The 576,716-nt window shown below is 36.0% G+C and overlaps 1 protein-coding gene and 1 long non-coding RNA gene across 12 annotated transcripts; one reads left to right on the top strand and one right to left on the bottom strand.

Annotated features, from left to right (window-relative positions):
- Window positions 1–45,407: 45,407 nt before the first annotated feature.
- On the top strand, window positions 45,408–46,355 carry LOC134732686 (uncharacterized). The gene is made up of 2 exons (XR_010116112.1): window positions 45,408–45,585; window positions 46,021–46,355. It is a non-coding gene; the product is annotated as an uncharacterized lncRNA (long non-coding RNA).
- Window positions 46,356–116,031: 69,676 nt separating this feature from the next.
- PCDH7 (protocadherin 7) lies at window positions 116,032–539,681 on the bottom strand. Of its 11 annotated transcripts, none has more exons than XM_063619459.1 (4): window positions 536,498–539,681; window positions 343,461–343,569; window positions 274,802–274,828; window positions 119,710–120,346 (listed from the first exon to the last, which is right to left on the bottom strand). In XM_063619459.1, the coding sequence occupies exons 1-4, from the start codon at window positions 539,669–539,671 to the stop codon at window positions 119,970–119,972; spliced, it is 3,687 nt and encodes a 1,228-aa protein (XP_063475529.1). In that variant the 5' UTR covers window positions 539,672–539,681; the 3' UTR covers window positions 119,710–119,969. The 11 variants fall into 11 exon arrangements, with proteins under 11 accessions (XP_055102519.1, XP_055102520.1, XP_063475529.1 ...); XM_063619461.1 differs by lacking the exon at window positions 274,802–274,828 and adding an exon at window positions 314,249–314,344 and having other exon boundaries at window positions 120,273–120,346; window positions 343,353–343,569; XM_063619462.1 differs by lacking the exon at window positions 274,802–274,828 and adding an exon at window positions 314,249–314,344 and having other exon boundaries at window positions 120,273–120,346; window positions 343,377–343,569.
- Between the last annotated feature and the right edge of the window lie 37,035 nt (window positions 539,682–576,716).

The following is a 576,716-nucleotide window of genomic DNA, read 5'->3' as shown; positions in this document are numbered from 1 at the left end:
TATGTGCTTGTGAAAGCTCTCAATGGTGTAAATACTTTTGTAAGGAGATGGTTTCGGTTCCCTACCTGATAACTTACTACTGACAGAGGTACAGTGTTACAGATTTTGAGTTCAAGAATCTCTGGTGCCTGAGACGGGAAATTATAGGGGGTTTGAAGGATTTGAGGTTGATCAAGGAAAAGATATAACCACGATAGCCAATAACGCACAATGAGCATTAATGGGTGGTACTTAGACAGGATTGCATGAGATATGAAGACCCTTACAGCATGATACTAGCTGGAGGCTTAGCCCAGGAGCCACCATCCAGGAGAGGAGGGTAAGGGAATTTCCAGGGGAGAGAGGAATGGAAGTGGGTGCTTACATGTCTAGGTGATGTTGCTCTGCAGTACATCGGAGAGTCTTTGGGTCAGAGAACTCTGAAGGGTCATAGCAGCTTGGGGCCTTATATCTATAAGGTCCTATCAGTGGGTAACAGTTGTTGGATAAGGTTTTACAGGTAGACTAAAACAAACAAGTTCTAAATGGCTATGATCTTCTCATGTGGGTTTTTTTTTTAATTGGATATGTAAAAATTTGGGTTTGATATTGGCAGATTTTTGAGCAAATAGGCCTCAAACTATAGTGAAGAAATAAAGCACCTCAGGGCCAATGCACAGAGGCCATCTGTGGCACATTTATATAAATGTAATTGTATGTTACAAATGTGAATTGGAGGGTCTGTAAGTTATCTACTGAAACTATGGTTTGTACAATCTAACTTGTAAATAATGTGGATTTTTAAAAGAATTTTCTAATATATTGAGTTTTTATTGTTATAAGAAACATGGTTGAAATGAGATAGAACAAGTTTCAGATTCTGGAAATCAATTAATACACAGACCTATTTATAGCAATAGGTCATTGTTGAAAGTGTCAGTCTCAGAAGGTAGAAATTATAGAATTAAGTGAAGTTGGCAGACAGGTGGTAGTTATTAAGGAGATGGATCAAGATATATGTATTAGTCCATTTTCACACTGCTATAAAGAAATATCTGAGACTGGGTAAAATGTGTAAGGGAAAGACATTTAATTGAGTCACAGTTCCACATGGCTGGGGAGGCCTCAGGAAACTTACAATCATGGTGGAAGGTGAAGGGGAAGCAAGGACTTTCTTTACACGGTGGCAGGAGAGGGAAGCAAGCAAAAGAGGAAAAACCAAAGCACTTTTCAACCTGCAAGAATTCAGTATTTTAAAAGATATGTGTCAGCTTGCATTAGGGAGAGGAAATGCCAAATTAGATAGAGAGCACTGAGTTTTTACTGAAAGCCATAAAGTGAAGAATGCAGAGTATGGCAAAAGAGCCAAGAAGGAGGTCAAATATTTTTCTGATGTGAAGGTGGAGACTTAGGGAAGAGGTAAAAAGCGAAGAAGAATGAAGAAAGGTAGATCCTACTCTGAGACTTACTTGGAGCTTTCTTTCTGGTTTCCCTTAGGGCCAACATTCTGCATGGATGAGTAAAGAATTCCAGGTAGGTGGACAAATTCCAGTGCAGAAGACCTTCTTGTATAAACTCTGTGGTTAAACTGACTCACTAGCAAATCTGTCCATGAACCTCTGGATGGCACAACCTACCTAGCAATATATACGACCTAATTGAGTTTTAATGTTAAACCTTTGAAATGTGTACTAAATCTAAAAATGATGTGAATTGGCCGGACATGGTGGCTCACACCTGTAATCCCAGCACTTTGGGAGGCCGAGGTGGATGGATCACAAGGTCAGGAGATGGAGACCATCCTGGCTAATACGGTGAAACTCTGTCTCTACTAAAAATACAAAAAATTAGCCGGTGGCGGACACCTATAGTCCCAGCTACTCAGGAGGCTGAGGCAGCAGAGTGACCTGAACCCGGCAGGTGGAGCTTGCAGTGAGCCGAGATTGGGCCACTAGACTCCAGCCTGGGCGACAGAGCGAGACTCCATCTCAAAAAAAAAAAAAAAAAAAGATGTGAATCATTCTGTATAAAAATACTTTATATTCGCAGACTGGGAAACATGCTAGCACTGTGTAAGTACTCATATCTCCATGGCACTTCAGTGAATTAAGTACAAATAAACCTATATAACATGATACAACCTCTGAAATGCATTTAATATTTTTTTTAGAAAAAGTTTTACCTGGATTCTGTCTAGCAGTGAGTGGGCCATTGTGTAGGTCTGCAGGAGTCATTCCTCTTATTGATGGCTCACAGCATATGGATCATGAGTAGAAATGACATGGTGAGGTTGTTATGGCTTGATAGAAGGTAGGAGTTAGCCTGCATAGTATGGGTAGGGTTCCCAATTTATCGCATTCTCCCGTAATGGTTACAGAAGGATTGGAATAGTCGATAGAAAAAGAAATTAGGGTAGGTATGATTCAAAGTAGGTGAATCCCATAATCAGAAGCCAAGCTAGAGAGCAGAGATATTTGCAGCAACACAGTGAGAGAAGAACTTCATGAGAAGCAGGTGTACAGTGGATAGAGGCAAATATACAATGATGAATCAAATCAATAATCTAAGTAGAAATTAGCAAGGAAGAGGGAATGGAATGAAGATCAGACTCCTCCCTCTCAAACTCTTGAAGTCATTCCAATCTCCATCCCCTCTCACATATTGTCATCTTAAAAGTATGAGTAGTAGAAGAAAGAGGAGGATGGAGAAAAGGTGGAGAGACTGTTTAAATGAGAGGACAGTTTTAATATTAAGCTTCATTTTGAATGGATTTTTCTTTCTTTCTTTCTTTTTTTTTTTTTTTGATGGAGTCTCACACTGTCTCCCAGGCTGGAGTGCAGTGGTGCAATCTCGGCTCACTGCAACCTCCGCCTCCTGAGTTCAAGGGATTCTCCTACCTCAGCCTCCCGGGTAGCTGGGATTACAGGCGCATGCCACCACGTCCGGCTGATTTTTGTATTTTTAATAGAGACAGGGCTTCATCATGTTGGCCAGGCTGGTCTCTAACTCCTGAGCTCAGGTGACCCGCCCACCCACCTCAGCCTCCCAAAGTGCTGGGATTACAGGCACGAGCCACCGTGCCTGGCCCAAATTTATTTTCTTATTGTCTGTGACTAAACATCTGAAAAAAACTAAATTTGAAACTGGAATAGCTGGACTGAGATTCTTAGCTTCTACAGGTGGGCTCTGTGTAATACCCATAAAAATCTCTCAGGATGGTTCTAATTTGTCAGTAGAATTGAAAAATCATTAGGGTTGAAAACCAATGACTTTTCTAGGGTTTAAGCCCAGGAATAACAAAAATATTTCAATAATTGATCCCATTACTCTTCAATTTCCTTCTAGATATCATCACTCTTTCCCTTCTCCTTCCTCCCTTCCCTCCTACATTCCTTTCTTCCTTCCTTTCATCTCTTTATTCTTCTTTTTATCCCTCCCTCCTTTCTACTTCCTAAATTTATATATATGGTGAAATCAACACAAGAGATCAAATTATTACAGACTCTTCAAAAGGACACTTACTGCCCCATTAATCCCAGAATGCTGGAGGAAATGCTGAGAAATAAGGACACATAAAAATCCAACTGTATCTATCCTTTCTCCCTTCTCCTCTCTGAACAGGCTTCTATTTGCATTTCCTGTTGAATGGAAACTTAATCTTTGGTTATAATCTGAGCTCTCTCTACTTGTTTATAGTCAATTTTTATTATTTGAATCTAGGCAAAAATCCAAAGAGCACGAAGAAGTTGGCATTAAAAAAAAAAAAGCATTTTTTGTCCAGGCACGGTGGCTCACACCTGTAATACCAGCACTTTGGGAGGCCGAGGCGGGCAGATCACCTGAGGTCAGGAACTCAAGACTAGCCTGATCAGTATAGTGAAACCCCGTCTCTACCAAAAATACAAAAATTAGCCGGGTATGGGGGCAGGCGCCTATAATCCCAGCTACTCAAGAGGCTGAGGCAGAAGAATCGTTTGAACCCGGGAGGTGGATGTTGTTGTGAGCTGAGATTGGGCCATTGCACTCCAGCCTGGGAGAGAGAGACAGAGAGAGAGAGAGAGAGAGAGAGAGAGAGAGACTCTGTCTCAAAAATAAATAAATAAAATTAAACATTAAAAAAACTTTTTTATCTCCAAAATGTCTAGATTTCTAATGCATTGTTCAATCTAGACTCTGAAATTCAGCTATAAGTGTCAAAGTAGATATGGCTGACTTATTCTCAATGGCATTGCCTTGGAGTTTAACCTTAACAGTAGAAAAACTACAAGAAAACATTCTCTATGGCTGACTGAAATATAAATTGCTTTAATATTTCCAAATGTTCTCACCATAACATTATTTGATATTCATGCCTACATTTCCTTAAAAGCAAAAGAGGATAAAAGGGAAGTCCCATCAGGTAATTTTAATCAATTAACTAATTAATACAGTTTGTAACAAGTTTAAAAAATACTTGGCATATGGTAAGCTTGCAACAAATGTTATTTCATCATTGGCATCATTTTGTATACAGTGAAAATTTACCATAGATATAGATATAAATCAATTTCACCACAATTATTCCAAACACACAAAATTTCATGAACTGGCAGAATAAATTATTCCTTCTGAATAACAAAAATAGCATTTGTTTCCATTTTACATGAACAAGAAGTTTCTTGATTGCTTAATGTAGACAGATAAAAAGAGACAAAATTTGATTACCTTCCAGTAGTTTGTCTATGTATCTACTCTTTTACATGATCTGAGACAATATTTTAAATACAGGTTCATTTTCTTCTTTTTCACCCTTTTCTTTTCCTTTCTACTACATGCAACCAAGAAGTTGAAGTTAGGTCAATGAAGAATTGGAAAAAAAAAAGAAAACTCTATCTCTATTGGATAATCTTCAAAGACCATGTAAAAACCATACTGGCAGGAGATTTCCGATCCTAGAATATCTATTGTTCTGCAGCTCTGACTATTAATAGTTTTGGGAAAAAATAACCTATTCAAACTTTGAAATAATAACTCACATATGGAAATTTAAGTCGAAATATTAATATATTTATTAAATTTTACTATGTATGATTAACACATTTACTAGTAAATATTTGTTGAAAATAAAATCACATATGTAAAACTGAAGTAAAATATGTAATAAATACTCTAATTAATGAAACCTGAAAAACATTATACAACACAAGTATCAGTTCAAAAGTCTACAGTGTACTTAAATGATGAAGATAGTTTGAATATAAAGTAAGCCATTCTAGCCGTTAGCATACAGCGTGGCTTTCTACTTTGAAATATCATCCTTCTATGAATATACAATATGTAAGAAAGTTATATTTTAAATACTCAAATATTCATTTATTTCCAGAATATGTCACTCTTTATATACGGGTTTTAACCAATACTACTTTTTTTTTAACCTGTTAAAGTATATAAAATTATCACATACAATTGCTATTGATTAATTGCATTACCAATCAGATAAATATTTCCTTGCTATATGGCTGATGTGGCCAAAATACTTTCTACATACTGAATATATGTTCTCCCACATTTCCCAGTCTAGTTGCAGTTACTTCAGACTGTGTAATAGTACTGGACAATGAATTGAAAGCAGAGGTTACACTCCAGAACTATCTTCCTCTACACAGTGATTATGAAGGATGTGCATTCATTGAGATAAACAAAATACAAGGTAATAGTAATCTAGATATCTAAGTCGCCAGATCCAGTAGCTGCCTGAGAGAGCCAGTAACCCCACTTATCAGCAGTTCCTGATCTATCCTGCCTAATACAGATGGGGTCACTGGGATATCTTTACCAATACCTATAAATAATTATTAACACTGATTGCTTTTTCTAATGCCAAACACTAAGCTAAGCACAGTTTTACTACATCAACCCTTAGAGTAGGTTTCAAAAAGAATATTTTTGAAATCTATAGGGGAGGCAAAATTTTATCTCTACCCTCTTAATGTTTCCCAGCTAAGCCTGAGAATTAGACTAGCATATAATAGATTAAAAGAAGAAAAATATGCACATTTATTTAATATAAGTTTTACATGACATGGAATCTCTCAAAAAGAAATGAAGACCCCAAGAAGCAGAGTTGAACACTTATCTACTGAGTTGAACCAAGTGTCAGACAGTGTGAAAACGTGACAAAGAAAGGGGTTTGGGGACTACACTAGCTAATTATAAAGAAATGACTAGGAATATAAGGATTATTTAAACAAAGTTTGCTTGTACAGATTTCTCTGGGTTTTGACTGCCCTTTCTCAAAATAAGAACGTCTTTCTTCCTTAAGGTACAGAGAGGACACCTCTTTTACGTGGGAGTTTTATCTCTTGCTTTTAAGGTCAAAGTGCCCATTCTGCATAGCTTTTTTTTTTTGAAGTTTCTTCAATTTAAAACAATCAGTATGCCAAACTGGCATGTTTAGGGTGGGATTTTCTGAATTCCCTGAACTCCAAAACAGTCCGTGGTGCAGCAATAAATGAAGAAAGAGGGACTACAAAGTTGAGAAAGGGTGCATCTCGATGGCTTTTGGATCTCCTGCTCCTTTATAGGTATTTTAAAACTGATGTATTTTGATCTAACAGTTTTTTGGGTCATATCCTAGTTCTTACGAAACTTTGTTTTTTAAATTTAACTAATTATTTTTAGTTACTAAAAGCCTTTCATGAACACGTTTCTTTTGTTGTTGTTTTTTTTTTTGAGACAAAGAGGGAAATAGTCACTAATAATAATAAATGAATAATATAAAAGACAAATAAATAAGATTTTGTAAACCAAGCAGTTGGAGCCCCAAAAGTGGTCATTCTAAAAAGTTGCTCCCTTCCACCAGATTCCCAGTATTGGCTATGGGCTAAATGATAACCCACTAATATCTCTCTCAAACAATTCATTATACATACCTAGGTGCTCATATATGTGCCAAACCCCATGCACTATTTGTGAGCAAGTACGCATCACAGAAATTTCAAAAAAAAACCAAACAAACAAAAACAACTTTCTTTCTAGAGAAGCATCATTTCGCTAAAGGCTGTAAGAATCACCTTAAAGTGGATTTTAGTATTAAAAGAAAACTTGGCAACACAGCCCATTAACTCATAAAAACAAGTTGATTAAGCCAGGAAGTGTCTCATTTCATTTATAAACTTGAAAATAATTTGAAAACAGATGTTTTATGTATTTTTTTCTATTTCACTTATTTGTAAGGTAGAGTTTATTTCATGTTAAACTTGGCAAATGCTGGTGTTTGTGATAGCATCAAGCTCTGGTCTATTAAAATATATCTGTTCTATGGGCACCACATACTGAGACCTTCTGTCTTCATTCTGGATGAGATTAATGGTGTGGCCGTGGGATACAAAGGTTACACACCTTCTTGTTTTACTTCCAGAAACAGTGATAAAACGTGTATAGAACCCCCACTGGCAAGAAAACATGGTTTTAATCACTGTATACATCCTTTCCCTTGCATATGCCTCTCTCTAGCTGAATATCAAAGTGCCTGTAGTCATAACAAAAATAACTCCAGCAGGTGTTCATTTCTTCTCTAACACATTTTATCTCACTTTAGGGACTATGGTCACCGATGCTGTGCACCACAGACTCTTGTAAAAAAAAACAAACAAAAAAAACCCCACCATGGTGATGATAAAATTATTTAAATGAACCCTCACTAGGGAAAACATTCCACTTCTGGGTTACAATATACTTCACATATCACAGAATGTATTTCTTGTCTAGAAGGTCAGCAAATATATGTGTACAATATTATAAGATTCCCAGTAGAAATAATTATATACAGAGCAGCAGGGCAGATTTATAACCCAATTTCTTTTTGCATTTTGCAATACTAACATGTGTACTAATATACATTCCACTATTAAATATACCTTACCATTCTCTCATTAATGCATATAGTTGCTGAAGATTTACATTATCTTTTCAACAAAATCATGGAAAAAAATAATATAGGAACCTAGTTCATTCTAGTTAATAGGATATTAAACCAATGACAATTGTTGGTAGTCAAGTGGTGTTTTATACCTTGTTAAGACCATAAAATTTCATGATTTATCCTTTTTTCTTGCCCAAACCCTATTTATGTTAATAATATGAGACAATTTCCATTAGAAAACAGAATCTCCTAAGTAAGAGAAAGAGAAAAAAGTGAGAACAGCAATTAATGAGACAGCGAAAGAGGATGGCTGTTGAGATCATTTGAGGTTCTGGATCCAACTGTAATGGAAGCCAGAATTACCCGTCTGCCTCACAATTAAATGAATCAGTAAGTTCCAGTTAAAACTTAACAACTGTAGCACTTTTGAATATTTATGTATGTAACAGAATGTTAAAAGCAACATTTTGGCTGGGCTCAGTGGCTCATGCCTGTAAACCCAACAGTTTGGGAAGCCAAGGCAGGCGGATCATGAGGTCAAGAAATCAAGACCACCGTGGCCAACATGATAAAACCCGATCTCTACTAAAAATACAAAAATTAGCTGGTTGTGGTGGTGTGCGCCTGTGGTCCCAGCAACTCGGGAGGCTGAGGCAGGAGAATCACTTGAACCCAGGAGGTGGAGGCTGCAGGGAGCTGAGGTTGCGCCACTGCACTCCAGCCTGGCGACAATGAAAGCTTCTGTCTCAAACAATAAATAAATAAATAAATAAATAAATAAATAAATAAATAAATAAGCAACATTTTCCTGTCATCTCAGATGTTTGCAAAGGGCTCAAAATAGGAGACAATATTTTTAAGTCCTACATTCTCAATCAAGTTTCCAATCTATCTACCAAGACTTGCTAAAAGATGGTGTAACTCATTCAGCCTGCAACTACCTCTAACCCTAAGACTATATGTGAGGAGAAAAACATTCCTTGGAATTTGAAAGGTCCAGTGATAACGAAAGACTTGTTGGTACATTCTGCCTTTCCCCATTACCTTCTGCCCACAGAGAGGGAGAGGACAGTTCCCTCTCTCCCTCTCATTTCAATCCAGGTGATGTGGACTGAAAGAAAAAATTGGAGAGTTTTACATGGTTCCCTGGAGACAGAAGAACATACAGCCAGGTTTCTGATTTTCACCTACCTGGAATAGTCTAAAAGCTAGAGACTTTGGCTGGAATATCCTCTGCCTGTTGGCTGAGTAAGAAGAAAAGAAATCTTAAGTATGGCTAATGCTTTCAAGTGTTTGGCAGGACGATGGCCTGTATATAGGTGGGTTCTGAAAAAGGAAGCCAGATGGAATGGTCCTGAGAGTGTATCCGAAATTGGTGGGTTCTTGGTCTCGCTGACTTCAAGAATAAAGCCACTGACTCTCGCAGTGAGTGTTATAGTTCTTAAAGGTGGTGTGTCTGGAGTTTGTTCCTTCAGATGTTTGGACGTGTCTGGAGTTTCTTCCTACTGGTGGGCTCATGGTCTCACTGACTTCAGGAGTGAAGCTGAAAACCTTCGCAGTGAGTGTTACATCTCACAAAAGCAGTGCTAACCAAAAGAGTGAGCAACAGCAAAAGCAAAAGAACAAACCTTCCACAGCAAACAACAAAAGAACAAACCTTCCACACCATGGAACGTCACCTCAGCGGCTTGCCGCTGCTGGCTCCGGTGGCCTGGTTTTATTCTCTTATCTGGCCCCACCTACATCCTGCTGATTGGTCCATTTTACAGAGAGCTGATTGGTCTGTTTTGACAGAGTGCTGATTGGTGCGTTTACAAACCTTTAGCTAGACACAGAGTGCTGATTGGTGCATTTACAATCCTTCAACTAGACGCAAAAGTTCTCCAAGTCCCCACTGGATTAGCTAGACACAGAGCACTGATTGGTGCATTTACAAACCTTTAGCTAGACACAGAGTGCTGATAGGTGCATTTGCAATCCTTTAGCTAGACAGAAAAGTTCTCCAAGTCCCCACCTGTCCCAGAAACCCAGCCGGCTTTACCTCTCACTGGCAATCGCCAGACTTTGCCACACCTAGCCTGGGCACTCCGACAGCCCAGAGGGAGTACATCCCAGACAATGAAGAGGAAAAGAGGGGAAGACAGAAAGAGACAGAGTCCTGCTATCCTGGCCAATGATCCCGCAAAGAGGGAACAGGGGTCCACAAATGGGACCCAGCCTCTGATCAAGCCCAGCAGGTGCCTGCCGGCTGTGTGGGAGCAGCCCCAGCTCCCACCCGCACCTCTCCCTCCACACCTCCCGGGGAGCAGAGGGAGCTGGCTCCAGCCTCGGCCAGCCCCAGAGGGGCCTCCACAGCACAGCGGCGTGCTGAAGGGCTCCTCAAGCGTGGCCAGGGTGGACACCGAGGCAGAGGAGATGCCTAGAGCAAGCGAGGGCTGCTAACATGTTGTCACCTCTCAAGAGGATCCCTGCCCACAAGGACAAAAGAACAGCAGAAGGACACGAAATAAGCACAACAGACAAATAACCCACTAGAAGCCAACGGGATGAGTGGAAAGCCATAAGTGGCCAGCAGCTGTGATTTCTACATCAGTGGAACTTTGCATAAGAGAGTCCCTTGGGTGGTTTCCAAACAACTCAGAAAAGAACCCCATTAAAGAATAAATTAACCTTTTAAATCTGCTTAACTGAGAATGCACTACACAAGATTTTTTTTTTTCCTTTCTGACTTTAGATTCAGGGAGTACATGTGCAGTTTGTTACATAGGTAAATTGCATGTTGCAGGGGTTTGGTGCACAGATTATTTCATCACCCAGGTAACGAGCATAGTATTCGAGAGGTAGCTTTTCAATCCTCACCCTCCTCCCACATTCCACCATTAACTAGGCCCCAGTGTCTCTTGTTCCTGTCTTTGTGTCCATGTATATTCAATGTTTAGCTCCCATCTGTAAGTGAGAATGTGCCATATTTAGTTTTCTTATTGTTGTTGTTGTCGTTGCATTGATGCACTTGGGATAATGGCCTCCAGCTCCATCCATGTTGCAGCGAAGAACATGATTTCATTCTTTTTTATGGCTGCCTAGTATTCTGTGGTGTATATATGCCACATTTCCTTTATCCAGTCTACCACTGATGGGCATTTAGGTTGATTCCATGTCTTTGCTATCACGAATAGTGCTGCAATGAACACACATATTCATATGTCTTTATAATAGAACAATTTATATTCCTTTGGGTACATACCCAGTAATGAGATTGCTGGGTCAAATAGTAGCTCTGTTTTAAGTTTTCTGAGAAATCGTCAGACTCCTTTCCACAGTGGCAGAACTAATTCACATTCCCATCAGCAGTATATAAGCGTTCCCTTTTCTCCACAACCTCACCAGCATCTATTTTTTGACTTTTTAATAACAGCCATTCTACTAATTTCAAGATTCTTATGAAACCAGTAAAAATCTGTATTTTGTTCTTCCTACAGCTCCAGTGATGGAGGAGCCCAATAAAGCTTAATGAGCGGGAAGGGAGAAGTTAAAGATCAGGTGTAGAAACTGAGAAGCAGCAGCTCATGCCCAACTCCCTGACCCACTTCTGGATTCCAGGAACTATTATGTTCAACCTTGGGAGACAGAATCTTTAAATGTCATGAAACATTTGAGGAAGTGAACCACATGACTTAATACTAGTCCTGGATCCACAAAAGAGGCTGCCATATATTCATTCCTCCACTTAATATTTATTAAGTACTTCTTAGACATCCGGCAGTATTCTCAATGGTGGAATAAAACAGCAAACAAAGAGTTGCTGCTATCATAGGACTTACATTTCTTTGGAAAAGACAGGAACAAGTCAAATGGCAAAATAAACAAGACTACTTCAGATAATGTTAGGGAACAAATAAGCAGGGTAAAAGGAATCTAGAGTGATTAAGATCATGCATGACATTCTAGTCTTAGATCGCCTCTCTAAAGACGTGAGAAAAGGAAAGTAGACCCTACTGCTATTCCAATCACAATATTCTTAAGATAACATAAACAGTGTTTCCAACAAACACAGAGGGGCCAACAATACATGTTTCTAACAGGAAACGGACATGGACAGACCAAAAGCACAAGAATGAGTAGCATTCCCTTCTTTTAAGATAGTTGCTCGTTCCTTTCCTCCCTCCCTCCCTTTCTTTCTTTCTTTCTTTCTTTTGATGGAGTCCTACTCTGTCGCTCAGGCTGGAGTGCAACAGCTCAATCTCAGCTCAGCGCAACATCCGCCTCCCAGATTCAAGCAATTCTTCTGCCTCAGCCTCCCAACTAGCTGGGGCTACAGGTGCCTGCCACCACGCCCAGCTAATTTTTGTATATTTAGTAGAGACGGAGTTTTACCATATTTGCCAGTCTGTTCTCGAACTCCTGAACTCCTGACCTCTGGTGATCCTCCTGCTTTGGCGTCCCAAAGTGCTGGGATTAGTAGGTGCTGCTTTCTTAACAATGACAAACCTTGCTTTGTCCCATTCTTCCCTTCTGTCATAGAAAATTATTCACATTTCTACAAAGAGCCAGAAGGTCTGTGTTCCTGAGTCTTAGTTAAGGAGGGAAAGAAGAGTAGGATATAGTATTAGAAAGGTAGTCAGAATAGGTGGGAACATAAAACTCTTTAAGTTGATTGAATTTTATTTGATGTGGATTCCAAGTCCTTTGGAAGATTTTAAGCAGGGGAATAAAATGATCTAACTGTAAAAGATTATTCTCATTGCTGTGTGCAAAATAGATTAATGAGGCGGGGTATGGGACCGAGAGGGCAATAAAGGAGCAGTACAACAAATTAAGAGACTACTTTCAGTTGTCTAAGAGTTGATGGTGGTTATAACTGGTCTTAGAAGTTAAAAGGGTATGAAATAGTTGGGTTATGGGTTTATTTTAAAGGTATGGCCAATGGGAGTTTTGGAAAAATTTGATGTAAAGATAAAGAAAAGTGAAAAATTAAGACAAAAAATGGATTTGGGGCTGAACAACTGGGTTACGAGTGATGCTGTTGGCAGTAGTGGGAAAACATGTGACACCTAAGTTTATGGGGAAAATAAAGATACATCCTTTGATGAAATTTAAGTAAATATGTTGAGCAGAGAGATGGATATTAATAAGTATGAAAGTGATGTGTATATTGATGTCTGGAATCAATCAGCCTAGGAGGGGTACAAAAGTTTGCTTGTGGAATTTGCTTAAAGAATTTTCTTACTGTGTGCAAAAGGACAACAGAAGACATATAGAAAATAATGAAACAAAAGAAAAATAAGGAAAACAAAACGGAAGATAGAGAAGAAAAACAAAAAGTAGGATAAGAGGAAAGAGAGAACAATTTTTATAAAGAGTTAGAAGTAGAATCATCTGGCCAGGGTGGCCTCAGGAAAGGTTGTAACTTGTATATTATTGTGATGCGGTACAAGGAAAGTTATCTGAAATTGGAAGGAACATTGTAACAACAGATGTGGATGAGAGTAGCTCGTTGTCCTCATGAGATATGTGTATGTCTGTCCTACATGGCTCAGTTCAACTGATTACAGTTTTCTACATTAGCTTAGCATTATTCTTGGATGAAATTTACATTGCGCTCAAATTGTTTCCTAATCGATAGCCTTCACTGAAAACAATTGTGTTCCCCAAACAAGCATTAACAACAGGACTAGCTATATTTAAAACTAAGTGGCTAGATAACAATGATAATAATAACAACAGTAATCATCATTATAAGTATTATTAGCATGATTATGAACATATGGCACTTATTATATGCCAGACACTATTCTAATTTTTATGCATATTAATTTATTTGATCTTTATGAAAAGGCCATTGGAGAAAAATCTTTCAGGAAGAAAGAAGTGAATAAAAAATTAACCATTTGATTTTGTGTGATGGAGCTTGTTGGTAACTCTGACAAGAGGTGGTTTCAGAGAAAGTAAGTTAAGATCCCTTTGGGAAAATACTTGTCTAATTTTAGCTTTAATCTTCAAGATTAGAGGCACACCCTTCTTTCAGTGAATGTTGTCATATATGCAGTATGCCTTAACTGTTGGAGTAGTTTTACTACCAGATAGAGACTAAAGTAAATATTCTGATCACTGAGAGGTATCAACCATCCCTGAATCTTGCCTATAGTGGATATTAAAATTTGACTTATTCAACTCCAATTCTCCAGGTTCTAAAGTAGGTGGAGATAGATAGATAGATGAAAGTTAGGTAGATAGATAGACAGATAGACAGATAGTAGATGGATAGAGAGATATAGATAGATAGATGATAGATAGATAGATAGATAGATAGATAGATAGATAGATAGATGATAGATAGATAGATAGATAGATAGATAGATAGATATAGATAGATAGGTCGATCTCTGTGTGTGGGTTTCATATTTTCTTTAAACATGGATTCCATATGGGATTGAATTTATGAAGTTAATACATTTATTTACAAATTAAAAATTTATAAATTAGATGGAATCTGGATTTTCAATAATTTCTGCTGTTTTTCTCTAAAAAGCTGGATGTTGTGATATGGTTTGGCTCTATGTCCCCACCCAAATCTCATCTTGAATTGTAATTCCCATGGGTCTAGGGAGGAAGCTGTAATCCCACAAGTCGAGAGAATGAGGTGATTGGATCATGTGGGCAGTTTCCCCTTTGCTGTTCTCATGATAGTGAGTGGGTTCTCGTGAGATCTGATGGCTTTGTGTTTGGAAGTTCCTCTTTCATTCTTCTTCTCTCTCCTGCCATCATGTGAAGATCTGTGCTTCCCCTTCACATTCCACCATGATTATAAGTTTCCTGAGGCCTCTCCAGCCATGTGGAACTGTAAGTCAATCAAACCTCTTTCGTTTATAAATTACCCAGTCTTGGGTAATATCTTCTTCTTCTTCTTCTTTTTAAAATTTTACTTTAAGCTCTAGGATACATGTGCAGAATTTTCAGGTTTGTTACATAGGTATAAATGTACCATGGTGGTTTGCTACACCTATCAACCCATCTAAGTTTTACGCCCCGCATGCATTAGGTATTTGTCCTAATGATCTCCCTCCTCTTGCCCCCCACCCTCAGCAGGCCACAATGTGTGATGTTCTCCTCTCTGTGTCCATGTGTTCTCATCGTTCAGCTCCCACTTATGAGTGAGAACATGTGGTGTTTGGTTTTCTGCTCCTGTGTTAGTTTGCTGAGAATGATGGCTTCCAGCTTCATCCAAGTCCCTGAAAAGGACGTTAACTCATTCTTTTTTATAGCTACCACTCAAAAGGAGACATTTACGTGGCCAAGAAACGTACGATAAAAAGCTCATCATCACTGGTCATTGGAGAAATGCAAATCCACAATGAGATACCATCTCACGCCAGTCATGATAGTGATTACTAAAAAGTCAGGAAACAACAGATGCTGATGAGGCTATGGAGAAATAGGAACGCTTTTACGCTGTGGGTGGGAGTGTAAATTAGTTAAACCACTAAAGACAGTGTGGTGACTCCTCAAAGATCTAGAACCAGAAATACCATTTGACCCAGCAATCCCATTACTGGTGTATACCCAAAGAATTATAAATCATTCTTCTATAAAGACACATGCACACGTATGTTTATTGGGTAGTATCTTTATAGCAGTGTGAAAATGGACTAATACAGGCTGATTGCAAAAAGGTCCCCATTCCTCACCTTTCCCTGTAACCCCTCCAATGTCTCCAATCAATTCCCCCCCACCCCATCAAGTTTGGAGTTTGTTTATCCATCCCTTGAATCTGTACTTATCTTGTGGCTTTCTTTGGTCAATAAAATGATGTAGAAAGGATGAGTGCCCATTCTAAAGCTATGCTTCAGAGGCATTACTTGCTTTTGCTCTGTCTTTTGAATCTTTGTGATCACCATGATAATACATCTGGGCTAGCCTGCTGGACATAAGACTGATGGTGAGAGGTAATCATCCCAGAGGGCCATCCCAGATGAAACAGCTCCCAACAGACCCAGACATCAGTGTCCAGCCAAGACCAGTCCAGACCAGTAGTTCTGCCCAGCCCACCCGTAGATCCTTGAGCAATAATAAATGGTTCTTTTAATCCATTGAATTTTGGGGTAGTTTGTAACACAACATTATTATGTAAACAAATAACTTCAGTGAGCTTTTAGATTCTGTGGCAGCACTAACTGAAAGCCTAATACTGGGTTTCTAAATACATGGATGTTCAGAGGAAAGAAATAAGACATAAAATAGTCTTACAGTGTCCTCCAAAAATTCACATCCACACAAACCCTCATAATATGTAAGAGTATCCTTACAAAGAAACAAAAAAGGACAGAGAGAAACACAACGGAGAAGGCAATGTGAAGATGGAGGCAGAGACTGGAGTGATATGTCTGCAAGCCAAGGAACAGAAAGGCTTGCTGGATACCACCAGAAAGTAGGAAAGAGGCATGGATAAGCCTTTTCTGGGCTCATCAGAGCCCCCTCAGAGTCTGCAGAAGGAACCAACCCTGCTGACACCTTGACTCCAGATTGTCACTAGCTAAATTATGAAAGAATAAATTCCTATTGTTTTAAGCCACCCAGTTTGTGATAATTTGTTAAGGCAGCCCTAGGAAACAGTGGGGAACAATAGAGATGATATTGTTCTGGAACACTATTGGATAGACAAGTATTCTGAGTCTGCACTTTCAGATGGTAGCAGAGGTAGCAGCATCCCTGGAAGACTAGTTATGTGGTCAGGGGGATATTGTTGGAACCTCAACCTACAGTTTGTGTCACCAGGCCTTTTAATATTTTCTAAGCATTCAATTTCTTGTATTAAATCCCTTTATTTTTACACTAGCCTGAGCACTGTTGTTGTTTCTTCAATTTAATCTGCAACTGAGTACTGAATAATGTGTTCTCCAACCACATGACTCCAATTATGAGAAGAAATACACTTTCTTACTATTTAAGTCAGTTTAATGCAGCGATTTTGTTTCTTTCAGTGAAAAACAACTTTGCATTATCTATTATCTGTATTAGCTGTAATACGATGAAGTTAGGATGATGATAGGGGTTCAACAGGGGATGATAAAGTAATTATCTCCTAATTGTATATATCTTCTTTCTTAAATTGATACAGAATATGATACCTGAATTTAAGAAGATGAGACAGGTATTTTGTAGTTTGAAAAGAAAATATTATAAAATGGTTAACTTGGAGAATAAGCAAAAAAATTGTCAGAAAATGTAGCAAATTGTCTGACAATGTTGAAGGAAAATATTTGCATCTTTGTGAAATTTTCTCCAGTAATATTTATTAGGTTGGTGCAAAAGTAATTGCTGTTTTGCCATTACTTTCAATGGAAAAGCCTACAATTACTTTTGTATCAACCATAGCTATTTGAGTCCAAGTATAATGTCAGCAGAAAGTTAGGTTTAATCAAGTTATGGTTTTGCCTAGCAATAGTGAAAGAGGTGAAGAGATGCAAAGAAGTTGAGGCAAAAGGAAAGAAGCCACACATTTGGGAATGGCAGAGCTTCTGTCACTGAAGCTTTTAATATTTAAGATCCAAATGCATTTTTTTCATCTGAATACATATTTATTTACCTTGGTTAAAGAATGAGAGAAAAACCTACTTATGTTTCTACAAATTTGTTGTTTTCTAATAACATTATGTTTAAAGATCTTTCCATGTGAGCAGTACATATAGAATATTCTAATTCTTTTCAACTTTTGCATGTAAGTCTATGTAATGAATTACTGCTGTATGTAAACATTTCTTACTGATGTACGTATCAGTAAGGGCTGAAGTGTACATTTCTATACAAAACATTTTAGTTATTTAAAAACACTTTTGGCAAGGCATGGTGGCTCATGCTTGTAATCTCAACATTTTGGGAGGCTGAGGCAGGAGGATTGCTTAAAGCCAGGAGTTGGAGACAAGCCTGAGCAACAAAGGGAGTCCTCCCAGCTCCCAAACAATAAAAAAAATTTAATTACCTAGGTGTGGTAACCTGCACCTGTGTCCCAGTGCTTGGGAGGCTGAGGCAGAAGGACCACTTGAGCCCAGGAGTTCAAGACTGCAGTGAGCTACTATTGCACCACTGCACTCCACACTCCAGACTGGAAGAGAGAAAGATACCCTGTCTCTAAAAAAAACATAGTAAAGTAAAGTAAAAATCTTATTTTTAAAGAGCTCTACAATTTGATGGATATTAGTCACATGAAGATATGGAGTAGCTTTGTTTTGGAATAATACCTTATTTCCTATATATTTTAAAATTAAGTTTATTTTTCTTGTGTATTATTCTTTTTTTAATTGATGCATAACAAATGCACATTATTTTGGGTGCATGTGATAGCTTAATACAATCATATAATTGGGAATGATCAAATCAGTGTACTTGATATATCCATCACCTTACATAATTGTCTTCTCTTCATGCTAGAACAATTTAAATTATTCTCCAGCTATCTAAAAATATACAGTAGATTATTGTAAACTATAGTCACCCTACTGTGCTTTCAAACAAATAAGAAGGTCTTACTTCTTCTATTAAATCATACATTTGTACCCATTAATTAACCTACTCTCCATCTTCATGAGATTCACTTTTTAGCTTCCATGTACAAGTGAAAACATGCAGTATTTATTTTTCTGTGTTTAGCTTGTTTCACTGAACATAATGACCTCCAGTTTCCCCCATACTGTTGCAAGTGACAGGATCTTATTTATTTATTTATTTGTATTTTTTTGAGATGGAGTTTCACTCTTGTTGCTCAGGCTGGAGTGCAATGGCACGATCTTTGCTCACCGCAACCTCCGCCTCCCTGGTTCAAGCGATTCTGCTGTCTCAGCCTCCCGAGTAGCTGGGACTACAGGCATGCAGCACCACGCCTGGCTAATTTTGTGTTTGTTTTAGTAGAGACGGGGTTTCTCCATGTTGGTCAGGCTGGTCTCAAACTCCCGACTTCAAGTGATCTGCCTGCCTCAGCCTCCCAAAGTGCTGGGATTACAGACGTGAGCCACTGCGCCTGAACAGGATCTTATTCCTTTTTACAGCTGAATAGTATTCCATTGTGTGTGTGTACCACGTTTTCTTTATCCATTCATCTGTGGATGGGTAGTTCTATTTTTCTGTTTGTTTTTTGAGGAATCTCCATACTGTTTTCTATAGTGGTGGCTGAACTAATCTCCAATTCCACCAATAGTGTATGAGGTTTCCCCTTTTTCCACATGCTTGTCAGCATCTGATATTGCCTGTCTTTTTTATAAAAGCCATTTTAACTGGGGTGGGATGATATCTTATTGTAGCTTCAATTTGCATTTCTCTGATAATTAATGATGTTTAATATTTTTCATATACTTCTTAGCAGTTTCTATGTCTTCTTTTGACAAGTGTATATTCAAATTTTTGGATATATAAGTAGTAATGGGATTGCTGGGTCTAATGTTCTGGTTTTTTTGTTTGTTTTTGTTTTTGTTTTATTTATTTATTTATTTATTTGAGACAGAGTCTCACTCTGTTGCTGGCTGGAGTGCAGTGGCATAACCTTGGCTCACTGCAATCTCCACCTCCCAGGTTCAAGCGATTCTCCTGCCTCAGCCTCCTGAGTAGCTGGGATTACAGGCCCATGCCACCACACCCAGCTAATTTTTGTATTTTTAGTAGAGACTGGGTTTCACCATGTTGGCCAGGATGGTCTTGGTCTCCTGACCTCGTGATCTGCCCCCCTCGGCCTCCCAAAGTGCTAGGATTACAGGCGCTAATATTCTGTTTTAAGTTGTTTGAGAAATCTCCAAACTGCTTTCCACAGTGGCTGAAATAACTTGCACTCCCACTAACAGTGTATAGGTGTTCCCTTTTCTCCACAGCCTTGCCAGCATCTGTTGTTTCTTGACTTTTTAATAGTAGCCATTCTGACTATTGTGAGATGGGATCTTATTATGATTTTGATTGGCATTTCTCTAGTGATTAGTGAGGTTGAAAATATTTTCCTATGTGTGTTGGCTGCTTGTATGCCTTATTTTGAGAAGTGTCTGTTCAGGTCTTTTGCCCACTTTTTAGTGGGGTTATTTGTTTTTTGCTTGTTGAATTGTTTAAGGTCTTTTGCAGCACTATTCACAATAGCAAATGGAATCAACCTAGGTGCTCACAGATGGTAAGCTTTCTCTTCCCTGTGTTGATTTTTTTCCTTTACTGTGAAGAAACTTTGTAGATTGATGTGATCCCATTTGTATATTTTTGCTTTGGTTGCCTGTGCTTTTGAGGTCTTACACAAAATAATTATTTAGCCATATGAATGTCCTGGAGCATTTTCCCAATTTTTTTCTAGTAGTTTTGTAGTCTCAGGTATTACATTTAAGTATTTGATCCATTTTCATTTGATTTTTATAGATGGTTAGAGATAGGGGTCTAGTGTCATTTTTCTGCATATAGTTGTCCAGTTTTCCCACCATCATTTATTTACCTCCCACGATAAAGAGGAGGTTCTGCTCTATTCTGGTGAGAAAAATATACTTGCTATGTCAAAGATGAGTTCACTGTAAATGCATAGATTTTCATCTGGTTCCTCTATTCTGTTCCATTGGTTTATGTGTCTGTTTTTATGCTAGTGCTATGCTAACTTGATTACTGTAGCTTCATTGTGAATTTTGAAATCAAGTAGTGTGAAGCCTCCAGCTTTGTTATTGTTGCTGAGGATTGCTTTGGTTATTCAGTCTTTTTTGGTTCCCTATAAGTTTTAGGATTTTTTTTTTTACTATTTCTGTGAAGAATGTCACTGATATTTTTATGGGAATTGCATTGAATCTGTAAATTGCTTTGGATAGTATTGTCATTTTAACAATATTAATCTTTCCAATTTATGAGCATGGAATGTCTTTTCATTTTTTTTGTGTCTTCTTTAATTTCTTTCATCAATGTTTTTTAGTTTTCCTTGGATAAATATTTTACCTCTTTGGTTAAATTGATTCCAAGGTACTTTATATTCTTTGTAGCTGTTGTAAATGTGATTGCTTTCTTGATTTCTCTTTCAGATTGTTCACTATTGGCATATATAGATGCTACTGATTTTTGTATGTTGATTTTGTATCCTGCAACTTTGCTGGAATCCTTTATCCAGTTATAACAGTTTGTTGATAGAGTCTTTAGGTTTTTCTAAGCATAAGATTATGTCATCTGCGTACAAGCCTAATTGATTTCTTCCTTTTCAATTTGGATGTCCTTCTTGTCTTTCTCTTGCCTAATTGCTCCAGCCAAGACTTTCAGCATTATGGTGCATAAAAATGATAAAAGTGGGCATCTTTGCCTTGCTCCAGATCCTAGAAGAAAGGCTTTCAGTTTTTCCTCATTCAGTACAATGTTAGCTGTGGGTTTGTTATATGTGGCTTTTATTATCTTTATGTATGTTCCTTCTATATGCAGTTTGATTAAGGTTTTTTTTTTAAATCATAAAGGGATGTTGAATTTATCAAATGCTTTTTCAGCAGCTATTGAAACAGTCATGTTTTTTGTTCTTGTTACTGTTAATGTGATGTATCATGTTTATTGATTTAGCATTTCTTGCAAGACAGGTCTGATGGTAGTGAATTCTCTCAGGTATTGTTTGTCTGGGGAAAATCATCTTTCCTTCGTCCTTGAAGGATAATTTTGCTGGATACGATATTCGTGGTGGCAGTTTTCTTTTTCTTTGAACATTTTGAAAATATTGTTTCTCTCCCTCCTGGCCTGTATGGTTTATATTGAGAAATCTGTTGCTAGACAAATTGGAGCTCCTTTTTATGTTATTTGCTTCATTTTCCTTGCTGCTTTTAGGATTTGCTCTTTGTCCTTGACCTTTGAAAGTTTGATTATTATATGCCTTCAGGAGGTCTTAATTGGGTTCAACTGGTATTCTCTGACCCTCCTGTACCTGGATATCTATATCTGTATCATGTTTTGGAGAGTTTTCTCTTATCATTTCTTTATATATGGTTTATGTTTCTTGCTCTTTCTCAATTCCCACTTGATTATCAATAAATTTTGTCTCTTGAGCTAATTTTCCATATTTAGTAGCTGATCTTTGTTGTTTTTCTGTTTTTCATTCTTTCTTCTTTTTTCTCCTTTGACTATGTATTTTCAAATATCCTATATTCAAGCACATTGATTCCTTCCTTTTGTTGATACATTCTGCTGTTGATGGTCTGTAATGAATTTTTCAGTTCAGCAATTTCCGTTTTTTTTTTTGTTTGAGAAGGAGTCTCGCTTTTCCGTTTCTTTTATTATTTAAATTTCTTTGTTAAATTTATCTGATAAATTTCTAAGTTGATTTTCTACGTCATCTTGGAGATCACTGAGTTTTCTTAAAATTGCTATTCAGAATTCTTGGTCAGAGAGCTCACCTATCACTGTCTCATTAGGGTCAGTTACTGATTCCTTGCTTTGTCTGTTTAGAGAGATCATGGTTCCCTGTTTGCTGTTGCTTCTTATGGATCTATGTCTATGTCTTTGCATTGAGGGATTAGTCATTTATTTCAGTCTTCTCTGATTTGTTTTGATTTTTGCTCAGTATATTTACGTAGAGATTCTTTACCACAAGGTCGCTGCCTACTTTTTGGCTCTTGATGGCTCCTGAAGCCCAGGTTCACCTCAGCTCTCATAAACAATTGGAGTATCACTCTTCCTGAATCAGGGAAGTCCCCAAGGTAAGACCCCAGCAATGTGGGAAGACAGGCCAGTGGTTCATGCCTAGGTTCATGCAGTGGTTTATGCCTCCTACAGTATGGTGCTGCTGAATAACAACTTCGATTTGGCGGATCCTCTGGCAGTGTTACAGAGCAGAGTTCCCAGTAGTGAGGATGGTAGTCCCACCTCCCCCTTTGTCTACACTTGTTCCTTCATGACTAGCAGTCTTCCTGTAAGTTAAGGCAGGGACAAACCTCCTGCCAGGGAACCCAGGATAATGAAGAAGCTTGTTGTCCACCACAATTTCACTTTTTCCAGTGTAGACACAATGAGTTGGAAAAAACTTTCTCTGTGTTTGATGCTGGGCAGAATGAAACGAGGGGGTTTATGGATGCGGAAGTCCAATTAATTTACCATTGGCTCCGGGTTTTTTTCACTTCTCTGAAGTCCCAGAAAATGTCTCATCTTCATATTTGACTTCTAGGATATTTATTTTCTTTTTCTTTTTCTTTTTGGAGATGAAGTCTCACACTGTTGTCCAGGCTGGACTGTGGAGTGCAGTGGCACGATCCTGGCTAACTGGACCTCCACCTCCCGGGTTCAAGCAATTTTCCTGTTTCAGCCTCCTGGAATTCTAGGATATTTCTGGTGATGATCTTAGCACTGTATGTTTGTTTTTGTTTTTTAGTTTTCTGTTTGTTTGTTTTGAGACAGAGTTTCTCTCTTGTCACCCAGGCTGGAGTGCAATGGATCAATCTCAGCTTACTGCAACCTCCGCTTCCAGGGTTCAAGTGATTTTGCCTCAGCCTCCCAAGTAGCTGAGATTACAGGCACGCACCACCACACCCAGCAACTTTTTGTATTTTGGTAGATACAGGGCTTCACCATGTTGCCCAGACTGGTCTCAAACTCCTGACTTTTGGTGATCCACCAACCTTGGCCTCCCAAAGTGCTGGGATTACAGGCGTGAGCCACAGTGCTGGGCCTGTTTTTGTTTGTTTGTTTGTTTGTTTTTGAGGACAGTGGTGAAGTCAGCACGCTTCCATACCGCAATTTTGGGCTAAATTGAGTAGTCTTTTAAAAATGCATTCACTACAACTTAGAATCTCAAACTTTTTTGCTATTCGACAGTTCTGAGAAAACTGCATTTTTTGTCTTCGTTGCTCTCTCCAATGTTACGTAGTATTGCTAGAAGTTTGCAGAAATTCTACTTTCATTAATTGCAAGTACTTGCTTGCTATCTAATCTTGGTTGTTCCCTTTGTGTTGCCTTTCAACTTCCTACTATCTGTCTGTCATGATCCTCCCAAAAGAGCCTTTCCCAAACTTTCTCCATCCTCACCTCAAGCCTTGATGTCTATTCCTAATGTTCTTACTTTCATTATACAGTATCAGTTCCCAACAGAACTATATGAAAGTGCTGCTTTCTCTCCAACTCCAAGTCTTCTTGCTGTGTCTCCTCTTTGTGTTTAATCTGCTAACATATCTGAATATCAAATTTTATTCTTTCTTGTCAAATATTTTCTTTGATCACAACATTTTTCTCTTATAATAGATGCCTCAGTTCCTTTTATTGACCACTTCCCCATCTTTCACGGCATGTTGAGTTCTCATACCCTAAAGAAAATGTTATTTTTTGGCATTCCTTACAAATATCTCTTCCTTAAGCTATGATACTATTTTCCTTCTATCACCAAATATTTTATTTGAATAATCTGCCCTCATTGCCTCACTTTTTTTTTCATTTTTAGAACTTTGCAATGTTTTCTCCACACATTATCAGAGAGAGATTGCTCTCCTGAGAAAGATAATGGTCTCCTGATTATGGAATTCAATATCATTTTTCATTCTTCAAACTCTTTGTAGTATTTGATGCTGCTGAAATCCTTTTCCCCTCTAAACTCCTTAATCCTTTGATCCCACATAACGTGACAACTCCTTCTCTATTTCTTCTCCACCTCTGCTATGTTCCTCATCATTCCAAATGAAAATATTCTTAATAGTTTGGTCCTAAGCTCTCAGAAGTTGTCCATCTGCATTGCTTTCCATGGCAATTTAGTTTATGCCAAGACTATCGACTCTGAGCATAATTAAAACTACCTGTATAACTGTATTAATTTTCTATAGCTCGTTTCTAATTTCCTTCTTAGCCCTAATCAGCAGTGCTGTCTTGTTTTGTTTTGTTTTGCTTTGTTTTGTTTTGTTTTGTTTTAGATGGAGTTTCGCTTTTGTTGCCCAGGCTGGAGTACAATGGCGTTCACCACAAACTCCACCTCCCGGGTTCAAACAATTCTCCTGCCTTGGTCTCCCAAGTAGCTGGGATTACAGGCATGCACCACCATGTCTGGCGAATTTTGTACTTTTTTTTTTTTTTTTTGAGACAGAGTCTTGCTCTGTCGCCCAGGCTGGAGTGCAGTGGCGCAACCTCGGCTCACTGCAAGCTCTGCCTCCCGGGTTCACACCATTCTCCTGCCTCAGCCTCCCGAGTAGCTGGGACTACAGGCGCCTGCCATCGTGCCCAGCTAATTTTTTGTATTTTTAGTAGAGACGGGGTTTCACCATGTTAGCCAGGATGGTCTTGATCTCCTGACCTCGTGATCCGCCCGTCTCGGCCTCCCAAAGTGCTGGGATTTAATTTTGTATTTTTAGTAGAGACGGGGGTCTCTACATGTTGATCAGCCTGGTCTCAAACTCCCAACCTCAAGTGATCCGCCTGTCTCAGCCTCCCAAAGTGCTGGGATTACTGGCACGAGCCATCACTGCCGGCCATAAGCAGTGCTTTCTAACTTCCATATTTCTACCAGTAGTCTGTTTATGGTGTATCATGTTGGATGATACAGATTTTCTCTAGCATCCTCATTCTTTCTGACCCCTCACAGGCAGAGTCTTCAACATTGACATTTTGAGTAACAGTCTGTCAAAGGAAATCTAGGTTTTTCTATTATGCTCCTTGAAATTATTGCAGCCACTGTTTATGGCCCAGTTCCAAAGTCATTTTCACATATTTAGGTGTTTATTACAGCAACACCCAACTTTCAGGTACCAAATCCTGCATTTGTTTTCTATTGCTGCTGTGACAAATTACCAGAAATGTGGTAGCTTCGAGAAACAAAGATTTATTGTCGTATAGGTCTGGAGGTCGGAAGTCAGAAATAGGTTTCGCTGGGCCAAAATCAAGGTGTCAGCAGTGGCCTGTTCCCTCCAGAGACTGGAGGGTGATGCAATGTTCTTGCATTTTTCAGCTTCTAGAGGCCAACTTGGGCCATGGCCCTTCCTCCAATTTCAAAGTCAGCAAAGTAGCATTTTCTCTCCCATTTGACCTCTGTTCCCAATGCATTTTCTCAATAACTTTTTACTTCCTACCCCATCACATATGAATTTTTGTGATTAAATTACGCCCACTCAGATAATGCAGGGTAATCTGCCCATCTCACGATCCTTAATTTAATCACCTCTGCAAAGTCTCTTTTTCCATCAAATAAAGAATCATATTCACAGATTTGAGGATTAGGATGTGGACATCCTTGGGTGGCCATGATACAGCCTACTACAATATCTAAACCTTAATCTTCCGATTCCTAAGCACAATTCCAACAGCTTGACATTCATTTTTATTCAAATGCTTTCTTGGCACTTTAAAATCAACAGCTCTAAGAGCAAAGGCATATTTCTACCAAGACCAACTAATCCTTCTTTTTTTTTTTTTTTTTTTTTTTTGAGACGGAGTCTCGCTCTGTCGCCCTGGCTGGAGTGCAGTGGCGCAATCTCGGCTCACTGCAAGCTCTGCCTCCCGGGTTCACACCATTCTCCTGCCTCAGCCTCTCCAAGTAGCTGGGACTACAGGCGCCCGCCACCACGCCCGGCTAATTTTTTTGTATTTTTAGTAGAGACGGGGTTATCACCGTGGTCTCGATCTCCTGACCTCGTGATCCGCCCGCCTCGGCCTCCCAAAGTGCTGGGATTACAAGCGTGAGCCACCGCGCCTGGCCCAAGACCAACTAATCCTTCTGATATCTCTTTTTGTTAATGATTTAAGTGGCAAATACAATATATTCCACTTCCACAGTATCTGTTACACAAATCCTTTTATTTCAAATCCCACTGCCGCCTGCATTAATTGTCATGTCATTACAGCTTGTCTGGATAATTATTTTATAAGTCATGTATTTTAGCTATTTGTCTGCCTATATCTTCACATTATAACTCCTTTAAGGGCAGAAAACATGCTTTGATCATCTCTTTATGACCTGCAAACTTAGAATAAAATCTTATGTGCTTGCATAGAGAGAAAAAAAAGAATTATCTGTAATTTCATTTATATTAGTTTTGCACAATTATATACAAATATCCCAGATATATATATGCTGAAAATCACATAGAAACAAAGACATTTTCAGCCCAAATGATATTTTTACTCAATGAGATTCAATTCAACTCAACATCATGTCTGCACTTAGTCCATAGCAGACACTACATTGTATGTCAGAAATATATGAATAAGCCAGACAAGTTTATTGTCACTGAGGGGAAAACACCAATAGAAAAACAACAGTTCCAATTTGTTGGGTGCTCTGATAGGAATAAGTATGGTGTCCTGTGAGTACAGGATCATGTCCCCAAGCCTTTGAAGAATCTAGCTGAAAGTCAAAAGCAGGGAAGGCCTGTTAGCCTAAGGAACAGAAACGAAAGACAGTTCCATATCAGAGCATTGTCAATGTCTTTTAAAAACTTTACACTTATATTTGTAAGCATTTATAAAAGTACACACTGGATATTTTACATTTAATTTGGACTTTTTTAAAGTCATCAAATATAGTTTCTTGAATCTTTTGAAAATATAAACTTCTTTTGAAAAAAGAAGAGAAAGGAAAATAAGAAAGAGGAAGAGGAGGAAACATTATAAAAACAATCCTAAATGCTTCCTCTAAAAAGCCTATGGACATGGCTTGTAGTAAGTCAAAATTCCTGTACCTGTTTTTCCTATTTTTATATGAGAACAAATCTCAAGAAACCTTATTTTCCCCTTGTTTTATTACATAGAATAGATATTAAGTGGTTTAAACTCTGTTTCTCAAAAAAAAAAAAAAACAACTTTTTCTCCCTCATGGCATGAGAGCTTATAAAAAATAAATTTCCAACAAGTTTCTCAGAGATATTATTAGGCAGGTGTTTATTTGCTATTAAAATTACAAGCAGTGAGATCCCTAATTCCCTTATTCTTTTTTATCTAGGGTAAAATAAATGAAAAACATCACCATTGATGGCAAAATGTTTTGGCAGACTCTTCCTTATTGTTTCTCTGTCAGCATTTTAATATTGCTCAGACTGAGTTCAAGAGGGTCATGTTTCAATAAATGTGGGAGCATGTAAAGGCTTTTATAAATAAAACTAAGCCATCCTGCCTTTTGTCAGGTTGTTTATGTTGCACAGAATGTTTCTTTCCCTTGCTGTACTGATCACATTATATTCTTTTATTTTCCTAGGCCCCAACTTCACAACATACTGATGGATCAAGCCTATTTCGCACCATGTAATACCTTGCATTATATAAGTGTTTGTTTACAAAGGCATTGCCTTAAAATAGAGTAGTGAGAAAAGACAGTGCAAAACACCAATTCTACAACCTAATATCATTAGTGGAAAAATTTATTGTCACTGGAAGTAGTGTATTGCTGACAACAGCTTTGGCCAAGCCACATCTGTTTATCCTAATGCTTAAGGGGTAAGATGTGTGACACGAAATGAGAATATGCCATTTGATTTGCTGCTATTACCTGACTTCAAAAACAATGGGTAGGTGTATAAATAAAGGCAAACCATTATTACACTGCAGCAACTGGACCTCCTTTCAAAAAGCTGAAGCTTTAAACAGACTGCAGAATAGCTGTACCATGGTAAACAATATTGTAATACATTCTCTTAATGTCATGACTTCTCATTCTCAAATAAAAATGCTTTTAAAAAACTTTTAGACATGAGTCTTAAATGTCACTTTTAATGTGAATTTCCTTTTATTATTTTATAAAAATCAAGTCAGATAATGTCTATCCTTTCAAGCAACTTTTCTTCCTAAATCATTTATTGGTGTGTGATATAATAGTTTATTGAGAAATCACTATATTTTGACAAACAATATTAACAGAGGCAGGGAAATACTGGGTAGAAGAGGGTGGCTCCCCAGCAAAGGCCTCACCCTCAAACCTGGAAACCCACAGCCTTAAATGGGAACAAGCAATCCTGTTTTTGCACCCAAATTTGCCTTTTGGCCCACCACACCCCCCCATCCTGTACTCATATAGACCCCAAACTGCAGGATCTATGAGCAGATGAACAGAAGAATGGAGGGGCAGAGGAACAGAGGAGTGGCATGGCAGAGAAGGTGAGAAGAGAAAGAACATCTGAACATTAAGTAGAGTTCATCTGGGGATCATAGGAGAGGGGATCAGCCTCAGGACAGCCAAACTCCAAGGAAAGATCACCTTCCCACTCCATCCCCTTTCCAGCTTCCCATCCGCCCTGCTGACAGCCACCTCCATCCAGCAGTAAAATCCCCCTAATTTACAATCCTTCAGTTTATCCATGTTACCTGCTTCTTCCTGGATGCCAGATGAGAACGCAGGTCCCAAGAGGGCACTGAGCTGGTTAACACTTAAGCTGTCTGTGAACATCAGAGCTAAAAGAGCACTGTGACACACCCTCTAGGGCTTTGGGAGTTGCAAGCACCCACCCCTAAATGCCGGCATGGGAGTGGAGCCCCAAAGCACTCTCCCTGGTTCGTCTGGCTCCTGCACCTGCCCGTCTGTGTGTTGCCCCACCTGTAAGGGGAGCATGTGGCGGCCCAACAGATGAGCTTACCCCTGTTGCACATCCTGCAAAAGGTCAGGGAACTCTCCCATTTTAATACCATGTTTTTACCAAATATAAAATTTTCTGAATGCCGGGTGAGATGAAAGAGAGTCCCTTTGAGGTTTATGCTTGGTTTTAAAGAAATATTTGATAATTTCAAGAAACAAATGATGTCCTAGAAACAATATAAGATTATAAGTAAAACACATGTTCGGAGATGAGTTCTTATTCTGAGAACCAATAGTTGTCAAAGCCAGCATTTGTCATTCATTCTTACTCAACTAAGTCCACTCTGGAATTATCCAGAATCTACAAATATGTCTTAATATTAGAGTGCTCTAGAAATAATATAAAGAGTAAATTTATAAAATAGTACCATTTTAATTACTGTTATTTATATGCAATCATTCGCATTTCTGAGAAAAACTGTTACCCTTTTTTTTTAAAGAGACAAGTCCTCATTATGTCATTCAAAATGGAGTGCAGTGACATTATCTCAGCTTGCTGTAACCTCAAACTCTTGGGCTCAAGTGATCCCAAGTAGCTGGGACTACTACAGCCATGTATCCACACGTTGTTATTTTTGTTGTTGTTCTTGTTAGAGAAGGAAGTCTTGCTATGTTGCCAAAGCTGGTCTTGAACTCTTGGCATCAAGCAACATTCTCTTTTCAGCCTCCCAAAGTGTTGGGATCACAGGTAAGAGTCACCCTGCCCAAACTTGTTACACATTTTTTAAAAGGAAATAATCATAATAAATCTAGGCATTTTAGTTATACAATAAAATCAAACTATAGAAAAGATAAGTCTATTTATGAAATTATTCCCCTTAGTCTATACTCATAGTGGCTGTGAACAAACCAGGTTCAAACCCCAAACTGTCACTCACTAAATAATTGTCATGTACCAGGTACTGTGTTAGATCATATATGGGATTCATAAAATTGTAAAGCATAGCCAATGCTCAAAGATCACTTACCCAGTAAGAAAAACAAAAATACAAATAAGGCACCATAAGCAAAGGTAATGTGTGCTCTGAGAGAGTAAAAATTATTGGGAGTAGAACAGAGAACATTTGATTCTGCCCAGGAAGGTTGGAAGAATTCCATACTTTAGAGGATGAGTAATTTGCAAGTCATTGAAGAGCTCAAAGAGAATTCAAAACAGAGATAATATACAGAATGAAGATACTGGCATGATGTTACATGGAATATTCTGGAAAATCGTGAGTCACCATTGTTAGAAGTGGTTACAGTGTCTGGCAGGTGGGGCAAGGGATCATGATTATAAGCAAATCTGGAAATGTAAAAGATCCCTCACTTTATGCTATCCACATGTGTTTTGAGGAGTCTGAATTAGTTTGAAACAATGTGTACATGCATTTCACATTATCTATTGTCAATTAGAAAGAGGTATTTAAATATCAGGGAACCAACCTAAGTTTAGCATCTACTCACTACCACGTGCTAAGCACTAATGTGCTCGCCATTCATTGTCTGCTTTGATGTTCCCCACTACCTCACAAATTTTTATTTCTCCTGTTTGACCAATCAAGAAGCTGAATCTTACAAAGTGGAATTACAGTCTAGGACTGTCAGAGTCTTATAATAGACTAACAGCATAAGCAGCATAGATTACTGATTAGGAATACGAACTCTCAGCCAGACTGCTTAGGGCTAAAGCCCAGCACCCACGCATGCAAGGTTTGTCATTTTGAGCAACGATTTAATAATCTCTGTGACTCACTTTCCTCTTCTATAAGTGGAAATAATGATAGACCCTACTCCCTGGGGTTGTGTGAGGTACTATGGATATGAAAGATGACACAAACTACCTCTCCAAAGGAAAATAAGACTTGAAGGTGAAATATACCCTCCCAATTGGAAATATAATTTCTGTAAATGACAATGACCCTACTTTAGTCTGTATTGTGAGTCATCCCCACAAACTTCAAATTTTTGCATCAGCATATCTCCATTTTGCCAAGGAATTTGAAATTGAGAGAAGCCAAGTAGCGTTATCAGGTTTCAACAGTTATAACCATAACAAAATTGGAAGTCAAATAAAGGGCTGCCTTCATGTGATATCTGTGCAGTTTTTGCTGCCATTCTATCAGCCTGGGTCTGCTTGAGACAGTCCTCATGGCTTCAGGGGCCTGGGGCAGAGGGCAGAGAAGTCGTCATAGAGATGCAAGAAAATTCTTTTAAAGGGTGAATAAGAACTGAAAATGTATTCAAAGGCAGGGAGAGTTTGCCAGGGGGAGGAGAAATCATGTGCAAAGAGATCCAAAAGAAAAAGTACATTCAGGGAACAGAGAGCCTTGTTTTGTTGCTGATGCTCGTAATGCTGGTGATGAGGTGGAGGGAGAAGGCGTAGGGAGGTAAACAGGTGGCAAAGCTTATGTGCCATTCTATGGCTTTGATTTTTTTTCACTCAGAGCTCTGGGGAGTCATTAAAGCTTTTTGAGCTGGAGAATGGCATAATCAGATTTGAATTTGTAAGAGCTCACTCTGGCAGTGGTGTAGAAAGGGCTAGACTGTAGACAGGGAGATTGGTTCGAAAGCAATTTAATGAATTGAAGGCATTGAGAAGGAAAATTAAAGGAAAGGGTGAGGTTGCAGAAATATTCAGGCCTTTTTTATTTTTAATTTTTATGGATACGTAATAGTTGTACAATTTTAAAATATAAAATAAATAAATATATTTCTATAGCAAAAAAGGAGAAATATTTAGGTCTACAGATTATTTTATTTTTCCAAAGGTAAGTGACTCCCTCATGTCCTTTATATTCTCTGGCTTTCTCATAATACCTCATGGGCCATTCTGTCCTAGCTAGAACTGTCTTTCTGAACAAAAGATTATTTTCCTTTCCACTTTCTTTAATTAGCTCAATTTGCTTGTGTTACTTTTCACTATTTATTAAAATAATACTTTCAATTTGTTTAGGTGTTTCCATTTAAACAGATGCATTTTTGAGAACTCTTCCTTAATCAGAAGATTTTCTTTCTAAACATAGAAGTAAAAGCATCAAATTATGCCCAGGAAGAAAAAAACCTTAAGAAAGGTGTCTAATGTGCTTGAAAGATCTCATACTTGAACTTAGAAATTTTCATCAAAAAGTTACACAGGAGCAGAGAAACATTGTCAAGATTTTTTTTCTTTTTTCTTTTTCTTTTTCTTTTTTTTTTTTTTAGATGGAGTCTCGCTCTGTCGCCCAGGCTGGAGTGCAATAGCACAGTCTCGGCCCACTATAACCTCTGCCTCCGGGGTTCAAGCAATTCTCCTGCCTCTGTCTTCTGATTAACTGGGATTACAGGTGCATGCCACCATGTCCAGCTAATTTTTGCATATTTTTAGTAGAGATGGGGTTTCACCACTGTGACCAGGCTGGTCTCCTACTCCTGACCTCAGGTGATCTGCCCACCTCAACCTCCCAAAGTGCTGGAATTACAGGTATGAGTCACCGTGCCTGGCCTTTGTTTAAACTTTTAACTTTAGATTATTATAGGTACATAATAGTTGTATATATCTGTGGGGTACATGTGATGTTTTGATACAGGCATCCCTTGCCAAGATAAGAGAAGGTATTCGTTAAACTCATATTGTTTCTCAATAATGGACTATATTGCTTGTACTTGAATCAATGATCTTGCAGATTCTCTATTATGTCAATTGTATAATTTCATTTATAATTTAATAGTTAATATAAACATTTCAATAAGCTAAAATACTATAACTTTGTTACACATGTATTTATTTATATTATATTAGCAAATGGCAAATATAGAAGTATCCCAGGCCTCCTTCAAAGTCTGAAAGGTCTTGCCTATCTATTTATTCAACAGACAAATGCTGAAACAGGTAAAAGGGGATCCCTGGAGAATCTTGCACGCACCCAACAAGTGTTTACGTCACATATTTTTGTGCAGATGAGGGAACCTGCCCAGGGCTTGTCTGGGCATGCCCACGAAGGACTGGAGCCCAACATGCTCACTGGGGAAAGTGGGTGGAGCCATGGGGAATTTGCGCCTTATGCAGGGGAGGGTCCTGCTCTCTTCAGCTCCTGTGGTGACCTGGGAATCAATCTGTGAGGTGGGGGGCTTCTTAGCAGGACTCCATCTTGCTTTGCTGAGGTTTTTTTTTTGTTTTTTGTTTTCTTTTCGCCCAATAACATCTTGCTCTACTCACCCTCCAATGCGTCCACGTGCCTAAATTTTCCTGGTCCTATGACAAAAACCCAGGTTTTAGCTAAACTAAATTCTGCAACGTGGGCATAAAATCCTATATAGTGTTTCTAACTGTGAAAGATACAGTCATTAATTTACTCATCAAACTTAGTGCATGCCAGTCAGCGTTGAGTTGTTAAACGTAGGTAGACATAGCCCCTGCATTTGGCTCGCAATCTATTGCCCTCTTTTCCAAAATGCTGTTCACAAACCATTGCTGGGTAATGAAACCAACCAAGTTGTTCATATGAAGAACATATTTCAAAAATGAAAATATAGTAAAACAGTGAAAATAAGAGAGTAAGGCTGCTACACAAAGTAAGGATAGTATTATTTTTTGATAATATTGTTTTAGTTATATAAGGGGGAGGAGAAATACACTGAGTTGAATAGTAAAATACAGTTTACCCTTGAACAACACAGGTTTGAATGGTGTGGGTCCCCTTAATATGTGAATTTTCTTCTATCTCTGCCACCCTGAGACAGCAAAACCAAATCCTTCCTCTTCCTCTTCCTACTCAGCCTACTCAACATGAAAATGATGAGGATAAATACATTTAAGATAATCCATTTCCATCTAATGAATAGTAAATATATTTTCTCCTCTTATGATTTTTAATCATTTTCTTTTCTGTAGCTTTATTTTATGAATACAGTACACAATATATATAACATACAAAATATGTGTCAATCAACTGTTTCTGTTATCAGTAAGGCTTTCAGTCAACAGTAGACTATTAGTGGTTAAGATCTGGGGGAGTCAAAATCTATATGTGGATTTTCGACTGTGCAGGGGATCAGTGCTCCTTAACCCTGTGTTGTTCAATGGACAACTGTGTATTTTTTCTTGAGCATTCAAATTTTAAAACATCTTTAAAGCTCTTAACTATTTTAATGAGTCATTGACAAATTATGTAATTGTCTCCTCAAAAGAGCTTAAAGTTAGTAGGGCCGGGCGTGATGGTTCATACCTGTAATCCCAGCACTTTGGGAGGCCAAGGCAGGCAAATCATCTAAGGTCAGGAGTTCGAGACCAGCCTGGCCAACATGGCAAAACCCCATCTCTACTAAAGTACAAAAATTAGCCAGGTGTGGTGGTGGGCGCCTGTAGTCCCAGCTACTCTGGAGGCTGAGGCAGGAGAATTTCTTGAACCCAGGAGGCAGAGGTTGCAGTGAGCCGAGATCGTGCCACCGCACTCCAGCCTGGGCAACAAGAGCAAGACTCCATCTCAGAAAAAAAAAAAAAGCACGTACACAGATAAATTATGACATAGAGAGATGAGTGAAGCAGTGGAAGTAGGCACAAAGAGGAGAGGAGGCATAGACATTGGCTGAATCTCTTTGAGCAGGGAAAGGATCTGACCTTTTTTGTGTTTTTTTCTTACTTTTTTTTTTTTAATCTTAGAAAAAGCCACAGAACTTACTAAAACTAATATTCTTAACCTTATGACTCTGAACATCTATTATGCTCTAACCTGTAGTAGAAGAGACTATCTCCATTTCCTTCTGTGGGGCTGTTCTTACATATGTCAGCCTGAACTTCCTTAAAGACAATATTTGGATAGAGTTGTCTTGGCCAGCAATGTTAGCAGACAGATGAAATTTCAGAAGGCCTGAACTCTGTACATACCTTAAGAGCCTTCCCCTTCCAGGCTGATAATGCTTGCTGGTTGAACAACTGGTGTTACCATGTCTAGAGACCATTCTACTCTCTATGTTGTGTCAACCTCCAGGAATTTCAGAGTTTCAAGTTGTCTCTAAATTATCATTTAAATAATTTGTGTTGTTCAATTATACTTAACTAATGCCAGCAAAGATTCTTTTTCTGTACTAGAAACTAGGTTAAGCACCAAATGAAAACTAAATTGCAAAATGGGGTTCTTGTTTCTCAAAAAGTTTAGCTAATATACACATTAAGCACGTAATATTATGCATAAACATAATTATATGCTATAAAATGAAACATATAAAGCAAAGACAGAATATTTCTAGAAAACCAAATTAAATTTGAGGTGAAATTCATAGAAGTTCTCACTGAAACTGTCACCGTTGGCTGAAAGTGGATATACAGAAGCAAATGTGGGGGTGATGGATGAGGAAGTGAGGAAGGGAATGGCATCATTGTGAGAGGAATGGATATCTGTGAAATATACATAAAGGCCCTGAAGTAGAATCCAGTGTGTTGGGAGAACTGAAAAACTGGTCATGACGGGAGGAGTGAGAAGACTGAGGAGAATCACAACACAAAATACTACTGAAAAGAGACAGGATGTACAGGGCCTTTTGTGTATGTTTCAAAATTTGGGATTTTTATTCGAAGAGCAATGTGAAGTCATTTAAAGACTTTAAGCACACAAATTGTGGAAACAATTACAAAATATGAGATGTGTCTAATATCTTTTCTTTGCAGTAACTAACTGGATAGACATTGTTTGGTTTATGGTAATTATGTTTAGTCATTTTTATATATTCTTTTATTTAAAAATGCATGAGACTTCATGTGTATATGAAATATATTAAGATATCACTTCAAGAAGTTATTTTACATGTCCCATAAATAGTAATAACACCATTTATAGTTAAGTAAATGATCTTCAATTGAGAATGCTGTATTTGTTTTTTTTCTATACTCATTGGCTCACTGATTATTTTCAGTAGATGATATATTGAAGGTGTCTTATCGTTTTCCTGTTGGTTTTTTCCTACTCAAGGTGATTTCTAAATACCAGAGTGCCATAACCAAAGAAAACAACTTTTCTTCACTGCCAATTCACATGTACTTTTTTCTGGTTTGCTTAAAAGCAATTTCCCTAAAATTCTCCACTACATAAGTTTTCATTTTTTCAAGTCTCATATGATTTCTTCACAACTAAGCTAAACACACATTAGTTTTATCAAAATTAATGGAAAATAAAAAATTCACAAAAACCAAATAGTCTTATAACAAAATCAAAACCTACCAAGTATGTTTAGCTCTTCAAGGTAGTTTGAGAAAAAAAGAGCAGGCAAAAGAGAATGATTGGAAGCTTGAATGAGTCCCAAATTCTAGATCAGCAACTGTTTTGTGAAACAATGTTTCAACCACTCATAATCAGAGAGCAAAGACAATAAACTGCATGGTTACATAATCAAGCTTATTTGCTTCAACATAGGTTAGCCTAATGGCTTTCAGAGACTATGGTTTTGAGATTGGAGTTAAAAGAAAATCTTGTGGATAAACAGTAATGATTCTGCTTGAGGGACTGTATTTTGTGACCTTTTCTTATATGTGACATATTCATACAAATTTTAAAAAATAAAATACCATCTTTGGTTTTAATTTCTCAATATAAGAGAAATGAACCCCAATCCTTCCACTAAATCACCAATTCATATACCTTTACGACACTTACATCACTTAGCTATGTTATAAAGGTATATGAATTTAAAACACGTTTGTAAAAGGCTAAGTTTAGATTGCCCTTTGTGGGTCTAAATTTCAGATATGCAAGAGCTACATTTGTGAGCAGCAGTGAAAGCTGCAGCATTATGATATCTGGAGAAGAGAGATTTGGCTTCTCCAGGGCTCCTGCATGATGACAGCTTTAAACCAAAATTGACATTTAGCAGATGCCACTGAGGCTAGAAAAGACCATACTCTGAAATTGTCCTATAAATAAAGGTTAAGTATATGAATATTGTGATGCTGAAATCGGTATTAAACCCTATTATAAAAAGATGGCCTGATCATAAAACTTGTCAGATTAAAAATGAGCTCCAGAGCTAATGAAAAGCATCTTATTAGCCACAGCAACATTCACTTTTCAACATTCACCTTCTCTTTCCTTCTCTCCTTCTCCTTTCAGCAGATTCTAAAAAGACTTGATTCTTTATGGCTATCACCTACAGTGAGGAATTATTTCTTCTCCTCATAAAGTGGTCTCCAGGTAGAGGTTTTTTTCCTTTCTTTGAAAGAATGTACACATATATAAATATTTCCTATTTTTGAATACGCACATATTTTATACGTATATAAATATATATGTATGTATAAAATAGAAAATATATGTGCATATTCAATAATTCATATATGCTTTGATATTTGTTTATATTCAGAACTTGATAGAGGCACTCAAAATGTTTTAGAAATATTGTACCAAGAGCCCAAAGATTTTTTTTTTTTTTTTTTTGAGACGGAGTCTTACTCTGTCACCCAGGCTGGAGTGCAGTGGTGCGATCTCAGCTCACTGCAACCTCCGCCTGCCGGGTTCATGCCATTCTCCTGCCTCAGCCTCCCAAGTAGCTGGGACTACAGGTGCTCCGCCACCACGCCCGGCTAATTTTTTGTAATTTTTAGTAGCAATGGGGTTTCACCTTGTTAGCCAGGATGGTCTCGTTTTCCTGACCTCATGATCCGCCCACCTCAGCCTCCCAAAGTGCTGGGATTACAGGTGTGAGCCACTGCGCCCGGCCAAGATTGGGTTTTAAGCCTAGTTATACCACAAGCTAATTTCATTATTTTGACTTGATCTAATCATTTAATTAAAAATGTAACTAGATGATATTAGTGCTGAGTTGGGTCCCATTTCCCTGAACTTGACTATTGAGCCTCCACAGCTAAGAATGAAAGATGTTCAGTTTCTCACACATCAGCTGCAAAGAGAATAGTTATTGGAATTTATACATTCCCCACAGCTGTGTCACTCTTCTTAATATAATCAAGAGGCATGCTTGGAGACACAAGTTTGTATTTTGGAGAAGAGCAGGCACAGAACGTCCATTCTCTTTCCTTCCTTCCCTATAAAGGAGATGAGGTTGTTTCTGGCTGCAAAGTCCAGGATCAAGGACTGAAGAAAATAATGAAGTTTGGAAGATTGGCTGCACATTTCCTCTTCCTCTATCAGTGAGGGAGAAGTGATCATATCCCATCTGACATTGCTGAGAATTGGAGAAAACATCTTGGAAAATATGCTAGGGATAGTGAGAGTGGAATAGGACCACTTCCCTCCACTATAAATCAGCAGTTCCTAAGTGACATAGAAGTTGAATACTTCATGAGGCCATAGGTTTGACATTGGTGAGTAACAGGATTAGAGGCTACAGCCTTGTCTTGGATGAATAGAGCAGGGGAGCACCATGATTTTGAACAGAGGAATATGGCATGGTGCCACCACCAAGGGCAAAAATAATGAATTTTTAAAACCCAAACATTTATTGAGACTTTATTATATACTAAATTCTGCCATTAGTATTTCATTTAATCATTACCTCCTTCCCCAAAATAACTATTGAAACAGGGAGAATCATCACCATCATTTTACAGGTGAAATAACCATGTCACAAAGAACTGACATAAGTTGCCCATGGCCACATTGCTAGTAAATGACAGAGGTCGTGTTTATGCCAGGCAGTCTCTCCTGAGATATGGTCAAACTGTGCCAGGCAAAGCTAATGTCTCTCTCCACATAAAACCAGCCACACAACCAAATGGTGGTGGAGAATACAAAGCAAAAAAAAAAAAAATTGAGTTAATACTGAATTTTTTAAATGAATAGAATGAATACTTAAAAATGAAAAGTCTCTGTTTTCACAATCGTCAGTAGCTGAAAAGATGTAGAGCTGGGATGAGAATTGTTATGACTTCCTACTATTATACCTTTGCAAAGTGAAGTTTCAACAGATACTTGTGAATACTGGTGTTTACTGGAAAAAATGAAACCCCTTCATGTTTATCCTCTCCTAAGCTGGAGCTCCTTAACAACAAACTGGTTCCAAACAGCTGTCTCACCTTTTAAATGGGGCATTTTGGGACACAGGCTTTGGTGTTGGCAAAGTGAGTTAGAAATCCAGTTTGGCATTTCTACTTTCTTGCACTTTGGCCTTGGATAATTCAGATTTCTCATTGGTAAAATGAGGATAAGAATACCTATTTCTCAATATTGTCATAAAACCTAGACGAGATGGATATATATATATTAGGGAAGACTGTGCTGCTCAAATAACAAGACCCACATTTGGCTTAACAGTGGCTTAACAGGCTGAAATGTTATGTGCTATTCATATAAAATTATTGGACAGGAATTCAGGTCAGCTGGGTGGCTCTTTATCGTGTGGTCATCAGGGAGCTAGGCTGACCACAGCTGAGACTGTAACAGAGACAGAGCACGCGCTAGAGCGAGAGACAGAGAGAGAGAGAGAAAGAGAGTCAACACACCTGGAGGGATTTTGTGGGCAAGGCCAACGATGGTGAATTATTTCTACTTATATTTCTATAAAGAAACTCCAGTCACACGACTGTACTCACCTGTAGGAAATTCTGGGAAATAATCTGCGTGTCCAAAGAATGGACAAAGAATGCTGTGGATAGCTGGCAATTTTTGTCACATGTACCTAAAATGCCTGGTACAAATTGCATTCAATTTAGCTGCTGCTATCTCTCAAAGCCCTAATGGGCTTAAAATTCTAAGAAGTAGAAATGGAAAATTATTTTAATTAAACCATAGATAACCAAATTTCTTGTAAACAGGATACTTTGAGCATTACAATAAGTTTTTCTCAAGCATAAATACACACACATTGACAGTAAGAAAATAATTATTTCCAGAAATATAGTAAAGTTTTAACATTATGTAACTCCCTCTCCAAGAAATAGCAAAAACAGACATTAAGATTTGAAAACAAGAAAAAAAAAATAAAAGCTTCCATGAGAAAAAAAATGATAGGAAGCTTATACCATCTACTTTCCAAAGCTCTTACGAATTTTTGCTTAATAACTTACAGGTGAAAAACAGCCTCACAAAGACCTCACATCGACACACATCTTTTCCTGAGAAATGACCTTTCTACAATTCTATTCCTTCTCCCCCAGGATGCAGATCTGTAAGGTGCTAACACTCAACTACGGCCGTTAGCTCTCCAGTTTTTGAACTGATATGAAACCTGTAATACTATCCAGGTAAATATTTAAAAGAATCAAGGGAAATTCATTTGCAGCATTTAGTAGCTAATACAGTAAGAGGATAGACTTCATTATGTTCAAGGAAGGGTTACCAGGGGAAAAAAGAAAATAAGAAAAAAATCAATAGAAAAAGCTGATGTAACATAATAGAAGGGGAGAAAAACAGCACCTGAGAGATAGAAATTTTCTGTAGCATCTCCTTAGAGATTCCGATGAAGTGAAACAAAACGTGCACTTTATGAAGCTGGAGATAAAAGACTGGCTGACAATATACAGACCAAAATGAAAAGTTAGCTGTCAGATTTGGAGAAGAAAGTTAAGGAAACAAAGAATGCTTTAGCAAAATGTAAATGGCATAAACAGCAGAATTTGGGGAAAATTCTAAAAAAAAAATGTAGATATAAATTCCTGTGGTTCTAGCCATGTAAGGATTTTGCACAGTTGTGGGAAAGAGAAAAATAACATCATAAATATTTTTCTGTAGCAACCTGGGCATAAAGTTGCTTTAACATATCCTACAGAGTAAGGGCTTTCAAACTTTCATTACCACTACCTACAATAAAGCGTTGTTTTACATCATGATCTAGTATACATACATACCACGTACAAAGACAAACATCTTTGGAAACAACACTGTGTATTATATAATGCTGTCTAGAATTTTCTATTCTCTTCTAATTTATTTAAAATAATGTTTATTTAGTTGCATTAATCTGATTGTCTGACCACCTAATGGGTTTGACTAACAGTTTGAAATATACCGATAAAGATGTCCATGAATTTTCAGTGAAAAACAAAGAATGCTGATTCCATGCTTTAAGTTTTTTTTTGTTCAAGTTTCCCTGGCGATCCTATCCCATGCACTTAATTTATTAAAGGGCCCATTCTTTTCTTTAAGCTCTTAGAGGATTCCCCTAGGCAAAGCTTAATGGGCATTTACCTGGAAAATGTTATTAAAGAAAAGGGAGGCTGTGAGTAAATTTCTTATCAGCGCCATCTGTATGCGCACTAGACTCCAGGGAGCTCAATAAACTGAAAAGACTAGAAAAGGTGGAAGACCAAATTTTTGAAATTTCTACTGTGATTGAGCTGAAGGCTAGAAGCAGCCCCCATCTCCATTTGCCTGTACCAAGAGTGAACAATGCCAGCTTGGGTCTCCAGACATTTTCACAATTAAAATGTCTTAGAGTGCTGCAGACAGTGCAAGTCACCTCATTCAGTACTGCTTAAGTTCCAAGTACGTGGAACACTGGATCTTGACGTAAACTGAGTCGTGATAGCATTAAAAAAAATTAAATGGAACAGAAATACCTGACCACTTTGCAGCTTTTAAGCACAATTTATATTTTTTCATTTACTTAAATTAATATCTAATTATGTATGTCTGTGTATATGCATATATGATATAAAATATAGTATGTCACTGAGTAAAGACATCTTAAACTACTTTAGTTATTAATTTGCCATTGCATTAAAAGGAAGTAAAAAGACTGAGTAACTGATTCTGAGTGTTGGGGTCATAGAATTTTCATTTGATTATGATCAAGATTCAAAAAATCAGCATAACATTCAGAAACGTCCTCTACAAAAAAAAGGCAAATGAATCTCTAATAATAACTACATTGCAAAAAAATTGTATTGGATCTATTACAAAACTACTATGTAACACTTCCATAATGCACAGCAACAACAAAAATACTAAGAATTGTAAATAATCCAAAGAAGTAAAATATAGAAAACTAACAACAAATATATAATATAAAATACAGTAGTAAGCTAGGCACAGCGGCACATGCCTATAGTCTCAGCTACTCAGAAGGCTGAGGTGGGAGGATAGCTTGAGCCTAGGAGCTCGAGGCCCATCCGAGAAATATAATGAGATCCTACCTCTTTAAAACAAATGCAGTGGTAATTACAATGATACACCACACAATTTCAATCAATGACGGACCGCATATCCAGTGGTGATCCCATAGGATGATAATGGAGATGAAAAACTCTTATTGCCCAGCGATATCACAGCTCTTATAACATCACAGTGCAACACAGTATTCACGTGTTTGTGGTGATGCTGCCATAAACCCACTGTGCTGCCAGTCTTATCAAAGTATGGCACATACAGTTATATATAGTGCATATCACCTGATAGTTATCATAAATGACTACGTTACTGGTTTAGGTATTTATTACACCATATCTTTTTTTTTTTTGAGATGGAGTCTTGCTCTGTCACCAGGCTGGAGTGCAATGGCGTGACTGCAAACTCTGCCTCCCGGTTCAAGCGATTCTCCTGTCTCAGCCTCCTGAGTAGCTGGAACTACAGGCATGCGCCATCATGCCCAGCTAATTTTTATATTTTTAGTAGAGGCAGGGTTTCAGCACGTTGGCCAGGATGGGCTCGATCTCTTGACCTCACGATCACCTGAAGGCAGATCACCTGAAGCTGGGAATTCAAGGCCAGCCATCCTACAAATATCAAGTAAGAGAAAAGAAAATGAAATTATAGGGGATTTGAAGGATAAAATCAATAGAGCTCATTTACTAACTACATTTCGAATCAATCACATGGAATAACAGGGAAAAATATTAACAAAAAATAGGGAATATTTTTATTATTTTTCTAATGATTTCTGTACACATATAAAAGTGATCTAACATTAAATTAAATTAATAAACGTTTAATAATGCTCTAATTTAATATATAATATGTACATATAATACATATTTTAAATATATATTTATATATTTATAGTATAATATATATTATACTATATATATTTAATATAGATACAACTACAAAAAAGATTCATAAAAGATTATTTAAATAAATGAAATATAATGCCTCCATAGAAGAAAAAATGTTTTTATTGGTATTTGTATTCTCCCTAGATTATAAAATTACCTCGATATGCATAGAGATTTCAGAGATATATTAATCACTTCGACCATAGGTAATGTTGTAGCACCAAATAATTCCCAAATTTTGGCCTCTTACAACAAAGATTTATTTCTAACTAACCCTATGTATCTATTGTTAATGTTGTCACCAGTGTACATCTTATCTGGTTATAGTGAGTCCAATGGCAAAGGGAGAAAAGAAATGATGAATTACATGACCCTCTCACAGTGTTGGCTCAGAAGTAGCAAACATCCTTCCTATTCACAATTCATTGGCCAAAGCATCACTACTTTAGCCTGATGTCAGTGAGGCAGGGACGTATATACCACCCCTGGGAGGACAGAGGATGTTCGTAATTAATATTGTATTTAGGGATGTGTGTGTGTGTGTGTGTGTGTGCGCGCGCACGCACCCAGAGTGAAAGAGAGAGAGCGCAACAGAGATAGACAGAAAGAGACAGAGACAGAGACAGAGAGAGAGATAAAGAGAAAGAGAGACTAGGACTTTCATGTCCACATGAAAAAGAATCAATTTTAATATAACTCATTCCTTTCAAACAGCAACTGAAAATAAAAGGAAAAAAAAGGTAGATAGATGTTTTTAGTTTTACTTCCTTTTAAGACAAATTCAATTTTCAGTAAGAAACTATAAAGGTCCTAGAAGTAAATTGCATACATTTATTCATGGGCTGAGGAAAGTGTTTTTTTTTTTGTATAGCACAAAAATAGGAAACGCCAAAAAAAGACGCATAGATATGGTACATAAAAAGTAGGTACATATATATTCATGCACCTGAGTCTGTGTATATATACATATAGATATATGTGTGTGTGCATATAAATATATATATACACAAATGAAAATAAAAGACAAAAAAACTCTGAGAATACTTTGAAACCTATGTTTTACCAAAGTGTTGATACGCTTAATTAGTCCTTATATGTGTAAATTGTGTATGACACAATTCTAAGGGACAAAATTCACTTTTACAATGCTTGGACATTTGTTTGTTACAGATTTGCAAATTTGACAGTTTGCTGGCAGATTGCAGGCAGTGATGTGTCCTGAAGAAGGGGCTGCTTTTTCGAATTCATACAATGTGCTATTTGGAAGGGGGCAGTGGTGGGAATGATTGTTGTTCCTGCCAGAGTGAAAAAAACAGCCAATTCTTATTATGCTCTGCATTTTTATAGTCAGGTTTACATCACTTGCCAGGTGAAGTTATACAAATAATATCATGTTCTTCTGTTCAAGGGAAGGTTTACAAATAACAGGTTGTACTTGTCCCTGAGTCAAGCTCACCAGCAACAGTAAGGCAACAGCCCGGCCTTTAAACATTTCAGAAAGCCTGCTGCCATTTCCCATGCTAAATAAAAAGAACAAACATTTTTATTTTTAAAATTGAAAGAAAAATAGCAACCTATATAATGAAATTCAATTAAAAGTCACAGTTACTAAAGTAATGCAAGCAAAAATGTGGTTACAATCTTATTGCTGTGAAACTGAAAGGTCAAAGATAATGAAAATATTAGTATTTTCATGGGGGCAGGAAGTTGCTAATTTCCAATATCATTAATGCTTTTGTATATTTTTTCTTCCTGAAAGAAATTAGATAATGTTTCAAAATTCTTAAAAAATATCATTTTATTTCTAGGAATTCGCAGCAAGGAAATAATATTCAGAGATATGAATGAAGTGTATGTACAGTAATTTTCATTCTACCATTATTTTTAGTAACAAAATACATAAACTTTATGATAAAAATAAAATGTTTATTAAATTGGAAAATTTTCAACATATTTTTAAGTTTAAAAGGAGGTTAAAACATAGGAATATGATTCTATATTTTATTTACTATATATATTTATATAATAGTAGATTATATAACCTATAACCTTTTCTATATAATATCTTATCTGTTACACCTAACATGCTATATATCATATATTATATGTAAAGTATATTATATATTCTGCAGGCACGGTGGTTCATGCCTATAATCCCAGTGCTTTGGAAGGAGGGAAGATTGCTTGAGACCAGGAGTTGGGACCACTTTGAACAACATAGCAAAACTTTGTCTCTACCAAAAGGTTTTTTTCCATATCTGAGTTTGGTAGCATGCACCTGTAATAATCTTGGCTACTTGGCAGACTGAGGTGAGTGAATGGTTTGAGCTTGAGGTTGCAGTGAGCTAGATTATGCAACAGCCTGGGTGACAGAATGAGACCCTGTCTCTAGAAAACTATATAATATACATGTATACAATACATCACTTTACTACATCATCTACTATAATAAATGAGATACATTATATATATATGCATAATTTACATATTTGGTTATATCATAAACTTACTATATTTAATTATATAGCATTTATTATATTTAGCTTCTGCTATGAACTGAATATTTATGTTTGCCCCAAAAAGCCATATGTTGAAGCCCTAACCTCCACTGTGACTGTATTTGGAGATGGCACCTTTACAGAGTAATTAAGGTTAAATCATGTTCCTAAGAAGAGACACCAGAGAGCTTACTCTCTCTCTCTTCTCTCTCTCTTTCTCTCTCATCTCTCTGAGTACACACACCAGGGAAAGACCATGTGAGCACACAGGAAGATGAACACCTTTTGCCAGCCAAGAAGAAAGCCCTCACAAGCAACCAAATAGGCCAGCACCCTGATTTTGGACTTCCCAGCTTCAAGAAGTGAGAGTAAAAAGTTTGTATTCTTCAAGTCATCCGGGTTACAAGCAGAGTAAGGCAGCTTCTTCCACTTGTTCAAAATTCTACATTTTAAATTTTTATGATGTGTTTTGGTTGTTTTAAGTGCAACTTTGCAGTATTTCTTATGCTTTGGTGGCATTTTCAGAATACCAAATAAAAGCAGGTTGAACAATAAAGACATTTATTTTCTCAGTAAAACAAATGACAAGTTCAGCAGTGTCAGTTCCAGTCTTCATCCAGTGGCTCAGCTTCATAATCAAGGACTGTCTCTTCTCATCTTTCCCTGTCCACTGTCCTCAGAAGATTGTAGAACCTTATAGTTGAAAGACGGCCATTGCACTTTCTATGATCAAACGTTCTTATCAGATATCACTGAAAACAGAAAGGATAAGATCAGAAGGAAAAATTGTCTTTGGTGGTGGTAAATTAAATAACCAAGAGACCATTAGTCTGACGCTGTCTCCATACTTTGAGTTCACACATAAGAAACCACAACTTAACATAGCATGTAAACCAAAACTGAACTTAGAAGTACATTTTTTTGTAACCACTAATCAGGTTTCATCCAGTCACAAACAGCACAGTTTCATCCAGTCACAAACAGCACAGTTTCAGCCAGTCACAGGCAGCCAACTAATCAAACCATGTTGAAATAAGGAAAATACCTCATCATAGCATACCCAAATAAGACAGATGCCTAGCTTTCCTGCCAATCAGGAAACTTTTCTATTTTTCTTCCATGTTCAGCCTATAAAAGCTTGCTGCTCTCACTGCTAGGTGAGCTCTCTGAACTTCTTCTGGCTCTGAGTGCTGCCCAATCCATGAATTATTCTTCACTCAAATAAACTCTGTAAAATTTAATTTTTCTGAAGTTCTTTTTTTTTTTTTTGGACACTGGTTATAAATTGAGTCACATCCCCACCAAAATAAGACAATTATTGGTAAATGGGAAGGGAATTACCATGACTGTTTAACTAATAATTATGTATACCCTAGGTCTTGGTCCACTGCCAAAAATAGTGTTCTATTGATTAAGAACAAAACCAAGGATCAGCCTACATCATTATTTGAAGTGTAATCTAATATGATGTCACATTATCAAATCTCCTTCACTGTCAAGATGGCTGCCAACTAAATAATATCAGCACTTCAACAAATATGACTTAGACTCAGATGGGAGTTAACGCCAAGGGAGGTTTTTCATATGGTTGAATAATGGAAATTTTGTGAGAATGCTCCAAGCATCTAGTTTCTGTTCCCACCAATCTGACTAGGGAACAGGCACCCCTCCGTGGCTGTAATCCAGATCCTCCCCTTTAGGATTGAGGCACGTTCCCCAGCTGCCAGGAATGTTTGTTCAAAATGGTAATTATATGGCACCATGTTTCTTCTCATAGTTTCCCTGTAATTTCCTCATTTCTGAATTATTAAAGGATTAAGGTCCTGTTCTTGCTACCATATCAGAGTAAAACAAATAAATATTTTTCTGTTGGCATGAGGTAACTTTGCTAAAACAAAAATAGTTAATGTTCCATCCTGGCCAGAATGGGGAAACCCTGTCTCTACTAAAAATACAAAAATTACTTGGGCGTGGCGGCGTTCACCTGTGGTGCTAGCTACTCAGGAGGCTGAGGCAGGAGAATCTCTTGAACCCGGGAGGCAGAGGTTGCAGTGAGCCAAGATCACGCCACTGTACTCCAGCCTGGCAGCAGAGCGAGATTTCGTCAAAAAAAAAAAAAGTTAATGTCTTAGGTAGTTTGGTTTATTACCGTAAACTGTCACCCCAGCAATCATGTCTTTTATATCTGTAAGTGCCTCATGGAAATCGGAGACAGATGGCTAAGGTCTAAATATGGCAATATCTAGCATACGAAAACAGCCATGGAAGATGAGTTAGGAAGAATAATGGTCCTTCAAATACATCCACATTCTAATATGCTGAGCCTGATATAAAAGATTATATTTATATGACATTTATATATGTTATATAATTAACAAATGTATACGATGTTACAAAACATAATAACATTTATTCTGTCTGCTACCTTAATCACTCTTTACTTTCCATGGCAAAGAATGATTAAAGTAGCAGATAGAATAAATGTTGCTAAATTAGCTGCCCTTAAAATTGATTGTCTGGGCAGACTTGATGTAATGACAATGCTCATTTAAAGTGGAAAAAGGAGGCTGAGTAGGACATCATAGTGATACAATATGAAAAGATCTCAATCCTCTTCATCCGGCTTTGAAGATGGAGAAAGGGAACAAAGAACCAAGGAATGTGGATTGTCTCTAGAAGCTGAAAACCGCAAGAAACTGTCTCTTCTCTGGAGCCTCCAGAAAAGAGTGCAGGCCTGCCTGCACCTTTATTTCATCCCTGTGAGACATTTGACCCCCAGAACTGCAAAATAATAAATATGTGTTTTCTCAAGTCACTATGTTTGTAGTGATTTATTATAGTTTCAATAGGAAATTAAAACAGAAGGCTATATGCAATTGGGTTTGGTTTCACAAGAATGCAAGCCCCTAAGAATGCACAGAAATCCAGGAAGAGAATGAGATTGTCCAGAGAATAGAAGTGGGGTAATTAAGCCAATGTAATATAAATCTCAGAAGATGGGTTAACCATAACTTAATCTTAACATCTATATTTAGCTACAAAAGAAGACTGCCTCCACTGCTATTGTATCTGTTGCTGTCGTTACAGTTGATGCCCTGCTTGACTTTTGACACTCGTATTTGCTTTTTACTCAATTCTGGGTTTGGGTTCATGATCCTGTATTTATGTTACCCTCTAAAATGAATCTCCATGTTGTAATTTCTCTGTGGCCAGGTATCCCAAGGAGACCACAGCCCAGAAGTATCTTCTAAAGCTGCAGTCCTCAAACTGTGGTGTGCTAGAAACAGATATTCAGAGGCTATCCTGGGAGTAAAAAAAGTCACATCATCTTCATAAATAATCTTCAAGCAATATCAGTTTTACTCACAGATCTAAGGGGAAACAGTTTTATTTTATGTGTTTGTTTATTTTTACACTACAAATAGGTGAACAAAACTGCAGAAACCTACTTTCCTAGTTTAGTTAATTTTATCCTTCTTTTCCTCACGCATATACTGATACTTACGTGCAGTCAGGTACTGAAAGATTGGGTAATTTTATGCTGTCAAAGAATCACATAACAGTGTTCTTAGTACTACAGTCTCGATTCGGCCAAAATGAGTTCTGCTATTTCACTGGTTGTCATAGCCAATTCTAGTTCCTACACTTAACCCCAATAAAATGATCTTGAAAACAGGAGCCCAACACAACTGGAATTTTTTACTTCATCATTTGTGAACTAGTGTTGTTGTTTTTTTTCATAACAACACACAGGCACACCCACATTCATGCACACATGCATACATGCATACGCACACATACACAAATCAATTCAAAACACTTTGACAATTAACTTTATCAAACTTCCTGTTAACAATCGAATATTCAATATTTCACATAAATATTTGAAAATACATTTGTTGTGTAATTTTTTGTTCTTTTTAAAAGCAGAGTATTCTTAAAATTATATTTTCAACTGAGATCGTAGTTGAAAAATTTAAAAGAGGAACTTTGAGGAAATGGGAGTGTAAAAGAAACGTATTCAAATAAATTAAGGAAATTCAATGCCACTTTAAGTCATTGAGGATCCTAATAGGCATGTTGTCATTCAGATGAAGGAAATGAACTTTACAGTGTGTCTCTGTGTTCTACCCCAAATATAGTTAGTAAATTTGTTGAAGCAGTAGTTTTTCTAAAGAGCATAATTTAGGTTTTTATTAATCATATGTACTTTATTTCCAAAGAAATGCAAGTCAGTTTAAACCAACAGAAGTGATATTTTGCAACTTCTGAGCCTAGTTGCCAAGAGATCTTGTAGCTTTATATGGTTTGGCTGTGTCCCCACCCAAATCTCTTCTCAAATTGTAATCCCAATTGTAATCCAAATAGTAATCCTCATGTGTTGAGGGAGGGACCTGGTAGAAAGTGATTGGATAATGGGAGCATTTTCCCCAATGCTGTTCTCATGATAATGAGGGAGTTCCCACGAGATTTAGTTGTTTGATAAGTGTCTGGTGCTTCCCTCTTTCTTTCTCTCTCTCCTGCCACCTTGTGAAGAAGGTGCCTGCTTCCCCTTTGCCCTCCAACATGATTGTAAGTTTCCTGAGGCCTCCCCAGCTATGTGGAACTGTGAGTCAATTAAATCTCTTTTGTTTATAAATTACCCAGTCTCAGGTAGTATCTTTAGAATGAGAACAGACTAATACACAGCTTTTATTCTACTTTTTTGGAAACTTGCCCTGAGATCACCATAGATAGAAGCCCTCTCATAGGTGGGAATTGAACCTTGAGAACACTTGGACACAGGGTGGGCAACATCACACACCAGGGCCTGTCTTGAGGTTGGTGGAGGGGAGAGGGATAGCATTAGGAGATATACCTAATGTAAATGACCAGTTAATGGGTGCAGCACACCAACATGGCACATGTATACATATGTAACAAACCTGCACGTTGTGCACATGTACCCTAGAACTTAAAGTATAATTTAAAAAAATTAAAGAAGACCTAACACGGTTAATGGAGAATAAGAAAGTACATGAAGGAGAAGCAAGTTGACCCGTGTAGGGCCTTCCAGAGCAACTGGCTGCTCACCAGCACCAGCTTCAAGACATATGAGTGAGACCATCTTAGAGTATTGAATCCTTGTAAAGCCGTCAAATTTACAGTTGCATAAATTAGCCTTGGCAAAAAAAAAAAAAGAAAGAAAGGAAAAAAAAAAAGAGAGAGAACTATTGCCTAGGTGAGCCAAATCCAAGCTGACCCATAGAACCCTGACCAAAAACAGTTACAGTTTTTTTTTGTTTTTTTTGTGTGTGCTTTTTTTGGAGACAGAGTCTTGCTCTGTCACCCAGGCTGGAGTGCAGTGGTGCGATCTCGGCTCACTGCAACCTCTGCCTCCCGGGCCCAAGCGATTCTTCTGCCTCAGCCTCCTGAGTAGCTGGGACCACAGGTGCACACCGCCACACCTGGCTAATTTTGTGTATTTTTTTAGTAGAGACAGTGTTTCATCAAAAAACAGTAACAGTTTTAAGATTATGTGTCTTTGGTTTTCTTTTTTTAAACAGCAATAGGTAACTGATACAAAATGTTCATTACCTAGTGTGCTTTCAAAACCAGATATCCTTTTATAAGACATTAAAAATATTATTAGAACACACTAAAATAAATCAACTGACATCTTTAACATTTGGCTTTAAAATATCCTTAGTGAGATCTACATGTTCATTAGAAAAAAAAATGTGCATTTTTCAATTTACTACAAATAGTTTTGCCAGTTTTTTTCATGACTCCATAACGTAAGTCCCCAGTTTTCCAGCTTCTATTAGAAGTTTTCTCACTAGTTTTCAAGTGCCCACTGACAATTTGTTTTCCCTGTCTACAACCTTGCCATTTTTCCAGCCTATTACCATTATTTCCCTTGAAGCCATGCCCCTTGTTTGGAAATTTTGTTATGGCAATATCCTATATCTAAGTATTAATTTCTGTAACCATTATCTACTGATACTTAACTTAGTGATGCAAACTTAGTAAGTTAAAACACACTAATTTGCTCACTATGCTGTAATTTTGGCCACACTTAGCTGGACAGCTCTTCTGCTAGTCTTGCTTGTGTTCCCACCTACAGTGGCTGTCATCAGACACTGGACTGGGGCTGGATGGGTGTACAAGTCTGTTCTCAGGCTGCTGATAAAGACCTACCTAAGACTGTAATTTACAAAGAAAAAGAGGTTTAACGGACTCACAGTTCCACGTGGTTGTGGAGGCCTCACAATCATGGCAGAAAGTGAAAGGCACATCTTACATGGTGGCAGGCAAGGGAGAATATGAGCGCCAAGTGAAAGAGGAAACCCCTTATAAAGCCATTGGAACTCGTGAGACTTATTCACTACCACAAGAACAGTATGGGGGAAACTGCCCCCATGATTCTCCTCTGGGTCCCTCCCACAACATGTGGGAATTATGGGAGCCATAATTCAAGATGAGATTTGGTGAGGACACAGCCAAACCATATCAATGGGCTATAATATCTTCACTCATATAACTGGCAGTTAGTGCCGGGTATAGGTCAATTGCCTTCTGCTAAAAAGTCTGAGTGTGTTCCATAAGGCTTTCATGCTTCAATAGAGTAGACCAATTTTTTTTTTTCATAACACTCTCAAGGCTGCATTCAAGAAGAACAAAAGCAGAAGCTGAGTGCAACGTAAGCCCATGCTTATTCTGCCAAAATCTACTGATCAACGCTCATCATAAGACCAGCCTATATTTAAAGGGTGGTATAATAGTTTCAATAATGGCTTCTCAAGATACACATCTATGTCTTAAAAGCCAGACACTGAATATTACCTTATTTGGAAACAAGATCTTTGCACATGTAATTAACTTTTGTGATGATACCATCCTGGATATCCCCAGGCAGGCCCTGAATCCAATAACCAGTGTTCTTATATAATAAAAGGCAGAGGAGGAGACACAGAGAAGAGGAAAACCCCATTTCAAGACAAAGGAAGAGATAAGAGTGATGCCAGCACAAGGAATGCTGACAGCCACCAGAAACTGAAAGAGGCAAAGAAACATTTCCTTCTGGAGCTTTCAGAGGAAGTACAGCCCTGGTGACACCTTGATTTCAGACTTTTGGACTCCATAACTGTCAGAGAATAAATTTTTTGTTGTTTTAGGTCACCAAATTTATGATAACTTGTTACTGTAGCCACCGAATATGGCCTCCACCTTCTTATGGGAGGTGTAAGTAGCAAAGTCACCTTGCAAAGGAGTAGACATAAGGAGTGAGAGGAATTATTGCAGATATATTTGAAAACAATCTATTATATGTATGAAGCCCCAGCTCTTGCAGTAACATTTCCAAGTCATTTTCATGAAAAATGGAAACTTGAATGAGAATGAAAATTGTATTCAATTAAAACAAGAGATGTCTTGCACAGAAACAATGTATTTACAACTTCAGTTCAACAATTTTTTATGTGCAATTTTTTAATGCTCAAATTCTCTTATTTATCAGTTTCATGCTTTTCTTAAAAAAGCATATTAATAGGAAAAACTTTGGTAACATTTTGTTTTTATAGATTAAACTGTTTTACATAAAAAAGCAGCATGGCTGAGAAAGATGACCTTAATTTTAAAAATTAATGATGCATTTAAATAACTTCAAAAGATATATTTGACCTATTGATTGAAAGATAGTTCGTTACCTCAAAGTAGCTATCTACATTTTTGTTTATATTTATAATGATAGTCTCCATAGAACAGTTAATTTGCAAATCATGTACAGAAAAATTGATGTTGCAGGTATTTTAACAAGTTGTGTGATATTTTTAGCAAGGAAAATTAACCATTAAAATAGTAGTAAGTGCTGGAACCATGCACAGATGAAGCCAAATCTATGCAGAACTAAAGAATGTGAGTGGCATCTCAAAACAGGTTCATTGTAAGCCCATATTATTACCATCATTAATCACCAATGAAGTATCCAAGATGTTGTTTCTTAATTGTCTCAGGGTGGTCAATGAAATGGTAAAATTCAAAATTTTGTGCAAAGAAAATCCAGTTGGTTTTAATATTCATGTTTAAAACATATTTATAATAAAGTAGAGTGAATGTACGTCATCATGCCCTGTCAACATACAGAAGGTGCTTACAGTTTTTGAACCCAGAGCTAAATTCTTGCTACATATTTTTCTTTGCTTTTTTCCTGTAAAGGAATAAAAAAATAAAAATAAAAAGACTTCAAAAGACTTTAAGGCTTGATTAATTTGCCTCAATGAGCAATGCCTTTCAAGTTGGGTAGCTTTGTGGATGTGGCTCCAAGGCTTAACACTCCTAAACTACTTCAAGGCACAACCATAAATGTTTTCATCACATATGGCAACAAAACTACAAAACAACAAAGTGTAAAAACTAGATGAAGAGAAATGATTATAGGAATTGTGATTTGAATGTGACTGTTAATTCATTTATTTGTGGTTTAAGTTACAGATTCAAAAGGAAGGTAAAGAATAACACTATTAATTATTTTTCTTCAATGAAAAAAAACATTTTGATGATTATTGCCTTAAGGCAATCAAAAAGGCTAACCAGTGGATTAAAGACCCTCTCAGTCTACCATATGGTGAAAATTTTGCATTTCTTCTTCCCACCCCTACTCTCCCCCAAAGAAAATTTCTACTAATATTTTATTGTTTTATTTATTGGTCAGTTTTTTAGGCAACACACTTTAGTAACTACCTGATCATATTGATTGGATTTATGTATTGTAATTATGTATTAATGGAAGGCTAAGTTTTCAAAATATTATGAAAACATAACAATGAAAAGAACTTGCTAGAATGATGTTACCTATTATAATCATAGCCCTTTTTTTCAGTTGATACAGTAAGTGTAACAGCCCATCTTTAATTTACTATCAAGTAAAGCGGAAAACACTCTATCATCTGTTGATAACTTAAAACATTGCACTGTATATTGAAACACACTTCATCTGTTTTTCATAAAAAATTTCAAACAGAACCATCCAGCTTTTATAATATGCATGCATGTTATGACCCAGAGTTTTAATGTTTGAGTTCATTTACCTCTAGTCTACTTAGGTTTCAGAAGTTGGAGACAAACTATTCTGAGATGTGTTTGTCAACACAGCTATATAATGTTTTTGTCACTGTTTGGGGACAAATTTCTGGCCTCCTATGTTCTATGAACAACTAACGATCTACTCTGAGATTGTTTAGGACATTCTATTTACATTAGCCCCATAAATTGGGGGAAGGGGTGGCTAGTGGTCATGATTCCAGAAGAAAGTACATCATTTCTGAAAATAACAGATCTCTTTTTTTAACTTTCTTTCACTTTCAAAGTTTGTCTTTCATTTTTCTTTAACTTTCAAAGTTTGTCTTGGTGACTTAATGCCGTATATATATGAAATAGGGTTAAAAACACCCCTTGAAACAAATCAAAGGTTGACGTAGTCACAGTTTTTTAATACCCACTTATTTCTCCTAACCCTTCCTCCCCCTACCACATACATACTCATCTTGTTGGCAATAGCTGCAGATCAAAATTTGCAGGTAAAATTGATGACTGTCTTAGTTCATTTTCTGTTGCTATAACAGAATATCACAAACTAGGTAATTTGTAAAGCAAAGAGATTTATTTGGTTCGTGGTTCTGGATGCTGAGAAGTGCAAGATAGAGGTGCTGTATCTGGTGACTGGTGAGGGCCTTGTTGCTGTGTCATAACATGGCAGAAGGCATCGCATAGTTAGTGAAGGTGAGAAAGAGAAGAAAAGAAGGCCAAACTCCCCCATCCCTTTTATCAGGATCCCACTCCCATGATAACTAACCCATTCCTGTGATAATGGCACTACTCCATTCATGAGGGCAGAACCTCTATATCTAATCATATATTAAGGGCCTCATTACAATGTAATAGTGCATTGGCAATTAAATTTCAACACAAGTTTTGAAGGGGACATTCAAACCATAATAATGGTGTTATGGGAAGCTCACTGTTGTTATTATGAAATCCAATCTTTCGTCAGATTTCATGTAAGAAATACAACTCAACTTTTCCAATTACTGCTCAGATATTTTTGCTTTCTTTAAAACTCCTTGGATTTGAAGCTTAGCTTTTATCAGTTGACTTAATGGCCTCATTAAACTTTCATTAACTTCTAGAAGGACACTTTCATGTTCCTTATGCAATTTATGACTTTACCTAGATTAAAAGTATTGTTAGTTGGGCATGCCTTCAAAAGGCTTATGCTAAGATAAAGGCTAACTCTGTCCTTCAATTACTATTAAATTCTCCATAGGTAGGTTGGAAGGATTTTATCTGCTGCATTTTGGGCAAATAAGACAACTGTATGCACCTTATATCAGTTTATTATTTTGCATTTTCTATTAAGTATTTCCAGAAATGTTGAAATTTTATTAATATAAAGAAGGAAGACTCAGAAATGTCAAAACTATTTTTATTGAAGTGATAATCAATTCCTGTTGGCATTGCTAAAAACTTCCAAAAAGTTTATTAATTCAACAAATAATAGGTTAAGATTATGTGACTTGCCAAAAACCACATTATTCTTAAGAATACCACCTAATCAAAGAGGTGCAGATCCCAGCTGCTGTCTTCTACAACTATACCAAAAAGAACAGAGAAACTGTTATTTATAGTCAAATTGCAATTTATTAGAGCTGTTATTTTGTCAACCTGTTACTTCAGTGGTTTGTTTGACATTCTTCTAGATGGACTCTCTCTGGTCCTGTCAATTTTTTTTCAGTCTTTTGAAGAGCCTGTCAGTAAAAAATATAAAAATCGTAGTTGTCTAATGAGGTCTTGCCATATGCATACATGCACATCTATGATATGCATGGCATTTTAGATCTGTGGATAAAATAAATGTGAGTTCTTGTTTATTATTTTTTCCATGGGTTCTAAACTAATTATTCAAGTAATTAGGGTTTAATCTTCTTTTAGATAATTGACCTTCACACAATGAAAGATCCCTTAATTTTTATAAATATCTAAAATGCCATATATTTGCTGTTTTTATTTCATGTTTTGACATGACACAAGCACCAATTTCCTTGCAATACATAGTTTTCTAAAAGTAAATCACATTAGTAACACTCAAAGGAACTTTGGAGCTTTGACATGACGTATATATTTTATGAGCTTTCAATATGTCCTTGATAAATGTAAAGGCTTATTAAATGAGCTTCTGTAAGACAAAAGAATCACAAGGTTCATTTTGCCTATACAAGCTTAATTCAAAGCTCCCTCAGACAGTTTTTAAGTTTGTTCATTCACTCAACAAATATTTATTTTGTGCCTACTACATGGCAAGCACTTTTCTAGGGATAAGAGATACACAGTAAGACAAACCCAGATCCCTGTTGTAATGGATTTTATACACATGGGTGTTGGAAGAGGGAAATATTTGGTAGAAAAACTAGACATGTGAATATAAAATAGGGCATGGTAAGGGAGATGGAGGTGCCTAAGTGAGTGTTGCTAATTGATATAGGATGTCAGGGAATTGAGGTCCTCTCTGATAAAGTGACATTTCAGTAGAGATCTGAAGGAAGTAAGAGATTGAGCCCTGCAGATAATCCTGTCAAAGGGTGTTCCAAACAGAGGTGGTACAGTAACGCAAAAGGCAAGAAATAGGATCTTGCTTGTCACTGTCAAGGGGTAATAAAAGGACAGTGTGCCAAGGGTTGTTTTGTTCCAATTGCCAATGTTTGAATTTATTGATAATACTTTTAATTTAAGAATATTTTAAGGACTATAAATCATGCTGCTGTAAAGACACATGCACACGTATGTTTGTTGCGGCACTATTCACAATAGCAAAGAGTTGGAACCAACCCAAATGTCCAACAATGATAGACTGGATTAAGAAAATGTGGCACATATACACCATGGAATACTATGCAGCCATAAAAAATGATGAGTTCATGTCCTTTGTAGGGACATGGATGAAACTGGAAAACATCATTCTCAGTAAACTGTCACAAGGACAAAAAAACCAAACACCGTATGTTCTCACTCATAGGTGGGAATTGAACAATGAGAACACATGGACACAGGAAGGGGAACATCACACTCCGGGGGCTGTTGTGGGGTGGGAGGAGGGGGGAGGGACAGCATTAGGAGATATACCTAATGCTAAATGACGAGTTAATGGGTGCAGCAAACCAACATGGCACATGGATACATATGTACCTAACGTGCACATTGTGCACATGTACCCTAAAACCTAATGTATAATTAAAAAAAAAAAAAGAATATTTTAAGATTTACCAAATATTTGAATATACTATTGTGTTGATTCCCACTACATGCCTGAGATATCATTGGGAATTATTATCCTGCCATTATTCGGGAAGAAATTGAAGTTCAAAGATTTTAAAGGGCCTTGTCTCAAATCTCATAGCTGGTGAATAGACATGCTACAACTGCAACCCGTTTTCTAAGTCCTGGAACATTTTTCTTCCCATTGTTATTATTATTTTCTTCTTCCCATTATTATTATTATTTTACATTTTGCATCACAGTTAGAGGAGACTGGGCCTTTTCTAAAATTTTCTAAACTTTTCTAAAATTTTCATTTTCTAAAATACATGTTTTTCAAAGGAAAAATTCAACCCCAAACGTGGGAATCCGGAAACAAAACCCGGAACAATATCTCTCTTTAAAAGTGCCTGCTGAGAAGCAACCAGAGTGACCATCTGTTGAAATCTTCACATTTTGGCAAAAAAGAAACCAAGGTCAAGAGAAACATATTAACAAAGCTTGTAAGACACTTGAATTTAAAAATTGTTTTTCTCCTAAGGAATAGCATATTCATTATCTTTAGATTAAAAAGTATTAACTGTCATTCAATAGTTGATTGATGTGAGACTTTAAAATTATTTGAGTCCAAGAATTCAGGACGTATTAGACATCCTCTGAAGAGAGGATAAGCCATCCTCCCACCAATCCTTTATTCCTTTCATATCATCTACCTAAAATACATTTTCTTTTTTATTTTTTTACTTTTTTTATTTTTGAGACGGAATTTTGCTCTTGTTGCCCAGGCTGGAGAGCAATGGCACAATCTCGGCTCAACGCAAACGCTGCCTCCTGGGTTCAAGCGTTTCTCCTGACTCAGCCTCCCGAGTAGCTGGGACTCAGGCATGCACCACTACGCCCGGCTAATTTTGTATTTTTAGTAGAGACAGGGTTTCTCCATGTTGGTCAGGCTGGTCTCGAACCCCAACCTCTGGTGATCCACCCACCTTGGCCTCCCAAAGTGCTGGGATTACAGGCGTGAGCCACCACACCTGGCCCCTAAAATACATTTTCATTCTCACCACCTCTGAAAGTTTTCTTTATTGTTTGAGGTATCATTTGTGAACCACTATGCCAATCACTCCCTGACTCCTTCATATCTGTCTCATATAGGTCAGAACACCATCAATGCTTGGGTTGATTTCTCATTTTGCAGCTAAAATATGCTGTTTTTATTGTCAGTTATGTTTAAACTGTCAATAATATCTGTCTTAGCATCCCTAAACAAAACAAATTATAAACTTTTATGGACTCTTTGTATTTCCAGCCCCTTTATTTTACACACACACACACACACACACACACACACAAACATACATACATATACATACAAACACACATGCATGTATATATAATAAATTCTATGATAATCACTTATAATAATGGATGGTGTTGATGATGATGAAAAAAGAGATGACTTAAATCAAAATGACTGATTATACAAAACGTATGGTTCATATGGACTCTTCACCTTCCAGAATCTTATAATTTTATTCAAGTGCCCATTTCCAACCAAATACTTACAAATGTGCCTTTGGAGATACAGGGCTGTGGGGGAAGAAATTTAAAATTATAGTGCCTTTACTCAAATTTAAATACTGCACAGTATTCCGCAGTAGGGAATGCTATGGTGAGCATATTGAGTCATTCTCTTAAAGAAGAAATTTAAATTTTTGATGACTTTTTTTACAGTAATCATCAGAATTTTCTTCCTTGAAACTCTCTGAAAAAAAAAAAAAAACCCTTATTAGTTAGCTAAGCATTAACAGTTCCTTCACTACTTGGATCCTTAGTCTTCCTAATTATGTCTCAAGGGCTTAATAATCTGGCAGACAAAGGAAAACTAGTTTCCTGCTTATTTCAAAAATTCTTTAAGGCACAGGAACTTTATATTACTTTATACATTTAAGGCAAACGAATTGTTAAATCAAGGTTTTTCTTACAGAATGGAAATAAATTATATAACTTTAACTAAGTTTGTTTTACCAAGAAAAAGACAATTTCTGATAGCATATACAAGAGTGAAAGTGGTAATTTAATATATAAATAAATTCAAAGCAGTGAGAAAAAAATTAGCAACCATACAGTCATGCTTTCTGATGACGAGTGAACCACAGATAAGAAGTTGCCTTTTATTGAAGATTATCATTTTCACTTAAGTAACTCAGTACATGGGAACTGACTAGAAACTCAGGTATTTAGGTAAGCAAAAAAAAAAAAAAAAAAAAAAAAAATGGTTTTATGTGTGGATGCAGAGGCACATATCCAAGAAGAAAAACCAAGTTTAATAAGGTCCCAAGGTTCATTACAGAAAGGTATCAAGAAATAGCTCTGAATCTGTTTTGTGAGATAATGTCTTACAACTTAGAATATTGAGTCAGAGAGAAATCTTGGACCGTTGTATTCTCCTGCTGCAATCATAGTCCTGGGCTAGAAAGCATCATGCATAAAGCACTAAATACAGAAAAAAGCAACTGATAAAACAAAGCATTCACTTAGCTTGGTATTTCCAAAGACAGTTGAAACCAGACTGACAAAAATTCTCTTAGAAGCCTAGAATGCTGGAGGGATTTAGATAGATCAAAATTTAGCAGGGTAATCTTAATCAATAATTGCTCATTTCTAGTGGAAATTGTGGCTCCAGATAGCAGTTCAGTAACAGGATCCTTCAACCAATCAAATAAAATGAAATATAAATAATTAAATGCAATTTTAAATAGCAGTCAAAAAATGTTTTGGAGGAAAAACCAAAACCCTGGAGAAGTTATAGACCAAATAGCCTGTTTTTGTTCCCAAAGTATGATGGACAACCTAAAATATTAGAAGACTTTTTGAATAACATGAGCATTTCACATACACTGTTCTCAGTGGATAAATTGTGCTAAATGAACAACACTATTTGATGCACAAAAGAAATCCTTTGAGGAAAAAAGTAACCATTAGCTATGTCAGGCAATCCTGTGACAGTGCCACAACACACCCATCTGATAATAGCTTAATATCATTGATTTTTTTTTTATAAATAACAACCCTGGGTTGTGCTGAATAAAAAGAAAACTAGCAATGGACATTGATTGAATACTCACTAGGCAATACACTATGCATTGTACACAGACTTCCTCATTTAAGCATTACAACCACCATATGAGGAGGTTTTTTACATGATTTTTTAAATGGCAAGATTGTATAGTAAGAGGGGGAGAAACAGGAGAGAAGGCACGGGAGAGAAAAAAAAAAATAAAACTAGAGAACCAGAAAAAATGTTGAAAGATCCAAGACAGCTGAAATTTTTTTTTAATGCTTCAGAGCTGATACATTCCAAGATAGCTGTCCCACTTCCAAATTGCTCATAAAATATAACTCTAAATATAAATTGAATAATTTAGCTGTAGAAAAAACTCTGATTTAAAGGCATTTACTGAAAAGTGAGCCAAATATTGATTTCTGGAAATAACTATTTGAAATTAAATATCTAGATCACAAAAGAAATAACTGATTGATATCAACATTTGCCAAAATATATTCACGAGGATTACTGTGCATGGTCGTGAAAATGCCATGCAACTTTTTGATGATAAACACTTAACTAAGCTCTTCATTTATCCCTGTTAATATTTAAGCTCAATTTTTTAAAAAAAGAAAGATCTAAATTAGAGATCAAAAAGCTTTAGTAAATTATTGCATGTTGTAATTTGATATTTAGTTATATGTAGAACTGACTTTGCTGAAACTAAGGTGATAAGGTACTGTTTTATGTTTAGAATGAAGAAAAAGTCTATTTGAAATATTTCCCAAGATTCCTCCACTCATAATTAATTCCCTGCCTCTCCTTTTTCTTTTGCAGTTTTTGTGAAGGATTAGTCACGTTTCCTATAAAAAGGTCAAATTAAGCGTACTGTAGGCCTTACGTACATATAGTTTTCTTCCCTTTTGTGCATAATGAAAATGTTAATAAGTATCACAAATTCTAAATAGATGTTCAGTAATATTTTTTCATCAAATAATTCTAAATATTCTATTAATTTAGAGATATATTTTTCCATGTCTTTATGCAATTTGAAGAAATCTTAAAGTATAGCAGCTCTGCAATCACAAAACATTAAAAAACATAAAAGTAAAAACATTGTGACTGAGAAAATGGGCATTTATGGTTGAACCATTTGGACAATTCGTTATTTCTTTGTGGTATAAAAACAGGTCTCATGTTTAGGGCTTGCATTCACATTACTCTGTTCTACTCTGTTATATCCTTTACTTTTTTTTTTTTTTTTGAGATGGAGTCTCACTGTGTTGTCCAGCCTGGAGTGCAGTGGCGTGATCTCAGCTCACTGAAACCTCTGCCTCCCAGGTTCAAGCAATTCTCCTGCCTCAGCCTCCCGAGTAGCTGAGACTACGGGTGCACGCCACCACACCTGGCTTATTTTTTATATTTTTAGTAGAGCTGGAGTTTCACCATGTTAGCCAGGATGGTCTTGATCTCCTGACCTCATGAACCACACACCTCAGCCTCCCAAAGTGCTGGGATTACAATATCCTTTACTCTTAACTTCACTAGCTCTGTCATGCGCTTTTTTTTTTTTTTTAAACTTGCTCCTAGAGTATTCTTAATCCTGGAATTGTCCAATAATCAAGGCATTTGATTATTTTAATTTCCTGTTCATTTTTTCTTAATGCCCCAAATAATTACAGACTGAAAAGAAAATGGTTTAGGGTGACATTATCACACTAGCTTGAATAAACGTTGCCCAATTATTTTTTACCTGCCCTGTATAACTTTACTTGTTCTTTTTTTTCTGGGCTGGAAAATAAAAGTCATTTTATAAGTAACATAGAGCCAGGAGCTTTTTCCTTCACTATGGATCTCACATTAATTGAAACGGAACCTACCCCTATTTCTTGCATATTGTCTTTTTAGTATTTATTAATGTAGTTCCCTCTTTTCTTCTGGTTAGATGTGAACCCCCCTTTAAACTGCCCTCTAAATATTTTTCATTATCCTATTCTACAATGGAGAATAACTTGTGAGTCAGGATATTTTCTCCCTGATTTCCCTCTTTGACCTTCATGGGTTCTATTAATAATAATTAATAAAAATACTTTTTTTAGTTTGAGCAAAAAAAGTACTCTCAGAAAATGATCCTGTTTTTTTTAGATACCACATAGTATTAGAATGACAGGAAGTAATTATCAAATAGTCACAAAATAAGTTTCCCCGACTCATATTCACTGGAGTTTTCATTTATCCACTTTGTTATATAGTACACATATTGGAAACTCATTTTGTTTAATGTGATGCAAACGGGTCTCTAGGAAAATACTAGGAAGTATCTTCACTCAGACAACTCTGCAATCTCATTTGTCTGCCTAGACAAGCTAATCTGATTGTAATCATGTTACTTATCTTTTAATTTCTTTTGAAGCTGATGTACATCAGAAGTAGCATTTGGCTGGGAATAACATAGGTAAAATTGATTTTTATCACATTTGAATGTTTCAGGGCCTGGGCATGTGTTTTTTAGATACGCAATCTTAAACCACCTTGTGGTGGGAGTCCAACAGAGAAGCCACAGGCATAAACTCAATGGTGAAACATAACGAGACTATAATATTGCCAACAACAACAATTATAAGTAAATTCTGATCCCCATTGCTTTTTTTTCAGAGTGAATTAGTCATAGATAATCACTAACAAATGCACACCTATTTTATTATAGAACTAAAGAAACTGCTGTTGTTTAAACAATGGTTGACTGCCTTCCTCCTCTTGAATTAGATTCCCTTACAATGTCAAATACTACAAAAAACAATAGTATAATTTATTTCTAAACTGGATTCATGAAAGATATTAAATAGCCAAGTCATTTTAAAATGAAGCACACCAGCAGCAAATTTTACTTGATAACCATTGGTTGATCTGGGCGGGCCGGGTGGGGAGGGGGCAGGGAACACTAGAAACCATAAGAAGTAATAATGATTTTATTTATTAATGATCTTGTACACACACTCCTTGGTCTAAAAAAGATACAAGAAGCCTTCAATTTCAGGTTACTGAATTAGATAATTTCTCAGTGTTACTCCTTCAAGAATTGAGTGCTGACAGCATATACCATGGAGAGAGACAGATCCATGAGGAGAGGTCTAGGTAACAGATAATGGGAGGATGGCCAGCCATGCAATTAGAGACAGGCATCCAGAACTGTGATGATAATCATCTGGTGGTAGAAATCACAGCAGATGGCTGAATGTAAGAAGAATGATCAATCACAGCATTGTTTGTAGTAACTAAAATTTGGAAATAACTAAATGCCCATCATTAGAGAAATAGATAATGAGAACAAGGATTATTAATGGAACAATGATCAAAATAGTATACACAGGGAGATAGAGACATGCAAGTAGAGAGAGATTGATTTTAAGGACAAAATAAAAAGCAAAAGAAGCAAGTCATTATATATATACACATATATATATATATGTATTTTTTTTTTTTTGAGACAGAATTTCACTCTTGTTGCCCAGGCTGGAGTGCAATGGTGTGATCTCGGCTCACTGCAACCTCCACCTCCCAGGTTCAAGTGATTATCCTGCCTCAGCCTCCCGAGTAGCTGGGATTACAGGCATGCACCACCATGCCCGGCTAATTCTGTATTTTTAGTAAAGATGGAGTTTTTCCATGTTGGTCAAGCTGGTCTCGAACTCCCAACCTCAGGTGATCCACCCCCCTCCTTGGGCTCCCAAAGTGCTGGGATTACAGGCGTGAGCCATCATGCCCGGCCTATAATATGTATTTTTAAAATGCCACTCTTCAAAGTAAATTTGTCAACAAATAAATACACATGTAGGTAAAAGGATAAAAACAAACTAGAAGTACATACACTGACCTCTTGATGGTCTTTGTCTCTGGAAATATGGATAGGGATTATTGGAAGGAAGATAAGATTATGAATATTGTTACATTATTATTTGTGTTTTTCTATATTTTTACATGTATTTGCAATGAAAAAAAGGAAATGCATAAACACATTCAAGTAGGTAATATGAGAACACCAGATATTCTGTATATGGAGTTCTTGAGAGTTATAGCAGGGGGAAAACTGATGGATGTATGTTACTGGGGAAATCAATTACAACAGGATACATAATAGGTCCCACTTGCTATGCGTAATTGCATTATTTAGTATTCTTGGTTGCAAGAAATAAGGCTAGGGGGCAAGGAGGGAGGGTGAGATGGGAAAAGAGGAGATGTCTATCAAATGTTACAAAGTTTCAGTTAGACTGGAGGAATAAACTGTAGTGTTGTATTGCACTGCAAACATCATATTTAAAAGGGAAATATAACGCATTTTCCCCTAAAAGTGAGAAGATGACAATGATATGCAGATTTAACAATTCCGCTCATTATTTTAATAGAAGTCTGAACCAGTGCATTAAGACAAGAAAAAGCATTAAAAGGCATCCAAGTTTGAAAGAGAGAAGTGAAAGCATCCATTTTTTTAACATGTGACAAACCTGTGTTTCTAAGAAACCCTAAGGAAATGATGACAACAAAGTAAAACCCACATAATAATAAGGGAAGTTACCAAAGTTGCAAGGTAGATGATCAATATACCAAAATTAATTTTGTATTTCTACACAACAGTAATAAAAATTGAATTTAAAAATGTTTAAAATTACAGAAAATTATGAAATATTTAGGGATAAAAATGCAATGGTGCAAAAGAAGCTCTACTCTAAAAACTACAAATCATTACTAATGTGTCCGGAATCGGTTCCTTCTGGTGGGTCTGTGGTCTTGCTGACATCAGGAGTGAAACTGCAGACCTTCACAGTGAGTGTTACAGCTCTCAAAGGTGGTGCGTCCAGAGTTGTTCATTCCTCCTGGTGGGTTCTTGGTCTCCCTGACTTCAGGAGTGAAGCTGCAGACCTACGTAGTGAGTGTTACAGCTCTTAAAGGTGGCACATCCGGAGTTGTTCGTTCCTCCTGGTGGGTTCGTGGTCTTGCTGGCTGCAGGAGTGAAGCTGCAGACCTTCGTGGTGAGTGTTACAGCTCATAAAGGTAGTGCAGACCCAAAGAGTGAGCAGCAGCAAGATTCACTGTGAAGAGTGAAAGAACAAAGCTTCCACAGCGTGGAAGGGGACCCCAGCGGGAGCGGGTTACCGCTGCTGGCTCAGGTGGCCTGCTTTTATTCCTATATTTGGCCCCACCCACATCCTGCTGATTGGCCCATTTTACAGAGCGCTGATTGTTCCATTTTACAGAGTGCTGATTGGTCCATTTTACAGAGTGCTGATTGGTGCATTTACAATCCTTTAGCTAGACACAGAGTGCTGACTGGTGCATTTACAATCCTTTAGCTAGACACAAAAGTTCTCCAAGTCCCCACCTGATTAGCTAGACACAGAGCACTGATTGGTGTGTTTACAATCCTTTAGCTAGACAGAAAAGTTGTCCAAGTCCCCACCCGACCCAGAAGCCCAGCCGGCTTCACCCCTCACTAAAATAATGAATTAAAACCTAAGAAAATAGAAAACTCTATCATGTTCATAGATATCTCCAAAATAATCTATAAGCCAATCCAATCAGAATCAGAATCTCCATAAGGATTTTTAAATGACAAGCAAATTCTAAAATGTGTTTAAAAATTCAAAGTATCCAGAACAGTTAAAACAATCTTGAAAACAAAGAACCAATTACAAATATTTATACAACCTGATCTCGAGACTAATTATAATGCTACAATTAACCAGTGTAGTATTAGTTTAAATATAAACTTACGAGTCCATGGAACAGGACATAGAGCCAAAACATGGGCCTGCACCTATATGATCAACTGATTTTCAACAGACACTTAGGCAATTCATTGAAGAAAAAAAAGTTTTACTTAAATAATGCTGGATCAAGTGGACATCCATATACAGCATATGCATTAATTTAAAAGAGGATTGTTTCATATTTTACCTCCTATCCAAAATTGACCTGAGATTAATCAAAAATTGAAATATGAAAGCTTAATTTATAAATTTTCAGAAAAAAAGTATAAGGGAATATCTTTGGAACCTTAAAATAGTGAAATATGTCTTAGCCAAGATATGGATCTAAACCACTGAAAACATTTTTGCCATGTTTCAGTGTGAATGAAACCACATTTCAGGGTCTTGAGACCCTGAAAGAGCATTTATCAACAGTGTGTTTACAAAATTAATCTTACAACAGTGGGCACAGCTTCTAGAGTCATCTCAACACATTTTTTTTTTTTTTAGTGTATTGTTTGCATGGGAATTTAGCCAGTATTTCAAAAATCCCCTTGGCTCTAAATTTATCATTGTGCAATCATAATTGAAAGGAAAAGAAAGAGGTCATCTAACCTTTCTCCAAGCAGAATCGTTAGGGTCACATTCAAAATTAATGGATAATTGTTTGGATTTCTGTTCCAAATCTTGCCTTTTGCTAGAAGTAACAATGACCTGTGGTGATACCCCAAGGCTAATGTTGTTCCTGTATTGTAATAAGCATATTTATTTGTTTGTTTATTTTTTTGTGGAAACATTAAGTAAAAGCAGATGATACATGCATGGGGTTGGGGCCCAGAATCTGGTTGATTAAATAAAAACTCTTTTACTCTGCTTCCTCTAAAGGCTTATGATCTGATTTTAGCTATGTTTCTTTTTACAAAATAATAAAAACAATAAAGGACAATTTGGGGCAATAGTCAGAAAGTAAAAACCTCATAGTCACTGGGACATTCATTCAAGAAATAGGTACATAATACTTATTTTACCTAATATAGCGCTGGACATTATACAGGAAAAATACAAAAATAATATAAAGTCTTTAACCTGAAGGAACTTAACATGAAAGATTCTGATTCCTGTTGGGATTTGGAGATGTCAGTTACTCACCCTCTTGCTCTCTAGGTTCCCCATGGCAAATCCCAGGCAAAAAAGAGAAGAGAATGAAAATGTCAACTTTATTAATGGCCACCTAAATGCAGATACCTCAGTAAAGGTGGATTAGAGGACAGAACTGTATGTATAATCAAAATGCAATGGACACAATCTACCACTCTTATAGCCTCCCATTTTTCTTCCCTCCCCACAATAATTCAATGCTAATTTCTCTCGATTTGCCCACAATTAGGCTAAATCTGACAAAACAAATGCTTATCCAATACAACAGGAAAGACTGTTTATCCTTAGGGATTGATATGCGTTTTATCTCCCTGTCTGAATGTCTCAAGATAACCTAGTGTTACACAGCAGCTTCTTCCAGTGCGATAGGCCCGGAGCCTCCCTAAATAGTGCTGGAATACATCAGCTACCTGACATCTTCAGTATCTTTCATTAACATATCTCAGCCCCTGAGTACTGCTAAGGACACATGTTGTGTGATTTTTGCAGTCCTAAAATTTACAGCAAAACTCTCAAAGAAATGACTAGGAAGATTTTAGGAGAAGCCCAACACCTTATTCTGTATAACTTCGTTAATTTATACCTAGTTAGAGAGAAAAAGAAAATGAATCACAGCACAAGAGCTCCAGAGAAACCTTTAGAGTGTGTATTATAAAGTTGCTTTGAAGCATTGAAAACATGAAATGGGAATGAATTAAACTGATATCATTTCATTTCACTAATGAGCAAATATTTAAACAGCTTTATTTGCCATCTGGATGGCTGCCAATAGGAAAGCTCCTTCAATAAAGAGTTGCTATCCTCTTGCTTATTAAAGCTGTGTTTTTTACATATCTGTCCTCTTTCAGGTTTTTAGTGAAAAATATAAGATTATTAAAATGAGAGGGTCAGGAGTCAAGCAACATTAAAATATTTTAGCTTACATCATATGCATATGAACTAATTAGATTAGCATATAATTATGGAAGTCTATCTTAACATATAGAAGGAAGCTGATACAGAAAGAAGCAAGCTGAAATATTTTAATAACTTAAAGAACATTATGAAATAACGTATTTTTGGGTTTTTTTTTCTGTCCTTGTAAGCTACTTGAAATAACACAGTTTTCCACAGTGCAGAAAACTAATAGAGCCAAGCAATCACACCCTTACCTATAGCAAGATTCTCTATGCTTCTAATTTAACTATTGCCGATTGTTAATCATAATAGAATTGATGGTAAATACATACATCTGCATACACATAAATCATATTAGTCTGTTCTCATGCTGATAATAAAGACGTACCAGAGACTGGGTCATTTATAAAGGAAGAGGGTTAATGGACTCTCAGTTCCACATGGCTGGGGAGACCTCACAATTATGGCAGAAGGCAAAGGAGGAGCAAAGTCATGTCTTGCATGGCAGCAGGCAAGAGAGTGTGTTCAGGGGAACTCCCCTTTATAAAACCATCAGATCTCGTGAGACTTATTCACTATCATGAGGTCAGCATGGGAAAGACATGCCCTCATGATTCAATTACCTCCCACTGGGTCCCTCCCCCGACACGCAGTAATAATGGGAGCTACAATTCAAGATGAGATTTGGGTGGGGGCACAGCCAAACCACATCACAAATACACAAGCACAAAAACACATGTACTCACACAATAGGATTAATTGGTTTTGGAAATGAGTAGTCTTCATTCTGTATTTGTGATCAATGCCTATGAAAAGGTGACATGTATACTTAACACTTCCAAAAATAATATTAAGAAGTATTAAAACAAAGTCATGCTTTGTAATCCCAGTGGCTGCACCATTCTTTGTCAAATGTAGTTATCACTATAAAGAGCAGTCGTATCAGTGCTTCCCTGTTAGCACTGGCTAAATATTATTGCTCTGCTATTTCAACAGCAAACTGCAGGCCTTTGGAGCCAGCAGGCTCTCCTCAAGGACTTGCTGATGTGTAGCAAAAATATTTTAGTGTGAAAAAACTACTCCCTAGTGCACTTGTTTGCAAACTGCTGAATTTCTAGATAACTCTAACTATGTTTGAGGACTATTTTTGATAGTGCAAATCTGGTGCTGAAATGCCTCTAAAGAATCAACACTTCTTTTTCCTTTCTTTCATTTTTTTTTTTTTTTTTTTTTTTTTTTTACTTTTTTTAGTCACAGCATGAAAAACCTAGTAGAAACACAAAGCTGCTTGGGTAGTAATTTTTTATTTGGAATGGTAATTTGTTGTGTTGAACCCAGACCTCTCTGTTTCATGCTTACAAAACACTAAAAAGCAGTCAAGTGAAATGCAAATTAATATGAAACTCAAATACTCTACTTAACAGCTTTCAACTTAGTAGACTCAATTGCCAAATGAATGTAAAGCAAAGCTTTAACACTGCTGTTAATTATGCTTTTCTTGCCAGAAACACTTTTGCCATTACCTAGAAACTGTAAAGAATTGTTTTATTTCATCCCGAAATTTCTGTGTAATTTAATTACTGTTTATTTCTGTTTTATCCTCATCTGCTTTCGTTTGCATAAAATCCAGCAACTAAGCAAATACTTTCCCTAATGATTCTGTTTATATGTACACCAAAAACTGAAGTCCATTTAACCACCACAATAAAGTCTAGTTAAAGTAAGACTGAAGATTTATTTTTCCATGGTTGTAATTTATATAGATTAAGTGAACTTTTGTGTCCTCTGCTATTGAGAATGTGCTTTTGCATATCTGATTATATCTATTTATACTAATAAATTTGTAACACACTAGAATGTAAATATCTTTATGCAAGTGAAATTAATATAGACAATTGAGACTGTTACCATTTAGTGTTTACAGTATTGCCATGCATTAGAAAAACTTTTACCATTTGTGTATGAGGTGCTATATGCCATATTATACTCTGGTATTGAAAAGATAGACAAGGCATTGTGCTCTCTTTGTGGAACTCAACATCTAGTGATGGGATATATTAAAACACATAATTATAATAAAAAGTGGAAAGTACTATAATTGTTTTTCATAAAATCAATATATTTTGTTGTATCATCAGGCATTTAAGACCCATCCACAATGTGTTTTTTTGATTCCTCTCGATAATAGGCCCATATATTTCAGGAGGTTGGTAAGTGTACTCTTGGTACTGTATTTTTCGGTCACATTAGATGGAGCATGAACTGTCGGATTTATCACCATTTCTACCACTCCCAGTTGCTACACAAAAGACCAGAGTCTCTCTTGGATCACCAAAATCTTTGAGACCCTAAAGTGGTAGTTTCTCTAGTAAATGACATAAACCCTCATGTTGACTGTCTAAACTAAACCCAATTGGGTTTCTGGCTCAAATATTCAATTACACTACAATTGTATAACTGACAAATCTCCACTTTACTCTTCAGTACGAGAACACATGTCGTCCTTCATATGCGCAAGTGACATTACTGACCCACCATCTGCCTTGAGCATTTTTCCCGGTGGTGAGAATAAATTTTCATGGATTCATATACACCTGGTCCCATTTGTGACAAAGAGCATGCATTTTAGAGACAGCTGGCCAAAGTTAGGGGCACGCTATGTGGGTGTGGAATAGGGCACAGTAAACTGGCCCCACGTGGGGACTGAACCTTGGCCTCATTAGTAATATACTGTAATCAGTTGGTCTCAATAGTCTCTAACAGCTCTATTGAAAATGAACAATATGCTCAGCCATCCACTGTGAATTCGTTCTTTCTTAAGTGTGTCAGACCAGAGATTCTCTACAAATTTTAAATTTGCTCTTTTGTTCTCTCTCATTTCCAAGGAAAAAAGGGCTTACTGCCTACCTTTTTCTCCACATTTCTCCACTAATGGTTTTTCTTCTTCAGCTTGCTGTATTTTTTTTTTTTCTGGATCTTTTCCTATTCTTACCACCCATTTTATGGAGGTGAAGGGGCAATAAGTGGTTATAACCTGAAGTATGTTAATGTCATACAGCTTCAAAGAATGGGCCTTAGGCAGTGATGGCCGAAAAGAGTAGACTTTGAAGGGGAACTTTTGCTTTCCAAAAAATATTAATACAATTATCTCACTAAATTAATTTGATCCTCCAGGTAATGTGAGGATGGGGCTGTTGTGGTAAGAAATACCAGTGGTTTTCTACAGCAGCGTAACCAACTTCAGTTTTAGGCTCATGAACATTCAGAGCTGGAAAAATCCTCACAGTACATCTAGCCCACTGAAACCCAAAGAAATTAAATAATTTTTTCAACATTTCCAAAAGCTAGATAATGCAGAGGTGAATTTTACATTAGTTAAGGGATACACTGAGCTGTGGTAACAAGGAAACCAAAACAGAAGGATTTGAATAAATTTCTCTTTGAGATAACAAAACAGAGGTGTGGTCCAGGGTTGTTTTATAGGTTCTGCCATCTTTAACTCACAGTATTCATTTCTGAGTGAAAGATAGATTCTCCAGTTGTCACCAACTCCCAGCCAGTGGGACAGGAAAATAAAGAATGGGAAAGTGTATACCAATTGTTATCTGTCACTTCTCACATTTCTTTGGCCAGAATGTAGTCACATGGTATATGTAGCTCTGTGCAAAAGAATCTGAGAAATGTATTCGCTAACTGGGCACATTTTTTGCCTAGCTCACACTTCAGGGCTATCTTTATTATTATTAAACAAACATTACTAAAGGGCTAAGAAAGAACATTAGTGCTTTTATTATTATTAAAAGGACTATTTTATTAAACAGGACTCTATAAAATGACTAAGAACACAATAGATATGGTTAGATAAGCAGGACTGCTGTAGTTGAATTCTAATATCTTGATTACAATGCTAGGAGTCTTTATAGCAAAATAACCTTACAGTTGATTAACTTATTCTTTTCTTCAAAATTATTATATTATTAATTTTTCATATCAGAACACTAACTTTGTGGTTGCCTTAGATGACTTTACCTCATATCTTCTGTAATCTGTTTACACTATACTTCTGTTTATGTGAGAAACAGTGGAAAATTTAATGTATACAATTATTTAAAGCCATAGTCGATATTTAAGAGTCCAATGCTTTTACCTAACTAGGAAAATTAAATAGAGGTACAGACTCATTGACTTGAGTCTTAGTTCTTTACTGCATCAAATTACAGTATTATGACATTTGAACCCAAGTAAAGGAATTTCTATATTTATTTCAAAATTAACATATACCACTAAATGGTATTCAAAAGAACACATGACTTACCAAACAAGTTCTAGTGCTTGGAATATTTGAAACCATTTATTTGCTCAAATAAATATTTGGATAAATGGATGAAAAAACAAATGAATGAGTGAATCAACATTTCCCAAGAACAATCTGATGTTTTCATAACTGATTAATCTGTGTAGATTAGAGCTGTGGGCAGTGGCTCATGCCTGTAATCCCAGCACTTTGGGAGGCAGAGTTGGGTGGATCACTTGAGGTCAGGAGTTAGAGATGAGCCTGGCCAACATGGTGAAACCCTGTCTCTATGAAAAATACCAAAATAAAATAGCTGAGCGAGGTGGTGCCCACCTGTAGTCCCAGCTACTCAGGAAGCTGAGGCAGGAGAATCACTTGAACTTGGGAGGCGATTGCAGTGAGCCAAGATCGCACCACAGCCTTGTCAACAGAGCCAGACTCCATCTAAAAAAAAAAAAAAGTCTGTATAGATTAAATATTTGTAAACTCCTTGTTAAATTAAATTTATAAATTCCTTGAGAGATGGTTACTGATTGCCTTTTGTCTCCTAAATCATTAAAAATAATTTTGTGTCTTCTTTGACTTTGCATTGAGGGTTCAGTAATGAGAGTAAGTGTGAATCTGCATAAGGTCCAAAGATTGGCTTAGTCTTTTTTGCCTAGCTAGATAAATGCCATCCATTTTTATACCAGAATATTTAACAGTGAGTGATATAAGTATCCTTCTAGCACATATCAATGAAATCCCCTGTGACTTTTGCTGTCTCCATACTCAGGAGTATCAGTGATACTGTATTGTCGTATTTTTCCAAGTCTCCCAAAGCCAAAGCCATTTCTTTTCCCCCTTGTTTTTCCTTTTTCTTGAGTTCCTGTCATCTGTCTCCTTAGCCTTCTAAAAAGATATCCCAAAGATTTCCCAAAGATAAGCTGTAGAAGCTCTTTAAAGAAGTTTTCGGTTTTCTCTCCTAGTTTTTGGGTAGGAGTTAAAAAAAGAGAAAAAAGCACCACTAGAGACTGTGGGATGTACTGTACTGTTCCTCTGACTGTAACATCTAGTAGTATCTCTTTGTTTCCCTTTCTCTTTGAAAATCTCTGGCCTCCAGCCAGGCCTCTGACCAACCGACTAGCTGGTACCACACCCTTAGGAACAAGGAAATCTTCCCTTTGTAGGGCTTAACTGTCACTGCCCAGGCATTTCATGTCGCATGATAACTTTCCCATTTCCCATAAATACAATTTACTTTTAGAAGAACTGCATCTAATGTAAAGCTGTTGACAACCTTAAGACATTAAATGTAGACATTTCAAAGTACAGAAATGATTTTTGAAAACATATACCATGTAAACTGGTGGAAGAACTAAGGATACATTAAAATGTATAATAGATGATTTTATTGTAAAACTTCTAAATCTAATAACATAATTCCTGTCTTTTATAAATGCAATTTAAAGAGTATTTCCAAGATCTGGTTAGAATAAAGTTCTTCTTCATTAATGTTTATTTCTACTAGCTGTAAGCTGGTGACATCAGTACTTCTTTGTTTCTTGATTTTATATCCTAAAGCAAATTTAGACCTATAGAGTTGTTTTGCTTTCTATTTTGTTAATTGGCTGCAAATTTCAAGGATCTTAGTGGAGAATAAACTAGAGTGATAACATTTCTATTGATCTGGTCTTTGACATATGTTTAAAGCATACAAATGGAAATTAGTTTTATTAGAAAGGCATGCATAAACATATTAGCATTTTTTCACATAAACCAATTTTTCATGGTTCTATGAAATTGCAGTATAAAATTTCTCTGAAGCCAAATTAGCAAAAATAGAACAAATCAAATTTCATTAAATGTAAGGATATATGCATTCACAAGTTTGCAAAATTAGCAAAATTAATTTTTCAGAAGTGAAAACCAAAAAAAGGAGAGCAAAGAAAGAAAAGGCACAGGATACAAGTTGGGAAAAGAAAAAAAACATGAGACCATCCTTTGAATATTTGAAGAGTTATTCTGTGGAAGGTCTTTTGTTTTGAAGGGCCAAAGAATAGACCTAGGGATCATAGATTAAAATCACTGTGAAACTGATCACATTTTATTACGAAGGCTTTCTATTAATATGAGTCATTGAGCAGGTAATCCGCTTCCTTATAAGGTTGTAAGGATTTTATTAATGCCAGTGTCCTGTGATGTACTAATGCATTGCGTATTGGACTGAATGAGACCAATTGGTTTAATCTGATGTTCACACTAATACAGTTTGGCCGTGTCCCCACCCAAATTTCATCTTGAATTGTAGCTCCCATAATTCCCATGTGTTGTGTGAGAGACCCAGCAGGAGATAATTAAATCACAGGGTTGGGTCTTTCTGGTTCTGCTCTCAGGATAGTGAATAAGTCTCATGAGATCAGATGGTTTTATAAGGGGTAGTTTCCCTGCACAAATTCTCTCTTGTCTGCTGCCATGTAAGATGTGCCTTTCGCCTTCCACCATGATCATTAGGTATCCCCAGCCATGTGGAACTGTGAGTCTATTAAACCTCTTTTTCTTTATCAATTACCCAGTTTCAGGTATGTCTTTATCAGCAGCATGAAACAGACTAATATACACACCAAAATTACACCTGCTATTAGTTATATTTTTTCCCAACTGGCCTGAAATCCTCCTCTTTAGTAATCTCATAGGGGAAAAAAAAAAAAAAAACTAAAGAGAAGAAAAGGAATGTTTTTTCCTAGAAGCTTTAAATGAGTATTGTATATATAACCCAGTTGTGCCCTTCTAGGCCTACCCTGTTATCGTATTAGTATGTGCTAGATTATCAGAACACCTTGTTGACATAGATAAAGGAAAGGTGATTTTCAATAAGATTACTGCTGAATACAGCAGCTACCAGTACTGGGAGGTAAGAAGTCCATGCATGAGAATAACGCCGTGGATGGAGGTGTTCATTAATGCTCATTAATAAGGCATACGCTGTTTACATTTTGTTCCATCACATTTATTTTAGTCTTAGGTATACTGTTAAAAATATTTAATATCTGCTGTCAGAACTTTTACTATTGTTTCTCCAGTTCTTTCCTGGCTATCTAAAATTAATTTCTCTACTATTTTACTGAAGTGTGGCTCAAAGGTAAACTCTTCCTTGGATTCTTGTGTATTACTTATAGACAGAAAACTATGTTCACTAGTCCTGGAAAGACTGGCTGAATATAAAGTTCTCAATTTATACTCTTTCTCCTTAAGTGTCACATAGAAATTGCTTCTCTCTTATTTTTGGTTGAATTTTGATGTAGGGAAATAGGCTAGCTTTAACCTTCCCCCTTAAAATTCTTGTTTCGTTAAGTTACTATTGTTGTTGTTTTTGTTTAAGATGTATCTTGATGTTGACCATTCTGTGTCAATTATTCCTCACACATGGTCTGTCCTCACAATATGCTTTTAAAGTTATGTTTTGTTTTTCTTGAAATACATCATCAGTTTTATCTTCACATATTTTTGCACTCTAAACAAACTATAATTAAATCATATTTTTGTTTTTAAATTTTGTTCAACATAAGGTGCTTATGTTGAACCTCCTTTATCTCCTGTCACTATGTTTTTTCCTCTCTCTCCCTTTGTTACTGCACTTTTTATTTCTTTTCAACCTGTATTACAATTTTCCTGTGTGCTCCTCAATCTTTCATTTCATTTTTGTAATGAGTTTGTTTCTTACCTTTCATCGCAAGGTTACCACTTTTGTTTCATCTCATCCTGTTGAGAGATGACAGCGTGCTGGCAGCCCTTGCAGCCCTCACTCACTCTCGGTGCCTCCTTGGCCTTGGCGCCCACTCTGGCCATGCTTGAGGAGCACTTCAGCCTGCCACTACACTGTGGGAGCCCCTCTCGGGGCTGGCCGAGACTGGAGCCAGCTCCCTCTGCTTGCGGGGAGGTGTGGAGGGAGAGGCGCGGGTGGGAACCGAGGCTGCGCATGGCGCTCGCGGGCCAGCATGAGTTCCAGGTGGGCGTGGGCTCCGCGGGCCCCGCACTCAGAGTGGCCGGCCAGCCAGCCGGTGCTGCTGGCACCAGGCAGTGAGGGGCTTAGCACCCAGGCCAGCAGCTGCGGAGGGTGCCCCGGTCCCCCAGCAGTGCCGGTCTGCCGGTGCTGCCCTCGAATTCTTGCTGGGCCTCAGCTGCCCCCCGCGGGGCAGGGCTTGGGACCTGCAGCCCACCATGCCCAAGCCTCCCCCCAACCATGGGCTCCTGCACAGCCCGAGCCTCCCCAACGAGTGCCGCCCCCTGCTTCATGGTGCCAGGCCCGTCAACCACCCAAGGGCTGAGGAGTGCGGGCTCACGGTGTGGGACTGTCGGGCAGCTCTACCTGTGGCCCCAGTGCGGGATCCACTAAGTGAAGCCAGCTGGGCTCCTGAGTCTAGTGGGGACTTGGAGAACCTTTATGTCTAGCTAAGGGATTGTAAATACACCAATCAGCACTCTGAGTCTAGCTCAAGGTTTGTAAACACATCAATCAGCACCCTGTGTCTAGGTCAAGTTTTGTAAACGCACCAATCAGTGCTCTGTGTCTAGCTAATCTAGTGGGGACTTGGAGAACCTTTATGTCTAGCTAAAGGATTGTAAATACACCAATCAGCACTCTGTGTCTAGCTCAAGGTTTGTAAATGCACCAATCAGTGCTCTGTGTCTAGCTAATCTAATGGGGACTTGGAGAACTTTTGTGTCTAGCTCAGGGATTGTAAACACACCAATCAGCACCCTGTCAAAACGGACCAATCAGCTCTCTGTAAAACAGACTCATCAGCTCTCTGTAAAATGAACCAATCAGCATGATGTGGGTGGGGCCAGATAAAGGAACAAAAGCAGGCTGCCCAAGCCAGCAGTGGCAACCCACTGGGGTCCCCTTCCACACTGTGGCAGCTTTGTTCTTTTGGTCTTTGCAATAAATCTTGCTGTTGCTCACTCTTTGGATCTGCACTGCCTTTATGAGCCATAACCCTCACCATGAAGGTCTGCAGCTTGACTCCTGAGGCCAGCCAGACCACGAACCCACCAGAAGGAAGAAACTCTGAACACGTCCAAACATCAGAAGGAACAAACTCCAGACACACCACCTTTAAGAACTGTAACACTCACTGCAAGGGTCCGCAGCTTCGTTATTGAAGTCAGTGAGACCAAGAACCCACCAGTTCTGGACACACTGTTATCTAGCATAACATTCTTGAGGTTTTGCATCTTTCCTGCTTGGTTTTCCTTCAAAGAGCTAATTATTGTGTTTTTTTTAATTCTTCGTGAAATATTAGCTTGTAATTTTCACTTACTGTCTTAAAACAAATTTTGAGTGAGATGGCCTTGCCTTTTTGGTAATTCTACATCCTTTTTTCACTTATTATACCTTTGTGTTGATGCTGTGCTTGCTACTGAGACAGCCAGGTGGGAGGTGGTCCCTGGAGAAACTCCAACCAGCCTGCCCACTGAGATGGAGCCTCAGGAAATTCATGATGCTTGCAGCAGGGAGGAGCCTGGCACCTCTTCTTCTTACGTGTGGACACTGGGATTCAAGCTGCTGGCAGGAAATGCTCTAGCGGAGAGACCCTGGCCTTGCGAGAGTCCCTACTTCCCCCTTTTCTTCCATTTCAACCAATAAAACCCTGTCTCACTCACCATTTAAATTGTCTGCAAGCCTGAATTTTCATGGCTGTGGGACAAAGAATCCTGTCTTTAGCTGAATAAGGCAAAGTCCTGCAACACTTACTTTTCTTAGTACTCTTCATTAAATGAGTTGTCTTTTCCTTGACTAGCCCTTTTCAGAAGAATCCCACAGTGTATGGAAAAGCTGAACAGCAGGGTCACCTTCCAGACTTCTTAAAACAAAGCTTCTTTTGGTTTGCCAAAGAAACTTCTTGCAAATGTTATTTAGTTGTACTGCGCAGAGCTCTGCCTCGTCTTTTCTTATCACTTTGTGCCCAGGAAGCCTTTTCCTTCTGACCTGCTTCATCTCAATTTCCTCCGCTATTACTGTCCACACGACATTTGGTGTTTTCACTTCATGATCATGCCCTCAAATTCAGGAAGTATGTTTTGCTGGCGTATTCTGAGATCTGCCAGCACTTAGACCTCTCCCCACTCTTCATGTTTTTAATTCACTTTTATTAAATCTTGCTCCACATTTTTGCCCTACTTAGCAGTAGGCTTTACTCTATTTTGAAGTCTGTGAATTATATATCTTTTTCTAGTTTTGTTTAATTTTTTTTTTTTTTTTTTTTTTTTTAAAGACAGAGGTTCATTCTTGTTTCCTAGGCTAGAGTGCAATGGTGCAATCTTGGCTCACCACAGCATCTTCCTCCTGGGGGCAAGTGATTCTGCTGCCTCAGCCCTCCAAGTAGCTGGGAATGCATGTCCAGCTAATTTTGTGTTTTTAGTAGAGATGGGGTTTATCCACGTTTGTCAGGCTGGTCTGGAACTCCAGATCTCAGGTGATCCGCCCATCTCAGCCTCCCAAAGTGCTAGGATTACAGGTGTGAGCCACCGCACCCAACCAAATTATTTTTTCTTTTTAATTCCCAGAGGAAAGGGGATAGATAACCATTTACACAGCTCTGTTCTTCTAGGAAGCCCTATATTGTTATTTTCATTTGAAAAACGAATAGTTGACTATAGAAGATTGGGAAAAGTGAGAAACGAGTTTTGTCTATTGAGTCTGAATTTCTCAACATGGTATTAAGCAATGATCCAGGTATCAAATTATACTCTTTTTTTTCAACTTGCCTTATGATCAAGTATAGAGAAACATTGTTCTCAAGGAATTAAAATTTTATTTGAAAGGAAGACTATTAAAAAATAGCCATGGTATTTTTTAAACAATATTTCTTTACCATTTAAAAATACACAAATGCTACAAAAGCCAAATTTTAGCAAGTTTAAGTGTTTACAATGTAGTTTGACAACTTATACAATTTGAGGTTAAATTTTGACAAGACCATCCCTTCTTTTTTCCTGTTTCACTAATTGCACCTGCAATCAGCCAATAGCTTACTCAAGAGGTTAATTACTCACACCTGCATTTTTGCACCTGTAATTTTGGTGACCTTTTGAAAGTAATATGCATGCCTCTATTCACATATCTAAATTGCTAAGCTAACCAAATCATAGATCTTATCTAAAATGTTCAATTTTTTTTTTTGTTAGTGTTTTCAAGGTGAATTTGGAAATAAGCAGAAGAGTTGACAATGTTTTAATTTTAAAAAGTTGAATTCAGTGTATGGTAAAGTGAATAACTGATGACATTTTTCAAATGAACAATCCTTACAAATAAACAAAAATAAAACTTAAAGATCATTTTAAAGTGTTAAACATAATACACTTATTATATGAAAATAAATGCTATTTCAAAATACAATAGGATATCTCTCTAATCTGATAAATGATGTCTGTTTTTGTCTTGACATGTCTCATGGAAGATTCAAAGGTTATATTTAAAAGCTGTTCTTTATACAGCCTGAAACATCACCTCTGTAGAAGAGAAGAATAATTGGGGCTCCTGGACCCTTAAGATTTTCATCTTTTGTTAAGTGATGTCTAAGTTCAGGTCCTGGTAATTTGAAATGAAGTCAAACAGACAAACCACTTAACCTGAGATGAAAATTAATGGTTGGAAATAAATTAACTCCCTAAATATTTAATTACTTATAGACATAAAAGTCAGTGGCCAGGACCAAAGGTAATCTTTTGACACATTACTGCTCAGCAGGATATTTCTGACTGAAATATTTGATTTTTTTTTTTTTTTTGGAGACGGGGTGTCTCTCTGTCGCCTAGTCTGGAGTGCAGTGGCGTGATCTCGGCTCACTGCAACCTCCGCCTCCTGGGTTCAAGCAACTCTCTGCCTCAGCCTCCTGAGTAGCTGGGATTACAGACGACCGCCACCACACCCAGCTAATTTTTTTCGTATTTTTAGTAGAGATGGGGTTTCACCATGTTGGCCAGGCTGGACTCAAACTCCCGACCTTGTGATCCACCTGCCTCAGCCTCCCAAAGGGCTAGGACTACAGGCATGAGCCACCACGCCTGGCCGAAATCTTTGATTTTTAGGAAATATTAATAGGAAAGTAAATTTCAAAAAATTGTAAGTTAAATGACAACCCTAGTTTGTTCTGATAATATTTGAATCTATGGTCTATGTTCTGTCTCAAATATATTTTTTAAGTGTTCTTTCATGCATACTGAAATCCCGTCAGCACAGAACTAAGAAAAATATTAGCTTGTTGAGACCTTGAAAACTTTAGAAGCAATAAAGCCACCAAAACTGACCAAATGTGTTGCCAACTGGGAGTCCACACAGATTTGCTTGTACATTTCCTGTGTCTATTATTCCCATTCATAATGTTGAATGTGCAAAGGGGAGAGGGGAGATTAATTTATTACAAGTGGTTGTATTCTGTTTCTGGATTTGCCAGGTCTATGGCCCCTGACCAAGAATTGCGTTGCTGAATTACACTTAGGTAATATGCTATTGCCCAAATTAAAGGAGCTCATAAGAAATTGCTGATGCAAGATGGGGCAATTATTTAGTGAAACCATGTTTCACTGGGTTAGACATTATTCTTTTTATTAGCACCCTCAAGGAGTGTGCTTCTGGACTTTTGCAGAGTAGTTATGTTTCCTTTGAGCCAGTAGTTCATTTTTGTATTAGAGATATTATGAACATCTAGACTTGATCTATTTTCTTCTTCCTTTCAGTTAACAAGAAGCTTAAAGCAACATCATGATCAACCATCAAGAAGAGATTAGCATACTGACATGCATTTTATGTATTCTTCATTTTATTCCCCTGCTTACATTTTCTCTTTGTTCTTCGTTTTCCTTATTTATTTGTGGGATGTGAAACGATATAACAATTACCTCAAAAAATCAGATATGTACTGAAAACTGACAAAAGAAGCATTAACTATGATTTATTAGTATTCTAACATTTTAGAAACAAATAAATAAGAAGCTAGTATGAAGAAAGATGACTGTTTTCTTGTGAATCTCCTGCTTTTTCCTGGAGAGTAAAATGTGTGTGTTTGTGTGTGTGTGTGTGTGTGTGTGTGTGTGTATGTAAACTTATGTGGCAGTCACAATGGTTACTAAAATACCACTCCCCTGCTAACAGGATCTTAATTTTCTTAAGCCATCAAGCAGAAGTTATTTTATCTTACAGAAAGTGGGCCTAAACCTGTTCATTTAGGAAGTGGTCATTATCTATTTCTTCTGAAAGTGATAAAGAAGAAATCTGCTAAGAGTTTTTGTGGAAAGATAATTTTACAAAGAGGAAATCTGCATGAGAAGTTCTCTTACTGCTGTAGCTTGTATCCCTATCTTAGAAGGAGTTCTTGTTATCTGGAGCTGTGGCAGCCTTCCTGTAAGCATGAGGCAGCAAACCTAACCTAAAAGGCCAAAATGGGATCGGAGGATTGTGGAGCAGAAAGATGGAACCATCCTGGGATCTTTATGCTGCTGCTGAATAGCTGAACCATTATTATCAATATTTCACCGCCAAACTGATTGTTGCATGGAAGAAAGCATATTTTTCATGGTACTTTTAATGGCAAAAGCCACAATTACATTTGCACCAACCTAATATTTTTTAATGTTACTTACAACTGATTGTGATCGATGATATAATCTTAAAAGACAAGGGTTAGGAATATTTGCAAGCCTAGCCATTTTTTCTTGGTGATTTATCAGAGAACAAAGGATGAGCTCTTCGATAGTCACAATACTAAAGTTTATTATCTTTTCCTGTGTAATAAGTAGTCTGACAACTTCCTTTCTCTGCCTGTATTGATAGCTGTCAAAACAGTATTATCAGAAATATCTTACCCATGAGTATTTTTACTTTTCTAATTTTTTCATTTTTAATCTTACGAATAAGACATAATTTTTAAAAATTATTTTCAGCAGTTAATAATATACTGGCTACCTTTCCAAAACTGATATTTTGGATGCAGATATCCCTTGTATTTTTAAGGCAGGCTTATTCAAATTACATTTTTAAAAATACAATGAGGGACCATTTTGCCTTTAACACATACTATAATGTGTCAAAAGGAAAACCTGGTGCTTCAGTAATTTTGGATTCCAACGGGACAATATGTACAGAAATGAGAAAAAAAAACCCATAGAGAATTTCAGAACCTCTCAGAAATCAAAAGGAAGGTACATTTATGAATGCCAGTAATATAACAAATAGCAAAAGCTATTAGTAAAAAAAGTATTAAAAATGCAGAACTATGAACAATAATATGACATTAAAGAAACAGAAAAATATCAGAGAAGTAATAGTGTACAGATAATATTTAGAAAACATCTACAGTTTGCCTGATATGATGTCAAAAACCTTTCATATAGGGTTTTATGTAAGTCTTCCAACCAGCCTAACGACTGGATTATGTTCTCTCCATTTTACAAGTGAGAAAACTGAGCCCTTGGGAGATTTAGTTATTTACGGTTACACAGCTAACAATTGAAGCCAGAACTGATTCACATCTTAAGTATAATTTTAAAGCCTATACTTCAACAACTATATGATAATGTCTTTCAGTAAATATAGCAATAAAATAGCATATATTCTTATACAGATTGCAACCGCATTTTATCTAGCATACATTTATATATTCATCCATGTCCAAAATTCTATTCTTTGAAATGCTTCAGAGATTTTAGAACTAAAGTCAAATGTTACAATTTGAGTACTCATGTAATACAAAATGTTGTCATTATACACGTTAGCCAAACTGTTTTCAGCAAGTAGCCATTTTCATTTCTATTTCTCAATTAATGTTAATCACAGTGATTATGTTAAGTTGTTTACAGTATACAAGAAATAACAAGAAGAGCCAGTTGAGACTAAAACAGCCAAAACAAGACTCAGAGTAGATACAAATACCTGAATTGTAAATAATTTGAATCAGATCATACACTGAATAAAGAGCAAACTTATTTAGATATCCAAGAACTAGCAGAATTTTCCATTAAAATGGTATAGTATAGTATTTATCTCTTGATATTTATACTTTGATGTTATTTCTTCCCTTAATGTACCTTTGCATTATTCTGAAAGAATGTACCAACCTAAGAAAATGATATGATTTTTGTCTAACAGATATTCAGGTTGATTTCTACCAGCAATACTGTCTGTCTCTTCTGGGATGTAATGCAGGATAATGAACACCACACGTCTAACTTTCAGTGGCCAAAGGGGTGACTCTCTACCAGTGTTTGGTAGCAAAAGGCAAAACGCAACTGAGAAAAATTTTAGAGCCTAAGGGAAACATATGCCCCTACATACACATATCAAAATGTCCTTCCATGTTTAGAGTCAATGGGAAGAAATTAATAAAATCTCTACGCCGGGGGCAGTGGCTCAAGCCTGTAATCCCAGCACTTTGGGAGGCCAAGGCGGGCAGATCACGAGGTCAGGAGATCAAGACCATCCTGGCTAACACGGTGAAACCACGTCTCTTCTAAAAATACAAAAAATTAGCTGGGCATGGTGGCAGGCACCTGTAGTCCCAGCTACTCGGGAGGCTGAGGCAGGAGAATGGCATGAACCCAGGAGGCGGAGCTTGCAGTGAGTGAGCCAAGATCACACCACTACACTCCAGCCTGGGCAACAGAGTGAGACTCCTTCTCAAAATAAATAAATAAATAGATAAAAATAAAAATAAACAACTCTACATTCAAAAAATGTGACTATATATTAAAGCTCACATTGTTCAATTTGTTCCCACATCATTTTCAACCCTTATGAACCCACCCGGCAAGGATACAACAAATATGCAGCCCAGGACTTCAGGCTGATTATAAAGGATTGTTTCCTTGCACGATAGCACGGGTTGGCAAAGCAAACAAAAAGACAACAGCTTGTCTTCTAAAATTTGGTGTTTTGCACTTCATATATATTTTGCTGATTTTGATTTGCTTAATATGTTGCTTTAAAATATTGTTTATCTTAATTACTGAATGTTTTACCCCTGAGGTAAGCACCCCACTTTCACCAACAAAATCCCAGTCCTAATCTCTATGATCTATTTTAATTTTATATGCCAACAATCATAGCACAGTCAGGCATGACCAAAGAACATTCTCTGTAATAAAGACCCTTGAGGACACATTGTGGTATGGCTTTTGGAGAGTTGCAAAAAAATAAATAAATCAATAAAAATAAATAAATAAAAAGAAGTCATATCAAGCAATTTCCTAAACCAAGGGTTTTCTTAGAAAATGGAATAATAAGGCCAGGTGCGGTGGCTCACACCTGTAATCCCAGCACTTTGGAAGGCCGAGGCGGGTGGATCATGAGGTCAGGAGATCGAGACCACCCTGCCTAACACAGTGAAACCCCGTCTCTACTAAAAATACAAAAAAAGTTAGCTGGGCGTGGTGGCGGTTGCCTATAGTCCCAGCTACTTGGGAGGCTGAGGCAGGAGAATCGCTTGAACCCGGGAGGCAGAGGTTGCAGTAAGCCAAGATCGTGCCACTGCACTCCAGCCTGGGTGACAGATCAAGACTCTGTCTCAAAAAAAAAAAAAAAAAAAAAGAAAGAAAGAAAATGGAATAATATGGAGAGAGAGAAGATAATTGCCTTACCTATCTTCATGAGCTTAGAAACAGCATACAGGTGGAGGTGAAAAGCCATTTCATGCTTTCTCTTTTGTGAGAAGCTAAGACGTTTTCTAAAAGTAAAAGTAAACAAGATTTGACTACTAGAGAGTAAAGATTAAAAAATTGTATGAAAATGATCATATCCAAATATGTCTTTTCTTTTCCAAAGTGGTCATCATATTTATTTACTAATTCCAGTGAAGTTCTGATAAATATTTTGGAATTAATTCCCTTGACTCACTCTCAGAGCTGGATGATGAGCCATAGGAGGGAAGCAGTCTTCTTACGTTAGAGGCAGAACATATTTTGTCTGAAATATTTTTGCCAATTTAAGTGCCTATCACGTACATGAAATTAATTTGGCCTATTGCTAGAAACCAAGTCTACTTGCTAAGAATGGCCACATGCCAAAATTAATTGAATTTCAATAATTTGGGCAAGCTTCAAAGATATTGCAAAAGTAGAAATTAGAGAAGAACTGAATATATGATTTTTGAAATAAATGAATAGGAGCCAAATTTTCAGAAACTAGTTCACATTTGTCTATAAATGCACTAACAAGTTTGACAAAAACTAATGTGAATTATTTTATCTTTATACCTCATAAGTGATTTGCAGTTAATGCCCTCCAACAAGCTACAGATTAGTAATTATGCTGGTTTTCTATAGAAAGATTATAAAGTAAACCAATAAAAAAACAAAAACATAAATTATATATATAGTCACATCTAGTCAATAATAATTCTCAAACATTTCTTCTCAGTAAGTTCAAATCAGCATGCAGGTAAAAGGTGTATCCTCCATCATTAGAACATACTGTGGTTTCATTAAGTTGAGCACCAGGCAGAGTAGTTGGATTGTACCTGGGGCCACATTGTCAAAAATACATATTCCTAAATACAATCATGTGCATACATCCTGAGAAATGTGTTCTTAGGGAATTTTGTCATTGTGCAAACATGATAACATGTACTACATAAACCTTGATGGTATAGCCTACTACACACCTAGGCTATATGGTATAGCCTATTGCTCCTGGGCTACAAATCGGTATAGCAAGTTACTATGCTGAACACTGTAGGCAATGTAACAGAATTTGTGTATCTAAACATTTCTAGACATAGAAAAGGTACAATAAAAACATGATGGAAAAGATTTTAAAAAGTACCCCTGCATAGGGCACTTACCATGAATGGGGCTTCAGGACAGGAAGTTGCTCTGGGTGAGTCAGTAGGTGAGTGGCAGATGAGTGTGAAGGCCCAGGCCATTACTGTACATTACTGTGGACTTTATAAACACTGTACTCTTAGGCTACACTAAATTTATTTTAAAAGATTTTTCTTGGCCAGGTGTGGTGAGATTACACCTGTAATTTCAGCACTTTGGGAGGCCGAGGCAGGCAGATCACTTGAGGTCAGGAGTTCAAGGCCGGCCTGGCAAACATGGTGAAACCCCATCTGTACTAAGAATACAAAAAATTAGCTGGTTATGGTGGTGTGCATCTGTAGTTCCAGCTACTCAGGAGGCTGAGGCAGGAGAATCGCTTGAAGCCTGGAGGTGGAGGTGGCAGTGAGCCAAAGTCACACCACTGCACTCCAGCCTGGGGGACAGAGCAAGGCTCCATCTCAAAAAATATATACATATTTTTCTTTATTCAATAATAATCTGCTTATTGTAACTTTTTTACTTCCTAAACTTTTTACTTTAAAACTTTTTGAATCTATTGTAATAACACAGCTTAAAAAAGAACAAAGCTAGAGACATCATGCTACTTGACTTTATACTACAGGGCTACAGTAACCAAAACGGCATGGTACTGGTACAAGAACAGACACATAGACCAATGGAACAGAATGGAGATCTCAGAAATAAGACCACACACCTACAACCATCTGATATTTGACAAACCTGACAAAAACCAGCAATGGGGAACAAATTCTCTATTTAGTAAATGGTGCTGGGACAACTGGCTAGCCATATGCAGAAAATTGAAACTGGACCCCTTCCATACACCATATACAAAACTCAAGATGGATCAAGGACTTAAATATAAAACCCAAAACTATGAAAACCCTGGAAGAAAATCTAGGTGATACCAATCAGGACATAGGCATAGGCAAAGATTTCATGATGAAGATGCCAAAAGCAATCGCAACAAAAGCAAAAATTGACAGATGGGATCTAATTAAGCTAAAGAGCTTCTGCACAGCAAAATAAACTATCAACAGAGTAAACAGATGACCTACAGAATAAGAGAACATTTTTGCAATCTATGCATCTGACAAAGGTCTAATATCCAGCATCTATAAGGAGCTTAATAAGATTTACAAAAGCAAAACAACCCCATTAAAACTGGGCAAAGGACATGAACAGACACTTCTCAAAAGAAGACATACATGTGGCCAATAAACATCACTGAACATTTGAGAAATGCAAATCAAAACCACAATGAAATACCATCTCACCCCAGTCAGAATGGCTATTATTAAAAAATCAGAAAACAACAGATTCTGGTGAAGTTGTAAAGAAAAAAAAGAATGCTCTTACACTGTGGGTAAAGTGTAAATTAATTCAACCATTGTGGAAAACAGTGTGGCAATTCCTCAAAGATCTAGAGGCAGAAATACCATTTGACCCAGCAATCCCATTGCTGGGTATATATCCAAAGAAATATAAATGTTTTTATTATAAAGACACAGGCGTGTGTATATTCATTTCAGGACTATTCACAATAGCAAAGACATGGACTCAACCCAAATGCCCACCAATGATTGACTGGATAAAGAAAATATAGTACATATGCACAATAGAATACTATGCAGCCATAGAAAGGAACAAGATCAGGTCCTTTGCAGGGACATGGATGGAGCTGGCGGCCATTTTCCATATCAAACTAACACAGGAACAGGAAACCAAATATGTTCTCACTTATAAGTGGGAGAAAAATGGTGAGAACATATGGACATATGGTGGGGGAGCAGCACACAGTGGGGCCTTTCGGAGAGTGGAGAGTGAGAGGAGGGGGAGGATTAGAAAGAATAGCTAGTGGATGCTGGGCTTAATACCTGGCTGATGAGGTGATCTGTGCAGCAAACCACCACGGCAAACATTTACCTATGTAACAAACCTGCACATCCTGCACATGTGTCCCTGAACTTAAAATAGAAGTTGGAAATAGGAAAGAAAAGAAAAAGAAAGTGAAAGCCAGCCCTGGGAACAGAAACAAACAAAAAATAACACTTAGCTTAAAACACAAACACATTGTACATTTATCAAAAAAATGTTTTCCTTCTTCATATCCTTATTGTATAAGCTTTTGCTATATTTAAATTTTTAAATTTATTGCTTACTTCGTAAACTTTTTTGCTAAAAACTAGGACACAAACACACACAAAAACACCTAGGTTTTTGCTAAAACCTAGGCCCACACAGGGTCAGGAACATAAGCATCACTGTCTTCCACCTCCACATCTTGTCCCACTGAAAAGTCTTCATGGGCAGTAACACTCATGGAGCTGTCATCTCCTAACAATGCTTACTTCTGCAATACTTCCTGAAGGACCTGCCTGAGGCTGTTTTACAGTTAACTTATTTTTTTTAATAAGTAAAAGGAGTACACTCTAAAAAAGTAAAGTATAGTAAATACATAAACCAATAATGTTAGATAGTTGTTTATTACCATTATTAAGGGTATGTACTACCTATAATTGTATGCACGATACTTTTAAAAGACTGGCAGGATTGACCTGGCGTGGTGGCTCATGCCTGTAATCCCAGCATTTCTGAGGCCGAAGCGGGCAGATCACCTGAGGTCAGGAGTTCAAGACCAGCCTGGCCAACATGGTGAAACTCCGTCTCTACAAAAATACAAAAATTAGCCAGGCATGAAAGCAGGTGCCTGTAGTCTCAGTTACTCGGGAGGCTGAGGCAGAAGAATTGCTCGAACTCGGTAGGCACTGATTGCGGTGAGCCAACATCATGCCATTGCACAGCCTGGGCGACAGAGCAAGACTCCATCTCATAAAAAAAAAAAAGACTGGCAGCATAGTAGGTTTATTTATACCAGTGTCACCATAAACATGTCTGTAATGTGTTCTGCTATGAACTTAGAACAGCTGTGGCATCACCAGACGATAGAAATTTTTCAGCTCTGATATAATCTTAGGGGACCACTGTCGTATACAAAATGTAGTTATGTGATGTGTGACTGTTCTGGAAACCACTGAATATGGTGATCAGTTCACACTGTGGACATATGTAGGAGCTAAAGCCAAGTAACGGAAAAGTAACTTTATATTCTAGTTTCATGCTAATTCTGGAACTTTTTTTTTATTGAGTGGAATATTGAATAAAGTAAGATGCACCATTTAAAAGGCATTTTCTGTCCCTCCTGTGTGTGCATGTGTGTGAGGGGAGGGGAGTGTTATTTCATAATTTAATTATTATAAGTAAAAGGCAACTATAATGCAACTTCACTATAATTAATTGAAGAGTGATGTCTTATTTGATAATTACATGAGAATTTATTCCTTTGATATGAAGCAAAATGTTTATCTCTCTGTGTGTTAACTAGGTGTTCTATGTGTGGTGCTAAAAGAAGAAAAATAAGATTTAAGCTAGAATTTGTCGCATGTATTAGAAAATCTGAATTAAAACCCTTGGTCTACAGCTTTTTACTGGAGTGACTCAGTAATTACATAACATTATAAATTTTTGCTTACTCCTCTGAAAAATAAAGGTGAAACAGCAAGAATTAAGTGAAACTGTACACATGTATACACACAAAAAGAGAGAGAGAGAGGTTTAGCATCCCAAATCCCAAAATACGAAATCTGAAATGTTCTAAAATCTGAAGCTGTTTGAGCACTAACAGGACACTCAGGGGAAATGCTCTTTGGAGTATTTCAGATTTCAGGTTTTGGATTTGGGGTGCTTAATTAGTAAATACATAATGCAAATATTCCACAATCCAAAAAAATCCAAAATCAGAAATATGCTAGTCCCATTCATATCAATATCGGATCTGTGTGTGGGTGGGTGGAGGGGGTGGGTGTGTGTGTGGGGGGGATGTGTGGGTGTTGGGGATGTGTGTGTGTGGGTGGATGGGTGTGTGAGTGTGTGTGTGGGGGTGTGGCTCTTTGTGTATTTTTAAAGTATTACAATTGCTATTTTCGTTTAAAATAAATATGAATTCAGTATACTAATTTGAATTTATAAATATATATATTACACAATGTTTGAAAGTGATCTATAAGTAATTCACTGTAGCATAATAAAGACACACACATATATGTATATATATATATATATATATATATAATTTTTACCTGAAAAACTTCATTGGATATATGGAATTCACCTTCACTGTGCGTAGCATATAATCACAGGTTTACTGACTAACATCAAATCACAAAATGCAATCAGGAAATGTAGCCCATGCTTCATATTACCAAGTTAATTTTTCCATGGTGTTTTTATTCACTTTTTCTTCCATTCTTTCTTTCCACACATATATCTGTGTGTGTAATATTTTTTTAAACTGACTCCAGAACCAAAATCAATGACGTTATTAGTAAACAGTGATTCTTTAAATGGTAAGCAGACCTGTACCTTCTAAAAATTCCAGATCTGACTTTTTAAGCAATGTAGCAGCATCACTTATATGTAACAATAAAGAACATAACATAATTACTCAAGGTTCGGAATCATTGCCAGCGTATTAATCAGTCGGCACTACTTAGCTGCTGTGGGAGAAAAGGAAGATATTGATGACAGGACGTCTACCTTCAGTTGCTTTTATTACATCTGTTGTGAAAGAGGCCCTTTCTAACCTTCACTTATTCATCTTCTAATGGCATAAGAGTCTTTACTTGCAACTCCAAATACCTAGAATGGCTTCTCTGTTCTGATCAAGCTCTGACCTCTTGAATTTGTCCCCAGTAATCAAATGGGTACCTAAGGCCTTGGCAGATGGTTCAGGTTGAACTACTTAAAGTTCCTTTCTTTGGAATTTAGAATTAAAAATAAGAGGTTCCAGTCTCAGCTGGGGTTAGTTTCTTGAGCTGGAGGCATGTAAAAGCACATGATGAGCCACGTGGCTCCGTATGAACCGGATAGCAGGGAAAGCTGGTCTGCAGGGAGACAAGGAAGCAGATGCCCAGAAAGACACAAAGAAAAGAGAGGGGCGGGGAGGAGGCGCAAATGGGGAAGGGGAAAGGACAGAGAGAGAGAGAGAGAGAGAGAGAGAGAGAGAGAGAGAGAGAGAGACAGAGAGATTTCCAGATTCTGTAAGGCTCCAAACAGGCTTCCTGTTGCAATACCTGCTTTCCCTTGATTTCCAAAAAAACACATCTGCGTCCTTGGGACAAATTCTCTTTTGTAGCTTAATCTAGCACATGCTGGTGTTTACTATTTGCAACAAAAATGTTCTCATTTATGCAAACAGCTACCTTTGGATTGACAGCTCTCATCAAGTGAATGGATGTGTCCAAGGCGGAGAAGACACTTAAGTAAACGGTTTAAAAACCTGTGACTGCTCGTACATCGGCTCTCATGGATATCCAAATATTTCTGGGATTAAGAGGCACATTCCAGTCCAAAACAGCCCTGGGGAACAAAGTACATTCTCCAGCCAACAACCCTGGGTTGCAAATATCAAGACCATGAAGTTTCCTGGGGCGGTAGATATGCTGGGTGATTTTTACAAGACTAAAGATTATGAGCCTGTTTATATACATTTCCTGAATGCTTTTGGCTCTTCAGGGAATGTCTAATATAAAAAATCAAAACAATCTCTTTCTCCAGAAACAGAGTTGAAAGAATGTATTTTATTAAATTCCAATCCTGGGCGAGCTAAGAAAAAAATTCAGTTCAAAATTAAAAGCTCATAAGAGAAAATATATACAATAAAAATATTTGTAATTAGGTATTTTATCAATTAGAAAACAAAAAACAAAGCTGCATTCCTGACATACCCCGTGAGCATTTAGTCTTTAATAATCAGAGAGATTGACAGAAGTGTTATGATATTTTCAAGAATGCTATTTTGAAAAAGGCAATGTTAAAATGATGTTTGGTTCCTAACCTAAGTAGCTAAATCTAGAGGGGAATATAAATTCTCTCTGGGAAATGCCACACAGTTAAAAGTAGAATACTTCGAAAGTCCAGAGGAAAGACATGGAGTTTTTAATATAGAGGTTGATTAGAAATGTAAGAACTCATAAGTGTTTCTCAAAAGGACAAAGAATGGAGAAATTTATAAGGAAATTGTTTCTAATCAGGTCAGAAGCCTAGTGAATTGAGTGCTGGCTCACCTGGAGGCTTCAGGTGTTCTAGCTGTTTATTAGAAGAAAGTAATCAGGCGGGCTGCGGTGGCTCATCCCTGCAATCCCAGCACTTTGGAAGCCTGAGGGCGGGTGGATCACATGAGGTCAGGCGTTTGAGGCCAGCCTGGCCAACATGGTGAAACTCCATCTCTACTAAAAATACAAAAAATTAGCCAGGCGAGGTGGCGTGTGCCTGTAGTCCCAGCTATTCAGGAGGTTAAGGCATGAGAATCGCTTGAATCCAGGAGGCAGAGGTTGCAGTGAGTCGAGATCCCGCCACTGCCTTCCAGCCTAGGCAACAGAGTGAGACTCTGTCTCAAAAAAACAAAAGAAAGAAAGAAGAAGAAAGGAATCAGTTGCTTGGTCTTAATGGTGTCTTCATCTCAGAAGTGGTATAATTAAGGAGGGAAAGAGCAATGAGACTTGGCCAAAGTGATCATGGAGGAAAAAAACTGAATTTCAAATGAGAGTGTAGGAGTAAGTTAAAGTGAAGCGAGGACCCAGTAAAAGAGCTACCAATGGACAAAGCTATAATAATTTGAGCAACAAAATAATTAAAATAATACTGAATTATAACCCAAAGCATAAAATAAATATCCATGAACCCATACTGATATGAATAAATAAATAAGAAAGAAAAGAACAATCTCTCATGCAGATGAATCCCAAATAATTTACATACTGTACTCAAAATGGTAGGGCACGATCACTCTTTCCTTAATTGTAAACTGTACTCGGGCCAGGTGCAGTGGCTCAAACCTGTAATCCCAACACTTTGGGAGGCCAAGGCGGGTGGATCACGAGGTCATGAGTTCGAGACCAGCCTTGCCAACATGGTGAAACCCCGTCTGTGCTAAAAATACAAAAATCAACCGGGTGTGATGGTGCACGCCTGTAGTCCCAGCTACTCAGGAGGCTGAGGCAGAAGAATCGTTGGAACCCGGGAGGTGGAGTTTGCAGTGAGCTGAGATTGTGCCACTGCACTCCAGCCTGGGTGACAGAGTGGGACTCCATCTCAAAAAAACCAACTGTGCTCAATACTTGCTTCAAAAAAGTGCAATACAGAAATGAAGAAAAAGAGTAACTTTGCAATAGAGAAACCTGACAAACATTGCACTAGCCAGGTGAGTTGGGTCAGCGTCCACAGTGAAGCCTGCTGATGGTATGCGTTCCTGAGAGGACAGGATGAAAATGGAACTTCCCCTCTGTGATATTCCTTTGATAATGCATAACTCCAGTCTAATCATGAGAAAAACATCAGGCAAATAACAATCGATGGGCATTCTACAAAAGACCTGACCAGACGACCTCACAATTTCTGGATAATTAAAAACAAGGCATGTCCAAGATATTTTCACTGCCAAAAGACCCTAAGAAGACACTATGACTAAATGAAGCCTGGTATCCTGGAACAGAAAAAGGACATTAGGGTAAACATTTAGAAAATCTGAATAAAGTATGGATTTTAATTAATAGCAATTGTGAGGGTTAATTTTAGGTGTCCACATGGCTGGATTAAAGGATACTTAGATAGCTGGCAAAGACTTATTTTTCGGTGTGTTTCCAGAGAATATTAGCAAGTGATTTGGTGAACTAGGTGAGGAAGATCTACCCTCAATGTGGACAGGCATCATCCAATCAACTGGCCGCCCAGGTAAAACAAAAAGGCAGAGGAAAGGTGTGATGGTTAATATTGAGTGTCAACTTGATTGGATTAAAGGATGCAAAGTACTGTTCCTGGGTGTGTCTGTGTTGCAGAGGAGATTAACATTTGGGTCAGTGGACTGGGAGAGGCAGACCCACCCTCAATCTGGGTGGGCACCATCTAATCAGCTGCCAGCATGGCTAGACTAAAGGAGGCAGGAGAAGATGGAAGTGCAGACTTGCTGTGTCTTCCAGCCTTCGCCTTTCTCCCCTGCTGGATGCTTCCTGCCCTGGAATATCAGACTCCAAATTCTTCAGCTTTTGGACGCTTGGACTTACACCAGTTTTTTGCCAGGGGCTCTCAGACCTTCAGCAACAGACTGAAGGCTGCACTGTCTACTTCCCTACTTTCGAGGTTTTGGAACTTTAACTGAACCAACACTGGCTTCCTTGCTCAACTTGCAGACGGCCTATTGTGGGGACTTCACCTTGTGATAGTGTGAGTCAATTCTCCTTAATAAACTTCCTTTCACATATGTATCTGTCCTATTAGTCCTGTCCCTCTAGAGAACTGACTAATACAAAAGGTGAATTCACTCTCTCTTCTCTCTCTTCTAGAACTGGGTGACCTTCTTCTCCTGCCCTTAGACATCAGGACACCAGGTTCTAAATAAATAAATTTAGTAATGTATCTATGTAGCCGATTTCACAGTGTATCTATATTATTTAATTAACCATGACAAATACATCATACTAATTAATAAAAGATGGTAATAATGGGGGAAATGGGTATGGGATACAAAGGAACTCTCTGTACCATCCTCGCAATTTGTCTGTAAACCTAGAAATAGTCTAAAATAAAAAAATTTATTTAAGGCCGGGTGCGGTGACTCATGCCTGTAATCCCAGCACTTTGGGAGGCCGAGGTGGGCAGATCGCCTGAGGTCAGAAGCTCGAGACCAACCTGGCCAACATGGGGAAACCCCGTCTCTACTAAAGATAAAAAAGTTAGCCAGGGCTGATGGCAGGCGCCTCTAATTCCAGCTACGTGGGAAGCTGAGGTAGGAGAATTGTTTGAACTGGAGAGGCAGAGGTTGCAGTGAGCTGAGATCGCGCACGACTGCGCTCTAGCCTCGGTGACAGAGAGAGACTCCATCTCAAAAACAAACAAACAAACAAACAAACATACAAAAGGGTATTTAAAAAATTACAAAACAGTGAGGGATAACCTTCCTGAAAGCAAGAAGGCTGTTGTATGTACCCTTCTATCCCTTTATAGCAATATCTAGCATAGTCTCCAGAATGTATTGGTATTTAGACAAATGGGTTGAACAAATGAACAAATGCAGGAAAATATACACAAATTATCAAGGCAACACTGGATTTGAAGTGATCAATTATTCTGGGGAGTTTCAGAAAAGGTTTTACCAAATACCCAGTAATTTATTATAGTAATTTGTATGTGTGAGGTCGGCTCCAGAAAAAGCAGAGTACATACTAAAACCATGTACATGTGTTGTTTCTTTTGTCTCTTTTTCATATTAAGATGGCATCATAGTACATGAATAGTTAACGCTCCCAACTTGTCTCAAACTTGCCACCTGCTGCTACTATTGTCCAGATAGAATGCCCTCAACTTGATTTTTAAATAGGCCAATTTCCTTCTTGCTTCAAGATTCCAGTCTAGTATATTATCTCTACCCCTACACTGCTTTTCTCCCTCCCACCATTACCTGATCAATTCTCATTCAGTCTTTGTCTTAGACCATTTTGTGTTACTACAACAGAATATCACAGGCTGGGTAATTTAGAAAGAAAAGAAATTTATTTCTCGTGGTTCCAGAGTATAGGAAATCCAATATCAAGATGCCAGCATCTGGCAAGGGCCTTCTTGTTGCCTCATCCATCCCCTGGTAGAAGCTTAAGAGAGCAAGAGATCAAATTCACAACTTCAAGTACTTTCATAGTTGACATTAATCCATTCAAAAGGGTGGAGCCCTCATGACCTGAACACCTCCCATTAGGGCCCATCTCCCAAAACCGGTGCATTGGGGATTAAGTTTCCAACATATGCCTTTTTGGAGACTACTTCAAACCCTAGCAGTCCTCTAATCTCACACTGACTATCACTTCCTCAAGGAGCTCTTTCTCCTTGGACCAGACTACATGTTTTTGTTTTTGCTGTTGTTGTTTCAGCTATTTGAAAGCACCTTGTATTTTTGTTTTTCTTCTCGAATCTCTAATCACTACTACAAGTGCATAAACACACACACACACGCAAACATAGACACATACATTTTAATGACTGCAAACTCCACAAGAGCAGGAATTACACTTTTGTATTGTCTGCATCTAGCATGATATCTAGAACGTGGTAAAACACTATATATACTTAATGAATAAGAAAATACACTAAATAGAAATAGAAAGCTTCAAATAATCATGGGAAATAACAAGCAAATGAATTATCAACTTTTCCATACTACAAAAGTATCATTTTTTTTTCCTATGAATGATGGTTTCCTTATTCCTTCCTCTAGCTATTTAACATAGCTTCAAATCTTTATTCCTATTATCCAGGTTACTCCAAAATAAAGTGCTTTGCTATTTCCTCTTAGTATTGGCTCTCTCTCTGTAATATGCAATCAGTCCTTAAATTCCTTAATATAAGAGAGCCATTACAGGGCATGCATGATACTTCTTTATGCAAACTGGGAGTTCACATATACACAGAAATAAATAAAAAAAAGTCTCTACTGATTGTGAAGCCTACTTTAAATTGATTTCATTTTAAGGGACTCCAGAAAACACCAAAACTATGCTTTTCAGCTCCACGTGGACATACTGCATGCACAACATGAAATATCTGGCTTGATTCAGTATCTGAATCTAAAAATATCTCCTTATGATATTTGTGGCTGCTGCTATATCTTACAAAATTAGCTGAACTGGTAGGGGTAAGGATGTTTTAGTATTTTACATGAGACATGCATATCCATATATACCTATACATGGGGGAATAAAGTGAGGGGAGCAGACAGAAATGGATGCTTTTCTAACATGGAGCACAAAAGTGATATTTCTCATCATAAATATTCTGCTGTCTATCTACAGAGCAGTAAGACCTAGTCACAGGCTCTTATAGAAATCTAGCTAGTGCCTGGTAAATTGATATGCCATTGCAAAATCTAAAAAGAAAAAAAAAATGTCATCATCAATTATTTAGGTTAGGCTAATTGTATATTTTACTTTTTTTTTCAATAGAAAAATCAGACATTTCACTTTGCAGAATATCATTAGTTCCTTGAGAAAATAAGATTTGGGGAACTAAATTTCCAGAGGCATCAAGAGAGGATATAAAATGGTTTAATTTGATATTATCTTGATGCCATGTAGTAAAAGACCCCTCTGATTGAATCTAATTACCTACCTCTTTTATTAAGGAGGCCTTGTTCACTCTCAGGAATAATCCCACAAAAGATTTTTTAAAGTTTTTAAAATCAGATAAGTTTGGTTTATTTGCAACCCAAGGGTCTACAAAAACATTGCAGCAACCTATGGTTTTACCTGAGCAAGCAGCTCAGGTAAGTGACCAGAGTACATTTTGGGAACTCTTCTCTTGTGTTACTAATAAATACACATTCTGCAGCTACAAGAAAAAATGAAAACGATTTGATTTAGGAATTTGAACTAAATACCCCTGTTTTCATGCATAATATATTAGACTATTTAAGGAGGCAAAGATTAGGGAGAATGAAGATATGTAAACACAATATGCTTACAATTTCATCCTAGATGAATATTTCTTAAATCCCTAACTCATGACAATCTATGTAGTCCTGAATGACTCTTGGCAAAATTTTCCACAATGGGCACATAAAAAATTTCCCTCTGACTGTAGGTTGCATATTAATTTTTAAGAGTAACCAGGCATCTAACTTAATGACGGTAACAGGTCAATTAAATAAATATTCACAGAGGGTTTCTAGGCTGGGTGCCCTCATAGGAAAGGAGAAAAAATATATAATCTCTTACCTGTTAGAAACAATCTAGCAAGGTAAATACATGCATTGAAGCAATCACTAAGATGTAATGTGATAAGTATTTTTTTAATATAGAGAGACAATACTATAAGGATTTAGATGAAGAAACAAATAATTCTGCACCATCCAGAATAGTTCCACAGAGGAGATGTTCTTTGAACTAGACCATGAGGAAATAAAGCATGTCTTCTAAAAATAGTGTCACAAAATACATGATGTTTGTTCCCAGAGTGTCCAGAGAGTATTAGGCTTCTCCAAATCACATCCCTCTCCATTTCTGATATACAGGGAAACTTTAGCCATGCATCAGAGAGAAGATACTTCAAGAGCCTGAATTTTTTTATTTTTTATTTTTTATTTTTTATTTTGAGACAGAGTCTCGCCCTGTCACCCAGGATGGAGTGCAGTGGCGCCATCTCGGCTCACTGCAACCTCCATCTCCAGGTTCAAGCAATTCTCTGCCTCAGCCTCCTGAGTAGCTGGAATTACAGGAGCCCACCACCACGTCCGACTAATTTTATTTTTTATTTTATTTTTTTTTTAGTAGAGATGGGGTTTCACCATATTGTCCAGGCTGGTCTTGAACTCCTGACCTCGTGATCCACCCACCCCAGCCTCCCAAAGTGCTGGGATTACAGGTGTAAGCCACCGTGCCCGGCCAAGAGTCTGACATATGTCATAATTTACTTAGGTTTCAGTTAGTTTGTATGGTCACTTTTGCTTCTTATCAGAAAGTACACAGTTATTTGAAAGTTATCTCAATAAGATCATATAAAAGACACAGTTACACAAAGACAATGTGAAAAATACTGTCTCATGAAAACACATTTGATTTTCAAGACCCATTCAGTAAAATTTGTGAAAGAGTGAATAAAAATATAGGTGGTTTGGAACATCACACAATGGGGCCTGTCAAGGAGTGGGGGACTAGGGGAGGGATAGCATTAGGAGAAATACCTTATGCAGATGATGGGCTGATGGGTGTAGCAAACCACCATGGCATGTGTATACCTATGTAACAAACCTGCACGTTCTGCGCATGTACCCCAGAACTTAAAGTATAATAAATAGGTAGATAGATAGATAAATAGATAGATGATAGATAGATAGATAGATAGATAGATAGATAGATGGTAGATAGATAGATGATAGATAGATAGATAGATGATAGATGATAGATAGATAGATAGATAGATAGATGATAGATAGATAGATAGATGATAGATAGTTTGATTAGATCTGAAAGGTGGTAGAATACACTACCACAAAATATGCCATTTTGGCATAAGGATTATTTTGAGCACTTTAAAAAATCACGAGTTTCAAGAAGAGAGCTCTTGACCCTCCTCTTTTTCTTCCTGAAAGCAGGTGATAAATACCCCGTATAAAAGATGTCTTCCACATACCAGAAGGAATGTAATATTTTTTATCATCAAGAAAGTGAAGTTGAAACTGAGAGAATTCTATAGTAACAGTTTGTTAAATAATTCGTATCTTTCTTTAGCCTCTCTACATAGGTTAGTCACTATTTCACAATTGCCTCTCTTTGTTGAAACTAGTATAAAAGCATTTAGGTTTTGGAACATCTTTGAGTCTTCATTTCCTTCTGAAGAGTCTCATGTCATATAAAACTTACATTAAATAATTTTACATGCTTTCCTTCTGTTAATCAGTTTATGTCAATTTACTTCGCAGGCACAGTTGAAAACCCTAAGATGGTAGGCATGAAATTTTGTCTTCCCTACAGATTCCTCCAAAAACCTGTATCTAAAATTGTTTGCATTAACTAATAAATCTGGAGTTTATACTTTTATAATTTATGATAAAAAATTATTGAAGATGTGCTGTATTCCCTACATAATAAAGGAATTTAGTAGATAGATGACTTAAGTTGATTCCCATTGACTAGTATTAAAAGAGTAAAATGGGGCTTTTTAAACTAAGTATGAGTAAGATACAATAATAAAGCCAGTCTAGGTTAAAGGCTGAGCTCATAGAAATAAGAAAAAACAGAAAAAAGACAAAGGGAATAATGGTTGAAGAGCAAAGATGATAAAATGATAACAACTAACCCTTAACGAGTACTCACTTGATAGCAAATCCCCCTTTATATTCTTTACAACTCTCAAAACACGCACAAAGTGGAAGCCAATATCCATTTCATGGATAAGAAAAATGAGTTTTCAACAGGTTAAGTAACTTGTCTTGGGCCCCACAGCTAATGAGTGGAAGAGCTGGGCTTCACAGCCATGCTTCCTCAACACCCGTCGCCACTCCCATTCAGAAGGCCATGGCCGTAATTTCATTCAGAGTTTAACTTCTATTTAAGAAAACTAAGCATTATGAGCAATACCACAATACATTTTAGTTGGTTGATTGCAATTAAAATATGTAGAAAACCTAGAGATTTAGATATGCTAAAGATGTTTTGAAAAGCGCAGGATCTAGTATCCAATTTGATGGTTAAAGACCTTTTCTCTTACTTTTATGCCCTAGTTTAGTATTAGGTTGGTGCAAAAGTCATTGCGGTTTTTGCCACTGAAAGTATTGGAAAAAACCGCAATAACTTTTGTGCCTATTAGGTTCGTGCAAAAGCAATTGCAGTTTTCTCCATTTAAAGTAATCCGGTGGTAGAGCAGGATACTGTTGCTCATTTCATCTCATAGAAACACACGTACACACACACACACACACACACACATACTTATATTCTTTACACTGAATTAATAAAGCAAATGGTGCTCTAATTCAGAGCACCAGCAGTAACATAGAAGTTTTTTTCCTTGGTCATGTTGGAGTACCACAGCACACTTAACAAGTTGTGGTTTCACTTTTTCATACACTTCATTAGCTTAGATAAATTTAAGAGGAAATAATCTGTGCATATATTATATCAAAAAGATTCCAATCTCTGAGCTGAAAATCTATTCATAAGATTTTACTACCCCTACATTTAATAAGAAGGAATGAAATTCTTTTATTTTCTGAGGGGAAAATTTTTAGATGATGTATTTAGATATCTAATTAAAATGCTTATGTACCTTGCCTAATTAAAAATAGACACTTATTCAAAATAATAGGACTAATTCATCTATGTATAAATATCTAATTCATCTATGTATAAATTAGATGAAATAGATGAAATTGTATATGTATGTAGAAATTAGATATGTATATGTAGATGTATGTATAAATTAGATAAAATAGATGAAACTTCTAATTCATCTATGTATAAATAACTCAGCTAAAATGCCAGCAAACAAGGAGAAGCATGGTAACTGAACTCTGTTCATGCATTAACCTTAAAATCCCTCCACCCACTGCATATTCACAAGAAAACTTGTGTAAAACAAGTCCTGTCCTCATTAGCCTTTAGAAAAATCTCCAATGGTGGCACAGCATAAAGCAAAAACATCTAAAGCTAAGAATTTGTTTTTTTTTTTTTTTTTTTTTTTTTTTGCCCCTAGTGTTGTAACCACAACCCAGAATAAATTAGTCATGCTAGGATCACAAGCTGACTTTTTCTCAACGTGTTTGAAGGGGTTCATGAATGCAAAATGGACCCAAAGAGCCCGCTTAGTCTCTAGTTGCTGACATGTCTTCAATCATAGAAAAGAGCCTCTATCTTAGAAGACAAAAACTATTTGTGTAAAAACCCCAAACAAACCTTGGATGAGGATCTGGGACATGCGGTAACATTTTTAAATAGTTGAATGAATGGGATAGGAAAGAGAATGTTGACTGGAATATGGAATAACTCAAACTTGCTTTTGAGAATCTTAACCAGAATTTTCTTAGAGCCTAGATCCAAATTTAATTAGGTGGAATCTATTGTATTCATTGTCTTAGAACCTTTAAATATGATTCGTATTTATCTCCGTTTTATAATAGTAGAAGTTAAATTTTCACAATCAAAAAAGAGAGAAAGCTTGTGTTTAACTAAAATAGTTTTATACATTGTCCCTATGGAAATTTCAGATGCATACAGATGCTTGTGACAAAGTGCTTTTTTATACAATATAACAGGGGAAAGTTTAGAATGAAGAAGTAATTTTGTGAATAAATCCTTTCTAAAACAGGCTGAAATTTCTGAACATATTCTCAATAATAATTGGGGGGCCATTCATTTAGAGGATAATTACATTATAGAACTGACAGTGAAGAACACATTTTCAATGATGCTTTCTGTAAATTAGTTAAAAGGCTATCTTCCTTCCTACCTTCTTCTCTTCTTTCTTTCATGTTTCACATCTTACTGGGCTTCAACTATGTGTCATCAACTGGGTTAGTTTATTGTGATATAATATTGAATGATGTAGACAGCTTGTCCTAAGTCCTCTTGGAACTTAGAATCTAGCTGGAAAGCCTGTCTATTTGTTGATCCTATAATATAAAGGCCATCAAAATTCATACTTAGGATTACAAAAATAAAAATTACACCTTCCCTCTTCAAATTAGTGAGTATTCAGTTAGTAAATTAATATTATCCACAATCAAGTTCAACTTCAACTTGACCATATGACACATATTTCTAGGACTTGAATACTCATATTGACTGACTTGAGTTTATTTTTTTTTTTTTGCAAACCTGATATCTTGAATTTTTATCAATCACATCTTTAAAGTTTGCAACATATCGATTATAAACAAACAGACATAGAAGCTGTAATTCACAGAAACCCAGTAGTATTAAATAGGCCACAAAACTGTGCTCACAGAATCTCCAGAATTATTTAAGACTCCTTGCAAAGATGCAGTTCCACAAAGCTCTGTACCCTATTCACCTGGGACCACTCCTGAAGTCAGCTTCTCCCCAGCCTCTGAAGTGGCAGTAGATTATGCAAGGTAATGAAATGTGTTTGTTTTATGGAAAATATTTTTTGAAAGATACATTCATTCAGAGATTTAGAAAGTCTATCTTTAGCTTCTGAGAGGTTGTGTGTAAACAGTTCCCTACCCTTATACGTCTGAAGAGCTGGAGCAAATGAGACTTCACTTTTATTAATAAATGAAGGGTAAATCATAGTGGCGAGGGGCACAGACTCTGGAGGCCAAAATCTTGGGTTTGAATTTGTAATCCACTGTTGGTGACCTTGAGCAATTTGCTGAACTTTTTTGTGTCTCAGTTTACTCACTTGAAAAGTAAGATGATAAGACTCATTCTCGTAAGATTGTTTTGAAGGTTAAATAAGTTAATAAACATAAAACTCTTGGAATAGTTCCATACATATAGAAAATCATGTACATATGTATACGTGTGTGTTTATAAATATATATACTAAATTAATGTATTTTAATTTGAAAATTAGCTGTAATTGAATTGCACAGAGTGACCCAGGAGTAATCAAATAATCACATGTTTAAACTTACTCGGAGAGGCTGAGGCAGGAGAATGGCGTGAACCCGGGAGGCGGAGCTTGCAGTGAGCCGAGATCGCGCCACTGCACTCCAGTCTGGGTGACAGAGTGGGACTCCATCTCAAAAAACAAAGACAAAAAAAAAAAAACTTTAACTTTCTTTTACTGTAGACATACATACATGTTGAATGAATTAAAACTTGAAGAGAAGAAAAAAGAATCTGAAGAAGAAAGTCTAGTGTTAAAATTAAATATCCAGAACAACAGAGAGGGCATATGGGAATTACAGTAGAAATGTCATTTAAATTTTCTCTTGTAGATCATTTATTGTGCTGGGTGTAAAAGACAGTGCTGACTGTATATCATTCCTTGAAAGAGTGTCCTGAAAATCATGATTGCTTCTGTTGCATTAGTAGAGTTCTGTTTTTGCCAAATGCAAATCAGAGACCTTATTCTCTTAGTTAGCCTACTTAAGTCTAGATGGAAGAAGTTTTGACATATATGATACCCTTACTGCTTAATTTTACAACACAGGAGTGGCTAAGCAAAATTCACACAAAATTTCAAGAAGGAGATCAACAGTCATTTTTTTTTTCCTTTGGCAGAATAAAACATCCACCTCTTCTCTCCCAGCTTAGAGATGTAAGTGGAATTACTTCTTTATATAAATTCAGTAAAAGATGTAAGATAAGATAAGTAATGATTCTAAAGACATTTACAACAAATAAAATTTTGGCATATATTAATTTATATTATTCTCAAAGAAACACTATGGGTATTAATTCTTAAGTATTACAGATCCTGAGACACATATTCAAAGCTATGTCAAATGATATCATAAATAGTGAAATAGTCTCAAAAAAAGTATTATGTTTTTTTTTGACTCTTGGCATTACTATAAATCATAGTACCTTTTTGTGAGCAGTGAATAAAAACTCCTATTGATCTGCAACCAGTCACTCAACATTAGTGCATTAGTGAACACTGAAATTGTTGAAATAGTGAATGATTTAGCAGAAAGTGTATTCAATTACTTCCAAGAATTATTCTATAACTACATGTAGTGTCACTCTAGAAATCCTTTAGTGCTAGAACACAGTTTCTGTTAAGATGGAGACCTCAAAAATAAAGACAAGATATTAGGGTAAGGATTTTATCAATCAGAGTCTTGGGTGTCAATATTTTCTCATTAGCATTTGCATAATAAGAGATATGGAAAAGATACTGAGAAACCTTTTAATTTTCTGTATCTACAAGTTCTATAAGATGGGATATAAATGCAAGAAGCAAATATTTCACTAAGGAAGGTGAAAGATTGAATTATTCCACTGTGGTCAATACTTTTGATTTTTGTCATTGTTTTTGTTGTATTTTTTGTTTTATTGTTTTTATTTAATACTATGATTTTAAAAGGTGTGGATTCAAGAAATAAAATGGGCTAATGTCTGTTTCTCATCCATAAATTAAGTCATTCTGCTGTGAGGAGGAGTGGAATATGAGGCAGGAAACTGAGAGTGTTTTGTAAAACTCTCTCTCATATAGGAAAGGATAAATGAAAAAATGATATTCCTCTCCTCAATCAGAGTTTCGAGGAATAGAGAGATGATTTTTGAGTTGAAACAATCAAAGTACGTACTAGGGAATCTAAGATTGATGTAAGCCTTGTACCATGGGCAGGATTTGAGTAGGTTTTCAGGAAGCACATGTTTTGTGATGAGGGAATAATGTGAAAAAATGGCTTAGTGATTTAAATATAAAAGGCAAGTTCAGAAACAATAAACATGAGTAGCAAGAGCAGAGTAGCCATGGGAAAAATTGGGGCAGATAAACTGGAGAGGTCAGATGATACAACAATATGAAAAGAATGCTGGGAATATGCATGTTTTCTGCATTTTCATGCTTTTGATTCTACAGTCAATATCATTAAGCAGGTATTGCAGGTTTAGGACCAAAATGCTCACTAAAAGGCAGATGCTAGGTAAACTCTTTCAGGGCTCCTTGGAAACAGCTCTGGGACTCAAGGCTGCTGAGATAAGAATAATGGTTAGAGCTTCACAATTAGAATCAATCAGCTCGAACAATTTTCTGCCTCTGGGTTCTCCTCCAAATTGGAGAGAGGATAAAATTGGCCCAACTTGAATTCCCTACCTAATAGGTGGCCAGGGAAAATAGAGACACTTAACCACAGACAGCTGGCAAAGGAAAACGGAGGTGATTTTGCCAAAAGATGGCAGAAGAAAGGCTTGGTTGATGAAATGAACAGATGTCCACCATTAGTGATGTGTCGAAACAGTAGGGAAGGGAGTTTTAATCATATACAACGTGGATGTGAAAAATGGGGTTAAGAAGCAGAACACTTACAAAATTGCTGTATTATAGGATGATAGGGACCCTACCCCTCTTCTCATTGTGCTCTAGGAATTCTGAATACTTGCAGGCACTACCTCTGATTTTTCTGTTTACATAGCTTTAACCTTTAGCATTACTGTTCCCTGTGCTTGAGATACTTACCTTCCCCTTATTGGTTTTCATACCTCCGCTTAATATTTCCATGCTCACTTTTAAATAACCTTCTTTATCAGCTTCCCCAGCTGCTTCAGACAGACCAGTCACTATGATTTTATTTATAACCATATCTATCTATGTTACTTTTACTAGATATAATGCCTGTCATGTCTTTCTGTGGCCCAAAGCAGCAGATTCAAGAATTTCCTGTGGTTGTATCATCATACTTTCTTTCACCTTATCCTGGACTCCACTGATGGCAGCAGGATGACCTGAAAGCAGCCAGTAGGATGACCAGCAGTCTATGCGTTCAATCATTCTGTCTACTGTCAGAACGTAACAAGCCTGTCCAATGGAACAAATGCTGGAGAAGGTTAATTGAATTAAATTCAGATTTAAATAGCTACACGTGGCTAGTGGCTACCCTGTTGGAGGAAGCATGTCTAAAAAGAACAACTAAGGCCACAATAGGAATTACAGAAGCAGAGACAAAGATGAGCCAAGTCACAGCTGTGGCCAAGAAGATATCAAGGCATCCATGGCATAAGGGGATTATTAAGGACTAAATGTCTGTGTGCCTCCCTCCAAATTCATATGTTAAAATTCTAATCCCCAATATGAAGATATTAAGGATTGGGAGGTAATCAGGTCATGAAAGTACAGCCATCATAAATGGTATTAATGCCCTTATAAAAGAAACCCCAGAGAGTTCTCTCATCTTCCTTCAGTTATCTGAGAATACAATAAAACAAAAGAAATGCAACCTAGAAGAAAGCTCTCACCAGAACCTGACTGTGCTGGTACCCTGGTCTCAGACTTCCAACTTTTAGAACTGTGAGGAATACATTTCTGTTGCCTATAAGCCTCTCAGTCTATGACACTTTGGTGATAGTAGCCTGAACAGACTAAGCTAGTTTATTAGTCAGGGTTCTCTAGAGGGCGAGAACTAATAGACCGTGTGTGTGTGTGTGTGTGTGTGTGTACATATATATATGTATATATGTGTGTGTGTGTGTGTGTGTACATATATATGTATATATGTGTGTGTATATATGTGTGTATATATGTATACGTATATATGTATATATGTATATGTGTATATGTATATGTATATATGTATACATATATATGTGTGTGTATATATATGTGTGTGTGTGTGTGTGTATATATATATATGAGTTTATTAAGTAATATTAACTCATGCAATCACAAGGGTCCCACAATAGGCCATCTGCAAGCTAAGGAGCAAGGAAGTCAGTCTGAGTCCCAAAGCTGAAGAATGTAGAGTCTGATGTTCAAGGGCAGGAAGCATCCAGCACGGGAGAAAGATGTAGGCTGGGAGGCTAAGACCATCTAGCCTTTTCACGTTTTTCTGCCTGCTTTATATTCTGGCCATGCTGACGGCTGATTAGATGGTGCCCACCCAGATTAGGGTGAGTCTGCATTTCCCAGTCCACTGATTCAAATGTTAATCTCCTTTGGCAACACCCTTACAGACAAACCCAGGATCAATACTTTGGATCCTTCAATCCAATCAACTTGACACTCAGTATCAACCATCACAGCTATGAAAGAATAGAAGTGTTAAACCAGGATGGTATAATGAATAACCACTCAGTTCCCTGAGGGAAGGCTTTTCAGCTGCTGAGATAGACCCTGAACTTTCGTACTTCTCATAACTATAGAGACAACCTTAGAATGTCTCAATTCTTTGAGAGGGCACCAAATAATGCAATTCTTTAATCATAAAATATACAGATTTTTTTCCAGGGAGACAGAGAGCAATCACTTGGGGGTTCATCTTCTTACCACTATCCCTGATACATTCAATTTCCTACACCCTCATCCTTCATTCCCCAAACTCCTCCTTCATGTTCATTCCTTCTCTATCATTTCCCTATCAAAAACCACTTTCAATTCTTCACTTCTTCATATTCTCTCAGATCATCCAGCCTACATATGCTGCTATCTTTGCCTGAAAATCTCCATCCTTCTACTCCCAACTGTGAATTATCATTCCTGATCGTGGATGCCTCTTTCTCTCAGTGGCTATTTTTGCTGCAGAAATTCAAAATAGATGTCCCACACATTAGTCCAAAGAACCTTTATTCTCTTTGAACATACCAAGTACCAAGTGTCATGTGGTTCTTGTTAATTTTGATAATTTTTCCTCTAGATTACCTCCCACCTAGATTATAACTCTATAAGAGAAGGAGCAAGCCATATCTTGTTCACCACTGAACTCAAATATCCAGCATTGTATATATCTCATTTATTTTTGTTAAGCTAATAAATTGCATCCACATTTCATGGAAGAAATGCACAAAGTCAGAAAAATTCAGGAAAAAGATATGAGCAACTTTTCTGCAAGGTTATGATACATTTTTAGAAAGTGTTTCCTTAATTACATTACTCTTATGTATTTGATAGTGAGGATAAACAAAGCTAGAATGACAGTGACCATTTTCCTAGATGACTTTTCCAATTGGTCGTCAGAGAAGACTGAGAGATAGTATCACACCTGGAGAAGACTAAGAGATGGTATCACATCCTTGAGAAGATGTTGCTTATTGCAGTATGCTTTCTGATTTGAATCTTAGCCTAGAAATTTTTCTCTGCCTCACACAGTTATAAGCAGGACTTCATATTGGTTAAAACAGAATCAAATTACAGATAAAAATGCGTTTTCAGTTAATAGGAACATCCAGACTTTCCTAGATAGACGTTGACCAAGGTACGAGTGAAATATATCTGTTCCACCTAATTCCTCCATGCTGGTGATTGTAAATCTGTGTGAGGAGAGTGATACCTCCAGGAATTCTTTCCCATCATGGTGTGCATGAACAAGTATGCCAGAGAACAAGTCCTTTTTTTTTTTTTTTTTGTAGTGAGTCCAGTGAAAACAAGCAATGCAAATGCTGTTTCCAAATTAACTTCTGGCAATTCAGCTTTGATTCACTATCCTGAATAATCAGGATTTTACATTTGCAACTCAGGTTGAAATTAACCCTGAAGATATTCTTCTGTATACATTTCTTCTTGCCCTTCTTGAAGAGTTAAAGTATAAATTGGTACCTTCATCTGAATTGAAACACCAAAGCAATGTATGATTCTTTGTCAGTGTTGGGCTTGATTACAATAGAATGAAGATTATTTTTCCACCCATGACACTGTCATTATAATCTTCTGACTTATATTTATAGTCAAGTGGGAGTGATTCTCTGATGACTTAGAGCCTTTAAAGCTGAGGATAACAAAATGCTGGCTGAGAAGCACATATAAATCCCAAGCAGAGAGAAAAATCAAGCCACCAGTTACACTATTTGTTTTCATCTAATAAAATATAGAGAAAAATAGAAATAATGAGTTTGGAGTATTCTTGGCAATTTAAGGAAAGAAGTCAACAGGCAGTATACTAAACATCTCTCTCTGAGCCCCAGGAATTGACATAGCAGGGGCATACAAAAAAAGATTGTTTGAGTATTACAAAAAAAGATGGTTCACTGGAGGCTGACTTTCTCTAGATAAGAGCAAGATTGCTCATCCATTTCATCCTCTCTTTGCCAGTAACATCTGTAGCCTTGAAGCAAATTTTCCAATATGGTAGCATTATTCTCAATTGCCATTTTTCATTTCTTAATCATCTATGGACTGACAGTAGTATCTCAGTACCTGTCCCATTCAACTGATAATTTATCCTTTTTGCGTTCAACTATATTTCCAGATTATTTTAGTCAATGAGAATATTGTTTCTTAGACTAGATATAGATTTATATAGTAGTTTTTTCAATAGCTTCACTTTTGGAGGTTCAACAAAATCAACTCGCCCCATCTACAACAAAGCTGAAATCTATAATAATTCTCAGATTAAGGCTTTAGAGATAGTCATACTGGTGAATCCAAATAGAAATATCCAGTGAATATGCTGAAGCACCTATTCATAGTTTCTATGTTGATCACCTAATTATTAGGTTTGTTGTAGTAGTTCATTTTTTTGGTATGATTGTGTGCTATATAATACTTCCCTCAAAACATAAGCTTCACATTTAATTTACCAAGTTAAAAGTGTTCACATTTAGCCTTCGTATGAATATTATTTCCTTTGCGTTAGTTTAAAAACAGTCTCTGAAGTTATTTAACATATCATTCACTTTGCTGGGATAGAAAACAGCTAATGTGAAATGTCATAAGAGAATGATAATTGAACATTTTTGAAATACAATTTTCTTTGGGGGCATGATCAGATAAAGAATGTCCAATGCTTTAACATTAAGTGGTGTCTTTTACTATTGTTAAATTTATTCACTGAACTACCCATAATTTTAAAATATTATCAAAATGCCCGCTTTTTCATATTGTTAATATAAAATATGTTCATTGTGTACAATTTGGAAAACACAAACAATAATTATAAATAAACTCCAAGAATGCTGTTATGTTCATCATAGTATTTCTTTTTATTTTGTGCATATCATGCTCTAAATATGAAACTTCATACCTTTTTTAATTTAACATAATATAATGAGAACTTATCCATGATATTTAAATACAAGTATGTTAAAGTTTTTGATCCAATAGAAAATAGCAAATCTCCCACCTCTAATCCCAAGTGGGCACTTCTAGAATAAGACACTCTTTTTTATTTTTTTAACTTTGTAAGTGGAGGATGATTACCGCATTAGAATATGAGATTTTTTTCCAGTGGCCTGAGGACTTTGTGCACATTGACCTGCTTCTCTTACAGAGTCAAACTTTTGTGATCTAGGGGTGAGATTTTTTACATAACTAGTCAATGGGAAGCTGGTCAACGAGAAGGAAAGACTGATAACTAGGGTGACCTCATAATTTAACTTTTAAGCATGAATAATAATGAACGTGTTGGAAAAGCCATAAACCAGCACTGTTCTAGGCAAACAGGAACATATTTAAGGAAGGCATAAAAAAGGAAATTTTAGTAATAAATTCTAAAATTCATATCAGTTGAAATCATTTTGGGTATACCATGGTCAGTAAACTAAAATCTATTGGCCAAATCCAGCCCCACTGCCTATTTTGTATGTCTTCTCAATGAAGAATGGTATTTATGCAATTAAGTGATTGAAAAAAAAATCTTAAGATGTGATTCTTTCTTGTCATATAATACCTACACAATATCCTTCATTTTGCATCTTGAATTACAAAGCCTAAAATGTTAATAATCTGGCCCTTTATAGAAAAAGTTTGTCACTCTCTGTATATGCTAATATATTCTACTTTAATCATTCATATTGTTTAATACTTTGCTACTTATCCATTTTTCTGATTTGGTGGTTCTCACAACTAAGTAAAATATGGACTCTTGTAATGAAAAAAAAATCTTTTCAAACTCCGGAGAACACAGTTTTTCACACAATAGGTGAGTAAACATTGACTTACAAAGCAAACTTTCATTCTATGAAACTCAGTTTCAGCTGGGCACGGTGGCTCATGCCTGTAATCTCAGCACTTTGGGAGGTCAAGGTGGGTGGATCACGAGGTCAGGAGATTGAGATCATCCTGGCCAACATGGCGAAACCCCCTGTCTACTAAAAATACAAAAATTAGCTGGGCGTGGTGGCTCGCACCTGTAGTCCTGGCTGCTTGCGAGGCTGAGGCAGGAGAATCGCTTGAATCTGGGAGGTAGAGGTTGTAGTGAGCCAAGATCGCACCACTGCACTCCAGCCTGGTGACAGAGTGAGACTCTGTCTCAAAAAAAAAAAAAAGGAAAAATATGCCGAAATATTACTTTGATTATTACATTAATAAAACTAAAAAAATTCTTCTAGAATACCTAGACCCCTAAAAGTCTGTCTTCTCTCAGTGGACCTCAAATGCCAGTTTAAGAAATAGCTATTCTAGCATATTCCAGCTGTACTGTAGGATCTGGAAAAGCATTCAAATAATTATTTTCCTTTAAAGCCAGGTGATAAAACTATAAATAAATAATCTATGCAACTACTTACTTTATTTGTTTCTACTCTTGGTCTCACTTCCTCTACATAAATGTGTTATAAAATGGTTTAAATATGCGGTCAAGTTTTTATAACTATCCATAAACTTGCAATAAATATATTTTGTGTAATAAGAGGTATGTAAAGCACACAGAAAAAAATGACATGATCCTATCAAGTTATGACAATTTTACTAAGTCTGGGATACGGTAATGCACTTTTAGTTAAATTGACAAAATTAAAAAATCTCGTTTTTATTTTTTTTTTTAGTTTTCTTATCAAGTGTTTCTTTAACAATGCACTTTTTATAAAAAAAAAAGTAGGCACACTCATTAACACTTTTGTCTTTCAAAACTCATTCTACTCTTTAAGATTATATTTGAAATTACTTTGTTGATCTCATGCATCTTTCTCATGACCTTTCTGGTAATGGATCATTTGAACCATGATAACTTAATGGAAAAAACAAAACTGAACATCATGAATAAACTATAAATCTTTTAGCATCATCTGGTAGTGTTGGGGACAATTTTACATTTATAAACTATTAAGCATCTTCCCACAGGAGGTTCAATAAATAAACAAAATTATTTCTGTGTGGGTCACACATATTAAAATCAACGAATGAATAAAATTTACATTTAACCAGAGACACAACAGGAAAAAATAAAATTAGGGTTAAAGGAAAGCATAAATAGCTTTCCACATTTTACATTCGTATCAATTCCTCACTCCCTGCAGCGTAGAAAATTTGTATTATCTTGGCTAATCATCTTCATTCATGCAGTTTATAAACAAGTGTTAGAGTAAAGGATAAAGATAAGAGAAAATAAACAAACGTAAGTTCAGTCCCTATTCACTCTGTTTCCTAAGAGCTCAAGTTAGCTGATATTGTAAATTTCCATTAAAATAAAGCTGCTTGGGTTGCAAATCCTCTAGACCTTGGTTAGCTATCTAACATCCCCTTGTCTGCTGGGAAAGTGAGGTTTGCTTTTGAAAGGGTAAAGGCACAGAGCGAATAACTTCTCAAAGTGTGGCAAAGGCTTTGGAATGAGGACACGAAAAGGTTAAAAATACAAAAAGAAAATTAAAAAGACAAAAGCTCAATAGACAATTTCTCTGTGAAATCAGCCGAATGAAAACTAAAGTCAATTTGGGAATTCTACACTTATCTGGTCAATTTTGATAATGTTGACAGTTGGTCATGATCATTTGAGTTCCCAAAGCTAGACTGACTTTTTATCAAGCCAAGGTCCACCAAAATCTCATTGCCTGACAGACTAGGTCAGGAGTATTAAATAGGATGAAATTTGGCTATGAGGTTTTCAAGATTTACAATTTGCTGTCTGAAACACTATACGAGTTACAATTACTGCCAGAGTATGCTGTGCAATGTCAAGTGAAGATAATTAGATGTCTATCTGCGTAATTAGTGTCCTCCTCCTGAAATTCCCACTTTAACAGATAATTATTTTATTCAGGTAAATGTGGAAAGTTTTTTTTTTTTTTCTTGTCACCATGGTAAATCATGTAAAATGTTTGGATTGGTACATAAGCCAGAAGAGGGAAAAATGTTAATATTGGTAGAATTTTGTGTTCAAATTTTTCTTAACCTGAGAATTATTAAAAGTAAAATCTGCTAGACACAGTGGCTGTAATCCCAGCAACAGAGAAGGCTGAGGCAGGAGGATCACTTGAGGCAAGGAGTTCAAGACCAGCCTGAGCAACATAGCAAGACCCTGCCTCTCCAAAAAAAAAAAAAAATCACCTGGGCAGGGTGGTGGCACGCATCTGTAGTCCTAGCTACTTGGGAGAGAGGCTGAGGTGGGAGGATCCGTTGAGCCCAGGAGTTCCAGGTGATGGTGAACTATGATCAAACAACTGCACCCCAGCTTGGAGATGGAATAAAGCCCTATCTCTAAAAATTAATTAATTAAAATAAATTAAAAATAAGTAAAAATAAATAGAAGTAAAATCATCCTTGATAAATGGCTTATCCAACTACAGCTTACATTGCAGATATGAGACTTTTGAGATAAATCTTATAGTAAATGTAAAGTATTGCTGTGAACAGGTAAAGTCAAGCTTGTAAGTTATGAGATGAAATTCTTCCAATGAATCAGAGATGGTAGAATAATCAAATCTACGCCTTGGAAGCAGTTCCATACAGGTTTTTTTAGCCATGTTTTTTCCCCTCTCTTATGTGAAAATTTAAAGTCTACTTCATAGTGATCTTATTTTATGTACTGTTCCATTAAAATATGTACTCATGTTTAGCTGTCACCACCAGAAAAGCAGAAAGCCAAAATGAATGGACATATCATTTCTTCACCCCATTCCAATTTGAAGTAGACTTTCTCACCATACTTCACCCTAATTCTTTCTTTAGAGAAGAAAGGCTGCCAGTCAAACTCAATTTACAGAGATATCTTTGATTCAAGAAAGTATACGTCATCCAATATAAATAAAACATATTACATTTTCACATAAGAGAGGGGAAAAAACTGGTAGAGAAGCCTCAGGTAAAGATCTTTAGAATATTTTTTCACATTGGTAGATTTTAGCATTGCTATTGTGAGATGGGACAGAAATTCCAAGCAATCTGTTAGTATATATAGAAAGTATTTTCTTTCTCTTTTAAGTCTCTGAATTGGAAAAAAGGCCATAATTGAGAGATTGGAGAAGAGAAGGTGCTTACTTGAATAGACACCAACTTAATAAATAAAGAAGATAACTATAATAGTTAAGGACATAATTTTATAACAAATAGCAAGTGGAATGATTAAAAATGATAATAAAATATTGAAAAATGTAAAAAGTAGAGAAAGTCCATTAAAGAAAAAATAAGTTATCAAAGTAAAAATTATATTTTTCCTTTATTTTGTCTACATTTTGCATGATTTTTTAAAGCCTATAACTTTTTTGTATTTGTTATTAAGTTAGATTAAAAACAAATATTTCCAAAACAAAGATGTATTTTGATTTAGGATTACTTTTATCTTAAATGTGAAATTTCTGTAGGTGCCTCTGAAAATAAATCCATCTTCATATTAATGATGGTAAGTTCCTTTTTCTGCCATACACTTTAAGATAATAAGCTAGCTAGGTAAATGTCTCAGGAATTATTTTGATGAAACTGAAGGATCCGAGTTCTATTCCATCATGAGGCAAAGTAATGTGACAGTTATGCATGGTCCCCCCCCAAATCAACAGTTGTTGCCACATTAGCCTCCTTGTTGTGTCTTAATTTACAAGGAATCAAACCATCTTAAATCAAACTGTTACATGCATCCATTCACTTTTCGTCCAATCAAAACTGAATTACCTGTCAACAGAGAAGTACACTTACAAGTGTGAAACCATTTGACCATGTTATATTTTAATTTGCAGAGACAAAAATGACAAGCAATTTATTTACATAAAACTGTACAAAAGCAAATTAAATTATGTAAAGTATTTCATAAATAGTTGGACGAGTGTTTAATACATTTCGCCATGTTAAGCATAGTTGCGTGCATAGTGACTCATAATAAACGATGATAAATTGTTCTCTGCTTCACTATCAACATCCAAGTAGCAGAACAATAGTCAATGATTAACATTACAAACAGATCGTACCACACTGAATGCAAGTGCTTTAAAATGTAGGAAAAGTCTGAAAGTAAACCCTAGGTAGCTGAACAAATGATGCCTTCCTCCAGATGTTATCATTATACCTTCACCTAGGTCACAACTAACAAGCTTTACTATATTCGTGATCATCCTCACTTTTTATTTATTTATTTATTTATTTTTGCTTAAGGACACATTTTCTTATTTATCACTGAGAGCATATACCTAAGATTATTTAGGTCTTTAGATTTCTCATGACTGTTTTTGGATGGCTGTTTGATTCTTGACAATTTCTTCTGGTCTGTGTGTTTCATTCTATTTTCCTACAAGACAGCTTCCTAGGGTAGTGTTTCAGTCAGACATCCTCAGTACCATCTTAGTTCCTCCTCCCATAAAAATAATGCCTCCCTTGTTTTCTGAAACTCAGGCAGCAGGCCAGTCAGAAACCATACAGAAATGATATCTGGAGATTCAGAAAGAGCAGTAGATTTTAGATTGAAGCTACAGACGTTTTAATACACATAAATTTATATAGTTACTCAATTTATAAATGTGTCCTAATGTATAATGCATGCAAAATTCACTTGAGAGTCTTGTGTACAGAAAACAAATATGGTTTATATACTGTACAACCAAAATGAAACTGTAGCTAAAAGAAACAAAACAAAAAAGAAATAAAGAATAAAATTCTAAATCAATATTTTACCTTGCCAAATGGACTGATTTCACTCCTGATAGTATCTCTGTGTTACACTTACAATGAACGCTTTCATCTTCTAGTCAGATTTAAGCAGCCCATATTAATGCCTTAATTTTGCTTTATGACATAACAATATTTAAGACTGGTCCATTATCTGAGTTTGTCAGAAGGCAAATTTTTAATATATTATTTATTATTTTCAGAAAATAAACATGGACAAATATACAGGATCAAAAAAGTTGGGAATAGCCCATTTCCCCTCATTGTCCAAACCCAACAACCGTTTTTTTACCATAACAACAGGTATAAAAGGCACAGTTGCTTATTTTGCATTCACTCATTTATTTTTTTTGTTTCTTTTTATTGATTTTTTTTCAAAAGCACTCTATATATGGAGTGGCACCAGATTTAACCTATTTAAAATAAAAGTCATACAAACACAAAATATATTTCTGTGTCATGCCAGCTCATTATATAATAAATGTTATGATAGCTAATTCTACTAGAATTACTGTGAATACTTACAGTACACTGAATTTTATTCTTTCACACCCATTTTAGTTCTAAAGAGAGGTTCATGAGTTAAATGACAATGGCATGGCTATCTTGAATGGGGTGCAAACATCATTGGGGAATGCAGATCCAATTAATCTGAAGGTCCGGTGTGACCTGTATTAGTTTTATAGACAAGAGAAGGGTTTAAGATAGAGAGAAATGAGCTATCAGTGGTTTCAATGTCTCATGAAAGAAAGAAATGCATTTAAAAAAAAGTTTGTCAAACATCTGTGTTATGCAATTGAGTATTTTCTTTGTAACGTGCACCAAAAAATATGTATACATTTCATAAGTATCTTTAGAAGTATTTTGTCTTAATAGGTACTTACAGATTATACAAGGCAGCACTGCTTTAATGCAGTTTCCTAACAAAGTACTAGAATTGCATCTTTCCATAGTGTAAATAATAATCAAACATAAACATGTTCAATTACTGATATTTTAGTCCAATGTTTTTTGTTTCAATTACATATCTTTTTGCATCCTACCTATTATACATAAACTAACATCAAAATGAAAACTCCATTTAAGAAAGAGCATAAGGAAATGACCCCCAAAGTGTATCCCACCAAACAGAGAAGTGGTTTTCAAAGATAAGTATTTTGAGGACCTATAGTGAATTATCAACCTATATTCCAGGCTGTGTCACTTTATAGTCTAAGAAATTCTGCAAAGCATGAAACTACCCAAAGCTACATTGTTTCTACAGTTTGCTAGAGAGCCATCAAGGCTATGCCTTAACCAGCTTACAAACATTCAGTGATGTTTGTTCTCTTCACACCTGTTATTCCCTATTCTGTCCATGGATTGTCACTTTCATCTGAATGTCCCAGCTCAATTTTCAGCCGTATAAGGTTATCCTCTATAGAGTGAGTAGCTCAAAATCTGCATATTCTGTTTCTTTTTATTGCACTGGGAAAACTCTGCTTTCACCTTTGAGATATACATCCTGTGAAAAATGTCACTGCCCAAAACTCCTTTCTTTCATGTTCAGTCTAGATTTGTTTAAAACGTATATTAAATAATGTTCAAATCACATTAGTGATAAAGTCAACTAGGGTGTCACCTTGTTTCAATGTTATGAGCCTCAGAATATTTCTATATTGCACACAATTCAAAATTAATGCACTTTTGGTGCATCAAAGTGTGCACTGAACAAGTAAAAAATGCAATTGTAATTTAAAATGTGGATAAAAAGAGCAGCAAGCATAGCCTGGATTCTAAAATGATAATCGTGGACTTAACTAAGACTATATGCCAATGCATCTTTCTTAACCTATCCATGATCCATAGATACTATTTTAAAACATGGAATCTTCCCTGTTAATATTACCTGAAACTAAAATTGAACCTCAACCAATTGCCTATTATAATACCAAAAATATATCTCACTAGTTTTCATTCTTTGAGCTTTCAAATAAAATCCATTTTAAAAGAAGGAACATTTTCCTGGGCACTATAAAATGAACTAGTGTTTGATTGTTTCCGTGCATACATGGGTTCAGTTGCTTTTGTTACTTAATGGTTTTCCACGTCAAGACCAAATCAACTTCATGATTTCCCTGATCTGCCATATGATCTTTGGCCTTTGGATGATACAATTGCTCAAGCTAGTTAATAATAGTGGTCTTGTTCTGAAAAAATATATATAATTTTTAGAAGTCATAATTAGTGAAATTGATACATGTAATCAAGACTGTGTGTACACTGAGAATATTTGGTGAATATATGGAATTGAAGTTGATGCTCCTGACCTGAAAATAACAACATATGCCAATTTAGGACTGCAATCACCCACTGAGTATTGTTTTGCTCTTAGTCTTTGTTGGAATATTAAAGCTTTGATCTTCCCAAAATGCTTTTTAATACAGTCCCTCTTTCTAAGGACTGTACCTTTAGAGGGACTCTATCACTTTCAAAGGATTGCCTTTGATGATGATAAACCATATTCTGATGATATGTCTGAAATACATTTTATCTGTCCTGCTTATTTTTGACCAGCCGGATGACACTCGAACAAAATCAAAGTGACTAAAATCATGCTTCAGCTTAGGGATAATGAGAGTGTTGTGTTCTGCTAATCAGGCTTCGTACAGTTACTGTGAAAGAAACTTGCAACTATCCCCCCTTTTTTTTTCTTTTCTTTTCTTTTTTTTTTTTTTTTGGAGAGGGGTGGGGAAGAGAAAGCGAGTGTTGGGAATCAGTGAAGGGGTTAGACATGCAAGTAACAAGGATGGTTTCTACATTGTACAGTAGAATCAGGCTAACAGTATCACTAAAGGCCTGATCTGGAGGCAGAAGTGGCAGGCAAAGCTTTGTCTCTTTGGTAGCCCCCTCTTTGTGATTAAACGTTTTGCTTTGTAAGGTTTTTTTGCCCCTTATTCTCCTTTTCATACATATAAAGAACTTTGCTGTTGTTCCTTTATAGCCTACAGGTAAACTTCTCTTCTAGTGAGAGTATTGACAGGAGATGGCTTATATTCCCCTGTTTTTGTAAGGGGAATATCCTCAGGGTTGGCTTCCTCATTTTTGCTGAAACTAGCTGCACTGAAGGTCTCATAGGATGAGGTCAACTTTTTGTTCAGGAGGTTCCTGTTGCGGTCACCCATGATGGCGGCCTCCCCATTGGCCAGCTTTTCCTGGCTTCCTCGTTCATCAACAGGCATGAAAGTGGAGAGTTTAGGCTGGCTCTTCTTCCTCTCCGGAGAAGTGCGGACCGGCATCCAGCAGGAGTCTGAGTGGCCATACTCATCACACTCACGAGTGCACTTCCCAGTCAGGGCTACATCCGGAAGAGGCCTTGGATCTGAAATCCAAGGAGAATAAGCCATTAGTATTTGACACTCCTCAACAGGCTCCCCTGATCTATATGAAATTGGAGGAAATATATAAATATATTCCTTACCATCTTATTTCTCATTTCCCAACACCCTCTAGCTCATCATTCCATAGGACAGTTTTTTAATCCCATGTGCATCAAAGATAAGGTTTTGCAAAGATATCCAATATTATAGAACAGGAAAGTAGACAAAATGATACATTTAAGTGTGTAGATGAAACAGATATATGTGTGTTTGTTAGAGGACAGGGACATGAGGATTGTCTCAGTTAGAAGCTCTAAATACACAGGTAAATTTGTATGGGTGCTAATATTTTCCACATCCATAAGAAAAATTATTAAATCCAAATAGACAATTTTCTGGATTTATAAATTATCCCAGAAGTGGTGTGCTTTTGCCAGTTGGATTTCTTCCTGCTTATACATTATTCATAGAATGCAAATATGCAAAACCTTATATTTAAAATACATTCTAAGACATGGGGTGACTCATAAGTAGAACCTAAATTGACAGCACATTATGTGGTAAAAAGTAAAAAGCAAGGAACCAGTAGTTATAGGTATAAGCATACCAGCAATATCACGCACCTGCCCACCCTAGCCCACATCCCCTCACCCCCCCTCCTACCATGCCAAATGACGTAATATGTGCTGATGTGTTCACATCAAAATACATAGGCCATCTTATCTGAAATGTAATGTATGGGGTGAATATGGGTAAGTTACTAAACTTTGGATGAACTAGTGTGTACTCTAATTAATGGTGCTGTCCAATGGAATGGGAAATGACTTTTACTTCTAAAAGGCTAAATCACGTACAAAGAATTCTTAGGAAACAAGATTAAAGATGACAGATAATAATTACCTGTACATATAATTGAAAGCATGTGTCTGTCTTTGGAGAATGGTTATGTATTTTCTAAATATTAAAAATGTTTTTACAGACTTTGTTTGAGAAAGAGAGAATGGGAGAGAGAAAAACCTGCTCTGCTTCAACAGATTCTGAGGCAGTAACTTGAAGGGTTTTATTTAAAATGTTTTATTGTTTTTTATTGCCAAACAAAAGAACATAATATGACTGCATTCCAGTTACTATCACATGGTATCATTTTATTACAAGGCTTGGGACTTAGAGACTGACAAATTTGACCTCTGAAAATATATTTGCAACCAGTGGAATCAGTGAGATGTGCATACGCACAATCCTAGTAGATTCATTTAAAATAGAAGAGGAAGTTATTTAAACTATTCCCAAGATATGTACACTTTCTGCTTTTGCTTCCACACACTATGCCCTGTAGTTTAACATTTGTATAGGATATTTTAGATGTTTTACTTGGCTAAATCTCCTAAATGATGGCTCTCCACTAATGTTTGTCATTTTTTCCTTCAATGATGGGTAACTGAAGTATTGACATTTGTCGGCCCATCGATTACTGAAACAGTGTCCTGGGATTTTTATGCCCTTGACTAAGCGTTCACAAGGAAATTCTAGTGTTCTACACAGGAAATCTAGAATTATCTGACCCTTTCCTGTAGGTAAAATGTAAGGTTAATTATTTATTCCAGTTTTCCATGCTGCCATTTGACTTATAAGTGAGCAGATTCTCTTAATTTTTTCATCAAAAGAAAAAAGTACTTTCCCATTCATTTTTTTCCCTAAATTGTCTGTTTCTCAAATATGTATTTTAGATGCATTATAAAGATAAAATTATTGACAAATTTTATTAATGAGTTTTGTAATCTAGTTGGTTTAAATGAACAAACTGCAAGTTCTTCGAGAATATTTCCTATCTTGGGATACTCTTTTTTTTTTTTTTTAAACCTGACCTAAATACTTTGAACAGGGGGAAAAAAGGATAGAAATGCAAAGTGTAAGATCAGGTCTGCTTTTTACTCAAACTATTTCCTTTTTTGTTTTCACTGCTTCAACAAATTCAAATTGTTCCTCTTATGACAGTGAATAGCAAGGACATGGGAAAATAATCAGGAATTTAGCTTCTAAAGTAGAAAAAAATCTTTATGAATGTGGTTGTTATTCCCTGCAGAAATGACCCAGAATTGTCTCCAATCATCTCTCCACATTTATGTCTCACACAATATGTCAGTTCACTTACACAATGACTTATACAGGTGGCTGCTTTTCAGGGATTAATTTGTGTTTTTAGTTTGATATTCATTTCACTTGTTTTCCTGTTGTTTGAAATGCATTAATAAACAGCTTGTAATTCTATATTCATGCTCATACGAGTCTTCTTACTTTTTAACTTGTGTACCTAAACTACCTATAGCCCATAAGAGATTATACTCATTTATTAAATAGATTGACTGAATCTTCAGTCAACTATAAGTGAGATGCTCTTCAGTTCTTTCCTTCAGTCTTTACTTCACAGTCTGGAATATTTTCTGCCAAAATTCATTTCCTCTATTGCTTTTAACGAAAGGCAGCTTGTCTTCTGTGCCATCATATACATGCAAGCTGCCGCATCTCTATCCAAGAAGCATGACTTTTAATGAGGATCTCCTGTCATTTCCAAAGTAAAACACTTGATTGGGGGCCACAGCAGAAGTTGACAAGCCTAATTGGCTGAGACATGTTGCAGTGTTTGTCATCAAATTTAGAAAAATAATCAAGAAGGGCTATAAGAGATTCATCACAAGCAATCAAAACTTCCAATTTTGTTGACTAAAGTGAATCTTCAAAAGAAATACCAATGATTAACAAATGCAATCTGTATCACAACGCAACTTATTAAAGAAGGGCATGAGTGGAAAAGTATTTTTCTTTGTTTACATATTTTCTTATTTTAATTATGTATGCATATATTATGAATTTTTCCAAACAAAATTTATGCAGGATCTTAGAGAAGCATCAAATGCAATTCTTTCTTCTTTCCATAAAAGACATACTTTTAAACTGTCCTATTTTTTTGTGGCATTATAGAGGAAAACCTTTCACAATTAGTAACTCTTCTTAGTCCTTCACTGAAGGATGTGTTTTCTAACATCTAAGAATATTATTTTATGCTTTAGTACTGTTCTTTTAAATTTTGATCTCAGTGAAGATGGAAGACACCTGATCACAAATCTTAACTGGCATTCAGTAAATCAATACAAATGAACAACAGGAAAATAAAATACTATTCTCTGTAAGCATTTTCCACAATAAAGCCAGTTCTTCAGAGATTTTTTTGTTGTTGTTTCTGTATTTCTCAACGCCCCCAAACCCCATCAATCATATCAAACCTTGAGAACACTGGAAGTAAAAAAATGGAATCCATCAAATCCTGTTCTTCCTTAACATTACTTGTAGACATTTCCATTTTAATCAAGTTATGCTATTTACTAGAATCATTGCATCTTATTAGAAAGTTAAGATCCCTTCCCAGACATAAGGTTAATACCTGTCTTGAAAGTAGACAGTTTTCTTTCTTTTCTTTTTTTTTCTTTTTTTTTGAGACAGGGTCTCACTCTGTTGCCCAGACTGGAGTGCAGTGGCGCAATCTTGCCTCACTGCAACCTCTGCCTCTCAGGTCAAGCGATTCTCTTGCCTCAGCCTCCTGAGTAGCTGCAGTTACAGGCACATGCCACTGCCACCTGGCTAATTTTTGTATTGTTTCAAAATACAATGGGGTTTCACCATGTTGGCCAGGCTGGTCTTGAACTTCTGACCTTAAATGATCCACCCACCTTGGCCTCCCAAAGTGCTGGGAGAAAGTAGACAGTTTTTAAGCCATCAAACTAGCAAACAATCTTAGAACAATTCATAACACATGAAGTACTTCCCACATGAAGTTCATCTCTTTAATTTAGCACCTCAATCATAGCAAGGAGGATGGAACAGCGAAGGGGTCCAAGCTACAGGAGAGCTGAAGCCGAAGAATAAGTGTTTTGACTTTCAATTTACTGTTTTCCCACTACAACACATTGCTTCTTCTTAAAATATAACAGCTGAGTTATTTAGAGGTCAATGACTGCTACTCATAACCATCTGAACAAGCTACAGTCTGCAGAGACAGAGAAAAAACGATCTGAGCAGCACAGGAAATAGATGCCACAGAGTCACAAATTTTTCTACTTAGTGAAAAGAATGTCACAACCTCCCTGAAACTATACATTTTGGAAAGTGGGAAAAATTATATGTTTTCTTAAGAAGCCAGATTATCTCTCAAAAACATAGTATTTTTGTTTTTACTAGGCAGGGTAGATGGATGGGTGGTGGGCAGATGCTGCTAGATGCTGTTACAATGACCTCAACAGGAAGTGACAGATAGATAATAGATAGAATCATTAGAAATAACAAGGAAAGCCCAGGTTTAGAGAGGAATTTCATGTTTCCAGAAGCTGCCTTACATAATTTAGAACCCATTAGAGACATCATTATTATAAGAGAGCACAGTAGACTCATTAAGACTTGAAGACAGTTCTGCACCAGGAAGGATTTTAAGTATGCTGAGTTTTGCATCCTGTCAGAATCCCAGACACTCACTCTACTCCAGGTCCTTGGCTTGAGGCTAGAGACACATGGATCTTTGTATTTACTGAGCTGAGAGAAGGTATGAAAATGTTATATTTAGTTTTAAAATATTTCCAATGAGTTTTCTTAAAGATCAGATATGTAAAACTGTATGTATCATTTATTTGTTTAACTCACACATTATTTGATTTGCTGACCACGTGAGATAAATGGATTGTTAAGTCAACGTATGGACTTCCCAGATGTCCACACCATTCCTCCAATTTGTTCACTAACATCAAGCTCTAGCGTATGACATTACTTGACAAAATCTGCAAAAAAATAAGAAATATTTTCTTCTTTTTTATTTATTTTGTTTTATTTTATTTTTCGAGAAGGGTCTCGCTCTGTCATCCAGGCTGGAGTGCAGTGGCATGATCTCGGCTCATTGCAACCTCTGCCTCCTGGGTTCAAGCGATTCTCGTGCCTCAGCCTCCTGAGTAGCTGGCACTACAGGCGTGCACCACCAAACCTGGCTACTTTTTGTATTTTCAGTAGAGATGAGGTTTGGCCATGTTGGCCAGGCTGGTCTCGAACTCCTGATCTCAAGTGATCTGCCCTCCTCAGCCTGCCAAAGTGCCGGGATTATAGGCATGAGCCTCTGCTCCTGGCCTGGTATTTCCTTCCTTTAGAGACAAAATAACAAAACAACGCAAAACAAAACCACATGCAGAAACTTTTTCCTTTTTTCCTTTTTAAAGTGTTTGGTTTTCTTTCTATGTTTCTTGACTTCCCTCTACACAAAGACTTATTTTTTTCTAGAAGCACACTGAAATGCTAGTGAAATTTGGTGGACTTACAAAAGGTTTTGCAAAAGGGTAAACAAGAAGAATAAAAGATCAGTGAAAAATGTTTTACAACAGATGTTTTAACATTTCCTTCACTGTCATTAGTCCAAATGAAAATATCTTTTACTCAAATGATTAAATAAATGCTTTATTTTAAAATAGCTGTTAGAAAATTGTTTACTTTCATTTTATATGATAGGGCTGAGAAAAAAATAATTAAATAAATGTTGGTTAACCAAACTTTTTTTTGGATAATTATTATCATAGTTAATAAAGATTGGAGGTGAGGAGACAAGATCCAAAAGATGCACAAGTGAGTTGGACTTGGCTTTCTCATATAACTAACTAAAAGATCCCTGCCTTTTGCCTGTTTGGGGAATTTAGGAAGACTAGACAGGCAAACACACCACGGATCACGGTCAGGGCGGGAATCACTGACTCAGACCAGCAGTTTGTGATCCTGTAAATGTAGGAACACTTTCTGGAAGAGAAGAAATTTATAGTTATGTAAGTAAGTGTCACTCTGGCCACAAAAAGGCCATTAAGATTTCCAAAGAGTGTATTAATTTATCACAGAATCACTTGATTTAACCAAAATAGAAGAGTATAGGAAGACTGGCTAATCAATCAATCCTTGCTGTAGCATCATGTGTACCATTTCTGGGCCCTTCCTGCCAAGAGCAATGAACTTTTAAAAAGAGCAGGAGATTTAGAGTCCCAATATTGCTCAATGTGATTCCAGGTTCAACCACGTAGAAGCTGTGTGACTTCTGACATAATTTTTCTGAGCTTCAAGTTCCTTATATGTGAGATAATAATACCTACTCCCCCATTTATTGTGGGATAAAAGAGTTAATGTCTATACAGCTCGTAATATGGTCCTGGCTGCCGTGTAGGTATTCAGTAAATGGTAGGTCATAGCCCCTGGAGAGATTTAAGGAGGTAGAGATTTTTTCCTCTCTGAAGTCTTCCAGGAATAAAAAGGATATTGTTTAAGAGAACAGGCTCAGCAGCCAGGTGATCTAGATTCACATTCTAACTTTGTCACTTCACAGCTGTATGAATGTGGACAAGTTCCTTGATTTTAGTTTCCTCATCTGTGTAATAAATGTTTAAGAATGTATTAATTTCCTAGAATTACTGTGAGAATTGAATGTGTTAATATATGTAAAGTACCTATAATAATTTTTGACATGCAGTAAGCCCTCAATAAATATTACTTGCTTCAGGTGCACAATCCCTAATCCAAATTCAGTCTTCAAAAAATCTTAGGAAAACAAAAGGATTTTTTCTCCCCTTCATAAGTTTACAACAAACCTGATATGAATTAATGCAAGGCTATTTTCATCTTTTTTGTCTCACATAGTGTACATATTCATATGTTTTACTATAGAAATAATGTGTTTAATTAAAAGCATGGCCTTAGACTCTTTTAGATTTTTAAAATAATATATGACACATGCATAACATATAACATCTTACAACATATGAAGGATTCCACATTTTGAAATGTATCTGGCCCCAAGGGTTTCAGATAATTTATTATGGAATAAATACCAATTGTCAAGCAAATGGGTACCTATTTTCAGTTACTTTTCTAGTAGTGCTAATGGATTTATGCTGGTAGAGTCTGTGATACACACAGCTACTATCTCTCTAGAGAAATACACTGGCCACTGGATCCTGGTTACTCCACATTAGGCATCCTCCTACTACTTTTCTATTAGGAGTTTGCCAAAGAAGATTTATTCAGTACGTGTCACGGTTGCTCAAAATTCAAGGGCAAATGATGTATTATTTGGAGTTATCTTTACAACCTCACGATTAATCATTTCACTTGAAACTTGCCCCTAAGATACTAGGTTGCCAGCATGCTATCTTGCTTTGCTTGCATGGGCAGTACAAGGAGCAGCTCCATTAAAAGATGGGTCAAAATTAGCAATACATTATTTTAAGAATGAGAAATTGAAAATTAGGACAAGACAACCTAAACACAGGGTAAATACCTAAAATGCACCATACATCAAAAATCATAAAACAAAACAGCCATTTAGCATGAGCTATGAAGATTTCATGATGTATGGACATGAAATTCTTCCAGTCTCCCTACACATACCCACTTTGGAATGTGACATTACTACTCTTACTGTCGATTTTGCACCCCTTGAAGTTGGACTAGTGTTGACAACCAGAATGTGGCAGAAGTGATACTGTGCTATTTTCAGCCCAGCTATTAAGAGGTCACAACTTTGCATTCACCTTTAGAACTTTGGGATCACCATCCTGAGAGAAAGCATGGTCTAGCTTCTTTGCAGATGGAACCCCACTTGAGAGAGAGACCCAGCTGACCCAGCAAAGTCTATCCTTGTCAGTTCACCAGGTGAATGCAGTCATATGAGTGAGCCAGGCAGAACATGAAAAACCACGTAGTCAATCCACAGAAATGTGAGAAGTAATTGATCTTTGTTGTTTGAAGCCACTAAGTTATGTTTGTGTGTTTGTTTGTTTGTTTGTTTGGAGGAAATAGTTCATTGACAAAGCAATAGGCCCCTGAAATAATTATCACAGATATATTATGCTATGTGCCATAAATTAACTGTTCCAAGCAGTAACCCAGGATTTAACAGCAATACATTCTACTTCTTTTTTGCTTGTTTTTTTTTTTTGTTGTTTTTTGAGATGGAGTCTAGCTCTGTCACCAGGCTGGAGTGCAGTGGCACAAACTCGCCTCACTGCAACCTCCGCCTCCCAGGTTCTAGCAGTTCTCCTGCCTCAGCCTCCTGAGTAGCTGGGATTATAGGGATGCACCCCCACGCCCAGCTAATTTTTGTGTTTTTGGTAGAGATGGGGTTTCATCATGTTGGCCAGGATGGTCTCAATCTCCTGACCTCATGATCCCCCCACCTCGGCCTTCCAAAGTTCTGGAATTATAGGCATGAGCCACCGTGCCTGGCCCATTCTACTTCTTTTATATCTCCTTATCATGGATAATAGACTGACCAATATCACTGCAAGTACAATGCTTATAACAGAACATTTTCAGAGATATAAGCACATTTAATTAAGAAGTTCAAGTAGAGGGCTACTATCTAAACCTTTAGAAATTCTGGTCCTTTAATTACAGGATTTCGCTGTATTATACCTAGGAGTGCTCTAGTTCAAGCTGACATGCCAAGACGATATTAAAATGTTTAAACATGTTTGAAAGCATCAGCAACTTTTCTCCGTACCTTAGGCTAAACTCAAACAGCAATTGAACGTATCTCAAGAAGCATTTACTGCCCTTAGGCTTAGACCACTGTCATTCCGAATGTGGCATTATTATAGAGAGTGGAGATTCTGCACGCCACATCTCAAGCAGTCTTGCTGAATCAACTCAAACATGAATCTGCTGGTTGGCACACGAATACTGCACTACAGCAGAAAAATGTGTGAGGACTGCTTAGGAGAGATCAATTTATGCACATCAGAGATGTGGCTTCACTTTGGTTCTCCTCTTTACCCATGCCGAGTTAGAGACAGCAGAGGTTCTCATGTGAAGGAGCAGCATGGAAAGAGAGGAAATAAGGCTGCAAATGAGATGATTCTCTGATTTAGATAAAGAGAATTTATAAAACCCAGGAACAGACAGTGGCATGTATTCCACAATAACCAATTGATAATCCCACTAAGAATAGACCCAGTTCTTGGTCATTCATGTTTATTTTTTCATGAAATAATCATAGCTTTCATAATTCTCCTTCTAGTCTCTTGGATTTTCTTATATTCAAAATTACTTGCTCAGGAATTATATACTTTAATAATTTGTTGAAAACTAAAAGTACTGTCTCCTCACATAAATGCAAATATGTACTCACAAAATTTTGCATGCAGTTTCTGTGGGGTTCAAGATACCTGAAGTAGAGTCTCAGAATAGATCCAACATCCAGGTGAATGAGAAAAAGACAGTGTAGGTGTTTTACACCTAGACCTTTTTTTCCCCATTGAGTTATAATCAAAGTCAAAAATGTTTAAAAATTCAGCACCTATCCTCAAGAAGCAGAAATTACATGTGGTAAATAAATTGCCATTCAGTGACACAAAGATTTAAAACAAACAAATTATAAAACTCATATTTAGAAGAAAAGAAAACAGGAATGATTATATTAATATTTTAGGTTAGTTCTTTGGAGGCCCAAATCCAAAAATCCTAATAATTTGCAAGATTCTGTTTAAATAGAAAATTGATTCTTGGGAATGGATTTAACTGATTGCTGATCACCAACCTGAAAAAAACTTGTCTTCTTTCCTAAAATCCATGTTCAACATTTGCTTCAAACCAGTGTCTTGAATTGCCAGCAATTGAATCTTTATTTGTCATAAGAAGGAAAATCAGTTCTTGTTATCATAGAAGTCCAGATAAGAACAATAATGATGCAAATAGGGCGCTCTTTATAAGTTAATAGAATTTGTTAGCTACTTTACAATGATTTTACTAGAAAGTGTATTGGTGTGGTACTAAAACAGTTGTAAGTATCAATTTAGAGCCACTTCATTTTAATGGTCTCAAATTGTCAGATTTTACATCATAACTAGGTAATTATCATATGGCAGTATGATCTTTTTACTCATTAGTTCTGTAACTGGATTATTAACTAAATGTTTATTATTGATGATAAAGTTGTAGAATGTATATTCTGTGATAAATATTAATATTGCCTTCAGGAATGGATGTTTACTTTAAAAATAGTAAATAAAGTCTCCATTAACTGTAAGAATGTCACCTTTGGGTTGTAATGTTGAAGGAAGCGCTCATTTTATCTTTGCTATCCCCCATGACATACACTTTTACACAAATAAAAAGATGGGGGAAAAATAAGAACTGAAAAAAATGTAATGGATATTTTCTTAAATTCTCTTTTCTTCCATATAAACCATGATAAAGCATTTCTAAAAGTAAATGAGAAGAAATAGCCTCTGCAATAAGTAGCTCTTATTGAAATACTTGATGAGTACAAATATGTTAAATCCAATTAATTCAGTAGTAGGGGATGTCTTAAGAAAGAAAGTGTCACTACAGTAGACATCATGTGATATGAGGTATTTCTATGCGTTATTTTCTATTTATTATTTTATGTGAAAATCTAAAATGAACCACATTAAAGCTCAAATCCTATCTGAAGTAGAATTGAAAGGTGATTGCTTTTTGCACAGGGGCAAATCACAGCAATTTAGATTTACTGAAGTAATCCTAATATTTTTAATGTAACAAATATCATGACACTCATGCATTTTTCTTGCCTGTAGTGATCATGAGAAACTATACAGTTATTCTAATAACATGGCTGTTTTCAAATCTTATTCAAATATATATTCAAATCATATTCTCAAACTCTTTGCTTGAGATTGCCTATTGAAACATTTCAGAAATCACACAGAAAAGCTTATTGGATTGGAACTACTCTTTTAATAACAAGCTGTGTTGTAATAGAATTTCATTAGTGATTGTGATTTGAGAGAAAGACAAAAATTTCAACCTCTGAGGAAGGTTTCAAGCAAACATTGAGCTCTGAAATACTGTTAAGAGATGAAGCTCTGAGATCTTTTGGTAGGAGCTGAAAAACCATTCATGGGAAGAGTTTTAAACATGTGAAATGCTGGCTCCTTACTCTGATCAATAAGCTGATCAGTTGAAAGTAAAACTGGCAATCACAATTAGGAGCAAAAGAGTGTTGAAGAGCTCAGGAGTGCAGAGCAGGTAAATAAAAGGAAAAGGAAGAAAATGATCTCTGGTGACCAGCAAACAAAACTCAATGATCAGATAAAAAGGGGAGAAATCAATGAAGCAACACTGGATCAGTTTACTTCATTGATTTTCCCTGCTCATTGAAATGTTTTCCTTTATTTACTCCCTATTACTTTGGAGAGTGGCAAAATCTCACTGTTAAACCTCCCTGGGAGCCTGTGATGCATGGAGAAGCAAGCTCTGGAGATCCCCTCATGCCAACATTATGCCTTCTCAGGCTGCATGGATTCAGAGGCAGTCTCAGTGCTCCCTGTGATGGCGCAGGAGCTGCTCTGCACATTCACTCTTACAACCTCTCTTGGTAGGCAGAATAATGGTCCCCTCCAAAAATGTATGCATCCTAATATGTGGAACTGTGCATGTGTTAGGTAACATGGTAAAGGGGAATGAAGGTTTCAGGTGACATTGCTATCTGAAACCTTCATTCCCCTTTGCCATGGTTGCTAATAAACTAACCTTAACATAGGGAGATTATACTGGATGACCTGACTCAGCCATTTCGTAATCACAGCGGTTCTTAGAAGTGGAAGTGGGAGGCAGAAGAAAAGTCCATGTAAGAATAAAGTGATGTGAGAAAGACTGCACTTGTCATTGCTAGCTTTGAAGACGGAAGAGGAATGTAGGCACGCTCCAGAAACTGGAAGAGGCAAGGAAGCCGATTCTCCCCTTGAGCCTCTAGAAAGGGAATGCAGCCTTGCTGAGATTTTTATTTTAGCTTTGGCAGATTTATGTCAGACTTCTGGCCTATACGATTTAAATAAATTTCCATTGTCTTCAGACTCTAAGTTTGTAGTTATTGTTTACAGCTACAATGGGAACCTTAAACACATTCCCGCTTCTCTGGTTACAGTAGGGTTAGTACAGACTTGCTGCATTTGGTCCTTTCTACCCATATTTCATCCATTAAAGGATATGGAGTGGAAAAACTGATTTTTCTTTGCCATTGAGTCATGCGTACCTAATTTTTTAGAATACACTAACGAATTTTCATTTTGCACTTTTGAAAATTCTACTTCACTCTGGTATCCAATTGTCCATGTTATTTGTATATGATCAATCAACACAGCTCAAATTATTTTTGTTCAGTAAAGTACAAACAGCTCACCTTTCTGGGTGATCATATTTTCCTTTCTCTACCCCTTAGTGATAGCTGCCTCTGGCATTATAATCAAAGGAATCACTTTAAGTCATTCTAAATTTGGGTAATGTAATTCCCAAGAAGAGAAGAGAATTTGATGTAACATCTAAGCAGTGTCAGGTACCAGGGCACAACTTTAATGAATACTTTATAGGATTTATGGCATTTTTGTGACTTTTGATGTTTATTATTTGTTCATCACTTATTTTTTTTTTGTCATTTTCTTTAACCTGTTTCCCTCCTAGTGATTAGCAGAAAACTGTGCCTACTAAAAAAAAAATTATGGCCTGTTATGGTGGCTCGTGACTGTAATCCCAGCACTTTGGGAGGCCGAGGTGGGTGGGTCATCTGAGGTCGGGAGTTTGAGACCAGCCTGGCCAACATAGTGAAACCCCGACTCTACTAAAAATGCAAAATTTATCTGGGTGTGCTGGTACCTGTAATCCCAGCTACTCAGGAGGCTGAGGCAGGAGAATCACTTGAACCCAGGAGGTGGAGGTTGCAGTGAGCCGAGATTGCACCATTACACTCCAATCCAGCCTGGGAGACAGAGCCAGACTCCTTCTCAATAATAATAATAATAAAATTACAAAAAAGAGTTTAATGATTATTTTAGGAATTGTAAGTAGAATAACAAGTCTGTTCCTAGTTTAAAACTCTCCTCCATAAACTTCAGTATAAATCACAAACCAGAAGAGCCTTCTGGATCTGAACTCTTACCTCTTCCCATTCTCACATGTTCCCATTTGCCACTTCCACAGACCTAAGGTAGGTATCATTTCTGGAAAGCCTCATGTTGTTCAAAGTATTCATGATATTAATGTGTTTTTTCTGCTATTCCTTGACTTGTTATCTATCTCTCATGAGTCCTTCAAAACAGAGTTCCAAGACATCTCGTTCAAGATTTCTTCTGGATAGCCTGTGGAATTTTGATTCCTCATTGCCTCTTTGGTCTTCATCCTATGCCTACCTCCTCTTAGCACTTGATATCTGGCACTGAAGTCTGCTACCTATTCATACGACCTTTTCTGTAAAGTATAACTCTCTATGGGTAGGGTAAGGATAAGCTGTTCAAGTACGTACTTTGAATCCTAGGACCATTCCAGTCCCATGCTCACTAAGGGCCTGTTGAATGGTTGAATGAAGGATATAGCAGGGAGACAGATTACCTCTCATCCCTGGTGATTATATCTACCTTCACAATGGCCTCAGGTAGAATTATTAGCAACACATCTGTTAATCCTAAATGCAGTGTCACTGGCCAAGCTGAGAAAGCAATGTGGCTTTTGCTTTTTTGTTTGGTATTTGCTGATCTGAATGAACTTCACCACTCACTCTCCTCATCCCCTTTTAGGACCTGTCCTATAACCTTTTTAGTTGAGATTTTCTTTCTAACAGAACAATGTAGTCAATTGGAATAATCCATGGAAGTGTTTTATGACACAAAATGCAGTCCTCAAACCCAGTCTAGGGAGCAGGGTGCTGTCAGTGGAGTCAGTAGAGGCTGCTAAGAAAAAGTCCAAGGGGAAAATTCTATACTTAGTTGTCACAAGGAAATACACATGAACTAATCTGTTAAGCTTCTTTGCTTATTGATAATAGCTATTTTATAGTTATTTTAGCATCGTCACGACTTCTAGTTGGCAGTTATAATGTCTTTTAAGAATAAACTTGGGAGATAATATTTATTATTGTCTCATGCATAGCTCATTCCATAGATGAAAATTTTCAAAACACAGAGGAAATGTTTCTGATAGAAGAGATGAAGAGCAGAAGGCTCTCTTCTCCCATCCTTGTAACTGAGGGTATTGTGATAAGAACTACTGTAGACAATGTGCCAACCTAAAACAGTTTGACAAATTTTATTTGCCTCATGGTAGTAACCTGATGAATACATTTAAAATGGGTATAATCATGGACAGTTTAGATCAGTGCTTTTCAACTGAGCACCATGACCCATGAGATGGTGACTGAATCCATTTAAGGAGCTCTAACCAGCTTTACATGAAGTTCAGGTTGCTTAAAGAAGATTTTGTTTTAGACTTTTATATATGTGTCCGTGTGTGTGTGTGTGTGTGTGTGTGTGTGTGTGTATACGTATATATGTATATGTGCATACATATATGTGTATATATATACACACATATATACATATATATGCATATGTGCATACACATATGTGTATATATATATATACACACACGGACACACATATATATGCACACACATACAGGTACGTGATCACTGTGAAAAATGAATTTCTTATTTTGAGTCACACTAAAAAATCTTGAAAGCCTCTGTAATTTAAATCATATTATATGGAAATTTGTGTATTTTGGCTATTTCTGTGTAAACTATATATTATCCTATGACATTTAATATAGCATAATATAATTTTAATATGCACACAATGTCATCTGAATTTTAAATTTTACTTTTAGCTGTCATTTCAAATTACTTCAGAGACTAAAGTTTTATTCTTATTAAAAATAATTCAGATAACTCAAAGAATAAGAGTTAGTTACATCCTTAATAACCACTTCAGGAAATCTAATGTAAATATAGTTTCTTACTTTGAGATATTCAGAATTTACACTTAATTCCCTAGATTTCAATTTTCTAGAATTAGGTGTAATTGTGATGAACCTACTCAAAATTCACTTAAATCCTCTGGTAGACTTTCATTTATTTCAATCAACAAAATAGCAACAGACCCTTTAAAAAAGGAGGATTTAATGTGACTTCTTAAAGTCATATAGACATTAAGATGTAGGACACATTTAAGCTATCTAATTGTACTGCTGGTCTAATGCCTAAGTATTAATCTGTCACAATGTCAAATTACATACATTTAGGCTTTTTCTTTAGTTAAACGTGTCTGCGCTTAACAAACTCATAGTGTAAAAAAATCAGGAGTGCAATTAGAATGTCATCTTTCCCATAGATGACTTAAGAAAAGCATGAATCAGAACTTAACAGTCAATATAATTTCATAGATAATCATGGCAAAATTATGGTACTGCAACAATTTGAAGGGAGTACAGTGAGTGAGACTAGCAGACAGTGATGATCAACTATTCATCTCCACCATCTGCCACACATGCTCTTCATTTAAGTCTCTCTTTTTTGTTTTTGTTTTTGCCAATATTTTCGGGTTTGACTTTGCCAGCAGTGGGTATCACATAGGAGAGCAGGTTTCATGGTGTAAACAGATTTTCCCATGTGAGCAATGAATTCACTTCACTGGCTATTCTGCAGTTCTTAGGCAAAGAAGACTGGCTGCAGGGAATTAATTTTTGCAAGTCTTTGTATATTGGCCAGTGTCTTGTACAATTCAAATAAATCAATCCTATCAGTAACAAATAGATAAAACTACAGGCATTGTTAGCAATAGAAATCATCACTAAAGACAGTTTTCCTTTAAATGACACACTTAAAATTTATGTGAACTATATTAACCATTTGGTGGTACTTTGTGAATACTAAAGTGAATCATCAGACGGAAAAAACTGGCAATCTCTGCTTTCTAATTTGCCATCTTTCCCTGTTCTGCAAATAAGCCAAGGACTAGTGGAATTGAGATTTGCTATGGCAGGACATAAAATCTCGGGGGAAATTCCAAGATGAAGAAGAAATAAGAAGAAATGGACTTAACTGCACAAAACTGGCATGAAGGTCCAGGCTTAAGGAAGATGGGTCCCACTATTGCAGTGCTATAACCTCCAAAACTATATTTATTCATACATTCAATAAATTGCCTGCTTGAGGTGGCTCAGGCCTGTAATCCCAGCACCTTGAGAGGCTGAGGTGAGCAGATCGTTTGAGGCCAGGAGTTCGAGACCAGCCTGGCAAACGTGGCAAAACCCCCTATCTACTAAAAATAAAAAATAAAAAAATAGCTGGGTATAATGGTGTGCACATGTAATCCTAGCTACACAGGAGGCTGAGGCATGAGAATCTCTTGAACCTAGGCAGCAGAGGCTTGACAATCTCTTGAACCCAGGAGGCAGATGTTGCAGTGAGCCAAGATCACGCCACTGCACTCCAGCCTGGATGACAGAGATTCTGTATCAAAAAACAAAAAACAACAAAGAAAAGAAAGGATATGTCAAGCACTGTTCTAAGAAATAGACTAGTTGTATATTACCACACTTTACAGATTAGGAAGCTATGGCACAAAGAACTTAAGTGAGTTACCCAAGAGCTTGCATCTGCTGAGTGGGAGAATTAGGTTACACACCCAAGTAGTCTGATGTCAGACCTGTGCTCTTAACCACGATATTATACAACATCTTGATCTACAAGACATAAATGTACAGATAATTCTTGACTTACAATGAGGTTATGGCTCAATAAATCCATTGTAAATTGAAAATATCATTATGTTAAAAATGTATGTAATACTACTAACCTACTGTATATCATAGCTTAGCCAAGGCTAGGCTGAAGGTGCTCAGAACATTAGCCTGCAGTTGAGCACACTCATCTGACAACACAGTGCACTCTATCAGTTGTTCACCCTGGAGATCCTCTGGGTGACCAGGAAGTGCGGCTCACTGCCACTTCCTAGCATCAAGAGAGATTATCGTACTGAATATCATTAGCCTGGGAAAAGATGAAAGATAAAAATTCAAAACTTGAACTATGTTTTCTACAGAATGCATATCACTTGCACACTATCATAAAGTCCAAAAATAATATGCCAAACCATCATATGCCAGGGGCAGTCTGTACTATAAACTCAGAAAGAAGAAAATCTTTGTCTAAGCTGAATCAAAGCAGAAAAATACTCCTCTATATGTAGAAGAAGAAAGCTGTGAAAAGTAGCATCCCTGGATGTCAGATATAGTGGTAACTACAAAAGTCTTAGCTTTAAATAAGATGAACATTTTTAGCTTGGGCAGATAGAAAGGTGAAAACTTGAGAGTGTGTGTTGGGAAGATTCCAGGTCCAGACCACACTTGAATGTGACTGTTGGTGTCCAACCTGTTTTTCCTGGAGGTTTTCTCCCACAGCTGTCCCTCAGTTGGTCCTTGAATGAGATGGAAAATTTTGTATCCAAGTCAAAATAAAGAGACAAAATTACTGTGTTGGTAAAAAGCCTCAAACTTCCACTATTATTAAAGCCATATTCAGCTAAAAAAAAGGTTTATCTTCATGGGATAGGTCTATTTTAAATTCTACATGGCAAGAAGACCACTCATTTATGAGGTTTTGGATTATTGTCATTTCACAGAAAGAAAAGCCATGTTTGGAAACCACAGCATGCTGGGCTGAACTAAGAATGGGAGATGCTGAACCACTCCTTGGCGAATTAGATGTGAGAAGCAGAAATAAATGCTTAACAACAGAAAAAAGGAGTATGATTTGGACAGTTATTTCTGGCAAACAAAGCATCAAAGAGATTATGTAGGACATATTAATCACAATTGGGTTGGTTCTATTGGAAAAGAACATACAGATTTCTTAAGAGAAAATGAACATAAAGCACTATTTCAGCTGTGCTACACCAACTTGACTTCCTACATTAATCAAGTAATTGTATAATATCTGAAATTTTAGTTTATTTTGGTTGTATGGTCACAATCCATGAATCTAATAAATCATCTGTAGGAATGGGGAAAAGCTATGTATATGAAAAGACAGTGAGGTAAGAAGATAGTAGAGCACTCAAGCACATTCCTATACCTAGTAATTTTAATAAGTGTATCTTGGAGCACAAAGATCAAGGAACCATGCATGGTGTAATCTTTCACTTTCACTTGTGATTTAGATAAATCAATGAATCAGGGTGGTTAACACTCAGGTATCTGAACAAAGAAAGTCTGCTTTGAGTCCACATTCTGCCACTTATCAACTATGTTCTTTAGCAAGTTATTTAAATCTGAGTCCATCTCACTGGGTTGTTCTGAGAATTAAATGAGAAAATGCACATTGAGTGCTTAGCATTATGGTGTACACACAGAAGCACCTAACATATTTTCCTGCTGTTATCACTACTGATATAGACAGGAGGCAGGCAAATACTGCATAGAAGAGTGCAAGGTCCCTGGTGAGGGCTCCACCCTCGAGGCTGGACTCACGGCCCTAATGAGAACATGTATGCCTATTCTCTCACTCGAATGTTGCCTTTTCCAAAACCACCCTGGCCCATCACACTGCCTCACCCTGTACCCATAAAATCCCCAAACTCCACTGGCAGAAAAGCAGAGTGGCATGGCAGAGAAGGAAAGAAGAGAAGAAGCACCTGGACGTTGAGAGGAGAAGAGGAAGCTGGACATTGGAGACTAAGGTTGGAGAGAAGTTCGGCTGAGGATGGATGAGGAGGAGTTTGGCTGGGGCGGTTGGACAGGTAACTGGCCTCTCTCCGAACTCTTCTCCCTCCATCCACTTTCCAGCTTCCCATCCCACTGAAAGCCACTTCCATTGCTCCATAAAATCCTCCACATACATCACCCTTCAATCTGTTCATGTGACCTGATTCTTCCTGGAGGCTGGACGAGAATTATGGGTGCACTGGGTGTGGGAACCCAAAAAGGCTATCATACTGATTCTTCACTGAGCTGTTTAACACTTAAGCCATCTGTGAACAGCAAAGCTAAAAGGGCATTGTTTGTAACACACAACCTCTGGAGCTCCAGAGGTCATGGGCAACCTCTAGATGCTGCCATGGGCCAGTATGGGGTTCATTCTTGTTGGCACCCAAAGGAACTTGCCCTGGCTCCTGCACCCGGTTACCTGCATGTTTTTCCTCCCGCAAGGGGTTTGAGCACAGTGGCAGCTGAGTAAACAAGCCACCACTTTCAGAATCCCACAAGAGGGTCAAGGGAACTCTCCCATCTCACTACTATTGCTGTAACTACCATTTTACGTATTCTTTCCCCCACGCATATTTGATAGATAGAATATTGATTCTTAATTATTGAATATTGATTCTTAATTATATATTTTTACTTAATACCCTCTTTCCTGGCATAAATTAAAGGTGACAAAATCTTAAATTTGTTATGTTTACCAATAAGAAAATGAAAGATTACAGATTCATGGTTTTTGTTATAAATTTATAGTACCAAATACATTTCCTTTAAATAAACCCCCAGAAAAGTAGCTTAAAAAGATATCTTTTAGTGTTGCTTATTTTAAAAGTATTACAATTGACAAATATTAAAATGTACATTGTAAGAAGCTTAGAAAAAGAATTATAAAACAACTTAATTTCAAAGATTAGGTGTACAAAAGTTAATGATTTTCTGACAGTTGGCATCATATTTTATAATTACTAGCTGTTCAAAGTTAACTGAAACTTAATCTTTTGTGACTTGCAGATATATAATAATAAAGGTTATAAATAACAATTAGTACTCTGTCATCTACTTAACTGGGTATAATCTCTCATTTCCCCCAAAGAAACAATTTTTATATAATTACTATTTTAGAATCACATTTTTTACTGCTTAAATACCAATTTACTTAAAAAAAAGGGACATGAAAAGAAGGTAAAATTGAGAAAATTAAAGAGAATGTGTATCTTCAACACACTGTCATTTCTTAGATGGACACTATCATATACTTAGATGGACTTTACAAGTATATCAGCATTTGAAAAAAAAATCTAAAGAATCTTTAAACAGATTAGAAAGTATAAAATGTACAGGATTTCAGTAAATGTGCATTAAATAACCTTCAAAAAGCAGGGGAAAAGTTAGAAAACAGCTTCCTGCTCTGCATGTTAAGTAGGCTAAACAATGCACAGCTTCAGTGCAAAAGCAAGAGAATTACAAGGGAAAACAAATATCTTGAGAAGACTTGTCTTTTAAAGTAACTGTCAAGGAAAACTTGCTTCTCTGAAAAAAAAGCTAGCAATGACTTATGGGATTTATTTATCCCTTAGGCTGGATTAAGTAGCGTCATTTAACTATTAAAAATGTCCAGTCAAATTGAGGACTAATTATCAGCCCATGATATACCTACTTGGCTTCCAAAGAGCACATGGGGATTTGGTGCGATTAAATATATTTAGAATTGCAGTCAGATTCAGGATTCAGAATAAGATGATCTAAGAAGTATCCGATGAGTTATATATTATTCATGAAATTTGGAAAACAGTACAATATGCTGCTTATGGTGTGTCCAGATAGTTATGCCTAAATATTCCAAAATAGTCATCATCAGACTTGCTTTTGCTTCTTTTGGGAAAACAAACAAACAAAAAAAAACTCATAAAACTTCTGGCTACATTGTGATTCAGACGTAATAATGATTCTGTTGAATACTTAACCCCAGGTCTACTAACCAAAAAGGAAAAGCACCACCAAGTTTTTCCTCCTGAGCAAGATATAATAAAATCTGCTACCTTTTAGATAACTAAAGAGATCCACATATTTTTTTTTTCTTCCTACAAAATGGAACTCCTTATAGATGAATCACCAAGTTACTATCATTATGCTAAATTAGGTTATTTTAAACTAAGTCGGAGTAACTTAAAACAAATAAATTTTTATGAGAGACGCATTTTCTCCTACCACTGAGTTGTTTTTAAATGTTCAAAGTTGTTCTTATTTGGACATTGGGAGTGCTTATCTATACATACGGAAAGCTAACAACAACTACAAATTCTCAACTAGTAATCGTATTTTCCTGACTGTATATAAAAAGATACAGGAACATAAAAAGTCCACAAAGATAAAATGTCTCTGATATCCAAGCATCCACAGATTATTATACTGCTGCTTGCAGCAAGGCACAGGATATCAGACTGAAATAAATAAGTTATTCTTAAATTAATTATTCTTAAATTTATAAGCAAACATTTACAGATGAAACTCTTCTAATTTGTATCTCTAGAGTTAAGGAAGCAAATTATAGCCACTGATATTTTTCTTACACTTCCTTCCTTCCTAATGATGTTCTGTTATTAAAAAGATAGATAATTTATATATGCTGCCTCCTCTCCTCAAAATTTGTCTTAAATGAATATTGTATTCAACCTAAATTGAGTTTGGTTAAAAATGTCTTTTTTCCTCTTGCAGCACCTGGACGTAAAAATGAAGACAATGTGCAAAGGACATACTAGCCCCAAAACATCTCTTTATCTTTACAGGGACCTGTGAATAATGAACATGTACTGATTACATTCAGCACACCAGCATTAATTAAGATAAATGGCTAAGTTATCATTATGAGTGGCATGCATTTATCCACATAAAGGTAAGGATAGCTTTGGGCACACAAAAGGCTATGTAAGTATAAGCTATCATCATTACCATAATCATCATCATGAGAATTGATTATTCCATGTCTGGCACAATTGAGGGCATCTTCTTTATTGAATGAAGAAGATAAACAGGCAAGTGTTGTATTCATTTCCCAGAGGGTTAAAAATAAGAAACAGATACCAAATGATTTGTTCAACTAGCTAATCTAGACAGTGAAAGAGGTAAAAAGGATTTGGCTAAACTACGGCCCCTGGAGTAACCATACCTGCTTTCTAATCCTGACATTCACCTATGGGTTTATGCAAGTTAATTACCCTTGCTTAGCCACTGCATCTTTATTTGCTTGGATGGACATTGCAGAGAACAAATGAGATTCTGCATCTCAAATTTCTAGATATATTTATGTAAGTGGTTTTCAATAAATATGAATTTAAGAAAGGGAAGAAGGAGGAAATAAAATAAGGAAAGCTGGATCCTGATTTTATCATCTTTTCTTTCCATTATACCTAATTTTCAGTGAACATACAGAAGATGTAACACACAGATTGACCAAAAAAAAAAAAAAAAAATAGAAAGAAAAACAATGAAAGACAAGACTGAAAGGAAAAAAAAATGGAGGAAGCTTGGGGAAGAAAATAAAAAGAGGAAAGGAATGGAAAAAAGAAGAATTTTAAAAAACCAAGAAGGAAGGGAGGAAAAAATAAAAGAAATAGGGATGAACAGGAAAGGAAGAAAGAATGGAAAGATGTATAAGGGAAGTAAGAAGAGGAAAATGAGAGAAAAAACAGGAAGGAAAAAATAAAATAGAGAAAGGTAATGAGTTTCTTAATTCGATATGGGACTTGTAGAATAATTTATATTTGCCATTGACTTTGTTACAGCGGGTAGCTAGTCAGACACGAACAGGGCAGGAGACAGCCCTCACACCCCACCAGGAAAGTCAGGTGACCATCAGGTGATGGTCAGGTAGTTGTCACACTGCCTCTCTAAAATAATAATTGGTCGCAGCCAGCACCAGGAAAAGGCAGTTTACCTATAGATAGAAAAAAAAAACTGAAACTGGTGACCAGTAGCTTTCTGATAAGATCTGTGGACTTAGGCGAGTGGGCTCACACACGCGCACTAAGAGGGAAAATGGCAGAATTTAACTGGCATAAGACCTTCTGGTGCAGTCCACCGGAAAAAGGAAGAATGCCTCAGGTTCTTCTGGAGCATGTGTATGACTCCAGTACACACACTGCACATGCTCACCTACCAAGCAGTAGCAAACCATTGCACACGTTGGTAACCCACGCCAAAAGAATCCAGGGGCAAGGGACAAAAGACCCCATAAGAATGCCAACATATAAAGCTCGAACTCCAGCACTTGTCCTTCAAGTCGCCTGCTTGAGCCTCTTTCAAGTATACTTTTCTTCCTTTCGTTCCTGCTCTAAAGCTTTTTAATAAACTTTCACTCCTGCTCTAAAACTTGTCTCAGTCTCTTCTTCCGCCTTATGCCCCTCAGTCAAATTCTTTCTTCTGAGGAAGCAAGAATTGAGGTTGCTGCAGACCCATATGGATTTGCAGTTGGTAAAAACTTTATATAGATTTTCAGCTCTGCCTTATGGTAAAGGGTGTGGATTAATTATAACCCTTGACTCTCAATGGTTACAGACCTATGACATTGATCTGGGCTCAATTAATTAGATGCTGTGTTAGAGCTAGGAGTCTTCCTTTTTACAGGTATGGGCAGGTTGTAATGTAAGACCAAAACATAATTTAAAAAATGACTCTACAGGATATTACTTCATTGGCATGAAAAATAACAGAGAATGTGTGAGTTGATCAATCATTTCCCATCATGAAGAAAGAAAATATATAAAAGCCTTATGAAATGAATCTAAAACTAGGACATGGTAGGCAAGTTAATGAAAAACTATGGTCTTAGCAAGAAACAAAAACTGTATTAGAAAAAAAACGTAGTTTGATGACACCGAAGACTTGCACATTTTATATTGTCTACCTTTAATCTCAAAAAGTTTTTAGTAGCACCCTAGAGGTTAAAAAAGAGGAGTAAGCCAACAGGAGCTGTTACATATATATTGAGGTTTATGATTTTCTCTTTTTTCCTTTCTTTTCCTTTTTAAAATTTTGATCCTTGGGGATCCAAATGTAACCATCAAGTCTTCTGGATGTTTTAACTAGTCTTTCCGTTGTGTTAAAGAACATATACTTTAAGCGCTTTCTATGTTAGTGTTTTAGGTATATTGGTTGGAAGGTCTTCATCTGTTCCCTCTTACTTTATCCTTAGCTCTTGTTCATTTGTACTATCAGTACCAAAATTATGGCTTTAAATTGAGGGCAGACGATCCCAAAACAGATTTGAAATTAGATACTACTCAGGTTGACATCCTGTTTTCCTTTTTGTTCTTATTTTTTTTCTTTTTTAGGAGTTACTGACACTAAACATGTTTTCAACTAAAATCTTTCTTAAACTGGAAAGATGATGGATCAGTTTTGCAGGACGGAAAGACCTCCAAATGACTTGGCTAGGCAGAGGCATATATTTTAGAACAACATTAAAAAAAATGTTAGTTGGGAATTGTTTAATATTCCACAAGAAGAACAACTAATGACCTAAAATTAGCAGATAATTTACAGTTCCCAGTCGCTGATATCAATTCCCTTTCAAAGTAAATCTGAATCTGAGTGCTATAAGGACAGCAGAGCTTTCATCATAATTTACCCAAGCTTAGCTACTTTCTTTTTTTTTTTTTTTTTTTTTTTTGAGACGGAGTCTCGCTCTGTCGCCCAGGCTGGAGTGCAGTGGCGCAATCTCAGCTCACTGCAAGCTCCGCCTCCCGGGTTCACGCCATTCTCCTGACTCAGCCTCTCCGAGTAGCTGGGACTACAGGCGCCCGCCACCACGCCCGGCTAATTTTTTATATTTTTAGTAGAGACGGGGTTTCACCGTGGTCTCGATCTCCTGACCTCGTGATCCGCCCGCCTCGGCCTCCCAAAGTGCTGGGATTACAAGCGTGAGCCACCGCGCCCGGCCCAAGCTTAGCTACTTTCTTACAATGCTGGACATGGATTTTTAAAAGAATCATGGCTTTTTATAAGTCACTGAGGGAACATCTTACTTAAATGCAGAATTTTGCACTCAGATATTTATTCAACAAATAGTTACTGTGTATCTCCTTCCCAGGGATTGTGGAGGAAACACAATTTAAATGTGAATCCTATCTTCAAGGTGGGAGAATCTAGGAAAGGGAATAAGTATAGAAGTAACTTTAATCCATGTTAGAAAGCACTGACTTTCATAAGAGAATTGCAATAAATTATGTGAAATGTTCCAGGAATAATAAAAACAAATAAAACGTAGCTTTTCTGATTGAGCCTGTCAATAGAAATGAAATGTTGGTCCCTAACACTTCTGACCCACCTTCATGACAGAATTCCTTAACAACCCCTCTACCCATCCTTTCTACTACAGACTGACCTCTACATCACAGACCTACCATGTGTCATTACTCAGTATTGGATGACAGATAAAAATATTTTTCATCCCTAAATATGGCAAAAGGTTTTTTCCTTGTAAATTTCAATTATCTCCATCATTATATTCTATCAAGGAACAAATATAGCCTTATTCAAACTGGAAAATTCATGGTTTTAGCAATAGCAATATTATAATTATGATAACATCCCAGGAGGAAAAAAAACATACTGGATTGATAAAATATTTTGCCTAGAAAACTGCTTGGCACATTTTGTAACACATGATAAAAAATTGGGGGATAAATGAATTAATGAATTCTAAAGTATTAACTATGTCTCTGCATTCTAATATTTCTCATTCTGTCAAATGCTTCAAATATACATGGGAGTCTTGAATGTGTTATTCAATGTAAAACTCAGTGCCCTTAATGGAAGTAGAGAGAATAAAAAAGCTCTAGGGTAGAGCAGCCATTTGCTGAACTGACTTGGAATCATGTAAGAGTTTAGCCCAGGTAATTAGGTTTACTGACATTTTGCTCAAGAAAGATTCCAGAGCATCTTTAACTTCCCTAGTTGCTAAAAATTTTAAAACACAATCTGGCACATATTACATAAAACCTAGGCCGGGAGCGGTGGCTCATGCCTGTAATGCCAGCACTTTGGGAGGTTGGGGCAGGTGGATCACTTGAGGTCAGGAGATCAGCCTGACCAACATGGTGAAACCCTGTCTCTAATAAAAATACAAAATTAGCTGGACAAAATACAAAATACTAAAAATACAAAATTAGCCAGACGTGGTGGCACATGCCTGTAATCCCAGCTACTCGGGAGTCTGAGGGAGGAGAATCACCTGAACCCAGGAGGCAGAGGTTGCAGTGAGCCGAGATCGCACCATTGCACTCCAGCCTGGGCAAGAAGAGCGAAACTCCATCTCAAAAAAAAGCAAAAAACAACAACAAAAAAAACCCCACAAACATTCAATCTGAATGTTAGATAATACACAATATGTTATTTATGGTATAGTGCTACATACACACTTACTATTGACACTCACACCTTGGTTTGTATATTTTACAGTTGTATTAATTCTTTCTTTTCCCTTTTTATTTTATCCTACTCAACTTCCTGTATTCAACTTGCATTTGAGACCATATTGAGAGAAAAGCCTGAGGTAAGATTTTTTTCCAAGGATAACAAAGTTACTATGATCTTCACAGGTTTTCTCAAGCAGCCCCATCAACTACTTGTGCAAACGATGGTGCCAATGCCACCGAAAATGCCACCTCAGTGGTCAAGACAAAGTTTGTCTACTTCAGTTCCCTCACAGGAAAAGTGGTATCAATAGAGTGCCACTAAAGCTTTGATGTGTTGGGGGCTTTCATATGTTATGTTATACGTTTCTATGAAACACATGCTCATTTTGGTTACTGCCTATAACAACCAGAAAAGTATGCAAACAGTGTTTATGGACCCTTTTTATAACCAAATCCACTTTTGGTAAACTAAAGATGCCTCATGCTTTTCCAGAGAATTACAGCTGTAAGGATGTTCAGGTACCATGACGTCTGCAGGAACTCAACAAAGTCCGAGAGATGCTTCAAGGCATTCTGAGCATAAAACAGACTTTTGTAGTGTGAGAGGCACTTATTTTAGAGGGCTTGGATTTTTTAGGATCATTTCTCTCCCCTCCATTGACGAGGCGGAGTCTTGTAGAAATCTAATTAACCTGCATATAGAGAGGGATTTTAATATATTCTATAGCTCCCAGGAATAAGACAATGAAGAGTTATTACATCATTACATTTTTCTAAATTCTTTGCAAATAATATTATTTTGGTGGACTGGAGGAAGAAGAATTAAACCAAACTTAAGGCCTCTGGATACAATGGAGGTTTTTCTTATCCGTTTTGCAAGAAAAAGAATAAATGTGAATTCAGTAGTGATAATGGACTGAATTTTCTGAGCTGGCAAAATGTATATTCTAAACTGATTTTCTGTTGTGTGAGATCCAATTACTTCTGTTAAACTATTTTAAAATTCAATATAGCTTCCTCCTATCTATGACTATTAGAAAGAGGGAAAGCATAGAATACGTATTTTCTAAGAATTCTTTTCCTAGTTATGTGACTCATAATAAAGAATTCATCACATTACATTGATAATTATTACTGATAGTAAAATTTAAGAGAAAACAAGAATCCTACTGTTTTCCATACTGGTGAATACAGCTTATACAATATACATACATGAGAAACTTGAAAAATAAATTACATGATCATACTATCCACAGAAAAATAAAGAATGACCTGAAAATAAAGAATTCTTATTAAATAGCTACACATATTTCAAAACAAATATGTAAAGATGTCATGTCAATTATTTAAGAAAACTACTTTTTCTTCCTCAGTTGAATATCTTAGAGGGAATAAAAACTATCCATAATATAATAATATAATAAAAAGAGGATTGATAATACCAGTTAACATACTTTTAAAAATCATTTTATACAGAAAAATCTTCCAAATATACTGCTTGTTCATAAGCCTCTTTGCAATTATCATTCAATACATGCATTTCTATTAAATTCAAGCTAAACATGACAACTTAATTTGTATGTGCTGTTTATTTTGTACTGTATTATACTGTGTATGTTGTTCCTTCTATTTGTAGATTTTCAGTAAGTGAAAGTGGAGGAGGGAGGGAAACGGGTCAGAAGTGACAGCAAAACTGAATCAGTGCGTCCCATGCCAATGAAGTAATGAAAACCCGCACTGTTCTAACAGCGGCAATAATGAATATAAATAGGCAAAGGGCGTTGAATAGCTACTGGGAGAAAAAGAATGAAGCATCCATTTCAAGAAAGAACCCTTTTCTGCCATCACAGATAGCTTTGTGGACTGGCTAAATTAGAATGCCATATAACAATTTCATGCTTTAAGGGAAGTCTTTGAAAGATAGTTCTCACATGTTTTTACTTAAGGAGTCTGATTAAATAATAGGAATTTTGCTTGTTGTATTAGCTGTATATGCTCACCTCTCTCTCCCTTTCTCTCTCCTCTATTCCTGCCACTTTCCTTTGCTTCCTCTCTCTTCCTCCTCCCTCCCCATCTCTCCGTGTGTGTGTGTGTGTGTGTGTGTGTGTGTGTGTATGTGTGTGTGTGTGCACGTGTGTTTGTGTGTGTATGGTGAATGACTTTGGAATAAACACTGATAATATACATCCAATAAACTTCATACTTTAATGATGCAATTTCATGGAAGGCCTAAAAAGAAGCCCAATTTTGTATTACCAGAAGAATATTTTGAATGCAGATTTGGGGTAATTTATGGGTCAATATCTGAATTGTAATCATTTTACATAGGAAACAGTATTTATACCTGATAACCATATGTCAGTTTATTTCAAGGTAATATACTAAGTTACCATAGTGTCAAAATACTTGCATTGTAATGGATTCTGGATATTTTAAATAATACCAATATGCTGATTTATTATTTACACAAAGATGCGATGCCGATATGTAATTACTCATCAACTGATTGTCTAAAGTAGTATATGTGTAATTACATTAGGCAATTTCTACTGATTATAAAAGTTTTTAATTGAAAAATGAGGACAGAATAATACAAAACATTTTGATGATTGATAGATTAAAAATGCTTAAATTTTAGGCCAGCAGCAGTGGCTCACGTGTGTAATTGCAGCACTTTGGGAGGCCAAGGCGGGTGGATCACCTGAGGTCAGGATTTCAAGACCAGCCTGTCCAACATGGTGAAATCCAGTCTCCACTAAAAATATTAAAAGTTAGCCAAGCCCGGTGTTGGGTGCCTATGATCCCAGCTACCAGGGAGGCTGTCGCAAGAGAATGGCTTGATCAAACCTGGGAGATGGAGGTTGCAGTGAGCTGAGATTGTGCCACTGTCCTCCAGCCAGGCGACAGAGTGACTCTCCATCTCAAAAAAAAAAAAGGTTAACTTTTAAATTTAAAAACTATAACTAAATTAAATGTTAACATTAAAAGTATGGCAGATGGTCCCTAAGAGTTATTTTGTGATACTGCAAAAATTTTTTGTGCCTATCTGCTCAAAACTCAATAGGTAAAATGCCTTGTTCTATTTCTGAAAATGTATAAAGATAATTCTTGAAACTACACAAATTAAACTATTTTATTTAAGTAAGCCTTGGATTTGTTTATGCAGCGTGAGACTATACATGGGTAATTTATAGGACAAGCCATATAAAATACCTCAGTTTTAGCTCCTCTATGTCACAGAAATTAAAAATGATAATATATTTACATGGAAAAGGAGGAAATATTACCAACATGTCCTACATGAAGATCTTTTATATTCTGGTTAAGTATAGCTTTTAAGATGTAATGCTTAAGTATCACCACAATTAAAATACAGCAAAATATGCTTAACTTTAATAATGCAATTATTCTATGGTTTTCTTCTGATAAGCAAAGTCAAATGTAAAATTCTTTCAGCTTACCACTTGACCTTGTTGATGTTGGTGGGTGTTAAACAGTCTAAAAAATGGAATTTATGGAGTTCATTTATTTGTAAATATTATGGGCAATGACAGGTATGCTAATGAAACATTGGAATAAAAGACAGTTATCATTTGAACAAAATTTTGATCTATGACAACTCGAAAATTTGCCAATAAACAATCTCTAAATACAGACAAAAGAAGGTCAATTTTAGTATTAAATAGCATTTTTGCTTGCAATGGTTAGACCTGCTTGCTTAAAAAAAAAACAATAAGAATAAAAAGGAAGCACAAAGAAGACCTGAAAAAAATGAATCAGCTTTCATCTAAACAGGATCTGAGCAATTATACTGAAATTCATGTAGTGTTCAGAATAGCAGTCCTAGACAGTAAATCTGACTATTATCCCAAATAGCATAATTACCTCCTCTCTACTAAATACTCTACGCTCTTTTCAAAAGGATGGGCAGAGGGAATAATTCTCTGTGGTTATGCAAATCCCGCCTAGAAAGAACACTATCAGTAATAACTATAGGTCAGTTTATTTCAAGATAATATACCAGGTGCCCACATTGTAAAAATACCTGCATTATAATTCTATTCCAGTTGCTATTTTTAATTATGAGCTTCTTCTCAATAGGAAACAATCCCACAGAGAACTGGGACAATTTATTTTAAATACTGTAAACAACAGAGAGGCTTTGCTTCTTGGATTTGAGATTCCTGTTCATCCTGAGAGCTCACAGCATGTTACGCCAACTGAACATACAGTATTGATAGATTCTCATTTCAAAATGTTTTGCCTCATGAAAGATGTTAAGTAGAGATTAAAATAGCTTTGGTTTTTAGTAGTAATTATTAAATATTATAAATTTGCTGTCCTAATAGTAGATTTTATGAAAATATAAATCATTACATAAATTAAATATGCCAGTCCTACCTCCATTGAACATAAATTCCAAGGAAAACATTTTATGACACAGCTCTGGACATATTCATTCAAAACTATGGATAACTATAAGAAAAAAATGTCTGCAAGATTTCTGCACCACATATTAATACCTGAATCTTGTTTGCTTAAGGAAAGACTTAGAAAGTTAGCAAACCTAATCAGCAATCAACTGAAAGAAGGTTTCTATCACTAGAAATTAAGTGGCAAGTTAGTATATAAAAAGGCAGTCAAATGGGATTGAAAGAAATTTCAAGAAAAATAAATATCTCAGTTAACAAGCATCTGTGCCTATACTTAACTTCTAGATTTTACAATAACGCATTTATGGAATGCTTATTACTTGCCAATCATGGTTTTAAATGCTGACTCATTAATTCATTCAATTTTTTGATTCCCATTTTAGAGATAGATCACAAAATCCTTAAGTAGCTTGCTGAAATCATTATGCTTTTAAATGCTCCAGGCTGGATTTGAACTCTTGTCTATCTTCAGAGATTATGACATACTAATAGAAAAGTAAAGTTGATGCCAGTAGTTACAGCATAAAAGAAAATAATGTAGAAACTATAATTCTTTGCAGGAATGATTTGGCACTGTAGAGGTTTCGGGTTAGTTACATGTTAGGGTTGAGAAGTGCCTTTTCTTCTAACTACTTGTTCTTAGAGTGTCTACAACATAGTATTGCTTATTGTTCTTAGAACATACCGTTTCACACTTCTGTACCTCTGAGTGTTGTTGTTATATTTGTTTGGTTTATCATGATGGAGATTATATCCACACACGAAAATCTGTGGGAGGCCAAGATGTGCAGATCACCTGAAGTCAGGAATTTGAGACCAGCCTGGCCAACACGGCAAAACTCCGTCTCTACTAAAAAGACAAAAAATCATCTGGGTGTGGTTGCGGCCTCCTGTAATCCCTGCTACTTGGGAGGCTGAGGCAGGGAGAATCACTTGAACCTGGGAGGCTGAGGTTGCAGTGAGCCGAGGTGGCACCATTGCACTCCAGCCTGAGCGACAGAGCGAGACTCCGTCTCAGAAAAAAAAAAAAAAAAAAGATTGTAACAAATATCTATAGTGTTTAAGATAGTAAGTTACTGACAAGGTTGAGTTTCTTTTTCAATCTTATTTTAACTGCCAATTACAAAATACGCTTTGGGCTACATATTAGGTACATCAAAGATATTTGTTTGTAGTTTGTAATAACTTAATTACCTAGAATAAATATGAACCATATATTATAAATTATGAATTCACAAATATACTAATATCCTCGATCACAGTATTCTTCATGGTGACTCTATGATAGCTGTAATTCCTGTCTGTCCATATGGAATTCTGTTAAATTTAATAATAACTTGCAACATGTCATAGCAAAATGTCCTATATTAGTATAAACTTGACCTTTACATAATGTAAATTAGCATTTGATGTTCAATGTGTTCTTTTTTTTTTTTTTTTTGAGACGGAGTCTCTCTCTGTCGCCCAGGCTGGAGTGCAGTGGCGCAATCTCGGCTCACTGCAAGCTCCGCCTCCCGGGTTCACACCATTCTCCTGCCTCAACCTCCCGAGTAGCGGGGACTACAGGCACCCGCCACCACGCCCGGCTAATTTTTTGTATTTTTAGTACAGACGGAGTTTCACCGTGTTAGCCAGGATGGTCTCAATCTCCTGATCTTGTGATCCACCCGCCTCAGCCTCCTAAAGTGCTGGGATTACAGGCGTGAGCCACTGCCCCCGGCCTGGTGTTCAATGTTTTAAGATTTGTTCTCTGACAGCCAAAGCCATGAACTGCTTTGTCAAAATAATAAGTTTCCTTAAACAAAATACGTTTTTGTATATATAGAGATAAACAACTAGTTTTACAGTTTTCAGTTTTATTAGCAAAATTCCTTATTTTATATCTAATGGAACTTCACAACCCCTAGTTTCCATAAGTGAACAAATAAAAACTTTGCATTGTTTTTAGGAAAATATTACTAAAAATAAAGTTTGGTAGCAAATCGTGAACACAATTTAAAACTTGTACGAAGTTATCAGATATTTTATTAGCTGTTTCTTCTCTTTCCACTAACCAGCTTTGCTGAAAATAAAAACTGTGGGTGTTAAGGGTGTCACTTTGGAATTAGAGTGTCTGTGTTTGAATGATAGATTCACTAATAAGACACATGGCCTTAAACATGCCCCAAGAATACTCTTCAATTTCCTCAGTGGAAAACTGGGCTAAAAATAGTATTTACCATTCATGGTTGGTGTAAGAATTAAGTGAAATAAACAATTCAGAGAAAGTACTCAGAACAAGCCTAGGTAGCCATAAATGCTTTGAATTTTTAGTAAATGCTATTCTTATAGTGTTCTAGGTATACTTTCCATTTCTGATTAGTAATATTAAGCCTTCATGAACAGCAAACCTTCTTTCACACCAGTTTACGCTGAAATTAAAAAATTTAGGAGGGCCTTCAATGAAGTCAGGATTAGATTGTAATGGTGTCTGCCTATTTATAGAGATATGGAAGCCAATTTATCAATCCATTGCTTAGATTATCAGCATCAGGTGAAGTACTGAATGTATCAATGGCATTGTCTGTGGGACATGGCAGAGTACTCACATTTGGTATTTAGGAATACATATTTTGGAAAGCAAACCTTGTCTTCAATAGTTTCAACTAAAGGAACATTGATTTGGCAAAGGCTGCCAGAGATAAACCCATGAAATGGTTATACTTGTGAGAAGCACATGACAATGAGCATATATTAGTCCCATCCTCTGTATATTATAAAATAAATAAACACAAACCTAGAGGTAGCAGTCATGAACACCTAGCTAAACACTATTCATTACAGTAATTTTACCTTTGAATAAATAAATCTCTATCATGTAACATTCTAACAACAAACTTGACTTTATCCTCTTACAATCTTATAGTTTGACTATTTCATGGCTTGAATTTTTTGCACTGTTTTGTTTTATATGGGAAAAGATTGAAGCTAACAACCTTACTTTAATAAATATGCTTAAAGATATTTCAAAAGCAGCCTTGTCAGTTATTCTTTTAGCATAGTCATCATGGTAGATTGCTAAAATGGTCATAATTCTCCATCCTTTCCCATATGAATGCATATTTTGCGAAGTAACTTTGCAGTTTTTCCCCTCACATGGTAGAGTCTGTTTTCCTGCCTTTTAAACTAGGCCCAGCCTTGAGACTTGCTTTGATTAATGGAATGGGGTGGAAGCAACATTGTTACACTGCCAGCCTTTGAATGTTCCTACGCTTGTGTCATTTCTGTCATGGCATGGGAATGAGCCTGAGCCAGCTTGATGGGGCAAAGGTGGGCTATAGTCCCAGGAGAGGACAAATGGAAGAGTTCAGCCAACATTAGCAAAGCAACCCAACACAACCCCTAGTGGACCACAGAAGCAGAATGTGTCCCACCAAGAACAGCTCACTATGGCTCAAGTGAGAAGAAATACCCAACTGGTAATAAATGTTTATTGTCTTAAGCCAGTGAGTCTTCAGGTCTTCAGGTAGTTTGCTGCATAGCAATGGCTGGTAGTATTCCCTGCACAGTTTATCCTTTCTTCTTATATAACTAATGCATATAATGTTCAATGTGTAATTGTGAAAAAAATAATGAATTGTATTTGCTAATATATTATATATCTGCAATGTATTGCACAGTTGCTTTACACCAGCCATCTTCTAAACATTTTGCACTTACAATTAATTTTCTCCCCCATAAAAATAGCAGCTGTGAGCCTTACTTTTCCAGCTGTGAGATAGGTGCCTATGCAATCACAAAACAAGGTTTGTCTCTTCTGAAATTTTTGCTGAGGATAGTAGAAAACCATGTGGCACAAACACTGATTCATCGAATTAGCAGTTAACTTAGTTAAAAAGATTATTCAATCTTTTGGCACTCATTTCCCCCATCTCTTTTTCCCGTACACACTTAGAAAGTGATTTTTTTTTTTTTTTTTTTTTTTTTTTTTTTTTTTTTTTTACTGTATGCTGTATGTTACAGTCTACTTTAGTCATTGCTCTATTTTTAGAATATGTCAGTACACACTGGCTGAATTCCACATTTTCTCATTAGTAACTTTTTCAGTGGTTTTTATTGCACTACATTTTATTTTTGAAAAGAAAAACTCACCTTTTACTAGGGTAGGACAGAGGAATAGGGTGAATATTTACTGATTTCATACCATAAACATGATCATGGTCTATTTTGGCCTTGGAAATTAAGATACTTTTAATTAAGTTTTGCCTTTGGCTAGCATGAGTGACACAGAAGTGTCCTTTTCTGTAGTTTTTTCTGGAAATACAACAAACTAAAAAATGCAGAAATACTATACTTTGTGTGTTAAGGCATTACCTTAAGTGTTGGTTCGTTTTGTTACTATAAAAAAGGTTGATATTTTTGGCTGCCCCTTAAGTAAATTTAATAACAACTACTAACAAAAATATTTGCAAAAGTATTTTACATATATCTAATCATAAATATCCACAAAATTCCAGTGAGAAAGGTAATTTCATACCCATTTTAAGGAAGATAAATTACTTATTCATGTTAACGTAGAAAAAAAATGAAAGTCTAGTTTGACTGACTTCAAAGACTACATTTTTCCCACTAGATTATAAAGTACTTTTATTTCTCCCAACTAAGAACTGTGAACATTTTTTAGATATATACTGATATGGAATCTATTACCCCAAAGCCCAAAGTGAAACTGAAGCAAAGAAAAAGATTAGAAACTCTCATCCCAGATGACTAACTCAGTGGTACCTGACTCAGAGGAATATTATACTGACATCTCTTATCATTTTGACTGATGTCCTGTTTCTGTCTCAGAAGAAAAGAACATTTTCCTTCCTCTGTCATCTGTGCGAACTAAGCAAGCAGGAGATTGCTTTTGACTCATTCTAATTATCAAAACTGCTTTCTCACTCTCATTACATGTCTTTGGTCTCTCTGCTGAACTACATTGCTTCAGCGATTTTGTATGCCAGTTAATGGGCCTTCTAGCACATATATTTGTATCATCTTTCTTTGCTTTATTGTGAGATAGAAAGAAAAAAGAATCGAAATGCAAAATGCCTTTCTATCACCATTTAGCCTTCAATTTGCATTATTTCACCCATTTCTTCATGTCATTACTTGTAAATTATAGTACTTAGTTATAAAAAAATTTCATGGCTAATTTTATCAGATATATAACCTGCTTTGAGTGCCTATGAAGATTGTAGAAAGATTAAACTTTTGAACAAGAACTATTATTAAACAACAGTTGGAAAACTAAAAAAAGGGAAATGTAGAAAATAAATAATGATGTTAGATTCCTATACTGTGAGTAGTTACCTTAAGCAAATAATTATTCAAGAAGTAAAAGTTATTAGTATGAGTAGGATAGAGAAGTTAAAAGCGTAATGCTTAGAAAACCATAATGGATTATTAGGAAAGGCTGAGACGCTCATCTTTTATTAAACATCAAAATCTATGGACTAATGTCAAAGATAAAATGTGTGTGTTTTCATCAATCACACCACATGCTACTTCCAGAAATAGAATACTATCCTAAATGGACCATATTTCAGAACCAGTATGATATGTCTAAATAAGATTCCTTCAACATGAGTGTGGCCAATTCACCTAGTATTGTTTTCCTGTTATGAATAATTTTATGACAACTGATGTGAAATAAACAGTCAAACTCTGGCCTTCTGGGGCCAGGAAGTATGGTTAATAATGTTAAATAGAAAGTAACATGACATTCATACTTCTGCCTAAAGGCAGATCCACTTTTAGCCCAGAACCCAATCAGGAAGTGGCTCTTCCATCCAGAGGAGCAGAGTATAAAACCTCCTTTTCATCAACAAAAGACACAGGGAAACCTCACTTCATCACACTCAGAAAGAGCCATGCAAATAGCAAGAACAGCTATATTCTATAGTTAGCACTTACCTGGTGACCAGCGTACCACAGAAACTAAAGGAAGAAAAGTAGATCCTCCCTAGCAGCACATCTAAAAATTTTGTATTGTCAGGAAATTTTTGCACAATCGCTTATATAAAGGCTGACCATTTCTGCAATTAATATTAAGGTTTCACCTCAAGAAAGCCACTTCCTAGCACAGATACAGGATCAATAAGAAAGTGGGACAAGAAAGTCAATGGCAGAGCTTTGAAAAGGAATCAGAACTGGACTGGAACGGAGATGACTGCCTTAAACATAGTTTGAGTGTTTGTTTTGTCTTGTTTTATTTCTGTTTCAAAAACCATAAAATTAATACAATACTCCTGTTACATACCATACTTTGAAGTTTTAAAAATATATATTCCATTTTTTTTTTTTTTTAGAGACTTAATCTTGCTCTGTCACCTAGGCTGGAGTGCAGTGGCACGATCACGGTTCACTGCAAGCTCTGCCTCCCGGGTTTACCCCATTCTTCTGCCTCAGCCTCCCGAGCAGCTGGGACTACAGGTGCCCACCACCATGACCAGCTAATTTTTTGTATTTTTAGTAAAGACAGGGTTTCACCATGTTAGCCAGGATGGCCTCGATCTCTTGACCTCGTGGTCCACCCACCTCGGCCTCCCAAAGTGCTGGGATTACAGGCGTGAGCCACTGTGACTGGCCAAAAATACATATTGTATGCTGTGCTTACATTCATAGAATGAGCTCCATTATTTTCTAACAATACTTATTATAGCTCCAAGTTTAACACACATGCAAACACACACACACCTACACTAGTGTCATCAAAAGAATTCTGGACTTGAGAACATTGCTTCTTCATTTCAGTGATATTGCTGATCCCCAGAGTGAGCAAAGTGACTCTTTAGGGCAAGCACCTCCAGAGTATAGAGTCCTAATAATGGTATCCCATTTAGGGAGTTTCTCAATCTTCCACCCAACCATTCGTATACATATGTAAGTGGTTTGATTTTTGTGATTCATTCACACACATTATGTTAAATAGAATATTGCTATTCTCATCATTCATATAAGTTAGGTTTAGGATATAAATTTATTGTCACAAAACTCATAATGTTATTTTATATAATTGACTTAATAGCTTTATATATTTAAAGTATCCTTTACTTATACACAAAGAAGTAAGTGAAGATGACAATTATTCAGTGAGAATGAATACATCAGTTCAAAGCTAGGTTTAGGATTGAATATTTTCAACAAGGAACTTTATTCCCCATTCTACTTTATATATGAAGGTAGGCGCCATTGTTTGGGTCAAAATGAAACCGTTTTCCATTTTATTAAGTTCAAATGAAGTCTTTGAAATATCACATACCAATTGTCATGTGTTCCTTAAGGTACACTGGTGCTTTCATATTAAATAGCTTGTCCAACCCTTTTACCACCTATACCAGCCAAATTTTACCAACACAGCTTTGCATACAAATCTGACTTCCCTTTCAGTTGGCATACTTCTTGTTTGAGCTGGCACTAATTGATCAATACGCTCATACTTCAGCTGTTCAAGCAGCAGCTAACCAGGCAGCCACAACAAACACAATTCTGGCAGCTCCTAATGTGTGTCTCTGCCTGTAATTCAGATGCTGTTTGTAAAGAGTTTATATGTAGACCACGTCGCTCTTAGAAAGCTCAGTGTTAGGATTTTAAACAGAAAGCTTATTAGGCATACAGTCCTGCAAATTAAATCATTTTAAGTAGTTGCTCAAAATAGTTTGGGAAGACAGAGTGCATGGTAATGTATTTTTATACACAAAAACTAACATCTTCTTGGACAAATGTACTGCTATAGAAAATGACAACACTCTGGCAAGAAGCATTAAGCATTGATTCAATTAAGCACTATATCATTTACCTAAAAGAACAAACTGATTTCTTCCCAATGTAAATCACAGAGATTGTGGAGAGAAGGGGTGTGTATGAGAAAACTAGATTTTTTTTTTCCACTTGCTTTAAGCATATTTGGCAGGAAATATAATTTAGTACAATTAGGGATGAATGCATTTACTCAAAACCTCACACAGTTCATTTCACTGAACACTCTGAGCAGATTCAATGTTAGTCACCATTCTAGGTGCTATGGTGGTAGAAAAATAAACAGAACTAAGTGCTTGCACTACAAGAGCTCACAGTATACTGAAAAAGACAAATGTTGAGAAATTCTAACTGCAATGCACTTTTTGTAGCACTATGCTATAGGAGCCCATGTTTAGGTGAGGAATTCTCCCTTAGGAGCACATTTAATCTGGATTTTGAAATGGTTGGCTTTTGACCACCAAGGAATGGAGTGGGGGTAGAGAGAGCATTCCAGTCAAGGGAACAGCATAAGTAATTGCATGGAGGCATGAAGCCGTATCATGTATCTGGGGTTTTAAACCGATCCAGAATGAATAGACCAGATTATATGGGGGAAATAAGGTTAGAAAAGAAAAGAAAGCAGTTGGCAGTGTTCAGTGCTATGCTTAGAAATCTCAGACCCTTTAAGTGAAATGGTAGATAATTAACGTTTCTAAATAGGTATGTGGTTATATGAGATCCATTATTGGAGGAAGTCATATTCATAGAGGGGAATGGAATAGATAAAAGGATACTCTAGTAATCCAGGGAAGACAGTGGTGACAGTCAGCTAGAGAGAATCAGGAAGATTAGAGTGACATTTTTAAAGATAGAAATTGGGAGGCTCATGCTTGTAATCCCACCCAACACTTTGAGAGCTGAGGCAGGTGAATCACTTCAGGTCAGGAGGTTGAGATCAGCCTGGCCAACATGGTGAAACCCCATCTCTAGTAAAAATACAAAAAATTGGCTAGGTTTGGTGGCAGGCACCTGTAATCCCAGCTACTTGGGAGGCCAAGGCATGAGAATTGAACTGGGGGATGGAGGTTGCAGTGAGCCGAGATCATGCCTCTGCATAGCAGCCTAGGTGACAGAGCAAGACACTGTTTCAAAAACAAAAAGAAAACAAAAGAAATTGGGAAAGTTTTCCAAAAGATTATATGCATTGTAAATAAATAAATAAATGAAATATCCCCACAACGCTAAACTTTCTAATTATCGAAACACTGCAAGGAAGCGTAAGAAAACAAATGTATAAAATTATTCGATGTCTCTCAAGCAACATAGTTACCAAAATGTGAAAGACACTGATCTGGCAGTCATACGTCTGGTAAGGAGACCTGTATTATAGCTAATATTAAGTATTTGACCAGAAAATGGTTATTACAAATATTATATTTTTTCTATATGCCACATGTAAATACTAATGTAAACATCAGTTAAAAAACAAAACTTATCTGCAAACATGAAAAATTATTCAGTGATTACACATTGTTCAAACTAAATTATATATTATCATAGAGTTCTATGTTACATAATGAACAAAAGTTATGTATTACTGAATGTGAATAATTTAGATCTCAGACTGAATCTAAATTATACCTCTAAAAAGTAAGTTGTTATTATTACGTCTCATAGAAAGCCCAAAGATGGCACAGGAAATAAAAATTACATGTTCAAATTATGTGTACAGATACAGATACATGTATTTTGTACATGATATTTGACTATAATCCTGATACACCTTTCTACACCTTTCATAAGCATTTTTTTTTTTTTTTGAGATGGAGTTTTGCTCTTGTCATCCAGGCTGGAGTGTAGTGGCATGACCTTGGCTCACTTCAGCCTTCACCTCCCCAGTTCAAGCGATTCTCCTGCCTCAGCCTCCTGACTAGCTGGGATTAAAGGCTTCCACCACCACACTGGCTAATTTTTATGTTTTTAGTAGAGACAGAGTTTCGCCATGATGGCCAGGCTGGTCTTGAACTCCTGACCTCAAGTGATCTGCCCACCTCGGCCTCTCAAAGTGCTGGAATTACAGGCATGAGCCACCGTGCCCAGCCCATAAGACTTTTTATTTACGAACGCTTTTCCTCATTTCATTTTCACGTTAAATCTACAATATTATAAACACCTGTGCTTTTATGAATACTGCCTCTTCCTTTCATATCACCAGCCCCAGAGTGGCTAGCTAAATAAAGTATTTCAATTTCCAATTTTTGTACTTGACTTGGTTTAGATAGATACCAGATGACATTATTACTTTGGATTTCGGCTATCATTTGGGGTACACAACAGTAAAAAAAAAAAAAAAAGGATCATAATATTGTTTTGAAAGTGGCTACATTTGGGGGAACTACCAGATATACTAGTTTTCATTTACAGTAACAATTCTAAGAATGATGCCTATTGCTGGAATTCTCCATATCTTATTCCATTTTAAATTACACTCTGTTACTGGAAGATATGAAAACATTAATAAGGCTTGAGAAATGCTCCACATGGGTAATATTTAAGTCATTAGGGTCAGAGCCATGTGAAATTTTTCATGCATAAAAAGATGAGCTTGTTAAGGCAAAATATTCCTACCATGTCCTTTCATTTGTAATATAGAATTATGTTTGGTTCATCCATATTTTACCACGAGAGCGTACAGATGCAACAAGCACACATGGGGACCATCTCATATATCTCTGAATCACTCAATATGCTTTGCAGTGCCTTGCATTTATAAAAACTATACTCAATGCATTTATGTAATATGCTTGGTTTTGAAACATTTCAGTTGAAAGGAAAATCTAAAGGTCAATGCTTACTCTGTTAAGATAAGAGTTTTCATATTTAGAAATAACAGCCTAATATGCAGGAATTCAACAGTCACATATTGTTAAGAATCTAAGTGACAACAGAGTAGTAGGTTTTCTGGAACACCTGAATATATAAAGTTTAAGGCACTTGCACACAGACAGATATGGCAATTGTTCATTGCTTTTTCCCTAAGTATGCTTATTTTAAAAGAGGAAAGAAAACTATTTCATTGTGTCACATGCATACACGTGTCCTCCAAATTGTCTCACTAAAATATATTACTACCTGAATTATACTTACAGGTATAATTCAAAGTGATGCCTACAATAAGTTCACTGAAAAAAATCTTTTTTTATAAAAATACCACTTTAGATACAGAAGTTCAAAACCCAGTACATAATTAAATACTTATGATGGATTTTACTGAGTGCTTAATGCATGTAAAATTTCCTTTGACAATTCAAATTTAAACTCACTTTAGTTCTTATAAATCTTGCAAGAGTATAATTGACTTAACATTTTTTCAACCAAACGGCTAATACATTACTTTCATTTCTATCTGGATTTTTATACAAATGAGAATAAGAAATGAGAAAAAAAATTCTACCTGGTAATAATCAACAGAGAAGCAGCTTGGGAAAACCAAATACATTTTTTTCTCCTCTCCTGTGCAGTCTTTTGTATAAGTTTTTGGTGATTTTGAATATGATTCATTATAACTAACACAGCAAATAGGGTAAAATTAATTTTAGAGTTGCAAATATTCTGATAGGAATCAGCAGAGAGAATGATCTAGGCAGAAATTAACAATTTTTCTCCAGAGATTATGAAACCAATTTTCCACATGCCAAAGATAAATGCATGTGCAGAATGATCTAGATAAAACGGTATTTTTCTACAACTTCAAGTACAAACAGTTTATATCAGGCCACAGTTCTCTTTCCCTGACTCATCCACTTATGACTTCTCCAGAAAGTTGAACTTGAATGGAAAAAATCCTAAAGAAGGAGCCAGGAGATCTGGGATCCAGTGTTGTTGCCAATCCATATATTTGGATTACTTCTGTTAATTTCTGTACAAGTTAGTTTTCTCTAGAATTGAGAGGTAAAACCAGATTTTTCCTAAGATACTGGGAACTCTAAAATTCTGCTTCTGGCTTCTGATGCTTACCACACAAGAAAAGCTGAGTGCCTCACCTAATAACTTCCTGTGTTTTATCAGGATTTTCCTCGTCCTTAAACTTTAGAAACAATGGGACTTATCATATCCCAGTAATATGAATCTGTATTTCCACTAGGATTGATTATCTGATCTGTATCTTACTAAAAGTTCTTTGCAAACAGAAATATGTAGTCATTCTTTTACATTTTTGTTTGACGCTGACTTAAATAATCTCTCACTGTTTTTCTCCAAACCTGGTTCAGCCATGCTGATCTCCCCTATATCTCCATTAAACTGCTCTTCTTTAACAAATCTACCTATCGAGCTTTACTTCTTTTTTATCCTTCAACTACAGCTTTTTATCTGCTTTTTGAGATCTTTCTCGAGCTAAAGAAATTGGAGCTATCACTTTCTTTAGGTTAGAGCTACATTTTGCATGTATTTGGCTGTGGAGGTTTTTATGTAACACATCCATGGCAAAGTAGAAAGAGTGAGAGCCATACTCAGCCAAGTTTCCTCCCTCCCTCTTTTTCCCTCCCTCCCTTCCTCCTTCTTTCCTTCTGTTCAGCATTTATCTGAGCCCGATAATGTTATAGACACAAAGTTAAACACTTTTAATGTAAAGATTGCATTGCCCTCCTACGAGAAGGGGCAGGTATATGCAAATATAGCCACAATACATTCCTACAAAGGCTAATGAAGACACGTGTCAAATCTTTTTTTTATATATATATATACATATATATATATATGTATATATTTTGGGTTGTCAGCTAGTTTGAGGAAAGAGCTCAGGTTTAGGAATGAAAGAAGCCTATCCACTCCACTTACTAAACTGGTTTGTCTTGAAAAAGTTCCTTAGCTTTTCAGGTGCTCAATTTCCCCGTATGTGAAATACGGAAAATAGTATTCTCCTTCTCAACTTTTAGTAAGAATCAAATAGATAATGTATCACAGTGCCTGACACAATTAGCAATAAATAAACTACATATGCCATATTTTTGTAGATACCTGCAAGCATATGTATACATTCGTGTGTGTTGAAGGCAAAGCCTGTTAGTCCACATCACTTTCCCTAACATGAATCTTGCATGCAGTATTTAATAAGTATTTCTAAATTTACTACTTCTGATGAATGTATCTGTCCAGGTTTTCCTGGGATTTTCCTGAGTATATGATCTGTCTATAGTCAGAGCAAACACCTTTAGGCAGATGCCCCTGCAGCCTGTATATGCTGCTTGTATAAAGGGAACCCACTTTACTCAGAGAGCAGATTGAGTGAAACTCAAGACCTACAACACAGGGTAACAGTGACTTTCCTTTGCCCCCTTTCAGGCTGTATAACTAAGGCACCAGTTGCACCTTTTAGCTGTGTGCACCAGTGTTAGACAGATTGTATTCATGGCAAATGAAATGTTCTCTCCCTCTGTGTTATATGTTGAATTGTGTCACCTCAAAACTCCTATGTTGAAGCCTTCACCGCCAACATGACTGTATTGGAGATAAGGCCTTTAAGGACGTGATTAAGGTAAAATGAGATCTTAAGAGTGGGGCTCTAATCCAATAAGACTGGTGTCCTTATGAGAGAGGAGTGTGCACAGAATAAAGACCACATGAGGAAACAGCAAAAAAGTGACCATCTGCAAGCCAAGAAGAGAGGCCTTGAGTGAAAACAAACCTGCTCAACCTTAATATTTGACTTTCAGCCTCCAGAACTGCCAGACAACAGATTTCTGTTTAAGTCTCCCAGTCTGTGGTATTGTGTTATGGCAGCCCTAGTAAACTAATATACTCAATATTAAAATGCTGGCCACGTACTGTACATATCTAGTTAATCTATTCCATGTCAGAGGCAGAAGGGATTCTGGGAAACAAGGCTCACTTTCTTGAAAACTACCATTTATATTGTGTGTTTATAAAACAATCTGACAGTTATATAACTTTGCAATAATCATAAAGTTGTAGTGACCAGATGGATGTGAATCCAAGTAGTCTGGTACCAGAGTCCATGCTATAATCATAGCATTTTTCTCCCCACCATTTGTAGCAACAATCAACTTTTGGCTTTGCAAAAATTGGTCCACATCTGGAAATTCTTGCAAATTGAGCATAAGAACATTACATGGCAGGGTGGTTAGGAATATTAGAAATAATGTGTATAAACTAATTGATATACAGTAGGTGCTTACTATATAATCCTTTTTATTATGTGATGTTTTCTAAACACTGACTCAAATTGTGCTAGAAATACATTTCACAAAAATAGCTTATGACTTTTTCCACTAGTCAGTCATGAGACAAGAAGCAAAAATACCCCTGAAGATGATAATACGCTTTAACAATGGGAACAATTTAACTAGTGGCCCTGGCCTGCCCATGTGGGCAGTGACATCCCTGGGTGTGGGAAGCAGTAGCTACTGGAACATAAATCCAAGATTCTGATTCCATTTGTCTTTTCTCTGAGTGAAGAAGCAAGCAACGTGTTTCCTAAATGGAAGTATATGAAGGTGTTTGGGTTACGGTGCTGCACCCAAATACTTTCCATTAGGATAATCCATGCCTGAAAGATCTTTCCTAAAAAATCATTCATTTAAATTAAGAATCACCTTATCTTGATGCATGTAAATTTCCTTAGAAAGGATACAATAACAGTGACCTACATTTTTAGTATGTGAGGTCTTATTTAACTGCCTTATTTTAAAAGAGTCTCATAATTAAGATACAAGCAGATCCTAATTAGAGTTAATGTCTGAAAAAAGAAAAACACACATATAAAAGGGCAGAGCTAGCCTGACTTTCAAATAAGCTAGCTGTTTTTTAAATTATACTTTCTCCATACTTGCTTATCAGGTAGACAACAACTTAACATAAAATTAATAAGCCTCATAAAGGAAATTACAGAAAAACGATTGATTATATATATATATATTTGAAGGAAAATCAGCCACATTCACATAGTAAGTGCTTTGTTTTTCTTTCTCTTTCTTCCTTTCTTTCTTTTTCTTTCTTTCTTTCCTTCCTTCCTTCCCTCCCTCCCTCCCTCCCTCCCTCCCTCCCTCCTTCCTTCCTTCCTTCCTTCCTTCCTTCCTTCCTTCCTTCCTTCCTTCCTTCCTTCCTTTCTCTCTCTCTCTCTCTCTCTCTCTTTCTTCTTTCTTTCTTTCTTTCTTTCTTTCTTTCTTTCTTTCTTTCTTTCTTTCTTTCTTTCTTTCTCTCTTTTTTAGACAAAGTCTTACTCTGCAACACAGGCTGGAGTGGAGTGGCATGATCTCAGCTCACTGCAACCTCTGCCTCCCGGGTTCAAGAGATTCTCCTGCCTCAGCCTCCCAAGTAGCTGGGATTACAGGTGTGTGCCACGCCCGGTTAATTTTTGTATTTTTACTACAGACAGGGTTTCACCATGTTGGCCAGGCTGGTCTGGAACTCCTGACCTCAGGTAATTCACTCACCTCGGCCCCCCAAAGTACTGGGATTACAGGTCTGAGCCACCGCGCCTAGACATTTAAAGATAGAAGTATGTCATGGTCTAAAAAATGGCAAGCAGGCACATATTTTCTATTTGTCATTGTTTAATGGACGTCAGGATGGCACAACTAGGGGCAAATTACCTTTATCTAAAACAAAATTACATAATAGTGATATAAAAGTCTCTCTTTTTCTCTCTGTGTATAGACATACACCCAGATGAACAACCTCATGAAAAGCACATACACAAATGCACACACACTGACAGAAAATCTTATTCACACACACGCACATGAACAAGGAATTTATTAATATTTTCACAGTGATCAATTATGAACTTTTACGGAAAGTATAATCTTTGTTTTTTTTGGCTTGTTTGTCCAAGAGCACAATAAACTCAATAATTAATGTTATTAACCAACGGAAAGCAAGGATCCCAGAATCTGCCCATCTGGATTGTCTAAGGTTGGAAGCAAACAAGGTGATCCCAGTTATGTTGTATTTTGGGAACAGATTTCTCTTGTGCATATATCAATTTTTTCTTGAAAGCATGAGATGTGATTATTTCTATAACATCGTCAAAACTCTTATAGGCATAAAATATTTATTTGTTTTTAAACTCTAAACATAGATTTAACTCAACCTTCTGAGGCTGTGGCTCCCACAGGTTGATTACATGCTACAAAAATAAACTCTAAATTTGCTACCCTTTAATTTAATTGAGAGTGTCTACTCTACTTTTACTCTGAATTTTGGGACAAGGTGAAAAGAAGGTTCTTCTTTAGATCCTTTTTATATCCCTCAATTGCTTCCTAATTTTTTTTCCCCTCCAGAGCCAGTGACCCAACTTTCTATTTTCATGCATGCTTGATCACATCCTTTTCTACATTAAAGAGGTGACTCAAAATTTGGTAAAAGGTAAACATAAATAGGTTTTATTGAATATCTAAGGTGAATCTATTCTAAAGACCAGAAATAATTCTGTCTAAATTCCCCCAAACTTCTCATAACAGGAGAACAACTTTATATAATGCAAGTCATTGGCAATAACTTGGGGCCTAGAGGGCATCTTTTGCACATATGATATGCCTGTGTTGCATGATGAGCTATATCTTATTAGTGAAATTATGTTATTGTAACACTTAAGCACTTACTAGGGGTCTGAAATGTTAATACAGCAGCTATTTGCCTAGATTACCAACGCCAAGGGAGATGGAGTGTCTGATGATTGTGAGCATCATGGCAAGAATGTTTCAGGTTTACATAGGTAACAATTTATAATATCCTGCTTAAACTTTTTGTAAGACCTTATTTGTATAACAAAGCAACAATATAATGACAAACAGTCAAGGATGAAACAACAATTCTGTAATAATTATGAGAAGAAACACTATAGAGAGAAAGCCCATAAATTAACAGAAAGTGCCCTAAACACCATAGTAGTGAATAGAACTTAATTTTTTCACTGTTTTAAAGGGATGTTATTTCCCTTGCTGACAATCTCAGTTGAATACTCCACTCCCAGGCCTCATCCATCCAGTCCTTGGCCCTCTGACAGGACCTAGCTCTTATTCACCAGGAGAGGAGTCTGCTTTTAAATTTTTGAATAAATATCTATACTGAAATTATAACTCATGGACACAGGAAGGGGAACATCACGCTCCGGGGACTGTTGTGGGGTGGGGGGAAGGGGGAGGGACAGCATTAGGAGATACACCTAATGCTAAATGACGAATTAATGGGTGCAGGAAATCAACATGGCACATGGATACATATGTAACAAACCTGCACATTGTGCACATGTACCCTAAAACCCTAAAGTATAATAAAAAAAAAAAAAAAAAAAAAAAAAAAATAAAAAATAAAAAAAAAAAAAAAAAAAAAAAAAATAAAAATGAATTTTTTATACTGCTCTGTCACAAAAATACAGACCCAGACAAACGACCCTAACAGAAGTTATTTTGAAAGATACAACAAGAGCAGATGTCTGATAAGAAACTAGGTTTCCTCCAAGGGCCTGCAGAGAACAGTTCTGGGGTCAGTAAGTCGATTCTCAGTAGGAACAGAAAAGCTATAAAAACCCTTGCAGGTACCCCCATTGAGCTACTCCCATTCCTTTTGGTTCCTACCCTTAATCAGACTCAGATTCAATACTTCAGGGTTAAAAGTGAGGGTGGCAGGGAGGGACTCACTAGACCAAAGAAATATAATTTAAGCTAGTTACAAAATCTACCATAGAACCAATTCCTATAACCACCATTAACAACCTAAAATAAAAGGAAATAAAATGGTGCCAGAGATATTTAAAGCTAAGGTTTTAGCCATAAAAAAAAAAAATTCTGTCTGGTAGATCAATAATTCAGTTCTCTGTTGTATCTTTGGCTTTCATACAGGTAAAGGTCTTTTTGTTTCTGAAAATATAAACCTGACAACTCTATTTGATTTTTTCACCTTATAGCTACACCTTTACTAAAAAGATTACCAGTTGGGCCATCAATATTTAAACCCGAGAACCTTGTCTTTTCAAATAGCAGAAGAATTAGACGGTAAATTGGTATTTGGTGCTAGCTTCCAAAATCTAGGTAACATATCCCTAAGGCATCATGCTGTTGGTAATATGAATCATCAAACTTAACTGGAATGTCTTTAAGGATTTAAAAGGAAATGTGCATTGGCTGCAGGAAGTGTATTGGAAGAGCAGTGTTCAGCTAAACTGTACAGTTTTTTTTTTTGTTTGTTTATGTGTTTCCTATCAGTGGTATCTGGACGAAGGGCAGGATTTTTGCTAATGCTCTCCCCAGTTCCATTTGCCTCTAACAGATGCTATGAAACTGCTCCCAGTCCCACTGCTGGATGTGCCTTGCTGATTTGCTTCTGTTGATCACAAATGCTCTCTGTTATCTCAGTGTGACCTGTCTGTGATTCTGCAGTATAAACTAAAATATTCCTTACCATGAAAATAACACATTTCTCCTCACAATCCGTTGTGAAGTTTTTTTTTTTAGTCTTTAAGATATGCTTTGTTCATTTGCAGCCTTTCACAGATTTGTTATAAGATGTCCTTATGTAATAGCCAGTAAGTAATAGTCATAGAGCAATCTGTCATTTTAATGCAAAATCTAAATGGATGGGGGTTCATTTTTCTACTAGGATGTCTGGAATGTTTCTGTTCTAGAGATTGCTGCAGAGATCTGCACAAATACAAATATTTGGTCCTGCAGATGTTATTGGTTTTCACAACTTCATTTACTGAGAGATTTCAAGAAGGTGGAGTCATCACCATGTTTTCTCTTGAGTAATGGTAATTTACAAATGGTTTTCACATATGTTATTTCACTCAATTATTCTTAGGATATCAAAGAGGCAAGTATTATGATCAGTATTTTGAGGATATGAAAATCGTACAGATGGAAGTTATAGCAGGTCCCCAAAGACAGTGATAGAGCCTTGAATCCATGTCTTCCAAAACATGTCCACCATAAAGTTGAGTAAAATGGAAGGTAAAGATTGCCTAAAAATTCCAGTTATTAAGTGATGAAACACTCACACTACACTAATAAAAATTTATAATCGACTTCTATATTATATCGTGATCTTTTATTTTATTTACAATAGGCTTTCCCATATTTAATTTCACTTAATCCTCAAAAAAAACGATAGAGGAAAGAAGTGACTCTTTGGCTCATGTGGTTGCCTTTAAAAGTATAACTTCTCCAAGATCCAAGAATTATTAAATTGGTTATAGGAGAAACCAAAGATGACTTGCAATGTAGTGGATATACTTGCACTGATGCTTTTATAAAAGAAAAGCTTATGTTTAAGTTTTAAGTTAACAAATGTCTTTTCCAAGTAATGTGTGTGTGTGTGTGGAAAATTCACTACACCTTGCATTTTATTTCTATAAATTCAAAATAAGGCTGTAGAAAACAAATATGGGCCTTATGTTGTTCAAGAAAATCCTAGCTCTATACGGTATTCTACTGCCTCAAGAAATGGACTCAGAGATGTATATTTTTAAGGAGCACAAAAAAGTAGAAAGAAGCCTGTAAGTCATTTTCTCCCTACCAAATTTCATTATGCTTCTTTTTAAACAGGAGTAATGCAAACAATAGGATTTACCTTTTGACTAGTGCTTACAGCAAGAGGGAAGCAAACAGTGCTGTTACTGATATCCCTTAAACTATAGTGAAATAAATGTAATGAAAATGAGTGTTCTTACTATTGTTTGGTTGTCATACAGCTCTTATTTTAGGAGATTCAAAATAATTCCTTGTGGTTTATAATAAACACCATTCTAACCTGTTTAAAAATCAGGTGATATCTGAGGGAAATAAGGATACATCATCCATGTGCCCATCACTGGACCACAGATTCCCTACTGCACATTATCTGTGCACGTTATTCATTGGAAGATAGATGCAGACACAAACTCTTAATACAGAAGTGGGACAGCCTGGTTCAGACAAAGCTTTAAAATGGTCATTCACACATACAAGATAAATGACAGAATGCAATATTTTTGTCTATATAAAGACAAAATTGTGTACTATAACTGGACCAGTCTCTGGTAGAAAGTGGAAATTCCTCCCACATATTTCCATTCAGTCATAGAAATGAGAACAAACTAAGCATAAAGTGGTGATTGCTTTGAAACATTATCAGTGCAAATGGCCAAGCAACTTGGAGAGGTAGGAAAGGTCAATGTAATTAGATTGAGAGAGGCTGGTCTCTCTCTAGGTCTCTAGTTTATTCAACCCATTTATAAAATGAACTTTGAATAATCAGAGGCTCTTAAATTGCATCTTTAGGTTGCCTGTATTAAACTGGAATTCCTGGAAATGTATGCAGAATTGTGTGCAAAATCACGATTCTGGGCAAATGTGTAATTTTCCAGCAAAAAGGTCTTTAACCCCCATCATATTCACAAAGCATCTCATAACCTCACATCACTTAAGAACCATTGGTCTAGATGATCTCTAGGGGCCCTTTCAATGGTAATATTCTAAGATTTTAATACAACAAATAGTTTCAGAGAAATGTAACCCATTCTCTCTGGAGAATAAAAATGTTATCACTGCTGATAGGTTAGAATCTGATCTTATGTTTATAGCTTTTTCTAATTCCTCAGTTTTTCCTTCCCCAATGTCTATCCCTAGCAGGTTCTTTGAATTTCATTTATTATTTCAACTTCATAGCTAACGAAGATAAAGATTTTGACATTTACCTTTTATATTTATACGGAAGAGAATAATCTCATTTCTTAGAGATAGGAATATGTGCATTTTAGACTATATATATATAGAAAATATTTGTTGATTACTTTTCTTATTCATAAGAAAATCCTATTGCACATCAACATTGTACCAGGCACTTCTTCGAACAGGGAATTAGGCAATTTCTCAAAATGTAAAATACATGGAAAATCTAAACACATGCGTGGGGGAAGAATAGTAACTCTATCAGACAAGAAATTACTCAGACGACCACCGGAATGGAAATCACAGTGCTTCAGATTGAGCTTGATTATGATTTCACAATTCAACTATTAAAAATACTCCTAATTTTTCATTTCCTTTAATCATGCAAGCATTTAGCTCTACTCTTTAATTATATACATCCAGAATCTCACTCCCTATGTTTCTAAGTTGTAAAATTCTTGAGTTAAGTGGAAACTTTATTCACAAATGTCGAAGTGGGGTGAGAATTATATATTTTTATGTATAATTACATATTATGCTTTGGTTCAGTAAATGTTCTTCACAATAACTGAGAGAAGATTAAATGGGAATTAAACTAGGATATAAAATTCTTTTTCATCAAATTCATTTTTATGCTATCCTTTTCATCTTAGCAATATATAATAGTATGGTTCATTCAAAATATAGACCTTAAACCAATTATTGGTTAATAAGTTTGAAAAATCACTGTAAATCCAGGTGATATTTAGGATAACATAAATAATTAAATTTTCCACATTAATCTGTTTTCATTTTATTAATATCACAGGAAGGAATTCAAGTTCCTTTTCAAATTAAAAAGTATATTTTCTCATTTTTTATGTTTTAATATTTTTCTATAAAAGTTCACAAACAAATGAAATCAATAAGCATATATACATATATATGTCATTAGCTATTTTAATATCTTTTACAGGTAAGAATTATATGAATGCTAAAAATGCGCACCTTAAAGCTACTTTAAGTTATGCATTTGATATTTTCCATTGATATTCTTAATATGTTTGGATGCATCTACCAGTCAGTGAAGGCATTTCATTATTTCCCATGGTGGGTCTTAAACCCTCAGCCACCTCTGAAACTTACCTTTAGGTTTTGGTGACAGGATATAATAAAGACATGTCCAGAAAAGTTTTTGGAGAAGGAAAGTCTAAAAAATGAACTGGGCTAGAAATGAATGTTGAAAATGACTAATCATTATCTCACTCAAAATACTCATTATATTAAGAGATAAATTATTAATGTATTTCATCAAGTGTATTTCATAAAGTTGTTTTTAACTACAACAGTTTTGTATCTTTAAAAAATGTGGATACATCATGAGCTTCGAGGAGGCATAAAAATGCATCTAAATAACACTTTTCATAGGTGTTCTGTAACGGAGACATGGAGTTAAACTATTGACTTAAGCATTAGTCAATACATTTTAGAACAGAAAAACATAGTCCAGAAATATCTTTAAAAAATACTATGCTTCTCATCAATTTGTGAACTTCAAAGATTAAAAAACAATGATCAAAATATATGAAAGTTGATGTTGAGTTATAGAGGAAGAAAAATATTTTTGCCATCCTTAGATTATATGTCCAAATTAGTGAAACTGCAAATGTTCTTAGTGGTGAATTACCTTTTTACAAATGTTTGTTTGCATGTATATTAAAGACAGCTTACAAGGTTTTTGTGGGGAAAGAATTCCTTTTTCAATGGTTAGAAAGAATGAGTAAGGCCTAGTATTTACTAGCACAACAGGGTGACTATAGTCAAACATAATTTAATTGAACATTTTAAAATAACTAAGAGCATAACTGGATTGTTTGTAACACAAAGGATAAATGCTGTAGGTGATGAATAATCCATTTACCCAGATGAGAGTATTATACACTGCATGCCTGCATCAAAATATCTCACGTACCTCATAAATGTATACATCTACTATATGCCCACAAAATTAAAAATAAACATTTTCTAAAAAAAGAATTCTTTTTTTTTCATAAAGTCTTTCAGAACCATGTATACATTTAATGCTTGCACACATCCAAGGATCCTCTCTTATTACGCCTACTTGATATAGGTGCAATGACCTGAATAAGCTATAAACTGGCAGGTTATTCCTGAAGGCCAGTTCTCATAGCCTGCTGACTTGGCATTTGGCCACCGAAATCAAAGGAGAGAAAGGGGTGATGACTTGTGGTTTGCCTATGTACATGACATCTGAGTCAGGTGTTTCTTAATCACATGTTTAAGGGTAATTATTAGGTCAAATTACATCTGACAACGCACTCTAAAAATCTTACTAAGTTATCTGTGGCCTGTAAAAGAAAATTAGCAAATGTACTCCACAGAAATGTATGAAAGCTAAACTGCTGAGCTCATTAACACAGCTGATTTTACAGATTTTTCCTTGTTGTAATACTTTGAGAGTTAGTTGATGGTCCTCTGAATATAATGTTACTTCTCCATTACCTAAAGTTACTATTCAAAGAGCATCATTAAGTAAAATTATGGGGAAAAAATGAAAATTGTTACACGGAGCTTTTATAAATGGCTTTAGAAATTCTCAAGTAAGAAAACATATCTAAATATGTCACTATTCTGAATTTAGCTTTAATATTTCTATACTGGGAATTTAATATTAAAACACGGTTATGATTTAAATTCTTTTTGATTTTTATACACAGCATCTAATATAGCACTTTTCAGTACAGAGATTAATTTACAATCTTACCCAGCTTCACACAAAAGTAATGCCAAGAAAAATTAAAAAAATAAGAAAAAAATTTTCTTGGCATTTTATATTTTGGTAAAGTATCCAAAAATCCTTAAACTGTTAAAATAGCAGGGTGGCCTTTAAAAGGCATATGTGTTTTTTCTGTATTTATTACAAATTCTTTTTCTATTCCTAAAATATATTATATTATGTTCATTATAAACTGTAACATTTTTATGGTTTATAATATAAACATAATGTTTTAAAGACATAGTCCAATTATAACTACTGGTATATAACTTGGTCAACTTTTGCCAATAACACAATGTCCCTGCAGTGTGGTCATTTTCAGTAGGAGAGGTGATGAATGACCAGAAACTCACTTATCTAAAGCAAAGAAGTGGTGCTCTTAGCTATTTTCTGACTGAGTCAGAATTAGAAGATAGCATGCCTGAAACAGTCAAAAAATGCAGTGCAAACACACCATATTAGGAAGCAAAGATAGAATACCTAAAGTAAGATATTTTTAGGTGTTACACATGATATACTGTAACATGTAATTAAAGTAGTTAAAGCATAACAACTTATTTTAACATTATCATTGAAAACACTTAAGATTCTTGGAGTTTTTATTACGCTCTACCACGTAGGTGAAAAGAATTATGGTTACTTATTTTTAAAAGATGACTCATAATTTGGTTACATTAAAAAATGGCAGAAATAGATACAGAAATTCTAAAACAGCAGATGCACTTGACATTTTTAAAAAAACAAATACACTCTTTTAAAAGACTCAGCAATAACGTTTTTAGGCAAAATCACAATATAAGATGTTCTCTTCATTGCTAATTTTGGTAATTATTACTGATATGTTTGACTTATGTATGTTTTACCAGTGGTAGTTGAAATTATAAAGGCCATTAAATAATAACTCTTGCCTTCAGGAGGCCTAGGAGAGATAAGGTATATACAAATACAACACAAAGCAAAATTTATGGCATGTATGAGATATAAAGAAAGTCTCAGTGAAAGCCAAGGGAAAGTGACTAAACTTTCTCTAAGTAGTTGTTTTACAAATTCAAGTTCACCCAAATAACTATGCTGCTCTTCACGTAGCTTGTAATCTGTTGATAGAAGTATTAACAGGACACCTAAAGTCATACGCATCTCTCAAAATTAACAGAAAATTAACAGACGAAAACAGAAGCAATTCTATTATCCTCTAAATAGATAATAACAATGTCCCCAATGGATGCTCTGTGTAAACATGTGAGACAAATAATCTCATTATGAATGTCTACTATGGGCCTAAAAACACACATTCAAAGGGTACCATGGCTCTTTGAATAAACAATATAGCAAAGTAGACAGAAACAGAATCTGGAGAAAGGGTTCTGATTTTGAATCAATTTACTAACTGAGGTGATCTTTGGCATTATACCTAAAATATCTGCCTTAGTTTCCTTACAAAAACAATTAGCGATCCTAATTGCATCTACTCCTTAGAATTGTTATAAGAATTAAATGAGTTAATAAATAAAAGCATTTAAAGGAGTGCTTTTATTGTATGATCATTATATTTCTTCTCAACTACTTATTGAGCACCTACCACATGTTAATAATGATTATATCCCACTATTAATATGTGACACTCCAGAAAACTGAACAGAAGTATAGAACTTTTCAGAGTAAAAATAAAATGTTTTAATGTAATTCGTCTGAATGCAAAAACTGCGACAAGATGAAATTCTGAATTAATCGACATTTTAGTTCCCTTCATATTGGTTTCCATCTTTTCTCAATGTGTGCAATTAAAGGAATCGAGGTCCTTTCATTAATAGCTGTGTATTCACTATTATTTCTCCTACTGTGTCATCGTCCCTGCCCACCATTCTATGCCTCTTCTCATTAACAGAGATCCTTTCCATGTCAACAACTATCTATCTCTAGATACCAGATTGGTTTCCTAAAAAAGATGCAGGTCCATTCTAGTAAAGGTATTATTTTAATGCATAGAAAAACATGGTTTTTCTGAGAACACCAGATCCAAATATAAACTCATAGCATTGTATTTGAGTTTTTCCTTAAGAATACTATCATTCATCAACCTTTTCATATAAATCTTCCTACTGAATATCACACAGCCATCATTCTATTATCTTTATAAAACATAATGAATGACAGGGAACACAATGAATTCCAAGTGTGAGAAAAAGGTGCAGACACCACACTGAGTAAAAAGATTTTGATCTACCCATAGCTAGTAGTTGACATACTGATGTAGAAATTATTCGAACAGGGTGACTACCTGCTGTATGTTTATTTACTACCACCACCGTGAACCATGCCATGTAATTAATCACACTCCACACTAGCAGTAATAATTTGCTCCCCACAATGCAAAGAACAATTATTTGCCTCTCTCTCACTTCACCTTTCTGCAACTCTATTGTGATTTTGTTTCCAGAAAGACTTCTGTCCCTGCTGTTTGGGGAAATGTATCTGTAATGTCTTGATCCAAGAATTTCATATTCAACAGATGGTATTCTTGGCTATGTATTCACTGTGGTTTCTCTGAGCAGAGCTGAGTGCTTAATATTGCTTGTTCTCTGCCAATCATCTCTTAGTCTACAAGTGAATTTTGATCAAATATGTATTATTCCTTGCGCTTTCGCTCTGACCCTTTGGAATTCTGATCTTTATCCGGCATAAGCTGTTAATATGCCAGGTATGTTATTGTGTGGCCCTGTTTTAAGATAGATGCCAAGAATACATATTTACATTCACAGATAAATAAGAAATGTATCTATAACTACAGAGACAGAAACATAAACATATAAATATCTCCACAGAAGTTGATTCTTTCTGAAAGTGGAATTTTCTCTATACTACTTTTCTCTATACATACCATATAATACACCTCTGTCCTCAAATCTTATATAAGGCAAAACAAAATACTTATTATGTATGATAATACATTTAGGGTCAAGCATTTTTTAGCCTACAAATCTCTGGGTGTATAGATAATACATCTGTATATATAATGAGATGAGGTAATGGTGTGCATGTGTGCAGATATGCACACACAGACACACAGCATGCAAAAACAGACTTAAAATAACTGTGGGACATCATCGACTGAAAAGTTTTCTGAAATGCTGTAGGTCAAGAATTAGGCTTTTTGTAGCTATTTTAATTTCTTATTTAAAACAAATAAAAGGAACTCTGCTCTTTTCTAGACAGGTCTGGATGTTAAAAAACAGAGGAGAAAGTGGTGAGACAGTATAGGCTTTGCATAAAGGGAGAACTCAAATCTTATTCGTTTTTCTTCCTCCCCTAACAAGCCTCTACAAAGATATAATGAAAAGATTCTATTTTTCCAAACAAAGCAAAACCAGGAATAAAATGGATTAACTGATTCAAAGCCTTCAGTTTCCTGATCCTTTCCTAGCTGACAAAATCCAGAATTTTGCTTTTTCAACTTACTTTGTTACTTCCTGGCATTCTTTAAAGAGTATCTTCCTGTTAGGCACTAAATCTGTCATCAACAGATTTGACATGGTCATTTGTAAATGAAAGCCTGAGATTTCCTGGTGAAGAGGAAGAGATGAAAAAAAAAAAGAGAGAGAGAGAAAAGAGTCTGATGTGTAGGATGTCACAATATATTTTTGACTTTATAATGAATTTGAGCAGTTGCTAAGTCAAGATGCTAGTTTAACACTTGTTAATCAATTGCCATATTAGGAAAGTTGATGTAAACATCCTACATGAGATGGTTTAGATATTTGTCCCCTCCAAATCTCATGTTGAAATGTAATATCTAGTGTTGGAAGTGAAACTGCCTTTGGAAAATTATGACTGAGACAGTGAAAGAGATCTAACTTAACTGACTCCATCTTGCTTCTAACCTCCAAGCTGTCCTTGTTCATTCCTGGGAGTAGGTGGAAGTAACTTTGGGAGAAACTTAGTTTATAATTTGTAGTTTAAACAAAGAAAGTAACAGCCCTTTCCCAAAGCAGACCTCCTTCTTGCCTGGGGACCTGATTGCCTTTGTAAGACTAACATTAGCCACCAGATGAGATATTATGGCTTAGGAGTCATACAGCTGTAGGCTACAAGATTCTGACTCTCCCTAAACTCCTCCTAGGATCAGTGCTTGAGATATTTTGCAGACCCTGCAACTTGATGGATCAGCTGGCCCCACCCAAATCAATAAACTGGCCATCTGATCTTGTGGCCCCACCCAGAAACTGACTGAGCACAAAAAGACAGCTCTGACTTCCTATGATTTCATCTCTGACCAGCACTCCTGGCTCACTGGCTTTCCCCGACCCACCAAGTTATCCTTGAAAATTCTGCTCCCCAAATGCTCAGGGAGACTGATTTGAGTAATAATAAAACTCCAGTCTCCTGCACAGCTGGCTCTGTGTGAATTACTCTCTCTGTTGGAATTCCCCTGTCTTGATGAATCAGCTCTGTCTAGGCAGCCGGCAAGGTGAACCCCTTGGGCGGCTACAGAGGTAGGGCCTGGTGTAAGGTGTTTGGACCACGGGGGCAGATCCTTCATGAACGGCTTAGTGCCATCCCCTTGGTGATGAGTGAGTTCTTGCTTTGAGTTCATGCAAGATCTGGTTGTTTAAAAGTATGTGGTGCCTCTCCTCTAGTCTCCTCCCCTCCCCTCTCTTCCCCTCCCCTCTCCCCTCCTGTCCCCTCCCCTCCCCTCCTCTCCCCTTTCCCCTCCCCTTCCCTCTTCTCCCCTCCCCTCCTCCCCTTTCCCCTCCCCTCCCCCTTTCTCTCTCTCTCTCTCTCTTTCTTCCTCCTGCTCTCATTATGTGACACTGCCTCCCTTTGCCTGCCACCATGAGCTACAGTTCCCTATAAGCTCCCTGAGCCCCTCACTAGAAGCAGATGCAGGCACCATGCTTCCTGTACAGCCTGCAGAACCATGAGCCAATTAAACCTCTTTTGAATACAAATTGCCCACTCCAGATATTCCTTTATAGGAATGTAAGAACAGACTAACACATTACACTCGTATTCAACTACAATTTTAACTTTTCTATAGTAAAGCTCAATAGCCATACTTTTAACTAATTTCAAATTTCACATCTTAGTCTATAATGCAGAAAAATTAAATTCCTGTCCCTACAAATGAACCTATATTTTCCAACCTTTACATATTTCTCTGCAATCTGTTCTTATATTCATTATTGACAATCAAATGCAGCCTTCCTTTTCAGTTAGTATTTTATATGTCCATAATATAGTCAGCTCAGATTTATTCTAAATATAGTCAGCTCAGATTTATTCTAAATATAGTTACATCTGAAATAGTGGTATTTTTTAATAATCTGCATCAAAACTATACATCAAATTTATAAGTTTAATTACTGAATAATAGATATTCTTTGAATATAATAAACATAATAAATAGGCTAAATGGCAAAAGTATTGACCCAGAACACATGATATTTAATAAATGATTATGGATTTCTCACATTTACTATTAGTTAATTTCTACTTAAAAGTTTTAAAGAAAATTTACTTATGATATTAAGCATTTCCTATTTATTATTCCAGCATCACTGAATGGACTGGGGAGGAATGTGGTACAAGTAAAATATGCTGCAGTAATTTCCTCTACATTACTTAATACATTGAGGGTAGTCACACTTTGACACATCTGACTTCTTTGACGAGGTCAAGGGCTCAGATATTCTGTCCCACTCCGCCTCATCATTTTTGAGAAACGAGCATATTGAAGACAGGCTAGAGAGCTCTTAGAGACACTGCAGTCTCTCTTCTTAATCCTGCTGGAACATTTACAACATCCTGGGACGTCTCCTTTGAATGTCAAGATTAAGAACGTAATCCTTTAAAATTTGGCTCAGACGCAAAGAAAAATGAGCTTAGTTTTTTTTTTTTACTTTTTAAGAGTATGGCAAAAAAGATGCTCTCTATTACCTGTAAGTCTCAAGGAAGACATGATTTTGAAACCAAAATAATTTAAGTGGTCTGTGATAAAGACAGAAAGAGCACGATGTTAAATAAAAATCTCTTTCTTAAAATTGGTAATAATTATAGTTCATACCTATATTTTGAAAAATATATCATAAGAGTAATAATAATTTCTCAATATCTATAATTTATTCTTATTATGATGTTTTATTGAAAACTAAAGTAAAATCAATTTTTTTCTTTAAAAAAATTTTATTTCAATAGCTTTTGGAGTACAAGTGGTTTTGTGACATGGATGAATTAAATAGTGGTGAATTTTCAGATTTTAGGCCTCCTGCCCCCTGAGTAGGGTACATTGTACTTAATGTGTAGTTTTTTTTGTTGTTGTTGTTTTGTTTTTTTTGAGACGGAGTCTTGCTCTGTAGCCCAGGCTGGAGTGCAGTGGCGCGATCTCGGCTCACTGCAAGCTCTGCCTCCCAGGTTCACGCCATTCTTCTGCCTCAGCCTCCCAAGTAGCTGGGACTACAGGGACCCGCCACCACGCCCGGCTAATTTTTTGTATTTTTAGTAGAGATGGGGTTTCACCGTGTTAGCCAGGATGGTCTTGATCTCCTGACCTCGTGATCCGCCCGCCCCGGCCTCCCAAAGTGCTGTGATTACAGGCCTGAGCCACCTGCCTGGCCCTTAATGTGTAGTTTTTTATCCTTAGCCCCTCCCACCCTCCCTCTTCTGAGTTTCCTAAGTCCATTATATCACTCTGTATGCCTTTGTGAACTCATAGCTTAGTTCCTACTTGTAAGTGAGAACATACAGGTTTTGGTTTTTGACTTTTGTGTTATTTCACTTAGAATAATGGCCTCCAGCTCCATCCAAGTTGCTGCAAAAGACATTATTTCATTCTTGTAAAATCAACTTCTGATAATGTCATGATTCGTTGTGACTTTCTTGCTTTTTAAAGGCTCTTTCTCACCAGTATTTCCAACTGTCCTGACATCCAAACTTTTGGCTCATTTTAACTGCATCTAAAATTTGATAACTATCTGAATTATATTAAATATTGGCCAAAACTTTATTTTATCATATTTCACTATATATCTCAGAATAAAATTCCCATTTTATGTTGGGGAGAAAACAATGTAATCTACAGACTTTTTATATGCATGTTTAGTATATGGTTCTCACCTTACACTAGTCTTAAGGTTGTTGTATCCCTGTGAATTTTGACTATATTGACTTGTTAGAACGGGAAATAAGCTGTAAGACTGGACATTGTCTAGAAAGCATGTGGATTCACTTAGCACTTGTATCTATAGTCTAGGCTTTACGAAGGCAGTCCAGTACATTTTACCTAATATTGGTGCCTGTTTTCCCAGCTTCCATAAGTGTACTTTCAGTTAGAAATTTTTTAAAAAGGCCAGGCGTGGTGACTCACGCCTGTAATCCCAGCACTTTGGGAGGCCAAGGTGAGCAGATCATGAGGTCAGGAGTTTGAGACCAGCCAGTTCAAGACCAGCCTGGCCAACATGATGAAACCCTGTCTCTACTAAAATTACAAAAATTAGCTGGCCGTGGTGGCGCGTGCCTGTAATCCCAGCTATTCAGTAGGCTGAGGCAGCAGAATTGCTTGAACCCAGGAGGCAGAGGTTGCAGTGAGCCAAGATAGTGCCACTGCACTCCAGCATGGGTGACAGAGTGAGACTCCTCCATCTCAGAAAAAAAAAAAGAAATTAAAAAAAGCCCCCTTAAAGAAGTTCGTATTATATCTAAGAGTTTTCTTATTAGGCTATCTGACTTTTGACTTTCTTAAAAAATAAGCTGGAGAATGGAAAAAATGGACCTTGGTAACTTTCTTGAGATAAGCTCACATAATCTCAGCTATCTTGGCCAAAACTCATGTAAAGGAACCAAAACTAATAATGCTGCAATATTGAAAGAGACAGAAATATGAATCATTGCAGAGGCATCTCACTGGGACTTTTGGCAAGGCTGTAAGCAAATAAATTTAAGGGCCATATTAAGAAGATGTTATGTAATGTTTCTAAATCTATCACATTTCCATTTGTAAAATGTCATACAAGAATGATCAAAATGTGCATATAATATATGGTTATTCATAATTAATTGAATAGAAAAACTAAGAAGTATAAAATATGGTCCACTTTAGAAATAAATGCTTAACAGTTTCACTGATATGTTATTTGCTTATTCAAAAGGCTAAATATTAGAAAGTCTGCTTACTATTTAGAAAACATAACCAAATAAAATTTGAAAGCAACTCTTTTCTCTAAAAAACTATAAACTATGAATGGATATTTTAAATACCAGAAATTCCATTTAGAGTTTTTCTTCTTTATTCTAAAATACTGCATGTTTTTCATACATTATGTATTAGTCTGTTCTCACACTGCTAATAATGACACACCCAGGACTGGGTAGGTTATAAAGAAAAAGAGGTTTAATGGACTCACATTTCCACAGGTTGGGGAGGACTCACAATCCATGGCAGAAAGTGAAAGGCATGTCTTACATGGCGGCAGACAAGAGAGAATGAAAGCCAAGCGAAAGGGGCAACCCCTTATAAAACCATCACATCTCATGAGACTTATTCACCAACACAAGAATAGTATGGGGAAAACTGTCCCCATGATTCAATTATCTCCCATTGGCCCCTCCCACAGCACACGGGAATTATGGGAGCTACAATTCAAGATGATATTTGGGTTGGGACACAGCCAAACCATATCACATGATAATATTTAGCTTGGTACTATTGCTGAGACTTGTGGCAAGTTTACTCTTCATTTTATAGCTTTCTCTGGCTTCACCTCTAAAAACAAACTGTGCTATAGATGTTTCCATAGGGCATGAATAAATGCAATATGAAAAGAATTACACTTTTTTTCTAAAGAATGATCTTATTCTAATTATCAATAGGTAATCATTTATTTTATAGTAAGTCTCAGTAGTTCCTAATACATGAAATGATTAAATGTTAGGGGTTTTAATAATACCTTGTCAACTCACTAATGATTTTTTATAGATTTATTTTTTGTTCTGTAATCACAGGTACAAATACAATGGCTGTTTCTTAGGTAATCAAGAAATTCTGATATTTTTATCATAGAATTATACATACTATTGTTTTTAAAAACCAATGTGATTAATCAAGGTTTATCCAAGGAATAGATATACTAGTTAAAAAAAAACTTTCTAAACAAGATAAAGAATATCTACAGATTTGTAGGGGGAAAGAAGCAAAATCAGGTGACATTTTACAACTCAAACATTTTATTAGCATTTTAAAAAGTGGTAGAAGAGACTTATCTAGTTATATTTAAATATTTCCAACAAATTTTAAGATTTAAAGAAGGCACTAGATTGTAAGATTTAAAGAAGGCACTAGGATTTAATAGCTAAGTTAAATATGTTGAAGGACCCTGCTTTTATCTTATTACAGGAAGGTATTAGGTGGTAACAGGCAGTCAGAAGGTTAATTATGTGAAGTAGAAGAGAGGTTGTGGCACTTCTTATTGAGTGTTTACTCTTATCACTGCTATTTTATTTCTATTGTATTCTTTCCCTCATCATTTTGTATTCCTTTTTTATTCATTTTTCTTCCATTGGGTTCCATATTATCCTCTATTTCTAGTTTGCTCATTTTGATTTATCTGCAGAATTGTACATTGCATGAATCCACGCAAATGTGTTGATCTAGACTTCTGGTAATGGACATTTGGGCTGTTTCTAAAGCTGCAGTTAATATTGTTGAACATGTTTCAATGTGCTCATGCATGAAAGCTTTCCTAAGGTCTATAAGAGAAGAATTAATGTGTTATGGTGTGTGATTATCTGGAACTTTACCAGCTATTGCAAAATTTCTTCCTAATGCAATTATATAAACCTGTACTCTCAAAAAAAAAAAAACAGTATATGAAAATTTCTATTTCTCCACATCTTAAACATATACTTGGTATTACCTGCTATTGGACTTCTTTGGAATCTGATGGTTGTCAAATAGTATCTAAATGCAGCTCCAATCAACCTTTCTTGGTTACTAGAGATATTGAGCAACTTTTCATGTGTTTACCAGCCACTTGGATAACTTTTCACATCTGCTGCTATTCTGTCTATTTTGAAAAAGTGGTATATATATATATATACGTATATATATATATATATATATATATATATATACGTGTATATATATATATATACGTATATATATATATATATATATATACGTATATATATATATATATATATATATATATATATATATATATCCCAGTATTATAAATATCTTTTACACTCTGTGGCATTTTTTTTTCACTTGGTTTATGGAGTCTTCTGTTGCATTGATGTTTCTAATGTTAACGAGGTCAAATTTAATAAATATATATTCTTTGTAATTTTCACTTTTAGTGTCTTGTTTGGCAAAAGAAAAGATCCTCATTCTTGAGGTGATAATGTTTTCCTATGTGATCTTCTAAATGTTTTACATTTCTATCTTTAAATGTTAAATGTTTAATACACCTGGGATTTATTTTGTGCATTTTGTGAAGTAAATTTCCACTCTTCCCACACCCAGTTATCACAGGTTCATTTATTGACTGGAGTCAACAGACCACTGTTTTCCACAGATACAGCATCTATAAATTAATTATCCACGTATATGTGGACCTATTTTGTAACTTCTTATTCTGTTGCATTTGTTTGTTTTGTCTAATATTGTGCAATCTGCAATACCAACCTCTTAACCACTCTGGCTTTAAAATAAATTTTGACATCAGGTATGGAAAGCTCTTCCTATCACCAAATCTGTTCTTCTTAAAATTTATATTGCCAACTTCTGGACTTGTAATATTCCAAACAAAGTTTGGGATTGACTTACTAAATTACTTGAAAATTACATTTACGTTGTTAGATTGCTGAAAAAAAAAAAAAAAAAAAGACTGGGCATGGTTCTCGCCTATAATCCCAGCTCTTTGGGAGCCAAAGCAGAAGAATTGCTTGATAGCTTGAGGCTCGGAGTTCAAGACCAGCCTGGACAGCATATCAAGACCTAGTCTCTGGAAACAACAACAACAACAACAAAAAAAAAATAAAGAAAAGAAAAAAAAGAAAGGAAGAAAAAAAAATTAGCCAAGAATATTGACATGTGCCTGTAGCCCTGGCTACTTGGGAGGCTGAAGTGGGAGGATCACTGGAGCCCAGGGGTTTAAGGTTATGATGAGCTATTATTGCACCACTGCACTCCAGCCTGGCTGCAGAGTGACACACTGTCTCTTAAAAAGAGAGAGAGAGAGAATTGGTTTTATGTACTTTGAGTCTGGCAGATGTTTAAAGCTGACTCGATTCTGGGATCTTTTGAAAGTCCCACATAAGCTTCCTTGCTGAGTCTCTCCCAATGCAACCACCATGACATGGATGTTACATTAATTCCTTCCACTTTCTGAAGATGGGCTTAGTCCCTAATTGTCCAGGGTGGCATAGATTCTTACTGTTAGATCACACCAACTGACCCTTGTTAGATAGAAGTAAAAACAGCTATAGGCCAGCTTTTTTCTCCACATGGCTCAATCGAATCCTTAGAAAGTATTCCTGTTTCCTTTAACCTAGTAAATTCTGGGATCAGAATTCTGATCCTAAATCAGCCACTTCGTTTTAATTCCTCCTTCAAAACAGCTTGTTATATATCCTCTTTGATTCTCTAGATTTCTATTTAGGAGTTAGTCAGTGGACCTCGTGCCTTCTAAATTTCAGAGTCATATATCAAATTCTCCAAGTAACAATACTTGAAAGTATTGCTGAAGGCCTTCTTTTAAGTCATCTTGTCATATAAAATGTGCTTTCCTTATCAATTCCATTGTAGAAGGTGGGTGAAATGCACCTATCCTATCAGCTCTCACCAAAGCAAGCTCTTAACAAACATCTACCTCCCATAATCCCCTTTCCATCCTATCTCATAAACATGAGGTGGGGAGACATATTAAGAAATAGGAGCTAAACATTTAAAACATTTCCTTTGAAAATTTTCAATTGATTTGTCCACTACTCTCTTCGGTAACTGATATGCGTCATCTCCGTTAACTCATTCTGTTTCTAATTTAATGTCCTTTTGGAAGACTTGCATGTTTTTTTTCTTTTTCTTTTTTTTTCTTTTCTTTTTTTTTTTTTTTTTGAGATGGAGTTTCACTCTTGTTGCCCAGGCTGGAGTGCAATGGTATGATCTCGGCTCACTGCAACCTCTGCTTCCCGGGCTCAAGCGATTCTCTTGCCTCAGCCTCCCGAGTAGTTGGGATTACAGGCATGCACCACACGCCCAGCTAATTTTGTATTTTTAGTAGAAATGGGGTTTCTCCACATTGGTTAGGCTGGTCTCAAACTCCTGACCTCAGGTGATCTGCTCACCTCGGCCTCCCAAAGTGCTGGGATTACAGGCATGAGCCACTGCACCCAGCCCGATTTTTTTATATCCATAATACCATCAGATTTATGTGTGTATGTATATACATATATGTATATATGATAACATTTCCAATCATTTTTTTTCTTTTTGACTTTTTGTATTGAAGATCTCATAGGATGTACCAAAGCAGTGATAATGAGCATTCCTGCCCAGTCTCAAATTTTAAAGTCTTCCAGTGTTTTATCACTAAATATAAGATTGCATGAGGATTACAAAATCCCCTTTTATTCTAAGTGTGCAAAGATTTTGTTTGACATGAATAAGAATTGTTTCATCATCTGTTGATGTGATCATTATTTTTCCCTTCCTTAATCTGTTAATGTGGTGCATTACACCAATAGATAATCTGTGTAATAATGTTGCATGCCAGATCTCCCTGTATGTTTTAGATCTTCATAAAATAATTGCTATAATAATACTAACTATGTTGAGATGCTGAAAAAGTGCAATTTGGCTGTTTCATTTGGCATATGGGGAGTTTGAGAAATAAGAATAAAATGTAGCTTTCTTAGAATTGGTTTGTTTGAATAAACTGTATGGAAACTTTGTAAGTATAAAGATATATACACCAAATTAGATGAGAAAGCTTCAACACCAGTGGTATATTTTAAATAGTACCACTGCTTTACACTAATGTCTTATTTATGTTTTAGGAAAGTAGAAAAAGGAAGTTTCCTTCTAGATTTTCTCTTAGAATATTTCTGTATGAAACAAATGCATTTTTAAATGTGTTTCTTTTTTTATACTGACAGGCCACAAAAGGAATTTAAATAAAGCATGAATTAAAATAATCTCTTTTGATAAAGGATGGTATCACAAAAGGTTAACATGTTATATCCTGGATGCAGAATTAGTTAGCACAATCTGATACGTATTAAGAGCACTGGCAACATAAACTTGATGAGTATGCCAGAGCTGATCCTTCAGACATTAGTATGTCAGAGCAGACATAATTCATTCCACTGCACTCTAAGAGCTTCAAAAACAGCCTGGCTTTCAAACTTCAGACTACATAGGGGCAAGGAAAATAACTGTCTCACTAGAATGAAACATATATGCCACATAATATTTGCATGTCACTTAACCCCAAGGATATTTTAGAGATACAAATATTTCCATGAGGTCATAACCTACACTGGGAAATTTAAAACTGGTCTTAAACCTACACGAACACTGCCAGGGCTTGCTGGAGTACTTTACATCCTTTCTGCTTTAAAGTCATTTGAATTTTGCTTCTGGGATATATGGAGATACATTGAAGAAATTTTCCATAGAAAAGGTGACATAGTGAAGTTGATTCAAAAAATAATAAAAGGAAGGAAGGAATAAGTTCTGGATTGAAAAAGCTATTGATAAATCACATTCCTCATTGAATTTAAGGTGGTTATAGATGTCATCCCCCATGAGATAGGGCCCATATCAGATAGTCAGACACTGACCTTTGCGTGCTGTGATGACAGAGTTAGCATTATCAGAGGAGTAATAAAGCTAGGCCCATGTCTTGAGGGTCCCAAGTCATAATCCACACCTTTGTTTCTCACTCCTAGTGCATATCTAAATTACTTGTGCATCTTTTAACAAGTATACATATCTCAGACATAATCATATTCTTCATGTACGTTATACATTATTTCTTTAATTTGTGAGAGAAGATACTACAGAGGTAGAAATTAAGGCTCTAGGAGACTAAGAGACATATCCATTGGCCAAGGTCTAAGCTGATCAGGTAGCAAAACCAGCTCCGTGATCTCAGTTATTTTTTCTTTTTATTTACTCTTAATCTCTGGCTGTTTCTCCCATGGCACATTGCTAATCTCTAAACAGCACTATGTCATCCCCAAAATTAGTATCGTACCATGCAAAAGAACCACTTTCAGGCAAATGCAAAGGTCGTATTCATGATTATAGAACAGAGATCAGTAAATCAAAATAAGGCAACAAGAACAAAAAAAGAGGCTTTCTGAAGGCAACATGTTACAATGGGGTGCACATAACAAATATAATTCCATCACTTTTATCTACATCTGTCTCTGTTTGTAAAAAAGGGTGAGGTCCAGACAATCATGTAATTTCTTTTTTGCAGGCTCCCTTTCAAAGTCTTTCAGCAGAGCCTTAATAAGTACTTTGTAGATGAGAAGGACATGGTTGATTATATACTAGAGTAGGAGGAGAAGAAGAAAGGACACTAACATTTCCTCCTAATTCCTATTAATTTTCCTGGTACAAATGATGAGCAATGTATCAGTGGTCATGAATCTCATATGCAGGATGGTGGGGCTAGGTCTGTCAGATAAATACAGCTTTTTTTTTTTTTTTTTTTTTTTTTTTTGAGACGGAATCTCCCTCTGTAGCCCAGGCTGGAGGGCAGTGGTGGGATCTCAGCTCCCTGCAACCTCCGCGCTCCCTGGGTTCAAGCAATTCTCTTGCCTCAGCCTCCTGAGTAGCTGGGAATACAGGCATGTGCCACCATGCCTGGCTATTTTTTGTATTTTTAGTATAGACAGGGTTTCACCATGTTAGCCAAGCTGGTCTGGAACTCTTGACCTCAGGTTATCCACCCTCCTTGGCCTCCATGAGTGCTGGGAGTGAGCCACTGCGTCTGGCCAATAAATGAAACTTTTAACCAAACAAATGTCTTTGCATAATGTAGAGGGGACTAAGACACATTTATCTTTCCAGTCACACCCAAATATGGTTTGTACTCATTGTCATTAACATCGTTTTTGAAAGCCATGATCTAAGTATATAATAATGCTATATCTTCATCCATTCAACTAAACACATACTGCCCTAGGTCTTCAGAAACCAGTAATGTGCTAAATGAACAAATTGTTCTCCTATTTTGCAATCCAGTATGTTTATGTGGTGGGGATGTGAGATAGAAGGAGATAGAATAAACATATAAGCAAGAAGATAAATGGGATGATTTCAGATAAGAGGAGTGATATGGTTGAATGTGACGGGGGTTTTGGGGTTGCAGAGTACAGCTAATTTAGAACAGATAGTGTGGTGACGCTGGGCGAGGATCTGAAAGGCAAAACAATCATGTGAATCTTGGGGAAGACAAGCATGGATAGTAGGAGGAGCAAGTGCAAAAGTCCTGGGGTGTTGATCTTGCTGTGTTTGAAAAATAGCTAGAAAAGCAGGTTGGCTGGAATGTACAAAGCCCAGGAAAGAATAATAGGAGACAAGGTTAGGAGTATGCACTGTTGAGGTACTGGAAATATTTGTAAGGCATGGGAAGAAATTTAGGTTTCATTCTCAGAGAGATGGATTGGAGGATTTTAAGCAAAGGATTTAATGCATATCTTGAAAAGGATTATGATTTACATATTTACCTAAAATAAATACTAACTTTGGTGTTATAAAATTGTGTATGCAAACAGTGAAATAATCCCGCCATGTAGTGATTATACATCATTGGTTAGTATTCAGTCTTGACCCGTGGTGGGGCAGAGGCCAGAGGAACTACTATTATATATGACATATATGCTTCTTTTGATATTACCATATTCAGTGGACTTAGGTAGATGCCATAGCCTTGTTCAGAAGTCTTACATTTAGTCACTAAACTGCACATGACCTGCTATGAGTTATTATCCCTTTAATTACTCTGTTTTCCTTGAAATTAAGAGGTTTATACTAGACTAAGTAATGATGAGTCAGTTGAGCTAATAGTATAGCAGATGGATTCTTCAGTTCTTTGTAATGATTGACACATTATAATCTCTACTTGGTCTAAGATATCATCATAACTTAGAAGATATTAGATATCAGTGGGTTGAGTATACAGCAATATATTTTGTTTATTTATGTGTGCCATAAATCAATGGTTCTAACATTCAAATAAGATCTTTTTGCTTCTCTGCTCAGATGCTTTCAATTATGTAATGCTACGTAGCAAATCTAATCCTCTAAGCACAGTACTCAAGGCCTTCTACCCCGAAAAACTATGCCCTTTTATACCTGTTTGCATTTACAAATACTTATTTCACTTGCTTTGACTGTTCATCTCACACTCTCCATCTACTGTAATATTTACATACTCTTCAGGATCTAGGCCACATTCAGCTTCTCTGTTTTTTCCTGATTCTCTCAAGTAGATTTAGCTGGGACATGTGTTTTACTTCCATGATAATCTGTGAAAGCTCCAACTTAAGAATTTATTATATTGCCTTGTGATTATCTGTTTTTCCTTCCATACTCCACACTAAAGGATGACCCTACGCAGCTGCTATATTTATTCATTTCTGAATGTTTTGCTAGGGTTACACTTACCCATTGATTTCACTGAGTTCTTACAACCCATTGCAGGAACTCCATGAACTCAATGAATGAGTGAATTAATGGGTGAATATATCAGCCATCATTCCATTCTTATATTTGACACATTCCAATAATGTGATGTGAGTAATGTGATTGAGATAACACAACTCTGTGAAACATTCTTGGACTTCTGCCTTCGTATCTTCATACATGGTGTTCCCCACTCTTAAAGTTGCCCCCTTCCACAAGCAACTCTACATGATCTTACACATCTTCCAATTTCTAAAATGGTCACTCCTCCAAGAAGCTTTTATTGGCACCTAGTTCAAGAGCCTGCTTCTTTCCTCTGTATTCACGCTCACATTGTCAATGCCCCCTTTTTTAAAAAAAATTATCTCTTTCTACATTGTGTTTGCTTATATTAAAGCCTAATTATTCATGCACAAGTCTTTACACATCCATACAATTACAGGCTCTTTAAGTGAGACGTATATGATCTTCTTTGTACCACTCTCCTCTAGATATATGCATGACTGCATATCTCAGGGTGATGCAACTGCAATGCTCAATAGAATGATATAATTATAATTTTTTTCCTGTATGCATTTAAAAAAGATTTAACATATTATTTATGCAAAATATGATGAAACCCAGAAAAGCCCTTCATTGAATTGGGCATTTTTATTTGCCAAAATGATTGCCTTAGGGTTTCAATCAGTTCTATTTTTTTCTTAGAGGTGTGCTAGTGTGCATCTATGTGAGTGTGGTAGATCACTCCAACACTGTCTTCCCAAGAAAATTAACTTCATTACATGTCCAAGCTCAGAAAAGCAAAGACAGTAAACATGACTCATAGCTCTGATACTGGTTTAGTATAAGAGTAGCTATTTTTTACGAGCTAATATAAAAGTAATAGCAACTAAATAGTATTCTCACCCTCTTCAGAATAACCAGAAAAGCATATATCCTGTTATTTGTATCCACCATTAATTAGACAATTTCCTTAACACTGCAGGAAAAGCTTTCTCAATGCTGTATTCCTGAGTCTTTTTTGAAAAGAACAAAAGGAATAAACCTAAATGAAATGTGAGGGATCTCTGCCTGGAAGGATGATGGGAATATGATCTAACACAATCAGAGCAACCACTCTGCAGATGAACTATGGTGGGTGGGATAAATGCAATGAATTGAGCTCTCTCTGCTGACTTACCCCATTATTTTATCACTAATGAATTGATTTGTCAAACATCAAAAGCAAAGAGAATAGAACTAAAATTTGCCTGCATTTACTAAAACCTTCAACTCTTTTCTGTAATTCCAAAGCATCATTATGATAGGGTGAGCTTGTCAAATATATGTTCAACGTTATTCAGTTTATGAAAGGCTGCCCCCTCTCCTGCAAAAAAAGCACACCACGTTTCAACCAAAGATTTTTTTCTTAATTAAACACTGATTTTCTTTCATATGGATACAAAATAAATAAGCTTGTTTGTAAATAACAGACACACATGTACACACTAAACATGATAGAATGACAAAAATATAGCTGTACAGAGACTATGGGTTTTTGGGTTTTGGGAGAATAACAGCCTCACAGTGAGTTAATACTAGGCATTCTCTCTATATATTTTTTCTCCACCAGAGAGTTTTAAAAAAGAATCTATTAAAGACTATTCTACCTGTGAATGAGCTTTGAATTACCTTTGCTTCTGTCAAAGACCATTTATCAACTTGACAGTGTGAGTCTCTAAAAGCAAATAAGGGCAAGAATGGGCCCTGCACTCTTGCCTTGGCAGAATTAAGCTTTTTTCCACAAGGGAAAGGCATTCTAGAGACAGCTGTAGTATTTTATACAAACTCAGCTAAACACTGCATAATGTCTTTTTTGGATGGCCCTGTATAAATTGTGTTTGATATAATTCTGAATGCCACTACTTTGCAGCACTACATTAACAAATACCTATATTTGTTCATCTTCATGAATAAGTTGTAGAATATAAAAGTCTGGGATGAAAATTAATAAAACTTCCTCTATTTTCTACAAAGTGACTTCTGATAATTTATTCTTTTGATTGTTTTTATGAATGTTGTTATAGTCTTTGCAGAGTAACCTAAATATATAAAACAATTGTATATTTGGGAAGAAATATTTCTACAGGCTACAGTAATTTAAAAAATCTGATTAGGTCTAAGCAAGTCTAAGTTTAATACAGTAATCATTTTGTTAACACAACTTATATATTTAGAGAATGGTTTGCTTGAGCAAATGTCTGCACGTAAACACTCAGCATCTAGACACAAATGTCTGTGCTTTATTAGCCAATGTCCTTGAGAACATATCTATGTAACTTGAGCAACTCCCTTTTACTAATGGAGTAGAACATTCTAGAGGGAATTCTATTAAACAAAAAGTCAGTCGTATTATTGGATCTTGCTGGATCAGTGATGCTAAAAACATTACCCAGCCAAGTCTGAAAAGTATTCATTGTCAGATGTCCGTCAAATAATTATGCCCATTTTGTTTCAGTGAAATAACTTAAAAATCACACTGTTGAATGAGCCTGTGTATTGGTCAATTGATAAATCCTACTACAGTTAAAGTGAACATTTGAGAATATCTAGAGTGGAAATACGAAGGATTTATTCTCATACATACATGCATATTTCATAGTTTTCTAGAATTCACTTTGTATCAATTCAACATTCAATGGAAAGGAAAATTCACTTTAGGCACGGAATACCTTTACTGTTTAAAATTAACTGTGAGTAGATCAATCATTCACAAATTGAATACAAGACCTTCTCAGTTAATCTAAAGATCTCAATAATGCACTCAAAGTATTTGGACTGTGAAAGATTGTTGCACAATATTTCAGCTTTTAAAAGGGTCAAACTTCAGGAATTCAACTTAGAGCTGATCTGTTGAGAGAACCATCAAATGAATCAAGTGGAGAAAATTTGAGATTAATTTATATATAAAATATATATTAGAAAATAGCCAAGAAGTAGCTAATACTATCTTATGGATTAACACTTAAAATTAACATAAGTACAACCATGACAAAAGTGTTAAGGAAAAAATATGCCAGATGAACAGGTGGTCTAATCAGAAAAATTTCATATTTCATTCATAGATAGGCTTCAACTTTTAAGGATAATTTGGTATAATTCCGTCAAACGTTTATCATCATTTAATCCATAAACATTATGCAAAAACTAAATATTTTTCTAAAACAATTCTAGGCATTAAAGTATCATTTTGGAGGAAATGTATTGCAGTATTATTTTTACTTTCTTTAAGCATTTTTCATGATGTGTAAAGTGATGCCCATTACTTCTCTCTGGGCTTTCTCTGCTAATTTTTTGGTTTAAAAAAATCCTTCGAATTGTCACTGAGAAAGCCCCAAATTCCGTGAGAAGAACAGGTGTTTTCAAGAAAGAATTTGAGGCATGAGGCACCAGGGAGACTTGGCTTATTTCAGCAAAGCGAATGAGGTGGATGAGGTTTTTGAACCCTGGTTTCACCAGAATAAAGCAAGTTTCTCCACGCATTAGTGTTTCTGAGTCAGAAGGGCCTTTTCTGCAACAGTTGGCATAGGGCTTCTTTATGGTTGCAGTAAACTCCCTTTTTAAAAACCTTCATTTATCCCTAAAAATAAAGGCACAGAAAAGGAAACTATAATATGTTTTAAAGGTATTTTTAGTCTATCAGTTTAGCATTTAGCTCGAACATAACAGCTATTTCAATGTGTAAATACACACACAAACACGCACACACACGGATATTAAGAAGTTATAGGTACTTAACAAAGTCATCGTTTCTGTTACCCTCAATATTTCTAGGACAAAGCCAAAAAAGTATCTGGAGCCATATTTTAAAACAAATGTTATTCTCTGAATTATAGGCCTGAAGTCTGTTCTGGAAATATTCTCATGGCCAGTGTAATTATGGCTTATATGAGTCACGGGGCCTACTCTAGGCACTGTTTGTCCTATTTATAATCTATCCCTGGAACAAAAATTCAGAAGCTAAGGAAACAATGATAAAGAACAATGTCAGGTGGAGTTCAACAGGCACAGCCTCCTTTCTTATAACTCAATCTCAAGGATCCCAGCAGACAGGTTAGGGAGACGTCTTGCTTCCTTGGAATCCCTCGACAGTTATGAGGGGACATTCGGGTAGGTCACTGCTTCATTTGAGGTGTGACCTTGCTGGGTTATTATAGAGAATTGGATCCTACTGAAAAATTTGGCCATAGCAATTTACTCTGCAGCAGAATAATGCACTTCACCAGAGAAGTGTCAGATTATTGAATTCTTTGTGCTGAAATGTGCTTTGTACAAGGGTGTATATATTGGAGTCTACAAGCCTAATACAGTTCCTACACATTCTGCCTGCCTTCAGTTTACGAGTCATCTTGCTGTCCGGGAATTTTTGTACAGCAACAATGTGTTAGCTGAATGCGATGGATTTTTTTTTCTATATTCTCTCTTTTTTATTAAAGACTTTTTTTTAGAGCAGTTTCAGGTTCACTGCAAAATTGAGAAGAAGGTACAGAGATTTCCCATCTACTCCATGCCTTCACACATTATCTACTCCTGTATTATCTACTTTATCTTCAGTTAGCAGAATCAAAGGAAATAAAGATCAAAATGATGAGAATTATTGCTTTAAAGGTTGCAAAAAAAAAATTAAGGTCCAATTTGCCTGTAAGAAAAAGCTAGAAATATGTTTGGAATGTCGTGTCTGCATCGTGTCTCTTTCCATAATTGTGTATGGACTGCATTAAAATATAAGCTCACGGAGAGATGGAACTATGCATATTAAAACTGTTGTGCACAATTAGGTCCTTAAATAGGAGATAGCAAGCATTAAAAAGTATCTTTTGATATGAATGAAATCTAAAGCTTAAAATATTCTTTCAGAATGCAAGGTATTGCACTGCTCTCATTGTTTCACTGTATATATTATTTATCTCTAGCAACTTCACAGCACTTGCCATTGACAATTTTCTATGATATCTTAGAATGAACTTCTCAAAATTCCCCACAGATCAAAAAGGAAGAAGCTTGTTTGTTCTGCTGAATTTTTTAGAAAAGGGGCTATGTGCTCATAAATGAATGAACTAAGCTGGTAATATAATGAAAGCATAGCAAACATTATTTTACTCCTTACTCATTTCATATATTTATATTCTTCCTGGTCCCTTGATAACACTTCATTTTGTGAACTGGCTGCTCTTTCTCTCTTTCTCCTTGTGTTCCTCCTGCTAATACCTACTGACACTATGCTAAGTACGATCACCTATTCAACAGCCGACGGAAATACCACTGGCACGATCTGCATTTTTCAGAGAAAGAAACTGAATCTCAAAACTGTAAAGTCTTGCATATCCCGGACTAAAATACTGGTTCTTCTAATTCCAATTAGGCTTTTTTTTTTTTATCTCAGTGATGAAATTGCCTTGATGTAGACATTGAGCATCATATCCATTCCAAACTGAAATAAAAACCCTAGACATGCCTGGAACAGTGGTTCCCAAACCTTGTTGTAGGTGCCAATCGCTATGGAGTTAGTAAAAAACACAGATTCGTGGGCACTGGCCCTAAGTTCAAATTCTTCCAAACTTAGATGGACCTAAGGTATCTGTGTTTTTAACATGCTTCACAGCTGAATCCGGTGTGTAGTACACTTGGAAAGCATGGATCTCCCCCAAGCCTTTTATTTTCTAGATGAAACGACTAAAACTTGTGCTTGTGACCATGAAGGGAATAAAGCCCAGGCCTCTTACTCCTCATGTCAGTCCCTGTTCTACTCTGTCATGATCAGCAGCTGGCTCTCAGGTACATCCACTATCCCTGGGGATGGCTTAATTATTATTTCCTTTATCTTGTATTGTCTTTAGGCAATTTTCTTTAGGAAATTGTGAATTAAATTAATGGATTTATGGGAAAGATGTTTAAAAATGTTCATGCACCCCTTCTTTGTCTGCTGTTTGGAGGTGGAGGGTTAAAGGAAATGGAGTAATTGAACCTTTATGAAATAATATTTAATACCACACATGGTACTCTCCATATGTGAAAGCATATTTGGGATGTTAAGTATTGTGTCAATGGCATGACCAAAATATATTAAACCCTATTTAAAATCAAACATTATATCAAAGCACCTCAAAAGAGTAGTACCAGAGTGAAATTCCAAAGGGGGAGGTGCAGAGAACAGATTAATAGAGCTCATTAGAAGGCGTCTGAGAGATGGATAAGTTTGCGAATGTGGCTTTGGTCAGTGAGGTTGGCTAATAATAACACCTGAACTAAATTCTCACCTGAATTCTCATTTTGTTTGTATTAAGTGTGAAGAGAAAAATTAGAAGTCTATGAATTTTCTGAATGCTTCTTAGTGTTTGGGCAGAAAAAAGATAGATCTAAGTCTTTCTTTGAAGGAGGGGTGACTTAATATATTTATCCTTATTATGTAATTATTATTGCATTATAAGACTCCTCATATTAGACAATACCAAGCTGGATTAGCTCTATGTTCTTCATTTAACATGAAAGAAACAGAGCCTCCCTTCCTTATAATATATGCATATATTATCTCTTAAATTAGAGAGTGAATCTTAAGAGTAAAATAGCCTTGTCTCACATCATATTGCCAGTGCCACAGAGTCTCAAGTGGATCCTTAGTTCAACTAACTAGATGTCCAGTGAATGTTTACTAAGTGAATGAGGAGGCTGATGTGAAACAGGATGGTGATCATTTGTTAGTGTGATAGAAGGAACACTTATATATGAGATGATAGCTTTCAGGGAACATGTAAGGAAAACTGTGACACTATTAACTAGGTCTAACACTCAATTACCCAATGTCATGTATCTCCCGATTTCACCTCCATTACCAGCAGAACTTCATTTTTCGCAGTGAAATTGTATTGCAGAATTAAAATAATCCTGACATAAAGTAATTTTTTTCCTGGTTCCAAAAGATTCCAGAGACACAAGAGATTTCTGTTAATATTATGGTGAAGCTAGTGGGTAATATCCCTGTCAATTCTACCTTGAGAGTACATTTTAATTTCCTAAGAGTTAAAAAGCAGAATAAACTAAAGCACAAAAACATAAAGTGAATTGCTTACAGTCTCAGAGACAAGACGTTTAAGACTTACTACTCGGTACGTGCTGATTGACTTAATACTCATTTGTTAGATGTCTATTATATGCATGATTTTCTCTCTAATGCCACTTATTTTTTTCAAGTTCTAACCAACAGACTGCATGTGACATTTCCTTTCCGTTGCTGACTACATGCTTTGTAATTGCAGAAGCATTAATTTTACCCTGAATGTGATCTCTTAGCAACAGGTAAGTGGAGGGAAAAGAAAGTTGAAAATTGCATCCCTGACTTCAAACTACAAAGTGAAGACAATTTTCAGTAAAGTCCATTTAATTTAAAATCTCTTTTCTGCCTCTCAGACAGCCTTACCACTAAGCACTGCTATTAAAGTGCTGCTCATTCCACCTCACCAAAGAATTGCTCTCCTGGATGTTACGATGACTCAGAGCTAAGTACACTAGACTGAAGCTGCCACACAGATCTTATATTTATTGCCAATATGCAGGTGAAAGGATGGGAATAAGTCAAATTTCTGGTGTTCTTGCATTGCCAGAGGAAAATAATAACATACCAGGTTTACACAGCATCCCTCAGAGCAGTGTCTTAGTTCCTCACAAAAGCACCATTGGGGTGATAAAATATATTCACATTTTTGAAAAGCAAAATTCTAAGTTAAAACTCTTTAACTTCTTTATTGAAAATCTAAGCAAGTTAACTTGAGAACTTTAATCATTATTAATCTTAATTAGTGACCATGGAAGTTATTTACAATATGTTAGATGAAATAAGCTATGAAATAATATATGAACTAAAATTCTAGTTTTGCACAAGTATAGTGTGTGTGTTATGAATTGAATTGACTTGTGTCCCCAAAAAGGTAAGATAAAGTTCCAATTCCAAGTATCTCATAATTTGATGTTATTCAGAAATAGGGACTTTGATGAGGTAATTAGCTAAATTAAGATGAGGTCATACTGGAGGATGGTGGGTCCAATATGACTATTGCACTTACAAAAGAGAAGACAGAAACACAGGGTGAACATCATGTGAGGACAGAAACCGAGACTGGAGCAATATGGCTTCAAGCCAGGAAGACCAAGGGTTGCTGCCACACACAGAAGCTGGGAAGAGGCAAGGGATTCTACTTCAGAGGCTCTGAAGGGATCATAGCCTTGCCAATATTTTGGTTTTGGGCTTCTAACATCCCAAACTGTGAAAGAATAAACTTCTGTTGTTTTAAGCCACCCTATTCATGGTACTTTATTACAAAAGCCTTAGGACATTTTGTTGCCACATACAAAGACACACACACCCTACAAACACAGACAGAACTTACTCCATGTATACACATAGAGCACAATGACAATGCATGGACATGGGCCAACATTTTAAAGGTTTCTATATCTGGATGATAGGAGTAAAGGTGATTTTTTTCTCCTGCGTGTTGTTTCCAAATTTTTTATATTAAACATATAATTCTGTTGCAATGAAATAATAGAAAACAATAAGTAAAACTTCATCTGATTTTCTCTTGTTGGCAATCTAAATTTTAAAAAATAACATTCTAGCTTTCTGTTTTGAAAACAGTACTGATACTTATTATGTGGCTCAAATATAATGTTGGGTCTTTTTACCTGCTTTTTCATTTTTGACATACTGTAAACATTTAAATCTTCTTGCCTTTCAACACTTTATACAACTTTGTGCCAGTCCACTATCAAGCTTAAAAGTCATATAGTTTTCAGATCAAACTGGGTTGACTGTCTTCTCCAGTAACTACCAGCTATTTATTTTGAGCAAGTTTCTAAGCCTGTCTCAGTTTCTCCTTCTATAAAATGGGGACATTTATAAAAACTGACCCTCACTGAGATGCTGTAATACATACAAGAGATAACATCTAGAAATTGCTCATGTCAATATCTAACACCTGTTCTTTCAATATTAGAGACCATTATACTCTATAGAATGAGGCAGACAATTTAAATACTGAATACATTAATTTGAATATCCATTCCCTTATTATAAAGAAGATAAGACCATTATTTAAAATCAATTATCCCTCGCTTTGACTGACAGCATTGCTACTTAATAAGTGCAATCTCTTTTACAAGTTACTTAACTTGGGAGATGAGTTTTCTCAAATGTGGAGTGGAGGAAAATAATATATTTCCCATTTGGATTGTTTTAGAATGATAATAATAATAATTACCATTATTTATTAAATCCTAACGATCTGTCAGGCCCTGGATTAAAAAAGCATGTATGATAGCATGCTCAACCCTTGCAAAATTTTTTATAAAATATTTTGTGGATTCAGTCCCTAAGAATTAAATATAGGAGAACCACATAAATCTCATAGAAAAATTTGTTGGCATTAGAAACAAGATGTATTATATACCTGCATGTATTAAAGTTATGTTATCTTCTGACTATCTGAATAAGCTTTTTGAAGGAAAGGGCATTCATATATTTTCTCTGCCATTACAGTAATCCACATGGTACATACATATGAATGAGTGAGTTAACTGATTAAATAATAATAGATCTATCTGGAGGTATCTCAACTTTCAGTTATGCTTGAGGTTCAGAGACTTGACGAAGACTTTCTTAAAAGTCTTTCTTAAAACATCATTTTACACTTCATTCTCTCAAAGTCTTCTCAGATACCCAATAAAGATTAATTTAGCACATATACTATATTATACACATATGTAGTAAACACACATATTCTCTCTTTCTGTAGATATACTAGCTATACTGCATGTAATATATTATATACATTATACACAGCCTCAAAATTTATGCTAAAACAGCAGCAACAGCAAGAAAACTTGGTGGTTCCTTCAATATTTTCAAAATTAAAAACAGGAAGTTTTTGATTTTACTGAAAACCTCAAAGTTACGCTTTATACCAATCAAAAGTGTACATGAAAAATCAGGTTTCATGGGACACACACACAGAAACACAAAATTACATTTTGTATGGCCCTGTGGCATTTTGACAAAATGACCCTGAAAAGAATATGAAGAAAGAGTGTGAGGAGAGGATCATGAATGCAGAAGGAAATTGTTTTTATTGATTTTCATTGGCAGTAGAGTTCATAACACGAAGACTAAGTTTATGAAATCAGGCACCAAGAGGCAGGCACCTCTACAACTCAGAAGGGTTTGACTCTCATATCCTTCTGATTATTAATTTCTGAGTTTCAGGCCTGTTTTTGATGTCCCAATGATAAGAAGTATGCCAAAATAAAGGAAATTAGATATTTTAAATGAACAAGAAAACTATTATTTTTAGAAATATCCTGCACCCAAATCTTAGCATCTATATTGGTTCTTTTATGTATTACTTGATTTCTTTTCTATGCGTTATCCAGTTGCAACAATAAAAATTTGACTTGGAAACAGAGATAGAATGCAATATCCTTAGTGCATTCCGATTTATCCGAATGTTCTAGGATGTACTCGTAGAATATTCTTAGAGGTTGGAAATTATACAGTTATAGTAGGTGGTTATCATACTGCCAATGGCTTTTGGTTTTCTGATACCTTCACAAAAGCCACATTTTAGATACCATCTTTAATATGACAAACCAATGTAACATACAAACTACATGAGTATCTGAAAGGATTATTGGACGTTAAACAGTTGCAGAATCCACTGTTACTCTCCCTTGTGTATGTTTCTATTTCCATTTGCTTTCTGACACATTATTAAATGTAATCATAACGTAGAGTGTTTCCTGCAGCAGAAGAGAAGCAGAGGAAAATTATGTTACTCAGAATATCCTAAATTCAATAAACAAAGTCTCTGTGTGTATGCACAACCAATTTAACCATGTTGACTCAATTGGTCAATCAATTCTGATTTAAAGCAAAGGTCAGCTCAGTCAAACCAGCAATCATTTCAAAGAAAATCAGTAAAAATTTCACTTTCAATCTCCATACTTTGAACATTACAGGGGTTACAGTTATTCCAGAAAAGAAGAAAATAAAATATCTAATTCTGTTACACTAAATTTAAGATTATTGACTTTTAAGTCTCTTTTGTTAAAATATTCTTTTAACTCTTTCTTGCCTCAGAATATATATTTTGTTACCGCAAAAGACAGAAATAAATTTAAGTGCATGGAGACTCTTTTTTTTTTTCTCCAAGTCCAGATAAGTTTTATAATGAAGGAAAATAAGTATAATTTTATATTTTGTGATAGTAATAGTCTTAGGGACAAAACAAGATAGGATCTGTTAAGAAACAAAGATTAACTCTCTAGAAGAAAATTAAAACTATAATCTTTAGATTTTGCATCATCATATTATTATCTAAACACCCTATGCATTATGCAATTTAAAAGATAAAAAAGACTTCATGAGCCAAACACTGTTGGGAGACAAACCTAATACAACAATTATCACTAGATAGCTTCTGCTAAAATAGATTTTAAAATAAAATCACAAATAATCCAGGGAACAGTGCAAATGATACAAACCACAGATTTATAAGTGAAACACTGACAGTGTAATTTAAAACTTTCTTGTAAACTACACATGTTCTAAAATTTCATATCCCATAGAAATCAACATGACAATAAATGAAGTCAGTAAACAGGGAACAGGCATGCACTTTCTAAGAAAAGTTTGTATTGTGAAATTATTAAAACCTGGATTCCAAGAGATCTTGACAGAAAACAAGAGTCTCTCCTTATAACTGGCATAAATTTGAGCAAGTTACTTAACAACCCATTTGTTTTACTGAGAATAATGAAAACTTTCCCTAAATTTGTAGTGAAATTTAATGAAAAAATAAATGCATGTTATGTGCTCACTACAGAGAATGTTGAAAAACTGACATTCAATGAATAATAGTTATCATTATTGATGTATTATCTAAGTTAACTAAATCAACATTTTCATCCTCATGGCTGATAGTCTGTGCTTCAAAGAAAAACATAATGAAAAATCACTAACTTAAAAGAATTATAAGCAGATTAGAAGAAGAAATTACACACTAACCTTCATATATGTTGAAATTGAATATGTTTAGGTTTTGGAGATGGTAAGAAATGATTGCTCTTGGGGAGTATTTAAAACTGCAGTCATATGGACAGTATTAAAAATATACACAGAAGTAACCTAAGGTGATGGCAAAAACTTGGTGAATTAAGCTTTGGCAGATGTCCAATAACAAATCATGAAAACTGTCCCCTCAAGGGACTTTAATTAAATATTTGGCTACTGAGGGGCATCAAACAATACGGCAATGAGGAAGACAAAAGCATTTAAGAACCTAGCTGGATACAGGGAGCTCTTCAGAAATATAAGAAATAAAGGTTTCTTTATAAATGAATGCTAGCAAAAGCATAATTAAGTGACCCCAAATAAATAAACAGTCAGTGAGTAGGGTCTTGGTCATTTAAATGCTAAGGGAAGTAATTTATTATCATAGAAAGATATCTACTTTCATAACCAAGATTGGGGACAATGTGTCCAGAAAATATCCATCTCTTACCAGCTTACAAGAGCAAAGGAAAAATGAGCTTGCAACCAGATGCCACTGATTTATACTTTATGGGATTTAGCCACATTTGTATAAATTTTTACATAAAGATAAAGGCTCCTCTTAATGGAAATCAGCACGCTCTTTACATTTCTTTCGTCTCGTATCTCTGACTAAGCAAAGAAAAGTTGGCATCAGAATGATTCTAGCCTTCATTATGCCTCGATAATTGTGTAATTTTATGAGTCATTTTGCCTTGATGTTGCTCAATCTCTTCAACTTGTAGAAGAAACATAGATTAGATGATCTCTAAGGTTACTTTCAGCCTAATACTTTATACAGGTAATAAAGGAATACTTTATATAGTAAATATGCATAATGCTTCAATTATACATATATATATCTCAACGGAGATAAGATTACATATAACTGTTGAAAAAATATTCTCTTGATTGTAATTTATTTGGGTTATTAGAAACACAGAATAGAATTCGGAGATATCTGACTCAACTGTCCTGCACTAAATATAAATTTTCGTTTTCCCAGATTATTGAACAAATGGAAATGTACATCTGTCTAGCTCAAGTTGAAAATCATATTCTTTTACTATGTGTTCAAACAGTTTAACTTGTTATCATTTTGAGGGCAAATAAAACAACACTGAAGTGACATGGAGCTTAATCTTTAGAAGAAAATATTTACATATACTCTGGAGATTATGAATAAATATGACTGAGTAATCTGAATTGATACAATTCTACTGTCATGCTTTCAATGAATGTTGAATAGGCCTGGATAACTATACCTAAATTGATTTTAAAAAATAATAATCATACATTGTTGCTAGAAATGTTATTAGGAACAAAACAGTTTTGATTTCTATTATTTTAAGAATACAGTTTTTAAGAAGTTATGCAAGTCATACAGATGGTGTTATCAAGCATTCATAGAACATTTCTCCTCAGAATAAAGATTTGCTTCAAAATTGGTTGTCATTTCAAGTTAATTCAAATATAAATAACTATACACTTCAAAAACCATATGAAAGTCAGCAAATACAAAAATGATCTTAAGACATAATGGTATGAAGTCAAGACAAATATCACAATTTTAAGAAGTAAATTCTAAAGGAAAAAACTTGAAATGTTTTTTAAGCAGCAGATTTCTCCATATAAGGGAAAAGATTGCTTCAATTTCTGTTAAGTATTGTACTACAGCCTATGACTTTTACCCAATAAAAATGGAACAATAGGTTTTAGATCTGCAGTCAGTTACATGTGGCAGTGAGTGTCAGCCTGTAAATAGCTTCACAATTCTGTGTATCACTGCTTTTGTTAATTCTTCTATTTGGCTCTATTCATTCTATTGTCCTCCTTTCGAATGACTGTCTCTGGAATCCCCCACTCAAAAACTCCATCATTATCTGAAGCACATTTGTCTACATGAGAGAGTATTTATTAGGTTTGCCACTAGATTGCCAACGCAGTTGGTGTGAAAGGCTGCCAGGCAATTAACTTTCATTCACTAATTTCCAAAAATATTACCTACATTATAAGAAGGTCTTTTACCTCCTTAATTAAATCAATGGTCAAATTATATTTATTGTCCTCAGGAAGCTCATTAAATAAAGTAATACAAAATTAGAAAATCATCTTTGGAACAAAATGTCATACATATCATTCACTTCCCAGGTAAATGCACTCTGCCTAACTAAAATGATCTGAAGGATGATACTCCTTGTCTGTTAAATTTATAAATTTTGGGATAAATTTTGCTTCAGTAGACTGGCATATATCAACAAGTCTTTAACAAATAAATTAATATTGCTTACCCAGGCATCAACATTATTTCAAATGAATTTCACAGAACCTCACCATTGTGAATATTAAACAGAATGGATTAAAACAAAGAATACAGTAAAAACTCTTTAAGTGAAAATGGGTATCACCCAATTCCCTGCACAGAATTAACTGGTGAAAGTTGTTCATTGGTATTTTTGTTTTGTGTGTGTGTTGTTTGTTGAGGGATTTATTTTATTTTACTTTAATTTTAATTTTTTGGTTGTGTCAGGGAAGCCAAATTTTTCTCTACTGCTTCTAGATAAAACTATTTCAAAGCTGCAAATTCTTATTTTATAGCAGATACTTCATTGGAATCTTACTGCTTTCAGTTGTCAAAGGTCATTTCAACTTAATTGGATATTTAAATCCTAAGACTCTCCTGTGAGCTTCCACTAGAAGATTTATCTTTTCTTTGAACTCCTAATCATGCTTTCTATGATTCTAAAGGCAGTTAGAAAGAATATTTACATATTACATGTACATGTTTTGTCTCCTATTTAAGAGAGTAAGTATCTTACAAGGATATTTCATCGGTTTTGCATTCTGATTGTGCTATATGTATTTAGTAGGTGCTAAATAAGCCTCTTCTATAGAAATGGTTAGATGAAGAAATGGCTGGTTGTAGTGATGGAGATGTATACTAATGAATAATAAATTTTTCTAAACCAAGTAAGATTTTTAAACAATGTATTTAAATGATCACATTGCTGTTGATTCCTACAGCGATATACCTTGTTCATTCTTACGGAATACATGGTGTTACTTTGTTAGTTGAATTCAGTGACAGAATCGGATTCCTATAGCTAACTGGCATGTGACCTTAATCATCAAGTGTATTATCACACACAGCCCAGTTCTCACGGACATACAGGAAAGTTTTAATCTCTTCTCTAATCACCAGTACAGAAAAGTTCATATATGTTTATGCCAGGAGACTCATGCAATGACCCACCTCTGGCATCGCTACTGTTGAAAGTGACAATGCTTGTTCTATTTCAGAGATTGTGCTTTAGGACCATGCCTTCATTTTCCCAATTTTTATGATGACTTTATTTTGAAGAAAAATGGAGGAGAGATTACTATTTAAAACGAGCCAGAAAAATAAAGTCAATTTCTGGTAGGTGTAGAAGAAGAGGAAAATATAATATGACTAAGCTTTTCTGCGTATGAAAGTAAAACTACTTTTGAAATTTGGCAAAAGAATAAGAAAAAAGGTCTCACAGGTTTACAAATATTTCTAATAAAGTACATTTATGAATTACTATTTATAAATGAACAGACTTAACCAAAGGCCAAACTTATTTAATAACACATTTTTTCCTAAACACTGAAATTTTCTAAAAACAAACAAATCCTTAATATGTAACATAAATGAATTAAGATATTCATTGATAAACATACATATTTAAAGTTTGTCCCATTTGGATATTTGACTAATGGATGACTATTTAAGAAAATGTCAGCCGAGCGTGGTGACTCATGCCTGTAATCCCAGCACTTTGGGAGACTGAAGCAGGCGGATCACCTGAACTCAGGAGTTCAAGACCAGCCTGGCCACCATGGTTAAATCCCATCATTGGGCTCTCTTTCTTTTCTTTGCTTTTGTTTCTCTTTCTTTCCCTTCCTTTTTCTCTTTCTCTCTCTCGTCTCTCTCTCTCCTCTCTTCTCTCTCTCTCTCTTTCTCTTTCTCTCCTCTCTCTTTCTCTTTTTCTTTCTTTCTCTCTCTTTCTCTTTCTTTCTTTCTCTCTCTTTCTCTTTCTTTCTTTCTCTCTCTCTCCTCTCTCTCTTTCTCTCTCTTTCTCCTTTCCTTCCTTCTTCCCTTCCCTCCCCTCCCTCTTTCCTTCCTCCCTTTCCTTCCTTCCTTCCTTCCTTCCTTCCTTCCTTCCTTCCTTCCTTCCTTCCTTCCTTTTCTCTCTTTCCTGTCAAGGTCTCTCTCTGTCACATACACTGGAGTGCAGTGACACTATTATGGCTTACTACAGCTTCGACCTCCTCGGCTCAAATGATCCTGCATCCTCAGCATCCCAAGTAGCTGGGGCCACAGGCATATGCCACTATACCAGGCTAATTTTTGTATTTTTTGTAAAGATGGGGTTTCCCCACATTGCCCAGGCTGGTCCAGAACTCCTGGGCTCAAATGATCCTTCTGCCTCAGACTCCTGAAGTATTGAGATTACATGCATGAGCCACCACTCCCGGCTGTCATTATTTTCTAAGTCCACTTCTGGGATACATTCTTAGTCTTAAAGGGAAAACATTACTAACTAGAACTGATTTACTCAGTTCTAGAATTTGAGACCTACATTACAATGCCTGGGCAATAATTTATTTAGTATTTCCTCTTTGACTAAGATGAGCAAGAGTCTTCTGTGAGAATACTTAAAGAAGATTATAAAGCCTTTATATGGCTGGGTGCAGGTGCCTTTATGTGGTCTGTAATCCTAGCACTTTGGGAGGCCCAGGTGGGAGGATCATTTGAGGTCAGGAGTTCAAGACAAGCCTGGCTAACATGGTGAAACCCCGCCTCTACTAAAAATACAAAAATTAGCCAGGCCTGGTGGTGGGCGCCTGTAGTCCCAGATACTCGGGAGGCTGAGGCAGGAGAATCACTTGAACCTGTAGGTGGAGGTTGCAGTGAGCCGAGATCATGCCACTGCACTCCAGTGTGGGCAACAGATTGAGATTCTGTTAAAAAAAAAAAAAAGCCTTTATATTATAAGGCTCAACTCTAGGACCTAGTATGTTTCCAGATGTTTACTAAGGTGAATGCCATTTGGAGTTTTAAAAAATCTAGTACTGCCCAAAACCATTATGGTACGCAATTAGATTTTTTAAAAACCTATTATTACCAAAGCTTTTGTAGATGCCAAAATGTACAGCTATGATACCACTACCTAAGAGAGTAGAAATTAGTTTTTTAAAAATTTTAACTCATAGTGGCAATTAAAATACGCTAATATTTTCTGAAAATCAATATTTTTAACAGAAAATGCTCTAAAAAACTGAAAATATTCTTTTTAAAAATAAATCTAACATGTTTTTCTGTGCGGGGGGAAGTTACATAAATACAACATTTCACTTGAAGATGGATGACATAAATAAATGAAAAATACCAGTTAAGGAGAAAAAGAGCAAAAGCATTCGTGAAGCTAAAACTAGTGAGCTTCAATGTCAAATCCTTATTTGCTACTATGAAATATAAATGCTTTGTTATTCATAAGTTACTAAAAACACCTAGGAGCAAAACCCTTAGAGGTAATGCTATAAAAAAGAAGAAGAAAGCAAGCCAACATAAGATCATGACAGCAGTTAGTAAATAACATGAAATGGGATGAAACTAAAGTTATGGCAGGTGGATAGATTTCATAAACTCAACATGAAGAAATGTTATTAAATAAAAGATGCTAGCCGGGCGCGGTGGCTCACGCCTGTAATCCCAGCACTTTGGGAGGCCGAGGCGGGCGGATCACGAGGTCAGGAGATCAAGACCATCCTGGCTAACACGGTGAAACCCCGTCTCTACTAAAAATACAAAAAATTAGCTGGGCTTAGTGGTGTGCGCCTGTAGTCCCAGCTACTTGGGAGGCTGAGGCAGGAGAATGGTGTGAACCCAGGAGGTGGAGCTTGCAGTGAGCTGAGATTGCGCCACTGCACTCCAGCCTGGGCGACAGAGCCAGACTCCATCTCAAAAAAAAAAAAAAAAAAAAGATGCTATGTGAAGAAAATATTCAATGAATTAAGTTCTAAAAATAAATCTGCAGACAACTTAACCTGAACGATACCAACAAAAAAGAACTGAGGTCATACTAGACCAGATATTAATACACCTGTTTGACATCTTTAATCACTCTGCCTTTATCATATAATGGCACCAAGAATAGAAATCTTTAGTTGATTTCATGGTATTCAGATTACTTCCTTGAATTTGATCAAGATAAATGTTTCATTTACTTTCTCATCTTCTTACACAGGATGGAGGTACTAAAAGAATTCTCCAATGTGTTAGAAGCACCAGATCTAGATGTTCAAAAAGCAACATCTCTTCTGTGAAAGTTGATGTGGTTGAAACTAGTGGTATCTTTCACACTTTGATGTTCTTGCTCACTGTTAAGAGGTTAGTTTGTATATTCTTGCTTGTTGTGCAACTCCATCTGCAAAATTAATAATCATCAACCCATTTGGGACGTATTAACTTGGACCTGTTAATAATTTTCAGCCCTCGTGGTATATGTTAAATTTGTTGTGGCTGCTTTGATTTCACATGTTATTCCCAAGAAGCTGATTGGGTTGTGGGATCAAAAGTTGTTCCAAGGGCTGGACGTGGTGGCTTAAACTTGCAAGCCCAGCACTCTGGGATGCTGAGGCAAGTGGATTGCTTGAGCTCAGGAGTTTGAGACCATCCTGGGCAACATGGTGAGACCCCCGTCTCTACAAAAACACAAAAATTGGCTGGGCATGGTAGTATGTGCCTGTAGTCCCAGCTACTGGAGAGGCTGAGGTGGGAGGATTGCTTGAGCCTGGGAGGTAGAGGTTGGGGTGAGCTCTGATTGTGACTATGGCACCGTACTCCAGTCTGGACGACAGAGCAGACCATGTCTCAGAAAACAACAAAAAAAGTTGTTCCAGGGTCCAGGTGTATGTATTATCATTGCTGCTGAAAATAATTTCAAATAACCAGAAAATTTTAGTTTAGTAACCTATTTTTTATATATAATGTATTTTTATACATTCTTTTATATACTTTCTTAAATGGTATGGGAAAATCAAAAGAATCATAATATGTAACTACCAACTCCAATAAAGTAAAACTTAGCTTAAGGACAGAACATAAATACATAAAAGGATGTGGGACAATAATATACGTGATGAACAGTGAGTGAGTGTACCATGCAGAGGGTCATGAAGTCATAGTAAAAAGAGAGTACAGTGACCTCAGAGGAGCAGAGATGACTTAGCAGAAGATAAAGAAATCAAACTGAGTTTTTATTTTTCATTTTCATTTTTTGTAGGGACAGGATCTCACTGTGTTGGCCAGGCTGATTGCCAACTCCTAGCCTTAAGTGATCCTCCCACCTTGGCTTCCCAAAGTAGTGGGATTACAGGTGTGAGCCAGGACACCTTACTGAAACTGAGTTCTGATGGATGTAAAGAATCAAAGTTAGTGGCCTCGACAGAAGGATGATGTACCATAAGTTGAGGAAACAGCAGAAGCAAATGCATGGAAGCAAGAAAAATAACTAAGTTATGTTTGGGGGACAGGATGTAAAGTTTAGAAAGATAGGTTGGGATAGTCTAAATGACTACGGGTGAAGAAGGACTTTGGGTAGGGGGTAGTGTTTTGAAAATGATGTTTTCACAGGACTAGCCTGGTGATGGGTATGCAGAACTCTGGAAGTGAGGTGAGGTAGAGGCAAGAAGACAAGTTGGGGTGCTCTGAAAGAGCACGTGCGAACATCGATGGGTGTGAAAATAAAACGGAGTATGTGGCTTCCCTTTTTGCTTTTATACATCATATTTAATTTTTAGCATTTGCAAAGCAAAATCACCAATTGCCAACAAAAAAGGTATCCTAACTGGCACAAAGAGAGGAATCTGGCATGTGATTTCTCAAAAAAAGCCATTAAAGAAAACCCTGGTAAAAAAAGTAATTTGACTCGTGGTGAATAGATAGCAGTCACACCATAGCATTAAAATACTTAAAAGGGGTAAAGAAAAGTTGAAGAGAAAAAATTGTTACATAAATAAAAATACTTTATGAAAATCTCTATTCTGAAGGGACAAGGTTTGATTATATTATTTTCATTTACTCTTCTCCTTAGAATAGTTTGAAATTCAATGTCACACAAGTGATTCCTATGAACAGATAAACCAAATAGTCAGATGCTGGCATCAGCAGCAGCTCATCATATTAAACAAAGTTTGCTGTGTGTCAGAAATAAGGCTCCTTTTATAATTGCATATGCAGATAGATTTTTCAGGATCACTTGTTCTTGGTATGATTTTTCTGACTTCCAGTCCCTTACTATATTTTCATTTCTTAAAGAGCCATTTTGATTTGGGACAGTGGCTTGAGGGTAAAGACTAGGTAAATGGGACTCTATGTCCTTAAAGAAAAAGACATATTTTAAATCTTCTCATTACAGAATGATCTTTGGATTGAATTCATTGCATCATTTAATCTGCCACCTCTCAATAAAACTTTAAAAAAGCCCCAACTGAATTGTAAACTCCAAGTCAAAAGTCTGTAAATTCTTGTTCAATAGTATGGTGATAATTCCTTTGTGTAGTTTCAAAATGTTCAGTGGTGTGGATGATATTACTACTTAAAGTTTGATGTTACTCAGACTAGACAGAATTCTGTATCAGTTTAGCAAAGACTCAAAACACTGGCACTAGGATTATTGTGTATAGAAGACACTTTTGCTTAAACTAAAGTGGATAAGGAACAGGCATGATAAATCATTTCCTCCAACATCACTTCAAGTCAACACTTCTCTAATGCCTTAAACAAAATAAAATAGAGAACAAAAAAAGGGACATTATATATAGTAACAAACCACAGAGCACCATTAGCCTTCTATTATTATATAAAGCTATAATCTTAACACTTAATTCAGATATTTGCAAAATTACCAATCAACTCTTTCAATGAAACCACAGAAAAATAGTTCATCAGAATACCACTGATAAGCAAATGAATGTCATAATATTCAAGAATAAATATCACAAAATTAGAGGACATCTATTATTTGTTGAAGCTGTATTAAATAAATGAAATATCATGAACAATTCCCCTACCCCCAAACACACACACACACACACACACACACACACACACACACACACACACACCCAACAATGCTTTGGTTTTGAGAAGATCAAGTCTGCTCCTACTTAAGACAATGTGTAGTATTTTTCTACAGAAGATTGCATACCTGATGTCTTAGCAACTCAAGACTGCTATTTTTATGCTGTGAAGGTTTAAGGTCTGCTGCTACCCATTATAAACACGTGATTTACTGCTGTTTTATTTTACTTGTTAAGAATTAAATTTAAAACAAAGGGCATTATTTAAGGGTTTTAATATTTGAATAAAGAAATAGAATCAAGCTGTAATATAATTGTAAAATGGCAACTTCTAACTATGAGGAAACAATTTTTAAAAACCTACATATAAAATCCAGGGATTATTATTCCATGGCTGGAAGCTACATTATTTATCTGTAGCTTCACTATGCCTCAGTAAGTCACTGTATCCTATAGTTCTGCTGCTCTGTTTTTGGTGTGTATGATTCATTCATTAGTTCATCAAACACTGATTGGTTAACCTTCAGGTGCCCCACTCCTGGAGCTCCAGTAACAAAAGATAAACAGATGCAGGGGATATGGTCTCTGTCTTCAACAAACTCACAGTTCAGTTGGAGAAACAGTCATGCAAACACATCATTATAATAGAGTGAGACACACTAACAGATGCTTGTACAGTGGGGCTGTGATGATAGACAAGGCTTGGGGTTTCAAGGAAGACCTTAAACAAAGAGTGGCTTACAGGCAATATTTTGAAGAAAGAATTGGAATTACCAAGGCAGATCCAATAAAAATCATATAAATAGTGAAATAGTCAGTTAAATAGATAAATAATTATGTGAACTAAGTGACTAAGATTCAGGTGCTATTCACAAATAACACCCTTTTTGAAATACATGAGCATAGCAAAGGATAGACAATGTGAAGCAGCAAAGTCACCCCTGGAAATATATTCAGTCCTATTATCAATCTCTAAAATACAGAATCAATACATGAATTCACAGGATTTTTGAGGAAAGTATTTGAAGCTCTTCTGTGAATTCTAAAGTATCCTACAAATGTTATCTATTTTATTATGCCAAATTTTGTCCTGTGAGTGTAGAAGGAGAGGTAACTTAATTATAAAGATGTGCTTCTTAGAAATGGCAAGACAAATTTTCACATCCCTCTTTAGTATAAATATCATTTCAGTAAATTATGAGAGGCTTACCATAAAATCTTTTTACATCACATTATTGTCATTAATGTCCACAGGCCTAATCAATACTTGAACAACGGCATCCACAATAAAGCATGGATCATATTTAGAAGACGTCTTTTTACAAACAAAAAGTCTCTGAACAGAGGACTGTCCTTGCACTCTGAGTATATATAGTTTTATTTTTCCCCATTATTCTATTTTATTTCTGAGCTAATGTAACTGTCAGTACAATTATTGTGTCATGTAAAATTTATTTTCCAGACTTGCCCCCGCCTGCATATTGTCAGTATAACAAATAATAATATTGTAGTCTACCTAGCAGAGTACAATGGTAATAGAATTAACATCCTATTCCAAAACCAGGATATTTTTATAAGTTGTTTCTTGAAATTGATGTGCAATGAATCTGACACAAATCCAGTGTTTGGCAAAACCCTGCCTGAGGGTACTCTTCTCTGTCTACTTCTTGCTGAAGCATATTCTTGAAGCTAAAGTATAGACTGAACACAGGGAACTTCAAAAGGAACTGCTGAGTCCTGCACCTTGTGTCACAGCCAGAGAGATATGCCCATATCTCTCTGTAATTATTGATTTATTGACCAATAAAGTAGACATTTGTGTTTTTGCCGCTCAGAATCCACTTCCCCTATTTTTAGTGTAAATATACTATTTCGCTTCGGAAAACTACCCCTTTCAGCTTTTAGGCTATGATGTGTCTGCAGAGATAATTCCATCCCTAAGCTTGGGGTAGACATTTGATTTGGGCCTAAGCCAATCAGAATATATTATCTTTCATCAAATTGATTGGTTCAGGTGTGTCCATGTGACTTCACTGGAGACCATGTGACTATGCTGGAATGGCTATCAGGTACTATATTTTAATCACAGAAAGATACCGTGCCTGAGGATGGAAAGAGAGACCAAGAGATGAAAAGAGTCAAACAGGGCCCTGATGACTGCATCTGACCCTGTAACCAGCCATGCCACATCAAATTCCAAACTTTTCAGACACCTAATCTGATGAATTTCTCTGTACTTAAACCTAATTTGGGTCAAGTTTTCTGTGACTTACAGTGCAATTAACAGATACAATCAATATTAACAATTTGAGCCCTATCCCTGTTACTAGCAAGAGAAAGAAAAGTAGTTTATTTCTTGCCTGTTGCTTCCTGGGCTGCCCCACATTGTCTGTGTCACTCTTGCATATCCATGACTGGTTCCTCCTAACTAGGGCCTATACCTCCTATTGAACTGCTAAATCACACTCTAATAATGACTTTGAAGAAATGGGTTATGCTTACCCATAACACTCACGGTTACTCTATTCTCACTTTTGCTTGCCTGCCTTGAAGCCTCTTTCAAGTAGCAATATAACCAAATACCGCATTTTCTCACTCATAGGTGGCAATTGAAAAATGAGAACACATAGACACAGGAAGGGGAACATCACACACCGGGGCCTGCTGTGGGGTGGGGGGAGTGGGGAGGGATAGCATTAGGAGATACACCTAACGTTAAATGACGAGTTAATGGGTGCAGCACACCAACATGGCACATGTATACATATGTAACAAACCTGCACATTGTGCACATGTACCCTAAAACTTAAAGTATAATAAAAAAATTACTTTTAAATGATATCCACAGCTTGTTTTTCTGTTTCTGGTTTACAGTTGAATTATACATATCATCATAGTTGTCTTTATCCTGACTATACTTTTATTCTCAAAGGGTAATTTGTTCTTTAACATTGTGGAGCTCTGCTAGGACAACATGTTGATATAATGTTCTTTCTAGATTGTTTGGAAGAAGAGCTTACACTGCAGTGGGTTAAGTGAGATTTCCTTTGTTGAGTGGCAATAGCAACCTTACTTACAGAATTAAGCTTTGCCTTTTTTTTTTCTCTCTCTCTCTTTTCAACAGTACTAGTGGGATGCTTTCTCCTGAAAAGCTGAGTATCTGGCATATGGAAAAATCAACCATTTGTAGTAAAAGCTTGAGGCTTCCAAGGATTTTTGTGGGCATCCCATATAAATTCAGTGAGTTGGAATTAACAGGTCTGTCCTTGCATAAATGAATAGAAAGCCTGCAAAGTAATTCTTTGCTAATCACAGCAAATTAGTCTTGAATTCTACTGACATGGAAAGATTCTACTGGCATCAAGCCTGAAAACTAAAAATAATTATACTGCCATGGATTAGAAAGTGTCAATATTTACATGCCTTAGTGGGATGTAATCTTTATTGAAAACAGAATGACTAAATTTTACCCAAAATTGTGATACTATGATTGTTAACTTGGTTTTGGACTTGATAGATGTACACCTTCTTGTTTGAGGACTGAGTATAGCCATAAAGAAATCCAGAAACATCTCTCATTAATACTCTACCTTTCAAGATTCCTGAGATATTCTTTTTCTTGTAATTTAACAGCATTTAGTAATTAATAATAACTTTATTTTACATATTTTCTAAAAAATATTTACTGTACCAATCTTTAACTAGATAGTAGAGATACAATTATATGAAAGGAGAAGAAAAAGTTCCTTTCTTTATGGAACTAATAGTCTAACAAATACTCATATAGATAATTACCTAATTAAAGTTTTGAGGAGTATAATTACTATGCAACCATAAGGTAAAATTTATTATGATTAAAAATGTATAAATAACCCACAAGTCATCTGTGCATGTGGACATTTAAAAATGTTAACTTAAGAAATCACTACAGACTAAACCAAACAGATTTCCTATCAAGTGCAAACTTACCGCTTTTTAAATCTTGTCTCTCAAGTCATTTATGACTGCAGAAATAAATAGCAGCCTCAAGGAAGAAAATGATCAAGATGAATAAAATATAGGTAAAGGCATTAGCTATATTTATCTTCACAATTATGAGAGCGAGCTAATTAAATATGACAAACTTGACAAAGCAACATCAATTTCTAAATGTAAATATAAGAAACTCATAAAGAAAGCTCTGAAATCAGTCAGCCAACCAATCAATCAAAAAACTGAATAGTCTCTCTTTTTGCCCCTACTGTATTTCTCTTATGATACAAATGGAAGTAAATTTTGAGAAGGGAGAAATGACAATTGTGTGACTCCTATGGAGTGAATAGAAGTTAGATAATCAGGGAAAGGCAGGGATGGTGGCTCCTATGACAGTGAGCATTTGTCCAAAAGATGCAGCTGTACATGACCCAATGTTTATGATTTCTGAACTAAAAAAAAAAAAGATGAAATGATGAGCAAGTTTTGAGACCACTGGTTTGCACTTAGGAGCTTACAAATTGGCAATCATGCTATAGGGTAGTGTATACATGTGGGGGTAATTTGAACATTGGACCACAACAGCAGCTGAGGAGAAATCCACATGAAGTTATTCATGAATTTAATCTTAGAGAAGATTTTGAGTCCATGTAATCTGATTTTAAAACTGCTGTTTTGTGGTATTTGTGTAATCAGAGAAAAAGGAAAGTTTCAACTACTTGGAAATTGAACCTATTTAAAAAAAAAAAAACAAAAAATTTGTGTTTTAGTGAACTTGAGAACATTAAAACTTAACTACTCAAATCTATCAAAATTATATACAATTAAGCACTATTATGTACAGAATGGTATAGCGGCAACTGTGTCCTCTCATTCTCATTTATCCCTTTATAAAAATTATTAAATAAACAATTCCTCTTTGCACTTAAAAATGCTTATGTTGGTTTTCTAATGTATATACAGCTATTTCTGTGCAAACTGAAAATTAGAACTAATTGATTTTTCCTTTCAAGTGGTATTTGCAAAAAAATCTCCAAACCTTTAATATGATGGATGTAAGTAACATTTCCACAAAAAGAATTTATTTCAAAATGTTTAATTTGTTATGCTTTGGAATATTTAACTCAATAGATTCGGCCTCTTTGAATAATTAAATCTAAGTCACTTAGAACAGAATTTCTGTAAAACAATACTTGCATGTGTGTGTATACTTTTGGAAATGCTTAAAAAAACTGAGATTTTTAAACTCTATGTCTGAGAAATAAAAATCATCCTTTACATTTTGAAAAAAATTAAACATTTTCAATCATCAGAGTTCAACTAAATTTCACAAACTGTAAGCCTGAATTATTTGAGTCATGGCAAATGCAACAGAGAACTTTCAAAGTATATTATATTAGTGAGATTAGCTTAGTATTGTACATATATAACTCATATAATCTTCTTAACAACCCAAGAAGAGAAGTCATTGGTCCATATCACATAGTCTAACTGATGGATCTGGTATTTTAAACCCAAGAAATCTGACTCCAGAGCCAAACATGGCATGTGTATAAATATGGTGAAAAGTAAGATAACTTACATAAAATTTATTTTAATAAGAAAAGGGAAAAATTAATATTAAGTGGAAGTGTTGTGAAAGATCCTTATTAAACAGACCTAGACTGGACTATTTAGACTAGGTGGATCAATCTACAAAATGTTATTGATATAAAACTTGTATACAGATATACAAGTCAACCCATGGTCTGTAACAATGGACAGGGGAAGTTGCTGTAGATAGCAGGGTTGTGGATGATGCAAAGAATGCATGATTACATTTCAGATAAAAATAGATTCGAATAACTCTTTGAGTATTGCATGGCGTCTTAATAAAAGGATACAAATTATACAGTATATAAAACAGGTGACAGTGCCCTCTTGAGGATGCTACTGAAATTTGGCACCAGCTACCTATTCAAGAATGCTGCAGGTAAAATTGACATTCTTTCATGTATCAGAATCAGTATGCTTCGAAAAATAAAAGTGCAGTGTAAGAACTGTTCACATTGGTTCTTCAAACTTGTCCTCAAAAGGCAGCCTTTGTAATACTTACTATCAGATTAATGCAAGGATACAGATGGGGTAGTACCGGATTTATAACTACAGGAGATATGTTGCAATAATCGAATTTATGAAGAGCGTTATCGATTGGTTACTAAGAATTTCAACCAAAAATATTTTATTAACATGTAGCCATCCAAAACTGTAGCAAATCAGGAATTGCATTTGATCGAAGATTTCAAAACATGCTACCATCATTTGTATCAGCTACCGTTCTGCTTATCACGTTATGACTTCTGACAGCAGGAACGGAATGCCCAGTGTAAGTGTTTTGTGAATCTCTTGATTTAGTATTCAGTCTAGAACCTTTATGTTCACTATGGAAATGGCTCTCTGGCTCTTCATATTGTCCCTTTGACACACATACACAGACACAGAGAGAGATACTGTGTACAATTACTTCCTGAAACCTGATATCAAAGAAGGTTTGCAATTGAAATATAAATTCCTAGGAAAAAAAGTGCAAAAAGAAAAAAGAGAGAGAAGACACATCAGAAAGACCACAGCATCAGAGATTCCATTTCAGATAAATTACCAGAAGTTAAGAAAGCAAGAAAACAGACTCTAAAGCTCAAATTAATTTTCTTTTCTAAAGTCACAGTAATTTCTGTGTCACCACAATGCTAGAATAAATTAATAAACTACCTTGAAATTACAAATCATTCATTAATATGCTGGCTTACTTCCTAAAAATTCTAACTGGTTATTCATATTTCTGCTAGGCCATAAAAGAAATATAAATAAAATGAATAAAAGTAAAATACTTAGGAGACTCTCCAAAACTTGATAGCTTGAGATTAAACCTGAGGCAGAGAAGTCAGGGTCCAAAAGTCACTGCAGGTCGTATGTTACTTGTGTTTCAACTTGGGAAAATTGATAAATACATAAAAGTAACTTACTTTAACTCCCTCCTCCTGAAAAGAAAAGGCAGCTACAGTGAATCTTGAATTTATTTTCCCAAGAAATGACTCCAAGCTTATTAAAAGAACCAATTAATTAATTTAGAGATTTTTGTTATTATTGTTTGTGAAAACATCAAATTATATTACTAACAACACTCACATTTTTGTCTGTTTCACTGCTTAGTACTTTAGAATAACTCTAGTGCACAAACGTGGTAGTAATGTATTATCCCACATATATCAAATCATTATTGTATTTTAAAAATCTAGATAAAATACATAAAATTGAAAGTTGTTAGCCTCCTAGCAAAGAAAACACAGAAATGTCAATCAATGAAAAATGAAATCAATATTCTGTGTCTGTTGAATGCATTCTTCCTGCTGATAATTACATTTAAAAAAATGAAAAGGGAGAAAGCCATAATACCTTGTCGTCATAGTATATTTATGCTTAAAGAAATATAGGATATAAAATTTACAATATATAAATGCAAAAGAGCCACAGTTATAGTATTAAAATGTGTGCCCACAGACATGTGTGTAAGTTTTGACTTTTCTCTGCACAGCTTTGTATAAAAATCCCAGAGTCCACTTTGTTAATCCTGAGAATGCCTGGCTTTCTGCATAACCTGCTAATTTCTTTCCAGCCCCCTAAAATGTGGCATCTGTTATATCGAATGAACCCTCTCCTCATTGTGTCTTAATGGTAGGCACCACTATCATTTACTTGCTTACTTACTTACTTACCTATTTATCTACTTAAATAAACAGAAGTTGTCTGTAAGAGACTGCCACTTTTAGGCATAAGTTACACCAGAAGCTGCCATCTTCTCTCCTTTCTCTTATCATTAGATATCCTTAGAGAAAGGTAAACTACATCCAGCCAGCTCCATTTTCTCAGCTCCTATTTAATTTTAAGTTCCTTACACTCTAGCCTATGCATTTACCATGACAAAGCAGTTGTCTTGAAGGCTTACAGTGATCTCCTTTATAAATTTAGTAACTGCTCAGCCTCATCCTCTTTTAACTTCCTGAAAATATTAACTAAAGAACTTCTACACAGCAAAATAAACTATTATCAGAGTAAAGAAACTATTATCAGAGTGAACAAATAACCTACAGAATGGGAGAAATTTTTGCAATCTATCCATCTGACAAATGTCTAACGTCCAGCATCTACAAGGTACTTAAACAAATTTACAAGAAACAAACAAACAAACAACACCAGTAAAAAGTGAGCAAAGGGCAATATGAACAGAGGGTTCTCAAAAGAAGACATTCATGCACCCAACAAACATATTTTAAACATATGTTAAAATATATGTTTAAAATATGTTCAAAATGTTTAAAAATATTTTAAAAAGCTCAACATCACTAATCATTAGAGAATACAAATCAAAACCACAATCAGATAGCATTTCACACCAGTCAGAAAGGCTATTACTAAAAAGTCAAAAAACAACAGATGCTGGAGAGGTTGTGGACAAAAAGGAACACTTTTCCACTGTTGGTGGGAGTGTAAATTAGTTCAACCATTGTGGAAGACAGTGCGGCAATTCCTTAAAGACCTAGAAGCAGAAATACCATTTGACCCAGCAGTTCCATTTCTGGGTATATACCCAAAGGAATATAAATCATTCCATTATAAAGATACATGCATGCATATGTTCATTGCAGCACATTATTTTATGCCAGATGCTATGGTTTGAATAGTTGTCTCCTCCAGAACTCATGTTGAAACTTAATCCCTAGTGTAACAGTATTAAGAGATGAGGTCTTTAAGAGGTGATTGGGTTATAAAAGCTCTGCCCCCATGAAAAAATTAATCCATTCACGGATTCCTGAATTAATGGATTAATGCATTATCAAGAGAGTGAGTTGGTTATTATAGGAATGGACCACTAGATAGGCCAGTTTGGCTGTCTCCTGTGAGCCCCTCAGAATGTGATACCCTGTGCTGCCTTGGGACTCTGCAGCAGCAAGAATGCCCTCACCAGATGTAGTCCTTCAACCTCTGACTTTCCAGCCCCTAGAACAATAATAAATACGTTTCTTTTCTTTATAAATTACCCAGTCTCAAGTATTCTGTGAAAGGAACAAAAAACTGAACAAGACACCAAACTTTACAGTAATTCCTTTATGCATATTATTTTGCTGAAAACAATCTCTTTTTTTATGTTATCCACCACTGAATATCTGCATTTCTCCTATGGTAGATTTTACACTTTACTATACATCACATTTATTTTTGTGCAATTGTCTCTCCCTAAAGAGTAAAATTTTTGAGTTCGACTTCAATATCTAATCCTTCCCCAATGCTTCGCACAGGACCCCAAAGGAACTAAGTTAGGAGTTAACTTACAACATTCCCTTTTCTTGAAACTATCTGCATAAATGATTCATAAATATAAAACACACACACTTATACCCATATAGACACACACGCATGATAGTTTTGATAAATTATTGCAACATTATTCACCAAAAACATCAAATATTCTCCATGTCAATGTAATTAACAGTCATTAATACAGCATGTAAAGATCAAAAAGAGATTGGAGAATTCTACTGGGAAAAAATATATGGTTGGTCTTTATAACAAGAGTATCTGACTCAGTGCTGTTACTCTAATTTGATGACTAGAAGGATAAGTATTGCTTGACTTTGCTATCCTCCTATCTTATCTAGAAAACAGGGATGAGAGAAAACGACAATCAATCAAACAAACATATGAATAAAACTCAAGCCTTGAAACATGCTCATTCAAATGATATGAATGAGTGCTCTGCATTTCTACATTACTGAGGCTGCACACTCAGCCTATGAAAACCTCAGTGCCCTAACTCATTGCGTGCTTTGTCGATCAGAAACACTAGTATCTTGTTGCAGAGGGAATGCTGCCTGGATTCACATGATTACCTTTTTGATTAACTTTCCTACTCCCATTGCTACAATTTGTCCCCTGTTGCACATAACTCTCTAGAAGGAAAAAATATTTCACTTCTATGAACACAAAACTTTTTAAAATTCTTGGTTTATTTTATGCACCTTGGATGACATTTATTCCTTAGAAATAGTAAAAGTTGCTTTTAGAAAGCAGCATTTAACAAAAACAGCACAAGCCAGTTGGTGGCATTTCTACATCTTCATCATAAAGAAGCATATTGATTGGATGAAAATGCTACATAAGCAAATTGCAACAGCCTGTTCGAGGGGAAATTGCCCTGCCCTAATGAAAATGTACATAACTACCAAAGCAATGCCAACTGAAACAATGGTCTAGTTGGGGACAATTCTTTTCTTTGTAGGACTGCTCAATGCAAGGGGGGGGCCAACTTTAACTGGCCTTCTGTGTCGTGCTTCTTCAGGATTTTGCTTAGAATTGCATGGCTTCCAGCACTTAGGAGTCTGTGGTTTGATTTTCACTTGTGAAGTTGACAATTGCAGCCATGATAATTAGCAGGGACTGCATTTCACCATGCTAAGCAAGGAGCATGCTCTTTAAAGTACACCAAGTAGAAGAAAGCAAGGTGAATAAAAATAAAATACCAGTATTTGAAAATTAAGCCAATGTATTTCTAAAATATTTTCATCACTCAAAAAATATCCCCAGAATAATAACCAAGCAAACAATTCTAAAAGCAGTTAGTACCATACACTAGGTAACTCCCATGAGAAGAGACACTTCAGAAGAAAATAGATATTGCACCTTCTTTCAGGAAGATGTACTGGTAGAATTTCATCCTGAGACTCACATAAATGGATGAGCAAGCATAAAACTAAATCCCTTCTAGAGTTGATGTTCCAAATTTGTGTAATATTACAGAATTTTAATGATGGAGATTATAATGCAAGCCCTGGTAAACAGAAGTCAAAAACCAATTGTACTTTTCCTTTCTCAGAAAGTAGACAAACATTTTTCAATGTTTTTCCACAACTCTGTATCCCCATGTGCTTTTCTGGTCCAGGTTTTTTTTTGTTTTTTTTTGTTTTTTTCTCAACACACACATCATTTGAATGGTGGCAAGCAGGAAAACACTTTTAGTAACTAACTGGCAGATGATTTAGCTTTTCTTAATTTGATTTTTAGTTTCTAAACCAACAAAATATGCCAGAGGGGATTTATCTGGGCAAATTGGGTCTTAAAAAATATTTTTTTAACTCAAATTGTTCATATTTTTAGGACATTACTAAATTCTGAGGATGGTTTAACATGTGATCAGTAAAGGCCTACCTAACGAACTGCTGAATGAGTAAATTTTTGCTTGATTTTTACTTGGCCAACCTGGCCTAAACTCAAGAACTGTTTTTAGTTTCTGATTAATGGTGAATATGCCCTATATACCGAAGTGAAATCAATTATCCTTTATTTCAACTGATTCAACATATCACTTTGAACTAAGGTTATTTAAATCATTGTACATGTACAAATTTTAAGTGAATATAATTTTATAGCAAAAATCAATTTAAAAACATCCTTTCCCTTTATGAACACTATGCACATTTAATTGAGCAAAAGGAGCCAGATAAAGTTTACATCAGCATGCTTCCATTCATATGAAGTTCAAGAAATATCAACACTAAAAGATGGTGATAAACATCAGAGCAGTGATTCCCGGATGAGTCAGGGAAGAGTGGGGAAGAATGGAAGAGAGGATTCAAAGGAGGCACAGGGAAATTTCCTAAATTGATAGAAATATTCTATATCCTGATTGGAGTGGTGGTTATATAGGTATATAGAGTTGTCAAAACACACAGCAGTATACATCGAAAAGCATACTGTGCATTTAATTGAATGTAAATTATGCACATTATTTCAATAAAGTTGATTTAATTAAACAAAGTAAAACAAATATTCAGCTCTGGGCATTTGCACTACTGATAAAGAAGGCAACACTATATCATCTTAGAACCCCTTTCTGAAGCCCCCTGTTTGTATCTAAGTCCATAACCTTTAAACTGAGTGCAGATTCTACATGAGGGGAGAACAATCTTAGTTTGCAATGTCTAGAAGTTCTGTCTATTGGCTTTATATTAATTAAATTTACCTATTTTGTTTTGAAGACATAATCATCAGATTATTGCTTATAATTTACTCCGTGGTCTTAAGAGGAAATGTGGCTGAGTTTTCATTCCGTTTTGAACTGTGCCTATACATACATACACCAGCAAAACAGTTAGAAAACACACAAGGCTTCCAGTTGCTCTTCTAGAAAAGTTAGAATGTGTAGCGTCAAGGAATACTCTTATATTGCTCCAGAGATCAGAATAGGGGATTAATCAGCAGTGGCTATTGGGAGCTATGATTGGGCACTGTAGAGAAGAGGCAGCAGGACTATAAACTGTGGCTGGGCAAAGTCCCAGTGTGTGCATGTAGTCCCAGCTACTTGGGAGGCTGAGGAAGGAGGACTGCGTAAGCTCAGGAATTCAAGGCCATAGAGCACCACAATCACGCCTGTGAACAGCCACTGCACTCCAGCCTGGACAACATAGCAAGACCCCATCTCTAAAACAAAACAAAACAAAACAACAACACTATAAATTGTACCCAACAGACTATTTTACTTCAAGACAAGTTCTTTCTTCTTAATGAGGAGGACCCTTCAATTGGCTTTCAGCCTTTAGAGAGGCTCTAATATTTGCATCTGATGGTAGAAGGAGTTGAGATGGACATTCAAATATCCTAACACTGTCACAAAAGTACAGTGAACTCTAAAATACTAAAGGAGAATGCCAAATTGAATCTTTGATTTTGGTGCTTTTAAACCACACTGAGCAGAAATGTGAGCTTTTTTTTTGATATTTAGAGTTGATAATTCTTACAGAAATTATTTCATTGCTTTTGAGTAATACTATTAATAATAGCTAATATTTGCTTTGCACTTATGGGCAGGTGTTGTATTAAGCACTTGGTATATGCTAATTCACTCTTTGAAAACACTATCTGGTAAGTTACTGCTGTCATTCCTACGATACACACAAGGAGTCTTCGACTTAGAGTAACTTATCTCAGGTTTAACAGCAGATTTATGTGGCCTGGAACTTGTAAATACAAAGATCATACAATGCTGCAAGAAAGTGTAGGTAAGAGCGTTGCTAAATATAGCAAAGAACCAGAAAGGATTCTTATGTCCATCAATAGCAGGATTGATAAGTAAATTATCACAATGTTTTCCAATAACATACAACGTAAATCGAAAATCAGGGAACTATAGCTACTCACATCAGCATGGACTAATCCCACAAACAGAATTTCTGATGAAGAAATCAAGTCACAGAATATATACAGTATAGGCCGGGCGCGGTGGCTCAAGCCTGTAATCCCAGCACTTTGGGAGGCCGAGGCGGGCGGATCACGAGGTCAGGAGATCGAGACCATCCTGGCTAACACGGTGAAACCCCGTCTCTACTAAAAATACAAAAAATTAGCCGGGCGTGTTGGCGGGCGCCTGTAGTTCCAGCTACTGGGGAGGCTGAGGCAGGAGAATGGCGTGAACCCGGGAGGCGGAGCTTGCAGTGAGCCGAGATCGCGCCACTGCACTCCAGCCTGGGGGACAGAGAAAGACTCCGTCTCAAAAAAAAAAAAAAAAAAAAAAAAAGAATATATACAGTATAATTACATGTATATACAATTCACAAATGAAAAATATAAAATAGTATCTTTTGAAGATATACAATTCAATAAAATTATAATGAAAAATAAGATAGCAGTAAACTCTATTTTTTTCTGCTTTATAATTTCTTATTCCATCTCAAATAGTCCTCTGGCTACCTTTGTATTTATTTTGCTTATATTTAAGTTTACCCTTCTAAGGGAGAAATATTTGGTTTCAACACTTTAAGATTCTAATAGTATATTTCAATAAATGTTTTGATTTATCATGGGTAATGTAAATAATAATTATAATACAATTTTAACATAAACTTCAGGAACTAAGCATATAGAACAATATTTAAGAAAAAAAACATGTGCCACCTTCCTTTGGTACTGATAAATCTTAAACACTGATCTAGAATACTAGATATCAAACAATCTCCTCAGAACTCTTCCCCAGAAGCAAGTAGTTTGGCTAACCCCTTGAGAATACCTGTCTTTTCCATATTGTGCAATTTATTTTCGACAACAAGATCTCTGCCTTAGCCATAATTCTAGAATTGTAGGTCAGGATTGCTCTCCAGAGTCTTGGCCTGGGCCCTGACCATCTGCTGCCAAACCTTATTGAATCCATCTACTTGCCTACCTGAATTCCAAGTATTGCTTGTTGCTGTCTTTCTGTGTCAATGAACTCTGACCATCAACCAGAAAACACCCATCATCTATCTGTCACTCGTCACATAGACCTGTCTACTTGAACTGCTGCCTCCTTCTTTCACCATACTATTATGATATTATAGTTCCTGTAGGTTTCCAGCATTTAAAGCAAAGTCCACACCACAAATGCTGGCCTCACAGCAGAGAAAGGGTGGGAGAAGTGAGAACTGGCTAAATATCTCTAGAGTGCACTCACCAGCATTTCTTTTAGAAAAGAGAGCAATGGATAAGAAAGAATGATTGCTTTCAGCAGGAGAAGGTAAAATATTCCCAATACTATCAGCCATCTGTCTATATTCTAGAGCATTTCTTCCAACATGTGAGACTTTTGAATATTTTAATCATTGAAGATACAGGAAGAAATAACACATGGCCCATATTCTCAAGGCACTCATCAATTATTAGGTTCACAGTAACATAGAACGTGGCTAGACTTGCAAATAGAAATATGAACACAGTGTAGTGGGACCTGGGAGATCCCCTTCCAGGAGAGCTCATGATATCTAAGCTGAACTCTGAATATCAGTAATGGAAATATTAGCAAGTAATCTCTGCTTAACTAGTATACGCTAATAATTAAGCAAAATGTTTCATGGATTTATTTAATTTAATTCACAATTTTTAGGTTACATTGTTATTCCCAATATACAGATGAACAAACAGAATTTCAGGGAGATCAGGCGAGAGTTTTCAAGGATAGAGAACAGGGCAGAGATGGGGTTAGAGAAATGCAGAAAATGACATGAGACAATTAAATAACATTAACTCAAAATGCAGGAGATGATGTTGGAGAGGTAAAGATGGTAATAAGGTATTGATATGGTTTGGCTATGTCCCCACCCCAAATCTCATCTCTAATTGTAGCTCCACAATTCCCATGTGTTATGGGAGGGATGTGGTGGGAGGTAATTGAATCAGGGGATGGGTCTTTCCCACACTATTCTTGTGATAGTGAATAAGTCTCATGAGATGTGATGGTTTTATAAAGGGGAGCTTCCCTGCACAAATTATCTTCTCTGGTCTGCCACCATGTGAGATGTGCCTTTCACTTTGCACCATAATTGGGAGGCCTCCCCAGACATGTGAAACTGTGAATCCATTAAACCTCTTTCTTTAGTAAATTGCCCAGTCTCTGGTATGTCTTAATCAGCAACATGAAAATGAACTAATACAGGTATGGAATTTTCAAAGTCATACTGACTTTAGAGTTACAAGCACAACAGAGTATGCTATTAGTGCAGTATAGTGTTTTGCACACAATAAATAATCAAACATTTTTGATGAAAGAATGAACATTATATAGTTCACTCTCTAATTCAATTTTCTCTTTGTAATTTACCAAGTTGGCCTCACATATATGTAAACATGTTAGTTTCAGAGTCTTTTGGAGATGGGATCTACCATTATCTTTATACTTCAAGAAGTAAAGGCTGGACACGGTGGCTTGCACCTATAATCCCAGCACTTTGAGAGGCCGAGTTTTGGGCAGAAAACTTGAGGTCAGGAGTTTAAGACCAGCCTGGACAACATGGTGAAACTCTGCCTCTACTAAAAATACAGAAATTAGCTGGGTGTGGTGGTGCACACCTGTAATCCCAGCTACTGAGGAGGCTGAGGCAGGAAAATAGCTTGAACCCAGGAAGCAGAGGTTGCAGTGAGCTGAGATCGCACCACTGCACTCCAACCTGGGTGACAGAGTAAAACTCCATCTCAAAAATAAAAAAAAGAACTACAATTTCTCAGTTTCTGTGTTCAGTGAAAAAGACCAAATAAGACTTAGCAAAGTACAAATTAAGCCATTATACAATAAACCCTTCACATTTTGTGTAAAACACATTTATAATACCTTATAAAGTTTCTATCTTAGCACTTCCTAAGATTTTGTTCAACTTTAAGGAACAAAAAGCACATTAACCCAGACAACATGTGCTCTGGTAGGGAAAAATTAAAAGTGAAAGTCCACTCACAGGTCTTATGAACATTTAATGATGTCAGCCAAGGAAACACTTATCACTAACATAAATATATTTCTAAAACCTGCCAAAAAATAATTACACACAAACATTTTGAAATCATTTGAATGCCAAGAAAATTCTTCCACATCCTCAAGGAACTTCAAAGAAAACATGCTTTAAAATAATGAACTGCCTCCCATTTTCCTCTATTAAATGATTATCTGATGTCAGATACTTGTCATCAGTTGTAGCTTAATTACATGGTGGCACTACCATTTGGGGAATCATATTCTAATGTCATGCTTGCCTAAAAGTAATTTGCATGCAACCTGCTCTTTGGTTCTGAGGATGACATCAGCCACTACAGAAGCAGAGAGCAAAAGTGTTATTAAGAAACATAAATGTGGCTGACACTGTGGCTCAAGCCTGTAATCCCAGCACTTTGGGAGGCTGAGGCGAGTGAATCACTTGAGGTCAGGAATTTGAGGCCAGCCTGGCCAATGTGGTGAAACCTCGTCTCTACTAAAAATACAAAAATTAGCTGGGCATGGTGGCATACGCCTGTAATCCCAGCTACTCGGGAGGCTGAGGCACGAGAATCGTTTGAACCTGGGAGGCAGAGGTTGCAGTGAGCCGAGGTTGTGCCACTGCACTCTAGCCTGGGCAACAGAGTGAGACTCCATCTCAAAAAAAAAAAAAAAAGGAAAAAAAAATAGATGTTTGCTGAGGTCATATTGAATTGATGCTACTGCATAAGCTAAGGACAAGTACATATCTTACTGGAAGAGATGCCATCACCATGTTTCTCCCATGAGAGCACAGATTCCTAAAGAACCTCATCGATCATTCAATGAAAAGTGACCTGAATTCTAATTTTCTTCTGCAAAACTCTTCTTTGAAATATTAGAAAAGCTGTTGATTCTCTATTTCCTAGTCTCCCCGTCTCAGAGTTGAGGATACAATCTCCCACATCACAAGGGTGCAATTAATTAAGGTGCAAGCATTTTCCAACCTGTGGATGCAGGTAACAGGTGTAAATTACCATTTGAAAGAGTGATTCATGTCACCAAGACTAACTGCTGACTAGGGAGGCTTAAATCAATCCTATTTGAAGTTCTATTATTTTTTAAATGCTGACAGAGAATCCACACTTACATACAGCATTTCACAGATAAGATATGCTGCCTGCCCTCTGGGTTTGCCATGTCAGTGAAACAGATGGCGAGATTATAGGATAAATGTGGAAGCAATGGGCAGGGAAATGATGAAATGACGATAGATTTTTACAATCCTAAAAAAATTCTGGAGTAGCATTACCAGTAGGTAAAATGAGACTTAGATAATATTAAAGGAGCAATTTCTAAATTCTGATGTTTACTTGAAATTTTGTAAAAGTACTGAGCAGCTAGGCTTCAGTTGTCCTCATTGTAAAAATGTGTTTTCAGAATAGGTAACATCTCCTCTGCTATATTTACAATGAAATTTGAAAATCAAAAACCATAATATTTAATGCACACAATTTCTGTTTATATCATAATTATTGTTAAAGTATATTACTAATAATGAATAATCATTTCCTTTTAAAATTAGGTAACTTGGCTTAGATTTTTGAGGTGGTGCATGAGGGAAGGTAATTTTCTATAGAGGGAAGCATTTAATATGCCTCTGAAGCCAAGGTCCAACTCGATGTAGAGAATTAAAGTAAGGGATAGAAGATGAAAGGGAAGATGATGGAGGCAGGAGAAATCTATTAGGGAGGACTATTGTGGCAAGATAGGATAAGTTGAGTTTTTGCTGGATGTGATAAATCTGGATAGTTTTTTTGTTTGTTTGTTTGTTTTGAGACAGAGTCTCGCTCTGTCACCCAGGCTGGAGTGCAGTGGTGCGATTTCCACACACTGCAACCTCTGCCTCCAGGACTCAAGCAATTCTCCTGCCTCAGCCTCCCGAGTAGCTGGGATTTCAGGGGCGCACCACCACATCTGGCTAATTTTTGTGTTTTTAGTAGAGATGGGGTTTCACCATGTTGGCTAGGCTGGTCTCGAACTCCTGACCTCAGGTGATCTGCCCACCTCAGCCTCTCAAAGTGCTAGGATTACAGGCTTGAGCCACCACACCCGGCCTAGATAGTTTTTAATATAAAAGAAAAAGAGCTACAGAAAAGTAGCAACTGAGTATAAAAGTGAGTATGAAAGTGGAGGTGAGAAATTTAGGAAGCACTGGGAATTAAAGGATTGGATGGAGAAATGATTTTAAAAGGGGGATGTCGGGTAATGCCTGTAATGATTAAACTGTCTATGTAAGTAAGGGGCCATGTTGAATAAAAAGCATTGCCAAAAGCTTGTTGTTATATCTTGATGTGAGTTTTTGAATTGAAGTTCTGAAGCTCTGATGTAGATTCCAGTTGTATAACGTGATGCAATTGGAGTTAGCATGTTGAAGCAAATTCTGCAGCAAAAATAGTCATCTCAATATTTCTCCCCATCCTCTTACTCCATTTTGTTATATTTCTATTATTAATACAATGCATTGAAGTGCTATCTTCTGTTATCTGAATAAAGATTCTCTAATTTTACTATTATTTCCTTGTGAAGTTTAAAGAGACATGTTATCTTTTCAATCAATATTTTACAATTTGTTAGGCTGCTGCACATAGTTTGATAGACCTATTGATGGAGCATGCTGTTAGCATGTTGCTGTAAGATACCATCCATGAGGTCCACTTTTAAGGACCTAACAAAAGTACATTTCTATTGGCTTTACATGAAGCTTTAACACTATTTTTATTTTGCATTTCATATTGTGAAACTGCCTTATAAAAAAATCAGATAATATTACTTTAAAATTACTCATTCCGTAAGTATTTTCTGAATGCTAACCAACACACTATGATTCCTGTCCAAAAGTAAACTTTAATAAAGAAGAGTCAAGAAGAATTACCAAAAAAAAGTCATAAACACCATTATGTGAATAATTACCAAAAAAGGCAGAGACTTGACGAAAGGAACAGTTACTGCACAAAATCTATTTCTTATTTCTTAACTGTCCATTAATAAGATTCTAAGATAAAGCATCATTTCACGACAAAATTCTTATCTTCTAATTTCATATAAAAATGGATTGTTTCAAGATTTGAATTTTGATTTTAAGATAACTCATTTTGATTATTTGTAAAAATCAAGTGCTCACAATGACATGTACTCTTTCCCTCCCTCCCTTCCTCCCTTCCTTCTTCCTCCCTTCCCTCCTTCCTTCTTCCTCCCTCCCTTCCTTCCTTCCTTCCTTCCTTCCTTCCTTCCTTCCTTCCTTCCTTCCTCCCTTCCTTCCTTCCTTCCTTCCTCCCTTCCTTCCTTCCTTCCTTCCTTTCTCTCTCTCTGTCTCTTTCTTTCTCTCTTTCTTTTTTTTTTTTCCACAGAGTCTGACTCTATCACCAAGGCTGGAGTGCAGTGGCACATTCTCGGCTGACTGAAACCTCCACGTCCTGTATTCAAACGATTCTTGTGCCTCAGACTCCTGGGTAGCTGGGATTACAGTCATGAGCTACCATGCCAAGCTAATTTTTGTAGTTTTAGTAGAGACGAGGTCTCGCCATGTTGGCCAGTTTGGTATCCGACATCTGGCTTCAAGTGATCCACCCACCTTGGCCTCCCAAAGTGCTGGGATTACAGGCGTGAGCCACATGGTCCAGCCATGTATTATTTCTTTAATGCAATAATCTTATACATTTTTAAAAGTTATTTTGGCATTGATAAAGAATATGAGCCACATGAGGATTCTCTAGATGTATGACCTTGCATATAATTTATATAAATATAATCCTGTAATTAGAGGCCAAACTTTTTAAGAAGGGCGTATCATCTGATAAAAAGTTTCTCAGATCTTAAGAAGTTGTTTATCATAGTCTGACACATACAGATAATTATAAACAAATAATTTTACTAAGGTAGATATACTAAAGCTTTTTAACAAGTTAATTGAAAATAAAATAAGTAGCTTTATATTTTATCTTGCTGCTTTCGGAGATTGAGCAATAAAATGAGTTAGCCCCATACAGATATTACGTACTACTTATGTGTAATTAAAATAATCATGAAATGCCTTGAAAATAATTAAATATTTAATGGAGGAAAGTCATGAAAGGCTTAAGTTAGAAGAATCCCAGCACTTATCTAAGGAAGTGATCTCTTATTCTTTGTAAGTAAGTTTGAAGGAAACTGGCAGATAATAGGAATATTCTTCTAAAGAGTTAGTTGTATATGTTTCCAAAGGCCCTTTTAATTCTTTACACTGAGATGGAAATAAATTTTTTAAAAGAACAAAATCTATTGAATATTTGAAATAACATTGAATAATAAAAGTTTTTTTCTTTTAATTTGCATTATATCCAGTGAAATATTTTATTAGTTGGTATTGGGAAGGCCAACAAATAAGAAAATACAATTCTTTAATCTGACATCAACATCTGTCCACATCCGTTCATAAACTATCCTTCCAGCCTTCACTTATTTTATGCTCTTTCACATAATCTATACCTCAGGCAAACTGGACCACACAGAATTTCCCAAAGGACACAAGCCTTGCTTTTGTGAATATTCTTCCTTCTACTTGAAATGATTCTTTATTCCAGGATTGACAGTATTGACAATTTTGGTTGGACCATTCTTTGTTGCTGTACTGTGGATGGCAGGATGTCTAGTGGCATCCTTGACTTCTACTTACTAAATGCCAGTTGCATCCCCGTTATTGTGACACACAAAAATGTCTCCAGACATTGCCAATGTCCCTTGGGGGGTCAGGGAGGTGTCAAAAATTCTCCTCATTGAGAATCACTGTTTAATCACTTTATACGTGCTTGATAAAATCTTAACCATCTTTTCTCTTCCAGGCCTACATCAAATATGATCTTTCCATCCTCCTCATACTGCCACCACTTGTAACTCTTCTTCAAATAACCCCATTTGTCTTTATATTACACGCACTTTTGTGCAGATCTTACCTACATCACTAGAAAGGAAACTGGTTGAAATCTAGGATGATGCATTTTCTTCCTAAGTATCTTCAAGAGAGCTTTCTTGGGAAAACACCCTACACCTCTTATTTGCTCAGAAACCATCAAATATTCTTTCTGCAATAGTCAAAATTACGATCATCAACATGTTCTTTGAGCCTATACAACTGTCTTGCAGTTTTTTAAAAAAGCAAAGCATGATTAATGTTCACCAATCTGAAGAATGGTATAGACAAGTTCTATTGTCTTTTTTGCTTGAAACTGGAGAGTAAGTCATTGCTGTTGAATTCAGTAGCGGTCTTGTCTTTTCTTTTTGCAGATAAAGTTCATTACTAAACAAATTAGCTTTTCAATTACTGCTGCTAAGCCATACGTAATTGAAATTCACTAAAACTTTCAGTCTTTTTTTCTACTTGTTCTTTTCTAAGCACCAATAATTTAAAATAAGATGAAATTATGCTGTTCATGATTAAAATTATATGTAAATAAAAGTGTAACTTGGCTCTTAGCCTGAAGACACAATTTGGAGAACAAACTTCAACTTCTTTTTCTTTTTCTTTCTCTCCTTGTCTATAGCTAACCTTGGCTAGTCTTTGCATAGGATTCCTAAATGCAAAAATTTGGGTTATTATTGGTAATTGAGCAAATAACTACATGACTTTCTCCATTACTTGTGAGCAAGAATAACATCCTAGTACTAAATAGCTAGCCCTAAAGAAGACAAAGCAATTTGAGGATACAAGGAAGGATTGCTGAGATGATATAATAGGTGTAGGTCTTATAGGACAAGTGAATGTAGCTGGCAGTCTTGCTGCTGAACACCACTCCCATACACACATACACACACACATGCACGCACACACACACATACACACGCAACCCAAAGACTGTCCTCTCAGTCATAGTTAGAAGTACTAATGACTGCAGAGCTACAAATTCACAACTTGTAGCCCTGCATTGGGTCTTCTGAGTAGCTAATTCATTCATGAGTAGAAAACTGAGCTTTTCTTCAAGACTTGTTAGAACCCAGCCTAGTCTAGTGGGTTTGTTTTGTTTTCTAAGCTACTTCTGCATTAGTCTTTCTTTCTCTGTCTTTATGCTCAGAACCCACAGAGTTGCTAAGGTCCATTCTAAGACTGAGGGCTAGACTAGTGTATGATCCTTAGGAACTTTATTATGCCTGAACCCCAGCCCAGAGCCTATCTGCCTGCCTGGAGTTTCCAAATGTTGCCCGGATTCTTCATCTGGTATTTTACTCACTTGTTAGAATTCTGGACCACTCCATCTAGGATATAATATGAATGGAGTGTGGCAGATTTAATGTGCAAACCCAAGTATGTCTGACTTCAAAGTCCTCTATAAATTTCCTTGCTAGAGCTATGAGCCGAGACTTGTCAGTGCTAAACCATTATAATAGCACCGCCATTTCCAGGAAAATGCTGGAGTAATGTGCCCTCAAAGCCTTCAGCTGTGCCTGCAAATATCTGGTTTTCATGCTCCACTCAGAACCCACTCTAACCCAAGACTTTGTTCTAGACTCCATTGACTCCCATCTGCTGAGCCCCCCTCTGGATGTCTGGGCACCTAGGACATTTCGGACTCTGTTTTGATGTTGGAGACCCAACATCTTCAGAAGCAAGCTACTATTTTTAGTTTATGGTTAGTTAAAAGTACATTAGGTGAAATAGGCACAGAATCTCCAACACCAAAAAAACGGACTTATAGGCCTTTAATTTGGTTACAGTTGCTTGTGATGCATTAATGTGCTATAGCTGTTTTATGCTGGTCAGAGAGCACAAATGATTAGCAGTAAAAATAATTAACAAGGCATTTCAAAATCAAAGAAATGATTAACAAGGCCTTTAAAAATCAAAGAAATATTTAATATTTGCTACATTTCAGGTGGTAGAGGTAAGATTTTGTAATTGTTTATGAAATTTCTTGCCACCTTTGCCAAAACTATATTTCTTCAGCCCTGCTGAATCAGCTGTTCTGGGCATAGTCAATCATCAAAATATATCAAAGTCATACAACCAGTTTGGGGTTGCTTCTCATTACAGGGATAATCGCTTTTGTGACACAATAATTTGTTTTTCTATTTTTTTCACAAATATATTATCTCCCAAAGCCTCAAATTATTCTAGAATGAGCTTCTTGTTGGAAGATTAGCATGTTTTTCAATGTTTGTCATCTCATGCGTTATCCATCATGAAGAAATGTAGCTTATGTAAGGTTAAATTTGAAACATGTTACCTCAATACCTTTAATATTAATCCTAAAGTCTGGGTAATTTTTTTTTTTTTTTTTGAAGCAGGGTCTTGTTCTGGTGCTTAGGCTGGAGTGAGTAGTGCGATAAGACCTCGCCGTAACTCCCGGTCTCAAGCGATCCTCTTACTTCAACCCACCTCAACCTCTGGAGTAGCTAGGATTACAGGTGTACCATCATTCCTGGCGAATTTTTTAATTTTATTTTATTTTTAGAGCAGGGTCTCACTATATTGCCCAGGCTGGTCTCAAACTTCTATCCTTGAGAGGTCCTTCTACCTCAGTAGCCCAAAGTACTACAATTTGGGTAATTTTGAAATAAAACACTTTACTTCCTCTATTCTGTTTTAAGGAAGATTTTCACATTTAAATAATTAAGCTTGAGCGTGGTGTACTGCATGAACTACAAAACAAAAAAACCCAGGGATTTTAAATAAAAGAACATTCTTAAATCCTCTTATTCCAGGAATATTCCTGTGTATAACACTGCATATCATATAATTTTTTATATATCCTAATATCACTACAGCTATGTCAGTGGACATTATTTAAGGCTACTCAAAGTTAGTACCATACAAAATAAATAATTTGGCTTACCTAAGAATACTTTCTAGAGTATTTCTCTTCTATTAAAAAAATTAAAAATAAAAGTTATAAAAGGTACAAAATGACCATGGTCATTAATAAGTCATCTAAATACAAAAAGTTGCAGCAGCTAAAATTCAATTGGCTAATTTAATTTCCACAGGAAACTGAAGCATTTCTACAGTTAAATTAAATCAAGTTGATAAAATACCAATAAAGGACAAGCAGGATTGATACAAAGCAGGTTAGTTCACATGGAAATGTTACATACGGTAATTTCAAGGGAACCAAGAATCAGAGACATAATCACTTTTAATAATCCATTTTAATGCCAAATATACTTGTATATAGGAAAGGATATATAAATATTATGCATATATAAATGAACATACAGGCTGGGTGCAGTGGCTCACACCTGTAATCACAGCACTTTAGGAGGCCAAGGTGGGTGGAACACGAGGTCAGGAGATCCAAGCCATCCTGGCCAACATGGTGAAACCTCATCTCTACTAAAAATACAAAAATTAGCTGGGCGTGGTGGCGCATGCCTATAATCCCAGGTACTCAGGAGGCTGAGGCAGGAGAATCGCTTGAACCTGGGAGGCGGAGGTTGCAGTGAGCTGAGATTGCATCACTGCACTCCACCTTGGTGACAGAGCTAGACTCTGTCTCAAATAAAATAAAATAAAATAAAATAATATAAAAGAACATACATACACATACATAACATATAAATGTGAATATAGGAGTTTTAAACTGAATAATGTAGAATATTATAAAAAATAGTGAAGGGTTCTGTATCAAGCAAATAACTAAGGTGTTTGATCAAATGCAGAGCGAATTTTTCTCACAAAGAACATAATGCCTATTTGTGACGAGGTTCCAAGAAAGCTTAGCTGGCAATTTAAAGAGTCCTTGGGGGGATTAATTTAGCTACTCCACCAAGACTTAGCAGAATGGCAGAAAGAGTTGGGTCTGGTAAAGATAAATTTATCTTACTAGTCAGCAAAGCTGGGGCTGGGTTTCCTTATGGCAAATCATGAACGAAAGTTTGTGGGACTTCAGCAGAGGATTCTAGTGTTATAACTGCATTAGATTAGTTTTTTAAAAAGTTTAGAAATAGATGTTAGCATCTTACTACTTAAAATGCAATAATTTGAAGCCTTTGCGAGAATACTACCAATAAGCTGACTTTTATTAATGAATCAAATTATAGATCAACTGAGGCAATCAGCTTTGTGACATCACTGAATGCATTTCTTTTAATGTGGCAGTCAGGCACCATTAGGCCATGCTCTTAGAACATGAGTCCACAAGTGTGCATGTGTGTCTATGTGTGTGTGCATGCTTGTGTTTTTCTTCCCCCCAAAGGAAAGCTCAATAGTGCAACATATTTTTATGGCAAAAATAAGAGGTGTTACAAATATCAGTAATGTGTAGAAACTTTTAATTATGTGGGAAGTCAAGGTGGCAGAATGTTGTGTCCCAAAGAAAGAAAAGGAGGCAGGCAGGAAAGCATGTATGCTAATACATATTTGCTCACAGACACATACACTTTCAGCTTTAAAGGCAATACATAAAAATTATGCTGCAGACAATATCTTTATACAAATTTATCATAGCATCTGTCAGCTCCATAATATGTTCATAAAACTACGAACACGTGTTGTAACAGTATGCTCATTTCAGTATGCCCACTGTTGTTATCTCAACTTCCCTTGCTGCTAGCCTGGCTGTTGCCGATCAGATCATAGCCTCGGGAATCCTTGCTACTTCCACATCAAAATGCAGTTTAAATTTAAATACATCAAAGGTACAACTTGTGGCACAAAAAATAGAGGCAAATGACACTGTACTTAGAAAGATAATTCAAATAAAATGTCTAAAATTGGAAGGAACTCAGGAAAAATGTCATAGATTAGTGGGCATAAAGGGAGAAAATGTAAGAAGGTTAATGAGTTATTGATAAAAGTCTAATGCTGGCAAATATTTTGGTTGTACCAAAGTCAATGTGACCTCAATGTTATTTGGAATTTCTCAATAATGGCAGTGTAAGACATGGCATATAACAATGCGTGGTAAACTGTTTGACACATACTAGTAATTATAGCTATGTGAAATTCAAAAAACATGTATATCCGCAAGTGGTTGTCTAAAAACGTTTGAGTCTTGTATGTTAAGCATTTTTACTTTTTTAATCTATATGTCCTGGAAACTTCCAGCATTTTCCATGAAGATTTTAGTAGAAAAAGGGTTTTTGTTATATTCATACTTTCAGTGGGTGCCATAAAATATATTCTGTAAGTTTTACATTTACAAAGACTGGACTTGCAAAATGCAATCTTAATTAAAAATCACTAGGCCTGGAATCTCTGAAATAATGGAGAAACTGGTTCTTGACATATTTGGGAAAGAATAAGAAACACTTAAAATGCATGATTGAGGATGAATATTATAGTGTGAAAAGATAGGTTTTAGATTAATTTTCTAGTAAATAATAGGCAAGTGGAAACATTTCTTTCTTCATGCATCTGTTAACTTCCTATGATAATTAGAAAATAAATCATCTACTTCAAAACAATCTCATATATCTCCTTGTACTTAAAGAACAACGCAAGACTGAATCCTTGTTCAGTGGGATCAAAACATTTCAGCTGAACAACAAGAAAAGAAAAAACGAGAATCCTCCAAATACTTCCACTCTGCTAGAGTTGGGATTTCTTCCAATTATTAGAAGAACTACATTAAGAAACAAGTCACTCTCTTAATGCTGTTTGTATACTAATAGCCATTTCATTTAGCTTTTCATAGCTGAAAATGAAAGGGCAGATGCTATGCAAGATGTTAAATTCAACATGTCCTATATGTGAGAAAATTTCTCTGAAAATACTGAAAAAATGTATGTTAACCTTTCCTTTTCTTGAATATCTCTTGAGAGAAAATGACACAGAATTGTGAATTTCATTACACCAGCTAAAAAAATAACAAATATTACCGGCACCTTAAACAGGATCCCGATTTCTCCATAAGGTTATTTATTGTATAACTTTTAAACATTTAAAAAGTCACACAGGCCGGGCGCAGTGGCTCATGCCTGAAATGCCAGCACTTTGGGAGGCTGAGGCGGGTGGGTCACTTGAGGTCAGGAGTTTGAGACCACCCTAACCAACGTGGTGAAACCCTGTCTCTACTAAAAACACAAAAATTAGCCGGGCGTGGTGGTGTGTGCCTGTAATCCCAGATCCTCTGGAGGCTGAGGCAGGAGAATCACTTAGAACTCAGGAGACAGAGGTTGCAGTGAGCGGAGATCACATCACCATACTCCAGCCTAGACAAGAGAGTGAGACTCTGTCTCAAAAAAAATATATATATATAAAGTCACAGAAAGCCTAGGTTCCTATGAGAACTTCTTTAGTAATTATAAGTAAAAATCACACATTGTTTCTCTGAATAATATTGCTATATTGTGTAGATTCAAAGAAAAAATGCTTTGAGAAAGTCTGGGAAGTGAAAAATAAATGTGATAAATTGGAAAGAATATATCCATCTTCAGTATTATACACAAACAGGTTTAAATTATGGTACTGATTCTAATATTTATTTATGTAATAATCTAGAATTATAAAATTTTCTTGAGCTTCAAGTTCTGTATTTCGTAAACAGAAATGACAAGAATAATTATAATAGCTACCATTTTTAAGGAGAGCCTAATATATTTCTGGCACTGAACCAGGTACATTGAATAGTAACCTGTAATCTTTTCAATTCTCCTATTAAACAGATGTTAGTATTTCAGTTTTTAACAGGAATAAAAATTGAACTGAGAAAAGGAAAGTAAAATATGAATTATATCTACCCTAAAGGTTTTTTCAAGTATTAAAGGAAATTATGTTTCTTTCAATGATTAGTTGGGTGCTCTGAAAAAAGTGCATATTTTTCAAATGTTATTCTCCACAGTTCTCTATCCTACTCCACTTTTCTGGAGTATATCTTTCCTCAAACACAGAACTCTCTTCAAACACATCACTACCCATCCACATCACATAAACTAGCATTTCAAAGTTTTAATGCTCTTCTTACTGACAAGCATCAATCCCTGATTCCACCCAAATGGACATCAAGGTCTCCAAAGCCTCTGACAGTGCTTCTTTTATGCTGTGCCTCATTACGTTCCCTGACCTTGAGTTCTACTACTTTGTCCTTGCTGGGTTTAGAACGCTTTCTCTTTTACATGTCTCTGAACATTCCTTCTGTATTCAACTCCTCCTAAAATCTGAGTACGATTTCTAGGAGCTTTGTTTTGTATTCAGTCTTTCTTTGCTATAATGGAATGTAAGGTAGATAAATCCTGTAGCCTAGCTTTTATGTACAGCCATTCTTCTGTAATTCTAAAATAAAATTTTTAAAAAGGAAGGAAGGAGGAATAGAAAAAAAGGAGGGAAAAATTGACCCTTACATGAAAGTAGGCAAGCAACGAAATGAATAGTCATGTCAGATCACTATTGTACTTACGTTGTTTTAGGTTCTTACCTGCACACACATATTATTTTGCTTACTCCTAACGATAGTCCTGCAAATGAGGAATTCTCCTCAGTTTTATTTCAGGTAATTTTAGGTTTAAAAAAAGAAATGTTGAAATTCTACTGCTATATTAGAGATAGAGCAGGAATTTGATTCAGGTCTGTCTGACCATAAAATTGTTGTTCTTCCCAGCAATTCTTTTAGAAGGGGAAGCTTTAGATGCCAGGACAAGAATAGGGATAGTGAAATATAAAATACATGCAGGAGCCTCATCTGAGTGCCATAGTCTATTTTTACAACCTCCAGACCACTTTAAACCATAGCCAGCTTCCATGCAAACTGCGATTCTGGTGTTGCCAATAATCAGGTCTGAATGGGAGAGTCAAAGACTGTACTTTTTCATTCCACATCAGCTTTGCCAATTAAATGCTCTGCTTTTAAACCTTGACCTCACGGCCTAGCCCACTGTCTCCTTAAATTCAGAAGTGCCATACTAACATGTCTTAAGTTTTGTTTCAATGTCCATTGCAAACATTTGCCGGTTTCTCTCTCATTTCCTTTACCTATGAACGCAGTCCCTTTGTTCTGAGCAAAGATAGTTGGCATAATTTACCTGATTATGTTACTTCCATTTCCTGTTTCTCCTTTATCTTTCCCGTGCTTTTCCTTCATCTTAACTGTTGGTCTATTTTATTTTCATTTTCCTTATCACGCTCACCATATTCTACCTTGCACAGCAGCTTATGACACTTAGTCATAATTTCTACCCCTATGTGTAAGATTTTTGAAAGACAAGGGCCAAGTTTGACTCAATTCTGTATTTTTCTAACCAGGTAGCCTACTCATAATAGTTTTCAATCAACAGTTATCAAAATACAGAAAAATTTGGTATTCATACTTTTTTCTATGGAAAAACTGAAAGTAGGAATGGAGGGAGGTTTAAACATTCTCCTCACCTCTCCTGATGATAAATATGATTTACACTTGCAATACCTGGGTTAAAATCTCTTTTTGACATTTATGTGCTCTCTGATCCAAGAATATGTTTCAATTAAATAAACATATAAGAAATGTACGAAATATTCAGTCATGCATTATTCTTAATGTATTTCTTTTACTTTCCTACCAAGCTTCAGAAAATGTTTTGCCTCATTACCTAAATAGATTTAATGATACAGTAAGCAAAATTATGTACAATAAAACTAAGCACTAGGAATTTTCAAGCTTATAGTGTGAATTTTTAAAGTCATTACTTACTCTACCATTAGAAATAATCATCATCAACTGTGAAAAATCACAAATCTCCATGGTGCTAAGAATACCTTTATCAGTAGACCTAGGAGTTGTTTTCCAAGTTAAACACATGAGATTTTTAAAAATTATTATTAATCCCCAAAGGGCACTCTCACACAATCTGTTGCAAACAGTCTACTGCTACAGAAAATCAGCACTCACTACTATTAACTGTTAAGAAGCCTTTGCAGTTTAAACACTGACTTCCTTAAAATGTAATTCAAAGGAAGTCTTCTTTATTTCACATATTTAAATGACAATAATTATCCCTAGAACATCAATTAAGCAAAATAAGCTGGGTTAAGTTTCCTAACCTAACCAAAAGTACACTCACCTTATAATTTCAAAACTAAAGGTACACTTCACAAAGATGAACGTTGCTGTGTTGGTATTATTTTGTATCTCTTTATTTCCAAAAGAAAATAACTTCCTCAGTGAATTTTCTCCTGTCATAGCAACTCACTAGATGCTCATCCAACCATGTTTTTCCCCTCCCACGTCTCTAGATTAGACCATATTTACTCACCTTCCTTGAAATTAGAGATACTCATGTCTCTGGACCTGGAGAAGTGTGTCACTCCCAAGACTGACCCATTAAAAAAAGTATTGGTGCTGCACTTCCTTTTCCTTATCTCCTTGAGGAAGAGAAAAGACTCCAAAGTCTTGAGAGAGGCTGGAATTACAAGAGGTAAGGAATCTGGGTCTTTGAGTCCCACAGAAAGCCACCCCCAGGACACCCACACTGAATTATATAAGCAAACAGTCAATGTATGTTGGGTTAAATCACTAAACTTCTGGGGCTGTTGATTACAACAGTTAGCATATTTCTGACCATACAAAAGGTCAGAACTACCTTTTTCAAAGAAATATAGTCCTTTCATTTGATTAGTTTCTTTCTAGCCCATGTTGGTCAAGACAATTCCTCCATAGAAGGTCTGAAAGAGAAATAAGGAAATGAAGAATTTTTGTTTGTGTGGTGATGAATCTAGTTTCTGGTAGTTATAACCTGCATTTCCCTAGGGGCTATGTGAGACCACTTGAGATAACAACTGAAAGTGTCTTAATGAATTAGAGGTAATGGCATCTAATTCTCTGGGCCTAGTGCCATTGGAAACCCTCATCCCATGACTTAATCAACAAAACTGTCAAATGTAATCAAGACTTATGTTTTCTTTTCCCATGCACAGTTTTATCTTATAAACTGATTAAACATGTATGAAACACTCGTTGGTTCATATATTTCTCAGAATATTTTCATAATGTGTTATTTTTATTTTTGAATGTAAACATAGAAAATATTTTCTTCCAATACACACAAATATCTTTTTTTTTTTTATTATACTTTAGGTTTTAGGGTACATGTGCACAATGTGCAGGTTTGTTACATATGTATCCATGTGCCATGTTGATTTCCTGCACCCAACACACAAATATCTTCTTGAGTTCTACCATTCAGAAGGCAAAATAAAGAAAAGGGAGGAGGAGAAAAAAAAATCAATTTGGATGAGAATCTTTACACACAATCAGTGGGTAGAAATCAATGTGAATCCTAATCAAACATGGATTTCACAGTGGGAATATATACAGCCCTGCATTACTCAAACAAATGGCTAGTGTGCTGTGAACAGTAGTAATTAGGCCTGGATTGCATTTGAATTAAAGCAGAGAGAATCCTACTGTTAATTTACTAAACTAAGATTGCTGGGGTGTTATGGCTTGTGCCACTTTATAGAAGACAAAGTGTTTAGTTTCTGAATCCACACCCTTCTGCACACAGGTCCTGAAGTACTTCTTTTTCTTGCTTTTTAATTGTTTTCTTTATTCTGGCAGCCGGCACTGGATATCAGGGAAGAGCTTAAGAGGGCTTAACAACCGCAGTGACTCCGAAGTTTACAGTGCAATTGTGAATTAGAACTTGATTCGCCTACACTTTAGAAGCTGTTTTAATATCCAGTGTCCCAGTGTCTCTTAAGTACTCATATCAGACACACACACACACACACACATAGCAAGAGTGAGCGTGCACGCCCATGTGTGTGCAAGAGAGCGAGAGAGAGAGAGAGAGAGAGAGGAGAGAATCTCACACACCTTGAAATAAAATCCAAATAATAAAGGGAAAATGCTTTTTTATTTCTAAAGAATTTATAGTCACTGCATGATAGAATTCTCACTAAGAGCTTCCATTCATTCTGACCTGTGGTGGGATTTTCTGAGGAATGCCACTGTTTATGTTGATCCTCAGCTTTTACAACGTTGAAATGGAAACATAGATTAGAAATTAGGTTAGTTTTTGTTTGTTTCTATGGGGTGCCCAGGATCAATGGGACTAGGGGTCTGTATAGTTTTTACACATGGATACATTTACTTTTCTATTTTTTCATTAATACCAGGCCACGGTTATTCCTGTTTCAATAACAAGCCACTTAACTTCATTTTGTTTGCAAAATTGTTTTCAGAATGAAACATTTTACTTCAGCTTGTAAAGACCTCTACCTTCTTTGCTTCTCTCATCAAAACAATATCCCCAGCCCCCCACTCCTAGCATACCAGGTACTATTCTTCCAGGCAGCTAACAGAATTCTCCTCTTATGTTATTACATGCGTACCTGTGGGTGTGTGTGCATGTGCGTGTCTATGCATGTGCGTATATGTGTCTTTAATGAATGGTTCCTCTCCTGTAGTTAACTGTGGGCTCCACAAAGGCAGAAATCCTATTTCTTTTTTTTTTTTTTTTTTGACGGAGTCTCTCTCTGTCCCAAGGCTGGAGTTTAATGGCACAATCTGGGCTCACTGCAACCTCCGCTTCCTGGGTTAAAGCCTGCCTCAGCCTCCCGAGTAGCTGGGATTACAGGCATCCGCCACCACACCCAGATAATTTTTTGTATTTTTGGTAGAGACGGGGTTTTACCATGTTGGTCTCAAACTCTTGACCTCAGATGATCCACCCGCCTTGGCCTCCCAAAGTGCTGAGATTATAGGCACGAGCCACTGTGCCTGGCCAGGAATCCTATTTCTGTAGGCTTATCATTTTATCCCCTGGACCAGACATGTGGCCTCATGCAAGGTAAAATTTAATCAACATTTTTACTAAATAAATGAAATACGATCATGCTTTTTAATTTTTGAAAACCTCTTATGTTAATAACTATAACTCTAGCAAATCATTTTAAGACTATATATTTAATTTTATAAATATATCATAATTTGTTTAACTATGCCCACATATATATAGACATTTATCTTTTTTATCTTTGCAGTTACCTACAGTGGTGTAATGGACAGTTATGTACATACATTTTGAGTACTAATTCTCTTCTTAGGATCAATCCTCAAAATGGAATGTTGAGTCGGTAGTCATATACAGTTTACCTGTGATACATATTTCTGAACTATTGCATTAAAAGCTGTGCAGATATATACACTCTCACCAAGTATAAATCAAAGTGCCTATTTATCTTAAGCTTTAATGACACTGTATACCATACCTGTATTTTCACTTTTGTTAGTTATCTGGTGAAAAAACAAGGCTAGAGATATTTCATTTCCCTATATCTCTTGACCATTTTCTGATTTTTTAATATATAAGGATTTTATTTTCAAAAGTATATTCTGGTATTTTTATGAACTTGCTAGGAAATAGAAAATCATGGTTGGAGAAGCAACTTGTAAAAACAAATACATAAGCAAACAGCTGCCTCAATTTCTGTCAGGTATTACAAATGAGATGCTGCAAATTATCAGTGGATTTAGAGTGCCAGGTAGTTGCAGATTTTGGCTCAATTTCCTTATTCTACCAAAATATACACGACTTAGAAAAACTTTATCTCAAATCTTACAGGAATGCAGAATAAAATGGGAATAGCCTCAAGGCTTTGCTTTTATTTTGGGATTGAAAATGATCAAACCGAGGAAAGATAAAGCTAGATATCACATATAGTTCCTGAATTGAAAGATGTTGATATAGAGACAGGTACATGCCAGGTAAGTTAAAGTTTAAGGATACTGGTAGTAAGTGAGGAAAAGGTTTAAAGGAATCAAGATATCATCTTAGATAGATGTAGTTCACTTCTACTTAAAATTTGACTAGGTTCAAAGACGGTGGTTTTCTGATCAGAATCTTTCTCCCCAAGTTACATTGGTGAATATTTCCTTTTAGTGATTCAGCCAAACTAAAAATAAAAATGAGATAAGTATTGATATAGGGAGAAACTCAAGTCAGACTAAATATATCAGAATTTTGCAGAAGAAAATTTTCATTATCCTGTCAATCACCACATGCTGATAATCTTCTTTTTCAGCCTTTTCACCAAGTTAATTAAGGTTTCCAAATATTCATAAGATTGAAAAATGCCAAAGGTTTGAAAAATAAAGTTTCACACTTTGATGTTACAAATCTGGGAATTATTAAAACGGTCTAATTTATAATTAAAACAAGACTGAAATTGTCTTTGAGTTACTCAGGTAAGTGGAAAGTATTATTGCTTTAACATTATTGGGTACACATATCATTATATTCGTTTTCAGAAAAAAAAGAAGTCTTGTGTTAGTAATGCCACTTGCGTGCTGCCATGATTACAAGCCTCTTAGCTATTGATCATCATTGTATCTATATTCAAAGATAAAATCAATGCACTCTCAACTCTAAAAAGAGTTCTTTATTTATCCCCGCCTTGAGCTAAATATTAACTTAATTTTTTTTTTTGCCTCTCTGTATTGTTGTCACTACAACAGCCAATCAAATAGATGACACTGCTTTCATTATACAATCATTATTGTTGCTGTTGGGTGGTAGTGGTGGTGATAGTGTGTATGTAGATATGTGTGCATATGCATATATGTACGTGTGTGTGTCAAATGAATCTTCCTATCAGAAACTTTATTAAATAAAAGACTGTTCTACTTAATTTCTTCTACTCTGGATATCTTCATTCAGTCCATAAGTAATTCTGAAAGTCTGTTAGGCATTATGTGCAGGGATCTGTTTAGATCCTCCCATCTCTATGGGACCAGTGTATATATGAACAAAAACAGCTAACAAAGTCCTTGTTCTATTGAGCTTACAGTATAGCCCTTATCACATGCTGTGCATCAAATGGATCTAAATCATTTTTTAAAAAATAAGGTAACTATTACTTAATTCAATTTTGGATTAGTCCCATAAATTATGTCTTAGGTTAACTCCAATTCAAAAGATAGAATTAAAAGCAGACGTTTGGAAGATAGTAAGATTCAGACTATGCCTAGAAGGTAAAGGTGCATAATAACTGCTTCTTGGGCAGCTTTTACAGTTGGCTAACTGGGTGTGCTTCTCTGACACCACTGGCAACATTGCTAACGCTTCTCTTAAATGGTTTTTCACATAAATTAAATAAATCTTCCTGTCACACATAGTCCAGAAGAGTTCAACGCTGTAAACAAGAAGAATACCCAACTCTCGCTCTCTCTCACACACACACAAACACATACACACACCCAGCACACACACACACTCAGCACACACACACACCCAGCACACACATATGCACACACACCCAGCACACCAACACACACACACGCCCAGCACACAGATGCACACGCACACACACCCCACACACAATAGCCCTTATACTCAATTATTTGCTTTGAGACTCTATTGAGAAAGCTCATGTAAGAGTCTTTTCAATGAAATTATCCTACAAATGGATTCCAGGGTTATTTTGTTCATTTAATTTTATACAAACAGACCACAAAATTATTACTTCCTTAACAAATACTACCCATCTTACTATAACATTGCTTGTGATAACCTCCTACTTCCTACTGATACCACTGCATTCCAGGGATCCAAGAGCACCAATCCCATTGTTGCCTTTGTAAGTGGTGCCCCCTGGAGTTGCTCAATGAACAATCTGTGGCTGAATCATTGGTTTAGACGATGGCCTTTCCCCCTCTCCTGTCTAAAAAAAGCAATAGTGATGTTCTGCCAAAAAAAAAAAAAAAAAAAAAAAATCTGTCCTTTTCAGTTACTTGCTTAGCAAGCTCATGTAGTAGATCATATGCTTCTAAAATTATCAGAAGCCAAATTTTCTGAAGAAATTATTCAAAAACACCTAAAAGAATGTTCAAAACCTGTTTCTAGTCAAAACACTCCACTCAGAAAGTGGTTTTAAAGATCCATATGGTCCTCGTAATCTAATAATTGTGAATGAAAAAGTAGAAAGAACCTGAACATTGGTCATTAATAGCTGTTACTTTAATGTCCTTGGACATTGAGAAACCACTTCATTACATTTTTGTAATAGTTGGTTGAATTTGGCAGGTGGAATGTTGGCCTGGAGTGATTTAGTTGCATAAAATAAAATGAATTATATTAAACTCATCCACCATTCCAGGCCCATCTTTTCTGTCACCAGAAGCTATGTATCTTGGTAACCATACCATAAAATTAATCTGTGAAACTGAAAGAGTGTACACATGAACATAACTAATACATTCAACTTCAAAATAAATTCAAATTAGATATTGACATTTTATGTGTTAAATATAAAGTCTGTACTTACACAAGTGATCTATAATTAATATTTCTAAAGATTCTCCTACGAATAAGGCATTATGCTGGGTAGTTTGGAAAGCGCAAAGAAAACAAACATTGTCACTACCTTTGAAGACTTTATGATAGAAAGTTATATATTAAAGACCCATATACTAATAGTTTTACTCTTCTAGAAAAGAATGTGTTAAACGATATAATGCAGACATGGGTAAAGGCTTATGAGGGAGTTCAGAGACAGATTCTGGGTAGTGTGAGATTTTAGAAGAATTAATAAAGGAGTCGGAATTTGTACTGGCCCTTAATGGAGGTGCAAGGATTTGATGTGACACGCTTGTAAAATATGATTTTTATATATGTATTTTCATGGCAATTCTTGATTGATAGGGACAAAGTGTTCCACGGTTTGTGTTATATGTTTCCATTTGACAGACATATCTTACTTATTATGTCAATAAAACCTATAAAACACACTGGGAATCATCACGTGGGATTTCACAGCACACCTCTGTAAGGATGTATTATACAACTGTCATGGACTTGGCATTTCATCATAAAGTGCGATGTGGATTGGGTTTATTTGCACAGTAAAGCAACTGGTAGTTTGCTGAGTTTATGCATTCTGATTTTCTGACAGAAAAAGACAAGGGCATGAAGTAGCGCTGTTTCCATTACGAGAAAGAACAAGAATGAAACTTAAAGGAACTTTCTCATCGCCAAGTCTGGAGGGTCAGCCATTGACATATATTCAGGTCAACTTATGGTGACAAGGTATTATCATTGGTGATATGGAAAAACACAGTTTCACTGAAAAAGAACTTCATCACATTAAAATATATTTATTTATCCATTCTCCTAATAAATATTGATTGCCTTTGATGTGCATGCAAGAGAATTTCTCTCCTCTCACATTAGCTTATATTCTAGAACTGAGACACATATAAGGAACAAACACATAAATAAACAAGTATTTGCCAGGTAGGGATAAATCCTGTGCAGGAACTTAAAATCAAGTGAGAAAAAGGGAATGAGTGGCTGGAGAGGCCTCTGTAAAGGGACTTTTATCAGAAAACTAAACGATACTCCAATTCTAAAAGATCATTTTCCTGTGATATCATTTAAGAAAAGCATATTACTAATTTTGTGGAATACATTATATATCTCAAGTTTTATAGCTTTCTCTACATCGTGGGTGACAGAAAAAAAAAGTATTCTCATTTAATATTTTAAGCATAACATTTTTGTTAAGATAAAAATCAATGCAGAATTGCAAAATACCAGTGTGATTATCTAACTGGCTTATGTGTAGTTGTGCTTTCCCTTCCCTTGCCTTCCGCTCAGTTCGGTCCAGTCCTGTCCCATCCTCCTCTCCACTTCTCTTTTTTGGTCGTCGTGTACATTCCTGCCTTTCTTTCCTATCTAAAATCTCAATCGGTGTCATGCAAACTGCTTATAATAGAGTAGCTGTAGAAACAATTTCAAAATACATAGGTATAAGCCTTTTCAGGTAACTTTTTCAGTAAGTCAAGTATATTTCATCATTAAATGTCTCATTTTTTATGATTATCACGTTAAATACATATAGTTCATTCTTTAATGGCAGCATTCCAAGCATTTTTATAATTACGCTATTTCTTTTCTGTTTCCCTGACCCCTCTGGGTAGATTTTTGCTGTATAATTTAAATAGGCCACTTCCTTTTTTTTCTATAGCAATGCAAACTTCTGTGTAAACCAGGATTTTAAATGAGTTTACCCTGCACTAGTACTTTAGTACTGAAAATAAATTTACTATCCCCCAAATCATAATTATTTGTCTATTTTATTCCAAAGTCTTCATAAAGTTTTCATTGCTGTATGATTTCTTTACAAATATTAGCTAAAATCCCTGAGATAATTAGCTGCAAATCATAGCCTAAGCTGGAAATCCCCAGGAAGAAAAAAAATATGTTCCACTTACAGGAAGCTATAAATAACATGAATGCCAATGTAACAGAATGGAATTCTATGTGACAGGAACTTTTTTTAAATCTCATTTTTCTATATGTAAATTATACAATGCTAGAATTATTCCATCCTTGTCTCCAGGATGGATCCCTCCCTTGTCTTACATTATAGACAACTGTAAAATATACAATAAACACATAACATTTATGTGAAAAATAAGTCAAAATAGCTCTTTATGCACATTCTTTATAGTCTCCTCTCCCAGAGAAACAGTATGTGCAGATATATGTGTGTGTGTGTGTGTGTGTGTATATATAAAATATATATATGGACATACTCTTTCTCTGGGAAAGGAGACTATAATGAAAGAGTATGTCTACATATATATGTATATATACGTACATAAACATACACACATATATATATCTGCACATATTATATATTATATATGCACATATTATATAATATATGAAGATATATGATATGTGTGTATATATATAATACGTATATATAATATGTGTGTATGTCTATTTATATAAGCATATTCTTTCTCTGTGAAAATAATACATATGAAGATATATAGCGTGTGTATGTGTGTATGTGTGTATGTGTGTGTGTGTACATATATAGTCTTAGATATATGTACACATAATCTTCATTAAATACACAGAAATACTTCCATGTGTGCATCCATAGTTGTTATTTCCTTTAATTTAATGTTTCCACTCTTTTTCTTTACAGAACAGGGTCTCCCGCTGTTGCCCAGGCTAGGGCACAGTAGTGCGATCATATCACAGCTCACTGCAGCCTCAAACTCCTGAACTCAAAGTATCCTCCTGCCTCAGTCTCTAGAGTATTTGGGACTACAGCCACGTGCCACTATGCCTGGCTGATTTATTTCATTTTACTTTTTGTGGAGACCATCTCTTGCTTTGTTACCCAGGCTGGTCTTGAACTCCTGGCCTCAAGCAATTCTCCCCCCTAGGCTCCCTAAAGTGCTGGGATTACAGGTGTGAGCCTGGACATCTGCTTTAAATTGAACAAAAAAGTTGGAAAGAAATCTCTGTTTTCTATTAAGATAATTTCTTATTTTTACTATTTTAGTAGAAATAACTTTTCTGGCAAGATTAATGCAAGCGTTAATTTTTTTCTTCTATAGAGAAATCTTATCTGAAGTTATATATCAAATACATTTACCAAATAAAAAGTAGATTTTTATGCCTCATTGGTACAAAATGTATTGAGTACATTGTACCCAATGCCTAGTAAATAACAAGACTCTCTAAAAGCATCAAACCTTAAGTTTAGACACATATTCTGTGAGTGCTGCTGTTTTGCTTTCCTAGAAGGGGGCCGTTTGTAATGAACATTGAGACATCTTCTATATTTAGTAGCCAGAGGATAAATTCGGCAATAATAAACCAACATGACAAATAAATTAGAAAAATAAAACGAATATTATTTATATAACCTTGAAAGGGGGTTTGCCTTTTTGTTTTGTTGTGTGTTGGTTTGTTTCGGTGTACTGACTGATTTTTATTTCTTTTGTATTTTCTACATGGTCAAAAGGAAATCAAACCTGAGAGATGGATGTAGCTTTTTTCTTGCAAGAGACTATGTTTGCCAGCTTTAAATCCACTTATTGTCAAAACTTTCAAAAGAAATTATTGAGGTTTTCAAACTATACTGTTTCTAATAAGAAGATTTGGTGCTGACTAAAATTTTCCTAATTCATTTGATGTCTGAATAAAATATAGGGTATATAATTTTTTAGCAAATGCTTATATAATTAAAATATTTAACTAAAAGGCAAGAATGCTACACTAAAAATAATCATTTGTTTTTGTTGATTTAAGTGACAGTATTATTGGAAAAGTAGACCTTAAAAAATAATTATGGTATACGAATGCTGTATTAAAAAAAGAAAATATATTACAGTTTTTCCATATGTAATTTGTCAATTTCCTTTAGTATAGTCTCAAACATTAATTTTAAATAAATAAATGTGTTTACAGTTTTGAACTATGGTAGTGATTTGATAGGTAATTACCTTAAAGTTGAGAGTTGATGAAATTGTACTTTATTATTTATTAGAAACAATTCAGACAATTCATATATACCACAGCCTTTTCTGTGATTTTCCTTCTATGGGTCCCACCTCAGTATGTTGTAAAGTTCCTCATTTTAAATGTATGCAAATATTAGAACATGTCTTATCTGCAAAGAAGAGAGAAAAGAAGAATAGAAGAAGAGAAGGATGGAAAGAAATGGTTCTAAAACCTAGAAGTCTATTAAAAGTAACCATTGTTAGCTTGTAATTCAAGATACTTCACTAGACACATGCCTGGAAAGGAGCCAAATATCAGGAATAAAAGATCCATGTTGAATTTTACAAAGAGAACAAGTTCCAAGAATAGTGACCGTATTTCAACTGACATACTGAATAAGAAAAGCAATTTGATGTACTTTCTCACAGCAGCACAGTACTTCAATATCTTCTTATAAAATAGCTTAATGTATCTGTTATCTTCCAATTTAATTTCTTTTATGAATGATCTATCTATATATTCCACACCTGCTACAAAACTGTAACCTTGTGGTTGCCCTTGTCAATAGAACCTACTGTCTGCTCTTTACCTTGACTTATTTTGATCACAATGGTTAATTGAGGGTTATTATACATATTATAAAAACCCACAGAAAAATGATGGGCTTGATTTTTCATGTAGGTCCAAGAAAGAAGTCTGCTATTTTGATATAGGGGAAACAAATATTTCAACAGATTTATCGGGGGAAAGAAGGAGAACGGCATTTATTTTCTATCCAGTACCTATAATACGTTGTTTATAAAATTGTTCTAAAGGCTGCAATTATCATGCTCATCTTTTTATTTTTTAAAATATGACTGAGAAAAAAATTAGACTTAAAATCATCATATTATTTTTGTCACCCTTTTTCTTCTTATTCTTATTATTTCCTGTAGGTGGAGGTCTGGTTAAACATGCTCCTACCTGCCTTGTTTTTGAAACTATTACACCTATTTAAAGCATGTGACAAGAGTTGAAAATTAGACAAGTTATTAGATGGTCAAATTATCTTCCAAAATGTTTAAGAATATTGCTTTAGTGTTAGGTGAAATGCAAATATATTTTTAATATACAAGCAGGAGCTCTGAGGTAGAGTACTTCTACAAATGTAATTTTGACTTCTAACTCATGGCATCAACTCAGTAGAGATATTCAAATCAAGTTAAAGTTGATTCTTATTGATATATCTCATATAATATTACCTTTTCCAATTATTTTAGACCTGTTACAATCCTTAAGTAAAATACTGCCTTAATTTACCTATTTTCTCTAAAACTAAGGAGGGAAAGGCAAAGATTTACAGAAAGCAAAAAACAAGCAAGTAAATTAATAAGTGCCTCAGGCCTAGATAAATGAAGGTTTATTTAAAATATGCTACTTACATTTAAACCTTTGATTTTCATTAAGTTTCTAGCTCTTAATAAAGTTCCATAATAGAGTGGTTGGTTTGAGAAGCCAGGAAAAAATGCTTATATGGTGCTCATCCAGGCATGAATTGCAAAACCCTCCCAGCTTTATAAATGTGAATGTGGATTGCTTTTGCTCTCAATACATTTTTCTCAATACAATAAGGACACTATTCCAAGTTTGAGGTTTATACTCACAAGGCATTTTTGCATTTTGCAGGCATAAAAAACTGTTGAAATCTTATGATTCAGTAGGGAACACATTTCCTCCCTCTTCCTTTCTAGCAGATAATTCAAAAATGGCAAAGCCAGTTTTATCTAAGCTCCCCAAAATATTCCTTTGGCCCTATGTCAATAAAAAGTTTTACCTCCTAAGAATTGCTTTCTGGAGTTTTACTAGAAAATTCATCTTTACCTCAGCAGTCAATGAATATCAACTACTGAGCTTCATCTTTATCACCCTCAACAGTATGCTTTGGGCCCAACTAAAGGTGGGGTTTGTTTTAGTATAGAGAATATCTTATGGCTAGTTATTGGGAGAAGTCAGCCCAAAATAAATTTCCTGAAAATATTCCATACATTCTTGCTGTGTAGACCAAGGATAGAGATGATGAATATATACAGATATATAAAAAATACATCCTGATAACAAAAAAATAGTTGAAAATTAATGACATATATCTAAGTCACAGAATATATTCAATTTTAGTGACTGGAATTTTGCCCCATTAGAAGTCATCAGAACTTGCTACCACAGTGTTGGTGGTCTCTGCTATGACTCTTGGCAGGGATTATGTAGATTTTGTGTTTTCTTTAACAAAAATATATAATGCGTCTCTGTGTGTATGTGAATGTATGCACACCTTCAATCTTAATATAAATGTTACTGCACTTGCTTTCAGTAAAAATAAAACTCTCTACCGACATTCTAAACAGCTGTTTCCCTATTTCCACTAATACGAGTGAGATTTTTCCAATGTCAAAAAGTGGAAGCAAGTGGAAATAACCTAAAAGAAACACTGTCCTGCTAATCTCATATGTTTGACAACGTATCACATGAGTAAAGCTGATCTGCCATTTTACATATACAATAAATAAAACATTACACAATATTTCCATGTTAATATTATTTTACATTTTAGTTACGCAGAACTAGTGTTATAGAAAATTGGATTCATTCTCAATGCCTTTCACTTACGTGTCAATAATTTTCCAAATTTCTCTTTATCCTGATTATGAAAGCACCCTGAACTGGCTGAACTGTTTCACAGGAACAAAGTGGCTTTGTATATTATGTGATAGGACATACAGTGTGGCAGTAGTAGGTAACAGCCAGGGGACTTATCTAAAATTACATAACTCTGCAAATTTGAGAACACAGAGGAAAAAAAGAACTGAAGTTGAAAATAGAAGAAATAAGAACTATGTTAGCTTAAGGGGAACTTTCTCCTTTAAATTACTTTTTGAAGGGATTTCCTTTAATACAAACTTTACTAAACTGTAGAAAATAGAGAGAAGAATGGACAAAAAATCATGGCAGGCAATCTGTGGATATAGGAGTTAGAATAATACAATGCTGTCCATTTGGTTTTAGAAAATAGGACAAAGAGGTTGAATTAGATCTTCAAAGGCTATTTTATAGCTGCTATTTTTTTTAAGAGGAAACCCTGTAAATTAACAAGAGAAATACAGGAAGAGAAAGAAACACTAATATTCATTTAAAATTTTTGTATTACTTATATTTTCACCATATTGCCCAGAAAATCTAACTTAACAAAGTAATAACATGCATCCTGAGGATTAATTCCTGAATTGAAAAACAAACATTTTGGATATGATCTGTGAGAATGACTTTTAAAAGTAAGTGATTCAAGTTAGCCAAGTTAAGTCTATTTTTACGAACCATCATATCATTCTTAAGTTAATCACTTGAATAGTATATTTTTCCCCAAAAGCTATAATCCAAATTGTTTTTGTCCAAGTAATAAACTGACCAAAAGTGCAATTAATGAATATATCTCAGAAAGTGAAAATACCCAATAGCATGAAGACAATGTTGGCACCTCTCTGGAACTTGATTTCATTTTTTTTCATAATTCATTTGACTAATGCACCTTTTCTCCTCTCCAGCTGCTGTGCAGAGTGTCTGCCTTCTGTCTTAATATCTCATCATCTGCCATCTCCCAGAAGTAATTTTCTGACTGTTTCTGTTTATTGTCAACTTTTCATGACATTATCCCCTCCCTTCTTGCAACTCCTACCCCATGTCATGCTGCAGTGATTAAGTGGTGTGCAATAGTTGTAACAGGAAGGTTTATTTTACAATGAGATTTCAGGGTAAAGCATGTTCAGGCAGTAAAAGAAAAGAAAGCTGATTCTGTAATTCACTTTTCAATGAAGCTTCAAGGGTAATCACAAGATGGCTGTCTTTGAATCCTGAGGTCATATACTAAAGCTACTACAAATGATTTAATAAATACATATTTAATTATTGAATCATTTTAAGTGCACTATCTAATTTTCTTACCACATACGGCACATAATTACTAGATTTACTCAGGTTTCTCCAGGTAATTTCCATTAGCATATATTCTTGCTCCTTCTTTCCAGTATTTGGAAAACTATTTAGACAATTGCCTTAGAGAGCATCCACATATTTAAAAAAAAACCAATAAACCCCATAAAACCATATCTTCTAGAAACTGTGTGAAAATATTGCATAGTACTTTCAGAAAAATTCAACAATTAAAACTGGACGCAAGTTATTTTATACTAAAATTGTATAATGTATTCTTTTATGCTAAGACAGTCTTTGCAATGCAAACAATTGACAAGGTTTGACACCAAATTCACAGGAGGAAAACAGAGGAAGAAAGGAACTAGAAGAATTCTCCAAAGTCACAGTCAGCCACTTCAATACTCTTGTCTAATATTGATTACAGCATGTATTGCATACCCTAAGAATCAGGCACTATACTTTAAAAACACTAACTTATTCTTCTCAACAAATGCAAGTGAGTATTTACGATTATTATCTCCATGTTACAGATGAGAAGTTGAGGCAGAGAGAGATTAAACAATTCTCCAAGCCAGACAGCTTGTAATGTAAGAGAGACATTTTGTCCAAACCATCAGACTCCATTTTCTGTGCTTGTAGCCACCAAGTTATACCAGTGCCTCGCTACCAAGCAAGTATTTCAGGCTTCCCTAAACTTATTCCTGGTAATTTTTCCCTGGATGGTTAGCAGGGCCTGCTTTTTAAAATATAAACAATAGTAGGCTGTTAAAATAGCTACATGTAATAGATCATTTTCTGCCAAGGTCTTGTTTCTTTTTCTTTTTCTTTTCCTGTCTTTTTTTTTTTTTTTGAGACAAAGTTTCAGGCTTGTTGCCCAGGCTGGAGTGCAGTAGCATGATCTCAGCTCACTGCAATATCTGCTTCCCAGGTTCAAGCTATTCTCCTGACTCAGCCTCCTGAGTAGCTGGGATTATAGGCATGCACCACCACACCTGGCTAATTTTGTATTTTTAGTAGAGAGGGTTTTTCCATGTTGGTCAGGTTGGTCTTGAACTCCTGACCTCAGGTAATCCGCCCATCTCAGCCTCCAAAAGTGCTGGGATTACAGGCATGAGCGACCACACCTGGCTTAGTTCCTGTTTTTTATGAAGCCTGAGTTAAACTCACATTATACATGACTGCAACCGTGAAACTTCCTACATCCATTTGGATCGCATCTAAATTAAACAGTACAATAAAATTAAGAGTATGCCTAAATATATGTCTCCCTTTGGCCATAATTACTAGGCCTCTCAGCTAAGATTTGTTATTATGCAATTAAAATAGCATCCTTTAACTCTGGTCTTCCATATGATCTCATTCTCATCCTTCATTCTTGCCTTATCTGCTTAAAATTAGGTTAACCATTTTCAACTCTGTGCATTTGTGCTTTAAAAAAATGTTTAATAGCCTAAAATCTCCTTTGAAAATGGAAAACATATATCTGAATATATGGAAGTGAAAATGTGTTACAATTAAACATTATAGGGGCCTACTATCATGTTGATTTTAATCCCAAAATGTACAATTGATCCTTTTATAACCAATCAATGACATTTGATTTAATGGCTCTAAAAACATGATTAGTCCCTAACAACATGATTAGTCCCTAACAACCGTAGCCAAAATTTATTTAGCCCTTTATTTGTATTGACTTAGGTACTTTACATATATTATTTCATTCTCCTGACACCTATATGAAATAGATATTATTATCATCTCCATTTTGCAGATGAAATAATCAGGCTCGAGATGAACTTGTCCAAGGTCACAGTGCTAGTAAGTGATGAAGTTGGACTGCAACCCAGGAATTTATCTAACTTTACCTGTTAACCACTACTCTATATCAGTACCATCCAAGTGAGCTTTCTGCAATGATAGAAGTGTGCCATAAAATAGAACTGAATTTTTAATTTAAATGACTTTAATTAGTTCATATGTAAATAGCTGTACGTGGCTAACAGTGACCACACTGGACCTATACTGCCTCATGTTGCTATGTTTCACGTATTTTACAAAAACATATAAACTCAACCTGTTTCAACTTCTACTTGCAAAATGGTTAAAATCTTTCATCCGACTCTCAACAAAATGTTAACAAGCACAGGGAGAAAAAGCGTATATGGTTTTGAAATCGTATCATGCCGATAAACCTAACAGAACAGAGGGAACACATTGGCAAATCATTACTTCCCAATTTTATCTTTTTTTTCACACTTGAAACCTATTTCCAACCTAGTTTCTCCCTTTCCAGCTGATCTGTTGATCCCTTTTTGAAGAAGCGTTGATGACACAATAGTGAAGCAAGATTCCTTATGTGTTCACCGGCAGACAGCTAGCACTGCCCCTGTGGCGCCTCCACTCATGCCCATTCCCCTCCTTCCACATCACTTTCAGTGTTCAACTCTGTGACTGGGGAAAGGCTCACAGCAAATAAATGCAAAGGAGTGTCGCTTCCAGCTTCCCAACCTTCCCATTATAAATAGCCCAAGCAACACTCAATTCCTCGTAACCTCAACAACAGATAAAACAACTAACATCTTCCAAGCAGTTTGTTTCCGTCCAGCACTTTTACAAGATAAACCATTTGAAATTCAAGAAATCCTGCAATCTGGAGGCCAAATACGCTTAACTACACTTTATGAAAAGGAAGTTAAACTCAGAAATTTCACTTGCTCAATTTTACAGAAGTACTATTTCACATAGTAAATTCACCAATAAAGATTTGAGGGATTTGGGTTTTATTTTGCGTTTTATGTGTGTTTCATTCTGACCGCTACTTACACTAAATCATCCTGTGTGCTCAGAGGTCAGGCTTCCTGGGTTTGATTGCTGTTGTGGCTATTTAGCTGTGTGATCTAGGGCAAGTTAATTAATCACTCTGTGCTTCTGTTTTCTCATCTTTAAAAAGGAAATAATATTGTTCCTCCTTTTAGGATTGCTGAAAACAAGACTACTTCAAACAGTATCTGGCATGGTAGCAAATGTTCAACAAATATTGGATGTTATTACTGTCGTCATTCTTTTTGAGATGAGAGTCTCGCTGTGTCACCCAGGCTGGAGTGCAGTGGCAGGATCTCGGCTCACTGCAACCTCTGCCTCCCGGGTTCAAGCGATTCTTGTGCCTTGGCCTCCTGAGTAGCTGGGATTACAGGCATGCACCACCATGACCAGCTAATTTTTGTATTTTTAGTAGAGATGGGGTTTTACCATGTCGGCCAGGCTGGTCTTGAACTCCTGACCTTAAGTGATTTGCCAGCTTCGGCCTCCCAAAGTGCTGGGATTACAGGTGTAAGCCACCACGCCTGGCCTTATGTTATTCTTATTGATCAGTCTCACTCCTTATTTTAGTATTGCCTGTACTTCCTAGGTTAGTAAATAAAGCATATTGTGCCCTGCGTTCTGCGTTGTAAATGAGCTATCACGTGTGTATGGCTTCTTCCTGTGATTTTTCTTTAGGCCAGGGCTCTGCTTCCTATTTCTCTCTCTCTGTCTCTCCTCTGGCCCATAAAACTTAGTAGAACGCGGCACATGGGATATAACTATTGATTACTTACAAACCGAAGTTAAATGTGTCTCTCCAATGTAACAATTTTTTATCAATGGGAAAGGCTTTCCCTAGCCACTGGATAACAGGAAATGTGGTCAGAATAGTTGTGAAGTAAAACCTCTAATGACCCCAAAGAAGCTCTTCTCCTTGGAGACTTTAGCAGGATTTGCACATTCACTCATCTGGGCCTCAAAAGATATGGGGAGAATGACATTCTTTTTCTTAGACAACCTAAAATGCTGGTGCCAGGTCTGTACAAAAGAAAAGAAAACCTACTTCATTTTAGTGTTAGTTAAAATGAAGAAACTGGTACAGGTTGAGTCTCTAATCAGAAAATTCGAAATTTGAAATCCTCCAAAATCAGAACCTTTTTTTTTCGGGTTCATGCCGTTCTCCTGCCTCAGCCTCCCAAGTAGCTGGGACTACAGGCGCCCGCCACCACACTTGGCTAATTTTTTTGTATTTTTAGTAGAGACGTGGTTTCACCGTGTTAGCCAAGATGGTCTCGATCTCCTGACCTCGTGATCCACACATGCCTCTGCCTCCCAAAGTGCTGGGATTACAGGTGTGAGCCACCGTGCCTGGCCCCAGATTGGAACCTTTTTGAGCGCCGACATAGTGGTCAAAGAAAATGCTCTTTGGAGCATTTCTGATTTTGGGTTTTCAGATAAGGGATACTGAGCTGCTAATCACAATGCAAATATTCCAAAATCCAAAACAAAATCCCAAATCTGAAACATTTCTGGTTCCAAGAACTTCGGATAAGAAATAAGGGATTGAAAAAAACGAGGATTAGAGGGAGTACAGGGCAGTAGCAATTGGTAAAGAAGAAAAAAAATAGTATTTTTGTGGTGAAATGTTTACAATGTGGAAGCTTCTTTCAGGTGTCACTGTCTCTCTAGACAGAAAATTTCTTGGTAAGATGCTACTACTTAAGATTCACTTTGTACATATTCATTGTCAAGATGAGAAAAATCTTTCAGTTGGAAAGTCTGCAAAGAAGAAAGAATCCAAAAGTTACATATGTAAATGAAAGTACGCTTCTGGGAGGGAAGTTACAGAGGTGATCAAGAGGCTTAAAACAAATAAGCACGGTAAGAATTTTAAAAGAAATTTTAAATAAGCATGATTTTATTTCTTCTAGACTAACTGTGCTTTTCAGAATTCTACTCATGAATGAATAATGTGAACATAGTTATTACGTTTCAAAGGATGCATTTATCTATGAAAGTGTTAAGATAAAGTCATCTACTCAGAGCTAAAGTTTAGGCTAATTAAAACATATAAATTACTTGTCTTTTGACCTAAAGGAGAGAGGCTCAGGCTGGTATCAGCACAAGCCATGATCTCAGCAGGGGAATTATGATTATAAATGGAATGGAGCTTCAGATATTACAGGAATGCACATGTCAAAATATTTGGGGCTGTAACTATAGACAGAATCAATATAAGACTCATGCATCATTCTTCCCCTTGATTTTTCTATTAAGTTGAACTTAGAATACCTCAAGCAATAACTATTTCATGCCAAAATTAGAGTAAAATTTGCGTTAATTACTAAAGCATAGTTTTATTTAAAGAGGTATTCTACTTTACTGAAATTTTGTTATTTGTTCGAGTAACGCATTTTCTAGTTTTCTGGGATTATGTCTCCATTCCTATTCAAGTCATGCATCAGAAACTAATTTTGTTAGCATCATTGCAAAAAATCTTTCCCTCCATATTCAAGAGCAATCTAAGTAGAGCCTATAACTCTACCAAGCTTATTTATGCCAATTTACTTTAAAAACTGATCTACATTAAATATACTGGAGCATTGTGAGTGGTGCAGTGAAACTGCTGGGCTATTAAATGCTATTAAATTGTGCACATTGCTGCAAATAGGAACAATGAGTCTGATGTGAAACTGTGTGAACAAGCACTGCTGGTGAAACCATGGTGCCTGAGTGCTTATCATTTTATCCCTCTGAAAGGCTAATATACCCCCAAAATTACATTTTTACTCAAATCAGTGTAAGGATCACTCGACATTTTTGGCTAATATTTTCCAAGTGTGTGCATTTATAAGCATGTTGAGAATTCCCAACTAGGTGAAAAAAGTCAGGTTGACAGAGTTTGTAGGGATGGGGGAGCAATTGTTATCTATGGTTGTTTAAAATAGCAAAGCAGCTTGCTTTAAATATTAAAAGAAGCTATGTTCTATCACATTGGCTCAGCGTATTTGATCATCATTATTAGGAGTTTATAATTAGTTTAAATAGTACAATCCAAAAAATGCTTTTGTTGTTTTGTTCTTGTTTGCAATTGGTTAATAGGACTTCAATATTATACCTGTTAAGAAAATAATTACAGTGTTGAACATAGAAGTAGGGGTAAATAATTTTGTTCCCAACAACAAATATGAACATATTGAACTTTTCCTTTAATTTATGTAAATATTCTCAACAATAAAAATAACATCAAAAGGAACTGTTCCAAACAGCTTCTACATAATCAGAGTTTTGTTCATTCTTTCTTCACCACACGATTTAATGACTAGGTTAGTAGGTGTGCTTTTTAACTTCTTTTCAAAATATATATCAATGCTTATAAATGAGTGTGTCAACTGTGTTTGAGTGAATACAAGTTAATGATTCCTTACATATTTGAATGTATGTATGTGTGTGTGTGGATATGATGGTCATCAAACACATTAGATGTGTAGCTGTATATAGAAATACAAACATACACTTTAAAAAAATTTTCACTCTGATTTAGTGAAAGCACTCCTCAGATACATGAGTGCAATTTTATGTTGATTTTATGTGCTCTTGTTAATCTTATTTATGTATATATAAGCATGTGTTTAATGTTTTATTATGAAAATTTTTAACTAATATTTATTTAACCATGTTTAAAATATATTCTGAAGATAACTTTCAGCACTTATACCTACAAAATACACAAAATCTGTCTTATTATTTTATGTATTGGGAATCAAAATATACTACATGGCTTTACCTAATATTTTTAAATTAGGGTACATGAGTCAAGCCATGGACAATTTTATGAACTTTTTTTTGTCCACAGGTTTTTGTTACAGATGATTGCATATGTAGCCAAAATGTCCTTACTGTAATCATTGAAAAGAAGAGCTTATATTGGATTTAAATACATATTAGACATACATTTGTATTATCAACATTCTTTTGCCCACACTGCCACCGCTTACATTCCTAGTTTCCCCGTTTAATTAATATACTTTTGATGCTTCACCATCTATGTAATAGTGTGTATTTGTGTGTACACAGACTCTAAACTATATAAAATATGCCATCACAGCATAAAGAATAGTTCACACTAAAAACAATAGTAACAGCTCTTCCATTTTGTCACCATTTTACTAGCTTTAAGAACCACATTTAGGTTATTTTCTGGTTTCAAACTCTGTTTTACTATGTTTTACATAGATGGAACTTGTGCTGTTGCTTTTTCTGTCCTTTTCTTCTCTTTTCTTTGTGTCACATGTTTTGTAGGAGAGAAGGAAAGAAGAGAGGCAAGGAGAATTGAGGAATAGAGGGAAAAAATAAAAGAGAAGATAATAGAAGAAAGCGATGAATGGGTCCTACCATTTAATTGACCTCATACTTATTTTAACATTTTCCTCTTTTCCCCATAAACACCAAATTTCCTAATTCTTACGTAACGCTAGCTAAATGTTAAGTCCATAGAAAATCATTTTCCAGGATAGCAGATCTTTTAAACTGCCTATGTTGGTGAAATATATCAACCTATTCAAAATTCAACTTACTTGTTTTGTTTAAGATACACCTTGTAATTGAAGGACAATATGTTCAGATATAAACTAGATGTCTGTGTATATATTTCAGACTTTCCTATAGTGAGAGTAACTTTGTTCCAAATAGAAACTCTTTTTGAATATGAAAAAAATTCTTCTAGCTTTGACACCTACTGACCTTATTTTCTAAACATTAAAATTGACAGCAAAACCCTACTACTGATTTCCATAATCCTGTAAAAACTTTGCCCACTTCAGCCTTCTCAATTGCAAAGCTATTCCAGATGGGACCATGAAATTTTTGCAGCAAGTTCTACAGCACATAATTTTGTTCAATATAGCTATTATGCCACACACAGCTGTATACTGCCACATAAATGAGCACATGTGCAATAGAATTCTTGTATTATAAGTTTTATAAAACTAAAATTGAGATTAAACAGCCATGCACAATAATTTATTTGAAACATCAACATGTTTGTTGCTCTAGGGTTACATAAATGTTGCCATTCCTTATCCAAGAGAAAACGTTTGTCATTTAATATTCAGTATTAACACAAATGTTTTTCTCAGAATTATAATCTAAATTAGGTGCTTTAAAATACATCAATATATCATTAACTTCTTACTTTAACACATTAGATCTATAGAAGAATCAATTCTCCCTAACAATGGTGAGAGAACCTAATCACTCTCTAAATTTACTTTTAATTAGCATCATCTGCATTAATTGGTGTAGCTGATAGCAAAGCATTACAGTGCATTGCTATTTTAAATTTAAAATGTAATGTATCTTTTGGTCCCATGTCTTTACAAAAGACCCTTGTTCATTTTTCCGCAATCCTTTAGTAACAGTATTTTTAGATGTATTGCTGAATAATCTTCTCCAGGAAACTATATGAGGCTATATTAAGGATGCTCTATTCAAATTAATTTTCAGGCAACAATTTGGTCTTCATTTCCTCTGCATATTTGTGAATGTCCTGAGAAATATTTTTCCCTCTCCTTCATCCTCTTCTCCACCAAATTTTTGGATAAATCAAAGGAAATGTTGTGTAATCAACAAATAGCCAAGAAGGATGAGCCTATCATCTATTAAGTGTTTCCTGTTGACTATGCTGTGTTTTCACACACTTATTATTTTCTCACAATAATTATGTTCACAGGCAACATTTCCATTGTCCTGATAAGGAGGGGGAAAAAAAAACAACAAAAGACTAACAAAACATCTGGGTCTCTAAGTAGTTAACTAGATCTCAAGAAGTGACTTTCCACAGGTAACACAATTAGTATTCATAGCCAGGTGGCGTTACAGATGTGATAGGTCACAGCCAGAGTTCAGGTCCTCTGATCCCTAAGTCCAAGGCTCTTTCTGCTGCATCACGTATTCTAATGGTGTCCCACCCTCTATCCGGGTACCTTCACTGTAAAGGAAAGCTACAAACACATTAATAACAGACTCTCCAGTGCAATGAAGACTGACAATTGGTTTAATCAAGACCAATTCCTGACATTTAATTCTAGACTTATTATTTTGTTTCCAATGACAGCTTCCTTTCCAACTGCATATTTTCAAAAGGACCCTTTTGGCCTAACCTAACTCTTCTTTCATATATCTTATCTCATGTAATCACATCCCTCTCCACTTCCTACAATAGAAATTCTAGCTGTTCCTGATTATTCTACCTTCCTTATCCCCAAATCCCATCTATTCTTCAATTCTGAGGGTTCTGCTCTGAAAATACATCCCTAAGACAGTTGTCTTCAAATATTAGTACGCCTCAGATTCACCTGAGGATTTGTTAAAACATGGTTGCTGGATCACACCCTCAAAGTTTCTGATTCAATTGTTCTGGGATAGGCCCCAGATAATTGGCATTTTTGGCCAGGCAATGTCAATGCTGTCCCAGATAATTGGCATTTTTGGCCAGGCGATGTCAATGCTTCTGATCTGAGAACCAGACTTTGAGAACCACCATTCCAGGAGATCCTACCACTCTTTGCCCACAGGGATTGCATTATATTCTCATCCATATCTTAGTCAGACAACTACAAAAAAAATCAAGTCACTACCCTTCCTCCCTCCATTCCTCAACCTATCCTGTACCATTTTAATAAGTAGAAACAGAAATCTGAGAAAGTTATCGAATAACTCATGAATCTCTTCAATGGCATTCCATTGTCCAGAAATCAAGATGATCACCTTAACATTATGGTCTTCATCTACCATGATCTACTGTTGGTTCTGGCTGTTTCTCTTGCACATAGTTTCACCTTAATCTTAGTCTGGCCAACTCTTCTCTCTTATTTAATAAATGAGCACATGGGCAATAGAATTCTTGTAATATAAGTTTTATAAAACTAAAAGTCTATTTCAAAAGTCATATTCTTTGTGAAATATGCCCAAGCTTCCTCGGGCAGAGTTTGTAACTTCCTCCTTTATTCCCTCTTTTGCTTAGTAATAGCTCAATTGAACTGCTGATTATATTTAATTCAATTATCACTTGGTTCCTTTAGAGGCTTATTTCTATTTGCCAAAGCCTCCACACACACACACACACACACACATAAAATCAACAACTTTATATATTGGATACTTTATGATTATTTCCTTCTCCCATCCCCCAATAAAAATAAAGAGAAAAAAAGATAATTTGTTTTGGCCTGATGGCTTCCCTTTATTAAGTGTTCTTTAAAATATCTTGATTACAAATATATCATTCAGCATATATTATCACCTCCAACACGCTTTGCTGATGCCAAACTGTACTAAAGAAAGAGTTCAACATTATCTGCATGATTTCAGAAAAAAAAAAATTGTGTAGGCATGTGTCTCTGAGACACAAATGTCTAAATCAATGCACAATTAGTTCTGTGTAATTTAAATCACCATCTTTAAATATATATAGAAATTGCCTTGATCAACACTGCATGATACGGTCTGCCCTCATCCTCAGTTTTTTTTTTTTTTTGAGACGGAGTCTCCCTCTGTCGCCCAGGCTCGAGTGCAGGGGCGCAATCTCGGCTCACTGCAAGCTCCGCCTTCCAGGTTCATGCCATTCTCCTGCCTCAGCCTTCCGAGTAGCTGGGACTACAGGCGCCCACCACCACGCCCGGCTAATTTTTTGTATTTTTAGTAGAGACGGGGTTTCACCGTGGTCTCGACCTCCTGACCTTATGATCCGCCCGCCTCGGCCTCCCAAAGTGCTGGGATTACAAGCGTGAGCCACCGCGCCCAGCCCATCCTCAGTTTTAAGGATTTTACTTGCTGCATGAAAATTCAAAATTTACTACCATCCACATTTATATTTTCTAAATTATATAGTCATAGGGTAAATTCTAAAGCTATTAAAATACATCTTCAATCCTAAAAGCATTTTAAATTCTAACAAAAATATCCTACTGGAGGTTGAAATTACCATGGACTAATTTTTATAGCCTTTTCCTTTCCTGCCATATCACGTTATTAATATTTCTTCTATACTTTCTAAAATAACCATTTATAGAATTTAAAAGAATGTCATAAATTACAGAATTATAAATAAATTTATTTTGTTTTCCTCAACAACTTTATTATATCACTCTTTAGCTGGTAAATTTTCCCATAAAAATAACCTACGTGGAAATAAAGCAAAGCTTTCAGAAATAGTACACTGATGTAAAACAAAAAAAGAAGAAAAGAAGGAAAACATTCAGCTTGTGTTTAAATCACCATGTTTAGGGTTCACTGATTTTACAGTTATACCTCTTGGCAATTAGTATCCAATTTAGCTTTGTCCAATAAATAGAGTAAATAGGCAGTTTTCCTAAGTCTAGTTAAATCATTGTTATTACTGAAAGCAAGAAAACAATTTAATCATGGCAATGCAGAGTATAATATATTAAAAGATGTGTTTTACACCATGGATTATTACCTTTGAAAAAGTATTTGAGTCTTTTTTGTGTAAAAGAAAAAACCCAATGGCCAAATTCTGACTCCTAAGGACTGTTCTCATCAATTTTCTTATAATTAAACCTAGTTATTTCACAGTATTATAAAAACAATGGTGAAATATGTCTAATCAACTATACTATAAAAATAAAACTAAGTTTTCCCAGTGTCTGACAGGGTAAAAAGATGTTAGCGAATGTCTGCCACATTTCTACAGTTTCTGAAGGAACCCACTTTTCAGCTAACAGTAGCACGTCCCAAGATCATCTTGAAAGGTCTGAGCAGGTGTGCTAAACCAACAAAGTCTCTTGGAGGGGAAGAAAAGTCGTATTCCTCTTTCCTTTATTTGGCTTTGTCTCAAAGCCCTTTTTTCTTCATGAAAGACCTACTGATTCTATCCATGCTGGAAAATGTGCTCACCCACTGGAATCACTATGCTTTCTTTGTGGTATAGCCACTGTGACAGTTACTAGTCTACCTGAGGAACACTGCAAACAATTCCAGACTCTGAGGGGTTTTGCCCTAGTTAGAATGACCACATTAAAATGGATAACTTCATTTTTTCATTCAGCATGTGTTGGCCTTTGGCTATGACTATTTGGGTGAGATAGTCAGCATGTGTTAGACGATAAGGAAAATTACTACCAAAAGGGAAACATAGGAGAAAGTCTAAAGAAAGGCACTAAGGTTCTGTGAAAGGGCAAAGGCAAGACAGAAAGAAAGAAGATACATGGATTTTTATATATTTAATTTGACGTGAATATAAATATATGTATAAATATTGAAGAGGCACAATAATGGCCACCAAAGATGTACATGTCCTGACCCCAGGAACCTGTGAATACATTAGGTTACATGGCAAGGGGTGGAGGATCAAAGTGGCTGATCACCTGACTTTCAAATGGGGAGATTATCCTGGATAATCTTGGTGGACTCAATGTAATCAAAGGGTCCTTGCATGAGAAGATGGAGGCAGAGAGGGAGCCCTGGAGAGATTCAGCGTTAGAAGTATGAGGCTCAATATGGCTTTGAAGACAGAAAAATAGGGCCACTGGCAAAGGAATGTGGGAGGGCAGCCTTCAGAAGCTGAAAAAGGCAAGAAAAGGGATTCTCCACTAGTCTCCAAAAGGAACGCAGCCTTACTGACACCTTGATTTTAGTCCAGTGAGATACACTTTGGACTTCTGAACTCCAGAACTGTAAGATAATAAATGTGCTGTTTTAAGCCACTAAGTTTGTGGTAATGTGTACAGTGGAAATAGGAAATAAACACACCCTTCCTCGTTCATCTTTTTTTTTTGCCTTTGGGAGGGAGTCTCGCTCTGTCGCCCAGGCTGGAGCGCAGTGGCGCGATCTCGACTCACTGCAATCTCTGCCTCCCGGGTTCACACCGTTCTCCTGCCTCAGTCTCCCGAGTAGCGGGGACTACAGACGCCCGCCACCACGCCCGGCTAATTTTTTGTATTTTTAGTAGAGACGGGATTTCACCGTGTTAGCCAGGATGGATCTCCTGACCTGATGATCCTCCCGCCTCTGCCTCCGAAAGTGCTGGGATTACAGGCGTGAGCCACCGCGCTCGGCCGTCATCCATCTTTAAATTGCCGTTTACCTTATGCGTATAAACTGTCTGCATCAATGTCGACCAATAGAAGAAATATAACGTAAATCCCACATGAGAACCACAAACATAATTTAAAATGCCCTTTAAGCCATGTTTAAAAAATTTAAAATGGTATTAATTCTAATAATGTCTTTTGTTCAACCTAATATATCCAAATATTGTGTCAATATGTGATCAATAAAAAAATGAGATATTTAATATTCCTTTTATTTCTACTAAATCTTCTAAATCTGGTGTGCTTGTAATACTAACCGCACATCTCAATTTTGTCTAGCCACATTTCAACTGCTTAATTGTCATAATTGGCTAACAATTGCTACATTAAACAGCCCAGATTTTATATAGAGATATTTTAGCTATCACCCAAAAGCCAATTTGGGTGATAGTTTTGAATATACCTATATTAGAAAACTGTAATTTTAATATTGTATATTTTTAACAAAGGATAGTGATTTTTTATACATTTTCAAAGTTTATATGCTTTGACTTTTACCAAAACATTGAATAGTCTAAACCTGAACACAGAAACTTAAATGTTAATAGGACCATCTCAACATATGAAGTAATTTCAAGTGACTAAGTAGAAGTTTGAAGTATTTACGTATCAACCATGCCTTCAGGAAGGCATATTAGAAAGCTGATCTTCAAATTCTATACAAACTTGGTTTTTATCACCTATCTTTTCAAATTTGAGTTTCTGCTTACTCTATTTGGACTCCAATTTTTGTGGTACAGAACGAAGATAAATGAATTTGCTTTTTTCCATCTACTTCTGAATGGCTGCTTATTTTGATCAAAGCATAGGTACAACAAAGGTGTCACGGGTCATCGTGTCAGTTCACAGATACTGAACAGAAATAGCGAGAGTATTGGGGTGAGAACACAGGTATTTCAGGGCATCCTTTCCAATGGCTGGCTAAATTCTACAGCTTTCCATTTCTTATACTTTGAGATAATTTACATAAAGGCAAAAATGCATAATTTATTCTTAATGAAATTTTATAAAGACATTTAACAAAGATAAAATACATAATTGTAGATTATAAGAATCAATAATATTTCTGACGGTTTTTACTCCAACCTTAGCAGTTAGTAGGATGCCCCCCACACCACCATTATACTTATTTTTCTAAATAAAATAACTGTACTGATACCTTAAAATGTTTACTGATAATACAGTCTTTTTCACTGCCCATGTTAATATTCTATTCAACTAGTTAACCAACTTAGCATTTTTTTTCCCTTTCTGGTCTCCAGACTTACACATTTTGGGGATGCTATGAACTGTGAATTTATACCCACACAGACACACTCTCTCTTCTAAACATTTAGTGGGCATTGCAGGTTTTAAATAAAATTTATTACAATCTTCATATAATTTACAGTTGAATAAATGTTCCAACTCTCAGAAGTTTTTTTGGGATTATCACTATTTGGCCAAAAAAAAAAAAATCTAATTTGAACATGGTCTTGAAATCTCTTAAAGTATTTTTTCCTATAAAAATAATAAAAAATAAAACTTCTACATTTCTTTTCTCATGTACTGGCTTTAGTTGACTTTTTCTTGTAAAGCAGTATCAAAACCTAAAACGACAGTGTATCTAATGCCCTGATATGACAATGCTGTTTTTTGACAGTTACCTAATACTTTAGGAACGGATTTTCCCTACAATTAATGAAGTTTCACACTTTATGAACCATGTTATTTATCATTATTGTCATTTTCATAGCATCTTGCTGCTTTGAAGGCTCCTTCTGTTTATGTTTTAACTCAGTCTCGATTATGGTTTCATTAGATGAATGGAGCACGGCGGCACCTTGGAAAGGTAAACCATCATGACCAGACTTGAATGTATCTGAACACCTTATTTCTTCAATTTACTTCAAAAAATTGTCAAACACAGCATCTACCTATGTAGGATCACATACATGGGAAATGCAGAAACTAGCATTGGAAGAGCCATAGGTAAGCATATACCTTGGCTCCCCCAACTTTACACACAGCACATGTGAGATGAAGGAAACATCTATAGAAGTTCTGAGTGGCAGTTTCATCTCTGAGGGTTGTCTATCAAAAACGAATGGGACAGGCCGGGCACAGTGGCTCACACCTGTAATCCTAGCACTTTGGGAGGCTGAGACGGGCAGATCACATGAGGTGAGGAGTTCAAGACCAGCCTGGCCAACCTGATGAAACCCCATCTCTACTAAAAATACAAAAATTAGCCAGGCGTGGTGGCGGGCACCTGTAATCCCAGCTACTCAAGAGGCTGAGGCAGGAGAATCACTTGAACCCAGGAGGCAGAGGTTGCAGTGAGCCAAGATCATGCCATTGCACTCCAGCCTTGGTGACAGAAGAAGACTCCGTCAAAAAAAAAAAAAAAAAAAGAATGGGACAGTAGTCCTCCTTGGGCACTGACATTAGCAACAGTAGTTGGGAGCAAGGAGTGAAGAGCTTGTTATATGTATTTTAGCATTCGTCTTTTTATTTTTTCTGTCTCTTCTAGTAACATCAGCTCCTTCTCCTATGGCTAACTCTTGTGATTTATAAGATGATTTACGAGGTCTATTCCCTAAGCATGGCTACAGTAAAGAAATTAGCCCCATCTGAAAGGCAACGGGGACATGGCTTGACAATAGCAAAAGTAAAAACTGGAAGCTGAAGAGGAAGCATCATTACATTACATTTATTTCTTCTTCCTTGGGACAATTCTTCAAACACTTGAAAATACTATCATTTCCCCCTAACGGTATAAGGTTGTTGTTATACTGTAAGATCATCTCATATCTTTGTGTGGCCAGTGGAGGAAGAAGTGCTGAAACCCAGTGGCACTGTTGGTATTCAGCTGGATTGGGAATTATCTGTTATTAGCCACCATAAAGAATAAAAGTTTCCTTAGAGGACATGTTGCATCATATGACGGTTATGCAACATTAAAAGTAAGACTGGCTGACATGCTGATATTTACTTCACAAACACTATGAGCCAAGCACAATGCTCCCTGCTTTATATTACTAGTTCATTTATCTTCAACACAATTCTACCATGTACAAAGCATTATGATCCCTGATTTTTGATAAGGAAACTGAGGCCTCAGAAGGTTTCATTATTTGCCCAAAGTCATTCACCTAGTCACAGAAGTAGGACTTGATCATTCATCTGTTTGATTTCAAAGACATGGCTCTACTCACCACACAAAATAAGTTTTAAGGACTGTTCCATGTCCAATAATTGCATGAAGTCTTTCCAAATATTTAGTAAAATTCCTCTAATAAAGAAAAATTGTGTGTATAGGTGTGTTTATATATGTAAATACTGTTTTATATACATTTAATACATAAATATATGTATTTTATATAAATCTTAATTTTAAGCAATATTTTAATTATTTTCTGTGAGAGAGGAAGCTAAAACCACAGGAAGCCAAGAGAAATAATCTAGAATTACCAAAGGAACACTGACTCTCCAAAAGAACGATGACTGTTTTTATTCTTTGGTGTCAATTTCAAATACTAAAGTAAAAACATTTAACCTTTGCCTTTTAAAGTTAAATGAGAACCCGAGGATCTAAATCTGCACTGTCCCATATGATAACTACTAGCCAAATGTGGCTATTTAAATGTAAATTAAGATTAAATAAAATATTAAAAAATCAGTTCCTCAGTCTCGAGAGTGATCTAAATGAAACTAAGGGCTAAGTGCTGGTTTTATCAGGGATATCCCTCCTTAACTCTTTTCTTCTTGACTAGTCTCTCTCCTCTTTCCTCCCTCTCACAACGGTGCCCTTTGGAGGAAGATGAACTGTTTGTCATTTTCACATTATCTTTCATAGGATCCAGTGGGAAAGTTGTCCATTTAGGTAAAAATGACAGCTGGCAAAACACAAACTGACCTTCTGACTTGGGGGTGAGGAGTGAGGTTCAGCCAATGGCATAATTTAGCAGACATCATTTTAAAACTCACAACATTTCCGTGGTACTTGAGTCTTGAGTGCTTCCAGACTATACTGGAGGAGAACGAGTTTTAAAAATAGATGGCTTTTTGAAAAACATAACATCTAGATGGAAAGAACCTGGTGTATCGTGAAAAACAGATGAAGAAATGAACAAAGCAGTGAGCATTTACATCTGTAGAATCCCGTTTTCTAAAGTGAAGAAAATGGAATACCTCTCTTCCTTACTATACCTGACCTCAATTTTCTTTCATTATATATGTAAAAAATTAACAATAATTATTTTATACCTACTATAAAAAAGAGGATGGATTATTATTCTTAACAATATCCATAAATAACTTATAAAAAATTTGCATTTTAAAAATGGGAAGTTGAGCAAGATGGCAATTTGGATTGTGAGGCCATTAAGCAGAAGTGGGATCATATAATGCTGTGCCCACATTTAGCTATTGAAAATGGTTTCAATGATGAAGGCTAATATCATTGACATCAATATTTCTAATAGCATTAATGATTTTCATAATCACAATAGTATTCCCTAACTCTAGCAAGTCTGTGGGATTATAGGAGTAGTTTGCCAAAGCCTATTTAGTAGCTACTTAATAAGTGTTTACCCAAGGTAGATTGATTTATATCCTTCTTAAACATGGTACAGTATATAAAAGAAAACATCTGTAAACCAAAGTGACTATTTTGAAAAAGAAAACAAAAGCACTGGATAGAAAGGGTAAGAATTCTTTCTTTTTCTATCACACATGGAATTTACAGGTATTAATGCAAAATCATAGTAAGTAGCATTCTGGAAGAGAATTCTCTATCACTCAAGTTGCTATCATGCTGAAAACATTTCTATAGTGTATATATTCTCTATATATTGTGTGTATATAGTGTGTGCCTATATAGTGTGTGTACATACATATATAGATAGATACATAGATATATGCACATTGCTCAACTTTGAAGCTATCATTGCATGTTTTTTTCCTCTTTAGGCACAAAATTTTTAAATTTTATAAAGAAAAAATGTAGAATAATGCTGAATGCTTGCTCTTATTTGACTACATTATATAAAATTATACTATAATCATAAAGAGAATCTGCCAAATAGAACTCAATATTTATTAGTGTAATAAATTTTGTATATGGTCCTTCAGTCTATTAGTCTGTATTTGTCTACATTCTAATCTGATTAACTTCTGTATTCTATTTCCAGGTACCACATATATTATCAGGAACCCTTTGAAAAGTCAATAGCATGTGAATAAATTCTAATACATTTTTCTAGACATAGTTTGAGGCAAAACTTTTGACAATTTGATATATAAAGTAATGATTAATTGATATCTCTCAATCTCTCTCCCTCTCTCTTTTCACTGAAATTTATACATTTTTTGGTGGGGAAGGGTGTCAGATAATCAGTGATATGTTGGAAGTATACAACATAACCCCTGTTCAATCATTAGCTACTCCTCTGTTTCACTTCCTTGGCTTGGTTATGAATCTCTAGCTAATAGAGTGTTAGACCAGCGACCTCCAAAACATTGCCTAAAGGTAGGCAAAAGGAGAGGTTAGAGCTTACAAGGGTTCTGTGCCTCTACTTTGTAAGTACTGCCCATTCTTTTAGTACCTGCAGTTCCTTGGAATGGTGCGGCACCTGTAAAAGGTTAATGAGCATAGAGACTTTCAGGCATAATACAAATTACAGACACTACACAGACATTTCATCAAGAAACAGACAAGCAACATGCACGCTGCAGGCACACTACAGGTGGCCAATATTACTGCAGCTCCATCACTGGGATATCTTACAGATTATGTGTCTATATATATTAGTGAGATGTATATATTTGGAGAGATACCATTCATAAGTACTATTTAAAAAGAGAGAGAAAAAAATTGTTTTTCAACAGGTTTTAGGAGTACCTGTCTTAGCTTGTTTTGCAATCAGATATTTACACCATTCTTGTTGTGACAGATCATAAGAAATCTCTTCAACTTTATCAAATAAATCAAATAATCTAAGAAACAAGTTTCTGGAAAAAAAAAAACTGTGATTCACTTCTGTCCAAAAACTTTTGCATTCACAATTCAGGCACCTTGTCTTCACATAAAACATTTTTAATGCTAAAAATAAATTGTGGCCTAAATCATCTACAATAAATATTTTAAGTAGATTTGAAGTCTCTGATCTGTTAAAAAGTAAGGTGAGGACTTTTTGATGAACTTTCAATTAAAAAAGAGAAATCAAGCTGTCAGTTTTTCTAAAAATCTTGAATGATTTGCCTTCAAGATCACATTCATTGTTCTATGAGAATCATCAGGCATTAATGTACATGCATTAATACTACCATCATTGCAGAGGGCCTGCAGAGAAAGAGTTCTTCCATTCCCAGTTTCATTGAAAAAATAATCTCTTGTTATTTTTGTAACACTAAACACTAATACAAAAGTAATCAAATTAGCATTGGCAGTTCATGTTGCAAACTTCAATTTATATTGCTACAACATCAAAGTAAAAATATTTGCATATCAAAAGTAAAAGAGGTGGGATTTAAATTGATTTAGTGTCTTAAACAAAACTAACTAGGCCTTGTTGATAACTTAAATGATAAATAGTTCACAAATATAGAAATTTAATATAGTTATATTTCTTTTCCAACAATCCCAAGGCCTGTGTACTAAATGCTAATGAAATATGAATATTAGAAAAAAATGGAGTATGACAGTGCATATGGAAAATGTTGGGCTTCTCATAAACTGAGAATTCTGTTTAATTCAGACTATAGTGTTTACAACTGTTTATAACTAACAGTATGTAGGTGACAATTCTGTCTACCCATCTATCTAACTAACATATTACAATATTCTGAGTATAATTATTCTCAGTAATTCATCATATAGAAAAATGTAATGGAGTTGATACACTTGTGGGCAGAAACATGCCAAAATAATGTGTTTTCTGCAGTATGCATCCCTCATTTTTTATCACATGGTACTATCGTGCAGTTTCTATCTGCCTACCATGATGTCTAATGTTTTCATATTCCTTTCTCACGTGGTGATTCAGATGGCCAAACTGAATAAAACACACAATTTTTATAAATGAGTATTTTTATGCAACTCATGTCTGTGTGCTTTCTAGGAAATACCATGTTTTTGCAGATGCAAATCTGGCCTTTAAAATAATTTATATTCTTGCCTTAGCTCAGTCTCATCTTGACAGTGACCTGGTGAGTGACCACCATTTGCAGTACAATACCCTCCCTAGAAATTAAATATCCCCTAATATACTTCTAGGGTTTTTTCCTCCTAAGCACACACTCCTAAATTGCCCTAATAAGAAAAGTATTTCTTAGGTTTCATTAGTATGACTATGCACCAATATTTTATTTTGTTGTTTCATATTCCAACTAATATTTAAAAATAAAAATATTCTTATGGTACTATTATCTCAAAATATTTCCAAAAATATATAAAAAATAAATGTATTCACATTTATTTTAATTCTATATAGGTACCTAGGAAAAAGAAAACTGATTTTTTTCGGAGATAAGTTCTCACTATGTTCCCCAGGCTGGACTAGAACTTCTGGATTCAAGCGTTCCTCCTGCCTCAGCCACCTGAGAAGCTGAGAATACGGGGAGAAAAATACTATTTTACAAGTCATTTTCATGATTTAAAATTATGTAAGATAATTCAAGAATTACTAATGGCAAAACTTCCCAGAGATACTATGAATAATATCCACCTCATTTTATAGCTATTAAATGAGGTTCATGGAGCCAACTTGACGTCTGTACTTAGCTTTTGAGGCAGTAGCTGAGTGTCCTTACAAAAAAGACATACAAGCAATAAGTAAATAAGAAAAAAAAAAAAAAGATTTTCAAGTAAAAACCTGGTATAAAATAGATATGGATTATTACTTTTTCCTAACCTTCTTACTTAGGTGATCTGTAAATTAATTACATGATATACTTGGATTAAGTTTTGTTTTTGTTGTTGTTTGTTTGATTTTAAGAAGATTTTGGAGCACTGTAGAATAATAATATGTATTAGCTTTCTCATCATAAAATCATAAAGGAATGGACTAGAAAAAGGGCCAATTTCTCTAATTTATGATCTGTGAATACTGTGATTTCCATGCAGGTGTAAAATGTCATAGTGTATTGTAGAATGTTACGCCCAAAGATAAAGATATTATCTTTCTTTCCTTTTTTTTTGAGACGGAATCTCCCTCTGTCGTCAGGCTGGAGTGCAGTGGCGTGATATCAACTAACTGCAACCTCTGCCTCCCAGGTTCAAGCAATTCTCCAGCCTCAGCCTCCCGAGTAGCGGGGACTACAGGCGCCCACCACCACACTCAGCTAATTTTTGTATTTTTAGTAGAGACAGGATGTCACCATGTTGACCAGGATCGTCTCAATCTCTTGACTTCGTGATCCTCCCACCTCTGCCTCCCAAAGTGCTGGGATTACAGGCATGAGCCACCACGACCAGCCAATAAAGACATTTTCAAACGGATTCTGATTATATTAGAACAGTTTTAAATTTCAGATAAGAAAAATCAAATTGTGCAAAGATCACCTTTGTCATTGTTCAACCATTTCTTCATAATGATATTATAAGGTCATTAGACTTTTCTTGGTGGGAGGAGGTGAAACCAGGATTATCTACACGTCTCTGACTGGTTCGGCTTTTCAGATTTGCTACAATATCTATATAATAGTGAATCATTTTATGCTTATGTAGAAATAGGTGGGTTTTTTCCTTGTTTGTTTGTTTTTTGCTTTTCTGTGTGCTTTTAAGAAAGGCACTTATAGCTACAAACCATCTTCATGGGAAATAATAATTCTATTCTCAGGAGAAAATAGACTAATTTTTTTAAAGACTAAAAATGACCTCTTGGGAAGAGAGGACAGACCTGAATATTAATGTAATCAGTAGTTATCATTTAGCAGGCAAGGAGAAATCAATTGCAGGCCAAAAGAAACTGTAAGTTAGATGTCTCAGACTCCATACTAGAAGGAAAATTTCAACTTTTAAAGAAGAATTCCATATGCAGATTAATTTTTCTTGGTTTTAGAAAGAATTGAAAATACATATCTCAAGTCTTTTAACTATTTCAGGTAAAAATTATCCTGCTTTTCAAGGTGATTCTTACAAAAGACTAAGTTTTGAATTTAAAAAGTCACAATAATTATGATAGTCTTGGGGTATAACATGCCGTGGTTGTTACAGGGTCAGAGGATGGTAGTGCATCTATTTTGTTGTTGTTATTGTTGTTCTTTTAAATCTAAGTAAACCAAAAGAGATAAAATTTGATGAGAAGACAATGGAATATTTAAAATTATCTAGCTCAAACCCTTCTTTTTGCAGATTAACACTGCAGCCCCAAAAGACAATGGTTTACTCGGGGCCATACATCTTTGTGCAAAGCAAGGATTAAATCATAGGTTTAAAAGTTCAAAAATTGGAAAATGTGCTTATTTCAAAGGTAAGATGAGTTAGCTGAAGGTAGATCAACTACGTATTGATGGGCATCTACTTTATGATAAGTACAATGCCACATGCTTCATACAAATATTTTCATTTCACTCTGTCACAGTTCAGGAGGTAAGAAATTTTGCTGATTTTTCAAAGTAGAATACTTAATGTCAAAAAGGTTAAATAAATTGTCCAAGGTCACAAAATTAGTAAGTTGACTGCATAGTCACCACTAAAACCCAAGCCGTTCTCTTTCTAAAGCCATCTTCTTTCCATTTTACTAGATGTTAAAATATCTGAACTCAAGGTCTGTTCTATAACTATCCTAGCCTGGAACAATATTTATTGAAAAAAATGAAGTAATAATCTATAATGCGTCCCAAAAAGAAACCAAAATATCAGTCTAATAAATAATTAGTAGATCTTCTGACTCAAAACAAAGACAAATGAAATTTCTAAGCATGATGAAATATAAGGGCTGAGCATGGTGGCTCGTGCCTGTAATCCCAGCACTTTGGGAGACCAAGGTGGGCAGATCACTTGAGGTCACAAGTTCGAGACCAGCCTGGCCAACATGGTGAAATTCCATCTCTACTTAAAATACAAAAATTAACTGGGTGTGGTGGCAGGCACCTGTAATCCCAGCTACTGGGCAGGAGAATCGTTTGAACACAGGAGGTGGAGGTTGCAGTGAGCAGAGGTCACATCACTGCTCTCCAGCCTGGGCGACAGAGCAAGACTCTGTCCAAAACAACAACAACAACAACAACAAAATGATGAAATATAAAACAGTGCACAAATGTCCCCTTCTTTTTTTTTAATGGTATTACTAATCTAGGCTTTTGCCCCAGAAAACAAATGTAACTAAAGTTTCAGGGACATTTCTCTTTACACATATTTATGCTCATCTGTGGCTGGCTTTCTTTCTCTAAGATAAACATTTTATTTAACCTTCCTTTGCCGCATTCTACTGGAATTACCTATATTGCCCATGGTGGTCTCTTCTATATTTAACCTGGAAATTTCATTGTCATAGAAGTAGCAAACTGGCCACCTTTAGAAGTGACTCACAAGGACACACAAATTTTTGGAATTACATATTGGCAGGCAATTTGCTCCTGCATACAACTCTAAACCTTAAGTTTTACTCTTTCTTTGGGGCACCAGTCATCTTACAGTAATGATCACAGAATCACAGTCTTTAGAGTTAATTGAAAAGAACTATACTGTCAGTGAGTCCAACTTCCTTATGTTTATGTGTGAAGAAACTAAAGACCTGAGAAGTAAAATTGGCTGGGAGAAAATGTTCCCAAGGAACAGAAGATTCAAGACCAAATATAGGTTTCCCAATCCATTGCTCTTTCCATATGTTCTCACAATAAGCGTCGAACAAACACTCTGCTGACAAAGATTCCCAAATATTTAAGGATGAGAAATGAAGGCCAGGCCTTTATCCAAGAATGTCACTTTGAAGTCTTTTCTGTTTCAGCAGTCTCTAGTTACGAGGCAAGATTTTATATAAAAACTGACCCTTGCATATGAACCCCTCCTCTGGGCTCACTTTTACCTCCCCCAAAGAATAGCAAGACAATTTTTTCTATTTTACATATATTTATTAATTTGTATGTTTGAATTTGGAATGTGTTTTACTAATCCTGCAACTCTGTGAACATGAATACAGTTGTTTCTTGAAATCAACCAATCTTAGTACTAGGGATACTAATGTCAGTAAAAAGGTCTCAGAACTTACTACAGAGAAATGTGGAATGCTTTTTGTGAAATTCACACAAAGCCTTCCTTCTACTCAGTGGTGTGGAGCACTATGACAGTACCCAGCCAGTATCAACAGACAAATGGAAATATACTGTTACAATGCTATTATTAGTATTTATAACAGCTCTAGTGCTCTTGATAAATGAAGCCACATTAATTAGTTTCAGGATCTTATTCTGACTTTGGCATATCCACTAGCACTTCTGAACATAATTAAAATATTTCAAAATGTCACTTATGTTTCCATTCTACATGAAATGCATACTGATTATGGTCACTTGATTTGTACTAGGCCACACAGTTTTAGAAACAAAAATATGTTAACATTTTAGGGGTTAAGTAATCCCTCCAACACTATTTGAAATAAAGTGGGATGAAAAATAAAGCTAAGAATGATGATGCAAATGTATAAGTATGCTCTTTTTCTGAATTTGAAATAGCTTTTTCTTTGAAATTCCATAAGTTAAAGTTAGCTTTTTATTAAACAAATGGTATAGTTGATTTGAAAGTTAGATGCTGACCCATGCAGTGACTTTAAAACAAACTAGTCCTCCACTCAAGTTTTTAGAGACTGATTTTCATCTTTGTCCAAATAATATCAGGAATCCTTTGGCTCATAGTAATTATAGCTTAAAACAAAATTGCTACTTTTTTCCCATTAAAAAAAAAACTAAATTTTAGATAGATGAAGATAAAAATACACTTATGGATGTAGACACAGATTTATATCTACTTGTATATGTGTATGTATGGTTACTTAGATAATATTCTTTTCAAATGATTTGGCCAATGTAACTCCAACATGGTCTTAGGTGCAAGCAGTCAGAGACCAAAATTAAGCTATGAAAGATGCCCCCTGCAGCTACCTACTCCCTTGATCCTAACAAGAGGCAGGTGATGTCCAGATAAGAGTAGAGGCATGTTATCAATTACTTACCTATATGACAAACTTGATTTTGCAGAAAGATTATGTCTGTCAGATCCCAACTGCAGTTAATGTTTAATGCTTAAAACAATGAAATATTTTTCTTTAAATTTTTAATTCTTTCTAAAATCAATGTCACAGGAAATGTCTACATTCCTCCCCAACTCTGCAGTACTCTCTCTAGGTACTATCAGATGTAGATTCAAGTGTTCTTCCTGTTCTGGATATGTGAGGGACAGTTAAAGAGACCATATGATGGAAAGAGTGGATGCAAAGTAACTGGAAAAAAAAAACAACAAAAATCTGGCATCTTTCATAATAGCATTTTATATATAATGCAGCAGGTCATATGTATTACACAATGGGTTAAGAGTTGTTTTGTTAATTATTTTGAAAAGGAGGAAATATAAAAAAGGATTCTTAAATTAGGAGTCTGAGGGGAGATGACAGCCCTGTTCGGAAGATCAAGCCAAACCTCAGTGACGTGCTTGGATGGTACCACAATTCTACCTCCTATGAGAGAGAAGGTGGTGAAGGTTTTCTTGAGAGAATAAAAATAGGGCATAAGTATACGAGCCAGGAAAAGTGGGATGAGGAAGAGAAGTAAGCAGAAACTGGGAGAGAAGTTGAAAGTGAGAGAACTGGCTGAAAATGCTTGTGAAGACTCCTCAAGGAGAAATTCACATGAAAAAGACAACGGGGCTAGAGAATGCCTCCTCCTAATTTCTCTTTTGCTCTTCACACTCCCCTTTGCACACTGCTCCTGTGTGATTCTCTCCTTTTTAAAATTAATTGAAATTTTAAATCCACAAAAATTATATATTTTTCATGTGCATGATGCTTTGAAATATGTACACATAGTAGAATGGCTCAATTGAGCTAGCTAACATATACATTATCCCATATAATTACCATTTTTTGTGTGGTAAGAACACTTTAAATCTACTTTCTTAGTGATTTTCAAGAACACAATACATTGTTATTAACTACAGTCATATCTACGGTACAACAGAACTCTTGAACTTATTCCTCCTATCTGTTTACTTGCAATTCTGTTCTAACATAGAGTTCATGTACCAACAGAAATAGAACATAGGCTGCCAACAATGGTGAATGGCTTCTAAAGTGTAAAATGTATGAACTCTGACTATCATTTTAGAGGGCAAAAAATAAATGAGAGTAGCACTTTTTTAAAAAGAAAAATTCAGTGATATACAACACAAAGCACTTTCATATCAGATCGACACTGGCATGAGAAGACTTCACACTAAGGAGGAAGGTTAAGGAGAGTGAAAACCGAATCCTTTATTATTCTTCGAAGCTGTATTATAATACATAAACTGATATATTCTATTAATTTAAAAAGGATTCTTTGAAGAGCTTGTATTTTATTCGCTGATAGAATATGAGCTTTTTATTGTCTAAAATTGATTTGATTTCTAATAAAATATTTGCTTCAACCTTGGGCTGCAAGGCACCGGATAGTTCAATGTGAGACAGTAACATTATGAAAAATCATGATATTTTTTCATGCAGCTCAAAGCTTCATGTGCTACCCATCAAATTCATTTCCTTTGTAACTAAATCTGTCATAAATCTTGGCATCCAAATATGAAATATGGTTCCCAACAATAATCTACTGTCAATAAACTTAATAAGGCCTTCAAGTGATACACCACTTTCTGGTGGCTTTAAAATGCTTCACACGTAGATTACTGATCTTCGTAGTTGATGATGGCATTAGTAATAATCTACAAATAACAAGGAAACAGAGGAATGGGGGGAGTGTTAATTAGTCCCAACCACTGGAGCTCTATTTTTCTTTTAAACGTTCATGATTAAAAATAAATAAATAGGCCAGGCGCGGTGCCTCACGCCTGTAATCCCAGCACTTTGGGAGGCCAAGGCAGGTGGATCACGAGGTCAGGTGTTCGAGACCAGCCTGGACAACATGGTGAAAACCCCATCTCTACTAAAAATACAAAAATTAGCTGGGCGTGGTGGCACACATCTGTAGTGCCAGCTACTCAGGAGGCTGAGGCAGGATAATGACTTGAATCCAGGAGGCGGAGTTTGCGGTAGCTGAGATCTCACCACTGCATTCTAGACTGGGTGACAGAGTGAGACTCTGTCTCAAAAAAATAAAAAATACAAAATAAATAGCTAAAAAGATTCATAGGTAAATTCAAATTGTGATAGAAATTTCTATTTAGTCCATAGAAATTAACGAAATTGACCCCACTTTTAAAACTTTAACAATTGTTTAAAAATTGGATAATTTTTGGAAAGACAGAAATAGTTTCAAATGTACGTATTAGAGGGCTTTGATTTTTTTTCTCATTTAGCAATGATGAACAAATCATACATATTTGAGTGAGTATGATACTCGATGCTTCTTTGCAAGCCTTGTGTTTTCTTCTATTGAGGATCAGTTGGAGAAAACACAATATGAACACTGGAGTTAGAAATAATTCTTAATGCTCATGTGCTCATGTTCAGCTTCATTTTATGTCTGTCAGTATCCATTGCCTAGACTAAATTTTGTTAATCAGGGAAGGAAATCCCATGTTTCTCCCCAATAGCTAAATATGTGCTTCACAAAAACAAAACCAAAAAAAAAACAAGAAACAGACACACACGAAAAAAACAATTTATATTAGTTGTACCATCTTAGTTTCGATAATGATGTGGCATGTTTCAGATTGTTATGACTTTAAATTATTAGTCTTATATTTAGAAAAATGTGTTTGTTACCAGAAAGCTCCAGTGTAGTCACGTTGAATACTTTTATGCCTAATTGTTTTATGATGAGATTTGTAATATGTAAAGTGAATATTGACACTCTATCTTAAAGCAAGAAGCATCTTAATCTTATATATAAAGTAACAAAGAAATCAGAAGGCTCCTTATTCCCTAAAACGGTTAATGTTGCTAGTCTAACAGTATAACAAAGGGAAAGCACCTAGGGTACAGTTATCGAAACTGTTAAAATCGCTGTGACAAAAATTCTTTTTTATTGCTGTGTCCCACCATAGTGTCAGGGTGGGGAATGGGATGCCATATTAGTGAATAGGACAATAAACAATGTCATATAGCTGTGAACAAAAACTTGCTAGTTGGTAATATTAAGCAGTGTGTGGAATGTGCATTTACTATTGAAAAATCAGGCTCAATAAGAATTTAAGAATACAATTCATTTTATGCAGGTTTGTGACCAGGTGGGAGAGATATAAAATAGTAATGATATAGTCCCTGACTTCAAGGCCTTTGAATTTAATTGGAAATCAAAAAACATCTAAGTGAAACAATAAGTAACACTATTAGACGGTGAGAATAAAATAAAGACTGGCATTCAAGATCATATGATAGTGCATGTCATATTATGCATGTCAGTAGAGTGATGTTTGAGAGTGCAAAAATTTCTGATATGACATGGAAGAAAATACATTTTCCATTACTCGATTATATTGCAAAACTCAAACTACTTTTGGTCTATGGCTGAGACAGCCTATCAGAATTGATATTTGTAATACTGATCATCTCATTGTCGGTTCTCATCTTTAATATTTCCTTATTTGGCAAAAGGATTAAACAAATTATCAATCAAAACTTCAGCTTCAATTTCAGAAAGTACCAAAATTTTTTTTCTTTTCTTTTTTTTTTTTTTTTTTGAGACAGAGTCTTGCTCTCTCGCCCAGGTTGGAGTGCAGTGGCACCATCTTGGCTCACTGCAAGCTCTGCCTCCCGGGTTCAAGCCATTCTCCTGCTTCAGCCTCCCGAGTAGAGTAGCTGGGACTATGGGCGCCTGCCACCACGCCTGGCTGATTTTTTATGTTTTTCGTAGAGACAGGGTTTCACTGTGTCAGCCAGCATGGTCTCGATCTCCTGACCTGGCGATCTGCCCGCCTTGGCCCCCTAGTTGTTTTTTAAGGATCACTCATTCAGCCATCTGATGCGTCACTTATCTTTTCTCACCAATGAAAATTATTATTAACTTGAAGAGTTCTAAATATTACACATGGTTTCTTTGTGGTTTTGTTTAAGAATAAAACTTTTTATTAATATCCAGAAATAATAATTAATTTATCTCGCCCCCTTCAAGATGGACTTTTCATTATCATCCCCTTATTTTACATCAGTGAAAACTGTGTCTTTGTTATTTACCAAAGAGGAAAAATAAATATCTTGAATTTTCAACAGTCACTTACATGCAGTACATTAATTAATAACTCATGTATTTCATTACAGATATTACTAAAACAAAAGAAGCATATTGTATTAGGAAGAGAAAAAACACTTATTGAATGCCGAATATTGCCAGCTAATGGTGTAGGTGTTTTAAAAGTCACAACAACTTCTAAAATACTATCATTCCAATATTTTTTCTTGCAAATTATAAAATCAAAGCTCAGAAAGTTTAAAACTTGCCTGAGATCACATAACTAAGAAAAAATTTAAACATATGCACATTTGAACCAAATCTAAACTTTCTCACCAAATCACAGCACTTCTCAATATAAAAATATTATCATAAAAAAAGCATGGTTACTTTCTTCTGATACCAAGGCTATGTGGGCTATTAAACAGGATGCTAAGATTCTCCTGTTTGAGGGTTTAAATAATTTTTAAAGTGGCCGGGCGCGGTGGCTCACGCTTGTAATCCCAGCACTTTGGGAGGCCGAGGCGGGCGGATCACGAGGTCAGGAGGTCGAGACCATGGTGAAACCCCGTCTCTACTAAAAAATACAAAAAATTAGCCAGGCGTGGTGGCAGGCGCCTGTAGTCCCAGCTACTCAGAGAGGCTGAGGCAGGAGAATGGCGTGAACCCGGGAGGCGGAGCTTGCAGTGAGCCGAGATTGCGCCACTGCACTCCAGCCTGGGCGACAGAGAGAGACTCCGTCTCAAAAAAAATAATAAATAAATAAAATAATAATAATAATAATAATAATTCTTAAAGTGGAATTTCAGTGTGGAAATAGTATTTAGAAAATAATTAGTGACTGACATAATCATGATTTTTCAAATGAGGAAATTAAGGATCAGAAAGGGAAGATTTGTTCTCCAAGGTCACACCCAGCATTCTGGAGGCAGAGGCAGGACGGAAAAATCATTTATCCTGGATATTAATCAGTACAGATTCATTTATAAGATGTTTTCTTATGTAATCTTAGGATAAGGGAGTCAGGATTCTATGAACTCAGATTTTTAACAGAATGTGCCTCTATTAATTGGGCCATACATATAATATTTAGTTCACTGCAACATTTAAATGAACTTTTGAGTGATACTCATGAAATATGGCCAAACATCAAAGAAAATTCAGACTATGGAAAAAAAATAACCAGCTGGAAAGTTTTAGATTTATATGAAGCTAAGGAGCATGCATCTCTACGTCACTATATACGCAACGCTCTCCACCATGTTATTTTAATACCAAATGATTTTCATTTCAAAATGGTCAACATGAGGAAATACAATTGTTCAGAATTCTTAAAACATCAAAATAACTTGATCAGATGACACTCCAGAGATCCTCAGAGGACCAGGGAAGGGGAAAAGTGGGGCACTTAGGCTGCGTGATAAAGAGTCACAAGCCTACACAAAACCTCCATGACTCGCACTATATAGAGGAAAGGACAAAATGAATAATATGAGTGCCAAAGTGAAATTCAAGTAGACAATTTCTGAGAACAGTCTAGTGCATGAAAATGTGCACTTGGTGAAAATTTTTAATGTACCACCGTATTCCAAATTTGGCTGAAATACAAGTCATATTTCCTCCTAGAGATGGGAGGCAAGGAAGAAAAACAAAAGGAGAAAAGGGGAAGAAGGAAGAAGAAAAATCTTATTTTGCCTCCAGAAGAAAGTCTTCCATTGATGACTGAGGTTGGTCCTGTTCTGACATCAAAAAGCCTGCTAATCAGTACCGATTCATTTAGAAGATGTTTTCTGGAGCACTCCACAGAGAGCAATGGGCCAAATTGTCTGGGGGAATAGGTCAGGAAAAAGAAGAAACCAGGGATAAGGGCTTCTAAGTATAATTTTTATTAAAAGGGTAATTGTAATGGAGTGGCAAGGCTCCACTCTATTGTAAAACTGGCCCAGAGAAAAGAACCTAGGGCTACCTATAGAGATACTAGTTCTAATTCTTGCAAATAAGAAAATTCAGCTAAGTATTGTTTCTCATATCTATTGTATACAGAAGGCTTTTAAAGAACGATATGATAAATGCCTACTTATTTATCAATCTTTTTATAATGTGGATTAAAGTCTTCAAAATTGAAATACACCCATGTATTAAAATAACCATATGTTTTCAATGGAAACAACTATTTACAAACAAACACAGCATAGATTTAAATGACTTGCTATTACTTATGAGACTCAACTGGGTAAATATTTAATAATTACTCAGTTTCCTGATAAGATACTGATTATTTTTAATGAAATAAAATAATTTTTACTTATTAATCTGAAAAATCAGGTGGCATAATTGTTTACTCTTGTTTAACCATGAATTTTGTTCTAAATCCTGTCAAGAATGAGATAAAAATAGTCAACAAGACTTTGTCAATGGCAACCAAACATGTTTCCCATATTACTGTGTATTTACTGGCTTTTCTTTAAGAATTTTATGGGCCAGGCGCGGTGACTCACCCCTGTAATCCTAGCACTTTGGGAAGCCGAGGTGGGTGGATCACGAGGTCAGGAATTTGAGACCAGCCTGGTCAACATGGTGAAACCCCATCTCTACTAAAAATACAAAAATTAGCTGGGCTTGGTGGCAGGCGCCTGTAATGCCAGCTACTTGGGAGGCTGAGGCAAGAGAATCATTTGAACCCGGGAGGTGGGGGTTTCAGTGCACCAAGATCAAGCCATTACACTCCAGCCTGGGCGATAGGGCGAGACTCCATCTCAAACAAACAAACAAACAAACAAACAAAATATATATATATATATATATATATTTTATGGCCAGGCATGGTGGCTCACGCCTATAATTCCCACACTTTGGGAGGCCGAGGTGGGTGGATCACCAGAGGCTGGGAGTCCAAGACCAGCCTGACCAACATGGAGAAACCCCATCTCCACTAAAAATACAAAATTAGCCAGGTGTGGTGGGTGGAGTTTGTGGTGAGCCAAGATCCCGCCATTGCACTCCAGCCCCTGGGCAACAAGAGCAAAACTCTGTCTCCAAAAAAAATAAAAATAAATAAAATTAAAAGAATTTTATATTGAAAGTAGATATAAAACCTCCTGGGGTTATTACAAACCAAGCCTGTATCAGATACTAAAGCCCACTGATGTTGTGATTTGCATTTTGTAACCAGGGAAATCCTAACTGTGAAGTGATGGCATTTATGAACAACCACATTATGAGGGCTGCAGATTCTTTCAAAGTAAGACAAATGCTCACCTGAGCAGGCAGGGATTTACTAGAGCTGAAAGATATTGAAGGACATAATGGAAATGCTCTTAAGGGTTGTAGTTAGAGACCAAAGGCTGCTTGGGGAATTTTGACATTCTTATTTGGCTTAATACACTCAAAGGGATATGGGAGGGAGACCAGGCCAGCTTTAAACATTCACAGAGAGTAAGGATTGATACATTTTAAAATAATTGAACTTTCAGGACCAAGGGCATTTTTTTTTTACTGTGCTTGTAATATACAAAGTAAACCAATTGGAAGCTGCTGTCAGAGTGTAGAATATGGTCAAGGGCTAAAAATGAAAGAATAGATAAGTAAATACACGTAACAAGTAAAATTGAAAATACTAACATGTTGCTTTACAAAATAGAAGTACCTTAAAAACATAAAACAGATGGGCCAGATAATATTATCTCTGGAATGTGTCTGCTGAAAATTGAAGATCTGATACTCCTTCTAGGATATAGAAAACACAGAGCATGTATGAGTAAAAGTATTCTTGTACAATAATGATTTTGCTCGTGTGAAGGAAGGGCCTGTATTATATTAGTCATGAAGGAGAACCATGATTCTGATGATTTTGGAGATACACTATTACTCATATTTAGAACTTTCCAGAGTGATGTGTCCTCTCTGAGAATATTTTTCATGGCTTTTCATAAAACAAACTATAGGTGGTTGCAGACAATTAATGTTCATTGAAACTTAAACCTTCCTGGGTTTAAGTTTTTGGTAAGAGATTCACCACAAATAAACACACACACACACACACACACAATGAAAGGGAAGGACTGGATGGATTTGATGGGTTTGTAACATGTTGCTTTGTCTCTCTCATTCTCAGGGGGACTGTCTCCTCCTGAAATCTCTGCTGGCAGCTCCACAGTCGGAAACAGTCACAAGGCAGAGAACTACAATACGATTATCTCCTTGCTCTAATGGTTCTTTCCAGAGAGATGTAATGCTAGGTGCCTAGCTTAGGCTAAAAAGAGTGAGAAAATCTATGAGAGAAATACAAGCCAACTAAATAAAAGGCCTTTCTCTTTTGTAGTTGTCATTAATTTATCCTAGCTTGCCTTTAGTCTCATTCCCCTGCCCCCATCGCCCACCATATGTCCTTTAAGACAGCCCTCTTAAAACCTCATTGAAAGGGTGAAACTCCAGCGCTTCTGAATGCTTATTTAAAACTGCTGAATTGGGCCAGGTGATAGAGAATAATGGGAAGGGACATCCTTTCCAAAGGAGGTTATAAAATATTACCTTACGTGCTTAATTCGTCTTGGCATTCCTGGATATTTTGGTTAATTATCAGAAATTAGCTTGAGGGGAAGATTAATCTTTTTACTTAGCCAACACACAACTGCTAGTTTCTAGTTAGTCAAGTCCCATGACAGCTTCCACTATTTCTTATCATTATCTAGAAAAATGAGAGGCTTGTGTGGTGGAAGAAAGTCTCTATTATCCAATTTAGTTCATTAAATATCTGGCATTTGATTATGATATGAAGCACACCTAAATTTAAAAAGAGAGAGAGAAAAAAACCTTTCATGTTTAGTGGGGAAGTATTGTCTTTGTGAGGAAGTTCTGCTTTGTTTTCCTCCCCAGGTCATGAGAAGAATTATGTTTAGTAATCAAAGATAGAAATTTATGAAAGAAAGAAACAGAGAGAGAGAAAAAGAAAGAAAGAAGAAAGAAAAAGAAAGAAAGAAAGAAAGAAAGAAAGAAAGAAAGAAAGAAAGAAAGAAAGAAAGAAAGAAAGAAAACTGCAACACTAAGATTTCATCTACTGACAACTGAATTCATAACTGGCATGAGAAATAAGAAAACGTCTAGGAGTGTGTGCGTTTTTTTTTCCTAGAGAAGATTTGAGCTAGGAGACAAGGGTATCTGCCATGGATTTACACTTCCCACCCTCAAGCGTACTCCTTCTTGCTATTGCCGTTTTACCAGTGATTTTTTAAAGTTTGGTTTTTCTAAAAGAGAGAAAGTAAATTAACATAAATTCAAGCAGCACCATCTTCCACCAAATTTCAGGTTGTATTTTTTTTTCTTTTTTGAAAGAAAGTAACTCAATCCATTTGGGTAATTTTTCTCGAGGCAAAATGGAGATAGATTACAATAGAAACTAATACAATTTTCACTCTCAAGCACGTATTGGATACAGTGGAATCTGAACTAACATGAGAATAAAAAAAACTAAATTGGAGACTGTGATATGTATTGCTCAGCACTCCAGGAATATTTTGCCCCAATGGAGTTTTATTCTGTATTTGCCTCATTCCAGCCACTTCCCTGCTGCTATTACCATCATCATCCTCCCTGCTTTTAATGGATTCAGTAATCTTAATGCTTGGCTTTTGTCCCCTTCCTCACATCTCCATTACTACTTTTCTTCTTCCTTGAATGTTACTAAAACAATCTGCCTAAAATTCTAATATGGTAGTCTTTTATTCCAAAAATGCACCAATCACTCATCACACTCAGTTAAACATTTTGTATGTCAATCAAAGGGTGCTATGATTTGATTCTAAAACATCTATGTAAACTCATCTCCCCAGGTAATACTCTCTCCATTCTCACACCAATATCCCCTATCTTCCCTAAGCATGCAACAGCATTTCTCAATCTCTGCTCATTCTGTCTTCACTCTGTCTTGTAGTACCTTTCATTCTCCCTTTCATCTATCTAAAATCTGTTCAATCTAGAGGTCTTTTCATAATCTATCTCTATATCAGAAATATTTTGTAAATGTGATTTCTGTCTCTATTACACACTTGGCCATTTAAAGGCAAACTTATTAAGAATTTAATCCTATTTCCACATTTTTTGGGGAATTTGTGACTGTATGTCTTATTTCCTCATCGTGTTACCTTTTGAAAGGTTGGAAAAGGTATTTATCATTTCTTCACATCTCTTAGTAACATGGAATATTTATTCCTCATCTAGGAAGTGTTCAAGAAACAGTCATAAGAATGGAGCTGTTTAAACTAGAAAGAACCAAACACAATGGCAAGAAAGGTGGTGAGGGCTAAAATTTTAAAATAGTTTATTTGCATTGTGTGTGAGTTTATGCTGTCCAGTGAGTCTGACACTCTATGTGGTAGAGTGGGGTGGGGTACAGTTGAGATGGACTAGGCATGATTGTGCCTAAATTATTATATCTCATGTTAGATGATATGAAGCTTAGGGTGTGGGCGATGTGGGTGAGGCCAGTGATTTTATGAGCAAAATAAGATCTGTGAAGTGTAACTGAGTTTTAGAGATAATTTGTTTGTGTTGTAGTGGATAATTACATTAATATAGGTTGGGTATTTTAATAGTCTTGATTACCTCACTCTTTGTAAGAGGCTTATGCTCACTGGAAGACAGTTTAGTGTACCTGGGCCAGAAATCGACTCTGAATTTTAGGGCTAGGTCACGTCATTTGACTATTTTTTTCCTAGATGACAGTGGCCCCTTCCAGGTGACAGTGGTTCACCATTTATAATCTTTGTCTTAACTGTAGGTCAGACTTAGAATTGGAAAATCCTTTGGAGGAAATAAAAATATCCTGCACACCAAAACACAAAAATCAAAGTTTTAAAATAAATGTTAGAAGCCAGCTGAATGACTCATGTAAAAAAAACACTATGTTAAATTTTCATAACAGTCCACACATTTTAGCAATGGCAAATGAAATACTGGTGTTCAGATTAAGAAAAATTGGAGCAGTCATCATTTCCATAATAATAAATCCGACAATTAAAGAGGGAATTATTTTGGTTATAAAAAAATTCCTTTTCATCTTGAAGAAGTGATATGACTGCCATTTAATATCACACAGCCTGAGGCTTCTTAGATGTTCCTTAAATGTTAAGTAAATTATAAATAAAGCCATCTCAATATTTTACTGCTCAGATGACCTTTGCAGTTCATCTTTGTAATCATTATTATTATTATTATTATTATTATTTTTTGAGACAGTCTCATTCTGTCTCCCAGGCTGGAGTGCAGTGGTATAATCACCGCTCATGCAGCCTCGACCTCCTGGGCTCAGGTGATCCTCACATCTCAGCCATCTGAGTTGTTGCCCCCACAGGCATGTGCCACCATGCACGGGTAATTTTTGTATATTTTGTTGAGACTGGGTTTTGCCATGTTGCTCAGGCTGGTCTTGAACTCCCGGACTAGAATGATTTTTTAATGGTGTGCTCATGGTTGGTGCAGCTACTTCTAGTCCATCCTCAAAAGGAGACAATTTATCTACAATGTACCACTTACTGTGCAGCCTTGTCAAAGTGTTCTAAAACAACTGACAAGAATACTTGTTTAAACAGGGAGAGAGAGATTAATTCTGATTCAAAAGTTTTTGCAGCCCAGGGATTTGCAATTTTAATAGAGTGATTCTGATGCAGATGGCTTGAGGACTACATTTTAAAAAACACAGGTCAAATTTATGCTAGTTACCAATAAAGCCAGAATTATTGAGCCACCATTACCTGGGACATTTTAGCGAAATAATCCTTCCTAAACTTAATTTACATAAACACACACAGCAGGTGTTTGGGTTTATTTTCCTATTGCTTTGCTGCCAGAATTCGCAGAGTAATTGGAGCCTTGGTTTCAGTCTACATGGAGATATTGTTTTGTTTTCTTTTCCCCCTAGATTAAGAAATGTGAATATAACCTGTGCTAGTTCTTAAGATACTGCTTATTATATATGCATTTCGTTCATACAAGCTAGTTAAGAAATTCAGGGTAGTACAATCTCTTTAAGAGCTAGTGCAGTTCACCTTTCAACTTAACGCAGTTGTAACTTCTAAGTGACCTCTGGCAAGGAAATTCTTTTGAATATTTCTAGTGATGTGGATCTAGTAACTTAAAAAAAGTAGATGATTCTGTATTTGGCTAGCCTGAATTATCCTACTGAGCTGCATGTAATATTCCTTCCTAAGACTTTACTTGCTAAACTGCAAAATCACTGAGCTGAGAGCTGAAAGTGTCATTTGTGTATGAACTCACTGTACACTTCGCACATGAGGAATATAAAACTTGGACAGATGAAGCAACTTTGACTACTTCACGAAACTGCATCTGAAAACCTGGACTCCTGATACTTTACACTACAATGATACATTTTATATATGCTCCGTACCTACAGAAAATATACAAACTCCTTCATCTGCCTGACGAATCTAGTTAACAATTAGTGATGTGTTCTGTAAAACAGTGTTGATTGCTTAGAAGTAGTAAAAAAAAAAGTAATAAAAAATAAAAACTTTTCCTTTTGGTTTTCCAAAAAGTGTTAAGAGAAAAGAAAAAAGGTACCATTTGGCTGGGCGTGGTGGCTCACGCCTGTAATCCCAGCACTTTTGGAGGCCAAGGCAGATGGATCACGAGATCAGGAGATCGAGACCATCCTGGTTAACACAGCGAAACTCCATCTGTACTAAAAATACAAAAAAATTAGCCGGGTGTGGTGGTGGGCGCCTGTAGTCCCAGCTACTCGGGAGGCTGAGGCAGGAGAGTGGCGTGAACCCAGGAGGCGGAGCTTACAGTGAGCCAAGTTGGCATCACTGCACTCCAGCCTGGGAGACTGAGCAAGACTCCATCTCAGGAAAAGAAAAAAAAAAAAAAAAAAGGTATCATTCAACACATGAAGTACTATTTGTGCCAGGAAGAAAGCAAAACTATCACTTGGTCACACTTTCTTGTGTAACTTACAATAAAATTCCTAGAGCACAATAGATTTATTTCAGAACTGTTATTAATAAAACCTCATTTATAATGCACATGAAGCAGCAGTATGCACAGTACTTGGGTTTCAGGCTCTGTGGTCTGACCACCAGGATAACACATTGGGTGAGGCAAAATGAGTAACTCTAAGCCTCAGTTTCTCATGTGTAATCAGATTGTTGTGTGGTGATTACATTAATTAACACATAATTCAAGCAGCAATGTCTGCCACACAGGAAATGGTAGACAAATAATACGTACCTCTTTAATTTAGGTAAAATCTATCTATGGAGAGAGGCTTAGTAAGATAATTTAAGGGCCTAATGTCTCAGCTTCTAGATGCTGTAGATGAGATCTGACTCCAGCATCTGTAATTTTAACTACTATCATTATTTAAAACCAGAAAATAAAAACTTTGAATTTCATTCCATTTACATAGATACAAGATACTTTAAAATCATATATTTAGATCAAATTTTAATGCATGCATTCTCTCTCTCTCTCTCTGTCTCTCTCTCTCTCTCTCATTCTTACTCTCTCTCTCTTTTCCCAATTCTCTTCCAAGCATTCTTAGATCTCTGGGACTTAGAAGTTACATATACATTTAGAGATGAGGCTGAAGAGATGGCTTCTATATTTGGACAACCTCTTTCGTTAATGCTTGTTTCATATTGCTAGTCTTCTCTGAATAGTTATAGGAGCCAAACGTTGCTTCATTTGGTTTAGCAATTTCCTATATTGCTTTCCCAGTATGTCCTTTAGTTCCTAAAAGATTCGCAAAACAGGAACTGACATTCCCCTGGAAAGCTTTGAGAAAAAAAAAGAGAGACAAAATCAAGCTTCTTTCTTATCAAGAAATTTGCCACACAGGTGCAGCAGTGCAGCTTCAAGGACAGAAACAGGAATGGCATGTCTGAAAATGTCCAGGGACTCTTTATGCATTGTATAGGGGTGACATTCAAAATCTTTAACTAACTGGTACGGCAAGGGCATGGAACATTCAGGATGGACGTTGGCTGCAAATAACCAGTAAGTCTAGGCTCTGCATTCTGGCCTAAAACAGCCCTGTCTCTAGAGCTGAAATGGCTCTTTGTTCCTGGTGCAGTGCTTTAAACAAAACAGGCTCTCAGTAAATACTCTCTGACCGAGAGTACATACAAAATGTTATAAAGGGAAGAAAAGATTACAATTTTATGCAGGATCCTGAAGCTGTTACATAAGTTCATAGAAAGTGATAATGTTTGTGGAGGTTAATGTATCAATGAGTTGTCCAGAAAGAGAAGACAGAAAAATTGTAACAGGGTAAAGGAAACAAGATGTATACAGGCACATGTATGGTTGAGAACCTGGAGTTATCCTATGCCACTATAGAGCATCCTATGCCAGTTTCTGTTTTTCAATATTTAATGAGACTTGTGTTAACTTAGGTGACATTCTTGTTCACATAGAGACATGAAAACTGCAAATTGTTAGGCAGTTCTTTATTAAAGCTGGATTCAAAATAACTGGCAAGTGAACTGCATTAATCTTTCAAAATTCAATGATTAAAATATTAAAATGTTATTTGTGCAAAAAAGAAAGTATGCACAGTAATGTGTTTAGAAGGTTAAGGGATGAGAAGCATGGAGTTTAGGGACGATTTTAGATTAAAAAGAAGATTCTGATCATGTGCTCTGCTCAAGAAGTCTCCAATCTTGGTTTGAAGGCTGAGCTGTCTTGTCTTTTGTTTTTTAATTCTGCCATAATATCCTTTATGTATATATATATCTATAGTCATTTTTTTCTTTGATCAATTTTTATGTTCTTCTTCTCACTGCATCTTGAATTTGTGTAGGGCAAGGACTCCATATGGTTAATTTTGTTTTTATTACTGGAAGCTAAACAGTACTTGTAACAGTGTCTGCTCAACAAATATTTGCAAAATAAAGTCAAGGAGTAACAGTGGAGACGACACAGTGTCCTTGTGTTTATGACTTGGCTTTTAGGGACACATTTTTAATGAAATCAAGGAACTACATCTATTCTTTAAATATATATTAAGACACTTTTCAGTAGATGACACTGAGTTGGGAATACTGGTTCCTCTACTCACAAGGCTTAGTCTCTTGGAAGAGTGAGGCACACAAACCAATTTTTGTCTGAGTTACGATATCAGCTATGCTAGAAGTATGCATGAAATATATCTCAGCCAGTTCCCATTACTCAATTCCAGGGCAAAAGTTGGCAATGATTTGTCTTAATCGGGGGGTGTACTATAGATTGGGTACTAAATGTTCAGACACAGAGACTATGGATACCTCATTTCTTAAATTCTTTGATTCCTGTATGAGGTTTGGAAAATGCTACTCAAAACATTTGGCTCAGAAGGCTTACGTAGGTCAACATGCTCAGTTTGAATGTAACATAAATATCATGGGAGCGAGAGAAGAAAATGTAAGAATACTTCTAGGATCCCAAGAGCTTCTGTAGGACCCAGTGCTTTTCCTAATAAGATCCAGTGATTTCTACTGTTGAAAGCGCACTTCAGTTTATACAATTGTCTATGTTTGCCACCAATCAGAGTCTGTGTAGTTTTCATGCAAAAGTATAAACTATAATTTTAAATAGAGAGAGAGAGCAGAGTAGGAAAGACATCGTATGCAGACTATCCATTGAAGAAAATAGTATCGGCCACGAGAATTGCTTGATTCTAAATGTGTAGGAAATTCTATTTGGCCTAATTTTAGAAGCTATCTATTGCTAGCTATTAGGCTCTTTTATGATTAGTCTTGAAAATACAGTCTGGAATTACAATTCATACAAACCAAATAACCAAGAGGATAAAACTCAATTGTGCTTATGACTGATTTTTTTTCTTTTTGCAATGTCAATCATTGCTTTCCCTTCTTGCAGTTCAACATTCTTCTTAGCCACAATTCTTATATGGATTTAAAACAACTTTTTAAGTTATAATTTTTGTGGTAAGTTATTTTCACTTTAAATATCCCCATTTTATTTATATTGGCTAATTTTAAATATCCAGCACATAGAAAACAAATTTAACACTAGCTAAGATGTTAAAAGTCTTTAGCACAATTCCACAATTTTGCAATAAGGAAACTGAGGCATAGAGAAGTTGATGCATTGCTTAATTTATTTCCTGAGAAGAAATTAAAATGGAGACTCTCAGTTTCCATTTTGATGCTCTTCTTACTAAATTATGTTCTCTCACAAGAATAATAGGATTTTGTCCTTTAAAACAATTTTGATAACTTAGATTTTTCATTTCAGCTTTAACAGTAATTTGATGCATGGTCTGAGGAGAGTTTTGTTCTCTATTTGCAACAAGGCCAAGTCTCAACATACAGTGCCTCCTGTTTTGTTTCAACAACTGACAATACGGAACCTTTGGGCTAAAGTTGGTGAAGAGTGTATATGTGCTTTCCTCCTTCCAGTTTTTCTTGAAACTAAACACATCCCTGCTTACTCAATTCATATCCCACTCCCCTCACAAAAAAAAAAAAACGACAATCAAAACCCCAAAATAAAAACGTGTTTCTCTTCCTTTACTTTCATACCCAAAGGCCCTCACATTTTTCCTGCAATTTCAGAGCTATTACTATGTAATTTGGGGCTAACATTAAAACTGACATGAAACACTTTATGGATAGTAAATCTTGTCACAAAACAATGACACCTATCCCTAATGAATAATTAGAAAAATCAAAATAATATATTTTTGTCCTGAACACCAATATGGATAGCAAAAGAATGTAACATGCTTTTAATCCAGTTGAGACATTTAAGCATGTGTGACTCAAAGTTGAAATGACTGAGTTATAACTTAAATAGAAATTCTGACAGTGTCGTTCTTGCTTGCAATAATATATGCTGATTGGAGAACAGTGCTTTACAATTACTTGGAGAGTAACTTCCAAGCTCTGACATCTAACCAGCAGCAGTCAAGAATCCGCAATGAAAATCCTTTGATTTAAGCAGCGCTTGCTTTGGAAATCTGATGAGTTATAATGTTGGTGGTCAGAAACAGCATAGCATGCTTAACAAGGGCAGGTTATCTACCTAAATCATCTTATGTGCACTGAAGATTAATTATCCTGAAAATTCCAAGACAAAAATGCATTTTCACTCTGCAGAAATACTTTTAGACGAAAATGGCCATCCTGTCCGGATATTGCTTGAAGATTATCCATAATAACTTGGCTGGGGCTGCTTCTGCACATAGGAAAATACTACCTTTTTTTAAAAAATAATATTTTAAACCTTTTCTGCTTGAAATACTATAAATCTTCAGTTATTATTTTGTTTTTGATGGAAAGATACAGATGCAAGAACAGAGAAGGAAAAAATATTTAACATGAACATTTCCAGTTGACAAGTTTTATATTCTTTTTTATTTCTTTAAATACTGGCATAGAATGAGAAAGAAACCTAATTTGCACTGGAAGATTCAACAGCATGAGATAACATCTCTCATGAAAGATAAATGCTTAGAATTGTTAAAATCTTTTGCTTTGCTTGGTTGGTGTAAGGTGATTTGATATCTTATCATGTGATCTATAGAGGGAAAAGCTTGAAGAAAAAGTGGAGGCTTGATAAATACTCTAGTCAAACAAAGTTAATGTAAAATTGTTTTGATAACAGTTATTCATTGTACTTTATAAAAGGCTGGAAAAAATAAATTTCATGTTCTCTAAAATTAGCCATCGATTTTTAAAATGTCATCTTATGTAACTAGAATTATAAAACTACAGATTTTTTAACCAATTCATATATCTGCATGCTTTGCTTGATCCAAATTGCTTTATCTCCCAGTTGTGAGTCAGGATGTAAACATAAATTTACATTGCAGAAAACATTTATCATATTTTATTATTCTATATAAATTAACGTATAATTAAAATATAAATTACTATACCTTAAAGACCATGTACTAAATATACCACACTAGAATTGCAAATCGTATTAGAATATAAACCAACAGAAATAAAGAGTTGCTGAATGTAAAATAACTGAATGCAAGCTAATTAACATATATTCATTTCTTATGGATTCTAGAGCATGCCATAAGTGCTTTGTGTGGAAAAGCATGGCATAAAATATGAATAAAAATGTAAGCACTCAAGCAAAACTTACAGCAGTAACTCTGAATATTGCTTACTTTCTCTAAAAGAGAATCTTAGTCAATGGAATAGAAAGTATCTCTCTATTCACCAAAATTAAGAACAGCATACAAAAAAAAAAAAAAAGATAAAACCTAAGTAGTTCATCTGTAAAATGTGGAAAAGGGAAAGGACTTTTTAGTTTGTACATGAATTGCCTGAATGAGTGGAAACGGATGTAGAACAATTTCATTTCCATCTATTATGTGCCAGTACTTCTAGTACTTCTACTTCTGTTGTCCAAAGCTCTGAAACTGCACATCTTCTGCTGCTATTTCTGCCCTCAGGGAGGTAAAAAAACAAAAAGTCCATTTGTGCTCCTCATATGCAAAGATATGAAAAATAAATTCAGTAAGTCCCCAAATAAATAAAACTACTGGGCCTGGCGCGGTGGCTCGTGCCTGTAATCCCAGCACTTTGGGAGGCCGAGGCAGGCGGATCATGAGATCGGGAGATCCAGACCACCCTGGCTAACATGGTGAAACCCTGTCTCTACTAAAAATACAAAAAATTAGCAGGGCGAGGTGGCGGGCACCTGTAGTCCCAGCTACTTGGGAGGCTGAGGCAGGAGAATGTCTTGAACCCAAGAGGCGGAGCTTGCAGTGAGCCGAGATCAGGCCACTGCATTCCAGCCTGGACGACAGAGCCAGACTCCTTTTCAAAAATAAATAAATAAATAAATAAATAAATAAATAAATAAATAAATAAATAAAACTACTGCTGAGGAACCTTAATATACCCTGTCACTTCCCCTATGGCAAACTAAAGCTGTGAATAAGACTTTTCCCAAAGAAAATGAACTCTGAAGCACCGAGTAGTTTCCGCTGTATGCCATTATTGGAATAGGATAATATAAAGACAATTCAATGCCAATAGAAAATGCAATATTCTTTACAAAGCCAAATTATATGTATTTACTGAAGATACATCAAAGGAGCAAGATAAGACATACGTGTTTGAAATAGAAAGATAATATATTTGTGTTTAATATATTGTAGAAATTGTCCCAGAATGGTTCATCCATGTAAAAATATGGCCCCTCTGAGACTTCCAAGAGCCATCAGACTCAGAGTGATCTTCTGAATTCAGTCTTGTTCTTAGAGCTGAGGAAGGCTTTAACTCATGTCAAAATTTCCCTCGGCTTGAAAAATTATTTTGGAAATGAGAAAAAGGGGTAGTTCACTTGGTTGTGCTGCTTCCTCTTTTTCTCCTTTCTGGCATTCCACTCAGATTTGGCAGATGTCATACATTCTAAAATGCACAGCCTATACCATCTTACTCTCCATGAGCTATGAAAAATGCAGGGATATGTAGCCACATCATTTGCATTGTAATAGGAAAAAAAAGAGAAAAAATATAACTAGCAGGTTAAGTTCTATAAATTCAATCTAACATTTAGCACAGGGTCAGGCACAAAGGAGGTATTCTGTAGTATTGAATATTCATTGTTAGATGAAATTAATTACCACTATTCCTATAAAAGCATATTATATTATAATGATGCAAATATATACTTGGTCTTAAATAATCATGGAAAGCTTGGAAAACTTCATAATTTAGGGCTCTCCAATAGCGAGAGGAAGCATGTGTACAGACACTGAGAAGACAGTATAATTCAAGAAGACAACTTACCAAAGGTAGAAAGAACTATAAAATCTCCAACGACTTTTAAGCCTCAAAACATATGCTTAGTCAACATATGGCATGTTATTTTATACTTAGAAGGCTTCTTTTTGATTGATTAGATTTAGGCCAAAAGCCAGAGGAATCTGTGAGTCGGCCCTTATCACATTTTCCTGATTACAGTTACCATTAGCCAAGGTTTGAGTTTCATCTGATGGCTTCAATTGTCTACCAATGGCATACCTCTTCTGTGTTTCTCACTCTAACAGCAACTGTAATGAACTTTACCTCCCACACTTCCTGTGATTTGCAAATAACACTGATGACAATGTCACTTAGTCCTCATGCTTGTCACCTTCCTGGTGAAAGCCCAGTTGAGATGTTGCCACTTCAGCAGAAATAAAGAACAACAGGGACAGTTATCAAGATAAGTACTAATATGAAGTCAAGGCTTTTAATGTAGTCTCAAATGTATCAACACTTCACTTATATAGAATTACCACTTTTTTTGTTTTTGTTTTTGTTTTTGTTTTAAGACTGAGTCTCATTCTGACCCCCAGGCTGCAGTGGTGTGATCATGGCTCACTGCAGCCTCAACCTCCCAGGCTCAAGTGATCTTCCTGCCTCAGCCTCCAGAATAGCTGCCACTACAGAGCACCACCATACCTTGCTATTTTTAATTTTTTGTAGGATGGAGTCTCCTTATGCTGCCCAGGATGGTCTCCAACTCCTGGGCTCAAGTAATCCTCCCACTTCGGTCTTCCAAAATGCTGGGATTATAAGCACAAGCCACCGTGCCCATCCTAGAATTACACTTTTAACTAACCATCTTTCCACTGCAATTAGAAACATACATACATAGTTTAGTGCGTGCATACACAGTACACATAGGCTTTAAATAATTTAAAGGTTAGAAATTTAGGAAAAGTATTACATAGGCTGTCCAACTTGAACAAGTCTAGCTGATACATCTTGGCATATGCTCTGTAATAACTCCCCAATTACAATGGCAGGAGTTTTGGCATCATTTTGTCATATTTCCTGAACTTCTATCAATTCGAGAGTCATTTGCTTATTAAGCATTTATTTAACTGCAGAAATCTGTGTTTTAGGACCTTAATGGTCTTTCATAGATAAGAAAGAATTCAATTCAAACAGTGTGTTTCCACCAAGAGCAGTTCAAGTCAATCATAAATAAATGCACTTTTGTTCAACTGGAGTCTGTTGCTCTTGTTATTAAGCTCCAAAGAGGTGCATTAAATAAATTTAAGTGTTGACTAAGGAAAGGGAGAGGTAGATTACCAACAATGAAAAAAATATTACTTTGTAATGAAGAGATGAGTGGGAGAGATTAGCATTAGTAAAACTAAATGCTTGGAAGTTACTGAGACAAAATTTCAAATACCACCCTATGGGCATATTCTGTTTGACCCAAACAACAGCAGACAATTTATCCATATTTGCTACAACACGTGAGATGAATTGACTCTGTTTGCAGCTTGAAGATGGCAGTAAAAACAATGAGGTGGTACCAGTTCAGTAGACACACAGAAAAGTTTTATGCAAATGAAGTCTGTATTAATTGGCAATAATCATATGTAGAAAGCAACCACCAATATTGCATTTTTAAATAATAAGAACAAGAAGTCAGGGAAAAGAGGGCTATACTTTTGATATATTTAGATATGTTTTGATTATAATCAAACTATGACTAGGTGCCAATGTTTTTTTTTTTGTTTTTTTTTTTTTTTTTTGAGATGGAGTCTCACTCTATAGCCCAGGCTGGAGTGCAGTGGCATGATCTCGGCTCACTGCAACCTCCACCTCCCAGGTTCACGCCATTCTCCTGCCTTAGCCTCCCCAGTAGCTGGGACTGCAGGCACCCACTACCACACCTGGCTAATTTTTTTTTTTTTTTTTTTTGTATTTTTAGTAGAGACAGGATTTCACCGTGTTAGCCAGGATGGTCTTGATCTCCTCACTTCGTGATCCGCCCACCTCAGCCTCCCAAAGTGTTGGGATTACAGGCGTGAGCCACCATGCCCGGGGTGCCAAGGTTTTGTAATATATTTTTATAAGCTACTTTAAATAAATTTTTGTAAGATATAATATGAATGAAACTCATTAATTTTAAAAAGTATTATTAAGAATATAATAAGCAGTTTATACACGTTCCTATAAAAGAAATAATAAGTGATCATATTCATTTGGCAAGAGAAGATCTGTTGAGAGAGAAAATAGTCTCTTAAAGATCTATAAATCCACATATCTTCATTTCGAGGTCAAATAACAACAATGTCTTTTCTTCATAATTCACATATTTTAGTCATCTAGAATCTTTAATGAAATCAACTCCAATGTTTTACATTCTACATTCAGAGAGACAGCTAACAAAGTTTACTCAGATTAAAACATAAAACATCTTAAAACTAAATTTTATTTCACATTTCCTCAACTCAGTAGATTTATTTTTGGTCTCTTTTATAGTCCTAGTGTTATTTTCTCATCTCATATTGCATAAAATCAGGTGAATGAAACTGAGGTTCTCATGAGAAACGGAAAAGGCCTTCTTAACAGCTAGAATCGATTTGCATCTGTAATAACCAGGAAAAGCCTGAAACAAAAAATGAGACTCAAGAGAAGGTAAATAATATTTTGGTTAACTAATATTTTAGAATTAATAGCTCTCACTTAATTTTTAATCTGATGTTTACACTGTGATTGTTCCTCTAACAGTTAGCATAAAACATATCCTATAATTTCTTCCCCAAATCTTTTCCATGATTATTGTGACTATTGTGTAAGAGTTCTCTAGATGATCATTCTAAAAACATGGCTGTGCCAAAGGAGTTCCACCCTCAAAAAGCAGCAGAAAGTGATAAAACAGGGTAGCATTTTGCTCATTCATAAACTACCTGGTTTACTGGGATGTCTGCATAGCACTGTTTCCTTACATGACCTAGCCACAGCCAATTCTTATTTTCGGATTCATTCCCAAAAGCATTTCTCGAAGAGACAGTCCTAGTGTAATGGCAAAATATTCTATTGCATCCATTATCCATGCTCCCTACTTGGATGTAGCATCTCCACATTGCACTGGGGGACTGATCCTTTTATAAATCAGCAGGAAATCTTTCTTCTTCCCTGCCTCCCTCCCTTCCTCCCTCCCTCCCTTCCTCCCTCCCCTCCTTTTCTAACTATCTGTATAATTTCTGCATGAACCATTGGGAACCTAATGTAGGTTATTATATTATAATTTCACAGGTGAGAAAATAGAATAGAGAGTGGTTAGACTATCAAAATTTAATAAATGGCAATCCAGTGTAAGCGCTTGGCTCTCCCAGACGCTTACTCATTGATTAAGTATATATCCTCTTTCATTTAGGACTTGTGCTAAATAAAATGGAAGCTCTCAATTATTAATTCAAAGTGGAAGAGACAAATAAATAACAACTACCTACCGAAATAGATGAAGGCACACATTTATAGTACTGTAAACTAAGATAAAAGGCAACTTCATTTGCAGTTTAAGTATTTAAGCTTTATTACTTTCTTTTATAAACTAAATCCTTAGATGTCATGGTCACAGGGACTAACGTGACACTTTAAAACTGATTTAATGCCATCAGCCTTCTGGAAGAAAAAATCGTCTACACATTTTACTTATAAATATTATATTCATGCAACTGCAGGAAACATACTTCTGTACAAACTATAGTCATGTCAAAGTAAAATCTATAACACGTAATAATAATAGTTCATGTTTTACTTTTGCCAAAATGCTCAGTGATAAGAGGTTATACTTTTTAATTCTACTTTTTTTCTAAAAACATATAATTCATCCAACAAGACAAGATAATATATATCTCTGATATTTGGACTTTATGAGAGCCCAGAAAATAGTTCATAACTTTAATTGCTAATGGTGCTGTGTAAATCACATATTTCCTTAGAGCAAACTACGCTGAAATTTTGCACTTATTTACAATAAATCTTTGGCTTAAAAAAAAAAAAAAGACTTTCCAATTGCTAAAATGTTCCTTTTTGCACCCCTCAATTTATAAGCAAATTTCAAAAACAGTCATTCTCAGTAGTGAATCTCATAAATACAATTGCAGGTAAAAGTAAACATATATTAAAGCATCACTGGAACACTTGAATTGTAACATCTTTGGAAAATCTAGTGATTTCTATACCAAGTTGTAGATGATTCAATACTTTCTTAAACTTTCAGAACCATCCAATTTTGCTCATCTGGTGCTTTGAGCCTCACACTATTGAAAAGACAAGCTGGCTCCTCCACCCCTACCAAAGGGCTAGCAAATATAGCTATGCTTAAAAAGTATGTTATTATCTACTAAGTAAAGTGCTTTTATGCTTTATTTGTTCATAATACTTTTTATTTTCTTAAAAACTCAATCTTAAATTTATAATAAGATAATTTGATTTTGTTTTTTCTGGTCACTATTTCAATAATAGCAATACTTTATTTATGAAATGACTGGTTTGCTTTTTCTTGGTTAATTTAGATAAATATCAAAATTCTTAAAAAGAAACAAAATGCTACATTATGTCCCATAATCATTTATTTCAGTTGCGAACTACTTCAATTTCCAGATTAAATTAATTTTGTTAAAATATTATTAAAACTTTAAAATGTTTTGCCAAAAATACATGAAGATTTTTTTCTTATGATATTGTTATTCTAAAAACTAAAAGTGGACTGTTAAGAGTTTTATTAGGTGAAATATATTTTATTTTCTAAAGTTATTATTTGAATCACTGTAAGTTATTAATTATCATTTAAATATACATGGATGTATTTCTTTTGCTATTATAGTATACTTATAACACCATTAAGGCAACATCAACAATGAGAATAGATTGTTTTCTTTGATAAGTATTTGATACAATGCTATGATTACATGCCACTCACATATCCACGAAATATATTCTGGAAATGTAAAGAAGAGCTTATCTGCCCAGTTAACTATATGAGACATTACAGATGGGCCCCTGGTGTGTTTCCACCTTCAGTACACTTAATTTCTTGTGTTTCCATTCCACCAGCAAACTATCTTGCTAATTAACTAAAAGTTAAGAGTATTTTTTAAAAAACTGTAACCTCCTTCCTCACTGATTCTTTCCATGTATATATAATTTGTTCTGCCTAGTTTTGATCTATCTTTTCCACTCTTTCCTCTCTTCTATAAATACCCTCTATCTATCACAGTTTAGCAGATATTTTCGGTCTCTGAAGCATAATGACAATTTTCTTAAGTTCAAGTGTCATAAAACATATTCAAATGATTTGAATAGTGCCTCTTGTCTCACTCATACTGAGGCCAAAAATATTTGGAAATTATCCACTAACTTAATATGACCCAGCAGAGTTAGCAGTAAAGCAAATTAATGCGTTAGCCGAACATAACTTTTCCATTGATTTCCATGATAAAATTAGAACTTCAGTTCCCTGGAAGAAAATTTCTTATGGATATATACTAAAAGACTCTTACAATGTAAAGCCTATTCAATATATTTAAAGACATACGATATGCAGTGTCCTTTTGAGAACTAGTTCAGAAATAAGAAGAAAAGTCATTGATAGTATGGTGCCTTATTGGGGAACAAATCTTTAAAATAAATGATCCAAAACACCTTTTAAAACAATCACCCCACCCAATGTCAATTTTTGTTCCTATTATAAATATAGAGAGAGATCAGTAAAACTTTTGCATTTCGGCCAAGCTTATCCTCACAGAAGTGTCACAATTTCAAAATTAGATCCACATTTCCTGGTTGTTTTTAAAATATTTTCCTGCATCTTCTTCATTACTTGAACACACTGGCTTATGTTGCTATTATACTCAGCTAAGACCACAAAGAATTAAAATCCTGAGCAATATGTCCCACTGGTGTCTGAAGACATTTTTCCCCTGTCAAATAACAAATATTCCATTACAATCAGCTAATGTGCTTGTGTTTATAATTATTTTTATTTAATTGATGTCTGTTATCCTGATTAGAGTGGACAGGCAAGCTTAAATAATGATGGTTGAGTCTGGTTAACGTTTATGATTGGACGTCTTCGATAATTTGCTCTGTTTCATTTGTTACAAATTCTAGTGGTGTTAAACTCTGGTGACCAGAGCCATGAGATGGTGGTGATAAGCTCATATTACACAGCTCCTGATTTTAAGTTGGAATATATATTTGTTTTTACTGTTTTTACTTCTGGCAAGAGTTGTTAGTAGATTACAAAGAATATTTGTAATGTCAAGCTTTACAAAGGGATACCGACCTCCATGTTCCTCCAGGAACACAGCAGGCTGTGCTACCTAGTGTTTTTCTGTTTCTTCTATACAAAATTATTTGTTTGCTTTCCTATTTCATCCGGCTGATTCAAGACAAGTAGTGCATCCAAGGACACAAAAGAAAGCCTCAACTCACCAAGATCTGTACTTTTCAGCAAGCTACTACATCAAATTTGGTTACTCTGAATTGAGATTCAGAAAACCTGGATCACAAGTGTCTCACTAACTAAGTGACCTTGAAAAAGTTAACGAGATTTCAAAAGGAAATTTTCATAATCCCTTCCAGGTAAAATACTTTATGATTCTATGTGAATGCTTTATGTTCTGTATCTTAAGTTGAAAATAATTAAATTACTTTTGCAAATGATCTTTATTTTAACTTTTATTATAGTCAGTTATACTTCAATAAAGAAGTAACATTCAAAATGAAGATACAAAGTGTAGTCTATAGATAACAGAAAAAGTGAATTCCACAGATGAGAATTAGTAACTTTTCCTTCAAAAAGGCAGCTTTGATAACATAAAGCACTTTACTAGAACACTACAGCATTGGCTAACAAGCAGATGGCTTATGTTAAAATTCTAAATCATCAATTCTGATAAAATCTTTGATAATTATATCACCAAATCCAAGTACAAAGTTATTGGTATTATTATGTCTGATAGTTATTATGGAATGACAGACCATTAGCATTGGAATTCTTTTTTTTTTTTTTTTTTTTTTTTTTGAGATGCAGTCTCACTCTGCTGCCCAGGCTGGAGTGAAGTGGCGCGATCTGGGCTCACTGCAAGCTCTGCCTCCCAGGTTCATGCCATTCTCCTGCCTCAGCCTCCTGGATAGCTGGGACTACAGGCGTGCGCCACCTTGCCCTGCTAATTGTTTTTCTTTGTTTTGTTTTGTTTTTGTATTTTCAGTAGAGACGGGGTTTCACTGTGTTAGCCAGGATGGCCTTGATCTCCTGACCTCGTGATCCGCCCGCCTCAGTCTCCCAAAGTGCTGGGATTACAGGCGTGAGCCACTGTGTCCAGCCTGGAATTCATTTTATCTAACTTGCTATTTTATGAGGTCCTTTAACAATGGCCTTGGCCGAGCATGGTGGCTTATGCCTATAATCCCAGGACTTTGAGAGGCCGGGGCGGGAGGACTGCTTGAGATCAGGAGTTTGAGACCAGCCTGGTCAACATGGTGAAATCCCATCTCCACTAAAAATAAAAAAATTAGCCAGGTGTGGTGGTGCACGCCTGTAATCCCAGCTACTGGAGAGGCTGAGGCAGGAGAATCCCTTGAACCCAGGAGGCGGAGGTTACAGTGAGCAGAGATTGCTCCACTGCTCACTGCACTCCAGCCTGGGCAACAGAGACTGAGACTCTGTCTCAAAAAACTAAACTAAACTAAACTAAAATAAAATAAAATAAAATAAAAATAGTGGCCTTGAGAAATTGCCAAGCAATCTAAATTTTAACATCTTTAATGATGCAGATTTCACAACACAGACTATTCTATGTATCAATCTTTATTGAGCATTTTCTATAGTAATACATTTTATTCTTATGTCAAGTCAGTTTTTTCCCCATGTTATCCAACTGGCTTTCAATCTGCTGCTAAGAATCCCTCATCTCTCTTCTGAGTTAAAGTATTCTAAGTATCTAAAGTGGCTGTCTTCTCCTCAACCTGTCTTCCTTAAGAGCACCAAACAATTTCCTGGATTCACACATTTTTAAGCACAAGAATCATCTGTGTATACCTCAAACAAGAAAAAAAACATAGAAATTTAAAAATTATAATAATCATTCAAAACTTTTCTTTTTGAATGAGACGCATTCTCAGAATTTATGATGCAAGCTTGTGACATAGAGGTAATGGAACACATGATCACAGCACTCCATGACACTCAGTCAAAGCAAGCTTTCAGAATCCTTCTCAAGAGATAGCTTCAGAAAGAAAAATAAGTCAACACATGTTAGTACTAAAGATTACATCCGTGATTTAGCTCAGTCTCCTTATTTTGCAGCTGAGGAAACCATGCTCCAGGGAGGTTAAATATAGTTTCCTGGCAAACCTAGAACAAAATCTCAATTTATAAAATTCCTAGTCTTCCATATTCTGTAGAAAGTTGGAATTCACTTTGAAAATGAACTAGTCCAAATCCCCCATTTTAATGGCATTGATGAGGTCTTGAGAGGTTAAGTGATTAATCCCTGTGTCCTGCTTTTCACTCCCGTCTTTCTATGACACTAAAAGACAGAGTAAAAGGTATCAAACTGGTCATGTTGCACATGGCATACCCCTTCAACAGCAGTGATAGCAAAGCAGATGCAGGTTCCCTGTTGTTTTAAGAATATGGCCTAAGAATCTTATAGAGAATCTAATACCTAAAGGGTATTGCTTTGGGAACTGAATGTCAAAAAGCAGAGGGAGGTGCATATATTCATACAATGTACAAAGAAATGTTCAGTACCATAGAGAAAAAATTTATGTCAGCACTGGAGGTCTTGAGAATACTGTACAAAGTCAAACAATATAATTACCATACGGAAGACTTTCATTAAGATTATATAGGTTCATAATACATGAAGCACATTTGAAAATGGAAGTCTTGGGTAGGGTCAGCAAAAACGGATGTGGCATAAAAAGGGTTCTCTGCCAGAAAATTAATTAAATTTCCTAGTTCTGGAAAAGGCCATATATTCTGCATAGACACTCACTGAAAATCAGATGTGCAGGGCCTTGCAGAGTGTGCCATAATCTACTCATAAACAGGCTGCACCAAGGGATATTGACAGCAATTTGGCATTTCTAACAGTTCCCATAAATGAAGAATTTGCTTTGCAATAAATTATGTTAGGGAAAGCGCAGATCTGACAGCTTTTGCTTTACACATCTTTTAATCTTATTTTGCCCTCCATGTAACAATATAATATATTGTTATATATAAGACCATATTATCAGTCAATCAAGTCAATTACTTGCAATGAAAAAATAATTTTTGTTTTGTTTTGCTTGTCTTTTACTTCCACCGATGTTATTAACCACTTAGGGACATTATATTCTGTAGTGTGAAATTTGTTAGAATGATGAATGGACTTCTTAGGCAAAGATTCACCTCAGGCACCCAACACAAACTAAAATATGTATTAAATTACAAAGTAAAAAGTAAAGACTGAAAATCTTTCTTCAATTGCTATTTTTAAAATTAATTGTTTTACACATACTTGTGTTTATTTTGTTTATATACTGCATCCTATACAAACCACACCTTTAACAAATTAATGTCAAAGCCATTCACAGCTTTAAACTGTACCTCTTTTTTTTTTCCTTGAAGGTGTTCAAATGAAATTGCTAGTTTCTTCAAGCTGACTAAATATAAGAACATAAACTGTGGAAGCCCATGCTGAATTGCTTGTTTTAGGCAAGACCATTTTTCACCAAATGAGAAAATGAAAATAACCAGAATACTAAAAAGATATGCAATCAAGTAACATAGAAAAATTAGAAAGACTGGGGCTATAAACCAAAAAAGAAAATAGAGAGACATTAGATATCTAGACATTATGACATAGTGTCTGTCTGAATTTTAGTCTAGAAATACTTTCATTTAAAAAAAATAGAAATTATTTTGTGCTTCCAAAAAGGAAAACTGGGATAATCGGATTCAAGTTACAGGAAGCTAGAAAAAGCTGGAAAGTTAAACATGTCCCAAAATAGGAGCAACCTCTAGACTTTGCGCCCCTGGAATTATTCAAGTGGAGATAAGCAAGTCTTATAAATGGTGTTAAGGGATGCACGCACAATCTAAGATGGGATTTGTTGACCATTAGTGTCTATCCACTCTTAACATTTCATGACTAATTCAGCAAACATTTATTCTACGCTTCAGGCACTCTACATAAAGAAAAACAGATATAAGGTGATACTTTTATGTGTAAAACTAACAGATTAATTAGTGTTATGAGTATCTTGGTAGAGAATGTGGTGGAGAGGGATATTTGGATTTGAATCCTAATTTCCCAGCAAGCCCTGTCTCAACCGTATTCTCTAGGCACAACTATTTTAGTTTTAAATGCATAGCTCCAAATTAACACTTAAGCCCGTATCTTGCTGTCAAAAAAACTGTTGTCACAGAAAAGGTCCTAAAAACGTACAGTGTACACAAATCAATGCATCTTAACTTACCCTTTTTCTTTCCAGACATTTTATCTCAAAGGCTTGTCTAAGAATAAGGAAACACAAACTCATAAATAAACTTTTCTCTTCCTGCACTGATTTTTTCCCTCCCAATTTTATTTCATATTCTTTTAAAGTCCTTTCAGTGTCTGTTGTTTTTAATGACATGTTTCCTTCATTTTTTACTCCTAATTCACTTTTCCAAAATTGTTTTGCTTCTTTTTTCTCAAAGATTTTTTTTTCTCCTTAATTTGGCCTCTTTTCCTATCTGCCTTTTTACTTATCCACTGTTTTCCTTTTGTGGTAAACTGAAAACTGTTTTCCTATTCAAGCATAGCCTCTTTATTTTCCTATAATCCCATGTATAATTTTCGTAATTTCCTTTCTTCAAATCTTTAAACAATTTGATTAAATTTTCTTCTTTCTGTGTGAGTTATAAGTGTTTCTGTGCTTCCTTTCCTGCCATTAGATTTGATAAATATGACAGGATTTGAATTATCAATTTCTTTTTCTAGGGATGAAATTATTTTATATTGATTCAGTTTGTAGTTACAGGTCCTAAATCTACTGAAAAGTAATGAATTATTTCTTATAGAAAATATATTGAGTAATCTATGAAGCTAATAATGGCCATGAGCAACAAGCTAAGTAGGGAATAAAAACAGAATAGAGAGAAGTATGGGTGAGGGGAAGGCCCATGTTCAGGAGAAGAAGATAAAAGGCTGTTTTGTAAACATTCATTCATTTAATCAACATTTAGTGAGTAACAAATACTGTGGACATTGAAAAGCTCATAAAACATAAGGTGGAATCATTGCCCTCTAGTAACTCAAGAGTTGAGCATAAACGAGACTACTGCTTTCCTGGGGGGAAATGAGGAGAAGCTCTATAAGGCATGTCCCACTTGAGTCAATCCTCAGTGATCTTGGCCCCTCTCGACTTCACCACCTCTCAGTTTTCTTACCTATTACATAAAATGAATAATAATTTCTAACTCATTGTTTCTTTGTGTGAATGAGTCAAGAAAATGGAAGTGAAACTCATTAACATTGTGCCCATACACAATAAATCCTCAGTACATGGTTGCTGTTATTATTTTCTGTGTGTGAATTTTCCAAACAGCCACGAGTAAAGTGCCTTCCAGATGGAGAGACCTAACCGTGTGAAGACCTGTGGACATGAAAGATTGCACCCTCTGGGAAAGATGCAGAGCACAGAGCGCAGTGTGCACTCAAGGTTAAAACATAATATAAAGGCAAAGAATATGGGTAGACGTGAGATCATGAAAGATACTCAATGATCAGAGCTTTATCTAATAGAAAGCCATACATTTCTAAATGAAGATTAATGGTCCAGACTAACATCCATTCCCTTTTCAATTTCTCCAGTATTCCAATGCATTCAAATACAGTAGAAAAATGGAATATGATCTTTTAATGTTCGGTGAAAATGCATGTAAATTGAAATGGTTTGCTTTGTTTGTGTACAGAGACAAGTCTTAATTATGCTACTGTTTTAAAGAATACTACAAATAATGCTGCTATACGCATACACACCCATATACACACTACTTTTTCCAAGTCATCTGCCAAGAATCTTCCTAGCCCAAAGGTAGCATTTTAGTCATGTGTCTCAAAGAACCTGAGAGAGTCACAAGACTATAATGCAAAGCCTGATACATCAAAACAAGCCCCTGCAGGAACTGGGAGGACTCATTTCACTAGTGAAAAAAGAAGTCAAGAAGGCGGGCGCTTCCTGGTGATGACTGAGTGTTCATGTTTTATAGGTTATGACTCTGCTGGAGTTTCAGCCCCGAGGGCCTAGCTCCTTTCAAAATATAGCACCCTGAATGAAGGATATCTTGGACTGAACAAACAGTCCCCTCTGTCTCCTTCAAATGCCACCAGCTGAGTTGACAAAAGAAAGTTGCAGAAAGTAATTAGCATGCATTCAGCTTTCACATCTGAATGGCATAGCTTTGTAGGGTATTTAGATTTATTTGAACTAGCTTATATCTAATTTTCTATAACCAGATGAGTATTATAATTATGTGCATAAAATTTTGTGCAATGCTTTTGAAGATGCAAATGCTATTAAATTTTGAAATAAAATTCACAGAAATATTCCTGTTTTATACTTTCAAAGATACGTTATGTAACAATTGTTTGTAGAATGTTGAAAGTGGCATATTTATACATGCAAGTTCCATTTCTTTTATACATATTTTGTTGAGGAAACTGCATAGCAACTTTCCCTGAGAATAATATCATTAATTCTTCTAAACTCTATACATTTAGAAAAATCTACCACTGTGTAGGGATTTAGGTAATGCGTAACACGGTGAAATATATAAACTCAAGTTGAACAATTCTTCCATATAGAAGGCTCTGTGTAGTGAATGAATGCATCTTGTAAATGTAAGAGACAGACTATTAATGGAGAATGCAGAAGAGGGGCAGCTACACTGTTTCATGAGAACCACCATACCTGTTGATTAATGGAGAGGCCTTAACAGCACTCTTCTTCCATGCGTCTTGCCATGAGGAAAGGGGAGGAAGGGAAAGGTGGTGATGGCAGCAACACCTGGGGAAGGGAGATGGGGAAAATGTAAAGGGAAAATCAGCAGCCCCTACACAATGGTGTCCATCCATAGACCTCGCCAATAAAACAATTTCCAAAAACCTTGAGTTTGTTTGCTTTCTTTAAAAAAAAATCTATATAAATTTCAAAGACAATCTAAACAAATTAGTATTTTGAAATGTGTTAATTTGAACAGTCTTTCAACTATAATTCTCCAAATCCAGGGACCCAGTTGCCTGCTACAAAATGAGCCACCATTTTATCCTCATTTTTTAACTAGGGAGGACCTTCACATATGGGCATAACTTTTTTTTACAACAGAAAAAAACTATCAGATGACCCTAATACCAAATAGATATGTATTTTCTTTCTAACACACAGTAGGATTATCATCTCATTCTGTCTCTACCTAGCTGTTACATAACTGTCTCACAATGCACCTTCCTTTTCATGCCCTCCTAAGGATATGTAATTTTGACATGAAAACAACCTCAACTTATTAACTTAATAAAAAAATTAACTTAATCGAATCCCTATATACTGGAGGAGGTCAAACTAATAAAAGTTTTTAAAATGTTCATGTTTTAATTATATTTTTGTGGACATGGTTTAATCTGGACTATATATACTTTCAAAAAGTATAAATACACAGAATTTTATAAAAATAAATTAAAATGCATACCAAACAGTTGATGGCAGTAAATTATTTGAATTTTAATAAAGATTAGTTGTTTTAATAACCTATGCAATAATACCACTGCAAAACAAACACTGGTACAATTTTTTTCTCTTAGAATTTATTTTAAAAGAAATATTTAACTTTGTATGTTTATATTTATATGCAAATAGTATATAAAAATGTTTCTGTTAAACTGTTTATTTAGAAAAGCTTTTATACACAGTGAAGATAAACTTGCAAAAATAGGTGTGTATTTTATGAAGAAAAGTAATGTAAAAAAATGAAATATAGGAGAGAATTAACTTTCCTGTGCGTGACTTCATACACAAATATGTTTCTTAGTGTGTTAGACACAGAAGGGCTAGGACATTGATGAATTTTTCACTAAAGACAGGGCTATTCATGAATACATGTTTGCATTCTTGTTTCTAAATGTGAATCTAACCTTTAATCCCAATGTTTGGGAAAGTGGCTATCACGAGGATCATTGGGGTTTGGAAAATGATAATTCTTTTCATTTCGCCTTAATCCTGTTTAGACAGGGTGTCTCCAAATTACCCAGTTTTCAACTCCTCTGGTCTTTGACACACTGCTTATGATTAGCCATCGTATCTAGTTGAAATAACATGACCCACCTAATGCTTAGGCAATAGTATTAGTCAGCCCTTGAGTTGAGAAATTTGGAAACTAATTGGTTGTCATAAGAGATTAACATCAAATAATTCTGAAGGCATATGTAACATCTAGGCCCTCTGATTTAAAAGAAACAACTCAAAGTAGCAAACTTAATTTTCAACTGATATTATTGAGCATATACTTTTTGCGCCATTGCTTGGGATTCTATAAATTTCTATAATTTTGTATTTAACTTAAAACATTAATTGATATTACACATAATATTTTAAAGTTTGAATCCCCCTTCAAAGTTAAAACCTCTGCATTTCAGTAAAATAAAATTGAAAAAATTAAACCTAATTTTTTGTACATTTAAATATTCCTCAGTGATTATTTTGGGACCAGAATTTTGTCTTTCGAAGAAGCAAATGTGGGAATCTCAGAAGCCAAAAACCAAAAAGGAGGAGAATCCACATGCTCTTAATTTGTGGCCAGATCTTGCATCTAGCATGAAATACAGCATTTTTTTTTTTTGCATATGAGTTGCTAATATACTAAGACTTTTATGTATAGAAAATTCTTCCTTTGGCTTCAAGAAGGGTAGATTATTATGGGTTAATGAATTAGCACTGCACTGGGAGAGATTAAAAGTAATGAAAACTATACTTATGAGAAACTATAAAAAGTAAATATATACACACAAAACACAGAAAAACATTGATAATTTATCAAGGTGTAATAAGCAATATAAAATGATTTCATAAATAGCAGAGTTTATAAATAACCAAAACAACATAGAAGGATAACTCAAAAAAATAAAGCTGGAATCTTAAAGCATCAAATAAACCAGGAATAGAAAGTTAAACACCGCATGTTCTCACTCATATGTAGAAGCTAAAAAAAGTTGATATCATGGAAGTAAAAAGTAGAACAGAGGATACTAGAGGTTGGGAAGGGTAGGCAGAGGAGGGGCTAGGAAAAAATTTGTTACAGGATGCAAAATTATAGCTAGATAGGAGGAAAGAAATAGGTTCTAGTGTTCTCTACCACTGCAGAATGACTACAGATAGCACTATTATATTATATAGTTTCACATAGCTAGAAGGAGGACATTGAATGTTCCCAACACAAAGAAATGATAAATGTTTGAGATGATAGACATATACTAATTACTCTGATGTGATGACTATATACTATATGCATTGAATCATTGTTAGGTACACTATAAATTATTATATGACAATTAAGAAGTGAAATAAAGTACAAGAATTGATAGAGTAGGGAATTGCAATTTCTGGGTGAAGGAAATATAAATTTTATGTATTTGAAAGGTAGAGACCAGGATAATAAAAGCAACCCTCAACCCCATGAGGCACTTGGTAGGAATTTGGTATGGAAAATGATATGAGTTAGATTTTCACCTGGTAACAATAACAAAGGGAAAATGATCCCTATGATTTATAAAAATAAGTAGATGGAGAGACAGTTTGTGATTATTATTAAGTGCATTGACCATAAAGAGTTTGTAATAAGTTTGTTTTCCCAAAACTACAGGAATTGTCTGTCACAGCAGTGAAACAATATGAATCGCATGGAAAACACTATCGGTCTGAGTCTGCTTCTTCTAGTTCCCATTCTTGGAAAAATGTATCATCATGGTAGAAGTATAGATATTAAGAGACTCATAACACAAGGCTGTGGGACTTAGTAAAATAAGCCCAGAGACCATGTGCAACTGTAAGCAGAGAAGGCATTGGTTCATGTCCTCAAGGAATAAGTTCTTTAGCTGGGATAAAAGAATAAGGGGTAAGGCTGGGCGCAGTGGCTCACGCCTGTAATCCCAGCACTTTGGGAGGCCGAGGTGGGCAGATCACCTGAGGTCAGGAGTTCGAGAACAGTCTGGCTAACATGGCGAAACCCCGTCCCTACTAAAAGCACAAAAAAATTGTCCAAGCGTGGTGGTGGGTGCCTGTAATCCCAGACTGGATAGGATGTGTATAAAAGAATGGCAGCAAAAAAGAGTTGCTGCAGAAAAGAAAAAAAGAAAAAGTTTATGGAAAGGGAAGTCAAAACATCCTAAGGCAGTGTGGTGGGAGGGAGGTGGGTGAGAGCTGGAGAGTCAGCGAAGTTTGTCCAAACAGGGTGGATTTTGTGGTGGAAAAAACGATAGATGTTGAGAAAAACAACAGAACACACCCTTGATAGGTAGGAGAGACATATTAAACATTAATATATAATATGTTAATATATTACAGGGAGTTTAGTTAGGCAGTGGGACCCCTGTTCTCTGCTTACGTCATTAAACATTTTTCAAAACCTGGTGTGTCTGGTGTAAGGATATACGAGAAGAGATTATTCCCCTGCTGCATAAATATTCCTGATAACAGTATTGTTTTCCTTATCCTATCAGTAAGGTCTGTCTTAAAAGTAAATTTTCTCTTACAATTGGAAAAATCACAGATTTTCATTCTGGGTCTGACTCTCAAACTTTCCCACAGTCTGTCATGGTTATACTCAGGGCTTCTGCGACCATAGATAGTCTAGCATATTCCTCAGGGGAGGCCATGCTTTAGGCAGAGACATTTCAGATTTTCTTGCTAGTAGTGGCTGAATAATCACCAAAAAAAGGGCATTTTAATAATCATAATGTCACAATGTTATAGGCAGGGCTGGAGTGTGGAGAGGTCAACTTGATTGTTTGCACTAACTGTGGCCCGATGGAATTAAGATCAGCCTTCGGTGGCGGCAGGATTGGCAACACGCAGAGAAGGAATCTGGAAACCTTTGCAAAGGAGGAAAGTCACATGTTTTCACAGGAATCAGGAAACTGCAGATATGCTAGTGCCTGATCTCCTTTTAAAGTGAAGAACAAACAGTATTTTCAAATTACAAGGTACATAATCATATAAACCCTGGGTGAGCTTATCAGTCAGGACATAAATGAGACCACATTAAAAAAAATAAATAGAGAATACTCGTTTAAAAAAAAAAATCATTGTGTAGGCATGATCTGAAGCACTTTTTGAAAATTAGTAAGAATTATAAATGAGTTAAAAGAATAGTTAATTATGAATTCTATGTACAGCTCATTTATTAGGCATTAATAGTGTTTCTAGTATTCTTGAGATTTAAATGAATAAATTGCATAGCTTAATGGCAGTAAAAATCAACTGAGTAAAATTTTAAATTTTAAAAGTGTTTAAAATTACCAGCTTTAATAAGCAATTGTACAATGAAGAAATTTGTGAATAGTATTTAAAAATTAGGTGTAAATCTAAGCTACTGAATTATATTATAATTTGATTTCAGATAATATACATGCACACACATATGAAAAGTTGAAGTATGATGTATTAATAGTAGCATATAATGTTTAAAATTTCTTAAATCTAGAGTAAATACATAAAATATTATTTTATTTTTCCTTCTAACTGAAGATGCTCATTAATCTTATTTAATATTATACGCTTCTTTTTAAAAGTTAATTTAATTTTCATGACAATTAGAATGTTGCTTTCTGTAACTGGAGCTGAGATATATTCTTTTAGGTGACAACTTTATTAAAATTTCAAGATTTAGTTGCATTAAAAACATTGTAAAACACTATCGGCAAATGTATAATATTTTGCTTAACTGATTTCAAATTTGTAAATTTCGCAAGCCTGCTCCCTAAAAATCTCACAGTGTATAACCACAATAGCATGACCCACTATGTCCTTTATAAAAGCTAATAACCTACCTGGATACCTAGCTAACTGTTGACTAATGTATTGAGTAATATTTGCTTACAATTTAATTTTAATTAATACATGATTTTACATAATGGAAATAATGAATATTCTAAGTTTACTTTTATTCTAACTAATATATGTGCAATATGAGTTTTGCTCATTATCTTCCTGACTTATAGTTGCTTGTTAGAATAAGTTTGTAAAATAATGGAAAACCTAAGTCCTCCCTAGAACATTTACAGTCTCCGCCACTGGATTGGTTTATTAGTTTGATTATTCCATTTTGTCAATCAAATATTTAATGGGTGCCAGAGGTTAGTTTAGTCAGTGGTCCTATGTGTTTGGTTTTCAAGCCTCCTTTACACGTTAAAAATTATAGAGGACCCTAAAGAGCTTTTGCTTATGTGGGGTATATCTGTTGATATTCATCATATTCAACATTAAAATAAAAACACTTTTAAAATAATTAGTTATATATATGTTTGAAAATAGTCACAATAAATTCATTATATGCTGACAAAATAATATATTTTAATAGAAAATTATCATATTAAAAAAAGTGAGAAGAATGACATTATTTGACACTTTTGCACATCTCTTGAATGATCATCTTACCAGAGGATATCCGGATTATCCTATCCGCTCTGAATTCAATCTGTTGCACTGACACAGAGCATGTAGCCTCAGGAAAATTCTATTGTGCACTTACGAGAATGAGAGTTGAAAGAGTAAATGATATCCTAATATTATCAGGAAATGATTTGGAGTCCTGGAGTTTTGAGATCACTTGGCTTTGAGAACTGCCAGCTTAAGCTCCTTCGATATTGAGCGTAATAAAAAAAAATAATAATCTTGCCCTCACTGAGGCGACACTGGAGCAAGAGGAGTGATACATAAGTTTTTAAGACCCTAATATGACATATGCTAGTACCAAGATGTGTTATGCAAAGAGCTATGGAAGAGGTGGTGAGCAACAGTTCCACAAAAGAGACCAAACTTGCAGTAAAGTTTAAAGCAGAGGTGTCCAATCTTTTGGCTTCCCTGGGCCACATTGGAAGAAAAATTATCTTGGGCCACACATAAAATACACTAACATAACACATAAAATACACTAACGACGGCTGATGAGCTAAAAAAAAAAACACAGCAAAAAAAAAAAAAAAAAATCTCATAATGTTTTAAGACAGTTTACAAATGTGTTTTGGACCACATTCAAAGTCATCCTGGGCCACGAGTTGGACAAGTTTGGTTTAAAGCAAGAGTTGGCCAGCAGTGAAGAGACGGCAGGTGAAAGAGGTTAAGACCACTCTGATGAAAGAAAGGCATGGCTAGACATAGCATGATGTAATGGGAAGAACATGTTTTTTTTTGTTTTGACAGATTTTGTTCAAACTGCATTTCAGCCACTCACTGGCTGCATGACTTTAAGCAAGTCACTTAAATTCTGTAATCCTTAGTTTGCTCATTGGTGAAATAATAAAACCTACATAATGAAAATGCAGTGAGAATTAAGTGAGATGAACTATGCAAAGTATTTTCACATGTGACAGTTAATTAGCACACCAGTAATATATTGGTTTTGTTGCATATTTAAAGAGAGTGAATTGGTTATCATGCTGAGAGCTTAGGGTGCAGTGAGGTGGGGAAGAGAGGACTGAAGTTTATAACTGAAGTTATAAACAAGGGTGAAAAGGGCAGCAATGAAGCAGAATTGATATGGAGGTTCAAGATGAATGAAAGTGATTTAAAAATAGAAATATGATAATATCCAATAAACTACCTTGGAAACTCAGAGAATTATTTCTTATGCAGGCTTTTGCAAACCCACAGCAAATCTTGATTTCCACCCAGTGTCACCCTATGTTCTCCCAGGGAAAAAGAAAAAACAAACTGTAATTTTTAAAAAGTATTCCAGGATATTCACAAAAATAGAATGAAATGTGTAAAGAGTAGCATGGTTAGGAAAAAAAAAAAAAAACTTACTCAAGACAGAAATTTAACCTTCCTCTTCCATTGCTTAGGTAGGTTGTCTATACCTGAATCTTACAGCTGTCTTTGAAATTAGATTTCAACAATATTTTAGTAATAAGTAAATTAATGAATGAATATGTAAATAAATACATACTTCAACGTGTATCACCAATGTAGTAAGAACTCCGATTTGCCATTTTGATGTTCTTAACCTGGATTACTCATAAAGTTTACTAATCAATACCAACTTATCTAGAAAATAATTTTTTAAGGGCAAAGTACACAGAGAATGTTAGGACTTTTCTCCATGCTAGGAATGCACCATCATCATGCCATCTTTGATCTTCAAGTCCTTGAGGTCCTCAGATCCTTGAGGGATAGAACATTTAGAAAAACGATTTCTCAACTGCAGAATAAAGATTTGCCATTGATATACCCTAGTTCTGCCAATTAGGACACTGAAGATGAAAATTTATACCTAGTAGAGAAGCATGATTTTGAAATATAAAGCACATTTCATCAAGGCTCTATAAAGAATTTAGGATTCGCAAATTGAATTTCTTTTTTATACAGTATGTTTTATACTAATCAATAATTTTGACTAATTTCTTTACTAACAAAATTGATTGTAGATTAAGTTATAAGAAGAGCAAGCAAAAAAATAAATAAAACATTAAAGCATGAGTAATAATGGAAATTGTGAGTAGATCCTTGATTCAAATATTCATTTATTCATTAATTAATTCAAAAATTTATAGAGACTTTACTATACGCAAGACGCTGTCCTAGTTTAGCTGGATATATTATGGTAAACAAGAAAACATGGTATCCAAACTCATGTCATCAAGTAGCATAAAGTCTAGTAAGGTAAGATATTAAATAAATAAATAAATACAGGCCTCCACCTCACCCAATGTGTTACAAATCATTCCATAAATTATTTTCAAAAGAATTTTGTTTTAAAAATTACATAACCTAAAACTTAAACCAAGCTCTTCATTTTATAACTTGTCACATCCTGACCTTGTAAATACTGAGAGTAAAGGTTATATCCACTTAGACAGGTTTCTAACTCCATCTAGAACACATATCTAGGATTTACAAAGGACTGTCTGAATAGCTAAACTTAATATTAGATAATACATTTTACCTCATTTTTTGGTCTCATGTATATGTCCAGGTATGGGAGGGCAGGTTGTAGAGTAATCAACATGGAGTGAGAATTTCTGTATTTCCACTTTAAACAGTAGAATAAAATAAAATACCCTTATTCAACCATTCATTACTAAAGCACAATTTGCTTATAGGTTCTTCTTTGAAATTTATTGTCTTTACAACTTGTTACCTCCCTCCTCTTACTATCAACTACCATATTCTAACTTTGCCAAGTCAAACAACAGTTGTCAATTCTGAGTCAATTTAGCCACATAAATGTAATAATCCACTCAAAATTGGGAAACATTCCTTTATCAAAAATGCTTCAGTCTTGAATAAGATTAGTGGAAGCTATACAAAGCCATTTTGCGTTTACCCAAACGAAAATGAAAACAAAATGGATGATTTCCCTCATAAAGTAGAAATAACACCATTTTGCACTGTTATTTATAATCTTAAACTTCAAGGAATGATTATTCACAGACATGTAGAATGGAAGAAAAGTAAAACAGTCTGTTCACCCTATCTACTTGAAATACTTTGCACACTGTTCTTAATGTATTTTAATTTATTTTTAAAATACAAGTTGTTCTTTGACAATAAAGCATCCCACTTACTGAAATTTTTTTTAAATTATTTTCTGTTCACCACATTCATGTACAACTAAAAAGATAAGCAGTATGCTCTAAGTTGGAATTCAGTTTATACATGAGAATATCCTTCCAAATACAGTCATTTAAATCATATGAACTATCTGTTAACTTTGGGCCGTGCTATTCCCTCAAAGCATATATCTCATTTCATTATGTATGTATATATTCCCAATGTTTTATTTCAAGCCGAAAAAAATATGGTATACTCTTGAGAAATCTGACAGACGATAAAACTGCAGGAGTGAGGTACATGTGCACATGTTTTCACACTTCTGCAAAATTGCTGATTTCTTCTTATTTCAATCAGCTGCCTGAATTGGTTGACTATCATCAAACTTAATATAACAGCATAAGAGCCTGCTATTATATGTAAAGGACCAGTTTCTTCTCTCCCCCACCATCTATGCTCTTTTATGTCTCATTTAAGTAATACGTTTCCTGGTTAAAGGGAGGATAAACTTGAGAATAAGCCATATGCCACAAGAATTTCATTGTAAAAACGATAGATAAGTTTATTTTAAGAATACTGTATAAAAAGAAACTAAATCTTTGTCTTAGTGTACTCTATTTATACATAATGCACAAAGAATATTTTTGTACTATGCTAGTGTATTCTTTTGGTTTGCAAAAATACAATTATATAAAATATTAAGTGGCTATAATGTTGGGATTTTTCAAATATCAATGAGCACATATCAATTAATGGAAGTTCATTATAAAAAGAATTCTAAAATTACCATTTTATAAAATTAAAATTTTACTGACCAAATACACTGAATTTGTCAATAGAATTTCAATCAAAATCAGTTCAGAAAATGTGATAATTTTTTTTTAAATTCAAGACAAAAAAGTAATCTACTCTTTAAAATGGGGACCAATACTTTTTAAAACCTAATTCTTGGAAGACAAAGAAAGAGGCCAAACATATTTCAATATGTTAATGCATTTTCAGGCTATTGGTATAATCCTGAGGTTTTTTTTTTTTTGCCTACCGCATCATTACTCTTCAATCTGGGGTAATCATTGATCTCAGATTCTAGGCACATGCTCATCAACTTTGACCTGTTTTTCCTCTAATGTGAATCCAGTTAAACTTCCTACTTTTAATTGACTCTTCCATTTCTTGCCAATAAAAGAAACAGGTAAAGAAATACACCAAAAGCAGGCCCTGTACATGGAATGCTATCCTCTGTGGGAGGGCAGGTACTTCTATAATAAATGCTTATTTTAAGTTTTTCTACATCAAATTTAGACTTGTAAAGCCAGGCCATGCATGATTAGAAATGTCAGAGGCATAATTCTAGAGTGATTCCTGCTTTTCAGATCTCATAGTATAACAGCATTCATTTTTACTAGACATTACAGGAATATTCTCCAATGTGTGTATTAAATTCCTTTATAGAGACAGTTGTGTTGGTACAAGCCATAAATTTGACAAATCATCAGATATATAACTTTCATTCTCACATTTACATTACCAAGTACTTTATGGAGCAATTTTCTTAGTCATGGCAGTGAGACTATTCAATGATATAAATAAATAAATAAATACTATTTCAACGTAAAACCATTAGCTCTAAAGGAAAGTAACTAGGCTGGAGTCTCACAAGAATACAATTCACTATTAAAGAGAATTCAATTATCAGTAGGGTCTATCTTGGATTGCATCCATGAAGGTTTATTACCAGTAGTATCAGAAGGACTTTATTATAGCAAGCAATATAGAAGCCAAGGACAGAATTATGGCTGGGTTCCAGTGCTGAGAGAAAGTGCATGAAAAGCCTAATACACCACAATACTGAAATGGTTATTATAAATAACAGGCACATTTGCATTGGATTATCATAAGTTTTCAGCAGAAACTTAAAATACCAACTGTCAGCATCAGTCCCAGGGCATGGGGTTTCTTGTTGAGAACTGTTGTTGTGCATTGGCAGTAGCAGGCCTAAGTGCTCCCAGGGATTTTCAGGCTTGCATTAAAAAACAATATCCCTTGTACGGAAAATCAGAGCTTTAGGTGTAAAGAACATTTCGAAATGATGAAGTACTTGAGCAGTCCACTGAAATAGCCTTAAAGCAGTATTTTGAAATACTCTAAAATATATTTGTATATTTTTACATCAGTATTACAAAAATATAAGGACACACTTTATTCTGGAGGGGAAAAAGGCATTAGAAGGCAATTAGGAAACTACAATCTTAAGTTCACCTTACAGGGTTTTTCTGTCAGTATTTTACTTAAAAGATTATATTAAATTTCAGGTTGGCATGTTAAGTAATAAAAGAAAATAACCCAAATTTTAAGGCACATATGTTACAAATTTTATACTGGCCATTTATTAAAGCTTACTGTATTATAAAAATATTACTTGATTTTACAATATAAAAATATCTCAATATACTAAGAGACTGTCAAGTTTGCAATGTATGACACAATTGATTTTAATTTAATAGAACATTTCCAAAATAAAATCTTTCGGAAAGGATAATTTATTACTCAAATTATTTCCAAGAGGTGCCTCAAACCTGCTTGGCCTAGCCTATCAAGGCTGGTGTGTGTGTGTGTGTGCGTGTGCGCGTGCGCACGTGCATGTGTGTGTGTGTGTGTGTGTATGTTTTTCCCCAGCGAGCAGTGCCAGTTCTTCCTAAAGTTTGCTCATAAATTTCAGAATAAGTATCCAGAATATACAGTAACTGGGAAGTCAAATTCTCTACATGTTGATCCAGGAAATACTTGTCCTAAAATTTGTTTAGGAATGCATATCACGTACAAGTAGATAGTTCATAAAGTCCAATCAATAAGGAGACTAGCTAAATGAAGTGCAAAAATATTAAAATGAATCCTTTAGCTCTTGGGAATCAATGGCAGTAAACTTCGTTTAGAAAGAGTGTGTGTCTGAGCAATAACGTGGAGCAATATTTCTCAAGCTGCTAAAATGAAAAGAGCTTAGAGGCAGACATCTCTCCATGTAGCTATATTACATTTTTTGTTCTTTTCTTCCCCTATTGCTACAAGAGAATTGTCCTAACCACTTCAGAAATGCCCTACCTTATTCCTAGGAAGGAAATGAAAGCCTTACCACTGATCGTAAGATACATATGATAATTACAAAGGAGCAGAATTGGCAGATGAGGGCTGAAAGTTGCTTAATGATGAGGTCAATTATTAGCAAACTACACATGCCATCTTCTCAGTGGAAACAGATATTTTTACTTAATTCTACTTTGAAATATGCATCTTTTCTGCATGTGTGTTCCTAAATAGATGACATGATTCCATATGTCAAATAAAAATCCCATAATATCCTTATATTAGAATAAGAAATTTACAGTATTTTAAATGCTAGCTCCAGTTGAGTCATTGATCCACTTTTGTAAGGCATATCCTCTCCTGACCATAAAAAAGATTTAATGATTTGCTTGAGAACAAGGAAACTTGAAAATGTGTTGGTGTGAATAATATATATTCCCTTTTATTTCTGTCATGCTGGTAGTTTCAAAATTATTTTCCATTTTATTTTAATTTGTTACTGTATCCAAGGAAGCTTGTAATTCTTAAGCAAGTTTGAGCAAGTTCAATAATTTAGATCAATTGGCAGGCATAATTAAAATAAATATTCCCTAGGGAGGCAGGAGGAAAGGTTGTGACTTGTGTTGCAGTTAAAAATATTTGTGACCAAGACTCAAAGTAGCTAAGATATTTTCTAATTGACTCACATATTATAAAAATCTTATTATTTAAAATGGATTATCTAGCAGTTTTGAAAGCAGTGATATGGATGTGGAAATATTTTCCTATATTCAGCAGAGGGAAAAATTTGAAAGAAAAATCTGAGTTTACACATTTAGCTAAAGTTTTTTGCTTATTTTGAAATTTCCAACATTACTGAGAATATTAGAAGTATTAAATAAATTATTTGATATATTTTACTGGTTACTTTACTGAATGGTTTGCATAATTAAAAAGTTAATTACTTTATTCCACAATCTTTGGGAGTCATGGGACCAACTCCAGAATCAGGCTCTTAATGCAATATTTTCGTATGCCTCCTCCCATTGAGTTAAGCATCTTCCCTACCTTGGTAGAAGGATACAGTGCAGGTGTGTGTGTGTCTGTGTGTGTGTGTGTGTGTTCTGAATGAACTGCCAATGAATTACAGTCAAAAGCGATATAACTATCAAGTTTAACCATAAATAAAGCATCTGGTATTGATTCTTCTTACCTTATTTTGGGTATATTTCTTGAATTGGCTCATGATACTGATTTATTATTCTATTATTCTGAAACAAACAAGCAAATAAAAACACTTCCCACCAAAATCTATTAGCCTCTTCTTAATTTTTGTGATGTGAATATTTGACCATCTGAGTTATAATCCCAGGTACCAACATCAAAGCTACAATTTACAGTGGTTCTTGATGATAACATAAATACTGCTTTATGCAAAAAACAAAAAAAAATGCATTGTGGTTTATAATACACACATAGAAAGAGAAATTACCTGAAAGACAGGCAGAGTAAAGTTTATTGCCTGCCTTAGACAATGAGACAACAAAAGGCTAAGGGATTTGCTTAAAACTACACAATAAATCAGTGCTTCTATTAAATATAAAATAAAAACTAAATGTTTTTCTACTTAAATCAGTTTTTAAAATATAAATAATTATAATGGCTACAATAGGTTTTCATAAGCTTTGAATGCAATAACTCAAACATCGCCCTTTGGAGTTAATAGCAGCAAATAATAAATAATAAAAGCTATCATGTATTAAACACTAAGAGTTTTCAGGTATTAACTGCAACTTTCCATATCTTCTCACTTTCATCATCTGTAAAATGTCAATATTACCTTGCTTTGAGTGATACTGTAAAGCAAATGATTATGTAGAACCCTCAGGTAGACACCAATATACTATAAAATAATTAATTTACTAATTCAATTATTCCTTGCTCTATTTATCTTTTCTTTTTGTATGTTTAATAAGGATACTATTTTATCATTCTAGTAAATATTTTTGACAGATAGGTTATCCATTTTATGTTGTTCTTTTTTAGTGCTTTGTTCATTTTATGTGTATTTATAAGAGGGAGTGAATACCAATACAATTATAATTTATTTATCTCTGACACTGTGATGACATGGTGCCTTTAGATTACTTCATGAAGCCTTTTGGGCTCGAATTATATTGTAATTGGGGTGTTTTGCACTGTGCTCAGAAAATTATCTCAAACATCCCATAAAAGTTGATTTCTACATTTATAAATTTATTTGGCATAATTAGCAGTTTAAATGGAGATGTGAATAAGGGCTATGAACTGGTGCCTAACTGGCAGATTCTATCCACACTCTGTGATTGGTGATAATCTTTACAAGGTTTTGCCCACTGCTCTGAATATTTGACAGTTGTCTGTAATCTCAGCCTTTTTTGAACTATTCTGCCACTGCTCACTGAATGATCTTTAGTAATTACTTGATGAATGTCTCTGTGAGTTACTGGTTTCTGTCATTTATTATTCCTTAACAATAAATCCAGGAAAATATATGCAGGTTTCTTAAAGACAGAGCCATTTAGCTTGTAGAAAATAGATGTGATAATATTAATGTTTTCTTTTTCTATGGTTTCATAGAATTATATTTGTTATAAATACTGGAACTTGTTCACAGTAGTTAGAGACCCACGTACTCTTAGTCTAGAGAATTGGAAACCAATAGGGAATTCAAAAGGGGCCAAGAAACGACTTACCTTTACAGCTAAATATAAGTGAGGCCAGTAAACATTTCTGGAGGTCAGAAAATAATCATGCATTTAATAAATATTATGAACATTGCAAGTCTGATTTAATGTGGAAAAAGACTGTTGTAGAACTAGTTATCAGCAATTTTAAGGTATCTATAAATAACTCAATATAGTAAAATAATACTCAGCATTCAATACTTCTATAAATAACCAAATATACTAAATACTTCACTAAATATAGTAAAGTAATACTTCAGCAATACTTCAGTAATAATGTATCTATAAATAACTGAATATGGTAAAGTAATACTTCAGTAATACTTTAGCATACTTTCATTAATGCTAACTTCCAAAAAATATATGTCCAACTGCACATAACCCTTTGAGGAAGAAAGGGCAGTTATTATCATAATTATTGTTCCTATTGTGTAAGTGAAGGAGATATTACATGAATTGACCCAGGTTCTCTTTCTGGAAATGTGATGAGCTTGAACTAGAACCCAAGATATCTGGCTCCAATTCTTTGCAAATGTACATGTTATATGATACATTACAATACAGCAGAATTGTTATATTTAAGAAGGACTTTTTAAAACTGAAAATATTAAATAGACTCTTCCAGAAGGTATCCCAAAGGAAAAGAGAAACTTGATAGTTGAAAATGACTCAAATATAATGACTTTTGGTAGAGAAACTGAACTATTTAATCTCCAAAAGGTCACAGATAAGGTACTATAAAGAAGAAGCTGTGCATGAGATGTTGAGTTTAGGAATGGCGAAGGAATAGATTATTAGAATGGAGAAATAAAGAAAAAATATGAAGCCCGAGAGTCAATTTGTGGAACAGTCCTCTAATTCTCCTTCAGAAATGAAACGACAGAGGAACTGAGAATTTTCATTAAGGTAAAGAAGAGTAATAATGTATTTTCTCTGCTATTTTCAAAAAACTTCAGAAGAAGTTTAAGAAGCTAAATAATCAAGTCAGAAGTCCTGTACTTTGTGTTCTAAAATAAAATATGGTTACTTAAAAAACACACACACAGGGATCTCTAAACCCATGAGCAATTGACAGAAATTTAATAGCTACTTGATCCTGGGGACATAGATAATAGTCAGACGTGGGCAGCGAAAGAAAAAGCATACTGGCTTGATTTTACAAAAGAGGATGAAAACAGTTTGGGGCTGAAATAGGCAAGAATTAGATTTTAGATCTTCATTATTCTGGGAGAAAGAGATGGACCAATGTTGTCCAGGAATCTAGAAATGCCTCTCAAAATTGAATTCTCAAAGAGCTTGTGAAGGCTGAATACAATTGATCACACTGAATAAAGGGCAGTAAGTTTACGGGGAAAAACTGATAAAATATGGTCCCGTGTGAACACGTTGCTTGCAGTTACCTATTGAAAGATGATGTATGGTTAGATTGTTTCACCCACAGTGAAGGGAAATCATAAGGACTGGGCCCTAAAACTCCATTTCCTCAAGTATTCATATAATTAAAGATTGAGCTTGTTTTAGGTGAGAATTACCTGGGAATTATGAGCATTTAATTAATGATTTTTGAAATTACACATAAATCTGGAATTGTTTCTTATGCACACAGTTGTGAGTATCAGATAGCACCTACACAAGAGTAACAGCAGGTAACTGCCAAGTAAACAACTAAAAAATTGATAGATAGTTGGTGAATGTTTAGAGAGTGGAAAGACACTTTATAGAATGGACCAGAAGCAAGGAGAGAAATGAAGGGTGGTTATATAAGCAGGCCCAAAGCTATTATTGAAAAAAATCCTTTATATATTTTAAGAAAGAATATGCAAAATCCTTAATAGATGACCCTAAAGACAAGAGAAAACAAGCAAACAATAACAACAAGCATAAGTTAGAGACACAAGATTGTGGTTAGTAGCTGGCACTGGAAGAAGCACTGAATCTAGGGAGCAAAAGCAATGTGTTTTTCAGATGACCTCAAAGATAGGTTTGTTTCTGCAAGCCTCATCAGGCCTCAGTGTGTGGATTAAGAAACTCCTGGCCAGGCGCAGTGGCTCACACCTGTACTCCCAGCACTTTGGGAGGCCAAGGTGGGCAGATCACGAGGACAGGGGATCGAGACCATCCTGGCTAACATGGTGAAACCTTGTCTCTACTAAAAATACAAAAATTAGCTGGGCGTGGTAGCACGCGCCTGTAGTCCCAGCTACTTGGAAGCCTGAGGCAGGAGAGTTGCTTGAACCCAGGAGGCGGAGGTTGCGGTGAGCAGAGATCACGCCACTGCACTCCAGCCTGGCAACAGAGCAAGACTCTGTCTCAAAAAAAAAAAAAAAAAAAAGAAAGAAAGAAACTCCTCCTCTGATTCCATCCTGCTCTTTAGGCAACATTTTAAGAGCTACACTGATTTTCCTTGGATCTCCTTAAAGAAAGGATACTGCTTTGAAGAGGAGGCAGAGACTTTCTTATCTACTGAATGGGATATTCTCCTGTTCTAAGTTCAATAAACCGATGTTCCAGTTTGACATTAGGATCTTGTAATATTGTTGAGATTTGGTTATCATGCTTGAGTCTGTACAATTCTGAGGCCATGATAAAATTGTGTTTTATGGATCTAGAAAGCAATTTACAGATACCACCCAGAGGCCACTCTGTAATCAGCCAGGTAGCCTTCTCTTGTCACATACCACATTAACATACATTCTATTTAATGTTCCAGGACAATGGGGAGTGCATACACATGTCAAAAAATGGACATTAGTAGAGATTTTCCATGAAACAAATATACATACGAGTGATTAAATGGGAGTTGCATTTTTTACTTGGAAATTATTTTGTTGCAATTGTTTAGATTATCTTGAACTGGAAGACTTTTTATCGATATAGTACTTACACATAACTCCTATAAAGCAGCAATGAACACAAAGAAATAATAAATTTATGTGACATTGGTGGTTTCATTTCTTTAGGTTAAAAACAACGTTAAAAGTGATATCTTCCTGACAAATCATTATTTGTATGACTTTGCACATAACATATTTGGAAGCATTTCTTTCCTTGGATGGTGCACCAGCTGTGGTAGGCATCAGTGATGTGACATTTCTGTGGTGTTATGCAAACATAAAATGGACTGGAATTTATCCTTTTACTATACAATTTGAATTTATTTCTCATTCAGATTCTATTTCTGTGATTTATGTTTTGAAGCACACTTACTTGTATAGTATTACTGACAACTGATAGCACTGTTACAATGTCAAGAATCTTAAAATCACAAATAATTTTGTATGATGACCAGGAAATGTTATAAATTATTAGATCTCACCATAAATGTAGTTAGTCACATATTCTTTTAATTTTAAGTAAGTAAAATGGTCAAATAATTGCATAGTATAAAATAAAATATAAAAGTCATACTAGAGGACAAAACTAATTTAACGAATCAGTATTATATCACTCAAGAAAAGACAGCAAAAGCTATTATACATAAATGTCACACTCTATGGTACTTTCTGAAAATTTTGTAAAAAAAAAAAAAAGTCCTGAAAAATAGAAGCATAAGACAATTAGAAATTCATTAAGATTGATATCGAGAGATGCCACTATGCCCCGGCCTCTGATAATGATGTCACAATGGACTTGGTGACCTGAGAAAGAAATTCTCAAGTGTGTTCTTAATTCCATTTTCTGGTCTCCAGTTTTCTGAGTTGTCTCAATTCTGTTAAATCTGTATCAGCAACATTGGGCCCCTATTTAGTACATATAATTTTTTTTTTTTTTTTTGAGATGGAGTTTCACTCTTGTTGCCCAGGCTGGAGTGCAATGGCGTCATCTCGGCTCACTGCAACCTCTGCCTCCCGGGTTCAAGCAATTCTCCTGTCTCAGCCCCCCGAGTAGCTGGGATTACAGGCATGTGCCACCACGACTAGCTAATTTTGTATTTTTAGTACAAACAGGGTTTCTTCATGTTGGTCTGGCTGGTCTCGAACTCCTGACCTCAGGTGATCCACCCGCCTCAGCTTCCCAAAGTGCTGGGATTGCAGGTGCGAGCCACCATGCCAGACCAGTAAGTATAACTTTAATTCAACTTCTTTTTTTCGTTTGGACATGTCTATGGAAGGATAATTCCAGAAGTATCATACAACGGTAGCCAAGGCACAGGTCTTGTCTTTAAGCAGTTCATGGTATAGTGGAGAAGAGGGGTGGTAAAAACACAAAATACCTCACATGCAAATGTCCTAACTCTCTTCATTAATCAATATCTACATGATCCCACACGTCTACTTCTTCATCTTCATCTCTGCAGGACTAGATATTTGATAGTTACTACTTTTCCAATGCTAACTTCTTCATTTATCCTATCACATTTTGTTTGTTTCAGTTTTTACTTTTTTGTTTGTTTGTGTTCTGTTGTTTTTCAGAGACAGGGTCTCAGTCTGTCACTCAGGCTGGAGTGCACTGGCACCAAAAAAGCTCACTGCAGCCTGAGACTTCTGGGCACAAGCCCTCCTCCCGCATCAGCCTCCAAAGTGGCTAGGACTACAGGCATGTGCCGCCACATCTGGCAAATTTTTAAACTTTTTTTTGTAGAGACAGGGTCTCACTATGTTGCCCAGGTGAGTCTGGAACTCCCGGGCACAAGCAATCCACCCACCTCGGCCTCCCAAAGTGCTGCAATTACAGGCATCAGCCACCTTGCCCAGCCTGATTTTGTTTTTAATATATTTCACAGTCACATTCACTGAAACTTACTTTTCCCTTATTCTCTTATATTTCAGTATTTTTCAACATTCTGTTTGGATAACATCACTTATCTGGTGCCAAATACTTAAATCGTAGTCTGATCTATTCCCAGGAATTCAGCATTACCAGTGTTCTGACTCCTAAAGCTACATTCTTCTGCTTATCTATACTCACAAATTTCAGATCTATATTCTGTTAAATATCACTTGCATTTTTCAAAGATACCTTAAGTACAGCATATTTTAACCAGAATAATTCCAATGAAAACAGTGCTGCTCTTTCCACTTTTCCCAGGTTGGCAAATGGGACCACTTTTTCCTCACCCTCTCGAGTAGGTATCTTTGGTATTTCCCACTGTTCTCCATACCCTTATCCACATTTCTGCTTAGCAAATCCCTACTTTTCCACCCTTCAAAGCACGGCTATGATATTTTATAACCCCCACTCATGTCCTCCTCTACTTCTTGTAGCATATAATCAATCTCTCCATATAGTGCCTCTCATGCCTTTACTTTTAAACATCTAATCTGTACACGCCTTTCTCTCTGATAATATTTAAATGCTTAGCAAACAGAGCCTGTGTCATTCACCTTTGAGTCCTTCATAAAAATTTGCATAAAATAAATACTCAACAAATGTTCACTGAATTTTACTCAATGGATTCTTATAACACTCTACATTCTCTGTTCACTGTATAAAATTTCAGCTATAGCTGCTATGACCTTTGGCTACAAATGCTGCCTTGGTGGAATGTGGCCTCATAAGGAACTGAAACAATGGGCACAATTCAGCGTTGGGCACTGGGGTTCCAAGGAATGCAACCTCAGAAATGCATACCACTCTCAGATCATATAGGGCTTCCTAACTACTTCATTAATGTAGACGCTAAGCATTGTGGAGCAGAAATAAAACCATGGGAGATATATTTTCAAGCAGAAATGAAAAAGAAGATTTTTAAATAGCTGGATACTATCCTATTGTCTGTTTACTCCCAAAACATACCACTAATCACATATTTTATTTATACATACAGTATCAAAAATTAATTTCCTTTAAGATTATCATATGTTAGTACTTGAAACTCTGTTCTAGAAGAGGCATTTAGATTTGCATGCATTTCAGATATTTTCTCATTCTTATAATGAACTTACAATTATATTTTCTGGACAATAATGAGAAGACATACATGATAATGACACTTAACGCCAAAAAATCTACCTGCATATATTAAGTAAAATGTATCAGAGACAAGATTTAAAAACAAAGCAACCTATTGTCTATATTTCAGTATAAAGGGATTGTAATATAAATACCTGTATGCTTAACTTGAATCTTGAAATAACAATTACAAAAACAATTTGCAACTGCCACAAAAGAAATGAGTTGTTTTTTTAAATAAATATAATGGAATCCAATCTACTCTACTCTAATGTAATTTAATCATCTATTTAATTTGAGTAATACAACTGGTCTTCTGAAAATAAATAACAATGACTTCAAAAGATTATTTACAAGTTCTTACTGAGTTTGAAAGGCCTTATTTACAGCACACACATTTTTAGTAATTATCCATGTTTATAAGCAGAGAGAAAAGAAAGACACCAAATTAACCTATTTTATAGTTTAGATCTGGATTTAGTTTCTGCTGCCAATTTCATCAAGGATAAATTTTAGAGTTTTTGAACTAATTGTGTTTAGCATTAAAAAAATGAAAAAAGGAAAAAAGAAAGACATAAAAAGGGCACGGTAACTCAATTAGAAAAATAAAACAAATAATCTGAATTTATTTGGCTTCAAATGAAGCCTCCAGGCCAGTATAATAATTGTTTTTAAATATATCAAAGATGAGTAGATAAAGAGAGAGGATGTGCAGCCAAAAAACATTTCATGGCCTTCTTCCTGTCCAACATTTGATTTATAAAATAAAAATTTTCAAAACTTGCGTTTATAATTGTTTCTTCCGTATAATTTTCCTTTCCCTCCTCTGTACCTCACACCACTCTGAACTTCTCTAATGAGCTTACTACTTTTTTCATTGTAATTAATTTACTGTGATCAAGGTTGTATCTCCTGAGCATAAAAACTTCCATCTTAAAGGCCGAGATTCTTTCTCCTTTACTTAAATTTCCTCAGAAAGCTTTGGTCATATTTTATTTTCAGTATTGGTTTGTTGAATCAAAATGAATAAACACAGCTTTGACACTATATAATTGCCCCATGAAACAAGAGACACCTATTGTTCCACTTTGCTCTATTTGCAAAGCAAAAAATACTTTACTTATTGAAAACCTGCAAGAGAAGAGGTAACAATGGAGAGTGTTTTACCTTAGAAGAGGACTATTGAGATAAAATGGTTTCTCAATACGTGGTCTAACCTCTGAGGTTAAGGGTACTAACTTGCTGGGTAGGGTGGCTTATGTCTATAATCCTAGCACTTTGGGGGGCCAAGATGGAAGGATCCTCCTGATTCCAGGAGTTTGAGAACAGCCTTGGCAACATAGTGAAACGTTGTCTCTACAAAAAAATAAACAAAATTACAGGTATGGTGGTGCATGCCTGTAATCCTAGTTACTTAGAAGGATAAGGTGAGAGAATCGCTTGAGCCCAGGAGGTCGAGGCTAGTGAGCCAAGAATGTGCCGCTGCACTCCGGCCAGGGCTACAGAGCAAGACCTTACATTAAAAAAAAAAAAAAAAAAAAAAGACTACTATACTTAAATATACTTAAAACAGTCAAGATCCACAGTTCCTTTACCAAACAGAAGATGCTTAAGAGTGTTATATTTTAGCAGCACAAGGTTTTTTATACATAAATCTGGCAATAACATCAAAGGAAGAATAGAATTATATGTAATCTATAAGCAAGAAGAATTCAAAGGAAAGACTGAGATAATACCTTAACTAAATAAGGAACTAAAACAGTCAAATGTATTATCAACAAGTGCTGAAATTCACACAAGCAAATGCTTTGGGAGTCTGGAGGTAACAAAACCACTAACTGACCTCCAAAGTCACTTTGAGATTTGATGAGCACTCATTCGCTTCTCAAATGTCATAAGGGTTCAGCAAAGTGATCTAGTTTAAAAGGACCAAATTAGAATAAAAAGGGTAATATGGCCACACATTTTATCAGAGTTAATTATTAATACTGAGATTAGAAAAGAAAGGACTGAGAATCTGGTAAGCATACCAATTGGACATTATTTTCAGCTCATTTTCGCTGTTAATGTGAATAATTTGCAGCAGTTTAAAGGGAGGTGTACACCTGAAAAATAATGCATTCAGCTAGAACACCTAAAAAAAGAGAAAAGAATGTAGAAAGATCATAATGACATCTCCCTACCTTAAATGACAAAGAACACAAAGAGTGGGTTGATTTGATGCCAAGAGATAGAAGACTTCCTTCCACTCATTTTAGGTCCTTGCTATATTTATAAGTGACTACTCATGAGTACTACCCTATGGTACTCCACACAAAAGACAAAAAGCTAATTGGAAAATATTTAAGGTGAGAATATAATTTATACTAGTAATTTAAAAATGCTAAATTTGTGAGGCTGAGCATTTTACGAAGTCCTCATGATTAAGCCATTGTATTATATCAAATCTACCTAAAGTTGGCCGTGCGCGGGGGCTCACGCCTGTAATCCCAGCACTTTGGGAGGCTGAGGCGGGCAGATCACAAGGTCAGGAGTTGGAGACCATCCTGGCTAACACGGTGAAACCTCATCTCTACTAAAAATACAAAAAATTAGCCGAGTGTGGTGGTGGGCGCCTGTAGTCCCAGCTACTTGGGAGGCTGAGGCAGGAGAATGGCGTGAACCTGGGAGACGGAGCTTGCAGTAGCCAAGATTGTGCCATTGTATTCCAGCCTGGGTGGCAGAGCGAGACTCCGTCTCAAAAAAAAAAAAAAAAAAAAAAAAGACCGAAAGTTAATAATAATCCCAAATATTTATCATTGTTATTTAAATAATAATGGTAAAACATTTTCATCAATATAGTGAAAATACAACTTACTACTTATTTATAAATTATTACGTATTATTGTCTCATTTAGTTCCTTCTGCAATCCTATGATTTGCAATTGAAAAAAGTGAAGCTAAGAGGGGTTAGAAAATAATACTCCTTGTAGGAGGTAAAGCCAGGATTCAAACTGAGGTCATCAGATTTCAAAGCTTGTTTTGTAAACCAATAGATTCTACTCACAGCACTGCCTATTCTTCTCTAGGACAGTACCTTCTTTAGACTCTTCTAGATTGTACTGCTCATTTTACAGGACAGCTGAGAAGCCACTATGGCACACGTTTTAATTAGTTGAGATCTGGCTTAGAGACAGTCTCTATAATCCATCTTTCTATATATTACTATGAAGAAATCAAAGTGAATAGCACCCTCCCAAAGTGGTGGCATACAGACTTTTTGGGGATACTTGGGAGGTATAGAGCCATGTCACAATTGACAGGAAAAGTGAAAAAAAATGCAGCCTCTGTCAGACACTGGCAACTAGGGTGACATAGAGAAACGCAAAACTGTGAAAATGAATCCTTAGCAAGGCATGTTAGTCTCTTCCTGCAGAAGACGAAAAAAGGTATGACAGGTATTTGGTATTTTAGGTATTGTGCTTATGCCATTAAAAAGTATATGAGGATCTTTGGAAAGATGGAAGAGGCAGCCTTGCTAGAGAAGTTTGCTCAATCTACATGAAATCAGCACAAACCAATAACTAGACAACTTTGCCTGACAGATGCCTGCTTGAAAATTGGGTAGACAGGAGAAAAGCAGAGAGAAAAAGGAGGTCCTTGATCTCATACAAAGATATGCCTTTAGTCTCTATGCTCATTACACTTGGCCACTTAAAATTAGTGGCTTATTCTCAATGATATTTCAAATACACTCTCTAAAAGCAATATGAAAAGTCCATGGTTTACTGAAGCATGTTTAAATAATCAAGGACAAGGTATAATGCATGTAGAATGAAGAGATGAAGGAAATGGAATGAATCAAACAGTTGAGCTTAGCTTATATAAGTGTGACAAAGTAAGGAAGTTTGGAAAGGGAAAGTTCAAAAATATTCATGTATAAAAGTCAAAATATTATTTAAAGATCTGAGAAAATCGAGAAGCATAAAATGAATTAGGGATTTAGAGTGGCCAAATTTCTACCCTCATTTAACTTGTTATAAACCTGTTTTATGGATCATCTGCTGTTTTTTTAAAAAATTTATTTTTATGATGTGATATATAAGAAAGTCTACCTACAGAAAAATATATATTATTTCCTACCTTTTCTTTTCATTTGTACTCTGACCAAAGTTCACATTGTTAAGTAAGAAAATACATGTGCTTATTCTATAGTGAAATGTCTTAATCATAAGTAAGGTATTTCAAGGGCATTGCACCCAGGGCTTGATCAGATCTACAGATGGTTCTTGCACAGTGGGATCTGAAGGAGGCTCCACAGCTGTCTCCCACACTGGCCTACTATGGTGCCAACATTTCCACCCACCTGGCCAGAAATCACACCATTTGATGCAGTCCACTCCTTTGATTTATGTAATAAATGCATTTTCTACTATTAAAATGCGCTTGCTGTGTGGGTTGAGAGAAAGGCCCTAGAATCACTACTGGCCTGCCCACATTAACATACACTGTCAAATTCACTCACTATCTCACTATGAGACAAATGTCTCCATTCTATAGCGTAAAAGATACAAGAAAAATTGAATGTAAGAGAATCACAGATTATCGGACCTGGAACCGAGTAAGATTTCAGAGTTGATTTATTAATTTCCTTAGACAGTAGCCTACCCAATGCCGATGGCAAAATTGAGATAAGCCAAGCGAGGTGTTTTCTATATCTGAGCTTATTAAACACTAATTATCATACAGACTTACACAGCAAAGGCAAACTGGCTTTGCAAAGATAATTTAGAGGGGGCTTTGGAAAGATCGAGTAGGTCATGGCATAAAGGTAGGGACCAGGATAAATACAATAGACCTAAAGAAACTATTGTATCCCACTCCAAGAGAAAGTCTGAAGACCACTGCATAATTAAAATAAGAGCAAACTCTTGCATAGTCAATGCTTGCCTTGAATGAGATGGTGCTTTCAAGCCTAATGTTTGGTTTTTAACTTGAATTACCAATTCATTGCAATATGCATCAATTATTCTAACATTTTCATTATCAAATGTCTGTATTACCTATTTCCCACCATAAACTCTATATGAATAATTACTTTATTCCTAAATGTATTTTAATGAAATAAATGACCAATTTCCTCAATCTTTGATTAGATTAATAGTAAAGGATTAGCATGAAATTATCATAATGTTGATGATAATTAAAGGCAAAGAAATACATATTAGTAATCTTTGTCACAAATAAATGTATAACTAATAAGGTTTTCTTAAAATATTTTTTAAATGGGGTAATTTCTAGTATTGCTTTCCAGAGACCTGAGGCATTCCTCAGATTTGGAACTTTAAAATGGTGGATCTCATTCTGCATTATTAGATTCCGATGGTAAGAAATTATATTTATTCTTATGGTATATTCTTTTTCCTTAGCTAATAAGAGAATAAAACCTCATTCTACATTTGGCAGTAATGTGTTTTAGAATATAGCATAAAGCTTGTTAAACAGGGAATGAACACACAGGCCCTTTGAATGAAATTGTATTTATCATACTACAGTACAGAAGGAAGATAAAGCTTTTGTAAAATGTAAATACATTTCACTTAAATTTTCCTGTTTCAGTTCCTTCTTTGCATTTGTGAAAATGTATTTTTATCATTAGCTATGCTAACTTATTCCTGGCTTGTTAGCATGACATTGGAATTTTACTTGTTATTGCACTAGAAATTATCTTCTGAACTTTACAATGAAAGTTAATCCCAAACACTTGCTGATAACTGCATTGTTTCACATAGGTTAAAATTCAAGAAAAATATTTGAGGTAATAATAATTAGGAACTAGCACAGCATCCAAAATGGTATTTTAATGGAAAATCCAAATGAAAATCCAATACAAATCCTGATTAAAACCTAGCCAAGCAAAAAACTACAGATTACCTGGATTCCAATTAAATGTGACAAATGAATACTTGACAGGTTTCAATTCCAATTCTATTTATGTCAGAATGATCCATTAATATTGAAGATGAAATTACCAGAATTTAAGCAATACAATTGCACTTTATGGCTAGATGAGTAGTCTGAAAACACGGACCCAACAAAATTGTTACTCAAAGGTCAACTGCTGCATTTAGATCACCCATAGTGCATCGCATCTCATTCTGTCATTACCTATAGATCAAGGCTAACATGAATCACAGCTAGTAGATGACAAATGATCATATAAATTCTGAATTTCAAGTGTTGGTCACATACAAAATCAGGAAAGATCCGTTACATTATCATGGCCCTTGCTTTTGACAGGCCTTAAAAACTTGGTTCTAAAAAAGAATTAAAAGTCGTTTTTTGGAACTCTTCCTCAGTATGCTTTCTATTTTATTAACAAGCTCACCTGTTAAGTTTTCCATGACATGTATGTTTCCTAAAAGGTAACCGATATGTGTTCGTCATATATAATTGTATTTTAATTATTCATCCTTTCTTTCTTATTTTAAAGGTGATGAATCCCCATAAACTTAGAAAACAGAAACTAACATTAAAAAATGATTATAATGCCAGTGGTGCAAAGTCCTTTTTTAATAAAGCTGACATCCAAAAAATAAAGATTTAATTGTACATTCTGTTCTTTACAGTAAGAATAAGCACTTTTTAAAACACAAACAAAATTATATGTTCTCATGAAAAGGTAATCTCAGACGTAATAATACCCCTAAATTAAATTAATCCTGCCTTCCTAGCTATGCTCTATTTTTCTCCTATCTATAGTAAAAATACTGTAATTACATATATACATATATGTAATTATATGTACTATATATGTATTATCTATCACATATATCACACGTGTAATTACACATGTTACACATATGTAACAATACACTCTAGTACATGTGACTACATACATGCAATTACATGTGACTGTATACATGTAATTACATGTAATTACATAATTATCTTTTAATTATTCATCACTTATTTCTTATTTTAAAGGTGATGAATCCCCGTAAACTCATAAAACAGAAACTAACATTGAAAAATGATTATAATGCCAGGAGTACAAAGTCTTTTTTTAATAAAGCTGACATCCAAATTACATACATACTATGTAATTACAGTATTTTTAGTTTAATTTCTTTTTCCAAATAATTTTAAACATATCTGCCTTAAATATATATTCATCAGCATTGCAATTCTTACCAAAATTATATGCCTATTAAAAAAATTACTAAAAAAATGGTAACTCTTAGAAACCACACCAGACTCCCATCCACATAAGCACACACCACCATACACACAGATAAGCATGCCTTTATAGCCATAAGGCAAAATGCCATTTTAACTCTGCAAAATTTATCAAGAGGGACATCAATCATCAGACCCTGATATATCTTCTTACCCAAGAACAATGTGGATAAATAATTATTTAGCATAATATAATTTAGCAATACTTTCATTTGGGGTCATTTATGATATATTATATTCTAATGTTGGATTTTAATATTCACAGGTAAACTTACAGAAGAAAATCAGTCTTTCTCCTGCATTAATATGCTCTACTTGCATATACATCAGCACTAAAGAAACGGGTATATAACAAAAAGTTAGAGCGTCTTATTGCACTCAGGGGTTGAGATGGCAAAAGACATAAATCCATTGCAAGTTTTACTAGGGATAAAATGTGTGTGATTCCTCTTCCTTTCTCTCTCTATAACCATATCTTTCTTCATATTTGAAAGAATAATGAAGTTAGGATGAATTTTACCATTCCATTATTTGACACAAACCTATTCCTCAGGCATTTACTTATGACTCAAAATCCAGAAAATAAATCACCAAATTATCTCTGGGAATATAAACAAATGGGGAAAGTTTTGTAAGTGCTATTTGCAATCTAAATGTATAACTTAAAGGAAAATGTATACAAGGCCAATTGTGGTAATTATGAGAATCACCTCAAAACAGTATAAAAATACGGAGTATTATGATTTATTTTCCTTCCTTTCTCTCACATAAAAATAAAAAAACCCTTATATTTAAATAAGAGGGAAATTCTAATAGCATTTATTGTATACAATGGAGAACAAATTAGTACTGTTCTCTTTTGACTCTATTCAGTGATCACTGGAAAGGAGAGGTTTGAAAATGCTTTTCTAAACATCTAGCACAAGAAAAGGTAGAGCAAGGTATGTTTCTTTCATTTCCTTTCACTAAGACTGGACAGTTGCAATTGAAGAAATAGTTGTATGACAAAAATGAATAGAAGAAAACAATTAGACAAGACCTTTCTTGGTGACTATTGCTTAGGAATTCTGCACTTATTTAGCTTCCTTCATAGTGGGCCCTGTTCTGATTTATTTATAAGTGCGTTTATTTGTTTATTTCTGACAAGATGTTTTAAAATGATGGTGCAATTTGGGTGAATTTTTTTCTACAGAGTTATGTTCCTTTATTTGGCATTTCTGTATTTTAGTAAATATTTATCACTTAAAATAAAATGGTTTTAATGTCAGCTATTTTATTTTGGTTTTAGACTGACCTTCGCGAGTCTACTTATTACGGCTCACTAGCGTGATTATGTGTGTGGATGTTGTGTTTGCCCCTACCATTTTCCATATGCTCTGCCTCACCAACACTGCCATCCGGCGTGGTCCTTTCATAGTTGTCCTCTGGGAGTGGAAGGGCACCCAGTCTTGGCCCTGATGAACTCTTACTGCTTGGTGTTTCTGACTCCTCCAGCCCGCTGTCATAGCAACTCTGCAGTGACCCCTGATGTGGGTCCTGAGGCTGACTCACAACAGAAAACGTCACTCTACGAAATGGCTGCAAAAGAAAAGATTCTGAATGTCACTACGATGTAAAATTGTAAATGATCTTATTTTAAAAAATACATAAATTGCATACATTAAGGTCTACTGGCAACTAATTCAATACAAAATGAATAGATATGTTGAAATTGCATTAGTTAACTATGTATTATCTAAGGTAATGTCTAGAGCTTAGATTTTATTATGGAAAAACTGGAAATTCCCTTTCAGAAACAGAGATAAAAAAACAGTAATTTCACTAAAACATACATTTAAATCTGATATGTTAGTTCCACATATTCAACCTTTTTCTATTCTATAGTATTCACTTCAGATATGCTTTCCAGAAATGGACTCTAAAAAAACAAGGTCAGTGATTTGTGAAGGCAGTAAATATTGAACTAATCCATTGTAAGAAGACTCAGTTTTTAAATACTTTGTCCATATGATACAAAACTATAAAATCAAATGGGTTGGCAGTTGACTTAAACTATTCAAAGTACAGCTGACAAATAGGTATTTAGATGCAGTGCTAGGAAACAGAAATATGTTTATTACATCATTCCTATAAAAATATTGCCTATTGACCTTGAATTGTAAGAGTCATATTGAAATAATAGATAAAAGTATCCCTAAACAGTGAGTAGGAAATAAACTATAAAGTTTAATTGTATGTTCTTAATATTACTGTTTGTGATTTGTTCAATAAGGTAAAATCATGTACAGCCTTTAATTTGTTTTTTAAAAATTTTATGAAACTTTATCCAATTGAACCCCACAATTTACTATGTTACTGACAATGGCTGGACTGAAGATTTACTATGGAAGGTATTTGCAGATTATCTTAGTTAACCACAAAATAAAATAAAATAAAATAAATTAGGCTCATTAAAGGAACAAACCAATGCCATGTATTGACAGTGCTACGTAAGAATAATACTTTGGAAAAACATATAAAAATGTTCTGTAATGTCAGTCTGAGATTATTCTTGGCAATAGTTGCATCCATAAAGCTGCTGCATGAATTTGAAAATGTCAGAAGTGTACATATTTTTAAACTTATAACTCAGACTGTTTCTTTTTACTACAAAGTATAAAATTAATGTTGCTAGAAAACAGTGAAAGGTTACAAAACCTTTTTTGCACCTTTATAACTTGAATGTTGTGATACAAATTACTAATCACGACCTGGACCAGTAGAATTTTAGAAATATTAAGAATTATATGCACATGGTAGGTTATTAATGGGAAAGCTAAGAAGAGTTATAACATCTCTCCCTAATTTATAAATTGGCTTTGCTAAAGACAAACACATACTTCCATAAAATTTCCCTTTATTTTGTCATAGATGGAAGACTAGCTGAAAACACTGTGAGTTATTGGTATTTTTATCCCAGTAGCTCACAATTCATGTACTTATTTGAAATGTACAATCTTTACAAAGTTTCCTTTTTATTCTAATTCAAAGTCAAAATCAGAATAGCTGAATCTTAATACAAAAGGAAAACATTTAGTTCATGTTCTCTTCTTTATAATGTTTCACTGAATTGGAACTGCAATATTTATAAACAATTACAAATATTTTCAGTATGCATAGTATGTATGTTATGGATTTAAATTTGCTGACAATAAACTTTCTAGAAACATTATTCTTATTTCACTAATGATTCTCATATTTCCTTAAGGTAATATAGTTGTGATATTTCACCCTGTATTTAAAAAAAATAAAGAAATGTAAATACCCTGTATTTAAAAAAAAAAGAAATCAATTTGTACTCTCATTTTTACCTGTGTGTGCATATTTTCTTTTCTCCCACCCCTCGCCCACCCCATCCACCCCACTTCTCACACCTGTGACTGTTTAATGTTTTTGGTCTCACCTTGGAAATGAGACCACTGACAGTCTCCTAAAACCACATTTTTCTACACAAACAAAATAATCAGTAAATACTTCTGGACAATGAAATTTTAATGACAATGTTGAATTTAGCTAAGAATGCCAAGGGTCATGCAGACATATTATCATTTAAAGACATAGCAATGGGTTTAAAAACAAACACATACACAAAAAGAGAAAGGAGGGTCAACTGCTGTTCTTAATTCTAGTTTAATGACTTTCAAATCTTTTAGAATATCTTCATTAACACAAAAAGAAAGCTCAAAATGAATACAGAAATACATAAGATATACCAATAAACTTAGAAAATAAGAAATGATTAGAAATGGTGTTTCATTTTGATATAAAAGTAGAAAAAAAGAGTGACATTTGGGTGAAGTTTGGAATAATTTTGGAAAAATTTTGGAATCTGTGCTTAAATGTTTATTCCACAAAAAGTGGATAGGCTAGCAGAGAAATTGGTGATAGCTATGTTTATAATGAAAAATGTTAACAATAAAATAATGATTTTTCTGTAATGTACTATATAATGACTGCTATGAATCTAAGCATTTTGTTTTCTTGATTTCCTACCCTATTTTGACTGTGCATATTTTAATCTCTATAAATTATTTTAGAAGTAAAAATGGCATAATTTTAAAATATTTATATCTATTTATATATTAGAAAATACTTAGATCCATCAATTCTTCCTTTCTTGTATAAAATGCTTTTTGCATTTAAAATAATATCTGAATTTATAAAAACATAACTCACAATAAATATTAAAAATAAAATGTATCATACAATGGATTATAATATATCACACCTATCATTTTTATTCACATTTTAAAATATTTTAATTAGAATGCTAAAGTATGGTATCAGCATTATATCACTAGCTCTTCAAATTCATTTTGATAATTTTGAATAATAAATTTTTTGTGGCCAATTATTTAAGTTGGCAATGTGAACCAAATTAATATAGAAGTGAAAATTCTGAAAGAGCTCCCATTGATGCAAGAGTTAAGATTTAATTTAAATAGTATATCTGACATACAGAGTTAGATGAAATGAGAGAGAAACAGCGAGAGAGAGAGAGGCAGACAATTGAGTCTTAAAAAGATAGTTCAGTTTTACAGCAAAGGTTATGACACTATATTCATATTATTTATATATTCCAGAAAGATTGACTAAAGTAGAAATGTAAAGCAAAGTGTCAACTCCTGACAGAGAGAATGAATTTGCATTATATATGTAACTGTCACTTTGTTAATTACTGATACTCTGAAGTAGAGTAGCTTACATGATAATTCTTCAACCTAGATGTGCCTTAGTATCACCTAGAGAACTTGTGAAAAAAACAAATGCCAATATCTGGTCACAACTTAAACCCAATGAATCAGCATTCAGGGCGGGACTCCGAGATCGGGAGTTTTTAAAAATGCCCAGCTGATGAAGAGGCACAGAAAGGAATGAGAAACTTTACTGTCAGGAAGAACATAGGTAGAGGTTCAAGAAAGCAATGTGCTCCAGGCAGTTAGCTGGTTCTTTAAGGGTATAAAATAGTTTCCAGGGAGAGTCAGTAGACTCCTGGTTCCATCTTGAGACTTAAAAGTATGGTCATAAAGACATTTAGTAAATTGCAGTGTCTGAACTTTGCATTTTTCTGTCTGGGGTGATAAACGATTTTGTGTCGTGTAGATGTAAATTGGTCTATCTAATAGAAGAGAAAGCAAAAGAAAGCAAAAGAGCTTCAGGAAGAGTGACAGTCCGCCAGCTCTTTGAAATTATGAAGACAAGCTACAGACTTGAATAAGTACTGCAAGACGGAGATCTTAAAGAAAATTATTCCAAAACCTGTGGATGAGATGTGTGAAAGAATTAAAACAAGAGAGGAAAAATCAAAGAATTTCTTTAGGTAAGTGAATTATCTAAACAAAAGGCCAATAATGAAGACATTTTCTGACAGTTCCTTATGAAAGAGGAGGAAGAAGAAATGTTGAAGGCAGAAGATTATGCTAGGAGATAAAGTATAATGAAATATTTACCTAGCGAGAGGTAAGGCTGAGAGAAGGTAGTGGCAGTGAAAATGGACAGCAAGGCCATTATAAAGAAAGCCCATGTAGCTGATTGGATTGAGTCATTAGTTCACTAGACTTCCATTTATTTTTATGCCCATTAAGTTCCAGGGTTTCGAGGGTGCTCCAACAATGATTCTATACATTTAAGAAATTCAAAACCTTATCTGTATATAAAAGCACAAAAATATAATGTGATCAAGTTTCCAGCAAAATGGAGGCATAAACAACACGCTGTAACACTCAGGAATTTAGGGCAGGCACTGCAAAGGCAGTGGTTTGTTGGTTGAGATCTCTAAAAGAAATTGGATAGATAATACATATTTGGGAGTTGATTATGGATTCCATACTCCATATTGCTAGAAGCAAGCAATTTTAAAAAAAAGGGTGCGGGCCAGGCTCAGTGGCTCACACCTGTAATCCCAGCTCTTTTGGGATGCTGAGGTGGGCAGATCATGAGGTCAAGAGATCGAGACCATCCTGGCCAATCTCTTTTGTAGTTTTGGTGAAACCCCGTCTCTACCAAAACTACAAAAATTAGCTGGACGTGGTGGTATGTGCCTATAATCCCAGCTACTCGGGAGGCTGCGGCAGGAGAATCGCTTGAACCCGGGAGGCAGAGGTTGCAATGAGCCGAGATCGTGCCACCACACTCTAGCCTGGTGACAGAGTGAGACCCCATCTCAAAAACAACAACAACAGAGGTGAGAATGAAAAGCAGGTCACTTTCAAAACTCAGAAGTCAAGGAAGCATAACATTTCCAGAAAGGCAATCCTGTGTGATCAAAAGCATCAGAGACATCAAAAAGGATGCTGACTACCACATGCTGATTGGATTTATCCTTTAGAAGGCCACTGTGGCTGCAGTATCTCTAAACTCTGGGGAACAATTGTAGGTTGGACCAAAAGAAGTAGAAGATTGGCTTGTCAATAAGTGGAGAAATAGAGAAAGTGGGAATGTACTACTACTCTTAAAAATATGAAAAAAGAGAGAAATAGGGTAGACGTTAAAACAAAGATTTCTGTAAAGTGTTTCATTTATTGATCTACATTTGTGTCTTTCTTCATTGGAACTGAAGAAGGTTTGCTTTAAAATAAATATTTGGAGATGTAAGCAAAAAGGGGTGCTCAACAAGAGAAGGTGAGAGCAGAATGAAAGAGAGCAAAGAAGACAAGCTAGCTAGAATTAAGAGAGAAATAAAATCAAAATAATTATAAAAACAGTAAAATATTTTGAGGAATTTCATTAATGGGGTATGTGTGTGATTGTGTGTTTAATGGGAAAGAAACAGTACACAAAAAATAACAGAACAAGAAAAGAATTCTATTCCAAGAAACTTTACGTGACCTCGAGGACAAGTTAGCTGATTTTTGGTTGTTCTGCCTTAGGCTCAGGGTATGTACAATGGAGACAATAGTAACTGCCCCTTGCTAACTTAAATTCTCTCAGAATTAATGAGATAGTTTATAAAAAGAGCCTTAAGCTCCCTCAAAAATATATACTATAAAAGGTAGTATACCTCAGGCCACAGCTATATAACTAGAGTTATCTCCCATTGTTTTGATGCTTTTTAAGAAAATATAGAGCTGGCCAAGTAAAGCTTCTAGATAGAATTTCTAAAATCCACACAAAATTTCAAACCTAATTATCCTATTAAAGTGCTAAAATTTTACTTTTCTAAATGCAATTTATTTGTAGTGCAAATATGTACATACAATAATACTCAACATTTTTAAAAGCTTTTTGAATCTAATCATTCATTAAGCATGAATATTTCTCTATTCACTTATTTTGGAATGGTATTTATCAACTATGTTTGTTTCCATTGTGACGTACTACAGACTTTCACTTAAGGACATACCCTCCTATAGGTGCTACTCAGACATTTTAGAGTTTGTTACAAATATATTCAAAGTTAAACCCAGATAATGTACAATTCCTGGAGCATTGTACATACCATCATTCTCCCTCTAAGCCTCCAGCTGATGGAAATGCACTAGAGCTGACGCTTTTTTTTAAACTACCATATACTTATAATGAACATTGTTCTCTCCTTATTTAATTTTATTCACTTTATTTTCTGGAAATCTAGAGGCCACACGAGTAGGCAAAAGTGTTAAGGGAGAGGTCCTCTATCTGCCATGCTCGCTCTTCTGCTGTTGGGAGGCCTGAACATGGTGGCCTTTTCATATCCTCCCCTCTGCCCTAAAATGTGGGTGAGACCAGAGGAAGGGGTGTGCGATTACAGTGATCATTTCTGAATGAAATTAATCTCAGAGACTTAAAAGGACAAACATAGCAAATTAGGATTTATTAAATTCACTGCTGTGGGGTGTACTATGTGACATACCCAGTAAATGCATTTGTATTGGATAGTTTTGTTTTTTGAAAAATATAAACAGATGCTAAAATGGGCATATTGGTGAAACTGGGATCAAGAGAAAGACTGTCTGCTTAGATAAAGAGAAGAATTAGAATCCATCTGGATTACAGAAAGAAGGCTTCTGTTCTAATGACATTATTGCAAAGGATAAGGCACTCATGAAGTGAGCATTTGGTTCATTATTCCCTTTTGTAAAATTGCATCTCTATGATTGATAACATAAAGCACCTAACAGTCACCCTAAATGTAGGCAGTTGACAGATTTAGAGATGGCATGAAAAGCTCTCAAAAACTGTACATTTTTTTCAAAAAATAAACTAGCAGCCAAATTCTATCCCGCTCTCCACACAGAGAGTTCAAGGAAAGTGAAGTCCACACATTTCAAATTCACTAGAAGACTGAAACAATCTTCAAAAAAGTCCATATTTTTTAATCTCTAGAAAGCAGAAGTCAAAATTGTACAATAATAACTTGTTTATTTTGTTTTGTGACTTCATTTTTATTTTTTTTTAATTTTAGAGAACCATATAACCACCCTCCCTTTTTGAAAGTACTGATGTAGTAACATTTACTACTTATAATCTGCACATTTGAGGAAGTTAATTTTGAAATTCACATTATTATTAATGTTATTAATATTATATTATTAATGTATTCTGCTTTCAGAATACAATGATTGCAAAATATGTGTAACATTCACAAGTGTTACCTATTTGGAAAAATATTTGTCCAAAAGTTCATGTATAGTTTCCAAGAAGAGCAATAGAGACCAGAAGAATATTAACAAATATATATATAATATTGATATTAAAAACTTTATTTTTATCATCCTGGTTAGATTAATTAGAAAGTAACCATCACACCCTAAAAGCAAATATTATGTCCCACAAGCAGACATATTAAAAACATGTGCCTTTCATCTACTAAGCAAAATTTTCTAAGTTACAACCTGTACACAATAGTTACAGTAAAACAGAAAATATAGCACAAGGCTAAGAGTGCAGATGCTTTCCCCTTGGAGTCCATTTTTTATAACCTAGTGACACTACCTTTATGGGGATTTTATTGGCAAAAGGATAGGACCCTAAGGATGCCATCTATTGGAAAGAACCTCAGGTTAAATCTCTTTCCTTATTGAATACTGCTCTTTGTCTTACAGACAACTTTATTGGGAACTTTAAATCTGCACCTTCCTTTTTAGCTTCAGTAGTTTCTCCATAAATCGTCTCCTTATCTGGAATTCACATACAGCTGTCTCAGTCACATCAATTATTTCTGAATGGGCTGAAAAGGCTTTTCTATTTTTTCCAATTCACTTAGTTATGTCCATCAAACAGACTTCTAATGACTCTCTTTGTCAGTCATAAAGCACTGAAACAGTCATGGAGCAGAACACTGCAGTATTACAAGGAGTGCTGCATTTCATTTTTAAAGAGGGGCTAAGGCTGTGAGATCTTTCCTTGCAAATGAGCAGGCACTGATTAATCTGCAAATAGTCTCAACCAGTGTCAGTGGCTATTGAACAAACATATTTAGGATTCCATAGTGCATTAGTTGGACTATATCTGGCAGAACTCTGAAACAAACTTTAATCAGGCCTTTAAGCTTTTTAGGGGTGTTTTCTTTTGCTAACATTTCAAGATGCCTCCATACTTCAAACTGCCTTTCTTTCTTTCAAGTCAATAGCAGATGAAAGGATAGTAACAAGAAACATGTTGAGACATTTGGATTAGTTAATTAGAGCTCTCATTTGGGGCAGAAGTTAAATAACTATATTTCCTTTGACTTGCATGCAATTACATATTTGACATTATTGTTTATATTTGTACTTTAGAAATTATGAGTGTAGGCGCTTATTATAATTCTTAGTCCAGTAGGTTACAAACTATTTAATTATTTCAACAAAACAATGATGTTAATATTAAAAAAAAAAAAGCAGCTACTCTGTGCCAGGAAAATGCTATTCATTTCATTTATGTTGTCACTTTTCATGCCATCCCTATGTGGATCAGATTAATATTCTGATTTTACAAATGAGAAGAAAATAATGAATTTCAATATTCAGACTAATGCAAGAACTACTCTAGCCTAAAAATGCAAGTCGGCTTCTTGGTTTTTTTCTGCCGCTGATGAAAAATGTCAGGAAACAGAATAGCCAAAGCCTAAAACTCTTAGTTAATGTAGGCAATTGTTTTTCTAAAAACTTCTTAAAAAGATACTATATTCTAAAACACAAATTGTGGGTCCTCTATATTGTTGACACAATCATTCAATTTAGGTTTTGCTCTTTATTGCTGGGTTATTTTAAACCTAGTCAAGGGTCTGGCAAACTTTTTCTGTAATATGCCAGAAAGCAAACATTTTAGGCTTTGTGGGCCATAGGTCTCTGCCACAGCTACTCGACTCTGCCAATGGAGTGTAAAAACAGCCATAGAATATCTGTAAATAAATGGACATGGCTATGTTCCAGTAGTTCTTTTTTTGGGGGGGCGGTGGGGATTTTTTTTAATATACCTTAAGTTCTGGGATACATGTGTAGAATGTGCAGGTTTGTTACATAGGTACACAGATGCCCTGGTGGTTCGCTGCACCCATCAACCCATCATCTACATTAGGTATTTCTCCTAATGCTATCCCTCCCCTTGCCCCCCCAACCTCCAAAAGGCCCTGGTAGGTGACGTTCCTCTCCCTGTGCCCATGTGTTTTCATTGTTCAACTCCCACTTATGAGTGAGAACATGCGGTGTTTGGCTTTCTGTTCCTGTGTTAGTTTGTTGACAAGGATGGTTTCCAACTTCATCCATGTCCATGCAAACGACATGAACTCATTCTTTTTTATGGCTGCATAGTATTCCATGGTGTATATGTACCACATTTTCTTTATCCAGTCTAATATTGATGGGCATTTGGGTTGGTTCCAAGTCTTCGCTGTTGTGAATAGTGTTACAATAAGCATACGTGTGCATGTGTCTTTATAGGAGCATGATTTATAATCCTTTAGGTATATACCCAGTGATGAGATTGCTGGGTCAAATAGTATTTCTAGTTCTAGATCCTTGAGGAATCACCACACTGTCTTCCAGAATGGTTGAACTAATTTATGCTCCCAACAACACTGTAAAAGTGTTCCCATTTCTCCAAATCCTCTCCAGCATCTGTTGTTTCCTGACTTTTTAATGATCACCATTCTAAATGGTATGAGAGGGTATCTCATTGTGGTTTTGATTTGAATTTCTCTGATGACCAGTGATGATGGGCTTTTTTTCATATGTTTGTTGGATGCATAAAAATGTCTTCTTTTGGATGTCCATATCCTTTGCCCACTTTTTGATTGGGTTGCATTTTCTTGTAAATTTGTTAAGTTTCTTGTGAATTTGTTAAGTTTCTTGTGGATTCTGGATATTAGCCCTTTGTCAGATGGATAGAATGCAAAAATTTTCTCCCATTCTGTAGTTTGCCTGTTCACTCTGATAGATTCTTCTGCTGTGCAGAAGCTCTTTAATTAGATTCCATTTGTCAATTTTGGAATTTTGGCTTTTGTTGCAATTGTTTTTGGTGTTTTAGTGATGAAGTCTTTGCCCATGCCTATGTCCTGAATGGTATTGCCTAGGTTTTCTTCTAGGGTTTTTATGGTTTTAGGTCTTTCATATAAATCTTTAATCCATCTTGAGTTAATTTTTGTATAAGGTGTAAGGAAGGGGTCCAGTTTCAGTTTTCTGCATATGGCTAGCCAGTTTTCCCAACACCGTTTATTAAACAGGGAATCCTTTCCCCATTTCTTGTTTTTGTCAGGCTTGCCAAAGATCAGATGGTTGTAGATATGTGGTGTTATTTCTGAGGCCTCCATTCTGTTCCATTGGTCTACATATTTGTTTTGGTACCAGTACCATGAGGTTTTGGTTACTGTAGCCTTGTAGTATAGTTTGAAGTCAAGTAGCATGATGTCTCCATCTTTGTTCTTTTGGCTTAGGATTTTCTTGGCTATATGGGCTCTTTTTTGGTTCCGTATGAAATTTAAAGTATTTTTTTCTAATTCTGTGAAGAAAGTCAATGGTAGCTTGATGGGAATAGCATTGAATCTATAAATTACTTTGGTCATTATGGCCATGTTCATGATATTGATTCATCCTACCCATGAACATGGAATGTTCTTCCATTTTTTTGTGTCCTCTCTTATTTCCTGGAGCAGTGGTTTGTAGTTCTCCTTGAAGAGGTCCTTCACATCCTTTGTAAGTTGTATTCCTAAGTATTTTATTCTCTTTGTAGCAATTGCGAATGGGAGTTTGCTCATGATTTGGCTGTTTGTCTATTACTGGTATATAGGAATGCTTGTGATTTTTGCACATTGATTTTGTATCCTGAGACTTTGCTGAAATTGCTTATCAGCTTAAAGAGTTTTTGGGCTGAGAAGATGGGTTTTCTAAATATACAGTCATGTCCTCTGCAAACAGAGATAATTTGACTTCCTCTCTTTCTATTTGAATACCATTTATTTCTTTCTCTTGCCTGATTGCCCTGGCCAGAACTTCAGATGCTATGTTGAATAGGAATGGTGAGAGAGGGCATCCTTGTCTTGTGCCGTTTTTCAAATGGAATGCTTCCAGCTTTTGCCCATTCAGTATGATATTGGCTGTAGGTTTGTCATAAATAGTTCTTATTATTTTGAGATACGTTCCATCAATACCTAGTTTATTGAGTGTTTTTAGCATGAAGGGGTGTTGAATTTTATCTAAGGTCTTTTTTGCATCTATTGAGATAATCATGTCGTTTTTGTCATTGGTTCTGTTTATCTGATGGACTATGTTTATTGATTTGCATATGATGAACCAGCCTTGCATCCCAGGGATGAAACCGACTTGATCATGGCAGATAAGCTTTTTGATATGCTACTGGATTTGCTTTGCTAGTATTTTATCGAGGATTTTCACACGGATGTTCATCAGGGATATTGGCCTGAAATTTTCTTTTTTCTGTGTCTCTGCCAGCTTTTGGTATCAGGATGATGCTGGCCTCATAAAATGAGTTATGGAGGAGGCCTTCTTTTTCTATTGTTTGGAATAGTTTCAGAAGAAACGGTACCAGCTCCTCTTTGTACCTCTGGTAGAATTTGGCTGTGAATCCTTCTGGTCCTGGGCTTTTTTTGGTTGGTAGGCTATTAATTACTGCCTCAATTTCAGAACTTGTTTTTGGTCTCTATTCAGGGATTCAGCTTCTTCCTGGTTTAGTCTTGGGAGGGTGTATGTGTCCAGAAATTTACCTGTTTCTTCTAGATTTTCTAGTTGATTTAATCTTTGTTGTGTGACATTCTGAGAGACAAAAATACTGTTAACTCCTCATTCCCACATTTTTCCACCTTATGGCCAATTATACTAAAGGATGCTATCCTAATTTCTTATCTCTGTACATTTTCTAATTAATCTATATCACCTTAGCAGTGGGCATTTGTGCTTTCACTTTTTTCTTCATTGCAATTTTTAATCAATGTACTCTATAGGGGACTCTTTAATTAGGAAGCCCGTTTCTTTTTTCTCTTTTCTTCTTCTTTTTTTTTACTATACATTAAGTTCTAGGGTACATGTGCACAATGTGCAGGTTTGTTACATAGGTATACATGTGCCATGCTGGTTTGCTGCACCCATCAACTCGTCATTTACATTAGGTATTTCTCCTAATGCTATCCCTCCCCTAGGCCCTCACCCCCCGACCAGCCCTGGTGTGTGGTGTTCCCTGCCCTGTGTCCATGTGTTCTAATTGTTTAACTCCTACCTACAAGTGAGAACATGTGGTGTTTGGTTTTCTGTCCTTGTAATAGTTTGCTTAGAATGATGGTTTCTAGCTTCATCCATGTCCCTGCAAAGGACATGAAGTCATTCTTTTTATGGCTGCATAGTATTCCATGGTGTGTATGTGCCACATTTTCTTAATCTAGTCTATCATTGATGGACATTTGGGTTGGTTTTCAAGTCTTTGCTATTGTGAATAGTGCTGCAATAAACATACGTGTGCATGCATCTTTATAGTAGCATGATTTATAATGCTTTGGGTATATGCCCAGTAATGGGATTGCTGTGTCAAATGGTAATTCTAGTTCTAGATCCTTGAGGAATTGCCACACTGTCTTCCACAGTGGTTGAACTAATTTACATCCCCACCAACAGTGTAAAAGCGTTCCTATTTCTCTACATCCTCTCCAGCATCTGTTGTTTCCTGACTTTTTAATGATCACCATTCTAACTGGCGTGAGATGGTATCTCATTGTGGTTTTAATTTGCATTTCTCTGATGACCAGTGATGATAAGCATTTTTGCATATGACTTTGGCTGAGTAAATGTCTTCTTTTGAGAAGTGTCTGTTCATATTCTTTGCCCACTTTTTGATGGGGTTGTTTTTTCTTGTAAATTTGTTTAAGTTCTTTGTAGATTCTGGATATTAGCCCTTTGTCAGATGGGTAGATTGCAAAAATTTTCTCCCATTCTGTAGGTTGCCTGTTCACTCTGATGACAGTTTCTCTTGCTGTGCAGAAGCTCTTTAGTTAATCAGATCCCATTTGTCTATTTTGGCTTTTGTTGCCAAGGAAGCCCATTTCTTTAACTCTCTTACTGGAGTTCTCCATAGCCCAGTGTTCTTCATCTTCATACACAGTTGCTGAGAAGTCCATAGACAGGTTAATCAGCTTGAATCTCAGTTTAATAATATTTTTCCTTGCATCTGGATCCTCAACAATGCACATTTTAAAAATTATTGCTGGGACCATAATCTGCTTTATTTTATTTTATTTTTGAGACTGAGTCTCACTCTGTCACCCAGGCTAGAGTGCAGTGGCATGATCTCGGGTCACTGCAACCTCTGCCTCCTAGGTTCAAACTATTCTCCTGCCTCAGCCTCCCAAGTGGCTGGGATTACTGGCACCCACCACCACGCCCAGCTAATTTTTGTATTTTTAGTAAGTACAGGGTTTCACCATGTTGGCCAACCTGGTCTCAAACTCCTGACCTCAGGTGATCCTCCTGCCTCAGCCTCCCTAACTGCTGGGATTTACAGATGTGAGCCACAGTGCCCGGTCCATAATCTACTTATTTTTAATTCCTTGAAACACAATATTCAAGATGCTATATAACAGCACTTTTCTAATATATCAAATTACTGGAAAGTGTAGCTGCTATTGTATATCTCATTGTTTCAACATTTATAGTTCTTCAGTTGTATTAAAATGTTTGCACATTATTGTGGACTTTTCAACTATACTGTATAGCCTTTATAGACAGCATTTATCCATTACAGCTGTGTTTCAATGACAGTATCTTAAAAATTGTTTTTACACAATTGCTAAGTATTAACATTTTTAATATGTCTTATTCTTTTTGGAAATAACTGAATTAGGGGTTTGGGGGACTTGGATTCAAATAGTGGTTTTGATATTGTGTGAAATATGGAACAATACCTAATCTTTCAGCATTAATACCTTCAACTTTAAAATGAGGGAATTTCAATAGGTGATATTTAATATTCTTTTCAGTTGTTTAATTCTCTTAAACCATATGACTTTGAAACTGTAAGAGTATATGGGTTGGATCAGTGACTAAATGATTGAAATTAATGATTTCGGAGTAGACTTTGTTCACTTACTGAGAAATTCCTTAGTATACTGCCTGGCTTTGAAAATGTTAATGCATCTTGGAATATCACAAAATATGCATAATAATCAAACATCTTAGTTAATTAACTTAACGGAAAGCTACAAAAATGGCAAGGTTTCCTTAAGTTTAACATCTTTGTGGAAAAGCAAAGACATTCCCAAAGATCAGTTCCTTGGAATATGTTTGTCTAAATCTTCCCTACCTCTGAAACCATCTCTTCTGTGATTTCTTCTTAGCCTCAGCCTCATAAAAATATTGAATTCCTACTGTGCGTAAAAGGCTGCGAGATCTCATTTATCTAAAATGTATAATTCTTATAGCAGAGGATAGCAAGGCTGGTGTAAAATAGAACAGAGAAAGCATGCTGGACTACAGTTGGATTTCACCTTCCAATTTATTTGAGTCAAGCCCTTGTAAGTCTCTATGATTACACCCACAGAAAGACGGGAAGGCAGAGGCAGTCCTAGTCAGGAAAAGAGATATTGACAAGCAACTAATGCGAAAAATACTATCTTCACAATGACATGCAATCCAACAAAGACTTATTAAGCACTTGCTTTGTGCCTACCACTGTGCCGAAAAATCTACATGCTGCAAATTCAGGCATTAAACCCAGTTGAGCAAAGTGTGGATTAATCGTACAAAAGCATTCACAGAATACAAGCAAAGGTTTCTTTTATTTTTATGGTTTTTATTTTTTTCATTTTCTCATTGTGATAATCATCAAAAGCTCAGTTCACATGCTGCTCTGTTGCTTTGCATGACTACCCTATAGACCCATGGAGTTCCAGACGCAGCTGAATGAGGTCGATAAACCTACACGGTTAATTACACAGTTGGAGTTAGTCTGCAGCAGTTCAAGGGAGCAATGCTGAAGAGCCAAGTGGAACTCCAGTAGTATGTAAAACACTAAAGACGAACAAATAAACAAGGACAAAAAACCAACTTTAAAAAGCTACCTCCTAAAATACACAGAAGCACAAATAGGGGCCTGCATCATGAGCATTGGAATCAATTCTCCCATAATGGAATGAATGAAAATGAAACATGCATGTTAAGATCCATTCAAACAGATGCTCCATTTTCTTTTTCTCTTTTTCCTTTTTCTATCTTAGACATTTCATATAAACTGCACCTGGTGAAATCTGTTTAGGAAACTACATACATTTAAAATCCTTGGGTTTTCATATTCTGTGGAATGAAGGTTTGTGTCCTTAAATAGCTTTTCCTGGTCTAGATAAATTAAAATGTCTCACAGGAATCAAGACAGACAAATAGAGCCAGTTTCTGAGGTGTTAGTTAAGCATTAAATTATTAAGCTGAACTGAAACCTAACTTTGGCACCCAAACCTTTTACTACACAGGTGAACTTATTTCCTTTGCCACTCCCATCACTCACTTGTTTTAACTTCCTTATCTGCACTTTGTTAGAAAGAAAAGCTACCAGTGACCATAAGGAAAAATATATTCAACACTGAGCATATGTTAATTTTTATTCCTTAGTACAAGTCAGATGACTGCAGGAAAATAATTGAAGGTGGGTGTGCTAAACAGACTCCTTGTAGGGAGTAGAAAAATAGACTCCCTACAAGGTCCAAGTTCTAATGAATGGAAGCAGAGACATGTTTCACATGCAAAGGGGAATTAAGGTTGTAGATGAAATTCAGTTTGTTAAGCAACTGACCTTAAAATGGGTAAATTGTCTATTGAAACATCTGGGTGGGCCCATTATAATCACAAAGTTTCTTAAAAGGAGATGGGGGAGGCAGAAAAGAAGGCCAGAGGATGTACTGTGAGGATTCTATTCACCTTGGGTAGTTTTGAAGAGGGAGGGAGCGGGCTGCATGCCAAGAATTGTGAAAGGCAAGAGAGCTTCCATAACAAACATTGGTTTGCCAGCCCCTTGATTTTAGTTTAGTGAGGCCGATTTTGCATTTCTGACATCAAGAAATATAAGGTAACAAATGTGCATTGTTTTAAGCCGTATGCTCCTGGTAGTTCCTTACAAAGCAATAGAAAACTTATATAGTAGGTTGTAGAGCCTGGTTATGGTGGGGAGTAGATGGAAGTGACAGAGTTGGGCTTGGGTTTCATACTTATGAAAGAGGTTATAGTCATCATGCAAATTTAAATGGGTGTTCCCTGTTGGGTTCACCTGTAGGGCACTGCAAATCACATGTCATTCTAACAATTACACTTATTTTATAAAACACTCAATATATTGTGTTGTATATTTTGTGTTTAAAAATGTTAGCTTAGTAAGTGTAAAATCATCAAAATAGTCTTTATAGTCTTACTTTTACATGTAGTATCCTTTTAATACAATAAAAACACCAAAAACAAAAACAAAAAATGAAGTAAGCTAGGTCTCTGGAATCTCGTTATAAGGCATAAACACCGGAAATTTACATTTTTGTCCTCTCTTTTCAGATAACTAATACTGTGTTTAGGGAAATTCATGATGTTTCAAGTCAGGAATCCAGAACTTCTTCTGTGACATCAACTATAAATTGAGCAATCTTTAGCCACTCACTTAATTTCTGAGCCATGATTCATCTTTTGAAAATATAAAGGATAATCTTTCAATTTTAAAGATGCAATGAAGATCTGATGAGATCTTTATAAGTGAAACAGATTTACACTGTAGAGTGCTCTATAAATGATTGAATTAAGCCCAGAATTGTGTCCACAGGATGAAGATTTTAGGGAACTGTTATATACACTAAGACAAAAAAAAAAATCCAGGAACTTGAAAGAAATGAGTTTTTTTCTACACTTGTAAGAATAAAAAATAACTGATAATAAACGTCTTTATTTTCAGGATTGGCCTAATTTTCACTGGAGAGAGTTATTGAATCTTGATTGGAGCCTAATTGGAGTTACCATCTTTTGTAGCTATTGTGTTTTGCTTGCTTCCTTCTTTCTTGTTTCTGCTTTATACTTGAGTTAAAAAAAATTAAGAGGAAGAGTTATTTATATAAAAAGCTTTTCAGAAGAAATGAGAAAAATACTAAATAATATTAAGTTATGATATTTTCATGATTCTTCAGGAAAATGCGAATATTCACAACCTGGCCATAAACCGGGGTCACAGAAGTCATTCTTATTCAGAAGGGCAAAGTTGTCAGATACACTGTTGGCCATCCGGAGTTTAATTTTAAAGCACAATTTGATAATATAACCTAAATTTTCCAGTGTTCTCCATGTATTATCTAATAGTAAATGCCACAAGAGCAACTTATTTCATTTATCCTTTTCTTGAGAAAAATGGTTTGAATTCTTAAGCTTGTAGAAAAGGGATATTTTTAAACAGAAGGGCAAAACAAATCTGTGAGGCAATAGTAGAACAATCATATTTTATTACTACTACTACTTGGCTTTCTAAGCCTGTTTACATTTCATATTTGAAGACTTAGTGAGCCATATCTAAAATAAAATTGTTTTATTCCTTATTTTTTTAAACTTTTTTCCTTATGACTTTTTCATGTCTCTTTTTTTTCCACAAAAGTTTATAGATATGGGCATTTTCTGCACATTACTTCACCAATATCTTAATTTTCACTTCAGAAGCACTAAAATGATAACACTTTGGCACCCATAATCTGTTAAATTTGTTATAGCTTATTAAAATGTTTGATTCACCAGTGTTTCTGCCCCTTGGATCTCATTATATGCATCCCACGTATTAAGAAATAGCATTAATAATAAAGCATGTAATTAAGCTAACTCTTTCATTCTGGGGGAAGGAACAAGACAGTGTCGGCACTTTTAAAAACATGTAACCAGTTTTTTTTTAAATGACAACTGCTTACATTGGCAGATCATGAATTAACTAGGGATGACATTTATTACCTGCACTCAGGTTGACAGAGAACCCTGAAGTAAAAAAAACACAGAGATACAGGGCCACAGACTTACATACTGCAACAACTGACCAATAGAAAGATCATCCTTTCCAGTGGATAATGATTAACTGGTAAGAGACATTTCCCAGAACATAACAAAAGAAGAAAGGCAAAGCCTTCTTAGTAATTGAGTTGATAAAGTGTTTGTACTTAAAACGCATAGTGACATTCCCTAATACTCATCATTTGTCACAACAGTACTATGGGTAATTACTCATGTTATTCTGCATTTTATAGAGAAGAAAACCAATGCCCGTGGAGGAAACTTGCCCACAGTCACATAGTTGCTAACTGATCCACAGGTCGGTTCTTATTCATCAGGCAATGTCACGGCCTTGCCTGAACCTTAAGAAGTTGACAAACAGGCATTGAGACTTCTGAATATATTGATAAGAGCACTGATAATAACTAAACCACATTCCAGCACAGCCCGGCTTATTTAAAAGTAAAGGTCGATAGAACTTGAACTATACAAGAAAATCAGTCCTCAGGAGAATGAAGTCAATTATTCTAGCCAATTCTGATAAGAGTTTTTCATGAGTTCCTCAGGCTGAAAAATTAGACATCCAATTTGAACTCCACCAGACATTATCTGCAGTTGGTTACATTTAAGCCAATTGTAAGGGAAAAGGTATGTAGTTCACCTTCCATCACGTGGGTTGGAGTCATTTTCTTACAGCCCCATAAATTCCCTGCCTTGTTTTACACAAGTCAGCCGTTCACTCTGGCTGCACATTTGAATTACTTGGGAAACTTAAAAAAATATTGATGTCTGAACCACATCCTAACATTATTTTTGGATACGGCTCAGTATCTATGTCAGCAAGGTTGAAAAATCTACTCTGGCCCTAAAATAAAATGGAAAATCATCCTAATTTTAATCTGCCTTGGTTGCTAGGGATGTCAGCACTCCATCACCATATGATTTATAAACTAAGTAGGATTGGTGTATATTCTTATTCCTCTCTCTATGTAGTTTTTCTGTTTTACTTTACTATTTCTATGTTAATAGTCTTAATATAAATGTGACTTATTGTAAAATACCTCAAATCTTTTTGGAAGCTGGTAGCCTCTATTTTGAAAATGATTATAGAAAAACTTAAATGAGCATTTCTTCTCACTCACTTTATTTACCCTGTGAAAATGGCTGGGTGTTGTTTTTTAAAGCTATCGTACATTCTAGTAACAGTAATTTGTAATTGGAATCAACCATATTGGGGAGTTTGTTCAGAAATGGGATGAGTAATAGAGTTTTATTTATTAGATACTATATAAACAATGAAGATGACATCAAAAACCAGAAAATTCATAAAGTTTAGAGTTATCTAACACTTGTCATAAGACATGAAAGACATATGTTGCCCCTCAATTAGCAATTAGTCTTGTAAGACTGGTGCTAGCCCTATTTTTCATCATCATATAGCAAATGTAGAGTGCCATTCCTGACTTTATTTTCATGTGATCAAATGCTAGTTCCTTCTTTAAGCCCAGGAACTCCCCATATATAATGCCTTCACTAGACAGCACTATGAAGCATTTCTAAATCTATGTCTTTACCATCTCTTCTGCCTTTTAGCATTTTTTATGTCTATATTTTACTTTCTCTGTATCCCAAATATCTCAAGCCATTCTACTGACATACTGCATCAGAACCATCTAGGACAAATTACCCTTTCTCTGTCCTGGGACTTCCATGCAATGATTTGTAAATACCCATGGTGATGATAACAAGAGTATTGATGTATTACCTTTTAGATGATGTGTTGCTCCTGTGTCTTAGCCCAGTTAAAATCCCTGTTGCTTTAAGAACATCTTTCATAAGTAGGATACATTTCAAGAATATAAATTTTATCTCAAAGTTGAGAGATATTTGAGGAAAAAGACTGAGGGAGGAGATGGAACTCCTTAAATCACAAGCACGCCACCTATTCTTCCTTCAACTGGAAATAGCACCAGACTTGGAGCTGATAATTGAACTTTCCCATTTCAACAGCAATTTAAAAAAATGTATTGGTTCTATTCTTTGCTCACACCATACGTTTTTGTGTTCTAGCTTTACCATTCATTTGCTCTATGATATAAGACAACTCCTCTAAACCTCAGTTTCCTAATCTCTAATATGGGGGGGAAATGGGAGTACTTACATCACAGTATAGCAAAAAGATTTGTTAGACAACCCAGTAAATCCCAATCTTTGTGTGTCTGGTGATCACTTGGGAAATTGTTCGATACTCAGAAGTCCTTTAGAGACGGTTTTAGGAAAACAAACAGATGATCATGATGCACACCAGGTTTTGAGAATCACCGATATAAACTACGTAAAATATAGACCACATTATTTGTTTTATTATTATTATTGTTATTATCAACATCATCATTTTTATGACTACTATTGAGATGTTGCTTATAGCAGGTGATAAAGTGGGAGTCAGGTCCACCCCTTATCAGGAAGTTTAGTTATGTCAAGACCCAATGCATACGATTGCAGCCATTCCCAGCCCACCTCACCCCCACCCCACAAACACACATATGTGGTTAAGAATTGATAAAAGATGAAAAAAATTAGTGTCATAGTCAAGTGGTTCCTATTCTATAAGGATAGTGAAGAAAGTTAAGAAGATCGATTTCAAAGGATGGATTCAACAGTAAAAGGAAACCCAAAAGGATCTCTTAGAGATTATCAGATGACTTAGCCTAGTTCTGGCAGACAGGCTACTGCTTCCTATTGGCTGACAGGCTTAAATGAAACCAGCAGCAGATGATATAGTATATTCCACCTCATATGAGGCAGGCTCAGATAAGATTAGCCTTACAGGAGGGAGCTACAGGTAGTAACACAGCTTTAAGGAGCTGGGACCTATAGATAGGAAATTAGACAAGGGATGATTATTGAACAAGAATATAACAAAAATTTCCAGATACACAAAATATTCATGTCAGGGAAGTCAAATAAGGGCAATTTTATCCTTCAAAACCTGGAATACAGCAGTACCTTAAGGACCTCTCAAAAATAAAGTGAACTTTGGTATATTCAATGTGAGTGAGACAGGAATATTTTAGAATTTGCATTGTTCTGGACAGTCATTCTCAAAATCTGTAGTGTAAAAAAACCCTGGGGCAGTGACTTTCAAATTTTTTTAATCACAACCAACAGTAAAAAATCAATTTTACATTCCTATCCTGTAAACACACACATGAAAGGAAAACTTCTGAAACAACATTTTCCATTACTTCATAAAGTTCAGTTACCTTTTTTTTCCATATTCCATTCCATTCCATTCTTGTCTTTAATTTTAAAATGCTGGTTAAGATCCACTAAATTGACTTTATGACCCATTGCTAGGTCTCAATCACAGCATGAAAAAAAAAAGGCATTTGCCAAAAAATAGGGATTTCAGGCTGGGCGCGGTGGCTCACGCCTGTAATCCCAGCACTTTGGGAGGCGGAGGCGGGAGGATCACGAGGTTAGGAGACCGAGACCATCCTGGCTAACACGGTGAAACCCCATCTCTACTAAAAATACAAAAAAAAATTAGCTGGGCGTGGTGGCGGGCACCTGTAGTCCCAGCTACTGGGGAGGCTCATGCAGGAGAATGGTGTGAACCCCAGAGGCGGAGTTTGCAGTGAGCTTAGATCGCGCCACTGCACTCCAGCCTGGGCGACAGAGCAAGACTCCCTCTCAAAAAAATTGGGATTTAAGCTCCATCTACACCTCAAGATGTGCATTTAGTAATTCTAGGGGAGGAATCAGGAATGTGCCTTTTACAAGCAATCTAGATTATTCTGATTGCTAGAAATAATGTGATCTGTAGAGTTAAAAATTACATTCGGATGGAGCTGCTCTCACCTCCCCTTGATGTCTTTCACATTCCTGTTCTTGTATCCTCCTCGACTATCTACCAAAAGTGGAGCCAGCCTTAGATAAGATTCAATCTGATGCCCGCCACAATTTAACAGAAACATAAACTAAGGCGCTAAGAGGGTGAGTGCCAGCCCTACACTTAAATTCCTTCGGGTTTTAAAATTCCTTCAGGTTTTATACAGATGGCAGAGTTCAAGTCAACAACAACCAAAAATAAAAAAATAAAGGCCCCTCAAATGCAATCTACAGTTTTATTAGTTCATGCAGTTTTTCCCCCTGAGGCTACTTTTATGGATAGAAAATAGAAACATGTTAAACCAATTTGACTGAACTCTACTTTTTAATGTATAATTTATCTTACTGCAAATTGGAAAACTTAACTTCTCAATTTTCTTATCGGGGTTCAACTACAAATGTACCTTTGGGAGGAAAGAAAAACATTTCCAGTGAACTCTGGAGTTGGATCAGTAAAGCAGACCATTACAGGGCAGAGAGCTGATTATACCAAGCTGCACAGATATTTTCCATTATTGCCAAAGAATCATATATATTGTACTAGTTGGCCAAAGTTTGAAATGATTTCTCAAATAAAACTAGGAGCAATTTTGCTCGCATTCCCAGGATATCACTACAAAAAAGTACAACCTATTTCATTGGTTTACAATATTAACCTGTATAATTTATTTCAAAGAGATAAACAGCTCTGTGTGCTATAATTAGTTTGGCTAACCTGATTACATTTACTCTCTACCATCAATAATAGAATTATTCATTCACATAACTTCTGTTGAGAAATTTAGGAATTATAGAACTCTGTTCCTCTTCGAAAAGTCTGTAATCAATAAAATATAAGCAACTAATATCTAAATCAAATACCTTTACCTTATTTTAATTAAAACATAGATATTAATCAATTATTTTATATTAATAATTAAAGGCAATTGTCATGTAGCTTAAGAAATATTTTATACTGGGAATTTCTTTAGGAAAGCCTTAAAAAAAACTTCCACAAACACTTTGGCATGAATATGGAAAATATTTCAAGTTAGTGAGCCACTTATTTATGATTTAGTAAACTATAGCATTTACTAAATATGGTTAAATGAGTGACGTAACAAATGAGAGAATGATGTTTAAACCTCATATCTTCAAAACACTTTAAATATTTGTATAGTCTCTGACAAAGGAGTTTGTGAAGCAATTTAGTGTTGTAAACAAAGAACTGGGAGGTTGGGCGTTGTGGCTCACGCCTGTAATCCCAGCACTTTGGGAGGCCGAGGTGGGAGGCTCACAAGGTCAGGAGATCGAGAACATCCTGGCTAACACGGTGAAACTCTGTCTCTACTAAAAATATAAATAAATTAGCCAAGCGTGGTGGCGGGCGCCTGTAGTCCCAGCTACGCAGGAGGCTGAGGCAGGAGAATGGCATGAACCCGGGAGGCGGAGCTGGCACCACTGCACTGCAGCCTGGGCAACAGAGCAAGACTCTGCCTCAAAAAAAAAAAAAAAAATAGCAAAGAACTGGGAGGGGGCACAAGACAAGTGGAAAGGGTTTAGCTATCAATTCAAAAACAGGCTGGTGTCCATGTATGTGCAAAGATATGTGCAAATTGCAAATAATTCATGTGTTTTTGCTTTAAAAAGTAATATAGGAAGTCAGTATAATGACACAATTATTAGTACAAGATATAGTAAATATTTTGAAGGAATAAAATTTTATTTAAAAATTCTTTATCAGATTTTCCACTTCTTCCTTAAAATTTTCCATATAATTAGTCTGAATTAGTGTGGTTTTATTGTACCTAATTAGTTAAATTACTGTTTAAATCATTCATCAGATGTAAGATTAAAAAAGAGAAAAGGTTATAAATCATTTCTTGTTCTAGTGATGAGGTTTGTACTGTATATTCAAAATACAAGATACTTTATAACATTTATAAAAATGCAATTTTTTATGGTTATCATTCATGGTGGATTAGAGCCCAAGGTGGGGGTAGAAATACATTTGCAGAAAGAGACCATCGAGAGCCAGTTCAGCATTTAAACAGCTACCCAAATCCAGAAAAGCAATTAAGCTGTTTTAGAAGAAATATAAAATTTAAACAAACAACATTTTATATTTTGCTTGGTTTTCAACTTCACAGCAAGAATTTAGTGCCTGTTCAAATCTATATAACTAAATTAGAAATTATATGCTCTCTAGACACACCAAATTTACGGTCCAAAATGCAAATACAACTGGATTTAGCCAGAAGTTGTTCATTAGAAAGTGAAAGGAAAATAAAAATGCCATTAGAATATGTAGTTATGTCATGGAGTTCAGAAAGAAACAATAACCCCTGCACCTCCTCAGGGTTTATGTAGTCAAAATTATTCTTGCTTATAAGATTGGATGGAACTCTCCAAATACCTCTGACATTGAACCAGAGTTCCACGTATGGTGCATTAGATGAAGCGGAAGAAGTAAAGCATCAATAGAGTTCTGAATTATTGATATGTTCATTGGAGAAAGCAGATATCTTCATTTCTCACATTCCCTCCAGTGCTTAGCTTCACTTTGAATTGGTTTGCAGTTGTTTAGATTCACTTGTCTTATAAACACAATCTGAGTAACGTAGCATGTAATGAAAATTTGCCACAAGCACTGGGCCACGGCAAAGTCCATCCTGCTAGCAACTGGCATCAGTGTTCCTGTATTTGGGGGAGAGGTAAGAAGGAGATTTTTTTCATATCCTGGGATTCTTTGCAAGGTAGCTGAAAAAAAATAAGGTCCTGCTCTAACTTTTACCACTGGCCAGCTGACAGAAGAAGTGCTGCTCTGCTTCCACTGGTGGTGGAAAGAAATGAATAAGGGAAAAGAACATTCATGATGGGAGAGCAGGTAGGGGCAATGGTGAGACAAACCCAATTATAAAATCCCGTTTTGTTCTACCCTACATTAGAAACGCATCATATGTTCCTGTAGCCACGGTGCTCAGAAGCTTTCTATTAAGTTTATAGTTTGGAGATCACTTACATCTTCTGGTTATTTTACCTGAAGATACTTAAACTATTCCTATTGCCCTATTTAGCTGAGATCACATCATGAATGCTATAGACCTATAGTAGACTACTTAAACATATATGTGATTACATGCTGCATGTTTTCCTTATTAAATTAGGAGGTTTTCCAGCACACTAGATTTTGTCCTCCTTTGCATTCTCCACTGCTATGGTAATAAAACTGGTACTCATTTATTATTACTTTTTTTTTGCTGAAATTGTCATGTTCATAATGAAAATGGAACTGTTTAGATAAATAAAAAAAGATATTGATTTAAAATTTTGTAAAGAAAGGATAGATGCCACCCTTGGTATAAGAAGATAAAACTAATGCATGACATAATACTATAATAAAAATAACATAATAATAATAATTGATTTAGCACTTACAAATTTGCTAAATAACATGCTGGAGGTTTTGCATATGTTGCTTATTTCTCACAAGAACCATATGGCATCTGAATTATTATTTCAGTTTTATAGAGAATGAATCTGATTTTCAGATAGGTTGACTAACCTTCCAGCAATCAAGCAGAAGGGGCAGAGCCACAACATAAAATCAGGTTCCTGATCTTTTTACTCCTGGAGTTCCCTATCCATCTCATGGTAGTCACATGATCCTATAAAAACATCTGAATTTTCTCATCAAATATTACTCATGACCAATGCTTATATTTAAAATATCATTTACCCGGGTTAAACTATGAATTTATAAACTCAAAATATATATATTTATATATATATATATATATATATATACTTTTTTTTTTCCTGAATGAAACTGGTCTCCAGACCATGGCCTTGGCCTCATCAATACCACTCTCCAATTAATTGAGCTTATCTGGAAAGCTACAATTACAGGGAGGCTGATTAATATAATTCACTAGTGTACCCTTTGCCACAGACAGTGATATTATTTTCTTCTAACAACTCCCTGACTTAATAGGACTTTAAAAGTAGCAAAGCTGTTCTTTGGGATAAGTGTTTTCTCCTGGGTGCTATTGTCTGGTTTAATAGAATTCAAAGCCTACCTAAGCTGTCTGGAAAGCAAACTTCAAGCACTGGAGGTCCCACAGTTTCACTGGAGATAATCCTTCAGAATACAAGGTTCATATTCCTACAGAAATAATTTCTTAAGAACAAAATATAATAGCCTAGGCAATAATAATTTATTATCAGAAAATTTGGGGAAGTTTGCTAGATTCTACATTCAGTTCTCCCGTATCTGTCTGGTACCCTGCAGGTTCATCTAGAGAAGTATGAATGGCTTTAGCCATTGGTGGCCTCCCTGTACCATATTTAACAGACAAATCCTTTGTGAGGATGACCTAACATTCACTACTCCCTAGACATTTAATCTAGCAAATTTAGCCAAGATGATACATGCAGGCCTGTGTAAGCAGCAGAGTCAATTTTTCATATGGAAGGCATGTGGTCCTTCAATGAAAAATAGTATAATAAGGAACAATTAGTGGAGTAAATAATAGATTTTCTTGCAAGTAAAAGTCACTCCTGGTGTTATACACAAAGAGATTTACCTAGAAACACAGTTATAGGTGTCTTTGCCACATACTAATATTCAACAAAATAAGCCATAACACTAGGAGATAAAATCTTTCAGACCTCACATGTAGCAATTCACATTTCTGCAGAAGTATTAGCTCATATACCTGCAAACTTGAATATATGCTAAACTTCTGACTTCATATTCAAAGCAGTAATAGCCATAAGTGAGTTTGAGAAATAATAAGACAGACATTGTTATCTTTATAGCAGTATATTGAATACTGATATTTGGTGATACTTTGAAATTTAATCATAATCAAGAAGAATTTCGCCACATATATAGTTATGTAACTTCTCTTCTCAGGAGAGAGGAATGTGAATTTGTTGGAAAGTAAAACTAAACCTACTTATTAAGTTACCACCGCCCAGTAAAACAACACCAATGGTAGCTTGGAAAAGTTGATTGCTGAAAATAGTATCTTATTTTAATGTTTAAAGAAATATACTGTCTGCTTATTTTGCCATGGAAAATAGCTAATTTGTTTTTGATGCTCCCAATTTTGAGATAATATAGTATGTGACACAGAACATATAGAGTGTAACAGAATTTCTTATAAAGACCATATAAAACGTATTCAGAAAAATGACCCTACAATACTTCTGTAACATTTTAAACAATGATAGTCACACTCCAATATGACAGTCAGACTTGACGCAGAGGCAACTGTTGTATGGCTTGGAGTGAACAGCCCTGGAAAGAAATGTGGCCTATTTAACAGTGGTAAGAGGAAGTAGCCTAGGTAAACAGGAAGGTGGTAAGTTGATGAGAGGGGCCAGTACGTACTATTTAACTGATAACTGTTGAGTATCCCTAATCCATGAAAGCATTTATCAGATTTATTTTTCCTCCATTTTGGGAAACAGAATACAATTATTAGATTCCTTCTTTGTTATTTCACTTCCTACAAGCATGACATTCAATACCCCAAAATAAGAAAATTCATATTAAAATATTATTATGCCATCATTCATCTCACAAAAAAGATTCTTAATTTACTAATGATTCACTATTTAAATTCATCAAGGAAAATGCACCTGATGTACTAAGCATATATCATTTTTCACAAACCTATGCAGTATAATTCATTGCATGAAAAAGGCTTCACTTTAGAATTCCGTTTAAGAGTAACTTTTTCTCTCTTACCATTGTTTGATTCAGTTTCTATTTCACCATGAAATATTCCAATACGTCTTAATGCCTTCTCAGTTAATTTAAGAATCACTGGATGTAGAATAATTCTTCTGAACTTTCTTCCTTTTTTTCCTATGTAGTACACCAATATGCAGTTTAGAGAATCCATCTCGCCACGTGGTCTGCTTTACTAACAATAGATTATAAATTCTAACAACTTTCTTCTTTATTTTTCTAATAATATATTTATAGAAAGGTGCTTCATACCAGCATTCTTTTGAAAATAAATCATATTATTTATACAGGTACCTTATATTTACCTAGTGTAATAAATTATATCAGTAATATCTTAGTGAAATCCAAATGAAATAACTAACATTACTGAAATAGGAAATGCATCCTTCTGATTTACTGTAGCAACCCAGTTAAGTGGGGGCCTTTCTGTTATTAAACATGATCAAGCAACATAAACAGAAACTTCCTCAAGGTTAGAAATAGGTTTTTTATCTATATAAAAGGCAATTAACATATTTAACATTCATTCTTTTTTGACAGAGTATCTCTCTTTTTCCTATCTATACTATGTAAAATCCATGTCAGTTCACAAAAATTCTTGTGAACATGATCCCCTTACCAAATTAGTTGAAAGTCTGACATATCATGTAAGCACAAAAAGGCATCACCCCCATGTTTTCTGGAGTAACTTATACAATGGACACCCTGGAGAGTACAGTTTAACTCTTAACAGAGAAAAAAAAAAAAAAAAAAGAAAAAACAAACCTCAGAGAATCAACCAGTTAGTTGCAACATGTAATTAACTAGCAGTTTTATGTTAATCAATAAGTGATCTTTGGTCATTTCCCTGCCCTTCCCATGATGGAATTTGTTGTTGCTGCCATTCTTTAATTTAGCTAAAAGAGAAAAATAGTGGATTTGGATCAGACACACTGATAAGTTCATTCACGAGGAGCAATCATTTCCCCATTAAGGGGAAGAGAAAGTGTTAAAGGATAACAAGATCCTAACCAACTATTCACTTGATCTAATGTAATCTGGCATCCTAATTATAGACATTATTCTACATATTTATATACAGTAAATGACACTCTGGGTTCAGTAAAACTCAGGCTTAATATTTCTACATAGTGTATAAAAAAAACAAAACACTGAAATTACAGCATCTCTATCCAGATCCTTCCAAAGAAAAGCAACACTTTCAGTCCATTTAATAAAGTTCTTACTCTCATTTGCTTAGTGATTGACAAGTTAATGCAATTCCAAAATGTGACCAATGTATTCTCCTATTCCTGGTAAAATATACCTAATTGTTCACTATACCATTAAATTAGACTAACTTAGAAACCCAGTTAACTATTTTAATGACTAAAGAGAGGCTTGCTGGATGATCCAAAATGAGAGGGGAAATTAGAGGCCGTTCCTTCATTTAAACCGAGCAAGAGAAGGTGATAAAGATTCAGATAGAGAATGTACAAACCATAAACTGGTATCACCACAAGAGTTTCATTTTTCAAGCATTTATGGAGCATCTAGTTTGAGCCTATTCCTAAACTTGAGAAAGTTTCTGTTCATGTTACTTGATCATGTTTAATAACACAAAGGCCCCCACTTAACTGGATTGCTGCAATAACTCAAAAGGACACATTTCTTATTTTAGTAATATTAGTTATTTCACTTGGATATCAAGAAATCATTACTGATATAATTTACCACACTAGGTAAATATAAGGTTTTAAATATACCCTTAGAAATAATAGGATTTATTTTCAAAAGAATGCTGATACGAAGCACCTCTCCATAAATATCTTATGCATTCCATTTCCCAAGAAATCTATCAGATTATTGATTCTGTCTTTCCTCTAACCCTGAAAACTATAAAACAAACTAGTGATCTGAACTGTATTAATGTGCATCAAAATGAATTAACTCTTTGAAAATATTCTTAAATATGCACGTAAACAAAGATGATCATTTATTTGGGTTGAAATATTCAAAACATTTGATTTTCAGCAGTTGGGAATGACTATACAAAGATCAAGAAAAATAAATGATGAAATCTAGTGCAATTCCATCTTTTAACAGACACATAAAGTGCATTAAAAATGATGTACTACTCTAAGGTATTTATGTTAAGCATGCAATTAAAATGAAAGTATATTAAGTGTGTAGGGTATTTTTTCTATCACCTCAACTTCAGAATCCTTCAAATTAAATGAGTATGAATTGCATTAAATGAAAATCAAACACACTTGGCATAAAAATTACAGTTCGCTTTGACAGTGATTTCATTTTCTGTGTTTTAAAGGAGATACCTGTAAATACTGGTCAAGAGCAAATTTTACTCTGCACTTTATATTTCTAAAATTCTGCTAATAATATCTCCTTAAGTCACTGTAAATAAATGCTGTACATAGAACATGGTAGAAACCTCTAGCAATACTTTATTTGACGTCTATACTGACACCTAAGCCAAACTGATCGTGATTCCTGTGTGTTCACTACACAGCTCTAATATTGCACTTATCCTATTGTATGGCAATTCCTTATTTATGTATTTGTTTGCCTACAAAGACTTTTCATTCTAGCACATCAGGATCAATTTCTGTCTCTGCAATTCCCAGTATGATGCTGCTATGGTCTGAATGTTATGTCTGTGTCCCTCCCAAATTTGTATATTGGAACCTAATCACTAATGTGATGGTATTAAGAGATGGAGCCATTGGGAGATGATTAGGTCATGAGGATGGGTTTAGCATCCTTACAAAAGAGGCACCAGGGAGCTGCCTTGCTCATTACACCATATGAGACCACAGTAAGAAAGCAAGACCTATGAAGAACAGGTCCTCAACAGACACGGACTCTGCCAATGTCTTGATCTTGAATTTTCCAGCCTCCAGAACTCTGATGGGTTTATAAACCACCCAGTTTATAGTATTTTGTTATAGTAGCTCAAACAGTTGAAGACAGATGCTGACCACATAGAAGATTTTGTATATATATTGTTTTACTATAACATTGTGAAATTTATTGCAATATTATTGTCTCATGCTACTGAGCATCACTATGAAAGTTCATTTGGTGTTTTACATTCTGAAAATGTTATAATGTTGACAAAGATCAATTTGCCATAGCTTATAATAATAAGGATAATAATAGTTATTATTATTATTTTTGTAACAAAACCAGGAGAATATATTGCCATTATATATTCCAAACCATAGTTAACTGCCTGCAGTTACTTTCAAACTACCTCATAAATGCTTAATTAAAGTGCTTCTGCTTTCTAATTTTTAACTCTTGATAACTTAAAGAAGAGTTCTAAAGTACATATACAGTATTTTCTTTTGCTTTTTTTTTTTTTTTTTTTTGAGATATCTGCTCACTGCAACCTCTGCCTCCAAGGCTGAATCAATCCACCCACCTCAGCCTCTGGAGTGGCTGGGACTATAGGCACACACCGCCAAGCCTGGATAAGTTTTTAATTTGTTGTAGGGATGAGGTCTCACTGTATTGCCCAGATTGGTCTTGAACTCCTGGACTCCAGCAATCTTCCTGCCTTGGCTTCCCAAATTGCTGGAATTACAGGCATGAGCCACCGCACTTGGTCAAAAGTAAATATATATTATTAACAAACTTGTTTTACTATGGAGAATTTTAAACGTATGCAAAATCCAATAAAGTAGTGTAAGTACTCATATACATTGGTCAGTTCCTACATCTATCATCCTAAGAACAAGTCTGTCAAACCACTCTCCAGTCCAATTTCTTCTCTTCCCAGTTACCTGGAAACAAATCTCAGATATCACTTCATTTAATCCATATTTTACTATGTACATCTATAAAAAATGAACTATATTAACCAAACCACAGCCCTATTATCAAAGTAAAATATTAACAATAATCCCTTAATACTATAAAATATCCAGTGTTCACATTTGTAACTGTTTCACACATAAAATAATTTGTTCTGTTTTTAGAGTCTATATAAGTTCCATACATGATAAAATATTTGATTGCTGTATCTCTTCTAGTCTATAAGTATTCTCTCTTTCTCAATCTATTTCTGCCTTGCAACTTATTTGTTGAGGAATAAAACGAATGTTTTGCATAATCTCACAGTTTGGATATTGTTGATTACTTTCTTGTGGTCAAGTTCAACCCGCCCCTCTATTATGTGAATATATAGGCTTATCAGATTGTGTGTGTGTGTGTGTGTGTGTGTGTGTTTCATAAGACTACTTCAAAGAAAGTGCCTAAAGTATGGTCATGCTTTGGATTTTACAATTATGATCGATCCATTACACAAATCCATTTTAAAAAGAAATGGGCCGGCTGGGCACAGTAGCTCACACCTGTAATCCTAGAACTTTGGAAGGCCGAGGTGGGCAGATAATAAGGTCAGGGGTTCGAGACCAGCCTGACCAACATGGTGAAACCCCGTCTCTACTAAAAATATAAAAATTAGCCGGGCATGGTGGCTCATGCCTATAGATCCAGCTACTCAGGAGGCTGAGGCAGAAGAATTGCTTGAACCCGGGAGGCAGAGGTTGCAGTGAGCAGAGATAGCACCACTGCACTCCAGCCTGGACAACAGAGCAAGACTCTATCTCCAAAAAAAAAAAAAACCAACCAAACAAACAAAAAGATGGGCTATGACCATACTTGGCTCATTGTTTCTTCTCTTATGAAAATCCGATCAATGCCATGTGAATGCAAAACTCATAAACTTCATTGAGTCTAAGTTAATTGTTCTACATGTTCTGATGTATGAACCTTCACATGTAACTGAATTTGCATGCCTTTGTAGTTTACTTCATACCTAAACTAATAAATTAACAAAATTATTTTAGACCTAATTGTAATCACACTTGTTTACTGTTTCATAGAGAAAAAAAGTTCTAAAAATTAGAAGGAATGTATTTTTTATTTATTTTATCAAGTATTATCTTCTCTACATACTGAATGTGTGTCTACCTTTTGCTGTAGCCCTCCATTCCATTTGGCACTTGATAATGTGGTCCATTGTATTATAGACAGTACAATAACCATTCACTGAGTGCCTACTATGTTTGAGTCTGAACTCTTAGGATATAAAGATGAACTTGAAAAGTAAGCAGTATAATACAGAAGAGATACATATACACACAGATGATTTCTGCTTTGGTCTTTACGTGCTATAAGTGTGCCTATAGGAATCCCAGCTTTAAGAATTCAAGTTGAAAGAAACAACAGTTATTTCAAAAAAATCTAATACTCTTACTATCAACAAGAGATTATTATTTAGTCATAGCTACCTTAGCATACTACTGCTATGTTTGCCAAGAATAAGATTGTTCCTATGCAGAGCTTTTAAACTGCACACACACACACACACACACACAGAGACAGTATCTTGAGAAGAAATAAAAGTTATCTTGAAAGAGACTGAAGAAATAACTAACACTCGCATCTTGCTCATTAGGAACCATGTGCCAATATTAGTGTTTTGACCTTATTAATTCATTTGACTCACCCAATACTTAACATATATCATATCAGAAATTACCACATAGGATAAAACAGTTTCAGAGACTCTTCTGATACTTCACACTAACAAGAGCCAGAAGTGGAACTGAGGCAACGTGGCTGCGGAGTCTGTGTTTTAATCACTATGGTACCCTGTCTCTTAATCAAAATGTAACAAAGGACAAACAGTTGATTGTGTGGAAAGCAACGATGCTCCCATGAGTCCAAATATCATTCCGAGGCGCTACAGTAATTACAAATCTACTATCAGCCATCTCATATATTGGAACTAACCTTGTACAATGAACCTGAGGCAGGTTCTCAGTTGACAAAGCCACCCTTACAAGATTTTTCGCCTTCCATTTCATCTTACCCTTCATCATTACAGCTCTAGCAACTATTTACCTTTTATTCTTACATGAAACAGGATCTAATAACCCTTTAAGGGTTTCATCAGACCCCAACAAAAATCACTTTCCACTCCTACTCTACAACCAAAGATATTCTAGATTTCATTTTCCTCCTCCTCCTTGTAATAACTCTAGTGCAAGTTTTGCCTGACCTCCTGAGCGACCCAGATAATTACACTTTAGCCAACCCCCTCAATACCCCACCCCACATTAAGCCAGGGTGAGACTTTTTGTTTGCATATGCAATCTTACGATCCATCCCTAATAAACTAGGAGGTGTACTGGCCCTTGTATTCTCCATTCTCATTCTAGCAGTTATTCCCACACTTCACATGTCTAAACAACAAAGCGTAATTGGGCCGTTAAGTCAATGCCTATTCTGAATCTTAGTGGCTGACCTGTTAACTACACTCACATAAATCAGAGGGCAGTCAGCCGAATGCTCTTTTATTACCATCGGACAGACAGCATCTATTATGTACTTCTCTACTATCCTCACCCTCATACCATGCACTACCCTAATTGAAAATAAACTACCTAAATGAAAATGCCCTTGTAGTATAATTCAATCCTCTGGTCTTGTAAACCAGAAATGGAGAATCCTCTCCCCAGGATAACTCAGGGAAAACACATTCCAGCTTCACTGTCAACACCCAAAGCTGGAAATCACATTGCCTCAGCTTGAATTCTGGGACCATGACCTTGTGCAAAATACTTCATGCTTTCTTCTGTTTATAAAATATCAGTGCCAAAAATGCCTATGACACACGGATGCTGTTAGGATTCACAAAAATGGTGTGTACGGTGTTTGGAGAGTAGTAAGGTGCTCAAAAATTTCAGCTATTAACTTTATCATTATGTGCCCAAATTATTGGTCATGGTATCCAGAATTTGTTCTAAATGAAGGAAGGCTCCTTACTTAATATGTAATATTAAAATAAATAGAAAATAGGGCAACCAGGAAAAAGTACTTTTCCTCTTGCCTCCCATAGGAATTAAAAGTTACAAAAGGAGAGGAAAATGTTAAAGGAACCAATTTGTCAATAAAGATGAAGGAATACTGGCCGCTGCCACAATTACCTCAATGTTCACTTCAACTCCACAAGAAGTGATTTCCCACATCACAGTCAGAAAAACTGAGTCATGTTGATCATTCAAATTTGCATAGTCAGGAAATGGCAAAACCAAGAGGACTTGAAACGATGCCTCCCTGACACAACAGCTCTTACTTTTCCATTACATCAATGTTCAACATATTGCAGGTTACAAAATTTAGCGAGTCATGAAATCATTTTAGTGGATTTTAACCTAGCTTTTCCAAAAATTAATAAAGGAGAAGAGAGGAGAAAACATCAGCGTACGTCACGTGAAGTAAAAGCAAATACTATTGGATGAAAGTGTTACAGTCATATGTGCATGTGGGTATCCATGGGTCTTTGGGGTTGCCATGGAAATTGTATTTCTTCATGTCTGTAGCAGCAAAAATGTTAGAAACAAAGTAAGTACCATGTTACATTCGTCATGCTGGTGTGATAGTCAAACAAATACATATTGATTCGCTGAACCACCGAGGTCATGATTTCTTGGACCTACACGTATTTCACGGAAAACAAAAAAAGTTATACATGTAAGCGAGGCAGTGTGAAGCTTTCTATTCTTTATCACATTCTCAGAAAGTACTGGGAGAATTTGGCTTGGTAATGGTTATACCATCACTAACAAGCTGAATGGGTTGACATATCAATTAAATTTTATGTTCCTGGGTTTTTTCCTCTATAAAAGAGAAGATAACAATTCCTTCTCTCTAATTACCTCTGTGAGATTCTGAGCCATTCAGGCAAAAGTCAGTGTAGTGATTTAGAGAAATAGTCCAGGGAAAGGATAAGCGGGTGAGCGTGCCGGTGCACATGTGCGCACATGTGTGCACACTTGACAGAATCCAATGCCAACAAAAGATATGGCACAGTGTCAGAGAGGAAGGTAAAATATCTATCACACTGAAAGGGAAATTGCCGCTCTTTGAGACCATGGATATCCTTCATTATGTGGCTGGGTCAATAAGAGTCTCAAGTGATAAAATGGAAATTATGAAGAGCTTCAAAATAGAGTAAGGTTAACACAGATATATGAAGATATTTGGATGTTAGCTAAGAAGCATATACTACTAACTTCTGGCATGGGGTCAATCTCAAGTAATTGCAGCTATTGATAAGGCAGTGACTTCCATAAGCAAAAGTATGACTTTGTTTTTATCTTCTTTCAGCTCTTCAAAGAGTAAGGCATACAATGAAAGATTTATTTCCCCACATGACTAACACATAGAGATGGTAGAAACACCAAGTGCATATTGTATTTATTTTACCAACTGGTACAAAGAAAATAACCTTGTATTTAACATCCTCTGAAACACTAGAAAAGCATTCTCAGTCCAGGTGCAGTAGCTCACACTTGTAATCCCAGCACTTTGGGAGGATGAGACAGGCTTGAAACCAGGAGCTGGAGACCTGCCTGAGCAACACAGTGAGATCCTGTCTCTACAAAGAACAAAACATATTAGCCAGGCATGGTTGTGCGACTGTCATCCCAGCTACTTGGGAGGCTGGGGTAGAACTGCTTTAGCCCAGGAGTTTGAGGCAGCAGTGACCTATGACCGCCCCATTGCACTCCAGCCTGAGCTACAGAACAAGACCCTTTCTCCAAGAAGAAGACGAAGATGAAGATGAAGACAGAGATGAAGAAGAAGAGGAAGAGGAGTTAAAAGGAGGAGGAGGAGGAAGGGGAGGAGAAAGAGGAAGGGGAAGAGAGGGAGTAAGGAGGGGAAAAGGAGGGGGAGGAAGAGGGAGGAGGGGCAGGAAGCAGGGGAGGAGGAGGATGAGGAGGAGGAAGAGGAGGAGGAAGAGACAGGACTTCTCAGAATTACTAGCTCCAAATTGTGACATCTACAGTAAGACTCATGTTTCACACTTGGTAGACTTTAAGGGTGACCCTCTGCTTTTTGGCCAGTTGTTATCTGTTACTTTATATATAATCCACATTTATATCTTAGCTTTGTTAAAATAAATAATTAAATTGAAAAAATACTTCAGATTTAGGAATAGGCACAGAACTCCAATCCCATCAATTCAAGGACTATTTCTGAAGGGTTCATTTCGAACACTGCTAAAAATATGAAGGTGGAACCTGCAAGTCACATAAAGGAAGATTCCATTTTCGCCAGTTTTAACTTAATATGAGAGCAGCAGATGGTGTCTTATTGAAAGCACTTTTCAATTTTCTGGGCAAAGTAATTTCTTAAATGAAAAGGCTCCTTTAGGCACGCGAAAACTGCATTCCAAAGCTGTTAAGAGACCTAACTGCAGTCAAAAAGCTAGAAACGGTGGTAAAAGACAACTAGAACTCAGCAAAATTGCCTCCTAATTGGTGCTAGAGATGACATGAATTCCTCAGTGATCTCTGGTTGCTGTAAATGTGCATGTTTGTTTTTATGCATGTGTCTTTAGAAGTGAGCAGTGGTTCTTGACTTTGACCTGCATCCTCCCTTCTTGTAGTAAGGAAACTTATGGTTTGTTTTGTGTTTTGTTTTGTTTTGTTTTGTTTTGAGATGGAGTCTAGCTCTATCACCCAGGCTGGAGTACAGTGGTACGATCTTGGCTCACTGCAGCCTCCCAGGTTCAAGCAGTTTGAAACTTACAGTTTTGAAGTGAAATACTCCTGTCCTACTCCTTGTCTCTGTGGTGACCTGCTGATGGCACCAAAAGCTCCAGGGTTGGTAACAGGATCAATTTTGTTTCCCCATTTACCTTGCCAGAGTGATTGGTCAAGACTGAGGAGATGTTCTATAAGTCCATCCCTTATACTGTTCAATAAATTTGATTCAGGAAATGTATGTGAACTGATTTGATTTAATGAAAGCTGATCTGATGGTCTTGGAGTTGAGAAAGTGAAAATCCGACTTTAGGGAGTCCACTGGAGAAGACGAACGGTGAGTGTAACACAGAGGAAAGCAAGGAAAACAAAAGAAGCTACCCAGTCTTGATGTCATTGTTTGAGTCTCCAGCTCCAGCCACACTCCTGACAAGACTCTGCCTCTTGGCTTTCATTTAAGTACGCCGATCAATTCAATTTTATACTCTCTGTGTTTGGTTTACCATAATTCACTTCTCCTTGTTCTTATCTGTGTTACTCTATATTACATTTTGTTACTCAAAAAGGAAACTATTTGCTTGCATTTTTGCCAAAAAGGAGAGGTTGGCCTTTTTGAGTTTTGATGGAGCTTAAAGAAATAAATAGGACAGTAAGAGGTAAAAATGGAAATACATAGGCAAGAAGAGAGAACTCCTGTTTTTATGTTTGTTTTGCTTTGTTTGCTTCAAGTTGTATGACAGAAAGATGATACCTCAGTGCATAAAGAACTTTATTAGAAATTCAGTGCAGAGCTGTTTATATTGAGCTGTGCTAATACTGATTTCATTGTTTTTCACTGAATCACAACTATGATACCTCTGTGTCCCATAACAGTTACACATATTCTACATACTGCTTTAACTATGCAATGCAGAGTTGGTTATGGAGAATATTTTAATTAAGCTCTTTGTATGAGGAGTCCTTTGTAATATGGACTTTCTATAGAAAAGCTGAAGAGTTTTTTTTTTTCTTCTGTAGCTTTGCTTTTCAGTACTATGGATAATTACCACTTACACCTTAAAGACTCTTAGAGGAAGCAACATATATTGCCTTTTGTCATTGACTATTTTACCATAGTTAGTTAAACCTTTTGGCTCTCTTCAACTGTTCCTAGGTATTGCATTTTTCCAAGAAGTTAAAATTCATCCTAAGCTGTGAAATACCTAGAGGACATTCCATTAAATATTCCTTGACTCAATCTGGTATATTGACTAAGAGTGGGGGTTCCAAACATTGGGTTATGAAGTGGAAACTATGAGTGGGGTTTAGAGAATCTGTTAGAAACTGAAGTATGCAAAATATTTTAGAAACATGTATCAGGGTAATTTTTTCCCCAAGAAAAGGCTTCTGTCTTTTATCAAATTATCAATGAGGTCTATAATCCAAAAAATGTTATTAACTGGTAGCAACCAGAAGAAATTTAATCTTTAAAGAGAAAATCAAGAAACAAGGGATGCTACCGTGTTTTCAGAATTTCCATTTTCTATTTATCTAATCAAAAGCCAGCTTCAGTATGATGTCAGTATCTGCAGGTGGCAGGGTTATGAATATGTAAAATTAAGCATGAAATAATCTGCTCAATATTGCGTATCATCATGGTGATAATTGCTTTATTGTTCAGTGGTCAGGGGCCCTGTGAGGAAGCATAATCCAAATGAGAATTAGATGCAAGAAACATGTCTCCATGATATAACAATTAGGTTCAGTACAGATAGACTTGAGTGTAAAAGGTGAATTTATAAATTTTCAAGGATACTTAGTCATGTAAACGGTAAGAATTTGGGGCTTAAGCAAGAAACTTTGCAAAAAAAAAATACTCTAATATGACTTGTGTGATCACAGTTCTAAAATTTAAAATCATCTGATCTAAAGAATTTCCTCTTAATGCACAGGTTTGTTAATCCTGGAAAATAATCACTTTTGATTTTTTTTTGTCTAGAAATAAGAATCAGATAATTGTTTCAACTTGTTTATTGGAGGAAAAAAAGGAAAGAACCAAGAAAGTAGAGAAGAAAGGAAAGAGAGAAGGATAGAAGGAAAGAGAGACGGATAGAAGGAAAGAGAGACGGAGGGAAGATGGAGGAAACTGAAGAAGGAGGAATAGAGGAAGGGAGGGAGGGAGGAAAAAAAGGAAGAAAGAATTGGATTTTTTATATTAACTGAATATTTCCAGAGAAAATTCCATCTCCCTCTAAGTTCAGTGGCTTTACCTTTGCTTCACTTCCTAATGATCTTATAATATTTCACATATGTATTTTAATAAATACGATTAGAGGATATACTTGGATATATTTTCCCCTTCTAGCTATATTAGTTAGGTGACTGGTAGCTAGGTCACTGCAATGAAGACTCCAAACAACAACGAAAAGAAAACACATGAAAATAGTGGCTTGAAATAATGGAAAGGTATTTCCTGTTTTTTTTTTTTCTTTTTTTTTGAGACAGAGTTTCACTCTTGTCTCCCAGGCTGGAGTGCAATGGCGCAATCTCAGCTCACTGCACCTCCACCTCCCGCATTCAAGCGATTTTCCTGCCTCAGCCTCCAGAGTAGCTGGGATTACAGGTGCCCACCATCACACCTGGCCAATTTTTGAATTTTTAGTAGAGATGGGGGGGGGGGTTGCCATGTTGACCAGGCTGGTCTTGAACTCCTGACCTCAGATGATCTGCCTATCTTGGCCTCCCAAATATTTCTTTTATATCATAGACTGGGGGTGAGTGATCCAAGCTGGAAGCAAAGTTCTGCCTTAGATGACCATCTGGATGCCCAGCTTCCTCTCCTTTTGCACCATGTTATTCAAAACCTCAGTTTTGGAAAGGTCCATTGGCTGTCCTCAATCTTCATTCTACCATTCTCCCTCCCAGTACAAGAACTCCATGGAAGCTCAGAAAGACACTTCCTAACCTTCCTTCTACCTAGGTAAACCCATTTGACTATAATTTCTGGGCAACAGCATGCGTACAGAAGTAATTTGTGAAAATCGGATCATGCTTCTAACAGTCCAGAAGTGGACTCCCTTGCCCTTTACTCTCCACTGACTGAAATCCGGACCTCACAACTCTTTAAGGGTGGTGAAGCATTAAGACAGAAGAAGGCCTCACTTAAAATCATAGAGTCAACCTATTGCACCAGCATGATGCCCTATTCACGTGTGAGAGAAATAACATTCCAGCTTTGTTTAAGCCAGTGTTATGTTGGGTCTAAGTCACACAATTGAATCCACATCTTAATTACCGTATCAATCCAGTATTTGCTGCTCTTCCTCACATATTTTTCTTCTGATATAAGCCTATCGATAAATAAACTCTTCTACCTCATTTTTCTCATAGTGAGTTATTTTTGCTATAAACAAAATAAAATAAGGCACCACAGCAATTTAGAGTTCCCATTAAGAAAAATAACAAATAACTATCCTCAAAACTTTTACTTATCTAACCAACTAGATTTCCATATCCAGATAAGAATTGGCACTGGTGTATTTCCATCTCCATCTGTTGATTCCAATGTAAATTACCTAAGAACAGAAAATTCTGCCTAAAGCTATATGTATGAAATTTTCCACTGAATACCATGTAGTTACTAGCATAAAAATAAGAATGAAATCTTAGGAAAACTAAATTATAGAAAAAGAATAGGATACCGTTGAAAGCCATACTCCTGAGCACTGATACTAGAAATGCATGGTGAAGAGAGAGCCAGTCGGAAGGAGACAGAGGGATAGGTGATCTGCCTAGATCATGGGCCTGCTGCCTCCTTTCCTTCAGTTCAAACCATATTTTATTTTATTTTTATTACACACAAGCACTGTTGCCTTAGGCATGTCTTTCTTTGATAGCTACAACTTCCTCTTCTTACCGCCCATCTCTCACTAATCAATACACTACGAGGTGCCAGAGTAATTTCCTTTTTATAAGACTCTCACCACTTCCTGACACTTTTCACATTTCTGTCCTAATTATTTTCGGATTTTGACACCAGACAGAGAGTTCTTGTCCTCCCCAATAGGCATTTACCTACCACACATTGGTCCGACTTTTGCTTAGCCCTGGCCTGTCTAGCTTTCGTTTTCTTTTTTTATTGTTATTCTTTCCACACTCCCCAAACCATCAACCCTAGTTTAACTTTGTCCTTACATCCTAAGAAGTACTTTTTCTTCTAATATTCACTAATATTTTAACAAAATACTTTCATAATGCTTCTCAATCACTACTAAAAAGACTTTAGTCTGGAGGAAAAAATTTGAAAACAATAAAGCATTAATACCTATCAGGGACTGTGCAGAAAATATTATAAATTATTCATCATAACAATGAGAACACATGGACACAGGGAGGGGAACATCACACACCGGGGTCTGTCTGGGAGTGGGGGGAAAGAGGACGGAAAGCATTAGGACAAATACCTAATGCATGCAGGGCTTAAAACCTAGATGACAGATTGACAGGTGCAGCAAACCACCATGGCACATGTATACCTATGTACAAACCTGGACATTCTGCACATGTATTCCAGAACTTAAAGTAAAAAATAATGATAAAGATAATAATAATAATAAAACAAATTATTCGTTATAGGTAAATGACTCACATCTCCACCTTATGTAACTTTGCTTCACTTCCTAATGATCTTCTAATATTTCACATATTAAATAGCTGTTCCCTGAGGTCTGAAGTATTTTTAAACTAAAAGTCTTAATAAACACACTATAAAACTTGCATGTGATATTATAATACAAATGTACAGTATTATAACAAAGTATCCTTCCAAATGAATTACGTATAATGGATGCATCTATACTATTATCACCTACACAAATGTTTTTATTATTTTTTACTAACGATATCAATTTATTTAAAAATTTTTACAGTGTTTTTACTTGAAAACTTTTCTTGATCTTAAATATAAAAATGTAATATCATAAGAACAGTTGTTTTAATTTCTCACATTTTATGTATGTTAAACCCAAAATAAATACACATTTAATATCACTTACTTCATATATGCTTACTAAAACTTTGCCTGTACATAATTTCCATTCTGATGTGTTTTCCTATTCACTAGATGATAACAGGTAAGAATATTAACACTATAGGTTGATCTTAATGCATATTGCAGCCTGTTACCTTCTCTAGCTGATAAACATGTGAGTGGCCAGGAATTAGGTGGAGGAAAAATGCTGATTCAGATTTTATATGACTAATGCTTTACTGATATTATAGAACACCATCAGTACTTAGAAATATTACAGATCTACTTGGTTACAGTTAATAAATACTCCTTGGAGACCAATATGACCTCAGAAACTACTTACATAACTTTTTAACAGCATACTACTTAAAACCAGTGAATTTAATTTTCACCCTATCTCACATGACAGAAGAAAACGTTCAGAGATCCTATTGAAATTAATAGCCTAATGTCTAGCCAACATCAGGACTTTTTAATAAATCTTTGCTAAGTGAATAAATGGTAACTATGTGCAGATGATTCATAGAAAATTGGATTAATAATGTTCACTTATTTAACTAAGAACCTTAAGCTAAGACCCAACAAAGCAAATACGGAATCAGATGACCTTAAATCACTACCACATGAATTCTAACATGACCCAAGTGAGTCCAGGGCTGAGAAGCTTTCAGTCTATTTAGGTAGAATGCATTGATGCATTAATCTAGAGAGAGGTAACTAAATACTCTGGAAAGTGTTAGAAAAATTTAGGATTCTTGTTCTGATTCTGACACAAATGGACTATGTAAACTTGGACTATTCTCTTAGAATCTCTCATTTCTAAGCTCTAACATTAAAGAGGTGGATTTCAAGTCAGTCTCTGTTATGGATTGAATTGTGTCTCCCCAAAATCCATATGTGAAAGTCTTAACCCCTACTACCTCAGAATGTGATCTTATTTGGAGACAGGGTCTTTTCAGAGGTAATCAATGTAAAGTGAGCTAGCTCATTAGGCCAGGCCCTAATTCAATATTAGAGTCCTTAAGAAGGGGGGAAATTTGGACACAGAGATGTGCATACAAGGGAGAACAAGATGTGAACATGACGATGGCCAAACAAACCAAGAAGAGAGGTTCGGAACAGCTCCTTCCTGAAGGAATCAACTCTGCAACCACCTTGATTTTGGATTTCTAGCCTCCAGACTGTGAGAAAATAAATTTATGTTGTTTAGGTGTGTAGTATTTTGTTACAGCAGTGCTAGCAAACTAATACAGTCTCTAAGGTCTTAGCCAACTTGAAAATACGATGATGTGAGGAAATAAGTACTGTAAAAAAAAAAAAAATGGGTGAAGGTGGGAGAATTTGTAAGACACACCAAGTCTGAAAGTTAGCATAAGCACCAGTATATATTCAGGAGCCACAGTAAAAATAAGCATAATAAATAATAATAATAAAAGCTCCAACAAGTATTGCTGAAGAGTAAATATTAAATACTTTAATGAGACTGAGGTAGTTAAGTAATGGTCTCCGATATGGTAGAAATGGGGGAGAAGATAGTTTAAAATTCACAACATCTCTAAATAAAATGAATAATAATGCTATCTTTTTTTTTTAATTTCACTATTTAAAAATTAACATAGCTCAACTGAAACAACTAGGAACTTTCTGAGCCATTACATTGTAAAGAGCTTTCAAATACTGTTAGGGTTATTTAGACTTTTGATCCTTAAATTAAATTCAGACTTTTAGTCCTGAAATTATAAATAAATAAATAAATAAATAAGCCTCCAAATATAATTAAGCAACAAACCCACAAAACTATATTTCTATGGATTTGAATTTATCCAAACTAGTGTCAGGTGGTATTTGCATTACGAACGTGGGGCATATTGCATGCCATATTCAACATATAGAAGTAAAAATACCCAGCAAAATACTCAATTTTGACCAGAATCTCATGACCCCGTGAATATCATACTGCAAAATCATCAAATCATATTCCCGGAAAATGACCTACACTCCCTCTTAATTTAAGAAAAGTGAAAAACTAGCTAGATGATCACTGTGATTCTCTGCAAAATTTCTCATTATTTAGAAAGACATGTAGGTCTCAAATTAAATTTGTATATAGATCTCAAATTAAATTTGTATTAAATTTTAACATAACATTGGGTAGCCAAGAGGTTTTTCTCTGCCATATCTCCATAAAAGTTCTCAATTATACATGATTAAATTGTATTCAATTTTATATATTTGTCTAATGACATCAGAATTACCAGATATAATATACAAATATTTTATACCAAAGTTAGCTCTAAAGCATAATTGTATTCATTGAATCAATTTTCCTTTAAATTCTTCTTGTAACATGGGTGGGACTTCAGGTATAGTGTGGCTAGAGGACTTAGTGGTTACCTTCACAGTTTTATGCCATTGTTCTCCCCGGTTGAGCAGAAATAGTATACATAATAAAAGAGAAACTGTTCTTTCATCTTAATCGAACTGATAAATCAGAAAAAGAATACTCAGGCCTGAATAATCATGATGTATTCATTTAGTTCACTCTGACATAAATTCAGCAAAAATAAAATTCAGTAATTCTTTTTGCTGAGTAATAAGGGAAGCCAAATATAACAATAATGGTCAATGTGACTAGCTATCATTTACTGAGTGCCTACACAGTGTCAGGCACTGGTCTGATTCTTGACATGTATTAACTTACTGAATCCTCATAAGCAAGCTAAAAGGTAGGCACTATTATTATGTCTATTTAAATGATGAGAAAAAATGAAGCACAGTGATATTAAGGAACATGCCCAAGATCAAACATCAGAAGGAGACACTGTTCTCGTCTAATTTGTTACACTGCCTCTGCAAAGGAAGTGCTATGTAAAAAACTACATATGAATGCCTACAGTGAGCTAGGCGTTGTGTGGATGATTTATGGGAATTGTCCTCATTTTATTGATGAGGGATTGAAACTTACAGAGGTTAAGCCATTCAAGATCACAGCTACCCAATGATGGTCAGAATTTGAATTTGTGTGTGCCTGAATCCAATCCCAAGGTTCATTTCACAATATTCACATCCAGGTTATAATGGAACATAGTCTAGCACAGGGCTGCAAATACCACAGCCCACAGGTCAAATTCAATAAAATGTATGAAATTCAATAAAATAAAACTTTTATTGGAACAGAGCCATGCTCACTCATTGACTATCGTCTGTGACTGCTTTCATGCTGTAATGGCACAGTTGAGAAACTGTGACAGAGACTATGGCCCACAAAGCCAAAATTATCTCTCTGGATACTTACAGAAAAAAGTTTTCTGATCCCTGGTCTAAGTTGTCTATGAATAACATCTTGGTAGAAATTAAAAGAACTCTAATATGATTATAGTTGCTTCGTTTTATATTTAATCTATTAATAATGAGTAATTGGTAAAGAACTTACAAAACAAAACAAAGGAACCCAATTTATCTGTTATGGGCTAAATTATTTCTTTCTCCCAAAAGATATGTTGAAGTCTTAACCCCTGATAACTATAAATGTGACCTCATTTGAAAAAATATGCAGATGTAATAAAGGCCAGATGAGATTTACTGATGTAGACCCTAATCCAATATGACTGGTGTCCTAAGAAAATGAAAGCACCACGTAAGGACAAAAACGCAAAGAGAGAATGATGCCATAAGATGATGGAGGCAGAGTTTGGAGCGATGCAGCTGCAAACCAATGAATGCCAAGGATTAATGGGTCACCACCATCAGCAAGGATGAAGTGACGAAGGATGCTACCAGAGTCTCAGAGTGACCATGGCTCTGCTGACACCTTGATTTCAGACTTCTGACCTCAGAACTGTGAAATTCTACATTTCTATTATTTTGCGGCACCCATTTTGTATCACTATTTTATGACAGGCCTAAGAAATAAATACAATGAATTCAGAATATTTAGAGGCAGAGATTAACACTAAGTTACTCATTTTGAACAGTTAGCAGAGGTTACCAGCCGATCATCAACACTTTGTTTTTATTTTGTTTTTCTTTTTGGTAGACTTGTATTTGGGAAGTGGCTGCCCTGTCAGAGGCTACATTTCCCTGCCTTCACTGGCTTAGTCAGACCCAAGTGACTTGTGCTCATCAACAGAATATTATTGGAAGCAAAATGGGCAAAGTGACTAAGAAAGCAGTGTGCCTTCTTCAGACTGGATGCACAGGATATAGCAGATGGTTCAGAGGTCCTACAGGTCATGGAGCCACAAGATGAAAAAAGTCTGAACACTGAACAGATACATGGAGCAAAACCCTATGCTCCCTACCCATCCTCTGCTAACTGGTCTCTATGCAAGAGAAAAGTAAACTCTGGGGGTAAGTCCTTGGAATGATTTTATACTATGTCAGCTACAATTACATTAACCACAGTAACTAATAAAAACAAAATCAAATTTCTCATCATCTCTAGAACTTGAACTCCCTGTAGGTGTCATATTATGATTCCTCTATGAAGATTTTTAAAAATAAATGAAGAAGGGCATCACCAATGTAAAGTTCACAAGCACCTTAATCCAAACTCAAACAACATTTGCCATCAGTGCAATCCTCACAGAAGAGCCAAATAAAATAAATGACAAGAGAACATCCAAACAACTGCTAATTATTGCCCAAAAAAGTGAGTAAACCTCAGAATTTGGGGCATAGAAGATGTTTACAGGTGCCACAATGTGCGAAATCCAGTGGTAATAACTAGATGTGGACCTCTAAGAAAAAAAAAAAAAAAAAGGAGCTCGAAGATCAATCTGAGGCATAGCCAAGACTGTGCTTGAAGCAAAGCATTAGACAAGAGGTGAGACTAAATGAGTCACTGACAGCTTTGCCTTCTGCAAACAATGGCTTCCAAGTGACGCCAAAATGTGATCTTTCTGTGGGTGCAACAGGGAAACCAACTGGTGCTATTTTCGCACTTCCTGGAGGCAATAACACATCTAGAGAGCCGTCTTTGTCAAAGATAGTCTTTAAAGCTGCAACCCCATAGAAGCTTTCTATGGTTAGGAGGAACATTTACCTGTCTTGAAGAAAATAAGATGAGATAACAAATACAAAAATTTCCAAATGAGACATTCTACTTCTAAACTTCTTTTTAAAAATTCCTTTCTTCTTTCTTTATTTTTAAAGTAAATCTAAAGACTTACATAAGACCTAGAACCATAAAATTCCTAGAAGAAAACCTAGGCAATATCATTCAGGACATAGGCATGGGCAAAGACTTCATGACAAAAACACCAAAAGCAATACCAACAAAACCCAAAATTGACAAATGGGATCTAATTATACTAAAGAGCTTCTGCACAGCAAAAGAAACTATCATCAGAGTGAACAGGCAACCTACAGAATAGGAGAAAATTTTTGCATTCTATCCATCTGACAGAGGGCTAATATACAGAATCTATAACAAACTTAAACAAAGTTACAAGAAAAAAACAAACAATCCCTTCAAAAAGTGGGCGAAGGATATGAATAGACACTTCTCAAAATAAGATATTTATGCATGCCACAGACATATGAAAAAAAGCTCATCACCACTGGTCCTCAAAACCACAATGAGATACCGTCTCATGCCAGTTAGAATGGCGATCATTAAAAAATCAGAAAGCAATATATGCTGGAGAGGACGTGGAGAAACAGGAACGCTTTTACACTGTTGGTGGGAGTGTAAATTAGTTCAACCATTGTGGAAGACAGTATGGCAATTCCTGAAGGATCTAGAACCAGAACTACCATTTGACCCAGCAATCCCATTACTGGGTATATACCCAAAGGATAAGAAATCATTCTACTATAAAGACACGTGGACACATATGTTTATTACAGCACTGTTCCCAATAGCAAAGACTTGAAACCAACCCAAATGCCCATCAATGATAGACTGGATAAAGAAACTGTGGCACATATACACCATGGAATACTATGCAGCCATAAAAAAGGATGAGTTCGTGTCCTTTGCAGGGACGTGGATGAAGCTGGAAACCATCCTTCTCAGCAAACTAACACAAGAACAGAAAACCAAACACCACATGTTCTCATTCGTAAGTGGGAGCTGAACAATGAGAACACATGGACACAGGGAGGTGAACATCACACACTGGGGCCTATTGGTGGGTGGGGTTTAGGGGAGGGATAGCATTAGGAGAAATACCTAATGTAGATGGTGGGTTGATGGGTGCAGCAAACCACCATGGCACGTGTATACCTATGTAACAAACCTGCACGTGCTGCACATGTATCCCAGAACTTAAAGTACAATTACAAAAAAAAGTAAATCAACATAATTATTTTCTGAATTTACACAGGCTAAGCTATAATATCTTAATTAATTTTTGATGGGTTTTCCTTGTTCTTGCTAACAAAATTCTTTTTTATATGAAGTCCTAATGAGATTGCAGATTTATCTTTCTGGGGTGGCATGCTGCTGTGCGATCAGTGGATTAGCTGCCATCCTGGAACTGGCACACTACCTTGTGGTATTTCTGTGCTATCTGACAGAAGGAATCCAAGATTATCATGTCATTCTCCATCACCAGCTGAAAAAAAAAGCTTGATAACATTTTTGGTTTTCTTTTGACATAGTATATTTTTAGTTCACCCCTTTTCATTTTACTAATTCTTTTTCATATGGTTGAACTATTTTGCAGATAAAACTTCAACAAGTAAAGACAAAAATCTTTGCATGGAAGTCACACGGTACATCAGAAAGCTAGAGTTACATACAGAAACATCTGTCAGCATATGGCTATACAGATGCATCACAACACTTTAGGGTCTGACAGCTTTACTTTGGATGGGCTCTTCAATAAAAGAATAAATTGCTTTTGTTTTCTTGGATTCTAAAACAACAGGCTTATTCCAGGGGTCAAGAATTCTTGATATTAGATCCTGGCTTCCATCAGTCACACTTACATAAACATAGATTTTTTTTTTCCATCAGAGAGTTTATCATTTAATTATATTGTTTAAATCATACAAAGCAGAAAAAAAAGAAAAAAATTAAGCACAAAGAATTGCCATTACAAACAGAAGTCTTTGAATAAACATCATAAAATGGAAGGCACTGAACATTCTTTGTCAGAGAAGCTAAATCAGAACATACACAACGCCTGCTCGTAAGTGCTCAGGAAAAGGCAGAGACAATTCAGCAAGGAACTTAAGTCAGCAGCGTAATGTTTAAAATTGGGGTTTTGCAATCTGACATACCACTTGAATTTCAGCTGTACCATTTTGTATGATGCTAGCATGCAAATGAACTTAAATCACCATTTCTTCATCTTCAAAATAGCACTATAATAGGGATTAAACGAGGTGATGTATGTAAAACACTTAGCACCATGCCTGGCATATAGGAATTTCGCCAGAAAGGGTAGCTTTAAAAAGTGAATATTCATAACAGTTGGTATCATTAACTGAAGTCCCAGTTAGTAGCGCATGAATTTTTATTTCTGTCAGAATACATTTCTGACAGGACTACTGAAAAGTAGTGAAAATGATGGATTTTATAAGACATGTAATGATGGATAATAACTATTAATAATAACTAATGTGGCTTCAAATTTGAGCCTCTTTTAGGGAAAGGTTTTATGACATCCTCTTATAGAAAAACCAGCATGATTGACAGACCTATATTTTAATGTATATTAAAAATATCACGCAATTTTTAAACTGCATCCTAACCCAGAACTATATGTTAGTTTCTCAAAATGAGGATATCACCTCTGATAAAATTCAAGTAGCTCTTTTGAATAGCCCTACCATCAGAATGAAAAATGAATGCTATTTTCCCCTCAGGTGATCCATATGAGTGACAGGGACAAATAGACATATTCCACATCACACTGCTTGTCTGTTTTCCCCTTTCTCGCAAGGAAGTGGCAGCACCAATGAATCACCAACCTTCTGTGGGCTTCTACCCAGAGAAAGGCACTGTGCCAGGCTCTCAGTTGAATCCATGGATGTCTAAATCCTTGTCCTTCCTTTCCCCCAAGGAGCCTACAGCTTAGGTGATGAGATCCAGGAGAAAAATATGATGGGTAGGAATTCAAAAGTTAGTGAGTACATCATGTACCGTCTTAAAAGAGGCTTTCATTCTTCCTTGCTAAACATTGATTTGAGTATTAGGTGCCCTGAAGTATAGGACAAATGTTGTAAATAATTACAAAGCACATCACAAAACATATACTTTCTTACAGATTTGAGTATATTCTTTAAAACTCCAACAATTTCTGTGAGGGGGGCCTGTGGGAAATACTAAGATGGACCCTCACCTCCATTCTTACCTTTTCCTCCCTTAGCATACAGAGGCTAATTCTACACAGGATAACCAAATCAAATCAGAACTAAAAGTTCAAACCAGCAATAATTCTCCATCTGTGGTTTATGTTTCTGGAAAGTCACAGAGAGCTCTGATCCATGGACCTGTACAGACAGCCTGAGTTGACATACCAATTGAATCTCATCACCCTGGGCAAACAATCTCTAATTCCATCTAGATGGTAGCAAGCAAAGGTGTAGAAAATAATTTTCCCATTTCTACACCACGAACCTTAGATCTACTTCACATTTAAGAATAAGGTTTCATTTCCTTTTTGTTACCCCAACCAAAGTCCAGCTCTGTGTTCTGGTGGTGGGGGGGGGAACCAAAAAGAAAGGAAAAGGAAAAGGAAAACAAAACAGCAGGTTTACTGCTTTATCAAAATGAGGGCTACATGTAGAAACTTCTTTACTGGCTGCAGAAGGGTTTCATCTTTCCTTTGCAAGTCCTGTTTCTCTGTAAACGATTGTCTTATTCCAGTTTACCATGTAAGGATTGCAGAGAAAGGAGTAAAAACACATCAAAAGGAACAATACTTTTTTTTTTTTTTTTTTTTTGCCCGAGATTCTATTTGTGGAAAGAATTTTCCTTTTATGGCCATGGCCAGAAAGCGACTGATTGCTGAGCAAAGCTGTGTAAGCAAAATATCCATTCACTTCATTTCACAGAAATGTAACCTGGAAAATTGAATAGAAAAGTTAGAAACTGGAGTATACTCGCTCTAACGTTACAGCAATCAGCCCAAAAATGCCTCTGTTAGAAAGATCTAAGTCAAATAAGGAAAGCTGTTGTGTATAATGGAAAGAGCATGAACTTGGGGTCAAACAGATCTCATTTTGCCTCTGTTTAAGTCTTTGCTACACAAGCTGACTAAGCATCTGTTTCCTTACATTTACAATATTAATAGCAATACTTCTTTCTGGAGGAAGTTTAGAGAATTTAATGAAATAATGTAGATATATTAGATAATTAGTAACCTGTTAAGTAACAAGCCAGGTTAAACTTCTCAAATCTCCCCTCATTACCAACATGTAAATAAAGTTAGGTTTCTTGATACAGAACCAGCTTTTATAAAATTTTGCCAAGTAAAGAAATGAGGGCAATGGAAGGAAGTAGAAGGAGCCATGAGATAATGAGCAGAAACAACTCAAGACTATCAGGTAATAAGAGAGCTTTAAAAAGACTGGAGTGGAGTCATTTCATGTTCATTTAACATACAGGAATTCAACTAGGTTCAGGCAAAAACACAGAAGGAGCTTAACTTGTGTATACCATTTTATCCAATTTTCCACTCCATGGAAGTATGCCCCTAAATTCAAGCGAGAGGAAAAGAATGTATCTGCTCTTCTTTCAGGCATCTTACTTCCATCTTTTCCTTTCAGCATTTGAGGATTTCCATGCCAAGTGTGATTCAAGGGTCAAAAAACACATGGTTTTCATACAACATACTCTATAAGTATGCCAACTACTTCCACTGGTTCTTAAGAGTCAACTGTTCATAACTGAGAAAAGACTGGCTATGTTAGAGAGATAGAAGGTATGTATATGTCTACCAGTTCCTTCCTATGAGGTTTTCCAAGGTAATTTTCCTTAAAATACGACAACATTGTAAATTATTAAGAATATTTACAAACTATTACGGACCTTCAACTGTCATTTCAGGGCCTAAATGTCATGCACTGCTAGAGCTCTACAAGCTTACGAGGTGGTATTTAACACGGTTGGAGCAACTGTTGCTCACATGTCCAAATTCCCTACATGAGATTCAGTGAATAGCCTTCCAGACTATAGTCTAGCTTCTCCTGAAGAACCCTTAGGGATGGGAACTCACTGCTTCCAGGCTTTCCACTTCATTTTTGGATCTGCCCCACTGAAATGTTCTAGTACTTATTAAAAGCCCCCCTTCCTGTAAATATCCATCACTCTCCTGAATACTACAATGTAATTCCTCTTAAGCATGACAAATATTCAAACATTTCAAATTTTTAACATAAAACATTATGAACATCCCAAGTCCTGTTTTCCAAGTCAAACATTATTGAAATCTTCAGACTTTTTTTATATGGCTTTTTCATCATCCTGACTTCCTTCCTCTTCAAAATTATTTTAGTTTTTGACTGTGTTATGTCACTTGTTACAAGAGATGCCTAAAAATAAGCACTAAGCAACTAGTAGGGTATGACCAGTGTTAGACCGTTTATCAGCTCCTAATTCTCATATGCTTCATCTTAATCAAGTGTTCTAAAATCACATGAGCTCATTTTGTTGTGAAAGCCACACTCAGTGCTAATTTATGTTGTAACTTATATAAAACTCCTGAAGGTTATTGTCATTGATGTTGCTCTTGAAGTTTATCTCCCTCATTTTTTTAATCTGAATTTTGCCTTAAATTTTTTTTCCTATTATCCTTATTAAACTGTGCTTTGTAAAACTCCACCCCTAATCCAGCCTGTGAGAACCTTTTGCACTGAATTACTTTGAGATGTTTACACATTGGACCAAGCCATAGGGTCTTAGTAACCAGAAATATCTAACAGAATCAGAGGTTTCCTCAGCTGAACTTTGAAAGTGCAAACTTTTTCATTCACAATATAGGACAACCGAAGAGAATACCAAAGCATCTAATTGGTATGGACTGACTTTATTGTGCAATAAACAATTCTGTCATCCATGTAAATGTAGTATATCATCTATATCCTACCATTTTAGCAACAACAACAAAATTAAACTTCACTATTTTCACGGTAGATTAAGCTGGCTCCCTTGGCAACAAAAAAATGTGTGTGTGTTTGTGTGTTCTCCAATAATTTTTCTTTCTAAGATAAAAATTAAAGGACTTAAGGACTATCTTATAATAACTGTTTATTAAATTTGAGTCTATAACTTCTCCATTTTTTCAAGGAAGGAATACAATTAATACTGCTATTATGGGTTTATTTACATGTCTGTCTCATATTTGGGATGTACTGAGAGGTCAGGAGACATGTTGTTGTGCTGTTTTTTGTTTCTAGTGTAATTAATATGCTCCTAGTATAATTAACACATTCTACTGAATGAATAAACATATAAATGAATGAAAAGGTCATACAATTGAAAAATCAATACAAAAACAAAGAGATGGTCTTGGAATAATTAACCAACTTCCTCTCTGGTTGCAGAATTCCTCTGCCAGTCTTTTGTGCACTGTGTTGAGCCGATCACAGATTAAAGTAATTACAGTGAATTCTTGATTACTGTCATGTGCTCTAGCTATTTTGTGAATAACCTATCACAACTAATTCCAAACTTATCTGCTGCCACCCAGCATATGTCTGAGTTACAGTCAGCCTCACTGATAGCAGATGTATGCTTCAGGAAAGCACATTTATGTTGATATTTCTGCACAGAATACACAATTATGAAATTTATTCTCATGGAGGTTGGAAAAAACCCACAAGCATTCTGAAATAAAATGCAGAATTTTTGTGTGGATGAAATATTTGTGTGTGCCAAACTTCAATACAAAAGTTTAAATAATGATTTCCAACCTCACCAATGAGTATGTGGAGAAGTATAAAAAGTTAACAATCCTAGTCAGACACATTTGAGAGTCTTTCCTCTTTCAATATTTATGGAACAGCTTTTATGCTGTAAGATACGTCAGGAGGCAGAAGGCTAATTCTTGCCCTGGAAAAATCTTACAAGCCAGAGGTTAGACATATGTAAAGCGATAAACATTAAATCAGGATTTCTCAGCCTCAACACTGTTGACATTTGTGTTTGACGATCATTTGTTGTAGGGGCCTAGCTTCTGTGTTGTAGAATGCTTAGCAGAATCCATACCCTCCACCCACTAGATGCCACCCTCCATGTGACAACCAAAAACATCTCCAGACATCACCAAATATTTCCCTGGAGGCAAAATCACCACTGGTTGAGAACAACTATATTACAGCCACATACAGCGGTTTGAGATTACAGAAGAAAGAATAGCTAACTGCATAATCAGGAAATGAGGCATCATTTTCTGGGCAGGAAACCAATACAATATCTTCTTCATTCCATAATATTTTCAAGCAAAGGGAAGTTATTCCATAACCACCAGGCAAAAGTCCAATTTCCCTTAGTGGTACGCTGATCCTAGAACACATATGAATTTGGAATGCTTTGAAATTGCAAAGGGGACACATTTATTGGTAATGCCAAAGCTGTCCAGACATAAAACTCCTTTCATAAAAATGAGAGAATTTACTTTAGTACTTGTCTGTTGTATACAATTGGAAAATCTTTTTTTTTTTAATTCCTTTAACTCACTTTTGGCAATACATTCTCATAAGCAGAACTACGTTTCTATAATCATGTGGTTCAGGGCGACACTAAATCAGTCTCATGGTACAGTAGTAACCCTTTAATAACGTAGTGCTGCAGACCTCAGAATGTCAAGAGAACAAATATTTTCATTTCAAGTAAGAAAGACTAAATCAAGTAATGCTCCACCTGGTCTCACTTATGACCCTTTTGTTGTTGAACTGAGAGAAGCTACTGAGAAAAGAAAGCAAAAAGCAAAATTCTTCTGTGCATTTATTTAAAATCTGCAACAATGGAAGATTCAGCAGAGGCGACAAACCCTAAAAGGATATTTGCAATTGGCATAAGATATTATCTTGGTAAAAACACTGGATAGAATATATTATCACTTCTTAAATACAATTCTGTAATATCTCACTATGTACACACTTCAAATTTAGAAACAAATTTCTACATTTCACAATAGCCAAGCCATTGGAACACAAACCTCTGCAAATATGAATAGGGATTCCTCAAGTTCTCAGCGTGATGTTCTACATTGTGGATATAGATGGCTAATGGCAAGAGAGTTTTCTGTGGAGAGAATAATGTGATTCTGACAATTCTGGTTCCTATAAAGGAAATATGTTAGCTACAGAGAATTTCACACTGTTGGCATCCCTCTCTGAAATTCCTGGAGAGCACCAAACAATTTTTGGTTTTCATCACCACTGTGAATTTTTCCACTTGGTTTGTATTCTAATCATCAACACCTTATTATTGTTTATATTCCAGTTTAAGGAAATATATCATGGGTAAGCTGGAAGACCAAGAACCAGAATCCAGAGGACTTGGGAAGCTAGTGATCCAACCTTGATCTTGACCCCAGTTTCTTCAACCATAAAGTGAGGACTTAAAGTATATCATTTCTATAGTCCCTTTCAGCTTTACTAATAGATAAGCCAGACTTCTTAACATGCCCTAAGTAGGCTTATATTTTCCCATGTATAGAATTTATACCTAGCTTATAATTTGAAACTAATGAGGGCCAAAATGAACCAGAAATTTAACCTGGGGGGAGCAAAGTCGAATAAAAGGCTAACAAGGTGCTCTACTTCTAAGGAGCTTATATATAACCTCTGTCTGACCATAATATGATTTTATACCATTGAACATATACCAACTACAAATAATTCATTGAATGTTACTTTGATATGTACCTGTATACGAAGGTAAAAGCATTGGGTTTATAGTCTCAAAAAGAGCAACAACAAAAGCAAAGCTTCCTAAGAAAACATTAAGTAATATAGTAGTACACTAGAAATTTGTGTTTGGAAATTTATCCCATTACTTTAACTATACTGAATTTAGTAATCATAAATTTTGGAACTCCAGAATAGTTAAAAATTATCTATCCTAAATCCCTCGATTCACAGGTGTTGAAATAAGGGATACACAGCAGAAAATAATGAATACAATGAAGGAGGTCATTTCTTTGTCATTGTGTTGCTTTTTCAACTACATTGTGCATATAGCTATTTCACTCATGTGGTTACTATAACATGCAGACAAGCATACATGCATTTAGTTGCTCAGATCCACTGTTAAGAAAATATAAATATCACCCTGGTTAATCATGTTATACCTGCATGCAGTATGTCACTAGGGAATCAGAAGCAAGAGAGTGGGGGTGAATCAGAGAAAGTAATTACTCTGCCGGAAAAACAACTCAAGATCCTGTAATGCTGATGTTGAATCATTGGAGGCATCATCCTCACATACAAAGAAAAGAACAGTACTTCTAGTATATAAGGTGGGGCTGTCATGTAATACAACTGATTCAGCAAACAACCCAAGAACATTTCTCTCTTGCGCACATGCTCCCTTCTGCAATCACCTTTTCTTAATTACCAAGTAGCTAAGATCTTCCTGCATAAACTGCAAATGTCTATGCAAACTCTTTTTAATGTATTATAAAATATATAGATCCAAAAACAGTTTTAAAAATGATTTTGATACGGAAAAGTGTCCTGTGTAAACAGCAGTTAAAAAATTCAATTCAAAAGCAAATGACAGTATACTGGGTACTAGAGATTCAAAGATAACTATAAGATGTTTTCCTTCCTCCTTGAGCCTTAAACCTAATTATCAAAACTGAAATAAGCCTGCATACTCTTTAGAAGAGTCACATGTTAAATTTGGAAAGATTAACAAAAATACAATCCTAGTACCTTCATATTAATTTTTACATAAAAATTTTAATACAGATTATATCACCTCAAAATTTGAATATTATAAAAGGCAGATGATGCTGTTTTTGGTCTTGGGGCAAAATTTGCAAGAGGGTAATCATGTGGGAAGAGAAGATCCTGGGCAGATAAGCAGAACCTCAGAAAGGTATGTCCTTGTTCACATAGACTCCCAAAATATGTAAGACATGATGCACAAGTTGAAAAGTAAAATGAATAGACAATCCATAATTAAGAAATCCTAAAGCTTTCCAATTTGAAAATATTGCTGATACTAAAACAAAGAAACAAACAAATGAAACTTAATTATTTATTTACACTTGCCAATGTCCTCTCTGCTCTACTTCCTCAGGGCAGTACAAAGTGACTTTTTCCAATTCAATGGTGTCTTTTTTGACAGTCAGAGAGTTCACTGAATTCTTTTATCCCCTTGGGAAACTCTTCTTTTTAGACTCTCCCTGGAGAGAGAGAGGTCATGATTTTGAAGGCAGAGAGAGATCTGGTGCTCCATTACTTAGTAAACACATTGCAAAGTATTTAACTTCTTTGTACCTTAAATTTTCCCATCTGTAGAATGGGAATAATGAGAGCCACCTTTCAGAGGTTTGAGAATTCAATGGCTTACTGATGTTTGTGTTTGAAAAGAATCTAACACGTGGTAGGTGCTCCAACAAAGACTGGTTCTCATTTTTTCACTACTTTTGGAATTTCCCCTCCACTGAAACCTGAAAGATTCCCAGCCTCAGTCACATTTTCATGAAAAGTTTACTGTTACTGATTTTTCTTCTGAACTTCTGTTCAAGGTACCAAGTCACTGAGAGACTTCTTTCTTTTACTTCCTAATGTGCTTCACTCAGTCTTTACACTTTCCCGTATCTACTAGAAGCAAAGTCCTGTTGGCTTTTAGTTTCCTTCCAATCAGCTAAATTCTTACCTTTCTCAACTAAGACAATTTTGCCTTCTAAAGAATCAGAGCTGGCCCGGCATGGTGGCTCACGTTTGTAATCCCACCACTTTGGGGGGTCAAGGCTGGTGGATCACTTGAGGTCAGGAGTTCAAGACCAGCCTGGCCAACATGGTGAAACCCCTTCTCTACTAAAAATACAAAAATTAGCTGGGCGTTGTGGTGGGCGCCTGTAATCCCAGCTACTCGGGAGGCTGAGGCATGAGAATCACTTAAATCTTGGAGGTGGAGGTTGCAGTGAGCCGAGATTGCACCACTGCACTCCAGCCTGGGCGACAGAGTAAAACTGTGTCTCAAAAAAGAAAAAAAAGGAAGAATTAGAGCTTTCTCTGATGCACATATAGGGGAATGAAATTAATAGCTATTGTTTTCAAAATATCACACATTCAGAGGGCAGTATACAAGTATTAGGACAGATCTATTGACCTAATCTGATGTCAGTGTGCTCTCCTAATTATACCTAAACATTGATAAACTATTTAAAATTCTCTGTAGTTATCATATATTGACCCTTAATGTCCTTTTCACCTAGGAAAAAGCCCAGGATGAAAACCACAGTTTAAGATAGGCACATTGTCCTAAAAATGAGTATGCACTACACTATAACAAAAACAAAATGAACAACTTACAATGATAAGAGTAGCAATAGTTAAGAACAAAGAGAGAAGGGAGAAAAAAGGAAAGGCTGTTTGCAGGATGCTATAGCTATAAGCTGTAGTGCTCAGGACGAAAGCTAGAGAAGAGTAACACTATTGGCCAAACACATGTGTGGCCACCATCCGTCAGACAATGCAGAATTCATGCGGGTAACTGATTGTTATTTCCACTACCAAATGATAAAATAGTATGTGGCATGTTAGAAGAATTCAAAACAGAAACTCAATATATTCATCCCAGAAACTACTCTCACATAGGACACACTTAAGTTTAAAAAAAAAAAAAACTTCATGTGGAATCTCAGCACAATAACAAGATGAAGAACTAAATGCTCAAGGGATGCTAACCCAATGGTAGGAAATCAGTAAACAGCTCATTAACCTGGTTATGTATACACAGGCTTTTGCTACTCTTGCCTACTAAGAGACCCTCTCTTTGCTATAGAGATGTGTTAGCAATATAACTTCTATGTGCAGAAAGATATTTCTAAAATAACTGTGGTATTTTATCCTATTAGTGTGCCTAGCTATAGGCCTACCTCTGAATATAATTTTGGTGATAAATTTACTTAATTACTTACACCGGTTAGAATAAGAAGTTTATCCTCACTACAAAGAAAAACTTATGCTCGCAAAACAAAATAAACAAAAACAACAAAAAAGACATAGCAAGTTGGAAATAAAACAGAAAATTATTTGTAAAATGTCACAGTGAATATCCAAATAGCTAAAGAGATTTTACGAATCCGTAAGGATGCAAAGAAGAAACAACATGGTTGTCCCAACATAAATGAGAGCTAAAGACACAAAAAGGTAATTTAAAGGCTTCTGCTGCTGAGTTAGTGATAAAGAAAAAAAAGAGACTTTTTCAATGAATATCAGAATGGGAAGAATATAAAAAGACTGGCAAAAGTCTGTATTAGCTTTGATAGAAGGAATGGCAACTTTAAGCATTACTGGTGATGTATGGCTGTATGAATCAATGTAGGCAAAAGTTCGTATGTGTATCAATAAATAATTTTTGCACAGAGATGTACTTGGATATAAATTGGCCAAAATATTAACTATGAGTTTGAGTGGTTGGTATAGTTTCTGCTTATGTTTATTCTTTACTTAATTCTGTGTTATTTTAAATTTGTGCACAAAGCATATATCATTTTTACAAAAGCAATATTACTACTTTTCCAATGAACTGCATTGTTTATGTGAAGAGTTCTGTTAAAATGAATTGTAGCACAAGGCAGAAGACTAGGATCTGCACTTTGATTCAACATAAACAAAGGAGAAATGATCCAGAACAAAAAAGGCTAACATAAATTACCTGTTTTCAGGGTCTCAAAATACAGTTTTAGCCAAGATAGAACTGGTGCAAAAGGTCAGTATGAGGTAGAGGAAAACACACTTAATGAACTGTCAGGATACTCATAATAGACCTTGTTGTATTGATGTTCCTTGGCAGGACAACATGAGTTTCAATTCTCTCATCTCTAAAATGAGGAGTCTGGGCTCCAACTCTAACATGCCAAGAACTAAGATCCTCAGAACACACCTATGCACAACCCAGACGAGCTTTACTTACACAAAAAGGTCTTGTAAGATTTGCAGGAAGTTCTGAAGACAGACATAAATTGAAATTATAATGGAAAACAGCTCCACATTAAAAGTTAACTTGCTGAAACCACATCCTTTATAAAGGTTAAAGGGCTGTGATCTTTAACAAATAAGATGCTCCGAGTGAGGGGAGTTAACTTCTCTATGTCACCCTCAATAATAATGTTAATGACTTGATGAGAACAGCATCCAGACAGTCTAAAATGGTGAGGTTTCTACAGCATTGCTGATGTGACGCAGACAGAGAAATTAGGTTTCTAAAATATGCCTATTAAATGAAAGGCATTCAGAAAACACACCCCAGAAGAGAAGTCACTGTAAAAGGTAGCAAGGTTGCCATGAGATTCAAACAAGAGTGGAAAAGAAGTTGTGTTTTGACAGTGGGTTTGAAAAGGTTTCATTCAAATATCATCATTAACCTTGTTTTCTAATTTCAGAATGTATTTAATTATATCTCTATTTCAACCTCCACGTTGAGTCACCACCACTACCACTGTTCTCTCATAACTGAAATGCCTGACAAAGTAGAGTCATTTGAAGATTAAAAAAAAAAGAAAAAAGCTTCCAAAATTATTTGAAGGGTTCTGTGTATAATTTCACAATCAGGTTTCAGAAAGTAAATCTATATTTCTTTTTGACAGTAAAAATGTGAATTTTGAAAGTCAATAAATTCATATTTTTAATTGGCTGCATATATGTACACCTCTGTAATCTTATTTGAATAAGTTTTAGTTCTGGCTTACACTAGTTTAAAGCATGTATATATATATTTTCTTCTGATATCAGTATAGTAAGTACTTACAAAATTACTTACAATTCACTTCACAGTTATATTTCCCTAAGCATGAATAGAATACCTATACAGGTATGTATCAAATTGTGATTTTATATTTTGTAAATAGAAAAATTTGTGATCAAGCTTATACTGGCATACAACAACTGCAGAATACAGATTCCATTTTTAATATCTGACTTCTAAGCTTTTGTAACATCCTATAATCTTGAATTATTTAAGAAGCTCAAAGTTTAATCTGTATTTCTTCTTTCACCTACTAAATTCTCAGTCTAAAAGGGAAAGAGAACATACTCTATTATGAAAAGTTAGTTCCAGCAATATCAAGGATTAATACGACTCCAGTACATACATGGTGGGAGAAGAATTTGTCTCTCTGTTCAGAAGCAAAATGTAAATACTCCAAAGGATTACTATAAAAATAGTGACTTAGCACAAGATAGAAAAAAAGAGTGCTTTAAATTTTGTAAAATTACTTTTTTTTTGGTAATCTGTTAATTCTTCTTGGCATAACCTCTCAGATGAACTAAATTTAGGTGTAAGGGTGAGAAACATTTTGTTTAAAACTGACATAGAACTCACTGTATTTTCTAAAAATGTCCTCATTCCATCAAAAGTAAGAAAATGGGTTCAAGGAAAAAAAATCAAGAGGGTTAAGTTATTACTTGGTACTTCAATAAAATTACTTGTCACTGCATTCAGTTGATGATTACCCAGACAGTGCCCCTTACATTAACAATGCCGACAGATCCGACATTTTACTGATGGCAATGACCATCCGGTAGATTAAAGCACAATGTAGATTTAATCTCCCCAGTGACTTGATAGCCTCAAATGAAGGATTTTCAAATTTTATGGTTCTGACCTATTCAGGGTGAATAAGTGTATAATAAATTACCTGTCCCCTAGCTTTGTAACAAGAAAAAGAACAGAATTGCCCTATTCCTGGGCTAACTCCAGTGTATTACTATGTATTACTAAGTTTACCAACATAATCTGCATGCTACAGAGCAAAAGATCATCCCCTTTAAGAGATTTCAAGAAATTAACTTGCATTGATATACGACCCTGTTTGATGCCAATAGAGTAATATGGTAGCAGCAGGTTACAGAGAAGCCAGATTTCAAGAGAGGCTCATTTGACTGGTGATTAAAGGTAACTTCCAATAAAAGTTATTTCTCATCAGGAAGAAAGGATGAGTTTGCCGCAAAGAGCAACAGTGCCCACTGGCCAGCTATTGTTAATCACAATCACACCAAGTGTACATGTCACAATCACATCAGATGATCTGGGGAAAGGGGCAATGAGCAACTGATGCCTTAGAAAAGGACCAGGATGAACAAACCCAATAAAGGAAGAAGCATCAGGTCTACCTGGATGTTCTGTTCCGATCATGACAAATCAAGCATCTTTACAAAGTTTTCATTTATATTGTGCTTTCCCTAACTCAGGCTGATTAAATTAGAATCTCCATTATCCAGCAATAGTGCTGCCAATGCATAGATGCTTCACCAATGTGTGGCTTCCTATCCTTGTCAGCAGCCCCAGAAATACCACAGCAGCAGATTTTGTGAACACTGAAAATTAGCAATGAGCCTTCTGGCTTCAGAAGGCAAATGCTTTCCTCCAGTCTCTAAGCAGAAGAAAATAAGCTTGAGCCAAGGTAATTGCTAGATCATAATTTTAGGTGAGTCACTTAACTCAGAACTATACAGTCCCTGATCAGTAAGGTATAAATAATAATACCTGTTTTACCTGAAAATAGTTTTTCTTTTCAGAAAAATTATACAAATTACATAGAACGTAAATTTTACTTCTTGAACACTCCTAGGAAATGTATTATTGCCATCATCCCACTACCCACAACCCTCCTCTTCTACTTTTCCAAGTCCTTCAAACTAATATCCATGGTAACCAACAACTGTAAAAATTTCGACTCTTGGATGACACTTACAAAAAATATGCATAGCTCTAGTGGTTTTGCTTTTGCTGCAAACAATTTTAAACCATTTTTTCATATCATACTTCCTTCTGCTTATCCCCCAAAGACCATCCCTCGAGGACTTTCTGTCTCTGAAATAGTGTTTTTTCCCTTTAAAAAAGTAATAGGAAGATCCAACCAGATCATTTTAGAGCTTAATAAGACTACTATAAATCCTCATATGTTTAAGTTGAAATATGATACAGGAGGAATAAGAAGCCACAAAAAAAAAAAAACCCACACAGTTAGGGACTAGTAAGTCTAGTGAGTAGTAACCCAGTTCTCTAAATTCTTATATCAGTATTATATGGAGACATTTTTTATTTTCATAGCTGTCAGTGATGAAAGAAGGTGAGTTACTACTGGCATCTAGTATGTAGGGCCAGGGATGCAGTTAAACATCCCACAATGCACAGGAAAGCTCCTAAGAATTAGATAGCCCAAAACGTCCATAGTGCCAAGGTTGAGAGGCTGTGATGTAGCCTATGAGGTGGGGGAAACTGAGATTTTTTTAGTAGAAGGTTTTATTTTTAATAGAAGTTCTAATCAAGTTTGAATTGTATCTTGAAACGTCATAGTTGATGTGTTAATAATGGTTTTCCTCTCAAATTTCCATTCTCTGCCCAAATATACCATGAAACAGAATGTTTCCAATTCTGCATAGAACTGGTATTTACTATCATCACATTTCATTTTACCTTGAAATGTTAATTGCCATACAGCAGGGCTGCATGGTTGATTTAAATTTACATTTGCTTTTAAACTTGATTAAGCTAGTCTCTTAGGAGCTCATTCTTCCATATCTACTTAGAGGGAAAATAGACTTTGGAGTACACAAGGGCTTAAAAAAAATCCTGGCTGATGTGGTAGTTACATTTTTACATCTAAAGTGACTTTTAACTTTAAGCAGAAAAAAAATGGATGCTAATAGAATAGTAAGATATATCATCATTTACACTTGACTTCTGTCCTGAAAGTCTCAGGCATGCTGTGACAGAGCAATAAATACAAGAGAGCAAATAGCTTCAAATGACTTCCCATATTCCAGAAAATATGCCATCTCTTAGTGATACCCTAACATGTTTGATTAAAAATAAAAATAAATATATAAAACTTGAATGAATCCTCCTAGGATCTAATAGGGTTGCTACATTAAAACACTGACTATGTCTAGCTTCTGGCTCAACTTACAACCCTGTGTTCCCAAATTCTCCTGGTGGGCATTGCTGAATATAAGCCAGAGGCCCATTGTAGGAAGAGTCTTGTGGCTACACCTAGAAGACTTGATAAATGGTAAATGTAAGAGAAACAGCATTTCCTAAATATCAAATACCGCACACTCTCCGAGACATTTGATTCCTCATATCCTGGAAATAGAATGGGAGATTGGTAGCACATTTTAGAGAATAAATTAACACTAAGTAAAGTTAGTTTCCCACAAGGTCACACAGTTAAGAGGGATGGATCAGGATTCAAATTTATGTCTCTCTGACTCCAGAGGCCTAGTTTTTTCTTCTAGAAATTCTTCCCCATTTCTCACTTTCTAAGCCAGAAATGGCAAATACTGGCAAGCACCCATCCCCCTCACATTCCAAAGCAGGTGTCTGTTATCAGTCATGTCACTTTCTCAATAAGATGGATCTACCATAAAGCCCTTCTCAAGGTAGCACTCCAGAAAGCCATTACCAATCAATCTTTATGAAGCAGCAGGTAGAATGAAACCCATTTGCCATCTCCGATAAACACCGAAAGCACAGACAAGGAATTCTCTGCTGTTCAGTGAAGCTGAATCAAAGTCTCAAACAGAGCCTTCTTTTTTTTTTTTTTTTTTTTCTGTGCTTGATACACCTGAGTTTGAGTTCTGGTTCTGACAGCTCCACATCAATTTCTACCAATTGCTTAACCTTAACCCCTATCTCATCCGAGGCCAATAATGCTGGAATTCTGTCAGGAAAGTATTGAAATTTGGAGGGCACAATATTATTAAATAAGAGTGTCATGTGCAAAGTTTTAAAGTCCTTCCTCCTTCAGGGATTTTTCAGAAGGACCATTATGATTCAATAATGAACGTCAAGTAGGGCCATTTGATTTCATCACCAAGAGATTTTCTACTCTGCCACCATTTTGGTTAACACATTAATAACTCAAGACTACTTCAAGTAGTCTCAAGAGATAGTTTAGGATTCTGGCTGATTAGATGAAATAGTATTGCTGAAGGACACATTATCCTCTGACATATCTGAAGCCAGTAATTGCCTGGGATACTATCTTAGATCTAGAATAATTGTTTCCCTATCCTCTCATCCCCCACTGCCTTTTGTTTTCTTGACTTAGGCACATTGCTAAATCCTATACTACATGAATCTGTATATATCTACATATAAACAAAGGGCCTTCATTGAATCCGATGTGTTTCTGTAGCTTGGTAACTAGCGCTTCAGCATGATATTCTATATTTTGTCATAGTCTCTTAAATATAAAACATTAAAATGGTACAAAACACTCAGATTGCTAGACATAAATAGAAATGCTTATATTACAATCCTTCTTAGATAAGAAAACACTGTTTTTAGGTGTTTTGCTGAAGTTAATAACATAAAATAGCACACAGCATTAAATAGTACCTTCCACATATTTTATCTATTGCTTTCCATTGAAAAATCTCTTTTCCTAAGTTATAACTAGCATTATCTTTGAAAAAAGCCACTGAGTTTCATTACTTCTATGTAGCCATGATATGTGAGTTGATTTTGTGTGTATATGTGCATTAGATTTTAGGAGTAAATGAATGTAAATTATCATTTCTAGGTAAATATATCCCAATACTGATGCATATATCACTTTCCATTGAGTTTACCATCTTGACAATATATTTTCAAGAAAAATTAATGATAACCATTACTTAAAGAAGTAATGATTACTTCTTCTTTACTACACTCAGTAATGGTTACTACATTCAGTTTCTTAGGATACAGAGAAGGTAGAATAAGAGGTGTATTAATGCCATTTACGAAAGGCATCTTTCACATACATCATCTAATTTTGGTCATACAGTTACAAATGAAGCAACTGAAGCTCAGAGATGTTAAATAGTTTCTCCAACCATTTAGTCTTCATTCATTTACCTTCAAGTAAGATGAAGCCCGTTTGCCTTTCCTGTTTGACACTAAAGTCAGAAAACCATAAACACTCTTTTCTTCAGTGATATTAAATGAATATACTCGACCAGAGAATGTCTTATGTCACATTTTACGAAAAACGTAGATTTGGGAGCCTGGTAAACCTTGGTTGGAATTCTGACTCTAGCATTTAACTTACAATTTTTCCCAAGATCACATATTTAGTAACTGGAGAAACTAGATTCAAAAGTAGGTAAGTGTAATTTCCAGGCCCAAATGTATCTCATTATACCAAAACTGAAATGCTTCCCTCTAATGACATGTGTTTTTAGCATTTGTGTGATACCTCAACACAAATGCATGTGTACACACACACACACACACACACACACTTACTTTTTGAGCCTCAGCTTCAGGGTCTAAAGGAAAGCTGCAAGGTTATGAAGAACATGTCACTCACCTTAAACAAGACACATTTCCAAAAGTAGTCCTACAAAATTTTACAAAGAATTTCCAGAGAACAATCGCTTGGCTTCCTTTAATATCTCCATCAGTCAGAACAAGGGAAGAAAAAAAAATAGAGACCAGGCATACGTAATGTTTCTCTCTGGCAAACCACTGAGGAAAATGCAAGGAGCCAAGGAGGAGCAGCCTGGTATCCGAAGAACAGTGGCAGTTGATATTGGGAGAAAATCAAGAAGGCCTCATGGAGCCCGCATGTGTTAACAGGTGGATAGCTAAGCAAAAAGGCAAGGTCTGGGGACTAGGAATAAGCAGGCAGTGGGCAAGAGGCTAGACTGGTGTCTGGCAGCGAGTTTCCAGCCGTGGAATAGGGCCCCGACACATAAGACTACAAAGAAAAGGGTCCTGCCTCAACTATGGACACCAAATGTAGCAACTTAGTTAAACAACTTTTATGAAGCATGGGCACATACCTGGAATGGATGCAGAACTAGAAATATTAGCAACAAAACCAACCCCCTCACCTAATAAAAAAGAAAAACCCTGGTTTATAGATTTCAAATGGATTCAGGGTAAGTCACTTAGGTTCTCTGGAGGTCGTTTTTTTCATGGATAATATGAGATGAAACCAAATTATCCCTAAAGCTATTTCTAGCACAAATAGTCTATGGCTTGGTCAGAGGAATGAAGAGAACAGCAGTTATTAAAATTGAAGGTAGAGGGAGGAGAAAATCGATATGAAAGCGAACTCGGTGCTTAGCCATCAAGTTGCAGCTTAAAAGCCCATTCTCCTTTATTCCATGAAGATTGAGCACAGTCATTGAGATACACTAAAACCTTGCCCCTCAACCACAAATAATGTGTATATACATCAAGAGTACAGTCTCAGTTGAACTCTTCACAAAAAGTGTAATTCAATTGTACTTGTAATAAAACACGAATATATAAGAGACAGTAGTTGGTCTCTGTGGGTAGAGACAGTTTTGAGCTATATGAAGACAGAGGCAAGAAAAGAGATAAAGGATCTAGAAGAAAAGGTTAGCCAAAGGAAACAGAACAGACTGGTTCTTTTGCAGAATAAAGAAAATTATGCTACAGGCAAAGTAATGTTATAAACAAAGATTGGGGTCCTGACAGAATTTCAGCTCTCAAGAGAAGAATTTTGACCCGAAGCTAGAAAGTATAGACCTAAGTCCCAGACTGACACAGGTATGTCTCTACTCACAGAGAACGGGAGAACCTATTCTGCCTTGGATTCCAGGAATAGAAATTAAAGAAATACCAGATAAGAAAGGAGACCTCAAGGAATTTGAAGCTTGAGAAGGAAGAGGCCAATGTGAGGGTCTTAGTGGAAGAAAACGATCAATGCTTTAAATTTAGTGAATAGATCTCTCAGAACAAGCAGCAGGTTTATATTTTACACACAAAGACAATGAGACCCAAAAAGGTAAAATAAACTAAGAAAATTACAGCTCATTACTTTGGAATAAGCAGAAGCTACACATTCATAATAACCTAACTCATAGACACACACAGGCACACACACATGCATATTGTCATCCATGTTTTTCATATTTAACATCGCTGAAGATCTGTCCTGTGATACAATGGGAAATCAGAGGGAAGAAGACTGAAAGTAACATGAAATGGGCAAAGGCCCTGAAAGGTCGATCTGCCTATTCTGAGAATCAGTAAACACATGTTGTGATCTTACAGGTAGTTTGCTGTTGTCTGCGGAAGTTGTCTCAACTTTAAGGTAGGTGAGCTAACATGTTTTCTCATTATGAGTCTATGATTTCCCCAAGAGTGGTTTTTGGAGGGGAGAGGGAGGTCAGTCTTCTCTTACACACAAGCCCATGACTACGAAAAGGCCAAGTTTCATCCGACAGTATGCTCTCTTGGATGGCAGTTTTCCATACTGACATTTAAATCATAAAATAGACATCCCTATGCTATTTTTCTCCACTGACAAACCACAAATAAGTGAATGTGTTTAGGCAGAATGGAATGTTAAAGGCCATAAGTGTTATTAACGAGGAAAAATATTGAAGCATCTTCATGTTTAAATCTATAAAGAAACAAGCATGATTTCTCTAAAGGGTTCAACCTCAATAGTGTGCTTTTCCATTTTATAATTAGTAATAAGAATAGGTCTTGAGGAAAAAAAATAGTATTTCCAAAGCCCCACCATCAGGGCCAGTTTACCACCTAGCTAGGATAGTACAATTTTAATTGCATACTTAGGTCATTGGCTGTAAGTGCTGATAAGCTGTTACCGTGAAACATCCTAAAATCAATAAAGAAAATGTTAGAAGGAGAGGAGAGTTGTAAATGGAAATGTTAAGAGATTCTTAACTATGCTGTCTTAAATGCTACTGTTGGAATACAAACTGAACTTAAAGCATGATTTAGCAGGACTATGAAAAGAAAAGACCTCTGAACCACAGCACTTATTTTCAATTGTACTGAAAGCTAGCCGTCTTGTGTTTATGCCAGACTAATTTAGTCAAGAGTAAAAGTATTCATTTAGGCATACAGCCCTCATTGCATCTGTCCTCATCTGATAAATAAAAACTAAATGAAAAAGGAAGGAATGTTCTTTGCTATGGAAAATTTTTTAAATACTCAAAATCACCGTTTAGTATGCCATGTTGTATGCCAGCACTGTGGTAAATACATATTAAAATTATAATTTTGCAGAGAATCACCTGATGACATATTACCTCAACTATTTTTGTTTTCCTACTGAATTACCTAGTTGTTTACACAGAGTACTTCAAATTTTAAAATACATTTGTGTTTGCTACCTAGTCAAAGTTTAGCTACATGCAAAGTTTTAGGCTCTAGCAAAGATTTCAGATTGCCGATGCTATCTTCATTAAAACTATTTCAGAAAGAAGTTACTCCAGAGAAGGGAATGTGATTGCACAACTTTATAAACTTGTGCTTATAGTGCATACAAATAATCTGTTTATATGGATAATCCATTTATGTGAATAATCCAATCCATCTTCATATACATTAAAGACAGAGAAGGCATATATCAAGGTAATTCATTAAATATATATTAATAGCTGCAAAATGAAAAAGTTTAGACTTTTCTCTTGAAAATCATTTTATAGTAATATTCTACCTTTATTCGTGTCAACTCTAAAGCCTAGGTTCACACTGATATATTACTAGGTTTAGAGATTCAACAGTAGTACCAATATGAACAAAGTAATAAAGGAAGAGTGCTAGTGAGGAAAGAGCAAGGAAATAAGATAAAATTGAAAAGTTTGTGGTAAAATATATAATTCCCTAAAATGAAATAAAAATCATGCTGCAATTTGTTTATAACATTTTACATTATTAAAATCCACTATAAAATTAACTTAAAATTATGATTTCCGCAAACGTCAACTAAAAATTTTCATCATTCTTTTTTAAAAAAAGTTTCACTAAACTATCTATCTTATGTATGAAAAAATTCCATGTTCACTTGGTTGGCTGAAGAAGTAATAATTTAACTGTAAACTATTCACATTGCATTGTGCCTTTGTCTATGTGAAGGCAAACACATTTTGGCAAGTCAGACATTAATGCATGTGGATGTGGGCAACAGTTCCTTCACAGGACAGCTGGGTGAGTCCTGCAAAGACGTTTCAGCCAAATGTTTATTCTAAAGCCTTCTGGTGTGAAGCACAAAGGGAGGCCTGCAACACAACTAGTTTGAATCAGCCTCTAATGCAGAAAGCTACCGCTACTCATAGTAGATTCCCACACATTCCTTGAGCTACAGGGTGTAAATCTGCATCTGTCTTCTGTCAATCCACCACATAAAAAAGAGGTAAAAGCACAAAATCTGATAGTAGCATTATAAATTATGAATAAAGTTAAAACCTTTTTTTAAAAAATGCATTTTTTTTTTTACTTATTTTTTTTTTTATTGGCAAGATCTCACTCTGTTGCCCAGGCTGGAGTACAATGGTCTGATCATAGCTCACTTCACCCTTGACCTCCTGGGCTCAAGTGCTCCTCCCACCTCAGTCTCCCAAGTAGCTGGAACTCCTTGAACATGCCACCATGCCCAGCTAATTTTTAATTTCTTGTAGAAATGAGGTCTTGCCATGTTGCCCAGGCTAGTCTCGAACCTTTGGCCTCAAGCAATCCTTCTATCTCGGCCTTCCAAAATGCTAAGATTACAGTCATGAGCCACTGCCCCTGGCTGCATCCTGTCTGCTAAAAGCCTGATTTCTACACATAGAACTGGAAGCTAAACATACCTGCACATATGCATAGCAAATATTTCGAACAACAATAAAATGTAACTGCATATTTACCTTAGAAACAATAGTTCTCAACAGGCAATTCTTTTTAAGTGATATTTGACAATGTCTGGAAATACTTTTGATCCTCACAACTTGGGTGGCACTATTGGAATCTAGTAAGTAGACACCAAGGATGCTGTTAAACACTTTATCCTGCACAGGACAGCTACCCACAAGTAACAATTGTCTTAGTCCATTTTGTGTTACTATGACATAATACCACAGACCAGGCAGTTTATTTAAAAAAAAAAATCTCACAGTTCTGAAGTCTGGGAAGTGTAACATCAAGGTGCCAGCATCTGGTGAGGGCCTTCTTGCTGTGTCTTCCCATGAAAGGAAGAAGAAGGGTAAGAGAGTACAAGGGAGTGGGAGCAAGGAGGCCAAACTCATCCTTTTATCAGAAATCCACTATTCTAATAACTAATCCACTGCCTCCTGTGATAGCAACATGAATCCATTCATGAGGGCAATGCCCTCATGACCTAATCACCTCTTAAAGGTCTCAACTATCAACACTGTTGCATTGAACTTTGGGGACACATTCAAACCGTAGCAAGAATTGTCTGATCCAAAATGTCAATAGTGCCAACATTGGGAAATCCTGGTATAGATATATTCAGGCCATGTTTTAGTTATAGCTATCACTATAAGTAAAATTTTAATGTATGGATAAATAGTATAGCTGCTCATTATTTAAAAAATAATTCCAAGATGAAAATTTTTTTTTTTTTTTTTTTATTATACTTTAGGGTTTTAGGGTACATGTGCACAATGTGCAGGTTTGTTACATATGTATCCATGTGCCATGTTGATTTCCAAGATGAAAATTCAATTTCAAAAATTCAACATTTCTTAAGCACTTTTTACATAGTATTGAGTTAATCAATTTCTAGTTTCACAGCATTCAAATAAGAATAGAGAGGCCAAGTGTGGTGGTTTACATCTGTAATCCCAACACTTTGGGAGGCGACTGCAGGAGGATTAATTGAGGTCAGGAGTTCAAGACCAGCCTGGGCAATGTAATGTTACTCTGTCTCTAAAAGTTTTTAAAATTAACCTGGTGGCACACACTTGTAGTCTCAGCTACTTGGGAGGCTAAGGAGTGAGGATGGCTTGAGTTCAGGAGTTTGAGTTTGTAGTGAGCTGTGACTGCACCACTGCATACTCCAGCCTAGATGACAGAAGTAGACCTTGTCTTTAAAAAGACAGAGAGAGAGAATAGATAGTAAACCATCCTATTTTCTATTGCATTGTAACTTTACACCAAATTTACACCAACTTAAAAACATGTGTTTTTAAGTTTCAAGCACACCACAATGTAAGTGGTATGATTCCATAACAAATTCACATAATATTTAGATGTATTATAAGCTTGGGTTGGTTTTACTAGAACTGGAACTTCAACTCCACAAGTTACAATATGTAAGTGCATACTAAGCAAATTTCCTACAAATTTTCCAAGTTATGCTTCCATATCAAAATAAACATCTCACACTAACATTAGAAATAGATGTAAGAGAAAATATTTCCATCAAATACGACATCTGAAAAGGCTAAAACCTCCTGTTAAAAATACCAGTGTCCTTTTAATGTGTTTCACCTTTTGAAACCACTGTGTAATAAGACCCTCAAATTAAGTAGATTGCATTTTAGCTTAGATAAACTAATAGCACAATTAGAGCACCACATAATTCACCATTACTGCTCCAAAGGAAATCACTTAAGTATTTAAACTCTTTAGAATAACTTCACTGATAAAGGAATGACAAAACTCCCCTGAAGATTAGTGGTTTTGGTGTCAGTGGAAGGGGAAAGAAGGAAAAGAAAACCAAAACCAAAACAAAACTCCCTTCTTATTCAAACATGCACTTTTGATGGACAAAATCATACACAGATTTTCAAGGACATCTGGTGTATTGCTCACCTCCGTCCCCCTCAAGATGTAGAAAAGAGATGGCAGAGTTAGCCCATCTGATTTTAACCATGTGGAATGTAATTAGAAGGGTTAAACCTTAGTGATCACATACATTAATTTGCTATCTTTCCAATAAGATCTACCACCACCCCTCAAGTTTATTTCATTAATATGCAGATTGCAGTATGTTCAAATTCTTTTTGAAACAAAGATGGCTATATCTACAGCAAAACATATACACGTTTGGAAATAATGTGGTTTGTGTGAATAATTGATTTGGAGGAGGAGATTTACGATTACTTCTTTCCATAAATTTTTTCTAACCACCTTAACTCTGTACCTACCTTAGAAAGCTTCTTTCTATAGAAGCTGTTCCTTGAAAATGCTAGAGAAGCTCCAAGTATGAAAAAGAAAGCAGGCAACAGAAGTATGTGGAAGTCGATACTAACTTAGAATCCACAGAGTTCACAGAGGATTGACTTAAAAAGCAAATATCTGAAAAGCTAATTGTTCTTGTAATTATAGCTAAGTATACAAGAAAAAAATTTAAATTGCTGATTATGCTATTTGTTATTTCCACAGTGACAATTTTGCAATGATAAGATGAGTTTTTATTTGTTTGTTTAGTAACATTACATGACACAGGAAAACTCTTAGTTTGGGATCGTATTGTTGATGCTTACTTCCTATATATTTATTTAATAGGAGTTAACAGAAACATCTGCATGCCACGTACAAGAACATAGTGTCTGTGAAGCATCCACAGGTAGCAGGTAGCAATAACCTCAAAATAAGCCATTTATGTAAATAATCTGACATTCTCAACTTTTCAGCTGAGAAACTCCCTGAACGCTGAAAACAAGAGAACCATACAGTGCAAGTAATGTAATAGGAAACGGAATTTGATTGTCAAGATCATGACATTTGCTCCTCATTACTATGACTTTTTTTTTTTTTTTTTTTTTTTTTTTTTTTTTTTTTTTTTACCAGTGAGACCCACAGAGAAATCATCACTGTGGATGTACTCCTGAGGTTTTGAAATAATTTTAAATGCCTAGGCACAGTGAAGTCGTTTCTGTCTGTAGGAGAAAGTGCAATCTATGTAAACTTAAACAGATTTTCATAGTGGTAAGAAGAGGCCATCCAAATCTTGATGAAAAGGTAAATTGCAATCTCAGCCCAAATGTACCACAAAAAAAAATCTAGGTAGTGCAAGAGCAAGGTTGTTATTTAAACTTGTTAAAATTAGTTCAGATAGATGTTTGGTTTTTTGTTTGCTTTATGTCTAATAGCACACACACACTGACAAAGTAAAGACAGAAATCAGAAAATGTGACAGTCTTTGCAAGTAATCGCTACATCCTCAGCTGGAAACATTATGTCTATTTTATTTAAAGTTCTATATTCCAGGCCAGGCGGAGTGGCTCACGCCTGTAATCCCAGCACTTTGGGAGGCCAAGGTGGGCAGATTACTTGAGGCCGAGAATTCAAGACCAGCCTGGCCAACATGGCGAAACCCTGTCTCTACTAATAACTAAAAAATTAGTGGGGCGCACAACTGTAATCCCAGCTACTCCAGAGGCAGAGGCAGGAGAATCGCTTGAGCCTGGGAGGTGGAGATTACAGTGAGCCAAGATTGCACCACTGCACTCCACCCTGGGCAACAGAGTGAGGATCTGCCTGTAAATAAATAAATAAATAAATAATAAAGTTCTATATTCGGAAGATGGAATGTGAAGAAGTGTCCAAAAAAAAGATTAGTAGAAATAAGATAAAATATATAGCTCAACTGACACTTATAACTGTTCCCTAACTATGCTCAAATTCTAAAAAAAAAAAAAAAAAAAAAATCATTTGTTTATTCAGTAACATTGAGGCCCTACCACATGCAGGTAGTAATTGCTAGGGTTGCGGCATTGCATAAGACAGACACTGTGTCTTCTCTTATAGAATGATAAGCAGGGGTTGATGGAAAACAATAGAATAAATAGACAAATATCAGAGAGTAGTAAGCACTACTATGAGCAAAATAAAACAGAGTGCTATAAAAATTACTGCAGGTACTCTATCCAACGTGCCCCGTGCTGCTGTCCCTCTCATGATTCCTCCTCCATATAACCTTCACAGTGGTCTGTTAAACTGTAAATCTTATCTTGTAGCTTCCCTGCTAAAGTTCTTTCAATGCCTCCTACAGAATATAAGCTAATACCTATGGTGTTCCAGATCCTTCACAACCTGCCTTCCCCACCTGTTCACATTCCAACCTCATCTTCTGCACTAAGTGTAATCGTATCATATCGTGTATAACTTTCATCATTAATTCACACATCCATCCAATCCATCCACTCACTGAATACAGTATTTATTGAGATACCTACATGTGCTGGGGATATAATAATGCACATAAATATTTTTGGTCCCTTCCACTATAAGCACTTAAAATGTGGTGTAGAAGACAGATACTAATCCAGTTCCATGAAGAGACTGCCAATTTCAAATGTGAAAAGTGCTTCAAAACAGAACATGATATCAATAAAATTCATAAAAAGATATGAACCCCAGAGAAAATGATGACTGGGCATTTATTCAAATTTATCTTACTATGTTCCAGTTATGTATTTATATGCATTCAATTAATTTGCGTGCTCCTTAATAAGTTATTTCTGGGTGCTCAACCCCATATACAGAGCACCATATAAAATATTACAAGTAATAAAGAAATTATTTCCAATAAATTTATACCTCTTCCTACCATATTGTAGATAGCTGAAATTGTTACTAAAAGCAGAGGCGAAAGATTTGAGCCCAGATTTTATTAATGTCAAGTGTGTTTTCCACATCAGATTCTCCTATCATCCTCATACCCAACTCATGTGACCAATGGCCTTTGTCTTTCTTCCTTCCACTTTCTCTGAAATTATGTTCTCAGCCTCTACATTCCTAAAAAAATATATAATATTAACCTGCTGACACCTCTTCTAGTGGTAAGTGTCTTAAATGTATAGACCAGAGGATTATTTGTCACAATGGGCAACTCAGGAGAATATTAAATTTGATTTTCAGTTTTTAGGGTGGTAGCATCCTCTTTGTAAGTACACTATCCCCAGATATTAGCCAAGATGCACTGGAAATTATATGCAGACAAAGATAAGTCAGGGTTAGATAACCCTGACCTTGCCCAGCATAGTGCTAGTTTATATCCTTATATTCTAGGGTATATGTGTTATTTTACATTTTCACATATACGGGGGGGTAACTCCGAACCCACATTTACAGGGCAAACATTCAAGCTACCACCTATTTCCATCTATTTGTGCTTAATGCTTAAGGCTGAAAATGTTTCAAAGAGATCACAAAATCATATCATGTCAGAAAAACAAGTTTCTTAGAATGTCTGGAGGGTAATGCTTTAGATAGATTAAACTAAAACATCACATCAAGGAAGTTGCTGGACTGCAAAACATAATGTTCTTTTTAACTGAAAAGATAGAGCACAGAACTACAGAACAAGAATGGCAGAGATATTTAATTTTTTAATGTCTAAACAATTTAGTTCCTTGAACTCATTATAGCAAGATGAAATTTGAGAAATCATTTCCCCTATAAAAACCTCTGGAAAAATATATTACTAAGAAGCAAATTGTGAAGTCTTAAGGTAAAATATGTGACTTTTTTTCGTTGTCTTTCTTTGTGACTGTCTTAATCTAAGATTATTATCTTGAAAAGAACCAAATTATGCTGAAAAATGAAGGTTTCTCTCTTCAATTTAATTCTGTTTCTTTTACAGAGTGCATTAGAACTATGAAAAAGTATTTTTAGGCAGGTGCAGTGCTTGGAGGTATATATATCAAGATCAGTTGCATTTATTTAAATTCCATAGTCTTACGTTTTAAGTGTATTTTTTAGTTGTCATTTAAAATGCTTTTGCAAAAGAATCTGAATTCCCAAAAACTGGGTCCTTATGCATGGCAGTGTTTCCCTGAATATGAGAAAGCAAACTCTTGGTTTTGCAGAAAAAAAAAAGGACCAAAGAAATTATATGAGAGCAACTGTATGTCCTTTTACAGCTAGAAGTTGGCTTTACACATTCCACGGCTCATAAATAAACAGAAGAGTTCTGTGAACTATATGCAGATGGCTGGGTCTACACTGGGAGGCTTTTGTAATGACTTTGGTTTGCTTCCCTGTTTTGCCATCTCTTAAAATATCTGCAAAAAAAATTTTGTTCTGCTCCTCAGAAATAGGACAAGTAGAATCCTGTAACTTTAGAATTTGCCCTCTGCGTGGTTGGGGCTTTATAAAGCTTGGAGAAATACATTTATTTTTTCTCATTATTGTTTCTATAAAAATATATACCCCCACAACTGGCATAAAAATGCTTTATGTTTTAAGTATTTATTGTTTTATTTTTAAAGGATAATACAATAACGGAAGTATGAGATAGATGAAGCTGCAAGGTGGTCAAGGGAAGTAGTAGGGCAAAGAGGGGGAAAATCCCGCAAACCACATAAAGGAAGCGATGAGATCAGCCACTTAAGTAAGCGAGTTTAAGGTTACCACACTGGCACTGAGCTAAGGCATTCCTGCCAAGTCCAAATGAGAAAAGAAGTGGAAAGAATAAGGACATCTGACAGAGCAAGGCAGGGAGACAAGGCACCAAAGTCAAGTGGAAATGCTAAGACAGCAGTTTTGTGTCTTTTTTTTTTTTTTCCTACCTGATTATGGCACAGAAATCCTAGCAGGCAGTTAAGGACATTAGATAAAAAAAAAAAAGAACTGAAAAGAAATGCATACCAATATTTATTATCATTTCAATGGTGCAAATATTTTGTTCAACTACCCCTACCCCTCCAAACAGTTACAAAACCATACACACACACACACACGCACACTCATCATCATTACTACTGTAGCACTAATCATTTGCTTAGCTAATCATAAAGCCTCTTTCTCAACAGCAAAAGCCTAAGGGCTTTGGCAATGTAAAAAGTATTGGCATTTCTCTGATGCCCATATTACAATTCTTAATTTAGCATGCATGAGTCAGCAATAGATATACTGTATCTTTAAAAAGACATGAAGGTTTCCAGTCAAGCCTTTTAAAACTTTACAAATAACATTTCAAGAGGGTTGAGAATGTAGACTAAGATAGCAGATGGCTTTTAGTACAATACTGCTCCAGGATCCTTTGATTTTATTACTTTTGCTTTTGATGGTGCTCTTTTCTGGTTTGTTTTGATGACTTTGTGGCCTAATGGACTGAAATCAGACGGTGAAGCTGAAAACCCTTAAGTCCTAATGACATAGAGTGACTTATTGGGTGACCCGGAGTAAGTGTTACATTTCTCTCATCACAGGTTCTATGGCAAAAAATAAAAACTACCGTGACCCCCATAGGGATGGGCCTAGGATGACAATAATTATTATTCAATTTGCATAATACGAAATCATACTTGCTGCCACTTATTATTTCCAAGAGCCAGACGCTATTCCAGGTATTTAGCATATTTTGCAGCTTACACACAATAGCTATATAAAAACTGTTGTTACTTCTGTTTCACACATGAAGAAATTAGGCCCAAGAAATTTGAGGACTGAACTTAAGTCAGCTTGGCTACAAGTCCCCTTCTCATTCCTTTTGGCTATATTATCTCTACTAATGGATAATGATAATTCAGGTCCAAAATACTTAGTAATTATTAATTGGTTATGTACATATATATAGAGAGAGCGTATACTACATAATACATAGCAATTATTATATATAGCAATTGTAATTATTATATATACTACATATAACAGATATATACTGTATATTTAATAATTATTAATTGGAGAAACAATATTATAAATTCAGGATGCCCTTTCACACTAGTATTCTATTGTTACTTGATTTTACTCAGTCTCTGCCTACTAATGTAATATTTGAAAGTAAATACCTTTAAAAAAGAAGGATGGAAGGAAGGAAGGTAGGAAGAAAGTAGGGAGATACTTTTCTCCCTATAGTCCATAAATTAGCTAGATTTTTCAACATGTGCATGAGTTGATTTCTAAGAAAGGTTGGCCCCTGATCTGAGGGTATAGTCCTGGATACTAGACTTTCTGCATTTAGTGTTTCTCAGTTGAATTATTTTCCCGGTAAATCACTGTTCTGCCACAGAAAATAAGATCCACAGTTCTTTCCACTTCCAGGATGCACACAGAGAGAACCAATCTGAATCTTCACTAAAGAAAAAAAATACAAAGACAGAAAAAAAAGAAAAAGAATTCTTGGGCTGCCTGAACTGCTCTAGCAAAGCCAGGGACGGGCTTGTTAAATGAGTGCTGTTTTTCTAGATAAGCTTTCTGATAGATCACTTCCACGTGGCTTAATGCATTGTCTATGTTTATTTTAAAAGGGGGGAAAAAACCCTTTAAAATGTGTTTGAGAAACATTGATAAGTTAAGAACGAGGCAAGGGATTTGACTGGAATGATTAAAGCCACTTCTGAATGCTAAGGTGTCAAGAAAAGGCCTAATTTAAGTACATCTCCCAAGAGTTCATTCCAGAAAAGGAAGGATCTAGTCATTGAGTTAAAATAAAAAAAAAAACGTATATCAATTCCTAATTCCAGTGCCTGGGGAGAACCACATGCCTATGGTTTCTTTAAAAAATATGTTTTATTTTTCATTTCATTTTGCCTGCCATTCGTTCAGCAAGGGCCTCAAAGCACATTAGAACGTTAATTTATAATACTTATGCATATGTAGCAGAATTCCCTAAGATTTTAAGGACTAACTTGCCAATGGAAGATAGGCCATATGGTGCACCCAGGCATTCCGTACACAACTGAAGTCGATTATCTCTCCTAGCCCCCAGCCCCAGCATGATGAAGAAGATATTTGGCTACAATATTTTGGAACTTAACATGCTCTTGTGGATTGCTAATGCCAAATTGGAACAGATTTGATCTTATATAAGACATTAATGGATTCAAACACAATAATGTTTTTTTATATATATATATAATATACATAATATATATATTTTTAAATAATTGATTATATATAAAATTAATTATTTTTAGAAATGTACTCTGTTTAGTGTCTTATATTAGAGTTTCATTTATAGAGACATTAATAATAAAGCGAGAGTTAATTTGTAAAATAAAAGTTTTCAGCTGGCAATTCTGTTGCCTTCAACTTGCAAAACATTGACTTTCAGAGAATTCATGAAACTTTGTCAGTATGTAAAGGAAAAATTTATCAAACCTTTGCATTTATTAACTCAAAAACAAATGAAACAGACAATGCCCATCCTCCCTCAAAGACTCTACATACTCCCTTCTATTCTCGTTTTTTTTCTCTATTTTCTATTTTGTTTTTAATTTCCTTCCTTATTTGTAACATAACCAACCTCTTAGGTGTCACAGTATGCCATTTTTTTTTTTTTAATGAAACAACACGCTCCTAGATAAAGTGGTAGGCAATTATCTCTGGAATGCTGCAGAAAAGAATTCCTTAAGCCTCTGGCTAGTTACAGAAGGGCTTACATTAATCATTCTCTCTCTGCATGCTTGTCTCCTCTTAGTAGTGTCCAATGTCAAATCAGACAGTCCATGCAGGGCCCTGGATAGAACGTTAAAAGGGCATTACCACACACTGCAGGTGGCCAGCAGGAACAAAGCCCTTAGCCCAGAGTAATTTTAATAATTTCTGCACAGGTCTAATCCAGTGCTTTGGTGCATATTTGCTCCTGAAATCTTTGTTACACTACTTATCATACAATCATTGATTCAATGTAAAAAAAATTAAAAAGACACAAGATGCAGTTCTTACACTCTTAACCACTCTAGACTTTGTGTATCTGTCATGTGGTACTCTCTTTTCAAAAATACTGACAACCAAAAGCTGGTTTCTCAATGTTCCATGTTTTATATGTGTCTCAAGGAGGAGCCTCAACTGTCCTACTGTGCTGGCCAGGATAGTTTAAAGTGAGTCAGTGATCATGAACTCTAAGGCATTCGGCTTGGCTGTTGAAATAAAACGAGTTACTCTGACAATCATTCAGGGTCACAAGAATGTAAACGGGTGTATTTGTGGTGGGATTTTCATCCCTTGTGTTGGAAATCTGCAGATATTATAATACTATTTTGAAATGATCTGAACCAGCTAGAGCGAGATATTTTTTTCATTATGATAACCTCCAGGCTACAGGTTTTTATCATAACATTATTTTACTCCTAGATCTCCTGGTCATGTTTTCAAAAGTATTCCTCTTTGCAATAAAACTTTCAGGAGAGAAATTTAAATTTTCATAAGCCACAGTAAATGTTGCTATGAAAAAATTTGCCAACATATACAATCTCCTGGGCAGCATTGGTTATTCTTTATAAAGCAACTTAGGGGATTTCCATAAAATGATAATACCTTCTCCTACACTTTCTATTTATTCCACACTGCTTTATTTTAAAGTGTGTTTTTTCTTGCCAAAGACAACATTCAGATTGTTAGTTATATGGTTTTCTATTTCATATGCTCACTTCCTCCTGTGGATCCTTGCAGCGATTCTCTTACAGCACTTAATACATTTGGTCCTGTATGCAAACATTTTATTCCTATTGTCACTAGTAAACTGTGCACTCTGTAAGGGTGTAGACTACATCTAATTTATCTTGTTTATCTCTGCGTCACTCGTAATGCCTTATAAATAACAAATGCACAATAAAGTAATGAAATGAATCAAATAAGTCAGTACTTCCAATATCTTCATGTTTTGCCCTCTCTATTAATTATCCAAGTCAACCAAATATGGATTACATAACATAGTGAATTAAAGCTGAAAATAAATTAGCACTGCTAACATCTTCAATCTCTTTGTTTGGTCCAATAAGCATCTGAATCACCAGATATGAATTATCTAAGGTAAAGTAGTAAAATAGGGATTAAAATAATATAGCAGTGTTTCATGTTAAATAAGGCTTCTTTTTCATATGTTGTGATTTTATTGCCTATGTCTTATTTGGAACAATACTTAGTGCAAGAAAAACATCTTAATTTAATGCCTCCCTCATCCTCCTCCCGTTTTAAAAAATGTTCAGCATGTATTCATATTTATGGATCCATTTAGTAATTACATCATCTCTGGAAGTAGGTAGAAGGGATATTATTAGCCCCACTTTACAGATGGCGAAATATACAGGATGGCTGTGAGCGGCCCAAAGTTACACGTTTTGAACTGACAGAATCATCATTAAAATGTCCAAGCCCTGGGCTTGTGCTCTTACTATGCCCTCTCTTCCAGTCTTTGCCATACAGTCTCTCTGATGAGACCTCCATATGATTGGATCTCCCAGCCCAGCAGTCCCCAGCCTTTTTGGCACCAGGGACCCGGTTTCCTGGAAGACAATTTTTCCATGAACGAAGGCTGGTAGGTGGGAGATGGTTTTGGGATGAAGCTCTTTAAACTCAGATCATCAGGCATTAGTTAGATTCTTAGAAGGACCGTGCCACTTAGATCCTTCGCATGAGCAGTTCACAATACGTTTCACACTCCTGTGAAAATCTAATGCCACCGCTTGTCTGGCAGAAGGCAGAGCTCAGGCAGTAATGCTCGCTTGCCCATGCTCACCTCCTGCTGTGTGGCCCGGTTCCTAACAGGCCATGAACCTGGACCAGTTCGTGGCCCAGGGGTTGGGATCCCTGTCTCAATCTACTGACTCTGTGCTCCCAGGAATGACTTTATTATTCTTACTAATACAATTATTACAAATCTTCCCTCATACTGCCTAGTATATGGCACATAGCAAACCCCAGAAGATGTGCATTAAAGTTATTTAAGGTGTAACAACCAACAAATTCAGCTATCTCTCCCATCCTTCTGGTTTATTATTATATATGGCTCTCCTATTCTCACTTTATTGAATATACGTGTATTTATATTTATAGCAATTTTATTGATGAATATATATATATATAACACCAATGTTTAAAAAATTCAAATTTCTTCAAGATAAATTAGGACAGTGGAAAAATATTGCTTTGTGTCATTTTGTCACATCTCTCCAGAAAATTTTGCTGTATAAATCTAATAAATAATAAATAACATACCTTGAACAAAGGAACATCCTCAGACATATGATTATGCAAAGGGAAAAAGCTGATTTTTGCTTGTTTAAACAAATGGCTTGGAAGAGATTCAGGATTTTTTTTTTTACTTTCATCTCTATTAGTTGAAAACTGAAATGAACATTTTTACCAAAGACCATTAAACATAATTCTGTTCAACAAGCACTTAGTGAAAGCTAACCTTGTACCAGACAGTGTGTCATAGTTGGGGAACAGACACATTTAAGAAGACATTATCTCAAATAAGCAGGAGAGTGAAGTGGTTCAAAGCACCTCAGTTTAAAATCCTGGCTCTCTAATGCAACAGCCATGTGATGTTGGCAAGTTAACCCTTCTATGCCTCAATTTTGTCTTCTACAAAACATTGATAATAATTGTATCTGATGTATTGCTTTATCATGATGAGCAGGAGCAATGATACAATTTATGAGGCCTCATGCAAAAGAAAAAAGCAGAGCTCTTTGTTCAAAAATTAAGAGGCCGGGCGTGGTGGCTCATGCTTGTAATCCCAGCACTTTGGGAGGCCGAGGCGGGCGGATCACGAGGTCAGGAGATCCAGACCACGGTGAAACCCCGTCTCTACTAAAAAAAATACAAAAAATTAGCCGGGCGTGGTGGCGGGTGCCTGTAATCCCAGCTACTCGGAAAGGCTGAGGCAGGAGAATGGCGTGAACCCGGGAGGCAGAGCTTGCAGTGAGCCGAGATTGCGCCACTGCACTCCAGCCTAGGCCTGGGTGACAGAGCGAGACTCCGTCTCAAAAAAAAAAAAAAAAAAAAAAAAAAAATTATTAAGAATTTCAAGATGGTAACAGAAAACCATTAAACCAAGTGGGGACCTTTCTCAGTGCAAGGTCCTGTGTGACTTTCTAGGCCAATGCCCTAGAAGTGGGCCCTGGTGATAAGTAAATGATTACTACATGTGAAGCAGTTGGAAAAGTGCCTGGCACATGGTGTTATACGTTTTAGCTTTTGTTATTAAAGAGTTTATGACTTCACTGAACACGTAAGAAATATAAAGGAAAATGACACATTTTTAAAGATTCTGGGTAGATCTAAATTTCTAATGACCTCTAAAGTTTGCAACAGTGTTCTTACCTACACTGGATTTGGGATCCTATCAGTAAAATGCACCACCTCTTACTTATTTGACAGACAACTCTTTTGTCCTTCCTTCATACAAAGTGTTCAGAATGTTCTTTCCAACATCTTTATACAACATTTATATGACATTTTCCATTTGATTATCTGCGTAATTTCTGTCTCATCATGGCACATAGTGTATGTAATAATGCAGTTTCTTAATCGATTCAAGTTCTGATCTCGCTCGTGTTTAGATGTAAAGTACTTTCCTTGTATTGTTAATTTTCTACATTTTCTCCCTGATATACAATCCTTAGCTGCACCTTTGTGCAGAATAAAGACTCTCTTCCCAAAGATGCCCACATCCTTACCCATGTACCCTGTGAATATACTACATTATGTGGTGGCAGGGTGTGGGGATGGGACTAAGACGGCAGCTGGAATTAAGGATGCTAACCAGGTGATTTTAAAATAGAAGATTATCTTGGATTATCTAAGTGGGCCAATGTAATCACAAGGGCTCCTATATGTGGAAGCAGAAGGCGGAAGAGTCAGTGTCAGAGTGATAAGAATTTGAGACCCCTATGACCAGCCACTGCTGACTTTGAAGATGGAAGGGGACTATGAGCCAAGGAATACAGCCAGTCTCTAGAAGCTGAAAGAGGCAAGAAAACAGATCCTCCCCTAGAGCCTCCAGGAATCCTGCTGATGCCTGGATTTTAGCCCACTGAGACTCATTTCCAACTTCTGGCCTCCAAAATTGTAAGATAAATTTCAGATGTTTTAAGACACTCAATTTGCTAGAACAGCAATAGGATGCTACTATAATGTCTACAGACATAGCTTGTGTACCCACATGCATGCACACACACAAAAACACATTCCAAATAAGCCCCCAGCATTGAATATTCCCATCCTTAATGTCCAGTAGATACTGTCACCAAGCAGGCTCTTATTGCTTGAAGCCAGCAGAGTCTATACTTTAACACTGGATGCCAAACAGGCTTCCACCTTTCTGCTACAGAGATATTGTAGTAGAAAGTGCAATTAGCCTGCCTTCCCTGACCTACACTGAGTATTTCGACCTGCCACATTGGTTCTGCTGCACCGAATCTACTACTCCATTATTGCATTGATCACATTAGTTAATGGATAATATATTTATCCATCTTACTCACTAGACAGGGACTGCCTGGAGGAGAGGAACTGTGTCCTCATTCATATCTGCATATCTGGTATCCAGACAGTGTATGGCTCATGACAGGACCATCAAAGTTTCTTGACTTAAATTAATGGATGAATGGCTAGAAAAATCTTTAAGTATGTGCACATGCAGGAGCACAAGTGCATGCACAAACACACACACAGGGGATAAATTTTTACTTTCATTTTTTTCCTAACAACAATGTTACAAGGTAGGCACTATATTAGTGATGATAGAAATGGATTTAAGGTCTGGTTCATGCGTATAACCACTAATCATTAGAGCCTCTGATCACTGTTTGAATATTTATCAATGAAAGAACAACACGCTTCACTGCTATCAGTTAATATAATATCACATTGTTCAAAAATCTGTCAATGCTTACAAGATATTTAGTTTCAGAATATACCAAATGTATCCAACAGTGAGAAAGCAAGAAAGCAAGCAAGCAAGAAAGAAAAAGAGACGTAAAGAGATTCTTCAGGAATCTAAAAATTAGGCACCATTCCTGCTGCATGTGAATGGATAAATGAGACAAAATTCTTCACCAGTGGAGTCACGGGATCTGTTTTTATGTTATTATACGTTGCATCCTTTCTAGCCGAAACCAGGTTTCATTCCCCCATAGCAAGAGAAAGTTCGCAAGTCTCCCTCAACCTGTGATGCTGAGCTCACTTCTAGGTGTGAACTGTGTTTCTTTCAAAAGAAATTGAACAAATCTCATTGAGTCATGTATGAGTTACTGTGCTTTTTTAAAGTGTTACTTTTTGAGAATTGTTTAAGTACTGATTCATATATGGGTAGATCTCAATGAGTGGTGGCCATACATTAAAAATGCAAAATTATGAAAATTACAAAATATCTTAAATACAAATCATTCATGCTATTTTAATTTTAGAGACAGAACTCATTATAGGAAAAAACACTTGACTAGCAGAGCATGACAAAGACGTTTATTGACGACTGAATATTCACCAATAATAACTCTATGAAAAGGGGTTTTATGCCCAATTTACAGATGAGATTTTGTTTCAGTAGCTGGTATGAAAATAGGTCTTATATTTTAATAGGTCTACCATTAGCTGGGTAACTATAGCTAAATTTGACTCTAATGCATTTCTTCCTGGTTCAGAGTCAGCCTGATGAGAGAGGGTATATAGAATGAGTAGAGGCCCTTCTTTCTTTTTTGTTTGTTTTTATTTTGTATTAATCAGCTAAGAATAGTTTTGTGGTGTATTTACATAATGACAGCAAGTAATGCTTGTGAAATCTGTTGAATACCCACGTTCAAGACTCTATCTGAGAATTTGTGCCTAAGACTTTACAAATGTTATCTAACACAGTTTAAAACTGATATTACCCTATGTATAGTTGTTATACTCATTTTACTGACGGAATTTTTGTCCCATAGCTAGTAAAGGCCAGGACTATGAATTGAACCCAATTCTTTGAGTTAATCAAGTCCATACCCCAGACTCCTTTTCTGGAGTGGTTCTCAAGATGGTGGCATAAAACAGAAATATATTTCATCCGAACCAATTCCAGTTATGATGCTTCTTAATTGTCCAGGCATAAATAGACGAAGTGTATGAGGGACAAATTCTGTCCAGTTAGAGAGGATGTGGAAGCATCATAACCCCCACATAAAACAAGATGGAAATGCTACAGAGATAGCAGTGCCTGGGAGGGTAAAGAAAAGCCTAAGAACGAATTAAAATACACCTGTGGGAAATCGTTAACCAGTGGGATGTTGGCACACCCATATTTCCAGAAAATTATTTTTGATGAAATGCTTTCACTCTATTAAAAGTGACTAGACTTATATCAAATAGAAGTCTAACATTTACTGAAGAGAAAGATGGAGAAAGTGGAATAAGTTGAAGCAGAAGAAAGTGTTAAAACATTGGCAGCATTATGAGGAAATGAGAATTGGAGTAGCAATCTTTTAGCTAAAGTGTTTAACATTATGATATATAAAACTTTTGGAATAATGAGATCAAATACAACTTGAAACATGCAAGAAATCTGTGGGCATGTTGAGAAAAGCATAAATGATTTTCTTTCTGAAATGGCTAGCAAGCTAACTAAAAGCAGAGAAGTAACTGCAATGACCTCCCAAATCCCGAGATCTAGGCCCCAGATTTCTATTATTATTATTAGTGTTAGCACTGCAGAGCAGGAAAGAGAGTCAAGATAAATGAAGAAAAACAAGTCCTATCTAAACTGGGGAAATGAGAGCCAGACACGGAAGGAAAGCAAAAGAAGCGTGAAGGATGATTAAAAAAGGAACTAAAATAACAAAACATGTTATTTTTTAAATCTTTTTTTAGTCTAAAATAATAAAATAGAAAATGTGCAAAATGTGAAATCTAAATCCATCATCAGCAGGATGTACAAAAATTATAATGTCCTTATTACATCACCATATGTAGTACTTTTGATTGCTAATTACACTATCAGATGTATAGATATATGTGATGTGAATAATTTATTTTACTTTTTTTAAACTAACTTTGGTTCTTGCATACATTAACAAGACTCAACTCTACAACATACATAATGTGAAAATGCAGTTTTAAGCAATTATGATATAAGTATACACTTTTCAAAGCATTCATATTTAATTCAAATAATATGCATTTAGGTATCATAGTTGAATTGGATTTGACACAGTGCATTTTAAATGTCTCAAGATGAGAGTCTATTAAAGAAAAGATTGCTATTAAACAAAGAGCAATAAAAAATAAAATGAAAAGCAGAATAAATAAGTTTTAAAAATTAACGTGCACAAAACAAGAGCAGATTCTGATTAGCTAGATGTGCAATCATGATTTACTAGCCTATTTGCTTTGCTTTTCAATAAATAACATGGTGTCAATGGGGCAACTGTCATATTATAATGAATGCAGGCTATAAAGTGGTCCATATAAAAATATATTATCAATTCCTCTCCATCCGCCTTCCATTTTAGAGCAAACTGTGTGCAATAAGATGATAAAGCTTCCTACATTTTATCAGCCATATTTCTAAAAACCGTGGATCATGCAAATTGTCTGGTTCTTCCCCACCTCCCAGTTTACTAGGATTGGTGACATTGTCGTAGTCTTATCTGTTTAAAATAATGACATGTGGTAAGATTTCAACTTAGATACCTGATAGCGGCTATCAATTAGCTGCCATTGACAATTGCTTCATGAAATAGGGCTGCATGTGGGTTCAGGCTGTTGCTTCTAAATACTGATATACTGATACCTTCTCTACCAACACTTTGCTTCTGAAGAGCAAAATCTGATTCATTAACAGAGATTTTCCCTCCAGCCTTGGGGGGTAAAATTTCTAAAACTGCCCCTCAACTTCTTCTCTGCTGAATGATATCATTTAATTTTACATCACATTTGTATAAATCTGAATTCTACCTGTTTGATAACTAGGAAATTAAAGAGATAATTTTCTATATTCATATATTTATATGTATTTAATTTACATTAGGTATTTAATTAATGCTTGTGGAATGAAGTATTCAATTATACATCTAGAACCATTTCATTCTTTCTGCCTACAATGTGGTTGCCTGGGTAGAGTCCTCTCTCTCTCTCAGCACACACAAATCCCAGGATCAGTTTCTCAAAGGCTCTTCCCTTCCAAAACCAAACACAGAAGAATGGCAGCCACAGTTTGAAAAGATGAAGCGACAAAATAAAGTGCAGGTACATGTGTATCTGCACATGTATATGGGTTATATCTGAATTAAACTCAGGCATAAACCTTCATGTTAGTTTAAGGAAAACATGTCCTAACAGCCACATTCAAAAAGAACTCCCAAGGCTTACAGACCATTAAAGCTTTTATAAAACACAGTCAAATGACAATTGCAAATAAGTTAAGAAATGTTATCGATTAACTGTCACTATTAAAATCATGGGTTTAACAACAACAACAAAAAAAAACTCAGGGCCAAGGTAAAGGCAAACTGTGCAGGGAGTGTTATAAATGACAAACCAGAAAATACCTTCAGCAGCCATAGTTTAACACATGCATGATAGTCAATGTGTATATTGCGAGTAAAGTGAGCAATTCTTAAAAGAGTCAACATAACCAGAGAACCATGCTCTCGGAACCATAGTAACCAGACTTATGTTTTTTTTGCACACAAGAGGCAATTCAGAAAAACATGCATGTATACAAACCACATTTTTTCATTACCTTTTTTTCGTATCACTCTAATTAGATTTCATTTTGAACACATGCATTCTCACAGGAGAAATTGCCCACTTAACTGAAGAGAAGACTATTAATGAGGTAATTGACAGTGTTTTAAGCCACAAAAATGTGAGTAGCTGGGTATATATTTCATATGTTGACATTGGAAGTTGAGAAGCTCATTGTGCCACATTCCACTTGGGAATTTCTCTTTGTTAATCACCAGAACCAAACCCGTGGTAGTGACTTTAGCAAGCATATATTATGTATTTATTCTTGTTTTTATAGCTTATGCACGTGACGTTTCCTCTGCTTTCAATATCTTTTTTTTTCCTTTACTAAGGGTAATTTTTGTTGAGATAGTCATTGCTTTAAATACTTTTTATACATCAACTCCTTTTATCCTCTCAAAACTAACAATAATAGTACCACCTACTTCTTCTGCATATTCAATGGCTTATTTGTACAGTGCTTATGATACTACACAGCACAAAGAATGTGTTTTGTAAGTGTTTGTCCAACAACCATATGAAGTAGGTTATATTTGCTATCCTCATTTTATAGATGAGGCAACAGAAGTAGAGGTAGATTAAGGACCTCCCCAGGGATCACAAGCTAATAAATGATGCTGCCGGACTTTATACATATCAGCAGTGTAACTACAAAACCTAAATCTTAATTATTCTTAACTGCCGGCTCTGCCTCTTATAAGGATTACATGGATTGCTCCTTCAACAACTTGATCCTAAACATGTCTTCCAAGAAGTTTTCCAGAATTGACATCTATGCACATACTAGATTGTATGTTTCTTGAGAATACGAATCATGTTCTGTCACATAGTAATCTCCTACAGGCTACTCTCTTCACTGATCTGTCCTCAGCAGATATGTACTGCACGCACAACTGGCTATATAGATTGATGGCCTTGAAGGCATAATATAAGAGATAACATTTTTACTTTAAAAAATTAACAGGTATGCATTGAATATTTCATGCTTAATGACACAAATATACATTCACTTTAATTATCCTTCTATTTTTTATTTCTGAGTAGATGATACCTAGGTAACTGTTCAAAGACCACTCTTTCTGTACCTACCCTTACCAAAAAGATTTCTAAAAACATGCACTGAAAGTCTTGTGTGTGTATTTTGGTATTTTTTGAAAAATGAATAATAGTCTTTACAGATGGAGATTTGGGTTTGTGTCCCAGCCCTTCCACTACGTATAGTACTAGTTGTAAGTTCTGGAAAAAAAAATTCCTTAAACTTTGTGAACCTCAGTTGCCTTAGCTTTCAAATGGAAATTGCAATATCTATTTAATAAAGTTGTGAGGAGAATTAAATAAAACCAAAGAATAGCTGGCCCAAAGTAAGCACTATATAGTAAGTTTGTAAATTGCTTTGCAGGCTTTTTACAAGGAAGTGACATACAAGTTAAAAACCCACAAACATAAAAATGAAGTTAACTGTAACTTTACATGGGTTAAATATGGGGACTTTCTTTGTATCTTTGTATCTTTCTAATACTAAGGTGAAAATGTATCCTCATTGTTTATATACCTATTGACTGCAAAAGGCAGGAAACGTAAGAGAAAAATCTAGAGTAGCACTGGGAAGATTCAAGTTAAAAATAAGAATTCCTAGCCTGGGCAGCATGGCAAAACCCCATCTCTACAAAAAAAATACAGAAATTAGCTGGGCATGGTGGTGTGTGCCTGTAGTCCCAACTATTTGGGGGGCTAAGGCAGGAGGATTGCTTGATCCCGGGTTGCCTAGGCTGCAGTGATCAGGGATGGTGTTGCTACACTCCAGCCTGGGTGACGAAGTGAGACCCTGTCTCAAAAATAAAGTAAGATAAAAATTTCCTGAGAGTAATCAATAGTTAGATTACAGGACCGCTAGGACTCCTCAGATGACACCCTCTTGTAAGCGTCATGGTCTACAACATTCAGTAGTTTGAAAATCTCTAGACTTTCTTGATGAGGCAGATCTACTTCTGGGTGAATCCCCCAGAGAAGAAACTTCCTGCCTCTTATTTCCACAGTGATGGCATAGGTCAATTATTGCCTAAAGTGGAGCATGCTGGGAATAAGTTCCAGAATAGCTTCTAACATACTAGATATGCTGGAGGCTCAGTTGGACCGAAGGTGGATTATTGACAAACTGTATTACTGTGATGCATTTTTTAAAAGCATATGTTTACTCCCATAAGGCACTGTGCCAAGGCTGTCTGAATGTTCAGTGCATTTGTTTTATTTATGTATATAATCCATGTCCCAGAGAATCCTGACCGCAATATGGCAAAATACACTGACTTTCTATCAGTCCTGCTTCCCTTTCACGAAATTTGTAATGAATATTTATGATTCTAAACTCAATATAGGTCCTTGAAATAAATAAACAGTAGTGCTGCCATGGCTTTAATGAGGTTATCGAATGGAATAGAACTTACGATCTGCCATTGTGTTCTAAAGAAGGATCATCCTTAAGAGTGAAGCCTTCTTTGGGGCACAAAGAGTGAGAAAGAGGCAGCAATAATGCTTGAAAGAAAGGAAGAAGAAATGGCAGAGAAAAAGGGAGGAAAGAAGAAAGGACAGAAGAGGGAAGGCAAGAACAGCTTCTATATCCATCTACAAGCCAGAAGCCAAATTTAAAGAATATGCTACATTTATCCAAATCATGTTCACTATTCTTTTAAGGTACTGGCAGCCACCCCATCTTATTAAACATTAATTTTAAAAGCCTGTCAATGCTTGGCCTAGTCTGACCTGCCATTTTAGAATTTTAAAACAATAAAAAAACAGCCATACAAAGCACATTAATACCTTTTGATATCTTAGAAATGATCCAAGAACTTAAGCACTTAAACCACTGTGGTCACTTCTCAAAAGTCCCCAATGAAATTTTGACCCATTCCTTGTCATTGCTGCATGCATTCTTTGCGCTTTTATGGAAGGGAAACTACTTAGGGCCACCATCACAGTAATGCAGCAGTTAAGCAAGAAGCACCAATAACAGCAATACAGGTTTCTGACATGTTTTCTTTTCTCCGGCTTGCTGACAATCCTCAGGAAATGAAGCATGTGGTTTTGATGAAGTAGTTCCTTAAATTTTAATGTGGCATTGATCTATTTTAGAATTCTTAAAGGTTCATGGGAAATACACTAAGGGAGGAGAAATAACAACAAAAAAAGATAAAACATACTGAAAGTTTAGTTCTATCAAAACATTCTGTAAAGTGTAAGTTAGAAATGGTACTACATTACACCAAAACATAATATTGATAATCTTATGATTCATTTCACAGATTTTCAAAGTTAACACTGAAAAGTGGATCACATAAATAATACACCTTGTCCACGAGCTGAGACATGACTCAACAATGTCAAAGCTCTAAAGGGAGGAAGGAAAGCAATGGTGATCTTACCTAGTGTCTAACGTGCTACTCTTTGTGTCAGATATTGGAAACACCTTCTACTCCATTGTCTAAAACAGGAACCTTAAAATAAATTGTAAGGGTTGTCCTCATGAATACAACACATCCACATCTATTCACCAAGCGCTACCCATTCAACTTTATATATGCCTTGTACATCTCACCTCATCCCTCTTTCACCATTTGATTTGTCAGGGTATTCGTCATCTGTCTCCTAAGCCCCACTCCAGCCTCTGTGCCACTGAATTTTGTCTTCCCAAACCGTCTACTGCCACAAATTATTTTCCTACAACACAGAATCTCAAATAATCTCTATTTATAAGCTGCTGATAGCTTCCATTTCCTACAAAGTTGAAGCACGTTTCTACAGTATTCAGAAAACCCCAAGTACCTGTCAGCCCAAATTTTCTGCCCTGTGCTCTGCTTCCTCAGCCACAACAGAATCCTGAACAATCTAAAATCCCTTTCATGTTGCTAAAACTGGGCCTGTATTGTTTCCTGCTACTCTGCCTGATAAAACTGTACTCTTGATCACAGTCAAAGACCTCCTCCCCTAGAGTAGCCACTGCACCAAGGTAAGGCAATATCACTCGTTTGTCCTTCAGTAATTCTTGGGATATATCTCTATCAACTAGTTGTGATTGGTTTGGGGGCTTCATTTTTGAATGGCAAAGTTAAGGTATACCATCCATCTGAAAAGGATGTTTAATACTTGAGTGTATTCATTTGTAAAGGAAAATAATGTCTTTGAGTTGCCTGTGATATCTCTCAGTGAAATATTACAACTACAAATCTGAAGTTTCCCAGGAGAACATTAAATCAGATTTCAGAGCTTCTGTTTAAATTTTTGAATGGAGGGAGAACATACACAGGCTACACTTGGTGGGCAATGACTACAGAAAATATGAGGTCAGCTTTATGAAGAAGAGCTAAAAGAAAAAGATTTCCCAGAAGATGGAAGGAGAATCACATATATGAGGAAAGCAAAAAAAAAAAAAAAAAACAGAAAGAAAAGAGAAAGAAAGAAAGAAAGAAAGAAAGAAAGAAAGAAAGAAAGAAAGAAAGAAGGAAAAGAAACCCCACTTTAATTACAGACTATCAGACAGCCAACCATCAAGAGTGGCTCTGCCTTTGCTATGACTGATATTTCTGTGAAATCCTTGGAACTTACTGGCTTCTCCAGATTCTGGGTTCTTTATTCCAAATTTGATGAAGAATAAAAGGAAACTGCTTTTGCTGAGCTAAACAAGAAAAGCACTTTTGGAGTGAAATGTAAATGATAACCCTAAAATTAGAGAAATTGGAAATTCTCATTTTTGGTTGGGTGCTATTTGTTCTGCAGAGGCAGCATTTTCGGACCTATGCTGAGTTAGCCCTATCCTATTCTAGGATAATTTAAGAGCATTAGACTTTCTACTAATCTAACCCCCAAGATCCTAGCTCTTGATATTATCAATCTAATAGTAACCAGGTGTTTCCATAATGTGATTTCAAGGAGCGTCTCATATTCTGATCTCTGGAAGGCATTTCTTCAAATGGTTCTCACTATCAAAGACCCCTGTACGCCGAGGTAGCATCATATTTGAATTTGCAGGGACTTTACTGTAATCTCAGCAGTATCTGGCTGTCAGCAAGGAGGTGGCATAATGGACTATAATCATTTTGCACGAGTAAGGACAGGTCTAGCAGAAAATGTTTAATTCTAGATGATGGCTCTTGCAGAGTCAGTAAAGGGCACGTACTAATAAGGAACTGCAAAAAGTACCGGTGACGACATGCTTGCCTTGAAGAGCAAGCTCAGCAGATTTGCCACAGCTAATAGAACCATTACCGCTGCATGTCAAGCTATGAGAAATACCAAAGGACATAGGCATCGGAGTGAAAGAGATAAGAAAGCAACAACAACAAAAGGAGATAAATCAGAAGACCCAAATCATGCCTCCATGTTTTCACCAGCTGAAAGTTGTTAAGTCAACCATGTTATCAACCCTGTGAAACAAAAGGGTGCCAAAAAGCTTGCACAGGACAATCTCCACGTTTTAATGTGTTATAAATATCACATACAGTAATCAAACTGTTCACTAGATGAATATCTGTGCAAAGCTCATTTCTGGTGATGCCTGTATTGTCATCTGCCTCTGCATCTGGGCTCTAAGGATTTATCTTTGTTATTAATGCTTACTTTTTTTCCCCTTCTTACTCACATATAAAACGCAAAACCCTGCAAATGAAGAAAAGGAAAATGCATGAAAAGGATCCTGTTGCTTTCAAAAGAGAATTAATTCTACACAGTATTTCTAAAGGTTTCTGTTACCACTAGTAGACTGAAAGTCAAACGGGTTCTTTAGAAAACAGAGGGGTAGTCCAGGAATAATATCCAGGTTTTAAGATCTTGTGTAGATTATCCTCTGCGCAGTCCCCACAGTTGCATTCTGTAATAAAGGCAATCTTTCTTGTGCAATGACCACAAGAAGCACCAGTGTTTAAAAGCCCAGTATGTGAAATGCCTAACTAAAAGAAATGTAAATTTTTAATATAAAGAGGTGGAAGCACAAAATAAGTAAACCATGATGGATTCATCAAAATGCACACAATATCCCCACAGGAATGTAAAGTAGCTATTTAAGGCTTACAGTACCATTTAACAGGCAGAAAAATAATAACACAAACCAAAGATGAAAATGCAACACCTGACCTTTTACGCAGCTCACTGTTACTCTGTGCCAGGCTGTCGCTGTTTAATGCAACACAACAATGAGAAAAGGTCTCTGGATGTGCCGTGTGGCATTCCAAACCAAGCGGTCGCTGGCCCGCACTCTAAAACATTTATAGCATCCAGTCCCCAATCAGGCAAAGCTTCAAATTTTTACTCATTATTTTGAGTAAATGAAATTAAATAATAGAAGTTGCTTGCAAATAAATGTGAAAGTCGGTGCTCTTTGAAAATGAATTTGCTTAGGATGGGAGGGCACTCCCATGACCTCACTATCAAGGAGTTTAATTAGTCATACCTGGAAGAGAGAGGAAATGCTCGGATTACAGACCTGCCCTTTAAGGACTTACTATGTCTGTGCCATCACCCAATATCTGAGATACCGATCCTTTGTGGTCACCAGTTACTATGCTGCCATGAGACGGGGCTTAACTCAATTTATCTCACTCTTAATTTAACTGTTAATAAAAACTGAGCATCGAGGAACATAGCTCAGAAGGTTCTGAATAGTGCCTCTGGGATACACATTTTATCCTTCCCACTGTTTCTATTCTTGTTACATCAGTATGCAGAAGCCATTTCAACTGAATATTCCTAGACACAATAACATTGTATGCAGAAGGATGGGTTTGAGTTTAAATAAAAAGTTTTGAATTCCGGCACTTCAACTTTCATGCATACAGCAGCAGTGTCCTAAAAACCCTGGGTTCCCATGAACACAAACCATTTATCATTGAAGAGTATGAAGGAAATCTGTGAAGAAGTAAGGGTATCTCTTATTTAAGACTAAGAAGACAAGTGCATTTGCAGCAAGAGGAGCACTGCCTTATACCGATTTCAGGCCAGCCTAAGGGGTGGGAAATCTTAAGCACACAGGGCTATGCCCAGCATCTGAACGAGACCTTGAGAAGGCCACCATCCTTAGCTGTATATCAGAACCAGTCTAGCCTCATTTTTATTTTCTGGACATTGTGCCAAGCTACAGGCACACCAAATGCCATGAGTCGATTGTGCAATTGCACATCTTTCCTCCCACATCTAAATGGGGCTGACCTCTTTCCTCTGCATGATGTTGGTTCTTCTGGAAGCCTCTAAGTTCAAGAAAGTGGATAAAACTTATTTGACCCATCACTTGGCTGACAATGTGGAGAATAACAGTTTAGGTGATTTTCCAGAATCTGCAGTGGGGAGGTAGAGTGGTAACGACTTGATCTTTAGAATCAGATGTACCTGAGAGTGAACACAGTGAGATCATTTACCAGTTACAAGGAGGCAGAGAGTGACTTAACCTCCCAAAGCCTCAGTTCCTCATCTGTGAAATGGGTCAAATAACAGTACCTATCTCATGCAGTCATTGTGACAATTCATAAGTCCTTAGCACAAGCGACTGACATTAAGTGCTCAAGAGGTGTTGTACATTGTGATAATGTTCCAGCATCAATATTTAAGCCATTAGTGTCATTTTTTTAAATGAGGCACAGAAAAATAATTCAGTTATAAGAACAGTGCAGGTGAGAACCTGTACTTAAAATACCGTGCAAAATGCAATAACAACCCCTCAAATTTTCTTTACTGTAATTTATGAACATTGCGTTTTCCTCGTGTCATTGCTAATAAATTCCTGTGGCCTGTGGTGTTTTTGCAAATGTACTAAATAGATCAATTACACATTAAAATATCCATATTCACATGAAAACATGTCCCCCTCCCCATTTTCTCCTAGATTAGCTGTATTTTTATAGTCTGATCATCATTTATATATGATGTGATGGTTGTGACCTGCATATTCTCAAAACTTCTTTATTCCTTAAAAAAAAAGCTAGTGTTGTTTACTTAGTATAAGTTTTCTCTTTGCCACAGTAATATGCTCAGTTTCTCATCAGAATAACACATTACTATTTTTAAATCCATTTGAATATGATTTATCATCTTTCACTGCTTGCTGCCCATGTGGTTCTTCATACACAAGAAGTAGTCAAATACGCAACTCCTTGTCCAATCAGACTCTTCACAGTGGTCAAACTTAAGTATGAAGAATCGTTCAGTTTAATGTGTCACTTCCTACATATTCCTAGAGAGTTGCAAAAAGAACTATTTTCATTTTTTTAAAAAAAATGCTTGAGTCAAAAGTATGAAAACTAAGAAAACTACGATAAACCAGCCCCCTCCTGGGGCTTTTTAGACAAGGACATTCTCTCACACACAAAAAGTATCTATTTTATTTTACTATTTATTTTGCAACTTTGGGCCTGTTTTGAAAGCATTTCCATCATTTTCTCTCTCTTTTCCTGTATTCTGTGTTGCTGTTTTCTTTAATGGCAAAGAAATTTTCCTATCATTGAGTTACCTAAAAATGCTAATTGAAAGTCCAAGAGTATTATTTTGGATGTTGAATCTTGACCTATTAGCATTTTTACTCTCTTAATTGTTCTGGTCAATGACTTTATGAGAATTCAAGACTCTATTAACATATTTAGAGCACGCTTACAAGGCAGGACATGTTTCCTATCTGCTCTACATGCTTTGAACTAGGATTTATTCAGAACTTGTTTATGGCAAGACTACCGTTCTTGAAGATAGGAGAGGCACCATTACACATATTTGCCCCCATCCTCTCCCAAAGATCTTTAGAATAATTTGCTATAGGATTTACTTTTCAAAAAAAGAGTGAACTCTTTGTCAGGCCCAATTACAGAAATTTGTTCACCATACCTTATTAGAGAAAAGTTCTACATATTGAAAATGAACTGAGCAAAATCCACTAAACAAATAATTTCATAACCAACTTTAACTTAGTTATTCAAGAGACTATCATATCATAACACCCCCATCAAATTAATGGCAGGGATAGACAATCTGAAGATGAATCATTTAATTTGTCCTTAGCAAAACGGCAACGAAGTCTATTTTTACTTTATCTATTCAATTTCCCCCTAACAATGTTAAACTCTTGTACAAGCACAAAACCATCTGCACTTAATTAATCACACAATCCACCCAAACATTATCAGATCCCAAGAGAATGAGAAAGTGTATATATAGTTAAATAGAGTCTTCATGTAACACATTTAAATCAGAGTCTATCTAAATGATCTAGAAAAAGCAGCATGGCTCTACCCAACCAGTGAAATCTCTAATTTCAATGCAGCAGCACAGAGAGTCAGGCCTAGGTTCCCCACCACAACTTTTTATCCTCATGACACTTATTTTTTTTCCCTAAAAGACACTGTTTACATTGAAGGTCTTCATACATATGATGGGAAATTTCTAGAAGACTTTATCCACTATGAGGCGTGGCTCCTGTACCCTCACAGAGAACGAGAAACACATCACCTTAAAAAAGCACTCATCAATGTTCTGTGCTCTGTGGACCACAGGTCAGCCACCTCTGTCTCATCCTGTGACAACAGGAATGATGCACTGTGAAAGGTGTCTTTCCCTTTCCAGTTAGAATATGGAAACTCAAAATGGTTAGGAATAGAAAAAATTTCAGCAAAAATCAATAAGATGAAATTTTAGAACTATAAGTGTAGGGAAAGGAAAAGAGATTGAGAACCTCTGTTTTGAGCCCTGTTTTGTAATCTTCCCTGCCAGTAGTCCACTGGATTTCAGTTATTGTCAGGAATATTTCTGTAATCTTCCCTGCCAGTAGTGCATTGGATTTCAGGTATTGTCATGCCTATTTATTGGTCATATCATCCCTTCAGGGCTGGTTTCCTGGGATCATTAAGCTGCATATATTGGAAAAACAGTGCCTTGGGAAATTGGTGTTCCAGATTCTAATGCAAATCCTCCTAGTCAATCCTGATTTTCCAGTTCTATGGAGCAAATCTGAGGGTTACTATGTTTATGTGGTTACATATACATATATAGAGAATTAATTATGATCATTGGAATTGTTGGGTTCTCTTCAAAGGGAAAGCTGCTCTCTCATTACAGGGAGAAATCATCTGGTGTTTAGAAGTGAAAAACAACTAGTCCCATATTATGGAGAGGAGACTCATTTTTTTGACCGTAAAGCTTCCTTTTGGCATATGACAATTAGAAATATGGAAGCTGAGAAACAGTAAATAATTTTCCTATTCCACTCCACAGACATTCCTAACCTCTTGCAACTTAGATTCTAAGGGGTGAGAAAGAAGTAAGCCAAATAAATAGGTAAATATCACACGTACATACACTATACATATATATCCCAAGGTGGGTTAAGGGGAAGGGAAGAAGAATAGGGTTTGGGGTATAGAAGGAAGGTGTGATTTCAAATAGAGTGAGCTGAAGGAGCTCACTGCTAAGACGACCTCAAGGAGGAAACATATTGAGCTCTGAGGAAATTTGGAAGAAATGGCTCAAAAGGCTAAGCAGGTACAGATCCCAGGCAGGGACTAGACCTGCCATTGTTGCAAAAACAAGGAGGAGGCCACTGTGGCTGAAGCTGAGTGAGAAGAATGTGGCAGGAGTGGACTTGAGAAACTAGGTCCTGTAGGACCTCAAAGCTTTTGGCTTTAACTTGGACGAGATGAAAAAATCACTGGAGGCATCTAAGCAGAGGAGTAATTTGAACTGTGTTTTAAAAGAAGTGTTCTGGCTAAGGTTTTAAAAATAGACTGCTGTAGGGGCCAGGGTTGGAAGCAGGGAGGCCAATTTGGAGTCTTTTAGATACTCTTTGCCAGGCAGAAAAGATAGTAGAAAATGAAACAGAACAACACAATAACACGCATGCCCTGATCCGAAACCACAACAAAACCCCTCTAAAAAAATAATCCACCATATCCTGAAAAATGCTGACAGGTAAATTTTCCCAGAGTTTGAATAGTCGTCTCAGAAGGATGAGGATTAAAAACTGCATGTTCTTCAACAAATTACGTAAGTCTCTAATGTTCCATTACTTTATCTCCTTCTTATGTATATATTTCACACCTACTTATTTATTGACATTTTTAGAACAGATATATGCAGACAAAAGGAAAAATTAAGAAACAAATGTTTAATGCATAACAGCCTCTTATCTTAGGACCAACAAATAATTAAACTAAGATCTAAAAACCAAATTTCAAAGTATTAAAATAACAACTTGGCATACTGAAACATAGAGAATGAATCTAAAATGCTCGAGCACTATAAGTAAAAGCCTCACAAACTGTATATCCTTGAGCCCTCACAACATCCTATGAGATAGATGGAAAAGACAAATCTAAGCTACAAAAAGTGAGATGACCTGCCTAAGGTCCCATAGCAAGTAAATATCTTGCATCCATTTAAATCAGGTTTCTAAGTCCAGGTGCCGTTTTCTTCTCCTATATCACAACTGTCATGGTCTTATTTGAGAATTTCTTTATTTAAATTCCTCAAAATAGAGATTGCATAGCCAAATAATCAAATACCTAAGGATGTTCGGTATTGTTAATAACTTCTCTTGATATGACCAATCTGTACTCTCTATGTGCTCGCTGAATTTCTGGCAAAGTGATGCAAGAACAGATACTATGCTAACTCATAATGAAGTCTGCTGATGAAGTTCTTTCTTCTACATTGGAATGCAAGCAAAAGACCTTTAACAAGATGAAAGAGTAAATCCAAAAAATGCACCTTTTCCCTATTCTTTCTGATAAATATCCCATGGATCAGCATATTATTATTATTATTATTATTATTATTATTATTATTATTTTCCTTCTAACTCTTCATTGTGAAATTCTGGCTCAAATTCACTATAGAAAACATCTTGAAAAATGAATATACATTCTTGTATCATATATAATCTCTGTTTGGATAAAAAGTGTTGTAACTTCTATTGCCTAAATGAAGAGAGGAAAAAATGTTTCAAAAAATTATTGATTTCTCATTGTAAACATATGAAACTCTACTCCCAAAATTTAAGAGAAGTTAAAAAAAAACCTCATTCCAAAATATCACCTTATCTTATAAAGAATTACAGCACAGATTTAATTTAAAAGATGCAACATAATTAAAGGGGAAAGTCCATGCTTACATATTTTAAAAGGTCAGTGTCAAAAGCTGTCACAAGAAAATGTGTTTCAAATTGCACCTTTTGAATTTAAATTCCTTCTTAAACGTTTCCCTACAAAGTCAATCACTGCAAGAGAGAAGTACTTCAGAGATTTTAGAACTGAAAATTTATTTTAAAGCAAAATATGCCACTAGCAGCATTATACAAAAACTCGAGAGAGAACATGGCATCATTTGAATTTCTTTAAATATGTACAGTACTATATATTGTAAAGCACATTTGAAGCTCATTTCACCTAATTTAACTAGATATATTATCTATGTTTACTATTAAAAAAATCAAGAAGATATTTTAAAAGGATGAACGAAACCAATAATGTATCTATAAAATAATGCAAATTAATAATTAATCAGCAGTCTCACTGGAAGAGTGATCCTGTGTAATTTAGAGGCCCATTCGTTAATTTATTGAATGAGTTCACTTGTATTGTTTCAAACACCTTTTCTCAAAGTTCTAGCAGTAGTGAGATACTCTTAGAGTTGGTAGCTAGGCAGACATTAGCAGGGCAGGACAGGGCCCTCCCCTGAGGAATGTCAGGCGACCATCAGGTGATGATCAGGCAGTTGTTAAACTGTCTCTCTAAAATAATAATTGGTCACAGCTGGCACCAGCTGGAACGCAAGTTCCCAATAGATAGAAAAACTTGAAGCTAGTGATCAGCAGCTTCCCAATAAGATCTCATGAGTTGAGTAAGTGGGCTCCCACATGTGCACTAAGAGGCAAAATGCCAGAGTTTAACTGGTGTATGATCTTCCTTTAGGAACGCTAAACTGGTAAGGGATAAACGCCTCAAATGAGCAGGTGCCCAACGTCAGTAAACACACCGCGCATGCGTCCTCTCCCCAAAGCTGGCAGGCCACAGGCATGTGGACAGCCCGCTCCACGGGAAGAATCAGGAGAAAAGAAATACAAATGAAAACCCCAGAAACATGTCATTGTATAAAACCCCAAGTCAAGGGTTGGGTCGGATGGAGCACTTGGATCTAAAGATGCCTGCTTAGTCCTCTTCCAAGTGTAGTTTACTTCCTTTTGTTCCTGCTCTAAAACTTTTTAATAAACGCTCACTCTTGCTCTAAAACTCATTTCAGTCTCTCCCTCTGCCTTAAATCTATTTCTGCCCCTCGGCCTAATTATTTCCTCTGAAGAGGCGAGAATCCAGTTGTTGCAGACCCATATGGACGGATTCACCACTAGCAACAGTACTGGGTGTATATGTGCATGTATATATAAACTACAATGAAAAAAGATCCCTCTTTTTTCATTATAGTTTATATATACATGCACATATACACATATAATCCTCACAGATTTAAAAAGACCTATATATTTATAATATTCATTGTATAACTTACAATTGAGCTGTATTCTCTTTTTTATTAATATAGTGCTATGTATTTTGTGCTTGTTAATCTGTCTCAAAGCTGTACTCTTTGAGCCCATCTAGTACGGGGAAAGAGCCTCACACTGTTTTTTACATTCCCATCACGTCAAACATAATATAGGAAGGCAGATGCTCAATTCATCAGTCTTAATTAACACATTTGCTTTAATAAAAATTATGGGGAAAAAATGACTCTAATTCACTCTTACATTCTTACATTAGAAATTAAATGTGAGGAGCTAGTAACTTTTTCCAAAACCTAAAGAATATCTTTAATTAATACATCATATAAAGTTTATGCCAATATTTTAAGCCTTAGAAATCTTTCCCAAGAGGAAAGAAACAGTTTGATTTGTTTCCATATCTTTGTAGCAATTATTAAGTGAGACAGTAATGAATGGTGAATAAAAGTCAACAGAGATTGCCAACAAAAAAGGGCTTCCTCATATAAAAAGAAAATTCAAGTAGGTAAAAAAAAAAATTTCTTAGGCCAGAAAAAGGTAAAAATATATTACCAACAACAATGTTCAGAGAAGAAAAAGTAAATAAAAGAGGCAACACTGCATTTAATATGGTTTTAAAACAATTCACTGAAGAGTAAAATAAAGGAGCTCACAACTAAATGAGCTAGTAATAGAAATTCATATGATGAATGACATTTTTACTGTGATTCTGATATGAAATTAAAGCTGCAGAAAAAATTGCAAGGCATGATGAAAATAATTTTCAAAATGTGATTAATGGTATTTGCTTTCTTCAATATATATTTAATATAGGCATATTACTTATAATATATTTATATATACACATATATATACACACACAAACACACCTTTACTGGCTATATGTAAATCTAGCTATTTACATATTTATGTAAAAATTACCTATATGTAAAAGAAATAAATGTTACCTATCTGTAAATATACATAAATATAGGTAATAAATTATGATATTATAATGCATTTGCTTATCAAAATATAAAAAATAATAGTACAAAGATGGGATAAAAATTTCATAGCTTCAGTCACAGATAAAACTAGCCATATTATTTCAAATAATTAACCCAATTCCTTAAAAAATAGAGTAAGCCTATTGGGCGCGATAGCTCACGCCTGTAATCCCAGCACTTTGGGAGGCCGAGGCTGGCAGATCACGAGGTCAGGAGTTCGAGACCAGCCTGGCCAACATGGTCAAACCCCATGTCTACTAAAAATGCAAAAATTAGCCGGGCGTGGTGGCAGGTGCCTGTAATCTCAGCTACTCAGGAAGCTGAGGCAAGAGAATCACTTGAAACCAGAAGGCAGAGGTTGCACTGAGCAGAGACCACGCCACTGCACTCTGGTCTGGGCAAAAAGAGTGAAACTCCATCTCAAAAAATAAGTTAAAATAAAGTAAGCTTCTGTGGACCCACTGAAGTTGACTTGAAGCAACCTTCACTGACATCATAAGCATGAGTTTAGTGTCTTTCCTCTACACTATATGATGCACTACTATTAGTCATATCATACTGTATTTCCATTTTTCTACCAGAATGTACATTTCTTGAGGGTAGAGATTGTACCTTATACAGTCCTACAGTCTCTGACTTTAGCATAATGTTTTGCCAAACCAACATTTTCTTAAGTGAATGAATAACATTTATTTTGGAGGATCCAGAGATTGATAAAAGTCTTGCAAAATCACTCAGTGAGTTACACACCAAAAGGAACAGTTCACTTTTTATGAATGCCTTTGTCTGCCTCCCCTGAATGAATTTCAGAGTTGCAAACAAACATGAAACAAATGGAGAAAAATGTGTTTTAAAAGCTAATAGATCTATCTCCGTATTTAGTAAACATAGACTGCAATACCCAAGAATCCAACTGCTTTCTTATATGAGAGGCTGGTATTCTTTAGGTCGGAAGATTCCCAATATGATGCCCCATACACAGGCACAGGCTTTTATTTCCAGCACCTCTCCTATAGGCTAAGATTGATCTGCAAAAGTTCTAGTCAGGATAAAGCTAGACACTGGAATTCTGATTGAGTTGCCTCATCTCCCTAGATGTGTTAACAATCAGAAGCCCAATATATCTTCATAATGCTTAGAATTATGTTGCCTTCATTTTCTAATTAAAGGCCTGATTATATTTATGACAGTTAGAGAATTTAATATGTGCATGTTTACTTAGTTGAAAAATTAAATTCATCAGCTCACCTACTATTCACTACAGCTTTTATAATAACAAGAAAAATGTAAGTAGCCTTAATGTTATTCACTCAAAATAAATTAGATAAATAATGTTTTCCCATCATTATACGAAGGGGGAAAATAGAAGATAATACGGAGAACAGGGTTTAGAAAATACCAAGAGAACCTACCCTTTTAGAATTTGATTAAAGCTGAAACGGAATTAACACAATAGCATATACTAGATTTAAGTTTTGATTTATGCTCTCATATTTTGAAAATAGCTTAACAGAATTCATCAGTATGAATTGCATTATTATTCACTGTTGAATTTGGATTTCGAGTTTATTCTAGAAAAAGAAAGTTTATTTGTTTATGAAACAAATAAACACTTTCATACAATATACTTAAGAATTAATATCCTGACTAGAGTATTCAACTAATCCTGAGTTAATTTCTGAGGGTCAAAATATTACATTATTTTCCAAGTAAATTTGAAATGCTATATTTCTAGGTATTACTTTCAAAATACTGAAGGATAACAATAAAACAAATATTGGTAAATATATAATCATTTATAAGTGAAGATTTCAGGACTTGAGGATAATCTCAAAACTACGCTGTCTTCTACCCTACTCTCAATTACATTACACAGACTAGAACATCAAGAGTTATACAATGGTAAACTTTTAAACAGTTTTGTTTAAATAGTCTAGTTGTAAAGCTTTAATTCTCAGAGACCTTTAAGATTCAGGAGCAGTTGCCACATTCGCCATTCTTGGAATAGGCATATTTCTTCAATAATGTAACTTTTCATTCACATACTTTTGCTTCTATCCACTGACCTGATAAATCTTTTCATTTGAGGACCATGTCTTGTGCATCTCTGAATTAACTCATCCTATACTTTCACAAGTCTGGATCTTGGCCTTGGTTAACCTTTCCGGCTAAAAAACCCTCCTATTCTCCACCTGGTGAAATATTATTACCACTTCAAGGCCCAGCTCCAGTGATGTGAATCTTCTCCTTCCTCTCTGACTTCCTTCTCCCAGTCAGGACCACATTATGACTTTCATGGCCCCTAGGCTCTTTTGCCTTGATGGGACACTTTCATCGCTAAAAACACTACAGATTATATGTTATGACTATATTGGTATAAAGATATTACACACTAAAACATTTCATTTTTCCTAAAAGGTCCTTGTTTCTCTTCTGACTTTAAAAGAAATTAAAATGTCACAGGACCCTAAAAGTATCATGTGACCAAAGCTCTGTACCTACTGTACCCTGAAAAGGGAGTCCTGCCCAATTGCTTCCCTCCAACATCAGAGTCAAATAGATTCCACATGACTTTTTTCCATAGAACTTCATTAGCACCCAGCACAGTGTTAGGAAAGAAGGCAAAGAACAGCCCTTAATAATTGTTTGTTGAATGTTACCAATTAAACTGTCATCCTTTCTTTATAGGTAATTGATTATGTTTGGCCTCCCTAAACTTACTGTGAGTTCCTCCACAAAAGGGCCAAGGCCTTATTTACTTTTATATATCTAGAGAATTATAAACTAATTGGTATATAATAAATGTCTGTTGAATCACACTGAATACAATTAAACTTATCTTTGCCAACTCCTATCAGTTGCCACTGACTGCCACCCCAGAGGAAATATTCTTCCAGTAGAAAGTACACCATCCTTCCACGTGAAAGGAATGTTTGAAGCTTCTGGCTGTCATTCAGGTTATCCAGTTGTCTGAGCCTCAGTTTTGACATGAAATGGACAAATAGCAATAATCTGTCATGGTAAACCATGATGCATAGTCACAATTAGCTTTTATGAGTTGTGGCCTTATGTTGCCATATCACTTCCACTGTAACTGTTAAGGTTTAAGTATAAACCACAAGATGAAAATACTTCATATGGTAAAGAAAAGGAATTAGAAAATGAGAAGTTGGCCATACACGGTGGCTCACACCTGTAATCTCAGCACGTTGGGAGGCCAAGGTGGGCAGATCACTTGAGGTCAGGAGTTCGAGACCACCCTGGCCAACATGGTGTAACTCCATCTCTACTAAAATACAAAAATTAGCCAGGTGTGGTGGTGGGTTCCTGTAATCCCAGCTACTCGGGAGACTGAGGTGGGAGAATAGCTTGAACCAGGAGGCAGAGGTTGCAGTGAGCAGAGATTGCACCACTGCACTCCAGCCTGGGGGACAGAGTGAGACTCCCTCTCAAAAAAAAAAGAAAATGAGAAGATGTTTTTTAAAAAATCATAACTTACAAGAGTTTTCATCATTTAATTATTTATTATAATTTTATTTACTTTATTATGATGAAGAAATTTATTTTACCATTTATTTCCAATGAGTAGAAAAGCAAAAAAAACTAAAAAAGTTATATGAAATGTATTATATTAAGTACAGATCTAATTAGTTATTAGCTATTTCATATTGCTATACGTCTACTTATTAAACTAAAATGAACTACAGATGTAACATATTCGCCCATCCATTTATTCCACTGATATGTAATAAATGTTTATTATGGATATTGTAGCAGACATAAGGAACTATATGTTACAAGATATCTCAGTCTAGTGAGACAGAGAGTCTATTATATTATACTCTGGTGATTATTATGAGAAGTGAACATCTGTGCTAATGGAACATGTGAGAGAGAATTCTAATCCTGATTCAGGTTTCAAATTAGGTACTTTAGGTTTTTGTTAATAAAACCTTCAAATGGCATTTTAAATTATAAAAGCCATGAAAGAACTAAAAAAGTGAAGTATAAAAAAGAAAACTCTAAAACCACCTGTAATCCTGCCACACTGAGTTAGCTGCACATTGAAGAACAAGAAAAACTTAGCAAGAGAAAAAAGAGATTTTGCACTCCAGGCATGTCCAAAAGCAAGTAAGAGTGACACGGCATCATAAAATCAGAAAAGGTGCTATAGCACTGGGGCCAGGGACACAATATGTGTTACACATAATAAACACCAGACCAACCAATTCTGCCAACCCCGAGAGGTTTACTAGGGTGTCGAAAGTAAAAAGGAAACGGAAAAATCTGTGTGTCCCTTATAAAGAATACCTATGCAGCAGTAGATGAAGGTTAGTGAATATTCACAAGCCTCCAAAGGGCCAAGGTTCAGAATGACGCAGGGCTGGAGCAAGTCTACAAATTGCTTTTCCTCAGAAATTAAATATTTTATTATTTAGGTGAACAATCATTGTTGTCCTATTTCAGAAACCTGCATGATCACAACTACCTCTGAGTTCTGGAAGGAGCTTACTTTCACAAAATATTTTCAAATTCTTCGTTTCTTTAATTATTCATGACAGCACTTATTATAGACTAGCAGAAAAGAATTCTTGCATTTGACCACCATAGAAACTGACTCTCAGAGAGGTACAGTTTTCTCAAGGTCAGAGTTTCACAGTAACAAGGTCAGGAATGTCACTTCCCTTTCCCTCTTTTCAGGGGAGAGACCTAGGTATTCAAGACCTATTAATCCTACAGTGGGCAACACAGAGAGTTGGGGAGGGAAGAGCAAAGACGATTTGATAACGCTATCCAGATGATTAATTATGAGTGTTGCTTTTTTTTGCCTTGATTTATTCAGACTATTGCCCTAATTTTCCATTTTGTTAAATATATGTAGCTACATAGCTATGTCGCTAATCTAATTTGATTTTTTAAAAGGCTGTAGACTTAATAGAGAACGCAAAAAGGAATGATAAACTCTATTTTGCCAGATACATTTGTATCTTTTCAAGAGTGACACAAATACAAATATTTCATAATTGCATATTTTCTTTTTTGAGGACAAATTGCCATTTTAGCATAGAAACTGTTAATAGAATTACCAGATGGGTGCTTTATTTGCTTTTAAAGTGGGTTACAAATAGTAGCAATTAGTCACTGATGAAGACCTCTAAGTTGAGAGGTTTTTCAGGATTCGGCACCATGATAATTTTTGGTATCATCTGCAAAACAATAAATACAAAAAGGTTTGTAAAAGCAACATATGTCTTGACAATTTTCTAATTATCTGTGTGAAATACTCAATTCTTCTGCACAAATGGAACTTTTCACACGACACATTTGTACTCTAGAGCATACAAAATATTACTAGAAATTAGTGAGCCTATATTTCTACAATTTGTTTTTATCCGATTCAATCAACTCAGAGCCCAGTTATATGTGTTTTTCCCCACATAAAAAAGTAATTGCTTACACGAAAAACAGAGGGGAGGATGAGTGTTGAGCTGAAGGCTGAATTTACTTAGAAATATAATTACAAAGGAGACTCCACTCTTTGTAGTGAAAATAAGAGGGAAACGATGCCAGATGAAAATTAGCCAAATGGTGTTCTTTTAAGAAATGTGCCTAAGTTATCTTGAAGAAAAAAACAAGAGAGAAAGAGAGGGAGATTTAAGCAGAATGCCCTGAAAAAGTTGTATTTATTTATTTTTTGGTTTTACTTGCCAATAAAGAAGCTAAAAAATAGTTGTTATTCAAACATCTTAACAAATCCATTGAGAAAAATTACTGAATATTTTAGGCTAAGAAAGTCAATTTATAGCAGCTCTTTGGTCATACTTGAAATTTATCGACTGTGCTCTCCAAAATCAATTATTAATCTTTGTATTTAACCTGTTTTCAGTCTGTTCATTTAGTCCGTACTAGCATCTCTTCATCTCTTCTATCCATCTGACAGCCTTAGTACATGTTTGGATCTCAGTCAACTTCTGCACACCAACACAGAGACGTGCCTACAAGCCCTCCCTTGCCTCCTACACCAGCTAAGAAAAGAAGATGCCCATGTCACTGTAGGCTCTCCAGAGAGCCCGCTGCGACTGCATATACTTTTTGCTCCTTCATGAAAAAAGAAACCTGGGTGGACACCTCTCATGCTTCAGAGAGTCTTCATAAATTTAAGCTCTAATTAAGCATCTCAGTTTAGAATTTACAAAATAATTAAGATCAGAACCTCTCTCTGAGCCCTCTCTATCAATGAGAATTTTGAACGTGTGCCACCTATATCACCAAATTTCCTTTTTTTTTTTTTCCACAAATAGATGTTGACTATGATAGTATGTGCTGGGTTAGCCCTTTGCTCCATCACATCTTTAAAAATGCAACCAGAACTCAAAAACAGAATATTCGTTGTTTCATGTTATGCATTAAAAGCCTAATTTTACCTTAAAATTTTAAGTGATTATAAAGAGTTGAGACCGCAAACATAACATTATCTTTACATTCGCTGAGTAAGAGGTTTTGTATTTTTGCAGAGGAAAGCTCATGATTGCAGTTCTTTAAAGCCCAATATCCTCATCCGTACTGCAGTTACAGTAATCCATGAACGTGCCTCCGTGGTCAATGTCCTGGTCCATAACAAATACAGTCCCAGATAAATATGTATCGTTGCTTTGAAAATAATGAGAAATATGTTTTGCATTGCTGTGCTCTAAAGCAAAGTGAGTATAAGGAAGACAACGTCTTTTTTTTGTATTTTATTGCTTATGCTTTTGGAAACTAATGATAAAACAAATAGAATCTTCTGATGTATTAACCTTATTAATAAAATAATTCGTGATTCAAGGGAAGTATTTCCAGGTTTAAGCACAGTGTTCAGGTTATTTTAGTAATTCTTTCAGAGCTTTTAAATATATCAAAAGGATAACTGCTCAATTTTCCAAAAACATGTAGTTCTTCATGAGAAATCCAGATCCAAAACAACTACTGTTTTATCCATGTCAGCATTTGCAAATATGAAAAGGATGGCTGGAGATGCTTACCATTCCAAAATTCCTAATGCATTAGCAGATACCAGTGTACTGTCTAATAGTGAAATACAAGGCCAAGTATATACAAAAATAAAATTTAAGAAATTGGATGACGAAAATGTAGATAATCAGGTAAAACAAGTGACACTCTACAATAGATTCTTTTATTTTTTAAAGATTTAGGTGTGTGATCAACATGGGCAAATGAAGGTTGGGGCAGGGACTGAAGCTTGAAGACCTTAGTAAGTGCTACAGAAAATAGAAAATAGAGTATTTTGACAGAAAGTAGTCAGAGAAGCCTCTGTCGGGACATGGAATTTGAAATAAAAGTTAAATGAAAAGGAGGCAGATATGAAGAGCTGAAGGCAAAAAATTGTTCCAAGCAGAAGAATAATGAGTGCAAAGGCTTTAAAAATGGGAAATCTTGGCCAGGCACAGTGGCTCACACCTGTAATTCCAGCACTTTGGGAAGCTGAGGCAGGTGGATCACGAGGTCAGGAGTTTGAGACCAGCCTGACCAACATAGTGAAACCCCATCTCTACTAAAGAAAATACAAAAATTAGCCAGGCATGGTGGCGTGCACCTGTAGTCCCAGCTACTCGGGAGGCTGAGACAGGAGAATTACTTGAACCCGGGGGGCAGAGGTTGAAGTGAGCCAAGATTGTGCCACTGTACTCCAGCCTGGGTGACAGAGCGAAACTCTCTGGAAAAAACAAAACAAAACAAAACAAAAAACAACTCTTTAGGCGTGTTTGAGTGATAGAAAAGGGGTCAGAGTGGATTTTAGTGAATAGCTCTGAGAAAGGTGCTGACTTTCCAGAGTCAGGCTAGTACTCAATAAGGACATGCTTGTACCAACTTGGGAGACTGGATTTTACTCTCAATGTGATCAACAGCCACTGAAGGATTTTAAATAATGAAAGGACATACAGGTTGAGCATCCCAAATCCAAAAATCTGAAATCCGAAATGCTCTAAAATCTTTGAGCACCAACTTGGCACTCAAAGGAAATGTTTGCTGGAGAATTTTGGATTTCGAATTTTGGATATTCACCTAGTAAGTACAATGCAATATTCTAAAATCTGAAAAAATTGAAAATCCAAAACACTTCTGGTCCTGAGCATTTCAGATAAGGGATATTCAACCTGTATGTGCATTTACACTTTAGAGAGGTCACACCATGGAGAATGTATTGTAAGAAGCATAGAAGTATCAGAAAAACAGAGCAAATGTTGGTGGCCTGTACTATGGTTTGGAGAAGGGGATGATGAACAGTGATCAGATTTGGTATAAAATTTTGAAGTAAAAATAACAGAAATGATTGATAGGTTGGAATAGCATAAGGAGTGAAAAGGACAAAAAATGATCTCTGGATTTTTACCCTAAACCAACTGGTTGGATGTCAGTAGTCTTCACTCATGAGAAACGTTTCTGAAGAGAATAAACTAGAATATTTGAGGGGGAAAATAATCAATGATTTTACTTTTGCTCTATTATGTTTGTAATACAATTAATAGTGAGCAGTTATTGAGCACTTAATATGTGCCAAGAACATTTCTACTTTTATATGTATTTACTTATTTATATCTTTTACTTTCTTAATCCTTCCCAAAACCCCATGAAGTAGTTCTTAGTATTATCCTCATTTTATAGATGAGAAAACTAAAGTACAGACATTAAGAAACTTGCCTTAGTCAGCCAGCTAATAGGTTACAAGAGCCAAAGAGAATCTGACACCAGAACCTACCATATGACCCCCTACCACATGCCTTCACCTTTAGAAAAGACAGGTAAGTACTTGTACTGAGCACTTGTACTGAACCCAAGGGAGAGGTCTGGGATAGTGATACATAAAAACAAAATCCTGGGGGCACCTTAAGACTTAAACATCTATTAGAACCAGAGTAGCAGACTGACAAGATGTAGTCAGCAATTAAGGAGGAAAACCAAGTAAATAGAGTGATACAAAGTGCTCCAGGGAAGGGAGTGAACAACTATTCAAATGACAAGATTTAGAAAAAGAGACAGAATTGACAACTAGATTCAGCAAAAGAGACCTGCCGCCCTTAATAAGAGCCATGTCAGTGGAATAGAAAGGACAAAAGGAGCCCCATAGGACTCAATTAAGGAGACCTTAAAATGTGACTAATGGAAAACGACTGCACAGACAACACTTTGACAAGTTTTAGTGAAGGAGATCAGAAATAAGGGGGTATCACTGGAGGTGGTGGCTAAGTCAGAGACCTTATTTTAGTTAGATATTTTATGTTTGTCTTAGTCTGTTTCTGGTGATATAATAATCTTTAAGTAGGTAGTTTATAAAAAGCAGAAATTTATTTCTCACAGTTCTAGGGGTTGGGAAGTCCCAGAGCAAGGCACCAGCAGATTCAATGTCTAGTGAGGACTGCTCTCTGCTTCCAAGATGGTGCATTGTTTCTGCGTCCTCACATGGCAGAATAAAACTTAAACTCATTTCAAAATATACCTATGCCTGAAATCTTTTTTTTTTTTAGGCAGTCTTGCTCTGTTGCCAGGTTGGAGTGCAATGGCACAATCTCTGTTCACTGCAACCTCTGCTCCCAGGTCCAAGTGATTCCCCTGCCTCAGCCTCCTGAGTAGCTAGGACTACAGACACACACCATCATGCCTGGCTAATTTTTGGTATTTTACTAGAGACAGGGTTTCACCATATTTGCCAGGCTGGTCTCAATCTCCTGATCTCATGATCCACCCGCCTTGGCCTCCCAATGTGCTGGGATTACAGGCATGAGCCACTGTGCCCAGCCTGCATGAAATCTTAATGTGCATTTAGCCTACAGTATGTTCAAGTGGGTAAATGCCTTCCTCTCTACTAAGTAGAAGTAGAGACCTCTCTACTACTAGGTCATGCCAATTTACATTTAAACGTATGATAATATAACCTATTTTAAACACTGCTATGGTTTGAATGTTTGTGTCATGTCCAAAATTCATGTTGAAACTTAAACCCAACGTAACAGTATTAAAAGGTGAGATCTTTAGGAGGTGATTTAGGCCATGAGGGTTCTGTCCTGACGAAGAGGATCAGAACCCTTATAAAAGGGCTTGAGAAAACCAGTTAGTTTAAGTTTTATTCACATAGATTTCACTATATGCTAGAATACTGCCAAAAATAGTAATTTTTTGTCCCTCTTGGAAGTGGGACATTCTCTTGGATTTCCCCTTTCAATTCTGGGACGTTGTTCCACTGCTTTAGTTCAGTAAGTCTTATATTTACAAGGTCCAAACAATCAAACATTCTAGCTGTCTTCTAAATCTAGTCATCCACAGTACTACATCAGTGTATTTGCATATGCTGTGCACAGTGGCTTATGCCTGTAATCCCAGCACTTTGGGACAGCAAGGCAGGAGGATGGTTTGAAGTCAAGAGTTCAAGGTCGGCCTGGGTAACATACCAAGACCCTGTCTCTACAAAAAATTTTAAAAAAAATTACTTGGGCATAGGGATATGCACCTGTAGTACCAGCAGTGAGGAAGGCTGAAGCAGGAGGATCTCTCGAGCGCAGGAGTTTGAGGCTGCAGTGAGCCATAATGATTCCACTGCACCCCTGCTTAGGTGACAGAGCAAGACCCTGTCTCTAAGAAAAAAAAATGCACTTGAATAACTTGGTAGCTGGTGTTTTATTGTTGCTTTTGTTGTTCCTATTGTTTTATCTTCTATAAATCATCACCATTCTTGATGACTTGGATGACATATTCCCCTATTTAGGTTTGAAATTCTTTTGCCTTATATTTCAGTGACAGTCACTTCTACTCAGCTTTGGCAATCACACTCACAGATACAAAATGGGCTGTTTTGAAACAAAAAAATGCTCTACTGTAATATCTAAAATTGCGAAATTTTCCTCTCTCATCACCTATCCCACTCACTCATGCTCACAAAACCTCCTCTTAAGCTTCAAAGGCTAATGACCTCCATGGCTTCACTCTTCCCTGAATTGGCAGTGTCTAATCCTTCCTGGCTTGACTTCCTTCTTTCCCTAATTTTGATCCCCCTGATAAACCATTTTCAACACACTTTCATGGGTGCAATTGATTTCTTCCCTTCCTTAACCTTCTCTCGCAGCTGCCTTGCCAATCCCATTACCAAATCAGTCCTACCATCTGTTTGCTCTCCTCCTCCTCCTGGGCTGCCAAGAGTTCCTGAGAAAATTGAATAACCATGCTGATTGACTGTGCTACAAATTTATGATTTCCGATGTCAGCTGAACCTTCAGAGCTGCTCAGCAGCCCTATTACTCATTCCTACTTGGCTGGTCTTCCCATTCCACACAGCAGCTGTTCCCACCACACCCTCCTCAGATCCCCACCCTTATCCTCATTCCCCTCAACCTCAACACATGATTTCCCCTCTTACTGCTGAAAATATTGAGCCTATCAGTTGTGAACCCCTTCCGCTTCCCTCCTCTGTATCTCCAAATTTATCTGCATCTTTATTCATCTGGATCTCATTTTGCATCTCAAAAGAATCCTTATTCTTTTGTCCATCTGACTTTTTGATTCCACTTCTTCCTGCCTCTGACAGGATCTTGTTTCATCCATGTACTTTCTCCTTCCTGTTCAACCTCTAACTTTTTTTCAACCCACAAACCTACCTAAATTTTCCTATTTTGTAAAAGAGATCATCCCTCCTGTCTTCCACTGCCGAACTGCTCTTTCCTTTTCTTTCCTGCAGAAATTCTTGGCAAAGAATTTACTTAAAATTGGCTTCATAAAACTTGATGTATTAATAATTTTCTTGCCTGGCTACCATACTGATGAAACTATTAGAAATGCTATATAAAATAGCCTTTTCTCACTTCAGTTTTCTTGACGTGAATGATGGAGTTTGGCTTTGATATGAATTCATTCACTTACTAACCTGCGTGAATTTGAGCAAGTTATTTAATTACCCTAAGATTTGGCACCCTCACATTTAAGTTGAAGATCCATGAGTCACTTTTACACAGTACAATTTTAACATACTCTTGTATTCTACTTTCTTTTGATAAGGACACCCTGCTTTCCCTTGAGCAAATTACTTTTCACCCACGGAATTTAGCCTGGTAGGACTGTTAGTGCAAAAATGTCACCCTTCTCTAACCAAAAGGTTGGCTAGTTTCTCCAACAGGACATTTCAGCAGCATTCTCTCTCTGGAATCTAAATAGCGAGCATAGGAATTAAATAAGCTAACATAATTGGATTTAAGTCATTCCAGCAGTAGTGTTTGAAAGAGACAGTTTACCAGTTCCTATTAACTTCTCAATTTACTTCTACTCTCTGGAACTGGAATACACCTTTTTTTTTCCTGCACATGTTTCTTCATCCGCCAGTAGGACCTGGTGAGTTCCACTTCGTGATTCATGAAGCTTTCTTTGGTTTAAAATATTAAGTGATAAACTTGGGTTCTATTTCTTTAAAACAAAGTATGCTATTAGGATTAAATAAGATAATTTGTGTAATATCTTTAGTTTAAAGCCTAGTGGCCTAGCAGGGATTGAATTGATTTTTATCATTATTGTTGCTTTTGATATTATTATTAGTATGTTGACTCCATGTATACTGAAACACTCCTTCTTTCCTTTCTATCACAATTTTCCCCTGATTCTAAGTTTACTTCATTGGCTTTTCTGTTATGCTCTCCTTCCATGGCTCATCAAGATCAGCATTCTGCCTTCTGTTTTTACTCGCTATATGCATATATTCACTGGGGATTTCATTTACTTGCATGGAGTCACCTATCACTACATGTAAATAAATTGTTTAATTCTTTCCTCCTAATGTTTATCTCCCACATTTCCAATTCCACTTTCTTATTAAAATATTCAAAACTAAAATCTGAAGCAAATATCCCATCCATTACTATTTTCTCTTTTCCCCAACATCTAATCTTTTCCCAACATCTAACCACCTACCAAATAGTTTATATCCTTCTGTCCATATGCTTCTTGATCTGTCTCCAAGGTCAGTGTCCAAGGACATGGCATCAAAATCACATAAGCAGACTTCATCAGACTGTACTAGTTCCCTGACAAGCATCCCTCCCTCCAGAGCTTTCACCATAAACTGCCCTCCACTCTATCGGCAGAGCGAACTTCCCAAAACAGGTATTTTGTTATCTCTTGCATGAAAACTTTCAATGACTTCCAAATGTTTATAGGATAAATACAAACTCCTAGGCATAAAATTCAAAGCCCATCTCCGGCTAAGTCCAGTTTCTCTTTCCAGTTCCCATCTAGTCACTCATCCCATGCTCCCTGTACTCTAACCACACTGGCTGATATGCTTTTTGTCTAATAAATGATGCACTTTGATACCTCCTGACTTTGTTCATGATTTCTCATCCAGTTGAAATGCTTTTTTCTTCTGTCCTAGTCTGAGGAAACTTAATTTATTACAAGGTTCAACTGAAAAGGTTCTTGTATCATTAAACCTTTTCCAAATATCCTCACTTTTCCTGTCTATCTCTGTCTTGCTGTAGCACTTCCAACACATCTAACTCTCATGGTAGTGAGGTCTTTGAGAGCACAGATATTTTATTTCCCATATTCAAATCAAAACATCAAGCACAGCGTCTGGGCTAAAGTAGCTACTCAACAATTATTGTTGAGTAATTATGGTCCTCTGGTGATATTTCAAATTGAAAAAATATATTTTCAAATAAATATATATATATATGAAACATATATATGAAGAAAAATCCATATTGCAAAAATATATACAAATGTATGTGTATATATATGTGTTTGTGTGTGCATATCCAAAATAATCTAGTATTTTTATACTCCTACACTCCATTGGTTAATGCTTCAGTCTAGTCAGCTCATGACCCCACACTGACATTAGGATCCCTAATATACTTTACTTATGATATCAATAGTAGTTATATTCATAGGCCAGGCACGGTGGCTCATGCCTGTAATCCCAGCACTTTGGGAGGCCAAGGTGGGCAGATCATGAGGTCAGCAGTTCGAGACCAGTCTGCCCAACATAGTGAAATCCCTTCTCTACTAAAAAATAAAAAATAAAAAAATAGCCTGGTGTGGTGGTGTGTGCCTGTAGTCCCAGCTACTCAAGAGGCTGAAGCAGGAGAATCGCGTGGACCTGTCAGGTGGAGGTTGCAGTGAGCCAAGATTGCGCCATTGCACTCCAGCCTGGGTGACAGAGTGAGACTCCTTCTCCCAAAAAAAAAAAAAAAAAAAGTTATATTCATAAATAGCAAATTAAGAATTGAGAAAATCTTGAATGATATACAATAATTCCAAAAATATATTACAGATTATATTTTTTCATAGTAATAAGTCTGGTAAGGAAACCTTGATTTCTAAGTGAATTTTAAAAAGAAAACTTTTAACTCTTTCAATTAGAAAAATAAATTTTGATTTGTCACATCATGAGTAACAGCAATGTTAAATACCATATTCCCACTGAAACTTATGAAAACTAACAAAAAATTCAGATAAATATACAATTACTTGTAAGAAAGTACATGATAAAGTATATTGAATGTGATTGATATGGGATTTTGTATAAATTTGACGATATAGCATAATCCGGGCATTTTGAAAATTATATGCATGTGAATATTTATCTAGAGAACCATGGGTTAAATACTTTGCATAGACATGTTATGTGCAACTTCTGCATTATATAGAATATTAAGAATGGCCTCAACAATACAGAATAACTTTACAGGGTGTCTTTCTTGGAAAATTTAACATTATAAGTACTGTACATTAATCATTATTCGTAGGACAGAGATTCTGAATTTTTGAAATGCTAGATAGCCCCTAGCATGCCATAGGCCCTTTCAGCTCTAACAGATTGAAGCTGAATTTCCTTGATTGCAAGTCAAAGTTCAGACAGAAAACATCCAGGCAGAAGCATCTAGTCTAGCAGAGTATCTTTTAATTAGAATTAAAGGTGAAAAAAGAAAGGAGAAAGAAAAGTAACTCTACAGACTATGTCTCCGATATTGATGATCCTTAAAATTTCACTGTCACAGAACTGCCAGAACTGTCTTATTACAAATGAAATTATATGAATTGTTTTACATTTTTTTCAAAAGAAAACAGTGAGTCCTATAAACTACAAAACTGTGTAACTCATATTCATACTATTTGCAGCATAAATTCTTTTTGTAAACCAGGAAGCACAAAAGCAAACAAGTTGTTTTTCAAAATTAGTAATATGCTGCAAAGTATAAAACAAATACAGCCTGAAATAAAAATCAGTTTATAGCTTGAATGGTTAGTTCAGATAAGGATAGAGGTAGAAATGAGAGGCCATGGATTCATTAGTGATAGTTCTTTAGCCTTCAAAATCAAGATAACCTCCTAGGCATGACTTCATTGAGAACCTAGCTTAACACCAAGGAAAGTCTCTTTTAACTGTTAGAATTCAACAAAGTAATTTTTTAAAAATTATATTAAAGTTATGCCATGTCATCACACATAAATAGTTTAACTGAACTCTGTTCACAGAATGGCTTTGTGCCTACAAATTTTTGAAACCATGCATTAATATGTTTCTCTTTTGTTGTTAATTATACTTATTCCTCCACTTAAAGAAGTAAGTCTCATGTACCAAACATCATTATTGGTGCTTAGAAATGACCAAATGCAATTGTCTCTACTACATCCTATCTTACATAAATTATGGCCATGAATGTCACAAGGGTTCTAAGTCTAATGGAAATATGTCTCAAGTAAGCACACAACCCAGATATATTCAGGGTTATTTGCGTCTTTCTATAGTGCTTCCTCTGTGCCGTAATGAAAGTTATTTTTCTAACAAATCAAGGCACCCACTCCCCTGTCTAAAGACCTATGCTGTCTGACTCCCATTTCTCCCAAGTTCAAGTCGAATATCCTTCAGCTTAAATACAACGTCTTGGGTATGTTGATCCATTTTCCAGCCTCATTTTATATGATGGTGCCTGGATACCAGCTTGTCCTCCACTAGAGCCTGGACTCTTGGCACTGTGTATTTATCACATATGGGTAACACATTTATCTTGGTAACAACTGAATTCCAGCAATATAGTAGATCCTGAGTAATACAAAAGGACACGAAGCTCTAACGAAGTTCACATGATTTGTTATAGATTCATGTGATTTGTGACATATATGTATATAAGCATGTGTATATTACCTCAACTGTAAGACCCAGCATTTAATATTTTCTTAAGAATGTGATAAACTCAACATCTACTATATTGTAGGAGCTCTATAAATACTTATTGCATGCCCCAGAAAACAGGTAATTTTCCAATTTATAGCATCAAATGAATTCAACCATTGTTTAGTAAGCAATCTAGTAATCTACTATAAGCAAGGCACTCTGTGAAGAACTGGGAAAGAAGGATAGGTAAATATGAATTACACCAGGATCTTCCCAGTGAAGACATTATGGTGTGATAAAGAAATACACATACATAAACACTAGCATGCACACAGTATTCCACTATTGAAAGTAGAAAGTGGGCCGGGCACGGTGGCTCAAGCCTGTAATCCCAGCACTTTGGGAGGCCAAGGCGGGCGGATCATGAGGTCAGGAAATCGAGACCATCCTGGCTAACACGGTGAATCCTTGCCTCTACTAAAAATAAAAAAAAAAAATTAGCCGGGCGTGGTGGCAGGCGCCTGTAGTCCCAGCCACTCAGGAGGCTGATGCAGGAGAATGGCATGAACCCAGGAGGCGGAACTTGCAGTGAGCCGAGATGGTGCCACTGCACTCCAGCCTGGGCGACAGAGCAAGACTCCATATCAAAAAAACAAAACAAAACAAAATAAAACAAAACAAAACAAAACAAAAAAAGTAGGAAGTGGCCGGGCCTGGTGGCTTGTAATCCCAGCACTTTGGGAGGCAGGCGCGGGCAGATCACCTGAGCTCAGGAATTTGAGACCACCTGGGCAACATGGTGAAACCTCATCTCTACTAAAAATATAAAAATTAGCTAGGCGTGGTGGCATGTGCCTGTAGTCCCAGTTACTCGGGAGGCTGAGGCACGAGAATTGCTTGAGTCCATGAGGCGGAGATTGCAGTGAGTGGAGATCGCACCACTGCACTCCAGCTTGGGCTGCTGAGTGAGACTCCATCTAAAAAAAAAAAAAAAAGAAGAAGCACTGACGACTTAATAATTAGAAAAAGCTCAGTAAAAGAAAACGGCAGGTAGGATTTACTCATGTAAAATTAGAGAATTGCAGAAGATATAACAGTAAGGATTAGGATAAGCTGGCAGGGAAGTGTAAAGCAGGTAAAGGCCTTCGAAAGTTATGAGATTTAGTTGGAGAATAGAGTTCTAGAAGAAGAAGAACAGAAAGTAAAGTGGGAGAGGGAGTTTAGAACCAGAGGAATGTGATTCTAAATCAAGAATTTAAAATTTATGTATTAAAAGCAAATTGGTGATGGATATATCTGAGCACACTCAAACAAGAAGTAAATTGTTCTGTCCTTGGAAGAATCTGAGGCAGCAGTGTATGGAATATTTTAGCCTTCTACGTAATATCTGAATCCAGTATATATAATTTGTCCACAAACTGTAATATCAGATCAACTAAGCTCTTCAGGCCTAACCATGATCTGTTGTATTTCATAGTTTTGATCAGTTATCACAGCAGTACATAGAAAGAGAGAACTCTTGCTTTTTTAAAGAACACCTATTTCCATGATACGATAGTACTAGATGGCACAATAAGTGGAATGGCTGCTAATAACAGTCATCAGGGCTTATCAATTTCAAATTCAGACTAAACAGTAAATAATGGTGACTACTGGGGAAGTCCATTAGGCCCCCTACTGAGAAGTAGTCAATCTGAAGATCCAACTGTAATATATCTTTGAAAAACCAGTTAATAACAGTAAAATATTTGAAGAAAACCGAAATAAAGCATTCCTAAACTTCACAGTTAAACAAAACTGAGTGGCAGGAAAAACGATGTAGCAACAGCTGAGAAGAGAATGTCAAGGTTTTAAAGGGATTTCTCATAGACACAACAGCCTGACACCTTTTATCAATATAATTCCAAATATTCAAAAAAATAAAAATGGAGGTGAGAAGATGAACTTACCTAATTACTCTGCTGAAGTCTACTAGAAAATAAATAAACTTGTTACATATTTTTTCGGTGTTTGTTTTAATAAATAGTTTCTATATTAAAAGACAATATAGAAACTCTTATTCTCACAATTACAACTCAGTGTGTGCATTGATCATTAATCATTTTTATTATGTTCCCATTTACAAATATTACCATGTTTTATGGGCATGTTTATATATTCTAAACAATTCGAAAACATACCTTTTCAAAGTCTTGGTAAACAGAAAGTGTATTTATCAAGGCTGTGAAATCTATACCAATAAATAGCTGTAATAACAAGTTTAGACGCCTGCAAACATTTAGGGAAATTAGCATTTAAAATCAGACACCCTTGCAGTTCTCATCCCAGCCTAGCTAGTAACTGGTGTAAGACCTTTGGAAAATATGTGTTTGTTTTTAATAGCAGATTGCACCTAGATGGATTTACTGTATGCCAGACAATGTTCGCTTTGCACTGAGACCAATTCTAGAATCTTAGCTCAACCAGTAAGTGAGTAGCTTTGTGACTTGTGTCGTATTTCCAAGCCTTCTTTAACAACAGCTATTACTTACAGTTTCTTACTTTATGCTAGGCAGTGCTGTAAGTGTTATATATTATACTATGTATGTCATATGTAAAATGTTCACTTACCCACATTTCCAAATAATGCAGTCAGAGTGTGCTATTATCTTCATTTAAACACATGAGAGAGCTGGGTAAGGTGGGATTTGACTGTAATTCCAGCTACTCTGGAGGCTAAGGCAGGAATATTGCATGAGCCCAGGAGTTCGAGTCCAGCCTGGGCAACATAGTGAGACCTCCATCTCAAAATATATACAAATAAATAAATAAACACAGGATAGACTAAGTAACTTCCCCAAAGTCTCAAAGACTGATTCATATCGGTGCTCTAAATAATCGCCTATTAATTTATAAATTATATATAGGTTTAAGTTATATATTTTCATAGAAAATCCAAGAGGGAGGAAAAATAGTAATTTAAATACTCAATAAATGTATTTAAACTGAAAGATCACTCTCAGATCAAATCATTATCACTTAACTATAAGACCAAACATAAAACTGCAACTTTCTGATTGTCTAAAGATATTCATGCCATCAAATTACAAAGAAATGTAGGTATCACACATCTTTGTGTTTGTCTCAACAAAAATGTCTACTGGATAATTTTTTTATCACAAATTCAAATTTATTCTTATTTTAGAAAATAGAACTTTCAATCGATTGTATTAAAAAATTTAAAATGTATAATTTTTAGATACTTTGTATGTCATTTGCCAAAAATCCCTACTAAACAAAAAGTGAGCCATTTGAATTTATGTGTTCAACAAAGAAAAGAGACAAGGAAAAAAATTCAACGGAAATGTCTCTCTTCTTATAAGGTTTTGCATAACAATGAAATCAGATTTCCATAAATACAGTTCTGTGTGCAATAAATTATCTGTGAATTATGTAACAATTCTAAAGAAATTCAAATGATATCTGTAGATTAACTGCCAAAAGAGGCTATGGAACAATTTTTAAGAGGGGAAATAAGAGTCCTCTGCGGACCTACTGTATTATACAAATTCAAAGGAAACTAATAGTTTAATTATACAGTCCTAAAACAGGAGGCCAACAGCTTCCAGTGATTAACAAAGCAAGCTTGACAGAATCTTTGGATATTAGATCTTTAAAATGTTTTATTTTTTGCATGTTTTGAATAGTAAGCAGCATAAAATGAAGAGAAAAACACCTTCAGGAGGTTTGCTGTGTTTTATAGTCCAATATTCACAACCGTTGTGGCCATTTTTTATGCTGTTGCAAAATGGCAGAACCAATCTTCTGGCAGATGACTGTCTTTGGCTCTGCAGAAACTTCTATCTCACATAATAAAGACAAGCACACACAATCTGAATATGTTCTCACTGGGGAGGGGAGGAGAGGAGAGATGAGAGAACTCTTTGATGTCCTGCAAGCAACAAATGACTTCTAAGGTGCATATTTCTTTTCCTCAGGTCTGTCCAAAGGCAGAGTTCCATCATGCTGTCCTTTGTAAGTAATTTCAATGGCCTTAATAGACTCCTATAAATCATATTATTATTCAAAAACATGATTACCTTTATACATATCTTTTATGTTTGCTCCCAAAATAGTGAAAGGTACTTCTTTATCTAAGTGAATCCTTTGGGCATTGCTTGGCGGTCATTTGGAATTAAAAATGTAGTTCCTTTAACGCTATTGCACACATAATTATTTCATATGCTTCGAGTTTGTGGAAGTCTTTCATATCATCAAAATGCCTTTTAAAAAAATCTGTTCTGAGTTCAGGAACAAAGTATATGTGTATTCTCATGTTTTAAAGTCAAGAATTATATTTAATTCTGCTGCTATGTGACACAGCCATCAACAATTCTGCAGCTTTTTCTTTTTTTTTTTTTTTTCAATTGTCTTCACTAAACCTGTTGGGAATACAATGGCTTAGGTCACAACATGAAACATCATGCTAATTAAAGTGCTAATTAACTGGTATAAGAAATAAATTGCATGAAATAGACTGTTATATTACTTTGTTTTAACTTTCGTGTCATTTCAGCTTGGTAACTACTAATTTAGAATCTTCTAATCATGCTCTTTAATCCAAATGTTAATCTCAAATGACAAGAGCACACAGTTACTAAGCAGTAGTGCAAGATACATACTGCACTTCTTCCTAGTATTAAAGTGGGCTATTGAAAGATAAAAAGATTCTGTGTTTGCCTTCTCCTTGGTATTAATTTGAATACAATCACTCTTAAGGTATGACTAATTGGAAGTAAGCCTCATAAACATTTTCACAAACTTCTCAATCTAAATAGCAAGGCATTTATGTGACTGTTCATCAAAGGATTTTTATTTAAAAGGCCCACGTGATAAATTTGATTATTTCCTTAATATTACCAGTGTCTTTCTTAACATGTAATTTTTATCAATTACATAACTTTAACAGTCAGTTTTCAATTTGGGGTTGAAAAAATGGCACACTTTTTTATGTAATAAGTATGCAGGGTTTTTTGAAAGTCAACCAGCAGAATGTTAGAATACTGTACCCACTCGAAATGTATTACCGGGAGGTAGCCAGTTTCTGATCTTTCTGGAATGCACATACCAAATGTCTGCTTCTTTCATAAGTCTGACACATAGGGGAGAAAAAACTCATGCTGACCTGCCTTTAACAGCTAGACACACAGAAAAGAAAGATTAGAGACCTGGATCCCCCTCAGCTCCTACTGAGATAGAATTTTCACTGACACAATTGAGCAGTAGCAATTAGAAAACAGACTGAGCTGTACCTGATCTCAGAGCTCCAATCTCTTAAAATTGGAAATGTTAATTTTTCCCCTAACATCGAACCATATAGGCTAAGACATTCATTTTGAATCACCTAATTTTAACTCTTCATTAGAACTTCAAAAAAAAAAAAAAGCAGCATAAGATAGGTTATTTTGGTGGTATTAACATCCATAAAAATAGAGTAGCCAGCCCTTTCATAAAATCTGTAAAAATTATTGAGATTTGTCATCTAATGAAAATCTGAAATTGGCTTTGTTTCTTTTCTGATGCTCAGTTGCTAAACTATGATATGAAGTTAAAATATAACTTTCTCATATTTTCACACATGATACTATGTACCCCAAGACCAGAGAGCCATTTCTGAGAGCAATATTTTCCAGTCACGATTATTTCAATTAATATATTTCTTTCAAAAAGTAGTTTCAAACAAGCAAAACTGAACATTCTCAATGGTTGCTCATTTTATCTTCTCCAAAATACTCTTAGTTAACTATTTCCAATGAAAGCCACTGACTTTTCAGATATTAAACGTTGTCCAGTTCAATTCAGCAAGCATTTTTGTTTCTGTTCATACACTGAAATCTTATCACTTAATAAACACAGCACATTTGCTATTTAATGAAAAACTTTTGAAATAAAATCCTCATCAAATATAATAGACATATAAAATATTTGCAAAGAATAACAACTATTTGTGAAATGGTTATCATAATCAGTATTATCTTTTTATGATGATATGACAATTTATAATTCTTAGGTTTCATGATTCTTATGCTACTAGTAGTCAGAGGAACTTGTATATACCCTTATGACTGTGGATAAAGTGATTTTCAAAAATTATTCTTCAACCTTTTTGGAAACTTTCATCATCGGTTTGTGACAGAGATTTGATTTTGGCTTTCACAGTTTCCTTTCACTTGTCTATGCCTGAAAAAATTACAGCTCACAGAGCTATAAGATTTGAATTATATTTGAATTATAGCAGACCAGAAACTGGAGAACTTGTATCTGCTGAATTTTGCTGAGTTTCACACAATAGCATATAGAGAATATTGAAGGATCAGGGTTACCTTTTCCATAGGCATTTCACCTTTTGACAATGACATTGGGTTTATTTTGGCCCATGAACATCTAAGTCAGCAACTACTATACTCTAGTCATATGTCAAGTATAGAAACAACAATAAGGAAATTAATAATTGCTGGCATTTATTGAATTCTTCTTATGCCGGTCACACATAGCCTGGATTAATCTAATCAACAGTCATAAATAATTTATAAGGTAAATAGTAAATATTGTTAATAACTTCATATAAAATATGAAGAAATGGAGGCAGTAAGATGTAATTTGTCCAAAGTTCGCTCAACTTGTAAATGTATGAACCACATTTCAAACCCAAGCAGGGTGAATTCCAGACACTGAGACACTGCACTCTTAATCACTATGATATTCTGCCATTTAGCACACGACATTGTAACAACTAGCCTGCATGGATGGCTGTGTCCCCATTAGGCTGTGAACTCTCCCTGTTCAAAGAATGCAGTTGTCATTTTCCTCATTCCATCTAGGTTCCAGTGGCAAGATACTCATTTTCAAAATGTTTTTTGACACAAATTATACATATATACAGGAACATATGTTAAGCCCACAAAGCAGGTAAATTGGAAAAGAATTTCCCTTTTTTTCTGTCTATTTATTTATTTATTTATTGTTTTTGGGTTTTTGTTTTTCTTTTTTTTTTTTTGTGAGACAAGGTCTCCCTCTGTCATTCTTGCTGGAGTGCAGTACCGTGAACACGGGTCACTGCAGCCTTGACCTCCCAGGCTCAAGCAATCCTCCCACCCCAGCCTCCTGAGAGCTGGGACTACAGGCACGTGCCACCATGCCCAGCTAATTTTGTTTTCTACTTTTTGTAGAGATGAGGTCTCACTATGTTACCCAGGCTGATCTTGAACTCTTAACCTGAATTGATCCTCTCACCTTGGCCTCACAAAGTCTGAGATGACATGCATAAGCCACCATGGCCAGCCCTGTCTACAATATTTAAAGCAGATCTTCTATATCAGATTTCCTCTTCATCCAATATTTCTATATCCTAGAACTTCTGAGTAGCTTTCCCATATAAGTCATGCAAGTTGAATCCATCAAGCTACTGGGTATGTGATTTAAGGAACCACAAAATTCCTCTCTGCATCCCTAGATAGTTCCCAATTTATTAATTACTATTTGGCATCAAAGCTCTGAGGCCCTCCTGTTGAGTGTGACCTCTGGACTCAAAGTCCAGTTCCACTTCCTGCTAGTTCTGTAGCTTTACAAGTTACTGAAACTCGGTGTCTCATTTTCCTCATCTGCAAGATGGGTATCATGAACATAATAGTATCTGCTTCAGGAGGTTAATAAGAATATTAAGAGAGCAATGAATATATCGCCTCTACAGAGTTGACTCAGTAATTAAAGTTTAAAAAGTCATCAAAGAAATATTAGAATCAGTTCAACTAAACTATATTTACCAAAACAGGGAAGTGAAATAATAGCATTCAAAAAAATAACAAGAACTAAAACCAAAAGCAAGGTTTTGATCCTTAATATCATATTTTAGATTTTGTTTTATATTTTAGTGACATTTTTATTCATGTGAGTCCAAATCTAACGATGGATTCTGCACATAAGTTTTCAATTGGTGATTCTCATTCACAGCTGTTCTTCTGCTGTAGATAGCCATTTTCCTTGAGCCAAGTTTAGTCTTCCTTTTCTTTTCCCCCAAAATAGAGGCAAGAGGAAAGGGTAGAAGGTTTATTTAGAAACAGGGGGACATAAGAGAGATTTAGTAGGTGGAAGTCTGTAACTCTCTCATCTAATCTTCTAAGGAAAATAAAGAATTAATGGGACAAAATTAAATTTCATTATCTCAGTTTCATCAATGGCTAGAAATTCACCTAAATAAAAAATTCAGTGTGACCAGTGCTCTAAATAAGGCTTCCTGAAGATTATCCACCACACCTTTGGGATTCTGAAAGTGACACTATTTTGCAAGTCAGCATGCTGCAGAGAAGGAAAAAAAAACCCCTCTATACATGCTTTCATTTTGCTTCCTACTGGTTCCCTGACCTTTCACAGTTGGAGCAGTAGCAGGAAACTAAAATAAAAGCACTATTTTCTGTGTGAGGCACTTTGCAAGTAAACATTAATCGTGAAATTATAAGTCACAAGACTTTCTGCTTGTTGCTTCTTCTAAAGCAGAGAATTACTATTAGATGAAAGAGCCTACAGCAATAAACATCAGGGGCTAGTGTTTCCTTCTCCTCTGAACTCAATCAGGCTGATCCAAGTCCAGAAATGCCTTTGAAGTCAAGGAGACCATCATCTGCTGATCAATCCTTGCAGGGGTAAAGAGCAAGAAAAACTGGTTCTTGCACTTTAATATTCTGCCAGGCAATGCATTCAACTCAATGCAGAACAAAAAGGTTTCCTCTGTTACAAATTGAGTGATTTTGTACTTGAGTACTGCTTGCTTCAGTTAACTTAGGGGGGACCTATTGATCCCAGAACACGATAACTTATGCCTCAGTACATATTTCCATTAGGTTAAACTAATGGTGAGGTAGCAACAACTGTCAATTCATACTGTCCCTTCATCTTGTGCTTGAGGTCCATTTAAGTGGAAACCAGCATGTGATTCTCTTAATATGAATGATCAATATTGATTATTAAGGTGACGAATATTAAGTATCTGTTTGAAACATTTCTAAGTTACCAAAACCTTTGAAGTTAAGACTTAAAATGATCTTAAAAATGATAGTGTATTCCAAAACCCAGTTGAAAAGCCTGAATACCCGTGAACTCAAAAAATGTATCCCTCATGTCTGGCTGTTTAGTGGCACAGCAAAATTTGACATCTAGACTTCTAACTTGTTCACAATGTTTTTCTCCACACACTCTCATAATTAACTCAGTCAAATCTTTTTATCTTGTGTCTAAGATAAACTCTTTTCTATTTGTAAAGCTGTAGAGACTGTATTCTAAAAGCCAGCAATACGAACCTATTTTATGTCCCATTAGGTTTTAAGAGACTGTTAAAATAGGAAATATAGGCATTTTGAAAAGTAGTTTTTTTATATTTTGGTCACAAAAAATATTCAATACAATAGAATTATACAGTTTGTTGACTTATAATTTATTATAGTAGCATAAATAAAGACAAAAATCCCTGTAATATTATAGATAGGGTACTAACTGCAGTTGATTGTCACATAGAAAGAAGAGGTAAAAATTTTAACTATAAAGTTAATCGGCAAGATAAAAAGAAACAAGTACAAATAGCAGAGAATAACAGTTTCAAAATTATTATGGCACATGGTGACTACACAAAAATATGTCAATCTGTTTTAAATATTCACTACCTTATTCATGTTGATATATCATTGCTTGTTATATAATTTAGGTTGAAGAAAAGTGGGGGAAAGCACATGTAACTTATTGGTAGAATTAGAAAGTTATAGTTAGAACACAGATATTTCGCTATTCTTTTCTACAATAGCACCCATGATTCACATCCTGCTGCTATGTGAAACAGCCTGAAGGAGGACACTATGAGTTTCCAAGTGTCTGCAGACTAATTTCACATGAGCCTACTCTCATTATTTTCAGGCATTGGCATCATCTTAATTTAAATGGCTCAATTGCATTAAGTATTATATTTAATTGGTAAATTGTTGAAGTAGTCATTCTATTTTAAAATTGCTTCCTTTGTGAATAATAATCTTTAATAATGATAACAGAATGGCTTAAGACAGTTTACTCTACCTCTTTACATTCTAGGTAACAAACCAAAGTGCAAATGCTAATCATTAAATTTTACCTCCTTCCACTTGTACACACACACATAAATGCATACACATACCCTCACACCCATACAAAAATTAGACTTTATATTTATACAGTATCTTCAATTGAGCAAGTAACTGTAACGCAAAAAGGTACTTCCAGCATGCAACTCATCCTCAATAAATTTAAAAAGGCCCTCCTCTGCATATATAAATGCGTAGGATCACAAATTTAAAAGGACAGTTTCCTATTGATATAATGGCCATACATTCCTTGAACACTTACATAGTTAACCCTAAATTCAGATGGAAACTGTGTAAAATGTCTGTGAGATATACTGTGATCTATCTTCTGCTTTTACACCATCATAAATTATGTTTCAACAAGTGTAATAATTGCCTAAATTTTATTTCCTCTCATGTTCACTAGATTCTCACTTTCCCTGATTGGCAATAGCATTTCTTCTTAATGCCTTATTAAATAGCATTGAATTGTCTAATTTTCTCGGATTTCAATCCTGAGGTATACATTTCCATTTTCTTTGTTGATCTAGCACAGGCTCAGGTGATTTCTATATAATGCATCCAATTAGTTCAAACAAGGCAAATGAAATCACATATATACTAATCTCCACATTATTAACTATAAACAGTAACAAGATACATATCCACACTCTTTGCTTGAGTCCATTCAAGTGCAAACTGAAGAAAAAGAATTTCCTGTTCTTCTTTTCATACTCCTGAGTATGGCAATATCTGATTCTGTTTCTCCACAGTAATTGATAAGATTGCAAAACCTCTCTCACATCCCTCCTTTATTCCATATTGACAGCTTGTTTTTTTCACTTGTTTACGAAGCACAGTTTGATTCCTTTTTGCAGAGATCTTATTTTAAAGCCTTTTTTGTTTGTTTTCTTCAAAATCAAAGCTTCATTTTAATCAGTTAGTGATCCTGCCCCTTGGGAATCGATTTCTTTTTACACAAGACAAATCCAGGTCTATTAGGATCCAACATATTGAGTTGGAACACTGCATGTATTTCACTTACGAGCACATACATTCATTTAACACGATTCCTCAATGTGGCCAGAGGGGTTCGTGGTCTGCACTGTATCCACCTATAAAAAATACAAAAATATATGTCTGCTTTACAGGGATGTGAGTAGGGTTTTGCCAGCCTAGTTCCAAAGCTTGGACTGCACATCTTGGCTCATAGTATTCTTTCCTTCTTTAAGATGTATTTGCAGTAGCCATAACCTCTTTCAGAAGCCACAGAGACATAACAGTCCTCACTACAATTAACAACCCTGAGGCATCTAAATCAATACAGCTGGCTAATCTCAAGGATGCTATCTCTGACAAGACATGTTTGCATGGTATAAGAAACATTGCATTTAGTGTGTTTCAGAGTTCAAGCTTTTCAAGGCTATGAAATGTCAAAAGAAGAGGGGCTGGGGAAATGTTGTTTGCTTCATTTATATTACAAATACAAATAAGAATGAAATGGTAACTTTGCTGTCACTGCCTTTACAACTTGCACATCTCTAAGATCTCAGAGATGTGAGCTTGATCTGAATGTTCACACCTTTCCAAGTAGCTCTAGTCTCTTAATGCAATCATTAGATAGCTCACTTTCCCTATAGAAATCGGGGCACGTTATACACTATCAACAAATGGCCTGCTAATCTCTGGTCAAGGATGAATTACGCCCCTCTTCAAAGTCATGACTGTAAAAGCACAATGTTTCCCAACTTTGTTTCTAGTTTGGAAAATAAAAGTTATGATAAAAACTCCTTCAAAATATTTTGGTGCTAATGTCAGTTTTAAATAGTGTTAAATATTTCTCTGAACTTGAGCCTGACCAACAGGCCAATTTCTACCTTCGGTGCCAGAAAGTACACAAAGTGTCTTTTTCCAATTCGATGGTGGTGCAATTGATGTTAGTAAAATCTTAGTAAGTCTGAATATTGCCAAAAAACAGTAATAAATCACTTTCATAGAGTAAACATGGTACATTTCACTGCCCAAAGTACTTATTTTTAAGAATTAGGATCAGAGAAGAGAAATATTCCACTTAATTTCCAATGTAACAATGCATCAGCACACTAGAGTCAAAGTTAGAAAACAAATTAATGACTTATTTCACTGAATGTTGGGCCAACTTATTTGTGAAAGTAAATGGTGTAATAAAACAAGTAATGACTAACTTTAAAATTAATCGTTTAAAGAACAGAAAATGCATTAAAATGCTCTGACAGTATATTATCAATATTAGCTGTATAAAGTTAAACAGCATTAAAATATGTCTTAATTTTAAAATTTAAATGGTGTCTTATTCTAGAAATAAAAACAATATCTTTTTGTTTCTCTAGCAATAGCTTTAAAAGTTAATATATATGGGGATATTCGGACTAATTACATTAAGAAAACACATTTACCAAGGCATCTATGATAAGTGAATCTTTATGACTTAAATTGTAAGTTTCAGACAGTTCATGTTATTTTACCCAAACCATATCATTGCACATTTAATTTTAAAATTCCTTATACACGGATGAAAGCTAAATATTTCAAAGTTTCTGGTATTGTGTGTTATTTACTAACCAATTACAACTACAGGACCACATTAGATTTTCCTATTACGCACGTTTCTTATATATGATACGATTCCATAGCGGTTATCAACTATTTAACTATTTTTGTGAAGTTATTAATTTAATTATCACATTCTATACAAGGCTACCATGTGGTCTCTGAAGGCAAATATCATGTACTTTCTGTTTCTTTTCAGTGTTGGTACGTGGTTGGTTGCCCTGAAAATTGGATTAATGAATATATGCATATTTGGAAATAACCAATTAGGGAAATCATATTACTTGTTATATCACAGTATCACATATGTAATTTTAATATTTTGAAATCACATGGTTATCTTTGACTTTCTATTGTTTGTCATATTTTAGATTATGGAATACACCTTTTTCAAACTATAGTAAATGCTCTTTATTTTACTAGCATCTCCATTTTGCCCCTTTTTTTTCCCATCTCTCTCTTAAATTTAGTCTAACAACCTAAAATTTCATTAAGCTTCTCTTGTTAATTCTTCTCCTATAATAGTATTTCTCTTCTTTTCTTAAGCGAAAGATACTATGTAAAATTTTCTGCAAGGTTTTTAATAAATGAATAGATAAGTAAAACAATTTTTTAAAAATTAGGAAATTATAGGTGTCAAATGTTTTAATTTTTATTTTCAGGACCTGATTTACACTTTTAACTTAAAAACATCCCCAGGAATACAATGCATTTAAATGTTATATTAATCATATTGCTATGCAGCATAATGAAGTCCATGTATTAAAATGTTATCGAGGAACAGAAACTCTCTCATTTCATATATTAACTACATAAGAGCAGGCTTCTATTTTTGTGGTTTAAGCGGTGATGTGCTGAACAAATGCAATGGTGTACTAATACTCACCTGTCACTAAAGCCAAAAGAAATAGGTGCTTTCCTCACCATTAAAGATTAATGTTTAGAAACCAAAAGTGCCTATCTTGAATCACTTATTGAGTTTATACACAACTACTTAGGAATCACCATTCTGAAAACTGTCTTTGGTAAGGGTCAGAGTAGAAATGGATGTTACCAGAATGTGTTGGTTTTTATTTGAATCAGCCAATTAAAATGGCCCTGGAAGCAATTTTCAGATCACTGACACTGAGGAGATAGGCTCTAGTAAATCAGACTAAACCAATCTTTCAGTCAAGTCCAATTCAGCTGAAGTTGTATAGACACGGCCTTTGTCTTTGCCTTTCAACCTTTTCCCTGGATTTGTTCTACACTCAGGCAACAAGTCACACACCCACACACACACACACACACACACACACACACACAAATGGAGATGAAGCCGCATCATTCCTTGAGCAGCTTCCACCAGGTTGTCTCTGTCTCACTCAGCTTCCATTTCCTACCCCAGAGGCTAAATTAAGCTGAGAACTTTACTTAAAAAGAAAATCAGTAAAATGTTCACTTACATAAAAGCTATATTATTTACCTTCTCTACACCTCCCTGGCCAACAATAGGTAACTAGTGCTAGGAGAAGAAAACCGAATTATGCAGAGAATTGGAAAAGAACTCAGACCTCGGTACAAGAACACACTGCACACCCACATATAGGAATAAACCTGTCCTTTATCTATGATCCTGAAAAACTTCAAAACCACAGATGGGGAAAAATGTATATTTTAAAAGAAACAGATGTCTGTTTTTCTTCTTATTTTTATTAGGTATGCTTCAATACTAAATCATGCACTATGTAATTGGTGTAGATTAAGTACAAGTATGTGTTGAATGTGTTTGCATATAATTGGCAATATGTAAAATGATTTCATGAATATTCATTCTTTTTCCTTGTCTAATGTTCAAATCTAGGGAAAAATAAAAAGTATGACATAAAACGCAGAGTATGGTCCATGACCCAGAAAATCAAATTGATGTTAAGTTTCCACAGTCTAGCAACAGGAAGTTGATGTTAATTTTTAGAGCATAAATGTGTAATAGAGGAGCTGAACCATTGGTTAAGAATAACCAATTTTATTATTAACATTGAAAAGTTTATCGGTTTTTTTTTTAATACTAGAAAACCATTTGAAATGACAGACAGGACATAGAGGGAACATGGGATTTAGGAAAGTGGAGGACTATGAGAAGGACAATTTTGGATGGCATTTTGGTATTTCACTTTCTTCTCATTTATACAAATGATGTATCAAAAACCATAAATTATAATAATTATTAATTACTGTGACACGTGTATAGATGTTGACGGGGCTCAAGAAACACCACCCCAAAATATGGTACCTTAGCATTTGAGAAAACAGCAGGAGCAGGAAAGCCAACTCTCACCTTCCCCTTGCCTTTCTCCCTTGAAACAGGTCATAAGACCCTCATTTGAGAGGCGCTCTCCATATACCCGGAGGAAAGGAACATCCTTATCTTTGAAGACACAGTGCCACAAAGAAGAATCTGAACAAATAGGCCTTGCTAAGCTCCCCTCAATTTATAGACATTAAATCACACCTCTTTTGTCCAATCATACTTTTCTATGACTACCCACCTCTTCATCAAACCCAAGCATGAAAACGTATGTTTACTTATTTCTTTGGGTCTTCATTTTCTAATGAGGGCTCACATGTCATGGAAAACTTATATTAAATAAATTTGCATGCTTTGCTGTTATTATTCTATCTTTTGTTTTAGGTGCCTCCGCTATGAATCTAGCAATGGGTAAGAAAAAGAAATCTTTTCTCTCCTACAATGTTTATTACAAGATTGCATTTAACTATCTAATTTAACTTCAAAAAGTCCTTGTAAAGTAAGAATCATATTTTTCTCATTTTACACAAGAAACAGAAGCTCAGAGAGTTTAATCTTCTTATGTAAAATCACACAGGTAAGTGGTAGAATTAGGGCTCAAATTAAATAGGTTCCCCTTACATTATGTTTCCTCATATTTATTTTTTAAAATCCACGTTCAAATCTTTTAAAAATAGACAGCAAAGTTATCATTGTAGATATCTCCATTTTTGGCATGATTTAAGAAAAAATAAGCAAACTTATACAAGTTTCCTAAACTAATATAAAAAAAAGTGTTAAGAAGCTCAGTTCTAGAAACTTCCATATATATCATACTCTATCATGATTATTTAAATTCACGAATATATATACTATCATAATTATTTAAATAGATGCATACATAAGAAGCAACTTCTACATACCTGAAAGTTGTCTAAATTGCAACAAGAAAAAGAATTAATTAAAAGATTCATTCCATCCAATCAAAGAAAGGGAAGTCTATACCCATTTACATATGTGAGAGTATACACACACACAAAGGCCATTAGCGCCGTTTGAACTATACTCTTAAAAATAAGTATTTTAGTCTGCGAGTCAACCACTGATTAGCTATATAAGAAAAGGAGATAGAGGCCGGGCGTGGTGGCTCACGCTTATAATCCCAGCACTTTGGGAGGCCGAGGCAGGCGGATCATGAGGTCAGGAGATCGAGACCATCCTGGCTAACACGGTGAAATTCTGTCTGTACTAAAAATACAAAAAATTAGCCGGGCATGGTGGCGGGCACCTGTAGTCCCACCTACTTGAGAAGTTGAGGCAGAAGAATGGCATGAACCCTGGAGGTGGAGGTTGCAGTGAGCCGAGACCACACCACCACACTCCAGCCTGGGTGACAGAGTGAGACTCCATCTCAAAAAAAAAAAAAAAAAAAAAGAACGCCTTGGGTTGGATAGCCAAGTAATCAATGTTTCCTGACTGACTGGCTGTTAAAATCATGGAATCCCAGGATTCCTTAGAAAGAATACCATATGTTATGTATAAGTCCAGTCATGTAAGAGGCATGGAAGGAAATACAAAGCACCATAAAACACAGTCCTGGTTCTGAGGAAACTTTTATTTACCTTTTGAAATGGTAAAACTATTTCTTATAGTTTTACTTATTCGGCTCTTACATTCTTCTCTCCAAGGTTACAATCTGCTTGTATGTACAAAGTTGACAGGAAGATACGAGGTGGGGTCAGAAAACAGTGAGAGGATTTAGTTTCCCTGCTTAAACCACAGATTTTCTTAATTCCACTCACCTCCATCACGAGCTGATTTTCCCGTTTTCTCTACTTAGCTGAAGCCTACATATAATAGAATTGAGTATACTAAGAAAAAACAAACATAACAAGGCTGTCCTGAACATCCTCAATTAGACGTACACAGACAAATTAATTCAATAACTATCAAAAGACAGAGTATTCAAATAAAAGAACTATTTGTCAAGAGAATGCTAATATAATTAAGTAGGTAAAGATTGGTGCTCTAGAAGAGCCTGTTCTTCAATGTTAAATCATCTTCCTCTTGGTCCATACTTTTATTTTATTGTTTTTATAAAAACGACAATTTTATTTGTTTCTTGATTTTTTTTTTTTTTTTCCGATGGAGTCTTGCTCTGTCACCCAGGCTGGCGTGCAGTGGTGCAGTCTCAGCTAACTGCAACTTCTGTCTCCTGGGTTCAAGCGATTCTCCTGCCTCAGTCTCTTGAGTAGTTGAGATTACAGGCATGTGCCCCCACACCCAGCTAATTTTTGTATTTTTAGTAGAGACGGGGGTTTCACCATGTTGGCCAGGCTGGTCTCGAACTCCTGACCTCAGATGATCCACCTGCCTCGACCTCCCAAAGTGCTAGGATTACAGGCGTCAGCCACCCCACCTGGCCAGAAAACAACTATTTTAAAGAAACACCCTTTCTAAATCAGGGAAGGATGGAGATTACTACAAATAGACCATACCACTACACACTATATAAGTAAAACATTAGAATGGATCCTAGCTTTAGAGTTCTAATTACATTTGGCCAAGGTGAAGAGTTAATGCGTTTCCATTCTGAAGGCTCATAATAAAAACGTAAAATGATACAAACTTAAACTATCATCATTATCCTCTTCAGGCCATAATACTGGTCACCTTTGGAAACAAAAGCAGTATTGGCTGGTATTCATGTGCCAAAGCTGCCTGAGAGAAACAGAGACTAGATGCTAATGAGAAGGTGAAGTGAATAGCAAGTTTGACTGTCCTTAAATGACACTAAAATTGCAATCATGTCCCCGAAAAATTGAGACCTACTTGGGGAGCCTTGAACACTCACAGAGAAGAGTAGAAAAATACAAAGTATTTCCAGGTGATGGATAAACCCACTAACAGTTTGATCTACTAAAAAACAAATTAAGTAAATGTCCAAGGAATTAATTGCGACTTGAATTTGTGAATGTGAGATAGGAGAAAATTAGAAATTACAAACAGTTTCCTCTTTATGAAAAATACGTTAAAAATCTAAGAATTGGCACAGTGATTATATATGATCCCTTTGGTTGATAATAGGTGAATTTCTAAGTTGAATATAACTATCTTTTAATATGATTTGTGGTTTACCAGCTTCAAAAATCTATGCTTTCTGACCATTAGAAAGTTCTAGAAATGTTTTCAGAAATACTTTTTGTAAACACTAAGACATTGATTTAAGGATTGATATGAACATATTTAAATATTGACTTTGGTACAAGAAAGACATTACATTACTATCTAATGTACAAATATAATTTCAGAAATGAGGAGACCAGGGGCTGGGCCTGTTGGCTCATGCCTGTAATCCCAGCACTTTAGGAGGCGGAGGCGGGCAGGTTGCCTGAGCGCAGAAGTTTGAGACCAGCCTGGGCAACACGGCAAAACCCCGTCTCTACTAAAAACACAAAAAAACAGCCGGGTGTGGTGGTGAGCACCTGTAATAATCCCAGCTACTCAGGAGGCTGAGGCAGGAGAATTGCTTCAACCCAGGAGGCAAAGGTTGCAGTGAGCTGAGATTGCACCACTGCACTCCAGCCTGAACGACACAGAGTGAGACTCTGTCTCCCTTTAAAAAAATTAAAAAAACCAAAAAACAAAAAACGGAGTAAGGAGGCCATTTGGAATCATTCTTTACCAGATTATTTACTTTACCAGTGATAATGCTGAAACCCAGAGAGGTGACAGGACATGTTCAAAATAACATTGCAGACCTTAGATTAAAAGCAAATGTATTCACTCTCAATTCAGCTCTTTATTTCCACTTAAATTATGAGAATTATATCACAAAGACGTTGAAGATTTGGGGATGAGATTATTTAAACAAAGACTAAGTATCTCGAATTCCAGTACAACCCAGTTGTGAAATGCAGGAAAGATAAATAAGTTACACTGGTATCCTTTTAATTTATAGCAAATTTTGCATTAATAATATCAGTTGGTTCATCAAATAAACAGCAATGCAAAAATCCCAGCAAAATGTGTAAAATTCTTTGTAGTAAAGTTTCTGTGTGATGTGAGATGAATTTGCAGAATCTCCTTTTATTTTTGAAGAGTTTGAAAAAAATCATAAAATATAATAAAAATTACTTTAAGTCAAGCTTTGTCACAATTTCATTTTAAATTTTGGGGGGATGGTTCCAATCAATATAACATCTAATTTTAATATGCATATTGTATGAAAAGCACTGAAAATCTTACACTTCAAAATAGGTCATAAGTCTTAAAATGCTTAATTACAAGGCAGTATGGTTTTCTCAACAGAACAAAAAAAAGATTATTTGCTTCTCTTTTGCTCTTTTGTCTTATAAGTGCAGTGTGATGTATTAGTTTAATTAAAGTCTACCAAATTATCACAAGGACTTTATGTGCTACAAATAATTGGCTTTTTGTTCTCTGCTCACTTTTTGTTAATGGAAGCAGAATATTTTTTTTAATGATACTTAGTATATAAGATACCAGAACACTACAGGGAAGAAAGGCAAATGAGGTGTCTAATGAAGTGACCTTTGGCATCTTGGACTGGAAATAAAATGAAGCCTGCACTAATGCAATGAAAAAGTCAATGTTTCCAACGGTTAAAAGGATAGATCATATTATGGCTCAAAGCCAAACTACACCTGGAATCCTACCATATATAAAAATGACAATCCTATTAATATGAAAAGCTGATAGGCTCTAAAATTAAGTAAAATGTACAAGCAGATAAGATTTTTTAAATGTATACTAGAATGAATCAATCGTTTTATGTGAAAGATTTAGGTTGTAATTCAGATACAGTTATACTACCAGGTACCTCTTTAATAATAGGCAAATATAGCACACAAGTGAACATAGAATTAATAAATGTAACGTAGTAAATGAAAGTTGTTTCACAAAGTAACAGTACTAACATAACCACTCTTACTAAAGGGGAGTGGGAACAAATTATAACTAAAATATACAAGCATTTACATGGCACTGCTATTTTTAACAGTAATATAATAAAAACTGAAAATAACCTCTGAACTTGAAATCAACCCACTGATTATAGAATCTGAAAGTCAGAAACTACCAGTGACTCCCATATGTTGTGATTTTAAAGCACTTTACATAATATTCGTAGGACATAAATGATAATCAGCAGTGCTTCTTTTGTTAAAATTATGTGATCACCACTCATTTACTACTACCTTGAAAGAAGCATAATGTATGTATTACAGGATTCCTGAAATGTTTGAGCTTTTAATTCATCCTCTGAATTACTTTTTAAAAATTTTCTGCTGTTATTCTTCACGTTAAAACCATGTTAAGAGTTTCAATTAGTGATACTAACATTCTACTGAAAGTTTATAAGGTTTCAGGCTGACGTGCCAGGTCACTAGGAAGTAGATACTATCCAGCGACCACATTTCACAAAGAAGGAACTCAGGAACTGAGAAATTAACTTTCCCCAAATCACAGATCTAAAACGGCAGTATTGGAATTTTAAGCACAGGAAGTCTCACCCTAGTCTTTGTTCTCTTAAGTAGACTACACTCCACTGCCTTTCCAATAAGTGATTACATTGTTCTCAAAAGCAAGTTTTGTCAAACTTGCTATACCTTTTCAAATGTACCTCAACAACACTTTTCAGGTAGGGAATATTACTGGGATTTTTAATATATCCATAAACATTAGTATCTAGCTAACCTTAAGTTCTTAACTGAAACTCTCCCACTTACACACACACACACACACACCACATATCAAAATTATAATCATATTTCTGAAGAACAACCAATATGTGTACCTAATGATATACTCAAATGGTGTTAAGCCTGCAGGTTTTCCTCATTTCTTAAAGGCACCACTTTGTTCTTGTGAAATCTTATGACCTCAAAAGCCAAAATAAAATTAAGCCAAGAAAATGATAGTCTCCCCAACTCGTGATACATTTTTTTCAATAATAATTCTCTCATTGGTTGTCTCTGAAGAAACAGTCTCAGGAAGGAAAGTTCCTCAGTGAGTGCACATGCATACTTTGAACGGATATACTTGATTTACTTCATTTGTTTAAAGCCAAAGAGTGAAAGGGAATCTTTGACAAAACTGTCATCTTTAAAACATGGTGATATTTCATTTTCCCCTTCTGCACTATTTAGATTGCTTCAAACTGAAATGCTTCCAGCAGCTCCTATGTCCAATTTTTCAAAGTTGTCACTTCCTAGCAAATCTGCTTAAGCAAAATACTTATGTTGTTAGAAAACAGAACAAACATACATTATAGAATACATTCCATTCTTCTTTGCAGGTCAGAGTCTTATTCAAGAATGGGAACTTGGAAGAACATGTGGAAATAAATTAGAAGATGACTATGATGGATTGGTTTAAGTCAATGAATGTGGTACACCTCTGATTAGTTTCCAAAGATACACTTGGACTTAGTTCAGTATAGTTTTCCACACAATAATCATATAATCAAAATGTTATTTTCAATGCATTCACCAAAGGTCATAAAATTTAAAAGAACAAATCCAGAGGAAAATGGGACAATGAAAGACAACCATGGTTACTCTTCCTTAGTTCATGTCTATAGCAGCTATTATAATGTACTTGTCAACATTCTGTGTCTTAGAGGGAAATGAAAAATTGCCAAGCGTTACACTTGTAGACCTCTGGCCTTCCTGAAATGTGGGCATCAAAACTCATATCTTTTTTTTTTTTTTTTGCAACGGAGTTTCGCTCTGTCGCCCAGGCTGCAGTGCAGTGGCACAATCTTGGCTCACTGCAACCTCCGCCTCCTGGGTTCAAGTGATTCACCTGCCTCAACCTCCCGAGTAGCTGGGATTACAGATATGCATCACCATGCCTGGCTAATGTTTGTATTTTTAGTAGAGATGGGGTTTCACCATGTTGGCCTCAAACTCCTGACCTCGTGATCCACCCGCCTTGGCCTCCCAAAGTACTGGGATTACAAGCGTAAGCCACCATGCCCGTTCTGTAACTCATATCTTATAATAGCTGAATGAGAGAAAGCACAACAGAAGCAAAATTCAAAATAATGATTACAAGAATAAATTGTATGAAAGGAAACAAAACTTGTCACTCCTAAGCAACTTCCAAATGTAAGAATAAATATGTTTGAAAGGTTCAGTGATGCTGTCTTGAAATATTACTCAATACCCTTAGCATAGAGTATACTTTCTGAATATACACACACACACACACACACACTCCAAGTTGTATATATTTAGATATACAATATTTATCATAGGTGGAACTTATTCCCCTCTATGCATGATTACATAATGCTTGCTGAAATTAAACTTTTCAAAATTATGCACTAAAAATTACCTAAGACTTACAATTCCTTCCATTACTTTAAAAAGCTAGTCATGTCTCAGCAAAAGCCAAGACTGCTTATGGTGTACAATCTGAAACCCAATTCTCTCTCAGCACTTTAACAGTAGATCTGTCACCCTTTAACACCACAAAATCAATACCCTGGAATGTCATGGTTCTCTGATGGCCCACAAAGTCAAGGCATGATCAATTTCAACTTCCTTACTAGACAGAAATAGACTTAGACAAACAAAAGATTCCATTCAAGTTAAATTCAATAAAACAAAAGAATAAAGAAGGAGTCAAAGTTGTTAGAATTCAGTCCAACAAATTTACACTTAAAGCTAAATCAATTTTTTAAGCCAACTAAATTGCACACCTAATCATAAGGTATGTAGTATAACTTGTAAAAAGCATATGAATTACTCCAATCCATAGATTAAGAAATACTATCGATTAGGTATGTCTTCATTACATTTGGTAATAAACAACAGAAGAAGCATGGCCTCTGAGTTCTATACTATGTATCTCTAGAACATAAGAGCAGAAATCTTATATTTCTTGTCATAAACTGTATATCGTACGTAGAACAGTCCCTGATGCAGAGTAAGCCCTTAATAAATATCTGATTACTCTATGAAAAGTATTGCATACTTTAAATATATCTGGCACATAAACTCTATGAGGGCCAAGGCTCACTCTTTCTTGTTCACTGCAATACCCCTGGCTTCTGTTGTGCCTAGCACATTAGCAGGCACTCAATGAACATCTGCTGATTTGAATAAACAGAGGATTCTGTGGAATTTAAATGATAGACTTCAAGAATTTTTTTCTGTAATAAACACTTTATACACCAGTGGTTTTATTTTGCTCCAAAATTTTGACATACATAAACAAAAAACTTATTATTTAGTAATACTTTAAAAAGCTAGGCCTAAGAGTTAGGAGGCATGGAGTGTGGTTTTGGTTCACTAACTTGCTGTGTAACTTTGCCTCTCCATGTCTCTCCAGTTTCATCTATAAAATGCAAAGGAAGGGTACAGAGAGAGCAAGAGAGTTGGCTCAAGTATCCTCTCGGGAATATGTAGGTATATACACCCTCCTGGGTATGGGTAGAGACAGGGATTCAGAAGAAATCAATGAAAGGGACTCTAGAGGTCAGAGAAAAGTCGGAAAGCAATCCTATTAAAAGACTTAAAAGAAATTGAAATCACTCAATTGAGCAAAGAAAATGCTGAAAAAGCGTAAGTGAAGCAAAACTACATGGGAGAACTTAGAAGCATGTGGTACCATGATCTCAGGTCCTACTTCCAGTCCCACTAAATGGAGTATAGGATGGCCCATTCCTTTGTCTTCCAATGTCATAAAAATTAAAAAGAAAAACATTCACACTCCCATCTAGCTTGTCCCTAGGGGAAGCTGTGTGACATAATTCTGACCAATAAGATATACAGAAAAATCTTTGGGAAGGGAATCCCTCCCAGAATAGAAAGGAAATGGGATGAAATGAAGTTTTCCCTCAACTGTCTCCCCACCTGAAATAGGAACTTAGTGGCTGGAGAGACAGCAACGCTCTGGAGAATACGGTAAAGAAAATCAAACATTTATGATGGTGGGCAAGAGGAAAGCAGCACCATGATTCTTCAGTGGAAGTTGTGGATGACTTCTAGAGTCTTGTATAAGGAAAACATAAACCCCTCATTCCACTATGGTCAATCTATTTCTTGCAGCTGAGTGCATTCTTAAGCAATACATTCCCATAAAAGAAAAAAAAAAAACAGATAGAAGGATTATCCAAAAAAAGAGGAGAAAAACACAATGTATGATTATGAGGGGTCCGTGATGCTACTAACAGACACTACATACAGGGCTGTAGGTGTTTTCGTCTGATCAACTACCATGTTTCACATACTTTTATATTGTTGACACCTTGCAGAAAGGAGATTACTTTCAAGTGTAAAATCTTTGAGCCAGGAATCAGAAGACATGGGTTTCCCTTCTGGCTCTTTCACTTAAAAACACACTCAACTTTTAGCAAGAAATTCTTCAATATAAAATAGAAAGTAGGCTGGGTGTGGTAGCTCATGATTCTAATCCCAACATTTTTGGAGGCTAAGGTGGGTGGCTTACTTGAAGTCAGGAGGTTGAGACCAGGCTGGCCAAGATGGTAAAACCCCATCTCTACAAACATTCAAAAATTATCTGGGTGTGTGGTGGCACATGCCTGTAGTCCTAGCTACTTGGAAGGTTAAGGCGTGAGAATCACTTGAACCTGGGAAGCAGAGGTTGCAATGAGCTGAGATTGTGCTACTGCACTACAGCCTGGGTGACAGAGTGAGATTTTATCTCACAAAAAAAAAGGGATTAGATAAATAAATAAAATAGAAAGTATAGCATTTATTTGATAAAGGAATTGTTGGGATTAACAAGATAATGCATGTAAAAACACTTTCTAAAAACTTACAGCACTTTAGTAATAGCTGTGTATATGGGATGACATAAGTAAAATACTGAGCACAATTTTGGGCACACAGTAAGTGTTTATTTATCATTACCACTGTTACTATACAAAGATACCTGTCCATAGCTCCTTGAGAAAATCCCTGCCTTGCTGGAGACACAGTCCTTCAGAAGGCATATTCCTGCCTCATGACTCTTCTCTTCTAGGCAGATGGAATGAAGAGTCAGCTCTTAACCAAGCTGAGCCAAGAGTTTCTCTCCCTGGCATCTGAAATAGCCACACAAACATAGTAGCAGTTGTGTATGTAAACAGGCATATAACAGGCTAATTCAGGAACTATGAAGTTGTCAGCCATGCTTTACCTCTAGAAAAGAAAAATATAACAAAGAAAGAGATAGAGAAAGAGAGGGAGGGAGACAGAATACACATGATGGCCTTGAATTTCCAATCCATTTCTGAAGATTAGGTCCCATGTATTCCCAACTTTAGCATAAAATGTCTTTCGCTGATTTCTCATACTGGAAACCAAAGAGTTTTAACTAAATACATTCATTTTAGTGTTGGCATTGAAACATGTTTCAAGTTGGTTATACAAAATCTGAACCTATGGAAGTGTACAAAGGTGACCCATAGCTGAGTGTGGTGGCTCACGCCTGTAATCCCAACACTTTTGGAGTCTTAGGCGGGTGGATCACCTGAGGTCAGGAGTTTGAGACCAGCCTGGCCAACATGGTAAGACCCCATCTCTACTAAAAATAAAAAAAATTACCCAGTGTGGTGGCAGGCATCTGTGATTGTAGCTACTCAGGAAGCTGAGGCACGAGAATCGCTTGAACCCTGGAAGCGAAGGCTGCAATGAGCCGAGATCACACCAATGCACTCCAGCCTGGGCGACAGAGCAAAACTCCATCTCAAAGAAAAAAAAAGAAAGAAAGAAAAGGCTATCTATATTCCTATATTCCCTTCTTCTTCTATCACTTTACGTTACCTTTATGATTTTATGATCAAATTTCATAAAGCATTTTATGAAATAAAAAGGCATTTACAGTTAATAACAGAGGATAACTTCCTATTTATTTATGATTCTCGGTGTCTGCAATCATTAAAGAAAATTTCAGATTTGTTAAAATCTTAAAGTTACAAAATATGTTCTGGAATGTGTAATCTGAGAGTCTTCTTGCAAAACAAAATAAGAAAATCACATTTATGTATAAAATTGTGTACTTTTCTTTTCTATGAGCAGTAAAGAGCTCCAGGAAGAGAATAGATTTTAGGTGCCAAGGAAACAGAACTGACCAACTTCTAACCCCCAGCCCCCCACGAGTGCCTACTGAATGCTAAGATCCTCTGACTGCATTATGGTACCCAGATCCTAGAATCAAATTATGGCTTTTCTGAAGGTGGGCACAGCCAAATTGCTGAATGCTTTTGGATAGAGTCCCAGAATGCAAGGGCTTATGTTTACAGTCTTATTTTGTTTTGTTGACAATGAAGTACAACTTCTGAGTTTCCCTATAATCCTAATTTAACAACAGTCATTTGTCAGATCTAGAACTGGTTCAACTATGGTCATTTTTATGTAGCTAGGGCAAAATTATGAATTCATTCAAAATAAGAAACACAAATTAAAAATAGGAAATGTGGAGGAATATTTCCATCTGGTGACAATAAATAGATCAAATAGCACTTATTTCCTGTTTAGAACACTCTGGTAACTTATTTTATCAAGGAAATATTAGCTCCCAATAGAAATAAGTTTTAGGATATTACCTTCCCAGAACTAAGAAGACCTAATCTAGTGTTCACATTTTAAATTGTCACAGCTCAGATATAAACTGCCTGCTTACTCGTGGTGTTCTGTGGTGGGAAAAAAATGGTTATAGAAAGTAAGGTTGCTTATACTTTGCAAAATGTCTTTCATAATAAATCATATAGTGTATATGAATTTTTTAAAAGACAAATGAAAGACAATCTTGTTTTCCCCCTCAAAATGTGGTTCTTATGTAACTTCAGCTATAACAAATGGAACGTGGTGAAAATTATTTAATGACTTTTTGTTCAATTTTCCAGTTTTTTAATGGGGAAGTTGCATTTCATTCCTATGTACTTAATAGGAATTTTGGCAGGATTCCAGCTTATAATCATCTGGAAGCACATATTATAACTTTAATTATAACTTCTAAGCTAGAACAGTAGTTAGCATGATGTAGGCATTCAATTACTGTTACTGCAGTGAATGAATCTATAAGGCAGAAATGTACAAGCTATCATCCAGCGAGCACTCGATTCCCACCTGAGTTTCATATTTCTCTTTCCATTTACTTCACCCCAAACAGTTTCCATAACAAACACATTGGGTAATAGGGCCAAGACACTCAAGCTATTTCTTATTGTTTAGAAGCAGGAAGTCATAAACCATTTCAAACCACATTCCCATAACTAAGGAAATCTGCCAAAATACATGAAAGCAATAATTATTTATTCCTTGAAGGAAAAGAAAACCTGATGGACTATTTCATGTGAGGACAACTGGAACTTGGTACGTTAGTAGCACTGGTGGAATCTACTTTTAGAACAGATATTACTTGTTTGAAAACAGAGCATGAAATGATGTTAATCTGCAAGTGGAGGAAGCTGTTCATGGCCCTCTAATCAGAGCATGTTGTACTTGAGTCATCCGCCCTTTCATTTTTCAACTCAGGATACCCACCGAGCCTGTTCCAGTGGCCATTATGAGTACACCACTCTTAATAAATTCAATGGGTGTTTTGCAAGTACAAAGCCTGCGGGATTGGCCACTTCAAGCTAAATTTTAGCTGCATAATCAAGAATATAGCTGAAAACGCCAATTAATGGTGCAAAGCACAAAGGATCAAGCTTTAGCTATAGAAAAACCATCTATGGACTAAAAGTATCACCTTGTAATCTATCCCTGACTTTGCAGGATGGCACACCTGAATATTAACAATAAAGCTATCTGAATAAATTCCTTCTAAAAAGTAAAAACTGATGAACAGCGTAAACTCTTAGCTTAAGAGAATTATGTAAGATAAACATAGTGAAAAAAGTCCTTACATACTGAAGTAATCTCATTTTCTCTTATTTACACCATAAAGCAAACAAAACTCACAACAGGGTGGATCTTAATGCATTAAGATCCTCAAAATAGTATAGACAACATATAAATGGATGCTAACATGCATGATAGAGGGTATCTTAAAACAGAAACATCTCAAATTTAGGAATTAAGTATTAACTACAAGCACAATTAAAAGCAAGATACATGCATGGAGAAATTTCATCTTTAGTCTCTACCTGGGAAGGCAAGTCTTAAAGCCAAATTGAGGCTTATCAGATAAATATATGCATGCCAGGCAAGCAGTGAAAAAAGCTAGGAAAGAATACCAACACAGATGGGAACGAGATAGCTGACTTGCAGGAAACCATGCGGAGTGACAGCTCTGCAGTGTCTCCACACCTGATCTGGCAGCAGGGCCTAAGGGGGCTGCGGTGCAGCCAAGTCAGCAGGAGCTGGAGGCAGATGTGGCTCTACACTAGCTGTGTGCAGGAAGTCCTGGTGCCTACAATCCTGCAAAACTCTGCAAGTGGTTTCTCAAAATCATAAAAACTCACGACTCAACTCATCTACACTAAACTAGATCCAAACTCTACTTCTGTGTTGGAGAAACTTATCAGAAAGGAAATGTCTGCCAATAATTACTATGAAAACATTTATTTGACCCTGATCCATGTTCCTCACTAGATTCAATTATTTTAAATAGTGTATGGAAGTGGAAACACAATCATTGCTAATCTATATCAGATTGATTCAGCTGTAAAAATTAAACAGTTTTAAAGCCACCTGAAACTATCATCTCCTAGACTTGATTTAATCGTCAATAACTCCATGTAAGAAATTTAGCTTAAAATTATGCTTTATTTCAAATTGTTTTCACTACAAATAGCATCATCTGTTGGTCCTTACTTTTTGTGTAGCTTAACACAATTCTAAGAAAGGTTTCCAGCTGATTTTAAAGATACATAGGAAATAGCAAGATAATAATTGAAATTTTAAAACCGAGTCATGGATAAGACAGAAAATGTGCATGTACACCGGCATCTGGTTAAATAAGTTCACTGGTGATAAAAACAGCAAGATATTGTCTTAAAAGTGTCTTCTCTTACTTGAAAATCACCTGCTCTAAAACTATCACTAAGTTACAATATTTATTAAGTCCAATTTCCTGCTTTAGCAGGACTGAATTACAGGGGGTTAATCTCAGATTCAGGCCTACTGAGGTCTTCCTGTTCATATCTCCTTTGCAAATGGAGCTTACTAGGGAAGCTGAAAAGGAACCAAATGCTTCACAGCTGAGGCTATCCACTCCACCTTCTTTCTACTGGTGACATAATTTCAGCTGCTCTTAAAAGTTCTGACATTTCCAGTAATAAGCAAGTGAAAGCATACTACTTGGAAGATGTATGCATACTACTTGGAATAGCCAATAAGCTTAGTAAATGTACATTTGATTGTTGAATTAAACAATAAATTAAGAGATCAAATAGATACAACTTCTAGATCTTTAAAGGCTCATCAATTGATTGATGCATGGCACTAAATTTATTGTAATGGCAGCTATACATTTACATACAGTAAGAACATTTTATCTAAAAAAAGTAAATTTTTAAAATTAATCTGTTGAATTTTTCTGATTCTGAATATCACAATTTTAATGTAAAATGACTATTAAAATTATTAAACAATGTTTTCAGACAAAGGAGACATAAACATCATGTTCAACTGATAAAACTGTAATAATGAAGGATAGGAGGTAAGTTACACAAATTGCAAATTGCAATCTTGCTAGCTCCTTTAATGATTTTAATGGAACAGGGCTTGAATTTTCCTTTCTATCGATGTTTGTTTCAGAAGATAAGCAGTACAAAGAAGATTTTTTTATTCTGAAAAGTTTAATTCTCTCAAATTTCTAATTCAGTGTTCTAAATTGCAAGGTAGACACCACATTCTGCCTTACTAGTAAGATCTGATTTTGCTATTTTACTTAAATTCTAAAACACTTTTCCACTCAGTACCCCTGGGAGACTAAGAGTTTCCTGACTGTTGGCAGAGCTACTAAAGATTCCTAGCCCAAATGAAAGGAGGATTTTCATCAGAGTCTGGGTTTTTATGAACACACCATCACAGTTCTTGTTACCGTCTCCGTCCTGTCTTAAAAATGTACCTTGAACTTCTGCTAGCAAAACTCAGATTGGTTGAAATATCCAACAGACATACCCGGGCTGTGAAGTTGCCCTTCATTAATTTCTCAGAGGCAAGTTTACCACTTGACGAAACGTTAGCATCACTTCCTGTGGCACTGAAATTTTCCCTAGGGGTCCCTACTAACTAAGGACTAATCACCCGTGTTCTTATTTAGCTCTTGAGTTCCGATTAGATCATAGATTAAAGTGGATGACTGCAGACTGCTAATTCTTACCTGACAACATACTGAACAAAGACTCCATATTCAGGAAATACATTTTATATTTCCTTTTCACAAGTCCATACCCTGCTACTGAATCATTAAATGTGCAACCATGCTGAGTTTAGCTATTCAGAGAAGAGATACTAAGACACAGGTTATTACTATGGGAATTTGTAATGGATGTTATTTACAGCCCACTAGTGATTTAAGAACTTGATGTGACATTAGGAAAAAAAAAAGTATCAGATGTAGGTTTATACCAACGGGTCAAACTCATTAAACAAATATTTGAGATGAGTAATAATTTTGATATTATATATATCTTTTACAACTGTAAGCAACTGTAAGCCCATGTTTCAAAACTTTTTTGATGGATAGTACATTTTATGTATCTGCTTGCAACTTGAAAAAATACAGTGACTAATTCCAAAATACTGCAATTTGAAGAGACTGTGATAAAAATGACAGTAACTATAATACAAATAAATCAGATGTAACACTTAAGAAAATTCTTTTTGGTAATTTTCTATCAAAATAATGTCTAAAGTATAGAAAATACTTTGCTCTTGCTTTTTAAAAATATAAATGAGACATTGTCTTACCGACACATATACACACTATAAACATATATATATACGTTTGAGATTTGATATAATACAGTACTTCTACAAACAACACATTATTATATGATGCCTATAAATACACCAGTATCTCAGTTGAATGGATTTAAAAATCTGTTTCCTTCTGCCCCCAATGCAGTTATCTTAAGATTAAATTCCAGATTACGTGTCATTGTCGTTTAGCACACCACAAGTCTTGTTAGATCAAATCACTTTTCAAGTGAATTCTTACAAACGAAAAAATAACAGTAATAGAAATTTGAATTTTGGTTGTATATTTTATTCAAAGAAAATTTTTTTAGATGGAGTCTTCCTGTGTTGCCCAGGTTGGTCTCAAACTCCTGGGCTCAAGGGATCCCCCTGCCTCAACCTCCCAAATAGATGGATTTCTGGCATGTACCACCCTGCTTTGATGGGTTGCATATCTTAAAACTGTATACAAACATTCTCTTACATTTAGAAGCATCATAAGTGATATTTGCAATTAGAGGGGGCTTTTCATCAGAACCAGTTTCTTTTTTTTTTTCCCTACATATAATGGGAGAGATCTGTCTGGCACAGTGTCCCCAGCCACTTTTCCTGTGACGTCTTCTCTAAGCCCACTAGTGTCTCTTACCAGGCGTCATTTGGTTCCCTTCTCCGTCTTAAGGGAATTTGGCTCTTCCCTGCTCCCTCCCAATTATAAATATGCAGGTTAGATAATTGACCCACCCTTTGACTGATGCATTGCCTAAACAGAACCGACTGCCTTCTAGTAAACCTCTAATGACAGGTGGGGGAGGAAGTACCAATTAATCATCCTGAATATCCAAAGTCATTATTGCCTCAAATCCTTTGGTGCCTTCTTCAATTCTCTCAACTATTAAAATAGCTCTCCCTTCTTCCCACCTGCACAGCTCACACTCTTATCAGAGAACACAGTAAATACAGAGGCACATGTGCATACTTAAAACTTGCATTTCTTTTTACATCATAGGATTTACAATTAGACACTCAAATGTAAGCCTAGAAAATTCCATTTTGAAAATAAACCTTAAAAAGACCTTATTCCCTTGGCCCATAGAGTATCTGTCTACTCCAATGTCTCTGCTGAAAGAAGTACAGTTAGAACCCCACGAAAGTGCAAAATCAGTCAGAGCAGACCTTTGCCCAGGAGGTTCTAATGCTACTAAAGGTACCAGGGCCTAAACAAATAACACCAAAATACTAAAACATGCATTCCAGAATGTTAAAGAAAAATCCTTGTGAGGACAATTTATAGCCTCTATTCCGGGCAGCAAGGCCATGAACATTATGCATAAAGTCACCAGATGCCACTGATATCTTTTTTGCCCTTGGATTTTAGGTGGCAAAGTGGAATTTGAGGGCTTTTTCAAGTTAGTTATCTTATATCATAACTTAATCTTTTAAGGTCGTTTTTAGGAACAATGTGCAGGAAATGAGACACCCTAACTCATAAGTGCTACTTTCCTTTCCTTCTTACTTGGACACAGGTACCCGAATCCATGAAAAGTGTCTAAAGTCCTATCTCTCTTTCCCTTAAGTAACCTCATTAATTGCAAAGGACATTTCCCAAGCAGATCATATGTGCAAGAATACAGATAAAAAAAAAAAGACCAGGCCGGGCGCGGTGGCTCATGTCTGTAATCCCAGCACTTTGGGAGGCCAAGGTGGGCAGATCACGAGTCAGGAGATAGAGACCATCCTAACCAATGTGGTGAAAACTCGTCTCTAGTAAAAATACAAAAATTAGCTGGGTGTGGTGGTGCGTGCCTGTAATTCAAGCTACTCGGGAGGCTAAGGCAGGAGAATAATTTGAAGAGGGAGTCGGAGGTTGCAGTGAGCTGAGATTGCGCCACTGTGCTCCAGCCTGGTGACAGAGCAAGGTTCTGTCAAAACAAACAAACAAACAAACAAACAAATGAAAAAAACACCAAACATACAATCAGGTCAATTGTGTGCATTAGGTAGAATTAGACTTAGGTCTTCATCTCATATACAATAGAGAGCTAGTGAAACCTAAGGCTGGTATTTCAAAGTTAACACAGTGCATTTACAAACTTCGTTTCTTTCAGTGTCATATAAAGATTTAACAGTAACATTTATTTTCACATCTTTGGGTAATCTTCAGTCAAGAATTGACTAGGCACTGTTGCATAAATAAACATCTTGGGATAAATGGTAAACGATAAACGGTTTATAAAACTATATTCCTGAAACACTACTTAAAGTTAGATACAAGGATGGCTCGTTTATGCTCATGGAAATTAAAACTATATGGTAAAGTACCCATTAAGCATACGTTTAACCATTTGTGTGGTTAAATGCATTGCACCTTGATCTGAATTCTTGCAGAATACATGAAGACTCTATCATTACAAATACTACATATGCTGGGTCACCGCCATCTGATGTCAATGAAGTGTGTGTAACTTCATGAATCCGGATAAGGATTCTCTCCTGGACACATATTTTCCATACATTTGGGCATCATTTACTACTGATATCGAAATATGTATGTCTTACTAATGCCTGAAAGATTAGGATCTTTCAAATCCTAATTGGCTGCTCTAACGAAGTTAAGAGTAGGAAAGTAAGTATATTTAGTACAGTCATAGATTAAATGAAAAGAAACAAGCTCCGAGTGAGGATTTAGACATCAGTGAATTATGTGAGATTTCCTACATACATTTGGTAGCACCTCTTTCAGTTGCTCAGTGCTCTTTTTAGCTTGTTTCTCAGTTTCATTTTCATTCCAAATAGTAAAGGTTACACAGTGAATTAATGTTTAAAATGTGTAAATATATCAAAATGCAAGTAAGTATTTATAGTAAAGTAAGAAGAAACGGAAGACGATACACAAACGACTAGGATGTGAACAGTGTAATCTTCCTTTTTCTCTTTCCAAATGGTAGCTTAAGATATTGAGACCCTATTTCATCATTAATGAAAAGGGATTTGAGAAATACTGAGATCAAAAACAAAACTGATCCTGAAATCCCAGGCTAACAGAGCACTGTGGGATTATATTTCCTACTTCTGACTAGACAGCTATACCCATGAGGTAACAGCTGAACCTAGTGAAACACTGATTTACTGACTTGTAATGAATGTACCTCAATGTTGAGAAGTTTCTAAGCCTCCGTGTTTATCTTATATATAGATAGATGATTTTACATGGCCAATTTAAGAGAGCTGTTGATATTGAAAATAATTTCCCCTGCATTGTTTAGATAAAGATCACTGTGGTGAATCATCTATGAAAAATTGTAACTGTAGTTAGACTTTATAGCAATATGTTTCTAAGAAATCTTACTCATTGACTAATCAATATACATTCAGAATTAGAAAATAAAGATTTAAAAATAATATAGCCATTTTAGGCTAAATATATTTATTTATGTTTTTATTTTTTTGAGACGGAGTTTCACTCTTGTCCCCAGGCCGGAGTGCAATGCGGAATGGCAGCTCGCTGCAACTTCTGCCTCCCAGGTTCAAGCGATTCTCCTGCCTCAGCCTCTTGAGTAGCTGGGATTACAGGCGTGTGCCACCATGCCCGGCTAATTTTGTATTTTTAGTAGAGACAGGGTTTCACCACATTGGCCAGGCTGGTCTTGAACTCCTGACCTCAGGTGATCCACCCGCCTAGGCCTCCCAAAGTGTTGGTATTGCAGGCATGAGCCACCATGCCTGGCCTAGGCTAAATATATTTATATTTAAATTGCCGTTTGCCATTTTACCTCTGCCCATCTCATTGGAGTGAGTAAACAAGTTTGGGACGTTCTGATTGCATGTCCATTCTAATGACAGATAAATAAGCATCCAGTAAACTTATAATTATTGGGAGAAATAGCATGTTTGTTTGATTTTGTGTTTGCTTTAATTCCACATTTTACAACTGGCTTTACAGTTATAAAGCACTTGCTGCCTTACTCTGAAGATCTAATGCAATCCAGTCCAAGACAGTAATAAAATAAGAGACTAATGCTTTCCATTTAAACTAATATTTTCTTTGGCCTTTGAAAATCCTCAAGGGGTAAACTATTTTAATTTAATAGCTTCAATTGATCTTCAAATATTCAGCAATATTAAAAGCAAAGGGAATCCTTTTTTTTTTAATCAGCCAAGTTAGAACTAAAATAAATGAAGATGTTCATATCATGAGTTCAGGAAGCAAGGGAAAAGAAGAGTAAATAACTTCTGACAAATAACCTTCTTTGAACAAATGATAATATGTTAAGGGTCTTGCCCTTGAAAACCTGAAGCTCTTATAGTTTTATTGCATATTGGATCAGTTTAGTTATCTATCTAATCATTCATATATTTAAAACAATGAATAATCATCAGTAAATGATCTTTTTATATTATTTGTTAATAATGTTTCCTATTGCTTCAGGGGAAAAAATGCGAATTTTAAGAAATACAGAATTGCTAAGAAAAAAACTACTGGTGTAAAGTTTCAGCATTTTAATAACACACAGTTTTTATAGCCGATTCTCCCAAGTATTCCATTCCAAGGGTGCTTATTTCAATTCTAGGAAGTCAAGTGGCATACAGGATTAATATATAAATGCAGTCACATTATCTCTGAATTCTATTTTATTATATATTTATATCAAACATGGCCTTGATCATGTATAAGACTTTAACATTGGAAAAAAGCATGAATTTCACTCAATTGTACAAGAAGCAAGCATAGTGTTGAAGAGGGTACTCAAGGGTGGTTGGCAGGTATGCTCTGAGGTCACATCAAACTAATTCTGTCTCTCACTTCTCTGTGAATTTCGGCAAATCGACATCTAAAGCGAGAATTTTTTTCTCTACCAAATAGATTAAATAGCATATCTAATTCATATTACTGTTGTAAGAATTTTATATTATGCATTTTAAGAACTTAGCACATGACAACACAAAATAAAGCATATTCTTATTTAGACAGTCAAGTGATTGAATTTGGACCTTTCCACATTGCAGGTTTATTTATTGGATTTGAATGTAATTATCCCAAGTTGTGCTGTCTCATATGGCAGTCCCTAGCTCTATATGATTATTGCATACTTACAGTGAGGCTAGTATGAATTGATATGAGGTGATGTAATTATAAAATATATACCAGATTTTGAAGATTTAATTTTTAAAAGGATATAAAATATCTCATTAATAACTTTATATTGATTAAATATTGAATGATAATATATTGGATATGTGAGGTTAAATGATATGTATAATAAAAATTAATTTCATCTTTTTAAAATAATTATAAATATGGCAACTAGAAAATTAAAAATTATGTATGTGGCTTGCGTTATATTTTTATTGGACACTGCTACTTTAGAGTATTTTCATAAGAAGAGCCCAGTGTACTTTGTAAAAGTGCAAGCTCCTGGCCCATGACTGAGATAAGCAGAGGAGAGCTGCACTTCCTAAAAGCTCCCTTAGTGACTCTTTTGCAGGTAAGAATTTAAAAACTATTTCCCTAAGGCTCCATACATTAGGTAGTGCCAAGAACCCATCCTCATCTGGATGTTCCAGCTAAAAGTCCTGAGAGATTTGGCTATTCCTACTTAGTGCCTAATGAGAATACAGTACAATACAAGAAAGGGGTGCCTATTAAACAGAGAGCAGTTCCTTTAGGCAAGCACTCAACAAAATGGTGAACATCAAGGTTAAGGAGAATTTACAGATGTCTCATTTTTCAAGTTGAATTGAAGCTTGTGGGTCTTTCTTAATGTAGGGTGTAAACAGAACTCCAAAGAGAAGGATTGGGAAGACGGCACCCCACTCTGTAAGACCCTTTCTGATTCACTCTTGGAGATGTGTCTGTGTAAGGCACACAGCTGAGCTGTCAAAGGAGGGGAGAAAAGTCAAAAGGCAAGGAATTCTCACTGTATAGCCACGCTCAGATGCCCTTGGTTGGGAGACCTTATCAGTGTCTTGGGGCCTTTTAGGAAATGACATGGCATAATGAAATATTTGATTTCCTTGAGCAGTGGTTTGTAGTTCCCCTTGAAGAGTTCCTTCACTTCCCTAGTTAGCTGTATTCCTAGGTATTTTATTCTCTTTGTGCCAATTGTGAATGGGCGTTCACTCATGATGTGGGTTTCTGCTTGTCTGCTGGTGTGTAGGAATGCATGTGATTTCTGCACATTGATTTTGTATCTTCAGACTTTGCTAAAGTTGCTTATCAGCTTAAGAAGCTTTGGAGCTGAAATCATGGGGTTTTCTAGATATAGGATCATGTCATCAGTAAACAAAGACAATTTGGCTTCCTCTCTTCCTATTTGAATACCTTTATTTCTTTCTCTTGCCTAAGTGCCCTGTGCCAGAAGAGTGACCTCTTGAAGGGCTAGGGATAGCGGGTGGGAAGTGGACCTTGATAAGTGTCTTGAGCAGTGCAAGACTGCCTTCCCCTGTTCCTCTCCACTTCTTCCTCCTTAATGTTCCATTCCTTCAGCAAGAGCTGTGACAAGGCATTGTAGGAGAAATTTTTGTGATAGAAGGCTGAGAAACATGTAGAAACATGTTTCTGGGTGAGACTAACCTTGAGAAGTAGGGAAACAATGGCACTTGAAGCTTAACTACCATAGTTCTTAAGTTTTTTTTTTTTTTCTTGTCAGTAGCTTTCATATGTGTTTACGTATCATGCCCACCTATTTCCAATGCAGAGAGGAGGTGCCACTATTTTGAAGGGAGGGTTTCATGAAAAGATTGTCCTGGGTTTCATTATAAGGGAATTGGGGAGTAGAGCCCAAACCAGGAGAAATATCACCCTAGGATTTCGAGCCACATGAGTTATGATCAAAAAGTAATATGTAAGATGTATGTAATCTTACAAAACAGATTCGTGTATTACAAATACAATGGTGGCACTTTCTTAAATAATCTAGCACTTACCCACTGTTAATTCATTTAATAAATATTTCATTTATATGAATCTTTCATTTAAAATGAAAGATTTTGTTATATATGTATGTGTATACATACGCTATATTTTATACATTTCAATATATTTATTTACAATGTAATGAAATTGTGGCTAAGATGAAGAAAAATTCTAAATAGATTTTTTTCTTTTCACACAAAGATAAACCCCTGACATCCAATAACTTAATATTCAACTTCTATCTTTTCACTCTTCCTAGAAAATATGAACTTTATCTTTCTCTCAAGAGCACAGATTGGAATAAAGTTGACTGCTTAATTGAGTTTCTTTGTCTTTCAAAGATCCTTTACTAGCTGATTCACCGAATTCTAAGAAACTCAATCTCCTCTGTTTCAACAGAAAAGTGTAGAGCTCAAAGTAACCATGAAATTGCAACAAGAAATTAGGACAGAGGATAAACAGAATGATTTCTGTTCTTATCCATAAAGAAGAATGCTGACATCTTTGACATGACCACTTGAAAAGCTTCCCCAAAGAGGCCAGGTGCAATGGTTCATACCTGTAATCCCAGCACTTTGGGATGCCAGGGTGGGTGGATTGCCTGAGGTCAGGAGTTCGAGACCAGCCTGGCCAACATGCTGAAACCCCATCTTTACTAAAAGGACAAAAATTAGCTGGGCGTCATGGTGGGCACCTATAATGCCAGCTACTCAGGAGGCTGAGGCAGAAGAATCACTTGAACTCGGGAGGCGGAGGTTGCAGTGAGCTGAGATCGCGCCACTGCACTCCAGCCTGGGTGACAGAGTGAGACTCTGTCTCAAAAAAAAAAAAAAAAAAAAAAGCTTCTTCAAATTAAAAAAATAAAATAAAAACAGGTAAGCCACACATCAACAAAAATATTATCTATCTGAATGTGCTAGAGTTTCTAAGGAATGCATCTACTCAATTAGAATAACTGCATCAATAATTTATTATATGAAATACTCTCTTCCTTCCAAATTAAGCAGTATATAAAAAAGCAATGAGCAATCCACAGTTATGTAGTTAACTTAGTGCAATACCTGCATTCCCAGCCATGCTTTTCTCCCTTCCTGTCCACCGATGCAGGCAGGGTCATTTGTCCTATCTGCCCTTCAGTGCTCACACAACTGTCATGCTATTGCAGATGGAGATGTGGTTTTTATCTTTGTGAATATTGGCTGTCCTCAAATATATATGTATGGTAAAATGAACCACAATATCAAGACCCTTCGATGCTCTTTTCAAAGCTATTGTTACAAACTTACGGGCAGTAACTGCTCATACTGGGACTGTAAGATAAATGTTTTAAATGCTATGAAGTATTCTACTTGTCTGCCAGTCTTCCAATGGCTTCTCATGACACTCAGGGTAAAACTCTACACAACATAACCTCTTCTCTGAACTTTCTTCCTAACACTTCCCTTCTAATACTCCCACACTCCCCAACTCCTCTCCCACCACGCTGGTCTCCAGGACCAGGCTTCAAGTATCCCATACAGGTTTCTACCTGGATCTTCCTGTTCTCTCTGTGTGGTGAGATGCTCAATATTCACATGGTTTCCTCCCTCCTACAGTTTAGGTCTTTCTCAAATATCACCTTCTTATCAAGGCGTTTCTTGATAGCTAATTGCAGCCCTCACAGTCCTCAGAACTCCCTACATTGTCTCTGCATTTTTTTCATAACATTTGCCACCATCTAAGTGTACACTTTGCTTATCAATGTCTTATTAATTATGCACATTTCTCTACTAGAATGTAAGCTCCCCGTGATAGCAGTGATTTTTAGCAAGGCTGTTCTTTCCCCTATCCTAACACCTTGAGCACTGCCTGGCACAGAGCATGTACATGTGCATTATATGAATGTTTGTTGTTTATGGTCACTAATCTGATCACTCCAATCATTCTACAAGCTTTTATTGAGAGCCTACTATGTATGCAACATTGGGTGTTCAGTGATAAATTAGACAGTCCTTTTTCTTGAAAAGGTCACATCATTGCGGGAATAGGCATATAAAAATTTAATTGGAATGCAAAGTGATTAGTGTATGTCTAATGAAGACTAAAGGAAGGAGAACAACTCATTTGGTGTGGGAAGCAGGGAAAGCATTGCATAGGAAGTGACATTTGAGCTGAGTCATGAAATATGAGTGTGTTTCTGAGAAATGGAGAAGGATCAAAGGATGTTTCATACAGGTAAAAAGGAATGTACAAAGGCACAGAGCTGATACAGGGGAAATCCTGTTGGGCAAATAGTAAATAGGCTAGGTATGGCTAACATACCTGAGCAGGGCTAGGCAGAGTGCCTGGGAGGAAAGTCAGAAAATGCAGATTGATAATCACTTGCTAAATGCCTTTCTGCCCTGTTTACGGTGTTCGCTTTATCCTATTGGTGCTACCGAAGGCTTTTACACACAGGAGCAACTTGGGCAATCCAGAAAGCAAGATCTATTTTTTTGGAATAACTCTTAGGGCATCATGAAAGGCAGAAAATTTGAGGATGAAAGTTAGAAAAAGGAGCAGAAGGGGTGTGCAGCTACAGGGAGATAGTGAGTTCGACTTTGCACACATTACACATTGAGTCTTGTGTACAAGTACAGAAACCAACTGTCACTTGAAAACAGAAGCTCTTCTGATAGGTGGTGACTGCTATAATAAGGAGTGTAACTCGATGGAAGCTTTGGGAATGTGACATTGAAAGGATGAAAAAGATGTAGAACTGTTTGGAGGTAGAAGTACCCCCTGGATATAGTGACAGCTGTTACTGTAAGCTCTGGGAGCAGCGCTTCCTACAAACAGTGGCACAGTAAGGCTGAAAGATCCAAGCCTCTCAGTCAGAGGAGACTTAGCAAGAACAGTTGGAGAAGGAAGTTAAGGCATAAGCCAAAGAGTAGTGAGCTCACAGCCAAAAGGGAGATGAAGAAATGAATACATACAATGGAAGACTCCATTTTATGGTGAGAGAGCTGTGGAGAAGTTGGTACATGTTTAAGATGTTAGAGATCTAAGCATATTTAGAAGCGGAGGAAAAGAACTAATGGGGAGAGAGACTGAACAAAAGACAGAAAGAGAATGAGTAATGAAACGATGTTTTAGGAGAAATATAGGTAGTGGTGTAACATACAGGGATAACAAACCTAGCCTGAGTATGTTTTTAAATTGACACAAGCAAAATTTTCTTAACATGCACAGAAACATGAAAGATAAGAGGTTGTACTGTACTCAGGGTACAGTACACAATGTAATGTTTGAGACAAACATAACCATAATGTAATGGTTGAGACCAAGGTCTGTAGCATCAGACATTAAATATTCAAGTTCCACTATTACCATTTACCAAGTATATGACCTGAAGTTACTGAACCTGTATTTGTCTCAGTTTCCTCATCTTCCGGGTGGGTGCTATCATTTGGACATAGTCGGTTTGTCCCCACCAAATCTCATGTTGCAGTTTGATCCCCCGTGTGGTGCTGTTGGGAGGTGAGGACTAATGTGAGGTGTCTGGGTCATGAGGGAAGATCCCTCATGAACGGCGGGGTGCCATTCTTGAGGTAGTGAGTTCTTACACTCCCAAAACCAGATTGCTTCCCAAGGGAATGAATTAATTCCATCTAGAGTGGGTTGTTATAAAGCTCTCTTAGGTTTAGTCCCTCCTCACAGGTGCATGCTTCTCCTTTGACCTTCTCCACCATATATTTTATTGTTTGTTGCTTGGTTGGTTAGTTGGTTGGTTTTTGAGACTGAGTCTCGCTTTGTCACCAGGCTGGAGTGCAGTGGTGCGATATTGGCTCACTGCAACCTCTGCCTCCTGGGTTCAAGTGATTCTCCTGCATCAGCCTCCCGAGTAGATGGGACTACAGGCATGCGCCACCACACACAGCTAATTTTTGTATTGTTAGTAGAAACGGGGTTTCACCATGTTGCCCAGGATGGTCTCAATCTCTTGACCTCGTGATCCTCCTGCCTCAGCCTCCCAAAGTGCTGGGATTACAGGTGTGAGCCACCACGCCTGGCCTCCACCATGTTTTAATGCAGTATAAAAGCCCTCACGAGAAGCCATGGAGATAACAGTGCCATGCTTCCTGTACAGACTGTGCAACTGTGAGCCAAATATGCCTCTTTTCTTCATCAATTACCCAGCCTCAGGTATTCCTGAGCAACAAAAAACAGACTAAGACAGTGGGGGATGGTAACCATTTTTTCTGCACAGGCTTGTTATGATAACTACAGGAGTCAATCTCTCCCTTGTAAAGCTCTCAGGACAGTGTCTGGCACTACTTTGTGGCTATAGAAGTATTTTGTTGAGAAAATAGGAAGGCAAAAATGTTTTGTGGACTCAGGCCTCAAGGCTAGAGGCCTCTCTTTTTTTTCTGTCAAGAGCAGATAGGAAGGACTACAAGGAGTTGAAATCTACACAACTTTCAGGATCCAAAAAGAAGCTTGTTTATAACAGGCTTTTCCCTGTAAATTTCTCTCAGTAAAAGCAATTATAAGGCAAGTCAAAATTGTGAGAAAGGGAGAGCACCATACTTATTCATAAACAGAGAAACATCTGTAATTTTCAAACATTTAAGTTGTTTAAATTTCTAAGATCAAGTACATGTAAGCTTTACACCCCTATTAATATTATAGGATGGCACACATATGATGAGATACTCGGTGAGGTCTGTGACTAATCTTAAACGGACATAAGAAGCTGTGGAGTCAGCTAGCCCTGGGTTCCAACTCAGCTCTACATCTTAGCCACTGTATGATCTTTGAAAAGTCGTTAAACCCCAAACCTCAGTTTCTTCATCTGTGAATACAACCATAAAAATATTATCCATCAGCAGCATAAGGATGAAATGGCATAATCAGCCTACACACACCATGCCCATGGTCTGGCATATGATAGATTCCCCATCAATGTGGACTTCCTTAAGCTCTATTATAAATAAAATTGTTGAAGCCATCTGAATATTGCCAAACAATTAGGTTCACCAATCAAAAATCTTCACTGCCCATCTACTTGTTAAGCTATGCAATTAGATAATGTCAAAAAAAAGTACATATAAGTTTCTAAAGGATTGACTTAAGATATTTAAATACCAAACTGAATTGAAGATAAAATATTGAAATCCTTTAAAAGGGTATCTGTGTGTCATATAGAAAATGATGAATCTCTTTGAATGGCTTACATATTTCCCTGAATAGTATCATTGTGTGACCTTCATTTTTTTTACAGCAATAAAAGTAACTTGAGCCTGACAAGATTTATTGTTTCCAACTAATATTTCCTGTATTGGGTGTGAATTTAATTCACATTAAGGACTTACAATTTAGGACCTTTAATTCATAACTTTTGTAAGCATAGAAAACCTTAGACCCTAAACAATCTAAAATAAATTAATACATCATGCTTTCTGTAGAAGGGAAAATAATAAAGTGATACACTTCTGCTCACATCCCTGGGGCTGCTTGATTATGACAACCTCCTTTCTTTTTCACTTGACAAATGACTTGGGAATGATCTGTATATTGTCTGATACAGAGCTAAACTTTTTTCAGGACATTTTCTAATGAGTCATGGTGGAGGCTAATAGTAAACTCTTCTACCACTTCCTCCCCCCTCCAGAAAAACACACACACACACACACACACACACACACACACACACACACACACCCCTAGTGTTCGCAGCAAATCTTGACAGTTTTGAATAGATAAGAAGCTACCTGCTTCATAAAAATTTAGTTATCACATACCACCCAACCTGACTACAACTGGACAAGCGTGTGTACAGGGTTTCAATGTAACTTATAAAAATATATTTCAAAAGTATACAGTGCTGTTACATCTGGTAGTTTCTATGATCAGTAACACTATTGTAAAAAATCAAGGTTTTGTTGGTAAATTTCATAATATTCAAATCTAATTCATGCTTTATTTGAAGTTACAAATGTAATGCTTTTCTCTTCCAATATCATTCCATATTTGTATGTGCAATGAAATCAGAAAGTACTGGTAATTACTTTTTTGGGAGGAATTCTTAAAAAAGACTCCATCACAATTCTTAAAATGCACTGCATATGTAATAAATGTTTATGTCTTCTTCATTCAAAATTAGAAGGTAAGCTTCACAAGAATAAGAACAGAACTAAAAACAGTCAAGGGGTTTAATAAATATTTACTGAATGACAAGCGGAGCCAAAAAACCTCTTTGCCATGGAAGCTTAGCTCAAATCTACCTTGAGCCCTGTGTCAAAAATCCAAAGGGCGTATAGCCCCTGAAATGCTACCTTATATGGCGTGCTACTGCTAGTCTTTGCACATACCAAGTGCCTGCCTAAGAAATGACTCATTTTTGCCTATAATGCACCTTCATACATCAACTAAGCAAAATGTGCAAGTTATGTGAAAATATACTTCTATGTTTCTTGCTAACTTAACCATATTGTCACTCGAGAAAATATGCTGTTCCCAGCTTACCACGACCATGTAGATAAACTGAGGCATTATCATTCTGGTTCCTTATCAAGAACAGAGAAAGTAGTAAAGGTTATCTCTCTTTTTACAGTTAGAGATACTTGAAGGGAAATGAGATATGTACCAGAAATAAAAAGACTCTGCATGGAGAAGTTAAGAGAAATGCTCTGACCTTGTCTTTTATAGGCCCATTGTTGTTTATAACGACTTAAAGGGTCTCCCAGGCATGATGCTGACATTTATGGTATTTTATCTCCCATACCAGCCAGCTGAAAACTCTTCCACTTTCATTAATATATTTTAATCAAAGATTCCTGGAATCTCAACACTTCTTATTCCTTTCAGAACTTCCCAAAATCCATGACACCAAGTTCAAATGCTTCCGTTTTGAAGTCTAATATTTTTAATTGAGTTACAGTAATATGCCATTTACTTATTCCTTGCAGAATGAATTACCACTTATTTAAATATCTACAGTATATGTGGGGCTGACCTTTAGTTATAAAATCTGTCCCATTTTCCAGGGTTCTTTTTTTTTCTTTTTTTCTTTTTTCTTTTTTTTGCCCCTACAGGTAAGAGGAAGATAGGACTGGATGTGTGAGTATCTGGGTTAAATTTCTGTCACAAACTTCTTTAGTCACCATTAATCACTGAGATTCTGACCTTCAGCAATGAAAGAAAACAATTTATAAAGTTTGCAAAAAAAAAAAAAAGTAAGAGTCCGTATCTTCTAATATGTACGTGCACTGTTAACATTCCTCACATTTAGATCAAAAGATAGCTTTGAAATTTTATTATTTTCAGAAGTAGAAATATTAAGGCTAAACTACTGAATTATAATGAAATTCTTTCAAGTTTCAGGTTCAGGGATAAAAAGAGGAGACACCAGGTAGCTGTCACTGCTTCCTCACTCCTGGTATCACCTACTTGGGTGTGAGATGTGTTGGAAAAATCATCCATGAACCTGCTCCATCGTGCCAAAGAAGCCAAGAAGGACCAGCCTGACCAACATGGTGAAACCCCATCTCTACTAAAAATATGAAAAATTAGCTGGGCGTGGTGGCAGGTGCCTGTAATCCCAGCTACTCGGGAGGCTGAGGCAGGAGAATCAATTGAACCCAGCAGGCAGAAGTTGCAGCGAGCTGAGATCATGCCACTGCACTCCAGCCTGGGTGCGACAGAGTGAGACTCCATCTTGAAAGAAAAAAAAAAGGAAAGAAAGAAAAAAGTAATAAAGAAAAGCAAAGTAAAGAAGAGTGGAAGAGTGGAAAGGTAGGAACTACCTAGACATATTCTTTTTCAATGACAATCATGCTCTTTTAGTTTTATGTCTAAGATTAGTTAGAGAAAAAATATTATTCTACCCTCAAAACCATGATGGCAACAAGTTTACTATATTGAAACAGGAGAAAATTACATTTTAAAAATGGCAGTGAATAGGAAGGACATTCCATGATGAAAATATTTTCCTTACTTTCATTCTCAAAATATTTGTTAGGACTAAGGGGAAATATACATGTAAATATTACATGAAAAAATGTATAGCCCTATAAAAAGATATTTATTAAGTTGAACTTCCTTCAAAATAAAATTGTCTAGCCAAAGGTGAAGTCTACAATATCAATTCCAAAGCATTATTAAGCACCTACAAAGCACAGTACCTAGCTCTGTGGAGGATAAAAAGATTAATAAACTTTTTAGAGACCATATAAAAAATATATATATACTCATATTTTAATAGTGTCAAATTTAGGAACTTCCACATAATATTTGAATCCAATTATATAGCCTACAAACTTTCCTTAAATCTATTCCCCAACTATGACTGTCTCACAATTTTCTAAAAGATAGTGATATAAGAAATATTTTCCAATATGTGTTAGGATTTAAGAAATGCTTATACTTGGGAAACAGAAGAAGGGCTCTTTTGCTCAAAATATTCCTGAGATCTTTGATCCTATATCACTCCAATCAAAATAGCCTAGCAAAGGATATATATTAAGTGTAATCACTTTTAAACATCAAAATGCCTCGGTAAAATTTTCACTGAGTTAAGCTCACTCAAATAAATATGTACAGCATTAATTTTAGCATGTTACTTTGAAAGATTTTAATTTAAAGACAAAATTCCAAATGGCTCATATCATACAAGGTTACAGAAGTTGGAAGTAGTTTTTAATTAAATGAGTTTGCACAGGTACAAAATCACCTGTGCAAGATTCTCCAGCACTTTGAGGTAACAGTTTCAATATCTTAACATGGCCACAAAAAGTCCTTGAAATAAAAACCCTAATTCATTTTATGGCCTCATCATCCACTGTTTCTGTGCCATAAAACAGGACAATTTTTAGTCTTGCATTTTTTCCTTCCCTGCACCAAAAAGTACCTGCCTTTCCTTAACAACTCTGTAAATATCACCTATTCTGCAAGAACTTTCTACATCCTGGAAAAAAAATAGTATTTCCATTCTCTATCATAGTACTTTATATATAAATGCTCCAAGTGTTATAATAGTTTGTTCATATGACTGTCTTTCATATTACACTTAAAGCTGCTTCGGGATGGGCACCATTCATATCCATTTTTTGTATTCTCAGTACATGGGCCAGTACCTGGAATGCAGCATGTTCTCAGTAACTTGGTAAGTTAATGAATGCACATAATGGATAAGGGCATACAGTAGAAAGTGGCAAAAACAAATGCACTGTTTTAATATGGTGAGCACACAAAATATCTCTAGGGACTAATTTTCCTCCTCTCCAAATTTGCATCCAGGGTTAACTTTTCCCTCTGCGTATAGATGAACCTAGCTACAGACATCATTTCCTCACAGATTCACAGAGTTGAATGTTAGTTTGAGAGAGAGATTAATGGTTGAGTCTAGGTATCCAGACTCATATACACCTATTCTGTCCACTCTCACTCTCATTTATTGTGATCCTGTTCTATGTCCAGGACGTTCACCAATATGAACTGCAATCACAAGGTCCCTTGCCCTCTGGCTTATAGCAAGGTTAAGCCAATGAGAAATTGCTAGCCCATACTAAAAAGAGAGAAAAGAAACAGGATTTCCAGACTTCAGGGCCACTTTGGACAGCCCTCTCCAAATTTCTCTGTTTTCATAATCTATTAACTTCTCCCTCTCTCTGGTGCTTTAGCCTAAAGGTGGAAGAGAGTGGGTACTACTCATTATAGATCAGAAAGTCCCTAAGATGGCATTATTTACATTTTATGCAGAATAGGTCTATGTTGCAAGGAGCTGCCCAGTGCCTTATAGGAGGTTTAGCAGCATCCCTGCCATCTACCCACTAGATATAAATACCTTTTGTATAGAAACTTGCAGATTACTTTCAGTTATTTAATCTCATTTAAGCTCCAGAACTGTGTAAATAAATATTATAATCATTTTTAAAAATTAGAAAATGAAACTTACAGTTACAGCACCTAATAATCCTACACCTAAAAATTCTACAAAGAAACGGTACATACAGAATTTTTAAAACCCGAATCATAATCTAATTTTCATTGTAGTACACTGGCCTTATAAACATTTATTAAACTAAACTTCCTTTTATTACTATTTTCCTAAATGCCCGTGTTTTATCATCAGGACTCACTGGTTTCAGATAAAATACAAAAGTCATAGTGGAGTTCTCTGGGCATAACGTTAAATGTAAGTGATGTAGTCAATCATCTATTATCTCTTTTTCTTCCCCTTAGAAGAGCAGTGTTGCAGGCATGTTGTATTGACAATTGGAATCCTTTTCGAAGATAATGTATTCTGAACCTCTTCTACAGAAAAAAGACCACCACGCAATAGAAAAAAATAGAATAACTCCAGGCATGCTCATGTATTTGATGATTTTATGTTAAATCAAGAAGGATGCTTAATGCATTTCAGAGTTCCAGAGACTGTTCTATCTTTCCTCCCCTCTTCCCAGTACGATGACAAAGAAAAACACTTGCACCGATTGAAATTTTCTCATTCAGACAAGACACAAACTGTTATCGGACTTTAAGAAATGATGTCAGCCATGTGTGCCGTGAAAAAAGTTATGAATTCAAAGCAGTAACAGGTAATATTTCCATTAGTATCTGAGAGGGCATTAATTGATGAGAGTGGTGAAACCAAACTTTTTCTTCATAGTCAATATTTCTCTTTTACTTTTTCTTTCGTTTGTTTTAGAAGGAGACATTATCTTGAATTCATTATCTCCAAAGAAAATGCATATAGGAATAAATCGAATGCATTTGAGGAAGCTACATTATGAATGGCCTCCTCCAATTCATAATATATCCCTTCGCCTGTTGATAAGTACTAGTATAATAATGGTTAATATGGACTCTTGCAAGAAAAAAGATCATACGACATAGTTGTAACAGAGGAAAGAATTATGACTAGTGCCAGATATAACTGCATCTTATTTCCTTTAAGATGTCCCAGAGAACACCCATCAGGCTGTCCCTTCAGTGGCATCATTGTCAGGCCACTCCTTAGAGAGTAAAGACATTATCTTCTGTTGAGTTCCTGTACATCCCAAGACGTGTGCATCATTATCAAATTTAACCCTCACAACACCCCTGAATGGCCAATATCACATAGGACATCAATTAATGATATTGCTATTCCCAATATTCAGATGGTACTGCTATGGTTTGAATGTGTCCCCCCAAAATTCATATATCAAAAACTTAATTGCCATTGTAATAGTATTAGGTAGTAGGGCCTTTTAGAAGTGATTAGGTGATAAGGATATTCACCTCACAAAGAGATCAATGCTGTGTTTCAAGTGGATTAGTTATCTCAGGAGTGAGACCCTGATAAAAAGAATGAAGCTGGCCCCACTGGTTCTCTGTCTCATGAGCTCACTCACCATGTGTTGACTTCCAACATGAGATGACTCTCTCTAAACGCCTGTATCATGCTCTTGGGCTTCTCGGCCAACAGAACTGTGAGCCAAATAAATCTTTTTTCTTTATAAATTGCCCAGTCTGTGGTATTCTGTTACAGCACAGAAAACAAACTAAGACGGATATTGAAGCTCAATGAAGTAGGATGAGACCTACTGTACCTCAAGCCTGGCCTCATTACCCCTTCTTGGCCTCTGATTGTAGCAGGTCAGTCAGATCACATCCAACAATCATAGTATTTGTATGTAACAGGCACTTGATAAGTTGAATAAACAGTTTGTAAAAGTTTCTCCAGTCTTCTGCTCCTATTAAAGTGTGAAACATTTTTTCACATTTCAAAATATTTGACAGCCTTGTATATGAGAATAAACCTTTCATTTTACAGAAAAATAACTGATCGCTTAAACTTTTGCTATCTCTGAATTTGTTTAAAACACTAATAAATTATTCTGAGGGAAAAGCAAGATACAGTGCAAGTAATAATAAAGTATCTATTCAGTAATAAAATGTTGAGATTGCACAGAAAAAAAAAGAAAGCCTGACTGGAGTCTACCCAAATAATATTTTGTGGCTTATAACAGGTGGTTATCAAATTTTGAGAATGTCTGCCAATCAGACCTGTAGTATGCAAAACAATCGATCCCTAAGATGTCCACATCCTAATCCAGGAAACTTGTGAATATGTTACCTTACATGGCAAAGGAGAATTAAGATTGCAAATGGAATTAAAGTTTCTAAACAAATAAACTGAAAATAAAATTTTCTTGGATTATCCAGAAGGACCCAGTGTAATCACAGTGGTAAGTAGACATTTATCTCTTAAATGTGAGAGAGGCAGAAGAGAGTCAGAATGAAGAGATAGGAGAAATATTCTACTAGCCATTCCTGGCTTTGAAGATGGAAGGGGATCAAGAGTCAAAGAATGCAGGCAGCCCTAGAAGCGAGAGAAGACAAGAAAACAGATTCTCCTCTTGACCCTACAGAAAGAAACACGACCTTGCCTCCACACTGATTTTAACCTAGTGAGACCCATTTCTGACTTTTGACCATAAGAGTCATTTAAAATAAAAAGTTTGTTGTTTTAGGACACTGCATTCATTATAATTTGTTACAGAGGCAATGGGAAGCTAATAAATGAATAAAGTTAAGATTTGGAAGGCACTTGGAAAATTATAATTAGATGCATTAGCCAACATCATGTAGGACATGAATTAGAGGATCCTGGTTGTCTAGTACAAACATGCTTCTATTTTCTTAGATCCGGTTCAGCATTAACTATATAAACCATATGAAAACATTTTAACAACATACACGTTGTTTTAGCTAATGCCTTTAGAAAATCATAATTTAAACTGCCATGATGGAAAAAAAATTCAAAAAATGCATTGAAATACTTAAAAAATAATACAAAAAATGCATTGAAATACTTAAAATGCATTGAAACTCCTAAAGTATTAAGAGACTTCATATATCTTGTTCAAATGATTCATTATACTGCTGTATTCTGATTCACTAAAGAATTCACTACTATACCAGTGGTATAAACGACCCAGTGACACAAATGACCTATATTTCGAAATCCTCACATGGGGATAGGCCAGTGCAAGGAAAACCTATTTATGGTCTTCTAGATCCTACACAATTAAACAGAAAGAAAGGAGAGGAATAAAAGAAGTGAAATGATTGAAAAGGAAAAAAAAATCTTCTTTCCATCAAGCAGACTTAGTTAAAATAACCATTGTGAGAGGAAATTTTTTTGGAATCAAGTCAATTTTCACTTTTGTCATTAGTAATGTTAACATATTAGACCACTAATATTTACCACTGGAAATATCCTCTCAATAGGCTGTGCCAACCAATGCATTAGCTCAAACTATGGCCCTGAGAGAATTACACAGAGATTCTGCAAGGCTTTGTGGAAAGCAAATGGGGCAAATTTCAGGAATAGTCACCAAAAATAAAGACTCAAGAAACTGGAAAAGTTGGCAGCATAAAACACTAGGAAGATTAGATGCTAAAATATTAAGGCAAGGACTGTAACTAAGGCAAATTGCACTGTGGTGCCCATTCCAGAACATCTGCACCCTGCTCTCCCTTCAAGCTGCAGGGCCTTACAACCAAAGCTAATTCCCCGAAAATCAATCTGGTTCTTGCAAACACCAGATTGAATTAGGATTTTTGTTTACTATCTTTTACCCTGAGGGTGAGCCAGGACACTTTTTAAATGTTGTGGTCTTTCTGCCTGTTGCTTCTTTTTAATAATTTTCATAAAAGATAGAAATAGAATTTTAAAGTATTCAGCCACTGTTATTTCCTAGAGGTGAGAGTCTTTCAAACCTTGAATTGCTTCAGGATTTGTAAAAATAATATCTCTTTAGCCAGGCACAGTGGATCACACCTGTAATCCCAGCACTTTTGGAGGCTGAGGCAGGCGGATCACTTGCGGTCAGGAGTTCAAGACCAGCCTGGCCAACATGCTGAAACCCCGTCTATAAAAATTAGCCGGGCGTGGCGGTGCATGCCTGTAATCCCAGCTACTGGGGAGGCTGAGGCAGAAGAATCACTTGAACCTGGGAGGCAGAGGTTGCAGTGAGCTGAGATCATGCCACTGCACTCCAGCCTGGGTGACAGAGTGAGAATCTGTATCAAAAAAATGAATAATAATAATAATATCTCTTTCAAAGAAAAATTATATGTGCATGCACACACACACACACACACACACACAAATAAACTGAGCAATTTGATCCTGGATGATATCAGCACTAAATAAGGAGCACCTAATTTCTACCAAGACACAAAACCAAGGATCTGTTGTTACAGCTTTAAGAGACTTCATGCTGGGACCAAGAGTGACAGGAGAAAAGTCGACCAGGATTGTTTTGCCTCCACTGTTTTCCATACTGCATGATGCCCCACATGAGTGCCTTTATTAGAAAGCCTTGTGTCACGGCTTTTTGTTCTTCTAGAATCCTCCATGAATAGAAATATAACTTGGAGAGGCAATATCTTAAAAGCTGTCATCAACCAGTCACTTAGGCAGGATTATCTGAAAGCCAGCTGATAACAAGTACCAGTGTTAATAGGACACATGATAGGCGCGCTAGTGAAAAGGAGAGCACTAGATAAAAGCACCTAAAAATAATTAGAAATTGTAAAAAAAAAAATCATTATAATTGTTCTCCCGATATCCCAGGGCTAGAACACCCTCTACAACCAATTCATAAAAAAAAAAAAAAAGGTGTAAAAATATGAGATTACGTGACTGTTTTTAGGAAAATATAATTTATGACTCAGATGAATTGTACTCTTCAAAGAAGTTGCCATGGGAGGGTGTAAACATTCCAGAAATGTTTCCATGATTAAAAGTGCCTATATATCTTCTTTATATAAACTCCTTGTTTTTTTGGAAATCGCTTCACAGCATCTGTCCCTCTACTTTCAATCTCCTCGATGATGGCAAAAGTTCCCATCTGAAGGTGATTTGACATCTAAAAATAACTAAAAGTCATTTAGAGCCAAGAGTGAAGAATTCAGGGTGAACAGTTACAGTGAGTTAAGTTCAGTTTTGGTCAGAATCATAGAATGACTAAAATACAGGAAGCTAATGGGAATTGCTCATTAACTGGTTCTAGGATTGACAATTAAAGAATTAATCCATTAGCAATCTATTAAAAGCAAAAACCTGTTGAAATGTAAAGGAGGAATGTGAAGAAAAATACATCCCAACTCAGCTCCAGTGAGAATAGTTGATGCCCTATGGCCAAGGCTGCAAGACTGATGCAGGACTGATAAAGGAGAAAGAAATCAAAGCCATATTCTAACTCTTGTGAGGCAAGTGTCAAGTGTCATCCTTCCTAGGAATCAGTCAGTCCTTCTTCAGGGTACATATGGTTCCCATTATAACCCTTATCATACTACATTATAGTTATTCCTGAATAAGTCTGTCTCCCCTACAAGACTGTCAGCTCCTGCTTCATACTACTAGTGTAATGGAACATTAATAATTGGGAGTTAAATGAATGAACAACACCCATTGGACATGTAAATCATGGTTATACTATTATTAGAGTCTTACTTATGGTCCCACCTTATTTGGAATCATATAGGTTAATGGAGACATAGCCTAAGGAAACTTTTTTGCTTTTACTGACCCTTAGTTTTATATGGATCAAGGAATGTTGGAAACTTGCTGATTTTTAAAAAAATATAAATTTGTTAGTCTGTTAGTCCTTTATGGTTTTTTCAATGCAGCTGGGACATTGAAGTTGAAAAAACATTCAGCGTTTAAAATCCTACCACTTGGCTGCTTGGTAGATACTGACTTCTGACTTCCTCTGAGACAGTGAGAAAACAGCTTGGCGGGAAAAATGAAGATAGAGTAAGTGCAAAAGCTTACAGGATGCCACTGCGGAAAGAAAAGAGCAAAACCTCAGACTATCATAAACTGACTCTGTTGTAGAGCATTCTGAAGAATCAAGGGAGATACAGATTGCCTCCAATCCCATGTCTTTCAGGAAGATTGCCAAGTACAGAATTTCTACTTTGCTCAAGTCATTATTCTAGTAATTTTCCTCCACAACTTCAAATCTAGTGAGATAGTTAATAATACTTATTGTGAAAGCAGCTTTCAAAAATGCCAATATTCCCCCAAAGTTTCAATGCTCACCAAACTGATTTTTTTTTTCTAGTTTGCAAAGATAAATTATGACTGGTTTAAAACATAAAGTAATTTGAGCTTGTGGAGGTATGCATGTGTGTGTGTGTTTGTGTGTGTGTGTGTGTATGAGAGAGAGAGAAAGATTGAGAAGAAGGATTGAAGGAGCAGAGAATGCTATGTTTTAATCTGTAGCATTTTCCTCAGAGGCTGATATTTTTTCAGGGTTTTTCAACTATAAGTTTAGGAGAAAATGTAGTCAATCATAAAAGTACAGAAAGATACAACTTCCTATCTATATTCCCTTAGTACATTTATTTCTCACTATCTTTTTCCTTTGGTGAAAAAGTCCCTCCCCCACCCAGTTTTTTTTTCAATTATTCAGTAAAAAGGCCCAGCAAGAAACCAGCTTAAGTGATAAAAAAGAAATAAGCCAAACATTTTTTGAACCCCTGAGCAAAATCCTTGATTTTTTTCCTTTTGTAAATTAAGACTTTCCTCTCTAGTTCTGAAGCATATTTTCTCTCCTTTCTTCAATAAGACATTTCAGCTTTTGCGCAGAGTGATAAAATAATATGTCTTCAATTCTCCTCCACAGATGAATGCTAGGAATAAAATGTGACAATGTAACTCTGCTATTTTTGGTTACAAGATATTCTTTTGAAAAAACTATTTTTTTTCCTTAGGAAAATACTTAGCTTCAGTTTTTGGCATCATTATTTTATTTTTGTTTATATTTCCCACCATCTTCCCCAAAGCTAGTTTATTTACAATAATATGTAATAGATATTATATTAATCAATATCCAAAGTGTCACTTGGATTTTTATAGTGTCTTAACATTTCCCAGAGAGTATTAGATGAATTAATTAAAGAACAGAGATAAAGAGAAGCTGAGCGATTTGCTCAACATCAGAGATCAAGACTAAAATAAATCTTGTAAAATCTGTATCTGCCTCCTAGCCAGGATTGTAACCACTAATATGATGGCATATTGTATGGTAAGTTATGTGGCTTTTAGATGTGAGGATCTTTCTGCATTTCAATTTCTTTTGATATGATGCAGTATGTGATGAATATTCTTTTTCTTTCTCATATGAAGCCGAATTAAAACAAAATTCACAGCTCAAGAGGCAGCACTCTTTTAGTACACCAATGACAAAGATCAAAAAGGCATCACACCTGTCAACTCTGAACTCCAGGTAAGTTTCACAAATATGCATGATACAATAATTAGGACTAGAAATGTTTCTGAATTTCCTTTGTTTAGGCTTCACACAAATCACTCTCATTTTCTTTGCACAGCATCTCTGTAGCTTAATATATAGAACCCATCATTTCTAAAGAGAAATGCATATAGCCATATATACATGTAGGTTGTAAAAGTACTATATTATATGGATCAATTTGTTTTTTCCAAGTCATGTCTGTTCTTCCTTCACGATGTGCATATGCTATCCTATTAATGGCAATACGACACAGTGGAGACATCAGACACTTCATATCCCTCCACGGTGTGCCTTCATTTAATGATTAGCAAGCAATATTCTAGATAATACTTGAGATGGTAAGCACAAATTCTTCATTAAACTATTTGTCTGGCTAAGCAGTGCAGTTACATGATTATTTGCCATTAGAAAGCCCTGACTTGTGCTCTGACAATAACTGTTCTAATTTTCAAAAAAAAATCAAAAATAAATTCAAAATTAATAGCCATGAATTCTCAAGAACTGATAAACATACAATTTTATTATTAACTGTGTGAGGTGAGTGTTTACACTATTTTTTACTGAGGACTGAAAACAACTGCCACTTGTCTGAGTGAATACAAAGACTCACAAGCGTATTCCTGGCATATCCAGGAAACATCTTGCAAGAATGATAATAATAGACACAGAGCAAATCATAAATTTCACCAAGTTCTTACAATGAGATCATGCAAAACACGCTGCATCCTCAATCTTTTCTTCTTCTCTTGAACCCTCCTTGAAAGCATACCAATATTTTCATTGACGTTTATAGATTCAAAATTAATTGTCCACTTTCAGACACTAAATTTGAAACAGCTTTCCAAATCGAGCCAGATTGTTCCAGCCCCTAATTTGCTTATACTCTACTCATATAGTAATTGCAGATTATATTTGTGGTGCCCACAGTTATTCAGCAAATAACAAACACTATTCAACTTTCAGAGTTATTTGCCTCTAAGTTGGTTGTTTCCAACTGGGAGTTAAACTTTCAAAAGAATGATAAGGAGGTGATCGGTTGCGCATTGGGATCTGCAGGGGATTGGCTGGGTTCTTTACCGTTTTAGTACACTTTATTTCCATTCATAGGAAAAAATGCAAGGTGGCAATGTTTTAATATCTATTGTTGGCCAGGTGAAGTGGCTCATGCCAGTAATACCAGCATTATGGGAGGCCAAGGCGGGCAGATGGCTTAACATCAGCAGTTCCAGACCAACCTGGGTAACATGGTGAAACCCTGTCTCTATAATTTTTTTTTAACTAGCCATATATGGTGGCACACACTTGCAGTCCCAGTTATTTGGGAGGCTGAGGTGGGAGAATCACCTGAGCCCGAGTGACACCCTATCTAAAAAAAAAAAAAATCTACTGTTGAGTAAACAAAACTCTATAAATGCATAAGTGGACTAAGGAAATAGCCTCACACAGTTAATTCACTAGTTTTTGAAGTCTAAAATTTTAAATCATTCTAATGATACTCATATCAACTCAGATCATATGTATTAAAAACATATTATATAACTGATCTCAAAGTTATATTACAAAGATCATATTTTGAGATATCTCAGTTGAAAAAAAATACTACAATGAAAAGTGTCATCCACATATTAAGAACACAATGTCACAGCAAAAAAATCACTGCACCATTGTTTTCATAAAGAATCAACTTCAGATGGGCTTTGGTATTGCTTATGTACACTTTAGCTGATTAAAAATGTGTTTCATATTCTTTGAATAAAAAAGAAGAAAGCATGTATCATGAAAATTTATATAAATGCTTTTAATAAGAAGTAAAATGATATTTTTAAAAAAACTGTTAAATGACATAGGTCATATTTTAACTGAATATTTAATAATGAACACCTAATTTAGGTAAAACTAGAATCTTATATAAGTGATTCACTTTCACTTTATTTTCTTTCAAACATTGTGAAAGCTTAAAAAAAAAACCTCAAGAGAAAAACATGTATCTTTTTTTGTGAAAGGTAAACAAAATGTACTTTTAAAAAAATCCTAGTCAAAATGTTATTCTCTGTGAAAAGGCATTTTCCTATCCTGAATCAACTGGCAATCAACAAAAACAATGAGATTATTTTTTCCTACCTTTACTAATGATATCAATAACAAACTATATACATAATGAGTGAATTGAAGAATATTGAAATAAAATAATGAAAAAGAAAAAATATTTTATGAAGTGTTTCCCAAAAGCACAGGATAGAACTGGTCTAATATGCATCTTCCCATCTTTTGTTTTGCATAAGGTAAGGTTTAAGGTAAAACTATTTTTTAAAAAATTGGACAGAGTAACCTAATTTCAAGAACATAGCACAGGATACTAAAATAGCAAGGTTGAAATATCACTGAACGGAAGAGAAGCAAGGGAATCCAATTCCATTCTCACAGAACTAGTTGGCTATAAAATAGATGTGTTCCCTCTACTTCATATATGCACAGTGGCAGAGAGAGTGGCCTCTGCAGCCCAACTGTCCGTACCTAAACCTCAGTTCTATCACTTTACAAATTGTGTGACCATGAGCAAGTTACTTAACACTGCTGCACATTGCTTTGACAACTAAAAATGAAGATAATTATAGGTGTTACTTTATCATTATCACTATTTAATGAGTTAATATATGTAAAATATGTTGACCAGTGCCTAAAATATAGTGTGCAATGTAAGTTTAGCTATTTATGTATTTACATATTATCATTTATATACTATTTACATATTATTACACTGAAACCAAAACTCCATGAAGGAAGAAACTTTTTTCTGTTTCATTTATTACTACTTACTACATCTATTACTTAAGAATAGACCTTAACCATAATTGGCATATAGTAGTGATTCACTATTTTCTTTCTGAAATGTCAACCATATTACCTCTTTCTGTGTGTTTCATGTGTGTATATGTATATATGCATATGAATATGTCCACTATACATAAATACATACTCACATACTTAAATTTCTTATTGAAGGTAAAATATTAAAGAAAACATCAAGTTTTAGTAACAGAGTAAATTTTAATATCCTTGACCTAACAGTATAAGCATTAGTTTGGGAAAAATCCAGACATTACCATCTATTTTTCCTAAATCCAACAGAAATGCCATCTCTGTATATGAAATTGATCCTTGTGTTCAACAGTTAAATACACTGAAAAACAGATTTAGATGCAATTTAAAAAATATATATTTGTTTATACCATCATTATTGCCATTTCCGTGAACAAGGGAACTGTTAAAGTTTCTAATATTAATTGTAGAGGGTCAAATGCAAAATTAGCTCTAGAAGCTTAGAAAGGTACTTCTTAGAAGAAGTCTACTTGCTGTTACATTTTGTTGCCTAGAAATGCTGACCAAAGGAAAAGAAGGAGGAATTTCCCCTTCCGGACTTTGATGAGTTTATCCTGTATTAGGCTCACAAAGTCATCACTCCTACAGCACACTGGACACAGATTTATATATATACAGTTCCAAGTTACTCATTATTAATTTTATCATGGGAAATTTTTATTTTATGTTAAACGTTGAAAAGCACAAAGGGAACAAAAGCATAATTTTAAATTTGTCCGTGGATTGGTCTCATGATAAAATGTGTATTGCATGCATACATAATAATAGTGAAGAGTCACTCAGAGCGTGGTACCAGCCTCAGTTACATGCCTGGCAGTTTCCATATGCCATGAGAAATCAGACCCACTGGATCTGTGTCAGACCAATTATGCCACTGTGCATGAAAATCCACTGAGACTGTGCTTTCATAAGAAGAATTATTAAGTCTACGTTTCTGTTTCAACTGACTCCCTCTCCACTTAACTCCTATTGCTTTTCATTTTAATGCTGAAAACGCACTAAAATTTTAAGACTAAATATGAATATTGCCATTAAAAAGAACTGTTAAATTTGTGAAACAGTTTTTAGACTGTTTCATGTAAATGTTGATTTTACATTAATCAATATACCCTCATGAACTTATTGGTTAGCAGAATTAAAAAAAACTAAGATGTTATTTAATGTCAGAAATCTGCATGAAAGCTTAACATTGCAGACAGCAGTGATGTGCCCAATAAGTTAGATACAGTAAGCTAAACAATGTATTTTAAATTTGATGCCCATGCAAACATAGTATAGATTCATGTATTTTTCACAAAAGCAATAGTAATTGTACCTTTTTTTTTTTCAATTTAAGAACACATCTATAAGGTTGGTTTTTGGAGCTCATCAAAGGAAGGAAAGTTTCCTTTAAAATGGGAAGTGTACTTTCCCAGGAATGGACGGGCTGTGTGTAATAATGACAAGCTCATGAAGAAACGATGGTCCAGTCCAACATGTCTTTGCTCAGAAAAAAATAGATTCTATTATGGACTAAATTATGCCCCGTATTCTCTAACGTGGCTGTACTTGGAGGTAAGGCCTTTATGGAGAAAATTAAGGTTAAATGGGGTCATAAAGTTAGGGCTCTAATCTGATAGGACTAGTGTTCTTATAAAAAGAGGAAGAGACACCAGAGCTCTCTCTCCACTCAGGCACAGAGGAAGGGTCACCTGAGGATTCAAAGAGAAGGCAGAGACCTACAGCCTGTAAGAGAGACCTCATCAGAAACTGAATTTGCCAGCCCCTTGACCTGAGACTTCCAACCTTCAAAACCAAGAGAAAATTAACTTCTGTTGTTTAAGACACCCGGTCTGGGGTATTTTGTTATAACATCCTGAGTAGACTCACATAGACTCTCTCTACTAACCTGGAATTTTTTCAGCTGTATAAAAGAATGTTATCAAACTACTGTGAGTTTTTCCTATACTACCTAGTTTATGACAACAAGCTTTACCTCTCCATCTTTACCAGGGACATGTCAATAGCACTGAAAGTCATTCTCACAATACCCAGTGCCTATTGGTATATGTGGAAGACCGCATCTATTGGTATATGTGGTGCACCTTGATCTGAAATTATTGTAACTTTGAAGACAGTGACTAGGATAAGCTATCATAAGATCAAACAAGTGATAAGTGTAACAAATACATACACACACACACATATATGTATGCATACATATTTTTTGAGACAGGATCTCCCTCTGTCACCCAGGCTGGAGTGCAGCAGCGTGAACACAGGTGACTGCAGCCTCAACCTCCTGGGCTCAAGCGATCCTCCCACCTTTGCCTCTCAAAGTGTTGAAATTACAGGTGTGAGCCACTGCACCCAGCCTATATTTTAAATATAATATATTGAAAATGCCCCCCAAAGTGTAAGTGCAACTGAAAAAGAGGTTAGAGAAATTCATAGATAATTAGAAATATTCTCTTCAGTTGCTTTAGTGCTTCAAAAAGTTGCAAATGTTTTATATGACTCCCATAAACTGTCACGTAATCAGAGCAGAAGTTATAATCTAAAGTGACAGAAGAGGAGTTTCCAGAGACTTCAAGACTTGAAGGGGACTTCACAGGGTCACCCCAGCCAGTCAGTGACAGAGCTGGGGCTAGAAGGCAGACTTAGATTCCCTCATCCAGCTTTAGTTTTCTATTTTTCCAGAGACCTTTGAGGAGTAAACCAGTAAGAAGGTGGTAAGAATTTCAAAAGCCTTAACTCCAAATTTCACTAGCGTAGCTTGCATTTTGCAATCAGAATGGAGAAGAGGGGTTAGCGTTAAAAACTCAGGTTTCTAGGCTATAGAACAGACTCCCTAGAACTGATTTTCTGAGAATGGGGCATGCAAAACCTACCTTTAAAATGACATTTGTGGCCGGGCGCGGTGGCTCACGCCTGTAATCCCAGCACTTTGGGAGGCCGAGGCGGGCGGATCACGAGGTCAAGATACCGAGACCATCCTAGCTAACACGGTGAAACCCCGTCTCTACTAAAAACACAAAAAAATTAGCCGGGCGCAATGGCGGGCGGGCGCCTGTACTCCCAGCTACTCGGAGAGGCTGAGGCAGGAGAATGGCGGGAACCCGGGAGGCGGAGCTTGCAGTGAGCCGAGATCACGCCACTGCACTCCAGCCTGGGCGACAGAGCGAGACTTAGTCTCAAAAAAATAAGTTAATTAATTAATTAAAAAAATAAAATGACATTTGTGCCAGATAAAAATCACAGGTCTATTACACTTGGTTAACACAGTCCCACACCACATTATGAGATCACCCCGATTTTTTTTATTAAAAATAGTTTTAATTCCATTTAATCTTTATTGTTTTGCTAAAAGATTACAAGTAAATAAATGAAATATATTATCTCTCAAATTATTGAAATATTTAGTCCATCCCACCAGTATGAGGTAGGAGAGCTCTTTGCATTTGGTCTGCTCTAAATATTCCACAGATTTTTGTCATTTGTATTTTTTCAAGTTTCCTTCAACAGTGGAAAAACACGCTTTTATTATCCTCTTTAAGTCTCAGCTTCCTCCAGTTAAGTTAGGGTAAGAAACCACTGTGTGGCAATAATGTGTCAAAAGTGGCAACTATTTTTACTATACTTGTCTAACGTAACAGTAGAGAGGAGGCAGGTATGGTGCCATGCAGTTTTTCTACTTTCTTTTTCCCCTTTTTCTTCTTTGTTCTCCTCTTTCTCCCGTAGTATGAGAGCAGAAAATGAATGGAGATGAAGCAGTTAGACTGGATATTCTGGCCTGAAAACAAAAAACAAACCCAAACAAGCCACTTGGTCTAAATATGAGGAAGTGAAGGTTTCCTACTTTTTCACACGAATCTTGCAATCATACAGCATGATGTTTACTGGCATCCTTATGGTCACCAGGGCCCTGGCCCAAAATTCCAGGCCACAAACATTTGCTTTTGTCAGGCTTGAACATCCTTCTCTGATATAATCTCACCCTACCTCCCCAACTCCTCACTAGAATTCAAGATACGTTAACACAAGTCTCAGTCGTCTAAGCTACTCAAGGTTACCCATCTTTCCTCAAGGCCCTAATCAAAATTCCTGTTTCTTAAGGACTATTGATCTTTGTGAGGTGCTGACCTAGTTATCCACTTAGAGCAGTTTACACCCCGGCGAGCTAAAGTCTGAACCAAACTGCTTCAGAGGTCACTTATGGTCAGTTACACTTTAAAAGAGGAGTCCTTCGAAAATTCTGGGCTGCTCAGAAGTGACTTACAGTTGCAAGGCATTGCTCTGCTCTCAAGATATGGCACTTTCCTCTTTGCTTAGTAAACCAAGATATGCCCCGCCTCACCTTTAAACATGGCTGCTTGACATTTGACTGAATAAAGATGGAAAGTTTATCAGTGAGCATGGATTAGCACAATGAAGGAATAATATCTGCAGGAATATATCAGTTGACGAAAACAGAGATTTGTGCGTGTGTTTGTGTGCACATGTATCTACATCTTCTCCAGGTAATGATATTCAGAAAAATGCTAAAAACCTGTACGTTTTTGTGGTTGTTCTTCATACCCCCTCAAAATGTCAAAGTGTACTGTACGACCTGTGCGTCTCTTACTTGCCTCAAACATTTGCTTTAGTTTAGCTTGTCTAAGGCTTCCTTGCTTACACCACCAAGGAGAAGGGAAGCGGGGAGATCAGAGAATTACCCATGTGCTACCAAAACAAGGGTCACACACCACACAAGGAAGGCAGGGACTCTGGCCAACACAGCAGGTAGACTTTCATCTTGGAGACACCCACCCAGCAGGGGCAGAAAATAGCAACTATGAGATTCTCAGAGCCTAATATAAAATAGCCACACCATATTCCAACAATCCAATGTGAATGGATCTGCAGGCTACCTAGCAACAAAGCCTAGGCCCTTTGTTTATTTGTTCAACAAACATTTATGAGTGCCTCCTCTAAGCCCAGCACTCTGCTGGGCTGCGGAAATACTGTGATGGCAAAAAAAACTTGAGGGCAGTCCCTGTGAGCTTCATGTCTCCCTTGCCTCATATATATTATTTTTTCATTGTCCTATGTATGAAGACAGGGAACTTATTCTAGTTGTTGTTGTACCTTCACTCCAAAGCCTTGCAGTGTGTATTAAAGATATAGAAAATCATGGCCAGGTGCAGTGGCACACGCCTATAATCCCAGCACTTTGAGAGGCCGAAGTCGGTGGATCACTTGAGGTCAGGAGTTCAAGACCAGCCTGACCAAAATGGTGAAACTCCATTTCTACTAAAAATACAAAAAATTAGCCAGGCATGATGGCAGGCACCTGTAATTCCAGCTACTCGGGAGGCTGAGGCAGGAGGTTCGCTTGAACCTGGGAGGCGGAGGTTGCAGTGAGCTGAGACCGTGCTGCTGCACTCCAGCCTGGGCAACAGAGCCAGACTATGTCTCAAAAAACAAACAAAAAAAAGAGATAGAAAATTAATACACTTTCTAGAAAATGAACGGATTAAACACGCACATCAAAGAAAAGTGTTTTGCAAAGTTGCAGATAGAAAATTATTCCCAGAGAGATATTTCCAACTGTGGAATTGCTCCCAAAAGACTTTGGTAGGTTTTTTTTTTTTTTTTTTTTTTTAAATAACCTAAAAAATAAAGTTAGGGTTATAAAGTGATTTGCCTAATTCTTGAGGGTTTTGTTTTTAAATCACATATGTGGCTGTAGTTTATAAGTCCAATGGAATAACTGGATCTCCAAATTATACCTGCAAGCATTTTTTTTAGTAGTATGAAGTGCAGTTTGTGATTCAAAAAGTTTGAAAAACTGGACCTGTTTTAAGGAATTCTTCTATATTCCAAAACATACATTTTAAAACTTCCCTCAAACGTTTTCAGTACTCTTGAATTATGACTGAATATTTTTTTCACAGACGTTATAAGGTTATTTAGTTAGTTACTACATCAGAGTCATGAAAAACCTGTTCATTATTTCAGTATCCTCACCTCGGGATACTGGTGCTCTTCCTCACAGTTTGTTCTGAGGTACACATACGCAAACATGTATTCAATGCTTTGAAGTTTAAGAGGCATGATACAAATATAAACTATCATTTTTCTGCCCGATGTGGCGGTGGACACCTGTACTCCCAGCTACTCAGAGGCTGAGGCAGAAAGATCCCCTGAGGCCAGCGGTTCCAATCCAACCTGGGCAACATAATGAGACACTTGTCTCTTAAAAAAATAAAATAAAATTTTTAAATGAAATAAAGTATCATTATCATCTTTGTAATATATTAATTCCACGAAGGTAAAGACTCTATCTTATTATTGTTTTAGTACCAGGACCAGTACTGATAAAGGAAAAAACTTTATCCAAAGGATGAACTACTCTAAAATAGACCAGTCTCTAGCATGTCATATTCCTTCTCAGAGTTTGAAATGGAGAATTAATTATTTTCTTCTAGTTTAAAATAAAATATCCACATGCTAAAATATGCAGGGTAATATGTGGTATGTTCTGTCTAAACCTGTCCACTGTCCACAGGTACCTCAGTAAATGGTGAGTTCCAGTAATTACAAAGGAGACTCACAGACCTAGAGACCTGAGTTTGATAGCAACACCTGGGTGAGGGGTAGGTGGGGAGGCGCTGGGCATGGTAAGGGAATGGGGAAGGGGGACTGGGAGTCTGTATCTGGTCAATAAACCAATGGCACGTGTTCAAAGATTTTTTTTTTTTTAATCACAAGAATAGTAGAGGAATGGTAACAGACTTCTCAAAAGCTTTTTTCTGTTGATAAATGTTGCTGTAATCAGCATGCTGTTGATCATTCTGATTCAGCTTAATAGTACACTAATATCCTTGAGAGTGTTAGCATTTTTTTTCTTGCTTTTCCAGTCATAATAGTAAATAGCCATAACTTCCTACCCTAGTCTAGAGTGCTGATTCTCAAACCTTCTCGACTGCTTCCACAGTAAGATATATTTTTAACATAGCAACCAAGAACAGAAACACACACCTCCACACAAACACAACTGAAACAAAAATTGCACAAGACAATATTTACTCTTACTACGGGTGATGTACTCTGAATTTTTCTATTTTATTTTGTACTTTTCTAATTGTGGTAGAGACTCAACAAACTGATTCATACCTCAAGAGTGTGTTGCAACCTGCTTAGAGAATGCTAACTTACAATGTTCTTCTTTGTGAAGGTATTCATAAATATCACTTCTATGTGATTGCACATTAAATAACCCAAAATTCTAGACTTTGTTTTTTTCTGTGATTTGTTTTTAAGTTGATGTGACTTGTTGCGGGATTTACATTTGAAGTATGTCTAGTGACGTTTACTACTTGGAATGAGGAAAACAGCATTTTCAAGAAGCAGAGATCAGTAAGGTTCCTTTCACCAGTTTCTTACACTAGTCCTTGTGTTCAAAACAAAATGAGAGGTTGAGGATAATTAAGTTTTATACCGAAATCTTACTGTACTTGCAATGATGTTTCTGAAAATTTCCCTTTTGCAAGATTAAATACACAGCTTATAAAATAAAAATCCTCAAGTATACATTAGAGATTCACAGGGGTTACAGTGCATTCCCTATCACTTCCAATGTCCTTCCAATATTTATTTATTTGTTTTTCTTAAACGGCTTTTATATTGAGAGTGATTCACCAAAAACTCTTGAGAATTTGGCATTCTTAGTTCCCAAATTTGTGGACAATTTTAATAGGGCAGACAGTGTGGTAAATGTATTACAAAATTATTAAACTTTACATATGGAACGCTTATTTTTTAGGCTCATAAACACATACGACATAACAAATAAAGACATAAACATACAAATATAAAGAGGTAGAGGGGCCATCCAGAGGACTCCCTGACCTACCTATAATATTGCTCATACAACTAAAATTCAGTCACTTACTCTCTCAATAATATGTAACATGCTGAACCCTTTGAAGCTGCCTCAGTTTACGTTATCTGACATCAAATAGGATGTTTAATAAATATGGACTTCTGATAAATGTAGTCCATAAAGAACAGAAAGCCACATATTCCTTCCGAATGTGACTACAGTGACTTTAGCAAATCAAAGTGAAAAGTTCTAAATTTTCTTAAAGAATTAAAAAATAAATTCAAAAACGATATAAATATTTTGGTCACTATTTCAAGATTAAGAAAAAAATCAATCCATTACAGTGCCCATTATAAATATAAAAAATTAATTTCTCAAACTTGTTTTACAGACAATATTTTTATAAATATTGCTTGAAGTTCTAGCATATATATATATGTATATATATATGGAAACACACACAAACACACAAAACAGCATTTAAAAATACACACACAGAATGAGCAAAAGATATTATCCCTCACTCTGACAAAACTCTCTGACTGGCCTGTGATTACATGGCACATAAAAATATTGATCAATTTAGATTTTCATTCAAAATCAGTATTTAATGTATTAAAGACAAAGACATAAGAGACTGAATTTCCCTTTGTTCACACAAAGTCTCAAACTTATTGTTGCAATATGCTTTCAGATTTTTTTAAAGACGTCACTATTAACTCTAATAGGTGCTAACTGCCTCTTTAAGAATGGAATTCCTGGTGACTCAGACATCCATTAGTAGCACATTTCTGCATTAATACTGTTTCATACATTTATTTTATATTCATACTATTTCTCCGTATATGAGAAAGAAAAAGACTCAAAAATAAAATGTACAACAAGTGGAACAAGCAGTGATTGGCTGACACCCCACGGCCAAGGGCAGGCTCCAGCAGGTTTCGGAGTAGAAAGGTCATCACAGTATGGTGCATAATGGAGCATCATATTAGAGTGGAATTCAGCCAAACACAGTAATGTATGGATGTAGACGCATCTGAAAGAAGGAAAATAAAGATTTATGTAGATAAAAAAATCGATAAAGAAATTTTCCCCAGTGTCTTATGCCCAATTGGAAAACTATAGTAGAGATTTAGGAGCAGAGAAAAAATTTAATGCCAATTTTGTGTTTGTAAATAATAAATACACTTGGGGGTGGGGGAAGTTAATTTGTCAGAGGAATCCTACTTGGGAGCTTTAATAGCTTTTTGTTTGTACACAGCATTAGAGTTCAATACAAACATCACTACATTCCTGAAAATAAACCTTGATTCTGCCTTTAAAACATTAATTCACCGGAAGTGATAATTAAGATTAGTTTTAGTGGTTTCAGCTCAATTCTTCTTAGAATGTGATTTTTCCCACAACACTAATGCTAAATAAAGCACTATGTAATGTACCGCAAAAGAGTCACTGCTTTAGAAAAGATTCTATGGGCTTTTTAAAAAAACTAAGAAAAGCAAAGCTTACTCTAGATATACGGGAACAGCTCTTACTATTTCTATAGAGTCATAGGAAATAAATGAATGGGAAACCTTGCCGTAGTCTATAAATCGATTATACACTCTTTATACATGACTATTCTAAACAAAATTGGTTATATATATATTTAAAATACTGTATATAATTATACTAAATCTTCTACCTAACCTCCACCACCACATCCTCCCAGGAAAGAAAAGATGTTAAAATGTTTAATGGACTAGATTGCTGTGTTGAAGTAATGGCTTTGTCACATGATATTTAGTTTTTAAAATAGTTCAGATTTTATTTTTAAAATTAATAGGTTCAATAATTTATATTTTATCACTCTGCAAATTTAGAATCTAGTACACTAGACTGGCTAACTGCCTAACAAGGAAGCAATCCAATTGAAAATTAACAAAATGTCATATTCTTCTAAAAATTTGCTAGAAAACAAATTAAGAGAAAACATTCGTGCATGACTGTGTGTTAAGGATGCTACTAAAAGAAAATGTATGTGCAAAGTTGATAAAATGCAAACAAGCCCAGAAGTCAAAAGTAATTATCAATATTGATGGAAAAGGTAAAAGATTATCACAATTAGAATGCATAAAAAGTTTCATACATAATGTGTAGAATGTTTTAATTCTTTTCTATTTAAATGAATTTTTATTGAAATATACTAAATGCTAGGAAGGAACTTATGTCTGTTATCATTGTTCTGCTAATATTAAAAATTCTGTCAACAGAATATATGTTCTTAACCATGTTAAGATGCTTTACTCTATGTTATCAATTACAATCCTACATGAGGGATAAGAATTATTAACTTCTTTAAAATTCTGTAAATTTTGAATTATATTTTCCCAGATAATTTTACACAGAAGAACTGGAGCCTAAAGCAGAATTATAGTCTATTGTAAAGATGTCAATCTTCATAGCCAAATATATAGTCATAAATAAGTAAATTTCAACAGATTTCTACTGCAATTGAAATACATACAGAGAAAGTTACAGAAATTCAGTTTTTTTCCCCCAAAGGTAGTATGATCAGATAAATAAGAAAACTGGACACTACATTCCATGACTTGGATTCTAGTCCACATTATATCCGTGACAATTTTGTAATCCCAATCAAGTCACTGTTTCATGCTGGGCCTCAGTCTCTTCTTCTATTAAAATGAGGGGACTGTTTGACACCTTGTCATTCTAAAATGTGATGATGCTAGTCATTTCATGTACAGTCATTAAGCTGTTGATTATAGTATATTTTATTTCAACATTGTGTATGTTTAAGTTCAGGTATTTTTCACATATTAATCTATAAACATCATGACTAAATAAAAGACTAATACAGCTATAAATGGTATACAGGAATATGTGTGTATATGTCTCTGTGTGTACAGAGTTTGTGATATAAACCATGTTCACACTTTTTCACATACGAGATATGTAATTACTCAAAGATAGAAAGATAAAAAAAGACTTTGCCATATTTATTGTACTAGATGGTTTATTAAAATATTTAAACTGACTTTGTGGTCTTACATCTAAGTCATTAATTGGTTTACGATAAGTTTGGGATAAGATTCAAATAATCATGTGGACTTCTATATAAATTTGCAAATTCATTGCGGATCAAATCAATGGATGACCTTTTCCTTATTTCATAGACATCCAGAGATCCAGATAATGTTGCTTTACTAGATGACTAAAGACAAAGCCTAACTTCCATCAGCTATTAGTCTTTTGCCTATGGTATCAGGCCAAATGTAACAGAAATTTCACCATATGCAGATTCATTGTGCCTTATGAAAACATCCTTAGTTATAGACAGGAGAAACACATTGCAAAAATTTTGCTTACAGAATGAGCACTGGAAGCTACGGTTGGCATCACTATGTAGATGCATTTCCACTAAAGAATATATATATATGCATGCTCTCTCTCTCTCTCTCTCTCTATATATATATATATATATGTATATACACACACACAAATGAATTGACATTTAGTTTTCTTATTGCTTAATAAATGACAGCAAGTCAACCATTTGCTTCCAAAATTGAAGCAATTAAAAAATAACTTCTCCCATATTTTTTCACTAAGTATACAATGAATATATTGAGCATAATTCGATCATTAAAGAGAACATTGTGAAGACAAACTGTGAAACTGTCACTGAAGTTGATGTAAATTTTTTGTATTTCAGGATCAGCTGCAAATGGATTTTAAAATGGATGTTTATTCAAACTAAGTTCTTGCCAAAAATAAATTACCTTACTTTCCATTTACTAAATACAATAAAATTTTTACCTGTAAGTGCATTATCTAAATAACAGCATATCAAGGATAAGCTCAATAGAATTTGAGAATAATAAGCAAAATAGTAACTGAACTTTTCATACTATCACTCTTTGGGGGGATTACATTATTTTAAAAGAAAATTGAAAAATGCTTAGCACATAGTAAAATACCGGAGACTTAAAAATAAACAGAAAAATAGAATGCATATGCCTTTACGTTATGAATGAAAAACACAGTTGTACTTCTCGTTCACAAAAGTTTAGTAACTACCAAGACCAGGTTTACGAAGGAAGAATGACACAGAAAGGTGGATACCTCATCTCAATACCTCATCTCAATAATGCTGTCAATGATCCACATTTTGCTCAGCTGAACACATTATTTAGCTGAGAGCAAAGGCTTTTGTTTGAAATGCAAAGGTATGAACTATGAAAATTTGTGCTACATCATCAGTGAGTCTTTCTAAAGTGTTAATTTCGGAAATAATTTCAGCAACTTTACCACACACATTCCCTAGAGTGTGCCAAAGAGTAACTATAGACGCTTGGTTTGAATGGCTCTCCAGTCTATGTAAACAAAACAAAAAGTAAGAGGTTAAGGGAGAGTTATTTACAAACTTTCATTTCTACAAAGCTGTTTAACCTATTATAATGAAAACAACAGGACTTAGGTACAACACTTTAAAATGCCTAATTTTCGTGAAGATAAGAACACTCTTAAGAAACATCACTTTAATTTTTTCACAAATAAAGGACTGCAATAAGGCAATTCAGGAAAACTATAAATAAAATGAAGGCTTTATGTAAAATGAAATCTCAATTTTTAAATTAGACCTGCTGTATGGAATTGAAAGAATACAACGGTCTAGTTTTACCTTAGATAAATCCATTATCAAAAGAAGGAAATTCCTGCGAAACTCTGAATTCTTTTTTTTCTTTTGTAACATCTGGTTTAATCAAAGAAAATGTATTTTGGCAGTTCTGTAAAAATTGAAGGTCATATATTTTAAAAATAAACATAGGAAATTGTCTACTTATGGCATAAACAAAAAGCAGAACAAAAAGGAACCCATTTATGTCAGATGCCAAAACAGAATGTAACTTTGTAAATGGATCCCTTGTCCCCTGACAGCAATATTGAGGAGATGAAACATATCAATTACTATTACTAATTACATTAAGGAGAATGTGTTTCATCTGCCTTTATTTCATTTTAGGTCAGCTATTTACTTGTGGTTAAAAGTGTATACTTCTTTTGAATACGTAATGACAGAAAAGTTTTCCAAAGTCACTTTTGGCAAACTGTGCAATTCATTCCAATTGCTTTGAGGGTTTTCTCTTTTGGAATATGGACTTCTTTACTCAGTTAAGAGGTTAACACCATATATTAGTTTATTTATAAGCATATCACTTTGCCTTTTAAACAGGATGCCAACAGTCTTGATATTAGCTGTTTTAAATATTCAATAATATAGAGCTAACCTCATCTGATGAGCCAAACGAAGCTTAAGTGACAGCACAGAACATATGAAGTGTTTGCATAAAGTATCCATAAAAGTGTCACTTGATATGTCCACTCAAAAGCATAAGATTACACAATTTAGAATGCAAATGCTATCCAGACACAGGACAGAAGTACCATTAGGATAAGAACCGAGATGTAAATATTCTGCAGACAGATCTCTTCACACTCTTTTGCATTAGGTGTTACTATTTTCTAGAGAAATGTCTACAAATCTCAATTTATTTTTGGGTGTTTAATCTGTAAAAAGTGCTACCATTTTAGCTAGAATCTTCCCTGTTTACAAAACTGATAAAAGCACCAAAACAATACAAAAATCAGCTTCTCACTCCATGTAACACAATAATACAACAGATATAAATACTCCACTACATCAAATGTTGGTTTAAAATAAATAAATAATTCAAATTCACATATACCAAAGGACATATTTTCAAAAGCCATTTAATGCAAATATAATTTGAGCTGGTGTTTTCTTGGATTGCATTTGTTATTAGATATAAAAGTATATTCAGACTATTTCTCCTTATCCAAATAGCTACAGTAAAGTACTATATACAGAAAATATTTATTTAAAATACTAATTTCAATAATCATGAAAGCAATTAAGAATGAATATCTCTTTCTATAACATCTTCAATGAGGCTATAAAATAACTTTTTCCTTTGCCTCAATTCTTCTCGGATTCCACATTCCACATGCAAAGCATATTTAATAGAAATTAGGTTGACAGTCATAGCTGTGTTTCTTGAGATGGGTTCTGACAGTAAGAAATACGTAATGTTTTATTAGCTCAGGTTGCTGTACCATGAGACACAGTCCTTTCCAAAAGGTCTTGTTTGCTGTGTGGCAAACTTTGGTGGATATACAAAGTAAACTTTCTGAGGATTCTATATTACACAAGGAAAACTTTCAAAAATAAATTTCAGTTTTGCTTAAGTTCCGCCTCAAAATATATGTGTTTTTTACTGTTTCTACATTTCACTGAGAAACTATTATGTCAATTCCACATAATCTTTACATTCTCAATATATCATAATGCATGCCAAAATAGTCTTGCACACAGTACTTCAATCATGAATACTTTCATTACTTGGCTTAAATAGTAAGTGGCTCATGCAATGTGTTTTTGTTTGCAAACTTTTAATACCAAACAGGAAGAATGCAAATGGTAATTGCATATCATTATAGAACACTAATTGTTATAGGTATCAATTATTATAGATATAAAAGATTGAAAGTGGAGTTTTGCATGACATTTGCATATCAGTAAATATTTTTAAACCAGCATTTTCATCAAAGTAGTCAATATTTCAATATCTCAGACTTAGTACTACATCTGCATGAATCAGCATCTATTTATCTGTAAAATCCTGCATTGTAAATAACATAGCTAAAACTTTTATGGTATCCAATTTGCATAGACACCAGTAGTAACTTTAGAAACTTTTTCTCTGGATGTAATTATCCACTTAGTTGCCACAGACGAAAATAATTTCAGGTGAAAACTAACCATCTAAGTAATACATACATATTTATTCTGGAAACAAAAAAATGTAGTATGAATTAGGGATGTCAAGTGCAAACAGAACTGCAAAACACTGCCTACTCTGAATACTTCTTTCAGTAGTTTAGTGAACCTTAATTGGAATTTGCAAAATACAGTAGTACACCTCTTGTAGATGGCCTTTGCTAAATTAATGGTGCAAAAATTAACATTAAATTCCTACTGTTAAAGTTTTAATAACTTTAAAAACGAGAAGACAAAACTTTACAGAAGATAATCTGTCTCAGAGTTATTAGCCCTCCCTGGGATATTTAAATATATTTGGGATACATCTTACCTGTTTGCTGTACTTGTTATTGGTTTGACAGCTGTACTCAGAGCAGTGATCTGATCCAATTGAAATGTTGTCTCCTGCTCCCACAAATGTGTTGGCTGGTGGTAGATCTTGTACGGCCTGGTGTTTTTTTCCTGCAGTTGGTGACTGGGGATGAAGCTGAACAGTAGGCAATGGGGAACTAGATTTGTAATGCCTTGCCAGGTCAGGACTGCCGGGCCCACCATTAACAGATCTGTATCGCCCCATGCTTGGGCTGTCTGACAGCTTCTCATTGACACTATCATACCTCTGTCCATTTGGTTTAGAAGCCTCCACAGTGACAATGCTGCTGTAGAGAGGCTGCTTAGATTTTTTGTTTTTCTTGTCCTTTTTAGGCTTTTTAGATTTGTCATGCTGTTGGGGTGTAAAAAAGTCTTCGTGATCTTTTTTGCCAGCTTCATAGCCATTTTTATTTTTGGACCTGCAGTACCTTGCCATTACTACAATTAAGATGATTAGAATCACTGTCATAATGCCAGCAACCACGCCAATGACAATACTGAGTCTCTGTTTGCTAATTTCATAGCTTGGGTCACCAGCTATATCCTGGGTGAGTGGGGTGTGCAAACTTCTAGCTATCTGGGAGTCAATCACAGTTGCATTAGAAACACTTTCATTGACAAACACATGCACCAGAGTCGTGGTGGACTGGGAAGGCTGCCCACTGTCATTCACTTGCACCACCAACCTGTGCAAGCCATAATGCTTTTGGGTGAGTTTTCCCACTAAGGAAACCACACCACTAGTGGGATCAATTTCAAACAGCTTGAAGGGATTTCCTCCCACAATGCTGTAGTTCAGGTCTGCATTGATGCCATCGTCACTGTCTGTTGCCAACACTGTAGCTACTACTGTCCTGACATTACTCGAAGGTGGCAGTAAAGTGTAGGAAATGTTTTTGGGAAGGGTAACTGTGGGAGCATTGTCATTTTCATCCATCACAAAAAGCGAGACCGTAGCTGTGGCAGATCTGGGAGGATCTCCCCCATCCACAGCCTTGACTCTGAAAGTGTACGTGGTCTGATGTTCCCGGTCAAAAGACATTGTGGAGTAAATGGTCCCCGTGTCATTTTCAATAGAAAAAATGTTATTGTTCTCCTCTATGTACAGGCTCATCTCTGCATTCCGCCCCTTGTCAGCATCCATCACGGTGACCATCCCCACAGGGCTGTTGGGCTGCAAGTTTTCTTTCACATAAAAGGTGAAGACGTCCTGCATAAACTTAGGGTCATTGTCATTCTTATCAGCCACCTGCACAATCACCGTAGTGCTGCCCTGCAGCACGGGGATGCCTTTGTCTTTGGCGTTAACTTTAAACTCATACCTGTCAGTCTGCTCGCGGTCCAGCACCGTATTGACCAGGATGTCCCCAGAATCGGGATCGATGGCAAAGATCCCCATCACAGAGGACTCCAGCGAGTAGGCGATCTCGGCGTTCTTTCCGCTGTCTGCGTCTGTCGCCAGCACCGTGGCCACCCTCTCGCCGGGGATGTTGTTCTCAGGGAAGTAAACCTCCACCACCGACTGGCCGAACACGGGCGGGTTGTCGTTGGTGTCTCCCACCTTGACAATCAGGGAGTTGTTGCTCGAGAGGCTGGGGCTGCCTGAGTCCACCGCCACGATGACCACGTTGAACTCCCGGGTGGCCTCGTAGTCCAGAGGGGTCGAGGTGTGCAAGAAGTACTTTTTCTTGTTCTGGTCTCCCTCGGTGTCGCTGGCTGGCTTGAGCTGGAAGGGCACGTCGCCCACCACAGTGCAGGTGACCACCCCGTTCTCGCCTTGATCTCGGTCGGACACCTGCACCAGAGCGATGGGGGTGTCGACCAGAACGTCCTCGGCCACGTTGGCCACCCCATCCTTGAGGGGGATGCGTCCAATCTTGCGGATTTCAATGGACGGCACGTTGTCGTTCTCGTCTTTGATGTTAAGGACCACGGTGGCCTTATCGGTCTTGGGGGGCTGCCCGCGGTCGCGGGCCATGACCGTGAAGCGCAGCTGGTTCACCTCCTCGCGGTCGATCCGGTGCAGGACGCTGAGCCAGCCGGACGTCTCGTCAAGGCGCAGCAGCCGCCTCACCGACTCGGTGGCCGCCCCAAACACGTACTCGATCTGCCCGTTGACCCCCACGTCCAAGTCGGCTGCGCGCAGTTGCAGGATGGGGGTCCCCGGGGCGCTGTTCTCAGCCAAGTCGGCCTCGTACACGCTCTTCTCGAAGCGGGGGCTGTTGTCGTTCACGTCGGTGATAAGGACCCGTAGGATGGCCTGCGAGGAGCGAGGCGGGTCGCCGCCGTCGCGCACCCGCAGGGTCAGCTCGTAGGAGTCGCGCTGCTCGCGGTCCAGCGCCCCCTTCACGATCAGCTGCGGCTGCTTCTCGCCGTCCGGGGTGTCCGCCACCTGCAGCTCGAACACGCTGCTGCGGCCGCCGGGGTTGGTGCCGCCGCCGCCCTCTGGTGCGTCCAGCCGCCGCTTGGAGCCTCCCGAGCTGCCGCCGCTCGCGCCGTTCCCGCCGCCCCCGGGGTAGGGGGCGCTGTCGGCCGCCCCGGCGCGCCGGCTCTCGCCGCCGCTGCCGCCGCCTCCGGGCTCCTGGAGCAGCTCGTAGCGCTCGATGCCGTTGCGGCCGAAGTCGCGGTCGGTGGCTGTGGGCAGCAGGTAAAGTGTGCCCACCGGCCGGTTCTCCTCCACCGTGAGCGTGAGCACGGGCGACGGGAAGGTGGGCGTGTTGTCGTTGATGTCAAGCACGATGACCCGACCCTCAAACAGGTCCACCCAGCTCTGCGAGGGCCCGATCACCGACACCTCGAAGTCCAGGAAGCACTCGTTCTCGTCGAAGATCATCTGACATTGGGGCAGCTTCTCGCGGTCGATGCGCCGCTCGCTCGTGCTCAGCTCGCCCGTGAGGTTGTCGATCTTCAGGTACTCGGAGCCAGACTCCAGACTGAAAGTCACCTCACCCGATCCAGTCACGATGCCCAGGTCTGAAGCCACATTGCCGATGCGGACGTCGGCGGGGCCCTCCTCGGCCAGCCGGTACCGGAGGAGCTGCTTGGCGGCCGCCAGGCTGAGCGAGAGCGGCAGGAGGAGGCAGCAGCCCAAGCACCAGCCGCGCGCCCATCCCGCGGTCCGCATCCTCAGCATCTTCTCCTGCTGCTGCTGCTACTGCTCCTTCTAACCACAGCCCCCTCGGCGCTCCCCTCCTCCGGGGCCGGCCGCCTGCCCTCCCCCCAGTCCTCTCCCCTCTCCCGGAAAGGAAGGAGCGAGAGGGAGGGGAGGGAGGGGGCAAAAGCGGCGTGGAGAGTCGGCCGGGAATGGGGGTGGGAGGGCAGCGATAGATGCTTCTTTTTTTCTTCCTGCTTCTTCCGAAAGTTATTGTTTCATAATTCATGCAATGGGTGCTAATCGCCCGCTCGCCTGCCGCCGTTCAGTCGCAGTACTCACAGTTCACGGGACACTGAGCGCCGCGGGTTCGGCGGCCCCCCCACCCAGAGTCATCCCCGCAGCGGGCGGAGAATCCCCGACTCTCGTCTCCGCTCTGTCGGAAGGGGCCAGAACCGCTCCGGCAGACGGGCAGTGGGGCTGGGAAGAGGTGGGGAATGAGCCTGCAGCCTCCCCCTCCTGCCAGCCCGCTGGTCTTTGCTGCTACTCGAGTTGAGTCCAATTCACGTTCCAGGCACTCACTCCAAACCCAAGCTCTGCTCCGGCTCCGGCCGCCCAGACAAACGTGAGTCGCTTCCTGCACCAGGCGCTGGGGCCAGCAACAAGCCAGTCTCAACTCCGACTCTGCTCATGCAGCGGGGGAGCCAGTCAACAGATAGAGAATGAAAAATCCCCCGGCACGTCGCTTCGGGCACGGTGCAGTGGAGACTACTCGCGTCACAGAGCGGTCCGTGTCCGGGTCCCCCCGGCGCGCCAAAGAGAAGCCCGAGCCATCTTCAGAGACGCCCAGAGAGTCAGTCCCTTCTCATCCCGGAGAGCGCGGGTTTCTCTTTTTTCTTAACAACTCTGCGCAAGGTCATTAGTCACGAAGCAGCCGCCTGAAACCGCAGCAGCCTTTCGCCCACGGGGGCGAAGGCTGAGCCGTGCGCACCGTGCGGTGACCAAGTTTGGGTTCGCAGCCGCAGAGTCCGTGCCTTTTCTCACCTGCATTCGGCCCGCATGTCGGAGCAGTGGGATCTGCAGCGCTGTGCGCGATTCAGGGAGGAGATTGCAGCCTCTCTCTCTCTCCCCGCTCTCTCTCGATCCCTCCCCTCCCTCCCTCCCTTTCTCTCTCCTCCCTCCTCTCTCTCCTCCCTCCTCTCCTTTCCCCTTTCCCCCTCTCCCACTCGCTCTCTTGCACGCTCTCTCCTTCCTCTTAGTCCCAATGCAGGGAACTCAAGCTGAACTTGATCCCTTTGCAGTTCAAAGGTGAGCAAACCAGGCTCGCAGCACAGGCGATGTTAGCCGGCGAAAGCGCACGGCCGGGCGTCCCCAACGGCAATTAACAAAGATGCCCAATTCTGTCTGGATTTCCGAAGAAAAGCCAAAGGCTTTGGGGCGGGGGTGGAGGGGGAGATGGAGTCAGAGACAGCTGCCAAGTAGCTTAAAAAAAAATCCAGTTTGCCAAGGGGAGAAAAAGTGCCAGTCGGTTGTGGCCTCGGAAGTGCCCTGGCACGGCTGGTGAATTCCGCAGTTGTCTCGTCCCTTTTCGCGTCTGGGAGAGTCTGGTGAGGGCGCTCCCGCCGCCCCTCGGGCTGCAGCGGCTCGGAGACACTGAACCGCTAGTGGGAAGCTCCCGTTCGCTACCCGCGAGCAGGAAACCCGCAAGTTGCCCAAAGTGGTGGTTGCTGCTGGGTGCTCGCTCGCTCATGGATCAGGCTTGTCCCTGACGCTGCTGCTGCAGCGGCGGCGGCAGTAGCAGCCGAGCCGCTGAAACTACACACTAGGAGAGAGCGAGGAAGGAGGGCCCGGGGTAAGGAGGCGGGAGGGAGCGTCAGCCAGCCGCCGCGCTCGGGAAAGCCCAGCCTCAGCTCCAGGGGCCGCTCAAAGTGTGCCCAATGCCAGCCAGCCCTCTTTAAGCCAAAGCCCACTCCCCCCCACCGGCCCCCCAGCGAGTACCGCCGTCTTCTTCTCTGGGGGACTTGTTTTACCTCCCTCGGGCTAGTAAATTTCCTCCTCCCTTGACAAATGCCCAGTTCACGCGTGAGAGCTTTGGGAGCTGGTGTAAGGATAGGTTTCGCCTTCTCCCCTCCTCTCAGACGACGTCCTCCTCCCCCCGGAAAGTGTCTCCGGTTCGCGATTTAGCATCTTGGTTAGGACATGGTTATCGGGGTCCTGGGGAACCTACGAGCGCCCAAAAAGCCACTCTGTTCTGAAAAACCATGACGGGCTGCAGTAGTGAAGAGAGAACATCAAACTCCAGAGAGCGGGAGAAAGATCCTTTTTTGGGAGCTCAGACTTTGCATGGTTGCGGGGGGGCGGGGGGGGGGCGGTGGGTGGAGGGGGAAGGATGCCTGTCTTTGTTTAAATGCTTGACATTCCTGTCGTCGTGCTTGCTTACGGGGGTAGACCGTGTGTGCGCGCCTGGGGAATAAACACGTTGGAAACCTCGATATTATTTTCTGAGCAGAAACCTGCAGCCTTTAGTAACTGGCAAAGTGTAGCGTCACCTATCTGGATAAAAGGGAAATAAACTTTAATGGCAACTTTGTGTACCAAAGTGTCCCCAGCTTTCCCATCTCTCCTTTTGACTTTGTGCCACTTGATTGTCCCTATTTCCCGAAGCAAGGCTTCTCCAATTTTCATTTACGACCACCGCAGCCGGCCTCATCAGATCTCAGGTCTGTTTGTGTTTTCTGAACTGAGCCATTTACTCATTTATTTCTGTGGCTGTAAACGAAGAGGCCCGGCTAGGATTAAGAGGACTGAGACGGACTGGAGGTATTTGGGGAGAATTTTTACCATCTCAAAAGAGAGAAAGGGCTGCTGCTGGGATTTGGTTAGTTTTCAGTTCGCCTGACGTATCCATATACATTTAAGGGCCTCCCCTTAAAGAAAAATTTAAAGCCGAAAAAATAAAATCTGTCCATTGTGAGTATTCTTTACGAGACCTGGGTGACGAGGCAGAACGATTTAAACAAGACAAACACCAATAAAGTCAAGGAGCAGATGTAGCGTGCGGTTGTTTGGGCGGGCGCAGGAACAGGAATGAGGAGGGAGAGGCGGCAGAGATTTCCAAGCTCTCCCTACAGGGGATCGTAGATGCGCGTTGGATGGAAGTGTGTGTAAGTGTGTGTCAGGGAGCTGGCGAGTATTTTCCAGTCTGTGAAAGCAGCATCACTCCGGGGGTGGTGGCTCCTCCTCCAAGGCCAGGGCAGGGAACCCGGCCTTTCCGCTAACCTTCCCGCTGCTGGCACCCGAACCTCTCAGCTCTGTATTTGCAGCATCAGCGAGAAAAGCCCCGCGCGCAGGCTCAGTGCGCACCGCCGCAGTCTCGAGCCGGGGGCGGGGGTGGGCTCCGCAGCGCCTTCGAGGCTGGCTAAGTGGCAGTAAAGCCAAATCCCTCTTACATTTGGCAAGAACTCGGGTTTATCGGAACGCCTGCCTCCGACCCTGGTTCCCCTTTTTCCCAGGTGGGAGGCAAATGGGAGAAGCCGTCTCCACTCCGCGGCCTTGCGCCGTGCATTCCGATGCGCGGCAATATGGTGCAGTGCACTCACTCCCCTCATCGCCTTACTAAGATTTTGCAAACTTGAGGCAGCCGCGTGGGCAGAAACGTTGTGCACTCCCTCTTCCCTCTCCAGACCATAAACTTGAATAAGCCTCTCCGCATCTTCAAAGCATTTGCCCGCGGCTCTGGCGCGCACTCTCCAGGCGCACACTTGAGGGGGGCGCGAAGGAGTGGGCGGCTTTTCCTCAGCGCGCTGCACATTTCTTCCCGGATGACTAGGGAGTTGCAGCGCGTCCTTCACAGTGGATTGGTTTCCTCTTTGCGAGCGGGAGGAAGTCTCCAGCCCTCCCTCCTCACTCTCATTCCTACCAACTTCGCGGCGGAGCCAAGCCAGCGTGGGAAATGGGTCCGACGTGTGCTGCATGGAGAACAGTGAGGACTGCGGGGGCCAAGAAGCCTGCTGGCTTTGCTCCCACCCCCGTCAGTCCCAGGCTCCGACCTTTCTGCCAGAGCAGCAAAGAAGTGGCGGCGGCTTTGCCCTGCAGCGCCGTTCTGGGCAAGCAAAGGAAATGGGCGGGGTAGGGGTACGGGGGAGGTGAGAGGAGCCCTCGGGGCGCCCTTGCGGCGGCTGGAGCTCCCAGTCCTCTTCCGCCCCCTGTCTAGGGGCTGACACTCTCTCCTCTCGCCGGCGCAGAGGATGAATGGAAGAGAGAAGCAGTTTCCCCCACCCCCGCCCCATTTCCGCAGTCTTAGAGCCAGTGTCACAAGTGCTCAGCAATTTCATTAAATGGAACCGGGAGACTTAATCCCCCCCACCCCGGTACCAGACCTCACCGAGGGAATGTGATATCCGGCTTCTCTCCCACCCACCAACCCCGCCCGGCTTCTCAGACCCGAGGCTGCATTTATCTACTCAACCTGAGAGGAAAGGGTTCAGAAGGAAATGGGATCGAAAGTGTAACCGGCTGCAATAAATTAAAGAGCCGGCTGCTGCTGCTGCTGGTGCTGCTGGTGCTGCTGCTTTGGCGGCCAGAACTGGAGAGAGAAAATGAGATCAGTGTCCTAAAGCTTGCATTGATCAGAGTGATTAGACGTCATCGCATGTAGGAAGCAAAATGTTTGAGGGAATGTTGAGATGGAGATTTCTCTTTTTTCTTTAGTGGCTTTTTAATAAAGAACAATAAAAGGAAATATCCCTTTGAAACCAAGATGTAAAAAATGAAATTGATTAAAATATAAATATCATCCCGTTCTAATATGCATTTAATAAAACCTTGACAAACGATTCATTTTCTGTGCCAGATATCTTACCCTAAACTTAAAATATTCAGTAGATTTTTTTTTAATTTACCTACTAACCTCGCTTTGTTAAACCTGTTTTGCCGTTAAGAAATTTCAGTGGCTGAACTGAAAAATAGCATTCATTGTCCCTGATGTAGTTCAAGCCTCAAGAAAAGGCAGTAAGAGAAGTAACTACAACAAAAGTTTATGGTTAAGAATACAAAGTAGATGCTGGAGATGTGATCTCAGGGGGGCTTTCATTTATAATAGACGCTGTATTCACAATAATATGAGAAAAAGGTTAAATACAGTAAACATGATAGCCAGTTCTGGAAAGATAAAAACAGTTTGACAGAAAAGGAGAAAGTAACTCAAGAACTCCACCAAGGGACAAACAGAGGAAATGACACTCGGATATCTCTAAATCCATTGACCTTTCATCTTTTTAAAAAGGGTCTTCTACTTGTAGACGTGTTTTCTAGGCCTTTATGATCAACCATTTCTCTAACCCCTTTCGCTAAATTTGATACTTCAGTCTTCCTTTTCTAAATAATTACTGCAAACGATTGTCTTTTAAACATACATTACTTGAAACAGTAAACATATCTATGCATAACTATTCCAAGTATGATTCTGATCCTTGAGACTATGAGAAACTTTAGATATATTTTACAGCCTTAAATCCATGCTTGTAGTATTAAAATGTTTAGTAGGCTGAAATGACTAAATTATTCATTGCAATAACAGCCTTTTTGATAGACATTAAAACTCAGCAGTTTAAATAAGGAAACCACAGATTTCCTTTTAAGCAGGTAATAACTGCTTGCATCAGTGGGTATTTAGTTGGTTTCTAGCCAAGACATTGAATAAGTTGTGCTGTTTAAATCAAGAAATCATATGCAAAGCTGTATTTTACAATGTATCTATAAAAGAAGCACACAGAAACTAAACTAAGTTGATTCATATTACCTACTGGATAACTATAAACATTTCCACAAGGCCGGTATGAAAATCTCATTTACAAAAAAAAAAAAAAAAAAAAAAAGAAGCTTTCAAAAATAAAATTTAAGTGTTTATTAGCTCACGTGCCGTCTGGTTTTCGGATTTCAATAGAGTGTTTTAGGTTTTAAAATAACACAGAATAAATGATTTTTACTTTAAGTTTAGCACATATTGACAGTTGATTTTTTGTTCGTTTTCTAAAGGTTTACATGCCAAAATATGTGCAATATAGCAGAGACTTACAAGTCATGACACACATAGAAAGATCCAGTCAGTGACTATAACTGGCATTTGTCTTTTACTTACAAAATCATTAGTTTATGAATTTTTTCAACTTTACATTAATTTTCATACATTTACAAAAATTTAAGTTGGGGGCACACACTATTTTATAAAATCTGGATTAGTTCTGGGAAAAAGACCCTTGATAGGTTAAAAGCAGTACATCCTATTATTTAGGGTCATCTGAAGCTATCTCCTTTCACTATTGATGGTAAAATTAGACCTACCAATGCCCTTTGCAGTATGAACTTGGGAGATTTGCATATTTTTACTATCGTGGCAGGATATATAAAATACTGCTGTGGATAATGACCTGTAAGCTAGATAATATGTTAAGGATTTGGGGGAGAAATTTCATTATAATTGCTTGGACAAATTTAATACCCAAATAAATGACCTTGCTTATAACAAGAATGGTTGAAAATTATGTATTAGCTTTAGAAGTTTTATCACCTGGCTATGTCGACCTAGCTAGGTCACTTCTTATGTTCATTCTGAATAACAGGTGGCAGAAAATTTTATTCAAACAAATTTGATTGATTGTAACTAGGAAATACATAATGTGGGATGTTTCTAGAATGAGAAATATAAGAAATTTGACTGTTTCAGCAATAATGAATTTTCTAACGACAGATGCTGATACTTACAGGGCAGTCATTGAGAACTTTCCCCAAGTATTTCTGACTGTGGCTTCTGGGCCTAACGTGGAATTGTACCTCTTGGCCCCCTTGTGGCTAGATGAGGCCATTAACTAGTTCTGGGCAGCCCTAAGTGGAAGGGGAATTTCACTTCTCTGGGATATATGGGTGGCTGATATGTAGTCATTGTTCAACTCTGTATAAGTCAGACTGGTTGTGAATCTGACTTAGGACCAATACTTGAAGAATTCAGTAAACTTCAGGCTGACATTGATTTGAGAAAGTGGTAGTTCATTTTCGATACCCATTTCAATGCTTTTAAAATAAATCATCCATGTAAAGCTGAATTAAGAAGCATATCAAAGTAGATAATATGGGTTCAACAATAGATCCCTATAAATCAGCAGGTGTCGTGTGCTATCCAGTCACAGAGAGAAATACAATCCCATTGACAAGACAAGTTCTCCATAAAGCTACACACCTTTGTATCTGGTGATTTTTAACACTATCAAACTGTTTAGTCTAGTTAATATTTTTTCTAGTAACTGGTACAGAATTTGACACTTCGAACAGGACTCTTTATAAAGTATTGTTGACTCACAGTGGGATGGAAAGATAAGCATGATTCTTTGTATGTATGTTTTTTTTTTTTTCTTACAGTTCTTTTTATTTCTTGGTTTGGCTGTGTAACTGATTCTCAATATTGTCTGCAAATGATTGGATAAAAAAATTGCAAAAATGTAAATACAAGCTTGGAATTTGAGTAACATAGGTATAAAATAGTAAGTGTTTTGATACATTATTAAACTAACAGCACTGATTATTAACAGTGTATGTTATCAAGATCTTTCTGTTCCTTAGTGATTGTCTTTCTTTCCAGATGTTAGATCATGTCTGCCTGATCATGTCTGCCAATTTGGAAGGAAGGAATAGTCTCTACCAGTGCCTTTTCAGTGATATCTAACATAAAGCTTCTCTTTTTCATCTAGTAGCTAAGCAGCATTGTGCTTTTTCTTTTTTCTTTTTTTTTTTTTTTTTTTTTTGAGATGGAGTCTTGTTCTGTTGCCCAAGCTGGGGTATGGTGGCGCCGTCTTGGCTCACTGCAACCTCTGCCTCCTGGTTTCAAGCGATTTTCCTGCCTCAGCCTTCTGAATAGCTGGGACTACAGGAGCGCACCACCACTCAGCTAATTTTTGTATTTTTAGTAGAGACGGGGTTTAACCATGTTGGCCAGGATGGTCTTGAGCTCTTGACCTCATGATCCACCTGCATCGGCCTCCCAAAGTGCTGGGATTACAGGTGTGAGCCACCACCTCACCTGGCCACATCTTTTTAAAATACAAGAGAGAGGTTAAGAGCAAAACATCCTGAACTGCAAAAGGTATCACTGAAACTAAAGCCATGCCCTTGTTTCTATTTTATTTTCTCCTATGAAACAGTGTTTTCTAAAGGTCTATAAATGAAAATTGCCTTGAACTACCAAAAGTTCTTCTCTGTAGGCATCCTGGCAATTGTTTCCCAATTCCAGAATTACCCTCCTGGCCAGACTGACTGTGATGCCAATGAGGCTCGAGCTTTCAGGGTCTCTTACTTGTATCAGCTTCTTCCAAGACCTTGAAGTTGTGGTGCAGCGAGGGAGTGTTTGCACAGTTATGAGTTTGATATTTGCAAGAGTAAGAATTTTAACTATGATAGGTTAAGAGCACAACTTTATCTCATTCCAGTTTCCTCTTTGCCACACTACTTGTTTAAATTGTGTTAGAGAGATCACAGGCATTTTGAGGATCCAGCTAAGGGAAAGTTGAGATGGGGATACATTTAATTTGGATGTGTTAAAATGTATTTTTATGAATTCACACTCCTGTTCTCTCACAGTTCAGTTGTTGCTAGCCATCATAGTGTAGAATGGCTTCCAAGAATTTTCCCAAAATTCACTTTGCCAGCTCATCAGTATGGTCGTGGAAAGGTGCAGCGTCACAGGTTGTGATGTGATAGGTTCCCGGGCCTATGTGGGTGATAATGGGCAATCAAGGCTTAAATGTGTGGAGCCAGAAACTAGTCTGTAGAAAGCTCTTTCAATTATTAGACATGAAATTCCAAGCTAAGAAGGTGCTTTCTTATTGATGTTGAAGGGTCCGGAATATGCCACAGTGGCATAAAGGACTATTTTGAGTTGAAGACATTTGAGAATCAACAGCTGCAGAAAGACGCTTTTTCTAAATTCTGTCTTTTTAAAAGCAATGCCTCCTGAAAATAATTCCATTGTTATAAATCCCTTCCCTGTGAGTTTCACAACCACAGAGGAGCAAATCTTAGCATCGACATGAAGAAATCAGTACAAGATAGCGCCTGGAAAGAGAAACAGATATTGGCATAAAACTATTATATCTATCATTTATTCTCCTAAGGGTCCATTGATATTCCCTAAAAGTCATTTGCTTTTCCAGAAGTGCCCTCTGCCCTCCCCGTACTCTATTAAGATGAGATATAAGCGCTCAATTCTAACTACCTCCTTGAATCACATTTCTTTGTCAACGCCCATGTATACATACATAATTAAATCTGTTTTTCTCTTTTAATAATCTGTCTTTTGCCAGTTTAATGTGCATATCTCTCAAGAACACAACCTAAACCGGTAGAAAAAAAGCTTTTCCTCTCTGACAATGTCTAATCAAAGCAAAAATCCTCTTTTGTCAGGAATTACTCAATAAAACAGCAGATATACTAAAAACACGCTATTCTTTTGAGTGTGTATGTCTTTTAAACACAAATACAAAATTTATTGGAATACATGTTTGATGGTACAATTATGTAGTAGCAGTATTGCAAACAGCATTTGCATGTGTGGGCATAGGTCATCAAGATGGCTTACTAGAGGCACTCAGCACATCATGTTCCCTCCACAAAAAAAAAAAAAAAAAAAAAGAACAAAAACAGTGAGTAGATAACCACATGTCAAAATAGAGCATCTAAGGGAGAACACTAGATTTTAATAAGGAGGTAACAGAGACCCTCTGAGGCAGGGAAATTCAAGATGGCAGCACAAACAGGGAAGCGAAGCAGCTGACTGAAATCAGCTCAGAGCCAGGAAAGACGTCCCACTGCAGGAAAAAGGTAAGTGAAAGATCCCCAACAATCCGCATTCCCTCTATAGACACCTGCAATCCTAGCCACAGAAGACCTTCTCGGGACCCAGAGTCCCTGAGCATAGTATAGGGAACTGCCTGGAATAAACACAACTACATTGCTTCAGAGAGGGAAATCATGCCAGGTCCCACCCATGCCCTGAGACCCAAGCTGTTGCAGCATGCCACTATTTCGAGAATGGAGCTGATCTCAGGCTACATCCTGTCTAATAACCTATGCGTTTTTATATTCCTGATGCACTTCCAACATCCTTCCACATTCACTTAGAATGCTGCAGTGTTGTCACACCATCTGGACCCAGCAGTGCAGCCATAACCCTGGCACACAAATCCATGAAGTGCCGTACACCCTGGGTAACAAAAGATCCAGCACATCAGGGGGACTGCCTCCAGGATACAGAGAGGCAAAACGTGCATTCCCCAAAGCCTGAGAACTGCATGCCCAGGGCAACTGCCACTGACAGCAACCCCACACATACCATCTAGGAGCTTGAAGATGGGCTTGTCCAGCCCACTGTTATCACTACTAGTACCTGCACATACCACAAAAAGCCTGAGAACCAGCCCATGCAGAGTCCCAGTCCCCAGTGAAGCCTCACCACAGCCTCCACAAATAACCACAGCCCAGTCCACTAAAGAACTCACAGGCAACTCTGTTGTTGATTACAGCTGAAGAAATCAAACAGAGAGTATACCAGAGAACCCACCCAGAACAAAAGCCAAAGTACCCTACCAAAGTAATACTATAGACAGATCTATAGAAAAATGTCTTTCCCTTCAAAAGCTACTCCACAAAGTTGAAAGAAATGATTTTTACACTAAATGTGCAGATATCAGCATGAGGACACAAGAAACTAAAAAAGCAAGGAAGCACTACACTACCAAAGGAATGCATTAATTCTACAGCGAAAGACCCCATAAAAATCTATGAAGTGTCTTGAAAAGAATTCAAAATAATGATCTAAAGGAAATTCAGTGTGATAAGAGATAACACAAATAGACAATACAAAGAAATCAAGAAAACAATGATCTGAATGAGAAATTCAGCAAAGAAAGATATTGTAAAAAAAAAAAAAGAGCCAAATAGAAATACTAGAACTGAACAATGTAATTAATGAAATAAAAATACAATCAAGAGCTTCCACAACAGACTATATAAAGCAGGAAAAAGAATTTCTGAACTTGAAGACAAGTCTTTTCAAATAACTCAGTCATGTAAAGAGAGAGAGAGAGTAAAAAAAAAAAAAGTATAAAGATGAATGAAGAAAGTCTACATGACATATGGGACACTAAAAACAAATAAATATTTAAATTTTGGGAATTCCAGAAGGAGAAGAGATTTAAAAAGGCATAGAAAACCTATTCCATTAAATACATTGAATAGATTTTCCTTCCAACATGTGGAAAGCTGAAAAGTTCCCATGTATTGGGAGATATGTAGACAAACAGATACAGGGAGCTCAAACATTCCTAAATAGATTCAACTTAAAAAGTCCTCACCTAGACACATTATAGTCAAACTGTCAAAAGTAAAAATCAAAGTGAGCATTTTTAAAACAGCGAGAGAGGAGCATCTAGTTACATATAAGGGAATCTAACATATAAATGAAGACTAATAGAAGACTTTTCTTTTTGAGATGAAGTCTCGCTCTGTAGCCCAGGCTGGAGTGCAGTGGCATGATCTGAGCTCACCGCAACCTTCACCTCTTGGGTTCAAGCAGTTCTCCTGCCTCAGGCTCCTGAGTAGCTGGGATTACAGGCATGCACCACTGTACCTGGCTAATTGTTTGTGTGTTTTTAGTAGAGATGGGGTTTCACCTTGTTGGCAAGGCTGGTCTTGAACTCCTGACCTCAGGTAATCCACCCACCTTGGCCTCCCAAAGTGCTAGGATTATTGGCATGAGCCACCACTCCCAGTGGATATTTTTAACAGAAACCTTACTTGCTGGGAGAGAATTGAAAGATCTATTCATAATGCTGAAAGAAAAAGAAAACTGCAAGCCAAGAATACTATACCCATTAATACTACCCTTCACAAATGATGGAGAAAGAATTTCTTTTCTAGAGAAGGAAAAACAGAATTCATCACCACTAGGCCAGTTCTACAATAAATGCATAAGGAAGTTCTACATCTGGAAGTAAAAGGATAACAGCAACCATCATGAAAATACATGAAAGCATAAAACTCAACTGATAGAACAGATACATAAATGAGAAAGGGATCAGATGTTATCACTACAAATAAAACACAACAAAAAAACCCCACTGAAACAGAGAGATAAACAATAAGAAAGGAAGACAGAAACAAAGGATATATAAAGTAATCAGCAACCAACTAAACAGGAACAAAATGATGGGAGTCATTTTTCACCCATTAATAACAACTTTTAATGTAAATAGTTTAAATTCTATAATTGAAAAAATAGACTGGCTAATTGGATTTTAAAAAAAGACCCAATTATATAGTTACAAATGAAATCACAGAAATACAAAGGATCATTAGAGACTGTTATTAACACTATAGGCCAAAAAACTAGGAAACCTAGTGGAAATGATAAATTCCTGTACACATATAACCTACCAAGATTGAATGAGAAAAAAAATAAAAAATCTGAATAGACCAATAACAAATGAGATTGAATCAGTAATAAAAAGCCTCCAAGAAAGGAAATCTCAGAACAGGTTGTATTTACTGCTAATTCTACCAAAATTTAAGGAAAAGCCATCATTTTTTTTAACTATTTCAAATAATTGGAGAAGAGGAATTTCTTCCATACTCATTCTATAAGGCCCACATTACCCTGATATCAAAAGCAGACAAGGATACAACAAGAAAAGAAAACTATAGGCCTAGTAAACATAGATGTAAAAATTCTCAACAAAATATTAGCAAACCAAATCCAACAACATATCAAAAAGACAACACATTAAGGTCAAGTGGAATTTGTCCCAGGAATTTAAAGATTGTTTAATATATGCAAATCAATAAATGTGACACACTACCTAAACAAAATGAAGGGCAAAATCCATATAATCATCCTAATAGATGCAGAAAAAGCATTCAATAAAATTCATTATATTTTTATGACAAAAACTCTCAACAAATTGGGTAAAAAGGTTTGTATCTCAACACAATAAAGGCAACATATGACAAATCAATAGCTAACACCATACTGAATGAGGAAAAGTTGAAAGCCTTTCCTCTAAAAACTGGAATAAGACAGGGATGCTCACTTTTACCACTTTTAATCAACACAACTCTGCAATTCCTAGCCAGAGCAATTAAGCAAGGGAAAGAAATAAAGGACACCTAAACTGAAAAAAAAGGAATTCAAATTATTGCTCTTTGCAGGCAAGATGATTATATTCATAGAAAAACCTAAAAACTCCACCAGAAAACTCTCAGAACTGATAAATAGATTCAGTGAAGTTGTAGGATACAAAATCAGCAGTAAAAAAAGTATGGTTTCTATATATGAATAATAAACCAGCTGAAAAAGAAATCAAGAAAACAATCCTACTTAAAATAGCTATAAAAATACCTCAGAATAAATTAAACCAATGAGATGAAAGATTTCTGCAATAAAAATTACAAACCACTAATGAAAAAAACTGAAGAAGACTCCCCCAAAATGCAAAGATATCCCATGTTCATGGATTGAATAAATTAATATTGTTTAAAGTGACCACACTACCTAAAGCAATCTACAGATTCAAAGCAATCCCTATCAAAGCCTCAGTGATATTCTTCACAGAAATAGAAACGATTCCAAATTCATATGGAACCACAAAAGACTGCAAATAGCCAAAGGAATACTGAGCAAAAAGAACAAACTGGAGACATCATGTTACCAGACTTTAAAATATGCTACAAAACTATTGTCATGCAAACAGCCTGATCTTTATATAAAAATAGACACATAGACCAATAGAGAATAGAGAACAGGAATAGGAACAGAATAAAGAAACCAGAAATAAATCCATTCATTTACAATAGTTGACTTTGGACAAAAGTGCCGAGAATATAACTCTTCAATAAATGCTGCTGGGAAAACTATATATCCATATGCAGAGAAATGAAACTAGATCCCTCTCACAATATACAAAAATAAACAAAAAATGGATTAAAGATTTAAACACAAGCCCCAAAGCTACATAATTACTTGATGAAAACATAGGTAAAATACATCAGGGCATTGGTCTAGGCAAGGATTTTATAGGCAAAACTTCAAACCACAAGCAACAAGAAACAAAAATAGACAAATGGGACGATATCAAACTAAAAAGCTCTGCATAGCAAAAGAAACAACAAACGGGAGAGACAACATGTGAAATAGGAGAAAATATTTGCAAACTATTCATCTGAAAACAGACTAGTGTCCAGAATATAAAAGGAATTCAAATAAGCCAACAGCAAAACAAACAAACACACAAACAAAAAAACTGCAAATAATCTATTTAAAAGTGGGCAAAGGATCTGAATAGACATTTCTCCAAACATGACATACAAATGGTTAAGAAATATATGAAAGAATGCTTAACATCATGAATCACCAGGGAAATGCAAATCAAAAATCAATGAGCTATCTTCTTATCCCAATTAGAATGGCTATTATCAAAAAGACAAAAAACCACAATACCAGCAAGGATGCAGAGACAAAGGAACTCTTATACACTGTTGGTGGGAATGTAAGCTAGTACAGCTATTATGGATAATAGTATGGAGGTTTCTCAAAGAACTAAAAATAGAAAATCCATGCAGTCTCAGCAATCCCACTGGTAGGTATTTATTCAAAGGAAAGTAAATCAGTATATTGAAGAGTTAACAGCATCTTCTTGTTTATTGCTGCTCTATTTATGATATCCAAGATATGGAATCAAGCTAAGTGTTAACAAATCTGATGGAACTTTTCCTGAAAAGTCTGGTACTTTGAAATGAAATGACACACCGTGTGTTAGGCTCTTCTTGTGTTACTATAAAAAAATACCTGAGGCTGGGTAATTTATAAATAAAAGATGTTTAATTGGCTCATAGTTTGGCAGGTTGTGCAGAAAGCATGGTGATGGTACCTGCTTGGCTTCCAGACCTCAAAACGTTTACCATCAAGATGGAAGGTGAGGGAGGAGCACGTGCCTCACATAGTGAGAGAAGGAGAAAGAGGGAGAGACAGAGAGTATGTGAGTGGGAGATGTTATGGTGCTACATGCTTTTAAACAACAAGATATCACTCATCACAAAGAGGTTAGGGCTAAGCCATTAATGAGGGATACGCCCGCATGATCCAACGACCTCCCACCAGGTTCCATCTCTAACACTGGGGATTTTAACATGAGATTTGGCAGGGACAGAGGTCCAAACTATTATCACACCCAACATCCAACAATGCAATAAAGATAGCCCAAAGGAAAAATGTGTCAGTGACAAAACTTTTACAATTATTAATCAATAAGTTAAGTATGTTGTAGCTATACAATTATGAATCTCAACATGGTGCAATAACATTTTAAAAATCTTTTTCAATTGTTCCTCTTTGTGTCTTAATTTCAAATTAATTCTCTCTCTATATTTTTTATTTTGGAAGTGTTGATCATACCAAAATTCAAAAAAAGAAGTATTATAGAAGTGTGTCAGTCCTTTAATTAACTGACTTATTTAAAATAGTATAGAATATAGACAATGATTATAAGCAAAGTGTGGACATAAACATTTCCTCAAAACCACAAATTCAATTCTGAAAATTAAAATGTTTATGCTTTACATAACGTAATTTATAAGTAAATATGGCATAATGATATTTTCCTAAAAACAATAATCATATTGATATAAAAAATAATTATTGGACCAGATTGTTGGTGTTAGGTATTGCTTTGGTGAGGAAAATTTGGAATAAAAGACACTGGCTTTGAATTCCAGGACATCCACTGTGTTCCTCTGGGATGCTGATTAATCTTCCTGAGTCTTGGTTTTTACCATTTAATTCAATTCATCCACCATGTATTTAAGTTCGATACTGTATCAGGGCGTATGTTAAATTTTGGGTATGAATAAAACTAAAATCCTTGCTGTCATAAAGCTCATATTTTAATTCTACCTAATAACATGGAAATAATAAGACGCCTTTTAGGTTGTTGTAAGCAGTAAATAAGATAATTCTATAAAAACACTTAACAATGCCTTGAAAAGTTAAGCTCTTTATAAAAGTTATTTTTCTCCTACTCATTCTAATGCTCTTCTGAGGATTTGGGGTTAAACGTTATAGATTTTGCAGGGATTTTCATTTCTTTTTAAATTTATTTTTCAGAGTTTAGAATTGGAGTCATTTACATATGTATTGCTCTTAATTTGTTCAAAGGTAGGCAAATTACAGCCTTCAGGCCAAATCTGGCTCTTGGCTTGTTTTGTATGGCCCCTTAGCCAGGAATGTTTTTCTACACTTTAAAAGGGTTGTAAAAAACAAACAAAAAAGAATATGGTCCAGAGATGGTATGTGGTCCCAAAGCCTAAAATATTTACTATCTGGCTCTTAACAGGAAGTTTTCTGATATCTTGTTAGAATATTGACTTGGTGAATATGGTGATAATACTGAAAAATATACTATTTCAAGGTACATGATACAGGAATTTCTGCAACAAATAAACATATAGATGGAACATATATTGATTAGGTCCATATGTAAATCTCCATATCCATAAAGCTGTGCCTCAAGTATATCCCATGTCCCATTACATAATCCTTATACATAGTGATATGTTGCTTTCATTATAACAAAGAGTACCTATAGTATTTCTGTGATGTATGAAAGATGATCATTTCTCCCACTGAGAGGTTGATTCTCTGTCCCCTCCCCTTGAAACAGGAAAGACTCTGTGATTGATTGGTTTTACCAATAGAACACAGTGGATGTAACACTGTACCAGTTTCTGTACCTTAGAGCATTCTTTCTGGAAGCTCTGAACTGACACATAGGGAATACAATTACCTGGTGATTGCTATGCTGGAGAGGCCTCATGTTATGTAGGAACTGCAAGTGACAGTCTCAGCTGAACCCTGTCTTTCAGTCATTCCTTCCAAGGCACCAGATGCAGGAATCAAGCCATTTTGGACCCTCTAGATCAGTCCATCTGATAACTGAATATCACTGAGTTATCTCAGTTGACACCATATGAAGCCAATGAATCACCACCTGATCCCTGCCCAAATTCTTGACCCACAAAATATGGGTAAGACTATATTCATTATTATAGGCACTACGTACTACATTTCAGAGTGGTTTGTTACTCAGCAATAAATAGCTGGAACATGGGTATTCTGATTGCTAACTTAATGGATGCTGAATGTCAGTACTAGACTTAATAATGATAATGGTTACCATATCGTAGCTCATTTATGTGCCAGACACCATTCTCAACACCATTCATTTGGAAGATTATCATTTAATATAATAACCCTATGAAGTTATTGGGTTATGAAGATTATTTTCTACATAGTACAGATAAGGACACTGGGATTTAAGGAGGTTAAGTAATAAAGAGGTGTCACAGCTACTAAGTGACTAGGGCTAGGGGATATAACTCAGTTTTTTCATATTGGAAAACCTTGCTCTGACCTCTTAGAAATACCACCTCACATTATAATGGGAAACTGATCTGATTAGTGTATGACGCTTCACCCATAAGTAGGTAGACACACTAAACATCTTTCTTATTTATGCTACTTTATTTAATTAATCTTATGTGGTTTTTCCTTATAAAAATTTGTCTTCAGTGCAGCTCTTTTTAACTGACAGTCTGTGTTCAGAATTGTCTGGACTAAAACAGAGTAGAGCTATATTTAAATGTACCTATCTCCTTTATGTCAGATAAAAGCAAGCGTACCATTTGTTTCTAACTTTTAAGGGCACTACATATAATTCAAAATGTTTTGAAGGACACATTCAATTAAAGGAGCTTTATTTCCAAAGGTGACACACAGTCAGTATTTATGGAAAAATCCTATTCATTGATATTTCATTTTAGCTTCATTACGTTTCATCTTTGTGATTTATGCCATAGCTATAGTGTTACAATGAGTTCTCCTGGCATTTTCAGAAAAAGGGTCTTTTTAAGAGGGTCATTGATTCTAATTTTTGTCTATAGAGTACCATTTTGTAATAATAATAATAGCAATTGCACATAAAATCATAATGATAATAATAAATAATAAGGTTAATAGCAGTTGCAATTCCAATAGCAAATATTTTTATTAGGCACTTATAAACATCAGAAGCAATTCTAAGCTCTTCACATATATTAAATTATTCAATAAAGAATCCTGTGGATTAATATTCATAAGATCTCAGATTGGTATATACCTGTGTACTTTTTGGCATCCTTTTGATCCTACATCATCCACTATGGCTTTGACCTATATTATACGCCTAAGAGATAAACAAGTAATATGACAAGAACTACCCTCTACTGGAAACTAGGAGTATCTTATTCATAAGAGGCCTGAATTTCTGTGTAACTCAATATTCATTTTTCACTAAAGTGCACTGACTATAGTCAAGCATAGGAAGAAATGTACTTCCATGAAATGTAGAAGTCAGGGTGGCCATATGAATTGCTCAGGCCAAAGACATATGAGCAGAAATGATGCAAGTCTCTTCCTAGTGGAGGCATTTAAGGGCCAGCACATAATTTGCCATCTTTTCTTCCTAACGTCTGTATTAGGGTTCTGCAGAGAAACTGAACCAATGTAATTTATATTTATCATAGATAAATAGATATAATATACATTTAATATATATTTATAGTATTTAAGAATATATATACATTTATGTATATATACATATATACAAAACACATATACAGAGACAAAGAGAGAGAGGGAGAGAGTTTATAAAGAATTGGCTCACGTGCTTATGGAGGTTAAGAAGTCCCAAAGTCTGCAGTTGGCAAGCTGGATACCTTGGAGGACCAATGCATAGTACCAGCCCAACTCTAAAGGTTTGAGGCTTGAAAACCAGGAGCTAATTAGTATATGTTCCAGTTCAAAAGTTTTTGGGCTCGAGACTCAAGAAAAGTTGAGGTTTTAGTCTGAATCTGAAGGCCAGGCAAAACCAATGTTTCAGCTCAAGCAGTTAGGTCGGAGGAGTTCCCATTCCCATCTACAAAAAGATTCCCTTTTATTCTATTCAGACCTTCAACTAAGTGTTTGAGGGCCACTCACATTAGGGAGGACAATCTGCTTGACTCAGTTTACTGATTTAAAATGTAAATCTCATGCCCAAACACCCTCAGGACACACTCAGAATAATGTTGGACCAAATATCAGGCATCCTGTGGCTCAGTCATTTTGACATAAAAAATTAACCATTATGACATGTTAACATATGTATATAAAATGGAAGCAGCCTGGAGTGTTTAGTTTAGATATAGACTACCAGGAAGTTCACTGATGGTCCTTGGTAAGATCTATTTTATGTCATGTTACAGCACTTGCATTGTATATCTTTCAGGCATGTAGTAAATGTTCAATTCAATAGTTGATCATGGGGGTTAGGAGTGAAAAGGCTAAAGAAACACATACATAACTCTCTATTTGGTAGTACCAAATTAGTTGGAGCCCTATTACGTTATTTAATATATGTGCCCTGTAAAATGTGGGATTTTAATTAGATATCTTTCAGGTCCCTTAGAGAACACACATTCAGTAATTTTAGGTCAGATAGGGAAACTAGTTCACATGAAAGCAAATCAACTGTACTCAAGGCCACTCAGTCCATTAGATGAAATGATGGGACCAGAACTGTGGTTTTCTATCTACATTTTAATCTGTTTCATTGCACTGGTTCATGCTCTTCTAAACTCAGTAATTGTTCAAAAGAAGCATTAAAAATATATAACTAATTTGGAAGTGGTTTTATTTTGATCTAAATTTATTGCTATGGAAATATTTAGTGTATGCCATTTGAAAATATCAGAGTAGCTCATCAGCCAGTTTCATGCATAAAATTCAGTTTAACTCATATTACCTACTTAATACCTAGAAATTAACATGGAGCTATGCGAAATATGGAAGTATATAAACTGTCCTAAGTAATTCCATTAATTTTATCTTAACCAGAATGGGATATAATCACATATAAACCACACATTTATTTAATATAAAAGTGTTCATGCCTTGTCTTCTCGTGGAGAAACACACTTCTCTAAGGTAGGGCTTACTGTGGTGAAAAATTATTAAAGACTTATTTTTGAAAGCTAGAAAATCAGAGTGCACCATGTAATGAGTACAACTACCTCCAAATCTGTCATCTTTAAAAAGCTGTGTAATTATTTCTATGGCACTGCAATTGCTCTGAACTTTCTTGGATTTCCATTTCAGAGTACTTGCAGAATTTTTGTGACAATTCCTTTCATCTCTTGAATGTACTATTGATTACTTGAAATGGCCAATTAGTATTCAGAGACTGTTTATGAGAATTAAATATGTGATAGAGATAGATAGTATCGCATTTATTCAAATAGTAAGTTGATATATTTTATTTTGAGGCTTTTGTGGTTGGTAAAAGTGACTTCCACTGCAGTTATAAAAACGGTGGCCCACAGCCATTTCAAAATATATCAGAATCATTGGAATTAGCTCATAGCTCCTGAACAGACTATAGTATAATGAAGCCCTTCACCAAATGTTTGATTTAATTGTGTGTATGCATATAAGTGAATATATTATATATGTTGTGTGCATATGTGTGTGTATATGAGAGAGTTTCATTCATTGTTTTATAATTTGTGAAAAGTTATGAAAGTTGTTATTTCTATTTTGAAAGCATTTTGATCTAACTTGAGCCAAGACATAGATATATAGAAAGCAACATATAGGTGAGCCTGAGACATTGAGCTGCATGCACTGAACTAATGCACATGTTAAACAAGAAGGTTTCTTTCTCTGGAAATTAGAAAGAAAAGATAGAAGGATATTTGCAGGTTTTTTGTTTTGTTTGTTTGTTTGTTTTACTATAGTATTGCCATGAGGTACAAAAATGGACAAGATTACTAAGAGGTCCTATATGCATCTCTGAAGTTTTCTGAATGGGGCAAAATGAAAAACACTATGATAGGCCTGCCTTGGAGGGCAAGTGAAGGGAAAAACAGAACTACTCTCTGATCATTAGCTATACTCCTTCCTTAGGAGTCGGTATGGTACAGAAAGAATAGTGGGGCTACCTGCCAAGAAAGTGATTGTGAAGATTTAATGAACTCATGTATATGAAGTGCCCAACACAGAGACAAACATATGACTTATGCTGCATAAATTTTAGTCATCTTCCCTCTGGCCATTTCATGCTCTTGGTGTTATTTGCATATGTATGGATCTAAGATGAGAATGAATAATTTAGCATTGATGTGCAGTATGAGGAAGAAGAAAATGGAGAAGAGATATGATCTAATCAAAATGAGTTAGTCATAATCCCCAGTCTTTGAAAAATACTAATAGAGTTAAGTCATATTTATATCAAGATCTTAACTTTTCATATCTATGATTTTTCTTTTATCCCTTCAGTAGCCCCAAGATTTGGTTAGGCAGGTTATTATGATGTACTTAATGAGAAAATTAGTGATTGTGACTTGCTTAATCATATAACTATTTTGTACCTGAGTGTAAATCAAAATAGAGGTCCCATGATTGCTCAGACTCTACGATGGACCTCAGTGATTCTCACCTCTTGTGTAACCTCCTCATCTTATGTGGGCTGGACCTAGTGACTCACTTCTAATAAACAGATTATGGTAAAAGTGGCAAGTGTTACTTCTAACATTAGTTTAAAAGAGACTGTGGCTTCCCTCTTGGTCTCCCTTCTTGCTCTCTCCTTTCCTCTGTCTAAAGAAGCCAGCTACCATGTTGGGAGTAGCCCTATGTGCCCCAGTGGCAAACTATTATCTCTGCCCAGCATCCAAGAAAGACCCTAAGCCTGTCAACAGTAACATGAATGAGCTTGAATCTTCTGAGGCCTGCCAACAGCCATGTGAGGGAGCTTATGAGAGGATTTTCTTCCAGCTGAACCTTTAATAAAGACCACAGACCAAGCAGACACCTGGACTGCAAGATTGTGATAAATTCTGAGTCAGAGCATTCCTCTAAACCAGGGGTCCCCAACCCCCTCATCATGGACCAGTACCAGTTCGTGGCCTGTTAGGAACCGGGCCATACAGCAGGAGGTGAGCAGTGGGTGAGCAAGCATTATCACCTGAGCTCCACCTCTTGCCAGATCAGCATTAGCATCAGATTCTCACAGAAGTGTGAACCCTATTGTGAACTGTGCATGCGAGGGATCTAGGTTGTGCGCTTCTTATGATAATCTAATGAGGTGAACAGTTTCATCCAGAAACCATATCCCCCCTCCCCATCGTGGAAAAATTGTATTCCATGAAAATGATTTCTTGTGCCAAAAAGGTTGGGGACCGCAGAGCTAAACCATTCCAACATTCTTGACTCAGAGGTAATAAATTTTGTTGTTTTAAGCCACGAAATTTTGGAGTATCATATTATGCAAAAATAAATAACTAATACATAGGATGACCAATTTTCTACAGTTCAAGCATCTAGTCTGTACAGTATAGCTTACTTATTAATTGATTGTTGAAGCTTCCAAGTTGGAGTTTTCTGATCCTTAATAATTCTGCAACTTTTGGCTATTTGCTCAACCTCTCTGTGACTCAGATTTATTTATATGACATAGAAATAACAGAAATAGAAACTATGGGGAGAAAGAAAAAGAAAATCCATAGAAAGTGCTTAGAATTGTGCTGGCCCATATATAGTGGTCAATGCATGTTATTATTATCATTTCTTCCTTGAGATAGGAAGCACAAGTGATATCACAAATAAATGGAGATATAAAACTTAAGTATTCAAAATTGTGATTGTAAATATGAATCTTTGACATTAACAAGATATACAAACATAAGAATAAAGGTACAAGATAATGTGGCAAGCAAAATGGCCAATCATAAACGAGAAGTTACAAGGCAGGGAGATTCTGGCATATTTCAGTGTGTGTTGCTTTCTCTTTGAGAGAATGGTATTTTTTTCTGTTTAATTGTATTATTTGCCAGCTATCTAAATTTAGAAGCCTCTTTGCGTGGCAGTTTACAGTACTTTGGTGCCATCTAATTATATAAATGTTAACATTTTTGTGAAGGTTTTGTTCAATGTTATTCTTATATATTCATATACATTTATTTATCAATATATTTAAGTATAAATGAAAAAGTTTCCAAAAATCAAATATGATATATTTAGAGAAAAATATATTTAGAAGTAGTGGTGATTTATTCTTTCCTAAACAAGGAATAAAGTGACAACAGTCAATATGCACGTGGACATCATCTGAAAAATGCCACCACAAGCAGAAATAACCCTTAGATATAACACCAAAATGCCAAGAAGGACAAATAGAGAATGCTGGGAGTAGGAGATTGAGAAACAAGATAGGACTTAAAATATATAAGGATGATTGGATTTAGACTCTACATAACATTTAAAAAATATATAGTGGAACACTAAACTGCAACATTGCTGTTTTTATTTTTCAGGGCATTTTTTAAGGTGAATAAAAGTAATAAAGACTTTGTACAAATATGTAAAGTAAAACAATGAAGAACCATAATACAATAAATAAATAGCATTTGCTGAAATTGTTTTTCAGTCTTTCCTAGTCTGCATCAGATATTTTATTCTAACACAATGTGATAAATTTAAAGATCTTCAATAAGAACAACATGGATTTTGAAAAAATTATTAAGGGACAAATTTCTAGGAAGCTTTTTTGGAAAAGCTAAATATGTAAATTACTTTTATCAAGTGTATTAATTAATGTGGCATGTTAATATGTGTAAGGGATGGTACTTGTATTTATAGTAAAAAAAATGTATTTTTTCCTGTGTATATTATCTAAAATCACTTTCTTGATAAGACTCTTTTACATCTAAACATTATGATAGCACAGCATGGTTAATACCTGAGATGGCTTGGATTCCTGTCCCCATCCAAATCTCGTGTTAAATTGTACCCCTAATGTTAGACGTGGAGCCTGGTTGGAAGTAATTAGATCTGGGGGCGGATCCTTTGTGAATGGTTTAGTGCCATCCCCTCAGTGGGGTTTTTGTGATGGTGAGTGAATTCTCCTGAGATCTGGTTGTTTAAAAGTGTGCAGCACCTCTGCCCCTCTCTCTCTTCCCCCTGTTCTGGCCATGTAAGAAGTGCATGCTTCTCTTTCACCTTCCACCAGGATTGTAAGCTCTCTGAGGCCTCCCTGGAAGCAGATGCTCCCATGCTTTCTGTACAGCCTGTGGAACCGTAAGCCAATTAAACCTCTTTTCTTTATAAATTATTTAGTCTCAGGTATTTCTTTATAGCAGTCAAGAACAGACTAATACAATACACAACAACACAACATCTACAAGAGTATATTTTATAGTTTGTTTCTTCTATGCTTTGTGTGCGTTGCTGTGCAGTTTATCCTTTGATAAATCATATGCCAATTGGTAGAGAAGGGATGCATCACACACAATGAATACATACTCGGCCTATTTCTCATTTTTTTTTTTTAACCTCCATTGTCTTTTTCTTTTTTTTTTTTTTTTTGTAGAGATATGGTTTCACTGTGTTGCCCAGGCTGGTCTCCAACTCCTGGGCTCAAGCCCCTTTTGCCTCTGCCTCCTGTAAAGCTGGGATTACGGTCATTTTTAAGTCCAGAAGATAGAATGATCTTTCATGTTTATTAAATATCATCTAGAAATGAGCATGTCTAATGGGATGGAGATTTATGACCATCTACCAAATTTGCCTCCATGATGCTTTACTCTGGTGGCAATCTATTGACCAGTTTTTAAACCAAATGCTCACATATTTAATTTTCGAGAGTAAGCTTGATTGGAATTTGACGTCTCTGACACTGTTAATGCCTTTCTTCCAGGGCAGTGAAAATGCAGAGTGATACTTGCCACAGAAAAAGTGAATACTATTTGGCACGTAAAAGCAGAATAGAAATGAAAGATCACAGACATGGCAAGGTGTCCACAGTTGCAGAAGCATCCTTCCCAAAGGAGACAAGCAATACTGCTTGGGTGTTCCTTTTCCTTTATCTGACAGTCCTAATGACTCACAGAGAAGACATGCTCTAGTGCTGAATTCTTCTGACTTCATTTCTATTCTTTTTTGAAACAACCCAGGGGTATTTCTCCTACCTTCTTCCACTACTGTTCTATTTGTCCTTTGTCCTTACCAATTTTTTTCTCCTCTTTATCTCCTTTAATAAAAAAATCAGAATTTTAAAACGTCTGCTTCTTATACCAAGTCAAACAATACAGATGTATAAAGTGAAAAAGTAAATAGTGTTCCGTTCACTTTCCAGTGTTATTTCTTGAATTAATTATAAATACTAACACATTGATGATGTAATTTTCTTTATTTCACTTGTATAAATGCATGGTTTTATTATTGTCCCTTAACAAAAAAAGATATTAGTATAGTACCATACACTTTGCTCTATAACCTTCTTGTTCACTTACTAAGAAACTTTCTCCAGGTCAACATGAGTAGAATAACTTATGCTTTTTCATAGCTATGTAATATCATAGAGTCTGAAAATATTATATTTTATTCAATTAATTTCCCACTTTTGGTAAGATTTCACTACAAACCGTGTTGATGTTTTGACTTCTATAGGATAGATTCCTAAAGTAGGACTGTCTAAAATATATTCTCAATTTAAATTTTAATAGGTATGCCAGATTAGTTTTCTTTTGTTCTTTTTTTTTTTTTTTTTTTTTTTTAGATTAAATTTTGCTCTTGTTGCCCAGGCTGGAGTGCAATGGCGTGATCTCAGCTCACTGTAACCTCCACCTCCCAGGTTCAAGCGATTCTCTTGCCTCAGCCTCCCGAGTAGCTGGGACTACAGGTGCTTGTCATCATGCCCAGGCAATTTTTTTGCATTTTTAGTAGAGTCTGGGTTTCACCATGTTGGCCAGGCTGGTCTTGAACTCCTGATCTCAGGTGATCCACCCATTTCGGCCTCCCAAAGTGCTGGATTTACAGGCATGACCCACTGCTCCGGACCCAGGTTAGTTTTCAAAAAGAATTTAAAAATGTATACTTCGCTCCACAGGAGTCTGAGTCTCCATTTTCATACATTTATTGATATTATTGATATCTTCAATTGTTTGATGGTCAAATGTATGAACATTATTTTTCATTTTTAAAATCAGTGTATTTTCTCATTTACAACATTATTGCATTTTCCTTTCTATAAATTTCCTGCTTATATTTTTCTCCAATTTTCATTGTGTATTGTTTGTATTTTGTTATTAATTTTAGGATTTCTTTCATATTAGGTATAAACTACTAATTTTTACAGTGAGGAAATGTGCTAAAAGCCATATTTTTCCCAGAAATTCTTTGTCTTTTAATTTTATTTATATTACTTATGATCCTAGATTAATATATATCTGATTAAATCTTGACGTATTTGACAATGGGTTGTGAATTTTTTATCTTGATTATATCTTTTTTTAAATTTGATGTGAATTTAAGTAAATTACAATTACTTAACCAGGAAAAGAGACAATTTCAAAGACATTAATAGTTATTAAGCTATGATATACGTTACCTTGATAATTTATATATCTTACGTATATTATTTCATGTGCTTTTTATAAGAATTTTAAAAAGGAATATGAGGGAGCTACAGCTCAGAGGGATGAAATCATCCATAAGTAGAGGGACTGGTATGGGCACTCAAGTCCATGTGATTCTAAAGCTCATGCATTTCAGCTCCTATTTTTCCCAAGGGCATTGAATTATCAGATATTTAGGTTGTCACCTAATGGTTTAGGGCAAGAGAAAAAGCAGGAACTACTTTAAAAATTAGCATAAGAGTAGGTACCAACTTTTTTTTCTTTTTCTTTTAATATATTTTTTTTTTGAGATGGGGTCTGCCTCAGTTGCCCAGGCTGGAATACAGTGGTGCAATCTCCACTCACTGCAACCTCCCCCTCCCAGGTTCAAGCAATTCGTCTGCCTCAGCCTCCTGAGTAGCTGGGATTACAGGTGCCCTCCACCATGCCCAGCTAATTTTGTTTTGTATTTTTAGTAGAGACAGGGTTTCGCCGTGTTGGCCAGGCTGGTCTCAAACTCCTGACCTCAGGTGATCCACCCGCCTCAGCCTTCCAAAGTTCAGGGATTACAGGTGTGAGCCACCGTGCCCAGCCCAACTTTAAAGCCTGATGAAGAATTACCTCCCAGGGCCTGTCCCTTACTAGGTGTCCAACACTGGGCAAGTAACTAAACCTCTATAGAACAGAATGTTAAAATGAAGGCCATCAAAATATTACCTGCCAAAATGAAGTTTCAGACCAGGGTGCACATTTTCAAAGGAGGTACTCAATGAGGTAGGTTGTAGAGTGATAAAAGGATTAATCCATTAAGACAATGTAACACTTAAAAACAGGTATGCAACTAACAGGGCCCAAAGGACTCGAAGCAAAAATGGCAGAACTAAAGAAAGAAATAGACAACTCATAATAGTTCACTATAAGGAAGATCAACAAGCAAATAGAAGACTTGAACAGGACTATAAACCAACTATACTAAACAAACACCTGCAGAACACTATACCCTCAAACAGCAAAACATACTTCTTAAGGGCACATGGAACATTATTCAGGGTAGATCCATATGTTAGGCCATTAAGAAAAGCCTTAATACGAGTAACAAGATTGAAACTATATCAAGTATACTACAAATTGATAAGAGAAGAAGGGAGAATTACAAATATGTGTAAATTGCATAACATTGTTCTAAATGACCAGTGCAGCAAAGAAGACATCACTAGAGAAATCAGAAAATACTGAGATGAATGAAAATACAAATGCAATATAACAAAACTTGAGATGTGGTGAAAGTACTGCTCAGAGAAAAATTGATAGCTGTAAATATCTATATTAAAAAGAGAAATATCTTAAATCATAACCTATACTTCCACCATATGGCACTGAAAAAAGGAGAACAAATAAATCTAAAGTGGGAAGAAGAAAGTAATACAAATTAGAATAGAAATTAATAAAATAGAGAATAAAGAAACAACAGAGAAAATCAATAAGAGCAACAGTTGTTTCTTTGAAAAGATCAACACAATTGACAAACTTTTAGATAGACTGATCAAGAAAAGAGAGAAGACTCAAAATACTAAAATCATACATGAAAGAAGAACATTACCACCAGGTTTATAAAAATAAAAAGCATTGTTAACACATAAAAAAACTGCATGCCAACCCATCAGGTAATTTAATGGACAAATTTCTGTAAAGACATTAGCTACCAAAACCAACTCATGAGGAAATAGAAAATCTGAATAAATCTATACCAAGAAAAAAAGATTGAATTAGTAATTTAAACAAAAATTTTAATTAAAAAAATTCCAGGCCCAGATGGCTTTACTAGTGAATTCTACCAAACCTTTAAAGAACAATTAATATGAATCCTTAAAAAGAAGAAGGAGGAGGAGGAGGAGAAGGAGGAAGGAGGAGGAGTAGGATGAGGAGGAGGAGGAGGGGGGAACACTTTCTATGAGATCAGTATTACCCTGATACAAACCTAGCAAAAAGGTAATAAAAAAGAAAACCTCCAAGCAATATTCTTATGAATATACATGCCAGAATCCTAAACAAAATACAAGCTAACTGAATCCAGCAACATATAAAAATAATTATACCCCATAATGAAGTGAGACTTATCCCAGGAATGCAAGGTTACTTAACATTTGAAAATGAATTAATGTAATTCCATATTAACAGAATAAAGAAAAAGAAACATATGATTATTTCTATAGAAACAGAAAAAGCATTTGAAAAAATCCAACATCTTTTTATAATTAAAACACTGAACAAACTTGGAATAAAAGGGGACTTTCTCAATCAAAGAAAAGGCATCTATTACAAACCCACAGCTAACGTATTACTGATTAAAGTTTGTATGCTTTCTCCCTAAGATCAGGAACAATGCAAGGATGTATGTTCTTACTACTTCTATTCAATATTGTGCTGAAGGTTCTAGTTCTAGTCAGGGCAATTAGGCAAAAACTAACTAACTAACTAACTACATAACTAACTAAATAAATAAATAAAAATTAAAATTAAATGCACACAGATGGGAAAAAAAGAAGGAAAACTCTATTTGCCAATGGCATGATCTTGAACATAGAAGATTCTTAAGAATGCCCCAAACCTATTAGAAATATAAAAGAGTTCTGAAAGTTTGAAGAATGTAAGATGAATACACAAAGATCATTTGTATTTCTGTACACTAGAAATGAAAAACTAGAATATGAAATTAAGAAAACAATTCCCAGGCCAAGCACGGTGGCTTACGCCTGTAATCCCAGTACTTTGGGAGGCTGAGGCAGGCAGATCACGTGAGGTCAGGAGTTTGAAATCAGCCTGGTCAAAATGGTGAAACTCAGTCTCCACTAAAAATACAAAAATTAGCTGGCCGTGGTGGCGCATCCCTATTATCCCAGCTACTTCAGTAGGCTGAGGCGTGAGAATCGCTTGAACCCGGGAGAGAGAGGTTGCAGAGTGAGCTGAGGTCATGCCACTACACTCCAGCCTGGGCAACAGAATGAGACTTCGTCTCAAAAAAACAAAACAAAACAAAACACACACACAAAAATTCCCTACACAATAGCATTGAACAATTAAAATACTAAAGAATAAATTTAATCCCCAAAGCACAAAATCTGTACCCTGAAAACTACCAAATATTGCTGACAGAAGTAAGAGAAGACCTAAATAAATGGAAAAACATTCCATATTCCCGGATGAGAAGAATTAACATTATTAAGATGGCAATATTCCCCAAATTGATCTACATACAGATTCAATGTATTCCTATCATAATTCCACCTTTTCTTCTTGCAGAAATTGGCAAGCCATTTCTAAAATTCATGTGGAAATGAATAGCCAAAACAATCTTTTAAAAAGAACAAAGTTGGAAGACTCATACTTCCTGATTTGAAAACTTACTACAGAGTTATAGCAATCAAGACAATGTGATATTGGCATGAATACAAACTAATAGATCAATGAAACAGAACTGAGGGGCCAAAAATAGTCTTGTTTATTTATAGTCAAATGTCCTACATTGGTACCACAACAATTCAGTATAGTAAAGAATGATCTTTTCAACAAATGGTAGCAGAACAGCTAGATATCCATATGCAAAAGAATGAAGTTGGACCTTTACCTTAGATCATGCACAAAAGTACCTCAAGGTGAATCATAGACCTAACTATAAGCTAAAAGTATAAAATTCTTACAAGTTTCATTATAAGTAAACTTGGATTGTTGGCAAACTTGGGGTAAAAAAAAACCTTATATATGATACCAAAGCACAAATCACAGAAGAAAAAAATGCGTATATTGGACTTTAACAAAATTAAAAACTTTAATGCTATAAACATTCAATCAAAAATATAATGGAATATATACTTGAATAAAATACTTGCAAACTATCTATCTGATAAGAGTATTTTTTTTTTTCGAGACACTGTCTTGCTTTACTACCCAGACTAGAGTGCAGTGGCATGATCATGGCTTGCTGCAGCCTCAACCTCCCAGGCTCAAACTATCCTCCTGCTTCAGCTTCCTGAGTAGCTGGGTCTACAGGCATGTGCCACCAGCTAATTTTTTGTAGAGACAGGGTCTCCCTATATTGCCCAGGCTGTTCTCAAATTCCTGATCTCAAGCGATCCTCCTGCCTCAGCCTTCTGAAAATGCTGGGATTACAGGTGTGAGTGAACATGTGGGGCCTGATAATAGATTTTTATTAAAAATATTGAAGAAACTCTACAAGTAAAGAATAAGAAGATAACCAAGTTTTTAAGAAGGCAAAGGATCTGACAAGATAATTCTTCAGTGAAGATACACAATTGTTCAAAAAGCAAACCAAAAGGTGCTCAATATCACTAGCCAACAGGTAAATTCAAATCAAAACCACCATGGGATACCACTTCATACCTACTAGGACTAGGGTAAATATTTTATTATAGCCCTTTTTATTAAAGGCATATAGTAACAAGTGTTGACAAGAACAGAGAGAAATTGAAATCTTTATGTATGGCTGTTTGGGATAGAAAATCAAATCTTTTTTAGAAAATATTTTGGCAGCTCTTCAAAACATTAAACGCAGAGTTACCATAAGACCCAGCAATTCTACTTCTATGTATTTTCTCAGAGAAGTGTAAAATAGTTCACACAGGTCGGGTGTGGTGGCTCACGCCTGTAATCCCAGCACTTTGGGAGGTTGAGGCGGGAGGATCACGATGTCAGGAGTTCGAGACCGGCCTGACCAACGTGGTGAAAACTCATCTCTACTAAAAATACAAAAATCAGCTGGGCGTGGTGGTGCACGCCTATAATCCCAGCTATTCAGAAGGCTGAGGCAGGAGAATCACTTGAACCCAGGAGGCAGAGGGTGAGCCGAGATGGCGCCATTGCACCAGCCTGGTGAGAGAGCGAGACTCCATCCCAAATAAATAAATAAATAAATAAATAGTTCACACAAACACTTCTACACGAATGTTCCTAGTGGCATTATTATAGACAAAAAGTGGAAACAACCCGATGTCCATTAACTGATGAATAGGTAGATAACTGTGGCATATCCAAACAATGTAATATTGTTTGACAATAAAAGGAATGAAGTAATAAAATCTAAATAAGATTATGTAATATAATATGACAAAATGGAGGAACTTTGAAAATATTACACTAAGTGAAAGAATCCAGTTACATAAGACTACATATTGTATGATTCCATTTATGGGAAACATTTAGAATAAGCAAATAGACAGAGGCAGATATAGATTAGTTGTTGCCTAGGACTGGTGCTATTAAGAGGAGTGGGGAGAGGTTGCTAACATATTATAGGATTTCTTCTGGGGTGAAGACCTATTTTAAAATTGAGTATAGTGATGGTTGCACAACTCTGTGTATTTACTAAAACCTATTGAAGTATATACCTAAAAAAGAGGAGGTACTAAAACACTCTATTGCATGGCATATCCACGTGTATAAAAACTTTCAGAGTTGGAGGTTGGGGAATCATCTTTGCAGAGAATTAGACTGTGAGTACCAGCCTGCTCAATTACAAGACAGTAGCTTTAAGGTGACCATTCTGAGTTCTTATTAATATTTATCTCCTGAATTTTGGGAGATGCAGTGGGCTGGTACACGCAACAAGTCTGATTAATTTAAAGGATGAATGACTAGCTGGCTATCCACTCCAATGGTGGAAACAGGAATCTAAATTTTTAGAGTTTGTTCATGGCAAAGGATGTAGGAGTGTTTCCCACGGATCAGAGGTTAATCATGAAGATCCAATATAGAATAATCACTGATCTGTCCTGGTGTCTGTCCAGGGGGGCAAACAGACCTCAGCTGGGGAAACAGAATTCTACTCAAATTAATAGGACTGAAAGTGAAAGTAGTCACATCTCAACTCCTCATCCAATGGAATAGACATGTATTGGACCTTGGCAAAGGAAATGTAGGGACATCCTCAGTGACGGGAAATCACTGGAGAACCTACAGAAATGCCCATCAAACTGTTAGTTTAAAACCAGCTGTTGTATTCAAGCTGATGGAGGATGAAAGAAATATTAATACTACTCAGAGATAAAGGGAAGAAGGCAACCAAACCTCCTTTATTGCATGATGTCTTCCTGCCAGCCACAGGCAGAGCTGCAGGGAGAAGCCTCAACTTTAAATCAGCTTCAGAGCTTTGATATTACATGAGGCCAGACATTTTCATTATTGAACTGATATTGTGTTTGATGACTTAAAATTATTGTAGGACTTTATTAAAATGATCACAAAATCAGACTGCCTAAGTTTTCACATAAGTGTAAGGAACACCGCTAACCCCACCAAGTGTATTTAAAAGACAATGGGAAACAATTTAGATTGCTTATAATTATATCCCACTAGACGTACCACTGCAGATTCTACAACAAGAATAATAATGGCATCCAATCCACAGAAATGCTGTGAGAAATCTCTTCACTGCCTAGCAAATAATAAACATTTTTAATTAATGATATTGCAATCATTTTGCTTTTGCCATTTGTTGACATATAATCTAGATCATTGAATGTTCTCTAGACAGGAATGTTCCCTGCATTGTCCAATAAGTAGCCACTGGCCACATGTGTCCATTGAGGACCAAGAAAGTGGCTAGTGCCACTGAGGCATTGAATTTTTCATTTCATTTCATTTTAATTAATTTAAATATAAATATAAATAGCTATACATGGCTAGTGTCTACCACAATGAATTGTTCAGATATAGACTTTGTATAACAAGGAAAAACAATATGGAATGGAAAAGTTGATGGTAAATTGAAGTTCAAGTTCAGCCAACAAGGAATACCTTTACACACCAAATGATTGCTTCATTAGTGTAACTGGTGATGCCAGAAGAACCTAAGAATGAATCAGAAACAAGCAAAGGTTAAGGTAGGGAAGTAGAATTGTAATTTGCATGCAAATTTCAATGTGAATAGCAATATATCACAAAGAAATTTGCCCATACTGAAATATATTCACACTAACTTTTTGACATCCAGTATGGTTCATTAGCATTGATAATAAATTGCCTATGGGATTTAAACTAGCTGTGTCCTAATGATGCAGATTGTTAAACATAGACAGTATCTTAATAAGAGAAGCTGCATCATCTTATTCTCTATGAATCTTATGAAAAAAGAGATGTGTGTCCATCTGATTGGAATCTGTTAGTACAAACCTCTGAAACATTCAGAGCAGTTCCACTCTAATAGTAGGGGGGTTTAAAACATGATGAAGAGAAGGTCATCTTGCCTTTGGTAACCTCCTGACCTACTCTTTTCTACAGCCCAAAAGAAAGTTTACTTCAGTGAGGAGGGTGAAAATAAAGCCATAAGGAGTAAGAAGGCAGAGTCAGCAGGCCTCTAAATTGAAGTCTGCAGACAGGAAGGAAAAACTAGAGTGCATTTAACATTGTGCTCAAGCTATGTCAGATGTGGGGGGAAATTTTTACTTAAAGTTAGGCAATTCTGGCCTTGTCCTAACTCAACATAGTGCCAAACAGTTGTGCAAAGTAATATTTACTATTGCTCTCACATTAAAGATTTATATCCAACTGTATCATCTTCCATATAATGGATCTAAGAGCTTTGAATTTGTTTTTTATGAGAAATGTTTGAAATAGCTTTTGCTCTTTTCCTTCTATCTAAGCCTGCCCCCCTGCCCCAACTCCAGTCTCTGGTATACAGCTGACAGTGCAACCTCTACTTGGAAATAGGGCAGCTGTAGAGAACTTATACTATTCTAGATACATTCTAAAATGGAGACTGTCTATCATATCTAGCCTGAACTTAGCTGGATACTGTGGCAGCAGATCTTAGAATCAGCAGTTTTCTAAAAACAACGTGAGATTAGAACTGTGTAAGGAGGTAAATTTTAACAAATATATATTTGTGCAGCTTATGTAGCATTTTTAAAGTGCTTACTATAATTGTGGCACTTTATATGAATTGTTTCTTATATATAGCTTTATGAGATACATGATGCTTTAACCCCAATATACAAATAAAGAAACCAATGTTTTGGAAAAGACTAAGTGATAGCTTGCTCATCGGAACATAATTCATTATTTGGTAGAGGTCCTGAGCCATTTGTTAAGCACAATGCAACGTGGCCTTTCTGATACAGAATAGAATTCTCCCTATCAATCAAGATGAAAGGTGGTGCCTTCATCTTTCTGGGGTTATGGAGACCTACTGACATATGAAAACAGTGTGCATTGCAGTTCACTATAAATATAACTTGTATCTAAGCTAAATTCTCTTCACACTCCCTCTTTTTAAAAATTATGTTTACAGTGAATATAAAGGCAGCGGGAGGAGAAGGAATAAGTTTCCTAATGTTGCAACTTTATGAGGCCCTAATTGGAACTTGACCAAGGGAGCAAGAATCAGCATCCAGGGACATTTGAATCCATTTTCTGATTTCCGTGCCACTGGGCAACTGGACCCCAGAAGGGGACATTCCAAATTGAGCTAGCTGAGACATGATTCTTGCCCTGCCTTGGGTCTGGGCAAAGCCGAGAGCAGAGAACCTACAGGGAACAAAAAGAAAAACACACTGAACTCAAGTCAGAGAAACTGGATTTTAGTCTGTGCTTTGTATTTTATCAGTGGTATTGCCTCTGGCTAAGTCATTTTTCACCTCTTTGAGTTGCAAGTTGTTTTTTTTTAATCCATAAAACAAGGATTTAAGAACTAGGATGATTATTTAAGTCTTTTAAAACTCTAACTTTCTATGAGTTTAAAATCTTAAGATAAAATGCACCCTCAACATATCCTTAGAGGTAAAATTTTCACTAAACCAGCATCCTTCTTCAATATACCACTACTTCAAAAGCTAGTTCAACAGCACTTCTTTTATGAGGATGTGTTTGGGTGTCAGTCAGGGCCCTTTGTTGTAAACAGCAAAACCTGTGCTGGCTTGATCAAGCAGACAAGTATATTAGATTCAAGCAGACAAGCATATCAGATTAGAATTTCCTGAAGGACTAGAGCCAGACCAGGAAGTAACTCCACCATGCCTGGTGGCAAATCACAGAAGAGAGGCTTGGCGGAAGTAGGTAGGAATGGGGAGGGTCTTGGGGGGATGCGGGGAGGACTTCTTTAGGAAAAATATCTCCAGCTGTTGCTGCCAGGCACTTAAAATATGAGGTCAGGTGGGACACTGGCACTTCCACCCTGCCACTGCCTTCACCAGTATGTGGCACCTTCCTCATGTTGCTCACTTCCAAATCTGTGTCTCCATGAGTGCTTCTAATTGTCAGAAGCTAGGTCCCCCGTCTGCACCCAGCTGCAGAGGAGACAGAAAATGTGAGCTCTTTGAATTCTACCCTGCAATGTCACGGATTCTTAATATGAAGGTAAAATGTGCTGAAAGTGAGCAGTCTATAAGAGATGCTGTTCAGCCACAGTTGAGGACTGACCTTTATGGCTGCAAATAAAATGTTGCCCCTGAGTTTATCTTCCAGACGAAAGTTTATTTTTATAAAGTGTCATTGATATAGCAGTTAAAAAGAAATTACTTAGGCAGATAGTGAGGGTACAGAAGTCCTCGATAAGGTTTTGCTTTTAATGAAAAGCAACTCCAAATCATTTTCCTTTCTAACAAAAAGGAGCTTGTAAAATCGAGCTGTAGACATAGATGCCAGCAATTGTGCCAATCATGGTCAAAATGGTGGCCTCATTCCCCTTTCTCTTTGTCAGCTACCGTGTACAGTACGGAGCAGACAAGATGGCCCTGGCCAACGGGAATGACCATTTGCATAATAAGATTAGGGTGGGGTGGCCAGCCTTCCCCACGCCTATGTAAACATCACATCACACCTGATTGAACCATTCTGTGGGCCCTGTGTAAATCAGACATCACCTCCTCAAACCTGCCTATAATATCTGGCAAACTCCACTGCTGGCCAGCCTTTTTCTCTTCGAAGCCCCTCTCTCTAACTAGAGAGAAAGTGAGCTATTCTCCTTTTCCCTTTTGTGCCTATTAAACCTCCGCTCCTAAACTCCTTGTGTGTGTGTCCATGTCCTAGATTTTCTTGATGCGAGAAACAAACCCTGGGTATTTACCCCAGACAATGAAGCCATTTCATCATTATTAAGTATACAGTAATCCATGGAAATCTTTCAAAGACACATTATATAAACCTTTGCCTTTTAAAAAGAAGATGGGATAAATAGTTTAAACTTTTTTTGATGACATTGATTTTTTTTTTTTTTTTTTTTTTTTGAGACGGAGTCTTGCTCTGTTGCCCAGGCTGGAGTGCAGTGGCGCGATCTTGGCTCACTACAACCTCCGCCTCCTGGGTTCAGGCGATTCTCCTGTCTCAGCCTCCCAAGTAGCTGGGATTACAGGTGCCTGGCACCATGCCTGGCTAATTTTTGTATTTTTAGTAGAGACAGGGTTTCACTATGTTGGCCAGGCTGGTCTCGAACTCCTGACCTCAGGTGATCCGCCTACCTCAACCTCCCAAAGTGCTGGGATTACAGGCCTGAGCCACTGTGCCCAGCCAATGACAT

Source organism: Symphalangus syndactylus, chromosome 16, assembly GCF_028878055.3.
Source record: "Symphalangus syndactylus isolate Jambi chromosome 16, NHGRI_mSymSyn1-v2.1_pri, whole genome shotgun sequence".
Lineage (NCBI taxonomy): Eukaryota > Metazoa > Chordata > Mammalia > Primates > Hylobatidae > Symphalangus > Symphalangus syndactylus.
Note: the sequence above shows the minus strand (reverse complement) of the source record. Positions and strands in the feature narration are given on the sequence as shown.

Bases quoted from the DNA above. Each gene is read 5' to 3' on its own strand.
- PCDH7 (XM_055246544.1), bottom strand. From the start codon at position 539,671: ATGCTGAGGATGCGGACCGCGGGATGGGCGCGCGGCTGGTGCTTGGGC. The intron at 343,570-536,497 runs GTAAGATGTATC...TTTCTTTTGCAG, and splicing joins ATAACAAGTACAGCAAACAG to CCATTTCGTAGAGTGACGTT. The intron at 120,347-343,352 runs GTAGGGGCAAAC...CTTGGATTTCAG, and splicing joins GGCAGAGCATATGGAAAATG to ATCCAAGGCCTCTTCCGGAT.